This window comes from Diceros bicornis, chromosome 25 (assembly GCF_020826845.1).
Source record: "Diceros bicornis minor isolate mBicDic1 chromosome 25, mDicBic1.mat.cur, whole genome shotgun sequence".
Classification (NCBI taxonomy): Eukaryota; Metazoa; Chordata; class Mammalia; order Perissodactyla; family Rhinocerotidae; genus Diceros; species Diceros bicornis.
The window spans coordinates 37238244-37814959 of record NC_080764.1 but is presented as its reverse complement, the minus strand read 5'-3'; the positions used below and the strand labels follow the sequence as shown (position 1 = coordinate 37814959).

At 37.5% G+C, this 576716-nt stretch overlaps 1 protein-coding gene and 1 non-coding gene across 3 annotated transcripts; both read left to right on the top strand.

Annotated features, from left to right (window-relative positions):
- Positions 1-101840: 101840 nt before the first annotated feature.
- Positions 101841-489578, top strand: TMTC2 (transmembrane O-mannosyltransferase targeting cadherins 2). Of its 2 annotated transcripts, none has more exons than XM_058568709.1 (12): positions 101841-102017; positions 247459-248029; positions 285739-286567; positions 310805-310919; positions 339636-339721; positions 340201-340385; positions 341753-341831; positions 359399-359520; positions 395748-395829; positions 413006-413120; positions 425492-425555; positions 486835-489578. In XM_058568709.1, exons 1-12 carry the CDS (start codon positions 101935-101937, stop codon positions 487012-487014), a joined length of 2511 nt encoding a protein of 836 aa, XP_058424692.1. In that variant the 5' UTR covers positions 101841-101934; the 3' UTR covers positions 487015-489578. The 2 variants fall into 2 exon arrangements, with proteins under 2 accessions (XP_058424692.1, XP_058424693.1); XM_058568710.1 differs by lacking the exon at positions 486835-489578 and adding an exon at positions 474538-474588.
- On the top strand, positions 386568-386672 carry LOC131421952 (U6 spliceosomal RNA). The gene has a single exon (XR_009223993.1). It is a non-coding gene; the product is annotated as a U6 spliceosomal RNA (small nuclear RNA).
- Positions 489579-576716: the final 87138 nt, after the last annotated feature.

The following is a 576716-nucleotide window of genomic DNA, read 5'->3' as shown; positions in this document are numbered from 1 at the left end:
AGTATTGAAAGAATTAAAAAATAAATGACTGTTGCTATCGACGTTAACAAAGTGTGAAGAAGGTGGGAAAAAAGGCTGTCTCAATTTTTTATTCAGGACAAATTCAATGTCTATTCTGGGCAGAAGAGAGAAAATAGACCTGTTCAAAAAATTTTTAAGGATTTAATTAATCTGCACGGGAAAAATAGGATTGAAAACGTTGCTGTCAGTTTGACTGACAATTAAAATTCCTTAGCAAAAAAATGAAGAAAGAACCAGATAGCTTCTGTATTGTTTGTTTGTGAAAAACAAACAAGGATAGAACTTTACGGACAGTATTGAGGGGACAGAAGATCATATATCAGGAGAGAGTCAACTGTACAAGGGGAGGCCAGCACTAAGAGATGTACTGGGGTCAGCACGGAAGGGTGAGTAGGGCTGAGAAACTAGAAAGACTGCAAAGGTGTATGACATGAGATCTGCTGATCCATTAGTGGTGCTTCCTAACAGAATCAGCGTACGTGATTTGGGTCTATAAAACCACTAAGGTATAAGCTTGTTGGCATGGATTCACCTACCTGGGGAGAACTCCATGAAGTTAGAAAAACAGTTGTAGGGCAAACAAAAACAAGAGGAGCATCAGTTATCATCTACCCAAGCTTTTTATTTTGTAGATGAGGAAATTGAACTGCAGACATAGAAACAGCAGGCTGAGGCAGCACAGCTAAGTAACGGAAACACTGAAAATTGAACTGAGGTTTCCTAATTCCAGTTCATTGCTCTTGCCAGTATACTCTGCAAATTGGATGATTACATTAGTGTTTCCCCCTTGTTTTTGTCGTTGTGCTCTAAATTCTTTTGGGGAGTTCATTCTTGCCAGTTGTCTGCAGCCTTGGAGGACTGTTGGTCAAGTTATCTTCCAGCTAGGGCTTGAGCATATGACCAAACGCTAGACAAATCAGACTCTCTCTGGGACTTTGAGTCCTGAAAACAGTGATTCTAGGACAGGAAAAGAGATGGAGCGGAATCATTGCAACAGTGGCAAGCTGACACGCCTGTCAATTCAGCTACTTGGATTCCTGGAGCCACCTCATTCTTTCTCCTAGTGAGCCTGGTTCTTTCACTTTTCCTTCCATTTTCAAATTATCCCATGTTATTTACATTAATTTATTTTGTTGTTATATTTTTTATCTTTTTGCTTAGCACAGCAGAGTCCATTTCTTTTGCTTACAACCAAAAAACGCTAATTGCTACTCTGCTCCTAGGAACACAAACAGGTTGGGACATGAGACAAGAAATTAAAGAAATAGTAAAAAAATAAAGGAAATAATAGAAGTGAAGTTTTATAAATAAGACTGAAGGAGCTGGCCTGGTGGCATAGTGGTTAAGTTCAGTGCGCTCCACTTCGGTGGCCCAGGTTCACAGGTTTGGATCCCAGGTGGACATACACCACTGTCATGCCATGCTGTGGCGGTGACCCACATACAAAATAGGGGAAGATTAGCACAGATGTTAGCTCGGGGCGACTCTTCCTCAAGCAAAAGAGGAGGATTGGCAACAGGTGTTAGCTCAGGGCTGATCTTCCTCACCAAAAAAAATAAGACTGAAGCAAGATTTCAGATTAAGGGTATACATCTATTCCTTCATGTACTGATTAATACATTTGTATTAAAGATCTATTCTGTGTCAGGCAGAGGTGAGATCACAATTGGTGGGGATCCAAATGAATGGAAGTTTAAGGAGATCCCACAATACATGTCAGGGACTCAATAGGGGAGGTGGATGGCCAGAAGCAGAGAAAGTGGAACCTGAGAGTGAGGACTAATAGATTGGGGTAGAGAGCTGTGAGAACAGGATCTACAAGAAGACCAAATGACTGGTTCCCTGGAGCCACCTCATTCTTACTCCTGAGCCTGGTTCTTTCACTCTTTCTTTAATTCTGCAAATTCTCAAATTGATCTCTGAATATAGGGCACAGCTGAGTTCATAGGTAGCGCCAAGAAGAAAAAGCACAGTGAGATTACTATACCGTCTTTCCATCTCTCACCTGGGCCTTGTAGCTCTATTAAAATGTCACTAGAAAAAATGGCCCAGGAGATGTGACTGGGATCCTTGCCTGATTTTGCATTTAGTACCCCTGAGCCAGACAGTAAATCTTGCTGGGCCTCAATTTCCTCTTCCATACCATGAAGAAAAAACACCCACTCTGTTTACCTCCTGAGTTGTGAGAAACACATGAGAAAATGGATGCAATAGCTTAGTAAACTGAGAAAAAAGATCAAAAGAAAAATGTTACTTTCCCTTCGGCATCGTTTCCAGCCTTTGTTATGAACAGCCATTTCTCAGCCATGGCAGAGAGAAAAGTTTTTAAAAAGCAGTTAGCTAAAGAAAAGGAGATTGTGACTCTGCTACCAGCTTCAAAGGCCAGCCTTCTGGTTATGCAGCTCCTAGAAATAAGGACAGAACAGAGGGTCTGGGAAGACTTTTGACAAAAATTAAAGTGCAAGCAAAGTGTACCATGACTGAGAAATTACCAAAGTATTTGTTCAGAAAATACATGTATTTCAATTAGAAATAATCCCTTTGAGGATGAGAATATATCTTTTATTTTTGCATCCCATGCACCTAGCATCGGTTTATCACAAATATTTGTTAAATAAATGAATGTATGAAAATTACTCTTGCTTGGCCCAAATGCATACACTTGCCCAGTGTGATGCTCATATCTTCTAAAATTGTGAAATTTAGATGCTGTTCAGTATGGCAAACTAGTTACAAAATTTTGCCTACTATCTTTCTGGAGTCCTGTAATTTTACATCACTGAAGTAAAATTATAGAAATATAAAACAAAAATGGGAATAAACTCATAGCAATAAAGGTAAGTTATCAACACTTTATTAGGAAGTCAATTCCATGAAGGCAAGAATGAGGGAGAAAGAAGTCAAGTAAAGGGAAGGAAGAGGAGAAAACTAAAGTGGAGCATCATTGAACTAGCCAAAACTTTTTAACTTAGGCAACTGGTTTCTTGACTTCAGAGAGATCTTCAGAGAGGCCGTATGAACTACTATGTCCCAGAACAGTCCATAATCAGGGAACAGAGCAGAATTATTGTTTGCTTTTTCCTGTCCCATGTCTTCCATTGTTCAAGTCCACTCCACATCACAGCACCGCGAGACTGTGTCACCCACCTCTCTGGGCAGGTTCTGGAACCCTTGCAGGTTCAGTAAAACCACATGGTGAGACACCTGGTCAGGTCCTTCTTGCTGAGTGGCACCGTGCTTGCGCCTCTTCACACGGTAGCTGTGGCAGCTGCTGCAGCAGGGACCTGGCTCTATGGCCGGGCCTGGGCGAGCCACTGCTAGGCTTGCTCTGGCCACGCAGATGACTGAAGCACACAGGAAGAGCAGGCGGCTGCATGCATCTGGAGCAGCACCTCAACTGAGTCCAGTGTGCCTCCCAAATGCCCTTTTTCAGGAATTTAGCCCAGCAGAACAAAGGAATAAATGAGAGAGGCAGGAAATAGAGAAGCAAAATCGAAGATCAATGGAAAGAAGAAGGACACCATTGAGCAAGGCTGGAGAGCAAACAATGCATACTGGAGCAGAAAAATGGCAGCCTTTGTATGAAAGATGTTTGTAAAAAGTGATATGTTTGATACATTTAAAAATAGTTTAAGATATGATAAAATCAAGTTGTTCAAGAAAAAAAAGGCAATTAGAAAACCCAGAAAGCAAAACCAAACCAAACAACAAATTCCAATAATTTGTTACAGAGCCAATTATACATGCTAATAACCTTGAAAATCTGAGATTGAAAAGTATAATTGTTAGAAGTTAGGAAAAGATAAAGATTTGAAGAAATAAAAGAAAAGCTAGGGACACTCGTATTTTCACCTTACAAAGTGGGGATTTGAGATACTGATAATCAAAAACTATGAAATGAATGGGCATTGAGAAGAATTATTTCACGTGACTTTAAAACATAGTAATGTGTACATTCCTAACAGGATTTAGCCTAAGAAAAAAAGAAAATCGTAGAAAACATTGAACGGCATTTTGTAATGATATTTTTGTAATAATATCAGTATTGTTATATTGAAACTATTAATATATGTTGGAGGATAGAGCAAATAATTGTACTGTCTTTAGGAACCAAGGTTTGTGAAATAAGAAAGAGAAATACAAAATCAGTGAAATTAAGTAAAAGTCATGTAATGTTTTTATCGAAATGTCAATATAGCTTATTTATTTTTATTTTGCTAAAAATAACAAAATATAGCCCCTTATTTCATACCTGTTTATATTGAAAAGGCCTAGTAACAATGAACCTGGGATAAATGTGCAAGCTTGGTTCCCAGATTTTGGTCTCTAAATATCATTTCCCAGTAAAAAGATCCAGAAATCCTTTTAAAACTGATTCCAGATCCACGACAGGAAATACGTATGTTCCTGGGATATCTTGTTAGACTAAAAGCAAAGAAATTATCCAAGACCACAGGGATCATGTCAAAAGGTGTCAGGAGCCAACTTGAAGTTCTCACTGGCGTAAAATGGAAAAATTTAGCACCAAAAAGAATAATGACCGCACTGTATAAAATAGATCAAATATGTAAAAATCCATGCATTCTTCTTGCACTGAAAACAAAAAAGGCAGCCTTTCTGGTTTGCTAGAGCACCACCTTATTATTCTGCAAATGGGCAAATAATGCAAGTAAATCAAGCACTTATCCTGCCTTTCCTATGCAAACAATGTTTCAAGGTAACAAATAGTTAACATGGAAAAATTCTTATAGCAGAACTGATAATTCAGAAGACATAAGAAAATTAGGAAACTAAACATTTTGCAATCCTTAATGAAATAATAGATCTGGTCAAAGATCATAAGTGGCTGCTAAAACCATTAGGTAATGTCAATGGGGAACTTTATGATCAATTGATTAGGCTGACATTCCTTGAACCCTCTGATTAATCTTCCCATCACTCAAAGTGGAGCAACCAGACCTGATACCTCTTATTCTAACGTGGAGCTACAGGAAGGACATAGCAGCATTCATGGCATATTATTGCAAAAAAAAGTTTTTTAAAACAAAATAATATGAATATAATTAAGCTTCTAGGTGTAACTACCAGTTTAATAGAAAGCATTTAAAGAACCACACGTTAAACAGCACTAGGACGTGACACCCTCCATTCAGCTAGTCCGTATTTCTGTTTTCTCTTTCTTCACATGAGGAAAAACTGCTAGTTTGAACTACCATGAAAACTATATAATTCTTATTCTCAAGGATTGCAAATACTTCTCATTGTCATTGAAGTCCAAAGTGATCTCAAGAAGGGTATCTGATCTTCATTTATTTACTTATTCAACCAAGATTTATTGGCTATCTACTGTAGGTGTAGCAACTGCATTAAGTTTTATTGATTCAGAAATGCACTTTAGAATCTCTGTTCTGGATTTGATCACAATGCCCTCAAAAGCTAGGACTCCATTCTTATAGATAATTAACTGTGCAGAGATACTTGGAAGGGAGCAGTGGAAAGAGCTCCGAACTAGTCATCTAAATATCTGATAGCTGGTAAAGTAGATATTAGATATGATCCAGGGCCATATTAATGAGAATGTTAAGAGATTTAATTTTGGAAATTAAAATGTACTTTTTTGTGTGTTTCATCAAAGCATGGTTTATTCTCAGTTTGTTCATAGTTTCTTTGATCTGACAGTCAAGTTTATATAGAATTGTTAGAATTAAAAGAAAAATTAGAAAACCCTTAGCATTTGAACACGAACTTTTTGAATTGGTTGGCAGGTATTTCATTTCATTTACAGATACGTTTAAAAAAAGATAACACTATTGCAGATAAATAGTTTTCGGAATGCGATTCAATCAGAAGAGCAATATATATTTTGTGTCATTAGTCACAAATGGATTTCTCGGACAGTCAGCTGATTCTTAAAATTTTAAAGAGAAGAATGGAATTTCATTCTTATGTGGCAGAATCCAACAAGTAACCCCTGCAGTGGTTGCTTTTCCTATATCAAGAAAAGAGATTATGTGCAGGTTTGTCATGTAATTGGAATAATACATCACTTTTATAGACAGACTTTAGCTGCATCCTTCTGTCCAGTAAGCATTTTTCTATCACTTTGGCTAGGAAGAAAGCTCAGAAGAGTCCCTAGTCTTGGAAATCATTTTGAAAAAGAACTCTTCATATTTTATAGAATACATTTCTCATCAAATTAACTGGAGTTATGAGAGTTTGGGAAAATAGGTCCTCTGAACTGCCTGGGGTTAGTGAGAGTTTAACTTGTTTTATTGGCCCTTTACGGGCAGCTTGAAAGCCTCCTTCTGCACTTAAACTTGCGTCAAAGTCCCACTTGCGGAAGAAGAGACCAATCTAGCCATTTGAATCTGGCAAAAAGCACTCTTTAACTTGCATTGAGGACAGTGGCAAGAAGCTAGAATGAAGAGAAGACAATTAGGACACTAAGAGACGGAGTTAGAGGAGATACTCTGAGCAACTGTATGGGAGACTCTTTCAAGAGAGCTCTAAACAGGAGATGTGACTATGGTAATGTAGTGGATAATCTTAAGATTATCTCCCACCATCCCTGTTCTGGGAATTTCCTCTTATCTCAGTCTGTCCTCTCAGACTATTATGATAGTACTATTGTTGAGGGCCTTGATCGTAAATTGTGAATCTTAAAACTTCACGTTTCTTGCCACATGTGTAAAAACACAGAGAGAGCTGGCTGACAGGGAGAAAGGAGGAATAATGAAGTACAGGAGTAAAAGGATGAGAGAAAAGTCCTGGGAAATAGAGAGAGATTCCAGAACATTGGTATGCGGGAAAATGTTTAACAGCCAGTTCCCTACTTTAAAACAAAAGAACTGATTGTAGCATTTGCTATTTCTGTGGTGTAAATTTGCCTATTAACGGCTGATCACAAACTACTCCAGTTGGTGGGATGTCACCAACCATGAGTTGGAGAGATATTCCCAGTAGCACACCATGATATGGTATTTCCAACCTACAGATACAATAAGTGTAAATAATTTCAAGAGCATAAATAATAGTAAAATATCTAATCGATAATATTAAAATCAATAATAGTAAAAAAAAAAAAAGGAAATGGTGAGACGATTATTTAGTATCTACATAATATAATTTACTTAACTGCAAGTTTGTTTAATTTAATTTTAATAATGGCTGTGTTTTACAATCAGCTTACAAAATTCCTGCATTTAATAATTGACTCTATAATTGAGCTTGTAGGTCTGGTTCTGGAACACCAATAGTCCTGATAGATGCCTGGTTTCAGTGCCTCCTAAGCCCAGCAACCCCATTCTTGTCCCTGGATTACTTGAGATAGCTCAGTGCCCTTACAATAAATCTCTCTCTCTCTCTCTGTTATACAGAAGCTAACTCATATTGGATTTTGGCCATTTATAACATAGGTAACTGTTTTAGTAGGAGTTGGTTCTCACTACAATTTTAAAGGTAGAAGAAAAACAAAAATACATAAAAGAAGTCTTTAATAGTACTTCCTTTTTAATGATGCCTTGTGTAATGTATTGTGGTTAATATTTTCATGCAAAGTAACTTCAGTTTCTTTTCTTCATGATTGCTCGTACTGATTATCCTCCCGCCATCCAGGCAGCCAACAGAGCTTTGCTTATGAATGCCCTCAGGGCCGTGGAGAATATAACTGAGGAGAAGGCATTGCTCATCTTCAAGGTTCAAATAGACTTTTTAAAAAGTCCATGGTATAAGAAGTAGTCTTGAAAGCAAACCTTTCTATTATAGAAGCTGCACTTTTTTGAGTGATAACACATTTTGATGATCTCCAAAGCCTGAGATCCTCAGAGTTCTCAGAGCACAGTTATGCATACATCAGACAATGAGGGGAATATATGACAATGTAAGAGCAATTTCCTGTCTCAAAGAGATAGGAAAGTTAGACTAACGGATAATAAGAGAGAATCATTAAGGACTGGCCATACCTTAGATTGTGGATCCCTGCAGGGTGCTCAAGGGTTCCACATTTCTGGAATGGGGGTGAGTGGGTAACAACACAATGAAAATTGTGATAAAAACCCAAAACATATTTGAGAGTGTCCCAGAATATAAAAGACAGCAAGTTTCTGCAAGGTACGACCGCAAATTACCAACATGGTGCGTGAGCAGTAATGTAGAAAGACAGAGGAGAGTGTGCCTGGATCTAAAGGCAACCTCCTAGATTCCCCAAGCCCCAAGGAGAAGAGAAATGCTGAGGCCAGCAGACTGAAGAAGCCTAATAGTAGGGGGGAAAGGATGCAGCATTTACATTCATATTAACTAGAGACAATTGCAGCACTGGGGACTCTGGCCATGAAGGCAACAAAGACCAACTGCCCATTTCCACACGTGTTGAATTACCCCTCGCAGAGGCCAGGAAGAGCAGAAGATAAATAGTAGAAGCTATTGCATCAGACGTACCAACTTGCCAGTAATGGCATTGCCCTTGTAAATAAGCTCCTAGGAACTCAGTGCCTCTACAGAGAACAGAGAAAGAGAAGGGGTGAGAAACAAAGTCTAGATTGACGGGGTGACCTCAAGGTGACTACATTTCACAGTGCAAGTGACTGAGTTCTCTTGAATTGGTGAAATTTTATCTACCTTCGGTAGACACAGGCCTTGTGAACACAGATGTGTTGTGTTGTGTATAGAGAAACTTCAAGTTACCTTTTTCACACCTGAGATTCTTCCAAAATAATCCTTATAACTACTTCCCACTGAAAATTTCTGGTCCAGTTTAGACTTAGGAACAGGGATCAGAGGATTTGAGATGTAAAGCCTAGGTATTCCTTGCCCCATTTTCTACCATGAAGTCTACTTAAGAAAAATAGTGCAGTCTGAGACCACCAAAATACATCCTTAGTTTGTCTATGGGATTACCAATTGCCAGGGGGCTGTATTCTTTCATATGAATATATAGAACCCACACATACTTGTTGGGGCGACAGTTTTCTCCACCCAGTTTTGATATTTCCATCAGCATCTGAAGATGAGAGACCAAAGTGAAATTTAGTATGTCTCTATTCTAAATATTTTAGTCTGAACCCAAGATAAGTGCTGTCCGATAATACATACCGCAAATATTAGACATTTTTAAGAGAAAGAAGTAAAGGAAAAAAGAATCACCTATGGAGTTTATAAAAATACAGATTTCTGGAACTCATCCTCGAAGATCCTGATTCAGATTCTGGTCGAGGATGAGTCTCAAGAATGTTCGTATCAACAAGTAGCTGTTCCGGATAGTAATCTTGCAAATACAGGAACCCACGTTGCCAATCTAAGCACAACAATGGTCTTAGACAGATTTGGGGTAGTTTGTAGAATTTACCATAAGCTGAAGAAGCAGGCTTTGCAAAGGACAGGCATTAGGAAGCTCAGGTAATCTAAGTAACAGTAATTAGTAAAAAGTTTCTTGGGGTGCTTCCCTCCAAAGAAATGAATTACTCTCCTATTTAGTCTCTGATTCAGTTTTTTGATTTTTTTTTTTTTTGCAAGGAAGATCAGCCCTGAGCTAACATCCAATGCCAATCCTCCTCTTTTTGCTGAGGAAGACTGGCCCTGGGCTAACATCCGTGCCCATCTTCCTCTACTTTATATGAGATGCCGCCACAACATGGCTTGACAAGCGGTGTGTCAGTGCGCGCCAGGGATCCAAACCTGGGAACCACAGCGGAACTGAAGCAGAGCATGCACCCTTAACCACTGCGCCACCAGGCCGGCCCCTCTGCTTCAGTTTTCAGATTCAAACTCCAGGAAGAGAGCATCTGATAGGCCAAGTTTGGGTCTATGTCCTCCACTTGGCCAGAGGAAGCCAAGACGCTTTGATGGGCCATCAAAGGGGAAAAGTAGGTCCCCTAAACAAAAGTAGGAGCTATTACTAGAAGAGTGAAGACTCGATAATAAGAAGGCAAAACCACAGTTGTCCATCACAGTGCCCAGGTAACTCAGATGAAGTAGTGAAAACCACATGCCTAGAAAGTCTACCATTGAAGATTTAATGGTGATATCTGCATTGGCTTCCCAGGGCTGCCGTAACAAATCACCACAAATTGGGTTGCTTAAACAATAGAAAGTTACTCTCTCACAGTTTAGGAGGCCAGAAGTCTGAAATCAAAGTGTAGGTGGAGCTGTGCTTCCTCTGAAGGTTGTATGGTAGAATCTTTCTGTACCCCTTCCAGCTTTTAGTGGCCCCAGGCATTCCTCGCCTTGTGGCTGCATAACTCCAATCTCTGACCCCATCTTCACAGGGCCATCTCCCCTGTGTCCCGTTGTATCTCTATCTCAAATCTCCCTTTGCTTTTCCCTTACAAGGATGCTTGTTATTAGGTTTAGGATGAACTCTAATTCTGGAATTATCTCATTTCAAGATTCTTAATTTAATTACATTAGAAAGGTTCTTTTTCCAAACAAGGTCACATTCACAGTTTCCAGGGATGAGGACATGGACTTATCTTTTGGGGGCCACCATTCAACCTACTACAATATCCTTAAAGACTTTTGAAGCTATATAATAAATTCCAGGGATGATGTATAACTATAAATCAAGGTAAATTATGATAAGTACCAAATAACATTTTTTAAAAAGAAAGAAAAAAAAAAAAGAGCTGGGGCCAGGATGGAAAGGGTAGGCACGCTTTTTTGAGGAAATGAGAGAAAGTGTCATGGGGAAGTGGCATTTCCAATAGGTAGATGTGATAGAGTGCATTCCAGGCAAGAAAAAATACATGAACAAAGCTTTGGAAGCTGAAAAGAGAAAAATGTGATCAATCAAGTAGATTAGTGTAAGTTTTTTCACTGAAAGCAACACAAACACTGTATGATTTGATCAGAAAATAAATTTATGAAAGGATGTTGAGTACTTCACACCATCTCTGGGAAAACTGAGAACTGGACTTGGAAGCCATGACATCACACATGGAACTGATCTCAAGAAGAAATGATCCCTCTCCCACCCCTAACGCTGCAATTGGGCACAGGTGGCCGTACCTTACAGTGCTGCTACTAATGACCACAGATGCTGGATTCTAGACCCTACACTCCTGTTCTATTCCCCTTTTGTACCCTCAAAGGGAAAGCATAGTTGCCAAGGATTGGCCGGTGAAGCAGGCAGAATTCCATGATGGTGCCCTATGATATCCCCTCCTAATTTCCAGGAGTATGAATATGTTGAGATACCATGACCACAATTATGTTTGATTACATGGCAAAAGGGATTATGTAGATGTATTTAAGGTTAATAATCAATTGACCATAGGGACATTACCTGGGTGGGCCTAATCTAATCAACGAGCTTTGTTAAAGCTGAGAGTTTTTTCCAGTTGGTAGTAGAAGGGGAAGTCAAAGAGATTTGAAGCACAAGAAGGATTTGATGTGCTGTTTCTGGCTTTGAAGATGATGGGGGCCATGTAAAAGGACTGGAGAGTGGTCTCCAGGAGCTGAAAGTGAACTGAGCTGAGTGAGAGGAGCTGAGAGTGACCTCTGGCTAACACCAGGAAGGAGATGGGAACCTCAGTCCTACAACTTCAAGGAACTGAATTCTGCCAATGATCTGAATGAGACTGGAAGCATACTCTTCTCCAGAGCCTCCAGAGAAGAGCATAACCCCACCCACACCTCAGTTTTGACCTGTGAGACCCTGAGCAGAGAACCCAGTGAAGTCCACCTTGACTTCTGACCTGCAGAAAGAACTGTGAGCTAATAAAGGGGTGAAATTTTAAGCCTCTCTAAATTTGTGGTGATTTGTTATGGTAGCAATAGAAAACGAGTAGAGCCAACTTTAAGGACATTCTATGGGGCAGAGCTCAGGGTCTCTCAGCCTCTGTTTTGTGGGAGTCTCTCTCCTCCTACAGATCGTGCAGGTTCCACCTGCTTCGAGAAGGCCAGGTCCCCTCTCTCTGCTCCCACTTTGGAAGTCTTGCTTCAGTTTCCTCTGCCTAGTCTCTCCACGTGCCTGACAAAAGATGAGTGGGACGTAGCTTATTCCATTCTAAAAGGTCCTGAGATGACCTGAGACGAGCTGCCCAGACCTCGGGGGTGCTAGGCATTGGGACACATCCTCTTCCCCTTTTTGCTTCCTGATGGCTGGAATGTGCAAAGATGTCAGTGCTCTCTTTCTCTACCCAAGTTATGAGCCTCTTAAGAAATGAGGTAAGGAATCAGCAGATGGAGAGAATAAATGTCTCCTTTATTCAGGGGTCATTTTCAGAATACTTAATAATCTCTATAGTAATATAAGTTAAAATATAAATCAATATTTAAAACAGAGTTCCTTATATTTTCTAAATACACAATATATTATAAAATGCTAAATAATCATAACCTGTAATACAAATCATTGATCAAATAATTCTAATAATTTATAAATCATTTGTCGATTTGTATAAATTGTTGATGTAATCTTTTATTTGACAAAGTTGCAGACAGCTAAGTAACACATTTGTCTAAGCCATGATCTTGGAGTTCTATCAACCTCTTTGTCTTCCCAATTAAAGTTATGTTCATTAGGTGACATGTAATTTAATAAGTAGAGACTATTTCTTATTATTCATTATTTTGTCATGGTGCTACTCTCTCAGATTATGCTTTTATTTAAACAATACTGATAAAACTTTTTAAAAATTTAACCTTTTTAATACTGTGAAAAATTTTAAACAATCTTTATAGGAATATAAATTAATATATAAACCAATTTTAAAATATATTCCCTTTGTCGTCAAAATTCTGTCTGAAATTTTTATGTACTCAGTATCTCTATTATTGACTGAATCACAAAATAATTTATTGAAATATTTATTTAATCAGCTTAATTTCATTGATTTTTTTTCCACTTCAGTGAACAAAGTTTAGCAAAATTTATTTGGAAAATTTTCAGGATTCAATAAAGTGAAAATTTTCTTTTTCTTTAGTTATCAAAACAATTGCATTTTGTATAGTTAGTGGACAGTCTGCTAATCTCTATTGAAATGATATTTTGTTTCGCCTTATTTAAAATGATATGATTTTTTATTACTATAATATCATTTGCTTCACTTTCATATTTTCCTTTATTTAATTTTATATGTTCAACCATTTTTATCATTTGTTTATTACTGTCAGTTTTTGTAACCAAGATAACTTTTTTGTTGTAAAGCTAAAGACTCTATTGAATCTCTGTTAGACCATCAGTTATTAAAGCCAAATCTCTATAAACATTTCATTTTACAAATATTTAAATATCCCATTTCACAATTTTTATTAAATGCATAAACAAGATTTTTGCAGTCTTGGAACCATTGAAGTCCAAATATTCTTCCAATTTTCATTATTTTACTCCAAGATCTTATGATACATTATTTGATTGTGTCTAAAATTTGTTTAATGTATGGAAGTAAATAAAAGGTTATCAAGAAAATATTTAAAGTGATTTACATCATCCCGTGATAATTGAGCCCAGTGACTAACACAGTGCTGAATTAAAACATCTGGAAATTTTTCTAGAATTTTTCCTGGAACTCTCAACTTTCTTCCTAGCATTTCTCTAACATCATCTGTATAAAATTCAGTGAGATTTTTCTCATCAAAACTGCTTTTCTCAAGTAATAAAATTAGATGTTATTTTAGCTATTTTTCTTTCTAGGTCTACGAGATCAGCAAAAGTACTAAACTATATTTTAAATCATAAACTTCAGATTTTAAGTAAATTATTAAACATTTTTATGTGAAACAGTTGACGTTTTATTAATAATTTAAAATTTTGAAATTTTATTGCCTTGATATATGAGTTTTCTGAAAAGTGTTATCTCATTTCTGTAGACAAAATGTTTTGCACCCAGAGGGACCATAAATCTAGATGTAATCTTATGCTCATTTTGATATTATTTTTTCCTTGAAGGTCTATTAAATCATTTATATCTGAAATGCTTGATTGTTTCAGTCTGGTAGATGGTGTTAAAAATTCTTATGACTAAGATTTTTCAATTTGCTTTATTGACACTCTGATAAAAATTCTTTTCTACAATTTATTTTTCAGATTTTTAGATGTTTTATTATGTGAAAACCATGTTCTTTTCAATGTTGTCCTTATTGATAACTGCAAGTTTTCTTTATTCGGATCATGAGCTTGAACCAAATGTTAAGTGTGATTCTTAAGAAATATATTGTGGAACACTTTTAATAGAATAATACAACTTTGGGTACTATTTGCATCAATATTTATGTCACTAACAAAAGTCAAAACCAAGTTTTTTTTTTAATTCATATATACACATTATTTGCTTAAGTTGTGCTACTTCTTACATAGTCATTCCAGATTGTTTTGATTGTTATAATTTCAGGCTATGGTTTAATGCTAATATCACTCCATCTTGATTACCCTGTAGATTCAGAGGCTTCTATAAAATCTGAAATCACATAAAGAAGTTTATCTAAATGTTGGGGTCTTTTAAATTTCGGTGTTCACTTAAATTATCATAAATACTTGAATTTCAGTATATCAAAATGCTGCACACTTTCTACTTATATAAGAGTTGCAACACACTAACAATAAAGTCAAAATTAGACTATTTAGAAGCAATAGCAACTAACACTGAGATAATGGTAAACTAGTGCAGAGTACTTTGCAAAGATTTTGCAACACAGCTGCGATGGCTACCCTGACTTGGGCTGAACTGGCTGCAAAAGATTTTCAGCTATCACGATGAGAGAAGCATCCCTCATTAGCTTGAATTATTTTGTTTTGAGTTTAGTTTATATTATTAATTAATATCACAACCTATTGCAGTTACCACTATACTATCTATAAAACATGTACAGTAATATTTTGATATTTTAACAACTTTTATATTCCTACTAGTGTGTTCCTGCTAAATACCTACCCAGTTTTTCTTACTGATAAAGGTGACACTGCAGAATATAGCTTAGGTGTGTTGCAGCAATGGCTTTCCTTACATGGGAACACCACACTTAGACAAACTTAGCCACCCAGTCACTGGCAGTGCTAGAACACTTGCAAACCACCTGTAGGGAGATTGTGGCGGTTTGGGTGGGGGGGGTGCCTCTGGGAACTTAATGTGTGTAGAAGCAAGCAGAAGAGCAGCTAGCTCCTAAGAAGAAGAGAAAGAAAATGTGAGCTACAGATCCTTATTCCAAATTATCCAATCGCCAAGTCACTCCACCTCCACTGTGGCAGGGTAAACAACCGAGTGGAGAGTTGTCATTCTAGTTACTCTACTGGATGTCCTTCCTCTAAGATGGATACACAAAGCAAGTAGCAAGAAGTGTTTCCCTTGTACTATTGCTCAGAATTCTGTTTTCTTAACCCATTTGGCTTGAGCCTATGACCAACCGGGGGTGTGACTTTCCCCTCAGGGGAGGAATTTATCCAGAAAGTCTTGCTCCCAACCTCAAGGGCCCCAATAGCACCACTCCTCCTTTCTGAGTGACCACCAAAAATTCTGACGGCCAGGGTATGTTTGGCCCTTGGATGTTCTGAAATTTGCCAGAACAATAAATTAGTTCAATAACTCTAAGGCCATTCTCTACTCAAGAGTCTGTCCCAAACTATGCTTTCCAATGAACCAATCAAGGTTCTACAATGAGATAAAGAGACAGCTTAAAATAAAATTGCTAACAACATAGAGATAACCAGAACTTCAATATAAACCTCTCTTATTAAGAATTTCCTGGGAAAAAATTGTTTCAAAGATTAAATCCCACTGAAAGTTATAAAGACATAAATTCAGAAATCGAATTGTCTTGCTGTTGTGAGCTAAATTTCCAAAGAAATGGAAGTATAAAACCCATAAGTTAGGGGCTGGTCCAGTGGTGCAAGCAGTTAATTGTGCGTGCTCTGCTTTGGTGGCCCAGGGTTCGCCTGTTCGGATCCCGGACGCACACCAACTCACCGCTTGTCAGGCCATGCTGTGGCGGCGTCCAGTGTAAAGTGGAGGAAGATGGGCATGGATGTTAGCCCAGGGCCAGTCTTCCTCAGCAAAAAGAGGAGAATTGGCAGATGTTAGCTCAGGGTTGATCTTCCTCACAAAGAAAAAAAAAACCCGTAATTTAAAGTCCAAGGGAATTAAAATTTACGATCAAATGTACTTGTCCTTATGAATTAAAGTTCAAATAAATTAAAGTCCAGAATGCATCCTCCACAACTTCTTTTTCTACTCAGTGTCAGCCAGTCAAGTTCTCATGGTGATTGTTGAGCAGCCAAAACTAACTCATTCTCTCACCAGAATTGGCAAAATTCCTTCAGGGCCTCAGAAGAAAGAGTCCAAAAAGTTAATAGGACACAGAGTATTCCAACAGTTCTGGACTTGATAAATTTAGAAAATAAACCAATTCCCAGGCTTGATACAGTTCCCCAAACCCAGTCTTCAGCGTTATCAAAGGCCACAGCAAAAACTCAAGCACTTATGAGGAAAAAAGAGACAAAGAATACCTTGTGAATTGCAGCCTGACTTGGGTGCTAGTCAATCTATGTTCAGCTGTCCAGGGTCTATGCTTAGGGTTCTTAAACTTAGTAGGAAGAAATTTCCCATCAAAAGATTAGTTTTGTGCCCGCCCCGTGGCGGAGTGGTTAAAGTTCCGTGCTCTGCTTCAGCGGCCTGGGTTCACGGGTTCAGATCCCAGGTGAGGACCTACCCCACTCACCAGCCATACTGTGGTGGTGTCCCACATACAAAATAGAGGAAGACTGGCACAGATGTTAGCTCAGGGCTAATCTTCCTCAAGCAAAAAAAAAAAGTGGAGGTTTGGCAGTGGATGTTAGCTTAGGGTGAATCTCAACAAAAAAAAAAAGAGAGAGATTAATTTTGGCACTACGATTATACCACAACTGGCAGGAAGTCCACCTATGCATATGGTTTTCTCTCCCAGAGAGTAACATTTTTGACATCACTGGCTTTTGCAAAGTTTAGAAATTTCTTGTGGTGGTAGCCCCAGTTATCAAGTGTTAAATTGAGATATCTTTTCTGCATATTTAATACTTCTTAATTTCCATTTGCTCATTGATTCTGGTGTTTTTGGCCCTCCAATGCTGAGTTGAGTGGAAGCTGTATGTACTGACACAGATTCCACTATACATTACATTCCAGCTTTTCCAGTCCTGTGACAGAAGCCTTTGACAGTGCCTCTTGCTGTGGAATTGCTTAAGTCAAAGAAACCTGCCTCCTGGGAATATTGCTCCTTCACCTCCACATTTGTTTCAGCAGAAGAGTCATCCTCAACAGATTCAAATACTGAAGCTTCTCTTGAGTTTTCTTGGTCTGTACTTCTGGGGGTCTGGGGTGGACTAATACCCCTGCTATGTGCTCCTAAGACATGGAAATTTTGCACATTTTTAACGTGCTAGACATGAAGAGCATTTCTCTTGTTATTACATGTTCCTGCCTCAAATATCTCTCAATTCTTTTCAGAAAGTTGAATCTGCTTCTTAAATGGATCCTTTCCTTCTCTAACCAATGTAAAATTAGTGCTCTTTACAGGATCTCAAGATCTTGTTTTCTTTCACTTTTACTTTGCTTTCTGGAAGGACATTTATTTGTCTAACCATTTTTCATAAATTTGGTTCAGTGAGGATCTTTCATAACAAGAAATAGGAAATGAGTGAGCTGTGGACCTGCCAAAGCAACTATTTTTCAAATAAATCTTGGCCACCTCCGTGTCTATGAATTGGATAAGCTCACTCAGGAGGAATTCTCCCATCAGACCACCATCTGTCCAAGGCCTGACCTTGATCTGTTCTTCTCCCACTGGGCTCCACTTGAATAACTTTGTTGCACCTTCTCTTGGAATCTCAATTACATAAATTTCTTAATCAGGTTTCCCCATGACACACACAATAACTGTTGCTTCCCCACACACGGTAAGAGTTTCATTTCACTTTGATCCTCTGTAATGCATCGAATATTTTATGATGATCCTCTGGTCTTCCTTTTGCAGACCTGTCCAATTTATTTTAACCACTTCAAACAGCTGTCACAATCTTTAAGGGGTAATTCCCAGATAACTCTTACTACGGATGCTGTGACTTTAACAGGGTTTCCTTCTATACTGTATTTTCCTGGATCTCTATCCCTTCTGGGGAATTTTATCCCAGGAAGCCTTCTGAGACCTCGTCTCCCATTCTCTGCTAAATTCTACCAGAACACAGCACGGTTTTCAGTCAAACAATGAGTAATATATCAGCCCCATTTCTAAAACATGTGTTAAGAACAGTTAGAGCTAGATCTCTCTCCTTTGTGCTTTTATCTCCTCTATCCTAACCTTCATGATCTCATTTTTCCATTCACATCTCTCTAGTCTGCAGCTACAATTTCAACTTCCTCCTAAGGAAGGAAGAATTCTCCCTCTAGCTTAATTCTTTATTCTTATCCTGCTGCTCCTCTTCTGATAATAAGACTGAAGGATATTTTTCAAACTAATCTGGTTTCTCCTTGATTTCCTGAGCAAAACTAATTCCTGGAACCAGAACACTCTAGGTACAAGACTCTTAGGTGTTTTAGTCCTTTTATTGGGTTGCTTCTCTGCTTCACACAAGAAGATGACATATCTCTTCCTAAGAGAAGCTGTTGTTTCCTTTTATTTACTCATTTAGTATGGACACTGAGTACCCCTCCAGGTGTGAATTAGCACTTTGTATCTCCAAAATCTAAAGACATAGTCAGAAAACGTAGAATGATCAAGTCCAAAGCCAACATGGCACCGTATAACTGGAGAAACACTTAAGAGTCTGTAAACACGTGGCTTAGATGCAAGGAATTAGGCCATCAACCTGGGGCAGAAATCAAGTTTTACAGGTTTGAAGCTTAACATAATTTTCTGGGCCCCCTTTTAAGAAAACACAAAATTTTGAATACAAAATTAGATATGAAAACTACATAGTTATTTAGAATGAGAGAAAAATCGCGGTAAATTACAAAATTTTAAAATCTGACAAACGTCACCAAATCCAGAAAAATAATTTGATATTCTGTTAATTGTTTAAAATATCTTGGTAATAATTTTCTCCTACATTTTTAGCTGCTCCTTGATTACACTATAGCTCTTTGATTATACTATAATGATACTGTCACAGGATTTTCTATAGAGAGTATAGGAAGATAATCCAGGATTTTCTCTAGGTTGATCAAATTTTTTTTCTTATTGATAGTCAGGACTCATCAAATTTTTACTTCTTTCACAGACGTATTTACTGTTCATCACACTGCTACAGAGTTGTGGTCTACAAAGAGGAATGTTATATTATTTTCTACCTGAATACCGTCAATAAAAGAAAAATAATTAGCATGTTTATGATTATATATATGGCTTCATGAAATATATTTCTGATGAATAGGGACTTCCATGTTGGCCAGGCATTGATGAGAAAGGAACAATCGTGTATGATTTTCTGTGTTCATACATGGAAGAGTGGTTCACATGTCAAACCCTGTTTCTATCCCACACGTTTCCGTTCATGACATGACATGAACTTTGGGTCTGCACCTTTGTTTATCATGGCTCGGTGAGTTGGGACAGTGGGTATTGAAGAATTCCCAGAAGCTATTCCTACTCAGGGATGACAAGCAATAACGTCTTTGAAAGTGACTGTAACCACATAAATATATCTCAGTAAAACCAACTCCAGTATATCTCCAAATCCATTACTCTAAGCAAGATTCTCAAACAGCCTGCAGCCGTTTGTTCAAAGAGGCAGTCTTTAAGCAATTGCAGTGAAAATATCTTAATTCTCAGATTCCATGAAAACATAATCATATGAGCATATTCAAAGGGCCTCATGCAGTGGGGGGGCCCTGAAGCAACAGTTTAATTAGCTTCAGGATAAATATGCCTCTATCCTCTATCGTTTCCTCCCGGGGTACTAAATGCAGTTGAAAGCACAGGAAAATGGCACAGAATTTAGGGCAGCGTATCTCTTCTCCCTACCCAGGTCTGGCACAAATGACTTAAAGCTAGAAGCTTACATAAAACAGCTCTTGTAGCCCACAGAAATCTTAGTTGCTGTTTAAAGCCCTGGGTTACCTAATTTATTTAATAATATAGTTAAACAGAAAACATTCTTTTGGCCTTTGTTATCCAAAACCTATTCATCAAAACTCTGTTCAGGGCATACCGGTTTAGGAAAATCTGTACCTGCATATTTCAAGGGTAAACCACAGCAACCTGAGACTTGAGTGTGCTCTCCTAAGACTGGCTTGGCCAGTATTAAAACTGCCTTTGCTCATGGATAAAACAACCAAGGTTCAGTGTCCAGCCAAGGTGGGGGAAAAATCCTCACCAACATTTTCATTCCCAGTATTATTTTGATCCTTAAATTCCATTAAATTCTGTTTCTCAAGCTCTCTGATTATCAGAGATATTGTGGGAAGGAAAGGCATAAAGAGTTCTCTGCTTTCCAGCCTCTCTTAGCCTAGGTCAGCCCCTGACAGAGGAGCCTGAGACATGGGCTTGCAGGCAGATAATTTGTTTCTGGGAAGTGATTCCAGGGGATGGTAGTGAAGGATGGAGACTGAAACTATGAAAGAAAGAAAGCCAATACAACAGTGCATTCTTGAAGGTCATGACTCTGAGCAAATGGGACTTGATTTCAATGGGACCTTATGTGTGTCCATGTAACATACACCTGAGAACTGTGCACTGGAGAGAAGGAAGTGTTTCTTCACTTGCTCCTGTCCCCCCACTGGTCAAAGAGTGTTAACTCGCTTGCACTTCTGGGTTGTGCATGCACGAGTGCCAGGCATACGTGAGTGCCACACAAACTTGAGTACTGGGAAAGTTTTCTTAGGCATTCAAAGCTGTAGAGTTTGAGAAGCCCTGGGGCAGAGAGTGAGAGACAAGTCCAGCTGAGGTGACCTGCTGTCAGCGTACACTTATGCAAGTGTACTACAGCATGGCTAGAGTAAAAGGGGGACCAAAAGGATATGAGGCCAACCACAAGAGGTATCTGATTCACTGCTAAAGCTCTGAACCAAGAGGGAGATTAGACAAAGTAGCAGATGGGGAAAAAATACCACCTTATTAATATTAAAGGTGATATTGGAAAATATGACTTAGGTGCACAGCAACAGCGTACGTCCTTATCTTGAACCTCAGATTTAGATAGACTTAGTCATAGGCGACATTGGCCCCCACTGAACTTCCCACCCCTACGAAACTTGCAGCATGAAGGAAGAGAGGAGAGAGAGTGTATGCTTCCTGCAGGCAGCTGGCTCCCAAAGGAAGAGTGAGAGGTAGGAGTTGACTAAGCTGTGCATGCTCTGTCCTTTGTCCCAAATCCCCCTGGAGAAGAGGGGGTTAGGAAGTGGAGAGAGGCAGAAGGATTCTGCTAGTGTTACCACACCAGGTCCATTTTTACCTGCCACCCAGAAAGCCAAACACCAAGACGATGAGATTGCAGCAGAGAGAGAGGGTTTATTAATCACAAGGCAGCCAAGTTAGGAAACGGGAGAATGAATCTCAAATCCACTTCCCTGAAAATAGGGACTCAGGGATATTTATGGGGTAGGAGGCAAGATGGTCTGAAATGATTGGAGGTGAGGAGAGATGAGGTAATTGATGATCTGCGCAAGCGTAGTCAAGCTTTATGCCTCTTCATAGGATGCATGTTCACAGAATGGCAATGTTAGCATGCCCTGAGGGTGGAGTTTTAACATCTTTGACATCAAAAGGTCGCTTATCAGACATATGTCTGCGTGAGCCCAGTTGATGGGTTGGTGGTCACAATGGGCCTGAAGTGGACAAGGGGTTCCAATTCCTGAAAAAAATAGCTCAAACACCCATTATCATGGTGACCCAGGCTCCAGGGAGATGTTACCTATAGGAAGCTAGTGGGAGTCAGATAGCATATTGCCTAAACAGCACAGGTAACAATGGGTAAGTTTATCATGCAGATATAAGTCCTTGCCTTCCATTCTGATAATCTTCTAGGTAAGGCCATCCCCCACTTCTTCCTGGTACAGGGAAGAAGATACCTTTACAAATGGAGATTTCCTTTACAAATGTAAATGTCTCTTACAATGGGTAACCAGAACTAAGAATAGGCTTAGCAAGGATCCTCCCAGATACCCGGAGATGTCTATGGTGATGGCCTGTTGTGGGGTCAGGCCTCCCACCCCAAACTCCTTTGGTCAGTTAGTGGGGGTGGGGGTCAAAGTGTCTTTCAGGCTGAGACATATTTTGAGGTGGCCAATTCCAATCCCCCATAGTTACTAGCTGCTTAATCATCAATGGCTAACTGTTTGCCTGTTTCACTAGTGGTACTTTCTTCAGGAGTGGGGAAGAAGCATTCCCTTCTAGCAGAGTATTATTCTTGTTCAGGACTTTCTCCACCATTTGATTAGTGCCCAAAGGAAGGCAAGCTTCACATAGGGGTTAGGAAAAAGGAAGCACAGGAGGCCCCACCTGTGCCCCTGGACTGTGAACAGAAGTCACCCGTGTGGCTCAGTCCAGCTCACCCCTAGGGCACTGCACCGCGGTTTAGGACCAAAGCCTTGGAGTGATAAGGGACAGGCATCAGCATGGGCTTGTCTTCTTGGTGACCTCTAGGAAAAGGAAGATTTGTGGAAGGATAGGATGGGGTATTCAGGGTCTCGGGTTCTTCCCATCTGTTTCTCTGTCACCAACTTTAAAATAAATTACAGACATTTGATAGTCAATGAGTGGTCAGAATTTCTGGATTAAGGGAATAAACTCAGAATTATGCTTTAGAAAGAAGGGAGGAAAGTCACAAATATTTCTTGGCCTAATATGTTTCAAGAATAATATTAAGTGTTTCTCCTTTAATCCTTACAAATTTTCTCCTTTAATCCTTACACTAAAACTGTGTATTACCAACTTAATTTTACAAATGGGGAATCTTATACCAGGAGAAATTGGAACACTTAATAAGAGATGAAACATTGAAATTAAATTAATATTGTTTGACTCCAAATCTGTATTTTCAAAAGTTCATTATATCTTATATAGGGACATTAAACAGGTATTAGTGTGACTGTTTCCCTATTGAAAAAAAAAAAAATCCCAAACGGATTCATTACAAAGGAAAGTATCTTTTCCTTTCTCTATCCTCAAATTGCAATATCAAATAAGTTTTTGATAAAGCTGGGATTCCCATGGCATGGGATTGTTTTCATATGCAGGAGTCTGGGCTTAGCATACTATGTAATTATTTTCAGGTTCTAAAAATAAAAATCTCATGCCAGGGAAGCACATTGGGAAGTTTTCAGTCTTTAGCAGGAGCAAAGAGCCTGAGCACATAAATAACATCTCCAAAATTCTTAATATTTCTAGACAACCAAAATGCTAGTTTATACAGCTCATTTCTAGCTGTCAAGATTTCACACTGCCATTAACGAGAGACGGTGAATGCAAGATACTTTTCTGAAAATGTTTTCATGTGTTAAGAATAACTCAAGAATTAATGTCACTGTACGACCTTGTGCTTTTCCCGCCATAGAAAGAAAATAAATTGAATTGTAACAGTAACTAGAGCTATCTCTGGCTACATTATAAACTTGTTTGCCCTTCTAGAAGAGGCTTTCATTCTACAAGAAGTTTTCCATTTCATTTTACTGAATTGTTTAAGCAAAAACAAGAACATTTGAGTTCTTTTTAGGTTTAAGCAAATTAACTTTATTTTTTTTAAAAAAATTATGGTTACTAGCCTACATTCTCAAAAAAGAACCCAAGAAGACAAAAAATAATGCAGCTAAGGAAAAAAAAACAAAACAAAACAGAAAGTCTGGGAAAAAGTTTTAAAAAGTCATGTGCAGGTCCAAAAGCATGCTGGAAAGGCAAATTTATCCCACTGAAAAAAGAGAAAAGCAATAGTTTGTCCAGTGCCCTATCCTCAATTTTATTTTTCTGACCTGAGAACGAGAGATCACACAAGTATCCAAAAGGCAAATGATGGAAGACTAAGGCTCAACTCAAGCTTCTCCTTCCCTTTCAATCATTTTCTGACCTCCCTAAGCAGAACCCATACCCCAGCTTCCTCCTATCGAAGATATGCACAACTCTACAATTGCCAAGAGACATTCTAAGACCACCAAGGCCTTGGGCGCTCTTGTATTTGGTGGTCTCACCCTACATTATATCAAACGTTAAAACACAACCACATCCTGCAAAAAGTGGACATAATTTAATAATAGCTACCTTTTTGGAGCATTTGCTTGTTGACAGGCACAGTCAGAACACTTAATGCCTATTTAATTGTCACAACCATCCTACAGGTAAGTGTTATGATTACCTATATTCCACCAACAAGGAATAAATGGCTAAAAAATTGGCCCAAGGTCACATAACTAGTAAATAACAGAACTAGGATTTAAGCCCAGGGTGGTACTGTTCAAAACACCATGAACTTATCATTAAAATATAGTGACATAATGGTGTGTTCTATAAGTATTTATGTAAAAATTTATTTTAGTTTTGCCATTGTCTTTTCATATTTTGGAGCCAGTGTATTTTTTCCAAGCGTCATGATATTTCATAGTCCCTTTAAAAAAGTGTATAGACCCCTTGTGCTGTTCTCATAGTGACTGTTAAGTAAAACATCACTACTCCCTTATCACATCATGCTTTTATTACTTACGCACCTGTCTCCCTCTCTAGACTGTCAGAAGTAGTCAAATGCCTTACACAGGCACTCAGTAAGGGTTTAACAGAGTCAAAATGAAGCGTGGCAAAGGAAGAGAGAAGAACTTAAAACAGAGTCATTTGCTAAGGACATGGCTCAGTTCATCTGAGGATTAACCACGGCTGGTATTTGGAGGAGGGAAGTGCACTAGGGGAATGGCCAGTTAGTTAACTGTGCAGTAATAGGGAGGACCGGGGTTATAGAGGCAATGGCTGAGACTTCAGGCTCCAAAATCAAACTTACAAATTCAAAGAGAGAGTTGCATTGAATATTTTCCTAGACAACTTCAAAAAAGGGAACAGATAATCCCAAAAGAGTTGACTGACAGGCAGATGATTATAATCAACATCTGTAAGAGGTCATATATCCCTAACATTTTATTGTCACGTGCTTTAAAATTTATATTATTTGTAAAATACTGAAATTTAACTCCATAATTGTATTATATCAATTATAAGTGTTTCATTAAGCCCACAAAAAGTTATAGCAGGTCATTGTCTTTTCATTTTTTGAAACCACATCCTATATATTTTGAATTCAAAGGAAAGCGTTAGAAATAATTTGGTTACTTTGTTAAGGGAGCTGTAGAGATTCAATAGTTAAATCAATTCAAGACATATTTATTAAGCTTCAACTATGTGCTTATCATTGGCCCATAAGTGGGGAAATACATCTCTTACTATTCCAATGAGTGAAAATCTATGTACATGCCACTTAGTAAAATAACAGTGTTAAACAATGTGCCGTTACTGCTTATATGAATGATGCAGAAAATAAGGGCCATAGAGGAAAGAGTGTCAATGTAGTATGACTGAAATTAGCAAGGAAGATTTCCCTGGGCAGAGCAACACTGGAGAGTTTTTAAGCAAATGAGTTTTAGAGCCAAAAAGACCTGGGTTCAAATCAATTCCCACCACCTATTTTCTTTGTGACTTTGGACAAAATTATTTAACTGCATGTCTCAATTTCCTCACCCATAAAACATAAATAATAGTTACTCATTGAGTTGTGGTAAAGACACAAATAAGACAATCACTGCAAAGTGCTCAATGCAGGGTCAGGCTCATCCAAGGCACTTATTAATGGTGTTGAGGTAGTTAGTTGTCATAGTCACAGTCCTAGTAGTAGCAGCAGCAGCAGCAGCAGTAGTAGTGGTGGTCACAACAGTAATGACCTGAGCTGAGGTGTGGGTACCAGCTAAGAGGAGAGGAGAGAATACTCTAATGGTGGGAACAGGATGGACAGAGATTAGGAAATGATTATGAGTGTTTATTTTTAGATCAGTGAGATTACCTAAAGTGTACAAACAATTGAAGAGTAGTGAGAAATAAAACTGTATAAGTAAATTAAGGATAGATTGCAAATTATTAAGACCAATAATTTTTTCATTGTTGGGGGTGAGAGTGGGTGAGTAATCACCAAACAGATTCCCCTAATAATTATCAGTTGTCATTGTGATTAATGTACCTGGCTAAAGGCGATGGAGAGTAAGCTATTATGTTGAATTCAAGGAAAAGAATATTTGAGTACAGTTTTGTTCTCTATCATTTTGTAGTCAAAGGAATAAGAGAAAACCTGAAGTAATTTAGGCCAAGGAGGCAGGGACACTCTCAACCATTTGGAAGGGTGTTGGCAGATATTTCATATTATTTGTGTGATATCTTCAAATCTCTTTTAGATCCTAAAGGTTTCTGAGGGGGAAAGCAATCTGCAAGAAAGCAAGACTTGCAAGAAGCTGGAAGTTTCTAGTCCAGTTAGCAAATGACTTTATGCAAAATAACTTTCCCACTAACAAGCAGCTTCAAAAGCAACCGGCAGTGGTTGCCACGCTACCAAATGTAAGCTCTATGCCTGTCTTCAGTGATTTCTGCTTCGAGGGGTATTTTGTGCCATTTGTGCCTCAAAGAAGAACCAGGCAGTCCAGGCTGGGCTGGGCTGTTTGGTCCTCTGGGAAAAAAAGAAAAGAACAGATCACTGGCCAGAGGAAGCAGGCTCATTAGGCGACGAAAGTAACAGGTGTTTGCTCTCTGAAGACTGTTAGCTGTAGAGAAACTCAGCTGTAGTGGATTTCCAGTACATAAAAGCTGTTAGTGCAGGAAAGAGAGGGAAGAGGGAGCAGAGTGAGAAGGAGGGTACAAATAGGGTGACTGACCATCCTCATTTGCCTGGGCCTAATGGGTTTGCCAGGATGTGGGACTTTCAGTTTTAGCACTAGAACAGCCCTGGGCAAATTGGGTTGGTTGGTCACCCTAAATACAAATAAATCCAGCCTTATTTTCTGGGCAGACTAAAGACCATATATAGTTCTGTGGTGAACATAGAAGTACCAGCAGAGCACAGAGGTGATGCGCCAACCCAGCACCTACACCATGAGCCATCAATGTGTAAAATCATAAATAGTCCCTCCCAAGTCGCCGGTTGCTTCACGCACATGAATAAGGAGCTAAGTGATATTTAACAAATACAAATATTGATCAATAATATCAAATCTGAGATAGTATTCAGGAACATAATATATTGTTGTTTCTCGGTCTTGACAAAATTGCCCTCAATCACAGCCTGCCAAACTGAGAGTGACTCAGTTTTTATTTTTCCTGAGGAGGGTGAACATGGTGATTGTGATCATGGAACTTGACATAAGACAGATCTGGCTTCAAATCATGGCTTTATTGCTTACACACTGTGTGACCTGTGGGAGATCAACATTGGCCACCCTGTACTATGTCTCTTTACCTTGATTATTTTTTCTGATGGACATTTGACCTCCCGCACTAACTGCCTAAAGGAATTTAACTCTGGGTATAGACAGATTGGCAGGGTTCTCGCTAAGCCCATTCTTAACGAAGTTCTGTTTATCAAACATTTACATTTGTAAAGGTGTCTCCCTCTGTGTGCTGGGAAGAGGTGGGGGGATGACCTCATCTCTGGAAACTCTTATCAGGACGGAAGAAGAGGACTGTAATCTACATACTCTTGATTACTATAATTTCTGTCTCTCCGGCCACATTATCTATAGGTGGCCCTACCAAGAATTGTCTGACAAACGTTTGCATTTCCCTCTCCATGTCAATTGTCTTCCCCTCTGAAATCCCAAACCCCCCACCTCCAACATCCTCCTTTGTCTTTAGCTGAAGACAGTATTTAAGATGAAAATCGCCACCATTTTGTTGAGAAATTCAGTTTCCCTGGTTTCTCCCATGTATGCATGTTATTAAACTTGGTATTATTTTCTCCTGCTAACCTGTCTTTTAATTATTTGGCCAGCCATAAGAACCTTAAAGGGAAGGGCGGAGAGGGATTCCCCCTCTTCCCCAACACACCCAAGGTAAATTTCTTAACCTCTCTGTGAATTAATTTCCTGTTCTGTAAAATTATAATACCTACTCCAAAGTGTTGTTGTAAAAATTTAAATTAAATTAGAACAGTAAATGAGAAATGAGTAGTCAACACATATTAATGTCTCTCTTGTTTAGTCTACTTTTCTCTTGGCCCTTCTTTAAGTCAGGTTTTCACCACAGATAACAGAATCCCTCAACCTACTACAGTCACATGTTGCATAATGATGGACTGCTTATACAACAGTGGTCCAATAAGATTAGTACCATACAGCCTAGGTATGTAGTAGGCAATACCATCTAAGTTTCTGTAAGTACACTCTATGATGTTTGCATAGCGATGAAATCACCTAATGACACATTTCTTAGAACATATCCCCGTCATTAAGCAACACATGACTGTATAAACAGAAGGGGATTTATTTCAGGGAATTGGGTGCTCACAGAATCTTTAGCTGGGCTGGAAGGGCAGGCTCCATGCTGAGCACACAGGGGAGATCTCCAATCTGCAGAACCATTCTCCTTCTGTCATCATCAGGAAAGCCACCCCCACTCCAGTAGGACGACTAAAGTAGCACATTGTCTGCTAAATCAGGAAGTTGCCCCTACTTCTGGGATCCAGCTGTTGGGTCCAGAACCAGCCCCCTCTGTCATGATCCATACCTGCAAATTGGCTGTCTCACATCCTGCCTCTCTTCATAGAGCATTAAATTCTGACTCAGTCTTCAATGAGAGCATCTAGTTGGTGAAACTTAAGTTATACTAGGAGCCCTAGCTGCAAGGTCGTCTAAGCAATGTATGTGTTTCTGCATGCTGTTAGGGGTTGGAAACGATTTTGATTGAGCCAATCCATAGCTTCCACCACTACCTTTATGGGATGGTCAATTTTATGTCAACTTGACTTGGCTAAAGGATTCTCGGATAGCCGTTAAAACAATATTTCTGAGTGTAACTGTGAGGATGATTCTGGAAGATATTAGCATTTGATGTTAGGAGTAGTCTAAGTAAAAAAGATTGTCCTCACCAACATTGGTGGGTATCATCCAATCCATTGAGGAACTGAATAGAACAAGGCAGAGGAATGGTGAAGTTGCTCTCTTTCCTTGATTAGAACATCCATCTTCTCCTGCCCTTGGACAACGGTGCTCTTGGTTCTCCGGCCTTGGGATTCAGAGTTGGGATTACACCATCAGCTTCTCAACTTTCAAGCCTTTGGACCTGGATTGGGACTTACACCATTGACTCCCCTAGTTCTTAGGCCTTAGAAGTTGGACTGAATTACACTGCCAGTTGTTCTGCTTCTCCGGCTTGGGACTTCTCTGCCTCCATAATCACATGAGCCAATTCCAATAATAAATCTTCTTTTATATATATATATCTATATATCCGATTGGCTCTGTTTCTTTGGAGAACCCTGAGTAATGCACTTTGCTTCGATTTTACAAATGGGCAAATACGCTTATAACCATGCATTGGAATTTGAGAAGACCCATTTCTAGATAATACAATCCTTGGCTCACTTTGTTTACATAAGAGAGACTTTTATGCTAAGAACATGCTAAAATAAATTTTTTGCACTGTGCTAGTGTGTACTCATGACTTGTGGGGAGCATCAGGAGGTGAAATTCTCCTGTGATATGGATTTGGTGACTTCTCTGATGGTCTTTCCTCCTCAATATTTAGTTGAGTTTGGGTATTTCAAATCCAAAATTAGGAGCAAGGTAGAGCTCAGGGCCTTCTGGGAACAAATCACACATTCTCGGTAACAACAGACATTTGCCAATGGTAAACACAAACTCAAGAAAAGAGACTGTAAAGCATGTCACTGAAAACTGTTTATTTGGCTTTCCTCGGCATGATCATCTTGGCCACTCCACTGAAGAAAATGGCCTTATCTACAACATACATTCATGCTGTTCCCCTCAGCAGAAATTATTACCCAGAAGGATTTCAAATTAAAGAGAAATTAATGTTTGAGGGATATAGCATCAGACCTTTATGGGGTTATTTCCAGAGGCAGGAGGTGCTTAGAGGCTTGTTGCCAATAGCAGAAACCTCATACAGAAGTCAGAGACCTCAGCGATGAGCAGTGTTTTCTATTTGTAGATTAGAGGAGCGTGATGTGAAATGAAGTGGCCTTTGGGGTGCAGCTCCAAGTCTGCAAAGCAAGGGCTGAGTTGGGGGATAATTGGAAAGCAATAAATGTTTTGGGGAGTCCAGCCAAGAACAAGAATGTGTCTAAGGGAGCCATGAACACGGAAGGTACTATTGGTGTGTGTTGGCTATTTTCCTTCTTCCCTAGTGCTAGTTATCTTCCTTTCCTTCCAGCGTCCTTCTTCATCAGCTTCCTCTTGCTCCAGAAGTTTGGATAATCAGATGCAAAAGCATATGTTTGATCAGTGTCTATTTCTTGTAATCATCTGTAGCTGAGTTGAAAAGTTCCACATTGTCCAAAGAGCTTTGCAACTCTTCCATCAGGTAATTGCCTTGCTGAAGGAGAAGATCTGAAAAAGGAACAAAGGAACCTACTTTACTTTTTCTAAGTAAACTAAGATCATCATGGAGAAAAGTAAAACAAGAAAAGAAAAGAAAAGGAAAAGAAAAGAAAAGAAAAACATATATACACACAGTTGATTGGCAGTATTCATTCTGAGCAGAGGCATACATTTGAGTGACATCCTAAATCACAGTTAGATATGACAAGGACCAGGATTAATTAAGCATCACCAGTCAAAAAAACATAAGGAACTCAAAAAAATTTTAAGGTTATGCATATCTTCCAGTTAATAAATTTCAATACAGTGTGTTATCTATTTAAATATGTACCCAAGTCTTAAATTCAAAGGAGCCAGCATTTAGAAATAATGATTCTACAATGCAATGGCACTTTAGTGCGTGTAAATGATATGTGATTGCTCCAAAATGTCCTCATACCAGGTGCAAATGACAGACACAACAGGCATGATCACAGAGAGTTCTTGTAAATAGCACAAGAGGGTTAATTTATTAAGAGTTTCAGTATCTACAGCTGTTTCCCTTCAGCTGATGTGGCTGAGTTCCTTTGTTAATAGACCTTATAATACTCTCTCTGATTATGTTACTTTGTTTCTCTGCTGCGTTTTTGAGTATCAGGTTGATACAGCCCTGAAAAAGGGCTTTACAAGACTCTGATGAAACCCAGAGAGATGTCAAATTCAATGGCATTTGCGGGCTGTGCTTTTCACTTTGACTGGCTTTAATCTAAATGACTCTGCCCGATGAACATAAAAGTCCCTCAAGTGTTATTTTTTACTGTGGAGTGAATCAAATTTTATTTGAGACCTGCAAAGCATATGCTTCAATTGAATTTATCAGTGGCACAGTCTTTGTTCAGGGATTTGAGTCAAATCATTTTCATCAGACCAATTGTATTTATGACTCAGATTATTTGAGTCTGTTCATGTTTCACTATTTGATACCATGCATGCTGATGTGTTCTCTAGGAGGACTATTGTATGGCCATAGAAACCAGGGTCAACGTTCTAACAATAGCAGACCCCTCTGGGTGCATGGTCGGGCGTGCTGATTCACCATGTGAGCTGGTGCAGGTTCTTCACATACCTAGGACAACACTCATGTATTCAAAATGGTACAAAATGAAGAATCAACTTCAACATTTAGAAGCAGCATTTATCATCAGTCAGTTTACAGAAGAAAATGCCTAATAATTAGGGCTGACTAAAGTCAATTACAATATGACTTGCTAGATACCGATGATTCAGTGACATTTTTCCATTTACTGGTGATGAGCTATTTCTTCACTAGTTTTATCAAGGTTAATAAAATGAGGAGGGATCCCACTGAGATTAAGGCTTTGTGAAGATAAGCAAAAAAATATTAGCTTCTGAAATATTGTGAGCATATATATCATTTTTTCCTCAATAAATTATGTTTCAATTAATGAAAATACCCCAAAAATCTTCTTCTTGAATTTAGGCTATGCTAGGAATCATTCCAGTAATCTGATCTCCAATGGAAATTATAATTTGAACTCAGGAATTCTGAAATTTTAAGAACATATCTGTTCAGTGGTGCCGATGAGATGGCTAATTATTGAAGACATTTGGGGATATCTATTTTCAATTATATAATCTTAGTTGCTAGAATCATGCCAATCAAAACTAAGCTTAGGGCCAGCCCCAGCAGCCTAGTGGTTAAGTTTGGCACACTCCGCATCGGTGGTCTGGGTTCAGTTCCCAGGCACAGACCTACACCACTCTTCAGTCACCATGCTGTCGCCACGGCCCACATACAAAATAGAGGAAGATTGGCCACAGATGTTAGATTAGAACGAATCTTCCTCAGAAAAAAAAAAAAAAACCAAAAAACTAAGTTTAAGTGTGTACTAACCATCATATCAAGGTATGCATTTAATATTTTTAAGTTTATAGGGAAATTTTGGACTTCAGGGTTACACTAAACTCGGAGTTAACTTCTGATAATAATTTAACCTTTAAAAACCATTTGACACACTACAGACATTTCATTCCTGATTCTTATCTTCTTTATGTTATCTATAAATCTCTTTGTGACCAGCAGGGTCCAAATCTCCCATAAGGTGTTCTACTGGCTTCACAGACTCAACCTTTCAAAAGAAGGACCCACCATCTTCCTCTCTAAAAAGAATTCATCATCTGAGTCCTTAGCCTGGTGAAAGCTGCTACCTCCAATTCTACCCTCAAATCCCTGTCCCACCTACAATCCACCGCCAAGTCTTGTCCATTGTAACTCTTAGATATCTTTTCAATCTACCCACTTGTCTTAGCACCAATGTCTCTACTCTAGGTCACCATCATGTGCTGCTGGATTAGGCCCACAACCACTTAATGGACTGCCTGGCTTTCAGTATTTATGTTGATTTTCCATACAGCAACTAAAGGAACTTTTATAAAACTCACATCTGCCATTCTTCTGCTTAAATCCCTTCACCAATTTCCCATGTTTCTTAGGACAGGGTCCAAACTCATTGTGAAATGAAAGACCTCCAGCACACACTTCTGCATTATCTTTTCCCACGTGCACTATGAATGTGAATTTTGGCCTCCAGATTTTTGTCCATGCAATTCCATCTACATAGAAATAATCTTCTCCTCCCTTAGCATAACTTCTACTGGTCCTTCAGTGGAATGTGTCGGCTGTATTGTCTTTCCAGGAATCCATTTGAACTCTTCCTCCAGCCCCAAGTCTAGGTCGTGTTCCATTGTGCACCCACAGCACTCTGCACTTGTTGCTCCCAAGACACTTACCACTGTGTGTAGTAATGACCTGTTTATCTGTCTGTCCTTATCAATTTGATGTAATCTCTCCAAGGAGAGAAACCTTATCTCCTTCTCTATATGGCTCCAGTGCCTAGACATACATCATACATAACAAGTGCTTGATCAACATCTGTGGAATGAATTAATGGTATGAAAATTGAATTGAAGCAATTTGTGGTGTCTTCTGTAAATCTTCTTTCAAAGTCACGGTCGGTACCTGACAAAGCAGAGGAATATACACTCATTGAACAAGGGACCCAGGAATGAATGATGGTTACCTCCAGAGGTTTACCCTCTAAAGTGAATCTGATTGCTAGGCATTCCAGAATTTTGTACAAGATGACAAAGGCAGCTATGAAAATGAGTTAAACAGATCTAACCAACAGCTGTCATGAAACTTAGATGGGGGCCAAGAAGGGCAATAAATAGTTATTAGAGCATAATATTATCAGAGCAAACCGAGTTCATGTCTGGGGCTCTGTAATTTACTAGGCATGTGACCTTAGGCAAATTATTTAATCTCTCTATTAACAAGGATATTGTGGTCCCTACCTAATAGGTTATGGGTAGAATTAACATCCATAGTTTGTATATAATACTCTCAATGCCAATCTCATAAGTTCCCAGTACATAGTATTTATATTGTAGCACTCTACTTTCTCCCTCTAGCACCTGGTACATAATAGGTATCCATTAAATCTTGAATAAATGTTAAGTAAAGATCATAGAGACAGAGTTGACTTGTACAGAACCCTAAAATTGGTATAACATGACAAGATAAGAAGGGAGTCACTGAACAATGTCCTTTTCAGACAGGGACAATCCTCTAGTCTGGGTAATATCTTCTGACAACTGAGAGTAAAGCATTTTATCAGCTATCCACAGAAAAATTTCCAACCAAAGTTATAAACATTCTTGCCACTAATATCAATGGAATATTTGAAACTCTTATTTTAAAATGTTTTCCAGTAATTTTCCAACAATCATCTTTTGATTCAAAAAGTTTGAAAATCATAGGAACTTTCAAATTCATGGACTGCTCTAATAATTTCGGAGTTGAAGGATAAGAATACACTTACCTGAGAGGCTAACCATATAATATAGAAACTTGTGGGCTGGCCCCGTGGCTTAGCGGTTAAGTGCGCGTGCTCCGCTACTGGTGGCCCGGGTTCGGATCCCGGGCGTGCACTGACGCACCGCTTCTCCGGCCATGCTGAGGCTGCATCCCACATACAGCAACTAGAAGGATGTGCAACTATGACATACAACTATCTACTGGGGCTTTGGGGGGGGGTGGGGAAAGGAGGAGGTTTGGCAATAGATGTTAGCTCAGAGCCGGTCTTCCTCAACAAAAAAAGAGGAGGATTAGCACTGATGTTAGCTCAGCGCTGATCTTCTTCACACAAAAAAAAGAATAAAATAAATAAATAAGAGAAACTTGTTACAAAATAAATATATTCCTTTCTTGAAATGTATTCATTAAACACTTTTTATACTTCCATTTGGTCCCAGGCACTGCATCGGCAGTAAGAAAACAAAAATGAACACAAAATACTCTTGTTTGCAGAAACTAACAGTCATGTGGCAGAGATGGACAGATAAACTTAGAAACAATGCAATGAGATAAATTCAATAATAGAGTTAGACACAACTGGAACTGTGATGGCCACAGGGAAGTTAGGAAAGATTTCCCTTGGGAAATTTCTCCTTAGTGGAGTCCTAACGTTGTCCATTGTCATGGAGGGGCGTGAGGGAAAGACATTATGGACAGAGGGGAGATGAAAATGGTATGGCACGGGTATGTGTACTACAAGCTGTACAACGTTGATGGAGAGGCAAGAGATGAGACTGAAGAGAAGACAGGGGCCAAATCCTGGAACCCCTCAAATAGCATGATAGGAATCTTGGACTTTATCCTGAAAGCAATAGGGAACAGTGAATTGTTTTATGCAAGGGAGAAGTGCCAAGAACATCTATGCATTTTAGATAGAGCAGGCATTTTCTAAACCAAATGTGGGAGAGATTAAAAACTTCCTTGTTTCCGCTCCAACAGGAATTTATACATAACTCTTATTCACCTTATCAAAATGTAGTGTAGGGGCTGGCCTGGTGGCATAGTCGTTAAGTTCATGTGCTCTGCTTTGGCAGCCCAGGGTTCATGGATTCAGATCCCGGGCACAGAGCTACACACTGCTCATCAAGCCATGCTGTGGTGGCATCCCACATACAAAATAGAGGAAGATTGCAACAGATGTTAGCTCAGGGCCGATCTTCTTCACACACACAAAAAAATGTTGTGTAAATCTATTTGCTTGTCTTACTTTCCTTAGACCAGTGGTTCTCAAACCTGAGAGTAAATCAAAATCACTTGGAGAGGTTGTTAAAGCACAAATTGTTGGGTGAAGTTGGGGGTCTGACTTTGCATTTCTAGCAAGTTCCGGGCTGATGCTAATGATACTTATCCTTGGCCACACTATGAAGACTGCTGCTTTAGACTTTGATTTTGGCTTACTTATTATGTATCTTTGTTTCCCAAACATCTAGTCCCATGGCTGTTATTGAACAGGTACTCATTAACTATTCTCAAATAAAAGAATGAAGGAATGAAAAAATTTCAAGTACAGGGGAAATAAATATATTACACAGAATGATTTTGTTTCTCCTCTTCATCAGAAATTACCCAAAATGATAAAGGTGCATATGTTAGTATAAACTGTGGGAGAAAAAAAAAAACAGAGAGACAATAATAATGGTAGAGATGAGAGCTAAGTTAGATATCTTAAGATTTCTATTGCTTCCTAGTGCTTACATGGATACAGTAGACTTGAGAAAACCACTCTACTTTCCATGGTACTATATCTGTGCATTAGTTGGATGATTAAGGGGCCATTAGCAATACTTCATTGAATAGGCCCTTTGAAAAAAATCTCAGAATTTATTCATATAAAGCCTACTGAATTTAACTTTAATATAATGAATACTACAAATCGAATGAAAGTTCCAAATGTACTACAGCAAGCGTTCTCTTACATTATGTCTATAAATTCTTTTCTATGTGATAAATTATCTTCCAAAGAAACTCTACATTCATTGTAGCGCTATGCTGTGCTTCATATATGAATGCTTCAGTTACAGACTATACTTCACGTGGGTGGATTCTGTTTTGATTCAAAGGGTGAAGGACCCAGGCTCAGAATTTCTTTTCCCAGGAAGGGTGATGTTTATATCAAGTGATCTTCACTTTCTCACTTTATACTCTGTGACTAAATTTTCAAGACGGCAGTAATGCTTCTTTGCTGCTATATGTAGCTGGAATTTTTGACTTGGTTAAGGATGAAATCTGCCTACCCCATAGCATATTTCAACTAACTAGAATCGATAAGCAGAGATGCAGTGGAATCTTTCAGTTAAAATGTTTTTAGCAAAAATTAAAATATCCTATTGGTCATTGGTGTGAATTTTCCCACAACGCTAGAGTTCAAAAAATACCACATTTCCTGAAGTTTAATCTGGCTCAGGATCTACCCACCCAGATAGGAGAAAGCCCAACTCAGTCTATTTCCAAAAGACACTTCCTCTTCTCTTAAAATTATTCAAGAACACAAGGGTTTATAAGAGAGAACAGGAAGACTTTTGGTACTCAGTCCTTAATGGTCACCATTGAGATTCTTTTCCAGTCCCCTGGAGACCAGATGAAAACAAATTCCTCCCCTAATAGCACCCATTCCTTGGGTGCTAAGCTCAATCACTGACCCTAACCATCTGCGGAGCTGTCCACAATCCTGGCCCCGAGGTCCTAGCACATCCTGCATTTCCACCACAGAACTGACCCACCAGCCCCAGCCACAGTGACTGCTTCACGGATGAGTACACCCAAGCCAGGCAAATCAGAACTAGTAAGATTCAGTTCCAGGACTTTTGTCCTCCTATGAGGTAGGGAAACATCTGGTGACATTGTTTGAACCCCAAATTAAGCCATGCCTGAAACCAGTGGCTCCTTGAACGTCTCAATAATCTCAATTAAGATCTCAATATTATCTCTTTTTGCTTGAACCAGTTTGAGTCAGGTATTCCATCACTTGCAACCAAAGAAGTACTAACCATCAGACACACCATCTACTTTTCGCTGTAAGACTCATGTGTGTATTCCTGGCAAGTGCTTCTCTCCCTGGCACATGAAGTACACTCAATAAATGTTTTTGAAATAAATTAATTTTACCTTCTTATGTTCCTCACCAACTTAGAAGTCAGATGTAAATGTCCCATCTCCTGAAGTTCCTCTCCCTCATTGCCTTCACTTCACCATTTATTCTACTTCAGTGGTTTTGTGTGGGCTTGGGGAGCTGACCAGCTCTGAAGCCCTCCCTTTGCTTGAACTTGATCTGTGATTAGTTCAACCATATTGACATAGGCACAAGGCTCTAGATCCTTTCTCTTTCAAACATCATTCTTTCATTTCTGGTCTCAATGCTATATTCATGTCAAAGCTATGAGACACCTAATGTAAGAGTGTGGACTTTGGAGTTAGGCAGCCCTAGGCTGGAATCCTGGACCACCACATAATGCTGACGAGACCTTAGATACTTAGACTCCTCCTTGTAAAGTGAAGGAAACTGTATCTATCTTAGGATGTAACAGTGAAGGGAAGATTGCTACAGACCTTAGCGTAATCACTGGTACATAGAATATTTCCTTTTTTTTTTTTAAGAAGAAGACAATACCTGGCTTCTTTATGTTTTAGATGCAAAAAGCTTATGGCATGCATTTAAAATTTGGTAAAGAATAGAATTTTGTTTTGATTTGAGAAATGGATATTTTTTAGTTATTATGAATGATTTGAAAAGGAAAGTCTGATCCATTTCAGCTTCATTGTATCCGCTCACTCTAGGTCATTTTGACATTGAGGCTGATTAATGTGCTTATTCATGTAAATTAATATTTCAGGCTCTTATGTGAAATTGTAGGCTCTAAGATTCAAAATACATTTCCAAAAATATAAGTAATATCATAAATCTAACCCCAAATAATATAGATCTATGCATTGATGCCATATGAAAATTCCTAGAAAAGTTCATTATACTGTATACATGTAATCGCATTTATTCCTCTCCTCTCATCTTCTACTTTCTTCTTTCTTCCTTTCTACAAGGGATCTGAAGAAGCAGTCCTGGCACATGAAAGATGCAGTAAATATCAGTTACATTGTTCAGAAATGTAAGAAATTTCAAGTAGTATTACTAAAACTTAAGTAACACTCTGCAGGCCAGATTACAGCAAAAATTGACTCTCAAAAATACTTCCTTGGTAGTAAATTTACCACTACTGATCTGGAACACCTGTTCCACTGCTAGATTTACAGAAGACCAAATCAGCAATGCCACCCCACCTTTCCTACCTACCACCATGGCAGAGATAGAGTTGTGGATTTTCTTCTTGGGCACTTATCCAGCTGGATGTAAATTATTAATATACAAATAATTCCAAAGCAAATATAAGATTTCCATAGAAACTCTATTTTAAAAGAGACCTCTTAAACATTTGCCTTTGAGGGTAATAAATCTTTAAACTTACCAAAACTCTTAGCCAGCATGCATTAAAAGCATTTTTGTTTTGTTTTCATACATTACTTTTGAAATGTCTAGGACTTGAAATGAAAACTGGATTCCTACCAAGGATTGTAAGGAAGGCGATTGTATGGGGCACACACAGGTAATGGGACAAGGAAGTGTTTGGGGTGAGGATGGCAGGGACTGGATAAAGGGCAAGAATACGTTGTTTACCAGAAAGGGATCTCTTCCCCATCCCCAAGTTTCTTCTGAACCAGAAACAGGCAAAAAAAAAGAAATAGAAAAAAGTGTATATATGGTTTAGGATTCAAGTAATCGATAGTCACCCTCAAGTATAGAAATGCCAAAGTTGTCCAAAGTCAGAGTTAAATGCCATGTTCCATGAACCTTGCTGTGAAGATGATTTAGAAAATTGGGCAAATCATAGACTTTGTACCACTCATGTACCCACACTATTATTTGTATTCCATTCCAAGACCAAATTATATTCCTTCTCACATCAGCTCATTGATGTCTAGACTCTCAAATAAGTGCTGGCTTCAAAACCCCAAAGTTTAGCTTTTGATTCTAAAGGAGCCAATCTATCACAGAATGTCTTGAGCATCATGTCTTCCTAAAATTCCCTGTGATACGTCTGTTTTTCCTTTAGCTCAGTGACCGAATATTCTTTCCTTACCTGAGATATAAATGAAGTAGATAAATTTTTCTTTCACAGGAGTAACTATAAATGTTATTCTCCTGCATTCAATTGCTTTGATCCTTAGATAACTGTATTAAATATGTTCAGGCTAGAGAATTAGCAAAGAATAAAGGATATAGGAAGATTTAATAGGAAAAATAGACTCTTAAAAGCCTAGAATATTTCTGGTTCATCTATTTTTACTTTGGATCAGATTATAGAAATAAGACCCAGCATCACACAAATGTTAGAAACCAGATAAATTTCATGAGATCTAACCTTAAATCCTTTGATCTATTGCAAAAATACACTTCAATTCAATTTCACAAAGGGTCAGGCTGAGTTTGCAAAAAAATCCCTGGGAAACCAAAGGTGAACTGGCTTTGGGAAAGCAGAGACTCCCCAGGGCTTCACCACACTTCCCTGAAGGTTTTTTTACTGTCAAAAAACTTATGTTTTGTTCTCCTTCCATGCCCTTTCCCGCACACCCTTTCTTCCAAGCCAGACCTTTGTGCCAGCTTGCCAGAGAGCAGGTTTGTGGTAGAGGACAAAAAGCAAAAGTTGCTTAGGGATAACCTGCTTTCTGGGCGTTAGTTCTCAGGAGGAAAACATATTGGAGTAAGGGAGAAGCAGAGAGTGCATTTTGTATAGAGTGGGGAGAAGGAAGAGAGTAGAGACATGCAGAGAGAGCAAGGGAGAGAGCGGCAGTGATGTCTGGAGAAGTGAGACCTCAGTGGGGAAGGGTTGCGGAGCCAACTTAGAGAAGCAGGACCTTGGGCTCAGGCCATCCAGTATCAGCAAACCCACCAGTGTTCAAACTTAGCATTGGAGGCACACAGCAGCCTGCCTGTGAAGGGCCAAGTGGGTCTGGATGGTGACATCTAGCTCACTGATGTATCCTTAGTGCCTAGAACAATGCCTGTCAATAGGGAAGTTCTCAATACTTGTTGAATGAATGAAATCAGTGGAGAACATTACGACCTGAAGTGGACCCTCTCATTTTTTAGTTTCTTGAATTTTTATGGGGATCTAAGCACTAACAAGCCCCACTCCCCCTCAAAAAAAATCAACAGTGATTTATATTGTACTTCTTACCATTCTAGCAAGACAGAGGTTCAGCATCAGATTTAATTTGATTTCTTTCACAGCTACAGTTTTGGAGTGGGACGCGTACCGGTAAAAAAAATATATCCATGGGATACTAAATTCTACTTGGTGTCCAGGAGAAGGTAGGAGAAGCAAGGGCTCACTGCAGGAAGAGTCTCCAGATCATCGATCTCCCTGGGATGGCAGCTCCAGAATCTTGACTTACATAATATATATGAGTCTTAGGGTTGGCCATCTAGTTAGAGAAGGAGGTGAAATGAATCACAAAGCTGTATTTGCACAGAATTTCTCATAAGATTAAGGAAACATCTATCACACATATTAAAAATTGAGAAAACAGTTTGATGGAAATGGGGAAGGGAGGCTAAAGTTCTCTCCAGCCACCCTTGGTGCCTTCAATCCTCTGTTCTACATCAGGGAAACGTGTACACACATTCTCAAACACACTCACACTCACACACGTACACACTCGTGCACATACTATGGAGTATAATCACCTTTATCCTGAATATTTTTTATTCTGCTTTATTAATAAAACTCTGCTGATTTGATCTAATTAAGATTAAAGCAGTATAAATTAGTTTGTCTACTTTAAAGATGTTACCCAGCCACGGTGGGATGGAGATAAAAATAGAGTCCCCAAAAGATATACGAATGACCATTTCTCAAGTATTTAGAATGTTTTTGTTCTATTAAGTTTAAAAAATATATATCTCTGCCAGTTACAAAATATTTTATTGATAGATAGCTCAAGTCACCATTTTACTGACTACAAATTCTCAATTTGGAATAAGCAAATGAGTTTTCACTGATTTAATACGTTAAAATTAGTGCACAGAACAATAAATGAAAGACTGAGAGTTGACAGGCCTTGAGCCAAATATGATTATCTTAACTTCTACTGTGATGTCACATTTCTAAATATTTATTGGAAAGCATGTTTCTGCATATTTCATTCATGTCATGAAACCTACACATTAACACACATGGACACTGGTTAATTCAAGAACCCCAAAATCACTGAAAGAATTTACGTTGTGCTCTTAGGTAATCTTTTTTAAAATTATAATTTCAAAATAAAATAGGGTAGCACCAGATAGAGAAAGCAGATTGCTGCACCACAACCTCATAACCTCCGCTGATCTGTGGCTTTGTCTCCTATTAGGTAATAACTATGGGATTACAATTCATTGACATACAAGTGTACAAGCAATAAATGGATACATTGTGTACGCTTGGGTTCAAAGGCTAGAGGAAACCTAAAGCTAGGATATGAAACTGGTGTTTATAAATATCACCAACAAAAATTCAAAAGGAACATGCAATGGTATGTGCTTAAAATACATAGCCAAATTTATACTTCTCTAGTAGGTCATACATATTTTTCTTTTATATGACGTTTTGTTTTCATAAAAGGAAATGTGGAAATACGTAAAAATAGGAAGAAAAAGATAGAAAAGAGGGAGGTGCATAGCCCTACCAACATAAGCACCACTAAAGTTAATATTTTGATTAATTTCCTTTGAATTTATAGTCACAATGTTTTTAATACATATTTGTACTTTGTTACATCTTGTTTTTTTATATTCTATAATATTGTAAGCATTTTTCACATTATTTATGCTTCTCATCACATTTTAATGGTTGAATAATATTCCATTTAGTTGATATGTCACAGATTGCACAGCTATTCAGCACAACTAGTCTTTAGCACTCCATAAGCCTGAGTTCTTTAAGTTACATATGTTTGATGTTAAGATGACATTCTCTCTCTCTCTCTCTCTTTTTCTCTCTCATTATTGGTATTAAGAATAGAATTTTGGGCTGTTTCTGTTGTCTGCATTTTGGTTTTCTCACTTGCAAAATGTGAAGGGAAGGATGTGTCCCCTTAGACAAGAGCTTAATGAGCCTCAGCACATAATAGGAGTTCACTAAAGATTGTAGAATAAAGAACTGAATTAATGAATATAACTGGAAATTCCTATTGGGTTTTAACTGAATTAGGACATTAGGAGAGGAATGCCATATCAGCACAGGTCCATTATTTCCATCTCAACTCCATCGCATCCATAACTCTGTCCCATCACTTGTCGTCATCCATCTCTGTGCCAACCTCTGCCTTCTGTCTACATTTTGGATTTTAGATCAAAGAGGAACCCTCCAGAGCAGTATGCACACACTCAGAAACGATGAAGTAAAATGAATGTTGTCCATCCCCTTAAAAAATGAACCACATCATGTCTCTTCTCTTTCCTCCTACATGAAATCTAAACTCCATTACGTTCTCAGTGCAGGGAACATACACAGCTTTCTACTGGTCATTCTCTGCTCCAAAAAGTAAGCTAACAAAGGTCCCCCTGATCCAGGCTACATTTCTTTCAGCTGGAGACATTAGATAGGTGATTTGCGTTACTATTCTAAGTTCATAAAAAATGTTTCATCACAGTGGCAACTTTCCCCTTCTTAGATTGTTAAATTATAGCTCAGAGTCTCCAGCTGCGTATTTTAAGAGTTACGTCTACCACAATAAGCTCCTGTATGTAAAATGTGCCATTATCTCTACTACCACTTTAGTTAGGAAATTCATGTGTAGGAATCTGGGCACTCCTTCAAGATGAATTTCCTTATTAGACTGTGGTTATAAAATGCAATCAGTTAGCAGAGGCCGCTGTCATCCAACCATTAAAATGTGATGCCTGAGGCTTTTCGCTTTGCTTGTTATCATATTTTGATTCCTTTGTAAATACAGTTTGCCATTTGCACTGCTTTGCTAATTACTGGAAACCATATTCCATTCCCATAAGCCAGTGAAATATACAGTGCTTCACTGAAATGGAAGAAGAGTAAATTTGACCCTTCAGCATCAGGATGAAATTGGTGGGAAAGATGACTCAATGGGCCAATTCCAGCACAGAAACTGTACAGACTGATGGATATTATGCTTGTCCCTCCACAGAGACCAGTGTTTCTAAAGTCTCATCAAGGGATCAATTATCACAGAATCATAGGGTGGTTTTAATAATGTACATTTAGGATCTCCGACACTGACCTACTGAATCAGAATCTCTCTTGTGAACACAGAGGTTGAAGAATCATTGGTAAAGGATTATAAGCTTATGGGCTCTAAAGTTAAAAAAAAAAAAAACTGTGTTAAAGGTCTATGGTTTTTCTACACAACTTTTTGATTAAAAATGTTTGAAGATCACCAACTTATTTTTAGACTCAATTTATCATTGACTCATTGATGATTCTACATTCAACTGATATAAATATTAATAGAATTTATGCCCAAATGTACAAATATTTAAAATATCTTCAAATACCAAAAGGAGGAAAATGCAATATATTTCCTTCTGCAACATACTTTCATGCTATGTGACCTCAGCTGGGATCTCACAGCAGCTCAGCGATATTTTCAGTCATCTGAAGGATTACCTACCACTTCTCCACAGCTGTTTCTGTAGACTATTCCTCCATCTCTCTGAGCATCTGTTTCTCACTCCTATGTGTCTGCAGAGACGGAGGCTGTACTACCTTCGTGCGTCCAACTTCCCTCTCTCCACCCCAACATTTCTCTATATCATCATATTGCCTCTGCACCTTGAGTGCATGAAAAACAAACGTCTTCTTTCTTTCCTAAGGATAATCCTGCCAAAATCCTAAAACTTGAAGTTCTTTCTGACTTTAAAGAGATAATAACATATAGGTTTCAGGAGGAAGAATGATTCCTGCTGCCCATGGGCAGATGGAGGCAAGAGAGAGGCAATAGAGAGTTCTGGGAATAATTGTGGGGTGGGAGGGTTGAGATATCAAAGAAGTACAGCTGGAGGGACAGGTGTGGATGACAAGATACCTGGAGACAAGGAGGAATCACAAGATAGAGTGGGTTAGGATTTGAAAGACCAAGGGAGGAGACACCAAACTTGAAGCGATGGAATGAGAACAGAGCTGCAGTAGCTGAATTCATAGCCTAGTGGAAAGACATTAAAAATCAAGGATGGAGATGGATATGGTCAGAGCAGCCACAGGGATCAAAGATTCTAAGTGTAAATTGCGCTGAGAGCCTTTTTCTGTCATTAGTGATCCAGAGGTTGTTGCTTCACTCTTTTTGATTTTTAAAAGTTCCTGTCCTTACGTGCTGACGAGTTACTTAAGTCTTACAAAATCTTTCTATCTAAACCCTTGATCTCATCCTCTCCTGCAGTTTCCAGGATGCTATACTGTGTATATTTGCAAATTTTAAAAGGATACTTACATAGGGGGTATATTCCTTTCCTCCTTTTGTTACTGCATCCTAATTTTCCTTTGCCTAACGCCCAACCCCTGTCCATGTGGTCTGAACAAAATTGACCTCAGCTCCTGGCTCCCAGGATAAGCACATAACTCGAGTCTGGCAATCAAAGTACCACATCCCTCTGGTCCAGTGACTGGTTCAAAGATGATGCATGACTCAAGTTATGCCAGTCAGAGATGATGAACGTTGCCTCAGGACTATTTTAAAGCCAATATAGAGAAAGTAGAGCTGAGATATGGAGAGAAACAAGATCCAAATGACAATGTTTGTGCCCTAGACCTAGTTCTGCCTGAAACTAAGCCCTGTCTTTTCTGTTACATGAGCCAACAATTTCTCTTTTTTGTTTAAGCAAGTTTTAATTGGATTTACTTAACTTGATAGAAAGTGATCTGACTAATAGAAATTAAAATGTGGTACAATCCTAGTAAACAATCATGTGGCTTCAGGGGATGTCTAGAGCCACAGTCACTCCAGATAATATTGTGTTTCTGGGATTATTCAAGATTATATAATGTTCAACCCTCTGTCATTCTGCCTGCACTCTTTTGGATTAGAATGTTTCTTCCTTTCTCTGTTGATACGTAAAATTTGCATATTGTTTGTTTTGATGCTATGCTATTCATGAGAGAATCCAGACTACACGCGTGAACATTTTACTGATGCCCAATGTCTCCTTGTGGAATCATTCTTCCTTCATTCTTAGCCCGGTTGGTTTGGATGGTGCTGATTGTACCCCAAGCTCCAGGTTTGCGGGGAACAAAATGCAGACCAGGCTGATTAGAGATTTCCTGGGACTTTTGCTGGAGTTATCTAGAAAAAGAATTACCACATTCTCCAGGATTGCTGGTTGTAAGTATATGTAAGTATAAAGCTGCCAGTGGGTATTTTGGGAACACTCAACGCCTAAAGGAGATTGAGGCTATCACGGAGGAAAGCAGAACTTAGAGATGAAGAAAGGGGAGTAGTTTAATGAAGACATCTTTGAACTTGGATATCCCAATGCCTAAAGCCATCATTGCTTAGATTTTCCAGTCACATGAGCAAACAAATTCCCTTTCTTTGCCTTAAACCAGTTTAGGTTGGGTTTTTGACACATGGAATCAAAACCTTGACTAACCGTACATTGGCACCAAGATGTCAATGCTTACAGGTTAGTGTCAGCTGTCACAGGATTCCAAAAACTCATGAGAATAGTTGAGGCTTCTGAAATCCCATGTCTCAGAATTTGCTGAGAAGATGTTAGTGACTGGCCGACTTCCCTGAAAATACCCTTGGTTGTCATGGTGATGGAAGGGTGCAGATACTAAGAGGGGATTCTAAAATATTTTCACATAAAATCTGGGCTGGGTGGGGACATATCTAACCCAGCACTGAGAGTGCTGTGAACATCATGGCATTGAAAGAATCTCCTTAGATTCTCTGAGATCCACTGGTCTTGGCTTCTCTGTGTTGCTCAAGGAGTCGAAGGGGGCAGCATTATTGTAAAGGGAATGACAGACATACCCAGTCCTGTGTCTTTGCTGACAGTGCTGAATGTCAAATTGGGTACCCCCTCAACCCTTTAGATCACCACACATACACTTCAGGGTTTTACCTCCAATTTGTAACCATGAAATTATGAAAAGACATAATACATATGCAATAGAACGAGGCTTTTCTATAGGGTTTTTTTCTTTTCCAAGATTTTAACTTTCACAAAGGTAGCTACAGAACTCTTATTTAACAAACCAAAAGACAGATTCAAATTGATTCCCAGTTTTCTAAAATTTCCCAACAATGATACCCTGAACTGAATACGAAATATCATTTGTAAAAATTCTGACTTTCTATAGGGTTTAGATGTGCTAAATTTCTGAGAGCAAACTGACAGCTCATCTCTTTCATGTAAGATCACATCTCAGATGGTTTAGTTCTTCAGTAATCACCTATTCAAACGATAGTATTTATCACAAAAATTATCATGATAAACTCTGAAATGTCATACACTTGGGGGGTAAATTTTATGAGATTAAGATTTTGGGGTACATTTTCATAACTTACCCTTTTTTTTTTTTTTTTTTGTGAGGAGGACCAGCCCTGAGATAACATCCAATGCCAATCCTCCTCGGTTTTGCTGAGGAAGATTGGCCCTGGGCTAACATCCGTGCCCATCTTCCTCTACATTATATGGGACGCCACCACAGCATGGCTTAACAAGCTGTGCGTCGGTGCGCGCCCGGGATCCGAACCGGCGAACCCCAGACCACAGCAGCAGAGCACGTGCACTTAACCGCTTGTGTCACCAGGCCAGCCCCCGATAACTTACTCTTTTTAATGGGGTTTTAAAAACCACACATTATTTTTTATAAAACAGGAGTTAAGGGACAAGTTCTTGCTCTGGTTCTACCACTGGGTAAAGCTGGAGGAGAGACTTTCCCTCTGTGAGCCAGTGTTTTCAGATGTAAAATGTGGGAATTAGACAATATGAGCTCTTGGGTCTTTTCCAAATTTGAATCTATGCTTTTATGTAATGTAAGCAGTAGTTACAAGAAGGAATTAGCAAATGATTAATAAAAAACTTCCATATGCAATAGTGACAGGGGTTACTTTCTTAAACTACAAGGCAATCAAGTTATTAAATCAAGTGTTTAAGTAGAGGAAAAATGTGAGAGCAAGTCTAAATTTACTTTGCTGGATGTTACATAAGCTACTTCTGGGAAATGTTTTAATTCCTGGGCTTGATAACACCACTAGAGGAATTGGTTTCTTGGCCATGTTTCTGCAGATAAAGACTGACATAGACTCTTGCTGCAGAGGGCGTGGAGATGCACTGTGCAGATACCCCCTCCAAGAAAGACTTGCTACCCAGCTGAGGGGAATGGGTCAGCACACAGCCTGAGGGTGCCAGCTCCTTCAAGGACAGCCATGGCTGCACCAAGACACCTTGTTGTGTCACACTTCTTCTGAGGTCAGCCTGCATTCCATGACGGAGTGGGCATATAGGGGCTCCATACAGGACCCTCCATAGGCACTATTGCCCCAGGGCTCCCCGCTGGTTTGGCCAAGGCTTTTTCTGGGCCTGCATCACAGTTTGACTTCCCCCTCTGCCCAAGGCTGCTTCTTCCCTTTCCTTTCACGTGTGTTGATCCCTTATAACTATCTTGCTCCCCAAGCTCCATCTTAGCATCTGCTTCCGTGGAACCCAGCTTGGACACCTGTAATTAATTTAGAAATAATACATTCATATATTTGTCTTTGTCACACATGAGAGATGAGGGGATTAATGTCCATTTCAATATTATTAATGGTATTTCTAGGTTTAATGTTTTTTTTTTTTGTACTTGTCTGTACTTCTTCAATTTTTCAAAATGATGAACAAACGTAATTTTTACCAAAAAATGAAATCATTGTAAAACAAGAATAATAAACAAATATAGTATTGATAGCATAATGGGACAAGGGAGGTAAGGGATGGGTACATAAAAAGAGAATCAGCAGTAGATTTAAATCAGAATTAAACTGTGTTTATTTATGACTATTAGTACAACTGGAAACTTTTTAAGATTGCTGTAAACTCTTCCCAATATTTTTATCTCATGTTAGTCTCCTTATAGAAATTAATACCAAAGATACTTTGAAAAATTACATACACTGAAACAATTTACCAAGATATAAAATAATCCGACACACAGTGTTGCTATGGATTTTAAAATTCTAAAGTCTGACAAAGTACACCTTCTTCCTTCTATTTATAAATCAAATTTCACCCATGCTTTGAGAGGCCTCAGGTTGATAAAAGGCATATTCTACCTAGTGTGCTTGGGAATGTCTATTATTTTGAACAGGCAAAATAGTTGAGACTCTACTTATCTCCATGTACTATGGAAAGAAGTTGAACAGAAATAGATATGGGGATTATATAATGTAAAAGTATGCCTCAGACAAATCTCAGGTGTTTAAAGTTTTAATTAAGATCATATGTGATAAGTGATGGTGACAGGGACCTCGTGGCTGTGATCATGGTTTACACAACATTCTGGATTTCCAGAATCTTAGCCAATTGCTCTCGTCTCAATCCCACCAGGTCCCATTCTCAGTGTGACATCTTTTGAGTGCTTTCTTCACTGCTAAGCCAAACGTTGCCATTGGCAAATAAAATCCTTGGGTCATAGATAAGAGTAAGAAGTAAAACTCTCCTCAGTTCTATCCCTGGACCGTTACTATTTTCCATCTATGGTATCCACTCATTAACAGAAAAAAAATCTTTGTTTTCCAAGTGCTATAACACAAAACTCCAGCAATAGTTTAATAAGCAAACACCATATAAAATTTTCTTTCTCCCTTCCTTCACAGACACTATTACCAATGTAATCTTTTTTTCTCTTTCTTTCCAGAACGTCAAGGACAATCTAAAGATCAAATTCCCTTATGATGAAAACTTCTGTAAAAGAAAACCACACACACAACATTTGTTTGAAACAACATTTGATAAATGGACATTCCCATTGCAAAGAATGCAAACTTTCTTCATATTCATTGTTATGGAGTTTTTAGCTGCTTGTTAAAAACAAACCAAGTTAGAAACTAAAGAAGTCACAACTAAATCTCACTGATTGAAATGGATGGGCTCAGAGCAAGCGTCCACGGTCAGAAACAGTTTTCCCAAAGGCAGGGTTTGTTAACGTCTGTGGCCACATTTACCAGGCTGCAGCCTGTGGGGAGCGGCTTCCCATCCCTACAAAAACCAGAGTAAAGATGTGCCCACTGGGAAAGAAGGGCCGTAGCTCCAAGAAGTGGCATTCCAGGGCTCTAAAGTGTATTTGAGATTTCAGTTAAGAGTCTCTACCCACAGGTGGGTTTCTTCCAAGCACTACCCTTTGGGCCCTGGCTCTTGCACGAGCCAGGAAAACGACCAGCCATCTATAGGGCTTTGTTTTCCGGGTGTGTTGTGAGACAATGGAATAATGAATATCAAACTCCGCTGGTGCCAGGGCTCTGTCACACACGCCTGGCATCTGGGAGTCTGGTGTTTTCACTCAGAGCAGCTGTGTAAGTTTGGAAAGACATTCCAGTTTGAAGATCCATTAACCCCTGCTTAGGGCCACATTCTAGTATGAACATTTTTTAAGGGATAAATAAGTGTTGAATCCTGTTGAACACAAGCCCAGACTGTGCTTAAAAAGAATTGCACTAAATAATCTTCAAGCTCTCACAGACTCATGTGCTCCGAAGCTCACATTTTGAGAGGTGTTGGCAGTTATCTTGTTAATGTAGTTAGAACGGTTTTGTAACACTGTGCTTTGTTCTGTAAAATGTTTGGAGAGGACATTTAAAATAATGCCCTTCACTTCGTATGTGCCTGATCCTTATATGAATGAGTAAATAGTTTTATAGTTCCTGTGAACTGTGATATGAAGACTGTGCCTCATTAATTCATTCAACAAATATTTATTGAGCACCTACTAAGCCTAGTTTATTTTTAGGCACTTTAGATTGGATGGTAAACAAAACAAGCCTCTACTATCATATTGTTACACATAAACCAGAATTGTCACTTCTACACTGGTCACAAGCCATAGCTATATGAGAAAAGGGAACTGGGACTCTTAACATTTCACTCAAGCTCTTCAATTCTTTGGACCCAGCCTATTATTCCATTTTTCTTCTAGTATTCCAGTCAAATTAGGACATTTTATCACTAAAACTAAATTTCTCATCTTTTTATACTGTTGCTTTTTTTTTTTTTTTTTGATGAGGAAGATTCGCCCTGAGCTAACATCTGTTGGCAATCTTCCTCTTTTTTGTATGTGGGATGCCTCCACAGCATGGCTGATGAGCAGAGTAGGTCCGTGCCCGGGATCCGAACCCGCCATCCCGGGCCGCCGAAGAGGAGAACATGGAACTTTAACCACTCGGCCGTGGGGCCGGCCCCTACCGTTGCATTTTTGTACCTACTCCTCCTTACTTCTGGAATATTGTCATCCTCATCTTTGGATTTTCAAGATCTACTCATCCATCAAGGTCCTATTCGAAAGTCCCTACTCTATGTCCGCCATCCCAATCCCTGAGGATAATGTGTGTTCTTCTTCCTCTGAGCTGTTACAGCAACCTGTTTAGACATATTCTAGGTAAGTTATATTTATTCATATATCCCCTATCACCCTTCTCTCCTTCCTACCCTCCCAAACATCCAACAAACCCACACACAAGTGACTACTGGGACTCAATAGGGGTTGTCCCATTCTTTTGGTAGGTATAGTATAAACTTTACACGTCAGTCTAGATCCTAGACCACATAACTATTCTACATAATTTTAATTAGATTAACACTTTGTGCCATAGTTTGAGCAAGATTTGGGGCCATTTATGGCCTATTTTACCATTATCAGTCAGAAAAACAGAGCCCACTTCAGATAGTGTAATACCAGGTGTTGGAAGAGCTAAAAGGTCCACAGGAGATAGTGAGGCAATCCAGAAAATAGCAATAGCAAGAACACCAAGGGAGGAGGTGGGGTTAACCGAGCCCAAGAGTCGATGCCTCCCGGTGAGAATCGACCTTGAGAGAGCTGTGCAACAGGACTAGGACCATAGAGGGAGCAGCTGTCCAGTGGGAGCTGGAAATAGAGAGAAGATGCAGTTAATTGCTGGAGACACTACCCGGAGAAGAGAGGAAAGGAAAAAAATACCCTGGCTTCTTTGTCCCATGCTCCAATTTCCAGCCAATGCCTCCCCTTGGTTGAAAGCATCCATTGGCAAGGGAGTCTGAGAAATATAGTTGGCAGAGTTCAGTTACCTGCAATACAGAGCGAAGCTAGGGAATGGTGGATAACAGATCTGGGAGCAAACAGTCAAATCATCAGCACAGCCTGCTTAATCAAAAATTTACTGTGTATGCTATCTTCAAGTGATAACTAATTGTAATTTTTATCTTCAATTAGAAGCCTAATTTAATTACAAGACCTTTGAACATGGACCACTTTTGAGCTATTTGTGAGCTAGACTAGTCAAAATATCATGCAATGTAGTGTTGGTTAATTCTGCTATTTCTGCATCTTCTTTTTCAAGATTTTCCACACTTTGGTTTGTTCTCTCTTTTAGGTATCCCCGTGTCATGGATTACTTGCTGTGGCACTACATACAGGTCTGCCTGTCTTTGGGCAGATCACAGAGTTTTCTTATTTCCTATCAAACTCCATCTGAGAGCATTGATAATCTACTTGTAGAAGAATATAAACAGCTAAGTGTTGGTAGTGAGCCTCCTAGATGGCCCCCAATGATTCTCACCAACTGAGATTCACACCCTTGTGTGGTACCTTCTTTGAATCAGAGCTCAAAGTGGAAGTGATTGTGTGTCGCTTCCAAGGTTAGGTCATAAATGGTAATGCGACTTCACCATGGTCTGTTGAATTCCTTGTTGTGGTGGATGCCAAGTCATATTGTCAGGACATTCAAGCAGCCCCATGGCCTCTATTGAGAGGGGCTGAGGCCCACAGTAGGAACCAATTTGCCTGTGATTCGTGGAATGAATCACATTGATAATAAATTCCCCAGACCCAGTCATACCTTTGAATGGCTGAAGAAACTCCAGCAGAATTCTGATTGCAACCCTGAGAAATCATAAGCAAGACGTGCCTGGCTGAGCCCTTCCCAAATTCCTTATCCTGAGATTTTATAAGCGTAATAAAGTTTTAGGATAATTTGTTAGGCAGCATTAGACAACTGGTGACTTAGTTCTATTTCCATGACAGTTATTCAAAGGGGAGTTTGTAAAGTTGATGCATTGATAATGCTGATATTCCTCCATCTCACAGTCCTTTGCACACTAAATTTCTTCCAGACAGATTATATTCTTTCTTATGATAAGCTTGGGAATTAGGCGTGGCAGGGCTTTTGAATTAATTTCATCTTACATTTGAGGAAACTGACACTCAGAGTTTAAACAAGTTGCCCACACTTCCTCAGCTGATTAGGAGCAGATCCTGGATCCAAACCTACATTTTTCAATCCAATCCCTTCTGTTGTATGTTGCTGGGGATTTTCAGCACTACAGCAAGGCAAAGATAGAGACTTAGAGTTGGGACTTTCTGACGATCCTCAAAATTTAGAATGTGTGTAGCTGGCTGATCCACCTTTGCAAGTAAAGAATCAATGACAACCCGACACACAGCTGTGGAGCTGAACTATGGCGGCCAGCTAGGCAGGAGTGAGCTCTGGCTGTTACGACATACATCTACTCTTGTTCGTTCCCCTGTCTACTAATACTTTCCAGACCCCCGAATCTAGGCATCTTGAAAATCTAGCTTTTCTCTTTCAAGGATTTGGTCAAGATTATAGACACATGTGCTCGGAATGTCCAGACTCTGTTACAATGTATTTCTCATTTGTGATTTTACTGAAGACTTCTAATATCTAGAACAGTCCCACAGAATCCAAGACACTTAACACCAAGGCCTAATTGATAACAAAGACATTCTTTTTCTCTGACAGGCCAAAACAAATGTGCACACCTAGATTTTTTGCTAATTATTCATTTCATAAAAATGAAATTTTGCAATCCCTGAAATATGCTTATTTCTACGTCCTTTATCACTTTCCAGTATTAAATAACCAATGTCCTGATTTGTTCCAGGTTGGGCACTTTGGTCAAAAGTGGACTTCCCACTAGGTTATGAAGTCCAGTGTGAATGACACGTACTCTGCTGTCTCTTCTCCCAGTGCCTTGAACACCTTTACTTATAGGAAAATCATATTCAAATACATATCAAGGGTAGCATTCAGGAGGAAAAGTCATGAAATGATAGCTTGAAAGGATTTATAAAAGAGCAAGGCTTGGCCCAACCCATTTACTTGGGAGGGTCAGTCTCATTTCTTTGCCTAGAATGGTGGTAACCACCTTACCTGCAAATTAGAATCATCTGGGGAAACCACCACTACCCAACATCCCAGGTCCTACCTCAAAACAATTACATTAATTCGGGAGCTTTGGGATGGAGCTCAGGCATCAGTCTTTTGAACCAGTTCATAACAATTTCCAACATACAACCAGGGTACAGAGCACCAGCGATAAGTATGGTTTTGGGGTTGACTGAAGACAACCAGAACCTTCTCATTTTCCCCACCAGCTGGCTTTCTGGTGATGATCTGCTTCTGGCAGCAAGAGGCACCAGAGTTGGAAATGACCAGGTCAGTCTCCTAGGTATGCTTCACGGTAGGGCCAGTACTGAGCAAGACACCAGGGGTTTATGTTTTCTACCTTGATCCGACAAAGCTTGATCTTCAATTTCAGGACACTGTACACATTTTACTGGCTCTCTTTGCCTTCATTTCCCCCCAGCTCTTGTGGGTCAAGTTACGAGAGGACACAGTATATCATATTTAACAGGCTGAGGACAATGACGGTAATAGCCCAGCCTGTGTTAGTTGTAGCCACATTTTAGAAGTAATTGTGTTTAATGCTGCCCATGTTTTAATAATAGGCAGGAGATCATTATAAACGAAGTTCATTGTTGCTCTAAAATGGCTCCCATGTGCAAGCTCTTGCCCCCTCCTACTTACTTAATCCTGGCAGACTCTTATATGCCTGTATGGATCACTTGCTTACAAAAATTCCACATTCTCATCAAGTTTCCTCTCCTGTGAGAAAGGCTTTAGGATCTTTTTTCTAATCGTCGCATATGTTATCAAAGGGTTCACAGATATGTCATCATCCCCTTTGACTTTAAGCTCTGAAAGTAGTGATCTGTTTTTCATAACTCTTTGTATTCGAGTGACTATTACAGCAATCTGCCCACAACGGATGTTTCACAGGTGCATCCAACAAACACATGCAAATCTCCTCTGCCTAATTTCCCCTCGTGGATGGATAGTTTTTCTTTGTTAGAAAAAGAAAAGTCTGGTTGTAGAATGGCAAGAGTATATAACAGATCCTTTTCTGCATTGTGTCATTTTCCAGAATTCAGGGGTATGAACAGTATAAATCCTTGAACATTAAAATTATGTAAGCTTCAGCTTCTAGATAAGCCAAAAGCATGAGAATGACAGAACCTCAAATGTGGCTGCCTTGGGAGAGCTATATTTAAATGGTGGGCAGAGGTAGTTAACCTCAGCTTGTAGGCCAGATTCCTTGGGCTAATTTAATATCTTTTAGTGTCCATACTCATTCTGTTTTCCAACTCGTGTACACTGGAGAGAGATTAAAATTAGAAATTTAAATTGTAAACATTTTTAAAGATGTACATTTCCTCTTTAAAAATTTTTTTTACATTTGAATCCACACACATTTGAGGATATTCAGGATAAACAGAAGTACTGATAGAGATCAAGTGGTGATTTATCATCTTTTCCATAGTTTCCCTTTAATACGTTAAATTGAACATCTCAGCAAATAATTATCCATTGCTCTATTTGCCGTGCCCACTGCAATCTTACCTTACCTGTTTAACAAACATAATAGAAAATTGATTTTTCTCTTTTTTATGAAAAAAGGATCAATAAAGATTAAGTACAGGCTAAATAGATTGAATAATGAGATTTGACTCAGAACAAATACTAGCTACTGAGAAAAGGAATGTTGTATAGCGAGCTGTATAATGTGATAATGGTATCCCCAACTGCCCCCCCATAGCTTGGCATTAATGATATTGTTTTGTGTTTAAATTCCCAACTAGAGCAAAACAACAAATGAAAAACAATTACGTGGTTATGCATTATGGTTAATGGGTTTATTTCTGTGTGCCTGTTTATGGAAATTTTTTTTCTGAAAATTATCCTTTTAAACCAAATTCCTACAAAGAAGTATATATATGTCTTCACATTTCAAAAACTGATAGAAATAGGGCATGGCCTTAGAACTCCTATGGTTCTAAGAAAAAGCTTTATAGGATAATCAATGGCTTTTCTTATACCTGGCTAAAAATAACATGGGATTGTTTTTGTTTTAAAGAGATCACAGACACCCCATTTTTTAGTTTTGTTTCATTTATTCACACAAATTTATTGATCACTTACTGAGCCAGGGATTGGAGACAGGGAGATCACAAATGTGATCCCTGCTCTCACACATATGTGTTCTACCTAGAGGAGATGGAAAATAGGCAAGCAGTCAATTTATAAATGAGATCATATCACACACTGGTAGGCGTTACAACTAAAAGAAAAGCATAGAGTGATGGGCAGAGGAATGCTATTTTAGATAAGGTGGAGAGGAATCATTTGGGCAGAAATTAGAAGGTTGAGAAGGAGCTGGCCATGCAAAGCTACAAAGGCAGCTTGCTTCAACTGGGGGAAGAGCAAGTGTCAGGGCCTGCAGGGAGCTGGCCGATTCACCGCACAAATCATTGTTTACGACCTCTAAATTCCATTTTGAATTAAAAGGGAAATGGCTGCTATAATCATCAAAGTATGACTTACCTACTAGGTCAGTCAGTACCTGTTCTGAGAACAGTGATGATTTGCATTTAATTGGCCACTTTAATTTTCATAGCCTTTAATTCAGCAGACAATTTGCAATTTTGTGTCCAGCAAAATCTCCCTGTCAAATGTAGTATACAGATGAGGGAAAGCTTCTGATTTATCATTCACATCATTCAGGGCCCAAATCACAATCTCTTTTCTTCCCTCAATAAAATAATATAACCACTTCACTGCGCTGGCTGAGGGCTTTTCAGGACTCCGTCTATCTTACAATTGCCCATTTCAACAAGATTTGGCTGCCCACCATCTGTAGCATGCATTTTGTCAGGAAAACAATGCCAATTCTGCAACATCAAACAACACAACCGTGACAGTCATGGAAGAGAGACCATACCCCCAACAATGGCTAATAGATCCTTCGTGCTGCTGTTGGAATTTTTCTTCAGAAAGATCACTTTCTTACATTAAGCCAGAGACCGTAACTCATTAACAAGAATGAGAGACTCATTTGTTTTTAGTTAAAAACGAGATGAGAATGTGTTTTGAAGGGATGAAAGTCTAAATTGGAGGAGGGAAAATGCAAATAACAATTGAAACCTGCCTTCAAAAATTTTAGGCAGGCTATCTCAGCAGGAAAAAGGGAAAACAACAAAGAATGAAGAATCAAAAGTTGTGATGCGTTTTCTGCTATTAACTCAGTGTTGTTTGTACTTCTCATTCAACAGTATTATGACTGCAGAGAATTATAGTGTATTTTCTCCATCATAGATGTGTTGTGACACATAAATAATGAAAAGTAAAATGCTATTGAGCCACTTCCTAAAAGGTGAGAGCATCTGCATTTACACCTCAATAATTCTGAATGGTTCCATTAATGAAAAGTAATTAAGGAATACCTGTAAAGACATAGATTTATTACTTTCAAGGGCACATTCTCACTTCATGTAATGAATGACAAAGTTCTTTCAAGCAGAGGTTATACAAGGGTCTATAATTTAGGAGTGTTTGTAATTAAGAGCATTGATTATATGAAAAGTATAGAGAGTACTTATAGACATTTAATCTTCTTAAATGCATATAATATTCCCTTTACAATCTTTTAACAAATTTGGTTTTTCATTGGATGCATTTAGCATCATACAAAAATAAACTCCAATGCCAATATGCCATAATTTTGAATCTCACCACTATAAGAATGTCAGACACCACCAATATTTTTAGAGGCCATATTTCCAGAAGTAAAATTAGGACAAATACCTTGAAAATAATTTTTAAAACTAGGTCTGACCATTGATAAAGACTATTCATCAAACCTCAGGACATGTAATGACCACACATATATTTTAATTTTTAGGTTTAGACCTGCATATTCAAGTTTTCAACCAGGTTGACATACCCTTTCATAAATTCATATTTTTTCTGTCCTGGTCCTGCTCGAACCTTCCCCTGTAACTCCTTCACCTGGAGAATTCCTCCTCATTGTTTAAGTCCCAGCTTAAATAGCAACGAATTATGTATGTTAAAACTAGCTCCTGTCAATTGAATGGCTACTGAGTGCCAGGTATCAGACTAAACAGTTTCTAAATATCTCATTTATTAGTTATAATAAATCTGTGATATTTCCCAGATAAGAAAATTTAATAGAGAATTTCATGCAAGTGCTCTCAAACTATCTGTGGTAAAGAACTATTTTATTTTCATTTCCAATCTATCATTGACCAAAACTTTTATAAAATATAGTAAAAATAAATAACTAAAAACATGAAATGAAAAAAGCTATAAAAATACACACCCCAATTTATTTATTATTGGGTTAAATAGACACAAAATCGCTCTATCAATCTGCTCTAAAGGTTTTTAATTCTATATTTCTGTCTTTTCTCATCGCTGACTGATAACATCCACCTTCTGACTAGCTCTGATGCACAGACCATCCTTTGAGTAGTGCTGTTCAGCAACTTGTTCCCAAGTAGCAGATCAAGATTCTTTTGACTCCAAGTTTTTGTTCTGAGCTCTTAAGCAGGAAGACTTCCGTCCACACTTGAGGAATCTGGACCAAACTGCCAAGGGCCCCAGAGAGAAATGCTTTTCTCAGACACCATTTCACACTAAGGCTTGTCTCATTTCCTGTCTCCAATCTAAGCTTTCTCCATGTGAAGGACAGTGGGAACGTTCCTTAAGGAATTATTAAGGAAACCCCACCCACAAGGGTGTGGTCCTATGACTCAGCGGAGGGAAATTGTCCACTGTCCCCGAATCAAGTTATTTGATGTTAGATAAGCCACAAGTGAAGCATCCAATTTCTCAGTCAGGGTGTCCTCCAGAGTGAGCTTTATGCCTGCTGGTGTTTCCAGAACTCCCGGTGATCTCAGTTACAGATTTCCTGTAAACAGTTACCTGAAGGAGAACACCCACAACTCTCTGGGAAAAAGCAATAATTCATAGCACTGGGAAGTTTTTAAAAATTAACATTTCTCCCAGAGACAACCAAATCCACAGAGGCCAGGTTCTGCTAAAAGGTACTCAATTTACATTTCCAAACAGAACAAATGACTTCTTAGACCCGAAACATCTGTGTTCAAGTAATTTCCCTGTCTTTCTTCAGGACAATGTGAAGAATCTAGTTTTACAATGTCGTCACTAAAAAGCCCACTGGGGTGTTTTGTTTTTCCCAAAAAACGAATGGGTGGTCTACCTCAAAGGTAAATACAAGTGTCCAAAATGTAGAAGACAAAAACATCTAACACCGTTTACTGCTTTTTTTCCTAATCTCTACTCACTAACAGTTTAAAAAAATCTTAAAGTCCTGCTTCACTCAGTCATTTTAATTCAGAATTTAATACACAATGTCTGTTTATTTCAGAATTTAATAACTTCCTATGAATACCAATTCTGATACTGGCTCAACACAAGGTTGACATAAGGGAAGCCATATTATAGAAAAGAAACCATATTGTAACTTTGAATGACTTCTGATTAACTAACTCAGACAATGTCTGTGGATTTTATGGCCCCTCTCAGCTTCTGTAAGTCGATAACTTTATTCTTTTGAGTCCCTTGGGAATGTGATGACCCCTGGGCAGAGAGTCGATGCTGATAGCCATCATTAATGACAACTGAAAGATCAGGGTATAGGGCGTTGCTCTGGTCTCTGATGCATATCCAGTAAAACAAAAGACTATCAGGAACTAAGACCAGAGGTCTGCCCCCAACCGGAGATCAGATGGGTGCCCTCACCCAGAGACCAACTGCCTCCCCGACCCAGAGACCAGCCCCCATATAACTGGCCTGTAGTCTTTGTTCTGGAAGATGTTTCTTTTGGACATGAGTTGGCCATCTTCGCTCTTGCTAGCAAGTTGTAATCAAATGTTCTTTCTCTCCTACCACCTTGCCTCTTGACTACTGGCATGTCTTGTGGGGAGCAGATGACCCCACTTTGGGCAATAAAATTCTTCCCTTCCCTTGAAACTGCCCGAAACTAAAATAACCACTGGAATATATTTCTGACACATTTCACAGCATGGTAGAGGAGTCATTGTAATTTACACAACTGAATATTATCACAGGAGAAAAGGCAGGTGAACAGATGCACCTAACTTGAGGTGAGTCACCTGACCTGGCATTTCATCAAGCCCTGAGCACGTGTAGTGACTGCTGCCCTGACCTGTGCATTTCTGTCTTCGGGCATGCAGATCGACATTTCACATAGAAGACCAGCACAGGGCAACAACCTCCCCAGTCATGACGTATTTGCAAACAGTGATGGCAAGAGAAGCTTTATTCTGAAGTCAGCTTCAAAAAGCCTTATGCTGGCAACAAATTATATGTTGATTGTCTCTATGACTGGGTAACATTTAAAAATGAGGTACCATTTTCACTTACAGAAACCACTAGCACAATAATTTTAGAATGCTCCAGAATGTTCTTCATTGTTGTTATTTTAATTACACGTTCCAGTACCTGAGACGGGGTTGATGGGGTTCAGGGCAGGCTGCCCCAAAGTATGCCATTTTGGCATATTGATTATTTTGAATTAAAGTTACTTAAGAAACAGCCAGTGCAAGAAGAACACTCAGACCCTCCTTTGTCACCTCGAATGCAGGAAATAAATCTCCCATGTGAAAGGTACCCTCCCTGCACCAGGAGAGTAGAGGCATCCTTATTACCAGAGATAGGGAATTTGTGGCTGAGAAGACTGTATAAACAAAACTTGTTACTACTTTACTAATTTACTACCCCAAGCCCAAACTCCTTTGTCCTGTCAATTCTTCACAAATTTATTGTTTCTTTGCCTAAAAGGTATAAAAGCTGCCTGCTTTGGTCACTTCTCTGAGCATCATATTTTTATGAGCTCCTGTATGCGTGAAATAATTTTTTTCTCCTATCAATCTGTGTCATGTCAGTTTAATTATTGGACCAGCCAAAGAACCTAGAAGGGAAGAAGGGAAAAGTTTTCCTCCTCTACAGGGTTCAGGACCTGCTACCCCAAAACGTAGCACCTTGGCATATTGAAGATTTTAACCTGAAGGAGTTTGAGAAAACAGCAGAAGCAGGAAGGTCACTCTGACCTTCCCCACTGCTTCTCCCCTGAAACAGGTCATAAAACCTTCATGAGAGTTGCTCTCCCTATATCCCAAAGAAAGAAGCATCCTTATCTCCAAAGACTAAGGGACACCGAGAAGAATTCAAACAAACAGGCCTTGCTAAGTTTCCCCAGTTTACCATACTTACCTCATACTCTTTTTTTTTGTTTTTTTTTTAATGAGGAAGATTGGCCCTGAGCTAACATCTGTTGCCAATCTTCCTCTTTTTGCTTGAGGAAGATTGGCCCTGAACTAACATGTGTGACAATCTTCCTCAATTTTTTTGTATGTGGGACACTGCCACAGCATGGCTTGATGAACGGTGGGTAGATCTGTGTCCTGGATCTGAATCCATGGACGCCGGGCCGCTGAAGCGGAGCGCAAGAGCTTAACCACTGTGCCACTCCTCACACTCTTTAACCTGTCTTATTCCTCCATGACTGTCCGCTCTTCATCAAACCTAGCATAAAAATACTCAGTTCTAACTATTTCTCTGGGTCTTCATTTCCTAGGAAGGTTCCTATGTCTCATAAAACTTATATAAATTTTTATGCTTTTCTTCTGTTAATCTGTCTTTGTCAGTATAATTTTCAGACCCAGCCAGGGACCCTAAGAAGGTGGAGGAAAACTTTTTCCTCCCTTACACTCAATTATGCCCAAAATGTTAACCTCCACTTCTCCTTTTCTTTTTTTCTCTCCAGACTACTATTTCATGAGACCTAAATAATTCCATCTATTCATTATCAGTCATCTCTTAGCTACCTGGGATGGATTTTCCAAATTGAGGATTATCTGTTCTTTTTATTTTTCTCCTCTACTTTGTGTCCTTTGCCATTTCCTTAATTGATTAATGCTTTCAAAGTGGGAAGTGGGGAAAAAAATGAAATCAATTCTGCTGCTTATTAGGAATTCTCATAAAATTACGACTGAAACCAATGGCTAAAATAAGATTTTTCTATGTGATGCTTCCACATCATTAGCATGGAGAATCAAGAGTTATCTCAACACTGAGAAGCAACCCAGCAGTTTAGAATTGTCCTGAGGCAATTTTCAATTTTCTGGTTCTGGTTCTTTTTTTATAAGTAATTCTCTTCTGTAGTGATACGCTTATTTAGTTATTTATCTTGCATTATCCCCTCTTTCAGGAGAGTAGAACTTCATTCTTATGTAGCAAAGATTTTTAGTATTTCTCTTAAACTTTTTACAAAGACCTCACAGAACTTGCATTGTATTGTATTAGTTTGGACCTTTTATTTATTTATTTATTTATTTATTTATTTAATTTTTTTGCTGAGGAAGATTAGCTAACATCTATTGAGCTAACATCTGTTGCCAATCCTCCTTTTTTTGCTTGTATATGTCCATGCCTGGGATTTGAACCCACGAACCCAGGCCACCAAAGCAAAGTGCACCAAACGTAGCCACTATGCCGTGGGGCCGGCCCCAGTTTAAACTTTTTAGTTGCAAGTGACAAAACTCAACCTGAGCCAGTTAAGGTGCAAAGGTTGATTTATTGGAAAGATACTGAAGTATCTCCCAAAATGAAAGTAACTAAAACATACAAGGCAGCTCCAGGGTTATTGGGGGCTAGAAATGGAGACTCTCCTGTAGCATCTCTCTCTCTTTTTGCTTCTCTCTGGATGTTGGCCTTGTTCTTTCAGGCTTTCTCCCTGGACAAAGGACATGATTGTAGCAACTTTAGGGTCACATCCTTAAGGTTCCATGACCACAGAGGAAAGGGAATTTTTCCCATAAGATCCACTTAGAAAATCTTGGGAGGGACAACTTTCTGATTTAGGCTGGGTTAGCTTCTCATTCCCAGCCTTGTTACAAATCAGATGTTATTGGGGCAGTTTCCCTTTATTCTTATTAGTAATTTCTTTTTAATATTACTTCTGATCTCAATTCACCAAATTGTTGTTCCCTTCTCTATCACAAATTAAATAATGACAATATAATGGTTGTAATAATTTTAATAATATTTTAGATCTAACTTTGAATGCTTACTGTGTGTCAAACTCTATGGTAAGTGACATATATATATATAACAACTTTTACTTCTCAAACAACTATGAGATAGGCCTTAGAGTGAAACTGGAAAGTAACCAGTTTCCACTGGTTATTATCATCAAATAATGGCTTCACTACTAAAACCTAAATCAATCATTGTTGAAGTCTCAAAGTTGAGCTGATGAGACACAATTTTTATATATAGGCAGAGCCAAGATTTTAGCTTTTGTTATATTATGCATGATGAGGTGAAGACATCTGGCTATTCCCAAATCTAGTCTCTGTTCTTTATGGACTCACATGCAGCTAGACTACATTTCCAAGTGTCCTTGTTGAAGATGTGTCTAAGTGGTTGAGTTTTAATCTATGGTAAGGGACATGCGCGTCTTCTAGACCCTGCCTGCAGACCTACCCCTGTGCTCCTCCAAGCTCTTTCCTCTTCCACTGGCTGGATGCAGACAGTGACAAGGCACAGCAGGAGGAGGACCACAGAAGGACAGAGCCCAGGGAGAGTTATTCTGGCTACTTGAGCAGCTGCCCTGGACCATAACATGAGATTTCAAAATCTATGTTACTACTGACTTCTCTACCCTAACTGATAGAACATATTAGAGATTTACCTTATATTTTTTAGTTAATTTTATAAACATATGCAGTTTTTATTCTTGTCACTAGCAATAAAGAAATAATAATTAATTAACTAATTAATTTAAAAACTCGGTCGTGTCTGGCTGGCTGATTGATTTAGAGCAGTTGTGCTCCACAAGCAAGGAAAAAAATCTTCACTGACTTTTCTGTCATTCAGCCAGCTAGGCCTTTAGAGGAATCTTCTGCACTAGAAATGAAGTGTCTTTATGAAGCAGCCTACCTCATAAGCCTCAATTCTTACCCTTAAAATATTTGTTATGGGAGGAGCTCAGTCATACTTTAAATCTCTTCTCAATAGCAGTATTATTAACCCCGATTTCACGAGGAGACTGGATTAGTTTTCTGTTGGTGCTGTAAAAAATTGCCACATACTTAGTGGCTTAACACAGCAGAAATTTATGATCTTAACAGTTCTGTAGGTCATAATTCTGACATGGGTCTCGTTTGGCTAAATCAAGGTGTCCGCAGGCCTGCGTTCCTTTCTAAAGGCTCTAGGCGAGAATCTGTTTCCTTTCCTTTTCCAGCTCCTAGAGGCTGCCACATTCCTTGTCTTGCCACACTCTACCTCCATTTTTAAATCCAGTAATAGCAACTTTGAAGTCCTTCTTACATAGCATCACTCTGACCTTCTCCTCTGCCTTCCTCTTCCACTTTTAAGGAACCTTGTGTTTATATTGGGCCCACACTGATAATCTAGGATAATCTCTCTATTTTAAAGTCAGCTAATTATCAAATTTAATTCCATCTGTGAACTTAATTCCCCTTTGCCATGTAGCCCAACACACTCACAGGCTCCAAGGACTGGGATTTGGACATCTTTGGGGGCCATTATTCCACCTGCCACAGAAACCAGGGCTTAGGGATGTCAAGTTGGCACTACCAGTGTTTAGATTCATTCTGTGACTTTATATTTGTATCTTTGCTACCTACCCTTTAGCGCTTCATTGCTGATTAAATTCATTCATCTATCTCTTTTAGCCAAGATAAATCTTTTGTTTTAGGCAAAGACTTTTTCATTTTAAAAGAATTTGAATTTTTATTACAGTCTTGCTATGTGGCTAACCCCTCTTTGTGACCCAGATTTGGTTAGTACGTTTCAGATACTATCAACTATGTTTCTCTAGGCATTAGGAACTTTTGACATTTTAAGCGCTTCTTTCTTGTAGTAAAATAAAATTCTCCGTTCCTAATGGAGACACTTTCTCCCCCACAGCATAAATACAAAATATGTGCCTGCGTCCACACTCTACCACAGATTCACTCTCCGCTTGTCTCTGTCATGCATTGTTCGCGCAAGGGGCTGGCCCCTGTGGACTACACACCCCAGCACTGCTTACATGTGGCTTCTAAATGGGTTCAACCAACGGGAGACAAGTTTGGGAAGGAGTGAGCGTAGAGTCTTTCTCCCCTGCACCGTCCCTGCTTTGGTGCCGTATTTACAGAGGGCCGTGTTCCACGTTCCTCCCCCACCACAGCTTCCACTGGGAAGCACCTGGTCCACAGCCCCAGCTCCCACTGAGCCTTGCTGTCACTATTTCCTCCTCTTTTTCCCTTTGGTACTAAGGATAATAATAGTTTCCCACTGATACTGGTCTCTGGAACTTCACCATCCCTTGTTGGTTTCCTTCATTTGCCCATACTTCTATAAGTAGTTTTTCAACAAGTCTTTTCATCTGAAATGAATACTATTTTCTGCTAGAACTCTGACGCAGTATCCCCAAGCAAATTTTTCAGAAAGCTCATTTTTATCTTTTATTAATGGTCAAACAGATCTCCAGCTCAATGGATCTGTCAGTTCTGTTTGATGACATATAAAAACAGCCATGAAGAAAGGAAAGGATGTGGCCACTGGGGTCTTTCTGCACTCTCTCTCTTTTATATTTTATAGCTCTCACCCTCGTACTGTGTAGTTTCCTCCTGGAGATCAGAATCACTCACTCGTTCATTCATTATTCAATATTTCTTTGGAATAAAATAGTGGTTTTATTACACTGATGTGCAAAACAGACACTGCTGGAGCTTATAGCTAAGTAGGGGGAGGTGGAGGGAGACAGTTGTCAAATACACACGGATATAAAATTACGAACCATCTCACCTGTTATAAAGGAAAAATAGAGGGGACTGTGAGCGTGGAAGTGGGAGGGCTAACTGACCTCAGACAAGGGCCACTGGAAGCTTCCTCGTGAAGTGATGTTTGTGCTGAGGTTTGAAGGAAGGGAGTGGAGGTGAGGATAGGGAAAGTGTGTAGTGTGGTTGTACGAAAGCCTCAAGCAGAACACAAAATGTACAAAGGCCTTCCGCAGACGTAGCGCTTCACAGTTTTGAGAAATCTAGAAATCAGTGAAACTGGATTGTAGAGAGCAAGGAGAATGGTAAAAGTTTATATGGGGAGCAAGTTAGGGGCCACATTACTCAGGATTTTACATCCGTGTTAAACATTTGGTCATCATCTTAAGAGCTATTGGAGGCTATTGAATGGTTTTAAGCAGACGAGTGATGACAAGGTTTGTGTTTCTAAGTATTAACTCTGGCTGCCACAGAAAGGATGGTTTGTAAGACAACAGGATATGTGGATGGAAGATTTCTCATCCAGGCAAGCGATGAGGGTAGCCTGAACCAGGAAGGATGCAGATAGTCGAGACAGAGAAAAGGGGACAAATTTGAGAGATGTTTAAAACTGACAGGAAAAATAGGATATGAGGATAAAGGAGAGGGAAGTATCAAGAATGGGTGCTCAATTTCCAGTTTGTGCACCTGGATGAGGCTTTTCATGAGACAGGGACCATTGGAGAAAGTCCAGTTTAGAGGGAGGAACACCATATGTTTAGTTCACGACATGCTGCTTTGATACGACTTTCATTTTTATTTTATTTTTTTATTGTGGTAAGAACACTTAACGTGAGGTCTATCCCCTTAAATTTTTAAACGTACAATACAGTATTGTTAACTATACGCACTATGTTATACAGAAAAAACAATCCTAAAATTCATATGGAACCACAAAGACCATGCATAGCCAAAACAATCCTGAGAAAGAGAAGAAAGTTGAAAGCATCACATTTCCTGATTTGAAGATATATTACAAAGCTACAATAATCAAAAAATACTATGGTACTGGCATAAAAACAGATATATAGACCAATGGAACAGAATAGAAAGCCCAGAAATAAACCCACATATATATAGTCAACTAATCTTTGACAAAGGAGCCAAGAGCCCTTTGACAAGGGAATAGATAGTCTCTTTAACAAATGGCACTGGGAAAACCGGATATCCACATGCTTTTGCATGACATGACTTTTAGACTAGGCACCCACTAATTGAATCACAAAGTAGAGATACACAAAGTTCCTGCCTCTTCGAAGAGAGAGCTGAGCAGGAGAAATATAAGGATCATTAGAAAACAGATTGTGGCGGACAGACTGAGTAAGGAAGAGAGAGAATAGAATGAGAATAGAAGATGATTTTCAAGAAGTTTAGAGTTTAGCGGAAATGGGCATTGTGATTAATCCAGGAGGAACTGGGTGAAATATGTCATATCCCTTAGGAAAATTTACTGAAGGTTTTGGGATTCCTTGACTCTCTGCCCCTCATTCTTTTACTTAAGAGGCTATGCTATACTGTATATGTACTATACTGTATAGTATACTATACTGTAGCTATACTACCCTTTTCTAAAAAGAAATATTCTACTTCTCTTTTCCTGTTCCTTACCTTGTTGAAAGAAAATAAGCCCCCCAAAACTTATTTTTTTCTCATATTCCAAAGGAAATAAATATTTCAATTTTCTAGTATTTAATGATTACTTTAGCACTAAAAATGCAAATTTTTATTTTAAAAACTTTGGAACGGAGTTTTCTTTGCAGTAGATCTTAATTTTGAGATGTCACAGGCCTTTGAGAATCTGATGAAATAGTAGACTCTTGTCTCAGAAGAAAGTGAATTGTCCACATTTAAAATTTTGTAATCATATTTATGAGGGTCAGGGGCTCTCCGTAGTCCCTCATCCAACCACAGATTCCCTCGAGATGGGAAATTAAATCCTTCTGCTCTAAAGGAACACAATAAGAGTGTTTTGCTATTTTTATCTTAATTTTAATGATATAACAAACTGATTAGATTTTCGATACATTAAGTATTTTTTTAAGGACTTGAATTTCTGATTTTACATATGTTTTGTTTCAGAACTCATGGCTTTTAATGATTGTATATTTTGATACTTTTCATGACACTTAGCTTCTCCACAAATGACAAAATGGAAGATCAAAAAAATTTTGAAGGAGAAAAAAAGCAAACCTTGATTTCACAAAAATTCTCTCTAGAGAGTAACTTTCAACCTGATAAATTTTCCCTATGGCAACCAAATTATTTTTTCCTTATGCACAAACATATTTATTTGATTTTTTTCTTGTTCTTTTCCCCTGGAGGAGTGCATTGAAACTAAGGTGCATACAAAGAATGAAAAATCTTTTCTAGGTCTTTATCTAAAACATAACAGATTGTAAACACAGTAACGTAAGACATGCAAAATTAATGTCTCTGCTTTTCCCATAATTTTTTAATGGCAACAATTCTTCCTTCTGACAGTCCCTTACTGAGACTGAAAAGCCAGTGGTTTTTACTGTAGGTTTTATTTTTCAGCATCCCATTTTACTGCAATATATTGGCTTTCTAGCTGCAACGTTACTGTAGTTATAGACAATTCTTCAAGATACGCATGTAGTGAGAAGTGCTTTATTCACGGTCAGTACTGTTCTGGCCAGTGGTCCCAGGCCCTGAGTAAAGGAGAATTCTGTTACCATGACCCACATCTGGCACACAGCAAGCCCTCAATAAGTAATTGCTGCCATTAACCAAGCCAAGTGTGACTTACTGATGGTAGAAAATTTAACTCAGCATCCCAGCAGCAGCCCTGCTCTTATGCAGTTTGAAGGCCAGCCTTCTGAGAAGCATCCAGTTGGTGAGACCAGTGTGCTTTGCAAAAACATTTCCTTAGGGAGATAGGCTTGTATTTGAAACGAAATTGAAGACCGCACTATTTCCAGGCTCAACCTGTGTAGCAAGGAGGGGAGAGGCTATCAGAGTTGACAAACAGAGAGCTCATGGTAACAGCAAGGGAGATAGTGATTCACAGAGTCAAAGAAAAACACAGTAAGCTGAATTTGTGCTCTTGACAACATGCAAAGAATGTGCCAAATTTTATGTATACTACCTAACTGTGATGACCCAAGAGGAGGGATAGGTAGAAGACTGTCAAATCTGTCCATATTTTAAGTTTTCCTTGAGCATCTGTTTTTGGAATAGTATAAGAGGAGCATAACAAAGTCGTTTCTTTTTTTTTTTTTTTTTTGTGAGGAGGACTAGCCTTGAGCTAACATCTGATGCCAATCCTCCCCTTTTTCCTTGAGGAAGAATGGCCCTGAGCTAACATCCGTGCCCATCTTTCTCTACGTTATATGGGACGCCGCCACAGCATGGCTTACAAGCGGTGCGTTGGTGCATGCCCAGGATCCGAACCTGTGAACGCCAGGCCGCAGCAGCGGAGCGTGCGCACTTAACCACTACGCCACAGGGCCGGCCTCTTGTTTCATTTTTGAAAAGGCTTTAGATTCGTCATCAAGACAAGTGCAGCATTAATGCAAATACCTGTGGCAAGAATCAAATATAGATCCAGCAACATTTTCCTTTGTGGTTAGCTCGAGGACTAACCACAAGGTGGTCCGGAGAATTTGAATGTGTACTGGGGAATTTTGAGACCAACACCTGATAGATCCAAGCATAGATATGCAAAGTCACAAAAGTAGTCATTGCTTCAAGTTACCTGTGGAGTGGTGGGGAGGAGGGAGTAGAATACCTACAAGGGATACCGACTTTATTTTTTAATTTAATTTTTTTTTTTAGCTTTAAAACAACAGAAACATATTTTCTTACAGACCTGGAGGCCAGAAGTTCAAAATCAAGGTGTCAGGCACCAGCCCGGTGGTGCAAGCGGTTAAGTGCACATACTCCGCTGCAGCGGCCCGGGGTTTGCAGGTTCAGATCCTGGGTGCGCACTGATGCACTGCTTGTCAGGCCATGCTGTGGCCACATCCCACATAAAGCAGAAGAAGATGGGCATGGATGTTAGCCCAGGGCCAGTCTTCCTCAGCAAAAAAAGAGGAGGATTGGCATCAGATGTTAGCTCACTGCTGGTCTTCCTCACGAAAAAAAAAAAAAAAATCAAGGTGTCGGCAGGATTGGTCTCTTTTTGGAGGCTCAGAGGAAAAATCCGTTCCATGCCTCTCTCCTAGCTTCGGGTGGTTGCTGGCAATCCTTGGCCTTCCTTGGCTTGCAGGTGCATAATTCCAATGTCGTCTTCTGTCGTCACATGGCCGTCTTTCTTTTGTACATCTGTGTCTCCACATGGCATTCTCCTATCTGCATCTGTCTCTGTGTCTCTTCTCTTTTATAAGAACACCAGTTATACTGGATTAAGGTGCACCCTACTCCAGCATGACCTCATATTAACTATTACATCTGCAATGACCGCTTTTCCAAACAAGATCACATTTTGACATTCTGGGAAAGAAATGAATTTTGGGGGGACACTGTTCAACCCAATACACCCTCCCTGACTCTCAATTTAAAATAGGCTGCAGGGAACTACATATATAAACATACCCACAAATTATTTACTACTGGCTAATGGTGAACAAGGCACTTCATTAGACCACATTTCATGCATTGTGCTCAATTCTGGGCACACCATCCTTGAGAGGGAATGTAACTGAACTAGGATGTGAATGGGGTTAGGAATATTTTAGAAATAGTGTTATATGGGTAAGAACTGGAGGTACTTAGTTGGAGAAGAGAAGATTTGGGAAGTCATCACATCCCTCTGGAGGAGGACTGTCCCTTCAGAGGAGGGGTAGTAAGGAAGATCGGATTGTAAGTTACAGAGATCACAGGTCTGTACTCCTGTATGTGAGAAGCACGGTTCTGCCTTTTAGTGGGGTGGGCATCCTTTTACATTATACCGGATACCAGCCTCCATCTGTCAAAAGACAGAGGATACTGACTTTAAATACTAACGTCAGTACAAAGAGACTAAGTCGGTCAGATTATGAAGCCACTGATTAGACTTAGAAGTACAGAAGAAAAAAGAGAGAAACCTCTAATATTAATAATAACTAACATTTACTGAGAACTTAGTGTGTGTAGCCTCAGTACTATTTAATTTTAGTAGTTATCCAATTATTTAAGTACCAAATTATTCCTATTTTATGGAGGAGAAGGCAGAGGCTTTCACAGTTAAATAACTTGTCCTGGTCTCACAAGGAAGTGGTGGAGTATGAGTTCTAATCCAGACAGACTGGCTCCAAGGCCCACACAGGTAGTGGCAGGGTATCTCGGGACAAAGGACACAGATCTCTGACTTCAAGTGCTCAGTTCTTAAAGCGTGCCCAATGTTAGGGTGAGAGAGATGCATCAGAGAATCTCATCCTGGTGCCACCGGTATATATTCCACTCATCATTTTTTAATTTACTTATTTGGCAAATACTATTGAATACCTACTGCGGGCAAAACTGTGCAATGCGTTGAGATACAAAATCATGAGTAAGAACAGATGCAATTCTTTCCATCATGGAGCTTACAAATGTAAAATGACAACGATAGACGCTGTGAAGGAGGTTAATGGGGCCATGAGAGCCTAGACCGGGGCAATTTGTCCAGGTCAGTGAGGCCAGTGAAGTGTTCCTTGAGGACGTGCTATTTGAACCAAGATCTGAAAGATGAGCAGCAGTCACTCCATGAAGAGGGCATGGGTACGAGAGTGGAAGAACATTATGTGCCAAGATGCAGTGGCTAGGGGAGGTATAGTAAATATGAGAAACTGAAAGACCAGGGGAGTTGGAGCTGTGGGGTGGAGAAATGTGGAGGAAGATGAAGTTGGAGAGGGGCACTGAGACCATGCAGAACCTCAAATGCATTTAGGAGATTTGTGTTTATTTATCCTAATAGTAGTGGGAAATCAGTGCTGGTGGAGGCTGAGGGTAGTGATAAATGTTTTAAATAAACCATTATAGTTATAATATCAAGGATGAATTGGAGAATGGAAGCATGGAGGCCAGTTGGAGGCTATTGTAGTTGGCCAGGTGAGAGATGAGGATAATTTGAACACAGTTTTGTGGATGGTGATGGATTGAAGTGCAGAGGTTGGTGAGATTTTTTTAGAAGCCAGAATCAACAGGACTTGGAAAAGAATTGGTTATGGGGGTGGTAAGGGAGAAGACATTATCAGGATGACTCCTTTTATTCTATCTCATGCAGCCAGATGAATGCAGTGCCATTCACTGAGACAGAACAGTAGGAGAGACAGTTTTGAGGGAGAAGCTTATGAGTTGGTTTGGGGAAGATGTTTATTTTGAGATGCCTTTGAGACATTCAAGTGGAAATGTCAAGTAGGCAGTTAGATATACGGGTTGGAATTCAGAGAAGAGGTTGAGGCTGGGAGATACAAATTCGTGAGTCATCTGCTTCTCTTCACTGATGTAAATTATGTGTGTGGGTGAGATAGCCCGGAGAAAGGATATAGAGGGAGAAGAAGAGGGCCAAGGAGGAAAGCTGGAGAAGCTTCAACATTTATTCCAAACTCTCTATCTCTGGTTCCTGTCTTTCAAGCAACCTTCAGGTTTGGGATGATCTGACCATAGGAAGAGAAAGCCCTCATCCTGGGGGTACCAAGTGTCCTCATTCCTATGCCAGCCCTTTCACAAAATAAATCCAACTGTTGTTTCTAATAATAACGTAGATTCTCATGTACAGATATGCATGAGGAGAGAATGTGCAGATCATGTGAATGAGACAGTGATATTTTGTATTTTAAGTTAATACATTGGCATTCGGCTGCTACCTCACTTCCGTGCATTTCAGATATGGTGAGTTAGTCTCTCAGGAACCCACAGGAGAGAGTGTCAGAGCCTTTGTCACTTTCACAGGGCCACATCCAGGCAGAATCTCCCTTCTACAGACCCCACTTCCAGCCTCCATACTGCTTAATTATTTTTACACCCCAACATTCAATCTCCATGGAGCTGAAAGCAAGGTCCTGCCATCTAGAGATTCTGAAGAGACCCAGACCTTGAGGAAGATGAAAATGGTGGGAATAAGCATGATGAGAAGTTCTAGGGAATCAACATGGTATGAGTTAATAACTGGCTGGAAGTAAAGACCCAATTTAAGGTAGAGATTCTGAATTTGTAAAAAACCTGAGCTGCACTCTTACATGATTTTCTTCCTCAAAACCTGGTAGCCTAGCCTTAATTTCTTATTGAGGTCTCTAGATGCTCTTTTTGAGAGAAAAGCAATTCATAAACATTTTACAGGGATGAATGTTTACAGTAGGGAAGTATAATGGGCAAATCTATTGTATTTTGGTTTATACTTTTATTGTCAAAGGCATTTGTTTAAAAAGGTTCTCCCCTAATTTTGGTCTTGGTAAATGTATGTTCATGTCTCCATAATTATGTTCACATTTGACACATTTTGCTTTTCAGACCTTTTGTTTTGCTGTCATGTAATCAAATTATGTCTTACGAATAAAAGTATAAACAGAAGCAAATGTAGACAAGTTACTTAACCTCTTGTACCTCAATTTTCTCTCTCTCAAACAAGGACAATAATACCTTACAGAATGGGGGAAACAATTTTCTCATTCTCCTCACAATTCTGTCTCAAAATAGAAACTTCTCCCTCTTGGAGATATTGAATTAAAGCTTTCTGCTTTTTCTTTTTATCTTTCTCACTGACTTGTCCCCACAGGATGAGAAACAATTTATATAATTGGTGAAATGAAGAGAGTCTGACATCCATTAATCCATGTTTCTCTGTTGGGCAGAGATGATGTGTTGAAGCTTGGCTCTTTCTCTCTCTACACTTCTATTTTGGTCAGGGTAAGACTGGCTGCTATAACAAATAGACCCCTAATGTGTGTTATCATTCAATTACAATAAAGAATTATTTCTCTTTCTATAACTGTCCAAGGCAGGTGTTTCTCGTTGGTGGGTGCATTTCCTTGGTGATTCAGAGGCTGAAAATCCTTTCATCTGTGGTTCTGCTGTCCCCTAGCTTGTAGTTATCTGCATCCCCCTGGGAGAAAGGGAAAGACAGTGTGTAGGGACAAAACCCTTTCTTAAAAGTCTTGGTTCAGAATGGCACTCATCAGAGATTTGGGTGAAAATCCAGTAGTTTCTCAGGCTTTTGGCCTTTTGGTCTCTCTGTGCTTGATGGGGTTTGAGGCAGGAGGTAATTCTCCATGATGTTCTATAAGCCCAAATTCACAAAGTGTGGATCCAGAGATCCATATCTGGGCTGTTATATTAGGAGGCCTCTTCTGGCTTCAGGGATAAATTAAATTCTCCAATCCTGCTCCAGAGCATACTGGTTAAGTGCCATGTCCTGAAGCTTCTTGGGTTCAAATACTGGTCTGCCACTTACTACGTGTTCCTGTTCATTTGCTTACACAATACCTCTCTGTCCGTCTCTCTCTGTTTCCTCTCTGTGAAATAGGGATAACAATAGAGCCTTTGGTGTTAGTGCCATCTGGTCAATTCTGACTCCTAGTGACCCTGTGTGCAACAGAATGGAACTCTGAACCAGTCTTTTTGTGCCATCTTCCTTATATCAGACAATCTCCTCTGCTGTTCATAGGGTTTTCATGGCAAATTTTTTTGGAAGTGGATGTCCAGTCCTTCCTAATCTGTCTTAGTCTGGAAGCTCCACTGCAACCTGTCCACCATGGGTGACCCTGCTGGTGTTTAGAATACCAGTGGCAGAGCTTTCAGCATCACAGCAACATGCAGCCGCCACAGTGTGACAACCGACAGACAGTGGTATGGTTCCCTGACTGGAAACAAACCTGGTCTGTGGCAGTGAGAGTGCTGAATCTTAACCACCAGATCACCAGAGCTGGCTATATCAACAAAGAGCATACTTCGAAGTATTATTAGGAGATTAGTTTAATGAATCCCTGTAAAACACTTAGTAAATGCTCAATAAAAATTAACAGTTATTATTACTGTTAAAAAAAAGGCTTGTTTCAGTCTCTCTCTGAATTCTGTCTGCAATTTCTCAGTTGGATTGGAATTCAAAGAGAATAGAGGCGCCTTAATGATCGTCCCATGACTCTGACACTTACCTTCAAGTAGCACCTGACTGGTCCATGCTAGAGACATGACACAAATAGAAAACATTACAAGTTTTCTAGTTACTGTCCTCAGTTTGGGACCTTAATTTTTTGTTTGTGTTTTGTTTTGTCCTTAGTCATAACACATGCTGCCGTTCTATTCTCATTCATAGTCTGTAACTTGCTCCGTCAGGCTGCTTAGATTTTTAAATTTGAATTTAATGTACATAGATTCTACACAGATGACTCTTCACTTGGTCTCTGTTTACTTCTTAATTGATGTCTAGCCATGCTTGGAGACTCTCTTGTATCTTTAGTAGCCTGGGATCACTGAATATGGTTTTTAATGCTCTGCTCACTCTGTTAAGAATTATCATATCTTTTGATCTTCCCGAGAAGCCTAGCACCTTCTTCTGCGTCAACCCTTCTGATGCTCTGGACAGTCTACCTAATCTCCTCCCTACTTAGAACCAGATCGCTGTTATTCCATACACAGATTCTCTTTTGCTGATATCAGGGGGATATCTCAATCAGCTCATTGGCTAACTAATCACCACTAAACATTTATCAGCTGAGATGTGTAACTCCTGGAGTCATAATGTTATAGAATGCTCTGTGTCTTATATTTGTACAGTGCTCCCAACTTCACAAAGTAGTTTTTGATCCATCATCTCATTTAATATCCAAATAAACTCTGTGAGCAAGTAGCTCAATTTCTGGATAAGCAAACTAGGGCTCTAAGAGGTTAAGCAACTTTGTCAAGATCACCCACTTTGTAGGAGCTTGAGCAGCAGCACAAGAGTTCTAATATTGGATATTTCTTTCCATTTAAGCCACACATCCTTTGAAAGTGGTAAACAGATGCAATTTCAAATTTCAGCTCTGCTACTTCCTTTATCTTTTCTGCCTTCCAGTTTCTTCAGCTCTCAGATGGGATTAATAATATTGACCTCTCAGGATTTCTGTGAGGCTAGCCCCCAGCAAGCATTCAATTATCATGTTAAAAGAAAGAAAAAGAAACCTGAAGCAGAAGGTTAAGTCCTCAGAGAAAGAGAAACAAAATGATTATAAGATATTATCTTGTTTTGTTCTTTATAATTTTCTATCCCCTCCCTAGATCTAAGAAGTTATCCAGGGCCTTTGGTGTGGCTTGTCTTAAGAGGAGTTTGTGGGACACAGCTAAAAACAAAAATATCTGAAGACAACTCCCTGTTCCTGTCTAAACTCATAGATTAAATTATGCTTGGTATCTAAGATCAAAGGCTCATGGGATTAGTGAGGATTCTCGGTCATTTTCAGCCCACTCCCTTGGTGTACCTGAAGGAAGTCACAAGATCTTAAAAAAAGCTTGGAAGACCCTGGAAGGCTGAATAGTTGGCTCTGAGATTTTGGCACCAAGGAGATTCTTGGGTCCCCAAGCATGGCAGAAAGGCTGCTGACCTCCAGGGCTTATATGGGTTTAGGCAATGAGACCATGAAAGGCTGAGCATGAAGGCCTCCTCTTCCATTTTAGTCAGCCGCATAAGCGACAGGATACTCAAGAAAGCCCAGAGAAAGAGAGCGGTTGCCCACCAAATGACTGAGTTTTCATCTACAAACAACCCACTGCAAAAGGACTCCAGTTAGATTTCTTTGTTACTTAAATTAATTAAACAATGTGATGTTCCTTGCATACCTTGTTTGGGGGACTAAGATTCACATCCATTAGAATAGCATTAGAGGGAGAGATAGGACAGAGAGAAGAGAGATTTATGCCAAATTTGAGAAATCATTAGAAAAAGAGAGAAGTCTGCATGTGAGAGGAGAGAAGGCCAGAATATGACTGAGAGTAAGAGGAGCAAAGACAAGAGTCATGAATTTCCATTAATCTTGGTAACTCTCCTGAGGACAGTCACCGTAACTTCCGTGTAATAGTCACCTATTGGACAACTATTGACCAAGTGCCTTTGTTCATAGAAGCTTGGCTTAAGCCGTGCCATCCATGGCAAAATACCAGAGAGGCATGATAGCCATCTCATTTTTGCGTTCCTTGATGTTAGGAACCATGCAATGTCTTTCTCGTCTTTACATGCCCAGCATCTTGTAAATAGAAAGTACTCAAATAAAACTTCCCTAAACACACGGTGGACTGAATAACGTTAAAAAATTCCACTTCATACAAAAACTTTGGGATGTCTCCTAAAGATACTTGCAATATTCACTAAACAGTGATCCAATTACTTCCACCAACATTTGTGTAAAGAACTAAGAGGGCCTAACCTCCCAATACTTTTTTTTTTTTTTTGGTGAGGAAGATTGTCCCTGAGCTAACATCTGTGCCAATCTTCCTCCATTTTGTATGTGGGACACCACCACAGCTTGGCTTGATGAGCAGTGTGTAGGTCTGCGCCAAGGATCCGAACCCATGAACCCTGGGCTGCAGAAGCAGAGCATGCAAACTTAACCGCTACACCACCAGGCCAGGCCCCCAATGTCTTTTTATATCTATGATAACTATACCTTTCTGAACCTACATCTTACTCATTCTAAGTGATCATTGTTTACTAATCAAAACTTGGAGAATACAGATTAATGTTTATTTGCTTTAAAACAGTCGGCAGGACACAGACCACGAACAGATCACTCTCCACCTGTTCCTTGGTGATCACATAGGAAATAACAAGCATCCTTCTTGTGAGCAATAGTTCTATTATGTGCATCTGGTGGTGGAAAAAAGGAATGTGTTGCCCTTTGGTTTATGGTTTCATTTTAGTAACTGAAAAAAATATATAAAAATAGGAAGACTGTGTGTATAAATAAGTAACTGTAGCATATTTCTCTCCACTGTTGGTACTCATCACTTTCTAATAGAATTAACAATTTAACATATGCTAAGTTGGACTTGATCATAGAAGCCAGGTTTCTTTAAAAAAAAAAATCAATGTTCAAATTGATACTTCATTTTATTTTATTTATTTTTTTAATTTTTTGTTTATTGCAGTAACATTGGTTTATAACATTGTATAAATTTCAGGTGTACATTATACTTCTATTTCTGCATAGATTACATCATGTTCACCACCCAAATACTAATTACAAACCATCACCACACACATATACCAAATTATCCCTTTCACCCTCCTCCCTCCCCCCTTCCCCTCTGGTAACCGCCAATCCAATCTCTGTCTCTATGTGTTTGTTTGTTGTTGTTATTATCTACTACTTAATGAGGGAGATCATACGGTATTTGACCTTCTCCCTCTGACTTATTTCACTTTGCATAATACCCTCAATGTCCATCCATGTTGTCACAAATAGCTGGATTTCATCGTTTCTTATGGCTAAGTAGTATTCCATTGTGTATATATACTACATCTTCTTTATCCATTCGTCCCTTGGTGGGCACTTAGGTTGCTTCCAAGTCTTGGCTATTGTGAATAGCGCTGCAATGAACACAGGGGTGCATGTACCTTTACAAATTGGTGTTTTCAAGTTCTTTGGATAAATACCCAGCAGTGGGATGGCTGGATCATATGGTAGTTCTATCCTTGATTTTTTGAGGAATCTCCATACTGTTTTCCATAGTGGCTGCACCAGTTTGCACTCCCACCAGCAGTGTATGAGAGTTCCCTTCTCTCCACATCCTCTCCAACACATGTTGTTTCCTGTCTTGTTAATTATAGCCATTCTGACGGGCGTGAGGTGATATCTCATTGTAGTTTTGATTTGCATTTCCCTGATAGTTAATGATTTTGAACATCTTTTCATGTGTCTGTTGGCCATCTGTATATCTTCTTTGGAGAAATGTCTGCTCAGGTCTTTTGCCAATTTTTAAATTGGGTTGTTAGTTTTTTTGTTCTTGAGATGCATGAGTTCTTTATATATTTTGGAGATTAAGCCCTTATCAGATGTATGGTTTGCAAATATATTCTCCCAATTGTTAGGTTGTCTTTTTGTTTTGTTGATGGTTTCCTTTGCTGTGCAGAAGCTTTTTAGTCTGATGTAGTCCCATTTGTTTATTTTTTCTATTGTTTCTCTTGCCCGGTCAGACACGGTGCTTGAAAATATGTTGCTAAGACCCATGTCGAAGAGCGTACTGCCTATGTTTTCTACTAGAAGTTTCATAGTTTCAGGTCTTACATTCAAGTCTTTAATCCATTTGGAGTTAATTTTTGTGTATGGTGTAAGGTAAGAGTCTATTTTCATCTTTTTGCATGTGGCTATCTGGTTTTCCCAACACCATTTGTTGAAGAGACTTTCTTTTCTCCATTGTATGTTCTTGGCTCCTTTGTCAAAGATTAGCTGTCCATAGATGTGTGGTTTTATTTCTGGGCTTTCGATTCTATTCCATTGATCTGTGTGTCTGTTTTTGTGCCAGTACCATGCTGTTTTGGTTACTATGGCTTTGTAGTATATTTTGAAATCAGGTAGTGTGATACCTCCAGCTTTGTTCTTTTTTCTCAGGATTCCTTTAGCTATTCGGGGTCTTTTGTTGTTCCATGTAAATTTTAGGACCCTTTGTTCTATTTCTGTGAAGAATGTTGTTGGAACTTTGATAGGGATTGCATTGAATCTATAGATTGCTTTAGGAATTATGGACATCTTAACTATGTTAATTCTTCCAATCCAAGAGCATGGAATATCTTTCTATTTCTTTGTGTCTTCTTCAATTTCTTACAGCAATGTTTTATAGTTTTCGGTATACAGATCTTTCACCTCTTTGGTTAAGTTTATTCCTAGGTGTTTTATTTTTTTTGTTGCAATTGTAAATGGAGTTGTATTCTTAAGTTCTCTTTCTGCTACTTCACTGTTAGTGTATAGAAATGCAACTGATTTTTGTATGTTGATTTTGTATCCTGCAACTTTACTGTATTCGTTTATTACTTCTAAAAGTTTTCTGGTGGATTCTTTAGGGTTTTCTATATATAAAATCATGTCATCTGCAAATAGTGACAGTTTCACTTCTTCCTTTCCAATTTGGATCCCTTTTATTTCTTTCTCTTGCCTGATTGCTCTGGCTAGGACTTCCAGTACTATGTTAAATAGGAGTGGGGAGAGTGGGCATCCATGTCTGGTTCCTGTTCTTAGAGGGATAGCTTTCAGTTTTTCACCATTGATGATGATATTAGCTGTGGGTTTCTCATATATGGCCTTTATTATGTTGAGGTACTTTCCTTCTATACCCGTTTTATTCAGAGTTTTTATCATAAATGGATGCTGTATCTTGTCAAATGCTTTCTCTGCATCTATTGAGATGATCATGTGATTTTTATTCTTCGTTTTATTAATGTGTTGTATTACGTTGATTGATTTGCAAATGTTGAACCATCCCTGCATACCTGGAATAAATCCCACTTGATCACAGTGTATAACCTTTTTAACATATTGTTGTATGTGATTTGCTAGTATTTTGTTGAGGATTTTTGCCTGGATGTTCATCAGTGATATTGGCCTGTAATTTTCTTTTTTTGTGTTGTCCTTGTCTGGTTTTGGTATCAGGGTAATGTCGGCTTCGTAGAATGAGTTATGGAGCTTACCCCGCTCCTCAATTTTTTGGAAGAGTTTGAGAAGGATAGGTATTCAGTCTTCTTTGACTATTTGGTAGAATTTACCAGGGAAGCCGTCTGGTCCTGGACTTTTATTTTTGGGGAGGTTTTTGATTACTGTTTCAATCTCCTTATGGGTTATTGGTCTATTCAAATTCTCTATTTCTTCTTGATCCAGTTTTGGAAGGTTGTATGATTCTAAGAATTTATCCATTTCTTCCACATTGTCGAATTTGTTGGCATATAGCTTTTCATAGTATTCTCTTATAATCTTTTGTATTTCTGAGGTATCTGTTGTAATTTCTCCTCTTTCATTTCTGATTTTACTTATTTGTGCCTTCTCTCTTTTTTGCTTGGTGAGTCTAGCTAAAGGTTTGTCCATTTTGTTGATCTTTTTAAAGAACCAGCTCTTGGTTTTATTAATTTTTTCTGTTGTTTTTTAGTCTCTATTTCTTTGATTTCTGCTCTGATTTTTATTATTTCCCTTCTTCTACTGATTTTGGGCTTTGTTTGTTCTTCTTTTTCCAGTTCCTTTAGGTGCATTGTTAGATTGTTTATTTGAGATTTTTTTTGTTTGTTGAGATAGGCCTGTATTGCTATAAACTTCCCTCTTAGAACCGCTTTTGCTGTATCCCATAAATTCTGGCATGTCGTATTTTCATTTTTATTTGTCTCCAGGTATTTTTTTATTTCTTCGTTGACCCAGTCATTGTTCAGTAGCATTTTGTTTAATCTCCATGTATTTGTGGCTTTTCTGATTTTCTTCCTATAGTTGATTTCTAGTTTCATACCGTTGTGGTCAGAAAAGATGCTTGGTATTATTTCAATCTTCTTAAATTTATGGAGACTTGTTTTGTGGCCTAATATGTGATCAATCCTGGAGAATGTTCCATGTGCATTTGAAAAGAACGTGTATTCTTCAGTTTTTGGATGGAATGCTCTGTATATATCTACTAGGTCCATCTGTTCTAGTGTGTCATTTAAGGCCAATGTTTCCTTATTGATCTTCTGTTTGGATATCTATCCATTGGTGTAAGTGGAGTGTTAAAGTACCCTACTATTACTCTTTTTATGTCTGTTAATAAGTGCTTTATATATTTAGGTGCACCTACATTGGGTGCGTAGATATTTACAAGTGTTATATCCTCTTGTTGGATTGTTCCCTTGATCATTATGTAATGCCCTTCTTTGTCTCTTTTTACAGTTTTTGTTTTAAAGTCTATTTTGTCTGATATGAGTACTGCTACCCCAGCTTTCTTTTCATTGCCATTTGCGTGGAGTATCTTTTTCCATCCCTTCACTTTCAGTTTGTGAGTGTCTTTAGGTCTGAAGTGTGTCTCTTGTATGCAGCATATGTATGGGTCTTGTTGTTTTATCCAGTCAGCCACCCTATGCCTTTTAATTGAAGCATTTAGTCCATTGACGTTTAAAGTAGCTATTGATAAGTATGTACTTACTGCCATTTTTTAACTTTTTTTTCTCGGTGTCTTAGTAGTCCTTCTCTGTTCCTTTCTTCTTCTATACAGAATTGATGGTCACTTTAGTTTGACCTCTGTCTGAAAGCTGTACTCTTTAACTCCCCTCCTCCCTCATTTTATGTTTTTGATATCATATCTAACCTCTTTTTTGTGCATTTGTATCCATCACCCTCTTATCATGGAAATAGATAATTTTTCCTATTTGTGGTCTTCTCTTTTCCTCTTAAATCAGTCCCTTTAACATTTCTTGTAGCACTGGTTTCTTGGTGACAAACTCCTTTAATTTTTGCTTATCTGGGAAAATTTTGATCTCTCCTTCCATTTTGAATGATAACCTTGCTGGGTAGAGTATTCTTGGCTGTAAGTTTTTTCCTTTTAGCACTTTAAATATATGGTGCCACTCTCTTCTAGCCTGTCAGCTTTCTGCTGAGAAGTCAGATGATAGCCTTATGGGGTTTCCTTTGTATGTAATTTGTCTTTCTCTTGCGGCTTTTAGGATTCTGTCTTTATCTTTAATTCTAGACATTTTGATTATGATGTGTCTTGGTGTGGGCCTCTTTGGGTTTATCTTGTTTGGGGCTCTCTGTGCTTCCTGTACCTGGATGTCTGTTTCCTTCCTTATGTTAGGGAAGTTTTCATCTATTATTTCTTGAAATAGATTCTCTGCCCCTTTGTCTTGCTCTTCTCCTTCCGGGACACCTATAACACGGATGTTAGTGCACTTGATGTTGTCCCAGAGGTCCCTTAGACTGTCCTCACTCTTTTTAATTCTTTTCTCTTTTACCTGTTCAGCTTGGGTAATTTCTTCTAGTCTTTCGTCCAGCTCACAGATCCATTCTTCTGTATCCTCTACTCTGCTTTTGAGTCCCTCTAGTGAATTTTTCATTTCCAGTATTGTATTCTTCATTTCTGATTGGTTCTTTTTTATATCTTCCATTTCTTTGTTGACATTCTCACTGAGTTCATCTATTCTTCTCTCCATGTCAGTAAGTATCCTTAACACTCTTAGTTTGAACTCTCTGTTGGGTAGGTTGTTCATTTCTGTTTCACTTAGTTCCTTTTCTGGGGTTTTGTCCTATTCCCTTACTTTAAATATATTCTTTTGCCTCCTCATTTTGCCTCTTTCCCTGTGCTTGTGTCTACGTATTAGGTAGATCAGCTATGTCTCCTGCTCTTGGATAGGTGACCTTATGTAAGTGATGCCTTAGGAGGCTTCCAGTGTGCTTCCCTCAGTTCTCAATGTTCCAGGGGTGACCCCTATGTGGGCTACGTGTGTCCTTCTGTTGTGGCCTGTTTGCTCTCCCTGTAGGTGCCCAGGTAGGCCGAGTTATGCTCCTGGCCAGCTGTTGTAATGCTCAGCTGCTTGTAGTTGTTGTGGGCCCTTCAGTCTCTTTATCAGGTGTGGGGAGTCCCAGCACAGTTGGCTGCAAGTTCTAATACCACATTTGTGCTGCAGTATTTCTTTTAAGTGAGTAGGCCCCCAGTGTGGAAGGTTGGTAGGCTCAGGGCCTTACAATTGCTATAAGCCTCCAGCCTTTAGGTCTCTTGTCAGCTCTCTGAGGATTGTAGCTGGCTGGGGGTGGCGTCAGGCACGGGAGCACCCAATTGTTTCAGACTTTGGAAGGTGGGGCAAACCCCCTATGTGGGTCTTTGAGAAGCACAAGTCTTCTGCAGCTGACAAGCCCTGCCACCCACAGGTCCACACACACAGTCAACACAGTCCTGCCCCGTGTGCGTACCCCGACCTTCCAAAGCGGACCCAGTCTCTCCAGGGCAGGAGCCCCACACACTCCACCACTGCCTCACACTCTCCACCCGCTCCTTGTGCACGTCCTGCCCCACTTAAGTGGGCTCAGTTGCCAGGCTGCAGAGAATCCAGTCACCAATCTATGCAGGCCCACAAGTTGCCTGAGGGCTTGTTGTTGGGTGGGGCCAGTCTCTAGGGTGGGCTGCCTGCCCTGTCTGAGCTGGATTAAATCAGTGCTCTAGTGGGTGGGGCAGACCTGGGCTAGCAGGTCCCAGGGAGAACTCCAATGGTGTCTGTGTCAGCACGCCCACACCAGGCCACAACAATGGCCGCCGCCAATGTCCCAGTCCCTGGAGAGGTGTCACCTCTCACCGAGATGCACTCAGGGCCTATCAAGTGAGTCTCTTTTCACCAAAGCACTATCCACGTTTCTTTCTAGTGATTTTAGGACACTTTCTGAAACAAGTGAGTTTGCGCATGGGCCCTTTAAGAGCTGGTTTTAATTTCTTTGTGGACCAGCTTTTTTGGGGGTACTCCCCAATGTTTTAGTAGCAGGCAAAACAGATATTATGCCACTCGTCTCGAGTGTGCTGGGTCCACAAAATGCCTACAGTGGGGGCGCTCCCCAGCTCAGGGCCCCGTGCCTCCAGGGAGGCTGCATACCTGTGGGCTGCTGCCGGGTGGTCGTGAAGCTGGCGGCTTGTGAAGGCAGCATTTTTTCTCTCCAGAAGGGAGTTTCTGCCTCTTCCACCTCAATTAGGATTGTCCTTTGTTGCAGGAGTTCCTCTTATCCAGTTTTCAGTTCTGTCTCAGGGGTAATTTTTCCACAGGTAGTTGTAAATTGGCTGTGTCCACGGGAGGAGGTGAGTTCAGAGTCTGCCTACGCCGCCATCTTGACTTTAAAGCGAGTTGATACTTATTTTAAATCGCCTCTTGTAGAGATAAAAGCAGGGAAAGGGTGCATTAACTCAGTCCAGCAAACACTTACTATGCAACCACTGGATGCCAGTACTATTTTGCAAATTTGCCTTTAACCATTACAAGAGGGGCAAATTTCTGGGTGTTTTCAATCTCTTTGAATATTTTCAGGGTATTTGAATTTTTAAAAATATTTACGCTCAGTGTGGAAGTGAAGGAGAAGGTCAAACAATATGCCTGGCTTAACTGTGGGCAGAACATGGGTCTGATTTCTTCTCTGCTTGGATTAAATAGACAGATCATCTTATTATTTAAAGAAAAAAAGTAAAGATTATTTTGTGATCAAAATACCTATTTGGAAGCAAAATTTTTGGTGTTCTTAAAGGCAGGAGCCGTGTATTAGCTAAAATTTAATCATGCTAACAAAAAGCGTTCAGTGTATAGCTGTTGTGGTACTGTTTTTATATACACAATGCAACTGACAAAAGCAATCAGTCTTTAGTGTAATCACCAAGAGGAGTCAGTCTGTCTACTCTAATTGGAATGTCTGGGAAATCTTAAAAGCTCAAAATAAGTATAACCAGGTTGTCTTTTGAAAATTAATAAAGAAGTTGTGGTGGAGTGAAGGAATATATTAAAATAAATGAGAAGCAGTTGGGAATACTTCAAAAGAATATTATTTATTTATTTATTTATTTATTTATTTATTTATTTATTTGGCAAATCTCTAACTTCTACATTGGCAACGTGTAGGAGAATCTCTTTGCTCTCCTGATCACGGCTTCTCACACATCAGATGCAACAGCTGTCTTAACTGGCACATCAGCACAACAATTCCTGACAGGGAAGTGTGTTAGGACAGTGAAGGTCATTGAAGCTGCAGAATTTTGGGAGGCAGCATACGCTTGACCAACTGGGAACGTGGCCAGAATATTATAGCTAACACTTTTCAGAGAAAGGGACACATTGCTACTCAAAGTTATACCATCAACTCGACTGAAGTCCTTCTCTCCCAGGCAGTCCTCCGGCGTCTCCAGATGCTCTTTCGAGTGTCCCCATGATATATGAATGCCATCTTCTGTAAATGTATGTTTTGCAAACAGCACTTTTCATAGTTTATAAAACCAGACTTACAGAGAATACAAAGGGAAAGATAAATAATAGTGTTACTGCACCAGGTCTGTTTTTGCCCACCACCCAGGAAGCCAATCACCGAGACAACGAGATTGCAGAGAGAGAGGGTTTAATCACAAGGTAGCCAAGTGAGGAAAACTGGAGAACAAGTCTCAAATCCGCCTCCCTGAAAATAGGGACTCAGGGGTATTTACGGAGAAGGGGGCAAGGTGGTCTGAAATGATGGAGGTGAGGAGAGATGAGGTAATTGATGATCTGCGCAAGCGTAGTCAGGCTTCATGTCTCTTCGTAGGACACATGTTCACAGAATGGCGGCATTAGCATGCCCTGAGGGTGGGGTTCCAACCTCTTGCCGTCAAAAGGGCCCAGTTGATGGGTTGGTGGTCTCAGCCCGGCCTGAAGTGGACAAGAGGTTCAGTTCCTGAAAAAAATAGCTCAAACACCCATTACCATGGTAACCCAGGTTCCAGGGAGATGTCATCTATAGGAACCTAGTGGGAGTCAGATAGCATATTGCCCAAACAGCACAGTTAACAATGAGTAAGTTTATCATGCAGATTTAAGCCTTCCATTCTGATAAGTTTCTAGGTAGGGCCATACCCCTCCTTCTTCCTGGTACAGGGAAGAAGATACCTTTACAAATGGAGATTTTCTTTACAAATGTAAATATCTCCTATAAAGGGTAGCCAGAACTAAGAATGGGTTTAGCACAACCCACCCAGATACCTGGAGATATCTATGGTAATGGCATGTTCTGGGGGCAGGCCTCCCATCCCAAACTCCATTGGTCAGTTAGTGGGGGTGGGGGTCAAAATGTCATTCAGGCAGAGGCATATTTTGAGTTGGCAAATTCCAATCCCCCATAGTTACTAGCTGCTTAATCATCAATGGCTGTTTGCCAGTTTCAATAGGACAGATAAAACAGTTGGGTTATAGTATGGTGAAAGGATTAAATAAAGTATTTTTATTTTACAAATTAAATGTTAAAACAGATCACTTGAGAGTTGGATGACATACACTCCTCCTCAAATGCGTTTGTGCGTTTATGGAGCAGGTGTTACGCAAAGGACTAGAGCCCGAAAGGAATGAAGCTGTCTTTCAACATTTCTATCTCAAGGGACATTTTACAGAATGAACAGCATCGATGGATACTGAGCCAACAGATGACAAGAGGACTTGCTCCATTCTCTGGAAAATACGATGATAAGAAACAGATTTCAGCTGTTCTTCGAGTTTTTCCTCTACTGGACAACAAAGCTGCCAAGAAATGAGGATACACAGATGATGACACACACACAACCCCTCCACCTGCATCACATCCCGACAAGTCACAGCATTTCTTTGATTCAGATGCAGGAGATCTACCCATAAGAGAAGTCATCTTCTCCTATGAAATATTGTCTCCCGTAGAAGAATCAAGCAAAACCAAGGAGTATTTCTGTGACATTCTTTAGAAAGCAGTTTAAAACACCTCTTAACATCAGTAATCAGAGGCTCACATAAACACTGGTCTAGAAAGCAGGATCTCACTTTCACCTCCAACAACACAGACAAATAACAACAACCAAAGCTGAGAGAAATTAGGGGCAAAGTTTTGTTACTCTATTTTAAATACACATTATTTTTTCAGCTGTTGTGATAAAAAATGGAACTTAGGCCTACCCCTAACATTTGCAGAGCCCAAGGCAAGAGTATAAATGGAGGCCTATTCACATCTACCTTTTAAATCAAGCAAACAGTTCTTTCCTTCTACTGTGACAAATATACTTTCATAACAACAAAATCAGAAAATATGTGTAGCTAGGTTTTTTCATATGACTTCAATTTGGCAACATGCTAAAGGTGAATGAATTTAATTACTATTGCTCATGTTGGGTGTTCAGTTGATGGGCTAGTGGTGTCTTGATAACTCATAAAATAAACAACCATAATACATACATTATAATATGTTTTCTATAAAATTTATTTTCTTGCATTCATCTCAGCAAACTCATTAATTTTTTTGAAATCAAGATTTTCACATAATTTGTTTTCTGATAACAGTAATGATCTAAAGAACTAAATATGTAGTTATATTTAAAGTGTACAAAATTTGAGTATATTTTCATCAAAAATATATATTTATGTAAAAAATATAAACACTTCAATTATTTTGTTGTCAAATTAAATTATATCTCTTCTAAATTATTCATTAAAAGGAAAAATACAAATTACAATTAATAACTAAATACTTTCAATCAAAATTATTTAAATAAATATTATTGAATAATTTTATAAAAATAAGTCAATTTATAATTCTACTGTTCAAGGTCTACGTAGTTGCCAAGGTAAAGAATCAGTATCAGATTTTATTATTAGACTTACAAATACAAATTTAAAAGAAATGAACTGTTTAATATTCCACAACGTTCTTCAGCTGCCATGTGTACCAGTTGAGAATACTACACTAAATTTGTGAGTATCAACAGAATCATAAATGGGAACATAAAAAAAAGCAAAATGCACTGGGACCTAAGCAACACAAGAAGGTTGAAGTGATGAAAAAGTAGTTACTATGGAATGAAAACCACCCCAGCTGTTGGGAAACTTCATGGGGGGACTCTCTTGCAGTCCAACATACAGAGTCCAGAGATGTTTGATGAACTTGGGCTTGAGTCCCGCAGGGATGGCTATCCAAGGAGATTCAATCTGCTAGGTGGGAACATGGCCAGAGGAGTCCATAGTCATCAGGATGTACTAGAAGTCATGAGATGGAACTGTGGTTTCAAGTGATATGTAGCAGAACCTCCCTGAGTAGCAGGAGGGCCCAGTAACAGAGTTCAGCTTCCAATGACAAGCCTGTCAAAACTAGGCAGGATGTCAGGGCTCCAGCCAAGTGGGCTTGGGTGCAGGGAAAAGCTCTGTATCCAGATGGGATTTGAAATGATGAGGTAAAACCGAAGCAGATGTCTGGATATATACATAGATTCAGCCAAAACAACCAGGGTGAGGGGGAAAGCATCAATTCAGCAGGCAAATGGCAGAGGTGAAACAGAAAGCATGAGGACCCCTGGTCCCCGGAACTTGCTGATGGTGCACATGTTTTCTCAGCCATGGTGAGAATTGTTTCTGGTCTTGGTTGAGGCTGAATCTGAATGGAAAAGGCATTCGTGATTATAGTTGAGTGGAGTTCAAGAAGACGTGGGCTGAATAATTTTAAAACAGTGTCATGGAATGGCATTTTTTTTTTTTAGGAAGATTGGCCCTGAGCTAACATCTGTTGCCAATCTTCCTCTTTTTTTTTTTCTTTTTTCTCCCCAAAGCCCCAGTACATAGTTGTATATCCTAGTTGTAGGTCCTTCTAGTTCTTCTATGTGGGATGCTGCCTCAGCATGGCTTGATGAGCGGTGAGTAGGTCCGCACCCAGGATCCGAACCAGCATACCCTGGGCCGCTGAAGCGGAGTGCCCGAACTCAACTGCTATGCCACTGGGACAGTCTCCATGGCATATTTTTTTCAAGTGCATATATGGGAATGTCGGGGAAATTTATTATGGTTTTAACCTATCAGTCCAGTATATTGGTGAATTTTAATTTAACTATGATGACATTTTGACCTGATATTTACAGGTAAATTTTGTATGAAACATTATGCAAATTTTCATTAATTTATTTCAGGTGGCTATATATATAAAATCAATTTTGGAAAATCTTTATTATACATCTTAAGACTTTGAAACTGCTATTCCCTGTGAGTCAATCTCAGGCCATGTGACTCTGCAATTACCTTCACAGGGGTAGTTTTTGTGACAATGTTGAATGGCTGAAATTGTGTATTGCGTTTTAGCATCAAGTGTAAAAACATATCTCTCTTATGAGAGTGAACTGATCCATGGATCACCTCTGTCCAGGAAAATGAAAATTTCTGAACACAAGATCTTCAAAGAAAGATAAGATACACATATTCTTTCAAGTCCTAAAAAGTAATTCTAGATTAATTCTTTATTAATTAATTCTAGATTACTTTTACATTCTCAAGGTGGCTTTCAATGCTGTCAGTAATACTGACAAGGTGTGAGATTTCAAAGAAAAAAGTTTTGGGTTTGGAATTTGAGTTTCAAGGGACTGGCAAGGACGGTGCAGTATTTGCCTGCTCTCACTGGCTTTTATACTTCAAAGACTTTGTTTTTATATGACACAGGAGAAGCAGAATCAAGGAGCCAAATGCCACTGATATTTGGGGGCTCTATACTTTAATAACAAATGGCAATCAGTGAATTGTAGGAAGTGGGAATCATTTTTATTGCTTCTTTTCCTAAAAAGGTCCTATCTTAAATAATATTTTAGCTCCACTGACTGATCTGAGTTAGGAAATAACCTTTCCAAAGAAAACACTTGGGTGGAAGATTTGTTTTGTGGATATTCAGGCAAACACTTTGATTTTAACTACAGCTTCATATTGTATCCTGCTTACATCCATTAGAAAAATAGCCAACGGATCACTCTTCCTTTAAATAACGCCCCTATTTTGCTGAAATGATTCTAACAACAGTCAGCTTATTGAAATAAGTGTTGGTGTTACGGAGATATATTGTAATGTGTGTTTTAAAAATATATTTAGTAGAGTAACTTTAAAAAACACACACAAATGAGGGGGCCGGCCTGGTGGCCTAGTGGTTAAGTTCATGTGCTCTGCTTTGGTGGCCTGGGGTTCGTGGGTTCGGATCCTGGGGCTGGACATACCACTTATCAAGCCATCCTGTGGCAGGCATTTCCCATATAAAGCAGAAGATGGGCATGGATGTTAGCCCAGGACCAATCTTTCTCAGCAAAAAGAGGAGGATTGGCAACAGACATTAGCTCAGGGCTAACCTTCCTCACCAAAATATGTATATATACATATACAAATGAATAATATTTCCTAATTCCAATGATTCTGCCAAGGTGAAATGGCATAAAATGGGGTACTCTGCAAGTATTCATTAATTAACACTTAAAGTTTATTTCCCAGCATTACTTTTTTTTTAATTATGGTAAAAAACACATAACATGAAATCTACCCTCTTAACAATTTTTAAATGTTGTTAAGTATATGCACATTGTTGTACAGAACATATCTAGAACTTTTTCACCTCACATAACTGAAACTCTACACCCATTGAAGCGGAACCTCCCCTCTCCCGTTGTTCCCAGCCCCTGGCAACTACTCCCAGCATTACTTTTAATAAATGATCCTTTATTTAATATTATATAGTGGTAGAATTCTTTAAAATTATCTTTACATATTATTAAGGAACTTTTTTGTTTTGAGTTGCTTTTACTGAATAATTGTTTCCAGAATCTTTGAACACTTTCCAGGGATGGATAGCCAATTTTTACTTTTTTGTTATCTAGTTTCTGTTCTAAAACATAATTTTTAAGAGGTATTTTTAATAAGACGAAGAGATAGGAAATGTAATTTGTACATCTTTATGTATACACTGTATTCTTTAATCTCTGCATCTGGCCTCAAGGTAAAAGGCTAATTTTTCTCTATCTACAAAATAGTTTAAAAAGATATTTCTTGATGTCTATCTGTGCAGAGTGGCATCCACTTGCTTGGTTCTCAATAATAGATTGGGAGATAAAACTTCCAACAGCAGGAGTTAATCCATTCCGTTCCTGAGTCTTAGCTTCTCGGTGTTCTCCTAAGAAATTCACTGCCACCGGTATTTCTATCCTTTATAGTCCAAATTCTTCATATCCTGCCAAGATTCAGTAGCTGTCTGGATTTTCCCTCCATTTTGTTTATGCAAAAACTAAACATGGTTATGTTCGTATGGCCCATGAGTCTATCTCCTTTCATTCCATTATCTCACAAAAATGTCACCAGAGTAAAGAAGAGGACACTTTGAAGTCCTCTCAAAAGCTATTCCTTCATCATTTTACAAAGGGCTTAAAGAAGAAGAGAATATAAAAAAGTCGCTTTGTTCTGAAGATGGTTCTTAACATTGTTAATAAGACCACCACTGTATAAGGTTTAAAATAAAATAAAAGGCTTTTGGAACAAGACAGACACAGTATAGAATTCTGGGTCGTCATTTACCAGCTGTGCCATCACATACAAGTTACTCAATATCTTTGACCCTAAGTTTTGCCATTTGTGAAAAGACAATAATAATATCCATCTGGCCAGACTATTATGAGAATTAAGTCATATAGCATATTGTAAATACCTAGCATAGTGTGGGTACATAGTAGATGCTCAACAAATCTAAACAACTTTCTTTCTATGTCCCTACATCAGAAACCCTCCCTAATTTGACAGCAAGTAAGAGAGATAGGAAGGGAGACATGGAGGAGATTAGGAAAAATATTGTACTCAAACAAGGTATGGGCATACACATGGGCAGCCACAGTGCTTGGCTTTTAGTAGTTTCAGTTGGGCAAAGGAATTGGCCCCTGTACCCAGAGCCAGGTTGGAGGATGGGTCAGCCAGGCAGTTGCCCAATGCTCTGATCCATTGGGGATACGAAATCACAACAGAAATAAATTGGAAATGTAGTGCATATTTGACTCCTTTCGTAACTGGCAAGATGTAAAGACGATTGATCCTTCAAATTACAACTCAAAAATCACTTTGGAGTCAGAATCAACTATCTCTACTGGGTATTTTTGTGGCATGTTTCTGTAGGTCAGTGGCATGGTGCAATAACTGGCCGGGCTACTAATCCTGAGACCGAGGTCTGTAGCTGCTGTCAGCTGAAATGTTAAAATTGACTACAGCACACGATATATACTATATGCTGGGAACCAGTGATTTACAACCAAAGTTTAAACACTGTAAGATGTTTCAAAGATGCTGTCTAGTTCTGAAACATCACAAAGGTAAAACTGACGATAAAACAGGAACCACAGAAAAATGGGAAATGTTTTGCTGGCGTGAATGTACGAGAGACAGAGAGGGAGAGAGGAGAAATTTTAAATATTAGAGAGCAACTTACAACTATATGCATTAAAATCACTATCTCTTGTGAATGCTAGCGAGCAGTGCTGTCCATATGACAGTAGAGATGTGAGTGATAGTTCCAGCTAAGTTAAAGTGCTGTGTTACTTTCAATGAATATAATAAATTTCTCATTTTGAACATAAAGAAAAATACGTAAAGAGGGGCCAGCCCTGTGGTGTAGTGGTTAAGTGCCTGCACTCCGCTGCTGGCAGCCCAGGTTCGGATCCCGGGCATGCACCTACACATTGCTTGTCAGGCTATGCTGTGGCGGCGTCCCGCATAGAGTGGAGGAAGATCAGCACAGATGTTAGCTCAGGGCTATCTTCCTCACGGAAAAAAAAAAAAAAAGAAAAAAGAAAAATACATAAAGAGAAATAGAAATATTTTAAGGATATTGGTTAGAAGAGGTGACACCTGCATATCTTAATTCTACCCTGCTCATTTTACTAACTGCTGTCTTAGACCATAAATGTTCACTCTACTTCTCATACAGAGAAACTCACTCAGAGAACAGGCACAGTCACGTTTTTTACACCTAAATGACCAGACATACATAATCACATACTTACATATAAATACACTTAATAAATAAATAAATCAAGAAGAGGTGGAAGAAAACAAGTGCTAAGTGATGGGGGATTACAATAGCAAATGGAAATACAATAAAAAGTATTGTAACTAAATAGAGGTAGGGAACAACTTTGAAGAAGAAGAATAAAATTGTAAGAATTACACTACCCAACCTCAAGACTTATAAAATTTCAGTAATCAAGACAGCTTGATATTGGCATAAAAATAGACAAAAGGATCAGTAGACAGAATATATATCCAGAAATAGACCTACATATATATGTCCACTGACAAAGGAGCAAAGGCAATTCAGTGGAGAAAATAGACTTTTCAACAAATTGTGCTGAACAATTGGTTATCCAAAGACAAAAAAAAAAATGAAATTTGAGCCATACCTCATCCTGTATATAAAAACTAAGTCAAAATGGATCATAGATCTACCTCTAAAACCCAAAACTCTATTACTTCTAGAGGAAAACAGGAGAAACTCATTGTGACCTTGGATTAGGCAAACATTTCTTAGATACAACACCAAAAGCATATCTAAAAAAATTAATAAATAATAAATTGGACTTACTCAAAATTAAGAACTGCTCTTTGAAAGACACTGTTAAGAGCATGAAAAGACAAGCCATAAGCTGAGAGAAAATGTTTGCAAATAGTACATATCTAACAAAGGACTTGTATGTCGAATAAAGAACTCTCAAAATTCAATAAGAAGAAAACAAACAGTGCAATTTTTGAAATAAGTAAAAAAAAAAGTCAGAGATATTTGAAGTACAAGAAGGACTCCATGCATCAGTTGCTGATTTGCAAATGGAGGGGGCCTGGTGAGAAGGAAGGAGGGCAGCCTCTAAAAGTTGAGAGGCAAAGATATGGGGACCTCAGTCCTACAACTGCAAAGAACTGAATTCTGGCAACACTTGAACGAGTTTGGAAGTGGATTCTTCTCTAGAGCCAGATGAGAGCCCAGCTGTCTAAACCCTTGATTTCCGTCAAGTGAGACCTTGAGCTAAGAATCCAGTTAAGCCATGCTGAATTCTGACTACGGAACTATGAGCTAATAAATTTGTGTTGCTTTAAGCAGCTAACAACAACAATAACAAAAGAAGAGGGGCAAAGGATGTGAACAGATGTGTCACCAAAGATGTATGGGTTGAAAATAAGCATATGAAAAGATGCTCAACATTATTAGTATTAGGGAAATGCAAATTAAATCTATAATGAGATACTACTACACACCTACTTGGATGTCTAAAATTAAAAAGATTGATCCTATCAAGTGTTGGCAAGGATGTGGAGTAAATGAAACTCTCGTAAGCTGCTTGCAGGAATGTAAAATGGTATAACCACTTTGGAAAACAGTTTGGCAGTTTCTTAAAATATTGAACACTACCAGCTGAATAACAGATATCTCACTTGTAGGTATTTACCCAAGAGATATGAAAGCATATGTCCATACCAAGACTTCTCATGAATATTTATAGCGGCTTTGTTTGCAGTAGCCAAAAACTGGAAACAATTCACATGTTGTCAGCAGATACATGGATAAACAAATTGTGGTTTAACCATACAAATAGAATACTTCTCAGAGATAAAAAGAAATGAACTATTACTACACACAAAAACATGGAAGAATCTCAAAATATTTATGCTGCAAAAGAAGTCAACCCTTCCCCAAAAAGTACATAGTGTTATTTCCATTTATAGAAAATTCTAGAAAATGCAAATTCCTCTGTAGTGACAGAAAGCAGATCACTGGTTGCTTGCGTCACATGTTTGCAATATAAATCACAGGAGACACTTGGCCAAAATTATCATACACAATGGATCATGACCTTCCAGCCTAGCACTGGCATGTCATTAACTCCAGGGAAGAGGTAGGGAGGAACCAGAGGTTCCTGACCCAGGTTCCCATTGGTGCTCAGCTTGAAATTGATGAATTCAATGTCTCTATCATTTGTCCACTTCAGTCCAAGGACTGACTTTCTAGAACTGACTGCCAAGAAAATAAATGTCTTGGCTTCAAATCTACCATTGCAGACAACCCATTTTCTCATTAGTTTGTATATCTCAGGACAAATCTTCACACGTGTGAAGGTGACTTTGTTGTTTTGTACATTAAGATTTAAATGCTTTTGTAGGAGCAAAATATGCAAAAATGAAATAGATTGAAAAGGACAAAAATAAGATGAAAGAAATAAAGAGCATTTGGAAAGAAAAATACAGAGTGGTGGAAGTCTGTATGTAAGGCCATAAATATGCTATTCCTGTGTAATTATTAAATTAAGTAATAATACTACAAATTTTAAGGTATTTATTTATTCAAATGGACAACAATTAAATCTATTGCAAAAGTTTTAAATACATTGATTTTCTGTCATTTATTATTGGATGAATAGGCCAAAATGCAAATAGACTATCTAATCATTTAATAGGAATAATAAATGGATTAAATATGCTTTATGAGGTACAAATTTGTAGTGGGGTTTTTAACGTAATAATAAGACACTTTTATGAATGCTTTATTTGGTTTTCCAAATTGTAATTTACATTAATACTTTCATTATTTTGTTGGAGTTCAGGTTATGTTACTTATCCCAACTATTTTTCTAACAGATGGTGTGGATTATATTAGGAAAAAGCCTATGCATGATTTGAATACATTTATTGTTAAAAATAAATGATGTGCGTGTGTGTATTTTAGGGGGAGGGTTTTTATTACAAATTAGAGCGCAGTCTTTGCAGGTTTCTACACCAGATTTGGGAAAAATCAGGTGAAAGTGGTAGACAGATGAAGACTTCTACAGTATTTTATCTCGAATCATCTGAGGGAGGGTAGGGGAGGTAGGATGTGAATTTAATTAAAGCATCTTGGCGGTAGCCAGGAATTCCCTCTCCTGAAGCAGATCCTAATGGGGATGTGTCCTTTTGAATGGGAGAAGGTGCAACAAGACTTACTGAGTAGTGGTTAAAGCATAGAATTTTGGAGCTCAAAGATGTAAGTTCAAATGTCAGCTCCACCACTTAGAGGCTCTAAGACTATGAACAATTTAATAAACTTCTCGGAGCCTCTGTTTCCTTATCTGTCAAATAGGGATAGTAATGGTATGGATCACCCAGAGCTACTGTGAGGATTAAATGGGATCGTGAACATAAGGTGCTCAGTCAAATGCCCAATACCTAGAAAGTGTTCAATAGCTGGTAGCTATTTTATAAATAAAAGCAGGTCACGCGTGGTGAGGAGCAGGTCAGAGCAAGAGGTTGAGGACTAAAGCTTTGATGGGTGGGAGGAGGAGGCAACTGGCTCTTATATGAACTCTCTTGTAAGGCCCAGGGGCTGGGGGTCGGCTAGGAGGCCCTGGCAGCTTAACCTGTGTTGTCCAATATAGTAGCCACTAGCCAATGTTGCTATTTAAATTTAAATGAATTAAAATTAAACAAAATTTAAAATTTAGCTCCTCAGTCACACTAGCCACATTTTAAGTGCTCAGTAGCCACATGTAGCTGAAGTCTACTGCATTGGAGAGCACAGATATAAAACCACCTTTGCAGAAAGTTCTACTGAACAATGCTGCCTTAAAGGGACCGTATTGGGCCGAATAGCAAGGCAACATTCATGAATAACTGGTTAATTTAACTAACGTCCACATCAAAACTGATCTTCTCTCTACTTTTTCACTTATCTTTTATTTCACAGAATCTGAGGCTTATCAAAACTCTGTTACCCAAGATTCTGTGCAATTTGTCAAGCTGTTAGAATATTTTTGATCACTGTTTATACCAGTGCATGTGAATGCATTCAGAGAGATTCTATGAAGGAGGCCGTTCTTGCTTTTCTTGATTGAGTTTCTGAATTCTATCATTAGCCTCAACATCTCTGCAATTATCCATATCTGGTTATTAACACGTTATTTCTCCACTCCTCCTCCTCCTCCCCTCCTCCTCACCCCCACATCATTGGAAGCTGGGAGACAGTGAGATTCTTAAAGTGATCATTATTTTAGTAGCAGCTGGTTCTTAACAGCCCGGAATTTGTGACAGAGGTGACAGGATCTGTTTCCGCGGCCGCATTGTCCTAATTATATTCCTAATGGATCACAAGTTGGGGGATAAAGCGATGTTACATATTGTAGTCTCTGCAGGGCAGCATTTGCTGGTTTGCTGGGAGACATCGAAATGTAACATGTGTAGCCAACACATTTACTGTCATTAGTTAACCAAGCAGCCTGTATGCCTCTTTCAGCTCCCTGACCCACATTTCATCCATGCTCTGCTGTTTTTCTCCTGCAGGGTTATTTCCTGAGTCAAGTCCAGAGCTTATGAGTCCCCCAGCAGAGAGCTCTCTTCTGACTTCCCTAAACAGGCAGTTTCACCTGCGGGCTAGTGTTTTTCTGCTTCCTAGTCAATCTGTTAAGATGTTAGCAGTAGAGTCTTGGATACCTTTTCACAAAACATATGGGAGATTGTAATTACTTTGGCCTGGTACAATTTTAGAATTGAGAGAGCACGGAAGAGGTGCAAATCTTCTGTTCATAAATAACCAAATCTGTGGGTATTTGAAAAGGCATTTTGTGCAGCAGGAGAATTTATGTGTCACATTTCACCCTTGGCACACTTTCCAAATGAATTGTTCAAAGAGAAGTTATATTAGGACAAATAGAAATGACGACCAAGACCAGATGTGGATTTTTAGTTAATATTTATGCAACACCCAAAGGGAAGATGGTATTGCACAATAAACTAAAAATGTCTTAGGCAAATAAGGAAATCTTTACCCTGAGGAGCTGGCACTGCAAAGGTATGAATTATACAACAAAGGACGGGCAATGCAGAACAAATGCAGGGTAGGTTGGGGCGACCATAAAAAAGAATTGATTGAGGAAGTGGTGAGGTAGCAGATGTGCATAACCTACTTCAGGGAAAGAAGGGCTTAGCACTTTTCTTGGCCAGTCTTCCGTCTAAGGTAGAAAAGTCAAGCCAACCAGTCTAATTTCCTTCATCTGTGGAGAGCAACAGTAGCTTTAAATAGAATATATTTATATTCAGAACCGAGGCAGCAATCTGACAGTGGGTAAGTACACCTTAATAAACTAAAAAGCAATGTCCCCAGATTTGAAATGATCTCCAAGGACAGTGATGACATCTTTAATCTGATTTCCCCCCCAAAGATGTTCAAGAAAGGTAGCGGCTACGGGCATTGGCTGCTTCTCGCCCTTGGAGAGAAGACTGAAAGCGACAGAGGCTTAATGCACTGGAAGAACATTGAGACCCACGTTAAATTATAATAGGAAAATTTGTTAAAAGCAACTGGATTTCTCAAACACAGCTGGATTTTCAGCCTTCCATTCATCAGGAATGGCAAGATGTGCCACTTTGCAGCATTTCTCACAGTTTCTCCAGCTTCCAATTCAGAGGAGTTGGGGGTGGGGAGAGGGAAAAGGAGGAGGTGGAGGAGGAGTGTAGAAAATATTTATTTAAAACTAGTGGGGCCTTGAAAATGGAGACAGCTCTGGAAAATGCTTCCAAGCTTTTAGCACGCTGAACCCAAACCTCTCTAATACTTCCATGCCTCTGAGTCCTCTTAATTATTGAAGAGAGTTGTCTGTGTGACTTTCCACCACAGGTTTTTCTGCAGACTTGATGCATTCCTAAGAATTTTTGACCTACTTCCTCTTGCTCTCCTTCGTTAATTCTTCACCATCTTTAACATTGACAACACATCAGTTTACCCTCTTCTCTTATGATGGAAATTTGTGGATTTTCAGTTGTTATACAGTTTCTGCTGAGCATATTTATTTGTTCACTTGTTCATTGTCACCTTTTTTTTTTTGTTTCTTCTACCTGTCCAGACGTTATGGGCTCTGGGTACCACATGGAAAAGAAGACTGATAAGGTCCCTGCCCTCTTGAAGCTGACATTGTAGCGGAGATTCCAGATACTCATGCAGACCGTGAAGAAAAGATCGCAAGGTGATGGGAGAGGCTGCTTTCTAAAGTGTGGGCTGGGAAAGCCTTTCTGAGGTCACGGCATTTTAACTAAGACGTGAATGCTGAGCAGGAGCTCCAGAAGGTCTGGGGAGAAAGCATTCCATGTGGGGGGACGAGAAAGTGGTAAGTTCCAGAGGAGAAGGATGTCTGTGTAGCTGGACCACTGCAGCACAATGTGATGGGAGAGCAGTGATCCTGACCCAATGAGGGCCTGGCTGGCCGTGGTAAGAAGAAGAGCTTTCTTCAATGTGCAACAGAAACTCATAGAACATTTTAAAGTAGGGAGATTATAGGTTTTCAAAAGAATCTTCTGTCTAATGCCTGAAGTTAAGACGGGGGGGGGGGGGGGGAGAAGAATTGCAGGAGCAGAAGCAAGGAGACCACTTAGAAGGCTCCTGCAACAGTCCATGCAGGAAATGAGGGCACCTGGGACTAGGACTGAACAGTGTGGATGTGATGGGATATGTTTTTGAAGTAAACATCTAGGTTTTACATAACAACTAAAAGGAAAGGAGGAAGTTGGAAAGCATAATAATAATAATAATAGCTAATACTTCCCATAGGTAACAGTACCCATAGGTAGGTATTATTATCATCATTTATAGGTGAGAAAACTGAGGCACAAAGAGGTTCAGTGACTGGCCAAAGGTCGCCCAGATAATAACAGCAGAGTGGGGACTCACTCTCTGCAGGGCACTCTTCCTCCAGTGTACTGGGATCTAATACCAGCCTGTAAGTGCAGTGGAGAAACACAGATACAGAGGACCTGGATGGGACGACTGATAGGATTTTTAAAACTTTTTGACCGTGAGCAGAGGTTATGGAGTAAAAAAAAAAAAAAAAAAATCTAAAAGATCAGTCTCTGCCTTTAAAGATACAATTCCCTTTTATGTATGTTTACGTAGGTTTTTTCCAGGGCACAAAACTGGGCCCATCGTGCATGGCATAATAGGTCTAATAAATATTCATCATTTCATCTGTGTCTACACAGATTTCCTTGTGAAATCAGGAAAAGATGGAGCTTTGTTTTGCAGACGCCCAAACCACGGTATTTGCTTTTCAGGCCTCTGCCAGACATCCAGGGGGCTCAATTTCTTTCCGCAGGTTTTGAGAGCTGGCTGGTTAGGTTCTGCCCCTGGAGTGGGGGTGGGGGGAAGTCAGCCCTCTACAGGTCTGTTTTCCATGCATTGTGGTGGCCATGCAGCAGGGGGCGCTGCAGCAGTGTTCATCGTGGTCCAAGGGAGCCACTCGTCCAGCCAGAAAAGGGCCGAGCCAGGAGGAGGTGTGGCAGGCAGCCCACGGTCCTCTTTGGTCTTGCAACTTTAGTATCCAGAGCTCGTTCTACACAGACCATTCTTCTACACTATATTTCATCATGTTGGATGCCTTCCATGCAGCCCTGCATCCGGGCGGAAAGGAAAGGGCATTAGCTTCCCGCCTTCCTAGGTTTAAGGACAGCGCTGTACTGGGCTGCAGAGGCGTCTCTTCTCCATGTTCTTAGGGTCAGCCTGCCAGTCTCCCTGAAAACACGAAAGGCCCCCGCAGCTGCAGGGTGTGTATGTGTGTGTGCGTGTCTGTCTCCTCTTGTTCCCTCTCCACACGTCTTTCCATTGACAGTCGGGACAACGGTAGGCTCGGAGCTGAAATCTGTCCCTCCTAAAATGCCTCTCAGCTCTCCAGTAGCTCCCCCTACCCGCATTTTGGCTTACGCACTCTGAGCAAGTGTGAGATGTCGCGTGTATGTTTGTGGCAACCGAGGCTGCAGCACTCGCCAAACCTGTTCTTCGTCTCCCGGTCCCCAGAATTCTCCAGCTGACCGGACTTGCGTCTGGCACACACAGCGCTGGGGTGAGACGGAACCGGTGCCAGGCGCTGCCAGGCAGCAGCCGGGCCATCGACCTGTCCTCCTCGGTTTCGTTTCTCCTCTAGCTCCCTCTCCCAGGGCGCACTCCAGCTACCCCTTTGGGCTTTCTTCCAGAGGTCGCCCTTGGGACCCAGGGGCTTTCCAGAGTGAAATGGAAGGTGAAAGAAACAAGGGGAAGGCGGGAGGTGGGTAGGAGGAGCCTCCGGCCCGCGAGGGGTGGGAGGAGCCTCGGGGGGGGCAGTGTGGGAGGAGCCTTGGAGGAGGATCTGGGTGGAGAAAGCGGCTAGGCAAACCCGGGATGGAGGATTGGCCACGCAGGCGCGGGGGGCAGCGCCGAGAACCCCACGCGGGAGCTTCTGGAGTCTCTGGCCACCGCTTCTCGCTTCACTGGAGAAGGGGCTGGGGCCAGCAGGGAGCTAATAAAGAGTGAATGAGCTGCAGCCGCTGTGGCGGCCGGAGTCAGCCGGAGCGGCACCGGGGCCGTGCGCCCGGGAGGCGGCGAGGGGAGGCGGTTCGCCTTGTCCCTCCCATCCGTCCCTCTTTCTCTCTCTTCCTCCAGCTGGTCCCAGAGCCCGGCTCGGTCCGGTCCCTCTGTCTCCATCCCGCACTCTTCCACCTCCTCCGAGTCCCACTCCTCACCTAGGGCGCCCCGAACTGCCATGGGTTAGGGTGGGGGCCAGGAGCCGCGCGAAGGACCAGCCCTGTGCATCCGCCGGGGGGCGCGGAGCCCGAACGTCGCTTGCCGCTCGCGGGCGCCGGGCATGGGGAGCGCGGTGTGAGCCCGCACCCGGGGAGGACGCAGGAGCTGCGGAGACGGGCGCGAGGAGGTGGAGAGCGGTGGATTGGAAGGACCCGAGGGAGGAAGGGAGGGAGAGGCGGGAGGGTGGGGAAGCGAGGGAAAAGTGAAGCTGGGAGGAGAAGGCGGCGGAAGGTGGGGATTGATGCTTCTGTTTTTTGTTGCCGCTGCTGCCCTCGCGCTGGGAGCCGAGCCGGAGGGAAGGCGGTGGAGAGATGATTGCAGAGTTGGTGAGCAGCGCTCTGGGGCTCGCCTTGTATCTCAACACCCTGAGTGCGGATTTCTGCTATGATGACAGGTAAGGGGGTGAGAGGAAGGGGTGACGGGCTGCGAGGGGACTCCACGGTAGCTCTGAAGCTTCCCGCTTTAAGGCTCGAAGTGCGTCTTGGAGGAACTGGTCCAGCCCCTGAAGATTTAGGAGACGCGTAAACATGAACACCTAAAGCAAACAGCGGGGACGCGAGCGCGCTGGGCGGGCTGAGGGAGTTTGGGTTCCTAGTTTGCAGCAGGTTCTCTCCCTTGCTACTCCGCTGTTGGCAGAAGATTAAGTTTCTTACCGGAAATCGCAGCAATTTGGGAAACTGTTTAATGAACGTAATTTTTTAAAAAAAGTCTTACGTATTCCTTGGTGCAACAAAAGCACATTGAGCGATTTTACGTCTGGGCTGGAAGGAAGCTGCTCCCCGCCCCCTAATAGATCTTCCCTGTAATGTTTCCTTTTATTGATGGGACACTTTTATTTCCCGACATTAAAACACACGTTTGACAGTTGCCAAAATAGTAGAAAGAGAGATCGTACTCGGTTTCAACTTTGCCTTTTGACGCTTACTGTACTGTACTGTACTTTGAGCCAAGACAATGCTGCTGATGGTCTCTCCCGCGCCCCTCCGCCTCCCTCACCAATCGATGGAGTAGCACTTTATAAAAGCCTGGCTTTCATTTCTTTTGGGTAGTTTTACATTAGACGTTAGCGATCTTTTGTGCTAATTGGGGAAGAAGACGCCCCTAGAGACTGAAGTTGTCTTCTGCATTTGGGCTAGTTTGGGTGGCTAATGAGACCTGAACTGTGTTGTCAAAGAAACTGCATCGATTTCTGGAAAATGTCACAGTTGTGCTCTTGTCTCTACCTATTTTTTAAACGTTGTTAGTGTTTAGAAACTGATGAAAAGCTCCAATAGCCATTAGGGAAAATTCCAATTTGTGCCTTTGCGGTGTCTTAATCTGATTACAATTAAAACAGATGCATAATTAAAATATATTAGGGAGAACAGCACGCCTGCCTAAACTTATTAACCGGCCTGGGGTGTTTCATGCTCTATTGAAATTAAACCATCCAAAAAGTGAGCACAGATTTACTTTGACAGCTTTTCAGCAGCCTCTCTGGGCTACGGCAAGTGAATGGATCCCTAGGGTCAGGGCGAGGCACTGAGTGAACTTAAGCAAAGGGGTAGATAGTGAGGGGAGGTGAAGGCAGAATCTTCTCCTGGTGGTAATTAGCCGTGTTCTGTGTTCTCTGGTGTGCCCACTCTCTGGCTAAAAGCATGTTGGTGGATGTATGCCTCAAATTGGAGACTGTTGGTTCACACCCACATGTCTGTTATGAAGTCCCCTGATAATAGGTGCAGGAACATCCAACAAACCTTTCTTAATACATTTTATGTAGTGTCTATCGGAGACTAGTTGATAGGAAACCACTGTTAGACATAAACTTTTTCTCAGCTTTTAAGCATTGTACAGATTTTGGCAGTTACGCTACATGCTTTGAGAAGTAAATGGTCTGTGTGTAAGAGTCAGGTGAGCTGCTTCTGTTCCCTCCAGTTCTGTGTCACTGTGCATCTGCTCCTTCTAGGGTAGTGGCAAAAAAGCTTGTGCTTGCAAAGATGGGTGACTTTTCACTGAATGAGCTCCGGGATGAATCTGGGCAGTTACTGTTGGGGACAGTTCCAACAGAAAGTATTTAAACCAAGATGTAGAACTTAGGAAAAAAAGTAACTTAGTGTAATACTGTAACTATTGTAGAACACTGTGATAATTCAGGTATTCCTCATGTATGCTGTTCTTTATTGCTGTCAGTTCTTTACAAAGTACACGTCAGGAAAAACTATCCTGTAACCATTAAGGCTGGCACTAAACTAAATTTGCATGGACTATAGGACTAATGCTCTAGGTCTAATGCTTATTTTGTATTCTTTATTCATCAGAAGTGTTAGGACTTTGTAACTTGGGGAGAATGGTGTGAGTGTGATGATAAATTAGTTATGCTTTTATGGTTGGCAATTGTTATAAGTTCTTTACATGCTATAGGTGGAAAGGAGTGTCAAAATTCCTGATTTCTTCCTAGCTACATAGAGGAATTTAAGGTGATGATTTGGCCATATCATCTAATTGATAGAAGGCTGAATATATTATATGTAGACATTGTATACTGATATGATGTTGTGGGCCTGTTAATATGAATTACCCTTTGCTACAATTTGAAAAGTGTATTTTACTCTGATTTTCTTAGTAGCATAACTGCATAAGCAATCACATACTCTTAAGAGTATGAAATCTTTAAAGTATCAAACTAGGTTTTCATGGATCCTAGAAATTATGGAATGCATATTGATAGCATGGCACTTAATTGGTGTCTGCATAACATGTTCGGGTGATTCTGTGCCAAGGTGCGCTGTGAGTTGTGGCTTTTCAGATGTACTTTCTGTCTAGCTACTCTAAATCACTGGCGTGTGAAGGGGAAGAGAGCTGGGGAGTCAAGTGGAAACTGTAGGAAGATGATAATGTGTTTATTTCCACCACTCCGTTTCAGACTACAAAGACTCAAGTTTAAAACTACATCTGTGGATTCTGCTATTCCCCAGGAACGGTTGTGAAATACAGTCTGTAAGGAGAGACCAGTGATGGAAGTGGATGAGCAGCTCTCCAGGGGGAGGTGGCTCTGGTGCTTGACTTGCTTAGCTAAATCAAGACTGCATTTTAGCTGTAGAATCTGGCGTTTACTGTAGGAGGGCTTTATATTGCTTCAGCTGAAACGTTATTGCTGTGGTACTTCTCCAAGTTATCATTTCTTTTAAATATAGTGATCGAGTTTGCTTTATAAACTATATGTATCATTACTTTCAGTGTTTGATGTAGCTTGGTTGAGATTAAGTGGTAATCTGAAACTTTCTTATAGCAAAATCAGTTTCCCTATGGTAAAATTTAATATTTTACAAGTGTTTTTGTGCTAAACTTAAGAACATGGCTATGATGTGCTGAAGGAAGCAGTCGAAGAGTGGGCTCCATCGTATCTGATGAAAAAGCATATATGGTTTCAGCTTCTTCCCTCCCCTCTCTCCTTCAATCTAGTAATGACTGGACTGAATCTTAAGTTGTGGTTAGAGTAAAATCGGAATTATAAATATGCAGACTCAGCCAAATTTTAAGTCATGTTGCTTGTGACTTCTTGAAGGACCCTCTCATTTTCTGGAGAAATTTTGATATTTAGGTCAGTGGAAAAAACTTGCTGACCCCAAATTCTCTGCTCTCATCTGTTTGTTGAGGATAACATTGCATCATTTTTCCTTCGTCCTTTTTAAAAATACTGTTGTAAATTTTGCATGGCGATAACACTAAAAGAGGAGTCAGTTTACTTCAAAGCAACAAAAGTAAACCGTAACTGTTGTTTTATAGTATGATTTCATTTTGTACATAAGCATCCAATTGGTGGGATGTCCGTTATGATTTATAACAAGTAAATAACGTAATGCAACTAATACATGTTTTTATTCTCATGTGAGTAAAAAAAGACAGTTTGAGTTTTTGGAAGTGGGAAATGGGTTTGTGGCTGCTTTGAAAATTTTTTTCCTTATTGCCCATTTTGCATTTGTTAAACCCAGTCATGGTCATTAACATTGCTTTTAGGTTTCTTAGCTATTCCATTGTGCAATAATTGTGTGCAACTTGGAGAAACAACTCCACAGCAGAAATTTCTACTCTTCAATCAAAACTCCCCCAAACTTCTGAAGAGCACATTTCTAGTTTAGTTGTTCATTTGGATGTAAATGTAAATCTAAGCTTTTATAGAAACACTAGTTAAGATTTTTTGTTTAGACTCAAAGATTTTGATTAACAGTATTTAAAATGAAGGAAAGGAGGATTTAAGGCATTTAACAAATTTTTTTAGAAACCTGTTTTTTTTCCCTAAAGATATTCAACTCTTCCTTCTATGTGGTCGTTTAATGTTATTGCCAGTTTGGGTTTTTGACCTGATGTGGTGAGAATTCCTTGTGAAATGATCGATCACTCTGTTAACTTCCCTCTAAAAAGTTATCTCTAAAGACTTGCCTTGGACCAATCTCGGATTGTTATCTTAAAATTCTAGTATGTTCAACCATTGAAGGCGTGCCTGGTATTTAGTAAAAGCATGTTTAGAAAGAATTATTATAAAATCAAAGTAAATAAGGGAGAAGTTTGCTTTGTATCAAAGGTTGTCTCAGGTCTTTAATGGAAGAAGCCAATGTGTACAAGAGTATTAGTTTACTCAGAGTTCCTTCCCAATTTATAATACAGTGAAAAAAATGCAAGTGAATACAATTTATAGTTTATGAAATATTTTATGTGACATTTTATTTTCTAGCTAAGTTTTGCTTGTTTCATCAAATCTATGTGGAAAAGGCTCATTTTGCTGTTTGAACAAGTACATCTCTTAACAATAAATTAAAATTAGATGAAGCTAGTATGGACCACTTTGCCTTACCTCCGTTGAGCCTGTCACATGGAGTTTGTCCTAGCAGATGACCCACATACAGGCACTGGAAGGACATGTGCAAATGCCGTAGGGAAAATGGCTTACCAGCCATCTGTCTCTTAGTTGTTTATATATATATATATATTTTTCATTATTAATTCACATTGTCTTAGTTTTTCAGTGCTAATATGCCGCTATGGTGACGCTGAATTCCTCGCTGCTATAATTCTGAAATTGCTACAACTTCTTGCATTCCAACATGAATTAGGAGCAGTTTGTCTTCCTAATCTCTTTGTTGCTATTCAGCACACTAAAAGCACTTGTTTAAAATGCCCGTGATAGTGCAGCTGTTTATCATAGGCAAAGGGTACATTTTCTCTAAAACACGCACATTCATAATATTAGGCAAGGACAGAGTTTACCCTTAAGACACTCTGAAAAATCTGTGGCTGACAAACCTACTTTCTTATAACTTGATTTTTCTCACCCAACATGCTTTTAACTTAGTAACATTCATCTTTTAAGTTTTTTGATTCTCTCTTGGAAGCTAAGTATTATTTCAGCTTTGGGTACTTACTTTAATGGCTTCAACAAAAGCGACAAGTGGCAACCTTGATGGACAGGGCAAGTGGGTTGTTGAACGTATAGACCTATCCTCCGTTAATAGCTGTACTCATTTAGAGCCTTGTTGGAAAAAAGTGGAGAGACGTGTCACCAGGAATTGCATACCTTCTGTTTTTCATAGGACTAAAAAGGCATAAAATTTTAAATAATTATAGATGTAATTATGCACAATACTAGATGGTGTCTTTGAAGATTTGATTCGTATGTGCTTTTGAGGGGTAAATGACTGCATTCAGTTATTCGCTAACTATGAATACTACTAGACATGGGCTTCTCATATATATGGTACATAATACAAACAGCAGCTGTTCACTCTTGTCAGCAAGTATCTTACCTGTCTCTTCTTTCCCACCTGTACTTTAGCAGGTTCTGTAAAGTGTTTGAATCTGGGAGTTTGATGATAGACTTATAAAAATGCTAATAGCTTATCCTTTAGCAGAATTTCACTGGCATTTACTCATGTTTATTTTGATTGATACTCATATTTTAAAACTTTTTGGGACTCTGTTGGCTTCTCTCCCAGAACATCGGTGCTGAGGATGCGTGGTAGATGGTGTGAACTGGCCTTGTTCTTGGTCTGGTGCTCATTGGCACTTTATTCTTACTTATGGAAGCTTCGGAATGCCTCTCCCAGGTGTCTCCTTCCTAATTGTCCAGGTCAGTTGTTTTCCTGGGAGGTTGTAGCGGCTGAACTCTTCGAGTTAACTGGATTTGCCTCGACTGGCCGTAAGGATTGAAGACTTTTGCCTCAGAGATTTTTTTGGCTGTATTTTCTAGGCTAACTCCAACAAGATGCAGTGCTATCGGGGGCCGGCCCGGTGGCGCAAGCGGTTAAGTGCGCGCGCTCCGCTGCGGCGGCCCGGGGTTCGCTGGTTCGGAACCTCGGGCGCGCACCGACGCACTGCTTGGTAAGCCATGCTGTGGCGGCGTCCCATATAAAGTGGAGGAAGATAGGCACAGATGTTAGCCCAGGGCCGTCTTCCTTAGCAAAAAAAGAGGAGAATTGGCGGATGTTAGCTCAGGGCTGATCTCCTCACAAAAAAAAAAAAAAAAGATGCAGTGCTATCAAATTTCTATTGATCTCTCGTCGTCTCTTTTTTTTTCTCTCTGACAGTTTAGCTTTTCAGTCACATTTGTCAGTTTCTCTGGTACTCAAGGTTTCTTAGAGTAAAAGGTGTAAATGTTTGTTTCAGTCTTTACAAACTTTTGGGGATTACAATTTTGGGTTCAACTGTGACCTTTTTTCTTTACAGGTAAATGGGAAAGAATTGAGTAAGCCTGTCTACTCAGGAGAATTGTGAAGAAGGCGGGAACACTGAAATGATTTGTTTTCAAGATTCTGCATTAAAAGTTGCTATCATGTTTTTAGAGTAGTTTATTTTATTTAAGGACATTTCATAAGATGCAGTTAATTTAGACAACTAGAAATGATTGTTTTCAAGATGAGATGGAGAGAGATTTTGATTTGCTCATGTCTAAGAAATTAATATGCAAAAGAGACTAGAACTGAAAATTCTCACTCGTCTTTAGATTCCATTTTATTGTGGAATTAAATGGAATTATATATATATTTACTTATTCCAAGTCTGTACACATGCCACATTGCTTGAGGGCAGTGCTACTGTATCTGTTTTAAAAGTACCTTAGTATCTGGCAGAGGAGATGCTATTTGCTTATGATAATTTGTTGTAAGCTTTTGTTTCTTGAATTCTTGGCCAGGGCATTCTGTGATGTCAGAGTGAGGCAGAGTATGAAGTGTGCCACAGCATGTAGCTATAGTCAAGGAGGCTGACTGAATTACATCATTTGTCAAATGAGACACATCAGTGCCCTTGGAATAGCAGCTGTGTGCTAGGTGTTGTAGCCAAATAAAATGTTTCTGTCAGATCCCTTTGTCTTTGATGATTACCCTTCATTTCTGTGGAATTTATTAAAATAAATGTGTGATTATTCCTCAGGAGCATCCAGTTAAAAAAAAAAAAGCAAGTTCTCTATAGGCTTATGATTATGGCTTAATTGGGAAACAATGTATGTAAATATTGCCATGGGGTAAAGGAACTTACTGACCTGAAACTGACATGTTCACAAATCTCAGTAATGAAAGTGTCTTTTTCCTGATTGTGATTCCAGAGATTATTTATTTCTTTAAAAGTAGAAAATTTTGTACTTGCCTAGAAATTCTCTCTTGGCATCATTTAGGAGTGTTTTAACTTCAAAGGATGTGTTATTTGCTGAAGAGTGGCCACTGGGGTGCAATACGGCCCTTGACATTTTGAACAGTGTTAAATGATGGCACTCAAGTATTTCAAACAGCCATGTTTCAACATTGTTTAAAAATCCAGTGGGAAGAATGGCAATCCATATAACCCTACATGCTTGGAATTCTTTGGGTATTAATTTTAAATGCAGTTCACAAGTTTGCTTTCTACAAACAAATTTTTTTTTTTAAAAAAAAAGATGAATAAGGGTAGTAAAATTTTTACAGCTGTGTCTTATGAAATTTTGTTTTCTTTTTTCAATTGCTTGTAAGTATTCTGTAAAGAGACTGAAAGGATGCAGACCATAGCCTTGTTTTTTGTTTTTGCTTTCATCTCTTAGTTGGGTTATGTTTAGGACATTGTTATAAAGCATATAGTTATTGAACTTCTCTTATAAACTTAAGATTATAAAACTAGTCTCTGAGAGAGGCAGATAAGTGAAAACACTTTGGGAAAAGTGAACGTATTGTTTTTGTTAATTTCTAATTTGTTCCACAATGAAAGCGTGTCTACTCTGCTTTCTTTTCTGTTAGCGGTATCTCTTGGATTAAAAATGAGAGTCAATAGTTTAACTCTTTACAGTGTCAGTGCATGTTTGAAGTGACATCCCTGCAAATTGTGTCCTCATCAGGGGTTACCTTAGATGGTGGCTATAGAGATTATGTTCCTAGGCTTGATGACTTGCTTCAGTTTGGAGAGGATGCTTGTCATTACAGAGCCATTTCGGAGAAGGGGTTCTTGAGGTGGGACTGGCAGCTGTGATGTTCCTCTGGGGACCTTTCTCATTGTTTTATCAACTGTCTTTTGGCTACTTCTGCCTTCATATCTTCAGGTTTTTAAAGATATTGTAACACTGAGCCTGCTGCCTTGGATTGTGAAAGATATCTTAGGTTCTAAGTACTTAGGGTCCAAATATTTTGTCAAGTGTACTTTTAGAATAGGATGTTCCCCTCTTCTTCCAAATAATTAACTACAGGACTGCTCTCCCAAAGCCATTGAAAAGAGCTCATTTTGACAAAGCAAGTTTCTAATGACAAATCTTCCAACTACAAATTTGCAGAAGAAAAGTTCTCAGATGATGAAGAAGTTTAATCAGACAAAAAGACATTTTTATTTGCAGAAATAGGCCCTTTAGAGGGATGCAATTATTTATAGCTGATGTGAAAAACTGGTATACCTGAATTCGTTTGGTAAACTTCATTTAAAATTGGAAGGTTATTCTTGTTAGTCTATTGAAAAAAAATAGTGCTGAATTGTGTCAGTGAATTTATATTAAAGAAATACGATTTTACACTTTAACCTGCTCTTATAAGGATATGTACTGATTTAACCAAAGAGAATGAATTTGAGATTTGAATAAAAATCTATTAAAGAGACCTGTGTGTAGCCTGAAATTACCAACTGTAGTTTGCCACATATATCTAGTCTTCTATTTAAAATATCCCATTAGGGGCCAGCCTGGTGGCGTAGTGGTTAAGTTCGCACATTCCACTTCGGTGGCCTGGGGTTTGCAGGTTCAAATCCTGGGTGCAGACCGATGCAGCACTCATCAAGCCATGCTGTGGCGCCCTTCCACATACAAAATAGAGGAAGATGGGCACAGATGTTAGCTCAGGGCCAGTCTTCCTCACACACGCACACAAATATCCCATTAAAAATGATCTTTTTAGGTTTGCTTCTTCCACCTCTGTATTTTCAGAGTCTTTGTATTTTTTCTTTTAAAAACAGTGGTGATTTTGCTTTTGTTCCATATTGAACAAAAAATGAAATTTCACTGTTTTAAAACCTCTCATTTGTTATCATCGTAAGTAATGTAAACATTTCTATGAGAGAGTATTTAGTAGCTAGTAGCTACTTTTAAATTCATGCCTGAATGATACTGAGGATGGATAGTGAGGATGCCTGTGGCAGGCAAGGGGGCTTTAGACCTGGGCCTCTCATAACTTGCCCCCCTGCCTTCATCCTTTGCTATGGACAATTGCTTTTTAAGAAATCTTTTAAAATGCAGTTTAAATCCCCAGTTTCTTTGAACCAGGTGGAGCTCTCTATGCCTCTCCTAAAGGGACATTTTTGAGCTGGACCTTTTGTTGGATCTCTTTCCATCTATGTATATGTGTATATTTCCAGATCAATGCTTCCCAGACTTCAATTTGCCTGCAAATCAGGTTGTTAACATGCAGATTCTGCGTGGAGTGGGCCTGAGCCTACATTTCTGTCATTCCCAGTGCAGCAGATGCTGCTGGTCCCTGTAATGTACACATCGGCTCAGCATGTTTTACAGGCATAGGAAAAGCCTGCCTACATTCCTGGATTCAAAAAGATTGAGGATAAGGTGCCTGTCTTCTGCATATGAGTTTAGCCATTTTATTTAATCTCTCTACATTTTGTTTTTGTCTTTGTTCAATCGTGACATCTTCTCTAAATTGATCATATGGGTTTGATCAACAGGTAGAGAGCCTGTTGACATTCGAGGAGGTGATCTCTATTGTCATATCTGTCACCATCTTGTATTACAGGATCATCTTCTTTGTAACATTACTGTGGAGACAGACGTTGGATCCTGATTTTGACAAATCAACTGATACGCAGTTGCCGTAGGCTTATGACTTGACTAGATGCTGATGCCTCAGCTGAACCTCTGTAGTCACTGCTTTTATTAGTTTACACTTTCATTGAACAATCCCTTGTAAGGAAACTTCACTTACATTGCACAAAGACTTTATAGACTTATGGAAGCAGGCGGCAAAATATAGGTATTTAGGCAGCTGAGAGGAGAAAAGATAAAGATTTACTAATGATGTTAAGCACTGTGGGATGCTCTCAAATGAAGGTATCTAAACAGGATTACAAATGGTTGAGCCCATAGCTTTTGGGCACTTGGGGCAATTTCTGAATGGGTGAATGCCCTGTGTATCTGAAGTTTTAAGTCCCTACCTAATAGAAATCTTTTTAAAGAAGTCTTTCTAAAATGAGTTATAATTATTCCTTTCTTTTTAAAATACTGTACTGTATACTAGAGGCAGTGTCGTGAAGGAACACTGGGCCAAGATAAAAGACTAGAGTTTTGGTCTTGGAATTACCACTTTATTAGCTAAGTACTTGAGTTACTCAGCTCTCTAAAATTCAATCTTATAATCGGTCAAGAAGTGAAAATAAGAATAACAACTGCTGACCACAGAGTGAGGATCAAATGAAATAGTACGATGAATGTTCTCTGTGTATTTTAACAAGCTGCGTAGTTATACCCTTAGAAGCAGAGGTGTTGGACCAGAGGATGAATGACGCAGTTAGCACCCTTCATTAGCATCTCACTCTCTTCTCCCGTGAGGACAGAGCTGTGCTCTACTTCACCTTGTTGCTGACTTTTTCCCCTGGAGTCCTTGGGTGAGCTCCTGCTGCCCCAGCTTCTATTGCCACCCCCACGCCCCATCTCTGCTTCTAATCTCTGTCCACCCTTTTGGTTGGCAGTCCCTTGTCTCACCACAGAAGCAGTTTTTGCTCTCCTCTGTTTCTTTTTTGTTCTTGCTTCTCCTGTGTTTCTGGTCTCTGTGCATGAAAGCTTATTTTGAATAGACATTCTGGCCAATCTGAGCACTTCTTTCCTTCTACAGAGTTAAAGGACCAATTACAGTGCATCGGGTGTAAATAATCTTTGGTACTTCGGTTCTGCTTGGCAGGGCGTATTGTTACTAGATACTCATGGTCTCCCTTTGCAGTGACAACCCTTTTTCTTTTTGGAATATGTTCAGACCCAGAGCAGTTCTGGCGGCTCAGTGATTAGGAAAGCTGTACTATGTCAGATAAGCTGAAGTTTTCCTGCATTGATGTGTTGTGTTAATCAGTGGCGTACTGAGACTTTGCAGTAAGTATGTTTAGCACATGTACTGGATGGGAACATCTAATATCTAAACCTGGTGATACACGTTTGTAACTCATTAGAAAATGTTTCTTTCTTTTAGACCTTTTCCAGCAACAGGGTGGCAAAAAGTAAAAAGACCACAAGAACTTGGATATCAGATAATCTAGGGATCTAACCCCAGAACAGTTACTCGCTAATTGTATAATTTTGATTGTGTTACTAAAACTCTTTTACCCTCTGTTCCCTGTTCTACAGAATGAGGACAGGTCTGGCCCAATGACCTAGAGGTTAAGTTTGGAGCGCTCCATTTTGGCGGCCTGGGTTCGGTTCCTGGGCACGGACCTACACCACTCATCGGCGGCCATGCAGTGGTGGCGATCCACATACAGCATAGAGGAAGATTGGCACAGTTTTAGCTCAGGGCAAATCTTCCTCAAGCAAGATTGGGAACAGGTGTTAGCTCAGGGTGAATTTTCCTCAGCGAAAAATAAATAAATAAATAAAAGAATGAGGACAGTAACGCATACTTTTTAGAGCTGTTGGGAGAATTTAATGAGATAAGTTATATAAAGTGCATGGTACAGTGTCTGGTGTCTAGGATACTTGCTAAATATTTCTCTTAATCACAAAATTATTCATTAACTTTATTGCTGATAGTTTATAATACTTTCTTCACTATATAATGACATCGGAAAGTATTACAGAGTATTTAAGGATTTTTCTTAAAAGTCAGTATTCAAAAATTTAAACTTATTTCTAGTAATATTTAGCTTAGTATTTCAGATAGATTTAGAGTAACTGAAAGGGTTCAGTGAACTATATTAAATAACTACTAATTTTGGAATTTAATTTTTATTTTGAGTTTTAAGTTTGGGGAAATAACGTTGAAGCTTAACCATTATGCACGCACATATGCACACACACGCAAATTTTGCCAATAAAATGTTTGCAGTGTATACGCAATTAAAAGTCCATATGAAAAACAGGACTAGGATGTCTTCCTTCTCCTTCACTATAACTGACTTCCTTCTTTAAATTAGATACTGTGCATAGGAACATATGCAAAATTATGATTTCTTAGCATCTTATGAGTTGTTCCACTCTATGATGTGTATCTTAGACAATGAAAAATCTTGAACAATGAAAATATGGAGTTGTTTTCAGTTATACTGTGAAAGATTATGTTGAATTAAGAGTTAGCCCAAATCCCAGGAATACTTTCATTTACTTTTTGTTTTACAGTGAGCAAAACTGGATATAAAAGCTCTGTTTGTTCTTTGAAATCTTTTCTGCGAAGCTTGTAATTCTCTCTCTGGCTGCCTTGCTTTCTCCAGGACCTACAACTTGCATTAATTTATTTATGGATGGTTCCGCGTTTAAGAATATTGATTTCTTTCCTAATTAAAACCGATCTTTCTCATGTTTATCTAACATTTTTCTAGGGATTCTCTCTATAAAGAGAATGTATAACCTTATAATACTAACATTTCTGGCTTTCCTTTTTTCCCCCCCCCAGAAAAAGAAAAACTTTCCCCCCCAAAGTACAGGTAAGCTAAGTATGTTGAAGGTTTACCATATTGATAACAGGGCTTTCTCTTCAAAGTCAGGGTATGGCTCTAATGATTCCCCAGGGTCCCTTGCAGCTTAAAACAGGTCACAATCCTGGTGTTATGAGTTTGGGTTTGTTTGCCCAAGAAATATATTTGAAATTGGCCATTTGGGGGCAATTAATAATGTTTTAAGTAAAACATTGGCCATGTTGCCTCATAGACAGTGGAAAATGAGGCACATTAATACAACAAACCATATCAACCAAAGATGTTTTTACCTCAGCCATAATCATCATTTTATTTCTTATGTGTTCCCTTATTCTCAGTTGGAATGTTTACTCTGTTCCTATTGATAAATTCTAACAGCAAGTGGCAAGCTCCTAAAAAGGAGAACACTCTTGGTTCTTGTTGGATAGCAGCCTGGTTTTCTCTAGTGCACATCTGTTCCTTGGAACATTTTTAGAATATTCAGGTGAAAATGCACCCAGTATTCTAATAAACCAGATTCTGTTACTGATGGGTTAAAAAGAAATCAGTCATACTGTTTTAATTTATTAAAGGAAAATAGCAAATGATTTTTGCAAGATGGCTCTCAACTCTCTGGAATTAATTTAAATTGGTACAAGAAACCAATAATTCAAGACCTTGTTAAGCATGCCTCAGCAGTTGAATTTTAGGACTAAACAAAAGATTAGCAGTTGGACTTCTCCAGGGTGAGGAGTTGGATGGGAAGGCATGGTTGTCTATTGTGAGGGAGAAGGTTAAGTATGACATCCCTATAAATGAACTTTGGTGGGATTGAGAGAAGTTGACTTGAAGAGGATTTTGCTTCTTTCTTGCCTATGATACAGTACCTTCCCTTCATGGTATAGAAGAGGGATCCTTATGGAGCAGGCTGAATGAACTTTCATTGTGGGGGAAAAACAGAGGCATTGCAATGGAAGATGGGTAGTTTTGATTGGTATCTTTGTGAGTTGGAACTAGAGCAGCAAATGGTTGTCAGCTTCTGGTGGTGAAATCAAGACAAGTTGTTAGAATGGAAATCCTCCTAATTCAACTGTGTTTTTGGAAGTAGCTCTTTGATGTTTTTTAAAATTCTGTGATATATTTTGATTGCATGCTGAATTTTTGGTGTGTGTTATAAAATAGCAGCTTGTTTGTATTTAAAAAAAAAAAGGCTATCATCGTAATAAATATCCATATGCTCATCTTTGTGTACTTGAAATTTGAATTCTGAGAATTTATTCTTTTGGGGAGGGGGGTGGGGTTTTTTTTCCCAAACTGAATCCCAAAAGAATTGGTAAATTAAATGTTAAATTGGACAGTTTATTCATATACCACAAACCTTGTAGATTTAAGGTAGACCATGGATAATATTTAAAAGTTAAAATTGTTTTAAATACTAAGCATAATCTTAAGTTTAAATTTTTGTTTTTATTTCTTTTTGTGTCATCATTATTTATGAAAACTGGTTGAAAATGAAGTTCGAAGATTTCCTGTGAATTATAAGATTTGACAAGAACATTATTTACTTTATACTTTTTCTCAAAACCTGAATAAAAACTTAAACTAGAATTTAGCTCAGATTATGTTTTTTTAAAGCATCTGTGGAAGTCTGTATGAAAACAGAGTAAATGCTTTACATGCACATTACATACTCCACTTGAAGAAAATCTTGCGTATATGTCTGCAGACTATTTGTGTGTTCAGAAAGAGTTTACCAGAATAGACTGAAATGGGTAGAAATAGGCCAAAGTAACACTGCAGCTATAATTTTATGAAAACTGGGATGGTGTTCTCTCTCAAAATCTTAAGTAAATGGAAACTAATGAATATTTCTTTTGTATAATATTATAGGTTTTCATTAACAGAAAGAAAATTATTTGTACTTTAATAAGGATTTTTTTTCCAGAAAATCACATCAATTACTGCTAATTCATTGGCACTCTTCACAAACTAAACTTCTATTCTGTATCAACATTGTTATTAGAAAAAGAAGGAGATGAATGGAAATTAAGAAAGCAACGGAAACGATAAGGAGATAATTGTCCTCATACACATATCAACCGAAAGATTTAACGATATTTAGTAATGACATTGTAAATTGTTTTGTTGTGTGTTCTAAGCACTCACCTCAGAGGCTAGAAATAGTTGTTGATACTAGAGATGATGGAAAGAAGGGAAATGTAAGGGTATGTTTACCATTTAAGTACTCTGATTTCTGCAAACTATAGTGTAAAAATATGATAATTCTATTCAAAGTTTGGGAGAAAGATTTGAATGTGGTTTATTTTAAATTCAGAAAATCAGCTCAAAAGGCATTTGCCTTTGATTTAAGAATGTTACGTCATTCTTATCTAGAAATGTGTTGTTTCCCAAGAAAGCATCAGCGTGGGATGCTTTCAGCTTGTGTCATCCCTGTATTCCTTTATTAAGCGTTTATAAATGCTTAGTTGTGTCAGGAATCATGTTAAATATTGCGGGCACCGACCCAGAAGAAGATATAGTCCATAATCTCAAGGAGCCTAGAGTTTCGTGGGGAGACTAAGTAAACAGACAGTTTCTCTTAAAATAGAGACATACTTGTAAGTGAGTACATAAGAGGGGCACTTGACCCAGCTTGGGAGGGAGGGGTGAGGGAGACACTGGGGAGAACTGACTCCTGAAGAACAAGAATTAGCTTAAGATGAGAGAGAGGGAGGAATATTTGGAAGAAATGTGCAGAAAGAGAAAGGCATGATGTCCAGAGAGCAGGGCACAAAGCTAGAGGAGAGGGTGGGGAGAGAGGGAGAAGAAAGATGAATTGACAAGGTAGCAGGAGCCATATCAGTGAGGGCCTTGTGTTTCATGATAACATTTGGAGAATTGTCTGAAGTAGCATGAAAGCCAAAGCAAAGAGACCAGAAAGTTGTCCATTGTAGGATTATATTGCCTAGATAGGATTATATGGTTATATAGGATTATATTGGAGGATATCTATTCCCAGTGGTGATGAGGATTAAAATAGGGTAGGAACAGTGACGAAAAAGAAATTTGGGTCTATTAGTGAAGGAAAGTTGATCTTACTTGATAACTAGCTGATTGTGGAGAGTTGAAGGAGAGAGACCATCCTCAGAGTTCTGTCTTGTGCAAGTGGGTAAAAAAGGAGACACACAGGTAGATCAGTTTGGGTGAAGGAAGGTGGAAGGATGTGCCTACTTTCCTTGGTGATTAAGAGGAGAGGAGAGATGTCAGAACATCTCTGCTCCCAACGTGTACATGGTGTGGGTGCTTTGGAGTTTGGTATGCCTGTATTGCTGCTTTGAACTGTTGCTAAAACACTGTCATTGGGCCTTAATTTCTGTTAGCATATTATTTATTTTTATAATAAGGACTCTTGGTTGTAAGCAATGGAAGCCCAATTCAGGGAAAGCAGAGCCTTTTGCTCTCTGAACTCAAGAGCTCTGACGAGGTCATGAGGACTTCATTTCTCTCCATATTTCTTGGTCTGGCCATCATGGTCATTGTGGCCAGTGGCAACCTAAGATTTCTTCCCTAGCTCTCCCAGAAATGGTCCAGGGAGGACCTGAATTTGGTTACAAGCTCATCCATGAAACACAGTGGCTGGCCACTGGAATGGTGGGATGCTTTGGCCGGGCCTAGGCCACGTGCCTGTACCTCTTGCCTGGATATGAGTGGAGAGGAGGCAGGTTTGCCTGTCCCAGGGCATGTGCAGTAGGTTCACTACAGGAAAGAGGGGCTGTGTTAGAAGGAAGGGCAAGGTATTCTGGGAAGAGGGAGAGACCACACATGTCCATGGAACCCGTAATACCCACTTCCAGTCTATTCATAATAGCCTTTACAATTTGAGTAGTACTCTTTGGTGCCAACTCTATCATAAATGCAGTCTCAGAAGCCATGTGACCTTACTCAGTTGTTAGGTGGTCACCCATATGAGGTAGAGCATTCATATGGGGGTGTGTGTGTGTATTTCAGATTATCATCTAAATTGGGAGTGGGCACTATGGCCTGGGGGCCAGATCCTCCATGTATCCTCTTTATTAAACAGCCATACCCATTTGGGTGTGTACGGTCTATGGCTGCTTTCTCTCTACAATGGCAGAGTTGAGTAGTTGGCGGCTGGGACCTTGGGGCTTGCAAAGTGTAAAATATTTGCTATCTGGCCTTTAAACGAAAAAGTTTGCCACCCCATATCTAAATGGAAACACATCCTTTTAAACTCTTCTAGCGTTCTTACTGATCCCCGAGAGCACATCTGGGCACTCTCAGGGGTTCCCTAACATTAGTCAGGAAATGCGGGTCTAAGATATAATTGTTGGGAATTAAAGCTCAAGGTCAGACTTAGAAATGTAAAATTTCGCTGACACCCCTTTCCCTCAGACTATACTACAGTGAGTGCTATCTGGTGAGTTTTGTAGATCCTGGCAAACGTGCTGTCTGCGAGTCTAGGATAGCAGTAAGTGCCTAGATGGCACGGATCTGCACCACTACAGTCGTTACAGGTTTTGTCCTCACTTGTCCCTCAATCCCGACAGTGTTGGTGATCATGGTTTTCCTGCAACAGTAAGTCTTTGTGTGCTGGTGCGTCAGCCCCTGCCATGTGGCCCTGGCAGTCCCGTTTGGCCTGCAGGAAGCGCCTGCTGCTCCATCTCAGAGTGGTGGCCCCTAGGATGCTTATGTAGCTGTTTGTGAACCTGGACCCCTCCTGCCTCCGTAGCCGCAGGCCTGTGTTTCCAACCAGTTGTTGCCCAGCTGTCTGCTGCTTTGTTACATTGTTTCAGGCTCTGCTTCAACGTGCTCTCCAAGGGTTTTGCTTGACCTCCCAGTGGGTATCTGCATTGCTTTAGTTCAGCGCTAAGCAGCTGTTTGGTATTCTTCTGCTATCCATTTTCTCATGTGGTCTGCCCACTGGTCCTGATTTTTTGTGATTGAGGTTTTGACACCTGCAAAGAGACTCTGCACCACTGCTTGGTTGTTGACAGCCTCATCTTGATGCATTTTTGTTCTTTGGGCTCCCCAGGGGGCACCCTTGGTAAAATGTATTCAATAATGCACTGCAGTGATAGAAGCTTTTTTCTTATTGGCAAGGAAAAGGGCCTTATGTTTTTGCTTTGAACTGGATTGCCATCTTCCACACTCTCTGAGTCCTCATTTTGTCGAATGGTTGTAGTTTGGATATGGTTGTCCTCAGGTAGAAAAATTGGTGTCAGGACCAGGATTGCCTACTGCAGAATTATATCTGATTCTTATACTTTTCAGGAATGTTGTTAACTTGTGGGGCTAGAAGTGTGTTTTACAAAACAGTAGGACCTGGCTTTTCAAAATTTGTAGCTCAAAGATTGGTTTGCAAATTCAAAATAATACATAGATTAATCCTCATGGAGTGGAAAATGCTGCCTTCGGTATAATTTTCAATAGTGAATTTGAAAAATAACTAATTATGCATGCATATGAAATGAAGTTGTAAGACCTGGCAAATAAATGGAATACATTTTAGCCAACAGCTACCTGTTCTACTTGAAAACAACACCTAAATACTCTTAATTTGATTTTCAATAAAAGCCTATTAAAAAGTTTTAATTCATAAGCCAGGTAGTAAACAATTTCTGTAAAAAGAGATGTTTAGGTAGAGAGGTTTTGACCTGGAGCTAGTGAAATAAATTAAAAAAAAAAATTAATTGAGGGGAGCCACATTAAATCCAACATATATTATAGTACTTGTTTAAAGGGTATCACAATATTCTGAGTTTGGTGAAAGTTCAATCCTGATGTTAAATTTTATGAGTAGAAAGGTAATATATATGCATTATATGCAATTCTCTACTTGCCATAAGCCAAAGAAGGAACAATCAATTTACAAATAACACAGAGGCAGTAAATTTGTTGGCGGCAGTTCTAGGCCTGTTGTAATTCTGTAGTTTTTTCAATATGCAAGTGGTGAATTGCTGATGTTGCTGTGAGCCAAAGATACGGTGATATGTGAATGTGTCCAGGCAGCACTTACATTATGTAAGGCTTGGAGGTATTTTGATATCAGTGAAATACTTTATGGGAGTACTAAGAAAATGTGTCCTGTTGAAATCATATCCATAAAATCAATGTTATGTTGTTGTTTCCCTCCCAACTCGCATTTCAGGTTTAAAGGTTTTGCTTGGTGCTGTGTGATCAACTGAGACACAGTTCCTCTCTGGCAGCGGTTCATGTCTTAATCTAGACATCTGATCAGCTCGGTTCTAATCACAGTGATCATTTTGCGCTAATGTCAAGGAAAATGTGGCTTCCAACATGGGTGCCCTGTTTTCTCCTACAGAGGTTCAAAGTACATTACAATCTTCCTTTTGTTACTCTGGCTGTCATAATTTCTCTCTTTTGTCTAGTCCAAGGTGACTGCTGTAAATGAATGTAGATTTGGATTCTTTCTTCTGTGAGGATGCTTCCTTCTCTTCTAGGCAGCGTAGTATTTCCATCTCAAGTCATTTCCAGTTCATCTGTTGTGTACTTAAATCAAGATCTGAATGATTCATGATCATTATGAACATGATAAATGAATAATGCATTAAACAAAGAAATATTTAGGAGTTGTGTATTTTAATTCTCCAGGGGAATAAGAAATTGAGAAAATGGGCTAAATGTTTCCTGTTGAAGAGAAGAAAAATCAAGTGCCATGGATTGTTGACTAACGGGTGTCCTTGGGTTTATTCTTCGATATTTTACTTTCTGGCAGTATTACAGTGGGCAAGTCAGTGACTTGTCTGAACCTAGGTTTGCTCATTTATGAAGAGGACAGTAATTCCTGATCTCATAGAGTTGTTGTGAGCATGAAGTCCAGCTTCATATACTTTAATTTTCCATTTAATCTGACAGGCGTTGTGTTAGTGGAATGGCATGCAAATGCTGAGTCATATATGGTCACTAGTCTCAAGGATCTCAAAAATCTGCTAGATAGTCATCACATATTTTGGTTTCCTACGGAATGAACACTTTGCTGAGGTATGAGAATATACAGTGGGGGTGCTTTGAAAGAAGACTTGATTACGTTTAGATAGACTGGAAAAGGATTCATAGAGGAAATGTCAGATTGTTATGTGGAAACCTCTAAACTGTGACTACAGGGTTTTACATGTATCCTCAGTATAGAGAATGAGAGATGAAAAAAAGCAAGTTGCCCAGGATGATGATCCTTGGCCTAGCAGATAATGAGGACAGGAGGGTTAGTGTGACTTAATGTTGTGAGGTTCAAAGACGGACTTATTAGTGAAGTTTCTAATGCAGTAGCTGAAGATGGAAACAAGGATCAGGGAGATGGTGCTCTGGCTCCTAGCCTCAGATCTTCCTGGGCCACAGGATTTTTTGAGAATAAAGTAGGCTCTGATTTTGAGGGTTTGAGAATGGCCTCATGTTGGCAGTGAAGAAATTTTAGAGAATGGTAAATCTTTGTGGAAATATAAATAGTAGTATGAAAAACCCCATAAAAACATTTAGGCATGAAGTAGATTATTGTATCTTTTTAATAATTAAATTATGTGCAAAGTATCCTAGTAAGTTCTTTACATATTTTATTTCCATTAATCCTCTCAACCCAATAAGGCAGTTATTATGAACAAGAAAACAGGCTCTGTGAGGTTGAGTAACTTGCCTAAGGTGATTGGGCCATTAAATGATGAATCAGATTTGAACCCACCCATGTCTATCTCTGGGGCTCAGGCTCCTGACTTGACTCCATTAAAGCATTGGAATAGATGAGAGTTCAGGAGATCTGAGTTTGACTCTATTTTTTCCAGCTAACTGTGTGAGCTTGCACATTTATTCAAGCAAGTATTTACTTCGTATTACCTCATCTTGTTGTTGCAGGGTACACAGAGATGAATCTGAGTGAATTTTGCTTTCAAAGCAGCTTTTTTTGTGTCAAAGGTCCCTTTGGCCATCTTGTGAAACCTATGGACATCCTCCCAAAAAATTGTATTAGATGCATAAAGCAAAACATATAGAAGCAAAAAAATTGAAATATACTTATTGAAATACTAACCCCCCGTTTCATTGTGTAGTAATATAAATCCTTTTTTATTAATCCATTTAATAACAAAACCAAGTGGTAGATCCATTAACTGCCATAATATCAAAGCAGTGATGAGGGTAAATGATTTTTTGAAAAATTTGCAACAACTGTGCTGTGATAGGAAAGCATCTGTGACTCCTACTGGTGATAGAGTCACTGCCATGGTTTGTTGCCTTTATTCATACTTAAAGGCAATGCTGAGTTTCTTTAGGACTAGTGAAAACAGAGATGGGCTTTTTTTTCCATCCAAGTTCACGGACTCCTTAAATTCTCTCTGTGCATTCCAGGATGAGAACCCCTGGTAGGACAAGAAGACGTTTATTAAGATTCTGTGAAGAAACAAGGCAGAAAATAAGGGTCATCAGGAGTATAAATAAAAGATTTCTTGGGCTTTCACCTCTCTAAACTGGAGGAGTTTTGCTGGAGTCAGTAGCGTGAAGCCTGGGAAGGAACATGGAAGTTCATGATCAGAGTCCATCATCGACTTTCATTAAAACCCCAAAGCTCCCAGTCATCCAATACAGGATCATATAGGCTAACAAAATGTTGAGGTTTTGTTTGTTTTGTCTTGGGTTTTGATCAATAAGTATATAAATTCTTAGCATTGGGTAGCTTCTATTGGTTAGAAAATCTGATTGTTAGCCTTGACTTTGGGTTAATAAAATGGGAAAATACATGTGAAAAGACAAAGTTAGGCAGAGAAACTATTTGAAAGCCAGGCCTTGGGTTGAATACATGTGGATATACTTAAAAATGTCTGTGGATAAAATGTTGAAAATCACTGATTTGGATAATCTCTAATACCTCTTTTAACTCTAATTCTTTGACCCAAATATCCTTGATATTTATGGCATATTGAAATAGGTCTAGTTTTCCATGGATTCTGATGAAAGAAAAGAAAAAAAATGAAAACAGATGGAAAACCTGAAAAGTAACTCGTGGTTGAATGACAGTAAATGCGGAGAATGCTTTAGAAAGGAAATGAACTGTTGTCTCCAACAGATGGAAGTGTATCCATTTTTCCTCCACTTTAGAGCTAGAATCACTGTGAGTGGTAGTGTTTCAGAATCAGAAGAATAGAAAGAAAAATTGTATGATTATCATCACAGGTAGGAGGAAAAGAAAGGGTTCACGATTTTATTAAAGGCTCATGCCCAAGAGAAATGTCTCCCCTCAGACAGTGGTACCTGCTCTTCTTCCTCTCTCTCCTCTGTTGTCCTTTGTCCTCCGGGAGCACCGTTTACTTTTATCTTTTTCCATTTTCCTCTTCCCCTCCTGTCCTTTTATGTAGTCTCTTTTCTTCCTCTCCACATCTCTTCTCCCTGCTTCTCCTACATTCCCCACTCACCTCCCTCCCCCCTCCATACTTTCCCTACTCCCGTCCTGCGCCAAATTCAAGTGATGCTGAACTTGGGCTCAAGAAGAGGCACCTCGTTGAGTTGATGGCACTGTGGGAGCTTCTCTTTTTATATTATCTCCTTCAACTCTGGACAGAGGAGGCACCTCCAAATCACACTAGGTGGTCCAGGCAATCTGATAAACAACGCGATACTTGAGAGATTTGGGAAAGGCAGATGGCAGTCTTGGAGATGCTGTGAGTTGACTAGCTTGCCTGCAGGCCTAAGACTGGCTCACACATTCAGAAAATTGCAGGTTGTTCAGAACGATCAGGGCCAAGGATGTATTCTGGAGACTGACCAGAGGTGGAAATACAGTAGCAGGGGGAGACAGTTTGTGATAGGCCCTGGGTAACAAGCTAAGGAGCTACATTGAAAGCTAGGGGGAGTCTAGGAGAGAGACATGAACAGACTGGCATTTTAAGAGAAAATCCTCTGACAGAAGTAGGAGGGATAGATTAGAGGAAGACCCAGTTGGAGGTGGAGCGAAGAGGTAGGAAGCTTTTGCACTAAATCAGGAAAAAGAAATTTGAGAGCTGTAACTAAAGCTGAGAGAATGAAGAGAAAGAGGCATGTTCAGGGGAGTAAAGAGGACTCTAGGACTTGCTGACTGGATGTGAGAATGGGTAGGAGAGAGTTTAAGAATTTGTCGAAGTTTCTGCTGACTCTCTGAATGCTCATAGTATCCCCTATGTGAAGGGACGTAGGAGGAAAGCAGTTTTGAGGGGAGAGATCTACAGTTCGTTTTGGACATGTTCAATTTGAGGCTCCACTGGTGTAGAAACTGTAGTCGAGTTACAAGCACACGGTGGTAGGGTCTTAACTACTTTACAATTAGTGTGGCGTGCCTTGCTGTGTGTGTCAGCCAGTGATCTAAGCACTTCACATGGATTATCTCATTGACTCTTACAATAGTTCTGTGAGGTGTAGGTACCATTATTGTGAGGAAAATGAAGCACGACCAAGTTAAATGACTTCACGAAAGTTACACATGTAGAAAGTGGTGGAATAGCGTATGATTCCGTTTATATGAAATGCCCAGAAAAGGCAAATCTCTGTAGAAAAGGGAAAGTAGATTAGTGGTTGCCTGGGAGTGGGAATGGGATTAGTGTAAATAAACATCAGGGATCTTATTAGGGTCATGAAAATATTCTAAAACTGACTTATGGTGATGATTGCACCACTCAGTAAATTTACTAAAAATCATTCAGTTGTACATTTGAAATGGATGAATTTTTATCATAAAATAAATCTCAAAGTTGTAAAAAAAAAAAAGTGTTGGGGTTTAGATCATTATGAGTGTTTTATTTTAGCTGTGGTTTTCACTAGACTGTGATGGAAAAATGCTCTTAAAGGTATAAAGGCATGTCAGAGGGCTTCAGAAATGGTGCCCTGAAAATTGTGCCTTTAAAATAAAGGTGTTTTGGTCTTCTCTTTTCATGCCAATCTTTCAGCTGTTGCTTGATGACCATCTGTGAAGCATTTTCCTGTTGCCTCTTGTAATTTGCTGTCCCTAATCTCCTTTGCGGTAAGATGTGAGATAACTTAGCTGGCTTTGGCCTACCTCTAGCTCTCCATTGCTCCCTCTCTTCCTTCTATATTGAGGAATTGTGTTAGGGTCTGGGAATTTAAAAAAAGAGAGAGAGAGTAATTAAAATATTCTCAAATAACTGGAATTCTAAAATTAGATATTAAAAACAACTCAATGGGGCAACAAAAGCAATTACTTCCTCCTCTCCCCCCCACTCCCAAATCCTGTCATATTATCGTAATTTACTTTAATTTTTTTCATTATGAAGTATATTAGATTATCCAATGTTATATAAAATTTAATAGAAAGGGGATAATAGATGTTCTATTCTTTTGCTTTGTTTTGGAAAACTTGGTGTCTAAATAAGTTTTTCTTCTTTTTTTTTGGTCAAATGAATCTAATTTTGAATGCAATAGAGACTTTTCCAGTAAATCTTTGGCAAATCTGGTACATCTTTGGGCAAAATGTCAACTTGATGTATTAGTTTAAATATTGTGTTCTAAGGAGTAAGCTTTTCTTTCTAATCATCTATTGTTATTTGTGCCATCAGAGAATGGCACACATTGCTGGTGGTAGAATTAAAAATGATGATACTGTTATCAGAATTAGTGGACACTTGTCAAGTGTTAGTGGTGCATTCATATTTGGATACTTTGGAATATTTGCTAAGTTGTTTCTGTGAGTGCCAGTTGAGTGTGGGGGCAGACATATGTCAGGTGCCTGGATTTATCACCAGATCTAGGTAGAGTGTCTTTAAGGCTGTGCACAACAGTGCCATATGTTGCATCATTCATTAAATGGAAAATGGTGAGGTTGACACATATAACCAAGACATAGTTGAGCCTTTTCTCCTTCTAACATACAAGCATTGCTCTTTGTGCAATTTGTTGAGAGACAGGGCTCTGCAGAGGGAAGGAAATGCATATATAGAGGAGACAATGCTTAGCTGGTCCTGGAAAACAGAAATAAATATCTTCACATTTAAAGCATCACAAATTAGAGGGTGGAAGATGAGAGAGTGGTGCACTGCTGGGATGTGTGTGCCCATGAGTAATATATCTCCTCCATCCTGGTGTGCCTGGAGGTGAGGTCCTTCATGCAGTTCAGTGATAAAATTCCTCACCACATTGTCAACCTGCTCCCAAGACAAATTTGTTATCTGTTCCCTGATTTTACTCATAAGAGTGATAGGTGAAGGTTAATTTTTATATTGTGTATTTTAAAAAGCTTATTTTAGGCACCTAAATTGAACAAATAAACATCAGCTCTTTAAAAAATTGGAAACAATTGGAAAATGTAAAGCAAGAAATGAACTACACAAAATACTTTGAAATCTTCAAGGGACCTCTCAGTTATCTAGAGGGCACTCATTCGCTAAGTTGTTTAGCACTGACAATGTGTCAGGCATTTTGCTTGGTTTGAACTTGTAAATGGGCAGCCCAGTTTTTTTATTCATCCTGAATTGTGTTGCAAAAAAATAAAAAAACAAAGGAAAACCGAACAAAGCAAAAAACAGTTAGTAGTCAACGCCTAAAAATTAGGACACTTTACTCCTCGATTCATATTTACGGCTTTCTTAATTTAAAAATATTAAACAGAATTTGACAACGATGGGCTCATATTCTGGCATGGAACCAATTAGCAGACGCAAAAGAGGGGCTGCCCCCTCATTACCAGTTTTATAGATGAGACAACTTAAGGAACACAGTTAGGCAGCATCCCCAAGGGCCCAACACTCCGTTGTTGTGGAGTTAGATTTCAAACTTCATGTAATCCAATTAAAAAACAAAAAACTTCTTTTGCTCTTTCATGTTGCAGAGTATTGTGGAGGTTGCAAATCAAAGCAAGATATAAACTGATATTTCCTACATGTGGAAATGCTTTAAATCTATGAAGGCTCTGTTATACCAGAACATCCCAACGACAAATTTGTAAATCCAGGCAGGGGTTTAATTCCCAGGTTTCAGAAAGGGAAGCTATGGAGGCTCAGAACGTAATTTACTTATGGTCACAAATCTACTAAGTGACAGTGTCCCAACTAGAATCCTGGTCCACTGGCCTCTGGTGCTGGAGCTTTTGGAACAACATGAAGATTAAGCGTTGGCTAACAATCTGAATATTAAGCCTAAACTCAGAAAATGTGTAATTCTTAAGTGTAAGATGAACCATATGGCAGTGCTGTTTTTGTGTGTCAAGAATAAAGATTATCGATTTCATATGGTTCAGTGAGTACTTCTAAACAGATCCACCCCTTCACCATTGGGTTTGATATGTTTTACTTGATGTTTATAGACATTTAACCTTTCGTTGGAAAATGGAAATAGAAGTTTTGGGCAAGCTTGTTAAGAACCAAATAGAAGTTGTGGATCCAAATGAGCAGATTAAGCATATAGACCTAGGATTTAGACCTGCAAATACCACATTTGTGCCCATTCTGGATCCTGGACGGTTTAGTCTTCTTGGTTAGAGAGAGGAAGTAGCCCTTTTCTGTTTTAGAATGTATATTCAGAATACTGAGTGCTAGTATGTAGAGCTTACTACATTTCTATGGCTTTTTGAGGATATATTTTAAATAAACCTGAACCACAAAATATAGTAACAAGATAAATAAGCAAAGATTGAAAATGAGTAAAATATTCACTTAAAAATTTTTATCCACTAGCTCGTTATTTTGCAGGTAGTAGACTCTTGAGAAATATTTATTTAAGGGATGAGTGGAAATAGCATGCAATACAGGTACAACAATATTGGGCAAATGCTCTTTCCTTCTTTATACCTAAATTAGTCATGTAGTTATTTCTTTTGAGTGTATGTCTGATAGAAAAAACATGATTCTGTCTCTTTTTTATCGTGAGGTCATAGTCAGGGAAAGAGCATAGCTTTACTTTGGGTGCGTGTTCTGGTTCCATTGGTTTTTGTGACCACAGGCAAATTATGCATTCTCCTAGACTCTTATTTAATTGCATAATGGAAATACCAATGTCTGCATGTTAGGAGGGTTTGAGATGAAGTGGGTAAAGTTCCTGGCAAATGGTACAGCCTACATAAATGATAGTGTCTGTTACTATTTTTGTTGTTTGTTGAAATAAATTTTATAATGAAATATTTACAGTTAAAGTGTTTCCAATTTTGAAGTAAAACGATTGGTTTACCTGATCTCTAAAATTGCATACTTTCTGTTCTCCTTGTCCATTTTTTTTTGATAACAACTTTTTATATAGATTTGCCAGTTCTGCACTATTCATTTAAAAGGATTTATATAATATGTAATCTTTTATGACTGACTTCTTTCACTTAGCAAAATGTTTTCAGGTTTTATCACTTTGTAGGATGCATCATTACTTCATCCCATTTTATGGCCAAATAAGATTACATTGTGTGGATATGCTACATGTCACATTTTGTTTAGACATTCATCAATTGATGGACATTTGGGTTGTTTCCACCTTTTGGTTATTGTGAATAGTGCTGCTATTTACATTTCTATACAAGTTTTTGTTTGAATACTTGTTTTCAGTTTTTTTGGGTATATACCTAGGAGTAGAATTGCTGGTCATATCGTAACTCTGTGTTTGACTAGTTGAGGAACTGCCAGACAGTTTTCCGTAGTGGCTGCACCGTTTTACTTCCCCACTAGCAGTCTATGAATATTCCTCACATCCTCATCAACACTTGTTACTACCTGTCTCTTTCATTCTTGTCAGCCTAGTGGGTGTGAAATGGTTATGTCATTGTGGTTTTGATTTACTTGATGACTAATGCTGTTGAACATCTTTTCATATGTCTCCTTGTCATTTAATTATAATTCTTGAATAAAGCAAAAAGCTCTAATTTTTGTCTTATTTGTCTTATCCAACTCGCAATGGTTGGGATGGGGTTGGGGGGTTGGGGGAAACAAGAAAGATTTAAAGATCTAGAAAACTCAGCAAAAATGATTTAATGAATGTTTCTCACCTCTGCTGTGTTTTAGCTTAAGTAGATCGGGAAAGGAAAGCAAGAATAGAGCTAATTGCTCATCAAGAGAGGAGTAACAAATATAAGTGGTTCCGATACGCATTTAAATTAGATTACATTTAATGAGAGGTTTTCTAAATGCAGTTAATTTGAAAGGACACACAAGTCATTGAGTTTAATCTGTGTACCTTCCAGTAAAATAGCTAAAATCCCTCCTCCCCACTCCAGATTCTGGTAAATAAAAGTTACTCTTCAGAGTGCATGTTACTCCCTGGATCCCATGCTCTCCGTGAATGGCAGCTGCTGGGTAGGTTCACTGGTGTATGCCACTCGGTTAGGGACGAAACTCACAGTTGGGTTTTCATATGGACCAGAAAACATGGGCATTTTGACAAAAAAGGGAAAGTAAAAAAAGATTTTCTATTTCTTTTGCCCTCATAATAGCTTAAATTGTGTTTTTTTTTGTTTTAATAATTTTATTTATTTATTCCCCCAAAGCCCCAGTAGATAGTTGTATGTCATAGTCGCACATCCTTCTAGTTGCTGTATGTGGCACGCGGCCTCAGCATGGCCGGAGAAGCCGTGCATCGGTGCGCGCCCGGGATCCGAACCCGGGCTGCCAGCAGCGGAGTGCCCACACTTAACTGCTAAGCCACGGGGCCAGCCCATTAAATTGTGTTTTTTTTATTTTCTGTTTTCTGAATTAAATAAATTCTATTTTGCTCACTTTCTGTATTAACATTTAAAAAACCAAGAAATAAGACTTCTGTATTGTAGTTTCCTACTGAATAGGGAGTATGGCTGCAATTATGCAGTGGACCTATTGTCTATAAAGACCCTCTGCATCCAACAGTTGGCTATGAGAGAATTTCTAAAAATAGTGGAGTAAGAGGGCAGCTGACTGATTTTAGCAAACTCCTTGAAAAAAATTCCAAGTTAATTTTGGTGAGAGAAGACAGAAATAGAGATTAAAATATTCAGGCTATTTAAACATTTATGGAAAAGTCTGTGTCTTGCCCTGACTAAATTTCTAAGATTTCTTTAATATGTGTGACCATTTGTGTAGGCTGTGATATTTTTTCAAAGTGCTTTCCCATCCTGGATTGTGTTTGCCTCCTCACGAGAACTATGTGGTATAAATTGCAAGCAGTATCATGCTCATTTTAGAGATGAAGAAATTGAAGTCTTGAGATGGTAATGACCTACCCCAATCTGTCTTTTGGTTATGGATAGAGCGAGGATTAGAATCTGGGTCTCCTGACTTCACCAATGCTTTTCCTCTTCTGTTCTGTGGCTGTTTCACTTGTGCTGGGTTGCTTCTGGAAGAACTGTAAGGTTTTTTCTTTGTGTATTTTGCAGATTGTTCACCAGCTCTCCCACTCCTGCCATTATAAAGACTCTCCTAATGAATAATGCATCAGCATTTGACTTAAAAAAGAAAAATCAAAGGATGTGGATTTAAGTAGTATTCTCACATGGAAACATACTACTTCTTACATGCTTTTCTTTTCCCCTAAAATTGTTGTGAAAGAATGATTTAAATATTAATGTGAAACCTCATATAAATGTTGCCACCTCAAGAATATGTGATTTACTAAGCTGTGGAATAGAGATAGTTTTCAAGAAAAATTAACTTCAGTGGCATTAAAAAAATTCAAGTTCTTTCCCCCTGATTTCATTGAGTATCCATAAAATCCATCCTAAGAAACGAAGTAGATTTTTTTTTTTTTTTTTTTTTTTTTTTTGTGAGGAGATCAGCCCTGAGCTAACATCCGCCAATCCTCCTCTTTTTTTGCTGAGGAAGACGGCCCTGGGCTAACATCGGTGCCTATCTTCCTCCACTTTATATGGGACGCCGCCACAGCATGGCTTACCAAGCAGTACTTCGGTGCGCGCCCGGGATCCGAACCAGCGAACCCCGGGCCGCCGCAGCGGAGCGCGCGCACTTAACCGCTTGCGCCACCGGGCCAGCCCCAGAAACGAAATAGATTTTGACAAGCAGCCCTCACTTTCTGCCTCATGTTATAGTCATTTGAATTTAACATGCTCCATCTAACTCATCTGTAAGACTGTAGGTTTTCATGGCAAGTGTTGATTCATTGCATCTTCATAGTACCTAATACAGAGCCTGACACATAATAGGCATGCATTAAATATATGCTGAAGGCTTGAATTAGGATTCAGTTGTTCATCATTTGATGTGGAGGAAAATAGCCACAGGATTAAAGAGAAATTTATAATAATTGTTAGATTTCAGGTCTCAATAATTTGGTGCAGGAGAGTATTTGGGGCTGTGAGTAGCTGGTACTGTTAACCTACTCAGAAGCAGGGATTCTGCTTGTGGGAGGAAAGCTTGAGGAGCAGAGGCTTCCATTTGTTTCAATTCAGGAACTCCCACTGCAGTTTTCTGCTCCCTATTAGCTATGGTTGTGCAAAGCCTTCTGAGAAATGGGGTCCACTATGGCCTTTTCTGCATTACCAAACCAAGGCATAGGCTAGAGTACATTATAAAGCATCCTAGGACTTCTGAAACACACCTCATCTGCTCTGTGCAATGAAAGGCAGAGGGTAGGCTTTCTACCCAATTAACTACCTGAGTGCCAGCCTTACTTTGTCATTTATAGCTAAGTGGCTCTGGATAAGTCAGGTAATTTCTCTGAGCTCTGATTTCCTCATCAATAAAATGAGGATATAAAGAACTTCTGGACTTATTATAAGAATTTATTATTCTTATAATTTGTTATAAGAATTAGTGATCTAACTATGTTAGTGGTATAGTTTAAAGGCCCTGGGGAAAGAAGGTCTTGTCCAGTTTCCTTCTGACAGCTCAAGTTTGAGCACTGGGCATCGAGACCTTGCAATTTAGGCTGGAAATTCAGAAATAATCATTTATTAATTTTGGAGTCCTCGACGAAAGTGCCAGGGTGTGCATTAAGAGTCTATCATTACTTTATGAGGAGTGAAGGGAGATTGGCTGTTTAGTAAGACCCTCTCATCTGTCAGGCTTAAATAGGAGGAACACAACAATTATGCCACTCGTTAGACTTGAAGGGAATAAAATTATTGGATGGAAGCTTGGAAAGAGGCTGATAATCAATTGTCAGGCTTATATCCATCATAAATCTTTTAGAGATAGACTGGTATGACTCTCTGAGGACATATGGCCATTATCGAGTGATGTTCTTGTCTCATATTTTGTTTCTTGTAGATAGCAGTATCCATTTATACTTCCCTGGGAAAAATATTGAGTGATGTCATGACCTTTGACAGTATTCATGCTTGTACAATAAACACCTCTGCCCCTGTTTCGGAAGAGATGATACGTTCCAACCATAGAACATCAGAAGTCAGGGAAGGTAAAGGTGATTGTAAGCTGATCACCTCAAATTTTTTAGAGCTTTTACTGATAATTACCCAAAATTTAGAGTGTTCTTTTCTAGTGGTAGGAGAGCAGGAAGGGAAATTATAGACTAGATTTAGAGCAAGAGGCCTTTCCTTTTTAAAAAAATGTTAATAAAATATCTTTTTCTTTTTAACAATTTTTTTTAACCATCAGTAGAGAATATTTTTGGAAGGCATCCAGAATTGGAAGTGGGGTTAGGGGAGATTATTTTTTCAAAAGATCTTGCTAATCTGTATAATCAAAGTAAGTTTTCTTTTTACCACTTTTCTAGACTGACTTTTTAATTTTCTGTCAGCTTCCTAATACGTGGAGGTGTTTGCATTAAGTGTGAATTTATTTGTTCCGAATATGTATTAATTTTCTTTTGAACAGTTTGCTTTAAAAAATTGAATTTATGATTTATGGATCACATTTTTGGGATGAGTAGTTCACAAGATTTTTATTCCCATTAATATTTTAATATAATGTCAAGAAAAATTGTTCTGGGTCTCTTTGCTATTGACTGGATGTGGTTCCCAGTTGTTAACAGTGCACACAGATTGAGATTAAAAACACAGGGGAAACCATAGATGACTGAATAGTGTGCATGAAGCATACCTACCAGATGATGATAATGAGATGATGATAATGACACTTGTGGTTCTTTTTCCTAGCAAAAAAACCATTCTTTGAGTTTTTCATATGTGCCAGGTATTGGGCTAGGCATTTTACCTACACTGTCACCCCGTAGACTTGACAACGACCTTGGCAGGAAGGTTCTGTTGTTAGCTGCATTTTACAGGTAAGGAAACTGAAGCCCCCAGATGTTATGTAATTTGCCCAAGGTCATATAGCAAGAAAGTGGCAAAGGCAGGATTTGACCTCAAATAACATACTTTTAACCAATCATTATACCACCTTTGAATTGCTGTGTATTGTTAGGAAAGCCTCTTTTCTTTCCTGATACACAGTTGAGTGACATGTTAAGTAAGGAAAGTCTGATGTTTTCTTTTGATGTTTCCTTCTAATTCTGATCTTTTGTGTTGGCTTTCTTAAAACAATTAAAAAAAAACACTTGTGGGGCTGGCCCGGTGGCGCAAGCGGTTAAGTGCGTGCGCTCCGCTGCGGCGGCCCGGGGTTCGCTGGTTCGGATCCCGGGCGTGCACCGACGCACTGCTTGGTAAGCCATGCTGTGGTGGCGTCCCATATAAAGTGGAGGAAGATGGGCACAGATGTTAGCCCAGGGCCGTCTTCCTCAGCAAAAAAAAAAAAAGAGGAGGATTGGCGGATGTTAGCTCAGGGCTGATCTCCTCACAAAAAAAAAAAAAAAAACACTTGTAACATTTATTTTATTTTCCACCATCATAATGCTCATTATAGAAAATAGAAAAAAAAAATTAGAGGAATTAAACTGTAATTCTACCACCTCAAACTTATAATCAATCTTAACCCTTTGTTATATTTTCTTCTGATCCTTTTCCGTGTATGTATTGATTTATTTCTTCTACTGAGATTAAACCACACTACTTATTCATAGCTATTTGCATTCTGCTTGTTGGGCTTTTGGATTTTCAATTTGATTCTCTTTTATTGGTGTGACCAAATCTTCTCCAGAGATGCCTAGCATCTCATTCCCAAGACAGGAGATCCACAACTTAAAAAAAAAACATTTTTAATTCAAGCCTTCACTCTGAAATCTGAGGGGTTGGGGGAAGAGGTCACTCCATAATACAGCTCCACTTGAAAGCATACCGGCAGGGTATTTCAACATGTCAAAAAAAAAAAAAAAAGAAAGAAAGAAAGTGAAATGGCAGAATACCAAATTGCTGTACAAGTTATAACTGTTAAGCACTTTCATGTCTGTTATTTTGGAGTCTCATTTTAACACTCTTGAAGTAGAGTTTTGAGAGCCTAAATCAAGGATGTGAAATCCCTCACATAGTGGCAGAGCCATGACTAAGGATCTGGTCTTTGTCTCCTTCATGACTGTTCTTCCCATGGTACCAGGCGGTGTCCAGCATTTGCAACACACACATTGGAATTGCTGGAAATACCAGGCCCTCCTGCACTCCATGGCCCCCAGCATCACTTAACCTATTGGAGTGCCTGGTTCTCTGCTGGCCCTCTGGTTGGAGAACTTTGGGAATAGAGATGAAGTCCTATTCTGTATTTTATTTTGTGTACCCTCACAGCCTGTTATACAGGAGGGACTTTATTACTTAAAATTGTTTTGAGATTATTTAACTTTCTTAATTTTTTTTTTTTTTTTTTTTTTTTTGTGAGGAGATCAGCCCTGAGCTAACATCCGCCAATTCTCCTCTTTTTTTTTTTTTTGCTGAGGAAGACGGCCCTGGGCTAACATCGGTGCCCATCCTCCTCCACTTTATATGGGACGCCGCCACAGCATGGCTTACCAAGCAGTACTTCGGTGCGCGCCCGGGATCCGAACCAGCGAACCCCGGGCCGCCGCAGCGGAGCGCACGCACTTAACCGCTTGCGCCACCGGGCCAGCCCCTAACTTTCTTAATTTTTATAAAAAGTTTGTTTTTATTAAGGTAATCCTTCTAATTTGAAAAGTCAAAAGTACTGTAAGTCTTTTAATGAAAAACAGACCCTGCCTCACTCACTCCCTGCTTTGACTTGTGTTTCCCCAAAACAACTACTTTCATCTCTTTGAGCTTTTCTTCTGCTGTGGGTATCTGTCTATTGGAATAATAAGAGAGTGGCCTCAATGCCACTTACAGCTGTGTGCCCTTAGAAAAGAAGGGGTGGTGGGTACCCAGCCTACAACTCTCTGTCCACTTTGAATGACATTGACTTTAGTGGAGACAGATTTTCGGGTCTCCAGTAAATGCTCGTGACTATTGACCATTCTCTTTAACCCATGTCCACTACAGAGATTAACACCCTTAGCATATTGTTTTGTGCAGTTCTGTATCACAAAAAATATTCTTTAGTGAAGACGTTAGTTAAGAATGAGGTGGTTAAGTAGTTTCTGAATCAAAGACAACAGAATGAGAAAATAAATTTAATGGAGCCATCCTGAAAAGAAAGCTGTGGCCATACGTCCGTACCCTTTACGTTATTGTGGGCACCTTCTCCTTTAAAATTCTAATGTGCACACTTGCAAAGCGAGATCTACCTGGAAAGTGTAGGATAAAATTTTCTAGGGAGGTAAAATGAAGAAGTGAGGCATATAGATATCTATTTTGCCTTTTCCAGTATATGAGTTGCTCTGATTAATGTGTTTGCACATGGAAAACTATTGCATTCAGAGTAGCTAGCAGTTATTTCCAGTAGCTTGTGGAGAAGCAGACATCTTCAATAAGGTAATTATTTTAAATGCATCTGTAGCTATGTAATGTGCACATGTGTTTGTAATTACAGTTGGCGAATTTAGAGTCAAGTGCCAGATTTATCGGTGTTTCTATATTCAACAAATGAAAAAAAAAACATTTAATATTGGCTGCTACATTTACAAATGTGCATTGTTTTGGAGTTTGCAAAGCACACCACTTGATAGTTGTCACCACCTAAATTTGCTGTGTAATGTGTAGCACAAAAGATTGTGGTGGGTAATCTAACAGGCTTATCGCCGAGCTGAGCAAATGTGACTTCATAGGTTGCCAACGTGGGGCTCCAGAGTGTCTGGCCGTGTGGTGGTAAGACTTGGCATGTATGAGTTCAGAGTTTTTTCTCATCTTTTAAAGAAAGAAAATTATATGTTACTGAGTACAGTAATATTTTCAGTAAGTAGAAATAACATGCTGTCAGGACATAATTTATGAGAAGTATTTAGGAGGCCATATACAAATTTTAGAACAGTGGGAATTTTTGGCTAGACGTTTATAGCTGTTTGCTCTTAACAAAACTGTAGGCACCAGAAGCCTACATTTAAATACTTGATATGTATATTAATTTGTTTACTTATCAATTTATTGAAAGTTTTAGGCTTTAACTAGGAATAATAACCTTTATTTTTGGCAAAGTCAAGAAAGATAACAACTGTGAGATTTAGCAAAAGTAATGTTTTAGTTTAGTTATGTGTGTGTTCTGCAATTAGGCTGCTGTGTAATCAGGAGCTAGTAAAACCTTGTTTAGCTGGCAAAGTTCTGTTTTATAAGGAATGGTTTGTGTAATAAATGACTAAATGGCTCCGCTTTAGTTCTTGGATCATGCTAATATATGCAAAAACAACATAGAGCCACTTCTTGATTAATAGGAAGTTTGCCTAATTTGCTTTCCCTTCTTCTTGTTCATTGCCTCATCCCTTCCCCCTGCTCATTTTCCTGTCAACTACGAGTAATGCTTACAAAAGGTTTGGGTGTGAGAGTGATGGGAATTTATTTGGTAGCAATTTTTGCTGATATGTTTGGAAGCTAAGAATTGTTAAAATGTTTGGCTGGTCTTAAGTTTCAGGATTAGTTTAATGTATTTAAAAAATTATTTGGCCTTCTTTACCAGAGACAGATTCAAGTTGACTCTGGCTGTGTCATACTGGTTCTGGAAGTTTAAAATTCTATATCATGCTTTACTATCGATTTTTATACAGATTCTTGTCAGAGTAAGCGTCTCAATGGGGCTTATTTTTTTTATTATTCAGGCTGCTGTTTTATTGAAGAACAGCTATAACCTCTCTGCATTTTGATTCTCATGATCTTTAAGAGTGAATAGTTGAACATGATAGTTACACACAGACAGATGAGGACTGATTTATGTTCCCAACTTTGTGGAAGCATCATTTATCTGTATTTCTGTAGGTCACACAATTAAGTAAAATTATGGTTCTAATTTGGAATAGTCCAGCACCTACCTAAAACACTGTTAGCTGGAGCTTAGAATATGATAAAACATAGATTTTTCTTGGGAGCCATCCAAATAGGGTTAATGGCTCTAAGAGGACCTTGTAAGGGAGTTCCAAAGCATGGATGCTAATACCAGCATCATTGTGAGATGTTAATGAGCTGTATTCACATAATTATAGCAATTAAAGGCATTGACTAATAATAAGAAATCTTAAAAAATTTTTGATTTTAATTGTTCTTAGAGAGCATCTCTTAATTTTCTTTAAAATATTTTCCATTTATGAAGCACTTGCCCTATTCGTTATGTATATATAAATACAGTTAAGAAAGCAAGATGAATAATATAAATGATACAGTTACAAAGGATGAATATTAGAAAAGATCATTTATTTTTAGTCTGCTGAATGATAAATAATGAATTCATTGCTGTGAGGTGAGGGTAGCGTATGTGTTTAAGGATACCAAAAATCATCATAGATTTTAGTGTTATTTCAGTTCAGTAAACATTGATTCAGTACCTACTGTGTTACCAGGTATTGTGATAAGTGTGTGAAATGCTAAGAAGAATAAATACGCAGTGTGCATGCCAGCTCCCTCCTTAGGCAGAATTTAGGGTTATGGATAGAAGTCAACATTAAGCAGCTAGTTCAGTGATTTCAAGTTTTTGTGTGTGTGTGTGGAGGTGGCATTTACTTCTGTAGGAACTCCTTATGGGCAGTCAGTCTAAGTGATTAGTTTTACTTCATATTCTTTCTTGTAAATAACATGCATAGCCCTTTTGAACATAGCTCTCTTAGATGGTAGTAGTTTTGAGGGAAGTTTTTCCAGAGATTATGATTTTGGTTGTTACACCAACAGCATAGAAGAATCTGGAAGGCAGAGCAGTTGGAGTCAAGACAAGTCAGGATGATGGGACATTAGGAATATTTTGTCTGCCTTTTTTGTAGGGGACACAATGCCAAAGCCATTCTGTATCTAAACTTGGGTAGTTCTTTATAGATTATACAGTGAAGCTGAGCATATATCCAAGTAAATATCTCAAGTTTACATAGTTGTGGGGCTGGTCTCTGAAAATGTGCGTCTCTCCACTTGCTACCAGGATACAAATGGCAAAGTTTAGCCCACAAATATTAATAGAGGACCCATGTTAGATGCAAGTTCCCTCCTCCTGCTCATTGCTCTCAATACCTGAAACCTTTATTGAAGAGCCAGTGTGTGAATTCATTTGACTCTTCAACATCAACTGTGCACCTACATCATGTGTCTGGCCTTGGGCAAGTCACACTAGGGTGTGTGAGTAAATCCCTAGGCCTTGATAATAAGGAGTTAAGATGAACAGGTAATTGTTATGCTTTGTGATATTATGACGAAGTTATGCAGGGGTTGATATATAAGTTTTCTATTGCTGTGTAAACAATTACCGTAAGTCTGAGCAGGCTCAGCTGTGTTCTCTGCTCAGGGTCTAATGAGGGTCAAGTCAAGGAATCAACTGGGCTTTTATTAGGAGGCTCTGGGAAAGATTCACTTCCAGGCTCGTTCAGGTTGTTGGCTGAATCCAGTTCCTTGTGGTTGTGGGCCTGAGGTTCCCTTTTCCCTGCTGGTTGTCAGCTGGAAGTCACTCTGTGTTCCTAGAGGGCACTCACATTCCTTCTCATGTGGTTCCTTCATCTTCAAAGCCAGCAGTGGTGTGTCAAGTCATTCTTGTGCTTTGAATCTCTCTGACATCCCCTTCTGCCACCAGCCAGAGAAAACTTTGCTTTTGAAGGGCTCCTGTGATTAGATTAGGTCCACCCATACAATCACCCTTTTGCTCTAATCACAAGAGTGACACCAGAGGGCAAAGATCAGGAGAGTCATCTTAAAATTCTGCCCACCGCAGTTGTTACTGGAAACAAAAGAGGAACACCAAAATCCAGCCAAAGAGGTTTAAACATGGCTTCCTGGACTTGGCAATCGTTGAGCGGGAGGGACATGTCCTGGATTAAAGTCTAGGTCTCTACATATTGGCTTTGTTGTCATCATCCAACCAATATTTACTGAGGGCCTGTGTTAGGAGCAAGTCACTGCACTGTCAGACTCATTTTCCTCAGTCATAAAATGGGGAGAATTATATTACGTTGAAGAGTTCTTGTGAGAATTAGAGGTGATATAAATAAAGTACCTGACAAAGAGGGGTGCTCATACATGGAGCTATCAAGAGAGTATATTGGAAATAGTCTGAGATTTGTTGCAGGTGGTAAGGAAACATTGACATAGGTTAATTCACACATTCTGTCTGTCGTTCAACAGGTACTTATTGAATCCTAAACAGCAGGGCTGAGACTAGGATGAAGTAAGGGAGATACTTGCCTTGAGCACAACATTTTACAGGGGGGTGGGTAGTGCCAAAAACTCAGCAATACGATAAATTATATGCCAATGTAGTATTTTAAAACATAAAATTAATGCAAAACGATCCATAATGAACCAAATATCAGAATAAAGACAGAATCAGTAACCACTTGTGCTGAGCCCTATTCCAGTCTGAGGCAAAAGGAAGTCAGTAATATTGATCCTGTCTTTATTTAAATATTTTTTTGCATTAACTTTGATTTTTAAATATGTTGTATTAATTTATCTTGATTACTAAGTTTTAAATTTTGCACCCAAGATGAAAGCACCCCTTCACCTTACCCTAGCCCTGGCCCTGCTCACCTGGCGTGAGGTTTTCTTTTCCGTTTAGGGACCTTGGAAGCGAGCAATAGAACATAGAAGTTAACTAAATAGTACAGAAAATTTAATCAAAGTTAAACTTCACTTTGAATATTATTTTGGCTACATTTAAATATTATTTTAGGTTAGCATCCTGGCATTCTTCTCAGTAGTTCTTCCATTTCCTCATTTATTAAAATAATTATCAACAATTGTCAAGGTGATTAACTTATTTTTTAACAAACATGTCCTGTGTATACAGTACAGAATTCCTTTTTATTTTGAAGTTGCTTTAAACTCTTCCAGTATCAATAAAGTCTCATTAGAGTGTTCATTTAATAACAAGTCTGTCAGTTTTGACTATTTTTGTTTAATTCCTCTTTGATTTCAGTGCCTTTATAATCATTCTTTTTAGCTATTGCCTTCTATTATGGGTGCTTTCCAGTAATGTAAGTGGTTAGGGCAACTGCAACATAATATCAGAATGACTTTTTCATTTCAAATCTTTACTCCATTGTGTTTTCCTTGCACAGACTTGTCAGAAAAGGCTCCCATTCTCTATGGTCTGGGCATAATTCCCATGAGGGATATTTAGTCCCATGATTGCTGTATTATTGCTAGCATTTTAACATTTCTAAGAAGTACAAACGAAGATCGCCACTTGCTGTTTTGAACGTATTCCAAACAATAGACTATCTAAGAATAGACAGTAGTAAAGGAAAATATTGGTTGCTTCTAGCTAATCCAAGCTAGAACAAAGTCTAACTTTAGTGAATGTCCCAGTGATACAGCTTTTAAGATATAATAGGAAGACTTATTAATCTCCCTTTTACCTTACAGATGAATAGTGCTCCACTTTTATACACTAATATACTCAGGATTTGAGACATTGTTAAATCATATAAAATGTAAGCAGCTAAAGATCAGTTAGAATTTATGACCATTAAAAAAAAAATATCTCTCAGGGGAGGTAGTATTAGTTGATGTGAGGTAATGATACTTCCATTTAGAAATTGACCTGAGTGGTTATAAGCATTAAATGACTAATGCCATGAGTGTTTTCCTTAGTAAAATTTTGACTAGAATTGTAAAATTATGATATTGTTTAATCTGTCCTTTTGAGAAATTTAAATCACATTCATGTAATAATAAATTTAAATAACAGTAAATATAACACTAATTTAGCTAAATAATTTCTTCCTATATTATGTTCAACTGAACAGTTTAACATGTGTTTTTTATGTCAGGTCTGAAATGACACTATTGGGAGAGTAATGTTAATAATTACAATTGTTATGTGCAGCTCTGTTTAGAAATGAATTTGAACCTGCACTCAGAGCATCCACACTGTGAGACTAGGCAGTTCTGTTTACTGCTTTAAAGCAACCGCTCTGTGGGAAACGTTTAAAAATAGCCACATTATTAATATATTTATTTAAAATGGCAAGCAGCTCTGTCTACCCCAGGAAAGGAGCAGGAAATAGATGCCACTGTAAGCAGCATAATAGTCTTGCTTCTTGGTTTTGTTTATATACATATTGCAAATAGTTCAGGAAATATAAACGGATAAATAGAAGTTAGAGATTAAAAAAGCATGGAACTCTCCAACTATGGATTTGATTGTTTGTAAAGAAATTTGAAGTTGATTTAAATCTGTGATGCTCAAGCTTACTGATAGTAAGGCACAAACACCCTAGTGAGCTTTTTGTATGCTTTTTAAAGGGGGAATGTTTTACCTTTCTAATGCCTAAATACAGCGTCCAAAGGGAGACCATTCCCTGATGATTTTCAGAGGATCATATTCAAAAGAAAGCATTTTAGGCAATGATGTGGAATAATAAATATACGTTGGGAGAAGGGAAGAATGTCCATTGGTGTGGAAGGCAAGCTTTAAATTCTCTCTCAACTTTCCCAGTAGTAATTTACTAGGCGCTATTGAATTGCTGTGGTATTTTTATTTTTGCCTGTTTTAGAAATTTCTAATAGTTCCAAGTTAAATAAAATAGTATAAGTCATTTGATCTAGTATAATTAGGTTTTCTTTTCTTTTCTATTCATTTGCAAGTTTGAAAAGGACAAGTTGCAGAAATTACTGTGTTCCTTTAAATTAGTTTGCCAGGGGACAAACATATATTGTTGTTAATACACAGATAAAAGTGACTTTATTATTCATAAAACTACGTCTTTACCAGTGGTGAGTTGTTAGAGGGGACGTCATGGAAGAATTGATTTTTATCCTGTGGTTTTAGCTACTTTATCAGACTTGCTACTTTTTGGTTAGTTTATGAGGATCTTTCTTGTGATTTTGATTAAGAAAAGTGATCTGTTGCCTTTTAAATTTTGTGATCACTTACTGAGTGACAGAGACATTTATGTTCCAAATGAATGCCCAAGATTTGTTAATAGTTACTTGTTTTCCCTCTTAAATAGGCACAAGCAACAGGTCGGCTCTTGTGTTCCTTTTTTATAGTGTTTTTCAAGTTTTAATGCTGTGTGACGAGTTTTATTTAAGACAAGGGAACATCATCCTCTGAGTCACTTGGAATAAACTGTCTATTGACCTAGTAGAACATAATAGCTGAAAATGCTCTCATTTCTATGGAGTGAGAATTGCAGATCATTTTACGAAATATTTAAATACTTTGAGGCTACCATGGCAAAGCAGAACCAGCTATTATTATTAATTGTTTTTTTTTGTGTGTGTGTGAGGAAGATCAGTCCTGAGCTAACATCCATGCCAATCCTCCTCTTTTTGCTGAGGAAGACTGGCCCCGGGCTAACATCTGTGCCCATCTTCCTCCACTTTATATGGGACGCCATCACAGCATGGCCTGAGGAGTGGTGCCTCGGTGCGCGCCCAGGATCCGAACCTCCGGCTGCCAGCAGCTGAGCGCGTGCACTTAACCACTATGCCACGGGCCGGCCCCCTATTGTTAGTTATTTTAATGTCAGTGATAGCTATTTTGATCAGTGGTGAAAAACATCAGCAAAATGATCCTTAGTGAGACTTTTTTTTAATTGAAAATGATACATAGAAAGGTGTTTAATTTACCTTGTGAATAAATATGGCAGTGATTTTAAGAGTCATAGTGGCCAGTGTTTTAAACAGTGCCAGATATATGTTGAACACTTGAAGTTGAATAAGAGACATCTCTGCCCTGTAAGAGCTCAGATTTCCTAGCCTCTTTATGGGTAGGTGTGGCCATATGATTTAGTTCTGGCCAGTGGGATGTAAGTAAAAGAGATGTGTGTAACTCGATAGGCATAATTTCCTTTCCTCTTTCCTGCTGGCTGGAATGCAGTTGTGATGCTGGGACCAAGACGGGCCAAAAAGCAGATGCCATGAGTTTAATATAGCAGAGCAACAAGATAGGAGTCTGTCCGGGTTCCCTATTATCAAGGATCTACCATTTCCAGCACTGGACTATATATTTCCGTAGATGGAATGAAATCCCGTCTTGTTTACACCACTATTATTTTGGAATTTCTATTTATTTTTGCTGAACTTAATCCTGTGTTGAAATCTAATGAGACAAATTTTGTAATCATTGGTCAGGAAGCCAGGTAGCCTCAGTGAATTGAATAATGGGTGAAAGGGCCGTCTGTTATGAATTTCTGGGGTGTAATTAAGGCAAGAGTCCAGGGTTATCTATCTTTATGTGGATAGGAGATGCTAAATAGGAATCCAGGTAGACTGACTCAGAAAAACTTAAAGGAAAACAGGGAGGTCTATTGGAAAGAGTACTAGAGTTGACTTTACACAACCTGTATCATAGACCCAGTATTATCGCTTACTGTTCAGTGAGCCTTAGTTCCTTAAACTGTGAAAGTGTGGTTCTTGTTATAAAGATGAAATGGAACATGTATGGTACATTGCTTTGTAAAGCATATCCTGGGTAATTAGCACATTGAACAGGTACATCTCCTGAGTTGAGATCATAGTGCAAATTTAAATTGTGCTTCCTACTATCCCTTTAAAATATATTCAGAGGGGAAAGTTTATCTCCTGTTACTAGTGAAAATTCTATCAAGTCCTCTGACTTTTCTGGTACTAGATCACCTTATAATCCCTTTAAATTGCAGTTATAGTCTCATTTGGGAAATAAATCTTCGCCTCTGGTGGACTTTGTTATAGAAGGGAATCTGCATTCTGGAAGGGAGGGTGTGTGGTGGGCTTTCATTCATTGAATAAATATTTATTGAACACTTACTATGTAGCAGGCATAGTTCTAGGCTGGGAAATACAGAAAGTAACAAGACAGAGGGAACGTCCTGCCTCTCAGAGCATGCTTCTAGTGGCTGCTTCTTTCTTCCTTGCTATTTATTTTCCCATTTACTAGCTGCTGTCATAGGCTCTCCTGAAATACAAGACTAGTGTAAAGGGTCCACTTTTTGTGTTGTGGGTTGACACTGGCTTTGCATACTCTGGACCTAGCTGGTGCTCAGAGCTGCCTCATTTTCTTGTGGGTGGGTCTCTGAATCCATCAGAGCCTTCCCTGCTGGGATCCTCTGACCGCAGTTTCCCTGAATTGTTTTGTTTTTCCCTCTGGCTGACACTTTCCCTCAGCCCTTGTTTTATGGGGATCTGTGTCACAGTTTTTCTCTGTCGGCGCCCCTCCCCGATGGGCTTCTTAGGAAGGATTCACAATGGCTCCACATGCCTCTTCTTTCTGCCCTATCTGCTGCTAATCCACAGGGACCATTTGCCCATCTTTGACCTCCTCTTGGAAAGGGAGAACATCCGGGGCTTCCCAGATACAGCCCTCTGTCGTGCTGCTCTGGGCTGCCTGATATTTCTCAGGTTACGGACACCGGTAAAGGGTGGCTTCTACCTCCAGGACAATGGAAACTTTCAGTGTAGCCTTGAGGTTCCTCTCTCTTGAGCTGAAGGAGGTAGCACTCTCACTCCTGTTCACCTCAATCTCTGTTACCTGACGTTTTTGTACCCACTAAATCAACGAGGGCAACCTGTGATGCCTACTTTGAAATTTGTATTTCGATTTGCACATCCCTGTGTATCTGATATTTATCATCTGAGGCCTATACCAAAACTCTTATTTTAATATCCAGTGACACATGCTTTTCAAATATAAAAGTGGTTTATTTGTATTCTCTCAAGAGGGCTTTCCTAGGGGTAGCATTGATTTTTTTGAATATCAATGCTTGGTTAAATTACTTAATCTCGGCCCAGATGTACAGAGAAGATGGAGCTTTTTTGTGTGTGTGTGAGGAAGACCAGCCCTGAGCTAACATCTGCCAATCTTCCTCTCTTTTTGCTGAGGAAGACTGGCCCTGGGCTAACGTCCATGCCCGTCTTCCTCCACTTTATATGGGACGCTGCCACAGCATGGCCTGACAAGTGGTGCGTCCGTGTGCGCCTGGGATCCCAACTAGCGAACCCTGGGCCGCCGCAGCAGAGCGCGCCCACTCAACTGCTTGCACCACCGGGCCGGCCCCGAAAATGGAGCTTTTTTATTACTCTATTAACTGATCTCGCCTTTCTTGCTTCCTGGATAGTGAGGAAAGGAAGCACTACATAGTCAAATAGGAGAAACTTAGTTTAATGCAATTAAATCATATCTTCAGGTAAAATGGGGAGGCTCTAGGGTTTGTCTTCCTGTCTGTTCTCCTTCAGGAAGTCATGTGGGTGTATGGAGGAGAAAGTGAGACACTGGGTAGAGGGGGAGATGGTGTCTGTTGGTCTGTATGGAGCCCTTGAAATTCTCATCTTTTCCTGTGACTGCTATTAATGTGATCAGGACAAGTGATTGCTGAAATGCAAGTAGTTCTGTCTTTCTAATGAGAGAATCTGGACAAATCCCTTTGTTGGATCCTAGTTCTCTTCTTCCAGTCTACATATATTTTTTGGCATTGGTATTTCCCCTTCTGGGTCACATAAAATTCTGAGTCCACTGCATGCCATGTGGAGGCCATTGTGAACCAGGTATGGCCAAAGATGGTTGTCATTACCCTAAATGTTTCGGGGCTCCTCCTAAGCACATCCCTTCCCCATTAAGTGCAGGACCACTCTACTTGACTTTCACAAAGCCTACTGCATTCTGTATCCTTATGACCAAAATCCTTCAAGACAGACAGAAGCATGGTTTCATTTATTTCTTTTGAAACTTCCCCTATGTCATGTCATCTTCCTTCACGTCTTCAGCTTCATGGCTAAGACTAAATGAGACAAGGGGGTTTAATCAGGAGGGCTTTCAAAAATATTGTGATAGCTACAATATTTACATTATATTCCACCACTATATGATAGATTGGAACAGAAAGTAACTGGATAGTGTTCAAATGAGAAGAAATAAGAATTTAGAAATACGTGTCTTCTAAAGGTGACTTTCTACTATGTCCTGTATATTCTTCATTCCCTGGATCTAGTTCATTTTTATTTCCATGTCTTCGTCTTCCATACCCAGACCATGTGACCTCCTTGCCTCTAGTTTTTACCCACTCTAGTGCATTGTGATTGCTTCGTATGTAGAAGTTACCTTTTTGTAACAGTTTTGACTGTCTATACCTATTTGCCATCTTTATTGTGAAATTTCTCTTGCAGCTATGATAGTAGCTGTGCGGTTTTAGGCAGGTTACTTTTCTGAGCCTTGATTTACCCATTGGTAAGTAAAAATAATAATACCTCATATGATCATTATGAGGATTAAATGAAAGAGTAGATGTATAACATAGAGCACCATGCTAGGTAAGCAAGGACTATCAGTCACTCAATAAATTGTAGTTTTTATTATTATTCTTTTTCATTGTTTTCCAATACAAGCCTTCCCTTTCAGCCAGGATGGTGTCCTTACTTTCTTAAACATTGCATGTCCAATTTTGATTTTGGTTCCCAAATTTGGCTTTTATACTACAGTTTTTGCCTTCCTTTCTCGCTGTGCTGTGCCTATTTAAGGCCTACCCATCCTTTAGAATCCATCACAAGCCTGATTTGTTTTACAGGTGCCCTTCTGATAGCTTTATTTCCCACTGATCTGCCATTTAACTCCCTTAACACTATAGAAAATATAACTCTCATAACACCATAGGAAATATGAGTCCTTAGTCACAATGCATTGCGACTTATGTATTTCAAGTATACATTTTATATTTTTTCTCATTGTTTTCCTATTTTTTCCATTATTTCCTTAGCTTCTTCAACCAGATAGTATGCTCCTGGAGAGAAAGGTTTTGTTATCTTTTTGCCCTTTTTTGTAATTAAACAAGCATATATTAAGTGCTTGGTAACCAATTGTTACATAAATATAAAACTTTCACTACTGTTGACTAGTAATAACTATTAAATTACATGTGTTAAACTTCCATAAACTTCTTATGGCGATATCTATCAAAAGTATTTAATGTTTGTGTTTGAGAGAAATATTAGCAAATATTATGGAAATCTTCTGAAATTTGAACTATTAGTACTTTCATCAAAGAGAATAAGTGTCGAGTACTGTTTCAGTTTGAAATGCTTTTGTTTGCAACTAACAGGAAACCTGTTTCTGGAGACTTGAAACAAATAAGGGTTTGTTTTTCTCGTGTAACAAGAAGTTCAGAAGCCAGTGGTCTGGGGCTGCTGACTGTCACGGACCGGGGCCTGCATTTCTCCTCCGTCATGCTTGGCATGTTAACTTGCGTCCTCACTTGTGTCACGTCATTCCTGCATGGTGGCAACTACACTTCTAAGTGTCAGGTCCCTGTTCTGGGCAGAGAGAAGTGGGGGAGGCAAAGGGTAGAGAGGGACACATCTGCCAGATCTTTAAAAGTTCTTTTTATTTATAGAGACAACATAAACTTTTATGGAACTCTCGTCAGCAAACCTCCACTTAATCACCTTGTGTGGAATAGAGTCACATGGTGACCCCTCTCTGGAAGGTGGCTGGGAGCTTGCGACAGACTCCAGAGTATGCCACACAAGTATTAAGCAGCAGCTTAAATATCCATTTTCCTAAATGAAGCCCCACTCTGAAAGTTCCCTCTACTGTATATCTCTCAGAAAAAATAACTTTCCAGGCTAATGAAATGACTCTTTTGACTTTCTGAAGGGAAATTTTTACTTTTTTGAGGAGGATTCTGATGCTTATTGGCTTTCCTTTTGTTGTCAGACTGTATAGAAAAGATATTGCAATCTCAGGTTTGGATTGAAGAACGACTCAGAATATAAATCCTTGTTTTATTGCTGGATGAAAAAAAAAGAATAAGGCACCCGTGAGCAGCTTGAAAGACACAACAGGGATTTATTTTCTCCTGTGTTCGTGTGTGTGCCCTTTAATTTTTTCATTCTTCAAGCAGAGCTCAGGCAACCCCAAATTAAAGCAGTTCATGCTGTGCGGCACATGATGATTAAATCTTATCTGGCTGTTCTGGAGATGGACAGATAACGGTTGTTGCAGAAAACCTTCTGCAGTATCTGAAAAGACAGCTGTCACAAAGAATGGTGTAACTCCCCTGTGTTATAAGATAAAGTTACATTAGATCAGCTGAGGTCCTATGCAGGTAGCAGTCCCTTGAGGAGTATTTGAGATGTGTCGGCTGAACAGAAATAGAATGTCCTAAGTGAAGCTTCATCATCCTCGGAGCCTGTTGTAAATACCACAGTGTTGTGATGTATGTTTAGCTAATTTCATGTTCTTTTGAAGCTGCTCTTCAGTAGCTTATTAAACATTGTACATTAGCACACAAGAGCCTAGAGAAAACACCACTTACCCTTTGGTAATGGACAAATAGGTAATAGCGGAAGATGGGAATTAATTAACTTTATGCAGGTGTCACATCAGCCTGCAATAGAATGGGGTTATTTGTGCTTTGGAAAAAATATCATTTTGTTTTTATGAAGGTACAGAGCAGGCAAATAGCTGCTAAAGAATAAATGGTTTGAATTGATATTAGTTCAGTGGCTTATTCAGAGCATCTAGGAATATAGTGCACATTTTTTAACCCCCTGCTCCCCCACTCCCGCCCCCCCAGCTTTTTAAATTCAAGAGGTGCTGCAAAATGCTTCAGCCTTCTGAATTAGGAAGTGTGGTAGAATGATTCGTTTCTTTTGTCCTACTCTTTACATGGGGCAGTCTGTTTGCTTGTCGGCACTATTCAGGGTGCTGATCCTAAATTGTAATACTCATTGGCCCTGGCGGGAGACAGCATTGTTTGCCTGTCTTACTATGCTAGTGAAAGCATTAAGGAATACATTTAAGAATTCTCATGTGGAAGCCTTTCTTTGTATTAAAAGTTTCTTCTAGTGATACAAAGAGCTTTTTTCGCTGTTAGGAAAAGGGATTGGACATGAGAGTTTTTGGAATAACCAAGAACTTATGTGCATTTTAAAAATCCTGTTTCCTCACTTGCTAATTTTATTTAGCTTTTGATTCATATCTGGGGGCATTTTCATATTGAAACAACTAACATTATCAACGTTTTATCCATCTGTCTAATAAAGTATATGCTTTGAGGTAGGTACATTGCATTTCTATCTCATCTTGAGTGCCAGGGCTCAATTAATAATAGCTTTTGCAACTATGTGTGTTTTTGTCTACTGGGTAGTATTTTGTTGAATTGAACAGATATTTATGGGACACGTCATGTTTCAGCACTTGTGTGTATAATGGGGACACAAAAATGACTATGGCTTCCAGCTTTGTGAAGGGACACACACATACATTGTAAGCAGAATTCTAAGAATGGCCCCCCTAGGTTTCTGTCCCCTGGCTATTCAGTCAAACATGAATCCAGGCACTATTGTGAAGGGATTTTGCAGATGTAATTAAAGTCTTAAACCAGTTGACATTAAGATGTGGAGATTATCCATATGGGCCTGACCTCGATAGGGGAGCCCTTTAAAAGCCGTTTTCTCTGGCAGTGGCAGAAGAGGGAGTCAGAGAGATTTAAAGCCCGAGAGGGACTCTACTCACCTGGCCAATGCTGGTTTGCAGGTGGAACGGGCCGAGTGAGAAGGAATGTGGACAGCCTCTAGAAGCTGAGAGCACTCCTAGCTGACAGCCAGCAAGGAAATGGTGACATTAATCTTAGAGTAGCAAGGAAACAGAATTTGTCCAACAACCCGAGTGAGCAGGGAAGTGGATTCTTGCTGAAAACCTCCAGATAAGAGATCAGTATGGCTGTCACCTTGATTTCAGCTTTGTGTGAGATCCTAAGCAGGGAATCTAGCTGAGTCATGTTGAACTTTTGACCCGTAGACTTGTGAGCTAGTAAAAATTTGTCTTGTCATAAGCCTGTATGTTTGAAGTAATTTATTATGCAACAATAGAAAACTAATACAGTCATGCGTTGCCTAATGTTCTGAGAAATGCTTCGTTAGGCGATTTCGTCATTGTGCGGACATCATAGAGTGCACTTACGCAAGCCTAGATGGTATAGCCTCCTACACACTAGGCTCTGTGGTACTAATCTTATGGGACCACGGTCGTATACGCAGTCCGTCCTTGACCAGAACGTCGTTAATGCAGCGTGTGACTGCACACACGTGCAGATAGACGGGGTGGTCATTTCCTCTATACCAGGGGATGTTAGAGACACGGAATTAATTTCAGTTTTCAGTGCCAAAAAAAAGTTGGATAACATTAACAGAATTTTAGATTTACCACCAATACCCTAATTCTACACATGAGGAAATAGAAGTCCAGAGAAGTTAAGATTTTGTCCAAAGTTTTGGAGCAAGCTAGCTAGTGGCAGAGCTGGGATAGGAGGTTTAATCTGATTCAAGGTTCAATGTTTCTTCCATTGTATCTTCCTGTGGTGCATAATGAATTCTAGCTTTAAATTGAAATTAAAATGTAAAGAAGCCAAATAATCGCATTTCTGTGTCACAATGCCAATGTAAACAAGGAAAGGAATCGAAAAAAAAGGTAATTGCAAGAGAGCATTATTATTTTTTACCTAAGATTCTAAAGCACGAAATAAAGTATGTTGTGCATTGCTTGCTGTGAGTAGTTTGGTAACTAGTATAAAAACATTGACGCATTTAACGAATTATTGTTCCTGTCTAAATTGACCTGTGGCTGAGTTCTCCCAATGATGCTGCTGTTATTTGGAGTATTTTTGGAATAGATTTTTACTTTAAACACATTTATGACTTTTTCTTTTTAGCATCTTCAGTGATAGCAACTATTTGAACCTTGATGGGTTAATTTGATATTGTTTCCAAATAGCTTTTGGATAGTTCTGATATGAGGAATCAGATTTGGTGATCAGTCTGAACAATGTATAAAACTCAGTCTGGGTAATATACAAGAAAATTGGTCTGGGTAGTATAATAAAAAGAAAATATTGCTATCAAGTATTAAGATGGACTTTCCTATTTGTTTCCTAAATTAAATATGACCGACCATAGTCTTTTAAAAAGTTTAGAAGTCATCTGGAGCCATGTTGGCATGTCTGGAGTAAGTCCCCACCGGTCTTTTCTGGTGAGGACTTAACCAGCATGTACGCTTTGGAGAATCAAATCCAGACTTGACAACAAGTTGTGGGATTGTGGGCAGGTTACTTAACCTCTGCAGACCTGTTTTTTAATGTGTAAAAGAGACTAATAGCATTGACTTCATGCCTGTCACATAGAAAGTACTCAATAAATGAATGAAATGAGTGGATTAAATGATACTAGTTGTGTAAAGCTCTTACATATAAACCTGGTACATAGTTTGTGCTTAAGCATAGTTTGTATTTTAAAATGTTATTTTTAGTGGTGTTTAAACGATATGCTCAGGTTTGAAGAATAAAGTAACTTCTTGATTTACTTGAACCCAAGAAACAGAATTCTCAGTGAATTCCATTCTTTGCTTATTTCATGGTAAATCTGTGTAGAGCCTCTTTGGTCGTGGCCCAAAGTGTGTCTGTTGACTTGAGGAGGAGGAAGAGTGGGTGGTTTCCTTTCCTGCCCACAGGCCCCATGTTACCACAGAGTCACTCTGGCTTCTCTTGAGTGTGCCAAACTCTTTGAATTTAGACTTGCTTCTCCTTTAGAAACCAATATTCATTCATTCGTTTGTATTCACAGAGTGAAAAAATGAAATCCTTGTCTTCCTCGATTTATATTCTAGTGAGAGAGACAGACGACAACCATTTTTTTCTTTTACTTATCACAGTCTACCTGCTTGGCCCCTGTCACCTGAGTCTAAAAATGTAGGTGCAGCTCCACCTTGTAGACTTGATGCTTTTTTGGTGTAGCAGCTGAACTCCTGACTTGGAGGCCCAGCCTCAGCACAAAGAACCCAATGTTTCTGTTCCTTTTGGCCCAGCAGGCTCCAATTCTCTTGATCTCGTGCACCCTTACTTGCTCTGCCTCTTGGAGCAGATATAAGCAGTAGCAAGGCTAGTGCTTCAAGAAAGAGGATTAAGATTGCGTTAACAGATAGAAACCATTTATTTTAAAGCGGTTTTTGATGGAAAAGGGAATAGTTCTCACAGAAAAACATACAGTAGGCTGATTCAGATGTTTGTGTGATGGTACACCATACACTTATTTGTGGTTTTTTCCTCCTCTTCCCTTTCATTGTATTTACTTCAGCCAGTTGTGAGGTGCTTCCTAAGTTTTTTATCATTGATCTCTAAAAGTTAAAACCACTTTTTAAGCAAAAAATAATTGACTTTAAATACTTCCTATTATGCTGACCCAATCAGGCAGGTTTCTGTTAGAAACCAGTATGCATGATTAAGATGAAGGGACGAGATGGCCCTTGACATCTTTTCCTCATGTTTTTTGAGAGGTGACCTGAAACAGATTGGGTTTACCATTTATTAAAGGACTTAAAAGATCTTATTGCATTCTTCACTCCATTCTCCTTACCTACCACCCCCAGTGAAGTGATTACATCAGAAATAATCATGATATTAATTATTTTACAATATTAGCTGATATGTATAGAGACTTTCAGCTAAGGCTAAGTCCTTTGTATGAATTAGCTCATTTAATTTTCACAACAATCCTGTGAGATAATTATAGCTATCATTAGTCCTGTGAGATAATAATAACTATTATCAATCCTGTGACATTATAGCTCTCGTCTATTGAGCGAGACCTTGTTTCCGAGACCTCACAGAGTGCTGTATGTGTATTATTTTTCTAGTTCTCTCCACAGCCTTCTGAGCTATTATCCCACTAGCATCTAAGCTCTATGAGGGCAATGATTTTATTTGTTTCTTTTCTTCTTCTGGGTGAAATCCCCGGAGAGCAGCTATTATAGTGCCTGGTGCTTAGCAAATAGTTACTGAATGAACAAATTCCCAGTTTTGGGATGAGGAAACTGTTACACAAAGAGGAGTTAGGGAAGTGCCCAAAGTCAAGTGGTGCAGCTGGGATTTGCACCCAGGCAAGTATGACTTCAGAGCCTGTAATCTTTACGTATGTGCTGTGAGAGTTATTTTTTTGCTAACAAATTTCTGGGATGATGTTAAATTCTGAGGCAGAATAATACATAATCCTAGGTTTCTGAAATAAGTACAAAGTTATTTTGGAAACTGTTGTAGATCATCACTTAATGGAAAAGCTATAGGTTTTGAGTGGCTAATCTTGAAGAAATCATGGGTAATGGGAATATTGCTTGTTTATGGGAAAATATGAATGTATATGAATATATTAATATGTATGTGAATATATGAATATATTAAGAATCTATGACACATTCAGTAATGTTTTTAGTCCTTTAAAGGCGGAAAAATTGAAAGTATAGTTTTAGCAAATTTGCCAATGTTTATTTCATAAAATATAATACATAATTAAAATGTGGGTTTTCAAAATTTATTCCTATTAGCTTCTACCCTTACTATTTGTTAATGTTTTTTTCCTTTCCTTTTAGAAAAAATATCTGGAATTATGAACATGTTTGTCATATGGATTCTGAATTATGTTTTTGATACTTAATGTATTTAGGGTGTTTCTAATTAAAGAGTTTTGTGTTAAAGGGGAGTGAACAGAATTCCAAGATATTTCAAAAAGGATTGCACCAATTTCCACTGCCTCCAGAACATTGTGAACATGTACTTTATTCTAACCCATATTATCGGCTATTAGTTTTCAAAATTATTGCAATTTTTATGGGGAAAAATGGCATTCCATTTTAACTTGCAGTCTGTATTTTTGGTGAAATTAAGTGTTTTTCCAAATGGTTATTAACTAGATACCACTGCCTCATAGACTGTCAATTTTTTCATTTATTGGGAGTTCCTTTTTTTTTTTAACACCCTAGTTGGTTACCAGAGTCGCATGGCTGGGGTTATCCTGGGGTACTAGGACACGACTTGTTTATATTCTTGGGAGCGTGAACTAGGGAGCAGCTAGCCACGCTTTTGTATATTGGTTTAAAGAACTCATAAAGACACAATCACTACCTCCAGCAAATTAATTTTGAATTAGGGATGTATGACTCTATAACATCATCATATACTGTAGTAGACATTAGTAAACATCTACGATTTAGAACTTTGAAGAAAATAAATGCTACAACAGGGCTTTGCTTTAAATAGGAACAATGAACTTCATAAATAATAATCTAAGACTTTTGGGGGTAGTATTAGCAATATATTAAGGCACATCCCCTCTGTCTTCTCTTCATCTCTACTTGTAGCTGTGTCGTGAGGTGGCACAGCTAGCTCGGAAATCCCCCACATCAGCTGTGACCGTCTTGCTGTCATTAGACACCCAGGCTCCAGGTACCTAGATCAGTTGTTCCTGCTGTCCTTGAGGGCTGCTGCTGTGAGAGCTTCTCTCTCTGGTTCTTTTCGTCATCTTTTGGAATGAGCACTGCTGTCTTAAGCCAATAAGATAGGCACGTATGTACTTTGTTGACCTCGTGGCTTTTCTTTTCCTGTAAAGAAGCATTCTGGCAGATACTAGATACACAGTTGGTCCTTAGGCTGTTCATCGTGTCTCTTCATGTCTCTTGCCCTCCCACTCTCAGGAGCCAAGTAGTTCCCCATCGATTAACTATGTAAAGTTTATTTTTTAAAAAAATGTACAAGGAAGAAATCATTTATTGCTGCAGTTTTGATATTGTCATGCCAGTTTGCTCTCTGAAAACGACATTTTTTTTGGTGAGGAAGATTGGCCCTGAGCTAACATCTGTTGCCAATCTTCCTCTTTTTGGTGAGGAAGATCAGCCCTCGGCTAACATCCGTGCCCATCTCCCTCTACTTTATGTGTGCGATGCTGCCACAGCATGGCTTGATGAGCGGTGCATAGGTCCGTGCCCAGGAGCTGAATCTGCTAACCCTGGGCCACCGAAGTGGAGCACGTGAACTTAACCGCTATGCCACCAGTCTAGCCCATGACATTTTTTTTTTAATGAAGGAAGAAGTTTTGTAAAAGCAAATGACTGACCATGTGTAAACATTTTTAAATGATTTCCTCATTTGTGGCTTTATTGTGTGGAGGGCTGAAGTTTAAAAGTAAATATGATGTTATAACAAGAGTTTATAACTAGTTTTTCATGTTGACCAGTTTTATATATTAAGTGCCTTAATAATTTTAATTGGAGAAACATGACTAGGGGAATAGTTATTCATTTCTGTTTGCTGAATTGAGAAGAATTGTTAAAAAAGATTCAAAAGCTCATTTCTTTCAAAGAAGGTATAAAAACTTTACACATAACTTCTGAAATTTTGGTCTCTCTTGTGAGACAGCCAAAGGCGTAATAAATTCTCTAGGAGACTCAACTGCTTAATGTGTAAAGCTTTTAAATTTTCAAAAATCTTCCGAAATGTATTTCTAGTTTTTGATGCAACAGTTAATTGATTCCAAATGTCAGGCTGTGTCTTATGGTGATGAAGGTGGTTGGCCCTCCTAGGGAAATAAAGGTAGGAGCAAATTGTACTATATTAATTAGAAAAGCTTGATAGAGTTAGAGCCATCATTGAGTAGATTCTCTAGGGAGTCTTAGTAGGTCATGTTTTGCCAGGCATTGGGACATTCTGGGATCCCATAGTTACATCTGTGAAAGGACAAATGAAGATGTCACTAGATTCAGGAGATTGCGATTTATGCCTGAGAGTCCACCTGTTTTTTCAGGAAAGACCCCAAAGGAATGACATCTGCTCATATTTCCAGTATTCTGCCTTTGTTTATCGGAAATAAGTTGAGAGCAGATCAGGAAATTCAAGCATTTCTTAGAGAATAATAATCAAGAGTAATTGCATAGTTTTAAATGCACTCCTTTCTTGGTGGCTTCTACAAACAAATATTGTTATTGATTTTTCTCACTAGTAGTTTAATTCACTTAGTTAAGAAAACTGTAATATAAAAAAAGAAAGCCATGGAGTGTTGGGCTTAGCAACTTTGCATTATGAGAAGTAGAAGCCCTTAGTGAAAATAATAGATCGGCTCTGCTAATGTATTTGTAGAACAAAACTTTGTAAAGTAAATATTTGGATTGTACTAGAGGTACTTGCTTTGAAAAAGTACTTCAGCTGAGTCAGTTCATGCAATACTGTATCATTTTGGAAAGTGAAGGAGCACTCCTGAATTTACATGGCCTGGAAATTAGGTTTTCTTATATCTGATTTTCCCAAAGCACAGGACAACTGCACTCATCTCCTTGTGAACAGGAATGTATGAGGGTGGGTTAAATGAACTATAGAAAGCATCTCAGAAAAAGGTGTCTTGTAAGGTGTAATTATTTTCCAAGTACAATCTGTGAGCAGCTTTCACAAATCAAAGCTTCCTCGAAATAGAGATTACAATCAGAGTTCATCTGTATCCTATTGTATTTGGAGTGCCTGCCAACATTCCAACTCACGGTCACTTGGAGGAAAAATTCTTCAGCTTCATGGGTGTCGTAGGGGAGTGTAATTTAAATTCTGACGGCTGGGAGCCTTATTACGGAGGAGGCCTTGGGCAGATGAGTTGATCTGCTCGTATGTCTGTTTTTTCTTTGCTTTTTTCAGGTGTAGAGCAGTAGTTGACTGCGGTGGGTATCTGTTGTTTGTGCCTCTCTAGTATCAGTTCTGCTTTTCTTCTCCTTGTGGTATCTGGAATTTCCTTTGGGAAACTGCTCCTCCTATATGTTCAGTCTGTGTAGTTCAGGAGGGGCTGCTTGCATCCCTCCCCGTGTTGTCTGTACAACACAAGGGACCCGTCTCCTGCCCACAGGGACTAGTTGATGGCTAAGTGACCAATGTTAGTCAATTGACAATTAATTCTTGGAATTTTTGTTGGAATTATTGGAAAGTCCCCTGGAATTTCTTAGCTAGTAGTAAGCAAGATAGCCTGGAGTTGGTGGGAGTTCTTCATCATTCTTGAGCAGAAGGCAGAGCTTGAGCTGGAAATATCCTTCCAGCTAGTCTGAATACCTCCTCAGTTGTGTGACCAATGAATTCTTTTCTGTGTAATCAGTTGGAGTTGGGTTTCTGTCATGTGTAACTGAAATAGACCTGATGGACACACTCTTATTAGTTTAGTGTCGGATCCACCTTTACCCTCAAAGCTAACTTTTGGTATATGTACCATTGATTTTTTTGTCAGTAATATAATTTTTAAAAAATGAAATGTGTTTTTTACCACAATAAAAAAAAGTAAATAACTACTAAATGTAAAATGGTACAATAGAAAAAACAAACAAAACCCTTACATCCATGCTCATGTGTGACATTAGATGGCCCTTTTCTAGTTTGGGAGTCAGTGGCTCATAAAATGAATTGAGGGAGCATTTCCTCTTTTTCTGTCCTTCAAAAGAATTTGTGTAAGAATAGAATTATCTGTTTTTTGAATGTATGATAAAATTATATGTAAAACTATGTAGCCATAGCTTTATTATTTCCTTGTGTTTTCTTTGGGTATATTCTGTTTTATTTTTCTAACTTCTTGGGTTGGATGCTGAGCGTATTTTCTTTATTTACTAATAAAAGCATGTAAGATTATAGAGGAAATATTAATAACCCTTGCGCCCCAATGTCCCTTCCATCTATAATGATGTACAGTTTTCCCATGTAGGAACATTAGGACGTGGAGGTACGTGAAACACTTCCAAGGACGGATACGTCCTTGGTCTTTGATGAGCGGAGTACCTGGGTTATTATAGTCTGTGTCAAAGAGTCGAGGGGAAAGCATACAGTTTCTTTGCAAAAGAAGAGGTTGGGTGTGCTTGGAAGCAATCATCCTGCCAGTGCCTCTGCGTGAGGATTTCACCTCTCGGATGTGGCCTCGCTGTGTTGGCGGGTATTACTGCTTCCAGATTTGGTCACAGCATGGGACAAAGGGATATACAGACCTCCTTCCTGCCTTTGCATAATTAGCATCAGCATAGGATCCTGAACAGTGTTCGGATCTAAACAAAGCAAGCAGGTAGAGAACCTGAGAGATTTGGCTTTGGGGAACTATTTAGCAATAATCACCGGCTCTGTTGAATGTGGAGGCATTTGTGGATTTTGACAGCATTTTCCTTTGGCCTGGCAGCACTTACTTTTTTTCAAGGGAATCTACCATATAGTGGAAGTGATGGCCCTACTGGTTGTACACACAGATGGGCAGCCACCAATCCAAACAGCACACTGTGACAGGAGATTCACACAAATGTCTCATCTGAGCCCTGTGCCTCAAGGGCCTTTCTCTTTTCTTTTTTTTTTTTGTGAGGAAGATCAGCCCTCTGCTAACATCTGCCAATCCTCCTCTTTTTATTTATTTATTTTTTTTGCTGAGGAAGACTGGCCCTGGGCTAACATCTGTGCCCATCTTCCTCCACTTTATATGGGACGCCACCACAGAATGGCTTGCCAAGCGGTGCGTCGGTGTGCACCCGGGATCAGAACCGGCAAACCCTGGGCGGCCGCAGCGGAGCGCGTGCACTTAACCGCCTGCACCACCTGGCCGGCCCCTTGACACTCACTTTTTAAAAACTGGGTATAATGTTTTAGGAAATCATCCTTGTTGTGGTGTTTAGCTCTATCTTATTCATTTATACTGCTGTATAATATTATGCAATATTACTGACAATACCTAGAGTTGATATGGATCCATAGATGTTCTTATATATTGCGAGTGAGTATAAATTGGTATGAAATGTTGAAAAGCAGTTTGGCATTAACTTATAAAGCTGTTTGTACAGTTTCATTCCTGGGCATAGATCTTAGATCTAAAATGATAAATTTGAATTATAAGTTTTATAAAATTATCCATGACAGTGTTCATTTTATCAGGGTAATATAGAAAGTTAGATGTATGAACTATGTATTATCCCTTATAGTAAGAATAGGTTTTAACAATAGTAAAAACGCTGAAGATAACATATACTAATTTAGGTTAGTTTAGTATTATTTGATGTAAATATATATCCAGTAGAGCTTCCCATTTGTTAAACATTTAACATGAACTTGATCTGAGAAATGTGGATCACTGTATGAGATGTCACTGTAGGAGACAGTGTAGCTAGAAGGGAAGAATCCTGGGTCCGGTGTCAAGGATTGGGATCTACCCAGAGCTCCACCCCCCAAGCCTCATCTGTTCCTAACCTCTGCACATTAGTTTCATCACTGATAAAATAGGGATGATAATATCAGACGTGCTTCCATGGCTGTACGTCAATAAGTGAAATAGAATATGGGAAAGTTCTTTTCCACTGTAAAGTGCTATATAAGCTGAGTGTTTACTGTTATTGTTACCATCACTGTTGTTTGAAGAACTCTGCTTTAGGAAGCAAATCCAGATCGCATCTTGAACAGTTATATCAAGGGAATGCTCTCAGTGCCCTAGTGTATATTGAAATAGCCTTTTTTAAAGAACACCTTGAACTCTGGTTATTACCCAAAGTTGCTTTTATTTTGTTACATAAAATGAAGAAGAAGCTGTCCTAAGAATTTAAAGTAACTCTCCCCCCTTCACATGGCTTGTGTGAAACTTATCTTAAAAGACAGATAAGATTGTCCTTGTAAATTTTGAATACTTCCTTTGCTCTTGATGGAAAATTCCCCAAGAATGTTACAAAAACAGCTTTATGAGATGAGGATACACCATAACATTGAGGTCTTGCTCCTGTGTGTCATGGAGTTCCAGCTCAAGTCCTGGGAAAATTCCTGTACTTGATTGATATGTTAGAAACTTTATTAATAATAATTTTAAAATCTTGCTTTGTGAAAAGCTAGAAATGTGAAAGGTTAAAAAAAATTCGACAATTTTTCCAACCTCTGGTAACAATAGAAACCATGCCCTTTTATAAATGACAGCCCAAAAGCTGGTTTGCAAACTGTAAATAAATTATAAATATCCACTTGAGTTAATGCTTAGATGAATTAATGCCTCTGGGTTAGAAACCTGGGAGTTGATGTGTAAAGTAACTTGGATAAATATGAGTGTGTTTAAACCTTTGGTATTCCTCTAAACAAAATGCAAACAACGTTATTTTAAGAGATTTTGGATTACCTTAATAACGTAATGTCTAGAGAAGTATATCTAAAATAACGATCCGATGAATGGTGATGCCCCTGGAATATCTCCTGTGTTTTGTCCTTTCCCATTTTTAATTTCTTTTTTATTTCAGTCATACTATTACTTTTGTCCAAAGTCGAGTCTCAGAGGATTAGTCAGCTTTTTTGAGGAGCTCTCATTTAGTTGAATCTCTACACACATATTTGTGCATCTTCCTAGCAAGATTTCTGACAGTCATTTGGCTATATCTTTCTATTTATACCCAGTGTAAAAAACCAGACAAATACATAAATATTCTTAAGTTTTCATTTCATTCTTAAGTTTTTATTCATTCAAGACTATATTTTCTTAACTTTAGGAGAATATTAAATCATCTACTAAAATTATTCCTTATGTGTCTTTAGCTCGCATTGTGCTCAAGGTTTCTTTGGAGAGCCTGCAATGGTGAGTTGGCAGTTAGAAGCTAAGAATTCACCCATAGAAAGGGACATTTTAGCTTGTGGATGCAGTAGAGTGAACAGTAAGGAGTGTGGGGTTTTGTCCCAGGCAGATGAGTTCAGTTTTATCCTTGCCACTCAGCAGCAGTGTGATCTTGATCAAGTTTGTTAACTTCCCTGAGCCTCCATTTTCTTACCTCTGACAGAATGGAGTATATTTTTTACTGTACTAAATGTTAAAGGAGATACTGATAGAAGGTGCTTACCTGTGTGCCTGGCATGTCATGATGCTTGGTAGTGGATAGGGGTTTTTGTTATTATGAGGCAAGCACCTGATCAGGTAGAAGTTGCGGATCAGTGAGTTGAGGTGAGTGTAATATTGGTTGGAGTGGTGACGGCTCAACAGGGAGACGTGTGTGATCCAAGCCATGGCCACTCCATCCTTAGAGATTCAAGCAAGTGTTATTCTTGCCCCACATGTGGTAGGATTCCCTGTGACCTTACTCTCTGTAGGGGTTCATAGAAGACTCTCGTTTTCCTAGCCGCTGCAAACTCTAGGTTTCTGTTTTTGCTGAGGTCTGGATGGATCTCTGTTACACATTATCTCCTTTCCACTCCCCGGAAACCCACTTGTCTGAAGTGACCTCTTTATATCCCTGAGCCCCACTGATGTTAGTGCTGTGTACCCAGACTTTAATGAAGGTTTGATGTAAGCGAGGGGTTTACAGAGCAACACAGCAACAGCTTGAAACAGACCCTTAGAAATCTGTCTTTAAAAGCCCCACAGCTCTTGCTGCTCTGGGAAATGTTCACTGATGGCTCCTCTCGACTCTCTACTTGGGTACCGGCCTTCTGCCGATTGTTGGGCATCCTCTCTCTCCTGTTTACCTCACTCCTTATTCTCCCAAATGCTTGTGCAGTTCTACTCAGAGCTGTTTAAGTGTCTTGTTCCGAAGCATCCTGGTCTTCACCAGATACATAACACCAGCCTTATCCCCAAATGCTTCTCTTCCTGAGAGGAATGCTATGGCCACTTAGCGTCTTTTCCCCTCCCTGTTAATCAAGGCATTATTTCCTTTGATAAGACTTGAGAGATTGAACATAAGAGATGAAAAAGAGAGAACCAACGAGTCCAGAATTTCTAAACTGTCAGTCTAGAAGAATAGTAAATGGGATAGTTGGTGAAGGAAGTTGACATGGTGATAAAGGGAATAATAATCTGAATGTTCAGCAAATCTGTCATATTTGACATTTTCATCAGGCTAGATTTAGAATAATTATAAAAAAGTAGGCTAAAAAATACAACTATGGAGGGGCAGATAGCAGCAAAATCCATTCGCTGTTCATTGTGGCTCCTTTAAGAAGGAGGAAATGAGATAGGAACTAAGTCAAAACAATACAGCCAGTGATCAGTCACTGGGCAGATGTTTGTCCACTCTTCCGGGCTCGGAGAAGATCATCACAGGGAAGCCACATCACAGGAAGTCAACATCGTCTTCTTTCCTTGGGGCGTTTAGTTGATGAAAAACAGGAAGCTGGGAGAGACTTAGTAACTTAGTTCCTTGGGATTCTTCCCAGGAATGGGAGAGTGTAGTCACAGATAAGAGAAGGCATTTGTTAGGGTGTTCCAGGAAACTGACAGCCGGAAGTGTGCGGCCTGAAGGCACAAGGAGAGGCCAGCTACATTCGGAAGCTTACTCAGCCCTGTGATGTTGGAAATAGGTAGAAGGCTGTAGCATTTTCTGCATCAGCACTGAAAGCCCAGACACAGAGAAACTTCTAAGCTTTTATGATGCAAAGCAGCAAGAGGCTTTTAACTCTAAAGCTATCACACAGTTCTGGGCCCCCAGAGCCTGGGCTGGGACCTGAAACTCTTTTTCCTTGGCTTACAGTGCCAGTGTGCATCCCAAGTACGTCTGAGCCCTAAGAATCCTTGTGGAGTGCCAGCTGAACATGTTGAGACGGACTGAGTCCTTGAACATTTTTAAGTGTTTTCGATTAAAAATCTTATTTGATAATCTAGCCCTTTTTTTGGGTTTTCTTTCTCTCTCTTTTTTTTGCTGAGGAAGATTCGCCCTGAGCTAACATCTGTGCCAGTCTTTCTCTGTTTTTTACAATGTGAGCTGCCAGCACGGCATGGCCGCTAATAGAGCAGTGTAGGTCCGCACCCAGGAACCAAACCCAGGCCATCACAGCAGAGTGCGCTGAACTTAACTGCTAGGCCACTGGGGCTGGCCCGAGTTTTCTCTTTTAATAAATAGACCTTCTAACTTTTCTTTCATTCTTTTCTTTTTTGGGCAAATACTTTTTGAGCCCCTATGATATGACCAGAATGAGAAAATGGCGAATATGATGACAGGGTACCTATTTGAGGAAGCTAATTGTCTACATGGGGGAAGGAGAGAATTTAAGAACACCTAACATACTGTCTGACACAGACTAAATTTTAATACATATTTATTGAGTGAATGATTAAATACTGTGATACGGAAAGGGGCTGTGAGTATATAGGCAAGGACACTTTCAACAAAGTGTCCTTGAGCGTTTACACCTCTTAAAAAATCCCTTCATTGGGTCCAGCCCGGTGGCACAGCCGTTAAGTGCACACGCTCTGCTTCAGTGGCCCAGGGTTCGCAGGTTCGGATCTCGGGTGCGCACTGATGCACCGCTTGTCAAGCCATGCTGTGGCAGCGTCCCATATAAAGTAGAGGAAGATGGGCATGGATGTTAGCCCAGGGCCGGTCTTCCTCAGCAAAAAAAAAAAAAGAGGAGGATTATCTTTGGATGTTAGCTCAGGGCCAGTTTTCCTCACACACACACAAAAAAATCCCTTCATTGATGCTTCATTGGAGTTTTGTGACAGAGCAGAGGTAAATAAAATATTTCCACTCTGCTGTCTTTAACAGACAGCCTCCATTAAAAGAAAAAAAATATATATATATATGTGTAGTTACCCATTTTTCTGCCTTCACATATTGATGGAAAGAATTACGCTAATAATTCTCCTATAACCAAATGAATATTGCACCTGAGAATAAAATCAACATAAGTACAGAGTGATGTGTTAATATGCTGCTAGAGTCTATTTGCAAGTAGTTTATTTTTGTGCTTGTTTTCGTGAGTGATATTTGGCTGTGGTTTTCTTTTTTTAAGTTGTATTTGTCAGGATTATGCTGGCATCACAACATCATTTGGGAAGCTTTTATGTTCTCTGAAACATTTTATATGACACGAGTATGTGTCACTTGGGTTTATATGACTTTTTTTCTATGTAACCATATTGGCCTGGCTCTCTTTAGAAGATATTTCATTGACAACCTTTTATGTATTGCTTTTGTGGCTGTTGATCTGTTCAGCTTTATTTTTTTTCTTTAATCATTCATTTTTTTCTTTCTTTTTTTTTTTCCCTGAAGAGTAAATTATGTCTTCGAGTGTTGAAAATTTATGAGGATAAAATGGTGAATAGTGTTTTCTTATAACTTGAAAAACCTTTTTTCATATTTTTGTGTCCCCTTCTTATTATTGAGTCCTTTTATTTTTGTGTTTATCTTTGATAGACTTGAGCTGGGTATAAAACATTTCCCGAAGTTCTCGCAGTGTTGTCCTCAGACCCCAGGAATCAGACCACTGGGGTGCTGCTTCAAAGAGGACATGCCTGACACCGTCCCCTCAGTTGACTCAATATGTTTTTAATAATTTCCACAAGTAATCTGTTTTTAATAATTTCCGCAAGTAATCTGTGAGTGCGATAAATTTTGAGAACCACTGATCTAAAGTGTTCTCTTTTTATATACTTTTATTTCATAACGGTTGCTCCTAGATGTATTAATCAGTTCTACAGTGTTTTTTCTACTAATAAATTTTCACTTGATTTTTATCTCTTTGTTCATTTTTCTTGTTATATTTCTAAGTTATGTAGTTGAATGCTTATTTAACTTTTTCTACTTCATAGTGCTTAGAAATGACAGCATTTTGTTATAAATTTGCCTCTTGTTACTACTTGGCAGCAAAGCATAAGTGTTAATTTTATCATTATTTTCTAATGTTCTCTATTTTTAGTTTTGAGTTATTTTTATTATTTAGTAAAGTAATATTTAACTTATGAATTTTTTATTTATACATTCAAAATTTATAGTTTCAATTCACTATGGTAAAAGGAAGGCTTCCTTTTTAAAATGGGCTGAAGTTTTTTTTGTTATAATATGGGGTTAGCTTTAAAAATATTCCCTAACAACCAAAGATATACCTTCTACAGAGTATGGAACTTAATATATATTCATTAAAGCAACCTTAACAATTGTAATATTGAAATTCTCTGAATATTCATTCCTTTTGCCTGTTTAAATGGAAAAAAGAATAAGTGTTAATATTTCCTACCCTGGTATGTTTCTACATTTATTTCTCTTTTATTATATATTTTTAATACTTTATTTTTTGCTACATGAAACCGCTCTAATTTGCAGATTTTTCATTCGCAATTTAGGGATAATGCCTACTCTGCAGATTTTAGTAACACTCAAATGTCATGTGTAGACATTCTAGTCACAGTCCTTACCTTTGATCATAGAATAGATCGTATTAGGTATGTTTCTCCCTCCCTCCTTACTTTCTTCCTCCCCACTACACACACACACACATACATACACACACAAACACTCCACTCTATTCTGTCTCTGTGTGTATGTCAGAGTGTGTATCTTCACTTGTATTTTATCTTTTCACTCTAAGACACTGTCTTTAAATATGGGAGTATACGTCACATATATTGCCTTAACTGAAATATTTGTATCTTTTTCTCTCATGTAGTTTGATGCTGTTGATGAAATTGTTTTTTCAGTTATTTGAGAGGAATACATCTTTTTTAGTTCCAATAATACCTACCTTAAGTTTTTAAAGAACATGAACATATATGTTCCTGTTCATTAATTTATTGATATAAGAAGAGATGCATGGCTATCCTCTTGTAAAGCTGACAATATTTACACAGTTTTACCTTCCTTTTATTACTCTTCTCTCTGTATTTATTTTTGGCATATTCTTATTGCTTCTTTTTGTATTTTTATAAATTTACATTTTTTTCTTTAGAAGTTACTTGGGCCTTTTGCATTCTCCTTTATGGCAGCATTTACAATAGCTACTTATTTTTTTGTCGTTATATTGGCTCTGTGTGTGTCTGAATACCGTCTTTACATACAAATATGTAAGGCTTTCCCATATCTGTCATTGTTTTCTGTTTTCAATCATGAATGAACAGCTTGTGAGAGGTGTTAGTCTTGAGTTATAATATTGCTTCCTTGGCTGCTGGGAAAATTTGAAGCCAGTTTGATATTTTCCTCCTTTGTATTTTTTAAATTTGTCTGTCTTGATTGATTTTAGGAGTTTTTAAAAAATTATTGGAGTTTTTAAAAAATTATTACCCTTTAAAGATGAACTAGGAGATGGCTGGACTTGGGTCAATTTTCATTACTTTTGCCCAGGACTGAGGATTACCTTGTCCTGAGCCTTCAGCTTTTCATCAGTCTCTGGAAGTTTCTTCCCCGTAAGTATTTGATATTTTCTTCCTTTTCATTTGTTCTGCCCTTGTAAGGTTACCTGTAGTTTGGTTTCTGCTCTTTCTACTCCTTACTTAGCCTTTCCTTCTTCTTCATCTGATATTTCTCTGTCTTTTCCTCGGGATGGAGGAAGTTTGTTTTCTACTGATTGATTCTACTGTTTTTTTCTTCTTATGAGGATTTAAATTCTGCTATATGCATGTTCTGTTTCAGTAAACTATTTCCTAAAGAAATACAATTACCTTTAAATACTGCTTCTTTCTCAGCGAGTCCTTCCCTGCTTTTTACAAAATCTCATTCTATTCTCTCAGATCTCTTGTTTCATCCAGACTGTGTTTTCTCAAGTTATATTGAAAATACAATGGTGAGTTTAATAATGTTTCCTGAAATAATTGTTTTTTAAAAATAAGTTTTTCTTCCTATTATTGTATATTTTAAAGTTACTTCATATTTTTTTTTCTGCTAAGTCATCTTTGCAAATGAACAGGACTGTTCAAAACTGGAGTTTATTTCCCCGTCCTGCAGGATTACCATGAGGCTCCTTCCCCCCAGAACTTGTGCTGGAGTGCTACTTGAGAAAAATCAACACTACAGGTTGAAGGTTCTAGAAGTTAGAGGGGGAGGCAGAGAGGAAGATGGAGCTCTACAAAGTCCAGCAGAAGAGTTTTGTGTCTGCTGTCTTTCTCTCTGCCATTTGATGTGTCTGTAGTGCTATTACTGAACCAAGTGGGCTCGGCTCCTGGTGAGTTAAATGAGACTCTACACCAGTGGACGTTGTCTCACAAAGTAAAGTGTATTTGCAGCAAATAGGAGGCCATGAGGAATCATTTCCAAAGTCATGGTATCCCCGAACAAAGGGACGCAGGAACTTTTATTTCGATTGGGGAATGAATATTCAAAAGGGAGAGTTATTCCTTGCACAGGCTCAGTTGGAGAACATACTTCCACATAATGAGGCCTAAGCTCCTCCTGGAGAGATCTTTGCATTAAAAATAAGGCAAAGGTCATGGGCGTAGCTCTTGTGGTGAGGCTTGGTCAGTTTCAGAATGGTTGGTGGTTCCATCTCCCTTGAGTTTCTCACTGGGTCAGTTTCAGGATGGTTTGTGGTTACCAAACTTTGGTACCCTTCTTCACCAAAAGGAAAAGAAACAACTTGGAAAAACAGTTAATTGCTTCCAAACCCACCTGTGAGTTTCTCGAGTCGCCTCGTCAGTGTTAGTGCCAGAATTCACACTGTCTGTTTTTACTTTGACCTCGGCACCAGGTTTGTGCGATGGCTGTGCCTAACCGCTTTCTGGTACTTCAGCTTTTTATAGAAAGAAAAGGCCTTAGCACACTTGTTTTTCTGTGTGTTGTAAGGCTGTGTGTGTGGGCTAGTGGGCTTTCTAGCACAGCTGCTCTGAGTAACGCCAAATAGTACGTGCGCCATCTCCCATGGCCTGTCCACACTTCCAGCTCCCAACCCTGCAAATTAAGATGTATCGGTGGAATTCTGCCAGACATGCTTTCTTTACTTCCTTCAACACTGGGTAGTTTTCTGGTGGTGTGGCCAGTCTTTTAGGCCTTTAACGTCTTTTTAATTAGGTTCCGTATGCAGTATATCAGGAGAAATTCCTCCAAGTTTCTGGCATCTTCATAGTGATGCTTTCTTAGTTTATAGTGTTGATGCAGAATTTTCTTCAGCTGTATATTTATTGGTCATTACAGTTGAGGTTCTGAGAGCCTATAGTTTTTTGTGTGTGTCTGGGATCAGAACCAAGTGAGAGAGAGTACAGGAATCAGATGGAGATCACACTCTTCTCAATTACTGATAAGCTGTTTTGAAAGTGGCATAGATGGTGACAATTGAGAGTGCAAATACTTTTTGCTTAACAAGGCTTCTACAACCAGCCACCAGCAGCATGGGCAATCAGAGACCTTTTCTTCCAAGGACAGAGTGGGCCTGGCTGCTGTGTGGCCTAGAGAGCATCCCCAAATCTGCAATCTCTGCAAGCAGGTGGATCCCAAAGAGTGCCAAGGAGGGACCGAGCCACCCATGCCCAGCTCAGTCCCCAGTTCACCCATCCGGCGAGTCTCCCCTTTTATCTCTGGAGGACCAGTTGAGGGGCCACAAGAGTCTGGCACTATTAGTCTAATAGCAACGTAACGTGAGATGTAGAGGTTAAGTGCAACTCCTGAACAATTAAGATGATGACCTAGAAGTTGCATATATTCAAACCATCATCTTCCCTAGATGTTTCTGGAGCATAAAAGTGAGAAGTGATGTAAGAACACTTATTTTTCATGGATATCAGAGTTTTGTTTTCTGTTAATATAGTTCTCTCAAAATCTGATGAACCAAGATGCCTATGTTCTGACTTTATATTGAAAATTATGTATGTTACCCTAAGTATAAAATTCTACTACTAGAGTTTAATTTTGTGTGTGGATGTGAATCCCATTAGAATTTAAGTATCCTTGAGTAATTTATTATTATACCCTTAATAAAATGCATAAGTGTAAGTCAAATTGTGACTTGTACTTGAGTTTACCTAGGAAATAATAAACCTTCCAGTCTGTAAAATTTAGTATCCCATTTAATATAATATGACTGTAGTAAATGGGTAGGCAATTAAATTTCTTAAACATATGCATTTGATGAATTGCTTTGCTTGAAGTAGCTCTTGGCCTGTTGTTTAGAAGGGTATCTGAAAGATTTAGGGTTTCAGCTTCTCAGATAGGTTTTACTCTATTACAGAATGTTAGAGGAACTGAGTGCTCTAGTTTAGTTCACCAGGATTTTTCTGTTTGTTTGAAGGTTCAATGACTTTCTTCCAGAGTCTGGCATACAAAACAGGGTATGTTAATCCTCAAAGCAAGGTAAATAGACACAACCACTGACCTCGAAAATAGCCACCCCTGAGCCTTAACCTTGAGGTAATTTTATCTTTCATTTGTATAAGAAAAGCCAAGGGACAGATTGATTTGCCCTAAGCAGTTAATCTAAATGAGCCCATTACTCCTGAATCACTCTGTTCTACTTTAGATTAACCTTTATGATTATCTAAAATTAATTAATTTTGGATAATAAAATTAATTAACTCATTAATTTGATTTCTTGTTTATTATCTGTCTGCCCTATCAAAACATAAGTTGCCCGGAGCAAGTAACTTAAATGTCTTGTTTATCAGAGAATTCCTAGCTGGGTGTGTACAGGAAAGAGTTGTTGAAGCAGGAAAGTGAATTTGCCTAGAGCACTTATTCCTTAGGGCAGCAATCAGAAATCCAGATTTTTTGTTTGATATATGCAGTATCTTTTTCTTTTCTTTTAATTGAATAAATTAAACATTTATAAATTGGATTTCAAATAAACACCTGAGTTTCTGGCTTCCCTTGAAAACTTGAAAGAGCTGGCAACCCTGGCCTCACGTCACCATGTGGCGTCACCAGCAGACACTGGGTAATGGCTGTCACATAGTAGACAGGGCACCTTTCATTTTTTTAAAAACCTGCTTGGCCACTGAAGGCTTTGAGTTTGGTACCCTTGGTTTCAAACCAGTCCTTAATTTTATTATAAATAGGAACAAATAATGGTGTAGCTTAAATGCAATGCTTTTGCATTTGACTGCAATGCAAATTATTGACATATGGGTAAGACAAAGATAAATAATTGAGTAGGACAGAGGGGTTATGCATAAATAAGTAATGAACAGTAGAAATTGATAGGTGCTATTTTAGTGGAATTCCATCATACCTACATTTAATTTACATTAATTGAAATATCTAAGATGGTTGCAAAAGGAGAGAGAGAGGAGGCCGGAAAGGAAGTAGGTAGTTAAGGAAGAAAGGTAGGTAAGCGGAAGGGGGAGCAGTGGAGAAGGAATGAGAAGGAGGTGCTATTGCATAGGTTCCACCTGTAAGGCATCCATGTTTGCACCAGAATAGGTGTGATGTGGCCAGGGAATCTTCCATTCCCAATGTTAGTCTCATCTACATTGTGCCTCTCCCTCTGCTGCTGTCAGTTGGATATTTAGATGTAAATTTTTCTTACATTTTGGCTCTTTAAATGCAAATCTGCTACTGCATTTGATGTTTAACTGACAGGAATTAGTTTCCAACTTGGGAGAAAAACTGGCTAGACTTGACTTAGGAACGACTGGTCTTCTTTATAAGAGATTCTTTTTTTTTTTTTTTTTGTGAGGAAGGTCAGACCTGAGCTAACATCCGTGCTAATCCTCCTCTTTTTGCTGAGGAAGACCAGCTCTGAGCTAACATCCATTGCCAATCCTCCTCCTTTTTTTCCCCAAAGCCCCAGTAGATAGTTGTATGTCATAGCTGCACATCCTTCTAGTTGCTGTATGTGGGACGCGGCCTCAGCATGGCCGGAAAAGCGGTGCGTTGGTGCGCGCCTGGGATCCGAACCCGGGCCGCCAGTAGCGGAGCGCGCGCTCTTAACCGCTAAGCCACGGGGCGGGCCCTATAAGAGATTCTTAAGAGTAACTTTGATTAAACTAAATTTTTGCCTTATGTGTTGACCTAACCCCATGCAGCTTCTCTATGTATATTGAAATTGCTGTGGCATACCAGAGGAAAGAGGTCTGACTTCTAGGCTAGAAGATCTGGAAATGTTTCATAAAGTAGTAGCATTTGAGTGGAGACTCAAAAGATTGTGGAAATGGAGCACCATCTAGACTTCCTGTTATCCAATATGGTAGCCACTAGCCACACGTGACAATTAAAATTAATTAAAACAAAATAAGGAATTCAGTCCTCACTGATAGTAGCTACATTTCCAGAGCTCAGTGAACTCTTTTGACTAGTGGCTGTCAAGTACACAACATTTCGTCATTGCAGAAAGTTGTACTGACAGTTCTACTCCCTACTGATGGTAGATAGACATAGGAAATAGTTTGCATCATTGCAGGAGATAGAAAAAATTTGACTTCTGTTAAGGTGAAAGTGAATAGTTAACTTAAAGTATTTCTTGTCTCCCTCCAACCTCCCCTTCCCCAAATTAATTCTTTTTTCCCCTGGAATCAAAAGCTAAGCCAAATAATGCTAACTTCTCAAGAAATTCTGGGATTTTACATCTATTCAAATTCTATACTGGGTCCTTGTTTTTGTTAATGATTTGTGGAATTACTTAGCTGTTGACACAAACTGGAAAGCAATGTTGGGGTAGACAGAGATATCTCTTTCCTAGGATGAAAGAAAGAGGCAGGATAATTACTAATTACTTTAGAAAATTGTCCTTGTATTTCTTTATTGACAAAGATTTGAAAGAAGTTCTTTTTTGTTTGTTTTTAAATGTGGTTTGGTATCTTGATGTCTGTGTAGTTTATAGTTTTTCTTCATGTAATTTATATGCCATCTTGTTTTTTGATGGGAAAAGTGAGCCCACGTGAAAATGTTATGAGTTGCTTAGCTGCTTGTAAACTTTCTCCCGCCTCTCTTCTCCTCACAGTTATTCCTGAATTAGTTATTTTGGTTGTCAGCAGGGACTCTTAGCTTCTATGTCTTTCGGGCAGTTTTAGAGTCTTGTTTTGAATTATATGCAGTCAAAAGCTTGACAATGATTTGTTACTGCTCAACCTAATGTTCTTTTGATTGTATTTGCAGTTTGTGATAAACTATCTGTTGATTTGTGATAAATAATTAATATTGTTCGGACTGTTGGAGTTTCCTAGGTAGTGGTTTATGTCCTGAGGACTAAAGACAATTTGTCTAGCATGTAATTTATCCACAGCAAAATGAGGGGGGCTATTTCCTTAGCCAGGATATTAATGCTTGAGTCCTAAAGTAGTCCCTGGAGAACTTTTTTTTTCTCCCATTTTCTTAAAGCAGATGTTACCTTTTTTTTTTTTTTTTGGCAGTTTCAGAGATGAGAATTTTAGGGAAGATTTTTCTGTGTCAGAATGGAATCCCCTGTTGCAGTATGAGCTACATAAATGTCTTTTTTAAACATAAGAATTGGACATTTTTTAGAATTGATATTGTCCTACCAATGATTAGGAAGAATACCTCTTTCATCCAAGATATCTTTTCCTTTTTCCGCTATTATTTTGTCTCAGAAATGAAGACCAATGAAGAGAAGAAATTGATTTATTCCTCAGTTTGTAGGTTGATGCTGCTGTAAAAAAATGCCAAAATAACAGTGGCCTCAGTGTGATGGAAGTTTATTTTTCTCTCACATAAAAATTCCTGTCTAGCCTATAGAGCTCCTTCAAGCCATCTTCAAGTCTGGGCTTTCTTCTTATGTCTCAGATGGCTGCCGTGCCATCCAGCATTATGTCTCCATTCCAGGCAGTACTGTGGAGGAAGCACTGGATGGCACCACTTTCCTTCAAGGGCAGGGCCTGGGAATTGTCCTCATCACTTCTCCTGCCTCCCGTTTGCTAGAATTTGATCACATGGCCACAGCCAGCTACCAGAGGTGCTGAGAAAAAGTCTTTGAGTATTCATATTCTCCGCCCAAACTGAGTGTTCTTTAAAGAAATAAGGGGAAAAAATATCACAGGACAAGAAGTCACTTCTGCCACAAACCAACTACTTGATTTCCATTCAACTTTCAAATAAATTGTGAATCTTGGCATTGGTAAGACTGACACCAAAATAAAAATGTTTTATTTTAGGGTTTATTTTGTTGCTAATTAAAAATTTTAACCACAAGGGAAAAATAAAGCAGGGGCTGCCTGCTTTTTTTTTTTTTTTTGGTGAGGAAGATTGGCCCTGAGCTAACATCTGTTGCCAATCTTCCTCTTTTTGCTTGAGGAAGATTGCTTGAGGAAGATTGTCCCTGAGCTTACGTCTCTGCCAATCTTGCTCTATTTTGTGTATAGGACTCCGCCACAGCATGGGTTGATGAGCGGTGTGTACGTGCGTGCCCCAGATCCGAACCTACGAAGCCCAGGCCTGCAGAGCGGAGTGCACAAACTTAACCACTGTGCCACTGGGCCGGCCCCAGGGCTGCCTGCTTTTAAGGCCTGCGTGAAATAGGTAGAATCGGGATTCCCATACTCAGGAGCCATGGGTCAGGGCCTGTGAGAGTAAGCCGTGTGAGAGGAACGTTGAGAGAGGACGGGTAAAGTAATTATAGCTGATTTCAGCTCGTGAAGTACATGGAGTTCTAGGTAACTAATAATGGTCACTGAAATTTTTGCCATCTCAAAAAGAAAAATATTTTTACTGGAGAATAAAAATGTTCTGCTCGAGGCCAGCCTTAGTCTCTAGTAGCAATAAAAGCCTGTGATATATAATGATGCTCGTATTTCTTCCTTTTTCAACAGCACTGTGGTAGGGAACGTAAATGTACCAAGTCGTATCTAGTGAAAGGAGACAAAATTCAGCCTGTTTCCCTTTTATGCTTGGTTTGATTTTTCTCTGACACATTTATAATCTTTCAGTTTCTTTAGTCTCTAGTTGGCTTGGCAGATTTTCATTTTTTGAGAGGATTGTGTTCTTTCCTTTTAAGAGGAAACATAATTTAGGGAAAAACTGGAAATGGGTTGTCTGAAGTGTGTGCATAAAACCCAATTTCTGGTTTTACCAAGAAGATCAAGTATGTATAGGTACAGAGTATCCTATTGAATTGAACCAACTTTTACTGAGTTTCTAGTGATATATAAATATCAATATTAGCTAATGTATGTTAGGAATGTCTTGGCTTATTCATGTTAACATTTGCAATAGTGCCTGCTTTATGTTTAGATTTTTTTTTCAACATATGTGTGCTAAACACAACATAGAATGGAGCAAAGAGAGGAAAGGGCTAATGTAAGCCTTCTGGAAGGTTCCTGGGCATTACCAGATGGTAGGGTACTATAACTGGTCCCCAGGGAGTGGGAGCACAGCATCCTGTTTCCACTCTGGGTGTGTGCTGGGTTTGGGGTCACCTGCACATTTTATTTCTGTTCGTTTCCTTCTGGGGGTTTAGTTTGGACACTAAAATCTGCTGGACAAATTTGTATCATGTTAAACAAGCTTTAAAAGTATACCTTAAACTGCCCTGAAAGTGGGAGCCAGCCATCTCCATGGTCCGCTATTCTGCTATGTTGCACAGCTCTAGGGGGTGCCATATTCATAGATTTCAGTGTGAATGATGCCCCTTGGGGTTGTGTAACATGAAGTCTCTGGTCACAGCCTTGAGATTGCTTTGTTAGTTGTAGTATGTTATAGCTAGGATGACTTTATCATTTATTGTCCAAGCCAGACCCTTTTGAGAGGGAAATGGGACATGATTAATAACTATACCAGAACAACACACATGAACTCCTACTTTCCTGGGAAAAGGGGTATTTATTGTTCTCCTACTTTTGGCAGTCAGTATACAACCTGCTTGGTTATTGGGGTAGGTTAAGTAAGTTTTTTTCTGTTTAAAACATTTCTATTAATACAGCAAGGCAGTGAAACCAAGGAATCAAAGTGAAATATACTAAGAATGATATCTTCTTCCCATATTGTGTATTGTGTATTTTCTAAAATAAATCTTTAGAGGATGCATTTATTTTTTGTTTTGAGGATTTTTGTTGAGGATTCAGAATGTTCTTCTCTTTTATGTGTCGAAGTCCAAATTTCTCCAGTTGCTAAACTGTTAAACTTATATTGAATCCTAGTGAGGTTGTCCAAGTAAAATGTTTTGGAGAGTATCATTTAACATGCCTTTCTGATATTCTTTAAATTGGATGTTGCCTTGCTTACAAACTGCCACTTGCAAACTTTTATATACAATCTTATTCCAAATGCCTTTTCTTGGCTTTGCCTCTCTTTACATACTAGCTCCATTTCCCACTCCCCAGCTGAATCTTTTACTCTTGCAGATCTGTGTCTTCAGTGGCTCTCAAATTGTTGATGTTCATACTGTTTCTATTATTTTTCATCATGACTTAGCTGTTTTCTCCCTTTCTACCTGTGGAGGTCCTTCCCATTTTTCAAAGCTTATATCAAAGCCCCTTTCCTCTGCCTGCTTTCTCTATGGGGATTCTACCATGTAGGAGAAAGTGAAGTGATAATGAGTTATAGTAATGTCCTAGAATCATGTTCCAGATCCATCATTAGGAAGATTTGTATAACCTTGTGACTCAATTTTATTTTCAGTAAGTTGGGTATAATACAAATTACTTCTTCATCCAGATACAAGGATTAAATTTGGTAACATATGAAAATTACTTTATAAAATGTAAAATACTATATAAATCTTCATTATTATTATTCTAGTCTCTTGTTTTTGGTCAAATTTTATTAACGTCTACTATATATATATATTTTGTGTGTGTGTGAGGAAGATCAGCTCTGAGCTAAAATCCATGCCAGTCTTCCTCTTTTTGCTGAGGAAGACTGGTCCTGAGCTAACATCTATTGCCAATCTTCCTCCTTTTTCTCTCCAAAGCCCCAGTAGATAGTTGTATGTCATAGTTGCACATCCTTCTAGTTGCTGTATGTGGGACGCGGCCTCAGCATGGCTGGACAAGCGGTGCGTCGGTGCGCGCTCGGGATCCACACCCGGGCTGCCAGTAGTGGAGCGCACGCACCCAACCGCTAAGCCATGGGGTCGGCCCCAGTGTCTACTATATTTTTTAATGTACAATAGTCTTACCTCCCCAACAATGTTCTATGTAGCTTAAGAGGAGAGACGATAACTTACAGTGTTTCATTATCCCCCAGCCATGCCTAGAAGCTATGATGGGCACATTATTAAATATTGAGCATTCTAGGTCTATCCAGAGTCTTCTCTCTTCTTCAACTTCATTCTTCTGAAGAAGTTTGAAATAAGGCTTGCTAAGTTGTAAACTGGAGAGTTCTTTCATTGTGGCTGTCAGTCAATTAAGAATTCTTACACAGCCTGCCACTTAGGGCTGAGTAGCTCTCCGGGCAAACAATGTGGCAGAGAAGGACGTTGCAGACAGAGAGCCTAAGGTGGTGAGCAAAGGCAGAGACACCTAACGGCATGATGTTACCAGTGTGCTTTGGGTCGTTGCTGTCCCCCAGGATGGAAATCAAGAGAGACAACAAACGGGAGTAGAAAAATAAAAGTTTATTAGCTTGTGCACAGGAGAGGCACCAGGGAGCCGGTGCGGAAAGGAAAGGGGCAGGTGACGGGCTCATTAGGGAGCGGGATTGTGGGGCATTTATTAGGCAACGGCTGGGGAGGAGCCTTGTTGTGGTATGTAGAGGTGGGGCTGTGCCTGCCTGCACTGTTGTTCAACGTGCCACCACATGCGATGCCTGTATCATTAGCATGCTAGCTCTCCACCCCTGCGTGTGATTTTTACTATGCTAATTGGGCTGGGGTCACCTTAGTGGACTCCTGGGTGCTGGGGCCCATGCGTAAGCCCAGAGAGAGAGTCCAGAAACTGCGGAATGTGGATCTTGGTGGTCTCTATCTGATTCTCTTAGCTTGCTGATTGGTTAGGGGCCTTATCTTGTTAGGCCAGGGGCTTTGCAGATGGCCCTGTCTTGTTAGGCTGGTTCCTGTCTCAATGACAAGGTAGAAAGTGTAAGGAAGTCTGAAATGGTTGCAGGGCTGGGTGATGATGTTGGTAGAGATGGGAGCTGAGGTAGGAAAGGTTGGCAAAGGCCTGATGCTGATGGGCTTAACTGTAACCATGCCAGCGGAGATGCTGAAGGATTTAGGCAGGGGATGTCAAGTATCAAATAGGATCTATTAAATAGATTATTCTAATATAGTCACTCATAGAAGATAGCAAATAAAAATGTTTCATGTGATAAGCCTTTCAGATGTAACTCACATTTATTATAATTTAGAAACTTGATATTCAGGTCACAGCTGTACATTGTGAAACCTACCAGGATAAGCTTATGATTAATATTTCTTATTCAGAAAGTATATACTAGCAAGTATCAGTTGGACTGTGATCAAGAATAGTAAAGATGTGATAATAAATGGGATCTTTTAGCAATTTCACTTAGCATAAGCAATTAGACAGAATAGCCACATTCTTATGATGTTACATATCAGAGTTCTAGCATTAATGGAGTCTCATCGATTAGATTTCTACTTCCAGAGTAGGGGTTGTTTCTTTAAAGTTGGATGTTTTGTAGGTTCCTTTCTGTACCATTTATTTATAAATATTTAATTACAGGAAAGATTATTTTTACTAATTATCTGCTCTCAATCTCTTCTGTTTGCCGTTTAGCACATCCACACCCACTGTAAGATTGTTAATGAATTAAGCAAAGCAAAATATAAGCTTTTTGCCAATATCTGGTTTTTAAACTTTTACGTTAAGTATTAGATGCAAAACTGCTGCTTACTTGTGTGCCTTGGATAATCTTAGCGTGAATAAGAATATTTTTCTCATTTTCATTAATCAAATGAATTTTAACTGACTGTTCTAACACCTAAGAAAAACAGTTTTCTGTAGCTTCAAAGAGGAATAAAATGCTTTATCTCTTTTGTGAGAAATTTCTCCAAAATATCAGACTCAGTGGTACTTTTTGACAGCAGTCGCCACCTCTTTTGTTGAATGTTTCTATTTTGTAGATATTAGTGAAGACATGATATAAATTCTATGTACTGTACTGATACCTTGTGATATGAATATATGAAAAGCATAAGTAGCGTCATGTCAGAGAAGTTTGCAAAGTTAGTTCGCACACTCCTTACCAGTCAAATGGAATGACTGAGAACCATTAGGAAATGGGCTTTTAAAAAGTCTCTTGGACATATGAACAGAAAAGAGTATTGTTTGCCCCATGAGAAATTTGAACTACCACTTTCAATTTTGTAATAAAAATATATTTGTATTTTCAGAAGTAAATCTTAAAGAATGCTTGGGACACAAAATGTACTTATGTATTTAACTAAAAATATTCTATCTTATCTTCCTTTTTTATTATTGATTCTCAGCACATCAGAAGGTTTTTTTTTTTTTTTTTCCTTTTTTAAGTAGACGTAATGGGCTTTCTTGCTGCAAACACTTGTTTTTAAGTTGCAGTCTCGTTGGAGGAAGAGTTTCTTAATAGGGTTATGTCTCTCATTTGTTTTTGTTACAAAGACAACTTTCTATTTTAGCAAGTAGGGCTAGAATAATGAATGTTAGATTTCATTTTGAGTTTTCTGAACTTATGTTTCTTTTTGAGTTCACTTGGGGAAATTTTGCCTTTGCAATTATAAATATTTTCTGACCTTAAGTGATGGCTGATATAAAGTCTATTCTTGTTCAGAGTAGCTGAAACTTTTCTGAAGTTAGATATGAACAAAAGCAGGATTAAAAACAAAATAACCCCAAATCAAAACAGGGCAGGGGATTTTGGTAGATGATCAGATCAAAGGTAATAGGATTCAAAATGCTGAAAATATCTCTCTCAAACTTTTCCAAATCAAATTTTTGCAGTTATCATGCAGTAATTTGAAGAAGGAAGAGTTTTTATTGCTAGGAGAATGGAAAAACCAACAATCCTATAGTACATTTTGAGAAAGGGGTTCTTTGTCATATTTGAATAGAGTATGTGTGTGGAATTTGCTCTTTATTATTTTTTTCAACGGAAAAAAAAAATCAACAAGTTGGCAGTTGGTTGTACAGATTTCCTCTTTGTGGTGGAAATACCGGGATGTTGTGGGAGAAAACCGCTGCCCATCCTAACACAGATGCTAATTGTGTTCTGTAATTCTTCTTGGTTGCCATTGCCGTGTTCTTAGCTGCCTTTTGTTTGTTGTTTCCAGGACAGAAGTGATGGCTAATTATGTATCATGCCGCACTGCAGAAGTGGGCCATTTGGTTTTCGTTTCTTTTGTTTTCTTTCTTTCTTGTTCTTTTTTCTTTTTTTAGGAGAGGAAAGTGACAGAATCGGAGGTCTTAGTGCTACTGCTCATCCCCTACATGCCTGGGCTGCTTCCCTAATTTGCATGGGTACCTTGGGCTGTGGGACGGGGGTAGCTTGACCTCTTCCTCAGTTTAATGATCCTTGTCATCTTGCTGTTCATTCCTGGGGCCTGTTTAATGCTAATTAGGCCTTCAACCAGTTGCTGTTTACAACCGTGTGCTTTAGAAAGCAGGGCCCTCTCCAAAGACCACATTGGTGGTCTTAAACTGAACTAGTAGGATTGAAGACCACCTCCTAGCCCCAGAGAAAAGCCTCTGAACATTTCTATTTATTTAGAAATATGTAGCAATCACATGATTAATATAAATAAACAAACAATGAAGTACTGAGTTTTTGGCCTTAATGCTTCTTAATGATGGCTGGATACTCTTGAGGAAGCTGCTTTAATCTCTAACTCCAGAGTGCTAAGAAATAGATCATCTCATCCTCCCCTCCCACTGTGAATGTTGGATAAAGGTATGATAGGAGGGCTGAAAAAGAAAGTGCAGGTTAAATGACTCCAAGTTTAGGAAATATTTGCCATATGGTTATCTACTGTTTGATGAAACTAATTAACAAAAGGAAAAAATTCTGTGGACCTCATGCATGATGTGTGTTTGACCTTGGTAAATATGTCCCAGAATTTATTATAGACTTTATTTGTTAGACTTTGTATCTGTATTTCAAGTGAGAGCTCTGCTGGCCCTCCTGGTGCTTGGCTAATGGAAGGATCAGGAAGGCTTTACAGACTCTTTGACCAGTACTGCCTTCTGTCATTCTCATCTTATGCAAGTGTTAACTGAAGCCAGTGTAAGTCAAAGACCTCACCAGATCACTTCTGAGAGCTGGTTACAAAGGCGCATATTGAAACAGAACCTCCGAGATCAGTGTTTGGTGTAGTGACTGAACCACACTGTTTCTGCAAAGAGCACAATGGAAAGAAATCTCTGTTCTGTGAACACTGATATTCTCTACCCTTCCTAGACTAAGAACAATGTGGATGGCTGTGTACAGTGTTAGGATTCAAGGCTTGTGTGATGCACAGTAGCTTTGAATTGCTTCTGAGTAGCCTTTTTATTCCTAATTTTGATAATGTGACATATTTATTGCAATGAAATTAACAAAAATTATTGAATGTTTCTTTTTCCACAGAAAGAGTATCGAGTTTGTTGGGGGGAAATGCTTTCATTTGTTCTTGCACGGGCATAATAAATCTCATGTTGACAAGCTGCTTGGCTTGATAAACTTGTTTATGCAGTTTCCTTTGCAATGAAAAGAGGGTTACATTACAATTTCTGACTAGAAATGCTTCAGTTAAGGGCAAATGAGCTTGGACGCTAAATGGATTTGAATAACTTTCTGGATTTGGGGAAAATTAACCGGTACTAAGCAGCAAGTAAGGCAGGTCATTTATATAGAAGTCCTTACTTAGAACAATTCATGGCATTAGAAGATGAACCTATTTTCTTGTTGTTTTTGGGCAAGTTTTCAGCCTTTAAGTAATTTTTTTGCATCTCTTTTTACAAAAAGTTGGGGATATGAGAGAGAGTGTGTGTGTCAGAGAGAGAGGCAGACACTCTGAGTGGTCCTAAGGCCAACTTAAAGATCCTTCCTTGCCTCTTGTCCCTCAACTTTGTCTCCTTCTCAAATACAAACAAGAAGAGGAGGGCTGGAGACAAACCTTCTCTTTCACTGGCATTGATCTGACACTAGGATATTTGTGCCCAGTGAGTAGAAATATGTTCCATCTGTAGAATTCTGATTGTGGATTTTTCTTTAGTGGGTCATTGATTTTCCTCTCTCCCTAAATTCACATTCTTCTAACTGGGAGACTGGCACTTAGAATTTCATCTGGGTTTTTAATCTGACTGGAAGAATGGGTAAGTGGTTGTGAAAATCTGGGAGAAAGGGCTCTATACCAAGTTGTCATTTCATGAAGAATGTATCTTATTGGTTTTCTCCACCACCTGAAGGGTCCTCAAGGGAGTGATTTTTGTCTCAAGGACACAAACTTCTGCAGCAAATGGAGAGGAGGAGCAGGCTAGGGAGGAGACCGAAGCAGCCATCGCCTTCAGATGGTTCTTTCCAATTCTTGGTTTTCTCAACTATTAAAAACTGGGATTGTACCTCCTCTACCTGCTATGTCATAGGGTTGTGATAATTCAAAATGAGATAATGTGTATAACAGTACTCTGCAAGTTATAGAGTGGGATACGTAAGGATGATGAGAATTCTGATCTGTTAATTACCCTTGGCAGACACGAATATGTAGAGTAGGCCTGCCTGTATGCTGGGTAGTTATTCTCTCTTTTTTTTGGTGAGGAAGATTGTCCCTGAGCTAACATCTGTGCCAACCTTCTCCTATTTTATATGTGGGATGCCGCCACAGCATGGTTTGATGAGCAGTGTGTAGGTCCGCACCTGGGATCCAAACCTGCGAACCCTGGGCCGCCAAAGTGGAGTGTGTGAACTTAATCACTGTGCCACTAGGCCGGCCCCTATTGTCTTTTCTTTCAGATCAGTTCACCCTATCATTCCAAAAAATTTAAGAACACATGTACATTATATAAGTATTTCTACAAAATATATACAAATAATCCGGTAGTACTATATTTTGTTTATTACGAGCCTACAAAAATGGAAACCAAAATAAAAAGATACAAATAGAAGCTTCAGTCTATTTCTCCCATACCCTAGTTGATTACCTTGTACCAACTCTCCTCTCTGGGAGTTTGAAAACCCCCTCTAAAGGTATTGGCCAGGGGACTGTATTCTGGAGAAGGTGGCTGTGTTGTAGGAGAACTTGCATATTTAGAAGGTGGAAATTGCTACATGAAGTTGACATAGTGTGTCATCGTTAAGTATATCTCCTTGGTGGAGTTGAGTGTTAGGTCTAATGTAATTGCTATGCTCCCATGGCTTGATAAAATTGGTGTTTCCTCCTACTCTGTCAGAAATTAATAGAGGGCCACAATTTGATACTGTGCCATGGTCTCCTGCTTTTCTGCCAGTGGCTAGGCTGAAGTCATGGACATTCAAGGGAAGCAGTCCTCTAGCCTTTGTCCTTCTCGCCCATCTTAAGTCTGCCTTGCTTCTTTCCTCCCTTCAGCTCTAGGTGAAGGCTGACTTTCCTTTAACTTCCCTCTGGAAGTCTGGAAGTGATTAGGAAATGTAGGGCTAGCATTTTGTCAGGGTAATTCCATGCTTTATTTTTTGGTTTTGGTTTTTAATTTTCCCAGTGTATATTCAGCTGCAGTTAGCAGCACATTAATTTCCTTAGTGGAGAGCATCAGCTTTATTGCAGAATTCTGCCCTGGAGCTTTCCAAGCATCATTCATTTGTCTTCTGTGTGTGTGTGTGTGTGTATGTGTGTGTGGGGTGTGTGTGTGTGTGTGTGTGTTTTCCAGTCACTTTAGATTTTTCAGAAAATAGCCTAGGTTATAATTTTTATCTCTTTTTTTTTTTTAACTTTCCATTTGGGAATGATAAGAGAGAATAATTGAAGGCTATTACCTGGCACGGAAGGGAAGAGATTTGCCCTATCTTCCTTGTGGTTTTTGCCTCTCTTATAGATACAGTGATGTAGGATTCATCAAGATCCAGGTGATGAGAAAGGATTCAGTGTTACTTTGTGGTCTCTCCTCAGGGCCAGAAGCTGCTGGGGAATTTCTTGAGCACTAGAACATTTCATGGGAAAGATATAGAGACAAAACTCCATTTTGGGGCCGGCCCCGTGGCTTAGCGGTTAAGTGCACGCGCTCCGCTGCTGGCGGCCCGGGTTTGGATCCTGGGCATGCACCGACGCACCGCTTCTCCGGCCATGCTGAGGCCACGTCCCACATACAGCAGCTAGAAGGATGTGCAACTATGACATACAACTATCTACTGGGCCTTTGGGGGGGAAAAAAATGAAAACTCCATTTTGCTTTGATTTTTGTCAGAATTGGGAAATGCTGCTAGAAAAGGAATTTCCTTATCTTGTGCTTAGTCCTGAGTCCTCTTACTCTTTCTCTTGGTATCAGCTATTTTAATTTTTAAGCTAAAACAAAAACCCCAAAAACAAAACAAAACAAACCAGAGCATATTCTTCCTGCAGTGGGATGTGAGAATTTAACTTTTTCTTTTCTTTATATCCTGTGAATATTATATGGTTTACCAAGTTGCTGGCAGTAAAGCTCTTTGTTTCCAAACTGGGAAATACATTTTGCAAAAAAAGACTATTTGGCTGAGAGTTTTTCTTCTTTTTTTCCCCATATAGTTGAAGTGTATGAAAAATATTGTGAATTGAAGGAATTTTTTCAATGTTTTCAAATGGTGCTAGTATTTTATTAATCCCTTTATCAAGAAAATATATTGTTTGTTTTTATTAATATCATTTCCTACATGGTTTGTCCATTGATGGAATTTTTTAAACCAATTACAAATTTTGCCAATAAATTTAAAACTGTAGAAAATGTATTATTCATTGTTTTTTGGATGGATAAATTGCCATAGAGACTGTTCCCTTTATCTCTCCCACCACCCTCACTCTTTTCAGATAGAAGGGAGTTGGTTCTCAGATGTAGAATTTAAGGTGTTTTTTTTTTTTTCTGCCAAGGAAGATTTGCCCTGAGCTAACATCTGTGCCACTCGTCCTCTAATTTTTAGTATGTGAGCTGCCAGCCCAGCGTGGCTGCCAACAGAGTTGTGGGTCTGTGCCCTGGAGCTGAACCCAGGCCGCCGAAGCAGAGCGTGCTGAACTTAACCTCTAGGCCACCAGGGCTGGCCCAGAATTTAAGTTTTTATAAGAGATTGTACGTGTAGTTGTTTATATATATACATATATATATGCATATATATATGCATGTGTGTATATATATATATGCATGTGCATATATGTGTTTGTGTGTATATATACATGTACATATATCTATGTCTGTCTATCTATTTATTGCTAGACCGCATAATTTAAGCATGTTTCACGAGATAGGGCAGCAAGAAAGGGAGTGTTTTATTGCCACATTCATTCTAATATCCCAAGTGCCCTAAAGAAAATAGTGACATTGAAGGAAAAAATGATGCTCTCTCGTCATTGAAGCTGACTTGCAGACTTGAAGCTTGGTTCTCTTTGTTACTTTAGGATTCTCTAGTCTTTGTGATTCTAGAGACCAGGACTCAGAGCTGATCCCTGACTCTTAGAGGATTTGGTTCATTTCTGCAAATATTTGTTAACTATCCGATAGGTGGAAGGCACTGGGTTTATGTCCCTGTCTCCATTTAAGTAAGTATTAAAATCCTGAATGAGGCAAGATGGCTTTGTATTGTGTCCTGATTTTTAGATTTCTTCCCAAGTTTTGGTCACTGGAGTGAATACTGTCTTTAAGTGTTTTTTAACTTTTAAAAAATTTTTTTGCCTGTAGAACAATACAGAAAGTTCAGCTTCCCTTTGTTACCTGATGGTTGTTTTGCTGATATCTTTTTCTTTTCCTGTCTTCCCTGTGTTCTGTTTGCTGAGGTTTCCTTTCCGTTGAAAAGCAATAGATCAGATCATCCTATATGTATCTATCTTCATGCGTACAAAGTGTTAGAAAAAATACAAAGAAGCATCTAACCTTCTACCTTCCTTCTTCAAAGGAATTACAATCTAGTCAAGAAATGATGACATACACACATGGAAAGGTAAATAATATACCCCACCCCAATTTAGATAACAGTGTAAGGCAATAATGGAATGATGGCAGAAGGTATAGTACATTATATGTTGCCTCATCAATGTAGTGGCTCTCACACTTCATAAGTGGGGATTATTTTATTCCTTTTATTGCACTCATTTAATTCATGTTGACACGGAGATCAGTGGTACCGAATTAATTTCTTCCAGTTTGTACTTGGAGAATCATTTTCGCCAGCTGGTATTTCTTTTTCTTTTTCTTTTTTTTGTGAGGAAGATTGGCCCTGAGCTAACATCTGCCAATCCTCTTCTTCTTTTGCTGAGGAAGACTGGCCCTGGGCTAACATCCGTGCCCATCTTCCTCTACCCTATATGGGATGCCGCCACAGCATGGCTTGACAAGTGGTGTGTCGGTGCGTGCCCGGGACCAGAACCGGCGAACCCTGCGCTGCCACTTCAGAGCGCACGCACTTAACCGCTTGCATCACCGGGCCGGCCCCTCTAGTTGGTATTTCTGATAGGGAAATAGATCTTTGATTAAGTTTTGGGGAAAAAAATGAGTATCTGCCATTATTTTGAACTAGCAGTGATGAGTTAGCATTTAAATGTTGACTTGGCAGACTCTCATTTATTGGGAATTGCTTGATTAGAATGTTGCTTATTACATCTCTTCCTCTTGTCTCTGGCAGTGAACAGCCTGGCACCTTTGAGTAAAAGGTCTCCAGCCCCTTAGAGCTCTTACTGAGAGATTTTCTTCAGTCTTTTGAACAACTCCACCTCCAGGAGATCTTGTTGTAGATGTTTTTTTCTTTCCAAGAACATTTTTACTCTTCAGTTTGCATACCTATTTTCTTATTACAGGCTGGAGAAGATGAAAAGTGCTTAATTTATTTGTCTTTCTCATGCTGTGGGAGCCTATATAACAATACAGTTTGCATTTTACACTAACACTGTTTTGTTCGCTCAGTGAGCTTCATCAGGCTGCTTCTTTCTAATGCATGTTCTTTTTTGGTTGGGTGGTGGGGATGTATATTTTAATTATCATACCCAGTGGAAACTGATCAAAATCTTTTTCATTTTTATATTTTCCCTATCTACTAGGTGAAGCGGTTTTTGTCATTTTCTATATTTCTGTGGTTTTTTCCTCCCAGAGTTAATTTTGGATGATGTGAGCAGAATGAGATGGCTAAAGGATATTATTTATGAAATGTCATTGGACTTATTTTCTGAACTGAATTTCCACTTTAAGTGGAATAGCTTGTTTGCTCTTTTAACTGTTTCTGAATTAGAAAGGAGATACTATTAAGGAATTGCTTATAATGATGTTTAGACTTTTAAAGGGTTCAAATAATACAGAATGCATCTATATGTAAATGAATTTATATTTTTCCCTGTAGTGTTGGTATTTGCTAAACGTTCCCAGACTGTTGCTTGCTAGATTTGCTTCTTAAAGTCTTTATCCCTTACAGTTATCTTTGACCTAATTCATTTTATCATATCAGCACAGATTTGTGTTTATATACTTCTCTTAGCTGATGAAAAACAACATTGAACGTTAAATATTCTTAGACGAATGGTGGGCTAAACTTTTCTTTCCGTGCTCCGTTGTGATCAAGTGTGTCCTATTTTAAGAAGGTAATATGTGCTTTCCAAAAACGGCATTTTGGTGTGAGACAGGAATAGACTTTCCAGTGTCCTAACAGTGTTCCGATATTTCCTTACAAAAACTGTGTCATGGGTTTCCATGAAAAAAAAAGTCAAATCTGCTTCTATATTTTAAATATGATGATAAAAAAATTCTATTATTATGTAACATTTGGGAAACATCTTTTATGTAAAGTGCTTTTTATTTTGGGTAGATTTTATTATAGTAATATTATTCAAGTACAGAGATGATACAACAGTATTTCTCACCCTTTATATAGATATTGTGAATAAGGGAAATAAATATTTTCCCACAAATTCAGTGGAAATATTCAAAATTCTTACATCATTGCAAGTACCTGTAACTACTAGCAAAATTGAGGTTAGATGGCACATATTTGTTGAGAACTCAATTCGCATGGTTATGTGATTTTTTTTTTTTAATAGCAATATCTGGTAGGCTAGGAATAGCAGTAATGTGCATAGCGGGGTTGCTTGGGTGGGGGATTGGTGATGCTGGGGTTGTAAATATGTCCCCTCTACCCTGTGCAGTGCCCCTCCTCCCCATTGTTAGTTCCGCTTCTTACATGCTCTTTTGTATTTTGCATGTCTCTTCACCTTTTTATAATGTCTAGTTGCAATCTTCCTAGTATGATGAGAAAAAAATTACTAGCTTAGTTTGCTTTCCTTTCTCTCCCTCACAGCTCCCCCCAGACCTTTTTCATGTTCAAGAGTTAATGTCCCCGTCTTTTCCTGCTGGCACTTCTGTGTCTCTGGAAAACGCATGTAATAATTGTGTCCTTAATATCTTGTTGCACTCACTGTAAGCACTTAACTGCTCTTGGGTTCTTGGCCTGTTCTATGTCTCCTTTTTCTAGAGTTCTGAAGTTCTATACACCTGCAGCTTTTCTCTATCTTCCCTTTCAGAACCAAGAAGTTCTGAATGATTTTTAAAGGAAAGCTTGTCCCATATTTCTGTCTGTCATCAGATGTTCCTAGCCCACTGAGGGATGCTCCTTTCAGGTGATAAAGCTTTTCCTTTTGCCAAATGGCTTCCTAAAGTCTCCTGATTCTCCTTTTGTCTTTTTGAAACCATCCACTGAAACGTGGGATAAACAAAGTTAAATGGGTTTTCTAATCTTGTGAATGGCAGGTGTAAGAAGTGGGGCTTTGCCAGGTAATCAGGATCATCTAAAACAATGTCAGGAAAAAAGAAGAATTGCAACTTGTGGACTATAATTATGCATATGCTGAATTCCAGAAGTTGTTAGTAAAGAGGGAAGAATGAGTAGGTTTAAGTATATATGTGGTCAAGAAACATTTAAAATAAGAAATAGACACAGGGACACATGGGCTTTATAAAAATTACTGTGATGAATTAATGGCATTAGCAACATGAGCAATGAAGAGAGTCATTAAACAAAGTTTGTCTTTCCACCTAGTATGAACAATATTGACTTGAAGTAAGATGCCCTGTCTGATGTAAATTTCTGTAGAATTATTGCCTCAGTCAGGCTTTCTACTGGATATGCAAAAACTCTGGTTCTTGATCACCTCTGGGGAAACAGTAGTGATGAAAGAAGCCAGGGGATCTAAAGAAATTTGTGCTGTTAATACTACAGAAAGAATCCTGACTGATGGGCATTTGATTCGTCTTCTCTTCTTTGAGTGTAACCTTGAGTCTATTGTAAGATCATGATAGGAATATATAGAATGAGAGTTTGTGATACCTTATGGTTCCAATTTGCTTTCTGTGTTCCATTGTATTTGCTTTTCACATTTAACCTGTGGAGTAGGCAAGGCAAGTCTTACTAATATGATCCTTCATTTTACAGAGGAGGAAACTGCTCAGAAAGATGAGTCAACTGCCCAAGGTCATGTTGTCAGGGCCAGAGTCCTGCGCTTTTGATGCTGAGCCAGGGCTTTGTCACAATAGTGGAGGGTTGGGTTGGGCCGGTAAGAGTTGGTTTTCTGTCTGGCTGTGTGTTTGAAAGACTGAAGATTTGAAATTTCTCTGATGTCAGTAGTTTGTTTTGCTTTGGTTTGGGAATGTCATTTGATAACACTTTTTTTTTTTTCCTTTTGTGAATTCCATTTGGAAGAGGGACTTTGCTGGGGAGAAGTAAATTGCTGGACCAGATTCAATGTGTTCGAAAAAATTCTTTCTTTTCCTTCCCTCTCTGACTTTCTTCCCTCTTTTTAATATATTTGGAACAAAATGTGATCATTGCTGGCATATTATAGTGCCAGTTAACCCCTGTGTAGGAGAGCTGGTCGAATGAGCTCATCCATCCCACTAGAATGACGTGGGTGCAGGTGGGTATCACCTCTGGGCTTCTCTGTTTTAGAACCACCTGCTCCTTTCTGAAGGCACTCTGTAAATCCAGCCCAGTGAACAAGTCATCTTGGGTGTGTTTTGTTTCTGCCCTGAGGAGGGAAACCTACTCAGGAATATATGTTTTAAACTTCAATAATACAGGACTGTTCTTTCCCAGATTTAGCAACATTCAATGAAAGAAGCTAACACATTGTTAGATTTTTCTGATTAGAAAGCACTTTCAGGAGGAGACACAGGCCTTTACTGTAGAGAGAAGCTGCTGTCCTAGAAGAGTTATCCTGCAGTGGAGTTACTAAATCCTTCCCTTCTGAAGTTGGTGATAATTTATCGGGAAGAAAAGCTTTTACCACTTTTCTTATGGTAAGGAGCATAGCTCCCACTTGTGTTAGGACTGTGTCTGATTCTTATTTCTGAGAGTAGATGCACGTCTTAATTTAACCATTAGCTTTGTAATTTATGTAGGAAAATGTGTCTCATCTTTGACTGTTCTTTCTCTATGACTTCCCTCTAATCAGTCACTTCAGTAAAAAGTCTGTTCCCATATTATGTAATTCCAGTTCTTGAGCTTTTGAACTTTCCACGTTGCTAGGCTGTTTTATTTTTGACTGCTATAACTATAGGTCATGAGTATCTTTACCTCCAAACCCTTTCACTGTTACCTCAGTACAAGTTTTCATTGTGCATTGCATTTGGACATTGCAATAACCTCTTGTCTATTCTCTGCTACCAGTCTTAAATAAAATGTTATATACCTATATAAAATCATGTTGCTCTCTGCTTACAGTCCTGTGATTATTCTCTAGGCCAGGGATTCTTAGATTATGGTCACCAGACCAGCAGCATCAACATCCCTGGGAACTTGTTAGAAATGCAAATTCTACTTGGTTCCTAGACAAAGTAGAAATCTGTGTTTTATGAAGGCTTTTAGTGACTCTCATAGACCCTACAATTTGAGGGCTACTGCTGTAGGTAAAGGGACAAAGTGCATAATCCTTACCAGGCCTGTAGGGCCTTTGACAGGCTTATACCTCAGTGTAATAGCCATTGCTTTTCACCACCCACCTGTCCCAACTGTCACTGTGCTAGACTTTTTGTCATTTTCAGAGCATGACAGGTACTTCCATGCCCGTGCTTTGCTAAGCTGTTCTGACTTGATCGAGAGTTCTTTCTCACCTGCACCCCCACCATGCTTGGTGAATTCCCACAGATGCAAGATAGAGTGAAAAGAATAAGAACAGGCTTGGTTTCAAGTCTGTTTACTGGCATTTACTAGATGTGTGTCCCCTTTTAGCTTGGCTTTTCTTATCTAAAAATGGGGATAATGATACCTTAGCACATTGTAAAGACTGAACGAGATGTTCTGTATAAAGCATCTATCATATGTTCTAGAAAGAGTTCAATATTACTTCAATTTTTCTTCAGGGAAAATACACATAACATAAAATTAACCACTTGAAAGTGAACAGTTTAGTGGCATTCAATACATTCATGATGTTGAGCAACCATCACCTCTATTTAGTTTCAAAACATTTCAACACCCCCAAAGGAGACCCTGTACCCATTAAACCCTCACTCCCTGTTCTCCTGCTCCCCTCAATGTAACTTTTACATGTTCTTTTCACATGATAGATGGATGGGTCAGAAGGTAAATATTATTGTATTCATCTTTGATTTTCTGCAGATACAGAGTGCTTGCCGTGTAGTATGTGTATAATTCATGTTTTTATTATGGTAAATTAAAATGTGCTTGAGTATCTAAATCAGACCATAAAACATGGTCAATTTTTTGCTAAATGAAATTAGTGTATGTTGTACAGTCATTATAATTCCTTTGTAATTTCCTGAAGTGTGCTGTATTTTTATCTTTACTTTGGCAGGGCACCTTTTGACAGAATGGGTACACAAATACATATATACCCACAAGCCTTTCAGTGTTTAATTACACAATAGCGGTATGGTCAATTATTCTGAATAGTTTCTGGGGAGGTGTCACCACCTAGATATTTACACAAATATCGGGGAGGTGTCCTCACCACCTAGATATTTACACAAACCTAACTGTTGGTGATGTAAAGAAGAGAACATTATTTTTTTTTTTTTTACGAACCCCTCTCTTTCACCTTCCAGGTCTTTGGTTCTTAAGCTCGCAAAATAGTATTTAACATTTATAAAGGACTTTGTATTTTATTTAGTTCTTTCATTTACATGTTTCATTTAAGCTTTATCCCAGGAAATAAAATGACGTAATTTTTTTTGATTAAAACATGTCTTCTGGTCTAAATTTAGGTACAGATTTTCTTTGAAAATAATTACTTCTAAAAAGCATTATTTAATTAATGTTGATTGAGTTTTCCAATAAAATGATACAAATCCAGTTTATCCCTAATACTTTCTATGCAGAGGAACATGCTTTTATTCTAAATGACTAAATTAGTGTACTATCTCAAATGACACTTGGTTTCACTTTAAAAGTATTAATTGTAATAAGGGATTAACAGCATGAGGATTTGAAGAATTTTTGCTTGCCCTCTTCCCTTGCCAGTTAGAAATGACTTAGGAGTTAGTAATATGGTGTGGGGGTGGGAATGGGGGTTTTTCAAGTTGGGCTCATTAGCATCTTTCAAACCCTAATGCTGTTTTGTTTCAGATAGATTTATTACGCTGTCTTTCTCCTCAATTCACTGCAGTGTGTGAAGGCTCAGTTGGAACAAACAAAAGAGATATATAACCCCTGAACCAATTAGCATAGCTTACAATGTCCTTAATAGGTTTATCTACTGTATATGAGACTTGGGAAAATGACTTAACTTTTATGCTTCCTTGATCTCTAGGGAAGTTTTTCAGCATCAGCTGCTTTGTACCCACAATGTAAACTTCACATATTTGATTTTCAGCTTTCTGATAGAAAACCTTCTTTACAATTTGATGGCTCCAGGGGGCCGTAGTCACTCACTTGCAGCTATTCACTTATTTGCACAGGGTCTGTTGATGCGTGAGAAGAGGGCACATGTGACTTGGTCCTGGGGCAACTCGCTGCCGCCAGCCGACGTGGGCACAGGGCACAGGCCTGCAATTTGTTCAGCTAGTGCCGACTCCTGGGGCGCGCGCCTTCTTCTAACTCCTCCCGTTAGCCTTTCTCCTCTCTCTTTTTATTGCTTCTCCTTCAGCTTTGGTTCCTCTTTTGTTCTCGAAAGGTATAAATGATGCACATGTCCCCTCTTCCACTACATCTACCCCCTCACGCACAAAAAGAGTTTCTTTTGGGGGAAATAAATGGAGATATATTGTTAGTGACATTTCAGAGAGCAGGCCAAGCCCTGCCTTGCTTACCTAGAGAATGTTGGTTCTATAAACAAGTGGAAGACTATACCTCTTGTGAATTTAGCTGTTTTACGTTTTAAGTAAAGGCATCTTATGATTTTATTTTGTGTTAGGTCAAAAGAGATGTTTATATTCCTACTTTTCATAAAGGCTTCTTTACAAACATATGAAAATGATATTCCAATTACCATAATATATGATATTCCAATTTGAGGTGAATTTAACCACCCCTTGACCGTATATTTGTTAAGAAATTGGAGTAGGAAGCCAGAGAAACTTGCCTTGGTTATTGACTGTTTGACTTTAGGCACACTACGTAACTACTCTAAGCAGAAAAAAAAGAGAGACAATAATCAGATCTTCTTGAATATTCATATAAAGCTCCTGGTAACAGTCTCTGTCTTACAAACACTCAAGAAAAAGTAGCAGTGATGCCGATAGAAACATTTTGGAAAAATATAGAAAAGGAGCCTGGGATCCTAAGAAATGCAAGGCAACATGGAATTGTTCATTAATGAATCTCTTGAACCAGAAAAAGTTGAAAAAACTATATGGTAAGGCAGGCTGTTCATTCCATAAATTCTATCTTCAATAGAAAATTCTCACCTACATCTTGATGTCCTGGTCCTGAATTCAGCCTGGTAATCTGAGGGGTGGAGATTGGGTTGCCTTACGTGAATGTTGGTTTTCACAGGTTTATAATTGGAAGCATGATTAGATAATTTCTCCTGCTTTTCCCTCTTACGTGGTAGGCCTAGGCTTATGTGTTATTAGCGATTTTGGTCTTTCAGAGGTAATTAGATATGTTAGAATACCAGATGTGTTCTGAACACCAGAAATTTAAAACAGTGCTGGCTGCAAAGAAGACACTCAGTGTGTGTATCTGAGATGAGTATGAGAACCTCGCATGGGCCTTTTGAGTTGTTGGGTTTCATTAAGATGGGGTGAGGTGGGGGGCAGTTTTGTTGGGAGGAGAGGGTGTTTGTAGCCAAGGTGACCTGGCCAGATTCTTTGCAGCCTTGTATTTCAGTGAAAGAAGCATTGAGGAGTACAGAAGGGGAAAAAATAGAGCTGGTTACTAAGGTATCTTGAAACAAGGCTGAAGAATGATTTTATTTGCTGTAAAAAAAATAAGTTTTATAATAGACTGGCACCAGCTGAAGGCTCTGGTGGTAAATTGAACTCTTTGGCTTCTGGTTTTACTAGTGAAAAAATTTCAGGGAAAGCTAGTGGGATTTACTTTAACACATAAAATGACTAATTATATCTGGTCCTTTACATATATTTTAACTTACTCAACAGCCTCCTTTATCTTTTGGTAAAAAGAATTGATAAAAATAACTTCAGCTATTCCAGCAGTTTAAGTAGTTGGTCTAAGAATAACTTTGTTAGGATGGTTAGTTTAGGAGAAAAAAAGTATTCCACGTAGCATATTTAATAAAGTACTAAGTAAGACATATGTTGAATTTAATGTGCCTTTTTGAAGTTAGGCATAATCCTATATATCCTAAAAATACTATTTTAAGAAGAAGTGATATTTGTAATCTATTCAATGACTGGAGAGTATACTTGAAAAAAGTAGGTGGCAAAAAATTTTAGAAAAGTAATACACATTTAGTTGATAAGGTAAACTTAATTTTGTGAGGGAAAAGTGATAAATCTTCTATTGTGTTTAATTTTGAATATACATTAACCACATGAATTAGCTTTCATTCTTCATCCTTTCTTTAATAGGACCGTGTTAATGCAGTATATTTGAATAATGCAGTATTGTTTGAAAAATATGGCCATTTCATGAGGTAGAGCCACGGGATGGGGAGCGCATGGGATAATTGAAATCTCACAGAGCCATTTCATGTTCCGAGTCATCCTTGTGTTCCCTTAATATGGCACAGCGGTGTAATGGAATCAAATAGGCCTGGGTTTAGATCCTGTGCTTCTTAGTAGCCGCGTGACCCTGACGAATATGATTAACCTCTGGAAACTCAGTATTCTTCTTTGTTAACTGTCCCTCACATACCTGGCATAAAGAAATCACTTGGAAAACTTCCCTTTATTTCTGCTCTGTTAGTGTATTTGAAAGCACTTTGCACAGTGTTTAGCATCTAGCTTAACAGTTGTAGATATATAGGTGTATGTTGAATTTATTTAGTCTCTTACCTTTTCCTCTCATTCTTCCCCCCACCTCCCAATACAGCTAAATACCTATATTAACCAAGAATAAGCATTTCACTTGATTGTCAGAGATTTTGTTACCAGAAATAAAAAAGCACGTGGAAGGCATGGGAGGCTGCTTGCCTTGTGGTCTTCTGCCCTGAGGTAGGGGTTCTCTGGCTGACCTCAGGATGGTTCCTCCACCTGTGGATGTGGAGGCTACATCAGCGGGTGCCCAGCTGCTCAGAGCCAAGCTAAGCCCAGAGGGCCACCGGGGATCAGTTTCAGCTTTTCCTTCAGAGGCCTTATCTGAGGTTGGAAGTACCCTCCTCAGCAGCCTCTTTGGCTGAACCTGGGCTGAAACTTCTGCCCAAGCTCCTTTCTTCCCAGGCCGGTTCTGTTAAAGAGCGGGGTGGTCTGAAGCTCAAGAGCAGGGCGTCTTGGGAGTCTGGAATGTAAGTGCAGGTTCTGCAACTTGCCAAGTACCAGTTATGACCTGGGGCGGATTACTTTAAGCCTCAGTTTCCTCACCTATAAAATGGAGGTATAAAAGTTCCTACCTCGTGTTTTTGTGAAATCCTATTTAAATCATCTTATGAGTGGAATAATCAGCTCGAAATGAAAGTTAGCTATAATAATAAAAAATATTATTTACGATATGTCTGTGTAATACAAGGCTAACCCTTGGTTCACGCTGTGATTTATGTCAACAGAGTATCTGAAATAATAGTTTTTAGTTGCCTTGAAAACTCAGACTATTTACACTATACTGTTCATACTTTATATTGTTCATTATCTTCCCTGCCTTGTTTTCTGCAACACTGATTGCCGTTTTTCATAACGTTATGGATGTTCTGCAAGTGATTTTGGAGTTTTTATTTATACTATTGGAAAATAATTTGCTGAAGTATTACTTCCTCTATAGCCTAGGTGCTACTGTGAGGCTCTGTGTTGCTAATTATAATTTCAATAAAAAGAGTGAGTGGCTGTGTTCTCATTCATTGTTTTATTCACGAAGGCAGTCTTTATACTTCTATAGTATAATAAATTAGACAATCGCTCTTATGTACTTCGGAGAAATAGGCCTCCTTGTTGTTAAAGTGAATAGCCTGGCTGAATTTCTCATAGAAATGACCATGTGGTATACTGATATGTGGTCTTTTGGGAATCACTAATTATGTTTTTCAAGTGTCATAACATATATGGGTTGCTGTGTGAAATAAGGTCTAGGCAGACAAAAAAATAAAAATCATGTCAAAAGCATATGTAAAAACAGTACCTCTGTTTTCCACATTCTGCGAATTATGCAGTAAATCAGTTCCTAAGATGATAGGCTGTAGTTCATCAGCCTTTAAATTATCTGACAATGGTGTGCTGGCTTATTCATATATTTAATGCATGTTTTTTGGGGGTTTTGTATAGACAGAACCAGGACAGTATTAAGTCATTTTAGGCTTATGTGGGGTGATTGGATCATGTGATTTATGTGAAATACTGTGACACTTAGAAATCCTAGGTACTATGGATGTCTCTAAATTTTTGTTTGCAGAACTGCTTTTTTTAAAGAGTAATTCTTTTTGATATAAGTGATCCAATTTTTATTATAAAAGATGTAAAGGCTTGCTACTTAGAGAAATTGTGACTAATGAACAGCCAGAGGTAAAGAAAATATACATTTGAAACAAATCCAAGAAATTATGATATTTACAGGAATAGTTTTGCTTTCAAGAGCAATCATCTCTACTTGATGCATTCAGAAAAGCCCATGTTGCATTCTTTTTTTTTTTAAAGATTTTATTTATTTATTTATTTTCCCCCCAAAGCCCCAGTAGATAGTTGTATGTCACAGCTGCACATCCTTCTAGTTGCTGTATGTGGGACGCGGCCTCAGCATGGCCGGAGAAGCGGTGCGTCGGTGCGCGCCCGGGATCCGAACTCGGGCCGCCAGCAGCGGAGCGTGCGCACCCAACCGCTAAGCCACGGGGCTGGCCCCCATGTTGCATTCTTAACTCCAGCAAAAAATATCATTCCTGCCCTCTACAATGTAAGGTGACTACTTCCTGCCAGCCTATGCATCAGTCTAGCTGATATTCTAGCTTATAAAATATTTTCATGGGAGAATTACTACCAGAGAATTATCTGTAGTAGCTATTTATAATTTTGAAACTTACCTAGAATTATCACACTCTTGATAACAGTGATGAAAAATATAGTCAGTCCTGCAAACCAGAGATGAGGCTGTTACAGACTGATGGTGCAAAGACCTGCCTCGGTGGGGAATTCCTTGGCTCTTTTGCTTCCAAACCCCCTATTGTAGGAAGAGAGGTTGTGCCCTGCTGTTTCCCAGGTGAAAAGTGAGCTTGATATTGTAAGAGGCGTCTCTCAGTGAATACATGCCATATTTCTATGCCAGATATACCGCCTCTTACTTGCTACTGTGGCCACGTCTTTTAAATTTTTGGAAGAAGAGTGTATTAGTTTCTTAGAGCTGCCATAACAAAGTACCATAAGCTGAGTGGCATGAAAAAACAGAAGTTTATTGTCTCCCGTTTCTGGAGGTAGATGTCTGAAATCAAGGTGTCAGAGGATTGGTTCCTTCTTAGGGCTATGAGGGAGAATCTGGTCCGTGCCTCTCCCCCAGCTTCTGGTGTTTTGCTGACAATTGCTAGCATTGCTTGGCTTCAGAAGCATCACCCTAATCTCTGCCTTCATCTTCACATGGCATTTTCTCTCTCTGTGTGACTGCGCCCAAACTTCCCCTTTTAGTAAGAACATCAGTCATACGGGATTAGGGTCCACCCTAATGACCTCATTTGAACTTGATTATCTCTGTAAAGACCCTATCTTCAAATAAGGTCACTTGCTGAGGTAGTTAGGACTCTAACATATTTTTTATGAGAGAATGCAATTTAACCCATAACAGAGGTCTTGCTGGTGAACCCCTTAGCTGCTTACTGGGGCGGCGTATCCACGAGGAACGTGAAGAAGCATCATGGTGAGTTTAACCAGCATACATGCCAGCATTTAGGCTTCTTGTATTGTCAAGAGTGCCCAGGCCCACAGGCACATACCTGACTCTTCAAACTCATTAATAGATCTACCAATTGTGATCAGAATGGCAGCTCCATTGCTGTGATTAATATTCTTAAACAGTTATTTGTGCTTAAATGTCTTACTTTATTGCTTTTATGACTAAATAAATAGAACACCTTTGGAATGCATGCACACACACGCACACACATGCACACACCCAGACACAAAAGGAGTCCTAGGCCAAGTCAAATTCTCTGGCCTTTTGTGAGACACACATAGGAATAAATAATAAAATTATGATGATAAATAATAAATAAATATAAACAAACAAAAGTCACTATAATGTATGTTTAGAGATGTAAAGCAGAGAGGTTAGGAATTTAACCTGGTTTCAGATCCTGGCTCTACTAGCTGTGTGACCTTGGGCAAGCTGCCTAAACTCTCTAGTCTCAATTTCTTCATCTGTAAACCAAAGGTAATAATAGTATCTTCCTTACAGACGATTGCTTGTGAATTAGATGAGATAATGCTCTTAAAACCTTCCATATGGTGCCTGGCCTGTAGTATGAGCACACTAAGTGATACTTAATAAGAAGGCAAACAAAAAGTCCTATGGCCCCTGCGGATGTGGGGAAGCAGGAATTTCCCAGAGATGGGGAAGCATCTGGCACATTATCTTGCAGCTCGGTTCACCTGTGTCTGATGCTACCCCGACTCTGCCATGGTTTCTGTGCTCTTCAACTATAGGGTCTGGGCACTTGAGCTCAGCACTTGGTACCCAGCTGGTCATCAGCCTTCTTTCTTCTCTTTCAAGTTGTTTTCAGAGCAGTGTTCATATTTTTGTCATTAAAGCAGATTATTGGAGGAAAAGGGGAAAAAAAAGTGTAAACATCAGAATTTACTTTAGCTCCTGAAGTAATAAATGCTAGTTAACACCCCCTCCCCCCAACCACCAAAATCTTAGTAGTTTTAGTGTTCCCACACTTGTGAACTTAGAAATGTATGATTTATTCTCACTGATGATATAATAAAAATGTTACATCCACACTTTTTTGCAGGGGTAGGGAGAAAACAGGGTTTGTCCTTGTTGATTTTTAACTGGTATAGTTGAATCCTATACAAACACATTTTTCCTGTTAGCATTTACTTGGAAATATGGAATGTGTTTGTGTGTGGCTTAGAGCTGTCCCTGTTGGTTGTAGATCATTTTTAAACAACAAAGAGGGGGTTAAATCAGAAACACACATTGGCATGCTTAGGAGGCATGTTAATGGAAGTTCGGGGTACCAGGCTGTGTTTTGTAACTTTTATGTATTTTTTTTATCAAGTATTTATTTTTAAGCCTTTTAAAGGATAGGCAAGAATTTTGACAACTTCCAGCATATTTGATCATCATTTTTTTTTTTTTTGAGGAAGATTGGCCCTGAGCTAACATCTGCCAGTCCTCCTCTTTTTGCTGAGGAAGACTGGCCCTGGGCTAACATCCATGCTAATCTTCCTCCACTTTATATGGGATGCTGCCACAGCATGGCCTAACAAGGGGTGTGTTGGTGCGCGCCTGGGATCCGAACCGGCATACCCCGGGCCGCCTCAGCGGAGCGCGTGCACTTAACTGCTTGTGCCACCGGGTCAGCACCCTGATCATCATTTTTAAGAATCTCTTATGTTCAAGGCTGTATGCATGGGGGTGGGGATGAGGAAAGCTTCCAATGTAATAGGGACATAAAGCAGTCGGCTGAAGGCATTTGCAGAACTGATTCCCAATTGGGGAATTCAAAGAAACTTTCTTAGTTTCTCTCCCTAAAGGATGAAACTGATTTTGACAAAGAAAATAGGATGAAGAAGAAGAAAATACCAAGAAAAAGGCATGGTGTATACAAAAGTGAATTGCCTAGTTTGATAAAGTTTAGAGATAATGTTGGAAAGGCAGAATGAGAATGGATTGTAGAAGGTTAGAGTGGCAGGCCAAAGGGTTTAGACCCTGTGGGAAGGAAATAAGGAGCAACCACTTTGAGCAGGCTCTGCAGTAGGGAGGCTAGTCTGATAGTGTAGGATACTTAGAGCAGATGGTCTGGTGACGTGGAGATCCTTTAAGGAGCCTCTGTCGTATTCCTGGTTTGTCACCATGAGGGCCTGAATGTTGCTAATGGAAGCTGGAATGTTGAGAAAATGACAAGGTGTATGAAATACTGTAGAAGTTTTATTAACAGGACTTGATGCAGGTTAGAATGTGAGCGAGAATCAAAAATGGCCCCAATGTTTTGATCCAGGGTTTCTGGGAAGACTGAGTGCTATTAACAAATGTAAGGAATACAGGAAGGAGATGTTAAATTTTGAATATATTGAGTTTGAGTGGTCAGTATGACGTCATGACATCCAGATGGATACACCTAACAAGGCAATTGGAAATGTGAAAGAGACTTGGTTGTTGGAACTAATATTGGACTCATTCTCATTGACAAGATAAGACAAGGCACTTTGAGTTCTGTGGGGTGGTACAGCGCCACAGAATAGTAGAGGAGAGAGTTTTAAGAAGGAAAGCAGGGGGCCGGCCCGGTGGCGCAAGCAGTTAAGTGCTCCCGCTCCGCTGCGGCGGCCCGGGGTTTGCTGGTTCGGATCCCGGGCGCGCACCGATGCACCGCTTGTCAAAGCATGCTGTGCCGGCGTCCCGTGTAAAGTAGAGTAAGATGGGCAAGGATGTTAGCCCAGGGCCAGTCTTCCTCAGCAAAAAGAGGAGGATTGGCAGATGTTAGCTCAGGGCTGATCTTCCTCACAAAAAAAAAAAAAAAAGGAAAGCAGTAGTCGACAGTATTAAATGTTTTTGTGAAATTAAGGAGGTTGACTACCTTTCAGAAAATAGTTTTGGCTGAGAGGAGGGGAGTCCAGATCAAACAAAGTATATGGAGTTAAGGAGTCTGTAAATGTTAAAAAAATAAAAACTGCTTATATTGATTTTTTGCCTTAAAATTTGCTAGAATTTCTTTGTTTGAAAAATCTTGATAGGTTATTTTTGTTACTTGTAACCTGTTTCTAAAAGACAAATCTTGAGGTTTATAATTAAAGAATGGTACTTCTTTGCCCCTGAGAACTTTATAAGGCAATGATGAATTAGGTTTTGGTTTTAATAACAAAGAGCAGGCTTTGCCTGGGACATAATAGGTGCTAAAATAAATATTTGTTTAGATTTCCCTTCTGCTGTGCCTTATCCTTTCAGGAATATAAAAGGGCTTTTTACAAGTAAGGCCTCGTTAGATGCCCATTGATCAAATGATACCAATTTAAAAGCGAAGTCTTAATTTTCAGAAGGAGTAACTTATTCCAGTAGCGGATAATGCAGTGAGGCTTTTTTTTGCTAGAAATTTCTTTAAGTGGAACTCAGTTTTCATGAGAAATCCTGCATTTGAAGACACTGAAAGTTGGAATTCTTTAGAACGGCATACTACAGGTCGGCCAGATTTGTGACTTGACAGGGGCAGGCTGCCGTTTTGTATATTTGCTTGTCCACTATTTTTTTTTAGCTCTTGCCTTTCATTGCTGTCATCAATGATGCTACAGGTTTTTTTTGTTTTGTTTTTTTTTTAATTAGCTCACCAACCTATATTGAGGGTCTATTTTGTGCTACTTCCGGACATATAGAGATGGACGATACGGTTCCTGTCCTTGAGGCATATGCAGTAATAGTGAGGGAGACAGAGATGTAAACAGATAAATTACCATTCAGCCATCAGAGAATCTGAACAAAGACATCTAGAGGGGGAGTGAAAAGCTAGGGAAATTGGAAGGAAGCCTTTTATTTTGTGCAGTTGAGTTAAACATTGGCGAATAGCATCAACCTAAGTGGTTCACAAATGATAAAGGACTCTGAAAATTCTGTTTCCTGTACTATTTCTGTCAACCGTATTTTTTTTTTTTTTTTTTTTTTTTGGTGAGGAGATCAGCCCTGTGCTGACATCTGCCAATGCTCCTGTTTTTTTTTCTTTTCTTTTCTTTCTTTCTTTTTTTTTTTTTTTTTGCTGAGGAAGACTGGCCCTGGGCTAACATCCGTGCCCATCTTCCTCCACTTTATATGGGACGCCGCCACAGCGTGGCTTGCCAAGCAGTGCATTGGTGCATGCCCAGAATCCGAACCGGCAAACCCTGGGCCCCCGTGGGGGAGCGCGCGCACTTAACCGCTTGCACCACCGGGCCGGCCCCAACGTTATTTTTTTTTAAAGAAGAAATTACTCAATTAGTCATCCAAGTACAGTAACACTTAAAATTACTTAAGTCAAGTTATGATTATGATTTTCCATGGTAACTACAGTTCAATTCCTCTTCAGCTTGCCCACGAGGGCCAAATAAACATTCAAATGATAGTATTTGACATGTCTATTTATTTTATCCTTGATATTTTGCATTTCTATTTATTTTATTTCTCAGGGGGAGAAGAATATTGAGTCTGGATATGTATATACACCATTCTTAAATACATGGATTGTGTACATGTTTTATCCACTGTTAGAAAATCTACCCGTGACTTTTTGACACCTATCACAGAGCTCCTTTCCGTTCAAAACAGGCTCGTAATACATATGATTGATTGAGGTTGTTTGAAGCAAACGGAAAGAGGAATGTAGACATTCAAATTCTAAATAATTAACAGAAATATTCTTGGATACAAAAGTGCTGCCTCACTCATATGATTTTTAAACCAATGAAATAGACATATAAGGAGGTGATTGTGTTTATTGCGAAACGATATTTCTCTTTATAAAAAGATTCACCCAGGGTTCCTTTAATTAGGTAGTTTACCCAGTGCATTTAAGTGTTAGCTTTCAGACCATTAACTCCTTGATAGAAGACTGGAGGGGCAGAGAGCTTAAACCAGAGTGTCAGGAACAAGACTCTAAACTGTATTGTTCATAATGGAGCAAAAAGAAGGGTAACTAGTTCCCTTTGGTTCAATGTCAGTTGTTGGGAAAGTATCATTTGATTTCTATATCACTGTGAGTGCTACCTCTATGACATAAAGGAAGTAGTAGTGCAGTGTAAGTTTCATCTGTGACGTAATGCACCAAATATAGCCTTAGATGCAGCGGAAGGGTAATCTGTGAGACAATGACTGTTTCTGCCACTGATGTAAATAATATTCCATAGATCTGTTCTTGGACTTTAGATAAAGTATACATGGCCTCAGAATGTGAGGCCAAATTGAATGAGGGTACGTGGAGCAGCATCATATGAGGCACAATCCACCTTCACTGAAATAACTAGCAAATACAAAATATCCAGACTCTTTATTGTGGGACAGCATAAATAGACCAATAACAGAATATTAGTACAATAGTTGATGGAGTCATCCGAATAGATTTATTCAAATTGAGATTTAGGCTGGAAAGGATTTGTCTGCATTTAAGAGACTATACAAGAGAGTAAAATTAAAGTAAAACTATTTAAAATATAGATGGATGGGGGCTGGCCCCGTGGTGCAAGCAGTGAAGTGTTCGTGCTCCGCTGCGGTGGCCCGGGGTTCTCTGGTTCGGATCCCGGGCACGCACTGACGCACTGCTTGGCAAGCCATGCTGTGGCGGCGTCCCATATAAAGTGGAGGAAGATGGGCACGGATGTTGCCCAGAGCCAGTCTTCCTCAGCAAAAAAAGAGGAGGATTGGCAGATGTTAGCACAGGGCTGATCTTCCCCACAAAAAATAAAATAAAATAAAATAAAATAAAATATAGATGGATCATTAAAAACAGAATTATTCAATTTATATTTGGAGCTATCTGAAAGTTGCCCTTTCATAACTTATAATGTGCTCTAAGAAATTTTAAGACTGAAATTTATTTGACACTGTTTAATAAAGACTTGGATAAGTTTTTATTTGATATAGAAATTGGCATCTCTAGATTTAGTCTTTAAAAAATGGGTTGTGGCTCCTTCTCTGGGGATTGAAAAGAAGTGGAAACTATTAATATAAATTGAACTAATTTATATTAATAAATTATTAATTTAGGTAACTAAATTACCTAAAAACAGCATGAACTTTTTTGAAATATTTCAGAAAAAGAAGTGGATAGTAATATAATTAGTGTACACATATCCTTTTTAAAAAAAATTTCCCCAAATTTTCGTTATTATGGTTGCTTGAAAAGTAGTTGGCAATATAATTTTATTTCTATATATAATAAGATAATATGTTAATTATAATAAAAAGACTTGTATGTTGCCTTGTAGTTTTAAAAGCTCTTTTATGTTTATAATCTTATTTAATCTTTAAAATCACCAGGTAAGGGAGGAATTATTGCTGTCGGCTTGTAGATACGAAAACTGAGCTGAAAGATCAAATAAATAAATCATCAAGCATTATAGACTCTCACTTGTTTCATTTGTTAATTTATTTATTGTTCAGATACTTATTGATCACCCTTTATATGCGGGAGACCCTCTGTAAGTACTGGAGGCAAAGCTTGTATGAGGTCTTTTAGTTTCTAGCCCAGAGTTTTTCCCACTACTGTTTGCTGCATCTCAAGTGCAGTTCAAAATGATAATTTAAGCAATCTCTTCTTGTCTGTTTTGTTCAGGTATTATAATAAGCCGTTTTACTAAGCAGAATTTGGAATTAGTTCTTAATTTTTTTAATAATAGATATATTTTGCTTTTCTGTTAACATTTTTGCGTACAAGTTTTCTATAATCACCATTTTTTAATGTAAATTTTTAGAAGCTAAAATTTTTGTCCACTAGTATATCAAATTACACTTAAACTCTTATATACTCTCCCTCTCCACTTGGTATTAGCCCCCACTTTCAAGATTTCTTACTCTTTTTAGTCCAATACTGACTGATTTTTTTTTAATGAAAAAAGGAAGATACCTCAATTGACTTTCTGTCTTGAGTGAGACATAATAAGATTCAGAAATTATTTATTTATAAATTTGCCAGTATTTAGAAATAGTAAATGAAAGCATCCATGAAAAGAAATAAAGGATGTTACAACTAGTTACCAGTAATATACATTGGCATAAGGAAGAAAATTTCAAATCCAGTTCAATAAATTTTTCTTGAATGTCTACTTAGTATTATGCTACCTACTTTACAAGATAAACAAAAAGAAGCCTCAGATCTTGCTTTTAATGTCATTGTAACCTTGTTGGGAAGAGATTCATAATCTGTTACGTAAGTATATTACAAAGGGGAGTAAAATCAGTGCCACAAACTTCCTTCACTGCACAGAAAGAGTAATGCCTAAATCCTCTCAATGCAGTTTTGGTCAGTTTAAGGAGAAAGTTGCATTGGAACTCATTTTAAAGGATGAGATTTGAAATGGACATCTTGAGATGATGCCACAGAATCAAATAAGCACAGAAAGAGTATAAAAAATACAGGATATAAATGAGGCTAGACATAGGTTTTTTTGAAGTTCTTATTGCTTTTAGATATTCTTTCAAATACTTATTAATTATTCATTTACATTTTTTCTTGCTTTTTGAACCTACAGTCTCTGGCCATAGATAGGGGTTGGAGGCAGGAGTAGATTCTGTACGTGTAATCAGTACTTGCCAGTTTCCGGGAACCCAGTGGTTCTGGAACTAGGGTATGAGGGTGAGTTGGGGATTCATGTCAGGGGTGATTAAGATACAAGAAATAATCCTTTGTTACAAATTTTCCCTGGACTAGTGACTTTGAGAAGAAGCATAGGAGTACCATACTCAGGATGTACAGTATTGCAGCCATCTTTCATATTGGATAGAAATGCTTGTGGTATGGGTTGTATAATTGGAATATTCTATAAATTAGACCAGTCCTTTCCATGTATTTCACCTTAATCTTTTTCCATTTTGGAAGAGCTGAAATGCTGAGAGTTTATATACAGAGCCTTTTTCGGAAGAAACTTGGAATGCTTTGGTCATATGTAATGATATTAACTTTTGTTTTGGATACAAAGAGAAAATGTCGCTCAGAATCAAAATCTATACATGCTTAAAGAGAGAGAAGACTAAAGTATAATCAGTTGTTCTTACACACCAATTTCTTTAAAAGCAGAGTAAAAATGAGTGTTTCTTCTCTCTACTGTGGTCAAATGAAGCTTATGGTGATTATTGTCAAATGTTAGAAGATTTTGATAAAAGGTTGTGTCTAGGCTTATTGAAATCAGTGAACACATTAGGTTGTAAATCCTTACAGGCTTGGTCTGTCTCCCTCCCTCCTTTTCTTCTTTTCTTTTATTCTTCCTTATTTCTTTTTATAAATATCTTGTAAGCCTGTAGAAAAATATTGAGAAGTAGGTGTTTCTTTCATGCCGGAAATGTGACTGATCTAATTTTTTTATGATTAAAAACAAATTTTAAGAAACAATGAAATCATTTATAACCTCTATCTCTAGAATAACAGTTTTCATTTTTTGATTATTAGATTTAACTGATGTATATAATTTACTTGATTAAAATCATACTGTACTCCAGTTTTTATCGTTCTGTGGAAACTCAAATTTTAACAAACATATCAGACCAGAACATTCATAGATTCCCTAGCCTTACTGTAATTATGTTTACCATATCTTTTCCTTTTAATGTATGTGAATTCAGCTACTTAGTACTTAGGGCAATATGTATATTTTAAAATTTCTTTGTATCTCTGGCAGATGCTATCTAGTTTCTGTTTGAAAGCTTATGTTTATGGAGGACTCACTACTTTGTAACAGGAGCCTGATATATTCTTGGGCATCTTTAATAGTTGTTCTGTTATATTGAGTCAAAATATTCTTTTCTTTACATTTTCCGTCATTAAACCTGTGAAGCCACACAGAAGTCTACTGTTCTCTGTACCAAGTGACATCCTTTCAGATATTTTAAGACAGTGGTCCTAGCTCCCCTTTAGCTTTTCTCTTTTCGTTTAAATATTCCATTTCCTTCATTCAGAAGTTTCCTATTTGGCTTTATTTCTGAATCCTTAACCATTCTAGTCATTCTTCTCTTGACACATACCATTTGATCAATGCCACATTTAATATATGGCCCTAGACTGAGCACTGCCATGAGACTACTCCCTCCTTTGATCTATCAAGTATATTTGTGCAGTTTCATAAGGTTTTCTAGCAGCCAGTTTATATTACTGGGCTTGGTAAGTTTTTTTCCTACCCTCTCTATTCTTTTAAGCTATATTTCCTTCTGTTATCTTTTCTGAATGAAGTCATGGTTTTACCATGTCTGCCTTATTGATTTCATATCTATCATATCTATAGATTCATTCATTTATATATAATTTCAACAAATATTTATTGAGCTCATATGTGCCAGATAATCTAGTAGATGCTGGTAGATCATGATGATTAAGATATAGTACCAAAGTGTATTTCCTCTGATGTCATGTTACATTGATTATATTGAACATGGTGATGATGGTGATGATAGTTGGCAATTATTGAGTGCTTTCCAGGTGCTGGTAGATTTAGCTCTCACAGCAGTCTGTAAGGTACAGGTACTATTATTATTCCCATTTTACAAATAAAGAAACTCTGGCTTATGGAGATAAAGTAACTTATTCATAGTCAGCTAGTCGGTGACAGAGCTAGCATTAGAGTTCAGATGATTGGCTTGCAAAGTCTGTTGTCTTAGCTACTATGCTAGGACAGAAACAAGGTGATATAGAAGTTGAAGTAAGGGAAGGACTTTATCAGTATGAATGACAAAGTCCTCTTTGAGGAAATGGGCTTTGGAGGGAGATGTTTCTAGTAGAGAAACTATCACCAGATAGAAGTACTGAGATGGGAGAGTACGAAGTGTTAAGGAGGAATCCTATTTGTGTAGTTTGGCTATAATGTAACATACATATAGGCATGTTGAAGAATATAAGATAGGAAAAAGAGACCAGAGACAGACTATTGAGGACCCTAAGTGTCACGACTAAATAAGTGTATCTTGTTGATAAGTAATAGGAAATCCTGAATGGTTTTTGAGCAGGGATGTTCCATAGTCATCTCATGCCTTAAAATTATAGTCTTGCTATAGTCTTCAGGGAGGATGAGAAAGGAAGTATATAGATAACAATCAGGTGGGAAACAAATGAGGGGCTATTTTAGTAATCAAACTAAGCGGTAATGAGAACCAGAAATACCAGTTATTAGTGGAAGGACCATAAAGTAAAGAAGAGATAAAAAAGACAGAGCGTTGCCTGCATTGTTTGACTTTGAAACCAAATGAAAATTGGAGTAAGCAAGAAGTGCTAACTGAAAATGAAGATGCTACTAACAGAAATAGCTGTGGTTGAGGAACTTTTTTTAAAGAAGATGAGGGGTAGTTGACCTTTAAAAATGTTGAGCTTGAAGTCCTGCTGTGAAAGCCAGATGGAAATATCTACTGGGCAATTTGAGAATCAGTGACGTGGAGGAAAAGATAAAGGGGGTAGATGTAAACCACCTTTAGCTGTAAAGGGGTAGGTGTAAAACGTAGTGCATGAGGGCATGAAGGAGGGAGGGGACATTGTGTTACTGCACGAAGAGGGAGTTCTTTGCATGATGTGCATAAAAAAAGCCAATTATTATGGCATCAGCTTTTGAGTAAAGAAAAGGCTTTATTGCAAGGTCTACCTGCGAAGAGACAGGAAGCAAAAGCTCTCAGATCTGTCTCTCAGATTCAGGATTTAGGACAAAATTTAAGAGGTTAGTGAGCCAGCCCTGATGGCCTAGTGGTTAAAGTTCAGCGCTCTCACCGCTTTGATGGCCTGGGTTTTTTCCTGGTCGTGGAACCACACCACCCATCTGTCAGTTGCAATACTGTGGCAGTGGCTCACATAGAAGAACTAGAAGGACTTACAACTAGGATATACAACCATGCACTGGGGTTTTGGGGAGAAAAAAAAAGAGGAAGATTGGCAACAGATGTTAGCTCAGGGCGACTCCTTCCCTGCAAAAAAAAAAAAAATTTAAGAGGTTAGGGAGAACAGGCTGGTATGCAGAAACACTGGTGGGGCAGGTTTTGATTGGAGGGTTTTAAACATCTATGGTAAAGTCTTAAATATTTATGCTAAGATGTGGAAGGGTCTTTAACACCAGATCTTCCTAGAATGGACCCCTTGCCTCTGATGAGAGTCCAACTTTCAAGTTCTGATCATGTCTCGGTCCTTTGGTTTCATGGGAGGGAGGATCTTTGGTTCCAGTGTCATTTCAGGTCAATATTTTCTCTTCCATGCATGCTCTGGCTATGTGACTTTGCAGATTTTCTGAAAAACAACTCTTAATCACTCTGATGATAAGATGGGGTCAGTTAGAACTGGTCTTAGTGGGCCCGTGGCTACAATTGCAGGTGCTGCTTCCTGGCCTGAAGGTGAACAATGGAATTTTCTGAAAGTAGTGTGTGACAGACTTCAGCTTGCCCATTTTCTTAAGGACTTTGTATATAATTTCTTAAAGACTCTTCGTTCATGCATTTCCTGAATTTTTATGCTTTATTCCATGAGTGGGTCAACCTCAAACACTTCATTAATACGACCAGATGCTAATTCCATTATCTTGCCAAAGTTTCAGATTTTGCTTTAAATTTTACAACCAGATGCTTGCATTATTTTCATTCCTTTCATCACTTGGCTTAAATTCTTCTTGCCATTTTGCTGAACTCTCTCCTTTTGTAATCTGTAAATTCTGTCTCCTCTGATTGCGTATTCTTAATGTTTCTTATCTGGTTAGCATCTTGTGGCCCACAATCCTAAGTATGCTTCACCATCAGGTAGGCTGTGTCTACTGATTTCGTTGAGGTTGCTGTAAAGCATTGCAATTTATCTGTATTGCAAAATGTAGCTTGATTTATATTATTTGGTGATGATTTCTTTGGGACTTCTTGTGTGGTCTTCAAAGTCTTAGAAACTCATGGCCTAACATGCCTCTGGCAACCAATCAAATTTGTACTGATTAGTGGTAAGATAATATTTGAAAATGTTTAAAATCATCCTCTTTTTAATAATATGCTTTTAGTTTTATAGACTTTAAAGAAACAAATAACAATTCCCTTGGGACTTGATCTGACCTTACGTTTAACATTTGAGAGGAAAAGCTAGCTCCTCTGACATTTAGGGTCATGAATTGAATTCTCTATTATCCTTGCATTTTAAAGGGATCATAACAGTCAATCCTATTGTGGGAAATCTCTCCTTCAAGTTTTATTGATGTTGGCAACTGTTCTGCTGAAGATAAATACAGTTTTGCTTACTCTATCCGAAGAAGAAGCAGGAGTGAAAGTTTGTAGGCTAAAACATTTAATTAACTCCACCATGAAGGTGTGACCCAGCAAATTTAAAGAGCTCAATATGCTTCAGATTGACATGTTGAATCAGTCTGAAAGATAATACTGCCCTTTCCCAGGAAAGAATAATGGGCTTCATTAACTTCCATTATACAGGATGATTCTTCATGGGTACATGGGTAGAGGTTGGGGTGGGAGTGATTTAGTTTGAGAAAGTCTTTTACTCCCTCTGTTTCCTAAGGATTCTAAAACCTATTTTAGCTTCACACCTCTCCCCTCTATAAGCAGATTGTGCTCATCTTTGCATTTCCATAACAGCATAATATTTAATATAATAGGTGTGTAGGTATGTATTAAATAATTGTATATAAGTGTATGAACGAACAAATTTTGTTTAAAAGGAAGTTTGCCCATTTAAAAATTTTTGTTGAGTTGAATGTGCTAGCTCTTTTTCTAATTCTTCATTTTAGAAATGAACACTGAAATTTTCCATTTAGAGAACATTTTACTTGCTCTAAAATGTATAAACCTCAGGACATTAAGAAAACCTAAATCCTTTCAAAATGACTAAACATAGCACAGCTAAAATTCTTCTAGTGAAATTTAGCTTCACTTGTGAAGACTGCATTTAAATGCTTAAAATTGAAGCATTCATTTGATGCCCATACGCAATGCTGCATATTCTATTTGCCTCACCCTAGAACCTGGGGCTGCTTTAATACTCTAATTCCTTGAGGGCCACAGAGTTTTTAAGAGACTACCAGGAAGTCTCCAAAAAACTCATGATTAGATGGTGCCCTGGTGATGCTTTTAAAATGTTGTGCCCTCTGAGACCTAGTATAAGTTTGTGATAGGAGTGTGTGTCCAGTACAGTAGACTTCCATTGTCTCCCTGTGTGTGTTTGGATAGTGGCTCCATTACCTTAGGACCACCAAATATCTGTTGTTTTTAATTCAAATGACATTAGGTTGAGGTTAAGTTGTGTTAAAAAAAATGATTAAACAAGACAGTTTAGGTGGTACAAACAAACTTAATTTAACACTTCATGAAGTGGATAGTCTCCTTTCACAGAACTGCAAAATGGGGCAGAAGGCAGGTAGCTTTTGTAGAATAAAAACAACAAAGAAGAGAAAAATAGAAAATATCTGATTGGCTGGGGCCACCTAGTCAGCCTTGACTGGGGTGAGAATGCCTCGAGTTGGCTTGGCATTTGGGGATTGGTTGACTGGATTCACTGCGTTTCTGGTCACGTGGAGCCTTGACAGGAACGTGAAAGTTATCGGTGCTGCTGTTTGCTGACGTGGCACCCTGAGCAGGAGCAGCTCCATCTGGGGCTTAGAAATTTATTTCAACAGACGTGAGGACTTTTTTGACCTGTAGTTGTCTCTAAAAATGGAAAGGGCAGGCTTGCAAGTTAGTAAATTTTCAATTACTGGAAATATTTAGTAGAGATTGGAAAAATTAAAGAAGATTTTAATTGGAATCTTCTCCTGGAAGAAAGATTAGATAAGATTTGTCTAGGCAAGTAAAACTTTTCTCCTGCTTATTCCAATCCACACTCTAGAAATAGTTGAGGTTGAATTGTTGAAATAAGTGTAGCACAGTGTATGAACACAGGAACAAAAGCCAGAGAACCAAGAATTTTTCTTTCTTCTGTAAAAGTCTATTTTGTACATTTTACCTGGTATCTAAGAAGTTTTCTACTTTCCCTAAAACCATTTTGTGTTTATTTTATTGTTACATAATAGTCTTTCAGGAATTGAGCCTGTAGTTCAGTAGTTCTATATAATACCATTTGGCCCATATCATGTAATAATTCTTGAATGTGAGTCTCTGTAAGTGGAATGACAAAAGGCCATTTGTGCTGTTAAAATCTATTGCCCTTGGCAAAGGAAAAAAGAATCACTTTGTGTGTGTGTGTCAATTTCCTACCAGTGACTTGTTTGAATCAGATTCTTCAGTGTTCTTCATTAGGTCATTGGTGCCTTTAGTCATTAAACTTTGTCTCATTCCTCGGTGAGTGCACACAGTGAGACCATAAAAGAATAAATTGACACTTCATGCAGTCACTCCATGATATAGACTTCCCTACTTCCAAATGAACCCGAGTTGATTAGGTGGCCCTGATAACTGTTATCCTTTTAAACTCCAGATCAGTTGCCTTTTGCCTCTCTGCAATAAAGAAGATAGAAATTCGAGTCTAAAATTTTCCATTATCACAAAGGTCAACCTATGCATCCAGAAACCACTGGTGTGTGCCACCAGGCTTGAGCCTGCCAGTGAGAAAATGCAAAGAGGCAAAAGGCAATTCATCTGAAGTTTCAAAAGATAAGTTATCAAGATCATCTAATCAACTCAGGTTCCCTGGAAGTAGGCAAGTCCACGTTATGGAGGAACTGAAGTACCAGTTTCCTCTTTTCTTCACTGGTAGGCACAAGCTTGGTGGCACCTGCCAGTCATTCCTGGATGTGTGGGTGACCTTTGTGATAATGGAAAATTTTAGGACTCTGATTTCTAACTCCTCTGTTTTGGGTAGCATTTTCTGTATTGCATCAGGCAGCACATTTTACTTACATTTACATCTTAAAGGAGGAAATGGGCTGGAGCTGTGATTTTAAGATGGGAGCAAAATCACTGATTTCCTCCCCTGTGTCTCATCGTTTAGTATTTGTATCTTATCTTTTCTTCATGAAAATAGTTTTTAGCATTCTTAGACATGGAATCGTAACTTTTGGACTTCCCAGACCTATGTTTTAGTTGTTACTTTATTTTTGTAATTGCCATAGAACTCTGACTGGTTCATTTTTTATATTTTAAGTTAATCAATGAAAAAAAATAGAATTTCAAATACTTCCAGATGATGTATATTATAAAAAAGTAATTTCTTTTGTTTTTGCTCATGTTGTGGTCTTTTCTTCTCAATATAAGTTTTCCATAGTAAGTCTTTGCAAAATTAAAACTGTTTCTTACTCAGGGGAGGTCTAAAAAATGATGAATGGCTTAACTTTAATGCTTCCATTCTTCTCAAACAAACTTATAACAAAATTTTGCCTAACTCTTCACATGCACTTGGCCACATGCCATAGACCGTGATCCAATAGAAAGGTTAATTGCAAGGTTCTCTAGGTCATTGGTAACAATGAGTATGGATATAGGTGAAGTATTTGTGTTTATTTCATGTGTAAATCTGTCAAGAGACAGGCATCCACAGGTTTGATTGTTAACATTTTCAGGGCTCTGTGAATCCCTGTAAAGCTTAGTATGGCAGTGTCCACTAATAGTTGCTTAATGAATACTCTGTGATGTTAAATAGTTTTCTAACATTTTTCAGCCGTCATTTATTTACTGTGTCATGTTCAGCCTATTAGAATTTTATGATGACAAGAGGCTTGTCCTGAAAAGACATCTGTTTTAAACCTCATGAACTGCAAGCTAATTTAAGTTAATTTAATATGAAAATAGAAAGTGGGTCATTTGATGGTGAAATGTGGAGCCGTGGACTTCACCTCAAATCTGAAATAGTTGTAGCAAATAAGCTTTCTTACCACTATTCTGCATTTTAATTATTTTTTATTGTGCTGTGTAAAGATAAATGTAACCACAGGCCCTCTAGGACCAGTTCAGCTGACCCCATCTTATCAATAGAGTAATTAAGAGTGATTTTTCCAGAACTGAGAAATGACTTCTTGTCCACTTCAGGCTGGTTGAGACCACAAACCCATCAACTGGGCCTGCGCAAATGCCCTATAAGTGACCCTTTTGATGTCAAAGGGCTGAAAACTCCATCCTCAGATCGTACTAACACCACCATTTTGTGAACATGTGTCCTATGAAGAGCTATGAAGCTTGACTGTGCTTGTGCAGATCATCCATTACCTCACTTCTCCTTAGCTGCAGTCATCTATCCCCACACTTCAGACTGCCCTGTCCTTCATCCCATAACTTTTGCCCCAAGCTCTGGATGTGGGAGACAGATCTGAGGATATATGCCTCCTATCTCCTTGCAGATCCATCTTGCAAATAAAGCTACTTTTCTTTTCCCAGAGGCTGATGCTGTAATGATTGGCTCTTTATGCGCATCGGGTGGCAAGCCCTTGCTTGGTAACATTAAGATCTAACTTTTTCTAAATAATTCCTAAGAATCTAATGTGCCTTCTATAGTGTTTAAGTAGTGCTTCACTAAGTTTTTAGGATTATTTGTATTTCATCCTAGATGTGAAGAAAATGCTAGGATTACAACATGTACAATATTGCTTAGAAATGGTCATCTAGCCCCGGTTTGAATGCTTCCTTTGCAAGGAAGACTACTGCTTTAGGAAACAATTTCTTCCGTTCTTGAACAACTCCAATTATTAGAAAATTTTTATTTTAATTGAAGGTTAATTATCTTCCTTATCACTTTCAACATTAATTTCTCTTACAACATGGTGGCTCTTTTATCAGATTTAACATCTTTCGTTTTCTAACCATTTAGATAACATGGTTCCTAGATCCTTTATTCTTCTGATATTCTTCTAGATAATTCCAGTTTATCCTGGTTCCTTTTGAAGTGGGAGTCAGAACTAGATACTGCTGATGACCTCATATTACTTTCTAAGAAAACTATGTGTTTTTATTAATTCATTAATATGTTTGTATTAATTATTCTTGCAAACAAGTCATAATAGTGATTCTTAATAACCTTGGGAATAATTAAACACTCGTGTTTTCTGCTCCCTCACCCTTTATTGGTACAATTGCTTTGTGGATTTGGATTCTAGGTTTTATTTTTGTTTTTTTTTCTGGTGAGGAAGATTAGCCCTGAGCTAACATCTGTTGCCAATCCTCCTCTTTTTGCTGAGGAAAATTGGCCCTGGGCTAACATCTGTGCCCATCTTCCTCTACTTTATGTGTGGGACACCACCATAGCATGGCTTGATAAGCGGTGTGTATGTCCATGCCCAGGATCTGAACCTACGAACTCCGGGCCACTGAAGCGGAATGCGCAGACTTAACCACTGTGCCACTGGGCTGGCCTTGGATTCTAGGTTTTTGTATTCAAGTATATTAAATATAATTTTTCTTGTTTTGATTCTTTTTTCTAGTTTGTTGAAAATGTTTTGAATCTTGACACAGTAAACAGGACAGTGAGTGTCTCCTTAAATTTTGTGTCTTAGGTACCTCACTCTAGTCTGGGCCCTGCCTTCCTCCTTCCTTCACCATTTCTATTTTCCTAGAACTAAAAAGATTCATGGTTTTAAGTTGAATTTACTGTTTTAATTAAATCAATTTATAGTAAGAGTGACTATTGATAATAGCTCTCTTTTAGATATATTCTTCTAGTTCTCAGATAGTGTTATGAGTAAGGTATTAGCCTCATTTTACAGATGAGGAAAATGAGGCTTAGAAAGATTAAGTAACTTCATTTGCATGTTCATTTATTCAATAATATATTCATTCAACAAGTCATTTACTGGACACTGCTATGTGATAGGAACATGGAAGTTGTTAAAAAGATAGATATGGCCTCTACCTTGTACCTTTTGCAAGGTGCTGTAAAATTTTCATCAAAAGTACTCTAATACAGTGGAATATTATTCAGTGCTAAAAAGAAATGAGATATCAAGCCATGAAAAGATATGGAGGAAACTTAAATGCATATTACTGAGTGAAAGAAGACAATCTGAAAAGGCTACATACTGTATAATTCCAACAATATGACATTCTGGAAAAGGCAAACCTATGGAGACAGTAAAAAGATCATTGGTTGCCAGAGGTTAGAGAGGAAAGAGGGATGAATAGGCAGAGCACAGAGGATTTTTAGGGCAGTGAAACTATTCTGTCTGATACCATAATGGTGGATACAATCATTATACATTTGTCAAAACCCATAGAATGTACAACACCAAGAGTGAACCCTGATGTGGACTGTGGACTTCAGGTGATAATGATGTGTCAATGTAGTTTCATTGATTGTAACAAATATACCTCTGGTGCAGGATGTTGATGGTGGGGGAGAGTGTGTGTGTGGGGGGGCAGTGGGTATGTGGGAACTCTGGACTTTTTGCTCAATTTTGCTGTGAACCTGAAACTGCTGTAAAAAAACAAGTGCTGTTTTAAAAAGTGCACATAGCCTATATTTCTTCCTTTTTTAGGGGGAGGGCCTACAAAGATCAATAGGGCTTTATGAAATACCAAACTAAAACTCAAATGCACTCATAGCAAGGTATTGCCTGGGTATACAAGTGTAACCTTATTAGCCTGTGATAGCAAGCAAAATGTTTCTGGGTGATTTTGTGACGGACTTGATTTCCAGTGATCATCTCCTTCAAATTCCAGTAGCAAATGGAGAATTTGACACTGTTACTAAAAATAGGTGACCTTTTTCTGAAATACTTGTATAAAAATGCCTGTGACTCTCCTGCTGTGATGTAGTTGTTTTGTCTTTGGTACAGCTGAGCACGTGCAGTATGTGGTATTCTTCATCTTCCATGTGGTGGTCTGACCGTGTCCAAACAAATTATCCTTATAATCCTTACACAGCCTGGGACCGATCCACAATCTGGAGGCAGGTGTGGGAGAAAGTGCTAGAAAAAGACAAGAAAGAAAGAGGATGGAGGGGCATCTAAAGCCATTTTCAAAGGCTTCTTTGCAAAGATGTCAAAAGAAAGCCTAGAATATTCTGAGCGTTTTTTTAACTTTTACTTCAATGTTCTTTCCTGGAATTGAAATTAACCTCTAGGCGTTTCTTTTCTACCACATTGTTGTTTCTGGGAAATGACATAGACCATAAATTAGTTTTCTTATTAACATAATATTAGCATTTTATATTCTGAAACGTTTCATTTAATAAGTTGGTGGAAAATCTTTCTAAAATGTATTCCATACTTCCTTTTATAACTGAAGTATATCAGATTTTTCCTTTCACCTGACTCACATACCATCATTATGATCATTGAATTTTGTTTTTTCTTGTAAACTGTAGAGATATTCAGGAGCTTGTTACATGTATAGGCATATTTTTCCCTACGCAAAATGGCCCCAGACTGTTAGTTTGATTTCAATATTTTCAAAAATATCTTTACTATTTTTCTTTCATAATTACAGTGCCAGGTGTTAGTTCTTGCTCTCCATACAAGTGCTGTACCAGGCTTTCCCCGTTTCCTGATTGTTAAATCCAATTTGCTATGGAATGAAAAATAAAAGTATTTAGTTAGTATTTGTAAGTGTGAGTGGATAATTATGAGCATAGATATTTTCCTTGGCTCAAAGAGGGATAGGTAAAAGTCTGTAGTGGGAGAATATATAGTTATTTTAGGATTTGGACCTTTTGGTAGTTCTAATGTTGGCTCTCATTCATTATTTCCACAGGGAAGCCCCAGGTAGCCCTGGTCCTGAGAAGGGGAATGGGTAGCTATTTCTTCTTTGCTTACGTTCTAGTTCTAAGTTTCTTCTTGTGCTGGAGGAGATGGGTAGATATTTCTTATCTTGGCCTGTGTTCTAATCTTGAGTCTCTTCTTGTACTTCCCTTATCCCTCCTCTCTGTGTCTCTCTCCCCCCACCTCCCCCGAAGAAAAAGAGAGTCAGGAAGAGTAATGTGTAAGTATTAAGTCCTAGTCTAGGTGCTAATTATTATTCCATTTCTTAAATAGCAGGTATTCTGTCTGGCTCTTATAATTTATATTGCAGAGACTTGACCTTTAAAGAGAGAATACATAATAATTTAAACAACAGGCTGAATCCATTAGTAGAGTCCAGAGCCCTCTTTGCTGATGAGGTTTGGTGGCCAGACTAAGTCAGAATGTGACCTTGATACACTAATAAAAATGTACATTATTCATTATAATAATTTGATTCAGAATTGTTCTATAACTCACTTATCAAATCAGAGTCTTTAGCATATAGCAGGCCCTCAATAAAAATGTGTTGAACGAATTGAAGTGCAATGCTAATTAGGTGTTTGGGTGAAAATGAACTAGTCACATATATATCAGTGTATGCAGAGGACGAGTGATGCCAGTATTCTATAAGGAAAAGTTATAGAATGGATTACAAAGAAATTAGTGGAAATTTTATGCCTGTAAAAATTTAGTAAAATTAAATGACCCGGGAAACTGCTCTTCGCTAGGATGTTAGAAAGGAATGCTGTAGGTTCTATGGTTTGTGATCGTTGAAATTTGCATTTGAATTTTAAGCTTTCTAGTTAAGTAAGGGGAAAGCTCATTATCGATGAGATTATTTTCAGGAAATAATCTATTAAAGTAGGTATATAAGGAGTTTAGAAGCCACTGTGTATGTTTCTTTCTGATTTACCCTTCCTTTCACAGAAGAGGTAGGAAACTCAGAGGACTGTTTTCTTAAATTGATTCAGAGTTGACAACTACAGTAATTTTATTTGAAAATTTTTGACCTATTAATAGCACTGGAAACAGAAGGTATTTATAATGGGAAAAAAACAGTTGGAAATGTGAGGTGGGGTGTCCTCTTTTTTTGTTTTCCTGCTGAGTCTGAATGGAAAGGGCAGGCAGGACTCCGAGAGTCAGTCAGCCACAGGAGTAGAGATTCACGGTCGGTGTAGAACCCAGAGACAGGGCGGGAGCAGTGCTGCTGTTTTAAAGTAACTTCAACTTCTCAGTTCAATAAAGTGTTTTGAGTTCTTCACTGGTGGTTTCTCCTGTCACTGGTCCTTCTTTTTCTGCTTTTCATGCATTTTATAGATAATTGCTTCCTTTTCTAATTCCTTCTCTTCCGACAGTCTATCTACTGTCTCCTCAACTTGGTAGGATGAAAAAAAGCTATTATATGTTTAAAAAAACAGCAACAACAGAAAAGAACTCTCCTAAATAGGTGTGTGTTTACATATGCTATTGTCAACATAATTATTCAAATAATCAAATGGGATACTCTGTGGAAGACTTAACTTTAAGAATTCGAAATTTTCTTACAATAAATTTTGTTTGTTCTGTTTAGGTGAAATTTTACATTTTTGTTACCTTTCCTTAACATGTCTTCCCAATTTGTTCACTCTGTATTAGAGAAAAAAAAAAACCACCAGGTTGCTGGAGATGGAGTTTCTTCAATTTTAGTAAGTGACAGAGTACACACATATAAATGAAAACTAATTGAAAATTTCACCAAAGGTTCAAAAAAACTTACTTCACAGTGATAATTGTAGTAAGTTGAGGAGAAGTGGCAGATGATCCTGGGTTTGGATAAATTTACATATATCAAATTGATCTCCAAACTTCATTTTAAAAAAAGAGTGTTTAAGTACATTTATTAATCTATCCTGAAATATAATTTAAATGTCTTTTCATCCAATGAAAGCAATTGGTAAATGGGAACATGCTTCTTTGTGGTTTGAGCTTTGATGACAGACCTGTATATCCTGTACTCATCATGGTATGTCCTTCCTTCTTATGAAGATGTTAAATTAAAAGGGTAATTATGATAGAAACGTATGTGGGAACGCATTGACGTGCTTTCTGTTTTCATCCTTTATAACCCTAGAATACTATGGTAATGTTGCCCCAATAATGGCTTTACTAAATACGTAATCTTCTGGTTTTTAGCTTTGTGCTACCTTTTCATCTTTTCGCTCCATGCCTCTGAAGATTTTTCTTCTTCTCTGCTAAGTTTTAGAGTCCAAAGTATAATTTTAATGGTCTGCTTAAAAAAGATATTGTTAAGTTTGCATTCCATTTCGAATCATTTACTCCCATAAAAGGACTTTCAGAGATGGAGAGCCTCAATTATGTTCATCTGTAATTATGCAGCAACATTTGCTTCAAATCATTGCACATCTTTGGTGGGAGTAGAAAGTATTTCTTAATTACTGGACGGACTGATTTTTTTCTCTGGTTGAATATATGTGGCCTTCTTGATGAGCTATTTGAAATTCTCTCCTATGTGGCCATGTTACATGCATTCTTGCTTACTGGGGATTGGAATATCTTTTTGGTGACCAAACCTGTGAGAAGCTTTCAATCCTAATGCCTGCAGCCTTGTCCATATTTGTGAAGTATTAGTATCTGCAATTTGGCCTCCTTTTCTCTGAAAATTTACTTATTAGATCAATATATTTCACCTTAAATATCATATATCCATGTTAGAGCTAGAGGAGGTTTTAGGGAGCTCTAATTCTCTTATTTTACTGATGCAAAGAATAGAGTGTAATGATGTTAAATGATTTGCGTAAAGCAATCCTTGAAATTCCTGACATTGTCACTTGAATCCAGCACTCTATAATTTTATTATGTGATGAAATTATAATATAGCTAATAACATAAATAAATGGTCAAAAAGAATATTAGGAGTGGGCCAGCCCCGTGGCTTAGCGGTTAAGTGTGCATGCTCCGCTACTGGCGGCCCGGGTTCGGATCCCGGGTGCGCACCGACACACTGCTTCTCCGGCCGTGCTGAGGCCGCGTCCCACATACAGCAACTAGAAGGATGTGCAACGATGACATACAACTATCTACTGGGGCTTTGGGGAAAAAAAAGGAGGAAAATTGGCAATAGATGTTAGCTCAGAGCCGGTCTTCCTCAGCAAAAAAAGAGGAGGATTAGCATGGATGTTAGCTCAGGGCTGATCTTCCTCACCAAAAAAAAAAAAAAAAAAAAGAATATTAGGAGTAAGATGTAAAACATCAAAGACATTGGAAATTAGCTAACCATGGTATCTCCATTAAGTAACCATGGTAAGCTGGTTTCATTTTGTGTAGAGTTAAAAACTTTAAAGATGCAGTACTTCTTTCCTCTCTTATGTAAGGAGGAGAGCAAGAGAAGGTCAGTCATATTAACTAAGCACCTACCCCTTGTCTACCAGTTGAGGAAAATGGGGCTCAAAGAAGTTAAGGAAATGACCCAAGTTTGCCCAATTAGCAAGGGACCAAGCCGGGGCAGGTCTCATGCTTGCTGGCATTCAAAACTTAGATTGATCTTTGCATCAAATGATACCACCTTTAAATATAAGAAGGAAACATGTATGCAACTTCTGTGCAGTTTGAAGAAACGATTTAGTTTGAATAGCCCAGGTTAAGTTTTACCTTATCTTATTATGAAAGACTAAATCAAAGATCTCAAGTTTTATGACAAGGTAAAGAAGCTTCTTATGGGACAGGGTCAACTAGTAAACATATCCTTGCTCGATACAGTATGAGGATGACCATTTTAATTGCTTTCAATTTTGTAGAGCCTTCATATTCTCTAGGGAGAAACATTCTTTGTAAAATAGGCAAATATTTAAGCATTTACTATGAGCGATAGACTTTGCTAGGTTGTTTAGAGGAAAAAAGAAATAAAGGATTTCTGTTCTCAAAATGTTTGCAGTTTAATTGGGGTATACTATGAGTGCCCATAAAACCCTTAGATCGTATACATAGTGTCCAAACAATTGCTGAATTGGCTAATGCACATCAAGATGATAGGTGCTTCAACTTAGGAAAAAACCCAGACAGTAAGATAAAACAAGCAAGAGACTGAAATTTAGAAAGTTCCTATTTTCAGGGGCAATAATTTGGGAAGTTGTATACTGCCTAATATAATGATTAAAATACATGCAGAAGTATTATCATTTATTGAAAAGCACTAACGTTCTCAGTAATGTTTGGGAAAACAAAAATGGGAAGAGTATAATTAGACTTTGTTATAGAAGCAGATTATAACAGTGTGAGTACTTTGACGATAAAATGTTTAATGTGCAGACCAGGGGTTATGTTATTTTGACAATGATGCTTTTCTAGGTGGTATCAGCGTTGTCCATGTTAGGCTGTAAGTCTTAAACATTTTTAATTTCCTGACTGTGCCATGGTTTTATCATCCTTCTTTAGTTTTTGTTGTTTTGTTTGGTTTAGTTTACAGTTGAGGAACCAGAGACATAATTGATCCAGAAAACTTTTCAGGATTCTCACATAAATCCACAGTCAGAATCAAACCTACTCCCTAGAGCTTGAGTTATTTTCATGGTTATATTATAAAAACATAGAGTGCTAGAATTTGAAGGAGACTTAAAAACCGGTTGTCTTGATCCCTCGTTTATACGTAAGAAAAGGACTTTTCCTACAAAACTTGTGAGTAGCAAACCAAGGATTATCTGCTAAGCTTTTGTTTGTTTGAATTTTGTTTTTAGAGTGGCTTTTTGTTGTCATTTAAAAGAGAATTTATGCCATACAAGTTTTGGGTTTTTGTAATATTTAAAAAAATATTTTACAAGTGAAGAGATCATTGACTTTAAGAAAAGAGGCATCAAAGCAATCCTTGCTTGATGATAGAAATTAGTACTAATAAGCATTTAGCTAATTTTGGCAAATATCACCCCTAATTGATCCATATTAGTTTAAAAAACGTAAACAGGTTAGTGCTGTTTATATATAATTATTTTTGGTTTTTTTTGTTCAACCTCTTAAACCTAAGAAGATTACATGAGTTCATATTTGTAAGGGTGGAACAGTGCCTGGTACATACCAAGGGCTATGAAAGTCTTTGTTAAATAAATAAGTGAATCTGGTTGTTAATTAGACTTATTGTGGTGATAATTTTGCAATCTATACAAATATCCAATTATTATGTTGAACACCTGAAACTAATATCATGTTATATGTCAATTATACCTCAATATAAATGGATAAATAAATATTATGTATATATATTAGATGGTGTTACATGATCTATGCTTTCTCGTTCTTTAGAGAGAGGAGATAGAAAAAAAATTTAAATCTCCATATTCTGAATTGCCAAATTGAAAAATCTAATTTATAAATATTAAATGGTTGATCTATTATAATGTAGTTGCCGTTAACCTTTATTCTGCCCTAATTTATTTTAATTCAACTGGTGTCATTTGAAAATAGAATAAAAAGTAGAGGCCGGCCCCGTGGCTTAGCGGTCAAGTGCGCGCGCTCCGCTACTGGCTGTCCGGGTTTGGATCCTGGGCGCGCACCGACGCACCACTTCTCTAGCCATGTTGAGGCCGCTTCCCACATACAGCAACTAGAAGGATGTGCAACTATGACATAGAACTTTCTACTGGGGCTTTGGGGAAAAAAAGGGAGGAGGATTGGCAATAGATGTTAGCTCAGATCCGGTCTTCCTCAGCAAAAAGAGGAGGATTAGCATGGATGTTAGCTCAGGGCTGATCTTCCTCACACACACAAAAAAGAATAAAAAGTAAATGTCAATGGAAATATAGACTGTGCACATATGAGGACAGAATAATTGTAGAGCATTCAGGTCTGTGAATGCGAGTATTTGTAAGAGTCATTTTATTTAATGGTGGTGATTGTCATAATGTTATATTCATGTTTCTGAGGCAGGAAAGACCAGAATGTGTCCCACAGTATTTATACTCTATGGAGGTGCCAAGCCTGCATTTGGAATTAAAATTGTCTCCTATTTGGTGTTTGGTATTATTTGAAATTTGTTTATTCAGCCAGCATTTACAGAGTGTCTACTCTGCATCAAAACCTATGACAATTTCCCTTGCAGCATTTTCATTGGTTTTGAGCAGTTATTTGAGCACCTAATATATTTTAGGCACTCTTCCAGGATCTAGGAGTATAATGATAGAAAAACAAAGCATGATTCCTGCCCTTATAGCCCTTGTAGTCTAGTGGAGTGGAGAATCGTTAAGCAAATAATTACCATTGTAATGGGTGTTATAAAGGTAAAACAAAGAGACCTCATCTACTCAGAAAGGTTAGGAGGGTTTCTGAAATCAACTTTGAAGCTGAACTTTGACAGATGAGAGGGAGTTAGCAAGGTAAAGGTGGACCTGGTGGAGATGGGAGGAAAAGCTTTAGAAGGTCTTTACAGAGATACTGAGGGCATTAAGAGCTCAGTAAGAGACAGGCTAAAAGTCAGATGTGGCTGAAGGTTTGATATTCAGGGAGAATTGGCCTCAGGTGTAGCTGAAAAGGTGAGCAGAGGCCATATAATCCTGAACTATGTAGACAATGTTAAAGGTTTTCTTTTTTGTCCCGAGAGCAATGGGATGCACTTAAAAACATTTTAAGGAATGAAGTTACAGATGAGGTTTGCAGATTTTCTGTAAAAGCAACCTGGCAGCTTTTTTTTTTTTTCTCTCTCTCTAAGGAGAATCTATTTGGTTTCTAAGTGTTGAATGCAAGATTGGAAGGTTCGAAGCAGCATTTTCACAAGCTAAGCTGCATTGTCTCAAGTTGAATTCTGTTGTGTTTTTATAATTGTACATTTGTGTCTCTGCCCAGCACAGTGGCCTTAGAGTGTTTATTGATCTAGTCTTCCCTTAGCCAATATAAGTGTCTCTGCAGTCTGGGGGAACTAGCTGTGTAGGGCCCCATTGATGCACATTATATCTTGCCCTTTCGGGTTGAGAATAGTTTATTGGTGATACTGACACTAATTTACAAATAGCTGGAGATGATGTTAGTAGAAGATCAGATAACAGTGGTGTTTTCCTAAAGAACAGTATATCCTGTAGCCTTTTTTTCTTTCCATGCCCTAATAGTATCCCACGAAATGTACTATGTGTCTCCAGTTTTAAATGTTTCCTATTTAGTGCATACTTGGAAGACTAAGCAATAGCTTTTAGTTTCATATGTTAAAAAAAAATAGGTCAAGCAAAAAATTGGAAACAATCGAAATGTCTCAGTCCCCTGATGGTAGAATCTTCATTCATTGGAATACTATATAGTAGTTACAATGAAAAAGGTGTATAAATATGGATAAATCTCAGAAACTTGTTGAGTAAAAATGTAAGTTGCAGAGTGAGGCGAAATGGATTCTATGTAATATTTTGTCTGTGAAATACTCTGAGAAGCTCACTCAGATCTTCAGATCACTTTAAGATGGTAGTGGTTGGGTATTTCAGTAAGTTTTAAATATACACAAAACAATACCATATATTTTACATGGAAAAATATTTAAGTAATAAAAATATAAAAACACAGGGTGAAGAATCATACCAAATTCAAGATGATGGTAACTTCTGAAAGGGAAGGTGAGGAATAGGATAGAGATAGGTTAAAAAGTAGACTTTAATCGGAACTTTTGTTTGTAAAAGAAAAGCATAGTTGAAATAAATACTACAAAAATCGAATATTTGTTAGTTCTGAATGGTGAGAGATATATGTAAAATATCAAATAAATAGACAAATAGATAAATAAGGATATTATTAGTTGCTTTGACTTTGGTGGCAAATAACAGCTGAATAAAAGTGGCTTAAACTGTAATAAGGCTATTTCTTATTTATTTAATAAGACGTCTGGAGGAAGGTAGTTTCAGGATCGGTTTGGTGACTTAACCATGATATTAAGGACTCATAGTCTGTCCATCCTCATATATCAGCAGTTTCTCGAATATTTGTAAGGTGGCTGTAGCTCTATATGTCACGTTCTCATAGGAAGTCACCGAAGTGGGAAGGGGAAGGAATGAGGAACGCTTCTCTCTCTTATCAATGAGAAAATATTTCCCAGTAGAGTCTTGTGTCTCATTGACCAGAGCCAGGGCTAAGTCCTCTCATAGTACAGGGCCTGGCAGATTGTGGGTGCTTAATAGATATTTGTTGAATGGATGTATCTTTAGTAAAGGGGACTGGGATTGTCACAAGTATTCTGTGAGGTTTGGGGTTGTGTGTGATCTTTATCTTCAGGCCAAACTCTTTATTGGTGATGTACTTTTACTGAATTGCTTAGTGTAGAAATTTTCATAGTTTTTTATTTATTTTTTTCTTTAATGAACTAGAGGGAGCTTGAGAGCTCATTGGTCTCAGTCTCTTAATTTTTCCCAGATGAGGAAGTAGATGTTGAAACAGGTTGTCGCAGGACTGACACTGGAGCTCCAGGTCCTTGATTTCTGCTCCAGGGCTCTCTTTTTCTATGTACACGCAAAGAATATGATCAGCACTGTGAATCTCCTCAAGGATTGTACTGAGAGCTGTTGCTGAGGCCGAGAGATGTGTTAAGAAAAGTTTTTGAGACGTGTAGAAGTCCTCTTGGCATCCCTTAGTATTGTTATGTCATCACTTCACTATAATTGGACTCATAGCTCACTGTTGCCTTTATAATTGATGCGAAATGGATTCTATGTAGTATTTTGTCTGTGAAATACCCAACCACTACCATTTTGAAGTGATCTGAAGATCTGAGTGAGCTTCTCAGGCTGGATAAGTAGGTTAATAATCACTTCTTTTCCTGGAATCAAATACACTTGCTGTCCTTATTTTCTTGTACTGGCCATCTAGCCGAATTCATTTGGCTGTGAAGTGAAAATGAAAAATATCCTAAAATATAACTTTGCAAGCTGGGTAGTGATGTAGCAAAATTTCTTGCTAAACTTGCTTCATCATTCCCTCTTCCTTACCATGGCCGGACCTGAGTAAATCTTATTACAGAAATAGTTGCTGTTGTTAATTGTGTGTGCAATTCTTTTATAAGTGGAACTTGTACTACAAATTTTCAGGCTGTATAAATAATATACTACTGTGGACTGTTTCATCAGTTATTTATATCGCAAATATTATCTTAGTGAGGGGCTTAAAACACCTCTATGTTTTTTCCTGAGTGATAATTTGTCCTACACTATTGTCTGGGGTATATCTTCTGTAATCCTAACAAAATTTCTTTTGCAAAGCACTGGTGAAGTTTTATTAAACTCTTATTAATTTATAAGGCTTAGCCAAAAAAAAAACTACTGAAAGGCACAAGTCTTCAGTACAAATAAATTGCATGCCAGTGGCAGCTACTAATTCAAAGCAGCTTTTGAATCTGAGCAGCAAGTTTTTAAATTCTATGAATTATAGCTTTAACTTAATTTGTCATCCAAAGAAATGAGACAACTTCTCTAGAAGGAGGGATAGAGGACGGAAGGGGATGTAATAGATCAGTCTTGGGAAGCAAATGTTGTAGTTCCAGATTTGCAGTCCCAGTTCCCTGCTCCTCCCACCCACCACGGAAATTGAATGTGGAGTTTGGGCCATGGTCAAGGCACTATCCAAGAGATTTGGTACTATCAAAAGACTGTCCACGATGGCTTCAGTTTAGCCCCAAATTCAGTCTAATTGTAGTTAGACCTGGCTACTTTCTCTCAGTGGAGTGTTTCCTCCTCTCTCTGCATGTTTGTCGTCTTTCCCAAAATGTCAATAAACTTTATGGAGTAGAACATATAATGTTGCCATATTTTCTAGAGTGTTTTTTAATGACAAAGTTGTTTCTTTTTTAAGGTAGCAAGATGGAAATGTTTTGTTTCACTACAGCATAATAAACCAATAAAACCAGCTGGACAAACATTTATTAACTAAAGTAGGTGCTAAAGCCAGGCGAGAAGACCCTTCTGTGTCTAGTAGACACATCAATTTCTTTTCCTCAAAATGCTTCTCTATTCATTCAATTGTTTCCGTCTCACAAAATGTATGGTATATGGCCAAATAAGTCTGTGAGGAAAATGGAAATCCCAAACAAATGTGCCAACTATACAGCTGTTAATCTGTTAGCTAATTGGAATATTGACAAATTCAATAATGTATTCAAGATTTTTGAGCTCAACTTTAAGAAACTTTAACGTTGACCAGAACTCTATCTTGACACTAAAGGCTGTTATCCATTATATGAATAATTGGTTTCCAAAACGTGAGGCAGATACAGCCAAGTAAGTAGGAAGCCTGCAGAATGGTTTTCCCCTGTCTTCTCTTAAACAAAACAAACAAACACAGCAATAATACTAGAAGAGTAATTACCTACTAGGTCTCCTAGAGGTGATTTTCAAAGCTTAGAGATTTGGGGGAAAAAAATCTAATTAAAAAAATTTATGTACTTTTGTAACTGAGAAGTTACAGCAGTGTGTTTAGAGGATGGTACGTTTGTGACTGATTTTAGGGGCTGTACACATAAACATTTTATTTTAATATTTTAGGGTTATTATTAAAAATATAATTAGCATGTCAGATAGTTCATAGATATTATTGCTAAGAACAAGGCAAAATATAATAAGGAAAACAAAGGTGAGGTAATTTAAAGGTAGATATTAAGTAAATTAGTTCAATTAGTACGTGTGTGTGGCAGAAATCATGGAGGTTCTATATCAGTGACTAATGTGTGGGAAACATTGAGTTGTGAGTACCTGTTTTAGAAGTGATATCCTACAGTGATATAGAATCATTGAGTCTCAAGATTTGGAGTGCCCTTGAAATTTGTCTAATGTAGCCCTCATCTACCATTATTCTATCATGACTATCTAGCTTCTGTTTTCCAGTGATGGAGAATCATTAACCCCTGAGGTGGCGTGTTCCATCACTAGATATATCTAACAGTTAAAATTCTTCTGTGTAGCTCATCATCTAGCTGCTAGTAATTCCATGATCTCAGTCTGTCTTCATGGTAAGTATAGAACAAGTCTGATCCTTCTTTGGTGTGATGCAATTTCAATATTTTGAAGAAATTTATCATCCTCTCTTTTATGTCAGTTTTTACTGGCTAAATAAGCCTGTTTTCTTCAAAAGTCCTCAAGGTGACATGGTTCCAGGATTCTCATGTCATCTTGGTAGCTTCTTTGACTGCTTTGTAATTTTAAGGTATCTCCCCAAATGGTTCCCAACTTCCCTAAAGTGTGGTGACTTCGGATGATTTACTTAATCATTCTGAAAATGAGGATATTAATTTAAATGAAGTGGATGGTGAATTAGAATGCTTCTGTTACAGAGTTTGTCACTGTAATTAATATCTAACTATAATACATAATAATACTGAGAAAATGTTTTGAGGTTATTATATCCTTATTGTAAACACTACCTTCTTGATTATGTATTATATTTGTTTTCATTGCAGTCTAAGTTTGCATTTGATGTTTCTTTTTTTGATGGCCACATCATACTGACTCATTGAGTCTTCTTTTTTTCTAAAATCTCCCAAGTATTTTTCCATGCATATATTGCGGACTCACACCTTCCCATCCTGTAGCTCCTGGCTTTGGACCCAATTTTAGGTCTTAGGATCTAATCCTTATCCTTATTAGACTTAATTTTCCTTACTTCAGATGGTCGTTCCATTCTGTCAAGATCTGTTTGGATACTGTGCTCTGCTAATAGAATCATCCTCCGATTAGAATGTTATCAGCACATTTCTTTTTTCAATTACGCATTCTTTGCAATCTAACTTTATTTCACTGATTAGGAATGTGATACGTACTCACTGCGGCAGTCATTGGCCGCCGGTATCAGTTATGTTTGGACACTAATATTTAGCCAGTTCTCTCTGGTGTGACCATTGCAGTTGGTAGACAGCTACTGCCTCCTGCCCGCCCTGAGGCTCTCCTCTTCCTTGACCATCCTCTGCCCTTACCTGAGATCACCCGGACCTCCCCAAGGTCCAGCTACATAAAGTTTAATGTTGAACATAACAGAGGCCCTCCTGGAAAATCCTGCTCCAGTCCTGTGGCCAGTGCCCATTCTGTGTTAGTTGTTAATATTTTGACTATCACTCCTGGGTATAACATAATATGTGTGAAATCCATAGTCACGAACTGACCACTTACCTTAAATGCAAGTTCTAGTTCTCTAGATGTATCTGAGGTTCAGGAGGGACTTTGGAGGGAGTTTTGAGCGATGAAAGCTGCCTGGAGCTCTGCTATGGAAATCGTCCCTCTCCTTCACATCAGGAAAAGCTTCTGGACTTTCTCTGTTCTCTGTATCAACTTATTCTCCACTCTACTTTGTCTTAATTGCGTGCTGCTCCAGCCCTTTGCGTCATGTTTTCTTTTGGTAATATAGTAAAAAACAAGAAACGATGGTAATTTTTATTCATTTATATACTTATATAAACTGTTGGCTCTTGCTTCTGCATGCCTAAGAGATTGTACCTTGTATATTTTAGTCAGGAAATGATTTTGATAACCTTGTTAATATACTGTGGTAGGCAAAATGATGGCCTCCCAAAGATATCCACATCCTAATCCTCAGAACCTGTGAATATGCTATCTTAACATGGTAAAAGGGATTTTACAGAGGTGATTAAATGAAGGATTTTAAAATGGGAGATTATCCTGGATTGTCTGGGTTGGCCTGTTGTAATCACAAGGGTTCTTTTTATGGAAAGAGGGAGGCAGGAGAGTCAGAGAGAAGAAGAGACTATGGAAGCAGAGGTTGAATGATGTAATTAATTGCTGGTATTGAAGATAGAGAAAGGGGCCCTGACTCAAGGAACAGCCTCTACCAGCTGGAAAAAGCGGGGAACTGGATTCTTCTCTAGAGCCTCACTCCTCTAGGAGCGCAGTCCTGCTAATGCTTTGATTTTAGCCCAGTGAAACCCGTTGTGTACTTAAGGCCTCCAGAATTGTAAGATGATAATTTGTGGGGTTTTTTTGCCACTAAGTATGTGCTAATTCGTTACAGTAACAATAGGAAACTGACACAGACACCAGTATCTATGTTTGTAATTCATTATCTGTGGTTATACATGATAGTAATTCACCCCTTTTGCCAATAATTAAGATTATCTAGCTTTAGTTCTTGTAATGACAAGTACAAGCCAGAGGATGGCAGAAACACAACCACTTGCCTGCCTCCGTTGCTCCATCATTGCTGAGACAGGAAGGCTTGGGACTTCGTGTGGTTGGTCTCCTCACAGATTTCCTACTCAAATGCTCAAAATTTCCTCCTGCTACTCTACCATCATTTTTTCTTTTCCTTTTCATTCTCTAATTCACTTCGTTTCTAGTCTATATAATATATACATCAGTCAAAAAGAACAAATTAAGACCATGTTAGATTAAAAATAAAAATAGAAGTCCAGTTTTCAAAAGGCTGTTTTGACAAAAACTGTAATACTTATTTTTGAAGCCCTCCTGAGATTTGATTTGGAAATATATTGCCTACTTGTCATAACAGCCACTTTTATTCTTAGTATGAGTCCTACTGGCAGCTGGCTTGCCTCGGGTTTAACCATCTACTGAGGTCTGCTTGGTGCAAAATAAGTACTAAGGCTGAAGTTTGGGAAATAAGGATGGATTTAAAAATTAAATGATTCAAGAAATATATAATGTGGACTTCTCAGTTAAAAAATTCAATTAATTTTCATCTGAGTTGAATTCTGGAAGTGGAAAAACTATAAAGAGTAGTTTGGCATTATTTTAATTGTCTGTTTTTGAAGTTGTTATTTGAAGACCGTAAGGGTTTTGGTCAATAGAAAAATCAGTAAATGCAGAGCGCTCCATGGTGAAATCCTTTCGGTTCCAGACAGCTTTCCAGTATGCTGCACTAATTTAGCATCACTTAGACCTTTTAGTCAGTGCTGTTAGTTGCAAAAGAAATGGTGTGGGCCAAAGGGAATTGACTAAAACACAGTTGTGCTCCTTTATTGTGCATTATTCTTCTAGAATAACCCAAGTTTTTTCTTTTTTTTCATAAATTATAAATGGAACAGGGGCAAAGGCCTCCCCACTGCACAGATCTCACGACTGGAGACACAGTGGAGTAGAAGTGGCACTAGAACACCAGTCCCAAGCTCTGATTTTTGCCTGATTCTGCTCCTTATGCACTATGTGATCTTGGATGAGAGTCTTTATTTTCTTCACTAAAAAGACAGGAAAAGCATTTGTGACATCACATGATGCATATAAATATACTTTAAAAACTAGAAAGTTCTATACATACATTCAATAATGGTGGTTATTATATAAACTTTCCCATCATTCTTCTCACCCTCTCTTGCCACTTTAGGGATCCAGATGGAATCACAGGATGACACCGGCTGGTGCAACCAGTGCTGACTTTATTGTGGTGATAGCATTGGTGTCACGATGTCATCACCCAATGACAAGCATGGCTTTGTTGTTCCGATGTTGCATTATTCTCCTACTATCATTTCCCTCCCTCAAAACTACTAATGCACCGTAATCAGTGTAAAAATGGTGTTAGTCCCAGAGTAGTTGTTGGTGAGCATAATGTAGATGATGAAACTCTCGTTTTGTTTGAAAGTTAGGCTTTTGGTTGAGTGCACTTTCTACATGCTGCTCATTTTCAGCATGTGGAGCCCATTAAGCAATGTTGGAGCTGGATTCACAGTTTAATGTGCTAACACTGCATCTGTTTCTACCCTGATGATAACACCTGGATCAGTTTAGAACTTATGTAGAAGTTTAAGATGTGGTATAGTTAATTTCTAAAACAACTGTTGATCTTTTATATGTGTGAACCCCATGGTCCTTCACATTCCAGATGAATTCACTGCCATTTGAACATGCTTATACCTGTGTGTGCTTTCAGAATGGGAAATGAAAAACACATGCCTTTGCCTTTAGGAGATTTATTTTCACTTAAATTCTGAGGGGTGACAATGATGAGGTTATTATTTTTTTCTTTCCTTTTAGGATGGATAGCAAGATGCCTTTATGTTGTACTTTTGTAACCTTTATGAAATGTTCATCTAAAATGAATAGTTGATGGATGATTTTCCTTCCTGCTCTGTCAAAACCATGCCTACCCCCAGTCCAAGCCATTTATGATGCCATGAGTAGGTCATTGATTCCTCTTGGGAGCCCTGAAATGGACAGGCATTAAAAATTAAGGAAAGGCAATTCTGTTACTGAGGCTGCACGCCTTATCTCTGTGGCTGGCTAAAAGCAGAGTGCCAGTTCACTGGAGCTTTGAAAAATGACTTTTCCCAATGACCTACTGCCTTTTAAAGGCAGCAGAGTTTGGAGTTCCTTTTTAAAATGGTAAATGCCCTTGGAGAGTTGTAGTACAGTTATATTCCCATTAGAAAGATTGAACTTCTCTCCAGGACGCCCTCAGAAAGGCGTTAAAAGACAGGGCCGATTTAGTATTTGGGTTTGCTTGTTCTGTTATCCTACCCAAGGCAACTTTTAATGTTAGTTTTTTAGTGTGAAAATCCATCTACTCTGAGTGGAGTAACCATGACAGAGTGCGTGACATTGCCTTTTTTTGACAAGGTGACCACATTTCTGATCTTAAACTGTTCTAGATTGTATTCCAGGCCATCACAAATTATAGCTTATTTACTGCCCACCTGCTTAGAGTTGGCTTATATGAAGACTGTAAAGAGGACATTTTCAAATATTATGTTGACTTGTCTTTCTCGTTAGCAAAGATACAAGAGGTTCATTATATATTGTTCTGATTTTTAGAAGTTGCCATCTTTGAAAACATAGTGATGTGTGTGTGTGTGTGATTGGAAATGCCTGGGGTAATTCTTTTCCTACTTTGTGTAAGAAAAAATGGGCTTGGGAAGCTAAAAATAGTTTGCAGATCATATTATAGTTGTTTTGTTAGAATTGATGATCTTTAGTCAAAAAGAAATACCAAGCCCAGCTTCTTTGGTGGTATTACGCAACTGTTGTCCTTCCAAGGAGGCTGCTTCCCAGAATATTCTAATTAGCTGTGCACTGTGACATAAGTCCTGTGACTATTTATTTTTTCTGTTATGCTTTTTTGATCCCATCAGTTAACCTTGCTGTCATCCATTCTCCCAGATGAGTTAGACTGCTGTGAACATCATTCGTGTGCTCTTAGATTAGCTAATGGGCTTGTGATTAATACAGGCACAATTTCGCATTGGTGCGGTGAGAGAGAGAGAAACAAGAGTCCCGAAGAATATGCTAAGAGAAAAGATAAAATGACACCAGTAACTGAAGGCTAGGTGAAGTGGTATTGACCAACATTTGGGGAAAAAGTGCTCTTTTATGGAGTCCAGGAAGACAAGGGAGGTGATTCATTGTAGTAAGTCATTTGTTAACCACCTACTATGTGTCAAGAGTTAACCTCCTTATCTTATTTAATCCTTATCTTATTTCACCTTCACCTGGAACAGCAGATTATAGATGAGAAAGCTGAATCATACAAGCTAGTAAATTGAAGAGGAAGAATTTGAATCAAGATTTGGCTAACTATAAAGTGTGTGAGTGTGTGTGTTTAACACCTAACATCAGTTTTAAGAGTTGCCTCAGATAAAAACTGAATGTAGTTTTATTTTTTTTTACAGATGGGAGGGAAAAATTAGGTCTGTTATGCTTAGATTCTTCTGACTGAATATCGTCTTCCATTCTTATACTTAGGTTCTGCTTGTACATTTCATGCCTTTTGAATTTATTTAATTAGCATGGTTAGTTGTGTGTTGAAAAAAATTTCTTTTATTGGCAATAGCCAGAGTGACGGAAATTATGTTTAGTGAAGGCAGTGATGGTCAAGATTGAATAAAAATGATCTTGTGGTCTGGTTTTGGGATTTCCAGTCTGAGGGGAGGTTAGCTGATTTAGTTGTCTTAGATACAGAGTGCTAAAGAAGACACTCCTCATATCCAGCTGTTCCAAGTTTGAGAATTTGGAGGTTAGCTAAAGGGTAAAATATACCATGCTTAAGATTCTTAAAGGGATGTGTTGCTGCTTCATAATTTGTTCGTAACATGAGATCTGAAAGAGCTGATAGTTTCCATTTAACATCCAGCATATGTATGTTGAGTGCCTACCATATGATTTATTTAAAGCGCTACGGAGCAAAAGTGTCAGGGCTTCCTGAAGTTTAATTTAATTTATTTCTTGATTATTAAAGTTTGGTCAATGAATGACATCTACATTAGAAAGTACTATGTATTGAAATGCCGATAAATTTTAATGGTGGAGTTCATGTCTCTTTCTCTCCTCATTCTTGGATGAAATATCTCTTGCCTCCATGACAAATTAGAGAGTTACTGGTGGTTTGTGGACCAAAAGTTTGGGTACTTTGTGTAGGCTCATCTATGTTAGTTTTAAATTAGAGTGTTTTCCTCTTTGCCTATCTGTTTTTCATCAGGGATCGTATATTCTTGTGTCCCAAAAGACTCTGATTTAGCTGTGAGGCTGATTTTATTGTAGGGATGTCTGTGTCTCCTGTCATCACAGGCAGCCCTGCTGAAACTGCTCATGTTGTGCTTGTGTGTTGCTGCAATATGTTCAAAGTCTGATCTTTCTCAGATGTGTGTGTGTGTGTAACTATTTTATAGCTGAAAAGGGAGGCAGGCAGCAAAATTTCTGCCAGAATATGTTTTCTATTATATTTTGTAATATGAAATTATAGGTTAGTTTTTGGCTTTTGTAAAGCTGCCTCTTTCACCCGTCGCTGAAGACAACTAACACCTTCCTTTGACTCACGTTTTCCAAGACTCCTTAGTGTTAAAAGAAGACTTTCTTTTTGAAATGCAGAAATTAAAAGAATATGGTACAAAAGCATTTTTATAGCTTTATTGAATCTTGAAGGCAGATATATGGATTCCAGACAAAATGCAATAATAGGCTAGGATTTTACTTTCAAATCGTCTTGCACACACTTCTCGCTGAAGATTTATTGTACATGTGGAGGAACAGAGCTGCTTTGAAGGTTGAACGGAGGAGTTTGGAGAGCAGTGTTCAAGGTCTTGTTCTGCCTCTTATTAAGTATGTGCTCTTTTTTAACTAACTTAACCTGTCTAGCTTCAGGTTCCTCTTTTATAGCGGTTTTGTGAGGATAAAATGAGATTAACGTGTGTGTGCTTTGTAAGCTTTGTCAGTCTCAGTGTAAATATGAAGTAGCACTAGTGTTTTATTACATGTGTTTAGTTAGCGTTAATGCCCCGTTGGCATGATCAGGGAATCTTTTTTCTCTGGTAGAGAACATAGATAAATCCTCGCAGAACTAAGAATAAGATAGCACATAAAACCCTATTTATACTCACAAAGCAGTTCAACCCCTGTCATCAAAAACAGAATACCAGACATAGTATTGGAGAAATATGGTTTTTATGTGAAATCTAGTTTCCCTGAAACTCTGAAAGATAAACAGGATAGCATATGTAATTATATATGATAGTCTCTGGTGTATTCGTTTGTTAGGGCTGTCATAACAAAATACCACAGACTAGGTGGCTTAAACAACAGAAATTTATTTTCTCACAGTTTGGAGGGTAAAAGTCTAAGATCAAGGTGGAGGCAGGCTTGGTTTCCCCAAGAGGCCTCTTCTTTGGCTTGTAGATGGCCACCTTCTCACTGTGTCCTCACGTGGTCTTTTTTCTGTGCACACATGCCCCCAGTGTCTCTGTCTAAATTTCCTCTTCTGAGAAGATTCTATTAGGGCCTACCCTGTTGGCCTCATTTTAACTTAATGACTTCTTTAAAGGCCTGATCTCCAAATATAGTCACATTCTGAGGTACTGAGGTTAGGGATTCAACATATGAATTTGGTGGGGGGGACACAATTCAGCCCCTCACATAAGGAGAGCAGTAGACGAGGAATTGAGATTTGGCTTCCAGCATGGGCGGCTCCCATCTTTACTGATGCGATTGTCTCAGGCAGGACTCTTAATTTCTTACATCCACATCTGTCCACATCTGCTTACTCACAGGGTGGTGACAAGGAGTTAAGATAGTCAGGAACATGAGCACATTTTGTAAAATGTAAAAGCACGATGCAAATGCAAGGTGGTATTATAACATGAATTCCTGTGAGGGACATGTGGAAAATTTTAAGTAGACAAGACCAAGGATCATTGCAGACATTTGGCTAAAGGAGCTTCTTGGCTCTTCTGTGTGGCTGAAGGAGAGGTGTGGATAAAGAAAGGTGATTTGGTTAAGACTTAATTCAGAGTAGACAGGTTAGGCTAACAGATAAGCCAAACATCTGGATAATGCAACAAGACTGTCCTCCCACGCCCAACACCTCTTTTCTTAGAGCATGTTAGTTTCTCGTTTAAAACTTTTTTTCCCTAATGTTATGGTCTGGCAGTGCTCAGGCTGAGGACCCTTAGTGGGTTCCCAAGCAGTGTTCAGGGCTGGAAGCCACTTTTTCTATTTACCTTAGGTGAGGATTAGGATCCCTCCTCAAGAATGTGATTTTTTTTTTCAAGGTAATACTTAAAAAGGTTGGGAAAACTACCATGTACTGTAGTATATCTGTTTTGCAATTTGCATATAAATGTGTGCATAAATTATACACATTTATGTACGAAGACAAGTATTTTAACTGAAGAGGTGTGTTCTCAGCTTGCCATGCCTACCCGTTTAGAGTGCATTTGGATAATCAAATCCTTAAGCACAAAGAATCTAGGGTCCGATAGAACCCATTCATTTTTGAAAGCTTTGAACTTCATAAAAAAGTATAATCTGATATTCATTTGTTCCCTTAAAAAGCTAGTCAAACATTTGTAATTTTTTTACAGCAGAAAAATTATAAGGAACCAGTTGTACTTTACAACATATCACTAATGTTCAAGACCCCATTGTAAGGGAAACAGTATGATATGTAAAAAATTTTTTTAAAAATAACTTTATAGACCTATGAATTGATGAAAACCTACCAAACTGAAATTCATAAATTACATAAAATAGTGTATCAAAGTGGTTCATATACTTGAGTTAACTTGCGGGAACAAAAAAGCTTCATAGTACCCCTTCTAGTGGTTGCTAATTTCAAGTCTGGAACATTAAGAACAAAGATATTTTCATTAAGCTTTTGAGTTGAGACTCTGATTCAGTTTAGTACTGTGAGAAGGAGGTGAGATGTGCAGTAATATTTTATTATGTTAGGATGGCATGTATGAATATACTGAACAAATAATTGTGAAGACAATATTAATACTGTTTTCATCAAGCAAATTGCAAGGCAATGAAAAATATTTCAAGTTGTTAAGGAGCTAACATTAAGGTACAGGATGCTTTTAATCAGTGAAATTAAATGCTTGGAGTGTGGTTTTTCCAATAATTGCGTGCTGTTAGTTTTTGCTTTAGTCTTGCAAAATGCTTTTTTATATAAATACTTTTAAAAACATCTTTAGGAAACTGATGTTTTAATTTTAAATCATCAGCTTTTCAAATGGATTATTAATTAGCTCTCAGGGTCACTTAAAGATTTTTCTTGAATATTTCCTGTAGAAATTCTCAAAGTGATAGCATTGATTTATCCAGGGAACTAAAGATGCTTTAAAAATATTTAGCTGAGGTGCCTCCTTTTCATTTTCTCCCACTAAGAGAAGAGAGTCTGGGCAAACTCAAGACTTGAGAGGAGAAAGATGCTGCTTCATCCGAGGAAGCTCCATGAGCATGAATCTCCAACAGTTCTGGGGCTGGCTGAGTTCAGCGGCTGCTGGGGCCACGTTTAATCAGAAGTTTACTTTTCTGTTTTTTGGTGGGGTGGGGGAAGTTTGCTGTGTCAGATGTAGCTCGAAAAGTCCTTAATTGCTTATAGGAAAAACTCCTACAGGGATGGAAGAGGGGTCCACTAAGAATATTCCTTTAGTTACAAGGCTGAGCATCCTCAGACTTACCTTTTCACAAGGTAAGCAGTTCCTCAGGGACCCTGTCCCTTACATGTCTGACAACAGGCCTTTTGTTACTCTTGCGCCTCTTTTCGTACAATATCTGTAGGGTGACAATTTAAAAAATTTTTTAAAGTTCCTGTTGCTTAGGATGTCATCATCTCTGCCACTGAAGGGTTGACAATTTAGTTGGGGGAGATCAAAAGACAGAAACAAGCAAGTTTAGGTATGTGTTACATGTGTAATGATAAATTCATGCCTAAAGCACAGTGCCTTCCATTTCTGCTGGGACCTAGAAACCTAACACTGGCCCCACCAGTCCAGCACTCTACACTGAAATTTACCTGCCCTACCTTAAGTTCCTCCAGGAAAATGAAATACATTGCTTATCCCCAAACTGAGAGGCTGTAGATGTTACAGTATTTCTCTTATTCGCCTACCCTGTTAGGCAAATATTTGCATATTAACTGGAACTTTCTAAGTATACTAATGGCTTATCCCTAAAGAGGGACTCTAATGAAGGGATTATAAGTTAAGTGGCAAATGAGTGCCAAAGACATTTGGGTGAGTCAATTAACCTGATGGTTTTTCACAGTTAATTATCATGGGGTGAGCGGAGGTTAGTGCCCAGAGTGAGTGAACTACTTTTAGATGAAAATGATAATTCCCTATATACTTAAAACACTGTAGAATTTGTCTAAGAGGTGAGTGCAGCTGATCAGTACCAATCATTTCTAGTTAGAATTCATTCATCAAATATATATTGAATGCCTACTGTGTGCTAGGCTCCCAAGGATAAATAAGATGATTTTCTGCTTTTTAGGAGTTAATAACACATTAGGGGAGATAAAGCAAGTTCCAACAAGACAATCGCTGAATCAAACCGGAGAACCATTGGGGAGGTTGATGTCCAGCCAAATTCCCTTCCACCCCGTGAAGGACAATAGTACGAGACAGAGTGATGCCAGTGATTCCTGCTGCTCTACCCCTCACTCCAGCCAGACTAACCTATTGTGTTTTTTCAGATGCCAAGCTTACAACCTTCTCTCCTGCCTCATGGTCTTTGAAAATATTGACTGTCAGCCTGGCAATGTCTCCACAACTCCCTTATTCCTTCATTTAACTGCTTCCATGTATGTAGCAGGCTTTCTTCCAGGAAGCTTTTCACTCTAAGACTGTCGGAAGTCTATTCTATTCTCCCACAGCAGTCAGGATTGCCACGCCTCCAGTGTGCAGGTGCCTGCTGGAGTGAGCACAGGGGTTCAATCAGTGCACGGCAAAGACCTTCAGATGTAGAGTTCTCAACTCTCAGAGTGCGGTTCCGTCGTCTTGTGGAATTTCTACAATGGCCAGAGTTGAAGACCCTCTGAATGGTGTAGATCTCTCTTCATACGGAAGTGAAATTACCTGTGCACTTATTTGCCTCCTCTGCTAGGCTGACTGTTTCTCAAAGTCAGTGACTGTTTTGCTCACTGTTTTATCTGCAGTGCCCTTTATAGTGTCTAGCCTCATCACTGAATGAGTGAATAAACGAGTGAATCATTTTCTTAGGGCAGAATCAATCCATTTTATTGGGCAGTGATTTTCAATAGGGGATGGAAGAGGGAAGATTAAAATCACCTGTGCCCCATTTTCAAAGCATGCATTTCCTCCTCCTTCTGAAATGTCTTCCACATATCATCCCATTTAAGATCCTTAATAATTATGGTAAGGAGTCAGTGTTGTTAATGGGAATGGGTCAGCGCTTAACATCAAAATCAAGCATATTTGCAACAATAACTAGGAAAGACTTGGGGAGACTGGTGTCACAAATGAGCACTGGAGATTGAAGCGTCTTTGGAGAGATGTAACTGGTTGAAGAACAGCAGTCCAGGCAGAGGAAGGGAAGAGATGGTTTGAGCAAAGGCCTAGAGGCTGGGAAGTTTGGCTGACATTAGGATGTATATGGAGGAGTAACGGGAGATTGGCCTGGAAGTCATAATGGGGATGGCTGTGAAGGCTGGGCTGGGAAGGGTGTTTATTATGGTAAGAAATAGGGCATGATGAGGGATTTTTATGGAGTAGAGTGGTGGTGGTAGAGTTATATTTCAGGAAGTTTCTCTGTCCTCAGCATGTGTCATGGATCAAAGGGGGAATGAAAACAGGCAGGGATTGCTATTTAGTTTAACAAATATTTATGATGTGCCTCATATGTGTTGGGCACTGGGAGGAAACATAAGGCATGATTCCTTCCCTGCGGGGACTTACAGACCAATGAAGGAAAGGGAAAAATGAACAGGCAACTTGAGTGAGCCTGCGGAGCAGTACAGTTAGGAAACAGTGAAAGCCTGAAAGAGGGTAGAAGAAAGAGGAGGTTAGAGATGGATTCAAGGGAAACTTTTGAATTGGATTTTCTCTGAGGTCCTGAACAGCATTAAAATGTCCTTAACCAATTTAAAAATAGATTGGCTCGAGGAGCCCTCATGCATAACCTTGATCTCGGTGATGAAGAATGATGGTACTTAATGAGGGGCTTGTATGGAAAAGGAGACGGTTTGTGAGGAAAATTATTTGGATTCAGTCTTAACTAAGCTTAAGATACTGAACGGATAACTAACAATATTACTTGATACTTACACAGTGCTATTTTGTTTAGCACTCTTTTGGTTGCAGATGTCAGAATAACAATTCAAGCTAACTTATGAGTAAGGGGCATTTATTGGCTTATTTAACAGGGTTGGCTTCAGGCATGATGTGATCCAGCTGCACTAGGAATTGCCTCTTTGTCTCCTTAATCAGAGTTCTTTTGTGTTGACGTCCTTCTTAGGCAGACTCTGTCTTCAGGGAGTCCTCTAGCAGCCCTAGGATTTCATCTCATTCTCAAAAGATGTCCTTTCCCAGTAGGTTTTGGGGCTGTATTGACACGAATTGATGTGGCTTGCTGCTAAGTCAATTGTTGTGGCCAGGAATGAGGATCGGGGGATATAGTAGACTAATTGTCCAAATCCTATGATAGATAACCTTTCATCAGGAGGTGAGGGCAGCCTCACCCTATCCATGTGAACTGAGAGTGGATGTGGGCTGTTCTCAAAAGGAAAAACAGGACACTGTTAACTAGAAGAAGAAGGGCTCCAAAAAAACAGCAAGTGTCCATTACACAAGGCTATGTGATTTTCAAACATTTTAAGTTAACGTTGCCGCATTTGATCTTTGACACAACAGTTTGTGAGAAGCATTATTATTATTATCTACCAACCATAGGTAAGGAAGATGAACTTTAGAGAGGCTAACTGGCCAAAGGTAACATACCTGGTGTTAGCAGAGGAAGCAAGATTTCATTTTTCTTTCTTCCATTCAAGTGTGTATATCAACTGGGCAATTAGAAGTGTAGGCCCATTAGCAACACAACACCCAGGCTAGAGGTATAGATGGAGAAGGTGTCTCTGGAGTTGTAGGTGTCGGAAATGATGACCACAGAGGTGGAAAGTGTAGGGAGAAAGGTCAGGGGGAAGAATCAGGAGAGAAACACCTGCATTTGAGAGAAAAATGTGAAGGAGATGCTAGCCAAGGAGAGTTAGAAAGATAGGAGGAGAATGAGAAGAGCAGTATGTTAAAGACCAAACATAAGACTTCGTAAATTATTGTTATTTATTATCTTGTTCTGAGAGTGTTATTAAAGCTTAGAGGAATTTTAAGGGAAATACTCATGACCATGATCCATAGATTTTGAAGCCATACACGTGATAAAGGAGCACTGTGTTTGCATTGATGGCCAGCATCAGTTGTTTGCTGTTCATGGTAATAATAATAGTACTCATATGACAGCAGCTAACATATGTGACATAATTGTATTACATATACATAGTATATTACATATAACCAGGTACTTTTTGGTTAATAACTCATTTACTCCTCAGAATGATCCTACAAGGCATGTACAGTTATTATCCTCATTTTACAGATGAGAAAACTGAGGTATGGAGAGGTGAAGTAACTCTGTGTGTCCACCGTCTCATAGCCTGGACTCTAGTCCACTTGGCTCCCGAATCAGTTTTCTTAACCACTGCATTTCGCTGCCCTTCCTGGGCATGGATAGGCATGCTTGGGTAGCACTGAAGCAGGGCAGGTATCAAAGGCCATTCTCTTTCTTCTCTCACTTGCAGAATAAATTTCAGTGCATCATTTACAAAAATTTTTTTTTTTGCTTTTTTTTAAATTTAAACTTTGGCCTTTACTTACCTTTCAGTAGAACAGTGGAAAGCCCTGTGGAAGAGTGTGCCATTTGATGTTTGAAGAATCTAAGCATCATTCCTGCTCTTCTGAAGGACAAATGGTCATCATTTCTGTGGATGCTTGTGACTGAAAAGGTCAATGGACAGAAAAAATAGCAGTGAGAGAAATATACAAAAGGGCAGTTGAGATGGTGCTGTCACATCATTCATCAGTTTTCCAATAGCAGTGGCCTTTGTCAACATTTCTTAAAGGAAAAATCAGAAGGCAACAAAAACGAAGAGCCAGAAATGAACAAAACTGGGAGCAGGTTAAGACCTCCTTGAAGACTTGAGAGACTGGATCTTTTTGCTTCAAAGACAGTCTCTCAGTCATGTGCCCTCTGGAGAATTCTGCCTACAACTGTTTCTTTTTCACATCTGCTGCTCCGATGTTCTTCACCTTTCCTGGAGTGGAAAATTTCCTAATTCCTTAGGGTCTTTCTGAATTTTCAATACCAATTCACAGAAGTAATCTCAGAAATTATATCAGCATGAAATTTTGTTTTGAGTTAAGCTTTTCCATTAGCTGAGAAATAGCAGAAGAGGTTTTACTGTTTCCATTTTGGACTCGTGTAAGAAAATGCAAATGGGTGAAAATCTATTATGGTTAACGTTGGACGACTACCGTTACTTCTCATTTTGCCGGCAGATTATTCAGATTCTATTAAAGCCCCTTTGGTCGATATCTTTCTTAATACGATGTGAGGGATGCGTAATGCATCCCTTATCACCGACTTGCATGTGTGACATGACTTATATACTACAGCCCAGTATGATTTCGTCTTATTTCATGTTCTTTTGCCATAATATTCATTGGTTAAATAAAAACCTGCCTAAGCAGATAACACCTGTCAGAGGATTCTATCATAGTAACGTCTCCCTTAGCGTGGCGTGTTTTGCGCACGGGTCAGGCCTTCCTTTGCTCTCTTCCACTTTTCTTTTATTAACACTGTTTCACCCTTTACATTCTTTCCTACAGTGTAAATTTAGAGCTTGTGCTGCATGCAAGTGTTTTCTCACAGTGAAATTATGAGATTTGTTAATTATGTTCTTTGTTTTGAAACCCTTGCTTTGTGAGAGTTAGATGTATATCTTCTTGGCTGCTGCAGATTGCTAGATTTATTGCTATAAATATAAGAATTGCTGGCAGCTTTGAACGCATTTTTAAAAGTGTGGGTTTTATTTTTCCTCAAAAAGTCTTTACAGAGTTGTTTATAGTGCTGAACGAATGACATGTAGAGCACTTGGTTTGGTTGTGGTTCTCCGTCCATTATGGATCTGCCACTGAAAGGGCGACGTATTGTCCTGAACAAAACATGCTTCCCAGCTTTCCTCGCTGCGTCGTGAAGCCTTGTCCCAGAATGCTTTGCTATTCAACATTCTACCACCCTGACTTTGATAGTATAGTGTTTCTGCATTGATGTTAGAGGAATTCACATCAATGTCTAGGTTAATGTTTAGGAGAGGCCAGTTGGGTTTTCATTCTGAATACTTGAAATCAGCTCTCTCTGACAACACTCTTTGGCAGTTTTTCATATTTCTTTTAAATTTTAATTAGAACCCATCAAGTGTTAAGCAATTACTTCTGGGTTAGACTCTTGATGAATGTCATAGCAGGGTGTTTTAATTTAATGGATCCAGAATAACATCTGTTTCTAGTATTTTAACAGCCAATTTATATGGAAATTCATTTAATGCACAGTCAATACACAGAGACTTGTAAAAATCAAAATCAAAATGGAAAATCAAAGCACTGTGATATAGTAGGTCTTCTGTTAACATAGGATTTCACTTATGAATAGGTTCAGCTGCCACTAGCTAACAACCAAAATATCGCAGTTTAAACAAGACAGCAATTTATTTCTCATACTCACAAAGTGGGGTTATAGTTAGCCTAGGGCTGTTACGGTCTACTGTGATGGGGACTCAATTTCCTTCTGTCTTATTGCTCTGCTGGGCGTGATTTCTGTTCCTAAGGATACCTTATGAGCCAAGATGGCTGCTGGAACTCCAGCTATTACATCTGTGCTCCAGTAGGAAGGAGGTAGGGGTAGAAGGGAAGAATGCTAAGCTTTTTCTTCTTAAGGACACTTTCTGGAAGTAGTGCATAGCATTCTGCTTATGTGCTATAGGCCAAAAATTAGTCACATGACCATATTTAACAACAAGGGACAGTAGGAAATGAAGTCTTTTTTCCACGTGACAATGTACCCAGCTAAAAAGTGAAGGTCTATGAGTATGGAAAAAGGGGAGAAGAGACATTGGGGAAAAATCAACTATCCCTGCCACAATGAGTGTTTTTTAAGACATGATTTTAATTGACCTTCTGTCTTTTTACTGAGCCTCTAGAAGAGTCAACTAGTTCTCATAAGTAGATAATATGTGTAAAAGTACTAGCATGGTGTTTGGTACAGAGTAGACACTCGTCAAATGCTGATCAGTCTATTTTAATTCTAACCCCTAAGTGCACCTAATTTCAGAGGCTGAAGGTCAAGCAGACTTGAATAAGAGACTTTTAGTAGATGTACCCCAGTCTTTGTAGGATAATAGTAACAGCAGCTGACAGAGCCGAGATGTCATTTGCACTAGGTCTCCAGAACACTCATGTATCTGCAAAGCAGTGTTCTCTGCTTCTCTACCTAGAAGAGAAATGAACAGTAACAAGTGTTCGTTAAATGATTTCAAGATAAAAACTGTTACCACCATAGAAACTGAAGCTCACAGGGGTTAACTGGGAAGCAGTTGAGAGAAGCAGCTGAGAACTAGCATTGCCCAGTCATTTGATCCCAACTGGAGTACCAACTGCTGTTTCCATGGTCTGTGTCGCCTTGGATGGCTTTCTTAATCTGTTTGAATCTCTCTTGCATTTTCTTGGTTTTGAAGACGCTCAGTAAATTACAGAGCTGGAACTCAGGAATGTTTCTCCTTGATCCAGGGCTTTTCCAACCTGATTTTTGATAACATTCATGTGGAAATTCCTTTGATCTTTCCTGCCTCACAGTGGAAGGTAGAACTGGTGAAGAGGCTAGAGGTAAAGGTCGTCAGGGCAGGCTCCCACCAGGTATTCTTCAGCTACAGGAATGCCCATGCTCCCTTAAAAAGCCCTGACGTCAGACTAGGCAAGAGGTTTCTAGTTAAGGAATAGGAGTCTTGAGCATCTCATTCCTACTTCCTTCTAACTCATGTGCATCTTTTGTAAGTACAGAGATAGGCGCACTGGGGATATAAGACTTAAGATGCCACTCTGTTCTCTGGAAGCTATAATGGCCTAGAGCAGGGATCCTCCAAACTGAGTCATTTGCACGCCACCATCAACATCTGTACCTTATCCACATACACCGGTACTGTTGATTCCTTAATATTTGCCTTTACATTGACTTTTTAATTCTTCTTTTTTTTTTTTGGTGAAGAAGATCGGCTGTGAGCCAACATCTGGCAGTCCTCCTCTTTTTGCTGAGGAAGACTGGCCCTGGGCTAACATCCATGCCCATCTTCCTCCACTCTACACGGGACGCTGCCACAGCATGGCTTGACAAGCTGTGCGTCGGTGTGTGCCCAGGATACAAACCAGCCAACCCTGGGCCGCCACAGCAGAATGTGCGCACTTAACTGCTTATGCCACCAGGCCGGGCTTGATTTTTTAATTTTTAACAGTTTCATTCTCAGCAAACATCTATGAAGTCCAGCTCTGATGTGATAATTAAATTTCCTTTCAAATACACATTAAAATAAATATAACCATTACAAATTTTTACAAGGTTTGTGTATCTTCTCACATACTCCCTGTGGTATGTGGATCACATTTTAGGAAGCCCATCATAGTGGAAAAAGAGCATGGGCCACGAAACTCTACGCTGCTCTTTCCAACGAGTGTGACTGGAACCGTTATTATTAATCTTTCTCCACCATAATTTCCTCACCTGCGAGATGTAGGTAATAATACTTACCTCCTCAGTTATTGTAAGGATTAAATGAGAAGATATAGCTAAGATGACCAGCACAGTGCTTGGCAGATAGCAAGTGCTCTGTAAACACTAGGTCATTCCTTCTTGAAGTCTGTTTGGAAATTTCAGGCATGCGAACCTAGAATGATTAATTCTCAAAAGCAGGAGACAATGAAGTGCCATAATGTTTGCTATAGATGACAACAAGTCCTGTGAGAGCTCAGAAGAGGGAAAGGCTGAAGTTTCCTAGAATGCAGGAGGGAGAGAAATATTTGGATAGGTAGAGAGCCCTTCTTCCTTGCTTCTCCAGCAGTGTAGGCCCTTGCTACTCGAAGCAGGACCAACAGCATAAGCATCACCTGGGATCTTGTTGGAAATGGGGAATCTTGGGTTCCTCCCCAGACCTACCGATTCAGAACTTGTCTTTTATCAAGATCCCTACGTGGTGTGTATGTTTGAGAAGCATTGCTCTGACACAGATATTCTACCTAAAATTTATTTCTAGTAGGGGACTAGTCCTCACTCTAAGCATATCTCCTGCACCGGTATCACCTGGACTCTGCTTCTTAAAATGCAGATTCTCAGGACTCACATCAGCCTGGAATCTGCATTTTCAGCCACCATGCCAGATGATTTTTCAGGGCAGATGTTTGGCAATTGCTGCCGTAAGGCTTAAACCACTGATAGAAACTCTGCATTTATTCTTCAAAGGTATTTGCATTCAAACAAGGGAGAAAGCTTTTGAAAAAAAGAAATACAGCCCTAATTGTGGTGTTGGTAAGCATTAAGGCGAGGATGTGAATTCAATCTATATGTAAAGCCTTCTGTAATTAATCATGCATACCTGCAATCTCATCATAAAACCACATGAAAATAAAGCTTCCCAGGAAGGCAATATCTCAGCAATGTCATATATTTTCTTTTTTTTTCCTTTCTGTATTTTACATTTGCTTTTTTTTTTTTTTTTATAACATTTTGTTTTTCAGCCGTGCTATCAAGACTAATCAGGACCTTCTCCCAGAAACTCCATGGACGCACATTTTCTACAATGACTTTTGGGGGACTCTTCTAACCCACAGCGGCAGCCACAAGTCGTACCGGCCACTCTGCACTCTCTCTTTTCGCCTGAACCATGCCATCGGAGGGCTGAATCCCTGGAGCTACCATCTTGTCAACGTCCTCCTGCACGCGACAGTCACTGGTCTCTTCACGAGCTTCTCCAAGAAACTCCTTGGGGATGGATACTGGACCTTCATGGCTGGCTTGATGTTCGCCTCTCACCCCATTCACACGGAGGCTGTGGCGGGCATCGTGGGACGGGCCGATGTCGGGGCCAGTCTCTTCTTTCTCCTCTCCTTGCTCTGCTACATTAAACACTGTTCGACCAGAGGCTACTCAGCCAGGACTTGGGGCTGGTTCCTGGGGACAGGGCTGTGCGCAGGATGCAGCATGTTGTGGAAGGAACAAGGAGTGACTGTGCTGGCGGTGTCAGCCGTTTATGACGTCTTTGTCTTTCACAGGCTGAAAATGAAACAGATCTTACCTACCATTTACAAAGTAAGTGATCCTTGGCGCTCGAGCATTGGATTATTGAGTAATCTCCTTGCTTGGTCCTTTTTCACCATTTAAAAAGCAAATTTGTTCCTCCTCAAAGAGAATTTAAAATAAGTTACGTTTGATCTTCGGTAAGTGGAAGCATCCTTTTTGACTTTTTCCTACTAACCTGGGTTTCAGTCACTGATGGTTTTATTTCTTATTTTTATGATTTCAAAGAGGATAAAAGGACAGTTTTGCCTTGGGAAGAATATGCATCTTTATTATTTATTTGTTTTTATTCCTTCTTTATTTCAGCACAAATTCTCTGTAATCCAATAAATTGCCAATAATGTGTATTTGTAAAAATATCACAGCTGATGATAGAGCTAGATGCTAGACTCTACAGAGGGAGAATCTTCTGTCTTTTGTTAATACTACTTTTGCTGAGCTAACTTTGGGAAGCAACCCTTCTCTGCATCGCATGGGAACTCGGATTCTTAAAGGATGAGTCATATTCACCTTTTCCTTGTTGTAGTATATAAGAATAGGAGAGTCAAAACAGAAAATAGTCATTGTAAATTTTGCCCTGAGGCCAATTAAGACCTTGGCCTCAGGGCTTAATATTTATTCTTCTGTATTCCGTTAGTGGTTTCAAATGCAGTGTTTGTTTGAAGGTCACACAAGCCTTTAGGATCCCATGCACTTAAAGAGAACTCGAGGAAGGTGACTTGAGAAACTGCCTGCCTTCCCATCTCCCCATCCTCCCTCCCTCACAATAAACTCCCTCTTGCTTTGACTTTAAGTACAAGGACTGAACTTGGCCGAGCTTTGCAAACTTCGGCCATGGTTTAGGACAGCTCCCTTGTCCTTTTGGACACTTAAGTGAGGAATTATAGTTTTGGATATTTACCCTGAGAAAGCTGTCAGGTTTTTTAGACTACTTTTTCTCTTTCAATTCTTTTTTCTTTTTTGTGAGGAAGATCAGCCCTGTGCTAACATCTGCCAATCCTCCTCTTTTTTTGCTGAGGAAGACTGGCCCTGGGCTAACCTCTGTGCTCATCTTCCTCCACTTTATATGGGATGCCGCCACAGCATGGCTTGCCAAGCAGTGAGTCGGTGCGTGCCCGGGATCCGAACTGGCGAACGCCGGGCCGCCGCAGCTGAGCGCGCACACTTAACCACTTGCGCCACCGGGCTGGCCCCCCTCTTTCAATTCTTAATTTTACTTAAAATCAAATTGGGAGGAAATTGAAATAAAGAAAAAAATTGAGGGAAACAGAAACATTTATTTTTTTTAATGACTTTTTTTCACTTAGTAGGCTGAGTAATTACTGCTGTGCTTCTGCTCAGCAGGGAAGCATAACCTTTTTAGTTAGAACTCAAGTATCAAGTGCTTAATGAAGTTCTTTTGTAATTTCCATTAAATGCTGAAACTTTAAAAGAAAACTCTGGTTAGAGTTTGATAACAACGTATGGTTTGAAAGTCAAACCCTTAATTTCAAATCAATCAATTATTTGTTTATTTATTTATTTATTTATTTATTTATTTATTTATTGTGAGGAAGATCAGCCCTGAGCTAACATCCGTGCTAATCCTCCTCTTTTTGCTGAGGAAGACCGGCTCTGAGCTAACATCTATTGCCAATCCTCCTCCTTTTTTCCCCCAAAGCCCCAGTAGATAGTTGTATGTCATAGCTGCACATCCTTCTAGTTGCTGTATGTGGGACGCGGCCTCAGCATGGCAGGAGAAGCGGTGCATTGGTGCACGCCCGGGATCCGAACCCGGGCCGCCAGTAGGGGAGCACGCGCTCTTAACCGCTAAGCCACGGGGCCAGCCCCACAAATCAATTTTAATTATTCCTTCAAGGAGATTTAGGGAGAATACTTTTCTTTTAAAACCATGTCATCAACAATAGCAAGCTTTCTAGTTTTACTGAAATACGTGTAGAATAAATATAAATCCTGGTCCTTGTCCTGTAGAGGGTGAGACCTGTTTGAGGATGTATACTCTGTACTGCTTCAGCACCTTGGGTCGATAGCCTGTGAAACTTACGGTTTCCTCTACTGAATTTCCATTTTACCATCTCATGAATTAGGGAATTATTTTGATTTGTCGATCCAGGACTTGCTTTTAGGGACCTTTGGAAGTTTTCTTCTGAGGAATTTTCAGTTCTCTGAGCATATTTTGAAGAGCAAAGTTGCTGATAGAGCTCCTTACTATTATTATGTCCCATATAATACGTGAGACATACTTATAATAGAAAATTATTCTTTGTCTATCTGAAATTAAAATTTAATGGGCATCCTGTATTTTTTTGTTAAGCTTTTAATTTTTTGTTCTTTTTTGAGGAAGACTGGCGCTGAGCTAACATCTGTTGCCAATCTTCCTCCTTTTTTCCTTTTTACTCCCCAAAGCCCCAGTAGATAGTTGTATGTCATAGTTGTACATCCTTCTAGTTGCTCTGTGTGGGACGCTGCCTCAGCATGGCTTGATGAGCCGTGTGTAGGTCTGCACCCAGGATCCAAACCTGCGGACCTGGGGCCGCTGAAGCGGAGCGCAGGAACTTAACCGCTACGCCACTGGGTGGGCCCTGGGCATCCTGTATTTTTTTTTTTTTTTTTTGTGAGGAGATCAGCCCTGTACTAACATCTGCCAATCCTCATCTTTTTTCTCTGAGGAAGACTGGCCCTGGGCTAACATCCGTGCCCATCTTCCTCCACTTTATGAGACGCTGCCACAGCATAGCTTGACAAACAGTGTGTCAGTGTGCACCCGGGATCTGAACTGGCGAACCCCGGGCCGCTGCAGCGGAGCACGCGCACTTAACTGCTTGCGCCACTGGGCTGGCCCCCCGGGCATCCTGTATTTTATCTGGCAACGTTGCTCATGTAACTGCTGCTTAAGAACATGAGTACTGCCACTAGCATAGGAACTCCTAGAAGTAGAGAGGGTGAAGTCCCCCGTGCTATGGGAAAGGACTGAATACTTGAAAGGTTCAGTGTCCTGAGAAGTTTCCAAATGGAAACTCGCCCAGACTACTGAGAACCACTGCTTGCGGTCAAGGGAGGTAGTTTGGGCAGCAAAACCCTTTGTTTGATAGTTTTATCTCAAGTTAGGTCTTTCTTTTATTCTCAGGTTTTGGGCCAATGTGTTTAATGAGGACACTGGGAGAACAGATTTTATAGATTTTAAGGAAGCATGGAGACCATCTATGCCAGTCCCTGATTTCCAGCTGAGGTGTAGAGAACCAGAGACATGAAGGTCACCCAGAAAACGGTAGACTCACTAGGACCTGAACACATGTTTGTGACTGTCTAGTGATCTTTCATTGCCCTCTAAAGTTGTGAAGATGAATAAACAGACGTAAAGTCAAATGACTGCACAGTAGAAAAGAAAATAATATGGACTAGAATCTTAATTCCCACTGGCTGAGTAACCTTGGGCTAGTTTGATGACCTGTGTCTTCATCTGGAAATAGAGACAGTTAATGGTGTGTCCTCGAGATGTTGTGAAGATTATATGAAATGGTGGGCTGTTCACTGCGAACTGGGTTCCCACTATTTGGAAGGCACCTAATGCATATTAGTTGAAGGGAAAGAAGAAATATCAATGGAAATTGTAATCCTTTAACTTAAGAAAGAGCAGGCCAAAAGATAAACTTCTAGTTGTCTTTAAACATACAGTGGTTTGAAAGCATGTGAATTAGGAATCTACTAGAGCTGAAGCATGCATATTTAAGCACAAACTTTCACTTCGAATCTCATGACTATGGGGCTTGTAAACACTGGCATAGATTACATATGGAAGTTATAGAAAATTCCGTATTCTGTCTTTAAAATATATAGATTTCAATGCCTGGGGTGAGTTAGAAGAGTCTCTGAAGGAAGTGCATTAAAAGACTTTAGAAAGTCCTTTTCAACCTTAAGAGAATAATCATCTTAAATATCTTACCAATTAACTCTGCTTCATAGTTATCATGGTTTGCCAGATGAAATAAACTTCCCTGCCCTAGTAAAACATAACTTATATATAAACATAAAACTCTAGTGCACAAATGTTTAACTCTATTATGCAAATTAGAGAACCAACCAAATACTCAAACCCTAAAAATGATGGTTGTCTTAAAGCTGGAAATTATTAGGACCAGAGGGGCAATGCTCTCTGTTTTTATAGTTTTGTCAGTAATGGTTTTCTCATAGCGGTCACACTCAGCTTCGTTCCTCACAGTGCTGGTGGTTTTGGTTCTGTACCTCTTATCGGATCCTGGCCCCCAACTCAAATGTGTGCCGGTGCCAGGCAGAAGGGACGGTGGTGAACGAGGTTATGCCCTGCATCTGGTGGTCCTGTCCACCCCGTTATGGCAATAAGAAAATGCTGGTTTCAGTTTGGTAGAGTTGAAGATTTTTCTAAGAAGACAGACATCTGGATTTTTCTATGACATCTTCTGTTATTTAATATTGGTTACTAATTTAAAAATAAACCCTGTTTAGGCCAGACAAAATTCTTGGGATGGCTGAATCTGGCCAGAATTCTTGGCTGCCATCTTTTGACTTCTAAGACTCATGCAAATGATGCACATGTCCATATTTTGTATAAGGCTTTTGCAGTTCTGCAAAGGAAATATGAAAGTTTCACTTTTCTTTGGTGAAATGTGGGAAAAATAGTAAGTACCTGGCATATCATAGATATTTTATTTAATATTTAATAAACACACAGTGTTTATATCTGCCAGGCACTGTTCTGAATATGCTAAAAACAGTAACATTTCATAAATGCTTTTTGAGAGAGTAATATGACTTGTGAAATAATATGGTTGAATATGACATGAAATAATATGGTTGTCAGTAGTTAGGAAGATTTGTAAGATAAGAAAACACTAAACATAAAATCTTAAGAAATGTGTATGAACAAAAGTAGTGTTTGTAACTATTATAAACAAAATTTAAAAATATTCCTAGTTCTTAGCTTCGGGATTCTATTTAATGTGTTTCCTACATTATCCTTGGCATCTGGTATACCATCAGGCACATAGTAGGTATAGTAAATTATTGAATTCACACTTGTTTAAGATTTACCTTTCAAAAGTATGTGCTTGAAATGTTAACGTGAAATCTTATACTCTGCCCTTTATACAATGAGGATTTCATTCCTGGTTAGTAGGGTCTAGAAGGTGGGATTGGAAGAAATTCATGTCAGAAAAAAGTTGAAAATAAGTATTCTTGACCTCTCACTGAATGATTGTTTTAGCTTTCCTTAGATGACTTTCACTTACTTAGTTTTATATGGTCCAAAAATAAGGCGCAGGAAAAAAACCCTTGAAATACCCTTAAACTAGCCTTGCAAATACAGGCTAGACTTTTATCTGCCCACAAAATTTTTTACAAGTCTCCCATGACCCCAGGAGGTACATGGGTAATAAAATCAGTAAAAGCAACGTTTTTCTTACTTACCCAACATCAGTCATTGCTTGCCTAGTGGTCATTTTCTGTGCTTATTTAACATCTGTTAACTGTTTTAATGTGGAAACATCTTTTTTTCCCTTTCTTAGCCTCATAATCACTTATTCAGTTACAGGTGGAAAATAAAAAAATAAAAAAATCTGAAAGTTGGTGTAGCAATTCTAATAATAACCTAAGATAATTTGGAAAAATGAAACCCTTTTAGTTAGATCTCCTGAGAACTTTTCTAAAGATGGCTACCGTTTTTTTGCTATAGTTGCTTCCGAGATGTGCTGCAACTGTACAGCCTCCTTTTCTCAAAATAAAATTTTTTAGCTCTATTTCATGTAAACAAGATAAAGAGACTATATTATTAGAGAGGGAAATGGGAAGCTTTGCCACTTTTGAAAAACGAGTCATCTCTGTCCAGAAATAACTTTTTTTCACGCTAAGCAGGATGTGAATGATGGAGGTTGCCTATGGTGACTGCAGTTTACCTTCGTCTTGGGTATTTTGTAAGCTTGGTTCTACAGCAGGATGTAGTGATCAGACCCAAACTAACAAACAGCCCCATATTTCCAAATCATTTACAAGGTTTATCTTGAGAATGGTTTCCGAGGGTGGGAGTTTATGTTCTGTTTAAGGTTTTTGGTTCGTTACTATTTGAACACTGAAGATGTTAAACATGGTGCTTCTGTACATCTGACTATTTTGTGTGATGCCCCTTGTATAGAACAGCATGAAAAGCAAGTCACCTAGCCTGCAGGTATTTGCACATTGAATGCACATGTGCTTTTTCATTTGATTAGCTGCTGGGGATGGCATTGGTGGAATCTGTTATCATTTATGGCTTTGTCTCTTTTCTTTCTAGACTAGATTGTGGTTTTACTCAAGATGTGACCCTCATATTGATAGCACTGAATTAAATATGTTATATTTGCTATTTCTGATTTTCTTCACTCAACATCTGTGCCACCCTATTTCAAGTAGTGTTCCCACCTTCTTATGATTTTCTTTCCCTTCATTTGCCTTACACTTGATTTTGTGAGAATCCAAATATAGCAAGATACTCCTATTCTGATCACAGTATTTCCTAGCATTATTGAAACTGGAGGGCTATTTGTCATGCACTTACAAATGAATTTGGATTTCCTCCCAGTAAACTTGTTGTAGCATTTAATATTCATGACCTGTAGTACTTTAAAACTTTGAACAGCTGCCAACACTGCTAACCAGGTAATACCACAAATAAAGGCGAGGTTCAAAAATATTTTACAATTCAAAAAGTCAAAGATTAATAAGATATTTTATTCCTGTAGGTTGGCTTCTTTGCTCAGCTGATTTAAGCTGATTCTGTATTCTAGTTGCAATTTAGGTTCAAGTTGAGTAATTTAAATTCGGGTAGCCTTGCAAGCTTCTGTAATGCTTGCATTGAAGTGTTAATACTTGGAACAGCGATCTATTCACAAATTATCATTAAAAAAAAATTCATCTTTGTGCAAGGCACTGCATTAGGTGAAGTGGGAATTTAAAGATGAATCGACAGAATTCTACCCTTAAGGACATTTTAGAGTCATAGGAATTTGAGAACAGTGCATGTTAAATATGGAACTGAAATTCAAGCTGGAAAGTGAGGAGGGCTGTAAGGGAGGTCCTGGGAGTCCTAGGGCAGGTGAGAGGAAGGGGCAGTTACTTTCAGCTGAGGCGATCAGGAGGTGCCTTCTGGAGCAGAGATATTTGAGCAGGGCCCCGAAGGAGAGTTTGGATGTAGGTGTTTATAATTGGAGAGGCAAGGAGAAGTGGAGAGTAGAGCGTGTGCAGTGCACAGAGGGAAACTCACAGGAAGTGACTGGAGACCACTGAGCAGCCCTTTTGGCAGATATACAGAGTGCATGAATTTATGGAGGAAAACGAGTCTGGGAAGGGAGACTGAAACAGCTGGTATGTGCAATGATGTAGGGGCCTTTTAAGATAGGTTGTGGCCCCAACAATGTTGGGGGGCAATGCGTAGTTCGTAAATGTGCTTGTGCTTTGACTTGTCCATGGGGGAAGCCTGGGAATATGCAGGCCAGCTGCATCATGCTACTTGGGGGGACTTTCTTCTCTGTCCTTCCCCTAAACCTGAGGGAAGATCCCTTTGGTGACGAGACTAAGAATCAGACGCAGGAGTGGAGGTTATATCTCATTCAGGGAATGTGTCTCCTATTAGTATTTATATCATTCTTTAGCATTTTTTTAAAAAGTTATTTTCTGAAGACCAGTATTATTTTACTTTTTACTCTATAATATCTGGCATATTATTATACACTCCTAATGAGAAAAACAGAGAGTCCTTAAGGGCTTTCTCCTGTGTCCCTTCTTCCAGCGTTGCTGAACAGTCTTCAAATATTACCATGAATGGCCACAAGTACAGAATTCCTCTTTGTTTGGCCCTCTTGCATACAGGGAAGACAGAAAGTTTTTTAAAAAGGGTCCTTTTTATGGCACAGAATAAAATACTCTATCAGCAATGAATTTCAACCAGTTAACTCAGTACACCGTCAGAGAAAATAACACGCAAATTGTTATTTTCTTGTGATGAATAAATAATGAGTCTCGTTGAAATCGTCTATGCTGTTCTCATAACACCGTCTGGGATGTGTATTACATCGCTCGGCTTGATTTTCAGTAAGCTGCTGCCTCAGAGGATTCAGATTGACTGACAGGGATCTCATGATGATCAGGTTACTCTTCTTCAACTTGGTACTGTCAGTTTCACAGACAATGATATGGTTTGCACAAATTCAAAATCCATTGTCATTGCCTAGAAGTCAGATTCCTGACTTAGATGCCTGGAACAATGGAAATGCTAATTTAGTGTTGATTTCTCAAATGAAATTTAAGCTATAGAAAGCCGATTCCAGGAGTGTATTAGAGATTCCCTAAAAGGCACGAATGGGGTTGGAGGTGAGGTGAATAAAAGTGAATAGTCAATCAAATTCATTAATAGTTAAAATATTTATGAAATGTGATGCTATGGTAAGGTTGCATGGTGTGATAAGTTTTATATTTTTATATCCAGTTTCCTACCTATTGATCACAGTATTCTTTTCTTCAAAAAGGATAATAAGAAATGAAAAGGGAAGAATGCCACCTTCTAATGCCAAAGTCGGTGAGGATTTGGTGCCAGGAAGGTCGATGTGCCCTTCTCTCTGGGCTTGTCTACAACTCTGCAGCCCCCAGATGGCTCCTGTATGCTCTGTTGGTCTAATTATAACTCTTGCATCAAGTAAAATAGCATGAATTCAGAATTTAATACATATTTGCTCAGTAATTATGGCCTTGATTAGTGAAGTCAGTGTTTCCGTTCCAAAGGACACTTTCTTTCTCCACATGTTTATTCATTTAATTTTAGGAAATCAAATAAAATGCAGAGATCATAATACTTCTCTTTGATATGACAGGGGCATCTGCAGTGCCTGCGTTTTGGTATGTGGTTATCATTTTGCTTATAATTAATGTAAGATTCAAAGAAAACAGCAGGGACAGCATGAGAAAAATGAAGGACATCTAAAAACAAATAAATAACTGTTCGTTTATGGTAAGCGAAGAAATGGAAAAGATATCTAGAATTTCCATTAAAAGTACATACCACGTACGTTGAATAGAGTCCTTTATTGTATGTAATATCAATTGTGTTTAAAAATAATTAAATTTTGTGTATTTAAAAACTAAAACAAAAGAAAAAACCTTAATATTTTAATTTTGTGAATTTTGAGTTGTTATACCTGTTAGCAGTCCCAACCTAGCCTGTTGAGGGCGTTATCTTAGTTTTTAATGTATAGACACTGAGTCCCCTTCCCTTATAAAAGGATTTATATGGGAGTGTGTGTGTGCGTGTGTGTGTGCGCGCGCGCCAGCAGAATAAACTGCATGAATACGTGCTTATGTAACGTAGTCAGATTATGCCAATGTTATACATGAATGATTTGATTGTAGTTCCATAACTTTTTTGAAATGGAAAACTCCAAATTACATAGAGTTTTTATTTCTCCTGATTTGAAGATTCAGGCAAAAATTTGCCAGTTTACATGGTGTTCCACTGAGTGTAGTTTCTTTTTTCTTAAGATCTCATGACATAGTGTGATAAAAAGTTCAATCTCTCTAATACTATGAAAACAACTGCTATTTACTTCGAATAACCATTTGGTGTTTGGCTAATCTTCTCATGCACAGGTGCAAGTGAGGCTATTGTGGAAAGGCCATAGGCGCGGAGCCTGCAGATTTAGATGTATATTGCTGTGTTAGTGCCCTGAGTGGATCTTGACTCCTAGCAACCCTGTGTACAGCAGTGCCAGGTCTTTTGCTCCATCCTCTCACCTTCTGGTGCTGTATCAGACAATGCTCTGTTGCTATTCATAGGATTGTCGTGGCCAATGTTTTCGGAAGTGGGTGGCCGGCTCCTTCATCCTGGTATATCTAGTCTGGAAGCTCCGCTGAAACCATGGTTGATCCTGCTGGTGTTAGAAATCCCAATGGCATAGCTTTCAGCATCACAACAACATGCAGCTGCCACAGTATGACAGCTGACAGAGGGGTGGTGTGGTTCCCTGACCGGGAAATGAACCCAGACCGTGGTGGTGAGAGCGCTGAATCTTAACCACTAGACCACCAGGGCTGGCTAAATTGCTGTGACCTTGGATAAATTACTAAACATCGTGAACATCAGTTACATGGTCTGTAAAATAGGATTATAATATTTGCCTTGCAGGGTTGTTGTTAGGTATGAATACAGTAAATATACACTCTTCTGCCAAATTCCTTTCCTCTAGTAGATATCGTCATGGTCATCATCATTCTACTGTTACCACAACATTTCAATAGTAGCGAACATTTTGCCAGTCATTTTACAGAGCACTCAATTAGCATTGCTGAGGCTTTTCTAAGGGCATGCAGGGTGAAATGTCAATCAACAGAAAATGTTTGCTCTCCTGTTCGCCAATGCTGACAATTTAAAGAATATCAAGAAAAATCTTTTTCAAGGATAATGCTTCCGAACAACACGATTTGATAATTTACCTTTGGTTTAATTGATTGAAGACAAGTGTAAGTCATTCCTTAATTTTTCTCCATTGCTAATATCTTGCCATCATCTCATACTTTTATAGCCTGAGCGTTTCCCCTTCGTGCTCAGGATGGTGCTGTTGCTTATATATCGGAAAGTGGAGGGCAGCTGGACTTTCCTCTTCTCCCCTCACCACCCTGTTTTCTATATATTTCCTTTTAGTCAGGTTTATAGGAGGGAAGATTAGTCCAGTAGCTGCAATAGCTTGCAGCATTCAAGTCTCATTCTTTGGAGAAAGAGGAAGTACTGTTATCACCCGAAGGCGAATGTTAATCTCTTTCCTCCGATTTTTCCCCAACCTGGCAGGCAATGTTGTTGCAGCTAGTTCCAGAATCTCTGTTATCACAAACCTCTTCAGGGAAACATTGAGGCTGGTTTTTGTTGTTGTTGTTCTAAGGTTTAGTTTTTTTTATTTCCCCACCTCCTAGAGAGAGAATAGAAGGCAAACAGTTTTGTTAAAAGCAATACTTTTTTCTGGCTGCCAAAAATTTTATGAAATATTTTAGATGCCTTCGTCCCATTCAGACCAAATTATTTTTACAGACACCTAAATCCTAGTAACTTTGGCTTGCTGAGACAACTCTACAGGTAAAATTGGTTTTGATCTCAGAAAACCCAATATTTAAAAATCTGATTTAATTGACAGATGATACAGGGAGTGGAGATGGTGACTGTTTAAAGATTTTAGGATTCATCATGGGTTTCCTTTGAATATTCCAAACTGGGAGGATCATCAGCCTCTCATGGGGAAAAAACCAGAGATTGTAGCACAGATCTGGAAGCTACTGAATAAGAATCTTTTGGTCTGCTTACTTTTTGTTTGTTTCTGAGACATGGAGAGGGAGCTGGTAGAGAGGTGGTAGGAGAGAAACTACTTTTTAAAAGCTCTGCCTGTGATTTTGATGCCTAGCTAGGTTTTGGGACTCACTGCTGTACATTGAGAATCTGATATCTTCATACAATATTATTAAACATTATAAAATTTTCATAAAAACAAGATTTTGTGGCTGGAGAGGGATATTAGAAGTGATGTATCTATCTATATGCTACCTCCTCTCTCCTCACAGAATTTGAGGCCCAAGAAGTTAGGCACAGGCTTCGTGGAGAGTAGAGCCAGCACTGTAGGCTAGGCTTCCTCCTCCCAGTGTAATGCTTTTATCACTGCACCCATTGCTTCCCGGCCTTTCATTTATAACAACTTGTTACTATGGAAATAACTTTCTGCTTGCCAGTTAAGACTAGAGACTAGTAATGGGCGTCCATGTGCCCAACCCTCAAGGGCATCATTAAGATTCTGCCCTTCTTACTTCCCCCGGGATTCTCATTTGCTGTGTTACTAATTCCAGGGTACCTTTTGAAATTGAGTGGTTGGTTTTGGTTTCCCTCCCCCCAGGCCCCTCCTTTTCCTGTCCCTGCCCCCCCAAACTAGCTTCAGTTAGAGGTTTAAGTATTTGCATGTTGTCATGCTAAGGCTCCAGCTTGATTTAAGTCCACATTCAAATGGAATATTTACTTTTGTAGCTACCAGAAGCTTAACACAAAGAGACTAAAATCACAGGGTGTTTTTCTTCCTAATTTGGTTAATTTCCTTGAACTAGATTATCCCTCAATAGAGAGATCTTCTCTGATGATGCTGAGCCTGTGATTGGTCTAGAGTGGTGAATTAATAAATATCGGGGCAGCTTTCTTCACCGCCCTCTTCCAGCTCTCCAAGACACCACTGCACAAATGGGGAGACAAGCGAAATTTTAGGCGTTAGCAGTAGACACATCAGCTGGGCGTGTATGCATTCACTCTGTTACTTGTAACTCCAGAAATGTGGTGGGATTTTTAAAAATGCCACCATTAGCGTGTTAAAGATGTTTAAGGTTTCATTTGACCACACAATATGACTTTAGTCTCTCACTGTTGGATGCATATTCGAATGGGTAACAACCCTCATGTCAAAAGTGAGGATGACTCCCAAAATGAACATATTTCAGATGTAAAATAGCAAGAAAGGAGAAAATGTAGAGGTGCCAATTGAAAAATGGGCTGGGTGAGTGAGAAAAGGGCTGACTTTATGTTGTCAAAGCAGCAGCCTAAAGTTGCTGGTCCTTGGACAGGATAATTTGTAGTCTTTGATTCTCCTGCACTCTGCAGTATAATCTTCTCTATGGCTGTGCTGACTTCCATGTTGTTCAGAGAGGAAGAGAAATAACCTATTTGAATTCATTAGCCTTCATTTGCATATACACAGAGCTTGTGGTAATAATGATAACAACCACCGTTTGTCACGGCTTACTGTGTGCTAGCAATGTCTTCTGTGCATGATTTTGTTTGATTCTGTGAGAGTAGGTATTATTAACCTCATTTACAGATAAGGAAACTGAGGTTTATAGAAGTCAAATAATTTGCCCAAGGATTCACAGATAGTACATAGTGGAGAAGGGATTGCATTCCAAATGTCTGACTCCAAAGCTCATGGTCTTCCCATTATACTGTTTTTGTACAATTTCAGCTAAAATGGAAGATCCAAATAGGATTGTGAGGGAAACAACCATCCTCTCATATTGCTTGGCCTTGGGGCCAATGCTATTTACCTACTATAGCTTTAAATACAAATAATCACGCAACAGCTAGTTTTATGGGTGCTCAAAATACGAAGATGGATAATATATTATCCTAGCCCCTAGGAAGTGTAAGACATATATACAATAATTATATCACTCTGCACTAAGTGCTAATAGAATTCCATATAAAGTGCTGGAGAAGCACGAGTGTCCAACAAATTAATTTAGCCTGGTTAGAGAAGAGAGTGACAGAAAAGTAGTGGCATCTCAATAGCTCAGCTCATCTAGGATTTTTTGTTTTATTTTGTTTCTTAATTTTTTAAAATTTGTTTTTTACTTTATTTTTTTTTGTGTGAGGAAGATCAGCCCTGAGCTAACATCCATGCCATTCCTCCTCTTTTTGCTGAGGAAGACAGGCTCCGAGCTAACATCTAGTGCCAATCCTCCTCCTTTTTTTTTCCCCAAAGCCCCAGTAGATAGTTGTACGTCGTAGTTGCACATTCTTCTAGTTGCTGTGTGTGGGACGCGGCCTCAGCATGGCCGGAGAAGCGGTGCATTGGTGCGCGCCCAGGATCTGAACCCGGGCCGCCAGTAGCGGAGTGAATGCACTTAACCGCTAAGCCACGGGACCGGCCCCTGTTTTTTACTTTAAAACCATTTCGTGCTTCTGTACTTCATTTGGGTTCAGAGTCAACTTCCATTTTTTTCCCCCTCAGCATCCGTCATGTGACAAGAAATTTGCTGGATGCTTTCTTCTTTTTTCATTCTTTAATGAATACGTACTGAATGTCTTCTAGGTACAAGGTGCAGTTCTAGATGTTGAGGATAAAGTAGTGAAGAAAACAGACAAAACTCCTGCACTCTTGGAATTCACATTTGTTTTCTAATTTAACTGTCACAATAACTCTGTATCCCATTTTACAAGAGGTTAGTGAACTCTGCTGAATTGATAGGCAGGCAGTGAGACTGAATTTCAAAGCAATGCTAATTCTAAATCCAGTGCAGATCACTGTCTCTCAATTAAGTTCCTTCAAGTAAAAAATGGTCTGATGATTTATTTAAGGTATTAGATGAGTAGTACTGATGTGTGTGTGTATGTGTGTAGTTGGTTTAGAAACCTCCTTGAGACCAAGGACTGGGTATTCTTTTTCTTTTGCATCCCCCCTGTCCCAGCATGGGAACAGGCATTGAGAGCTTGGTATTTCGAGCTTGACCATCAACATCCCACTGGCCTGCAGGGGCGTATCATGTCTACCATGACCTCGCCCTACACTGAAAAAATTTAAAATACAGGCATTGTACTTCTATCCTTTGAGGTTGGGCTTAGATTTGTTTCTTAAGCTCCTATTGGCTTCCTCTACCTCCTCTTAAATGCATGCTGTTTCTCAAAAGCATGCAAAGGAGAGTTATCTGGAGTCAGTTCACATTGAAGGATTTGGTTCAGCTCTGAATTTCATATTGCTGCATCACTGCTAATCAACCATGTTAACTTATTTATGTGTCCTCCACAGGCAGTGCATTTCTAATGGCTTTATAAAGGAAAGGATGAGTCTGTGCTGCAGAGTTTACTTTATAATTCAGATAAAAACTCCTTCTCCTGCAAATTTCATTAAAAATATATAAGAATAATTAGCAACGATGTGATGCCAAGGAGTGCCTGTGTGTCTTAATGGGTCCTAAACTGCACAGGATGTTTGATGTGGATTGTAAAGACTATTTTTGGTTAACCTGAGCTTTCCTCTAATTATACAAAAAAGGGCTACTACAAGGGCTACAGGTTCTTTGATTGAATGCCCCAAAATCCGTGGGGCCAGATGTGATTCTGATTTTTAAAAAGTCATTCAAGGTATAGGGTGCATAAACTCCGTATTATTTAACTCCCCTAACATGGCAACATTTCGTAGTAAGAAACTTTTACTATTTCTGAAGGGAAACGTGAATATTTACAGTAAATGGAATAAATAAAGACTATAAATAGCTTCATGTCAGTTCAAGTCAGGCTTTTTTTTTTTAACAGTTTTAATAAGATGTAATTCACATATCATAAAATTGACTCATGTAAAATGTGCAGTTTATTGATCTTGAGTGTGTTCACCGAGTTTATGCAACTATCACTGTAATCTTAATTCCATATTTTAAAATTACGGATAAGGGACTTTGGAGCTGCAGTTACCGTTTTTCAAAGATGTAGTGTGTTTTTTTTTTTTTTCACTTTTCAAGTTTAACAAGATCTGTAGAGAGAAGTTGTGACCTCCTCACACCATGTGGGTCTCAGTAAACCTGGCTAGAGGCTTACTGCAACCCTGAATGTTTTCACTGGCGTCTTTACTATGCTTGCCTGTGCTGTTACTGTTTAACAAATTGGTAGTGGAGTTGGGTAATCAGGGTATCTTCTTTGGGGTTATGTTTAGGTCAGAATGCTTGGATCCTTATTTTGTTTTTTTTAAACTATAATAAATTGTAGGCCCCTACGTAAATGCGATTATCTAGGGTAGGAATCTGACATCAGTATTTGATTGCTTTCTTGGCTGTGTGTTCGGAACATGCAGCTCTTGGTTCTTGAATGAGTAACGGGGTTTACAGTGTGAATAGGGATCTGGTACTTCTTATTCTTTCCCATGTATTTGCCTCTCAGTGTTGTCTTACAAATGCAGAAGTAATTAGGTCATATTTAAATACATATAATTGACTTGTTTTTAGCTTTCACCAGGAGTTTTATCAATGTGTAAAGGTGCTTATAAAATCTAGGATAAACCCAACTGTCATTCTGTTACCATTTTGAAAAAAAGGAAATGTATTTTTGGATATAATAAACATATTTAAAGCAAGGACTGAATTTGGAGTATTTCTTTTTCCCTTTCGAGAAATGACCATCCTAAAATATGCCCCAGCTGGCTTCCTAAAGGCAAATTCACCTCTGAGCAATTCTAAAAGAGCAATAACATAAAGTTAATTATGGAGAACGATTCTATAAAAATTTAATATGCCATTAAGATATTTGCTGATTTACATCAGATTTATATAAAGGTTGTTTGAACCTATACCTTTGCGTCCAACTGGTAGCCTTTTTCTGGGTTAATTGCATGAGAGCCTCTGAAAAATGTTAGACCTTTGAGAGAAGTTGTGATTTCAGAGATAAAGGGAACACGCTGTGAAAAGTATGACCGTGTGGCATAATGACATCAATCCTGCAGTTCTAATCAGGAGGCTCGGGTTCTCACACAGTTTCTGCCACTACCTAGTAGTGTAATTGTGGACAAGTCATTTTAACCTCTCCAGGGGTTATTTTCCTAATGTGGGAGTTTCTGGAGATCCTTCAAAAACCAAATTATATCATACAATTTTTGATCATAATTTTTAAAAATAATTATATTGCTATTTTTTTTTTGTAAAATCATAACTTTTATTGTTTTTGAAATAATCTGATTGGAAAGATGGGTTTATTATGCAGATATTAAGTTCTTCATTCATTCCCAGGAACAAAAGATTAGATCTCAAAGTACTTAAAAGATTGTTTTTTGAGGATCAAGTATTTACTGCAAACTGAAGTGGGCTCTGTGTTTTGTTTCACCTTTCAGAGTAATCTATTTGTATTAAAATATCTTCATATCTCCCTTTTAATCATGATGGCTTGAAGTTATCTTTTTCATTATCTTTTAAACTTAAATACAGTTAACACTTGATTTTCTGAAATGAAGTCTCTCAAAAGTCAATCATACTTTTAAATTTTTAATTCCCTGTTCTAGTCTACATAATTATTTCTTTGTGTCATTTTACATTAGCTGTGCTATCATTTTAGGCATATAATTAGAAATTGACTTGGATCCTTTTCTCTATGCTAGAAAAATAGCATGTTTTCCTTAAATACCAAAATGAATTTGCCATTCTCTGTAGGGAAATTAAAAAAACAAAAAAACTAAAAGAAATAATATTGTCAAGTGTCAAACAGCGATCTGGACTGAGAACTCACCATACTTTATGATCTGTCTCAGAGGTCAGCAGACATTCAGTGTAAAGAGCCAGAAGTAAATGTTTTCTGCTTTGAGGCCATGTGGATGCCCTGACAACTGTTCAATTCTGTTGGCCTACTGCAAACAAATGGGCGTAGCTTTGTTGTAGTAAAACTTTATCTAAAAAACAGGAGGGTGCCAGATTTGGTCAACAGGCTGTGGTTTGTTGACTCTATCTAGTAACTTAGTTGATACACCCATGTGTAAGTCATACAGCCCCTCCAAAGAGATTAAGTTTAGGACAATGTATTTATAGTAGCATGAATCACTCAATTTCATGCAAGTTGCATGCATTTTACAAAAGACGTTCACATTCATTTTTATTTTTATTTGGATCATTAATGCTTCTGTCAAGAGGATATCAATCTTCCTGTTTTACAGTTGAGGAAACCTAGACTGGTATAATTTGCTGGGGTGACCCTGAGAGCACAAGATTTTACTCTGTTTTCCTGTTCTGTATTTTATCAGGGTGTAGTGAGCTCAATGAGCAGATATCTCTTGTGTTAGTAGGATCTCCTTTACCCTAGAATTTTGAAAGTAAATTCAAGTCCAGATTTAGCACTAGGGCTTTTCTCTGGATACCGAATTCATTCAAAATAATCATACAAAGTAAACTTTGGTAACAATTCCCCCCTACAGGAAGCCCAAGTAAGCAGAAGGTGGTTTCCAAGAATAATCAGCTCTAGAAGTTTATAGCAGCTGTAAAAATATATCTTCAGTTGAAATTTAACTTGTAATATAAGGGTACTTGAATTTTTCTTTTTCTTCATCTTCCTTGATGGTTTTTGCAAATTATTTAGGAAGATATATTGAGGATGTTTGTTTATTGCTGTTAATACAAAGGCCAAACACTTTTATCATGAAGGAAAGCTGTCACTGGAAAAAATTTGAAAAGTAAATACCAGTTTAATTTTTTTTTTTCTTAGCCAGAGTTGTTGGTGGTAGTGGGGTGATGGTGTGTTTCTGATTGTGTTTACCCCTTGAATAGGTATGAGTGATTGGCTTTGGCTTTTTTTTTTTTTTTTTTTTTTTTAATATCTTGGTGATGCATGCATTGGTAGTTTGACAATGTTACATTTACTGTTATAGCTTTTATTCCATCTCTTTGAAAATGAGCCATATCATTCTGTCTGAATGAGGAGCACTTAGGGCAATCAACATCATTAGAATTATTGGTTCAGAATTTTAAAAATCTGAGCTAAGTCTGCAAAGATCATTTGTGAATTTGGCATATATTTTCCTTTTTTCAAACTCATTAAACCCAAATCTCAAATCTTGAATGTTCTGTAAATATATTCTAATATGTTGTTTAACTGTTCTTTTTGAGTGCAAGTTTATATTTGGCCCTGTTCAAAGTTATTTCAGATTTTTTTGCAATGATTTGTAGTATTTTCTTCCCTTTCTTAATAGGCAGTTGGTCGCATGAGGAAATATAATGCCTGTTTCTTTAATAGTGACATGCCTGGGAATGCTGATTTTATTTCTTTGTACCTCAGTACATCTCAAATCTAGGGTTTTTTGAAGATTAAATTAGTTAATACATAGAAATCTCTGAGTGCCTAGCTCACAGGAAGTACTCAATTAATGTGAGCTGTTTTTACTTTTATCTATTTTAAGATATTACTTTCTCTGCAAATTGACTAATTTTAAGACATGTGCCATAAGGATAATATGTTTGGTTGTTTCTATTATTATTTTATTTTTTTTAGAAGTCTGAGTTCATTAGAGAATTGCAATAAATGTGAATACCCTGATACTATTATGTAACTTTGCAAGGATATTAGTCCATTTTTATATTCATCAATTGTTAAATTTTGTTATTCACTGCAGCACTAAGCTAGGCAGTGACTATATTTTTAACAGGGATATTTAGAAATGAGATTAAAAATAGCTTCCTCCCCAGGATCACAGTCTTCAGTAGCTGGGAAGTATGCAATTACATAGATGTTTCTCAAATCCCACAATAGCATCCTTTTGAAGGAACTAACGTTGCTCTTTCCCTCAGATCCGTAACCTCTTCCATTTGTCTAGTGGTATTTTGTTTACAAATCTTCCTAATGCTGCAGATCACCTCCTGAAGACCTCAGGAGTGAAGTGGGTATTTTAAGGCTCTTCATATAGAGCTGAGGATGCCCAGAGGTGTTACATAATTTGTTTACATCTCGTTCAGGAGAACTTCCAAGTCTACTGATTAGAAGTCTGGTCTTCCTGACTCCTTTTCTCCCTCCCTCCTTCTCTCTCTTTGTCTCTCCCTCTCCTTTCCTTCTTTCCTTCCTTAAGACACCGTACTCTTTTCCTATTCATCATTGATTAAAAATAGCCCTAAGGATTAAGAACTTGACCTGGCTTTGTAGTTCAGGTATATTTAAAATACATTTGAATTTTTTTCTACAGTAAGGAAGAGACCTTATTTGCTACAGGAGCTTTGAATGCTTTACCATTGTTTTAACTCTCAAATCAATGCGGTGCCCACCAGGGAAAAAAAAAACCAAATTGTTAAAGAAACTATGAACACTGGCATAAAACATGTAAGTCAAAGAAATGAGTAGTACATCGCCTAGTATCACCTAGCCATGTAGACTTTAGAAAATCTCAGAGTGAAGAACTCTCTCTGTATATTGTCCTATATAGGTGCATAGACTAGAGGGATCAGATTGGACTATTTGATCACTATATCAAAATTCTGGTGTATCTAAAACTGCCCTTGGATTCTACCCTCCAACTCCTTCTAGACTGCTGTCTTGGTTCATTGTTTTTTTTTCTTCCTTCATTTAGGCATTTGCTCGATCATTCATGTTCTCATTCATCCATCTAATATTGAGTGCCTGCTCTGTGTCGAGTGCTGGTCTAGTTGCTGTGGACAGTATTCTTCAGTGAACAAAACAGATAAATCCCTGCCATCGAGGAGCCTTGTATTTGTGTGGGAACAATGAGACTCATTTCTGAAGAGTGTGATAGTCATTAAGATGATTTATGCCTAGTATCACTTTGGGCCTTCACACCTTCAGACCTGACCTTTTACAATATATGATATCTTTTACATATGGTACAAGTTATAAAACTGGAGAGCTCTGAGAAGGCAGGGATTAATATAGCCTGGAGAAATTGGGGCTATCTTGTGGAAGAACTGGAATTTAAGCTGGAGGTGAGGGAGAACATTTCAGATAGTGGCAACATTTGGTTGTTGGATACAAATTTGGTTTATACCTAGAATAATGAGACCAATACCAGTAAGGGAATTTTGAAATTTCGAACAATAAAGATATCAATATTACCTAGAGGATTCTGAAGTTTAGATAGTAAAGATGGGTCAAATTTTTGACAGGTTTGAATACTAGGCCAAGGATATTGGAATCTAATTATTCTTGTTTTAGAGAAATACTGTAGATTCTTGATGAAGAGTAGTAACTGAAAATGTAAGGAGAGGTGGGGCCAGCCCAGTGACGTAGTGGTTAAGTTCGTGGGCTCCGCTTTAGCAGCCCAGGAGTTTGCAGGTTTGGATCCCAGGTGTGGACCTACACACTGCTCATCAAGCCATGCTGTGATGGCATCCCATATACAGAGTAGAGAAAGATTGGCACAGATGTTAGTTCAGGGACCATCTTCCTCAAGCAAAAAGAGGAAGATTGTCAACAGATGTTAGCTCAGGGCCAATCTTCCTCTCCAAAAAAAATATGTATATACATATCGATATGTATGTATATACATATACATATATAGATATGTATATACATAAAATATACATAAAAATATATATACATATATATATATAAACAGAGGGATAAAGTACTATGCGATGAACACAAAGAAAGATGAAATTTCTGGTCCTGACCGTGACCAAATAGTTCTGTGTCCTTGGGGAATGCATTTAAGCTTTATGGACATCAATTTCCTCACTGCAAAATAAACATTGAGGAGATGCTCTGCAAAGTTCTAGGATTTTACAAGTATAGATTTCTGATCTCTAGATCTCTTCTAGTATTTACCCATCTGTGAGTTGATGAGCTTTTCCTGTAGAAGTTAATGGTCTTTTATGTCAGATATCACTGAGGTTGGAGAGGGTGAGAGCAGGTCAAGGAACCTGGCTGGTGAAGATCTGGAGATGGTGGTTGTGAAGTGGGTACTGTGTGATTTAAGGTGGGGTAGGGGCTTAGCAGCCTGGACTTATAAAGAACTTGGCTTTGAGCCCTAGTTCTTCTACCCCTTAGCTGTGGGATTCTGGGCTACGTATTTCACCTCTCTGAGTTCTACCTGCCCTTTTGTAAAATACTCATTTACAAAGTTGGCAAACATAAGGTTTTAGAAAGAATTACTTGAGATAATATATGTAAAAACATTCTGTAAACTGTTTAATAAACATTCATAATTAGTGTTGTTACTCCTAATAAATGATTTCCCCCACGTTCCATAGTGAAATATAATGACAGAATAGAATGTTGTTTTCCAGGCACTGCTGTCTTCACTAGATGCCAGGACCTCATCTGGGAGGTATAAAATGACTTAACAGGTGTTTGAATTCATTAGGCAGTTATACACAATTCTCTCTTTCCTCGTAATATCTGGTCTCTCTTGGAAAAATATAATGGAGCTTAATTTGTACTCACTTTAGCATATCACCTGGATGACCTGCATTTGTTTAGATTGTTGAAGGAACAAGATATGTGGGTTGATTTGAGATATGATGCAGAATAGAACAGAAATGGATTTATTAAGAAGTATGATCCTCACTAAAATTTCTGGTGTGTTTAGTTTAGGAGTTATTATAGAACCTGTTCAAGAATGGAATTTCCTGATATTACTTAAAAGGGAATGTTTGAGTTACAGAGGCTAAATAAAGACTCTAGCGCATCCTGTAATTTTTATTATTTTCTGGTTATCAAAATTTATAGCACAGTGTTAAGATTTTTCGTCTTTTGATTTTATTAATGTTAGACTTGCCCGTGGCATCGGCTGCATGAGTTTTCTGCACTTCTAAGTGTTGCTGGTGTTCACTGCTGTATTGAAGGTGCCTAAGAGGGCATAGCGACGACCAGTGTGCTTGAACAAGGGCATGCTAAGTAGCGGGCGAGAAGCCAGAGCCTCCTACTCGGGTATTTTAACCAATCCCTTCCACTTCCCCTTTGCTTAGTCCAGACTTACTGAATGCCAGTCATGCATCTGTAAAACAGTTCTTGCCTGTTTCCCAGCAGGGTTCTAAGGACCAGGAGCCAGTCAAAAAATGATTGACACTTTAGTCAGAGACTGTCCCCTAAACCACAACTCTTAAAGCAGACAGAATTCCCATTAGACGAATGCTTTTTGGACCTAGTCCAATGATAATATTCTATTAAAACAAGTTGTCTAATCTTACGAGTTAACTTGAAAAGAGAAGTGGATGTGGGGTGAATTGCAAAATGTTTGCACGTGTAAGTTCAAGTTATTTAATTTTAAATAATTAGGGCATGGCAATGATTAGTGCTAATTGGAGCTGTGTCAGGCTGAAAGAATTATCTAAATATGTTTTGAAGACATGAGAGATTTCTGCAGTAAATCTTATTTCACTCTAGGGTTTTTTTTTTTATTGATAATGGTAAAAATCAAAGATACACATTTTAATGAAAAAATACCAGATTTTAACCCAGTCTGAAATAATTTGAAATATAGTACTTTAATGTTAGCTACAAAGTCTGGACATGCTTAAAAAGGAAGATTAATGAGGAGAGTTTTAATGGCCCTCAAAATAGATATTTAATATATGCAGAATTCTTTTTTTAACTAATTTGAAATAAGATCAAACTTTTGTATTGTATTGAAGTCTTACTCAAGTAGAGGACAAATACTGCTGTGACTGTATGGCTTTCACAGTTTTCAAGTTCCTTTCTGTTTCAGAATCTTCCTGTGAAGTTGCCCACAAACTTTCGGAACACTTCAATTCCCATGTATAATCTTTGAAAGTTAGTATATGATTAAAATTTCAAATCTCACATTAAAAGAAGGAAAGAAAGAAATTAGGTAGATGATATTTACACAAAGATTTCATCTGTTTAGATTGGTAGCCACCACCATTAGTCTCCAAAAATTGCATTTTGCCAAGTTGCTTCTGGCAGGAAGGCACTCTTGGACAGGCTATCAGAACAGAACCTGAACTGGAAAACTTTTTAGTATTTTTGTTTGTTCCCAAACATCTGGCTCATGGCCACTTGGCAGCTATATCAATCATTTCTGTTTCTGCGTAACAGGAAATATGCAACTAGTTGATTATTCGTAAAGTAAGTATAATTTGAGGATCATCCTTTTGATGATTAATTCCAGCTAATAAAAGTGTGCATTTAAGAAATGTTTATTTGATGGTACAGATATTAATTGGTGCTCTTAGAAAAGTTACTCCATTTATTTATAATAAATATTGCCGTCTAGGTTTGCCATTTTACTTTTCAAAAATAAATTAATTTTCAGAATAATAAGATGCATAGGTGTGAAAGATGGCTTTTCATGAAAGCTCGAATTATATTTTTCGTCTTTTCCCATATCACCCATCCCTAGACTCAATTTTTGTTTTTAGTGTCCTTTCAAATAACTAGCCTTAGGTTACTGATGGTATCAGTCCTTGCTGCTGCCTACATCTCTTCCTATATTAAACCAAATAGTCCACCCCACAAAGATTTGGAAGTAGAGTTGTTTTTTCTGTATTAGATTCTAATAACCATAACTCCCTTTACTACTCTGATGTACTTGAAAATTTGGCCTGGTAGTTCATTTATTCTGTTTTCTTTTAGGCAGGAGTGAGGGGGAGGATAGGTGGTGACCCCTTCTGCTTGCTTGGTAAACCCAGAATGTTCTACTCAGCTGATCTTGTAAGGATTCTAATTCTGTTTGATTCTGCTCTGAATGACTAATAATTATAATGCCTAAGTAACGTGCCACAGGGTTGTCTGGGAATTTCTGAGTAGTTGTAATCACCAGATATTGAAGGAAGAATTATAAAATTGATGGATGTTTTCCCAAGTGAATATTTTCTTTCAAAAACTCTAATTACTCTACCTCAGTTTCCCAGTCAAAAAAAGTCAAATGTTATTTTATAAATCAGTATGGCGTTTTGAGAATAAAGACAAAATCCGCATAAGAAATGTACGGATAAAGGACTGCATTTTTATCTGTGACAAAAAGTAAATAATCATTTTTTCCACTTTGACGTTGAATATACTCTTTATGTTAAGCAGAAGACAAGTGTAATTATAGTTCGGGAGCATATTTCCATTTTAAGACACTAAGCAATGAAATTATGCTTATTAACGAACACCTACCTGTACGATATGTATATTAAGTTTTATTTGTATATATAAAATCTTCTTTTTCTTATTGGTGTCTTTTGTATCTTCAAAGGAAAACTCCCACACTCATTAAATAGCTGTCTATTATGATATCTTGGAGAGACGACGGCTGTATCTTGGCCTCCCCACTGAGTGAAGTCTCATTATAATTTGTCTCTTTATGTTTCCAAAATGCTGGGCTCAGATGCTTAACTCATTAATGAGACTGGAACGCATCTCATAATGGCGGTTTGTCCCACTAAAGCCACACAGAGTTAAAAGAATGTTGCAGTTTAATCCATTGGCGCAGGAAATGCATTTGCAATGCAGTTGCCCACTTGAGGGGAGATCGATAGAAAAGAGTTCCTTTTCCAAATTCAATTAATTTTGAGCTCTTTTATTGCGATTTCTCTCCATGGTGTATTCTTAAAGTACAAGGAAAGGAGTTTAATAAAAACCAAAAGTGTTTTGATACTCAAAGAGAGGTGTCTTCTTTTGTTTAAAGCATTTTTTGTTTCTTAGGTCACAAAGGATATTTTCTTCACATATTTTCTTCATAAAGGCTTGATTGTTTTGTGGCTAACCTGATTTGACCATAGCTCGCTGCCTGGTGGGAAGTGTTAAACCTCTTATTTTAAGCTAAACAAGATTACTCTGAAGGCTGGCATTCAGGGGCTTGCTTTTAGTGTAATGGGTTAGGGGCTGTGCACACCCCTTGCGGTTCCAGTAATTGAACTCTTTGGGTACTTCAGTTTCTAATAGTTAGCTCCAGAAGGAGCCTGCCATGGGTATGCAAGACAATCCTAACGGCTTGATTTCCCCATGTTAGCTTAATGAGGAAGAATGGGTCACCATGCCAACAAAAACACCATAGCAATGGATTTAGAAGCATCCTTCCCTTGATACTTGCTTCTCATTTGGGGGGTTATAGTATTCTACACATGCTATAGAATGTCAGACAAAAACCAAACAGGATTTGAAATCAATATGGCATCTCTCATGCTATATATATATGTATATAAGCAATTGTGGTCATTTAACCTGAATTTCACTTCTTTCTGTTGTTCATCTTTTGAGACTAATTTTGAAGGCAGTTAAAATGTTAATATGCACTTACGTTGGTGTTAATTTTCAGTTGTTAATATTTCTTTGCTTGCAGCTTTCAGATATTGATCTGTCGAAGCCCATCTATTTAATTTCATTTAGTTTCTAAAAGCTTTTATTCTAGTAACAACCATTCTTTAAATAGACTTTGTTTTTTAGAACAGTTTTAGGTTTACAGAAAAATTGAGTGGACAGAGTTTCCATATATTTCACACTCACTTTGGCCTATTATTGGTGTCTTAGATTTGTATAGTATCTATGTGAGAGTTAATTAACCAGTGCTGATACATTATTATTAACTAAAGTTTATAGGTTACTCAGATTGCCTTCATTTTTACTTCATGTCCTTTTTCTGTTCCAGGATGCTGTCTAGGATAGCACATTACATTTATTTGTCATGTCTCCTTTAGCTCCTCTTGATTGTGACAGTTCCTCAGACTTTGTTTTTGATGACTTTGACAGTTTTGAGGATTCATAGTCAGATATTTTGTAAAATGTTCTCCACTGGAATTTGCCTGATATTTTTCTCATGAATAGAGTTTATGGGTTTTGAGAAGAGGAACACAGGTAAAGTGACATTTTCATCATATAATTTCAAGGAGTTAAGGGTACATGCTGTCAACATGACTTATCATTGTCAAGGCTGACCTCGATCATCTGGCTGAGATAGTGTTTTTCAGGTTTCTCCATTGCAGAGTTACTCCCTTCTGCTTCCTTCCTTTCCATACTGTACTCTTTGGAAGGAAGTCCCTATGTACAGCCCACATTTATGGAGTGTGGGGAATTATGCTCCCCTTCCTTGAGGGTAGAGTATATACATAAATTATTTGGAATTCTTCTGCAAGGGAGATTTGTCTCTTCTCCCTCATTTATTTATTATATCATTTATTTATCCGTATGGACTCATGGATTTTTATACTTTGGGTTATAATCCAATACTATACTTATTTTCTTGCTCAAATTGTTCCAGCTTGGCCATTGAGAGCTCTTTGAGTAGGCTCCTGTGTTTCTTAGACATAATATCCTCATCTGTATATGTGTGTGTGCGTGTGTGTGCGCGCGCGCGTCTGTTTTGAGCGCTTCCTCACTTTCTAGCACTACAAGATGTTCCAAGCTCATCTGTATATATCCTGCCCCAGTCCTAAAATCAGTCTATTTCTCCAAGGAGCCCTGGTTCTTTTTATTGGAAAGTGGTACTAGAAATTGAGATATGGACACTAGGTAAATCATTTAAGGAATTAAAAAACCACAAATTTTTAAGTAAAATTAGGAAGAATTTCTTAAGTATGACTAAATGAGAGAAGAATAGATGGTCATCTTAGGTTTCTTCTGTTTGTTACATTTTTTTAATATTCTAAATGTCCATTTTTACCAATGTTAGCTGGTATCATATGTCTGAACAAAGATTATGAGGAATTTAAAATAGGTTAATAGTTATGATTGTAATTGAAATAAGAAAAAAAAAAAACTGTTGTCTTTGGTGACCTTCTACTACCAAATCAACCCAAAGATGTTCGATTTTAAGCTTTGGATAAATGTCATGTGTCATTTATTATATCAGACAGTACATGAAATATGCTTTGATACTCTTTAGATTTTTATATAACCATACTCTCCTTTGATGAAAACCTTGTTTGTAAGTTACAATCTGGTCCACAAAAAGTCTATAAGTTTTTGTCAGTGAATTTCAATCTATCTGAGTTATTAAGTGTTACGTGTTTATCTGGATATATATGAATACTTTCTAATGAATGTTTGAACTCAATAGAAAGTATTATGGTGTATTATAGAGTCTATCTTGAATAAGTGAAAGAATTCCTTATAATCTAAAATGTTGGATATCTCACTAACATACTTTTTTATGCCCTTAATCTTTAAATTCTTTCCTTATAAAGATTGGATATGCCCATCCATTGAACCTCTTTATATCTTTTGAAATACCAAACATTAAAATTCTTTCATATTGTCTATTAGTTGCTATGGCAGAAAGTTTCTAATCCAGTATAGAGGGTAATTATTAACAAGGAAACCCATTTTTCCTTTGAAGGGAAACAGAACTACCCTGAAAACTTGATTATGGCAAAACTTTGATTAATCACACAAATATATTTTAGAAACAATTCCTAATTATACTTTTAGCCATGCTTCCTGTCACGTTCATAAAAACATGCTTTTATATTCATATTTTGGGGTGAGTCTCCCATGAGAAGTATTTTAGAAAGGAGGATGGCTAGGAGAAATCCCATATTATTGATATAAGGAAAGCTTATGACTTCCGTGATGAATGATGGGTACAAAAATAGAGGATGTTATATTTTTTGTTATGTCTGGATAGCCTTTTCTCTCAGTTATTCTTATAACTTTCAGATACTGATTTTTATCTACTTTATTATTACAACTCTACTATCATTGCCAAGGGTTTAATTTGGAATTAAATGAGCCTTGTGCTTAAGTAATTTATTTTCATTAGTTTGCCAAAAAGTGAGTCTCATGATGGTTTTAATACTCTAAGGCAGAATGTTTACATTTTTCTTTCATTGAGTCTAACATATTCCTTTTCAGTTTCCCTTTATGTCCCACAAAATCTGAGATCAGAAGAGAATATTGAAGCTGCCATCATGAATGGCAGTTTTTCTTGAATAATAGAGAGGGGAGCTATTACAGTTGATTTTTGCTTTTCTCTTACGTTATTTCTTTGGTCCAAGACTCTCATAGAAGAAAATAATTCACTACAGGGCTTCTATAAAGGCATCACCACTAGTTAATATAGCAGGGTCTTCTCATCAGCTTTGCTTTCATATTCCAGGCGATGTGTGGGAAAGGTTTGGATGTTTTATGATAAATTTCACATTATTTGTTTATTAAGGTACAGCTACATTCTTTTATTCCATTAGTGTTTCCAAAGACTGGAGAGAAAATTGTCAACCATGAACTTAATATACTATGTCTGACAGTTCAGGAAAAATCCCTCTAAAATTTTGTAATTAGAAATGTATAATTTTTATTTTTTCCATAAAATGGAGATTAGAGCTGATTTCCCTATTTATGTTAAAGGAGAACTTTTAAAAAGATGAACATATTTGAACTTTTAGATAAATTAAACTTTCATAAAGCAGATTTATATAATTTATATAATTTTGTAAATATATGTGAATTAAAACATGAAGGAACCTTGTCCATTCAGTAATTGACATGAAATATGTCTCATAAAAATTTTTTTAGGCGTGCAGTAATTTTCCCATTTTTAATTCTACTTTTGGAGTGAAGTTGTAGTCAGGAAAATGTTCCTCTGGAACGTTAAGTCGTTGCTTTTATGTGTACTTTTCATGGAGAGAGACAGAAAACATTGTGATATAAAAGTGACAAGGCCAAGTTTCTCTATATGAGACAACCAAGTTTTTTTAAATGGCCTTGGAGTTGTGCAATATTGTTTAATTTATGAGCCTTTGTGGGGTTTTGGGTGTGAGAATTTATCATAACAGGATTTAAAATGTGTGAGATAATGAATTTTAGTTTGAGGGTCAGAATTAAAGTATCATTAATTTAAATGCCTACAAATATCAGTCTCTATATTAATCTTTGGGGATTCAAAGATGTCAGTTATGATATTCCAGATCTAAAAGAGTGCTTTTGGGTAATATTAGCATAACTTTGTATCCCAACTGGTAATCATTGTGTTTTTATCTAATTTTCTTCTGAAATTAAGAGATTTCCTACCAAAATTAAGGTAAGAATAACAAAATAATTGTAGGTAGATTGAACTGGTGCATGGATAAGTATTTTTTAATGTTGAGAACAATAATTATAAAAAATATAGCTACAGTAAATGCTAAATATAGAAAAGTATAGAAAGTAACAATCAGATAGTTATGTGCCCATAACCAGAATTTAGATTTGTTAACATTATTTGTATATTTGTTTCAAAAAAATTTTTTTAATCCAAAAAACATAAGTTTAGGCATATCAGATTGTCAAACCTTTTAGTTTTTTCCAATAAAATTTTGGGGCTGTGAATAAATAGCAACCACTCATAAATTTGAAGCCATCTTGTCTCTTATCCATTGATCCATCTCCTTCCTCTGCCCCAGAGATTTCATCATTTCATATTTGGTATAATTATTTCTAGACTTGAAAAAAAGAAAAAGACTTCACATACATATGTATACATTTGTGAAAAATGTATGATTTTTTTCCTGAATGTCCTATATGATTTTATAATATGCATTTTTGCCGCATGATTTTTCACTGGTCCTATTACTATATAATAATTTGGTTCATTTGGTTTAGTTGCTATATTGTCGTTTTCATGTTAATACATCTGTATGCATATATATGTATCTATATATGATATATATAGTTTATATATATGGCTTATTCCTTTTAATTGCCTTATAGATTCAGATCTATGGGTATACCATGGTTTATTTACATATTGCTCTATTGAAATTATTAGTTATTTTCTTATTTTTGCTTTTATAAACAATGCTGCATTAGATGTTCTTGTATTTAGATCTAAGAGGTTTTGTTAGAGAGTATGTAACTAAATCCAGATTACCAAATAATAGGGGATACAAATTATTAATTTTCCAAAATATTTACAAATTTCCCACCAAAACTGTATAATTTGTATTTTCCCAATATGTGATAGTTCTTGTTTCAAGACAATTTCAGTGACTTTTCTATCCAATTCTTTTTTTCCCCAATTCTTTTTTTATTTAGATTCATTTGAAATATATTCTTTTCACTTTAATTTTCATTTTGATTATCGAATGAGATTGAGCATCTTTTCAAGTGTTTGTTGTTGTCTTTTCTCTGAATTTCCTGTCTATACTTTTAAATCTATTTTTTCTGTTGGGTTATTTGCCTTTTGTGATTCATATTTAGGAGACTAATTCTTTTTCTGGGAACAAATCCTCTGTCTTCTCTGTATTGCAACAAGACTTGCAGATTTCAACCCTGAATTCTACTTATTACAAAGATCTCAATTCCTTTGTAGCCTGACCTTCATGACACTCATTTATTATACTAAGAATTCAATTTGTCCCAGAGCCTGGGAGAAAGCGTTGTGTTTCATTATGGTTTATTCATTTAGAATGAGGAAAATATGCCTTAAAACTTTGTGAAATGAAAGCCAGAGTCCAACAGTATTTTTAGTGTCAGTCCTAAGAATTAGACTTGTATAAATATGCAGTGATTCTCAACCTCAGCTGCATTAGAATCTTCCATGGAGATTTTAGTCCCGGCATTGATATTTTTTTAAAGCTAACAATTGATATTGATGGCCCCTTAGGTTTGAAAACTACCATTTAAGGCACTACGATTCTTCTCCTCCCAAAGAGTTTTTCTAGACAAAATAGAATATGCAGATCTCCAAGAGCACCGGATCTCTTGCCTCTCTTCTTACATGTGTGCGTCCAGGGCCTAGTAGAAGAGTACCTGTCACATACAGCAACCTTAATGATATGTTGAATGAACTGATTAAGTTTTCACTATTAAATTGCAATCATTTTCTTTTTTTTTTTTTTGTAAGGAAGATCAGCCCTGAGCTAACATCCGTGCTAATCCTCCTCTTTTTGCTGAGGAAGACCGGCTCTGAGCTATCTGTTGCCAATCCTCTTCCTTTTTTTTCCCCCAAAGCTCCAGTAGATATTTGTATGTCATAGTTGCACAGCCTTCTAGTTGCTGTATGTGGGACGCGGCCTCAGCATGGCCGGAGAAGCGGTGTGTCGGTGCGCGCCTGGGATCCCAACCCAGGCCACCATTAGCGGAGTGCGTGCACTTAACCGCTAAGCCACGGGGCGGGCCCTGCAATCATTTTCTAATACTGCCAATCAAAGGTCATCCTCAGATCATGTTTAAGTTTCCTAGATTTTGAACTCGCATTGTCTGTGTGTGGATTTTACTAGTTTTAACTTTCAAGTTTATAGTCACAACTCATCAGAACCCTCATGCCTTATCTCGGAAATACCCGTGTTGAATCAATTTGATACATCAAGCCAAGAACAAAGCAATGCTGAGGCTAATTATATGGTCACTTGGCTCCTTGTTGTAGCTCAATAAAAATTTGTTAATTGGATTTAATCCATAAATCAGAGCATAGAATAAAACCTTTTCCATGCTTTCTTTTTTTTCACCTTGTTTTTAAGGGCATCCCTAAAGGAACAGCAAGTGAAGTTAGAAGAGAGATTTGGTTTTATCAGAATCCTGTTTTTTTTTTGTTTTTTGTTTTTTTTGAGGAAGATCAGCCCTGAGCTAACATCCATGCCAATCCTCCTCTTTTTGGCTGCGGAAGACTGGCCCTGGGCTAACATCATGCCCATCTTCCTCTACTTTATATGGGACGCCGCCACAGCATGGCCTGACAAGTCGTGCGTCAGTGCATGCTCGGGATCCAGACCCGGGCCACCAGCAGCAGGGCGCGGGCACTTAACCGCTACACCGTGGGGCCGGCCCAGAATCCGTTTTTATAGGTGATAATTTTTAACAAAATTCTATGAGACAGCATTAAAGAGACTTGGAAGTTATGATTTCAAATTTAGGCTGATACTTATAAAGTGGTAGCCAATCACAAGGCCTTAGAAATTCTCCGGCTTGAAGCATTTTAATGTCAATTTCTTTTTACCTGTTAGTTCATTTTCCCTTTAACAGTGTCAGTTATTTAGCCCTTACAGACTTTACCATTAAGTTAGGATGAATGTATGAGAGAATCTCACTTCAGAACTTCTTTAGTGTCTCTTTTTTTTTAATTGAAGTATAGTTGACATAAGATATTATGTTAGTTTCAGATGTACAACACAGTGATTTGACATTTATATACATTACAAAATGATCCCACGACAAGTCTAATAACCATCCGTCACCATACAAAGCTATTACAATACTGTTGACTATATTCCCTATGCTATACATTACATCCCTGTGAGTTATTTGTTTTATGACTGGAAGTTTGTACCTCTTAATCCTCTTCACCTGTTTTGCCCATCCCCCAACCTCCTCCCCTCTAATGACCACCAGTTTCTTCTTTGTACCTATGAGTTTGTTTTTGTTTTGTTTTGTTGGTTCATTTGTTTTGTTTTTTAGATTCCACACATATATGTGGAAACATACAGTACTTGTCTTTCTCTGTCTGACTTATTTCACTTAGCATAATACTCTCAACATCTATCCATGTTGTCGTAAATGGCAAGATTTCATTTTTAATGGCTGAGTAATATTCCATTGTATAAATATACCACTTCTTTTTTATTCATTCATCTATTGATAGATGCTTAGGTTGCTACCATATCTTGGCTATTGTAAATAATTGTGCAGTAATATAGGGGTGCATTTATTTTTTTGAATTAGTGTTTTTGTTTTCTTTGGATGAATACCCAGAAGTAGAATTGCTGGATCATATGGTGGTTCTATTTTTAATTTTTTGAGGAACTTCCATGCTGTTTTCCATAGTGGCTGTACTAGTTTACATTCCCACTAACAGTATATGAGGGTTCCCTTTTCTCCACATCTTTGCCAATACTTCCTACTTGTTGTCTTTTTGGTGATAGCCATTCTGACAGCTATGAGGTGATATCTCATTGTGGTTTTGATTTTCATTTCCCTGATTATTAGTGATGTTGAGCATCTTTTCATGTATCTGTTTCCATCTGTATATCTTCTTTGGAAAAATATCTATTTAGGACTTCTGACCATTTTTTAATTGGATTGTTTGTTTTTTTAATATTGAGTTCTATGAGTTCTTTATATATTTTGGATATTAACTGATTATCAGATATATCATTTGCAAATATCTTCTCCCAGTTGTAAGGTTGTCTTTTCGTTTTGTTGATGGTTTCCTTCGCTGTGCAAAAACTTGTTAGTTTGATGTAGTCCCATTTGTTTATTTTTACTTTTGTTGCCTTTGCCTGAGGAGAGAGATCCAAAAAAATATGGCTAAGACCAATGTCAAAGAGCTTACTGTCTATGTTTTCATGTGAACTTTAGTGTGTCTTGATCGTAGTTGTTATGTCAGTTGTTTAAATGGGAGACTATATATGAAAATGTTTTAAAATGTGGAATATGTCATAAATTAATGCCAACATTTTATTATTACTTATGCTTTTCCATTTTGGTGATTTTCTCAGTGTTTAGACTCTTACATAATATTTATCATTGAAAAGTTTTTATTACATCTTTATTTTGTAGTTTATTGTATTTAAATATTCTTTCAGCATAATAAAAACTAGAACTATTTTTATCATATCTTCAATCTTAATGTTTTATTTTGATAATAATTTATTAAATTTTAATAAATTACTAAAGATATTTTATTAAAAATTAATGAATAAGGTAGTTTTGCCTTATGACATTTCTAGCATTAGGAATAAAATGGAGTTATGTAATTATAAAGGCTCACTTCTTCTGGAGTTTCATGACTAGAAAGAAACCTGATTACATTTCCCTCCCCATGTGGTTCTATTACTCGTTTGCCTTTCTTCTGGCCGGATTACCCCTGTTGTTGTAATGCCTTCTTCCTTTCCTCCTCTGTACTCACTCCCACCAGAAGATAATTGTAATAGAATAGCCTTAGTTACACTTAGTACACTTAGTTACGAAATGTACTTTTGGTATACATTCAAAATTGAATTGCTTTTCAAGATCAGTCTTCTTAGCCATAATGTCTTGACTCATTTATCTTTGCCAAGTGATATGTTTCTCTCTTGAGTAGTCTAAGAATACTCAATTATGTGATTGATCCATTCAGTTATTACAACTTTTAAGATATGATTTTGTGTTTTTTTCCCTAAAATAAAGAAATTTTAGGACTTTGCTGAGTAGAATTTCAGAGGAGCAAAAGAAAGGTTTGCAAAAGTTATTCTTAGATGATAATGAGGCGTTGGACCATTTCATTTTGCCGGAACAGACCTGAAAGTTGAAGATTGGTGATGACTAAACATATTACTCCCCATACCATTAAAAATACCACACAGCATTACATGAATTAATTTTGAGCAAAAGTCTGCCACAGAGGTTTTTAACACACTGAGGCAGTTCATTCTGCGAATTTAGCATTATGTGATCTGACATTAATGAACAATCCCACCTCTTAAAATTGTCCATAATTTCCTTCTGTTTGCTGTTTTTTGTTTTTCTTATTCTGAATTATTAACTTCTAACCTCTTTCTCCTTTACTTCTCTTCTTTTATATCCAGAATTACCCCTCTTTAAATATTTAAAGTGTTTTTCAAAATAATTTTGAAATGTAAAAGTGGATATATCACCAAAAAAACTCCTCAATGAATTACAAACTTCTTGTTTTCTAGAGATAAAAACTTCCAAGATCTTAGAGTAAGATCTCATTGATTCTTTTAAAAATTGGGAATAACATAACCTGTGTTTAAGAGAGCCGAGTCACCAGTTAGGAGGAGACCATTGTGATAATCCAGGTGTTGGCATTTTGGACGAGAGTGATGACAGAAGAGATGGAGAGACATGGTCAAATTTGGGAGATGTTTTGAAGTGAGTGAGAGGACTTGCTAAGGATGGAACGTGGAGGGAAGGAGAGAGGCTGTGAAGAAGGAGTTGTTTACATAGTATTACCGTTTTGTGAGGGGTGCTGATTGGGGGAGGAACTGTTTAGTTTCGGGAGGGTATGAAGTCATGTTCTATTTTGGGCATTTTGAGTTTGAAGTACCTAAGTGCATATGCCCAACAGGCAATTGAATAAGTGACTGTGGAGATGAAGGAAGGTTAAGGTAGGGTCGTTAACATATATTAATAATTTTTAAAATCATGAACCTTGCTGAGATGGTTAGGTCCAGAGTAGAGATGGAGCAGATGGTCCATGACCAGTTCTGTGGCTTCCAGCAATTAGGGGTGGGGTGACTGAGACAGAGTCTGAGGAGGAGAGTGCATGCAGTTGTATAAAATAGAGACGGTTTTCATAGAAGTTGTACATGCACAAGATATATTTTTCTTTGTAGAATTTTTTTATTGAGATATAATTGACATTAAATATTGTAATAGTTTTGTGTGCAGCACGATTTGATATAGATATATATTGCAAAATGATTACCACAATAAGTTTAATGTCCTTCATCACAAATAGTTACAAAAAAATTTTTTTCCTTGTGACAACAACATTTAAGTAATCTCCTCTCTTAGCAACTTTCAAATATGCAATACAGTGTTGTTAACTATAGTCACCATGCTGTACATTATATCCCTAGGGCATATTTATCTTAGAACTGGAAGTTTGTACCTTTTGACCCCCTTCACTGCTTCACCCATTTCACCCACCCTTGCCGCTGGCAACCACCAATCTGTTCTCTTTATCTATGAGTTATTATTATTATTATTTTTTAAGATTCCACTTATAAGTGAATCACACAGTATTTGACGTTCTCTGTCTTACATATTTCACTTAACATAATACCCTCAAGGTCCATGCGTGTTGTTGCAAATGGCAGGATTTTCTGCTTTCTTATGGCCAAATAATATTCCATTGTGTGTATAGATAGATAGCACATTTTCTTTATCCGTTCATCTGTTGATGGACACTTAGGTCATTTCTATGTCTTGCCTATTGTAAATAATGCTGCAGTGAACATGGGGGTGCAGATATCTTTTTGAGATAGTGATTTTGTTTTCTTTGTATAAATACCCAGAAGTGGAATTGCTGGATCATATGATAGTTCAATTTTTAATTTTTTGAGGAACCTCCATGCTGTTTTTCATAGTGGCTGCACCAATTTATATTCCCAACAACAATGCAAAAGGATTTCCTTTTTCTCCACATCCTCGCCAACACTTGTTATTTCTTGTCTTTTTGGTAATAGCCATTCTAACAGGTGTGAGGTGAGATCTCATTATGATTTTGATTTGCATTTCCCTAATAATTAGTGATCTTGAGCACTTTTTCATGTACCTGTTGGCCATTTATATGTCTTCGCTGGAAAAATGTCTCTTCAGATCCTCTGCCCACTTTTTAATCAGATTGTTTGTTGTTTTTTTTCTATTGAGTTGTATGAGGTTTTTATATATTTTGAATATTAACCTCTTATCAGGTATATGATTTGCAAATATTTTATCCCATTCAGTATGTTGTCTTTTCGTTTGTTAGTGATTTACTTTGCTTTGTAGAAGTTTTTTAGTTTGATGTAGTCCCGCTTGTTTATTTTTGCTTTTGTTGCCTTTTTTGGATTGTTTCTTAAACTAATATTTGGGATATCCTTTGTAAGGTTTCAGGCACCATTTTGAATGTTATTGAGTAAGATAGTTCTATACAATTCCAGAATGTGTGCAGTAAGAGATCACATTACCAGTGAATCATTCAAGTTGGGATATGGTGTCCATCCCTCCCCCTCCCCCACTGCCTCTTCAGGGCTTAGATTGTTTGAGGTCACTAAATTCTTATTCAAGTTGAAAGAGTTCGTCAGAAAATTCTCATTAATTGTAATGCCCTTTGGCCTTCCTATCACAATTTTCCATCTTTCTCTTGAAATAAGTCCATTATTAAAGTCATTTTATTTTTTAAAAGTTGCTATCAACGTGAAAAATTTGGGATTCATGAGGAGTGTTATTCAATGTTTGATGTCTCTGGTGTCAGTGACAGCATGGGGTCACAGATGAAAGCCTGGTTTATAAATTCTGCAAGGAGATTCAAGACAATGAAATGAGGACTAGCCTAGATGTAGTTAAATGCTGTTTCTCCTTTGAGCAAAGCAGAATCCTTCATATTCCATATTTTTTGGCATGCCTGCTCTTTGTTTTCCCCAGAATCTAAATTATAAAATGAAAGAATATAGTCTATATACATATTAATAGACTCTCTATATATCTATATAGTATATAGTGTATATATATATATAATATATCCCATGCGGAGTGCTAAGTACTACCTTTACATTGTGGTCTCATTTTGACCTGACATCAATTCTGAGAGGGAAATATATTCAACCCATTTTATAGAGGTCAAGCAATTGAAGCTTTGGTTATTGTATTTTAGAGAGGAACAAAAAGAAAAGATACTCATCAAAAGTTATATACAAAGTAGGATTCCACAGTCACTTTTTTTTCAGGTTAAAATTTCCCTAAGCATGTTTAAAGGAGATGGAAATGAAGTCATGTATTTGACTAATGCTGTGTTTTTAACTGTCCATTTAAAAATGTTTTTCATCTCTAAATGTTAAGTGAAGTGTTTCCATGCTGTATTGATGATAATCTTAATTTTTTTTCCCCTCTCTTTTGGTTTCAGAGGAAGAACTTGTCTCTTTTCCTCAGCATTAGTTTGTTAACTTTCTGGGGGACCTCTCTTTTGGGTGCCCGTTTATACTGGATGGGAAACAAACCACCAAGCTTCTCCAACTCGGACAACCCAGCTGCTGATTCGGATAGCTTCCTGGCTCGCACGCTCACCTTCTTCTACCTGCCAACCAAGAACCTCTGGCTGTTGCTATGCCCAGATACCCTCAGTTTTGATTGGTCAATGGATGCCGTGCCTCTGCTCAAAACATTTTGTGATTGGAGGAACCTACACACTGTGGCCTTCTATACTGGACTCCTCTTCCTTGCCTACTATGGTCTGAAGAGCCCAAGCGTAGAAAGAGAATGCAACGAGAAATTTGTAACAAATGGCAAGCAGAATGCTAATGGACATGGCTGCCATTCAGATGTGGAGTACCGAAACTCAGAGATTAAGCCCAGCTTTGCATCCAAAGTAGAAAATGGCATAAAAAATACTGCATCACAGAGAACACAACTTCCTTCTACCGAGAACATTGTCGTTCTGTCTTTATCTTTGTTAATAATACCCTTTGTTCCTGCCACGAACCTGTTTTTCTATGTCGGCTTTGTAATTGCAGAGCGAGTGTTGTATATTCCCAGTATGGGCTTCTGCCTCCTCATTACGGTGGGTGCCAGAGCCCTGTATGTCAAAGTCCAAAAGCGGTTTCTCAAGAGCTTGATTTTTTATGCTACAGCTACGTTAATTGTTTTCTATGGACTCAAGACTGCAATCAGGAACGGAGACTGGCGGAACGAGGAAATGCTGTATAGGTCAGGGATAAAAGTAAACCCAGCTAAAGGTAATATTTTATTTTGTGCTTTTGCCTGGACAGTTTACTGTTTCTGCCTTTTTGTATCTTTGCTTCTTGCCTTAAAACACAGTATTAAGGAAGAAGGAGTCCTTTTATGCAATGCCCATATCTCTCTTTCTTTTTATTTTTTTAAGAGATGAGCATTACTGGGGCAGGCAGGTAGCGCAAGCGGTTAAGTGTGCAGCTCGCTGCTGCGGCGCTGGTTGAGATCCTGGTGGCCACCGACGCACTGCTTGTGAAACCATGCTGTGGCGGTGTCCCATATAAAGTAGAGGAAGATAGGCATGGATGTTAGCCCAGGGCCAGTCTTCCTCAGCAAGAAAAAAAAGAGGAGGATTGGCAGATATTAGCTCAGGGCCGATTTTCCTCAAAAAAAAAAAAAAAGAGATGAGCATTACAACCAATTTAGAGACATATCCAGCATTCCATATTTGGAATAGGGAAGTATTTTTCTATGTTCCTGACTACATTTGTCCAGAAGAATTAGAACTCCTGGTTTCTAAAAATATTGACTATCATAAGAATTTAGAAAAATGCTTGGTTTCCACATTTTAAAATACTGATATGGACATCAACTCTTTCATCATGTAATAAAAGTCAGGTTATCCCACTTAAGTATTCTTTAGCACTTCTGTTTTTCAAGCATCGCCTGAGGAAATACCACGAGATTTACACTGATGTCTTTAAAAGATTTGGAGGGAAGGCTACCTCTGAATCTTGGAACTGTGTCTCTAGGTGTCAGTGTGTGCGCACGCACGCAAGTGTGAGTCACCCTTGGCTCTGCAGAGGCTGAATAATCTGAGTGTTGCCAAGCAGTTAGCACATTCTTATTTAAGAGTTCTTAAGTCACTTAGGGAAAGAAACTTTTCACTCCACAATGAGAAGATTGATCATACTTTTCATGATTGTTTTTGATTTAGAAAATTATTTTAGCAAATCTCAGAATCTATAGCCAGACTGGAAGGTAGCTCCTGTGAAGCATAAATGGTCAAAAACTGTTACAGTGACTTCTCTGGTTTAGGCAATGAACTGGTGGTGGAAGCTAGAGAGCAATTGAATGAAAATAAGGTACGTTTTAAGTGCAGAAATATATCATAGTAAATGGTGCCAAATAGTCTTGTTCTTCATAAGCCATTTTTTAGTTAGTTATCATTTAAATTATGGTTGCTTGCATAGCTTTTGAATTGTTCTTTTTCTACTTTTTCCAACACAATTCTGTACCAGTTTTCAAATACTGAAAGTGTGAAACTGTTCCAAATGTATGGAATGGGCTGCTGATACATATCAGGATATATATGCAAAGATCTAGACATCCCAGAAGCAATTCTGGCATCCTTATCTGATTACCAATTAAGTCAAGAGTTCAGTGAGCAACTACACATTTCTTTAAGCCAGGGAACTAATTGTTGGTACTTATAATGCTTCGTAGATGACAGGGATTTTAATGGGAGTAGAAACATTAAAAATTAGCTACTGCATAGCATAAAATTCCTCAACTCTCATGGAAAAATCTTTACCATGTGGCTTTTGTAGGTAGTGAATGCTACACAGTTTATTGAATGCTAGAACCCAAATCTTGCTGTAAAAATTGTTGCAATCAGTTCTCACAGATTGCTCTTCAGCTAGTTTTTCTTCACTGGTAGATATAAGTATATAAAACAAGGTTATGTTGCCAGTTTATTTTCCTGCTGTTTAGAACAGATACATGGCAAGGAATTAAAAGAAAAAAATCCAGCATATTAATTTCATCACAGGGTTGTTTGGAGGATTTATTAAATTTATTGATTAAGTTTCAGGTTAAACTACTATAACAAAGAACCAAGATAATAGTGGCTTAAATAAGATAGAAACTTTATTCTTTCATGTAACAGTCTAAGTGTGTGCAGCCCAGAGCTGATAAGATGGCGCCGTGGGTTTTCAGGACCCGTCCTCTTTCTCTTTTGTTCCCTTGCCATCTCAGTAGTGTCACCCTCTCCCTGTGGTCCAAGATGTCTCATTATCACATCAGCACTTCAGCTAACAGGAAGAGGGAGAGAAAGGGCAAATGGTGGGTGTTCCCATTCTCTTTAAGAGCATATCACAGAAATGGCAGACACCATGTTTGCTCGCAGACTGTGGGCCACACTAGCTACAAGGAGGGCTGGGAAATGGTATCTTTATTCTGGGCAGCCAAGTACCCAGCCAAAGAAGAGGAGGACAGATTCTCAGATGCTGGAGTATAAGTAGCAGTCTCTGTTCCAGAGTAGGCGAAAGCATTTCATATAAACGCCTAGATATTTTCCAGCATTAGTTACTATACTGTTGACAGTTATGATTCTGATTTTGATTAAGTTATTTTGGTGACATGGTTAAAATGCTTGATCATTTCTTCATTCATCCATTCACTCAGAAAAACAATTATTAAGCATTTCCTTGGTTTTCGATATATTTCCATATCTCCTTCCTAATACTTAAGAAGTGCTATAGTATTTAAGTACTCCAAATTTTATTAGTTAAATAAATACATGACCGACCAATATTATAAGTCCTCTGAGACATCAGATATTGAATTCCTGAGCCCTCCACCATCACCTGTACCCCAGCTAACTGCTTTACTTACAGCCTTGACCATCTCAATTGATGGCAACTCCATTTTCCCAGCAGTTCTGACCAACACTTTGGGGCCATTCATACCTCTTCTTTTTCTTTCACACCTTACGTCCATTTCATCAGCAAATCCTCTCTGCTCTGTTTTCAAAAATATATCCAGGACGTGACCACTTTTTCCACCTTCACTGCTGCCACCACAGCCCAAGCCACCATCGTCTTTCATCTGGTTGTATTACTAAACACCTCTTCCCTGGTCTCCCTGCTTTTATTTTCTCACCTTTTAGCATACCTTGTAATGTTGTGTTGAAAGTCAGACATGATGTATCACGTAATAGGCACTAAGGTGAGTAGGCTTAGTGTAGGTTTAATGTTCATCTGGTTAGGAGAGGGCTGGGTTTAATGTTTGCTGTCACTGTAGGTACCAGAGGCTTCCTATTTGCTGTGTTCTTGTTCTTGTCTCCCGTGCTGTCTTTGGGATTCTGTGAGAACTCAGAGCCTGTTTTGTATCTCTTTCTGCTGTGATCCACTGTTCTTATCCTAGAGCCTTGGTGTGTTGGTAAAATGTAGGGGAGGGGAAGCGTTCTGTTATTTTCTGATTAAATCCTGGTGTCTCTGGGCTGTGACTTTCTTGAGTATTTCTTAGCTTTCCCTATCTCCCCTTCCAGGTGAGACAGGAAGGCTAGTGGGGGCTGGAGTGAGAGGAATGCCTGTCATTCCCACCCTCCCCACCCCCCCAGCTCTGTGACAAGACTTTGGTAAGGTCTTTCCCCTGGAGAGTAGACCTTTGTTATGGAGAAGAATCAGGGTCTGTTTCAGAAGGTTTATTTTCCCCTCCTGTGGAGCCAGGAAGACATCTTTCTTGGCTGTGAGAACCTGGTGGGGTCCCTGGAGGCAAAACCCCAAAGTGTAGAGGCCTCAGGAATTTCTCACTCCTAATTAAGCTAGTCCACATTCAGCCTCCAGCATCTCCTTGAAATTACCAGGTAATTGTTCCCATCAGTTTCCATCTCCAACAGCTTCTGCTCCAGGTAATCTCATCTCTGCTGTGACTTGGGATCTGCCTGTCTCTGCAGATGTTAGGGTGATGGTTGCCCTGCGACTTCAGTTCACTGATGGTTCCAAGAAAAGTCATTGATTTTTCAGTTTGTTTAGCTTTTTCTTGTTGAAAGAATGTGAGTGACGACTTCCAAGCTCTTTTCATGTCTGTGCTGAGCTCCTGCTTTCATTTTTATCTCCTTCGAGTCTATATTTAACCGGAAGCCTTTAATGATCCCTTAGAAACACAGCCAGAGTGTGGCATTCACTGCTCCCAGGCCTCCACTGGCTCCCCATTTCTCTCAGTCAAAGCACGCAATCACAGACTCGACCCTGTGCTTCTGCCAGCCTTCCCTTCACTCGCTCCGCTCCAGCCCCGCTGGCACGTTTGGCGGGCCTTCTATTCACCATGTAAGCTCCTGCCTCGGAGCTCTTGCTCTTGTGCTTGCTTCTTCGTGGAATGTGTTTCCCGGGATACTCTCACCTCTGTCTCCTTCACCTCCCTCAGGTCTTTGGTCAAATGTTGCCTTATCGTTTAGGTGCTTTATGTAAAATTGGCTACCCTTTAAAAAGTTGCAACTGCCCCTCTGCCTTATCCAGCATTCCCGATCCTCTTTCCACGCTATGTTTTTCTCATAACACTTATTACTATTTGACGTACTGTATTTTGCATGTTTATGTGTTTATTGTCTGAATGTGTTGTCAGCATACACTAGAATGTATGACACAAGCAGGCAGGAATTTTTGCATTTTTTTAATGCCATATATGTAGCGACTAAGACAGTGCCTGGTAGAGAGAAGGCATTCAGTAATGAATACATTGAATAATAAAAGTTAGTCATAATCCTTCTCCTTAAAGAGTTTATAATCTGTTTAGAGATAAGATGTACATGCATTAAAGAAGGAGAAAGAGTAAAAAATATTATGCTGTTGATATACCAGGTACTGAGGTACGCGTCATGGTGTCAATGCAAATATTCCATAATCAATCTATAAATCAAAATTGGGGTGAGTTTATTATGAGTCAGATCTGAGAACTAGCCTGGGGCCTTCCTTCCCCAAGGAAGGAAGGGCACCAAAGAAGTGGAGGGTGCAGAGTGGTTATATAGCATCTTGGAACAAAGAGCATACATCACATATGATAGGAATGTCACATTTATAATTGTCGTGAGGTGCTTAGATGGACAGCAGATCGGTGCTCAGCAGGTCAGTGGTGACAAGGTGAGCACAGCAGGTCGGTAATGAATCCTTAGTTCCCAGGAAGAGATGTTCTTCCTTAAAGAAATGCCGATATCGGGGGAAGTTACATCCGTATCTTAAAGGGCATCATTCTTGTCTTTGGGACATAGTAAATATTTCAAGGAGATGTACAATGCATGCTCAACAGGCCACCTCAGGCCCTTTTGGAAAAACAAGGTCAAGGAGAATTAGTTTTAAACCAATGGCTTCCTTATATACTCCAATATACAATTGCTTTTCATTTACCAATTACTATCAATAGTAAGATGGATTGAATTGGGAATGGAGTTTCTTTTGGGTTCTATGACTGCCTTCTGTGACATATGCTTCCATTTTGATAGAAGGCAAACCTCTTCAAATCCAGGTTCTTTATTTTTTCTATTTATCACATGCTAATAATAATTCTGACTACAGTTACTTCCTTAGCACTTATGAGACTGGTAGTAATCTTCCTTAAGGCTGATTTTTCATAGTCTATTGTGTTACTTGAGCCTAGGAAAAGATTAGAAACACTTTAAAGCCAGTCTTTCTTAAGGTTGTCTGAGATTACAGTTATTTCACGAGTTAGGTTTTTTCTCCTTCTTTGAAAGCCTTTGCAAATTTTGGAGTACTTCAGTCTACCGTGTGCTTTAAAAAAATATGATTTTAAGCCTCGTGGAGCATTATACATTAAAGCTGCCGCCTTCAGGAATGGGTCCCGTAGACAGCTGCCAGTCATTAACTGATTGGATGCAAATGATGATGGGCAAAGCCTGTCAGAGTGACTGTGCTGCTAATTTATGGTTTAAATCTGGATAGTGGAGAAATGATAGCTGATTTGGACTATGTAAACCACAAGTCTTGTCTCATTATGTGGTTGATAATGTCAGGAAAATACTAGATAGAGTTGATTACTGTAGCTTGCTGATTTCACAATGACTCTTTGCATTTTTGTGCTTAGGAAAGAGGAAATTTTCTCTGATGATTGCTTTAATGAGCAGCCACGTAATATTTGAAAGTGTTTTTTGTGTGTGTATGTTTAAAACAACATATTTTATAAACTATAGTGATTAGTATTTGCTTGAAAAAAGCATTTCTTAGTCTATTACCAAGTAGTTAAATGTATGATCACCCTCTCCTTGGCCTCTGACCTCATCTAAATCCCCATGTGTTTTTGGCTCTCTGTAGAATTTGGCACCACTGATCTCTGCTACTATGGCTTTCAAAACACTACACAATGTTGACCATCTCTCATTTTCCATAGCTCTCTCTTCTACGATTTTGCCTCCTCCCTAAATTGATTCATTCTTCAAGGTTCTGTCCCAAGCCTGCCTTCATTTTCCTTTCTGTATAGAATCTAGAACACTACCTAGTATAAGTATTGGGTCAATAAATGTGTCATTGAATTTCTAAGTTATTTTCCCTATGACTTCATATGTATGTGGAATTTCTCTGCCTGGGTGATTTGCCAGCATCTCAAACTCATCACCAGTCTTCCTTAAAACCAACTACTTGCCGACTTTTTTATTAATTAAAGTCATAAGCATAGACTAACAAAGTTATTACAGATAAACAGATCAGTGAGCACATACGAAAAAGAATGACAGCGTGTAGGTGGCGTATCTGCTATGCTAAAAGACGTTTAAATTTTTTAATCATACATTAAAAAACAAATGGTTCTTTAGAATGGTTGGTTTATTAACTCTATATCAATTTGCTTTAAAAAAATATGACTATGATTTTTCTTTGTTTCAAAACAATTTCTTAAAAAATAATCAGAAATAGTGAAGCAGGGTTAATCCAAGAAAAATTTAACAAGCTAAAGTTTATTTTAATGATGCTTGTTTCTAATGTAAATATGTGAGATGCTAGATATAAAAGGTGTATATGTAATGATGCACATATTTGAAACGCTAAAAGTGATTGCCTAAGCATTCTATATTCAACTCCTCCTTATGCAAATGACAAATATTGCCCATTGAGATACAGAAAAACAAAGATTAAATAGTTGTTTCAGCCATGCAAAGTTGGCAATTTTTCTTCCTTCCTGGACTTCTGTAAAATTGGTATTTCTATTTCAACTTCACATAGTTTCAGATTTCAAGAAACAAGTATGTTGAAGGAATATCATTTTATGTCGGAAACAACTCATAATTTAAGTGAAATTTAAACCTCTAAGTCATATGAAACTTTGACTAATTCATTGTGGATTTTATGGTCTAAAGTTTTTATTTCCCTCTAATTAAGTGTCTTCTTTAACTATGGTGAATTGCAATTAACCAGCTAGTTTTGAAATTATGTAGTAAATTTTATTGTATTTCTCAGATAATCTGTCATGTTGCTTCTAAAGTAAGATGAAAACTTTCAAAAGAGGTTCAGATTTTTATAAAAAGTAAGATTTAGCAGTTAAGTCAGGAAGGGAGACTAGTATTTTATTAAGACTGGCTGGCCTGAGGTAAAAAGCTGTGAAACACAGATTTTCATTTTTAGCAGAGAGATGTGGTAGGAGAGAGCTAGCTAACGTACCAGTAAAGGTTGATTGAGAGAAAAAGACAAAGTTGAATCAGGCTTCCATAGGGTAAAGAAATTCTGTGTTGCTTCTCAGTTCATGTCTTCTGAGTAGAAAAAAGAAATATAAAATAGTTGGGCTGACAAGAATAAAATGAAAATGTCTCACTGGCTCACGAGACTAAAGTATTTTAAAAAGTAAATATGTTAAATTGTTAAATTAAGGTTTTAAACATATGATTCTTGAAGAAATCAACTATGGTTGTTTTTTAGTTGTGATAGAGTGGTCACAGAAGTTCAAAAACATATGGTTTCCTTGCCTCTAAGAATGGAGTGGCACATAAATCTTGTCTTTTGTTCCAGCTCTAATCACTAGAAGTACAGTTGTGGGGAGAAAGAAACCAGAGCACAACAGACTCAGTGAAAATGGTCCTGTGGTGTATTTATCTATGAGGCAGGTGACATCCTGCTGACCTTGTCTTTGAGATTATCCATAACAAAACTTTCAGAATCTTTATGGGCTTTTGAAAACTCTCAAACCTAAAATTAATGTTGCCCTCGATTGACTATATTTTCTAGAGGCTATATTTCACAGGAATTGAAACTAGCATATGATTAAAGTAAGGGTGAAGTTAAACTATTCTGATTTCCATTTTAGTTTTTATGTTTGATTTGTAAAATGCTCTAACATTTCCTTGCTTTTCTTTTATAAATATATATGAAATATTCATTCATTGAGAAATATACATGTACACACACATCATATTTGTACCGTTTAAAGAATACTATCAAAACAATACCGATTTTATATACTATACTTAAGATAAAGTATTAGCAGTATTTTTGAATACCTCCTCCCATATCTCTCCTTATTTCACAATTTTGTTTCTTTCAATTCATTTGTTTTCTCTTATTTTATGCTAGAATCTCTATGTTAAACAGAAGGGATCACAGCAGGTTTTTTGTCTCATTCTTGTTTAAATAAGACTGTTGCAATGTTTCACCATCAATTAGGTGCATTTTATAAGTTTTGCTGTAGATAACTTATTGGTGGAGTTTTCCTCTTATTTCATGTTTGATTTCTTTTCATGAATTAATGTTGATAATGATATGGATTTCCCCCTACTCAATCTGTTAATTTGATGGTTTATATTAATAGATTTTCTAATGTTGAACCTACTTCGCATTCCTGGAATAAAACCAGGAATTACTTATGATGCATTATCATTTTTATATTCTTCTACATTTGTTTTCACCCATGTTCCTGAGTGAGCTTGGCAGTTCTGATCCTGTGGTGTCATATTCTGGTTTTAGAATCAATTAACCTTATGGAGTCAGTTTGGGAGTATTAAATCTTTTTTTTGTTTCCTGAAAGATTTTATGTAACATTAGAGTTACCTTTTTCTTTTATATTTGGTAGAATTTACCTGCAAAACTCTCTAAGCTTGATGTTTTGTTTATGAGTCGACATACTTTTTTCTTTTGATTTAATTTCTTTCATGATTTTGGAAACATTCAGATTTACTTTTGGATCAATTTTGGTACTTTTTTTTCTGGATTTTGTTCAGTTTAACTAGAGTTTCGAATTTATTTACACAAAGCTATATGTAATATTCTCACAATATCTGTTTTGAAATCTCGATGGCAACTGCAGTTGAAAACATATTTTTGCTTTGAGGCTCTTTGGGCAACAGATGTCATGTTGCCCCAAACTCTCTGAAGGTGGATTTATGTATAGGAATTCTCAGGGAATTTTTTGTTCTTTTTTATGTTCATCCAGATATGTTTGACAGACTATATACCCACCTTATCAGAACTTCTCTGAGTTTTTTGTCTGTTTTTTTTTTGTTTGTTTGTTTGATTGTTTCTAGTTCATCTACTCAGGTTGTTTCCTTTCAGGGGGCTTGAGTTTATGTGGCTTCTGCAATGGGATCCCCTATGTGAAACCAATTAAAGCCCTGGTTTGTCATAGTCTCACAGATATATGCAAGGTGAATTCCATCTTCAGAGCTTGTTTACCTTTCTAGATTCCTGCTTTCAAGCAGTTTCTAGACTTGGGGATTCCCTTTACTTTCCTACCAATTAATACATTCATTAACAAATATTTTTATTTATGTATGTATGTATATATGTATCTATTTATTTATTTTTTTCTGAGGAAGATTCGCCCTGAGCTAACATCTGTGCCAGTCTTCCTCTATTTTGTATGTGGGTTGCTGCCACAGCATGGCTGTGATGAGTGGTGTCGGTCCGCACCCAAGAACTGAACCCAGGCTGCCAAAGCACAGAGCGCTGAACTTAACCACTAGGCCGTGGAGCTGGCCCCCAAATATTTATATTTTTTATCTAGCATTTTTATGTGTTCTGTACAAGGAGAGAATCTCTGGACATTGATTTTCACCATACTACCAGAAAGGGAAACCTAAGAAATATCTTCAAATCTGGCATCTATTAAGGAATGGTTAGCTATGTTAGAAGTTATATTTGAGAATAGAGTTGTTTAAGACATTGCTGATAATTTTGAAATTTTAAATTCTCTTCCAACAAAAGAAAACCAAGCTGCTAGTGTAAGCTAAAAAGTGTATTAGAGCATTATCTTATACAAAATCAAATTATAGGTATTTGACCCTTATAAAAACACAGAGGGGTAAATTATGTTTCTTTCCTGATGTTATATAAAATTACAGATAACATCACAGATACAGCAGATTTTCGAGAAAACAAACACAATATGTTTTTTAGTTTTATCCTTATTATGCATGCACACCTATTACTGGTGATCATGGATTTAAAAGAAAATTCCAGTTAAGTCTCAAGGGATTATGGAAAAATCTGAGATGTTCCAAGTCATATAATTATGGAAAAAGGATTGTCTGTAGAAGACTATTTATATATAACTCTATGGGAAGATGGCTGAAACAAAGTGTGATCCCTATTTTTATGCATATGGGTGTTAAATTAGAAATCTCATCCTTTTAGCTTTGCATATTAGTGTTCAATTTATTTGGAATTTAAAAATAATGGATATTTTTTACCGTCCATGGGGATCTAGCAGGTACATACATATTATGTGCTTACTAAAAATTAAATAAGGATCAAACATATTAAAAATTTTGATTTAAAAAAATGATAATATTGTTTTCCAAGTAAGAAACCACAATCCGGGGCCGGCCCCGTGGCTTAGCGGTTAAGTGCGTGCGCTCCGCTACTGGCGGCCCAGGTTCGGATCCTGGGCGCACCCCGACGCACTGCTTCTCCGGCCATGCTGAGGCCGCATCCCACATACAGCAACTAGAAGGATGTGCAACTATGACATACGACTATCTACTGGGGCTTTGGGGGAAAAAAAAAAGGAGGAGGAGGATTGGCAATAGATGTTAGCTCAGAGCCGGTCTTCCTCAGCAAAAAGAGGAGGATTGGCATGGATGTTAGCTCAGGGCTGATCTTCCTCACAAAAAAAAAAAGAAACCACAATCCAATTTGATTAAATAGTAGAGAGAGGGGCCAGCCCTGTGGCGTAGTGGTTAAGTTCGTGCACTCCACTTTTGGTGGCCCAGGGTTCACAGGTTCACTTCCTGCGTGTGGACATATGCACTGCTCATCAAGCCACACTGTGGCAGGCGTCCCACATACAAGTAGAGAAAGATTGGCACAGGTGCTAGCCCAGGGCCAATCTTCCTCAGCAAAAAAGAGGAGGATTGGCAATGGGTGTTAGCTCAGGGCTAATCTTCCTCTCAAAAAAAAAAAATAGTAGAAACAAATTAAAAAAAAATAACAACGAACCTTCTTGAGGGTAGAACTATATTAGAGGCTTTATTGTATCTTGTATTTAGGATTCTAATTCCCAATAATACTAGCTGCCACTCTGAACATTTATTCTGTCTTCTTTAAAGGCATAATTCATTTCCTTCATGTAAATGGCCTCTGGGAATTCCTTTATGTAAAACACCATGTGATGTTATATTAAAGTATTAATGTTAATAACTTTTTTGGAAGTAGTATAGGCATACATTTTAATTAGGAAAACTTCTTCTCTAGCAACTGTAAGTGTAGAAAGAAGGAACTGGATTAGATATGCAATACAACAGCTGAGAGTCAGATTTTGACAGGAATAGACTACTGAGGTGTCAACATACTTTTTCTCCTAAGTGCAGTTCTTTCCCTGGATGGCAGAGGAAACTTACAGTCTTACGATGTCTGGGGCTCTGCAGATTGTGGCTGGGAGTTTGTATAATAAAGGAATGTGATAAACATTTTTTTCTTCTCTTCTTCTCTTCTCTTTCCTTGGGAAGAGAGTAAATTTCTCAAATTATATATCATGAGACTACCAGCAAAGACCAGAAGGTCTGAGATATTTTGAGATATATGTATTATCTGGTTTTACTTTATCTTAGTCTCTTTGAGTGTTTCAAATAAACTTTAGTGGTTTGCGATACTGGTATAGAATACCTCATTTCTCTATTTACTCTGTTTTGCAATAATCTGAATGGCTTCAAGTCATGTTCACTCTAGTGGTTAAGATTGAATGGTGTTGTCCATATTCATGTGAGTGTAGAAAACTATTTTAAAGTAGAACTGAGTTCCTGAGCTTACGTAATGAAACCATGGCATATTAATTAATGATGTTGTACAAATCCATGTATTCTGCATTTTTCTTATCTTCCATCACAATGATATATTTGAAATTCTTTGCTCTTGAAATTCTATTATTTGGAAGCAATGGTACAGGATTTTAAAGTCTCTTCTGCTATTACACTTTAGAACTATGATTTCGAGATTCTTTTTGAGGGCTGGTGATATAATCATTGAAAGTCCTGCTTGTGCCATGCTTCTGTGCTCTGTGGTTGGATTCTAGAAGCGAGAGGCTGTATGGAGCTTTGGTCAGGGGCCTGCCATGCTTTGCTTGTGGCTGTTGGTTATCAGCTCATTCCCAAATTGAGCCTGGAGTAGATATTTACTTTTGAGGGTTTAAATTAAAAGTTTAGGCTTAAAGAAGTGTATCCTAATGTCATCCTGATTATTTGATAAGACAATACAGCTTCTTTATGGGTTTAATCAACCTGACATGTAAATAGTCTAAATGTCAACATTTTTTAGGACTCATGAATGGAATATATAGATATATGCCTCTAAAACCACGTATCTAGTCATAATTTCTAGTTGATAATATTCATTAATCACTAATATGTGTCCAATAGATGTGTTTGGTGCAAAAGATCCTTTAATGGCCTCTGAAAATTCCTTGTTGGGATCCAGTCTGGTTAAGATTACAGGAGAGTGAGCCAGCCCTCCTCTTTCTGATACCTGCTCAATTGATGTGATAATGTCACTTTAGCACATTGACCCTTCTGATTCTTCCTATTTATTTTACCCCCCTATGTACTAGCTTCATTTTGCTGTTTGGGAGTAGAACTTTCTGAGTTGTACATTTAAGATTGTTAAGTCAGTAAGAGCATTCTTTGTTTCCATGCCGTGTTTTTCAAGTGATGCAAAAATGCCATCATACTCAAGTATTTGCTGCATAGCCTTTCAAGAACTCTATCTGGTTGTCCTGTGGCAACAAAAAGACAAAGAAAATTAACCTTTCTCTTTTTTCTGTTGTTAATAGCTGAAAGTAGAGCAGAAAATACTTAAAAAAGATAGTTTTGCAGGATTTGTGCATATAGCAAAGGTAATTGATATTTAGTTTTAGAAATTTCGTATAGTTATTTAACAGATAATTGTTCTTTTATTCTTGTCAGCATGCATACATATTTTTTACTCACATCAATATTTTATTCTTTTTCTTTTTTTTTTTTGTGAGGAGATCAGCCCTGTGCTAACATCTGCCAATCCTCCTCTTTTAGCTGAGGAAGACTGGCCCTGGGCTAACATCCGTGCCCATCTTCCTCCACTTTATATGGGACGCCGCCACAGCATGGCTTGACAAGCAGTGCGTCGATGTGCGCCCGGGATCCGAACTGGTGAACCCCGGGCCTCCACAGCGGAGCGGCACACCCAACCGCTTGCGCCACCGGGCCGGCCCCAAATATTTTATTCTTGAAATTTGTATTTTTACTGATCATTTCTTCTTTTTTAAATCTCCTTTTCTCTAGTATTACCTCTGCTTTTGCCATGTTCAACACTAGCTGCTGAGTTGATAAAAGTGATTGTCAGAAATTAATATAGACAAGTTAGTATACAGTATAAATAGTTGCTGATGTACTGTATTTGAGATGTACTATATTTTTATCTTAGAAGCAAATTTTTTTTTAATAAAATAAAACGTAATCTTTAGGATTTTCATTATTTTTCTTAATCTTAAAACTGGCTTTGAGAGTATTTAGTGTTACTTTGAGTTTTGTTTTTGTTGGCCTGGATTTGCTGGGCCAGGAAAGTCTCAGTCGCCTGCTCACAGATGCAGAATATAGGAAGTGTACTATAAAAGTACATCTCTAATTGGCTCTGCTTTTTATGGATGATAATCTATTAATGAAATGTCATTCTTTTTCTCTAATAATATACTTTTCAGCGAGTTATACATCTGTGGTCTTATTTAATCATCTCAGTGATGCTGGAGTTTATCTTGGGCAAGCATTGTCACACCTATTTTACAGATGAGAAACGGAGAGGCAGAATGCCTAAGGAGAGACAGCGTGGTAAAGAGTGTGGACTTTGCAGTAAGGTAGATGTGGGTACGAGTCCTGGCCCAGGCCCTTCATAACTGTTATCCTCATCCTTACAGTGTTATCACAACTTCTGAGCCTCCAGTTGTTGATCTGTATAGTGAGTACAGCACTGCCACTGTGTGGGACCGAGTACCTGTAGCATGCCTAGCCCAGGGTTTGGCCCCCATTATGTGTTGACTACATTATTGTTTTTACTATTGCTAATAAGAAATAGAAGAGTCAAGTAATTTACTTCAGTGTACCAGATCTAATTGGTAACAGGACTTGTACTAAAACTTAGGTTTTGGATATTTTGTTTTACGTTTCCACATCAAAGTTCCTGTTAGTGACACATAGTAGGATACTAACCTGAGGCCATGATGGCAGAGACTCATCAAATGATGACAGGATTCACTGTGAGATAAAGGAGATTATGAGATTATAAAAGAACAAAGGAGGGAATTAAAAAAAAAAAAAAAAGGATTCGTTTTTTCCCCCCGGGGTTGTATAGAACTCCTGACATGGTTATCCAAAAACTTGGCCTTTCTTTCTGAGTGTTCTTCCTCTTTCAGAGCTGGTTCAAATGGTACCGATTATGATAGAAGCAAGTTGTAATGGGTTCTTTGGGACAATTCTGTTCCTGATGAGAACTCAGAAGCAACTCTACTACTTTTTAGAATTTACAGTCTATTTAAAGGTACCTGTTAAACAACTTCTTGGGCTGAGAGATCAGCCGGATATGATAAATTTCTAAAAAGCCTTTACTGAATTGGTAGATCTGTTATATGAAAGAGGTCATTATTGGTGGCATGCCAATTATATATTCACCAAGTGTTTTATTGACTACTTCCAACAACATGATAGACAAAAAAGGGTCTGTTGGTAAGATTGGAGGAGAGTCTCAAGGCTCAGGTGCTTCCAAATTCTTCCCCCTTGTCCAGTCATTATCTTTGTTAATGCAGTTGTATTTACTGTCTTAATATAGAATACTGTAGGTTAGTTAATCAGAAACTTTGCAGAGAGCACATTGTTGTTAGAAAGGGACATAGAACAGATTTTTTGTTTTGTTTTGGTGGAGAGGCCGTGGGAAAAATTCTGAGCACAGATGGGAAATTAATGAGTCAACGCAGTCACAGGTAGGACCCCGCATCACAGACCATGAGTGGTACTGGTAGCAGACATTAGATGTGGGGGTGGCTCATGGTCAAAGTCAGGAATATGGTAGAGATTGCAGATGGTAAAATGCTAAGGAACAACCCTAGATTTGTTAAAACAAAAAAACCTGTACTGAATTGTGTATGTGAGTATTACGATATGCACATAGATATTATAGTGACTAACAGTGTTGTCAAAACAAATAATGTTAACATATTATTGGAATACTAAATTTAATCTTTTCGTTTTTAATGCTTTTTTTCCTTATTAGGAATAGATTTAGTTTCGGGTCCATTTGAAGTAACCAAAGATAGGGAAACAAGAGAAATAATTGCATATTATAAAATTGCTATAGTAATTAGAATTATATATAAGTATATGGTATATATATTCTGGTATTCTGATATCATATGAATCATAATCTTTAAATTATGTCCACTTTTCCACTTAACATTTTAACTAGACAAGCTTTTTTTCTTTTACTCACTTAACATTATGATCTTTTTTGTAATAATCCAAGGTATAATTACTTTAGGAAAAATAAATTCTTGCAGGATTATATGGGCTGTTATTTCCCTAGAGTCATATGAAGTGACTGTTATACAATTAGTAAAAAGCCCAGCCTACAAATGTTGACCCCTTTACAATCTTTACTAATGGATAGAGTGAGAAAGCCTTTTGGTTAAAAAACGTATTCACATTTATCTTAAGTTCCATGCAGTTGAGTGACTCTTTTTTCCTCCCTCCTCTGCTTTCTTTTTTCTTTTTCCCCTCTCCATTGAGATTAGGAAGTTTAACATAGTTAATCTTTATATTTTAAAATGCTATTTATTTAAATTATATCTTTGGTAATACCATTTTTGGAACATATCTCAAGTCCAATGTTCCATAGTGGTTAAAAGCAAGGGCTTTGGGCCCAGACAGACCCAACTTTTAGCTCAGTTAGCTTTGAAGTGTCTTCTTAAAGATTCTACTTCTCTGAGGCAGTTTTCTCATCTAGTGTCAACTGGATGATATTCTCCTTTGTTATGAGGATTAAAAGAGAAAATATATACACAAAATTTAGCCTAAAAATAGGCCTGTAATCTCAATAGAAACAATTCTTATCAGATACTTTAGGCACTCCTGTATTTATTTTCTTTCACAGCTGGTCTGGCTTGGCTAACTGGCAAGATTTCAGTTTTTAACCCTTTTTAGGGTAGCATTCTGCAGTAAGTTCAAACAAGTAACTCAGAGTTGGAAGAAGCAAAACTTAGGATTTATCACCTTATTTAATGCAGTTAAATATTTCAATTTTGCCAGATCTTTACATAGAACTCCAAATTTTGATATAGGGATTAAAGACATGTATTAAAGTTCTAAGGTAAAAATGAATTTTAGCTGAAGGTAGAAGTCAAAAATGAGAGAGAACCCTTACTGATTTTGGTGGCTATGTTCAGTGCACCAGTGAAATGAAAATGTTGATATGATAACCCTGAGGCATGATTGCTCATGTAGACCTGAATGTTAAGTAGCTGAAATTTAAACATTAATATTAAAGATTCATTCATCTTATTAGCTAATTTTTAAAAGGGCAGTGTATTCCGAAATCATCATAAATTTTAACTTCTTTATAATAAATGAATATTCATATCTTCAGACGTTTTAATATGAAGTAAAAATATCCTTGAAAAAATTGTTTAAATCTCCCTGTATTGATTTTGTAAAATATGTCAAGAGATATGAAATTGCAATAGTTACTTTAGAGTAAGTTTGAATTTACTCTGTGAGCTTATAACTACTCTGTATTTGAATGAGGGCTCTGAAAAAATTTTGGAGGTATTTATTGCTGTAGATCACTTAACATTTCTAGAGGGAGCTCACATTTGATTTTCTCTTTAGAACAACTTTAGCAAGATGGGAATATTTAATTGTTCTTCTGCCTTTCGAAGAACATAAAATAAACTGTGGCAGATTGTGGGCTAAGTACAAGACAGCTTTCATTGTGAATTAAGGTCAAGTTTCTTAGTAAGTGAATACCTGTGAGAGGCAGTTGAATATCAATGTGAAGGGCCCTTGAGATATAAGAGTTATTTCTGCTGCTTCACTTCCTGATTTTTTTAACAGAAAAATTTTGTTTTCTTTTTGAAAATAAAATAACTTCACAGATCAGATTTTCTAAAGCTTATCCAGTGATATCTAGAAGCATCTGTTTGCCTTCTCTTAATGTAATCATCATATATGCTTAGTCTTAGGAAATAAATCTTGTACTTGTTAAACATGCTTTTTAAATCTCTGTCCTGTGTAAGGCATCTTCATAACACTTAGATCTTGATAAACGTACCTAAGTCCCTAGCATCTTGGAGCAAAAACCATTTGTTTACACAGGTAGAGTATGTTTTATTTCCAGTGCGTTAACTGGAAAATGTAACATTTAAAATTACATTCCCAAAGAAATGTAAAACACTCAATATGTTGTTTGGCATTAATTTTTCTATGGTATGGAAAATACATTATGAAATATGGGTACCAGATAGCTATATTTTGTTGTTTCTGGAGTTTTTTGCCCCTATCAGTTCTAAGGGGATGACTCATTTGGATAATTTATTTTGTTTTCATATTATACTCCATTTCATCAATTAAATATGTCAAAACACTGAGTAATATAATATGCTGTTCTACTTTGTATTCAAACTCAATATTGAGAGAGTAAGATAGCCTTACCTCTAAGTAGATTCTGATGCCTAGAAACAGATCTGGATCTCTCTTATCATTAAGTTCACTACTTCAGGAGTTAACCTCAGTTTTCTCATCAATGAAATGGGTACAGTAATATACTTCTGAGGTTTTTATTAGGTTAAATAAGTTCTGGACACTGTCAAGCATGTAATAAGCTTTAAATAAATGAAACTTGATTATTATTTTTATTTTTATAATATATTTTTTTTATTCCTTCTCCATCTCCTCCTCTCCCTTCACCTTTTCCTGCTCTTTTCCTTCATCTAGTCTCATAGGGCTGCAAGGTAAGGCCATGAGATGGGACAGTAGTCCACCCAAATGAGCGCAGCCTCTTATAATATTCATTTTGTAAAACAACAGGAGTAAAATGAGTACTCTGAGTGTTTTGAAACGCTATTGGGAAAAACTTTTAAAAATTATATTGACGTGTTAGAATAAACTAACTATATTTTTTTGAACTTCAAATAAGTGCTTTGTTATGCTATCTCCAGAGTTTAAAGTGTGAATTGGATTCATCTGTGCACACTGTCTGTTAAAATACAGACTTTAAAAACATGGATATATTTTTTTTAGGCTTCATCACAATTTCTTGGAAGAATTTCCTGGATTCTAGTTCAGTAAAACTGTACTTTAAAAAATCACTACATGAAATGAATGCATCAATAAAATGTATGAGCTAAAAATGTAAAAAATGTAAATGACATTAAATGTTAATGAAAATACAAGATGTTTAAGTTCTGTTGGTCCAAAGTATAATTACCAAGTGAAAATTTGAAGATAATCCCAAACATCTGTTTCGAATTGTCTTTGTACAAGAAAAAGTTTAGTGAATGTTAAAACCCTGTATTCCTTAAGTAGGATATAGGATAAGCTCATCTCTATTTTAAAAGAATGTGGGATGTGACCATAATTTTGCTTTTCTTCTTTCTTTCCACCCGTCCCCTCCGTTTCTCTTTTCTCCTTTCCCCTGAACCCAGTTGCAGAGGGTTAGATTAATTATATTCCTCAGCTCATGGCCAGTTTTCAGGATGATCCCTGCAAGTTTCCTCTTTTATTCATGTGTTTATTCTCTTTTATCTCTATTCCTAACTTCCTTCTTTCTTTGCACCATAGGCAAGTGCTCTAACATACTTGATTTGCATCCTTAGATTTGTAATAGACCCTTGTAACATATGTAGTGGTGTTTTGGGGAGAATGAATTTTTAATATTTATAGCTGGTGTTGTGACACAGAATGCATTCAGTATTTTGACTCTTTGTGAGCTTTTTAAGGCCCATTCACGTTGCAGTGTTTGCATGGAATTTGTTGGTCCTCACTGCCGCGTGGTCATCCATCAAGGTTAGGTCCCACATGGTACCCCGTGATAGACAGATCTTCCTTCCCACTGTCAGCCAGCACTGAGAGGCTTGCATTAAGCACCCTTTTACATGTGCTCTTAGGTGAGAATTTCTCTGGGAGTGGGGTTGTTGGTCAGGGTTTATCCTTGACTTAGTCAATGACGTTTGTTAATTGGACTGAGTAACAGAATGGCTGCCGCAGGCCATGCTGCTCCCCACAGTGCCCAGGGCCCTTCCCCACATCCCCACCAGTACTTGTCTTTACCCAGTTTTCTAATTTTTGCCAATCTCAAATTTTATTGTTATAATTTGCATTTTTCTGGGTTACTAAGGAATTTGAGTATTAGTTAAAATGCTTTAATTTATTTTGGTTTCCCTTTTTGTAAATTCCTGTTCATATCCTTATCCGATTTTCTTCCCCCCTCTGTTAGATATCTTGTCTTTTGCTTGTTGCTTTGTTAGGAGTTCTTTTTATTTTCTAAGTACCATCTCTGGTTTGTTTAGATGTCTGAAATATCTTCTTCTGCTGTTTTAATGCATGTTTAACTTTGTCCATAGTGTCCTTCAATAAATAGAAGTCCTTCATTTTGAGATACTCAAATTCATCAGCTTTTTACCTTTAGAGTTATATTTGGAGGTTTTTTTAAGAAGTCCCTTTCCCTTCCCTTCCACAGAGCTATTCTTTTACATATTCTTCTGTTAGCTTTACCTTTTCACATTTAACTTTTAAAACTATTTGTAGTTTCCCCTTGTATATGGTGAATATTGTATAAAAATCCAGTTTCATTTTTCTCTTATGGTTAGAATACATTTTTTTGAGTTCGTTAATAAATGAGGCTAAAATATTGATTGGAATTACATAGAATTTAAAGATTAACTTTGGGAGAATTGACATCTCTATAATGTTAAATTGTCCTGTCCATGAGCCTTGCAACATTCCTTATTTTTCAAGTTTTGGTTTGGACACTTTCAAGTAGTCAGACCAGCTAGATTTAAAAATTGATCTGATATAAAAAAAGTTGACTTGGTAATGTGATCAAATTTATCAAGTAATAGATAAGAAAATTAACCCATAGCTACACTGATTAATTCTATAGGTTAATTATATAGATGTGAAATCATCACATTAGTGCTTTTAAGATGTACTTTTTATAGTTCACTTTAATGTATTTTCCTTTAAACTATGATATATCTGTCATAGCTAGATTTTAAATGATTTCTCAATTCAACAATGATTTTTTTTCACTTTTTGTTTCATCATTGAAACATGGTAAATGAACAGCTTTTATGAAAAGAATTACTATTTAGGTGACTACTAATAGGATTTTTTATTTTAAGTCATAGTCTATAGGATAGCTTTGTATTTTTAGAAGTGATCTTTATGTTAGCCTTGAGTTTTGGTAGCACTGATGCAAAAATCAATCACATTTAAATTTGAAAGTATGGAAATAGTGACAGCAGTTTTCACACCAAAAAGAAGTATGTAACAATTTTACACTTAGTTTTGGCAGCTCTTACTTAAAAAACCTAAAATCTGTTTTGTTAAAAACAGTATTAAAGAACAATTATCCAAGGAAGAAGGGATTTTGTAAAGGAATTGTTTTCATATCTGAGTTAGACGAAATCCTCTATGTCAGTGCCTTTCAGCCAAAGACCACCAGGAGCACACTGGTAGGAAAGAAATTGGCTTAATTACTCCTTGTGCTGAGAGACCACTACACTGTGGGGACCCTGGGGTATCTCATTATATGTCCTATCATAGGATTTGGACTTTGGTTGGGTCATTTGGGAGAGGGTCTAAGGAAGCAGGTGTGTCCTCTAGATTGGATGCTGGGATAATTCTATGACTGGATAAAGAAGTCATTCATTTAGCAAGAAAGGGGGATGTTTGTATTTTGGGGGTTGTACAGTGGCCTTTTCTTTTTCGTGTTTAGTAAAATTTTGGCGTGATTTTGCTTTGTCTCATTTATCGTGATCTCAGAGTAACCCTCGAGCTGATCTTCTGTAAGACTGTGTTTGTACAATAGGAGAATAAAATAGCCTGGTGGTGAGTGTCAGATGAGCTCAGGACATCAAAGCCTACCCCTACCCCCCTCCCTCCCTTCCTTCCTTCCTTCCTTCCTCTCTTATCTATGAGCAATTAAAGTTGTTTTAAAAATATATCCTTAATTTGGGAATTTTCTTTTTTTTCCCCTAGTCATCCAGGGCAGTGACTTCATCAAAAAGGTGTGAGAGATTTCCATTTGGACAAAATCCAAGAAACTTAGTATCACATTGTGGCTTTGCCGCAGATAACCTTGCCGATGATTTTTAACTTCTAAATTGTAATCTCACTCTGAAAAACCATCTTCTCTGCTGCCTGTCCCGGAGGAAGCCACCTTAGCTCCTTGGCTCTTACTATTCCTGTTACCTGGAATCACGGATCCCTGCAAGGCTGGCTCCTTATCCTTCAGTCCTTAGAGGTCACACCCATTTCCTTGTTTCTGAGATATTGCTATATAAATTGTCTCATCCACTCCACCTCACTTTGTTTTATGTTGTTTGTAGTACTTATCACTTTCTGAAGTTAATTCATTTATTCTGTTGTGTGGTCCTCTCGTCCTCCCTCAACTTTACCCCTCACTTCAAACATAATCTCCGAGTAGGTGGGAACTTGTATATAGGTACCATTCCAAGTGCCCAGCCCCTAATAAAGTTCCTGGCACAAAATAGGTGCTTAACAAATATCTGTTTAATAAATGAGTACATTTATGGATGAGTAAATGAACAACCAACTGAATGAGTAAACATATATCCTAGACTTAACTATATGTCTGTGACGATTAACAAGAGAAACACTTGTTAGTTTATTATTTAATTGAGGTATAAGTACCTGGAAAAAAATGTCAATCTGTTCCTCTGGAAATATGCCCTAAAATATGCAAAATAATTCCTTGCTATAATGTTTCTTTCAGCATCTGTGTTCTAAGACTATGGGTTAGATCAGATAGCATTATAATGATGTTTTCTTGGTGCTTAAATTAATATTAGGATGCATTTTTCTGGAGTGATTCCAGTGTAAATATATTTTAATTTACTAATGTCACAATCAAAGCTGAGCTTTGGGAGAGGTGAGGTGGGTTGAAAAACAGCCTGGCTATTAGAGGTTTCCATAGAGCCATACTTTATTAATTTGGTGGTGGTGGTGGGGGCTAGATATAAAATATATGTGGTGTTATACCTATTAAATTGCAGATAATTATAATTTGTTTTATTATATGTTTTTCCTACTTTATATTTAATATTATTGAATTTAGTATTTGAATTTGATAATATTTTAAACTAACTTTTATCTTTCAATTTAAGGACTCAACTTTCTATGGACTTGTAATGCCATGGCCTAATTGTAGTGTGTGAATGTTGGTTTGCAGTGAAAAATGAAATGTGATATGAAAATGCTCGGTGGAGGGTGGAAAAAGTTTGGAACAGCCAGACTTGGATTGAAATTCCAGCTCTAATACTCCTGTATTAACTTGGCAAGTTCTTAAGTGTCTCTGAGTCTGTTTCCTCATCCACTCTGTGGATGAGGTATTTATTTACGGGACTGTGTTGAGAGCTTAGGGAGATGATACATTTCAAGTGTGTGATGTGGTATGTGGCATTATTAGGTGCTGGATAATTATAAGTACAGTGCTTTTCCTCTGTTTTCCATTAGAGGCAAAAGGAAGTATATGACTTTCCAAATACGAAAGATTTTTATTCTCTATAGATAACATAAGGGCGTAAAATACATTATATTTGATATTATTTCTGTAAGCAATACTTGGCATGGTAAATTGCAAAGAGCATCAACCACAATAATATTAATGATTATAGCAAGTATTTGCTGAGTGTTTGCCATGTGGCAGGCACTGTCTTAAACATCCTACGTATGTTAAGTCGATTAATCCTCATCACAAAACACAGGAGATACTAATTATTTTTCCCATTTTACAGATGAGTAAACTGAGTCACAGAGTGTTAAATTACAGGGCACATAGGCACATTTGGGACTGAAAGATTCTATACTTTTTATGCATTAAAAATTGATACCCCCCCAAACCCCTTTCATTCTTCAGATACAGTCAGTAATTATCCAAATAAAAATATCTTGACACACAGAAACCTTCTTCTTATCCCTGTCTTCTGGCTGAGACAGACTCTGGTTTCAGGACTTGACACCCTATCTCTTTGGGAAGGAAAGAAGACGAGAGAAGCATCCAGGTTTGAGAGATAGGTCTGCTTGACAGCCAAGCTACATGGGCAGCTGTTGATGGTGTGCCTTTGGTTATTTTTAATTCTGAGAAATCATGATTATTTGGGGTGAAAAATAAAGGGCATACAGAAAAATACTGATTTTTTTTAACATTATATATGGAAATACTGAAATAGTGATTTTCCCCACAAATGAATTTATTAGCAAGAAGGATATAAAAGAACATTAAACATGAATAAACCATATAAACTTAACTGTTTTAAGAAGCATAATGTTTTACTGATATGTTCTGATGACTATTAACCCTCTTTATAGCTTTGATCTTACTTAGTTATCTTGCTTTTTATCCCCAGTTCTTCCATGTCATTTATCAGTTTTTTCATATTTGAATGAAATGTTAATTTTAAGGTGATTTCTTATAGTGTCTGGTTCACTAAGTATACAATAATTTCAGGCCGTGAAGACCCTTCCCGAAATTTGAAAGAGCATGAAGTCTTTGAAGGTGATCTTAAGATATTGTTGTTCTTGGCTTTGTGATGAACTGTATCTGTAGGTCAGCCTTGACACATAATAATTAATTTTTTTTAGGCTTTGATTTTTAGGCTGAGATTTAAATAAATCTCCTGGTTTGATGAAATGTTGGAGTAGAAAGAAAATAAATTTTCCTTCTTAAAAATATTTTATGAAGGTTTTCTTTCCCTGGGGTACTTCCTGGCGGCCTGATATTATGTCTCGTATAATTGTTTTGATGCTCAGCCTGAATACTTCTTTCTCTTCTTGGCAGCATGGGGTAACCTTGGAAATGTTCTGAAGAGTCAGAGCAAAATTTCTGAAGCTGAAAGCGCCTATAGAAATGCTTTGTACTACCGTAGCAACATGGCCGACATGCTTTATAATTTGTGAGTATGCGTTGCTTTCTCTAGTTTGGTTCATCTTTGAAACCTGTGGTGAGAGTGACTATTGAATTAACTGCTATAAATGGAGATGATGATGGCTGTTTTTCTGAAATAGTTTTTTCATTAATCATGCCTTAGAGACTAGTAGGTGGATGGTATTTGTGATTTCTTTGCTTTGGGCCACATTGATATTCAAGTGTATTGATGTATGGCTGAATTTTTTTGACGTACTATGCCGTATAACATAAAAATTGGTTTAAATGCTTTCAGTTTTTTTTTTTTAAGTTTATTCCATTAATGCTTAGTTGGGTTCATAAAATAATCCTGGTATGTATGATACTTTATATAATTGATATCTTGATTATTATTAATGATAGATTTTGTCCTCTATTAAAAAATTGCTTTTCTCCAAGTATATATAGAATATGTAGTAAACCTGGGGACTTAGCGAATAAGATAATAGTTCTTCTTTTATCCCTCCTCTCCAAAGGTACTGATGATTAGGTGGGGATAGTAAGATAATTTAGAATATTTGTATGTGTTGAGTTAGAGAAATATATAGAGGGAAAATTGCTTCTGTTCTTTGAATGGAAAGCCCTAGAAGATACAATGAGATCTGAGTGGATAAATTTAAATTAAACTGAAATCCCTTCTTTGTCTCTTATATTATGACACTTTTTTGTTTTTAAGTAATATAAACCTAGTCTAAACTCGCTTCAACACAAAAGAGAATTTATTAACTCCCGTAACTGAAAATCCCTGGGGTTGACTAGATGTCAGCACAATTAGATCCAGGTGCTCTATTATGTTGCAGGAATTTGTTTCCATTTTTGTGGCTCTGGTTTCTTCTGGGTTCACTCCATTCTTGGTGGGACTCTGTCTATATCAATGGGAAAGGTGACTTCTGTACCTTTATGCTTATAGCATCCTGACTCCTATCAATCTCAGAAGGAAACGTCTTGGTGTCTCTGTTAATTCTGGAAAAAGATCTTTGACTGACCCTCCTGGGATCCTGTGTCCTTTCTTGAATGAAAATTGGGCAGTGTGGCAGGGGCTGTAAGACACCTTCATTGACAGTGCCTCCAGAGTTGGAATGGAATGGAGGATCAATTCCCTGTAAGAAGGGACCAGGCAAAATAAGTGGTCTACTGCTTGTGTTTAATGAATGCTATGTAATATTGACAGTTTCAAACTAATTTGTATACTTAATTTTTAATATATATTTGTGCTCTGGTTACATCTAAATATTTTGTACTGGCTAAATCTAAAATCATAGATACAAAAAATGAATAAAAATACACAGAAAAAACTCTAGATTTTTAAGAGAACTTCCTGTTTGTACATTTACCTTGTCTTTAACGTCCTAGAGTTTAACACTGGGATCCCTATCTCATGGCCTGTGGTCTAAATTAGGTCAACCTGTGTTTTGTATTGACCTGCACAGTGTTTATTTCTCTTTTTTTACTTGGAATGCTTTCAGATGGAGCATACTTTCTCCAGTTTGCCCAATTCCTGATACTATCTGCTGTGTTTCATGCTTCACCATATATATTACCATCCTTTACCTTGAAATAATTTGAATTTGCATCTTTTTCTTTACTCGAATGAATATATCTAGATACTTCTACAAAGGGATTTTCCTCATGTCCTCTTCATGTAAATAATGTGAAGTTACTGTAGTATTAATTAATAGTATTTTTTTATTTCATAAAAACCTTATCAGTTTGATAAATTTATGTAAATGTTCTTCATTTTTTTTGCGTCTGACAATATTGTAAAAGGGGCTTCTTACCTTGAATATGGGATGCCAGTTTTCTTCTGGTGCACATTCTCCATACATTTTCGGGGGAGAAAGTAAGCTGAACAACCCACACCTCTTCATTAAACTTGTTTTTGTCTCTCTTACCCACAGCCACCAGTTAAAAAGTTACCTACTTCTTACTGAAAGCTGTTGGGCAAGGTTGAGAGAAAAATGAAATGTGTCTATCCTGGCCTACTCTTTGCTGAGAAGAGAAATTCATTCAATTAGACAAATCCACTTTACATGTAATTTAAAAGCTGCATCTTATAAAACTTTCTCTGTGGATGCATATATACACTATGAAAGTATATGGATAGACCTCCCTAAACTCTAAAGAAAAATCCTTGCTGGAGAAGTGGTTATTAACAAGTTCAGTTTTTTCCCGTAATTGTAGGAAATGGGGTATGTCATAAATGCCATATATAGCTCCAAAATATTTTTACTAATATGATAGATTTTTAAACTACATTTAACTGTTAGCTCAAATGGAGAGACTTAAATTCCACAAAAAATACTGGCAATGATTTGAAATATTGGATTGTATAACCCATGTGGTTGACAGAATTCTGATACTCAATAATTATATTTCAAAATAGATGAATTCTTCAATAATTTTTTAATCAAATATCAGTAGAATACACCGAGATAGATCTTTTGCAACACATATTATAAATATATCTGGTATCATATATCCTTAGGAACAAACTTTTTTTCTGTTTATTTACATAGGTAGGAAAAAGGCCAAGTTTTCTCATGAACAGTTGGAGACTGTTAGACAAATAAAAAATTTTTCTTTTGAGATGTAGATGCTATTTTCATTACGTAATTTTCTGTGATATACAGAAATTGTTCCTTGTTCTATTTCAAATCCTGAAAGAAAAGGAGTATTCCTTGCTCAGTCTTACCAGTAAACTGAACCTGATAACACTCGTTTGTGGCAGTAGCAGGCGTTAATTTATTAATGAATTTTAGAAGCTTGGGGGGAGCATAAGCTCCTGTTAGATCCTCTACTTAACTTTTAATCAATAACCTAGATTTTTTGAACACATTCGCTGTTGATAAATCTACTTGCTTTGTAAATCATTGCAAAAATTTTATATTGTTAGACATTTTATTAGGAAAATAATCTGGAGGCATACATTATTATGTAACTTCAAAACAGTAATCATTAAAAAGTGAAGTACACCACTGCTGGCCAGATACAGGATGATTCTAGGTCAGAGATAATCCTTAAATTAATCCTGATAATTTTATTTTTATGTATATATTTAAAAAATATAACTGGCATATCTAAATAGCATATCTATTGTTCTAGGTGAAGATAGAGAAAAAAAGAATGATTTGGGAAAACACTAAGTAAACAATGGTACAAATGGTATGTGGTTATATCTGAAGTTTAGGGAAGATTGCCTTACAAGATTTTAAAACTTTGAGGACAATTTTTTGGAGGATTAATATCAAATATATCTGAGAGGTACATACAAATAATTATATATCCTGTTTATAAAATAATGGAATAATTTTAATTTTTTTTCATTCTTTGGTAGAAATTACTTGAATTACTTCTAAATGCCAAGCACTCTTCCTAGTTCTTTACACATATTATCCCAGTTTGTCTTCAGATGAAGACTACAAAATGGAGAAAATGAAACTCAGAGGTAATTTGTACAAGGTCATACAAATAGTAGAGGAGTCAGTATTTGAACTTAAGATGCTCTGACGCTACATCCACGAAACAATAGTGTTTCTGCTCAAGCTGGCAGAAATAAACTAAGAGTGTAGAAAAAAAACCTCAATACGTATCTTACAAATTCAGAAAAAAATTTAATTGAAATCACCTTTATATGTAGAAATAAAATAGTTGGAATTAAATCTAATAGAGACTGTAAGTTAATTTTTTTATGAGATTTGCTGAATTTACTGAACTCATGCTGTAGAATTTGGTTAGCTCATCAGTGGATTTGTAAAACTGAGCTGAGTCGCTTTCAAGAAGAAAGTGCTGCAGAAAGCATTTTTAATTTTCTAAATCCATTAATTAGAATATTGTTTTGATATCACTTCAATCCATGCTTATGTAATAGTCATATAATGTTAAATTTAAAACAGTGCTTAATTCTACTCTTAATAGCAATAGATGTAGTATACTTATTGTGTAGCCTTATATGTTAGCCTTTTATTTATCTTGCCAAGTTTATTAACATCCAGTACTTGACACTAGTTAACTTTTTTGAGACCAGATTTAACAGATCTGCATTATGATGTTGGTTTTTCTTTTCAAGTATAATAAATTTCCAGGACAAAGCAGATGGACTATTGTTCAGTGATTCACACTGTCAGATTTTATAAGTACACAGTCGACTTTCAACCTTTTAACTGCACCACTCACTGCCATCTGAAACATAATTGATTTCTAGGCTGAAAAATACTCAGTCGATGTTCTTTCATTGTTGTTATAGATTTGTCCCCGTCAGTCTGTTCCAAAGGTATTTAAACAGGTAATTCAATAGAACATTGAATATTTCATTAGGCATTAGATTTCAGAATGCAGATAATAAATTTAATGTGGTTTAATCAATTCTTGATTATCTTACATAATAGAGGGGATCATTTCTGTGGATAATAGAGATTTTGCTACCGTAAGTTAGTTGTCATTTTTGTTCTGTGTTGTAAGAATCTAAGTAATCATCCAATCTGAGAAGCTAGAAAGAAGCAATAAAATAAGCTAATTTAGGGGAAGTAAAAAGAAAATATCAATAAAGAAGAATATGGAGAAACAGTAGGAAGTAATGAATAAATATAAGAGCTGCTTCTTTAAAAGATCAACAATTTCTGGCAATGGCAATATAGGACAAAATAGAAAACCTCAAATATACAACATTGGAAATGAGAAAGGGGCTTCAACTAGATAGATGGAAGCTTAAAATAAGAAAACATTAGTTATGTATATGAAAATCTTAGTTATACATATGAAATATATATATGAATGCTTTTCTGGGAAAATATAAGTGACCAACATTGACCCAAGAAGAGGAGGCAATCTGAATCAAAATCTTTGGAAAAGATTTGAAAACCGTATTAAAATGTTTTCTCCACAAGAAACCAAGTTAAGTCATTTCATTAGTTCTATCAAATCTTCAATAAAGTGATATTTCTTGCACTAGTTATGCTTATCATTTTTGTGCAGCTAGATAAAACTGATAGCAAAAGGTCTGACTATTTTTAATTCCAAAAAACAAAAGAGAATAATAACAGCATCAAAAGCACCCAAAACCCAAAAAACAAAACATTAAGCCAACAAGCAAGGATAAAGTGACAGAACCACAAGAGGCCAATTAGACTTATGAATATAAATGTAGACATGTCTTAAAATTAATACAGTGGATGCAGCAGCATATTAAAGATTAAAACACCACTATCAGATGAGGTTTATTCCAAGATTCATGGTGGAGTATTCAATATTACAATTCAATTACTATACACTTTCAATTTAAAAGATCAGAAGAGGAAAAGAATATGATCATCTCTGGAAATGCCAAAAACGATTTTGATGCACATCTACCTCAGAGAACAAGACTTATAAATAAACTAGGAATAAGTAAATACTTCTGTAAGATAAAGAATATCTGTCTAAATTTAATAGCAATACCATATTTAATATTGACACACAGTGGTCATTTCCATTCACACTGAGCTTCTTGAGGTAGTGGCAATTTCTTATTGGTCATTTATCTCCCCATACTTAGAGGAGTTCCACCTGTGTTTGATTTTAGAAATGAATTGTGAAATCTGTGTCAGAGCAGAGAAGATCCCATTTATCAATGTAAGTGATAAGATTAGTAATGGGTATTAAAAACCACGTTCTTTGAATTGTGTTAAGTATATTTTGATCGTTATCACTAAACAGTTTTGGGTTATAAAGAGCCTTCTTAAAGCTATCGACATCTAGAGTTGCATTTTCTTGCAATTTCAGAAACAAACACATTTATATTAGGATTCGTTTGTGTATTAATTTGCTAGAGCTGCCATAACAAAGTACCACAAACTAGGTGGCTGAAAACAATAGGGATTTATTGTGTCACAGTTCTGGAGGTAAGCAGTCTGAAATCAAGATGCCCCAGGGCCATACTCCCTCTGAAACCTGTATGGGAGTCCTTCCTTGCCTCTTTCCTGTGGTTTGCTGGCATTCTTTGGTTCCTTGGCTTGCAGCTGCATGACTCCAATCTCTGTCTTTGTCATCACATGGTGTTCGCCCTGTGTGTCTCTGTCTTCACAACCGCTTATAAGAATACCAGTCTTATTGGATTAAGGGCCCACCCATGTTAACTTAAATTATATCTGCAGTGGTCCTATTTCCTAATAGGTCATATTCTGAGGTACTGGTGTTAGGACTTCAATATATCTTTTTTTAGAGAGACACAATTCAACCAGTAACAGCTGCCTATTGGGAGCTTCAGTTTAAGAGAGAGAGAGCCCAGACAGTGGTTTTTAATGAGGGAAGGTGTCGAGTAAAAGACTCCTTTATGAAGCCAAAATTTGGCACAGAATTTCGGCAAGCTTATATATCTCATGATGCCAAGAACTCTGTCCTAGGAGGAAATAACTTAGGAGGATACAGCAGTGGGGGAAATGTGGTCACTGTAGATCCAATTCTAATGAGAGATTTATTTGTTTATTCAGGGCCAGGTTTTGAGAACCCTTGAGAGGTTAGAAGGGTCAGAGATTACAGAATGGAAGAGTGCTACTACCCGACGTGGAGCTGAGGCCTTCCTTGAGCTCCATTGATAACAAGGCAGGAGAAGCCCATAGAAGGGAAGACTGGTGGAAATGAGGGGGAAAGTAACCTTTGGCCAAGTTACTTCAGGATAGGGTTTCCTGCCAGGTTCTCTGGATATGTACGTGTGTGTGTGTGTGTGTGTGTGTGTGTGTGTGTGTGTGTGTGTGTGGTAGGGACAGAGGGAGGTGTCCAGGGGATATCAGGTAAGCAGACTGGTCTCCCAAAATAGAGAATTCAGGAAAGGCTACCAAAGAGTAGTACTCAGAAGTGCTTGGCATGTCTCATATAAAGTGAATGGAACTGAGAGATTTTGGTGAAAGTCCACTGGCTTGGGGTCACTAGGGCTCACCTGGCCCTTTTCTGATTCCTGGAATGAGGTGAGGCAGCGTGCTAGTACCCACCTGTTCATATGGTAAGAGCAGGGCCTAACACGTATTACATACTTTCATTTTGTATTAATTGATAATTTTCACCACACAATTAATACACGAATATAATCTTGTAAGACATTCAAACAGTACTGAAAAATAGAGAGTAAAGCACAAAGTTCTTTTTTTTTTTTTTTTTTGTGAGGAGATCAGCCCTGAGCTAATATCCATGCCAATCCTCCTCCTTTTTTTTCCCTTTTTCTCCCCAAAGCTGCAGTAGATAGTTGTATGTTATAGTTGCACATCCTTCTAGTTGCTGTATGTGGGACGCGGCCTCAGCATGGCCGGAGAAGCGGTGCGTCGGTGCGCGCCCGGGATCCGAACCCGGGCCGCCAGTAGCGTAGGGCAAGCACTTAACCGCTAAGCCACGGGGCCGGCCCTGCACAAAGTTCTTCTTACTGCATGCCTTACATCATGTTCCCTTCCTCTACCACATGTCCTTTCAGTTTTTTGTGAGCATTTACACATGTAGTTAGACGTGTAGTTATGCAGACATACTTTTAACTTTTTTCCCCACATATATGCATCACCATTGATTTTTTACTTTTATGTGTGTGTGCAGATGTGTCATAGTTTGCATGACCACCCTCATTTTGATTAACATCAAATTGTTTCTATTGGGGCTCTTACGTAGACAGCGTTAATAAATGTCCAATGGGATGGTTTCAAAACTACGTTGCATCGTTCTCCATTTCCCTAATTACAAGTAGAGTTGAGTAATTTTTCTTATATTTATTGGCTTTTTGTAATTTTCCTGGGAATTAATTATTTATATTTTTTGCCTAGTTTTCCTTGGGTGAAGTTTTTCATATTGATTATTGAAGTTTAGGTAAAATGCCCCCATGGGCTTATATGTATGTACACAAACATCTGTTTTGCAAATATTTTCTCCTAGTTTTTGCTTGTCTTTTTTCTTTACTGTGATATTCTTTATTGTACATAACTTGAATTTCTATATGGAAAAATAATCCACAAGTCCTTTCATATCTAGCTTTTGTATTTTGTATCTCCATGAAGACCATTCACAGGCTAATATTTTTTTAAAAATTATTGTTTATTTTTTGAATATTTTTAGAATTATTTTCATTTTTTTGTTTAGGTCCTTAATCTACCCTGGATATATATATTTTTTTGTATTAAGGCATAATTTTTTTTTCCCAAATGAAAACTAATATCCCCATAATAATTTGTTGAGTAGTTGCCTGTCACCTAGGCTAAATTCATATGTAAACATGGATCAATGTTATGGACTTTATTTCTGTTTTATTTATTATAACTTCTACTATATTTTATATTCAAAGGGAAAGTTTTCTATTCTTATTATTTGTTTTCAGATACTTCTTGATTATTTTTATGTGTTTTATCTTTAATGTGAACTTGATTATAGCCTTGTTAAATAGCTTTAGAAGTCCAGTTGGGCTGTTTGTTGTTATGCAGTGATTATATATTAAAGTGAGGGGAACTTATGTTGTTCTGCTCCTGAAGTTTCCCTTCCAGATATATGTATTTCTACATTCATTTCAATTTTTAAATTTCCCTTTATTAAAATTTTATATTTTTGTTCACAAATTTGAGGTTGATTTATTCTTTTTTTTTTTTTTTTTTTTTTTGTGAGGCAGATCAGCCCTGAGCTAACATCCATGCCAATCCTCCTCTTTTTGCTGAGGAAGACCAGCTCTGAGCTAACATCTAGTGCCAATCCTCCTCCTTTTTTTCCCCCCAAAGCCCCAGTAGATAGTTGTATGTCATAGCTGCACATCCTTCTAGTTGCTGTATGTGGGACGCGGCCTCAGCATGGCCGGAGAAGCGGTGTGTCGGTGCGCGCCCGGGATCCGAACCCCGGCCGCCAGTAGCGGAGCGTGCGCACCTAACTGCTAAGCCATGGGGCCGGCCCGAGGTTGATTTATTCTTAATGTTTTTAAAAAAATATTTTTGCTAATACAAATTGGATCCTTTTTTTCCCCTCATTACATTTAAACTGGTTATTCCTGATTGTTCAGATTTTATTTTTTCTAAATAAGCCTGGTTACAAGCTTTTGTTGTTATTTTTGCTCTATGATATCTGATTTTTAGTTGAAGTTTCTTTCTTGGAGTTTTCCCAAATATGTCATTTTCTTCCTTGCTAGGAGACCTCTACACGTACTATTCGTTTGTCTGCAGAATTCTTCACCGTTTTCTCCCCTTCTGACCTCTTTCCACCCTACTCCTCATACTTTTTCCTGCTGATACCAATACATTCTTTTTATTTGAGCTTAAGTGACACTTCCCTGGGAAGATTTCTTGATACTACTCCTATTTTCAGAGTTGGAAGATAGGTATCCCTCCCAGATCTCACCAGAGCAACTAATGCTTGTCTCTTTTTAGTCTGGATCATAGTTATATTTGTGATACTATGTTCCCCTTAATTACAGTGTCATCTCTTTAAATCCAGGGGAGGCTCAAGTACCATTCTATCCTCATTGCTGAGCATAGTGCTAGGCACATGGGCTTGAAATTATGTATATGTTGACTAATAAGCTAATGAATGAGTTAAATTGTGGATATATTGATTAATAAACTAATGAATAAATTAATAAATGGTTGGTTAATAAACTAATGAATGAAAATAAATCGATGAAGTTTAAGTTTATTGGACAACAATTCCATGTCCTGCCCCTTATTCTTGGCTGATCTGCTTCTTTCCCAGCTCATGTTACTGGCTGTGTTCACTTATCTGACTCTTCATATTGATTTATTCCACAACTTTTTTTCTATCACATATATCTATGAAAATAGTCACTGTCCAAAACACATAAGAGTAGTAAAATTTCCTCACAGAGACTATGGTTATTGTATACGTACTGATGTGAGATAAAGATTCTGGAATATATCATCTAGGGTCAAGGCTTGAGTTCTCTTTCTATTCCTCCCACCAAACCCTGGAAATATTTTCATTATTACAAACATATTGAAAACAAACTTTTTTTCAGAATCAGTAGAGAAAATAATGGATGTGTTACTTAACTGAATAATCAGCCAAGGGACATTTCAACAAAACAAAATCTGATATTTGCATTTGTTAATCAGAAAAAATTAAATAGTAAATAATGAAGTATATAATTCTATTCTGATTTATTAAAAATGGGGTAAGATGTTTCATGGTTATTAAAATATTAATAGCCCCTTGAAAATCCTACTTGAGATACAAGTGGCTGTACAATTGACTTTTGTTCATAGAAACACGTTATTTAAATTTGTCTTGCAGTAATTTTCAGTTCTAGTTTTGTAGACTTAGTGTAATATTAGCCATCTCTGTAGGACAAATAGATCAGCTAAGAATATAAGTCTAGCCTTTATTGAGAATATTTTTGAAAGTAAAAATTAGTGATTATTTGAAACCAGGGCAAATAACCATGCTTATTACGTGCAGGCATGTAAATTCTTGAATATACTTTAGCATTAGATTATCTATTCTTGAGTTTTGGCCATGATATACTATATTAAAGAAATTTGGCCAATTTCTGTCTTGTCAAGATGCCAGAATAGATTGAGGCAAGAGAATTACTGTATAATGACCTGGATGTCTGCAGGATGATAAAGAGGAAGTCAGAAGTGATTTCATGGAGAAGCTACAGTTAGAATACATCCAGGTCAATAAAAAAAAAAGTACACGATGAAACATTTTCTACTGTAGGTTTTGTGGTGTTAAGCATCATATGTGATTATTAGTTAAAATTACAAATTGTATGTAACACGAAAGCTCATCTTGCAGCATTCAGTAGTATTCAGTAAGTTTCCACAAGGGTCTGAGGGAAGAAACCAGACCTGTTCAGATGCCTGGTACTTAGTTGCCTGGAGTGATCTGTCCCAGAGAGACCTACTTATTTAATAGAAACACACAGATAAGAAAGACCCTGGGTGCTAGTGTTTTCATGGGATTTCCCTCACCATGTTGTCGTAAGTACTAGAAAGAATCAAAGTCCAGTCAAGTCTAAATGGGAATCACAAGTTTGTTTGGTGAGCATACCTATCCGTGTGTTGAAAACATTCAGTTTATAAGAGGATCAGGCTAAGGAGTATTGGATGAATTAACCTATAATGACATTAGTCTAAGAGAGCCTGATACTATAAAATCCTTTGGCAAAAGCTCCTCCTTTCCTGGAAAGAGCTGAAAGAAGTGCTGTTGTCGTTTGCCTCTGTAAGTCCCAATTTACAGAGCTTTCTTTAAAGTCATACCACCTGTTCTTCATGCACACTTGCACATTTTATACTCAGTTGTTGTGTTAATATAGTTAGATAAGTTAACACTCCAGACCTGCTGGTTTCGGAGCCATCTTCTTTCCATGGTTCATTTTGCACACCTGTTCTCTGATTCATTGTGAGTCGATTTTACCGTTTAGCTCTCAAAGTGAAATCTCCTTTCTTGCCACTGTAAAATCCCCAATTCTTGTAATACTTCTGTCAAACAGCACTAATTTTCACATAATTTCTGAGAAAGAATGAGCAATTTTAAAGTCTGATTAATACTGATTATGTCTTCTGAGTACATTTATAGATATGAGCAACACATTTGCAAATTCAAGTGTTGGAAATAAGGATTCATTAATTCATTCAACAAATGAGTGCCTTCAGAGTCACAGGTATTGTATTTGATGGTGGGAACAAGCTGACAAAGAGTATAATTTCTGCCTTCAAGTACCTTGAAGTTTGGATTTAAAATATCTAAGTAATAAAGTAATATCGTTTCTAAGAGATATGCTTATATTGTTATTAGAATGTAGACAAAGAGACCTAACTCAGCCTGGAGAAAAAGGAAAAATAATAAGGAAAAAGAAAAGAGGAGTCACACTAGAAAGACAAATGAATGAAGTGGTTTGGGTGAAAAATTGTTTGGTTTCAGATGACTATTGGGCTTCCACTAGGCACCTGGAGTGTCTTTCTACAGTTCATGAGAGCATTCTGAGATAGAAGGTGTAGATTTTGGAGTTGTAATTATCTAAGGAGGTAAATTGAAATAACTGTAAATAGTGTGTGTGTGTGTGTGTAATATGTGTACGGATAAATGAAAGAAGGATCATGGATTTAATCCTGGGGAATATCAACATTTGAGGAGCTTGGTAGAGAAAGTGGAACCATAAAGTATGCTCAAGGAGGAAAGAAGACTGAAGTGTTTGATGTCATTGAAGCTGATGGATAGGGCAGTAAGAAGGGAGAAAATGGTCAGAAGATCATACACTGTAGAGAAGTCAAATATTTCTATGGGGCTTTTATGTCCCCCTGGAAAAAAAAGATAGTAGCATCAATCATGGTCTAGAAACTTGGAAGTATTATTCACGTCTTCTGAATGTAGTAGAGAATAGCATCAGGCTATCCCCGAGAATAATTTTATCCTATAAAATGCATATACACAATGACCAAAGAACTGAAATTCACACTAGGAACTCCTTGGGGGCTGGAGATGTAGATTATTTATGTCTTTGTTTTTAGCATGTCTTGAAGTTCTTGACACTTCCTTGGTACTCAGCAAATGCTTTTGAATAGAATTGAATCAAACCACTTATTATTTCACACTCATTTCTTTTATAGCGATGGAAACTACACATTGTAGTATTGGTGTCTAGGATTGCCTGCTGGAACTAACTGTTAAGCCTTGCCCTCCCCACCCTAACCCAAAGTAAAATTGGGGGGGATTGAATTCTTTTAGAAATTGGAGGCTGGCAAGAGAAGGAAGAAGACTGAATCATTCCTGTGGTCATTTGTTTTATAGGTTTTCTATTACAAATGTAGTTTTAAAATGGCACTGTGTGGGTCATGCTTTTCCATGTAGAAATATTCATTCAAGATTAGCTATGTAGAGAGAGTTAAACTATTTTCCATGTTGAAAAAATGATGAAAGGCATTTTGTGAAATCTCATTAAAATGGACTTTAATTTTATAGTCACTTTTATCCAAAACACTGTAGGTAAATTTGAGGACATGTATTAGAAAGCCCATAAAAGAAGTTTATAGAGAAGTTCATAATCACATCCTGTTTTAATGCCTTTTGTTTGGTTTAACTTTAAAATTGATCGAAAGTTGCTTAAATGGCCAGAAGCATTTTTTGTTGTTGTTCCTAAAATTATGCTCACATGCAAAGTGTGGGCTGATATGCAGCAGAATTTCAAGTAAATTAATTTCAGCTTTCTCAGAAGGAGGTTTTGCCTTATGAAAAAGAAGTGTCTTGTTTCTTCTGCTCCTGAAGAAAAATGAACAGATGTAAATTTGGTATTTGTGTCGTTCCAATCAGTCCTCTGCAGATTTCCAATTACTGTGACTTAAGAATTATTTCCTAGACACACCAGGAAATATAGCAATATTGTCTTCCATTTAATTTATTTTTTCTGTTATACAAAACCTAACCAAGATTTGCGTATATGTTGGAGAAGTTGCTTAAAGTAATAGAAGGTGGAGGACATTTGGATATTAAGATGATGAATTTAAAAAATTAACATCTTGTCATCTGCTTATTTTTCTCTTATATGTTATTTATATAAATAGTATATTAAATTATTTCTGTGGCTAAATTATCTCATATCAGTCACTTCTTTTAATACTTTGCTTCAAAGTGCATGAGGCCTTCCAGCTGACCCTACTTAAACTACAGCCCCCCCCCCACACTCTTATCTTCCTCCACTTGATTCCTTTTTTTTACATTGCGTTCATCACCTTCTAGCAAACCATATAATTTCCTAACTCTATATAGTCATATTAAAGTAAATACAGATTTATAGTTTATTCAGTATGTTGCTAAAATGCAAGCTCCATGAAGGTAGAGATTTTGTAGATATCCGAAATGGCTACGAGAGTGCTCAGCTCACAGTACAAACTCAATAAATATTTGTTGGATGTGTATTTATACATGCTGCCCATGATTTAGGTACATACATTGTCCTTAAACTCTTCGTGCATGAAGGGTATATCATGGTTTATTTTATTTTATTTATTTATTTTTTTTGTGAGGAAGATCAGCCCTGAGCTAACATCCATGCCAATCCTCCGCTTTTTGCTGAGGAAGACTGGCGCTGGGCTAACATCTGTGCCCATCTTCCTCCACTTTATGTGGGACGCTGCCACAGCATGGCCTGACAAGCGGTACATCAGTGCGCGTCCGGGATCCGACCCGGGCCGCCAGCAGCGGAGCGAGTGCACTTAACCGCTGCGCCAAGGGGCGGGCTGATCATGGTTTATTTTAGAAACTTTCTTTTTCTTCCTCTGTTCCTGTTTACCTCTGCAGAATCAAAAACCTAAGAATGCCCCTTTGCTTTACTCCTTCATTGCTCTTCATTAGAGGCCCCCAAATTTACTCTGCCCCTAGGGACCCTTGTAGTTGGAGATGACTAGATGGGGCTTGGATGAGAGGCAAGAGGAGGAGTGATCCCATCTTTTTGTTGCTGTTTTGATAATAAGGAGAACACTGTGAGGAAATGCTGGCCAATGATCTAGAGAAGAACCAGATCCAGCCTGGTCAGTATGACCACATCTCCTCATCAGACTCAAAATGACAGGCAGGCACTTTCTTAGAGAATAGAAATTCCAGGTTCGGGGAATGATGGGCGTTATCCCGAAGTCTGAAGTTAGACTGATTTTTAATACCATTTATATCCTGTGAATAGCCTTCAGTTTGTTTTAATGATTGTGTGTGTGTGTATGTGTATCCCCTGTATCTTTGCCTGCTTGAAGTAAAAATCTTTAGAAAAATCTCTAAATCTTCAAAGACCAGATTTAGGCATGGGCGCAAACCTGGGGTGCAAAATGTGTCCTCCTCAGTCTCCTGAAACTTAGGGTTAGAGAAGAGAGTGCAACTTTAATCAAAAGCAGCGACTGATAGTGAGCAAAGACAAGCAAGTTGGCCAATTTCTAGGCACTGTTCTACAAAAAAAAAAAAAAAAACAGTAATGGGAAACATTCAGGGCTGAAAAGTTTCTCTGGGGCAAGGCCAGTACCTTTGTAAAACACGAGGATGGAGTGAATAGAAAAGATAAGAAAATAAAAGCAAATGCTGCTGAAAGTATTCTCCGATTTTCTCTTCAGTTAGCCCCTTAATCCCCAACCTTCCATCATTCCATTCACATCTTTTGGCTCCCCTCCAGGTCTTCTTCCCTGTCTCCAGCCTTAGCCATCAATTTGCCTCCTGCTCTCACTGCTAGGACCTGTAAATGATGACTACTGCCACGAAGAGATCCTTGCTCTCTTTGACCTCTGAGTTGGGTGAAGGGACATCACTTCTCAGCACCAAAATTAAATCTGCAAGGGCGGTTTTAGGAACATTGTTATAAATGATGTTTTCCTTAATTTCTTCAAGTACTTTGGGATAAGCCTGTGAGTGAATTGTTTTTAGGTTGCAAAATCTATTCCAAGCAAAAAGAAGAGAGACTCAAAACTTTCATTTTTGGAACGCATCTTGCTTGTTCTTAAGTTAGAAACTGCTTGTATGACCTAACACCTATTCCTAGTGGTCTGTGAGATACATGATACCTTTTCCTCTTTCATAATTTATTGCTTCAACAGCAGACTTTTGTTAGAGCACTGCTGCTAAGGGACAAAGAAAACACCCACTTTGTTGAACGTTTATGTTTAAAGTGAGTACGTTGCACTAAATCACTGCATGCCCATGGGAACATCTGTAACCCAAATTATAACCATATCTATGATGGAATCAGGCCCTGAAGCTTTTTTTTTTTTTTTTGGGTAATATGTTTTTGAGTGTGTTGATTCCTGTAGAATTCACAAATGTTCTTTTTGTTTTTTCCCCCTTGCCTGAACAAACTAGTTAGTTAGGTTTTCTTCTATGGACTTCCATGGGGCATCATACTGTATCATAGTGCCCTGTACACAACTTTGTTACTGCTTTTTAAATTCTCTCTCTTTTCTGCTAGTCATTAAGTCTTTATAATGGCACTTTCAAAATATATTTTGAATGAATGAATGAAAAATCAGCAGTCTAATTACACTGGCTTTTACTGAGCAGGGCAGGCTGTGGCCTATGCCTGTATGCAGCTTAGGGGTTCCTCCACAGTGATTGCACCCCGTCCAACTGATAAACGTTTCTCTTTTTTAGAAATTATATAATAATTAGTCATCCATGTTGGATAGCCCCTGTAAATAGCAAAGAATAAATAGCAAATCTGTATGTAGGTTTAAAGTTTAATCATTGGTGGTTAGTGCCTTTAACGTGTTAGGTGCTTTTTAGTTTTTAATTTTGTTTGTTTTAAATCACAAAATTCTGTTAGAGGATGAGGAAATATTTGAAAGAGATTTGACTGTGATCCCAGAAAATATATATAGGCCTACCAGAAAAGTATTTGTTTTCATGGGAGGAAAGGAGTGGGGGAGAGGGAAAAGTTTCCTTTTTAAAAAATTTAACTCTATGCCACTTTCGCATCATGGAGGCAGCCTGGGCTCTAGCATCAAACAGACTTGGATTCAATTCTCCCCTTTATTGGTCTTGTGACTGCCCTTGGTCAAATTGCTAATCCTCATTCTTCATCTGCAAAATTGGGTTATGATATCTCCTAGTGTGGACGCAAGGATTAAAGTGCCTGGAAACTTGATATAATTATATAATAAAGGCTAAAGAGTTTGTTAGCTGTTAATTTTATTCTGTTTCTAACTGTTCACAGCTATGCCTTTGTGGAGCTATGCCTACACTCACTGGTAAACATTTCCATGAGGAGGAGTTGGTCCTGAGAACAAGAGTAACTCAAGGAAACCCTGTTATAAGTTGTGTTAGTCAGGGTTACCCAGAGAAATGGAACCAATAGTATTTGTATATAATAAAAAGATTTATTATAAAGTATTGACTCATATGATTAGGAAGGTTGAGAAGTCCCAAGATCTGCCTTCTGCGAGCTGGAGACCCAGGAAGGATGGTGCTGTAGTTCTAAGGCCTGAAAGCCTGGTGTAAATTCCACCAAGTCCGAAGTCCTGAGAACAGGAGGTCTGAGGGAAGAAGATCAGTGGCCCGGCTCAGATAGAGAGAAAGCACATCTTCCCATTCTCCTTTTTCTTCTATTCAGGCTCTCAACAGATTGGATGATGCCCACTCACATTGGGGAAGGCATCTGCTTTACTCAGCTACTGAATAAAATGCTAATCTCTTCTTGAAACATCCTCGCAGACACACTCAGAAATAATGTTTAACCAGATTTCTGGGCATCCTATGATCCAGTGAAGTTGACACATAAAATTAGCTATCACATAAGCATATTGGTTATGACACAGAAGTTGATTGGTATTGGAGGCTGTAGTTTGCCCACATTTGAAGCAAATCCAAGATGTTTATGTATTGGGATGGGCATGTATAAATAAGGAAATAAAGAAAAGAAATTTATTGATATAGACAATGAAGAAGCACTGGGTATATGCGCCAGAGAGAGAGGGTGATTACTAATGCTTGAACTGACAATGGGCACATGTTTCGTTGGGTAATGGGAAGACAGTGTGATTCAAAGACTGGCAGCTCTGGATTTGAATCTCATCTTGAGACTTTCCAGTTGTGTTATCATGGGCAAGTTGTTTAACTTCTTTCCCTGATGTTTTCATATTTCTAAAGTGAGAAGAGGAATGATAGTTTATACTGCTAATTTTAAAGGTGAAAAGAAATAATATGGAAAACACTATCATAAAGCCATCTAGTATTAATTCTCTTTCTTACTTCCTATTAAGTAATATTTTTTAACTAGGATAGTATATTCACACCTATTATTATTTTTTGACATGTAGAGGAAAATATAGCCTTAATTATGTATTCAGAAGACAAGTATAAAGCGAATTATGCATATATTAATGTACAATATAGTTCTGTGAATCCTAGATCCAACAATAATTAGCTATGTGGATTTAAGTTGAGTAACCATTCTGATTTTTGGGGTCCTTATTTGTAAAACGGGGGTTATACTTCTATGGGTTTTTTGAGAATTACACAAGATAGTAATTGTGAAATAATTGTTTAGAACATGTCACAGAGTAGAAATGAACTTATATAGGCCATAAAGGCTTATTTAGATGTCATAGTCCAAATTCTAACTTTGTAATGAATGTTCCATTTAATTGAGACTTCACATATTTTAAAGACATGGTACTATAGTGAGAATACATTTCTCTTTCTTTAGACTCTAAGCAAAAACTAATTTTAAAATTAAAAAAAAAATAGCTACAACTTGTTCATTTTTTCCCCTAGTATTAATTGATAAAGTTTTTGGTAATGGATTTGAAATATTTAAAAAAAATCATTTTGGGGGCTGGCCCAGTGGCGTAGTGGTTGAGTTCGCATGCTCCACTTTGGCGGCCCAGGGTTCACAGGTTCGAATCCCATGTGCAGACTGACGCACTGCTTGTCAAGCTATGCTGTGGCAGTGTCCCTCATACAAAAGTGAGGAAGATGAGCACAGATGTTAGCTCAGAGCCAATCTTCCTCAGCAAAAAGAAGAAGATTGGCAACAGATGCTAACTCAGGGCAATCTTCCTCACATAAAAAAAATCATTTTGATTGGATGCCTACTGCTCCATATTTGACGGGTTAGAATAAAAAAATTCTTTTATGAGATAGGATGTCATTATTGTACTTTATTTAGTTGTCAAAGTTTAAACAAAAGCCAATTTAGAACAAATAAACAGGTCTGTGTCAAAAGAAAGATACCAGAGAGGAGGCTTAACTGTATTTTCTGCAACCTGCTTGGCAGTTATGTGACACTTAGAAGTGGCACCCTGTGAAACAGGTGTCAGCTTTGGGTGCTGTGTAGTAGAATCATGTGTGCACATCTGTCTAGTTCATATCACCTGGTTGTTGTCTTTTTCTCCACTTCCGTTTCCATTCTTCTTCATGCAGTAAGAGTACAGAGCAGGGAAACAACCTGCTCGTTATTCTTCCCGGTAGAATTTAACCTTTTCAAGAAGGGACATCTTTTTATTTTGTTCACAGTACATATGGAATATATAGTACATATATTATATGGTATATTCTAACATAGCAGTAGTTTAAAATAAGTATCCAATTAAATTATGCTTTTTGTTGCACGTGAAGTACTATTCTTGTAAGTTGAAGTTATGTGTTTTAAGTAAAAAAGTTAACCATTTACATTCACTTTCTCTATTAGTGCTTTTCTGCCCAAAGCCATCTTCGTAAAAATGTCATTTTTACCTATTAAATTGAAATAGTTTAATTAAAAAAAGAAAGAGAAAGAAAGTTGAGTAGGTGATTTGAGAAAAAAAAAATATGAGTAGAGAGAATTATTTTGCTTGGTCCTCAAATACAAAGTCTATTATCCTAGGGTGACCTGAAGGCCACAGAGGTGCCGAGTGAGACCTGAAAATATGTATATAACCTTGTCTCTGATATCTCCCTTGGAGCTCGAATTCAATCAGTTATATCTCACTGAATCTTTTTTCTGAGATGAAAATCCTACCTATTTCTATTTCCCTTGATAATTCCCATGAGTTTCCTTCTTTCTAGTTATTTGGGGATTGAGAGGATTAATTAAAATGCTTTTAAGAAAAAATACTACTAATATCATTACCCTTTTGGGCAAAGAGTAATAACTCCAACCACTCTGATGTCTAGGAGCTTAATTTAAGAGTTATAATTTCATGCACCCATTACGCTCTTAAATTTTATAATTTTAATGAAATATTTTAATTGCAGTTTTTATACTTGGCAATTGCCTAGTCTGGTTATCACTCAAAACCAGGCAACTCATGCTTTGTGTTCATTCAAATGTAGTTAAAAGAAATTTTCCTTAAAATTCTCTATGAGAGCCATACTTGATGTTACGTATTTTATGGCCTTATATTGTTAAAAAACAAACAAAAATAAAACAATGCATGTGACATTTTATAAGTTGGGAAGACTGGTTTGCAAGTGATAGGAAACCCAAAATAGCATTAGTTTAAACTAGTTACAATTTCATTCTCTGTCTTACAAAAAGAAGTCCAGAGGTGTGCAGGCCTGGGGTCGTAGGGCTCAGTTTCTTGGGCTTCTTTTAGGTTGCTCTCCACCATCCTCAGAACAGAGCGTTCCCCTTCTAGCCAGCAGGACAGAGGAGGGGAGGAGAGAACATGCTCCTTCCACTTCAAGGACGTTTCTTAGAGGTATACAGGCTGCTGTGCCTTCATCTCATTGGACAGAGTTTAGTCACATGACCAGGTCTGGCTGCCTGATGGATCATGGTTCTTTTCATGTGTTCAGTGGCATATTATGTTTTTAATTTCTAAGCTCTTATGTCACCTAAACCTTGGAATTACTGCAATTGATTCAAGTAGTACTAACTTACTCATTTTATTTGAAATGTCTGTTTTTAAAAAGGACTTTGAGTTTAATTCCATGTACTACTGGTATAATCACTTGAGATTTTTGCTTGATATCTATTTTATCAAGAAAGATTTGGGGGCATTTGTGTGTTGTGAGTATGATATGCTATTATTAATTCTGCTTGATAATAGAGATTAAAGATTTATTTTTCTAAGTATCTTATTATAACCATAGTCTAAAACTAACCATAAATCTTGAAATAACAGAAGACTGTAATGCCATTTCACAGTTAAATTATATAAAATCTCATTGTTAGAGCCATTAGCTAAATTAGCAAATTCAATTAGGAAATTTGGATTAATGCAAAGTTCAAATATGACTCCAAATCAATGCTAATTAATGCCAGTTGGGAAACTTCAAGTGTATAAATACCTTAGGAAAAAAATTAACATCTAAAATTCGTAGTATTTCTTCTCTGAGGAAAAAAAAATCTTAGTTTCAAAGCACCTACATGTGTTACAAGATAATCAAACAGAATGAAATTCAGAAAAATATCTCAATTTAAGATGAACATGATATTTTTGTTGATAATTGGGCCTTAGGGATTATATATTATTTTGTGAACCATTGCCTGTAAACATTAAGTCATCTGATTTATTTTAGTTACTAGGTATTTTTGCCCAGGGAATAGCCAAACTATTTATTACTGAAATATTCTCAGTAAAATAATCTTAATTTCAAGTTGTCTTAGCTTTTCAGTTTCCAAAATGCTTCCTACATAGATTGTCATTTAATGTCCATGACGCCTGTCATTATTGCCGTTGGTAGATTAAAATGCTATCCTCTGTAACTTTGATTTTTCATGTGCACGGCTTGGTCTGTCTGGAACTCCATATCCTGTGTTCTTGACGTCTCTAGGAACCCCACCAGACCTGTCATCTTGGGAAGGCGTCCCTTTCCTGGGTTCTCAAAATACTTTATGCTTTATTTACACTGTATTGTGGTTGCTTGCTTGACTATCTTCATCATGAGACAGTTCATTCAAAAAATATTTATTCATTGTTTGGTAATCTTATTTTCAATGTTTAATATGTTGTAGGAGCTTCAATGAAATCAGTGAAATTATGCTTCAATGAAATCAAAAAAAGAAAGAAAGCTATTATCCTTTAGTATTTCCCTAGTTTTAAAGGTGCCTGACTATGTAAACCACATCCTGTTTCACTTGCATTCTATGTAAATGTCAGCTTAGTTACTACAATATGTATTCTTGAAAAGTATACTTTTCATCTACTAATATGCTTTATTAATACTAACTTTTGAATATCTCAGATTTCAACCATTTTTAAAGATCTTTGTTAGAACCTGAGGAAAAGGTAGGTTTACTTGAAGATTTGCATGTTTTCGACAGTTCTATATAGAGAACAATCTTATTATAGCCACTGACAATTTGTTCAGATATACTGACAGAGGTGGGGAAGGGTATGCTTTTTCTTTTTAATTTTTAGAAAATTTCATTTCTCTTTTGCCTTTTTTAATGAAAACAGTCAGTAGGAATGATGATAGATTAGATTTTTATTGAAAAATAATTTAATCCCTATAGTTTGCTTTTTTATATTACTTATTCTTTACATAGTTCATATATGTGATTGGCAGGGACACGAGGATCTTACTTTCTGAAGAAATGTGTTGCAATTAGTACATATGGAATACTAAATGTGATTTCTTAACCTCAGCACTATTGACATTTCGGGGCAGATAATTCTTGGCATTGTGGGGCTGTCTTGTGTCTTCTAACATGTTTACATATTTAACGGCATCCCTGGCCTGCACCCACTAGATGCCAGTAGCATCCACTCCGTTGTGACAAGCATAAATATCTCCAGACATTGCCCAGTGTCTCCTGGGGGGCAAAGTCACCCTGGTTAAGGAACAGTCTGCTAAATAAATGTTCTCTTTCTGCCATTGTCAATATTTAGAATCAGCTGGGGATTTGTATGCCTCTGTACATTTAATGTTTGCATTTAACTCTGTCCAAACCGCTGTTATCATGGGTTTGACTGGTTTTCATTTATCAAGTGTCTAGATCATGGTGATTAAAAAAAAAAATGGTATTTTAGACAAAGGCAGGGTTGTTCAGGGAGACTGGGGTAAAGATGGGCAAAACTTTCATAGGAAAAGGAAATTCTACACACTCAATGGTAATTCCTAGAACATATGATCAAAATCAGTTGAAAAAGCTGAAAGGATTTAAGCGAGGGCATTTTGTTGTTTTTTTCTTGAAGTAAAGTGGCCTTCTAGAATGTAAGTGTTAGAGTAAATAGTACTTTATATATCCAGATGTGTTTTCTTCCTTGGACTAAAACAAGTATTTATTCTTTCTGTTTCCCCAATTTGTATTCTTCTTTCACTGGCTGCTTAATTTCAGTGATTGTTGTTCTGAAAGATAAATTATTGGAGGAGGCATATGAGAAGTAAAATATTTTCTTCTATTAAAAAATACTGGGGGGGCCGGCCCGGTGGCGCAAGCGGTTAAGTGCGCGCGCTCCGCTGCGGCGGCCCGGGGTTCGCTGGTTCGGATCCCGGGCGCGCACCGACGCACTGCTTGGTAAGCCATGCTGTGGCGGCGTCCCATATAAAGTGGAGGAAGATAGGCACAGATGTTAGCCCAGGGCCGTCTTCCTCAGCAAAAAAAGAGGAGGATTGGCGGATGTTAGCTCAGGGCTGATCTCCTCACCAAAAAAAAAAAAAAAAAAAAAAAAAAAAAAAAAAAAAAAATACTGGGGGCCGGCCCCATGGCGTAGCGGTTAAGTGCACGCGCTCAGCTGCCGACGGCCCAGGTTCGGATCCCAGGCACGCACCGATGCACCGCTTGTCAGGCCATGCTGTGGCGGCGTCCCACATAAAGTGGAGGAAGATGGGCACGGATGTTAGCCCAGGGCCAGTCTTCCTCAGCAAAAAGAGGAGGATTGGCAGATGTTAGCTCAGGGCCGATCTTCCTCACACACACGCAAAAATACTGTATATCCACCTACACACAGATATATAAAAGTGACTCTACCACTCATTATTTAGAAATCAGTAACATTTTTTCAATTTATCCCCCAAAAGGCACGTTAACTTCATAGTAATGTATAGCATCGGCAACTTTCCTTAATTGTAAGACAGCTTGACATAATATAAATATAATCATTTCTCATTAGATTCTGGCTTGATGGTCTATTAAAATGTGTTCTTGTTTTTAATATGCATAGAAACCTGAAGATTCTATTGACATAATCAGCATGTAATGAACTCTGTCATCAGTTTTGAATAATCAGAGAAAAGCCTTTGATATGAATGATTTGTTAGAATACAGACCCTCCTTTATAATCAGACTGCCAGGCTGGAATGCCAGCACACTTCTGCCTGGTTCTATGACCTCTGGCATTTGCCGAACTTTTTCTTGCCCGAGATTCATCGTGTGTAAAATGGAGCTAGCAATAATAGCCAAGCTAATAAGATTATTGTTGAGTAATAAATAAGTTAATATATGTAAAGTGCTTGACATGTAAGTGCTGAATAAGTTCAGCTATCATTATTACCATAAGTATTACGATGTGAGAGGTTCCTATCCCTCTGTCATATCTTCAGTAAAATAAAGAATGGGTTCTGTGAAGGTGGAAGACAGCAATAATAGAAGCTCGATTGTTACAGTGCTAGAATCGAATCAAATTCATCCTGAGCTGCCAAAATGGCATTGATTCCTTTTAAGAATGTCAGTGCTATTAGTGTGATACAAAATATAGAGAGTTTTAGAGCAAAAGGAAATATAGCCTAGTACACGTGTATCTAGAATTGAATTATTTTATGTCTTTCCTCTTCTCTTTGTCTTCTAGAAAGAGCATGGTATTTAGTATCAGAGAAACTGTGTTTCAATCCTGGCTTTACCTCTTATTAATCATAAAACCTACAGTTAGTTGGTAAATTCTTTGTGGCCCTGTCTTCCTATGCAACATGGTGCTGATGATAACACGTTTTATTGCTGCTTATTTTCAAGCCCCTGCCAATGTTACTTTGACTCTGTAAACCTTCCCTTGTCCATTCCTGAGCTGGAGTGGTGTTGGTCCTCTGTCCTCTATCGTAGTAATTTTCCACACCATTTATTTTCTTATTTTTCTCCCCCAGTAGATGGTGCATCCACAGGCGAGTGCATCTCTGTCTTGTTCACATTTGTAACATGCACACTAGGGCATAGTTGATGCTCAATTAAATCCTTAGCCATGAGAAATCCGTGACAATAGCCATCTAACTTGGACTTGCTCCATTGCTAACTTTATTCAGATGATGCAGAAGGTGATACCATCTCATTCAAAGAGCCACATTATATATAATCCTGGAGACCTGCCTGCTGCATCACTCCATGTGAATAGATTCCTCCAAAAAATAAGGCAGGCCGGGCAGGATTGTCTAGGTGTGGCTATCATGCTATTTGTCATTTTCTCTTCTTTGTATTTTTTATGAATTAAAAAATGACAGGAATAGAATACATAAGCATTGAGGAGCCCATGAGGCTGAATACATCAGTTTTCAAGGTTTATGGGCTTTAGGAACATTGTCAAAGATGTGTGCTCATCCCCTCAGGTTCTTTCTGTCTAGCCTAAGAGCATATTTGCCCTTTAAAAATGTAATTACTGGAGACTAGTTAGCGGGCTATTGCATTAGTTAGGTGACAGAAAAGATAAGTGCACTGACAAAGCCATGAAGATGATCGTTGAGGGGCAGAGTAGAGTCTTAGAAAATAAGAATTGGTGGGCTTTGGCAACTTTATAAAACATGGAATCAGGAGAATAAGTGAAAAGTCAACAATGATAACCAGGCTTCTGATTTTAGCAACTGCAGTGAGTGATGGTGCTGATGGCTGAGGAGATTTTTTTTCTTCTTTTGTTTATCTCGTTATTTATTTTTGAGTGAGACATATTGTTTTCAATTTTTGGATATGTTGATTTTGAAATTTTGGGGAGCACCTGGATTGACGTGGCTCACTAAGCTGTTGAAAATTAGAGCTGGATGTCAGGAGAGGGATCACTATTTCAGAATATACATGAGCTCTGTGTATGCATGATGTCATGGATGCAGAGAGAGAACTTAATCAAGACAAGAGAAAAAGACAGTCCTGTGAAACATCAGCTTCCTTTAAAGGAGTATATGAAGAGATACTTTCTTCGTTCTCTGTAGGATGGTCCCAGGAAGAGAAAAGAACTAGGGAAGATTGGTTTCCCAGAAGCCAAGGAAATACAGAGTTTCAGGAAGGAAGATGAGCTCAAAAGTCATGAGTGCTGCAGTGGCGTGGGCGGTTCACATAAGCACACTATTTGGGGGATTGGATAATTAGTAGAAATTTGATTATGACATTTCAGGGGAATTCTGGGGAAAAGCCTAAACTGGATTTAGGGGTAAATGGGATTTGGGCCATTCTTAAAGGAAATTGGACCTTGAAGGGAAGAACAGTAATAAGCAGTGGTTAGAGGCACATGCAGGAAGGGATACAGTTTGAAGGGTTTTTTCTTTCCCTCTATGCTAAGAGACACGTGAACATTTTTGAAGTCTTAAGGGAAAGGAAACTGTAATGGGGAAAGAGATTGAAGATATTGGATAAAGATGGGCTTATGGAAGGATTTTAATTCCTAAAGAAGATAGAAAGAATAGGATTAAATATCTGGATGATATTTCTCCTCTGGTGCCATTAGCCTTGTATCAAAGGAGAAACACCTCTTTATCTGAATCACAAAGGAAAGTGATAAAGATAATTAAGGTTGTAGAAAAGTTTCTGAAATGAGATTATGTATATGAGCTTAGTTGACTGGAAAGCATTTTGTCAAAAAAATTATTGTTATAAGGAATATATTTCCTTTTTGAAAAGTGTGTGTTTTTTCTCTTGATCAGTTTTACCTACTTTTTTTGTGTGTGTGTGTGAGGAAGACTAGCCCTGAGCTAACATCTGATGCCAATCCTCCTCTTTTTTGCTGAGGAAGATTGGCCCTGGGCTAACATCCGTGCCCGTCTTCCTCTACTTTCCATGGGACGCCGCCACAGCATGGGTTGACAAGCGGTGCGTCGGTGCGCGCCCGGGATCCGAACCTGAGAAGCCTGGCCGCCGAAGTGGAGCGCGCGCACTTAACCGATACACCACCAGGCCAGCACCTCAGTTTTACCTACTTTTAAAGACAATTAAATATTTTCACAAACTCTTGAATACTGCAGGAAACTTTGTTCTTCCTTGTTCCCAGCAACTGAAAAGTACATTTACCAGCAAAGCGTATCAATTTCATGATCAAATTAATTGTTGCTCAAAATTTTTCATAGAAATATATATTTATGTATATATGAAAGTGATGTTAATGTGTTTTGGAATTGTTTGATCTATTCAAATGACTTTTTTTCTTTGCTGAGGAAAATTTGCCCTGAGCTACCATCCGTGCCAATCTTTCTCTATTTTTTAGTATATGGGCTGCCTGCACAGCATGGCCGCTAACAGAGTGGTGTAGGTCTACGCCTGGGAACCGAACCTGGGCCACTGAAGCAGAGCACGCCGAACTTAACCACTAGGCCACCGGGGCTGGCCCTCAAATGACTTTTTTACAAATATTAGAAATAATAAGGTTAATATATGTTGGTGACACAAGTGAGGATATTTTGTCAAAATGATTTTCTTCAGATATTTTTTCAGTAATGCTTGTTAAATAATAAGCTGAGTATTTTGAAATACCCTACAAAATGATAAGTTTTTATTAGTAGGCTTCTCGTTTCACAAACCTCCGTTTTACCAGACTTTCAGAGGCCTCAGGAGCTGGCAAGTTGAATCTGCAATTTGAGATTAATAATAGCAATACAGTAGTCCCCCCTTTCTGCGGTTTCGCTTTCCAAGATTTCAGTTACCCCCAGTCAACTGTGATTCAGAAATATTAAATGGAAAATTCCAGAAATAAACAATTCATAAGTTTTAAATTGTGCACCATTGTGAGTAGTGTGATGAAATCTCACACTGTCCCACTCCGTCCTGCTCGGGACGTGAAGCATCCCTTTATCCAACATATCACCCAGTACACCCTACCCACCCATTAGTCACTTAGTAGCCATCTCAGTTATCAGATGACTGTCTGCAGTATGGCAGTGCTTGGGTTCAGGTAAGCCTTAGTTTACTTAGTAATGGCCTCAAAGCGCGAGAGTAGTGGTGCTGGTAATTTGCGTATGCCGAAGAGAAGCCGTCAAGTGCTTCCTTTAAGTGAAAAGGTAAAATTTCTCGACTAAATAAGGGAAAAAAAAAAAATTGTATGCTGAGATTGCTAAGATCTATGGTAACTTTTATTATATTACATTTTATTTTATATTTTATTTATTGTATATTGTTATAATTTTTTTATATTTTATTTTATATTTTATTTATTGTAGTATATTGTTATAATTGTTCTATTTTATTATTAGCTCTTTTAGTTAATCTTGGTGCCTAATTTATAAATTAAACTTTATCATTGGTATGTGTAATATAGGAAAAAACGTAGTATATGCAGGGTTTGGTACAGCTTCAGGCGTCCGCTGGGGGTCTTGGAACGTATCCCTCACGGATAAGGGGAGACTACTGTAGTCAGGCCCAATAGAGGTGCCAAATGTTTGTGAGATACTTGCTGATTACAAAAGAATAGGGACGGACCAAACAGCTCTCTGTGAGTCCAATTCCCGGACACCATATTTTCATAAACATGATTATAATGGATTTAGGTCACAAGGTGTGGGGTCTAGAATGGCTGGGATAATCCATGTGACCACTGCCTGAGGAGCCCCCATGGAATCTGAGGTTCTGTGGGCAAAAGCGTGTCTCACAAGAGTGAACTGAAATTTGCCCAATGTTCTGAGTTCAAGCTTATTTGACCAAATCCAAAAATTAAGGAAATAACAATGTGAATAACGTTCAGTCTTTTTCTTTGTTCCTTTATTGTATCTGATTAAATTCTGATTCTCTTTATCCTGTTGACTCAGACATGGACCAATATTTCCCCAGCAATATGGCTAATGAGAGAGGCATCTCATATTTAAGTATATATATCTCACTGCCTTAGATAAGTTTTCTTTCTGAAGTGATGAAAAAATGTACATGCTCCAAGGAGAAATCCAGGTGGTTTGTAATTCTAGTGGGAGAGAAAAGACAGCTGGAAGGGGGAAGGTTCAGTGGGGGGAAAGGGCTTTTTGAAAATACTTCTTAATACTTTCTAATGCAGTATAAATGGAACTGATACCTCTCCAGTATTTTCTCTCCTGAGGAATCATTTCCTTCCATTTAGAATTTATTTTTATAGTACCCGGTCAGCATTTTTATGGCCCCGTTAACCATTTTTATTTTTGAAATATAAAATAAAAATTTGTGGTTTTATGTATAGTAATACAGTCCTGTCTCCAAATTTCTGTTTTCTTCCTGCAGAGGCTTGCTTCTACAGGAGAACAGCAGGTTTGCAGAAGCACTGCATTATTATAAATTGGCAATTGGGAGCAGGCCTACACTGGCTTGTAAGTAATATTCAAGTTCTTTTAAAATACTTTTTTTCCATTCTTCTTTATCTATGAAACTTATCTTGGTGACTTATAGTCTCACAGAGAAAAAACCATGGCACTCCTATTTCTCAATACTTGCCAATCAAATTATGAGCCTCTAACAATGACCTCTCTCTCAATTTAGACATACTTTGATATCTGTTTATCATTTTGTAATATATTAAGATAAATATAATTTTTATTCATCTATATTTTAAGCTCAAAGTATTTTGAGCTCCTTGAGGGCAGAGACTACTTTGTATATTTTTCAGTGACACCTGTACTTCTTAATACATTATTGTTCCCGTATATATTTGTTCCCTCAGTATTTATTTCTTGGTTTTCTTTTAAAATCAGAAATAATCCATATCAGCTAAACTAAAGTAAAGATAACTTTATTGTATCCACAGTGCACATTATCTTCTCACATTTATGTTTCCACTTTTTTCTCTCAGCTGCCTATCTAAACACCGGTATTATTCTAATGAACCAAGGAAAAACCGAAGAAGCCCGGCGCACGTTCCTCAAGTGTTCCGAGATCCCCGATGAAAACCTAAAGGATCCTCATGCACATAAGAGCTCGGTCACCAGCTGTCTGTACAACCTGGGAAAACTTTATCATGAGCAGGGCCACTACGAGGTCAGCCAGCACCGCTCTGCCCTTTCCTTCTACCCAATGATCTCATTGCAGAGACACTGGATCATTGAAAAAGCTAATACATGTTTTTATTAAAAGAGTTTTATGGTTAAATTCGTTTGGAAAAACCTCTGCTAAACAAAACTTAACAGATTTCTTTATTGTGAATTTCTCAGAGCAATTGTGACTCTTCAAGAAAGGGAAATAACGTGCATTGCTTCTCTAGCTTATTTGCTCACCATCTTTTTGCTTTTATGATCCAAGATACGTTATAGTTTTTGTCATATACCCAGTGTTTGAGGTTAAAAAGTACATTGTTTGTGCCCTGAGTATGGAAGAAGTGATTTGACGTAAATCCTACCCATTTCTTTTAGTTCTTTTTAAAACAAAAATGAAAATTAATTTTGTTTTTTTTTTGTTGAGGAGAGAGGAAAAGTGATGGAGACAGGCCTTGTACAACAAGTGGAGGTTTACCTGGGCTTGTCCCCGCTTTGTCTCACTCGAGGCATGCCTGTCTGGGTTTCTTCTCTGACGTTCAATATTGCTCCTCCCATTCGCTCTCTCGCAGCGGCACCCCCCCCAACTCTTACATGATGGATTAAGACTGCAAAACAAGGGGCCAGCCCCGTGGCTTAGCGGTTAAGTGCGCACGCTCTGCTACTGGCGGCCCGGGTTCAGATCCCAGCGCACACCAACGCACTGCTTCGTGGCCACGTCCCACATACAGTACTAGAAGGATGTGCAGCTATGACATACAACTATCTACTGGGGCTTTGGGGAAAAAAAAGGAGGAGGATTGGCAATAGATGTTAGCTCGGAGCTGGTCTTCCTCAGCAAAAAGAAGAGGATTAGCATGGATGTTAGATCAGGGCTGATCTTCCTCACAAAAAATAAATAAATAAAAGACTGCAAAATTAGGATAAAGATACAACCTTTAAAGTAATTGCGTTTAATGATCTCTGTGAGTGTCAGCTAGAATATTTGCTAGTTGATATTTTATTTAGATTCTACTTGGTTGCCTGAAAAGCAAGTAGAGATTTTAGATGACTATGGGTGACTTCCAAATATGAATTTTTCTAATTTTTTTATTGAATAATCTATGTGAACTGAACAATTTATATTAAAATAAAAGAGCATAGGTAACATTCGACTCCTTGTTAAACTAAATTTTTATCTGGCCTTCACTGGTCGGGTTGAATATTTTCATTCATACATTGAGTATGATATCAAAGGATGGCTCAATTATTTTCCTCTACCGAACTACTTAGAAACAGCAGTGGGAGGTTTTAATTTTGGAAGGATGTTATTATTTTATTTTCAGTAAATATCCCTGTACTTTATTTACTTTTTTTTTTTGTTTCTTAAATTAGGATGCCCTGAGTGTATATAAGGAAGCAATTCAGAAGATGCCCAGGCAGTTTGCCCCACAGAGTTTGTACAACATGATGGGTGAGTAAAATATTAGTATTTTAATTGATGTTTCAGGGATCTGTGGAGAAATTAAAACCTGTGCTTCTGTTAAATGAAATTCTAATAAATCCCATCATTTATCCTTACACACACAAAAAATCTCTTTCACAATTGGGTGTCATATTCAAATTTTCACAAAGCACACTTATTCTGATAAGAGCAATGAAGTGCATTAGCATAGTGATTCGCAACAAATTGGCCAGATCCCAGAGTTGTTGCAAGGGGCTGCCAAACCCGTTTGGGTATCGACTATTGCTAGACTCTAGAGTTTGAAAATGATGAATAAAGTACATGTGTATTTTAATGCATTTATCAAATTCATGATAATTTTTAATTATTTTTTTTCTTAGAAGATCTTCAAAAGTAAACATGTTATGATGTAGAGATTCGTGATTTTGATGTTTATAAAAGATGGGAATAACTGAGCCAACTTGTATGGTTTTCATTGGGCCTTGGATCGCAGCCAGTTTTTTTCAGAGTAGTATTTTAGAGTAAAAATGATAGTATGAAGAGTGTAAAAGTGCTACTACAGTTATTACTTTTTCTACATGGAATAATTACTTAATTCTCATATTAGTCAGAAAGTACATACACCAGGACATGGATTTTTCTAGGTACAAGACTTCAAGAACTAGAATTTCTAATAAAATATTTACCTATCACCTGCCATTGATCCATGACTGCCTTATAGTAAATTGTTGGCACAGCTGTTGGATGGTGGACACAACGGAAAACTGCCTATTCATATGTGGCTTTTGGAAAAGAATCCCTAAAGTGTAAGATGGTTGGCTGATTGATTAACTTTGCTGTTTCAAGATAAGGGATAGAAGAGAAGGGGTTGCTTTTGTCCTCAAATCAAATATTTCTTTTTCTCCAAAACACAAATCATGAAAATTTTCCCTTTCATTAAACTTGGTTAAGTTGTTTAATATTTCTAGACCTCCCTCGTGTATATAAAATAAATGAGACTTATGTGATCTGTAGGATTATTTTATGCTTCTATATTCTATGATTTGAGAAATTCGATACTAGCAGTACGGCTCAGGCACACCTAAAAATATCCCAAACCCTCCCAAACTAGAGAATACATACCTGGCAAGGATACTCACTTTCTGTTTTTTCTAAATGACAGAAATTGTAGAAATAGTTTAGAGAGAGAATGAGACACAAGTCAGTAAACAGAAAAAAATTATGATTTGGAAGAGGTTAACATAGTCATTCCATGTCTCTGGGAATCCCACCCCCAGTTAGCCTGTGCCCCAGTAGAATGATTTAATGAGCATATTAAAGAGGACACTGGAGTATTTTTACTTTCTGTTTCTTTTTCTTTTTGGTATAATTACTAAAAGATAAAATCTACCTTCACTGAATGTACTTTTGCTCTTAAACTCCTATGAATTAAAACAGTGCCTTTTACTATCCAGCGTTTTACCATCAATCTATCCACCCAGGTGAAACGTACATGTCCATAAAGTGTGTGCCTAGAGTATGTAGATTTATCAGTTGAATAACTTTTCTATATCAATACTGGATGGTTATTCATGTCAAAATGAACACCGAAAAGATCAGTTTTCTAGCTTTGTCTGAAGAGGCACAATGATTTTAGTTTCTGGTTTTATTCGTAATGCTGATGCCTGGGAAGGCATTCTTTCCAGTTCTCCTCAATTATCAAATAAGACATCTTTCTTTAAATTAGGAAAGGACTCCAAGACCCTGGGCAACAGACTGCATATGGCATCTTTATTGTTAATAGGAATGTGGTATTCATTATAGTTAGTTATTTCAGAAAGTTCATTCAATTATTTTATGTAAATAAATTTGATTGAAAATTCAGCTGGTACCTCGGGATCTGTCTCATATGGTTGCACAGATGCTGAGCACACACAGGCAGCAAAAGATAAGTGTGTCCCTGGGGTTATTGCTTAGTCCTTTGTCTTATTTTCCATTATAGAAGGAAGTAGTCGCTTTGCCCAGACTCTGAAAAGCATGCTAACAATTTGCGAGGGGGAGAATCCCAATATAATTTAAAATTCCAGATTTCTTTCATAATTATGGTGGCTGCCTTCTGTTTAATTTTATGTGAAGGTCTGTAGGCTGACCAGGTTTTGTAGTTTCAATTGTTCATGAAACTATAATTTTCTGAGAGAGAGTTCACCTTCTAATGAAATGGGTGAAATCCTCTGAGTGTTTGCTTTAACTCCTAATACATTTTGATTAGCCTCCATTTGACAAGAAAAAAAATGGCCCAGGAGATAAGCTGCCCTATCAGTTCATCAGTTTCATTAGTCTGTCAGCATGTGCTGATTATCCTATCAAGTTTATCAACAGCCTTGAATGTGTTTTCTAATTCACACATTTACATATTATTAGTGCCCTTTAGGGATCAGTGATGGATTATAATGTCTGGCTGGATTTAGCTCGTAAGTATTCATTTTTCTCACGGCTCATTCATTTATTACTTCACGACCACTACCCCCAAGCACTTGTGTGTATATATACAAACGTTATTTTTTTCATCCTATTTTTTCTTTTATTTGGAAGTTAGGAGAAATAAAGGAATATGTGTGAAAAAAATACAGTTGTGTTTTAATGTTATTATTATTTAATAACTCAATTCATTGTAGTTGTTTTTTTTAATAAAACACTCTAGTCCTTTGCATCTTCCCTTCCCTTGAACCTTTTATGAAAAACTTATATTACTCGATGCTACATGCCAGTAGTTGACTTATCCTGAACACCAGATGAGCATATTTTTCCCATTTGTGTATTAATAGAAAATAACATGTTTGATTAATTTACTTCCCAACTTAAATTTTTCTATATTTTATCCTGTTAATTTTGTGTGTGTGTGTGAGGAAGATCAGCCCTGAGCTAACATCCGATGCCAATCCTCCTCCTTTTGCCAAGGAAGATCGGCCCTGGGCTGACATCTGTGCCCATCTTCCTCTACTTTATATGGGTCGCCGCCACAGCATGGCTTGATGAGCGGTGCGTCAGTGCGCACTCGGGATCGAACCTGCGAACCCTGGGCCTCTGAAGTGGAACGCATGCACTTAACCTGTGCGCCACCGGGCCGGCCCCCTAAGACTGTTAATTTTTATTCTGGCACTTCATAAGTAAACTTTAAAAAAAAACTTTAAAAATATACTCTCGTTATTCTCTTTGGTTTCATAGGACCAAGATGATTGAGTAACAACACTTGAGGAGTATCATTCCATCCAAAATTATGTGAATTACAAACATATATAAATAATATGACAGATTCTAAAAATTATTTTATAAACAAAAATTAAACTTTCATCTAAGTGGTGGTTGTAATTAGCAAGAATGAGAATACATGATATATTAAGAGACCAAATCACAAAAATAACTGTCAAAATTGCTCCTAGCCAGTTGTATGACTTATTTCTGTGGGCCTCCGTTTCCTCTTGAGAGAATAGGTTGTATTAAATGGAGATTCCGTGTAGTATGAAGTCAGGTAGCCCAGGTTCAAATTGTGGCTTTGGCACTTACTAGCTGAGTGGTCTTGGGCAAATTAATTAACTGAAGCCTCAATTTCCCCATCCATAAGATGGCTGTAAGAGTAGTGTATGTTTGAGAATTGATTGAGATGATGAAGGTAAAGCATATTGGACCATATGCCCAACCAGTAAGTGTTGCATAGTACTACCTTTCACTGTGATCATTATCATTTCTGTGGGCCTTTAAGCTCCAAAAGTCAATGGTTGTATTCTTTATCAGTTTTTTTGTATTTACCAATATAAATATGATTTCTCTATAAATAAGATTTTGTCATAGTGATCGCCTTGCAGTCACTGACATTCAGCAGGGTTTCTGTTAAGTTCTGTCCCGTCTAGAATTGCTGTATTTTCTCTCGAAGTCTATTTCCCCTTGTCTCTCAGCAACTGCAGTCAAAATCCTTTTGTCATTAACTGTTAACCAAAAATGAAGCAGCATGCTCAGTTAATACTCAATTCTCTCCCTCTAAGTTAAAATTGTCATATTGGCAATTTAGGTTAGAGTTTCTTCTCCTTTTCCTGTCATGACATGTTTTCCCCCTAGACTTAGTCAAAATTATTTTTTATTCTGATGTCCTTCATGGGCCTTTATTCAATCTCAATTTCTCTTCTTTTCTTCTCAAATAATAGGTGTATTTTAGAATCATAGAATGTTAGAGATGGAAGATTCATATCTTAAAAATCCTCCTAACGTGATCTTTTTTATTTTATTAGATAGAAATTAACACCCGAAAAGTTGAATTGATCTGTTTAGGATTACACAGTTTGTGTTAGAACCAGAAGTGTAGTTTTCTGACTTAAATTCAAATGCTTTTTCTATTTTAGCCTTCTTCTGTCACTGAAACTGGCATCTTTACTATGTCAAGATAGCTTTTCTTTACCCATTTAAAAATCAGCAATATATGTATCTACATATATCTATATATATCTTATCCTTTGTCCTATATCTTATTTTTTGTCCAAATATATATTAAAAACCTCTTCATCTTAACTAAAAAGAATAAAACACCTGGAAAATTGTGGCTTCATCACAGATGGCATGAAATATGCAGGATATTAAAATTTTTTTTAATGTAGGGTAATTTTTAACCACCCTCAATTTTTCTCTTTTTTCTCTATAATTCTGTATTTCCCTTATTATGTATACTTAAGCATTGCTTTTGAATAATCCTAAGAGATTATAAGAAACTAAATTAGGCCGTAACTTTCAATTACTTTTATCAGTTTGAGCCCTTCTAATCCCAAAGGTCATTTTAAGCCTATTTGCTATTTAAAATAAAATTACTCAGCTTTCTCAATACAAAGTAATTGTTGAGTTTAATTGTGTAAGCAATTTAGGCCATTTCATCTTGGTCATATATCTTGAGAACATGAAATAAGAGAGAATCTGGAGTTACGGTCTTGTCATTGACTCCTATCATGACTGTGTTTAGAATAACCTCTGGGGGCAAAAAAAGTTTTTTTTAAGTCACAAGTGCTCAGCAGCGGGTATAGAGGTGGTGGTGGTGTGAAATGGAAATAGTCCATAGGTTTCCTGCTTTCATGGAACTTGCTAGGTGATTTCACAGTTGGTCTGGAGCTCTGTAGTACCTTTCCTTAATGAGTAAATGCCTATAAATAAAATGGAAAATTTTATTGCTCTGACCTTGAGAATATTTTATAACTATGTAGGCTGTGCTATGTTGAATGGACCAAACAAACCAAACCAAAAAAAAACAGGAGAAATCTCAAACTTTTTTATTTCTAATATGACACTAATGTCACAATTTGCAACATATTTGTATTTTCCTGTTCTTTAAAAAATATGTGTTTACAATGGGTAACATGCTCTTATTTTAGGGAGAGATTATATTCTTCTTGCGGGGGAACTGCATAATAACGATCCATTGCTACTTATTGCCTTATTTGCCTTAATTTTGTTCATACTGCTTTGATTCTCTTATTCCTGATACTTCCCAGTTTGTTTTTTTATACACATCCATATTACTTATAAAATCCTAGCTCAGTATTGGAAAATATATTTTCCTCCATTAGCCTGCAACTAACAAATCTTTTACTGACACAGGTTTGAAACTGAAAAGATGTTTTCTCCTCATATTCTCTAATAAGAAGGGAGGGAACTTTTGATTTAATTTTCAGTGTCGTGCAAACAGCTCTTTAATTGTGAGAGAGTTCCACAATTTTACTGAGTTATTCAGAGAGAAAGGGGAAAGAACTAATGAATAGGAAACACAATGAATTTATTAGAGCAATTTTTAGAGTAAAAAACTTGTCTAAATTTTAGAATTGTATTTTTGAGAAAAAAACTTATAGAATGAAAGAGTTAAGAGTCATAAATGGCTACTAGTGATCTCTAAATCCCTTACTATTATTTAGGTAGAAGAACTGACAAACAAGATGTCAACTGCTCGTCCTGAAAACAAAATGCAGAAATTCTCACTTGTAAATTTATCCTAACTCTACTGGATGTTTGTACACTATATGCTCAATTCAGTTGGTAGAATGTAAAAGAAGTCTGTTTTTCTCTCAGCCTTCTGTGTGGCTGGTTTTTAGCTAAATCATTTATTTTTGTTGGATTATTCTTGTGTGTGTGTGTGTGTGTGTGTGTGTGTGTACCTCACCTTGTTCCAGAATATATTTAGAAGAGAGATTGTCAGAGTAAATTTTTGACCTGATGGTTTTCATGCTTAATGTTTTCTCCTCTGATTGGTGGTTCTTAAGTGGATTGCTGAAGGCATTTACCACGCCGACTGTGAAAGAGATGGTTTTTAACTGTGTGAGATTTGAACTTCACATCTTTCAAGTGTGGAAGCATTAACACTCCAGTAGTGTTAAGCTTTTTATACCACCTGCTTCCCGTATTTTGAGTTCTGGTGATTTTCCTGTGATTGCTTCCAATGGTGCTCTTGAAAATCAGTGAGTCAGCCCTACAAATATGAATATGACCGTGTAACTGGATTAGCCATTGATCGATGTATCTCCAAAAAGAACGTTAACTTCCAATTTTTAAGATAAATCTATTCATTGCACTTGCATTTTTCCGTCATCAAAAAAGACAAGACCAGGAGACCAGTGCCAGGTGTGTAGGCCACGAGTCCAGAAAAGTAAAACATAAATTTGGGAGATGTGAGAAGTTCACTTTGTAATATATGGAGCCAAAAAGATAAGGAAATATGAACTTTTGGCTGTGTATCAAAATGAATAAATATGTAAAGTTCATGCACAAAATATATAAAATTTTCTCCTAAAAATTTCTCATTTTAAAACTGCATTTCTCATTATAAAACTGCAGTGATTTAATTTTTTTCTTTTTACCATTCACGCTTGATGTAAATCCTACATTATGTACTATGGTTACAGACATTAATTTGCTAGGCATTAGTCTATACACTACAAAAGCCAGCATCCAGTTCAGCTGCATTAAATAGGTAACATATTTTGTTTAAAGTTTCAATTAAACTCAGGACCAGAGGATATATGGTCCCTATGGGGAGTTTGAATACTCTTATGCCAATAGTAGGGTTGCCTAAGGATCATGCTTAGGTCTAGATGTCGCTTGCTTTCCTGGAAATATGATATGAGACAGTTGATTATATTTCATTGCTATTAAAACCACATGAGCCCACCTGTTACATTAATTCATAATTTTGCCAGTTTAGTGGTAAAGGAAAAGATCGAAGCTTAAAAACTATTTTGAAATTGAGTTATAAGGAAATGAATATACTCAAATTAATACCTAATTATATCCTTATTCTCTTGTTCCCAAATAGTTTCAATATGTTCTGCTTGAAAAATCTGTTTTCTGAGGCTTCAGTAGAAATAAATGAGAAAAGAATATATATTTTACTCTTTTATGGGCAGTATCCATGGAGTGAATCTTTTACTCAGTAGTAAATACTTATGGGTTGGATTGTTCTTAAAAAATTAAGATGATGTTATGTTGTACTTGGGAAATTAATTAACTAGATTTCAAAATCTGGCATTCTTAAAAGATGCCAATTTCAATGACATTTAGATGACATGGACATAATCATGAGGAAGAAGAAAATCTTGTATGAAGGATACAATCTTGAAAATCAGCATCAAGGAAATAAGTTATTGTTGCTCATATTTAAAATAGGCAAGTAATACGAATAAAGTTAAAAATGAAACACATTACTAATTGTATGTACTTGGCTCTGTGTGTATTTATATCTGTTTTTCCTAATAGGTAGGGAAAGGTTGTTTTCTACATAATAATCCCATTTAACTCCTCAAGTGAGCTGTTATTTAGTTTTAATTTTATCTACACTGATAGAAGCTATTGTCATATTCAAATTGAATAAAGAATTAAAATAGAGCATGCAAAGTTTTGTTCCAGAATACATGTCTTTTTTGTCAACATGTTAATTATGGGCGTGAGATTTTGTGAGCTCTTGTAGAATCTTATTTTCAAGTATTCATTAAAAATAGGATGTATTTTTAAATTTCTGATATACTTTAGTAATTAACTTTAGTATAAAAATTTGTAGCGTAAAATAAACTATTCATTGCATATTATAGAAGTATATTGCTTGATCTGGGGATACATACGAAATGTATTCCTAAGAAGTGTATAAAACTGAAAATGCTTTTATTAAACACTTCTGACATTTTCCTGCAAATATTTGTGTCCTATTTCTCTGAATACTGTTATTGTCATTAATTCTTTTCAAGCTAGTACAACATTTACTCATTCTTTTTTTCTTTTTCTCTGGTGTAAACCTTGTTTTTTTTTTTTTTTTTTAACACAATTTAGCACTTCCTTGAATATTTCTGGTGTTCCCTGATTATTTCAGTTATATTAAGCCATTTTATATACTCCATTGTAATTCTCTTGAGGACAGTATTATATTTTTTGGGAGACAATCATCACCTCCTCCAACATGCACATGAACACAGACACACACAGTCTCACTTTCTCTTTTTTGGAAAATTCTGAGCACTTAATAGGATTGACTCCAGCATTTGTTGATTGATTATTATTATTATTACTATTTTTGTGGGGAAGATCAGCCCTGAGCTAACATCTGTGCCAATCCTCCTCTTTTTGCTGAGGAAGACTGGCCCTGATCTAACATCGATGGTGATCTTCCTTCACTTTATGTGGGATGCCGCCACAGCATGGCCTGACAAGCGGTGCGTCGGTGCGCGCCCAGGATCCAAACCCCGGGCCACCAGCAGCAGAGTGCGTGCACTTAACTGCTACGCCACGGGGCTGGCCCCTGTTGCTTGATTTTTTTTAGTGATGCATTTCCTTGAAAACATGAAGGGAATTGATTAGTCTGGAGAACTTCAGGATCCCCAGTTGCAAGTACAGAAATAACTGACACAGGCTCCTGGCTTTTTTCCAAGTTAAATTTTGATGGCACATCAGATGTTTCCTGTGTATAACCTCACACTAGAAATTAGGAATATTTAAGTTTAACCTCTTTCTTGATGATTAGTGTTTTTTCTTAGTGAAACACTTATTCATTTTTTTCCCCTGCATTTCCTCTGTTTGCTTTAAAACTACCCTTTCAGACTTCAAGAGTTTCCCATTAAGTTTGATTCTATAGGACTAGATGAAGAGTTACATATTGAACCTTTTCCTAACCCTCCTCAATTTAAGACTTGGATTATATTTCATTTTACTTCCAATGTCTCCACCCCAATGGAAAAAGTTATAATTGTTGAAGTCTGTCATCAGATACTCCGTAGCTTATTTAATTTCTCTAATCATATTATTTTTCCTTTGTCTCTTCCTGCTCTGTACAGTAGCTCTTGAGGATTTCTAACCAAAACTGATATATCTGAGGCAACTGGACAGTGTTATTTTTATAAGGATAAGATAAGGCTGAGGAAATTGTTAGGATGGAATACAAGAGATTCACAAAATTGGACAGCCGACAGTTATAACAAGTTTATGGCATAAAGAAAGAAAGAAAGCCAGACTCCTAATGTTTGTATGTTGATACTAACACTGTGAAGTAAAAAGTGGGAATTAAAATCACAGCGAGTTAAACTCTTGATAGAGTAGGCTCCTGATGTCATATGCTTCTGTGAGACAACAGATTCTGGAAAAAGGAATTACTTGGAAATTTCTTTGCAATGACATTCTGGGTAAAAATGTAAATCCAAGTTGCTGCATAATATGGTCAATTATTTATCAGATATTTATCAAGATTGGAACCAGAGGCTACTGAACTTAGGTTGGAGGACAGATAACGAGATGAAGGATTTTATGTCTGGCTCTACATAACTCATAGTCTAGTTTGAGATCAAGAAGATTGTAACTGGTGAGGTAGGTCCTATAAGTACATAGAAAGGGGGAGTTTGAATAAATGAATCTTGAATAGGGAAACTCAGTTTTGTAAAAATTCCCTTCTTAAATCGATTCATAGATTATAATTCAATAGCAATAAACATTCCAAAAAGAATTTTATCAAAAATTTGACAAAATGATTCTAAAGGTCTTCTGATAGACTTGACAAGAAAATAGATCAAGAAGGTTTAGAGAAGAATATTGGGTGAGACTCACTCTACTGTACCAACTTCACTTCTGCAAGTAGTATATGAGGGCTAATAGATGGGCTAATTTGATAATCTGCATCCTGAACATTAAATCTGCTAATGCTTTCTGGTTCAAGAATTCCACTGCTGTATATGTATTCTAAAGCAATAATAAGAGATATGTGAAAAAAGAAGATAATTACAAAACAGGATGAGAATTGCTGAGGTAGGTGCAGTACTTGCATAACAAGTTTGGAGGGAAATTTGAATAAACAAAAAATTGAATGTTGATCTTGAATGAGAAAATTGAATTTTGGAAAAATCATCATATTTTTATTTAATATAATAGAACACTGGAAGGAACCTAAATACTTCAAACAAGCAAAATATTTTACTTATTATTTTTAATTGATTTTTTTTCTGTATGTAAAATAAATTCTGGAAAAACACTAAAATTTTACTAGTTGCTATCTATGGATGATGGAATTCATTCAATTTAATAAAATTAAGATCTTTCAGACTTTCTACAATGAGAAGATATGTTTATAATTAGATAACAAATATATAAATATTAAAAATTTTAAAGAAGGAATATCAGGACTTGGTCTAGATATAGTTAGTATGGAATAGACCATCTAGAGAATCCATGAATAGGATACTTCCTTTTTATACTAACTAGGATATCATCACTGGTTTGTGAAATGACTAGGTATAAACTACTAGACAGTAGTGAATCTACAAATGATTATCTATATCATTTTGGGAATTAAGCACTTATTTATTCTTAGCCCCTCATTTTGTAGATGATAAAACGTAAGGCCCTGTCAAATAACTTACTTGTCCACAACCATACAACTGTTTAATGGCAAAGTAACATTTGAAACCCAGCCTCTAACTATTATTTTTGTATATAATTCATAATTCAGTGCTGCATCATAATTGTAGATAATTTCAACAGGTAGATGAAACAAATCAAATTAATCAATTAATTAATTAAAATATATTTATTTCATTTTAAAATTATGTGGCAAAATTAGTTCCTAAGAAAAGAATTAAAAGTAACATATAAAAAGTAAATAATCATAACAAGTTTGGAAATTGGTAAAGTGCTCATAAAAAGAAAAATGACCAGCACATAAGAAACACTAAGTATAAAAACCACCAAGATAAACCTGAAAGATAAGCATTTCTTAAAAATGGGTAATTACCCTTGTGACCAGCCAAATCCTCAAACTTGGAAAATTTAGAAATTAGATAGATTATGATAGAATGTCTGTCCTTCAGGCGAAGTATTCTAAAATTCACAGTATTGGTAATGCGACACTTTCACTGTGTTGGCAGCAGGAAGCATGCTGGAAATCACGTGGGGTCATTTTGTGAGTGCCTCCATTCTTTAGAGGCCAGAAAGAATGCTATTACTTCTGTGAGCCCTTTTACAAAGATAGGTTTTCTCCCCAGTGTGCTGGTGCAGCAGTTTTTTACACACTCCTGAAACTTTTATACTTCCTTGAATTATAGGTCGATATATACAGTTCGATGCCGTCTACACCACATTCACTTGTGTTCTGCTGTGGTGATTTTGCTCTATTATTATTGTTAACTTAATATTTTTCTTCATTCTAAACCGTGAGATCAATGAAATCACATTTCTTAACACAGATTAAATGAAATTTATAAGTACTAAATTTTTAAAAAGTTTTCATGTTGTTTCATGTGCACCTAAAAATCAAACTTTGGAAAATAACTGATAAAGATATTTCTTTGTCGCTAGATTGTAAGTACCTTGAAGGAATGAATGAATGATATCTCATTAACCTTTATGTTAACCATCATATGCGTTATCCATGTTGGTTAACCTTAACTGATATGCAAGATATATATTTAAGAATTAAAAAAGACCTTTAACAATTACTGTAAGAGTTGGGTAAGAGGTGATCACTTTTAGTATGGTGAATCACAATAGTTTAAAAAAAAAAAATAGCGAGAGGCCAGCCCCTGTGACATAGTGGTTAAGTTTGGCATGCTCTGCTTCAGCGCCCCTGGTTCGGTTCCCAGGCATGGACCTACACCACTCGTCAGTGACCATGCTGTGGTGATGACCCACATACAAAATAGAGAAAGATTGGCATAGGTGTAAGCTAAGGGTGAATCTTCCTCAGCAAAAAAAAACAAAAACAAAAACAAAAGGGAATCTGTGGGGAGGGGAAATTGGATGAAGGGGGTCAAAAGGCACAAACTTTTTTTTTTTTTTTTTTTTGTGAGGAGATCAGCCCTGAGCTAACATCCGCCAATCCTCCTCTTTTTTTGCTGAGGAAGATGGCCCTGGGCTAACATCCGTGCCCATCTTCCTCCACTTTACATGGGACGCTGCCACAGCATGGCTTACCAAGCAGTGCGTCGGTGCGCGCCCGGGATCTGAACCAGCGAACCCCGGGCCGCCGCAGCGGAGCGCGCGCACTTAACCGCTTGCGCCACCGGGCCGGCCCCACAAACTTTTAATTATAAAATAAATAAGTACTGGGGATGTAATGTAGAGCATAATGACTCTAGTCAACACTGCTGTATGGTATATTTGAAAGTTGCTAAGAGAGTAGATCTTAAAAGTTCTCATCACAAGGGAAAAACACATGTTTTTTTGTATTTATATGAGATGATTGGATGTTAACTAAACTTAATGAGGTAATCATTTCACGATACATATATGTAAGTCAAGTCATTATGCTGTACACCTTAAACTCATACAGTGGTGTATGTCAGTTATATCTCAATAAAACTGAAAGAAAAACATAGGGAATCTAAACTGAATCTTAATGTAGAAATATACTATCTTGAGCAAGGTCAGCAGAAACGAAAGGTAACACTGGCAAATATAGGTAGCGTGTCCCACTACGTGCTCTGTTCTTTAACTGCAAGCTGGAGTTGCTGGTAACTTGAAACATGAGAGTCAGTGTGATCTGGACTATTACATCATCAATAATACAGCACTCTTTCCTTTAAGGAGTTAGCCTTTGCCTGGGTTATTTAGACCTGGGGTTTTTTAAGGAGGAAGAGTGACATTATTTGTTCTGCATCTGAAACTGGTTTCTATGTGCCTGAAATCAGCCTGGAGACGTCTAAATCCCTTTTGTCTGCGAGTGAGTCGGAAATAAATCTGGCTGATGAACCTGATCGCTACATCATTGCACAGCAAATCTTCTCATTCTTATGAAAGTGCCTCTATTATGTCATTTTTTGCAGGATGAGAAGGAAAAATTGTCATCATTGCTTCTTTCCTCCTGGGTACTATAAACATTTTTTCCTATTATTATAAGTTAAGAAGAATTACAGTACCAGAGAAGATGACTTAACTTAACCCTCCTCCCTCCACCCCATTGCCAACCAAAGATCTTCATTTCCTTCCTTATTGAACACACTGAACTTTCTTTTCCTGTGGTCGTTTCCTTCATGAAGTTTTTATGATTTTAATATTTTAATCAAGCTTGAAGGATTACATATATGTACCCAAAAACTGAATCCACCAATGGCACTCTTTGCAGTTATTGCGTCCCCTCTCTGATTATTTTTTATATCAATGTGGTACAGTTTGAGCTAGAGAGAACTCTAATCTGAATCTTGAGTCTGGCATTTGCTTGTTTTAGAACATTGAGCAAGTTGGTTAAGCTCAGAGAGCCACAGTCACTTCATTTGTAAAATGAGACTGATACTGATTACAGTGTAGGAATAATGTAGAAGTGTAAAGATAATATATTTAAGACTTTAGTAGGTATTTAGTAAATAAGAAACTTTAGGCAGTCTGATGCAATGGAAAAAGACATGGGCTTTAGAGCCATTCAAACTTCTAGGATAGGATTATTAACTGTTTGCGTGCAAGTCACTTATCATTCCTGAGCCTTCCTCCTCATCCATAACATGAGTATTCTGACCCCTACTATGAGTTAGAAAAGAGAATTATGAAGCTCCTGCCTTGTCAGTGCCAGGGATGTAGCAAGTACTTGTTCTCGTATTGTTTATTGCCTAAATCTTTATTGAGTTATCTTTTAAACACATTTCAATTCATCCATGATCATTTTCTTGCATTTTCAGTTTTGCATCTTGATTTTATTACTGCTTTTATACATTGTTTTTTTGTGTTAAGGTTAACCTTAGAACTAAAGTACATCTTATATGCTACATATTCCCCTCTTAATAATTTAGTAACGTATGCAGCAGAAGCATTTTTAAAGGTCAACCATGGATTATTATTGCTCTTTCTTATTCTTTTAATTCAATAGATAAGCCTAAGGCAAGGTGAAATGAACTTGATGGCCAATGTATTACAGCTAGAAAACAATTTTCCAGGAGTGAGAAAGAGAGTATCATTTTCACCTGAGCTGGCAAGTTGGCAAGTTTGCGATTAGTCTCTGCCAACTGTTAAAGCAATGTGCGTTGAGGTCAGGTCGTCCCGGGTTTGAATTGCAGCTTTACCACTTGCTACATTTATGACTTTGTGTGTTTTATTTAGCCACTCTGCTTCTCCATTTCCTCATGTGTAAAATCCAGGTAATGACATTCCCTAATAAAAAATGAGGTACATATACAAAGCAAGTCAAATGGAGATTGAAAATATGGTTCATCTTGCAAACCTACTCGGCACAGTTAGTTGGTAGTGGTTGAATGGGGGAATGTGTTAGGCTCCTTGTGGGCTAAATGAGAAAACATTCTACATGCCCAAAGGTATAGAATGAGAGGAGCGGGCGCTCATAAATCAGACATTTGCTCCCGGTAGCTTGCTACCCTAATTAATTATAAACATTCAATGAATGATTGTCATTGCCATTATTGTTATATACAATGAGTGGTTACGTGAAGTTTTTCTAAGTTGTAACGAATAGTTCCCAAATAAGCTAGTTATTTATCATTTTTCGTGTGCTTGTCAAGATGCGTTCTTCCGTTATATGTCTTACTTACAGCCCTTTGATATTTTCCCACCTCACAAGCTTTGCAAATTAATAAGTTGCTGATGAATTCTTACAGAAGAAAATGGGCCAGCCACTAATTATTTAGCAAATTAACAACATTTCATTTCAAGATAACTTTTAATAATGATAGATTTCTGGCAGAAAAAAGTAGTACACTTCCTGAAATGATTTTCAGACATCAACAACTTAAACATAATGAAGATTTGAGTCTCCAGAGCACTCTGGAATTGGGATTCTCTCACACTCTGTTCTGTACAGAAAACCTACTGTTATTATCCTACAAATTAGTTGAATTTTTTTGTGTGTGTGTGAGGAGGACCAGCCCTGAGCTAACATCCGATGCCAATCCTCCTCTTTTTTGCTGAGGAAGACTGGCCCTGGGCTAACATCCGTGCCCATCTTCCTCTACTTTATATGGGACGCCGCCACAGCCTGGCTTAACAAGCGGTGCATCGGTGCGTGCCCGGGATCCAAAACGGTGGACCCCGGCCGCCGCAGTGGAGCGCGCGCACTTAAGCACTTGCACCACCAGGCCAGCCCCTTAGTTGAATTTTTTTATAGATGAAAAGTAGAAGCTATATTAAATGCAATGATTGTACGACTTCTGAAAACTTATCTATAAGCACTTGAAGACCCCAAAAAAGAATTTTAGGTTGATTCCAAACAGAACTCGTAATGCAGGCCTATCTTTCATCTCTAATTCTGAAGTTAGTATGTGTTTTCTATTGGCTTTAGAATCCATTTTAGAGAAAATATTTGGATACAATTTATCATGGATTGGTTTAAAATTTTCAATACTTTAGTGATTGTGCATTTTTTCTGTTATATAAATCATGTCTAGTTTTATTTTAGTATGAAGTGATTCACTTTCCCCCCAAAAAATTACTGTTTGCTTTATTTGGAAACATTTGTTAGTTCAACAAAGCAAAAAAAAAAAAAAAAAAAAAAAAATCATCTGACAGTGTTTCAGTTTTTACAGAGATATTATAATAAAAACAATGCAGTTATTATAGAAACTTATGAATATTAAAAAAAATCTATGCCTAGCCTTACCATTCTAACAACTCTGTGCATTTTTTGTATTCCATTCCAGTCTTTGGTCTTTGCTCCAAAATTTCTTACGTCTTACCCTGAACATGTAATTTAATCTGAATGAATTCTTCTTAAATTCAACACATTTTAAGCTTTAGGAAAAAAAATAATTTCCAGCTATCATTTTTATGATAGTATGGTTTAAAGATTGTTCTCAGAACTAGCAAGACATAGATGTGTGTGAGTGGATACATACATTTTTGTGCATATTACATGTTATTTGTCACCAATATTTTTTCCTAACTGAGTGAGCAAAGGGCACTCAAAAGGTTAGGAGACTCAAATCAATTCGATTCATCAAACATTTGTTTTGACAATGCTGTGCTAATACAAGGAGAATATGATTAAAATAAAAGGAAGCTAGCTCTTCTTTTGAAGCAAGGATGTACAACCAGCGTGGGTAATACATTTAGGAAAACCTGGCGATGTCTCTAAATGGAAAAAGCTATCATAATGATGATTAGTTCAGCCATAAAGGTCCACTTGAAAAATAATACAGGTTACCAGTCTGTTGTCTGGTCTCAGAAATTGAGTAGCTTCTACATTTGCATTGCTTATTAAACCTACAATATTTAATTTAAGTACACAAGTCATCTTAAAATATAATTTTCCCATCAGGTGAATATTCTTCCATACTATACGCATGTAAGGGAAAGGGGGATGATAATCAGCAGGCAACTGATATACTTTTGGCTTTATTTCCAATTTTTTTCCTCTTGCTTGGCTGTTAGAGAAATGCTATTTGGTAGTTAAAATTTGTGCAGCTTGAAAGTAATCACTGATGACTGAAAGGCCTCAGACTAGCTTTGTACGTGATGCTGGGCATGCTACATAATTGACATGTATTCTCTGGATTTTCAAAATGAAACTGGTAAATTTTATTTACTTACTAAAATATAAAATGCAAATTCTTTCTGAAAAAACAAATCTAGCACAATGCTTAATCCAAAATATTTTTAACTCCTTTAATTAATCTTACTTTCTCAACAAGGTTGTAAACCTTGGAGGGTAGGACCTTAAACTTCTTTCGTCTGGGTCCTGCATAATGCTCTCTACTTAGTAGTTATTCTATAAATACTTGAATTTCTAAAGGAATTAATGAATGTGAATAAAAAGGACCAATGATTGTACATAAGAAAGAAGAAACTTATCTTAAAAAAAAAAAGAAAAAGAAATAGCGACAAAGGGCTTATGTTTGGGAATCAGATGTGCCTAGATTAAAAATCAGAGCTTTACCACTTACTAAATTTTTAACTGTAGCCATTTCACTTAATTTCTCCAAACACAAGTTTCCTCACCGGTAAAATGGAAATGATGATGACTTTTGGGGAATCAAATGAGATAATGGATGAAACTATTTGCCACAACATCTGAAATTTCATGGGATATAAACATGATGATGTCATACTGTTGCAAATGCTGTTGGAAAGCTGTGTCCTCCGATTGAGCTTTGTGGTTCACTTTCCAGGTGAAGCGTACATGCGATTAAGCAAACTCCCCGAAGCAGAGCATTGGTATATGGAGTCATTGAGATCCAAGACTGACCACATCCCTGCCCATCTCACCTACGGGAAACTGCTAGCTCTAACAGTGAGTAACTACCTTCCTCACCCTTTAGAAATTGGTTCTCTCCGTGCAGACTGACGTAGATGGGGTTTGAGGTACTGGTTCTTTCTTAGCCAGCTAATTCAAATTGTTAGAACATAATGATGGTAATACTAATTTAGGACCCTGTACAGAAAATATGGAAAAATGTGTTCCTTTGGTTATGGGTTTGCCTTAGATAAAATGTGATATGTTATGATCCTTGATATAATTCAATGAAAATATATAAATGGAGAACCCCAAATATGTGATTACATAATGAAGTTGTCATAATAACAATATGTGTATAAAGATTATGTTCTACAAGCCAATGTTAACCCCAAATTGGCTATAATATAGAACTAAGTATGATTCTTTCCAAACAGCCAAAACTTTGCATGTGTGTGAATCAGTGTCACCTAGAATTCCTTCTAATTGGAAATCATTACATAAGAGAAGTGAAGCTGTCATTTGGCCACCCACTATGTGACAAGAACTCTTGGAAGCAACATTTCCATAAAAGTGGTATTAGTTTGAAGCATAAGAAATTGCTGACATCCTACCATTGTGACTTACAAAAATTGTAATTTCATGTGTTTCAAAGTAGTAGTAATGTTTTTATTTTACACAACAGGGAATTGTCCAAAGTATTTAAATAAATTTTCTGAGCTCACTCAGCTAATAAGTAGTAGAGCTAGCCTTCAGTCCTAATATGAATCTATTATCTGTGTTATTTTAGTTATACCACCTAATTCTCTCCAATATTAATAAAAATAAACGAATACTAGAAAAACGTAGAGCAAATGGTCAGGAAAATAATTACTAAGTGAATTCATAAAAAGACATCTTATAATTATTTAAAAGTAAGAACATTTTATTTTCCACAGAAGATGGTAGACTAAATAATTAAAATTATTATGTATCCATTCTAAGATAAGACTAAAGTGCTATTAAAAAATTATATAAGCAAACTAGGTAACCAGAAAACATCCCACTAAAAAACATCTAGCTATGCTTAATAAAATATAACAGATATGCTCTTAAAGCCTAGCTGAGCTCAAAAAGTAGTAAGAGAATTTCCCAGGGGCTAGGAATGAAATGGTAACTGAACGCCAGGACAGTAAACAGTAGGCTGACTCTGCCGCTGATTCGGGATCCTTTACCTCTTGTGGCAACCAGTGGGAAGGGGTTTTTTGTTTGTTTTTATTCTTGCTGTAATAAGAGACAAAGCTTTGGAATAATGGAAGGCTAGGAATTAGATGCCTAAATAAAGCAGGGAAATTCAGACCCTCATTGAAAGGTTAATATAGAATAAGTTTGCATACTGCTACGTGAAAGCAGCTTGAAGGTTGCCTGTCTCAGGACGGGATCTGAACGTAGGATGAATGAAGTCTGTGTTGGGAATTTGTCACTGCCATCCTCCCCTTACCAGGCTTTGGGTTTTGAATTTATTTTGCTAGCATAGTCAGGGAATTCCTAGGGTAAGAAATTAAATAAAAATCAGTCCACTAAAAACTTTTACTGAAGAAAGTACTGAAGATGTCCTTCAAAAGAACACAGTTAAATCTAGAAGAAGTTACTGAGTGAGTTGCAAAAAGAATGGTGAACAAAGAAATGGTGATCATGTGGGTAAATCAGAATAAACTTTTACTGAATAAAATAATAAGGAGTGATCTCACAGGAACAGTCAGAATGGGAGAGGAGATGATATTTAAAGTGCTTTATGGAAGTCCGAAAGTGGATGGATGTATTGTAACTGATTTGCCAGAGCAGAGAAAGCCATCCTCTCAAGGAGCTTTGGAGGGATAGCAATGAAAAGAAAGGTGGCATACTCAAAAAGAAACCTGAAGAGACTTAAGACCTGGAGGCAGCTGACATAGAAGAGCAGGAGTGAAAGAGCATAAAATGGGGTTATCAGTTGTAACCTATGTACGAAGCAGTTAGGTGTCTCCCCCATGCATACAATGCCAGCAGCTAGGCACTTGAAGCTCATAGTGGGGGAGCGCTTGAGTAAGAGAGGTCTGGGACATGGGTACAGCTTGCACGATTGAAGGTGGAATGCAGACAGGACTGAAAAGAGGATTGATTTTGAATGTCCTACAGTGGAGTACTCAGGTTCTCAATACCCCTGCCTACCACAAGCAGAATACCAGCAACACAGAATTTATCCTCCTCCAGCACCTCATACACACAGATACACGTGCGCGCGCACACACACGCGCACACACACACACACACACCCCACCTCCCAAGAAATTGTTGAATTCTTAGCTAGAGAAACTGAATCACTGTAGAGAAAGGACTTCCATATACCTATACTTGGAGGTTCCTTATGAATGACAAGCTCCCATACCAGCACACAAAAGTGAAGCTATCCAGTTTAGAAAGCCTACTTTGCCCAAAGGACTTCATTCAGCTTTTATTAACTCACTCTTAAATATCAGTGGGCATCCAAGTTCATCAGTCATATTAGGAAAGCCTCAAATGTAAAAGATTGGAACTGAAACAAAGTACTAAGAGAAGGAAACTGGAAGAAAATTAAAGAAAGCAGAAGAAAATTAAAGAAAGAAATTGAAGAAGAAATTAAGGAAATTCAAGAAGAAAATTAAAAAATCCTTGGAAAGAGATGCTAACGTAGCATTTCATGAAGCAGGTCGCCATCAAAACATAATGAAAAAATGAGAAAGAGCTTTTAGAAATTAAAAATATGGTAGCAAAACAATTTTCTTATGAAGGATAGGAGAATAAAGGTGAGGAAATGTTTCCATACACAAACAAAAAGATGAGAAAGTGAAGAATGTGACAGAAGAAATTATGAAAGAAATCAAGATGGGGGCTCGACAGACAGAGAAAGGGAAAGGAGAATGTTACTCAGAATTGAAGGGTTCAAGTTGTTCTTTCTACCATTTATAGGATCATAATGTGTCGAGTTTAATCAGTTGGAAAAAAATTGTTTTACCTTATGAAAATCTTTTCCGTTTCCTATTCTGCTAGGATGATAATTCACACAGCCCCACATAAGAGTAGAATTCATATATACCTCTCGCCCCAACTACTATCTTTGAAATGTTCTTATGGAATTCATATGGAAACATTTTTAATTAGATTGATAAATGACCACCTTCAAAAAATATCTATAGAAGTTTCAGATGCTTGATTTTACAAAAAAAAAAGTCACGTAGAAAAGAAAAAATTGAAAGCTTAAATGTACTTAATTCTGAATATACTTAGACCGTGACACTACTTTGGATATAGAAACCGTGTCCCTTTTTTTCCTTCTTTTCAAAGCCTGAGTATTTTAAGTTTCCTGTATCAAAAATATGATTTTCAGACTACTTACTTTTTTAGGCGGCTTGTTTTAAAAACAAGATTTAGAAGTTTTAGTGTACTGAAACATATGGAAGGGAAGGAGAAACTCACGTATTACAATCCAAATTTTAACCTCTCCCCCTACCAGCAAAACTTTTACAGTTTCCGACTTGCTGATTAGATGAAATACAAACCCTATAATGGAATGGTTTAAACTCACAGTGCCAAAAACCCCAAAACCATCTTTAACAGTTTCTTTTTGAATTATGAGATTTGGCAAATTTCTGATCCCAATGGATCGCCTTTGTCTAATTTTGGGTTTCTTGAGTTGGTAATATGCCGTTGACTTCACGTGGAATTGGCAAGGTGGAAAATGCCACACATTCTGACTTCTGAATGCTTTAAATATAACATATTATAAAATGGAATTGGCTATTAGTCTCAAGAGAAGAATAGAAATGGCCTGTTGTTTTTACTGTTTTGTCAAAACTGACCAAAGGCAAAAATATGTAAAAATGACATGCGACTATATTAGACTTAGACTGTAGAGTAGGATTTCATTTAAGAATTATATTTTTATAAGACAAATTAGAAAAAATCTGGTTATTGGTACTTTTATTACAGCCAGTGGAATGATTCACTCAATACATTTTTTTGTACAAATTTTTCTTTAAGAATTTGTGTAGTATTTACAGTATTTAGAAAAGTTCAATGGGATTTAGAGTTTCCTAGAATGCCTTGACAAATTCCATAGATCAAATCCTTTTTTATTCCTCTGCCAAAAGTGTCCTTTTCCTCTCTCCCCACTCAAATTTTATTTCCTCTGTGAAGTCTTGCCTGAGCCTTTCAAGCAGTTATTTTTTCCTTTCTCTGAGCTTCCATAGCACTGACCTCAGTATCTCTATAGTAACACTTCCCAGACTGAATGGCAGACGTTAAGTCTATGTCTGTCTTTTGATCCTAGACATGGGGCAGGAACTATATCTTATCTCTTTCTCTCTTCTTTGTATGGCATTTCAGTATCTTGGTGACTATCCCAACACCCTCCTTGTACATTTCTCTTTTTGAGTTATTTAAAGGCTGGGTATATAACTTTTTAATATTTTTGTTTCCCTAGCCTGATTCTCATTTTCTCATTAATCCCTTCATTTGGTCAACACATGTATTGAGATGTTACGCCATGCTAGGCTTCACTCTAATCTAATGATATGTACTGAAGAAATGAATGAGAGTGGTGTGGTTATAGAGTGGATACAGCGTAATCTTCCCAGACCCTGGAAGGGGAGGTGGGCACAAGAGGGTCATACATCTCTTGAGTGCCTGTGCTTGACGTGTGTTATTTCATGAATTCTTATAATGAGTATTATTCTCATTTTATAAAGGAGAAAACTGAGCTTCAGAGATTTAAGGAACATCCCCAAGAATTACTTAGCTACTAAATAGTAGAATAGGATGTAACCTCAAGGTTTTCTGAATTGAGTATTATTAATTTTCACTCTATATTAAATATTTTTTAAATGTGGAAGTTTTTTCTCCTTATACTTGATTGGAAAATCTGAAAGTAAGCCAGTACTTCCTCCCTCCCTGTGTTTTATAACTTATTTTACACATTGCCTCTAAATACTAGTTTAGTTTGAGTGGTTAAACACATTTTTATTATTAGGTATCCTAAGTCATGAACTTAGGACTTCTATTTTTGGCTATTGGCACTTTTAGATCCTACGTTATAACTCAAATTCAAGTTTTCCAAGGTATTACAGAGAATAGTTCTGCCGTAGCCTCACTGGTAGCCTCCATGCTTAAATAGAGTTGATATCTCTTTAAAATACGTGGAACTTTCATACCAATGTCATGTTCAATTAAAATACTAAACACAAGTTCTCTTTAATATCGTGATTTATTCCTTGTTTGAACTTTGTTACCTAGGGCTAATGCCATGAATTTAAAATTGGGCATGCGTTAAGAGAGAAAGGAAGGAATAACATTTCCATTATTATGGTATTTCAGATGATTTTATAGTTGTTCCTGAAGCTGTGTGTGTTCTCTAGTTGTGTGCACATCCTTACTTTAATTTTTTTTTTGGTCTCCCTTTTTTTTTTTGTCCTGTTCAATTTAGTTAAGCCAAATATTTTGCAGTTTTTGTGAGCCAGTAAAATTAATATTGACTTAAATTGTAGTAGAAGCTACTTGGCTGTTAGCTTATTTTCCAGATTTAGGTTAGTAAGAGAGAAGGAAGGATATAGGAGATTCTGACAGTAATTCTTGATACAAAAAACCTTTATTTTGGCTACTGCCTGGAAGCACTGAGCCAGATTTCTGTGTCTAGCCAAAGTTAATTGGGCTACATAAAACTCCAGTTGTGAAAGTACTTGAGGTTCTCTAGAAAATTTCCATACCCCAGGCTAACATGGTGTCGGGGAAGTCTATCTGGCAGTGTAAAGTGCTGTGTGTTTCCTTGGGTCTTTTGCAATCATTATAATAAATAGTTTTGGGCTGAGATTGTTTTTTCATTTGGTTCTCTGTAGAACAATGTTCTTCCCGTTTTGCATATTAACTAATATTTGGATTGCTTTGTTTTATTATAATCACTGCACAGCCATGTTCAGAATGAAGACAGAAAGAACAAAAAATAATTTTTCCTGTGACTCTGATTATTATGGATATGTCTAATTGAAGATGTCAAATTTATTCTGTGAAAAGAGAAGGGATAATATCACTTATATCATGCTACTGAAATATTGGATGAAATATAAAAGAAGGTTTAATTCGGTCTTCAGCTACACTTTTTATATGAAGTTGCCTCATCTAAACTCTATGATTTAGATTCTGGAGATAATATAGTCATGATTGTATTATTTTCCCTCTGAAGCATAATAAATCTGATAGTTCATTTTTTAGAAACCAACCCCTCACTCCAAGATACTCATTTTGTTATCTAGCATCAATCTTATAATTACTTGTTGCCACTAAGTGACATAGCAATCCAGATATCTCCAAAATATCCCAGACTTTTATTCTGCTTTTTTATATCATTTAGTGAAAGTTATTGTTAGACATTTTCTTTTGCCAGATAGTCTCAGAAACAATGAAAATTAAAATATTTAAATTCTCAGCATTAAAAGTCACATGAAATAATTCTGGCTGCTTTATATCTGCATGTATATGCTGCTGTGTTTGAAAAGAAATGTTGGCTTTTTATTAGGAGTAAATAAAATTATATTGCTTTTAAACTAACTTACATTTTATTGGGCTTTTTTGTTTGTTTGGTTTTTGTATTTGGTCTGTAATGATCATTCAGTGCAATTTAAACAGCCCAGCAGGCTCAGGTCTTGTAATCCCCCATCTCTGATATTCCATGTTATTGGAAGGATGGCAGTGGAGAAGTGGTGTGCTTCTTAAACATAGCTTGGCTTTCCTGTAAGACTCTAGAAAAACAATCCATTATAAAAACCTGCATTTCACACACGTTTCCTGAACCTGAACTCCATCTTCATGCTCTATAATAAACAGTGGTGATGCGAAGACCAGTAGGGCGTTTCCTTGGCCTTAAGAAGGCTCAATGCATTCTGTTTCAGAGAAATTTATAACAAGAGCCGTGAGCTTCAGCTGTGGGCTACCGTGTTTGTGACTGGTGAAAATAACTTTTGTTTCAGAAAGAACAATTATGTAGGTACTTTAATCTTATTTCTTTACTCTTTATTTTTTTTTATAGCCATCAGATCCCACACCAGTTAGTAGGCATTTTCCTCCCGCTTTAGAGTCCTTTAATTTGTTAGATAAGCCCCATTGATACACTAGACTACATGACTTAACTTCAGGACTTCTAGCTTGTTATTCTTTCTGCTACATCATGTTGACTCTTCCTTCACGTAATAGAACAGGAAAACATTTTAATATGAGTCAAACTCTGTTTTTAATTTCTGTTTTATATTTTCCTAGCTTGGTAATTGTTTTCTAATGTATCAAATAGAAGAAAATTTGAGTATCGCTCCTTATGAAAACAGCATCCTGGTCTAAGCCCGTGTTTGCCTTCAGGAAAGGTGGTACAGAAGACATCGGTTCTCAAAAGCAAGTATCTTTCCTCCTAAGTGGTTGGACCAACACTCTTACAAAAGGAGATTGCCTTTTTTTTTCCTGTGGCATCTGAATATAGATATATATATTTACACACACACACGTCCATATACACATACACACACACATGCATATATATAAAGAAGCCACATCTGTTCTATGATGTGAAAGTTTTCATTTTTGCAGTCTTGTAAATAGGTTCAAAACCAGCCCAGCCATGAACATGTGCACGAGCCTATAAGGTTATTGTCATTTCTATTTTTCCACGTTACATTTGAGGCCCATGAGCCTCAGCAGCCTGCAGCATGAAGCCTGCAGAGGTGTAGGTTGTAATCTTAGCTTTTTATTAAAATTATACTTCCTCCAAACAACAGTTAATTCTGAGCTCAACTTCATTTTTCTCTAAGTCCTGAGCTTCTAGGAGCATCTGAACTTCTCATTCATTTCCTGTCTTCTTTGACATAAATCCTCATCTGTTGCTCTCCTACCCAATAAAGAATTAAATATTACGTATGGGGTGGCCTCTTGCCCTGCCTCTTCAGTGCTCATATCAGTCACAGTACCTCCTATGATTAGCTCATGCTCTTTATCATACAATGAGCTAGACATTTTCTACATGCTGTTCCAATACCTCCTCACGCAATCCCATGATCTAGATACCCACTCTATAGATGAGGAAGCCGAGGTTCACAGAGGTTAAATCCAGATCTGTGTGCAAAGCCTGTTGCATTATACTGTCCCTTGGTTTTTCTGAAAGCTGTATTATTTAAACTGCTCTCCAGCCTTTTATTTATAAGACAAAACATGCATAAACAGTACCTCATGTGTATGAATGCCTAACTTCAAAATGCATAAAAATTTACTTTCAATATAAGTCTTCATTCGGTTTTTAGATTTTCTTGTCATGCATTCTGAAGTGAAAAGACAATTTCTGTCTATATTGTTAAATAAAAAAGGAATTTTAACGTGGGTAATTCTAAAAAGGATTTAGGTACCTATATATGTAAAGTAACAAGGAAATAGTAATAATGAAGTTCAATTTTTAATTCAAATATGATGTATATGGTATACCATATATGGTATATAGTTTCTCTCATATTTTAAGTTTTGAAGGAAACATGATATTCCAAACTGAAAGGGAGGACAAGGTGAGAGGCCTGAGTGAAGTGACCGCTGACCTTTACCTGTTAACATTTAACTGGTAAAACACTGAGTTGGAGCCAGAGCACCTGAGCACTTACCTGCCTAGAAATTTATTTCTTCTCACAGTGGAAAGCATAATTCTTTTAAAAGGCTTAAAGTTGCAGGAGTCTCATTTCTGAGGTATAATTGAGACTCTGTAAAAAGTGACAGAATGAGGTACATTTTTGAGCCTACAGTGCAATTCAGTGTGCATTGTAATGACAATTCTTTAGGTGGAAAACAGCAACATGCAGGAGGATTCACACATAAATAGGACCCTTTGGTCACTTTGACATTAGTCGTGTGGCGTTAGGTTTAAGATGGCGCTGATGGTTGTATAGAGCCGTGTATTATAATGTCATATAATGGGGAAATAGGTAGTGTAGTTGTTGTAGTGGTCAGTCTGGGGAATTTTTGTCCCTGAGAAATAGAACTTGAAAATATTATCTACGATACAGCTCTATGTCCTATTTCTTGGGATGAAGCAGCAACAGCTAGAAGAATAGCAAAAGTTCTATCTGCCTGAATCAGAAATTTACTCACTCTAAGCAGAAAATGACTGATCAGGAGTCTCGTGTTTTAAGATATCTTTGCATATCTCAAAGAAATTACCTCAGCAGAGGTATAGGGTTAAGTTGAAATCTATTGCTTTGGTTCAAGATAGTTTCCTGAAGGTGTCTTTTTGTCTTGTCTATCTAGGGTGTACATTCTCCACAAGTGGTAATTATCTTCTCCATTCTGTTTCCACTTATCTGGAAGAGGGATCCTCTCCCCTTCACTGCTTGAACAGTACTCAACCTATGTATATATATAAATAACTGCATATGTAGTCAGGGACTGCCATAATGACGTTTCAGTCAATGATGGACCGTGTATACAAAGATGGTCCCATAGATTAGTACCATATAGCCTACGTGTGTAGTAGGCTATACCGTCTAGGTTTTTTTAAGTACACCCTGTGATGTTTGTACAACAACGAAATCATCTAATGACACCTTTCTCAGAATATATCCCATCATTTAGCAATGCATAACTGTATGGTCATGTAGTGATGCACTTATTGAATTTGATACCTTTTGACTATAAATGTTAACAAAGCTGACTCAGATGGTAATGTTACATAGCAAGGATTGCTCTTACTTGATAATAAAATGGGGAATTTCAAATATGGTGAAATTTAAGGGTGCCAAAAAGATTTTACCACTGCCATTGTTGCTTTGATAGTTTCTATTAAAGCAATATTTCCAGTAGGTACAAAATACATTCCTAACATGTATTCCATAAACATTAATATGTCTAGATGTTCCTTAAGAAAACTAAGTAGTCAAATTAGTGTGGGGAAAGCTGCATACTATATTTCCTTCTCAAAATATATTAATATACATATTACCTATTAAAGGCTCTGAAAGTCTTTTTGCATTTAAAGCCCTACTTAGTATATTTATCATGGAGCCCTTTTTTCAAGTTAAACCTCTTCTCTTTTTTCTTTGGTGAGGCAGATTAGCTGTGAGCTAACATCTGTTGCCAATCCTCCTCTTTTTGCTAAGGAAAATTGGCCCTGGGCTAACAACCGTGCCCATTTTCCTCTACTTTTATATGTAGGACGCCTGCCACAGCGTGGCTTGATAAATGGTGTGTAGGTCCGTGCCCGGGATCCAAACCTGTGAAACCCAGGCTGCCTAAGCGGAGCACACGAACTTAACCATGCCGGCCACCAGGCTGGCCCCTCAAGTTGCACCTCTTATCATCCAGAGAAAAAAATGTCCTGCCAAATGAACTCTGAGGAACTTTATAATATACCAAACTGGAAGAGGGTGGGGCATAATGAGTACAGAAATTCTAGAAATATACATAAATGAAAAATGGATTGGAGACAGAACATCTGAGCCATTGCTAACCTAGTAATTTCTTTCTTTCTTAAAGTCATTCAGTCTTAAACATCTAAGAATTTAGTAAAAATGAATATAGTTTGTTGCTTCCCTCTGTGATGAGTGAACAGAGATAGGAGGAAAGTTATAGGAAATCAGGAGAGAGGTACCATGAAGGTCAACATTTTAGGAGAAAAAAATTATTATTCACGTTGGAGCTAGAGCTACCCTAAAAATAGCTATTTTCTAAATTAGTCCAAAACCAAAGTGAGTTGAACTACAGTTGAAAATGTTATAATGTGATGAGAATGCGTTTGCAATCTCCAGAACACTAGTAGAACAAAACAGCTTTGTTTCATGTTCACTAAATTTCAGCCATAATTTGGAAAGAGGAAATTCACTTTATTATATTGTGACCAGATGCAAATTATCTTTCTTTTTAATTCCTGAAATAGAAACAGAATTTGATTATTGCAGTATTTGAAATCTTTTCGTGACGTATCTGTACTAAATGCCAATACTTATAACCTACAAAGAATAATACATCAGAGGAAGTAGTTATGATTTTGTTTGAGATTTTTCCTTTGCCTGGAAAACTCTTACTCTCCTGTTAAGCAGTTTGAGTGCTAATAGGTTTTTTAAAAATTGTTATCTTATGAACTTGTTGTTATGAACTATTTCAAGCATATAGAAAAAGAGAAAATGTTGTAACAGATACCCATGTATTTTTAACTCAAATAAAACAAAGGCTAAAATTTTGTGGCATTTACATTAGATTTTTAAGAAATTAATTTTCTAATGAACTCTTTCTTTTAAACTAGTTTTAGATTACAGAATTATCGCGAAATTAGTACAGAGAGTTCCAGTATGCCCTACAGCCAGTTTCCTCTATTATTGACAACATACCTTTGTCTGGTACATTTGTCATGATTAATGAGCCAATATTGATATATTATTATTAGATAAAGTCATATTTTATTCAGACTCTTCAGTTTTCCCTGTTTTTTGTTGTTGTTCCGGGATCCCATCCAGGATACCACATTTAATGTAGTTACCTTTTCTCCTTAGGCTTCTCTTGGCTATAACAGTTTCTCAGTCTTCACTTGTTTTTGATGACCTTGATAGTTTTGAGAATTTTTTGGTTATTTTGTAGAATGTTCCTCGATTGGTGTTTGGCTGATGTTTTGTCATGATTAGACTGGGATTGTGGGTTTTTGAAGAGGAGGACTACAGCGATGAAGTGTCCTTCTCATCACATCATATCAAGGTTATATATTATCAATATGACTTATCACTATTTATGTTAACTTTGATGACCTGGCTTGAGGTAGTTTTTGTCAGATTTCTCCATTGTAAAGACACTCTTTTTTCCCTCCCTACAATTTCCCTCCCAAATTGTACTCTTTGCAAGGAAGTCACAATGTGCCATCCACACTTAAGGAGTAAGGAGTTATGCTCCCTCTCCTTGAGAACAGAGTATCTGCATAAATTGTTTGGAATTCTTCTGCATCTCTTCTCCCCAATTATTTATTCAAAAATTTATGTATATTAGCTTGGACTCAAGGATAATTAGTTTATACATTGGATTATAACACATACTACTTTATTTATTTTGTCTGAAATTGGTTTTGTTGCCCAGCTTTTACCAATGGGAGCTCTTTCATAGGCTTCTATGTCTCCTTGACATATTTCCCATTATTGTGTGTGTGTGTGTGTGCATGTGTTTTCCTTTGAGCAATTTCTTACTTTCTGTCAGTGTAAGATGCTCCAGGCTCATTTTGTATATTTCCTGCCTAAGTCCTAGAATCAGACATGTTTTCCATTGAGCCCTAGTTCCTTTTATTGCAGAATGGTTTAGAAAGATCTGGGTTCTAGGTGTACTTATTGCTACTGGGGTGCTGTTACTTCTAGGTTCTCTCAGATGACAGAGCGAGGACATATATGTCTGTATACTAACAATGTATATACACGTATCTATAATTTATAAATATTCTCTATGTAGCTGTCTGTATCTATATTAAACTAACCATAAGTTCATACTGATGTCTTCAGCTCTAATCTATTACCGTGTGGATCTTTCTAGCCCCCTCCCTTTGTTGATGTGTAGTTTCCCGTTACAAGAGAGGAATCTGGCTTCCACCATCCACCATACAGTTTCTTAGTTGTTCATATTCCAGTAGTTGGGTATAGTTGTTTTAGAATTCTTAACCTGCACCCCCAAGGGAAAAAGGTTTATCACCTAGAGGATTGTTCTCATGTATAGTTTCTTTTGCCTTCTGTCTTACAGACTCTGCTCATTTCCCAGTTTACGTAGATCAGCACCTTGTTCTCCCTTCCATTCAGTGTGCTTGTCTCATATATTTGTAATGTATTATGATTCTTTTGTCACATTCTGTATTCTATCCTGGTATCCCCTGACCTCCTAAATGCCCCTGTTTATCTGTATTAGTTTTCTTTGCACTGAAGTCGTCTTTGTCTGAAATTAATATTCCAGCTTTCTTTTGATTACTGTTAACATAGTTTATCTTTATCCATCCCTTTGCTTTACCTTTCAGAGTCTTTACATTTAAAGTAGGTTTCTTGTAGACAACATGTAATCAGGCCTTTCCATTATTACTATTATGATTATTATTATTCACTCTCACAATCTCTATCTTTTAATTGGTATTTTTAGACCATTAACATTTAGAGTGGTTGTTTGTATATTTGAATTAATGTCAGCCATGTTTGTAACTGTTTTCTATTTGTTACCAAAGGCTTTTTTTTCTTCCTTCCCTTTTTTCCCCCCATTTTGCTTATTTTTTTATTGTAGTAAAAAGACACATAACAAAACTTCTCATCATAACCATTTGTAAGTATGTAGTACAGTAGTGTTAACTATGTGCATGCACATTGTTGTGCAACTGATCTCTGGAACTTTTTCATCTTGCAAAACTGAAACTCTGTACACATTGAACAATAGTTCCCCTTTCTGCGTTCCTACGGCCCCTGGCAACCACCATTCTACCTCCTCTAAGAGTTTGACTGCTTTAGAGACCTCATTTAGGTAGAATCATGCATCACAGAAGTTTTTAAGTTTGATGTAGTCCCATTTGTATATTTTTACTTTTATTGCCTCTTCTTTTGGTGTCATATCCAAGAAATTATTGCCCAATTCATTATCATGAAGCTCTTTCCTTATGTTTTATTCTAGGAGTTTTATAGTTTCAGGTCCTACATTTAGGTCTCTAATCCATTTTGAGTTAATTTTTGTATATAGTGTAAAGTAAGGGTCTAACTTTATTATTTTGCATGTGGATATCCAGTTTTCCCAACACTATTTATTGAAGAGGCTTATTCTTTTCTCATTACATAGCCTTGGCCATATATATAAGGGTTTATTTCTGGGATCTCGATTTTGTCCCATTGGTCTATATGTCTGTCTTCATGCCATTATCACACTGTTTTGATTGCTGTAGCTTTTTTTTTGTTGTGGTGGTGGTTGTTGAGGAAGATCGGCCCTGACTAACATCCATTGCCAATCTTCCTCTTTTTTGCTGTGGAAGATTAGTCCTGAGCTAACATCTGTGCCCATCTTCCTCCATTTTTGTATATGAGATGCCACCACAGCATAGCTTGAGGGGTGCATAGGCCTGCGCCTGGGATCTGAAGCCGTGAACCCTGGGCCAATGAAGTGGAGCGCGTGAACTTAACCACTATGCCACCAGGCCGGCCCCTACTATAGCTTTTTAATATGTTTTAAAATCAGGAAGTGTGAAACCTCCAGCTTTGTTTTTCTTTCTCAAGATTGTTTTGGTTATTTGGAGTTCTTTGAAATTCCATATGAATTTTTGGGAAGTTTTTTTGTTGTTGTTTCTGTAAACAATGCCATTTAGGTTTTGATCAGGATTGTATTGAATCTGTAGGTAGTGTTGGGTGGTGTGGACATTTTAACAATATTAAGTCTTCTAGTCCATGAACATGATGTCTTTACATTTATTTGTGTCTTCTTCAATCTCTTTCAGCAATTTTTTATAGTTTTCAGTGTCCAAGGATTTCACTTCCTAGGTTAAGTTTATTCCCAAGTATTTTATTCTTTTGATGCTATTGTAAATGGGATTGTTTTCTTAATTTCCTTTTCAGATTATTTATTATTAGCATATGGAAAGACACCTGATTTTTGCATGTTGGTTTTATATCCTACAACTTATATGAATTTGTTTATTAGTTCTCACAGTTTTTTGATGAAATCTTTAGGGTTTTCTACATATAAGATCATGTCATCTGGGAACAGAGATAATTTTACTTCTTGCTTTACAATTTGGATGCCTTTATTTCTTTTTATTGCCTAATTGCTCTGGTGAGAACTTCCAGCACTATGTTGAATAAAAGTGGTGAGAGTGGGCATCCTTATCTTGTAGAGGAAAATCTTACAGTTTTTCACTGTTGAGTATTATGTTAGCTATGGGTTTTTCATATATGGCCTTTATTATGTTGACATAATTTCCTCCTGTTTCTAGTTTTTTCACTTTTTTTACCATGAAAGGATATTGAATTTTGGCAAACGCTTTTCCTGCATCAATTTAGATGGTCATGTGAATTCCCTCAGTTCTCATTTGTCTAGAAAGTCTTTATTTCTATTTCACTTTTTGAGGATCATTTTGCTTAATATAAAATTCTAGATTTGTGGGGTTTTTTCCCCAACATTTTGAATGTTTTACTCTACTTTCTTCTTGCTTGATGGTTTCTGGTAAGTACAATGTAATTCTTAACCTTGTTCCTCCATAGATAAGGTGTTTTTTCCCCCCTCTGACTTTATTCAAGATTTTCTCTTTGTCTTTGGTTTTCTACAGCTTGGATATAATATGGCTAGGTTTATTATTTTGGCTATTTATCTTGGTTATGTTCTCTGAGTTTCGTGAACCTATAATTTGATGTCTGTCATTAATTTTGGAAAGTCCTCCATCTTTATTACTATTAATATTTCTTCTGCTCTGTTCTTTCTTCCTCCTCTGATATTCCAGTTACTCATGTATTACATGTTTTGAAATTTTTCCACAGTTCTTGGATGTTCTGTACTTTTTATTCATTTTTCTCATTGCATTTCAGTTTGGGACGTTTATGTTGACCCATCATCAAGCTCATTGATTCTTTCCTTGGCCGTGTTGAGTCTTCTGATGATCCCATCAAATGGATTCTTCATTTCTGTTATGATTTCTAGCATTTCCTTTTAATTCTTTTTTAGAATTTCCCTCTTGTCACCTTACCCATCTGTTCTTGCATGGTGTCTACTTCTTCTATTACAGTTGTTAACGTATTAATCGTAGTTATTTTAAGTTCCCTTTCTAACAGTTCTAATATCTATTTCATATTCCAACATCTGAGTCTCGTTCTGATGCTTGCTTTGTCTTTTTGGACTATGGTTTTTTTTTCCCTTTGGCATGCCTTGTAATTTTTTGTTGAATGCTGGACATGTTGAATTTGTAATAGGAATTCAAATTAATAAGCCTCTAATGTGAGGATTTATGTTAATCTGGCTAGGAGTTCAGCATTGTTTAGTGTTTTTTGTAGCTATTGGTGCTAAAGGCTTCAAATTCATCTAGTGTCCTTGTTTTTATCTTCTGTCTTGATGTTAGGTTTCCCTTAGTATTCTTTCTGAGAGAGACTCTATGTCGTGCATGTCTTTTAGGTATATTCCAGTGTTATTATAGTGAAGCCCTGTTGTGGTGGTGGTAAGGTATGAGGGAGGGGGAACATTCTATAATCATTCAGTTAAATCTCAGTCTTTGATTTGGCCTGTGTCTCTGTCCCGTGACCTTCACAAGGTTTTCTACTTGCATAGCTCCACTTCTCCTACTACCTTAGCTGAGACAAAAGGGCTACAGAGGATGAAGTAAGAAGAGTGCCCTTCCGCCACAGCTCTAGGACAAGGCTCTAGTAAAATCTTTCATCCTGGAGAGTAGGCCTGTGCTATTGAGAAGGCTCCGGGTATATTTCACAAGCATTACTCTTCTCCCCTGCCCTCACCAGGAGAGTATCTTTTTTGGTTCTTCACTGTGAGAATCTGGTCAGTTTCCTAGAAGTAAAGACCATGAAAGGTTGGGAGCCCCCTACAAAGACTGCGACCTTCAAGAATTTCTCACTCTCTAGCTAGCCCACACTCAGCCTCTAGCAAGCTGTCAAAATTACCATTTATGTGTGTCTACCTGTTCATGGCTCCATTGGCTTCTGTGTCAGATAAGCAGATCTTGGCTGTAACTCTATTTCTATTCCTATTTTTGTTTCTTTACTTCAGTCTATGTCTGTGTCTATATCTATGTCTGAATGTATTGGAAATTACAGGTGCTCATGGGATGTGCTATATATTTTTGTTTGCTCATGGCTCAGAGCATGGTGTATTGTATGTAGTAAAGCTCGGTAGATATTTTCTTAGTATTTCGAAAGTATAGAAACAGATATTTAGAAAAATGTATTTGATTGTGTAGCTTACCCCACTTCTCCATTTGCACTCTATCACTTTAGAGGGGATGCAGCTATGGGAACGCTGACTCTGGATGGCTTGGCTCGTTTCACCACTTATTAGCTTTGTAATCTTGGTCAAGTTATTTAACTTTTCTCTGTCTCGTTCTGCTTGTGTGTATAATGAGGGCAAAAATATTTTTTTGTTGAGATGGTTGTTCAGAAGTTAAATGAGTCTATACATGTATATAAAAGCATTTAGAACACTGCCTGGTATGCATATTGTAAGGGCTCACTACATGTTAACCGTTAGCGGTAAGAACAATATCGTTATTCTTATTCAGTAAAATTTTTGTCTTTGTATGACATGGAACATTGTTTATTATTTGGCCACAGCCTTCCTTGTTCAGCCTCAGCAGCCATAATCCCCCACAGTATTAAATTTCTGATGGCTCCCTAAGTATGTTATGTCTATTCTTTCTTTGTCTTTTCTAAGCATGCTGCTGCCTGGGCCTGAAGATCTTTCTCCTGTCTCTCCACTTGGCAAAGTTCTACCCATCCATCCAGTCTCAACTCTAATACTCTCTTTCATAAAATAGTTACTGATCCTTCCAGGCAGCCTTAGTGCTTCTCTTTCAGGGTACTTATTGCACATGAATATCTACATGATAGCTGAATACTAATTACTGTTGTTTTGTTTTTTTGGGCGGTGAGAATAGAGACCCTGTCTCTGCACTACTGTTACTAGCTTGGTGTTTATCACATAGGTATTCAATCAATATTTATTGAACGAATGTAAGTGAAATGACTCTGAAGCAGAGATTGGCCCCATTCACATAAAAGTTTTCTGTCAGGGCATAGCACTGACCCATCACTACCCTTCCCCACTGAATTAATTCTTCTGTTATCTGTGATCCCAGGAAAGTAGGTACATCACCTTCTATTATTGTTGGCTAGTTTTGTGTCTGTCTTCCCCACTAGACTGAGAGCTAGTCTAGGGTATCAGCTCAGTCTTATTCATTTTTTTAGATGCTGAGAGAGAATCTTGTACAGCAATAACTATTTGTTGAACAAATAAATTATTTAAGTGTTGCATGGTGAAAGGAAAGAGTGAGAGAAGGAAAAATAAAAGTTTTAAAGGATCAATGTTCAAGGTGAATGTTTATACAAGTAATTAGAAAGAAAAAAAATGATGTTTTAAGTCAGTTAAAATAAGTAAAAAATATGAGAACATATATTTTTGGTTTCATTCTGTTGGTTAAAAATGTCAAAAATCCTCAGCATTGAAAAGTGATTGAAGAGTAAGTTTAAAGGGTCAAATAGTTGGATAACAACATTTTTGAGTGTAAATAATTTCTTCTTTTTGTCTCAGTAAAAATGATATGATAATCCTATAAATGTAGAAATGCTGATCATTATTTAAAGATAGGAATGAAAAAACACAAAATTAAATATATTCCTTTATTTTTTTTCCATTTGATAACATAGTAGAGTATGATCTTCTGGCTATCTGTTTTGCTCTGATAGCCTTGGAGTGTAATCTCAGAAGAGTGCATAATATAAATCATTTATTTCAGAGGGAATTTGTAGAATTTCATGAACAGTGGGGTAATGATAATGAATATGTGTTCTTTTGACAGGTATAATAAAATACAGATAATCCTCTGTTCTTTTCTTTTATTAAATGTGATATGTGGCAGCCAGGAGTAATATTATCTTTTATAGAAATTATCATAATATTTATATATTATACTTGAAGAATCAATTTGATATGTAAATTTGGTGAGATGGAGAGCACTATGAAATATTTTCTACAGGAAGTCATTAGGTTGAATTCACACCGATGATTATAGAAGAAGCAAGCTTTTCTTTTTATAGTTTTGCTGAAGTTCATTTGTGATCTTAGAAAGTATTAACTTTCAATTAGCACAATATCACCTACTCAATTTGAAACAAATATTAAAATAACTACTGTACTAAAAGACATTTAAAAAATCTTTATTTGGAACTCTGAGGAATATTTTTTTTCATGACATTGTAGATATCCAAGTATTTGTGAAATGAATGGATTAGTAGTAGTATTGTAAGCCACCCAAACCTAAAGCAGTCACTATTCCTGAAAGAATGAATATGTTCTGTTGTATAAAATTTTTCTTACAGATAATGAGTGACCCTTGTTTAGGCACATAGCTTAGTCTCTTCATAGTTTTCTAACTTCATTTGATCATTTATTGATCGTTAATCAAATCTGATCATTTGATTATTAACTTTATTTGATCATTAATTTGTGATTAATGTTAATCATAAACATACTTTTTTACTGTTTCTTGCTTATCCTTCAATACAGAAGCGATCTGCTGGAAACAATGTCTTCTGTGGCTGTTTTCTATACTTCCTTTTATTTATCCCTCCACTACCTATCCAGTACTTCTTAGTTCATTATTATGTTTTAAGAAACAAAATGAAAAAACATTAACATGGTCATCTGTAGCCATTTACTTTGAAAAGGAAGTGTGAACTATGGCAGATTTGAATAAAATTGTATTTTGGTTAACTGAAGTTTTGCTTCTCTGAAATACCATGTCTCTGACTGTTGCAATATTGAGAGTCAACTATAATTCTCCTCCTTTCTTATTATTCTTATAGATTGGTAGCAGCTTGAACCATGCTAACTGCTTCAACCTGAACTTGCGAAATCATGTCAGCATTTCAAAAGAAAATGAACCCTTTGGAAAATACATATTTCTGAAAGGGGGGAAATGTGTTCTAAAACTGTCACCAGTATTTATATGGGTTTTCCAGTTTGATCAAAAGTGATTCTAAGTTCTTTTTACTGAAACTTCAGTTTCGAGCTTTGGTATTCTCCCTGATTTCTCTTTTCTTCAAGTTCTCTGATGGCAGAAACAAATTTTGCCTACAGTAGTCTAAGACATTCCAGAATAAGAGACAGTTTGGTTGATAACTGAGTATCAGTTATCTGAGTATTGGTATAACTGAGTATTGGTTGATAACTGAGGGATCGAGAAGTTCTTCATGTGGGTGTGTTATAAGAATGCTATTTTAAATCAATGAAAATAATCATCTGCCTCCATGACTTACCTTTGGATAAATGGATTTAGGTATAAAAGGTCTAGTTAAGAAAAACTGACTGTTTTTGTGAGTGCTCACAGTGTGTTGCTGTGCTATGCTTTTTAGATATATTTTACCTCATTTAATCCTTTTAAGATATTGCACAGTAGCTACTGCCGCCCCTGATACACAAACATCATAATAGCTAACATTTGTTGAGCACTTACTATGAGCCATTCCTGTTGTAAGAGCTTTGCATGTACTGTCTCAGTTACAAACCTTATCAGGAGACATCATTCTTATCCCTGTAATGTATTCTGGAGTCATTAAACAACTTGCCCACGTAGCCCAGCTATTTTAGGGATTGTTCTTGAGGAGATGAGCAAACTCAGATCCATCTGATTCCCAAGGCTGTGTTCTTTCCCTTATGCCCATGCTCTTCTTTTCATAACATATCTGTGCTTATTTTAAAATAAGAACTGCTTTAAATGATTTAGTAATGTAATAGCTTACATTTTCCCCCAAGTCTTCAAAGGGCCATGTTTGTGTTTTTCGTGGCACGACACCATATACCCCAAAGTGCACATGCATTCCATTTTGAGAAGTTGAGTAAGTCAATATGTTTCTTCCAAAGCCTGCTCTGTATTTGTAGCAGTTGTGCAAGGAATGGTGTCAAGTTGGCTACACTGCCCTTCTATATGCCTCTGCATTACTTTGGTAAAAATGCTCTTATGATTGAGAGTGTCAGTTTAGTCCCTCCTGGATCTCACAGATAAACCTGCCAACTCAGGTGTCAATTAAACTGCAGAATGTGACGAAGACGGTTTGGGAGGTTGATGTTTAGTGCGTTCTGTGCAGGCTTCACAGCACGTTTTTCCTACCAAGGTCAACAGGGTATGAGATGTTGACAGAGATAATTTAGCCCTGAGCTGAACTGCTATTAAATTGTCTATCTAGACGCGAACAGGTTCAGGCTTTCTGTTCTCCAATTCCGTGTCACCTCTGTACTCAAATTTTCCTATTAGTGGCCCACAATTTCTTGTGGTATTGCACATTTTCTCTTACTGTAAGAAAGAGAGTGAGAAAGAAAATTTTATTTTGTAATAATGCCAAAACTTGTGTGTGTATGCTTCAACTAGCACAGTATACTGCTAGAACTTGGGAGTGATCCAGTTCAACGATATGCTTGTCGTATGCATTTATACATAAAAACTCGTTCTGCTGGTAATGTGCCAGCCTCTGACCATTTGCTACGTGTGTGTGTGTGTGTGTGTGTGTGTGTGTGTGTGTGTGTGTTTCCCCCTTTCTGCCCAGTTTAAAGTTTCTATACTATCTCTGGCCAATTCACACTCTCAAAGTGAAAGTCAATGAGTGTTGGTAACAGACAATGCTGTTTTCAATAGATCTTTCTTTCTTGTAAGCCACAGATAATTATTATTCACAGAAGATGGCTCAAGAATCATTAGCCTTACAGAAGGTAGAAATTTGGTAACTTTAGTTGTTAAATAGCCTTATTTTGTCAAATAGATGTGTTTTGAGTTGGTTGGTATCAAATTAACCTTTGTAAGCTGCAGGTCCTTTTACTGGTGTTAAAACAACGAAAAATTTCTCCATTAGGCTAACTTTCTAAATAGTTTTCTTAATTTGGATCTTGTAAAGAGAACTTTTAAGCCACCAGCGCTTGGACTAACTAGATAGGCAGTTGTCTTGATGCCTGGCAAACTTTTCCTCCATCTGTGAGCCATCTGAAGTATGCCACCTCCTTTTTGAGACCTCCCCTGACTCATTCAGGCAGAATAGATGCCTTGGTCTCTGTTTTTTCCTCATGTACGTAGTTAAAGAGCCCTTTTAAGTAGTATCTTGCATTTGGTAAGGACCTGCCTCCAGAGTCACCACAATATTACTCAGTCTATAAAAGCAGGAGTCATCTTATTTTATCTTCATCTATCCAGAGCCTGGCACAGTTCTAGGCATATGGTAGGTCGTCTCTAAATGTCTGATGAGGAGTGGATGGATGGGTGGATGCATGAGTTTATGAGTGGACCCCTACTCTATAAAGCTTATCTTTAAACAGCATGATGATTTCTTTTAGTAAACTTCGGGACCAAGACTATAACCTAATAGCACAAACTGTGAAGCCAGATTCTCTGTTTGAACCTAGCTCTGCCAAATCAAGCTTATATTCCTTGGGCCAGGTACTTACCTCTCTGTGCCCTAGTTTCTTATTTTGTAAAATGGATAATAATAGTATCTCAGGTATGTTATGAGGATTTAATATGACAATACACATAAAGTACTTGGAAAAGTGCCTGGCACATAGTGATCTGCCCTATAATGTTTCTGTTCTCGTTATATAACATACAAAGGGAAAGCAGAATTGCAGTGTGCTAGGACAACAGACTACTTGAAAAATGTGTTTTGGGAAGCAGAGATGAGTGGAAACTTAATTATGCTTGACAGATCTCACATGGTCTTGTGCTGTGAAAGGATTCCTTTGTTAATGCCTTCTTTGTTAGGAGTTGGGCGGTGGATGGAAAGCTGAGGTCACAGTGAGACCTCACTGATGCTGCCAGTGGAACCTAGTGGTTTTATCTGGTGGGACATTGCAGGGTCATAAAAGCCGTTGTTTGACTCATCTGATTTAGGTGAATACTTGTGAGAGATAAACGAGAATTAGGATAGTTATAGAATATTTGTCAAAATCAGGAGGGAGTGCTATTATATTTGCCCTGGAACAGTGGGCATAGACAAAGCAGTTTCAGGCAAACCAGAATTACTTACAAGCACAGCATACACTTCCAATATATATGTAGCCTGGTTGGTGTCGAACCTTTCTAGGATATTCTACCTTTGATGGGCATCTTTCCTTGAAAGTACTTTCAGAAGAAGATGAGTGGATCATTTATCCCAACTTCGTTTAGTTTCCTGTGTTACTACATAAAATAAACTACAGTTGATTTTAGGTCTCAGCTACTCTCCCCAATCTCAGTGTCGGCTGGCTGGATCTGGGGGCAAAGGGCCAATTCCTCTTCCTTATCATGGGCTGGAAAGCAATGGAAGCAAAAAAAGATGACATGAATTAAGAATTTTACTTTGCTTTCATCAGAATGTTTAACCAATGATTACTTCCCCTGAATTGAATTCTACTTTTTTTAAAAAAACAGAGAATCATAACCAGTAGAGTTCACTTAACCCAGGTCCTTTGATTGACAACAGAGGAAAATGACACCCGTTCAGATGAGTGGCTTTCCTTGGTGGTTTACGCTCTTGGTGCCGGGACCAGACTGAGCTTTCTGTTACTGAATCCATGCTCTCTTCAGTGCCTTGGTGAAATCATCAAAGAATTCTGTGTCTAAATGACTTAAATAACGCTCTATATCCTTTACTGCTGAAACTTTCTACAAAAAAGTATAAAATTAAGCAATTATTTACATCTGGCTTTATCCTCTTGTGAGAGCATTTGGATTTGAGAGCAGGTGGCACCCTGCCAGTGACAAATGGAGGCACTGAGATTGCCTTCCCATCATCCGCTACCTTTTATGGTGTCGAGGGATTTCTTGCTCTCCTTTGTGACCCAGCTGCAGAGCAGCTGTTGTTGAGGCTCTTGCTTTTCCACTCGCACCACGCAGCTTTCCTAACCACCCCCATGGGCTTTAAACTTCTACAGCACCAATGTCAACTCTGAGCTCTGTGAGCCAAGGCCGGCTCTGTGGGGGCCAGCCAGCGTAGCCACTTCCCCTGCTATTTATTGCTGAACAGTTTGGGATGGAGTGATCCAGCAAACGCTGATGAAGCTGGCCATGATGAACCGGAAGCACCCATTGCACAAACGGCCCAGCTGAATGGTTGGAGTTGTTGCTAATAGCTAAGATTTGGGGGCTTTCCGATTGCCCTAATTCCCTAAACCAAGATCACATTGACCACTTTATCCATCTAAACTAAAGTTTCCTATTGGAAACCATTTTCTATGAACTTTTGGTGCCATCTTATGGCCCACAGAATGCTGATAAAAATTGTGGTTTCTTTTTTTTCCTTGTATAAAGTAGGTGTTGACAGCAATGATGGTAGGGGTGATGATGATGTTCTGGCTATCATTCAGGCCTCAAGATTTAATCAGGTTTACCCACTGGAACCTGTGCTATTTATCACTGAGACAACAATACTTCCCAATGAGAGCATGCATTTAAGAAGTGTGTTTTGAGTGTTTGCTTTTCCAAGATATTTAACATTTTCATGCATTAATGACCACCTACTATGCATCTGGCCCTTGGCTTGACGTTGATTAAACAATTCTCCTAAAGTGGTATACAATTAGAAGAGAAGAGAACAAATGGTAATTAGAGTACATATGGTAAGTGTCACAACAAAAGTAGGAATCAAGTGTTGTCAGAACACCCAGGAGGAAAAGACTTGCTTAGAGAAGTCTGGGCAGGTTTAATTTGGCCATGGCCACAATTGAAAAGTTATTTAAGACTTCTAAAAATAGATTTTTGGAGATATTTTCACTTCTAATTTTCAATTAAACTAAGAAAAAAACCTAGGCATTTTATGCCCAGTTGTGATTTATGTTTTTGATTTTCCATGTTCTTTTCAAAACACTCAATGTGTCTCATCCCCTTCTCTGACATTGTCACTCCCTCCCCTTCACAGCCAGACATATTGACAGTTATCTGCAATCCTGGTATCCATTTCCTCGCCCCGGCCCCGCAGACTTCCCCCCACTCCTTCTGGCTTCAGCACTTGCATAGAAACACACCTTACTGAGGTTGCCAGTGATCTCGGTGTCACTAAATTGAGTGGATATTTTTCAGCATTTGACATAATTGACTGCTGCTATTTTCTTGAAATACTGTTCTACCTTGCCTCCGGCCTCTTGATTCTGCCTGATTAACAAACCGCATCCTGGACGTCTCAGATGTTTCATGCATGCCTCAGTCTCTACAACTCTCAAAACTAGGCTCATAATCTTACTCTCTAAACCTGGTCTTTTTCCATTATTTACCAGCTTTCCTTCAATTTCACATTCCAGGAACCTAGGGGTCATCTTTGTTACCTCTTTCTCTCTCATCACACCCCCTAACTCTTCTATCCATCATGTAATTCTGTCTTTATTACCTAAGTATCCACTAATCTTCATCTCCATTATCAGCCCCATCACTCTTTTTTAAAAGCCTGGACTAATCAACCTCCATCCCTTCTTTTCCCATTCCAGCTGTTACCCACACTGCCCTCAGAGTGATATTTACAAAATAGACATGACCTTGTGCTCTACTATTGTAGAGCCTATTGTGCTCTACTCTTCCCTGCATTTCCCCCTGGCCCACCTCTACTCCTGTCTCTGTCACACTCACCCTGGGCTCCATGCAGGGTTTCTGTGTTCCTGCCACAGGAGTTTTACCTTTGCTGTGCCTCTATTTAGAATACTTTTCTCTCTCCTTCATCTGGTTAATCATACACGTCTTGCAGATTTTTAGATTGAGCAGCAATCCCTTTGGAAACCTTCCTTGAGTACTTCAACAAGGTCAAACCAACTGTTTTCAGTGAAACTCACAGCCCTCGTGTTGTGCTCATAACAGCTACAGGTTGTGAAGCATCACGGGGCAGGGGTTGTGTCTGTTCTTCTTCACCGTTTTCATCCTAGTGCTTAACACAGTGCTAGGCACGTGATAGGTACCCAATAAAATTTTTGTTGAATTAAGGAAATCAATGAATAAATTTAATGAATTACTAAAAGTTCGTGTTTTACTTAAAAACAGATATTGTTCTGTTTGAATCTTTGTGATTCAAAGATAAATTATTTGCATTATTCTAAAGTCTAAAAATAGCCACTTTTAATATTTAAAAATGATTTGCCTATTTTAAAGTAAAATTTTAGGATATTTATCTGTAATTTAATTGTAAGTTTGATTCAAACAAAATTTCTACTTACTTCACAACTTCCTCACACATTTTAATAAAATATCTGAATACTGTTCTCGTCAACTGATTTATGGATGGAGAAGAGTTATGGTAAGATGTTGGTTTTAACTTGACTTTGAGCTTAGTATAGCAACGCAATGTAACAGCCCAAGCAATTTGCCCAGATGGAGCTTAAGATGTGGTTGTATCTTATCAATTAATTATCTCCCACTGAAATGTTACTACACTATGTGTGGACGACCTCTTTAAGCTTGAAGGAAAAAATATACAAGTGAACAGATGTACAAAGGAAATGAAAACTTGTAATATAACAGGAAATGTGAATAAGCTAAACACTTTCAGTTATGTAGTATTTAGAAATTAGCTATTTTGTATTTATATCTTAAAATCTAACTTTTTTACTCATAATGTTAAAGCTAGATGTAGAGAGCAATATATAATTGAAGTTTTTTAAATTATCAAAATTTTAAATACTTCTGAAAGGCAAATTACTTACTTTAAATAGTTATTTAAAATGGTCCTATATGTTTATATTTTATAATGCTTTTTAATATGTTTTTCTCTTTTATTGAAAATATGATTAAAATGTAAGAGTTTTTGTGTTTTTTGTTTTCTCACTTTTTTTCCTCCCCTCTTGGCATTCTTGCCAGTCTTTTCCTTTTCCTTTCTTCTCATGCAAGGTACCAGATATCTGGTATTCTTCCTTGCCAGTGCTTGGTCTGTAGCCTCACATTTGGCCAGTCTTTCTGAATTAGCCCTCCATATCTCTTGCCCTAGCATGTTAATCAAACAGAACTTGATTACTCCGCTACACGTGCACCTTCTTACCAACACTTGCTCCCACACATCTTTCTCATGTGAATAAATGATACCTGCATTCACTTAGATACCACAAGCCACAAACTGCGGAGTCGTCTCTGACTCTTGTTTTTATGTTATAACCATACCCAGTCCAGCAGCCACCTATCTTCAAGAGATTCCAAATTTAACCACATCTTACCACTTCCACTCTAGTCTTAGCCGTAGAGTATTAATAACCTCCGAAGTGGTTTCCCTGTTTCCTCTTCTGCATCCCCTACAGTCAGTTTTCCACCCATAATCTAAAGTGTTTTTGCAAAAATATAAATGAGATCATGTTGTACCTCCATTTAAAATCCTCCATGGTGTTCCTTCCTAGTCAAAAGAAATTCCACTGCTTGCTTCAGCAGTGCATATACTAAAATTGAAATGACACAGAGGGGATTTGCATGGCCCCTGTGCAAGGATGACACGCAAATTTGTGAAGCCTTTCATATTTTGTGCAATTCCCAGAGGCAGTTCAACCCTTTGCTGGTTAACACCAAGGAAGCAATATGAGTCAGAGCAACATGTGGCATCCAATATTGAAACTGTGATTTTCACTACCACAAAAGGAAAATTAATTCCAACTCCTTACAGTGCCTACTAGGCTCTACACAATCTGGTCCCTTCAGTCTCTCACATTTCCTGTGCTTCTTTGTGGGATTTACTCCACTGCTGCCAAGTTGGTTTTCTTGTTAGGCCGTAGCACTCCAAACATGCTGGATCTTTGAATGGTCTGCTCACTCCTTTTGCTTAGGTCACTTCTGAAATGTCACTAAAGGCCTTTCTTGACCACTTTGTCAAACATCACTCCACTCCACCCCACCCCCAGTTGTGTATTGCTCTCTCCTCTTAGCCTGTACTATTTTTCCCAAAAGTACTTAAGACTAACTGACAGTGCCACCTGCTTGTGTGTAAATTATCCATTCCACCACTAGAATGTGAACCACAGAAGAGTGGGAACTTTGTCTTGATTACAAAGACCTGGAACACAGCCTGTTACGTAGCAAAAGCTTAATCCATTTCTATGGAGTGAAATGTCACATCTCTGAAGCTTACTCTTACCCTTTCAATAGACTAAGTTATATTGTGTTCTCAAGACACTGAGTTTTACACTAACATAGCACTATTTTTTAACGATCTACTCTAGATGTGTACTTCTTTCCTCAACAGTCTTGAAATACCGAGAAACCAACCCTCTCATTCACCTTTCAAACCCCAGCAGTAAAATGATTCAATAATACAACTAGTGCTAGTTTCTTCTTAAAAATATTCTTTCAGGTTTTTAAAAAATGTTATGGAACATAAACTGCAATTTACAATGCTTATTTCATTTAGCAGTGGATCATGAAGATCTCCTGTGGTTTAAATCATTTTCTACGAAATCATTCTAATCAATACATAGTATTTCATTGAAATTATATTTGGTTAACCAAGTCTATGCTGGTGGACATTGAGTTTCTATAAGTAACACTGCAATGAAAATGAATAGCATCTTTTTATATTTATAGGTATTTCTTTCAGACAAATGCCTAGAAATAGAATTGTTTGGCCAAAGTGTATCTGTGATTTAAGGCTTTTGATATATGTCAAATTGCTCCTCAGGAAGATCTTATCACATTTTACTATATTTTAGCTATGTGTTATATAAGCATCTGGTTTTTTTGTTTTTTGTTTTTTGTTTTTTTTGGTGGGGAAGATTAGCCATGAGCTAACATCTGTTGCCAATCTTCCTCTTTTTGCTGAGGAAGATTGGCCCTGAGCTAACATCTGTGCCCATCTTCCTCTACTTTATACGTGGGACGCCTGCCATAGCCTGGCTTGATGAGTAGTGCGTAGGTCTGCCCCTGGGATCCAAACCTGCAAACCCCAGGCCGCTGAAGCGGAATGCGTGAACTTAACCGCTGTGCCAATGGGCTGGCCCCTGTAAGCACCTATTTTTATGAAGCTTCAGTAATATTGAGTTTTGTTATTTGGGGGGAAACTTCATTGATAGATCAATATTAACATCTCAATGTATTTATTTGCATTTTAGGTAAGTCGAATATTGAATACATTTAACATGTTTTTATAGGGATATTGGCCATTATTTTTTGGTATTTGCAAGCTGCTTATTTGTACTCATTGCTCATGTAACACGTATGACTTTCAGGCCAGAAACTCAGCTGCATGTGGATGGTCTACTTTTTTATCTCCTTCGAATGAAATCCAATGTGCTGCAGTCTTTCATCCCACTTTGTCAGCCATTTAATTTCAGCCAATTTTGTGGGCCGCTCCCCTCCCAAAAGTCCACCTAAACCTGGGAGACTTAATGGTGCTCGAAACTGGGAAGGAGGCTGCCCTAGTCAACTTGGTCTAAGCTGATACCCTCCCCTTGAAGTCTGCTGGCTCTGCAGTAGCACATGGGATGGGTTTCAGGGAAGTGTTGCCGAGGGGGGAGTCCTGGTTCTGGGGTTCAGCCTTGCCCTGGGCATACGGCAGAGCCATCCTTCCCTGTTGAGGTCTTGACACCTACTCTGGATGCTGCCCCTGAGCAGTGTGAGGCACTCCCTGTCACCAGTAGCTGCCCCTAGTGTCACTTGACATAATTTCTCAATGAACTTAGGCCTTATGACAGTAGATTCCAGGTATCTTTCAGGCAGCTTCTGCTTTGGGATGTTTAGGAAAAGAGGTCACAGAAGCCCTGACATTTATGGAAAGTGGGACTTGGGGGACAATTCAGGGAGGAAAAACACAAATTACTATCAGTAAACTGTTCGGCCACATTTGTCTTTGTATCTGGTACCCTTATTCTAGTCTACGTTAAAGCTTTCCAGAAGCATTTTATTCTGTCCCTAAAAAAAAAAGAATGTCATGGTCAAATTTTAAGTGTGACAATTTGATAGGCGAATTATTTTGGTAGTATGGAGATTAAATATTTTATTATGAAAGTTACCACTGCCCCTGTTCCTTCACTTTGCCTCTAATTAAGGTCAACCCTGGTTAATAATATATAATGGCTAGGAGGGAGATTAGAATTAAGTGGTTTGATGTAAATCATCTTGGTTTGTAAGAATTAGTTGAACTATTAGGGGTTTTTTTTAGTGATTTTTTTCTTTTGAAGAGGAAACACTTTTATATCCTGAAGACATTTCACATAGAAACACTGTGGTGTTAAAATAGACTATCAAATAACATTCCTTTTATTTGTAAATGGTGGTCCTCACAAATTAATTTTTCAAGACTATCTGTTTAATTGTTTTTCCTTTTGCACTCGTTAAACTGTAATGCATGTTTAAACAACACATTTACCAAACAACACATAAGCTTTTGGACCTGGTTTATTGGCTGCCTCCCTTTCTTACTTATTGTCCGGGTGGGTATACACTTGAATGTGAAATGAAGATGTGATTTTCTTTGGTTGTGAAAAATGACCGACATTCACAATTGTCACACATTCCCAAAGAGTAAACACTAAATGTATGAAAGTGGCTGCCAGATACACAACTGCAGGAGGAGACTCTTCCTACACCAAACTTACCGCAGCCTCTAAATAAGGAGTAGGCTGCAGAAGAGAAATTCTCTCATTTGTTCTTTGCATTCCTAATTGGTATTCCTACCAATGCTGAAGACACAGGTAGTCCCTGGTTAGGTTATAAATACTTGGTTGAGAATTGGGCTAGTTCTGAGGAACTCTTTTCATAGTTTTATGGACCTTAGTTCATGTGACAGTTTCCAGATGTGAAATGAAGAAATTTCTACTTTGTTCACAGCTCTCTACTTTACTGAAAACCTATGAACATGTGAACTAAATAACTAAGGAGTAACTGTAAACTATTAAGTTATATAAAGAAAATAGTGGTAGCCTGTTTATTTGTTGACTAGTTATTATATACACAGAACACTTGGATGGCTATAGAAGAAAAGGTAAAATCTTATGGGAATAATCTGGTTTATAGGAAAAAATTAATACACTAATTACATTTATATATATTCATAATATAATGCAAAGCCTTGATTTTTCAGGTGTCACTCAGTAAAATAGCAGTTCTGAGCTATGGCACACTTATGAGTTGATATAATGGTTGCTATAATCAGTAATTTGTTACTAAAAATAAGTACAGGGCCGGCCTGGTGGCTGAGTGGTTAAGTGCGCACGCTCCGCTGCTGGCGGCCAGGTTCAGATCCTGGGCGCGCACCAACGCACCACTTCTCTGGCCATGCTGAGGCCGTGTCCCACATACAGCAACTGGAAGGATGTGCAGCTGGGACATACAACTATCTACTGGGGCTTTGAGGGAAAATAAATAAAATCTTTAAAATAAATAAATAAATAAAAATAAGTACAAAATTTGGTGTATGGTTTGCTTTTTAAAATAAAACAATTCAAGCTGAAGACATAATAGTAATTCTCTCTTATATTTAGTATTCCTGAATGCTTTTAAGTGGGAGCTCTAGGAATGTTTGGGGGGAATGTATGTGTGTGTATAAAAATATATAAGTATCTATTTTTATATTTGTATATTTTGTAGTTGAAAAAAGTGTGATCAGCCATCAGAAGAGATACTGCTTGCCTTGCACACCCACTCAGGTGGGCACCTGCTTCTGAACAATGGTAGTAGCATCCAGTTTAATTAGAAAATAAAATAAGTTAGTTGAAGACTAATCCCACATGTGGAACAGTCTATATAAACTTTATCGAATATTTTTCTTACATGTATATGTTTTATTGCTGCCAGTCAGAAGAGGACCTGACAAGGCCTAGTCCTGCTTGGGGATAGTTTTTTCCTGAGTTTAAATAATATTATCTTGTGTAAATGTTTTTAATACTCAGTATAGTACTGCAAATAATATACTAATATAAGTGTAATATAAGTATATCAATAATCTCAAATCCCCGATCCCTAGGTTCTGGTGCAGCCTTTGGCCAGGAAAATGTTTCTGCCCTTGTTCTGGCCAGTTTTCTTTTCTCATCTTTCTTGCTCTCCCCCTTGATCCCATCGTCATTTGTGCTGCTTAAAATCTATCTGGTTAATTCTTCTTATCAGCTCTAATATACGAACTGCAGAGAATGTCTAATCTAGAATTGCTCAAAGTTCTGATGTTAAAATAAAAAAAATATTTACCAAGTATTTCTTAGCTCTATTTTATGCTGTTGACCTCCTCATCTTTTGCACCATCAGTTGCTCTTTGCTTCGGTATGCTGGGTTTTTGCTGTTTTAACTGATTTGTGTATGGGTACAGTGAACGGTCATGTAAAACTGTAAATACTTACCTAGAATTATACTTTTGCAGAAGTTAAAATTCCACTTGCCAACCACCTTATTTCATTTATATATGAAAGGACTTGGTCTAGTGTCTCCGAGTTCAAGTTGTATAACTCTAGTGTGGTAGTAATAACGCTTTAAAAAATAATCATATCATCACAATTAAAAGGAAAGGGAAATTACTGGTAGTTGGAGCCATCAGAGAGGGCTTTATCAAAAAGTGGGACTTCAACCGAGGCCTAAAGCATAAAATGCATATGAATGAGTGAAAAAAAATGAATGTTTCAGACCAGAAGAAATAATTAAGGGAAGACATTGGAGCCATGGTTAAAGCGAGTGAGGAAAGTGGTCTGATATGGTATAGAAGTTTATCCAAGAAGATTGAAGCTAGGTTGTGGAAGATTTTGAAAATTATATTGATTATTAAATAGAATGAGTGGAAATAAGGAGCTGTTAAAATATTTTTGAGCAAGGGCATAACATAGAAACAGTTCTGTTTAAGGAATATTAATCTGATGAAATCGAGTTCAGTGAGTCAGGAAATCTGAAATCTGTTGTAGCGCTCTATACATGAAAGGGCTTTTATTTGACTGAGGGGAAAGTGTTAGGATTGAGAGACATTTTATAGGGAAATTGTGAAATTTAATGTCTACTTTGACATGAAATTCTGAAAAGGACTTTTGAATTTTGGTAATTAGCAACCAGATAGTGGCATTGAAGTTGGAGGGAAGAATTCTTTTGAGGAGTTAGAAGGAAGAAAAATCAAAGAATGTCAGAGCTTTATATGCCAGATCTGAAGCTGGTTGTTTCCATTTGATTTGTGCATTTCTTAGCAACCATTCAAAATTGGTATTAATTATGTTCATTTTTCCAAATGAGGAAAAAGAGACTCAGAGACATTACAAAGGATACTCAAAGTCACACAGTTAAATAAGTAGAGGCAGCAAGATTCAAGCACAGGCTTGTCTGTCTCTAGGCCAGTTCTCTCAATGAGAATTGGAGAAATTAATTGTTTGCCCACAGTGCTCGCTGACTAATTTCCTACTTATTGGGTTGTATGTTCATTATGTGCCTCCTGCAACCAAGACTTGAGGGCAAGCCCTCTTGGTTGGTCATGGTTATATCCCCAGTACTCACAGTACAAGGTAAATAGTAGGTGTTCAATAAAAAATTTTTAACCTATAAAAACAAAGAAAGAAGCAAATAAGTCACAGAGCTGGCAGTGGAAACCAACCCTCTCCACTCACATTTCCCTTATTTGTCACAGCTGACCACAGTCCTTTTTTTCTTGGGTTTCTGAACCACCACACATGTGTCCAAACATCCCAACCAATATACAGAATGAGTAATGGTGCTTGATGTGAGGAGTTTGTGCAACCGGTGGCTACTCCATAATGCTTGTTTGTAGAAAATGCTGACATAATTTAAGACACCAAGAAAACCTGCTGAGAAATGACTTTTTCTTCTTTGCTTTCTTAACTGCCATCCCTCTAAAACAGTACTGGTTGAAAGAACAAATTTGATTAAACAGAGTGTTAGCTCTCAGCCACCATAATCACTTCCTAAGACCCAGTAATGTGTGTTCTGGTTGGCTTATTCATTTGGTTGACTCTTAATTTTATATACTCTTGTGAAGATTTTTCTTTCCTCGTTATTGGGCTCTTGACTAAATAAATAGTAGTCAAAGCAGAAAAATAGGTTTTTGCTTGATGGTTTGATGCTTCCCCCTAGAAAGAATATTTTGGCCTTCAGTGTGTTTATTTTGCATCTAGGAGATCATGGGACTCATTGCCTTTAATAACGTGGTCCACTGAGCAGCCAAAGAGCACTCTCCTTTGAGTTCTGATGCATATGTTTGATGCTACATACTACTGTTTTGCCAATGGACTACGTGCAAGGATTTTACTACCCCGTTTACTGTGACATTGATAAATGAGCCAGTTTCTTCTCTTCTATCCTGAAAAACTTAAGCGGAAGGAAGTTCACAGACCCTTTTTATCTTTGCATGTAACATTTGTACAGACTTTTTACCGATAGTTTTTATTTTGCATCTTTCTTTTATGATCATCTTCTGACAGTTCTTTGTACATCATTTTCCAATGATGATTTAAAGACTGACCATGTGTTTTTGAGGCTGTGCATATAACAAAACATATTCTTTGTCATTCAAACTCTGTATTCTATTGTATACTATATATGTATATTTATCTATGTAAAATAATAGTTAACATTTATTACAAACTTAAATATACTAAGTACTATAATAACTACTTTATGTGTATCATCTCAGATAATTCAATAATCTTATGAAGTAGGTTTTATTATCTTTTTTAAAAAATAATACACTTTATTTTTAGAGCAGTTTTAGTTTTACAAAAAAAATGAGCCGCAAGTACAGAGAATTCCCATATACTACCACACCCTCCTACCACCCTGCACAGTTTCCCTATTATCAACTTGCATTAAACATTTGTTAAACATTTGTTACAATTGATGAGCCAATACTGATACATTATTATTAATTAAAGTCCATAGTTTACGTTAGGGTTGACTCTCTGTGTTGTGTAGTCTATAGGTTTTTGACAAATGTACATTTAAGGACATGTATCTACTATTACAATATCACACAGAATAATTTCACTGCTCTAAAAATCCCCTGTGCTCCACCTCTCCTCTTTTTTATAATAGAGAAAATTATAGCTAAGAGATGAAATAGTTTTCTAAGGGTCACATAGCTACACAAACGTGGGAGCTCTTCTGCCTGCCTAGAATCTATGCTCTTAACTCATACGTTCGACTGCCTGATTTGTTACAGTTATTTGATCATTTAAGGAGCCCTAACTTCGTGAGATTCTTGTGAACTCTTACTAACTTCATGAAAGTGTGCTGTGTGTGGGAAGCATGTTGCCTGTGCTTTCGTTTTTTCCTTTGAAGGTAAAATGCTGTGAGAAATATTTCAGGGAGTTAAAATTTTAATTATTGGATATTTGATGAGCCTTGTGAGTTAAAGAGGAGTTATTGACTGGAGTGGCATCATTAAAATGAAAGAAGAAATGAGGACGTCAGTGTCTCGTCATTTGCTTAACACTGGCTATAGGTGGCAGAGGCTGGGGGCCGGGTCCTACCTGCTAGGAGAATGGATGAATAAAGGAGGTAGCAATGGAGTGAATTTTTTAAATGAATGAATGAACAAAATGGAGGGGGTTTATGGAGAAATGAGTCAAAATTGCCTCATAGGTTAATTATACACCTCTACCTTTGGAAGATTTATCCCCATAACAGTGGTTTTAAAAATATATGTGAAGAAAGGAAAAACATCACCTGAAGTTCATGTGGTAGATAGTGTATAAATTAGAAGGAACAAGCAGATAAGATCATTTTTCTTCACTGTGGACCACAGCTTCTGGACACCACAGTGCCTTGCTGCCACCACGGTCGGCATAGATCTTCATTCTGACCATGCCAGACGAGACAGAACTGCTCCACGAATATTCTTCTCGGGCTGTTCTCCTACTTTGGGCCCTCCCTTTATGTTACTCTGTAGGCAGCTTTGGTTCAGAAGCAATAACCAGGTGAAGAATGTATAGTTTTAGGATCTGTCTCTGGATTATGATATTGTTTCATGAAAAATCAGTTTATTACATGTAAGCCTTTCCCCCTGCGTTTTTGCTTATTTTCTTACAGTGATGGTAATGTTTACTTAGAACTATAGCTTGGAAGATGATCTAGTTTTAGATTAAATCCTCGGTTAGCAGTGTTTTAGTCCTGAATGACAGCAGCAAGGATAAGCAGTGGTTTTTTGAGATTCAACAAATTGTGACTTAGTTTCTTCATATATAAAGTGAGCAATTAGGACAACATCATCTCAAAAGCTAAAATGGCCATAACTCTTTACAAGGAAGAAGGAATGAAGAAGAAACAAATTGACGGTAGAAAATAAAATAGAAAATGATAATGTTTCCCACCATTCCTTAAAACTGTCTTATCCTTAAGGTTTCTGTGAAACCATTTTTTCCCTTTTTTCTCTTGCTTCCCTGGCCTCTTCTTTTTGATCTCTTGGATGAACTCACTTTCACCCTCTGCTCTTCCAGTCTTGGTGGTTCCCAGGGTTCCAACTTCAGTCTTCTTTCTCAACTTACTCTCCTTGATCATCTTCCTTTAGATATAAACAAAACACTTTTTTTGATGATGATTACCAAGTAGACATTAGTCTCCTCCATTTGGGCCCAGGAGGTGAAGAATCCCTCATGATCCACTGCTGAATCATCCATTTTCTCTGTTTTTCAAGGGTCGTAAGAGTGAGGCTGAAAAGTTCTTCTTGAAGGCTATTGAGCTGGATCCCACCAAAGGAAACTGTTACATGCATTATGGTGAGTGGTTGATAGTTTTTTCCATGTCCCCCACATTTGCTATGAATGTTGATGTGAGATTTAGGTTTTGCTGGCAGAGAACATTTTGAGAGGACGTTGACTTTGTTGTTGCAAATTTAGCCTCATTCTATAGTCTTATCTTCTTATTTAAAACAGTCGCATTAAGGAGGGCTATGCATTATATTTTCCTTTAGTAATTTTCTTAGGACTTCAGTGGGGAAGGCATTTTCACAGTTGTTTTCTTTCAAGTTCAATGTGGAGTTTAAATGAGGTCTCATCCAGGAAAGCATTTCACTCCTGGCCTGATGCATAGTATATAATCAAAATATTAGCTCCCTTTTCACTCTGAAAGATAATGTATTGCTCATTTTGAAGTTTTAGAGGTTTACATTTTGGCCTCAAAATCTTGCTTTCTGGAAGATAGGGATGTACACCAGCCTCTAAATGCCTGAGATTGGGGTCAAGGATAAACTGTAAAGGATGTGAGGGATGACTCTCTCGTTCAGTTTAGCCTTGGCCTTAATCGGGCCAGAGTGAACTTGTATAACTCTGTCACACTCCACTCTGTCATTAGTAGTGTGTCATGTGTTAAGCAAGGCAAAGTAATGTAGCTGGTTTGGTGTTGGGTAAAATGTGCTTATTTCTACAAGATTTGCAGTTGGAATGGCTTTTAAGGAGCCTAAAAGAATTTACTTTTGCTGATCCCTTGGAAAAAAATGTTTTTTGAACACTGTTGGCTTTGATGTGTTAGTTATTATCAAGTAGTAAACTTAAAAGTGGATGGAAATTAAATCTTGAGGAAATAAAGCTGATAAGCTTGTGTAATATGTGATTCCTTCTTCCATTTTCCAACTAGTAAAAATAAATCAGTGACAAGCTATGAGTGTGAAAGAATAGAAATAGTGAAATAGAGGATACTTCACCAATCACAAGTCCATTTGGTTATTTACATTGAGTGTATTTGTTTATAAACCTAGGTTTGTGACATTTTATCTTTCCAGCATAACACAGCATGTAATGTCACAAAACTTATTGCATAAACACTTCTGATTTTGTTTCACAATGCAGTTTTATTGCCATATTAAGATAGCAGTCAACTAATTTACGTGTGCTGCAGAATTTATTTTATCTTTACAAGTTTTCTTATATGAAGTATTTTAAATTAGGATTTTCTCATGCATACTATTTTGGAGTACCCAAAATACTGTGCATTAAAGTAGTTCCCTGGTCATTTTCTCTGAGTGGACCTCTCAGTACCTCCAAAGGACCTCTTGGTATTGCATTTTATGAAATAGGATTTTTTTCCTATCTTGTTGCCTGCATTTCCTTTGCCTCAAACTAATTCTACTTACTGCATCTTCTAAGCTTGTTTCCCATAATTTTATTATATTCTCCAGATTTTTCACAATCAGTTCCTTTAAACTTCATCATTATGTCATTGGAATTGAAATTTTAAAAATCACTATTGTATTATAGTTAGCCCCCCTGTTATTCTGGTTTGTCTGTCTTTACCCACTTCTATCTTTTTATTAATTATTATTTTTATATTACATCATACCCCTGACATTTTTTTTCCCAGTGGTGGGAGTAGGGAGTATTTCTCTCATGAGAAATTTTTGGATTTAGTTTTAACAGAAAGCGCAACAAATTCTTTATTGCATGTGTTATTTGGAAAATAGTGGTAACACATGTTCTGTAAATGCATGTGTGAAAACTGATTCTTCTTAGTATCCCTGGGTTATTTAAAATTTTTTGCATGCATACATTATTAGAAGTACATTTATTTTCTAAAGGAGGAATGCTGCGTAATTCAATATAATTTTATGAAATAGTTTCAATATTTTTTCCCCACTCTGGAGTAGGAAATGGAAAGGACTCAAGATGAGACATCAAAAAGGAGTAGTTAAGCCAAAATAATCTACAAACAGGCAGGAAGCCTATAATTGAATGCTTGTATTTCTGTCTCACTGTGCTCAGGTTATAAAACAAGTGTACATTTAAAGGAATATTAATGCTTTTTCATTTGGGGGAAATCTACTTTAAATGCCTAAAACTTAGAACTGGAAAGTTCATTTAAAATTGTCTAGTATAACCTCTCTGTTGTACAAATAAGTAGATGGTAGTTGTAGGTAACTCAATTGTGGGTCCCTTGATGACTGTCATTGCTTTTTCTCGTATATATTCCATTTCTTTTCACAACATTGATAGATAGACAGACAGGTAGGAAGGTAGGTGGGTGGGTAGATAGATATCTTTGATTAATAGGCCCTTCTGTACACAGTTTTAGAATGTCACATTCATATAAGTCATGACTTAGCTTAAACTTCTTAGGGAAGGGTCTTTATTAACTTTAATATGTATAAGATATATCTATAGGTGCAAGGCACTGTTCTGTTTTCAGAAAGTAAGTAGCGCTGTGTAGGAAATGAACAGGATGGTGTCCTTTTTAGAAGGTGACAAGATGGGAAGAGAGGGACTTCTTGAAACCAAGTAGGCAGATAAAGCATCTTTGAGGAGGTGATATTTGAAATCTGTAAGCTTAAGCCAGCTGTTTCAAAACCCAGATAAGAGCATTTCAGACAAAAGAAACAGAAAGTTCAAAGGTCACAAGCAAGGCCAAGCGTGTGTTCACAGCAGAGAGAGAAGGCTAATGTGACTGGAGCATGTTGAACCAGATGGGAAAGAGGAGGGAAATGAGACTGGAGAGGAGGCTTGAGATCCCGTGGGGCTTTGTCCGTCAAACTGAGTTTGCATTTAAGTCTAAGAGCAAAGGGACCATGTGGAGAAGACAAGATCAGAGTAGAACTAGAGGAATTGTCTTGTTGTGTTTTAGGCAAGAAATGTTGGTGGCTTGGACTTGGGAGTGGTAGTGGGAATGAAAATATTTATATTGAAATTATACATTTACCTTCTTTATAAAATTCTAAGGTAATTAAGAATAGGGAGGGCCTGTTGTCCTTTTTTGCACCATCAAGATCTAGCATATTGCTGTACTCACAGTAATGTGCAATAAATGTTGCTTGAGCTCAGTTAGGAATATTCTCCATTTTAGAATTGGATGTAGGTCCCAAAATTGACTGAAAGGTTGGTCTGTTAGAATTTTTATTAATTTTTGTCCAAGAAAACACATACTGTGATTCTCATATCAGTTCTTCAGCTTCGTGGTTGTGGATATTCTTAAGATATTTATACCCATAGATTGAATGAATAATAAATGTCAGCTTAAAAATAAATGTTTAAATGAAATAAACATGCTGTTTGAGTCTTTTTTTAAATGCTTTTGCAAATGTCAATGAAAATGCCAGAGTGGGTGAGTTTTGTTCTATTGGAAATTCACTCTCCTAGGTGATTATGTGCTTTTGATTTGCTTGTTATGATACACGTGACTTGGAAAATACCTTCCAGTTGGGACTAGACAGAGGGAATTATGGGAATTTATATTGACTACAGTGGCAATTAGAAGGCAGTAGTTAAAAGCACTACCAGTTATTTGTATTTTGAATCCACTAGTTTTATGTCTGAGGGAAAGGGATTGCGTGGCAGACTGGCCTTTTTTCTTCAGATTGGCTCACAAGAAGTAAAGCTAGGCAGGTTTATAAAATTGGTTCGATAAGTTGGTTAAATGTAGGGCTCTGTGGTACCTCTAGTCTCTGAGATTAAGATTTCTCATCTGTAAAGTGTGAAAGGGTTGATGTGAGCTTCCAAAATGTTTTCCAATACTCACATTTCATGTTGTTTCTAGTATATACTGAATTTCTCACTGGTCTTTCGTCACAAATTTTAAGGAATGTGTAGAAAATAGGTTTCAAACTGTGGTATTAGTAATAGTATAATGTTGTATTTATATGTCATCAAGCTTACAGTGTATTCCAATGTCAATATGAAACAAATCATGTGAAGTCTTGATGGAATTTAGTTTATAAATGTCAAAGGTGAGGATTTCGTGCCTTGGTGTCTCATGTGGGCTTATAATTCAAGGGATTCTCTATGGATTTTCCCTATGGCTCCAATAGGAAGCTTTTGCCAAAAAAATGAAAGCCAAGACATGAAGTCCCTTCATTTTTTTTTAAGAGAATTACTAGAAAAACCATTTTGCTACAAAGAATGTATTATAAATTTTTTCTTTATGTGCATAGCAGTAAATTTGATGTATATGGAAACAACTTAAATCAATACACATTTGTTACAAGGTACCTACTATGTATAAATCTGGGCAGATGGAAATTCACTAGATATTAAGGACAAAAACATAAAAAGTTAAAAGGGAGCAGATTGTGATAAGTGCTATGGAGAAGTATTCTTTTATGTAGATCTTGGATGGTTTCTTCTTTTCCCGTCTACTTCTTAACTGTGACTTCTAAGAGTAAAGTTTTAGCCTCATTTTCTTCCTAATTATACTCTCTCTGGGTAATATCGTTCATTTCCAAGAGTTCAGCTAGATAGTGACGAGTCCTGAACCTTTTCCTCCAGCTCAGTATTTAGTAAGCACCATAGTAGATGTAGGGACACAGCAAGGCCAAGACAGGTTCTAATGGAGATTACAAACTGGGGAGGGAGGCAAAAATTGTAAAAATAATGATTTAATTATAATTACAATTATTTTTAAAAAGGAAACACAGTATAATTAGGGGACCCTGACTGGGGAACTGGAGAACTGTGCCTGATGAACTCACATGTAAGCTGTTTTTGAATGTTGAGTAGGAGCCTGCCAGGCAAAGTATAGAAGTGAAGGGCTGCGATGGAGGAAAAAAAAGCAGAGAAAATACTTGAGGCAAGAGGCACAGCATTTGTCTGGGGAATAGTTTAGGGACAGAACTAGGACCCTAGATAGAAGCTATGAGGAACACATTCTGGCTCCATAGAAGGAGGAACATCCAAATAGTGAGAGCTGCCAGGTTATGAAATAAGTACCCATTGAAGATGTTTCTAGTGTAGGTTTATAAGAATATTAGAGAGAATTCAAGCATTAAGGTATAGACAACCATGAAATCATATCTAACACTGAGGATGAGTCATTCTATTATTCTTCCTCTTGGGCCCACAGAGAAGTATAGAATTTTTTTAAGCTATAATTATCTAGATTGTTATTATTTGGCTCTACTATCAATTTTAGAATCCTGAATATGTCTTAACTACATTTTTGAAACACTTTACCATCTTACCCGGTGTTTTCTTGACTCTGATCTTTTTGGATCATCATCTAACCCCTGTGAGGTAGAAATGGATCACAACTACATTTGACCCAAGTAATGGAAGTTCAGAATTTCAGAATTTTCAAGTGACTCTCTGGATCAGAAATTTCAACATACCTAGTGGGGGAGGAATTTGAAAAGTCCAGCTCTTTCAAGTCCAGAACTTTCTACCGTTAATAGTGTAGTCAGTTTTTCTCCAGGATGGTTAAAACTACTAAATTTCAGTTTAAAAAGTAGGTACTCAAGGAAATTGTTAAAATATTAGGTTTGATCTTTAATCAGTGAACGCTAAAAGAAGATGGTTGAAAATATGTAAAAGGTTGAATTGGTGAGAGGCCTGTGGTTATTTTTTATTATTTATAATTAAAACTAGTTAGAAGATAGCAGTGAACTGAAGTTGGTTGTGTTATAACATTTCATTTTGAATCACTTCAGAAACTGCAAGAGTAATTTTCAAAATTAAATAATGAACTAAATAATGGTATTTTCTTGATTAAAAATGAAAATACGTTTTTGGTGAGTCCTTGCAAAATTATGTTGAGATTACAATTATGTTTACTGCTTAAGACCAACACAGTTTGTTAAAATATCAGTGTTTAATATCCCTGTATTGCTCCAAGGCACAGCATAGGCAGTTCACAGATATACAATTAGAGTAGGATTTTTCTAAATGTTGTTCCAAACTATTTCATTTATTCCCTACGATTTTTCTTTAAATTCCTTATTATTACAATGTGTCAATATCATTTAATCTTCATACCTGTGTGTATTTTATGTGAGATACTTTCCAAAGCCTTTTAGAATTTAAACTTTCCTGTAAATAAAATGGAAAGAAACAGGAAGGGATTCTCTAAGCTTACAAACAAAGAAGAAAGGAAAAATTAAAGGATTATTGTATTTCAAAAAAGGAGTACAGTTAAGAACAAACAGTAAAGTCATAGAAAATAATTTCCAGAAAATCGAAAAATAAAAGATAAGTCTACCTAGGACATGAGAAACTCTGTAAAACTACAAGGAAAATAGGCAGAGTGCAAAGACCCAGGATATGAACAAATAATTTCCAAAAGAGGAAATACAACAGGTTTTAAAAGATAGGTAAACATACAATTTCATTAAAAATCAAAGAAATTCAAATTCAAATAACAATGAATTCCCTTAAGCTGCTCTAGCATTTATTCTCAGTAATTCTTCTCCTGATAATATATGTTAAGAAATATTATTTTTTCTATGTTTAAGATTATTAACAAAGATAGTAATTGGAGAACAGCATTGCTATTTATTAGAGGCAGAAATGGGAAAGCATTTAAATGCCTGAAAAAGAGACATGATTAAATAAATTAGGGTTATTCCCATTTAATGAAATATTATAAATCTTAAGTTAAATTTATAAAGAATATATAATAACAGAGACAACCACTTATGTTATTGTACATAAAGAATGATTAAATTCTACAACATAATGGTGTCATTAAAAAAGCAAAGCAGAGGGGCCGGCCTGGTGGCATAGTGGTTGAGTTCACACACTCCACTTTGGCAGCCCAGGGTTCGCAGGTTCAGATCCCAGGCGCGGACCTACACACTGCTCATCAAGACGTGCTGTGGAGGCATCCCACATATAAAATAGAGGAAGACTGGTGCAGATGTTAGCTCAGGGACAATCTTCCTCAAGCCAAAAAAAAAAAAGAGGAAGATTGGCAACAGATGTTAGCTCAGGGCCAATCTTCCTCACAAAAAAAAAAAAAGAGGAAAAAAACCAAAGCAGAGCCAGCCCTGATGGTATACTGGTTAAAGTTCGGCAGTTCGGCACTCTCACTGCTTCGGCGCAGCTTGGGTTCCTTTCCCGGTCGCAGAACCACACCACCTGTCTGTCAGTTGCCGTGCTGTGGCGGCAGCTCACATAGAAGCACTAGAAGGACTTACAACTAGGATGTACAACCATTCACTGGGGCTTTGGGGAGAAAAAAAAAAGAGAGAAAGATTACAACAGATGTTAGCTCAGAGCAAATCCGTCCCTGCAAAAAAAAGAAAAAGCAAAGCAAAGCAATGTTAGAATTGGATGTATTAGCTTTTTGGACTTTTGTGGCCAATTTTTTTTTTTTTTTTTGGCAGGCTTAATGTTTTCTATTTATTTTGCATTTTCTTTAATGGGCACATTACTTTATAAGGAATATATACTTTAAAAAATGTGAAAGAACAAGCATCTTAATCTATTGTTCAGATAGTTTGGGGAAAGATAGTAGGAAAATTGTTATAGTAACCAAATAATTATCCACAAATTGTTTAACAGAACTCAACATGTAAAATTTAAGATGTAAAAATTAAGTGAGAGTGGGGCCAGCCTGGTGGCGTAGCGGTTAAGTTCGTGCACTCCGATTCAGTGGCCCAGGGTTCACAGGTTCGGATGCTAGGTATGGATGGATGCACTGCTTCTCAAGCCATGCTGTGGCGGTGTCCCATATAACGTAGAGGAAGATGGGCACGGATGTTAGCCCAGGGCCAATCTTCCTCAGCAAAAAGAGGAGGGTTGGCATTGGATGTTAGCTCAGGGCTAATCTTCCTCACCAAAAAATAAATAAAAATAAAAAATTATGAGACAGGGAAAAAAAGTAAAGAAAGGCTTCTTGCCTGACTTCTCTATTAAGTACAATGTTTCCATGACAAGTTCATCAAATATACTAGTACAAATGTTTACTGAGTACTTTTGTGTCCTGAGAAATTCACATGTAGCATCTTATTTAACCCCCGCAAAAGCCAAGTGGGGAGGTTACCTGACTGTCTCCATTTTACAGATGAGGAAAGTGAAGTCATCAAGCTGTAAGGTAAATAACCCAAGGTTTCAGTGCCAGTTAATAGCAGAGGCAGCATTTGAACCAGGGCGTCCCTGACTGCTACACCGCACTGTCATTGTCTCTTATGTTAATATAAGAGATGAACAGGTATTTTACATCCATGGACGCTCTATTGGTAGGTAATACGATATGTATCAAATACACTGAAAGTTGGGAATCACTCACCTTTTATTATCATTAGGGGCATTCAGAGGCCGAAGACTATTTCTGTTTATCTTGTAAAACATGGACAAATCATTTAATGTCCAAAGTTCATCAAATGATGGACAATCTTTGTTCATCTGATAATTTTTCCCTCTTTATTCTGAAGACATAAAGAACCTAAAAGTAAGAGGGAGAAATCTTTATGTAATTCATGCATTTATGATAACCATTCCATTCTTAGTTCTATTTGAATTTTCTTTTGAGAAGGGAGAATTGGAAAGGATATTATCTACATATAATATTTGTTATTTTGTATCCACTACTTGCTGGCCTTTTGAAAGTTATTTCCACTAACCCTTCTTATGAAATAATATAAAATACTAATTAAAAAATATAAATATACCTTATATAAAATTTTAGTTTTCACTGTACAACTAAAACTCTTACATATGTAACTATATGTAATATGTCAGTGTATAATACCTATATAGTGTATACTTTCAGTCCTATAAGCATCTTTCATAAAACACATTTAAATACTGACTCATTGTGGTGATAACAATCAGGTGTCATCCAGCATGGCATCATGGTCGTGCAAATGGCGGTTTTAGTTATACAGCTTCAAGCAGGTGTCTTAACCTCTCAGAGTTCACATTTCCTCATATGTAAAATGCTGATTACCATGCTTCTGAGATTCTAAGATGACATCAGTTCTGACCCGCTGTCTTAGTCCATTCAGGCTGCTAAACAAAATACCACAGACTGAGTGGCTTATAAACAGAAATTTATTTCTCACAGTTCTGGAGGCCAGAAGTCCAAGATCAGAGTGCCAGCATGGTCAGGTGGGGGCCCCCTTCACATGGTGGAAGGAATGAGGGAGCTCTCTGGGGCCTCTTTTATGAGGGCACTAATCCCATTTCATGAGGGTTCCACCCTCATGACCTAAGCACATCTCAGAGGCCTCACCTCCAAATACCATTGCCATGGGGGTTAGGATTTCAACATATGAGCCGGGGGAAGGCACAAACATTCAGACCATAGCAACAATTTACATATATTCTTTTGAATCTGTCTTTGTATAGGACTCAAGAAACTCCAAAAGCAAGATGATAAGAACTAAATTAAACTTTGGATTAGGGAGTAGGGAGCACAGTGGATTTTGGACAGTGGATCATGGATTTTGGAATGAGGCATGCCCAGCCCTACTGCTGATTGTCTCCTTGAGCATGATCTACCTTCTGCTAGCCTCTCTGCTCCTCGGTTTCCTAATCTGGAGATGCTTGCTACTGCCTCAGGTTGTGAGGCTTCGTTTACAATTGCATAAAATAACTAGCATGTAATATATGCTCAGTAAATTGCAACAATGGCCATTTATTATTTTAAAATTATAATAGAAACCATACTGATATCCTGGAGAATGAATGAATTGTATAGAAAAATTTTTGAATAAGGTGTATAAATATGGACAGAAATTAGGGGACAAGGAGACAAAATAAAAACCTGGGAATTAATAAAAAGGAGAAATCTTCATTTATCAGCATGCAGACAGAAAGAGCAGAGAGAAAGGGAATAATTACTTGCAAGAATAATGAGGATTATAAGTAACAAATAATTGGAAACTGTGGGGGGGGGTGCGACTATAGATACTGTTTTTCCTGTCTTAGCTATTTTGATTTAGCAATTGCACTTTGAGATTCTTGTTTGCATTCTGCCTTCCCCTTAATTAAAGCCATTATTCCCAAAGTTAGTATATCCTGCCATTAACTCCTCTGTGCTTCAGTGGACACCTCTGTGAATGAATACCGCAGAAAAGCCCATTGAGATGGTATGGGAGCACAATGGGTAGACTGATCTCTTCTTAGGAAGAGGATGTAAGCTCTTTGAGCCACCTCTCTCCGTTCTCATTACCACCCACTGTAACTTAGTCTCAGAGGCATGCTCCTTTCTTGAGTGACTTCAGCGCCTGTGTTTGAGTCCTTCTGTCAACCTCGTCTCTGTCTGTACAACTCTCTTGTCTACGAAGACACAATATCCTGGAACAAAATGAGGCTCCTCACCTCTGCGTCTTTGATTAGGTTGCACCCCTCATCTAGTTAGGTCTTTCTCTTCATCTTTAGGTGGTAAAACTCAGATTGTTCAAGCCTAGCATGAACTTATTTTCCTTGATGAAGCACACTTGGTCTCTGTTGAGTCTATATATTACTTAAACGTATCATGGGACTGTGTTGCCTCCTTGCCCTTCCCCTACCCCTTCTCTCTCTTCTCTTCGAGTCCTCCCCAGTCTCCCTTCTTCTTCTCCTTGCCCCCCTCTAATTCCCACTCCCCATCTGACAGTATTCATAACTCCCTCAATGGTTTTCTGGCGTCTCATAATCCTTTTGGAAAGATTCAGAGAAGAAACAAATGCAATAAAGCAACACTAGCCTTCTCGACTCCTTTCCGGTGAGTCCAGAGCCCTGGCCTGCTCTTCCTCTGCTCTTCTTTGCACTGGACACCTTCATGCCTCCTGTCCAATCCAGGGCAAATTCTGGTCTCATATTCATTGAGGGGCAGATCCAGGGCCTCCCAACCTCAAAGCGGCAGTCCAGACTCACCTCCTGGGTGTCCTTTCCTTGTTCTCCTGGTCCACCTGTTTTCTTGGCCAGGAGCTATGGTACATTTACCGCGTTGGGTCTGTCTCAGTACATTTACCGCGTTGGGTCTGTCTCAGTAAACCAGAGTTTTTATTAACTCAGGCTGCCAGGAGCACAAAAACACGGCAACAAAACAAGTAGAAGGGAAGGAGAGAGAAATTGGTTTTAAGGAGTGCGTGCATACCTAAAATGCAAGAAATGCTCACAAAGAGAGGCACCTAGCGAGCCTCCCTTCAGAGAAGCAAAAGAGAATATTCCTCTCCAAATTTTTATTTCTCCCAGGCATAATTAGCATACATTAACAAGTAGCCTCTCTTTAGCAGCATCTCCTTTCAACAGCTAGTCTAAATCCTGACCGTTGCTCTGTCACCTACCCTGTCTTATCAGGAATGCATTACTCACCTCCCCTAATAGACACACCTCGTGAACAACTGATCTCAACTCCACTTTACCCAGTCTTCTTGTTACCATGAGATGTCACCAAAACTAGTCAACCAAAATGCTTCCACTGTGGCTTTTCCCCTGTTCTATCATCTGAATCTTTGAAAAAGTCCTCGGGTATAGACACCTGCTTCTGGGTGCTAGTAATGTTCTTTTGCGTGATCTGGCTTCTGATTATATGACCATAGCCACTTTGTACAAATTCATGTGGTACCCTTACATGTGCCCTTTACTCTATGTATATTTAACTTTAATTATAAGTTGAACAAACCCAAACAAAAATTCACCTCCATCCAGAAATGATACACTTAGCCTGTGATACCTTACATCTTCCCTTTTCAAACTTATACCCATTTTATGGTTAAACCATCTCCATAGTTTTCTCCTTCCTCTACTAGATTGGAACTGTTTCAAGGATAAACGTTGCATTTATCTTTGTATTCCCCAGATCTTGTGTATACTAGGCACAATATACATATCTTGGATTGGATACATTAACCTGTAGTTTCTTCTTTTCCCAAACTATTGAATTGATTCCACAATACAATGGAATATTACAGATTTTAGCTAAATTGCCAATTTCAGAGCTCTGAAACCGGGGGGGGGGCTGCTGTATTGCTCAAGTCCAGGAAACACCATTCACAGAGACTTCATTGTGAATGGCACTCTTGGAAATTGTGCAGTGCCCAGCATATGTGGTCATTCACTGCAGCCTGCTAAAATCATTGTATGGTGAGAGCATATGAATACACAATATAGGCCTGGTGACCTCTCCTGGCTAGATTCTAGCTTGCTCTTGAAGATGAAGCAAGTAGTCAGGTAGGAATATGATTAGTCAATTCAGTCCTGTCATTGTGCATGTATTTATTAAATCCCCACAATGTGCTGGGACATAAGAGAGTGAGCCACTGTGATATCTGGGGGTAGAGCATTCTAGGTGGAGGGATGGCAAATGAAAAGACTCAGAAGCAGAAGTCTTTGCTCCTCCAATATGCTAGATGAACAGCAAGAGGCCAATATAGATTGAATAAGTGACCAAGAGGGCGAATAGTTGGAGACAAAGGAGATGAAGTCAGAGAACTGAGGTAGGGAGGTGAGAGGAAGAACTCCATGCTGGTCATATCAGACTATGTAGTCCAGTGTAATGACTTTCACTTTCCCTAAGTCAGCTGTAGAATGACAGGATCTGACTTCCATTTTAACAGTATCACTCTGACTTCTATGTTGAGAACACCCTATAGGGTCAAGGGCAGAAGTATGGACACAGTTAGAAGGTTATTGCTGTAATCCAGGGTGAGATGATGGCTTGAGACAGGGTAGTGTCAGAGGAAGTAAGACAATTCTGCATGCATGTTGATAATCTGATGTCCTCTTCCAAGGGATACTATTTTAATGCAAATGCTATGTTCTAGTTGTTATTTTATAAATAAGAGTTTCATTTGCCTTTGAACATTTTTTAAAGCTACATGTGAATGACTTTTCCTAAAGAGAACTGTATCATCATGACACCTATTACAGATTGTTTTAGCTCCTTAATTTAGTTGCATTGATAGTAAGAGTGAATTTTTCATAATATTTTAGTACGAAATGCCAGTCCCAACTAATCTAGGGAATTTATGTGTAGAATTTTTACAAAGCAGTATTTGAGCCTATGGCTTAAGGCCAGCTTACATTTTTATGGATTTCTACCTTTCAGACAGCTTTTAAAATCCAGGAACTAATGAAAGATTGATCTTTACAGGCTTGTCATATTGAAGTGTTAGTAAAAATCTACCGAGCAATTTAAATGATTCAGTTAAAAAAATGTCCAGAGAAGAAATGGTGTAACTCTAATGCTGAAACAGTTGAATCCAGAACTGTCGAGTGCTTTTTCCCTCTTCCCTTTTAGCCTGTGGGGAGACTTCCACTCTTTTTATGTGGACCTCTAGAGAATGCTTCCTCTTATTATAGCCTCTTCTGTTTTTCCCTACTCAAATGTCTTTTTTTCTTTACAATTTTTCATTTTGTTTTTTTCTTCCTCTGATTGGAGACAATTAAATAAGATGATGATAATTAACTTGGTTAAGACAAATTACAAAGCAAAGAAATAATGATAAAATGTGGTAGCACAGTACACCCATGAGAACAAAATATATTTTACTTAAGATTTTTGTGGTTTCTTTATTTGAAATTCTACTCAATTATCAAACACAAAGAATGTGTTTGTCTACTGTATATGAAAGAGAAGTGATTTCTCAGAAATCTATTCTGCATAGGAGGGACAAAACTCTTAAATCTCCTTAAGAGTTTGAAAGAGTAAACATATTTAATGAGTATGTCTTTTTCATCCACATGTATCTATCTATACATATATTTGTAACCTGGTCATTATGCCCATAGATAAGGAATGGCATGCCACATGATGTTGATTAACCAGAAGAGCTCAGTCTAACTGGTAGCTAATCCCAGACATGGAGTCCCAAGTATGGTGCAAAACATTTATTTTGTTCTTCCCCTAAGACACTAGTTTTCAAACTGTGAACACTGGACTAGCAGCATCAGCATCAGCTAGGAACTTGTTAAAAATGCAAATCACAGGCTCTGCCCTATATCCACTAAATTTGAAACTCTGGAGATGGGGCCCAGCTCTCTGTTTTATCAAGTCCTCCAGGTGATTATGATGTGCACTAAAGCTTGAGAACCACCCAGAAAGGTAACCTTTCAGGCCTTGTAGAATCCACCAATGTGGATGGACTCCTCGAAGTGTCTGCCTTCCTCAAGTTTTCTTGCTTTCGTTTTCTAAGCCTCTTCACTCCCCGTAGTGTCCTGGCTCTGTCTTGTAGCCTACCCTCACTCTTGGAGCCCCAGTAGTTTCTCCTACCCACCGAGCCTGAGGTTCTGGCTCAGTGTTGGTGGGCGCAACCATAGACCTTTACGTTCTTCAGTGAGGAGCACCTGTGTCTCTCTTGCTGGTACTGATCACTTTCCCTAGCAATGATTCAATGCCTTATTGTGTAAATGGTTCACTTCCCAGTAGTGATAAAGATGAGAGGATTGAGCGCCACATCCTGCCACATATGCTGTAAGTAGCGTGGTCATATTGGGACAATTCTGGTCTATATTCCCTTGCTCTCGCCTAATTAATGGTACCGTTCCCTTTTACTCTTTTAAGTACTCTGTTTTAAATGGTAAATTATATTACAATGAATTTAGATCATAAGCAATTCTAACACTATTAGAAAGGAGTCAGAGGATTCGCTAAGAAGAAAATGTTTTAGGTCATTAAAATGAAAGATGTCCAGTTACAACAGGTAGGCGAAATAGGACTAGAGATTGGGGTGGGACAAGGCAGAGAAACCTTAGAGGCCGAGAGTTCAGGACAAATAAAGATCTGAGGCGGCAGGTTACACTAAGGGAAGTGTGAGTAGTTCAGAGAGGCTGGAGGCTGGGTCTGGTGGGAGCAATAATAGATGAAGCTGACGGAAGAGGAGTGATTTGAGATGGTCTTCCAGAGGAGTAAGGACAAATTTTGTTCCTTATTATTCCTCCAATAACATACCAATTTAGGTTCTTTGGATGGTTATTAAGAAGAAACCTAGTATGTCTTTGTTTCCCTTTTTTATGTTGGTTCTATGTATTTTAAATGCTTATTGCTCTATTTTCCATCAATTCTGGGCTATATTTCAAACGATCATTGTATAACATAGCAGTATAATAATTTACTTTCAAATTTGGTTCAGATTTTCTAATTCAGTTAAAAAAGATATCAAATGATTCATACTCCATAATATTTTATGCCTTTATCATAGTAGAACAGTAATGCTGGACTATTGAGATAGATGGCCTGTCAAGAACAAAATAGGGGGAATTATGCAAATAATTAACTAATATGTTGTGATATTGTTTTTCTGAATGTTAATATGATGAATAAATTCTGTTATAAAATGATCATATGGGAATTTTTCTGTCAGCATTTACAATAATAAAAATTGTATGTTTCATGTAGTTTTGGGACTTTGCAAGCTATATACAAAGTGCATGTTGCATGGCAAAGCTTACTTAAAGCATAAGCAATGTTTTTAAATTATGATAAAAATTGTATATTTGATTTTACACAATTAGCTAATGTTATTTCTTTTTGTTGTTGTCGAACATTCGAGATGTATTTAGCATTGAGAATACTTGAAAGACTTTGCCCTGGGGCATTGCGTATAAACTGACCTCCTATGCCATCAGTATCATCTTCATCACAGAGACTTCTTGTCACTGTCCCTCTCTCTATGTGGGCAGTATAGATAGCACTTCCTTTTTTTCTCTTTCTTTTTTTTACCAAAGCTAATATATCTCATTTTCCCTTTACAGTCTGGAGTAATGCATTTTAAGAAAATAACTTTCATTATTAAATTAATTGTTGCATTTTCCTAACTATTAATACAGAATACATTTCAGAGGTAATAGCTATCTGGAAAGGAAAAAGAACAATTAATAAATTCCTACATTATCCTTTGTTTAAATATCACTTAAGTAATATATTTATTAATGCATTTACTTAGGTAAATATCATGCTTTGAAGACAGGTAGCAATTAATATTATGTTTTAATTAAAAAACAATCTGTAATAAGCATTAACTAACTGAAGAATTGGTTTAGCCTGATATCTTTTGCTAAGATATATATGAAGAGATATTAATTATTCAATATGCCACAGATTGTCTAATTCTTATTTTAGTTTTTTAAAACTACATATACTTTAAACTGAATCTCATATCAACATATTTGTAGAGTTAGCATATACATAAATTTCATAAGTAACGTGTTTTTCTCTATAAATGTAACTATTTACAACTCTGTTTTCTTAATAATTTTCTGAGCCAACAATTATGTTTGTTTTGGGAGATAAGAAAGGCGCAGAATGTTAAGTGACAAACTAAGGAAGTGATGTAGAACTTTTTGTAGAAATAGCTGAGAGGTCTCCAAGTCCTGCTCTTAAAAGTTTGTCACTTCTTTTTGAAAAGTAGGCTTGAATACCTAGGCTTATCTTTACGCACCGTTCTTTACCAATTGAAGTTTAGAAATGTTTACAAGCAGTGGCTGTGGTTTATTATAAATCCTTAAAACAGAAAATTTCCCCTTGTATTTTAAGAACTGATCCTTTTGGGTTAGAAGACAACTTGTAATATTTATTAGATAAGCAGTAAACAATGGGCTCTTCCAACAGCCACCGGGAAGGACTTACCATTTTTCAAGTTTTTCTGTTTCTATGTGCAGCCCAGGACTTACAAATCATTTTTATAACATTTTTTCCATTGTTAAGGTCTTGAACTTTAAGCAAACAGGAAACCCAAAGCAGAAAGAAATAATCATTAGACCACAAGTCTATAAGGCTGTCAATTGCATGAATAGTTTCTACATATCTTGTCATCCCTTGGCTTGGTTTTTATTTAAATATCCATATCAAATAAGGCTTCACATCATTACTTTTGCTGTTAATAAATCCCTAGCTATAAAAAAGCAGCCTATTCTCTCTGTTTGCATATTTACAGCCTTAAAATTAGGCCTAACTTTTATGTTGTTTTCTTTGCCTAAAATGCAATATGATTCTGGGATCGCATTATATAGCAGTTCTTGAGGTGCAATTTTAAAGAGTTGTGTTGCTCTATCTGTGATAATTCTAACCTTGCAAAACTGACATGAAAGTAATCTCAAAAATCTGAACATGTTAATATTTCTTCCACGTTTATTAGTCAATCTAATAAGAGTGAGTTAACGCTAAACTGAGCTATGTTCTTTCAATAATTTTCATGTTACTTAAATCACATAGATCTTAGCTTCATATCACCTTTGCCGCTGTTCTTATATTTTTCTCTACAACAGCTTTCATTGTTCCATGTGATTATTATCTTCCATGTTGAAACTCACTTGCATTCATACTTTGCAGGTCAGTTTCTTCTGGAAGAAGCTCGCCTCATAGAAGCAGCCGAGATGGCAAAAAAAGCAGCCGAACGCGACAGCATGGAGTTTGATGTGGTCTTCAATGCTGCCCACATGCTCAGGTTAGTTTTTGCTACTGTACCTTAAAAGAGCAACACTGTTGCTTTGGGAAAGCAATTAATTACACTAATTTCCCTAGTGTACCACCTTATTCCACCTTCTTAAAGTGAATTATGCTGTTTAACGATGCTACATCAGTCAGGACTATTTTTTTCATTATAGTTTATATGCACAGTATGTGGGGCATATGAGCTTTCAGTACTCTGAAAATTACTGAGACCCCTTTTCCTTTCCCTTCAAAAATTGTTGGCCATAAAATACAAAAAGAAAATTGCAAAATTGAAATTAATAACTGTCTAATTAAATATTTCCAAAACCAAACATTACGTCAGTTAGTCAACTGCATCTCAATATTTGTGTCTTTATATTAATTATATTGAATGTGGCATGTGCATACATTTCATTATGTTTGGTAGTAGAGAAGATTGTCAAATACAAATATACTTAAGGCCTATCAAATTCTTAGAATGGTCTTATAATTAGCACTATTGCTATGTATTGAAACAATGTATTTGTGTGTGTGTGTGTGAGGAAGATTAGCCCTGAGCTAACTCTGTTGCCAATCCTCGTCTTTTTGCTGAGGAAGACTGGCCCTGGCCTAACATCCATTCCCATCATCCTCTACTTATTGGGACGCCACCACAGCATGGGTGATGAGCAGTGCATAGGTCTGTGCCTGGGATCCAAACCAGTGAACTCTGGGCCGCCAAAGCAGAGCACACGAACTTAACCACTATGCCGCTGGACCAGCCCCTGAAACAATGTACTTTTTAGACCTTTAGTGCTTCTATTTTTAGAAAGTTTATTAGGAAGGTTAATTACGATAATAGCAAAACAAAAGGCAGATCGACAATTTTTGTTGTGAATATAAACAGAAAGTCAGTGCATCTATAAGTGATGTTTTAGGTTGAGTTTTCAGAAACTCAAATGATTTATACAGTTGTTTAAAAGCATCATTTCTTCTTTTAGCAATATGTATACCCCTTCTCCCATACTCTTACCTGAATTGCACTCTATTAAATCTCTACCTAAATGCTTCCTTAGGTGACGTCTACACTATGGGCTCTGGGCTTGGCTTTGAAGGGGAGGAAGACTATCCTCTACCCACTCTGGGTCCTTTCTGGCTGGGCTACAAATTAACTTGACATGAGACCGAATAGCAGGAGAAAATCAAACAAAGCTTTATAACATGTATACATAGGAGAGAGCAGGGAAACTGAGTAACTCGACAAAATGGCAAAGGTTCTCATCCTAAATAGCATATTCAGATAAAGATAAAGGAGGATGTTGGGGGTGGGGAGAGTCAGCTATGAGAGATTACCAGAAAAGCACAGTAAACAAAAGTATGCAGATTTAAGTCCTCGCCTTCCGCATGGATAAGAGTTTCTAGAGATAAGGTCATCCCCCCTTCTTCACTGTATAGAGAAGGAGATACCTTTACAAATGGAGATTTCCCTTATGAAGGTAAATGTTTCTTACAAAGAGTAACTTTACTTTTACTTGGTTTTCAGAGCTTTGGTAAGAATGGGCTTAGCAAGGACACTCTCAGGCTATCTATACCCAGAGTTATCTATGGGTGTGGGTTATCCCCACAGATATCCCCAGGAGAGGCCTTCTGTCTTAAATTCTTTTAGGTAGTTAGTGGGGGGCAGGGGGGAGGTCAAAGTTTCTTTCAGAGAAAATAATCAAGGTAAAGAGACATATTTGGGGGTGGCCAATTCTGATCCCCCACAGCTTCTAGGGATAGGTTTGTAATTATGTAGATTACTCTCACAAAGGAAGAAAAATAGCAGAGGAATTGTTTACATTTGGATGATTTTAAAACATGGACTTTTGAAAAAAGTAGAGGAACCTTTATTTTTTACTTTTTATTTTGAGATCATTGTAGAGTTGCATGCAGTTGTAAGAAATAATACAAAGAGATCCCCTGTATCATTTATTCAATTTCCCCATAGGTAGTATCTTGTAGTACTACCATGCAATATCAAAACCAGGATGTTGACATCAATGCAATCCACTGGTCTTATTGGGTTTTCCCAGTTTTACTTTACCCATGTGTGTGTGTGTGTGTATGTGTGTGTGTGAGTGTGTGTGTATTTAGTTCTAAAGACTTTTATCACACGTACAGGTTCGTGTATCCATCACCACAGTCAAACTACAGACTATTTCCATCACCACAAGGATCCCTCGTGTTGTCCTTTTGTAGCCACATACTCCTGCCTACCTCTGTCCCTCAGGAACCAATATTTAAAGCAAGTTTTGTAGGTTACTTTGGATTTATAATTTGAGGTTGTTATTATAACTGTATCTTAGTGGCTTTCTACTTGGCTTTTTATAGGTTTTAAATAAGAAATTCAAAGTCTATTTGATATGAAAGAGTGTATGTGAGGTTTCAGTTGAATGCTGTCATTCCACATTAATGTTTAGCCTTCCTAAAGCTGATACCTACAAACAGAAATCAGGATGCAATTGACTATTGGTATATTTATAAAATAAATCTGCAAGAATCTTCGATGGAAGGATAATTTGTACAAGACACCTTTATTTGCATGACAAGGTTAGATGTTATTATAGGGATAGGACTTTTTATTCTTCATGAATAAAATACTCTGCTTTTAGTCACAATAAACCATTTGCAAGGATGGGAATGCACAAGTTTCCACAGGATAATTCATCTTAATCATAAGATGTTTCATCAACAAGGCGTTTTACTACATATGAAATCAGTATCTGAAATTCAAGGTCTACCAATGGAAATCCATTATAAGAACATTGCAAAAAATGTCCTTATTAAATATCGCTTGTAACTTTTCCTTAGTTACCACAGTGCTAGAAACCAGTGGAAAGTTTTCGTTATACATTGGCGACGTGGAGATCTTTAGGATTTATTTTTTAGAACCTTCTTTCTAGCTTTCTGCAGTCTGCATTCCTCATTAAGTTGCAGTCAGTCAGTGCCTTCCTATATTGATTGCAAGTATGACCACAGCAGCCTGGTCATATCGTACTCAACTTGGTGACAGTCCCCATGAATGTTTTTACTTAGTTTTTCTGTTTTTGGGCTCTGTCAAATTCAAGTATTTCTTGAGTGCTTACTGTGCAAGCTGAACACTAACCTCTTTCCTTATTAATCAAGAACATTTAGGGCTTCGTTTGCTGAAAAGAATAAGAAAGGTTATTGGTTTTCCCTTGAATGCAGCCTTATCAAAATGATTAGCTATCAAGATTTTGCTTATTTAATGTTACATATAACATTTCCCCTGGGGGTGTCAAATTGATATAAATTGAGTTTGATATTAATTCTTCCTTCAAGAGCTCTGTTCTTTTGCAAGATATTTAGGAGACAAACTTGGCAAGCTTTGGTGATGAATTGGGTGTGAGGGAAAGGGCAGATGTCTCCCTGGTTGTGTCTTGGTTAGCTGAATTAATAGTTGACCTAATATCCAAAATCAGCAATTTAGGAAATGTTATAGTTCAAGATATGGTTTGAGCACACTCATTTAACTTCCCTTTTCTTGGCTAATTCCCAATGAAATGACCCAAAGAATCTATTAATGAGGAAATAACTGCTCATTCCAAATACAGGAAAAAAAAAAAAAAAAGAATCATTCCTTCTAGATGAGACTAGATTGGAAGAAGTGAAGGCTTGAGGCCAGGCATCAAGGGACAAATCTTTATCTTATTGGGACCTTTCAAGAGGCTTAAAATTTGAAAAATTTCTAACAGACCCATTTCATCTCTCAATATGGAAAAATATCTTTCTCTGCATAATAAGCACACAGAAAGTTTTGAAATATATGATTTCAAGTTGGCAGTTCTGCTAAGAATGACAAATCAGATGTATCCAAGTAAAGGGCCCTCACTGAAGCAGGGAGATTTACATCAAAAATGTAAGAGCCACTTAGAACATCTCTAATTCCTGTTATCAAGGTGATTCACAAGAACACTATGTGCTGTGGAAGTATTACTGCTATTCACCAAATATGTTTGGCCTTCTCCACCCTGAGAAACACAATAGGATTGCATTTTCCTGCCCTCTTTGAAGTTGAAGACCTTCATGGGTCTTATTTGGGTCATTGTATGTGTGTGAATGTGATGTATGTCACTTTTGAGCCAAAGCTGTAAGAGTCAGTGCTTTGCCCTTTTTCTGACTTGGAAATTGTGGAAATAGATCCTGAGATGACCAAAGGGAGATAAACTTCCTTTCTCACCTGCATTGGATAGGTCGAATAAGTAAGAAATAAACTTTGTTGTCTTAATTCAATGAGATTTAGGATGTGTTTTTCCAGCACAGTGTGACCTAAGCTATCCTAACTGATAGCAAATATATCTGTGAAAATAAAATAGGGAGTTGGAAAGAGGAACAATATGACATCAGAAAAAATTACTAAGAGATTAATAGGATCTCTGAATTTATAACAGCAATGGAGGCAATGTAAAATTAATAGGCTGATAATTTAAGTAGAAATTATAGGTATTTTCCCAGAACTTAGTGGAAAATACTAAAGACATGAAAATGATGACTAAAATGATAATAGATTGGAGGACAGGGGGTTGAGAACATTATACACAAACTCATAATTATATGTTTATATAATTATATATAGTATGTAAGTATGTATATATATACATATAGCATATATGTAGTATGTGATATATAGTTTTATTTGTCTGTGTACATATAAATATGTATATAATTATATGCTGTATATATGTGTATGTAGTTATATATACCATATATACATATGTATAGTTATATTTGTTTTTGTATATGTGTGTTAATATAAATAGAAAATTTCTGAAGGAGAGCACATAGCAGAGAAGCAATTATCAACAAATAGAGAAAATTTCCCAGCTAGGATGAAGGCCTTCAATCATTATAGTGAAAGCAAAATTCATGAAAATAGATCTGCTTCTAAACTTGTCTCCATGTGTGGGTCACAGTTTTTAGTTACAAACTAAAGAATCTACTGTGGCCAGTTTAAGCAGGGAGTTGTTAAAGAGTATTCTGTAGCCCACAGACTCGCCCACGAGCTTGAGAGCGCTCTACACAGCCAGAAACAATACCCCACCACCTAGCTTTCCTTGGGGCTCAGCAGTTTCTACTGTCCAGAGTTCTGCCACCTTTACCCACAAGGAACCACGCAGAGCAAGCGCCGCGTTCATTAGAAGATGATTCTCCTGGGTACAGCTGCCTCCCCATTATGCTTCCTTCTGGCTTCGATTCTTTTGAGGTTGCAGCTGATTGGTGGAACCTGAGTCATGTGCTGGAAACTTGGCTGGAAGAAAGTTGGAAGATGAGGGAATTTCTGGCTTCTACCTTACTTGGGAAGGTGGGGTCCACATTGTGGCTAATTACCAAATACATTTATAGGGAGGGTGATCACAGATGTTGAGTGGCCTCACACAATGGACGTTAACTATACATGTTGACATTTTTAGTACTCAAATAAAATGGAAAAAGTACTGGATGCTTCCAGATGAGAGCATTAAAAAAAGCAGTTGGTTATCATAAACAGATAATATCACAGGACTTTAAAATACTAGAACTCAGTAAAGTTATGTCTATAGAGTTATGAGAGGAAAGTATTGTGTCAGTTATTCTATTAGAAGCATCTTGTGTGAAGGGATTTCGTCAATGTTCTCCCAGAACTGGAAGATAGAATGAGCATGAAGATATTTGATACCTGAGAGGAGGTCTAGAGGCACTAAAAACAAACTTTACCTGATTCACAGCATTCATGGGCTCTGGTGGAAAGTTTTTTTTTTTTTTTAATCCACTTAACAGAGTAAGGGAGGAACAAAAATAGCATTTATTCAAATATCTCCTATCTGCCTGGCACTGTATCTTGCATCTTGTGTCTGTCACCCTCATAGTTATAATTGCGCATATATGAAGTAGACACTAATATCCCCATTTTACAGATGAAGATGTTAAGGCTCAAAGAGAGTCAATATTTCCCACAGTTGGTAAAGCTGGGATTTAAACTTACTGGATTCTGGCCAAGTATAATACTGTTTCACTGTGTCACATTGGCTCCCTTGTGCCTTTATAACTGGGTGACTACCTAGAAGCTGTGATTCTTGAATTTCTTGGTGGAGAAAAGGCTTATAGAGAGTAACAGGTTATCAAATATGTAAATCCTAAATCGTAAGCCCTTCCAATATTATTAAAGTATTCCTTTATGGTAAATTTTAGAAAGTAAATTTATAGTCATAGGAGAGAAAACTCCAAGTTTGTACTCTCAGAGGGATACTAAGTTTTAGAAATACTGTCATGGCATAGTGTCTGACAAAGGACATACTTAAAGTAAGATAGGTGTGCACTTACCTTTTTTCCAGACCTGGGGGCACAGGTTGTCACTGCTCCCTAAGGAGGTAAGGAAAGCAAAGCTGTACCAACTGGTCCCCATTGTTTCCCTAACTTCTAGAGCAGAGTGAATATATGAGAAAGAATTATTATCTTTCGTTTCTATACTCAAATAACACAATCTTATATAATTTAAGTATATTGAAAATATATAATTCAGATGTACTAATTTATTTATAAATTCCACTGGGAGTGATATAAAATTGAAATTCTTAAGTAAGAAAGGAACAAAATCAGATTATTTTCTCAATGCAGATTGGGCACTACACACACACACACACACACACGCACACATGCAGTCGGATGTTGGAGATGTATATATCTCCAAGGCCCTCTAGGCCATATACTTTCTTCTTTAACACTTCCAAAATTACCAAAGACCACTCAGAAAGTCATTGGATTTTCCACTTATAAATTGTACTTTACTGCCAACTTTTGGTCAAGAAGGGCTTATTTCAACTAGATTGTAATGGATTGTAAAGCAAAGGGGAGTGGCCGATGAGGTTGAAAGGTAGGCATCTTCCAACCAGTACCTCTCCGACATTAATGTGCGTGAGAATCACCTGGGGATCTTGTTAAAATGCATATTCTGATTTGGTGTGTTTGGGTGGTACCCAAGATTTTACACTTTTAACAAGTCCCAAGTGATGCTTATGATGTTGGTTCTTGGACCACCCCTGCAGGCAAGTTCTAACTTGTGTTTCCTCTTTCCACTCCTCACAACTCCTCCTCCTCATCCAAGCATTACACCTTGAACGTAAGAGTAATTTACTATATATGAATACTATAGTTTGGCATTGCCAATACACATTTCCTCCCTTTTAATTTTTTCAGTACATTTCATTTTGTAATCTTTCTAAATATAGGCTTAACCTGACCTTAGCAGTCCTGAGAAATCTGAGGTCATGAAAGAATGGGCTCAAACTCTCATGGGGCATCAAGAAATTTCTAACTCAGGAATCTTTTGTAAAACTACACCATCAGCATAGTCTTTTCCTCTCTTATTGCTACATTTCTGCTTTACCTCTCCGTTCTTTATGTTTAGAACTGAGACATATATCTATATGTTATGAAGCCATTTTTGATGTCTTGACAGAGAAGGGATTTTCATTTAAGAAGGCTTGATGATCATAAACAATTTATTCTAGGAGTTTCATCACAAGGATCTTTTCTGCTCCATTGTTTTTACATATGTGTGACTCTGGTTATATCCTTGTTTATTTCAGTTCTACTTCTATTCTTACTGTACAACTTATCAATTAGAATTAAAATTTAGTGCTGCTTTGAGTAACTTAAAGCTAAGTGTCAGTTTAGCAGTTGGCAAGAACCCAGGGAAATTTAGCTACTATTTGACTTTATTTTCATGAACAAACAGGAACAAACAACTCTCTATTTAAAAAAAAATGCTCCTAAGTTATCCTTGAAAATAATCACCAAGACTTTAATAAAATACTGTCTTTTGTATGAGTCAAACTATGGCTATTATCCATATTAAATAATTTTTAATTCAAAATTAACAATTTACGGCTATTAATAATTGTAGTTAAAGAGAGTCTTCTAAATGCTACTACAGTTTTTATATTTTTATGCTTTCAAGGAAGCAGTTTTAAATTTAGTAACCTTTAATTTTATAATTCTCACAGAATACATAAAAATATAGGTAATTGTAAGTGATTCTTTTAATCAGATTCTCCTCAAACATTTCACAGGATGTATTAGGTTGTTATTTCATAACATAATTGATTCTCAAATTTCTTTTATACATCTTTCCTTGTAAGAATATTGGGCTGTAAACCTGTGTTCCAAAAGACACTTTTCTATCATAAAATAACACCAGAGAGAGGAATTAGATATATGAAATATGTTTCTATATTTTTTAACAGCTGTAAGTTTCATAGTCCCATGTGAAAAAATGGAATTCTATAATCAAATAATGATGTTTGTGACTTTTGTTACTATTTGTTTTCACTCTGAGCCTACTGATGGCAGAAAAACTGAATCTAAAGACTTTTAAAAGATAATCATCTCAAGCCAGTGATTTCTTGGGAATTCAAGGTTTACTTCACAGTCCAGTTTATAAATATCATGTAGGCTTTTTCTATCTTCTTACCTTTCCTGGCCCCGAAAGGCCACAGATAATGTGAAAAAAGGGGGAAGGCCCTACATATGTGATGGGCAGGAGTTGGTAATGAGAAAGGAGCCTCCAGTCAAGTCTCCACTGGATAAGTCTGTTGTTGGCATAGTGATTGAATCTTTATTCCCTTGATATGGTACGTAACTTAATGTTGACTCAGGGTGGTAAGTGAGATGGGGGTCGTTGGGTCTAGACCCATTGTATCTTCCTGGTATGAGTGATTTTTCTTGCTCACCATTTCATTCCTGGCTTTGTGAAGTGTATCGTGGGCAAAACACAAGGTTATCAACATCTGGCCTGGGAGATCTCTTGGCGGAGCCAACTACTTCCTCCTTTACCCACCTGCTAAGTCCCCCACGTGGACATATGGGAAACTTATGGTTCCCATCCATATCTGATTGTGACCCCCTCCCTAAAATGGGAGATTGTAAGGGTAAGAAAGTGAGTATCCAGCACTGTTCTTGCTTTTCCTCATTCCCTTTTTCTTTGCTTTTTCCTTGAGTCCTTCCCTTTCCCTCCTTTTGGGGAGAGGGTGAGAGACATGGGGCAAAACACAGTAGTGCATTTCACTCTGTTTATTCTTAAAACTATCCTCTGCACAATTTGGGCTGGTGAAGTTCACTTCTATAAGTTTGGGAGGTAGAGTTGGGCAGGAAGTAAAACCTGTAATTGCAAATGTTCTCCGTATTCTCCCCTTTTCGAATCTCGTCTCTTACATTTTAGTCATGGCTTTTTACACATAATAATCAAAAAGCGTGTTTTCTTCCTTTCTTAGTATTTGATGTAGGAATTTTCCTGGTCATCTGCCACAGAACAGTGTATCACGCGTCACTCTGCTACGTGTTGATGCACAAAGATACCAGCATGATCCTGTGGTGCAGCTATTTAGCTGTAGCATCCTTGACCCCCAGCTCAACCACTTAGCAGCTATGTAACCTTGGGTAAATTATCAACTTCTCTAAGCCTCATTTTAATCATCTTTAAAATGTGGTTAATGATAGCAGTTACTTCATGGTAGTGTTGTAACTGGAACATGGAATAATCAATTCCTGGTATTTTATATAAGTGATACAGAGGTAGATGATTTAGAAATTTTCTCTCTTGGAAAAAAAAAAGTGAAGAAAGAAAGGATATGGGTATTCAGAAAAAGTGTATTTTCTCAGCTGCTTTAAGTAATTCAGTCCTAATAGTCCTGGGAACCTGAGTCTTGCAATCAGTCTCTAACAATCCAGTGGTTGAGGTTCTTGACAATATTTAGTAGAATCCCCTAAGCGACTGGCAAAATATTGCTAATTTCCTCAGTTTTCAAATGTCTATTAATGATTCAATCATCTTTGCGATTAAGATTTTTTAAGCACTCCCAGCACCCTCCTTGCAGAAGGGTGTATGAAATGCAGCTTACACCGTGAAGTGGACGTTGGACAGTTCCTCATGAGTTTTCTCTCTTGTCTAGAGAATAAAACAAGGATATGAATGAACATTCAGTGGATAGAAGTGGCATACTTTTTTCCCTACAGTTTGCCACGTGTTCTCATAAGTGCTTGCTGATTGGTAGTCAGTAAAGACGGTAGAAGCAAAGTCTAGAGTGAAAATTAATTTTCACAATTACATGACAAATCTAATAAATTCTACTTCTTTTTTCTACTTCATTTGAATATCGTCACTTCTACTTCTAGCTTAAGAAACTGTTTTCTAAACTAGATATTTCCTTTAGGAATTAAACCTCTGAAGACAATGAAGACTTTAAAAACTAGTAACCATTTTTGAGGGGGAGAAACCTTTTTTCAATTGTGTTGATTATTATTTTAAAAGCATTTCATCTAGTGAGTTCCTCAGTTTCTCTTTTGATCCTTATCTACCTCATGAATTTGAATTCCATAAAGATGAATATTAATGGTAGCTGTACTTTCTGTGTTAGACATATATTGGTCGACTTTTCTTCAAAGTAACTTACTTCTTTGTAGTATTAAGTTACTCTAATTTCCTACCTCCGGGCCTTTTATTTTTCTCTGGAGAAAACCCTTCCAGGGCATGACCTAATGTATTCTGGTTCATATTTCCAAATGAATCTGAACCAAAGTGATTCTATAATTTGGTGGAGGAAACCTTCATTAAATACCCTAGCGAGGGAATTTTTACTGTTCCATACCAGACTAAAGTACCTTTCTTGACATACTGAAATTGAACGTCAACATTTATGAGAATATAAATTGCAACAGCACGTTGTAACATGTCGTGAGTCCAGTAGAGCCTGAGGTCAAGAGTTTTTACTTTCTCTATAACCCTATTAAAAATAGCAGTGTTTCTAATTATTCTTCCTTTAAAAATTAAAAAAAAAATATGTTCTGCTTTCCAGAGAGATGTTATCTTCAGTTATTCATATAATTTATATGGTTGCACAGGGTATGTCTTTATAGTTTTTATTGGGCTTGACCAAAGTGCAAATTCAATTTTATAGGTGTGGCTAGTTAGCCTTCTCTTTTAAAACCTGAATATGATTTTCTAATTGAGAAAGTTAATTTTTGTTTCTCTTCTTTATTCCTGATCACTCTGCCATCTTCTCATCTCAAAAGCTTCTTAACATCACAGTTTCAAGAGAACACTACTCCATTTTAACTGTAGGACCCCAAACCATTTACGACTATCGTTCACATTATAGCTGTGCTGTATATGTAATCTTGAAGTGGAATTTGACATTTTTCTATGGTGTTTATTCTGTACCTCTCAGATATAGTTACCAGATTACAGCACAACCTGCAAGAGCTTCTAGCTCTTATTATCTACCATATTTGAAGGTTTCTGAAGCAGCATGGCATGATGGAAAAATGTATTGTGTTTTGATGGCTAATTGGTTGGGCTTCCTCAGGACCCTGAAATTTTATTTCTTCTACTAACTAGTTGGCTGAACCTAGGGGTTTGCTGTGAATTGCGAGAATAGACAATGCATACGCTTAGCCTTAAAATTCAGTGTGCATCTTATTTGTATAGGTCAACTGTGCCACTCACGGTATTTGGTGGTAATTAGGAGAAAATGACTCTAGCTATTTGAAGGCTGTGGGAACTACAGAATTCACTATGGGCTGGAAGACATAGCTTGAATCAGCAGGAGACAAGGTAGCCCCAGAGATCAAGCAGCAGGATGTCCAATGGCAGTTCTTTACAGGAGAAATCTGGCTGGGACATAGCCCCGTTGCTCCCACCACTGTGAGTGAATTCTAGCCATTCCTTCATCTCTCTGTCACTCACTTAGAAATGAACGTCCCAAGCAAGAGCATCCAGTTAGCTGAGGCTATGTCATTTGCCCACTCTGGTGGCCAGAAAGCAAGGAAGGGGAGAAGCTGACCTTTGTTTTTTCAATAGGCTACACACAATGGAAGCTTCCCCTCCTGAATCGGAAAGAAAGTGGCTTTCTAGGTAGATACAGAATTAAAAGCAAAAATGGCAATGTTCACCATTTTCATAAACCAAAAGCAACTAAGTATTAATTTTGACAATGTATTTGAAAATATTAAGGTTATTCTGGGACATCATGTTGAAGCTGGAGAATCCCAACCCTGTAACATATTATCTGGGGTAGCTTGGAACAGGAAAATAACATTCTAATTCCTAATATGTAAATATAAGATAATAATACCTACCGAACAGGATTATGTTGAAATACTGTTTATAATGCCTTAGAGACAATGACAAGCCCATTGCGTGCATTCAATTTTTAATGATCTTTTCCTGCTTAGGCAGCTTATTGTTTGATTGATGTGATTGTAACTTTTAAAAAGCTAGTATTATTTTGTTGCATAATGATTCGGTTTACCTATCTGCAATTTTAAAATAATATGGTACAGTTTGATTTTTTTTTTTTTTCTCTTTAATAGACAGGCTAGCCTCAATGAAGCAGCCGAGAAGTATTATGATCTGGCGGCCAAGCTGAGGCCTAATGTAAGTACTTTCCTAATGAGAAATGTTGCTCAAAGAGGTAGACTCACAGTGCGTGATAGTTTCAGACATAGACGCCTCGTGATCCTGGGTTTTTTCTCTCTGATCTCTTATTCTGAATATCCACTAAATGGCTCATTCAACAATCACATCTTCTAGTCTCAGACTTCTTGGCTGTTTTCTATCGTCCATAGAGCACCATAAATTTTTATCATTTGAATACAGGTTTTAGCATTATTAAATACTTTGCATTTGGTTGATTTTTAAAATTAGTTCCTTGAAAGTGTTTTTGCTGCAGTATTAAATACCTAAGGACTTTCTAACATTGGAAGTATTTTTTGATTCTTACGTGTAGTCAAACCTTCAGCAGTGTGCTTCTTTCCTATCCCACAATCCTCATTTCTAATAACTGTGCTTTTCAACTTTATCAAGTATGTTTTTATTAGAATTTTTCCCTGGGTAGTCACACTTCCATAAAGTAAGATGGATATAAATTAGATCATTACTATTGAAATAGAGTAACCATTTATGAAAAAATAAGAACTGGTTTTGTATCAGTCTTCTAAGCAGTTTTTTATTCGCAGCACATCACTGAATTCCAGTGCGTTGCTTTTATTCTCATACATGCTCTGCATCACCCTCCAACACTAAAACCTCTGCCCTGCTCTCTAGATCTACACCATCTATTGAGAAATGTAATTTTGAAACAGTAATGAAAGTGCACGTGTGATGTGACTACAAATAATGGGATCAGTCTCATTCTTTACAGTAACTCATCCATGGGGCAGGCATGTACAGACTGCCTGCTTTGTGATAGGATACAGAGATTTCATACCCTAAAAGACCACACAGTGTAGCAGAGAAGACTGAACATAATCAACTAATTGAAGTACAGTGTGACGATTCCCATACAGAGGTATACACAGTCCTGTGGGAGCACAAAGGGAGGATTAATACTCCTTGAAAGCAACTCACACAGGAAGTAGCTTTTTTTTCAGGAGATTCAACCACATGTAACCTTAGCCTTAAATATAAATGTCCTGTTTCATTAATTATGAGGTACTTCAAGAATTAGTGAGCTGTTTGCAACAGAAGAAAACAATTTAATAGTTATAATGGTAAGAATAATAACAGCTAAAATTTATAGAATACTTAGCATATGTCAAGCATCCTGTGAAGTATTTCTGTGAATTCCCTCATTCATTTCTCACAACAACCCACAGATACTTCTGTGATCCCCATTCTGCTGAAGCTCAGAGAAATGAATAACTCATCCAGTAGCACAGCTAGTAAGTGGAATCACATTGTAACTAGGCTGCTGTGTGCATAAGAGAAAGCTTGATGGAAAAAATACAATTGTATCTTAGAGAGGAAACGCAATCCAGAAGTCTATAAACGGTCCTCTCATTTATTTATTCATAAATATTTACTGAGTACCTATTAAGTGCCAGGCACTATTCTAGGCACTGGATATACAGCAGTGAATAAAATTGATAAGATGCCTGCCTGTTAGGAGCTTACAATCTAGCCTGAGGAGATGGAGCCGAAGCAAATAAGCAAAGTATGTATAGTATGTCAGACAGTGATAAGTGCTTAGAAAAATATTGGAGCAGGAAAAGGGAGTTAGGACATGCACGAGGAGGTGGGCAGGAGGCCCAGCTTTGTAAATGTCCCAGTTGGGCATCTTTGTATAGCATTTCTACGTAAAGGATTGAATTTGAGGCCTTAAACTTAACTTCATTGAAGACAGGAATCAGGGTTTTATGTTTTTCTTTTATCTGTTCCCTTCACATTAATATAATGTTCTTAATATGCCTCATAAATGATGATAAGTTCAACTTTTATTCATTGAGTATCAGTTACTGAAGCATCACTTTTATTTTTATTAAGTGGTTGATCAAATGGTGTTCTTTAGCACACAGTAATGGATCTGTGAGAAAAAAGCTATCTGAGCTATCTGACCTGACCCAAAAAATGAAAAAGACACTGAGGCACCACAAGATTTAAAACTGACTTGTGATACTGTTTATTTTAAATGACTAGCCAGATCATAAAATCAATATTTAATCTCCAACTCAGGTTTTTTTCTGAAACCCCAGAGAAGTTTCTTCATAAACATGCTGAGGACTACTTTTGAAAAATGCATTTATTCAAATGATACTTCCCTTATCTGGTAACAATAAATTATGTATTTTATGGACTTGGATAATATACAAAGTTTGTGTTTAACAATAAGTAAATGATGTTACAGTTGATGGATCAACAGATGTGGTCTTTCCCTAGTCTGTTTTATGAATTGTGTTTTGGTTTTCTGTACCTAATCTAGGTAAGTAAGATGCCTGATAAAATACAAACCTTGGCAATAACAGAAGTTTCTTTTCTGAAACGGAGACCTAGTTAAACAATAGCCCCTGTAATGATTTATTAGCAGTTAGCACCTGATCTAAATTAGAGCATCCATCTAACATTTATCTTGCTCATAGCTGTTTATTCTCTGTCATAAAAACATTCTGTGTTATTTCTATGCTTTAACTTAATAAATTTCAGTTACCTGCTTATATGAGAAAATAGTAAACAGACCTCAATTCCCATTCCCTATTTAAGTAGTTTCACTCTCTTTTCTATTTTTCTTGTCTACATGGTAATCTAATCTTAGTCTGATTTTTTATAAAGCATTTTTTTCTATTGTTTAAATGTTCAGCTGTAATAGTCTGCAGCTGTATGTGGGGGACACTGGATGTTTTAGCAATGCTCATGTCAGATCATGACTATACACAGTAAAAGATGTGCTCGACCCTGTATGCTACCACTTATTATCGTCATGTTAAAAAGATTGTTGATTCTCTGTAGGATATATTTCTCTCTTAATAAAGTACCTATTCCATTTCTTCAATATTTTCCATGATGAATTTCTGCATTTTTCCTATTCTACAAAAGCCATATTTTTCTATACAATTTACTTTAAAATTGTTAACTTCCTGTATTATTTTATATACAAAGAATTCCACTGATAAAATGCTAAAATAATAAAAGAAGTCTAAATTAGCAGGCACATATAATTTTAAGTTTTAGATTCTGATATTGTCTCTTCATCAGGGTTATTCAATACATTGTCATTTACTAAAGTGCACAATTAGAGAAATATTTATTACAAAAATGGCACCATTAAAATTTTTAATCCTATTTATTTGATTTTGGGGGTGATTCCTCTAAAAGTAAACCTCATATTATATTAAAACATATTTCTGTAATGGGAAAACTCTTTACCAAAATTGCCGTTTTAAGTTTTCCACTTTTAGTTTTTCATTTTTATAAATAAAATTAATCTTTCTGTGGAGGTTACTTTAAAAAGACAACACTCTTCTCTATCTTTTCTCCCACTTAGTGCACATCAAAAAACGCTGACTCTTGAGGACTAGAGGCAACATTTAAATGAAACTGTTTTGTTCCTCCTGTGGGAATGAAGCCAAATTTTGCATTAACTTATGGACTTAAAAATTATTTTTAATGTGAAGAATGGGGAATTTGCATAGTACAAAGTCACCCCCTTTTACTTGGCTTTTAGTACACTTTAGAGTTAGAAGGGAGTAGTTACTAATGATCAGGTCTATATATCTTGTATTTTACTAGATGTAGTTGTTTTTAGTCTGAATTTGTTCAACTTATGTTTTATGAAATTCCAGCTTTATGTAAGACTCTTTGTCAAGTGCAGTGAGATTTCAAAGTTATGAAAAATTAACCTTGACCTTGAGAAAGGTACTAGCTAATGTGGGGAAGGAGTGGAAGAGAAAACACATGGATCCAAATTTTCACACTTCAGAGCAGTAAATAGCTAATAAGTGCTTTGTGAGTGATATAAGCTAGGTGCTAGAAAAGTGCACAAGGAATAGAAATGACTTTCAGCTGGAGTGATCCTAGAAGGCACTGAGTCAGAGTTGGCAAACTTAGAGAATCTTGAAATGATAGGATGTTTATAGGTGAAGATTTTAGCAGGAGGAGGAGAAGAGAGAGAATTCTGGCAGGTAGAGGCATATGCGTGAACAACGGCATGGAGCTCAGAAAGCATGAACTATGCCCAAGAAACAGTAAGCAGATGTGGTTTATATTGCCAGGGCTGGGGGCAGAGAGGAAGAGTAAGGAAAGATAGAACTGGAAACTAAGCCAAAACCAGATGAAAGACATTGAATACCATACTATGAATTAGGAGTTTGTATTCCAGAATTGTGTTAAGTGGTAATTTAGGATGGCTGTTATATGATGTAATGAAGGATGTTTTGAGTTTGGGAAAGTAGACATGAGAGATGCAGCCTTAGGAAAACCAAATAAAAGGTCAATGTAATAGTATAGGCAGAAAGCATAATAGATCCTAAAGTACAGATACACAGCGGAATGGAAAAGGATATACAAGGGTAATAAACAGATTATTTGATAGGTATGTGTAGGAAAATTAGTTGGCCCCATGAGTGTTCCAAAATTCTGAATTTAGGTAACTTGGAAAGAAATACCCTAAACAGAAATAGGGCAGCCAGAGGGGTGTATTTATTTCAAGAAGAAAGTGTTAAGTTTGGACCGAGCGTAGTCTGAGTGAGAGGTGGGCTATTCATATTTTCTTTGGGACATTCCTATCAAATGGGCAGTTGGGGGAAAGGCCACAGTTAGGGATAGAGATATGGGAGTCTATTAGCAGAAAGGAGATACTACCAAAGGAATGGATAAGATCACGGAGGGAGAGAATGCACAAAGGGAGGGAAGAGAGCCAATTTCAAACCCCTAGGGATATCTACATTTGGAATGTATGAAAAGGAAGACATGAGACAGTGGCAGGACATAGAAATCAACATTGGCGAGCAGTTTCCCCTGCTGCTAAAAGGGTAAAGAAAAACAAGGTCTGAGAAAGTCCACTGACTTCAGAGTAAGACAATATTGACTAACTTTAGGAGTTTAGTTTCATGCAGGTGATGTGGGCAGAAGTTTTGAAGGTGTTAAGGAAGGAGAATTGGGAGCAGAGAGTCTAAACATATTCTGTAAATAAGTTTGGAGGTAAATGAAAGAGATAGGGAAATATCAAAGAAGTATTGTCTATATTTATTAAATATTAAAGAGAGGCATTAGGAAATGTGTGTGTTTAAATATGAGACTAAGATTGTGTCCAAGTAGAGAGCAAAGGAAATACTGAAGATCTTAAACGATTGTTTCCCCTCCAGAGACTGAAGAAGAAAAAGTAGACTATGAATATATACGAGGGAAAGACAAAATTAGAAATGGAAGCAACATAGCTTAGATAGTAAATTACTTCTACCATAATTATTGGATTATCTGCTGATCCTGTGGAAAGAAGGGCAGAATTTGAGGTTAAAGACCTGTGAATAGCTGGATGTGCTGATGCACACAGTAGGTAATATTTGATATAGGCCTAGTGTCTGTATGTGATAAATAAATGCCAGTAGAGGTATGTATGTGGGATATGGCATTAAGCTGTTAGTCATTTTGTGATAATTCTAAATGAAGTTCTGAAATCACTGGTAGATTACTTCTAGCTTTGATTTAGCTCACTGACTTTCATGCTAGATGTATTCACCCTTTATATTTCTAATATGTATAATATTTTATAAATGTTCTTCCATGTGCGTTGATTATATGTGAATTAAAGGGGAATGTGTTCCAAGGATCAAATTATCCAATAGAAAATTATATATGTGCATTATACCTTTCCCAGGCACTTAGAACATAAATTATTTCAGAGCATTATTATAAAATCAAAGCCAATGTTATCCCTTTGGGCTCTTTAGCAATGATTATATGGCAAAAGATCAAAATGAGAAATAAGGGATTCAAAGAAATGAGCTTACTCTAAGAGAGTGCAGCTGTGTTATGAGATATTCTACATGTATTCTACATGTATTCTATAATGTATTCCTTTCAATGTGGACCATCCTTTTTATGGTAAATGTGGTGATGGAGCAGGGGAGGGTTGGGAGATGGCTGTGGGGTGCAAACAATCACTAAGACTGAGATCTGGGGGAAAAAGTTAAAAATTAATTATGGGCTGTTCTGATGGAAGAGATAAAATATATTCCAAATTATATTTGTTTTCTGATGGGAAAGATATTCCTCAACCTTAATTAGAACGAAAGACCATGAAATTAAGTTAAATAGGACATTCAGATTTGACCATATAAGGGATTTGGTGGGGGGTGGGAAATTACTGAGATTGTTGTTTTGTTGGAAAAAAATGACAGGGGTTAATAATAATTTGTCTGGAAAGCAGTTAAACCACATTTCTGCTTGTAAATGGAGGAAGAAACATATGGCCTTTTCCAAAACTTTCCGCAAGCTTCTGTGATGTGGGAAAATTACATACCATGTGTCTCTTGACTTTCGGGCATTAATAGTAAATGGATCCCACAGTTACCAGATTGATTTTACAAGCAAAATGTGTCTTAATATTGCACGTATATTTCTCATTCTCACTGGTTATTTTAGGTTCAAATACATCTATATGTTTTACAGTTAGAAAATGGAGTGAGGTAAGTTGACAAACCCAGAATAAAAAGGTTTCAATTAAGAGAGAAATTGCCATGAGTTTTCTCCCACATTTTACCTGGTCTTATTAAATGGGCCCAGAAATATCATTGAAACAAGACTATTGCTTATTCACGTATAACCAAATTAAGTCAATAAACCCTTATTCTACTTTAGTTCATAAATAGGCTTCATCATATATATCAGTATGTGTGCATCATAAGTATATTTATGCACACATCAGTAGAAATCAGATATTTGATTCTTATCTAATTTCAGCAAGATAGATGCTCACTTCCCTGAAAGCTTCAGTTACTCCAGGATCAATTTTAGTCTCATCTCACCCGTATCTGTCCGCAAACTCCTTTCCACTGTAGATCTTCTTTCCAAATATTTAGATGTTGCAGCTCTTTTCTTCTAACAAGTTACAAAGTCTAGTTTTTGGTGCGTTCACTTCTCTCAGCTTACATTGTAGTTGCTTTGTGTTGTACTTCTATTTTGAAAATGTTAGATAAACCAGAAAAAATGTATTTCTGAAGTGGGTACTGTTTTTCTTCTGTTTATCATCTTGTATAAGTGCTTCAAGCTTAGAAGACAAAGATGGTTAGTACAATCCACTTGTTTACTAACCGTTGCTGTGGGCTAGTTGTCGCTTAGACCAGGATTGGATAGTTGGGCTGAACTAAGCTGAATTTACAGTTTTTCCATTCTTGGAGTATTGTTATAACACAGTACAAATGCAATCATTTCTAAACATTATGTTTTGAAAATGTGTGTATGCAGTTTGTGTTTTAGAATCACAACCAGAAAAGGATGGGCGTTGTGAGGCATAGCCAGGAACTTAAGTGGCTCTTGGCTATAAGGAAAATCAGCTTGAGTGCTTTAGGTTGAGGAACATCAAAACTTTTGGGAAATTCCACTTAATTATGTTCTCTGATTCCAAGAGTGTTTATTTTTACTCACATTTCTTTGTAGGGGTATCCTTTGCAAGGATTTATAGCTATAATTGTTTGAATTGTGGGACCACACACTAAAATTACATTTAGTCTCTTCTCAGAGACTAGGTTTCTGCTTTTTTGAAAACTCAGCTAATCTAACCACACTGGCCCATATTCCTACCTGGGAGGATCAGCGATGGTGGACTAGGAGCTGCCTCCATCCCCCACCTGCAGTCACCACATTCTTTATAGTCACTTTTGGTTATTTCCACAGCTGATCTCCTCTATTTCTGTTATCCTTTTAGGCATTTATGTTTCTGACCCTTGATTGGTCTTATGGGGCCATGTTTTTTTAAATATACATGGAAACAACAAAAGCTGTGTTTATGTATAAATCTTCATTTCCTCCCTCTTCTAATTTTCCTGTAACATTCCACTCCTTTTTTTCTGTTTCCTTATCTTTCCTCTATTCCTAACTCCTTGATATCTATCTGAAGTCTCACTTATATTAACAGATAAAATTATTCTTTACCCTAAAGACAAGTAAAAGTTGGGCAGATCCTGGAAAATTAATAGATTGGTAGATTAATTTATCTTGAAAGTCCTATGTCTTTGTTAAAGAAAAATTATTCTGACACTTTTTAAAATGGTAAGGAAGACTTTATTGAGGACTATTGTGATAAGTGTCAAGACTGTCACAGTAGGGGAGAGAGATCAGGTTCAACCTCAAATAGAGCAGACAGCTGGGGACGGTTGGTGGATGGAAAATTACTAAGAGGAGACATCAAGGGTAGGAAGAGTCTTGCTGAAGGCAGGCCAGTGTGATCAGATATCAAGGGTGGGAGGATTCTCATAAATTGACTTAGGAGAATTGTTGCTCCAGCTGGGCAAGGCAGGCCTAAGAGAAGGCCCAAGGATGAGGCCCATTCAAAAAGAGGGCTCAGCGGAGTCTGTCTGCTTTGGTCAAGGAGAGTCTTTGTCGTCCTGGGTGATGTTATTTTTCCAGACTGAATTGTTACACTATTAAACTTCTTGTCACTAGATAAACTTCTTGTCACTAGATAATGTCAGAATCAAGAGTTGCTGTTTATCAACTTGAGAAGAATTTGCTTAAATATATTGCTCAGATATTATCTTTGATAACACACCCTAGAAAAGAGCTGAGAAGAGTGACATCTTTAAGAGAGGGAAAAAAAATGTATGCTACAAAATTTTTCAGTCTTTGTCTTATAATCAGCTGTTATTTCCTTAGATATCACATGCTAACAAATGGCTACTGTGGTATGGTATTCAGACTTTTATCAGTTATCCTGAACCTGCATTATGGTTACATCAAAAATTAAAACTATAGAGAATTTAATTTCTTGAGAATAGGACATTTATATTCGACTAACTCTCATTATTCTTGTGTGGTTTTAATCTCCATTTTTTGTTGTGTCACTTTCTTAAATAATCTCTACTGAAATAACTCCCAGAAATGCTGCTTTACAACATAACACACATTGCCCTTTTGAAGAGGAAATGGCAAGTTAAAGAGGGCAAATGTGGTGCCATTAGAGATCTTGTGACAAGAAAGAGTTTGAAACAGTCAATCACTAAATTAGTTTCATTTGAAAAGTAACTTGCTCAACTTAGGAATGCTGAATTTTAAAGAAGGAAGCAATTTTGAAAAGATTTGTTAGAATGTTTTGCCAAATAATGTATATATAAGCTACTTCCAACAATTCATAACTAAAAAAGATTAATTGCTTAGATTCCATGTAGAAATAATCAACTGTGTTTTTTAGTGTGACATGACAGATCTCAACAAGTTCTAGAATGGATAGAGGTAGAAGATTGCTACTGCTATCAATCACTTGTTTTTCATATTCCCCAATCTAAGTTACTCTGTCCTTATCTTCTTAAGTGTTTAACCATATAAGAGATAGTTGATCTTCCCTATGGAATCTACTTACTTGTACTAAAGTTTATTTCTTGATTCTACTTGTAATTTTCACTGGTTGTTTATATACAAAGTCTAATAAAACCCACTAAAACAAGCAAATAAAAATCTTCAACATATATTAATTTAGTTTTCCTGAGGGACCAATTATTTCTGTTAAATATATAGTGCATTTTCCACTATAATTCAAGAAACCAATGGTGGTTTTCCGTTTTTCTTAACAAGGTTCAACTATCTTTTCGCAAAGAGTTATACTATTTGTTAAATTTTTGTAATCATAGGTTTCATCTATTTCAACTGGCTGTGCTTTTACTTGTAACCACAAGTAATCTATCAAACTATCAGCAATAATAAATAAATCCATAATATGCATTGATACTTCTTCATCTATGAATAGATCCATTATTAAAATAATACCGGAAATTATGAAAAACTGTATCTGAAAAAGAGTCCCTATGAAAATATTGAAAGACCAAAGAATTTTTAAAATGCATTTCTGTGGGTCACCTTACTTAAACGATAAACCCAAAATACATGGACATCTATGTTTATTTATGAATTGTTTTTATGCAGAAAGAGATTCCTATTCTGAATTTATAATTTCTCACTTATATTTAATTACTTTTCTCCACTCTAATATCTAATTTTTGATATGGTTTTCTTAGGCTAACATTGAGAGCAACAGATTCCTCAGGTCTTGAGAATGGAATTATTTTGCTACCCAAGGAGGATTATGTACTTTAGTCTCGGAAATCTTTACTGGAGACATGTGCATATGCTTAGTTTTCCCTTCCTTGAGTAATATGACATTATAATTTTATTTTCCAGTATGCTGATTGACACAGTAACTCCCAAATATTTCCTACTTCTAGGGAACTTTTATGATAAACAGATGATGGATTATACCCTACATACTATAGTACCATATCATTGCTTTAAACCCATTATTTACGTTTGAATTTGTATAAATTGTGCCTCCATGTTTGGAAGTTAGGAACATTTTTCACGCATACTTAATGTGTAAAAAAGAAAGAATTCACCTAATTGGGAATAATAATATTGAGAGTGTTGAAAGTTGACGAAAACTATTATGGAGGGCCAGCCCAGTGGCGTGGTGGTTAAGTTCATCCACTCTGCTTCTGTGGCCCGGAGTTTGCAGGTTCGGATCCTGGGCACGGACCTACACACCACTTACCAAGCCATGCTGTGGCAGGCATCCCACATACAAAGTAGAGGAAGATGGGCGTGGATGTTAGCCCAGGGCCAGTCTTCCTCAGCACAAAAACAAAAAACTATTATAGATCCACATTTCTGTGTGTGTCTATTATAAATTATTACCCCCCCCCAAATTTTTGTCGTTATAACTTGTAGAATAATAAACAGGATAATGTTGGGCACGAGAAAATTGTCTTTTTTTAAAATTAGGAAATGTTAGTCTAACAACATCTACATTAGTTAAACATTAAAAGTTAAATTCTACTCCGTTTTTGCAGATGGAGAAACTGAGACAAGGTAGCTTGTCCGGGATCTCACAGTGAGTGGAACAGCCAGAATGCAAATCCAGGCAGTCTGGTTTCAGAACTCCCTGCTTCTTGTAGATTACCTACCAAAAAATCAATAATGATCACAAATAAAACTCGAGGCACTGAAATCAAGAGACAGTTGTTTAAAATGTGATGCTTTGAATTGTCTAGAATGTTTTTATACTAATCATTTTGTGGAGAAGAGCTGTTTAGCAGGATTAACAAATTCTTGAGGTTGATTCACAGACCCTTGCACATATGTGTATATCTACCCTACCCACCGTGGTCTGTAGATCCCAGTTGGAGAAACACTGGAAAAGTGAAATGGCACAGACTTTAAAGCGAGGGAAGCAGAGTGCCTATTATATGTCAGTTTCTAAAATGGGCACTGGGGCTATAATGAGAAACAAAGATGTTGTGATCCCCGCCCTCTCAAAGATGTGTAGCAGATGTAGACGTAGCATTTAATTGTTTCTTAATTTTTTTCATGAGTAGTTTCTCTAGGTTATGAGTCTTGAAGGTTTGCATCTTCCACAGCTTATACAACATGCCTAAAAATGCATGAACTAACTTGATCACTTTGCCATGTTGTGTCTTCAAAGACTCTTTAGGGACTTCAGGAAACATAGCAAACTATTTTGTATTTCTTGAAATGTATTGATTACTTTGCCCTGGACTGACCCATATAATCACAGTAAACATGCTTCTCATTTTCTCATAAAGATGATTTATTTCCCTCTCTTTAATAAGCCTTTAGGAAAACTGAAGCAAGTGAAATGATTTATTGAAATGTTGGTTTAGGATTTGGAAAGCCACGTGATTTGGACAATAGTTTCTTACTTACCTGGCAGTTTCTTTGGGAAGTTTTGCCATTACTGAATTTGTGTTCTTTATTTTTTATTGAGGTCACATTGATTTATAACATTACATAAATTTCAGGTGTACATCATTATATTTAGACTTCTGTATAGACTGCATTGCGTTCACCACCAAAAGTCTAGTCTCCTTTACCCCTTTTGCCCTCCCCCAACCCCCTTCCCCTCTAGTAACCACGAATCTGTTCTCCGTTTATCTTCTACATATGAGTGAAGTCATATAGTAATTGTCTTCGTCTGACCTTTTTTTTACTTAATATCTTCAAGGTCCATCCAAAGTTGTCGCAAATTGCAAGATTTCATCCTTTTTATGGCTGAGTAGTATTCCATTGTATCTATATACCACATCTTCTGTATCCATTCATCCATTGATGGGCACTTAGGTTGCTTCCAAGTTTTGGCTGTTGAGAATAATGATGCAGTGAACATAGGGGTGCATATATCTTTTTGAATTAGTGTTTTCATTGTCTTTGGATAAATATCCAGAAGTGGAATAACTGGATCATATAGTAGTTCTATTTTTAATTTTTAAGGACTCTCCATACTGTTTTCCATAGTGGCTGAACTAATTTTCATTCCCACCAGCAGTGTATGAGGGTTCCTTTTTCTCCACATCCTCTTCAATACTTGTTATTTCTTGTCTTTTTAATAGTAGCCATTCTGATAGGTGTGAGGTGATATCTCGTAGTTTTGATTTGCATTTCCCTAATCATTAGTGATGTTGAATGTCTTTTCATGTCGTGTTGGCCATCTGTATATCTTCTTTGGAAAACTGTCTGTTCATATCCTCTGCCCATTTTTTGATTGGGTTGTTTGCTTTTTTTGTTGTTGCTATGTTGTATGAGATCTTTATATATTTTGGATATTATTCTCTTATCACATATATGATTTGCAAATAGCTTCTCCCAGTTGGTAGGTTGCGTTTTCATTTTGTTGATTGTTTCCTTTGCTGTGCAGAAGCTTTTTAGTTTGATGTAGTCTCATCTGTTTATTTTTGCTTCTGTTTCTCTTAGCTGAGGAGATATGATATTCAAAAAGATACTGCTAAGACTGATGTCAAAGAGCATACTCCCTATGTTTTCTTCTAGGATTTTTATGGTTTCAGGTCTTACATTCAAGTCTTTAATCTATTTTGAGTTAATCTTTGTGTATGGTGTAAGATAGTGGTCTACGTTCATTGTTTTGCATCTGGCTCTCCAGTTTTCCCAGCACCATTTGTTAAAGAGATTTTTCTTTCTCCATCGTATGTTCTCACCTCTTTTGTCAAAATTAGCTGTCCGTAGATGTATGGGTTTATTTCTGGTCTCTCGATTCTGTTCCATTGATCTGTGTGTCTATTTTTGTTCCAGGACCATGCTGTTTCGATTACTACAGCTTTGTAGTATATTTTGAGTTCAAGGAGTGTGATTCCTCCAGCTTTGCTCTTTTTTTTTCAGGATTGCTTTGGCTATTTGGGGTCTTTTGTTATTCCATATAAAGTTGAGGATTGTTTGTTCTATTTCTGTGAAAAATGTCACAGATTGAGATTACGTTGAATCTGTAGATTGCTTTAGGTAATATGGACTTTTTAATTTATGTTAATTCTCTAATCCATGAGCACGGAATATCTTTCCTTTTTTTTATGTCTTCTTCAATTTCTTTCAACAATGCCTTTAAGTTTTCAGTGTACAGATCTTTCACCTCCTTGGTTAGATTTATTCCTAGATATTTTATTCTGCGATTGTAAATGGGATTGTATTCTTGAGTTCTTTTTCTGCTAGTTCCTTGTTACTACGTGGAAATGCAACTGATTTTTATATGTTGATTTTGTACTCTGCAACTTTACTGTATTCATTATTTCAAATAATCTTTTGGTGGATTCTTTAGGGTTATATATACTATTTGTCATCAGCTAATAGTGACAGTTGTACTTCTTCCTTTCCAATTTGGATCCCTTTTATTTCTTTTTCTTACCTGATTGCTCTGGCTAGGACTTCTAATACTATGGTGAATAAGAGTGGCAAGAGTGGGCATCTTTGTTGTCTTCCTGTCCTTAGAAAAACAGCTTTCAGTTTTCCACCATTGGGTATGATGTTGGCTGTGGGTTTGTCATATATGACCTCGATTATGTTGAGGTACTTTCCTTCTGTACCCATTTTATTCACAGTTTTTATCATAAATGGATGTTGAATCTTGTCAAATGCTTTTTCTGCATCTATTGAGATGATCATGTGATTTTTATTCTTCATTTTGTTAATGCGGTGTATCACATTGATTGATATACGGATGTCGAACCATTCCTGTGTTCCTATTATAAATCCCACTTGATCATGATGTATGATCCTTTTAATGTATTGTTGTATTCGATTTGCTAATATTTTGTTAAGGAATTTTGCATCTATGTTCATCAGTGATATTGGCCTGTAATTTTCCTTTTTTGTGTTGTTCTTGTCTGGTTTTGGTATCAGGGTAATGCTGGCCTCATAGAATGAGTTAGGAAGCATCCCATCCTCTTAAATTTTTTGGAAGAGTTTGAAAAGGATGGGTATTAAGTCTTCTTTGAATGTTTGGCAGAATTCACCAGGGAAGTTGTCTGGTCCTGGGCTTTTATTTTTTGTGAGGTTTTTGATTACTGTTTCAATCTCTCTACTTGTGATTGGTCTATTCAGATTCTCTATTTCTTCTTGATTCAGTTTTGGAAGTTTGTGTGATTCTAGGAATTTATCCATTTCTTCTAGGTTATCCAATTTATTGGCGTATAGCTTTTCATAGTGTTCTCTTATAATCCTTTGTATTTCTGTGATATTCATTGTATTTTCTCTTCTTTCATTTCTGATTTTATTTATTTGAGCCTTCTCTCTTTTCTTCTTAGTGAGTCTAGCTAAAAGTGTGTCAAGTTTATCTTTTCAAAGAACCAGCTCCTAGTTTCATTGATCCTTTCTATTGTCTTTTTAGTGTCTATTTCATTTACTTCTGCTCTAATTTTTATTATTTCCTTCCCTCTACTGACTTTGGGCCTCATTTTTTCTTCTTTTCCTAGTGTTTTTAGGTATAGTGTTAGATTGTTTATTTGAGATTTTTCTTGTTTCTTAAGGTAGACATGCATTGCTATAAAATTCCCTCTTAGTACCTCTTTTGCTGCATCCCATAGGTTTTGTTATGTTTTGTTTTCATTTTCATTTGTCTCCAGGTATTTTTTATTTCTTCTTTGATTTCTTCATTGATTCAATAGTTGTTCAGTAGCATGTTGTTTAATCTCCACATATTTATGATTTTTCCAGCTTCTTCTTATAGTTGACTTCTAGTTTCATACCATGGTAGTCAGAGAAGATGCTTGATATGATTTCAGTCTTCTTAAATTTATTGAGAGTTGTTTTGTTTCCTAACATATAGTCTGTCTTTGAGAATGTTCCACATGCACTTGAGAAGAATATGTATTCTGCGCCTTTTGGATGGAATGTTCTATTAAGTCCATCTGGTCTAGTGTTCCATTTAAAGCCAATTTTTCCTTGTTGACTGTTTCTGCATGGTCTATCCACTGATATTAGTGGGGTATTAAAGTCCCCTACTATGAGTGTTTTGCTGTCAGTTTTTCCCTTTAGATCTGTTAATAGTTGCTTTACATATTTTGGTGCTCCTATGTTAGGTGCATATCTATTAATAAATGTTATGTCTTCTTGGCGGATTGTCCCCTTTTTCATTATGTAATGTCCATCTTTGTCTCTTATTATCTTTTTTGGCTTGAAATCTATTTTGTCTGATATAAGTATGGCTATACCTGCTTTCTTTTGGTTACCATTTGCTTGGAATATCATCTTACATCCCTTCATTATAAGCCTGTTTGTCTTAAGAGCAGAGATGCAGCATATTGCGTCCTGGAGGCAACGTATTGTTGGGTCTTGTTTTTAATCCACCCAGCCACTCTGTGTCTTTTGATTGGTGAATTCAGTCCATTTACATTTAGGTGATTATTGATATATGATGACTTAATGCTGCCATTTTATCTTTTGTTTTCTGGTTGTTCTATATTTCCATTGTTCCTTCTTTATATTTCTGTCTGCCATTCCAGTTTGATAGTTTTCTATGATGTGTTTCTCAGTTTCCTCTTTTTTTATGTTTGTGACTCTGCTCTGAATTTTAGTTTTGTGGTTACCACGAGGTTTTTTTAAAAGTGCTCAGAGATGAGATAGTCTTTTCTCTGCTGCTGGCATCTTATCTCCACTACCCTATGCAGGTTCCATACTTTTTCTCTTCCTTCTCTGTGGTTTTGTTGTCAAATTATCCCTTTTAGTATTGTGAGTTTGTCACCAAATTGAATGGTTATAGTTATTTTTGATGCTTTCTTTCCCTTTATCCTTTATGTTATAATTAAGTGTTTACTAACCTGTTGTGTTATAGACTTGCAGTTTTCTGATTCTGTCTGTCTATTTATCACCTTGCTTAAAGCTTTTTATACCTTTGCCTTTTGGTTTCAGGAAGGAGAGCTCTTTTCAAGGTTTCTTGTAAGGCAAGTCTAGTGGCGATGAACTCCTTCAGCTTTTGTTTGTCTGGGAAAGCCTTTATTTCTCCTTCATATTTGAAAGATAACTTTGCTGGATAGAGTATTTGTGGCTGACAGTTTTTCTTTTTCAACATTTTAAGTGTGTCATTCCACTCTCTCCTGGCCTGTAAAGTTTCTGCTGAGAAATCCTCTGATAGTCTAATGGCGGTTCATTTGTAAGTTATTTTCTTCCCTAAGGCTGCCTTTAATTTTCTTTCTTTGTCATTGACTTTTGACAGTTTTAATATAATGTGCCTTGGAGAAGGTCTTTTGCCTTGAGATAATTAGGTGTTCTATTAGCTTCATGTACTTGTATATCCAGTTCCTTCCCCAAGTTTTGGAAGTTCTCAGCTATTATTTCTTTAAAAAAGCTCTCTGCATCCTTCTTCCTCTCTTCTCCTTCTGGGATACCCATTATGTTTATGTTGCTTTTCCTAATTGAGTCAGATATTTTTGTAGAATTTCTCCATCTTTTTAAAATCTTAATTCTCTATCCTCTCACCTGAATCATTTCTAGATTTCTATGTTTGAGCTTGCTAATTCTCTCTTCCATATAGTTTGCCCTATTTCCAGTGCTTTCTACTTTGTTCTTCATCTCATTTATTATGTTCTTCAGCTCCAGAATTTCTGTTTGGCTCTTTTGTAGAGTTCCATTCTCTTTGGTGAAATACCCCTTCTGTTCCTTTATTTTATTCCTGAGCTCCTTGAACTCTCTTTCTGAGTTTTCTTGTAAATTGTTGAGTTTCTTCATGACAGCTATTTTGAATTCTCTGTCAGTTAAATAGCAGTCCTCCATGACTTCAAGTTTGGTTTCTTGAGAGTTTTCATTTTCTTTTTGTGATACCATGTTACTGAAGTTCTTCATGGTGCTTGATGAGTCGTCCCTCTGCTGGCACATTTGTGGTAGCAAACACCTTTCCTATTTGGGTAAGGCTTTGTTTCCTGTGATTCTGAGCTGCTTCTGGTTGTGTTTGAGAGGCTGCACTTTCCACCCTTCACTGCTGCTGCCAGAGGTGTCATCAATGCGCTCCTTGTGCTGCTTGTGCTTTCAAGGTTGCTGGTGCCTTGCTGCTTATGTTGTTGCTGCAATCGTGGGTGTCACCACTGGGTCTCCAGGCTGGCAAGCACCACTGCTGCTTCTGCAGTTGCCTGTGTCCTGGGTTCCCCCACTGCAGCGTGGAGAAAGGAAGAGTAGGGCAGGATCTGGGGTCACAGACGCCTCCACCATGTCCAGATTTGTTGGGTCTGCAGATGCCACTGCTACTGGTGGGGTGGCTGAAGTTTCAGGCACCCCTGCAGTTGAGAGGAGTCATGGGCTCCACTGTTGCTGTTACCTGGCTCTCTGCGGGCTCTCCACAGGCTCAGGCGCTGCTGCCGTGTATTACCTGTGCTGTTGCTCTCAGGTTTTCTGGGGGTACTGGCAGTGCCACTGTCAGGGGTGCTGGGTTTGCGAGTGCCACCACAGCCACGTTGGCCAGGATCGTAGGTAATACCACCACCACCACAGTTAGAGGGGTACCTGGGTCACAAGTGCTGCCAGATTCCTGACGCCTCTGGTGTTTGGTGACTGCAGTTCCTGGAACCTCAGGTCATGAGCACCACCACCACTGCTGTGTACCTAGGATCTTGTATGCAGCCACTGCTGCTGGCAGGGCTAGTGGTGGGGGCACCACCACTGGGGGCTGGGTGGTGGGCACCACTGTGGTTCCTGAAGCCTCAGGTTGCAGGCATCACCTGCCACTGCTGGGAGAGAGCAAGGGCCTGAAGCACAAGTGCTGCTGTAGTTTCTGTAGCCTCTGGTCTTGGGCGCTGGCACGTCTCCTGGATCCTCAGGTCACAGGTACTGCCACTGCTGCCGGGGATATCAGGGTCTTTGATTTAGCGCCCGCTGCTGGGACACCTGGGATCAGGGAAGAGGGCTGGGTTACAGGTATCATCGTGCTTCCTGGAGCCTCCAGTGGCTGGCCCCGCAGTGATTCCTGGCACCTCTGGGAGAGTGGGCTGTCTGGATTCCTGGGGCCTCTGTTAATGGGCATTATCTCACTTTGTGGGGCTTCTGGTTATAGGCATGGCCACAGTTCCTGAAACCCCTGGTCTTGGGAGCTGCTGCCATGGCTCCCTTGGTGCCACCACCTCCATGAGGTCCAGTCCACTCACTTTCAGATGGATGGATATATGGATCTCTTAGGCGTTCTGCTGTGCTCTGCAGAGAGTCCTTTGATGGTCTATGCATGTCCTACTGGTTGTAACTTAGAGAGGAGAGACAAAGGGAATAACTCACTCTGCCATGATGCTGACATCATCCTCTGAATTTGTGTTCTTTAAATGAGAGTTATGGTAGAATGATATGGGCGTATCATATCAGATTTTATTTTATTTCTGCTATATATGTTTATTATGATCTGGAGATAAATTTGAGGAAGGGCTCATAAATTAAAGCTATTGTGACTTCACTTCCAGTTCAAAATGTTTACATACACAGGAGTCTAAAATTCCCCTACATATAAATAAAGCAATATACATTCTCCTTTAAAAAATTCCTTGAAAAAAAATAATCTACTCAGAAATGTGCTAAATTGATTGTAGGTTTTTAAACTATTTAATGAAGTTTTATTAGTAGAATATTATAGCAAAAAGCTTTTATTGAATAATTCAAGTTGATCTTTTAGTTCTTAATATTAGTTTATCTGATCTTGGTACTTTTCTTACGTATCTAAACTGAAGTTGCTAGGTATGGTGAAGACGTTAAAGTAGTAGGAACTAAAGCATGAAGATATTATACGACTCAATTCTTTTTAAAACTTGATTTGAATTTCCAACTCTGCTTTAATGGAAATTTATTACCTCCTCAAACATGTGCGTGCTGTAGCACTTAAATTGTGCTAGAACATGCTAGGCTCTGGGAATAACCAAAGCTCTGCCAGATGGGTGTTGGCAATAGCCTGAGAACAAGTCAGGTCCCTAGTGAAGGCAGCAGTACTGAGAAAACGTGATACACGCCATTGCTGAAGTTTGAGAATCAAAGGACAATTTATTATTGCAAGTTTTGAGAGCGTATTTTGAACTAAATGTCATGATAAAATCACAATACATAATGCTAAACGATCCTTGATATAGTGAAGATAACATCTTCAAATATATATCAAGTTTTTATTTTAATATGTTTTTAGGAATAGCTATAGTTTAGCCTGTATATGCTATATAGCAAATATTTATAAATCTTAATCATAAATATATATTGTATACATTAATAGCATTGAAATTTATTAAACGTTTAGGCGTAAACTGTATTCCATTCATGATAATAGCAGCAATAAAAACAGTGTCTACTTCCAGCATGGTATTTCACAATAAGACTTTGAGTTTTGCCTTCCTGAGTATATAGAGACATGTGTAGCACATCGGATTTGTCTGGTGACTAGGTGTTGCTATAAATAGCATTCTTTAATGACGTCACCAATTTGGGAAGAGCAGTCCATGCAGTGAACTCCTGGTGGAATCATGTCACGTTCACAAGCCCTGATAGACAATACAGATCAGCAATTTAGGCTCTGAAATCAACTGGCTTGGATACTACACCGAGCTTAACCTACCTCTGTCTCTGAGATCTTGGGCATGTTGCTTACATCCCTGAGCTGCATTTGCTCACTCTGGACATGGAGGTAATCATAACTACCTCAGAGGATTTATTATGGGAATTAAACAATGCATACAAAACACTTAGAATACTGCCTGGTTCATAGCCAGGTCCATAGCCAGTGCTGAATTATTTACGTTACAGTCTATATATTCTTAACACAGGGAGAATAATTTGAAATAAAGTAGTCAAGTCCACTTGCCAGGTTACATGAGCAGCAGATGGGTGTTGCCTGTCGCAGACTCAGGCAGCCTCCTTTCTCAGGCCGTGTATACTTGCTCTTCCCTCCTGCTGCCGCGCTTCCACCCCAGAGAGCAGCGTGGCTTGCTTAGGCACTGTCTTAAATACCTGCTCCAATGGCACCTTATATCAGTAGGATTTCCCTTCCTGCCCCATATGAGACAGCCTGGAATCCCTAAGGTGCCTCCCTCTTTTATCCTGCTGTACTTTTCCTCCTTGGCCTTATCACTGTCTACAGCCGACAAATTTCCTTGTATATTTGTATTATCTGCCTCTGCTCTCTAGGATGTGAGCTCTGTGATGGCAGGAACTTTGTTTTCCGTACTTAGCACCTAGAATGGTGCCTGGAAGACAGTAGGTGCTCAGTCAATATTGTGAGGGAATTCACGTGAAGCTTCTGTCCCCTCCGTCTGTGCCAGCTTCCTGTCCTTTCGGAGTGTGGACATCTTGCAGCACTGAGTGTGGCTCTAGTGTTTTAAACATGTTGTGTAGATCCTCCTCTTCCCCAGTAAAACTTGGCCTCTAAATGCAAGCCAACCACAACATGGGCTGCTCAGCACAAAACATGGTGATCTTTTATAATGCTGGAAATAAAACCAAAACGCAGCCAGGCTGACTGCCAAGAACACATGGAGATGGAGAGGCTGTACTGTGGTTTACTTCAAGAGCGATTTGAGTGATTTTTAAGAGATTTTCAAGGATAATGTTGATTTTTAACTCTGAATGTAGAAGCTTGAAATCTTGTCTCCCTGCCCCTGACATGCATCCCCCTGGGTCTTTCGCTTCTCTCAGTCTGTCTACTTGAATATCAGGAAACAGTGAGCACAGTAAACTGGGAGCTCTATCTAATTTTAAATGAATTCATACTCTCATGAAATTCAGAATCACTCAGATAGTTGGTGTCTTGCTAAGTTCATATATTCAGATTCTGAAACTCAGTCCATGGTAGAAGTGACAACAAATCTAATAAAATAAACCTTTGAGACACCTGCTATAGAGCTGTATATTCCAAAGAAAGTACATTTATTATTATCTAGAAACGCAGTGTAACCCTTAAACTTTTTTGGTTGGCCTGATGTGCTATGCATACGTTACAGGCTTCATATTGCTCTGGAAAACACAAACTAAATAATAAGGTAGAAGCTGATTTTGTAAATCCATTCGGACTTTATCGAAACTTGCCAGTGGTTTTCAAAAGATTAACCCCTAAAGGGCACATCCTCCTCTCAACAGGTAATTTACCCTATATAAGATTTCTTTTTAAAAAACAATGACAGATATTTCAATGCTGAAAATAATAAGAGTATGTGAAAACATTTAGGATATAAACAATAAGCCAGAAAGTTACTAGATTTTGTAGTTTATTTTTCTGTACTCTTGTCTGTGGATGACCTATTTTGATATTTGGAGCCACAATAGGAGGAAAACACCAGCGAAGAGAGAGAGGACAAAAACAACTGGTGACGCACCTATACTGAGAGGGAAAGTGTGCCAAAGACCTAGTATGACAAGCCACAGCCCTGCGAATCAGTGGTTTTCTGTCAACCAAAAGAATGAGGGAAAGGCCATAGTCTCTAAAAGAGAAATACCCTGCACTTTAAGAAACCTGACTGTGGTTAAGAAATAATTTTAAAAATGAAAACAACAAATTGGCTAAACTAGCATGCATGCTTTCCAGGGAGACTAACTTTTTCCAGACTCTTCCTGCCTAGTGTGGCTAGTAGTGAGTCCATTGGGTAAGGAAGCAAGGGCCAGAGTGGTGACTACACCTCCTATGTGGGAGTTTGGTTGCGATATTTTGTTTTAATGGGGTCATTGAATCAACATGCCATCATTGGAAAAGAGCACTCAGTTTTAGCCCCCTGCACAATCTACATTTGGTGTCCTTCCATGAGTTCCATTGGTTGAAGAAAACTAAAATAAGGGGGAGAAAAACCAGGGAATGTGGTTACGTTTTTTTAACTATGTTTTTGCGAAAATGTCTTGATGGAGTCAGTATTTTTCCTCACTTCCCTCAACAGATTAGGTTTACCAAGCATGATCCTTTATACCTTACTTTTCCTCATAGTCTTTTTATTTGCCCCAGAGAGAGAAGGCACAGTTGTTTTCTTGTTTGTTTTTATTGAGGTATAACTGACGTACAACATTGTATTAGTTTCAGGTGTACAACATAATGATTCGATATTTTTTTCTGTTGTGAAATGATCACCGCAATAAGTCTAGTTAACATTCATCACAGTCCATACTTACAGAATTTTTTTTCTTGTGATGAGAACTTTTAACATTTACCTCCTTAGCAACTTTCAAGTATGCAATACAGTATTATTAACTGTAGTTGCCGTGCTGTACATTACATCCCCATGACTTATTTATTTTATAACTGACGTTTGTACCTTTTGACCCCCTTCACCCATTTTACCCACCCCCATGCCCCACCTTTAGCAACCACCAATCTATTCTCTGTATCTATGAGCTTGATTTTTTTTGGTTTTGACTTTTTGTAGTTTCTACATATAAGTGACATCATGTGGTATTTGGCTTTCCCTGTCTGACTTATTTCACTCAGCATAATGCCCTCAAGGTCTATCCATGTTGTCACAAATGGCAAGATTTAGTTCTTTTTTATGGCTGAATAATATTCCTGTGTGTGTGTGTGTAGCACATTTTCTTTATCCATTCATCTGTTGATAGATACTTACTTTGTTTCCATTTCTTGGCTGTTGTAAATAACGCTGCAGTGAGCATAAGTGTATGTATATCTTTTCGAGTTCATGTTTTCATTTTCTTTGGATAATACCAAGAAGTGGAATTGCTGGATGATGTGGTAGTTCTATTTTTAATTTTACGAGGAGCCATACTCTTCTCCGTAGTGGCTGCATCAATTTACATTCCCACCAACAGTGTACAGGGGTTGCCTTTTCTGCACGTCCTCTCCAGCACTTGTTATTTCTTATGTTTTTGAAAATAGCCATTCTAACAGGTGTGAGATCATATCCCATTGTGGTTTTGATATGCATTTCACTAATGATTAGTGATGTTGAGCATCTTTTCATGTGTCTGTTGCCCATCTGCATGTTTTCTTTAGAAAAATGTCTATTTAGATCTTCTGTTCATTTTTTCATTGGATTGTTTGGGTTTTTTTGCTGTTGAGTTCTATGAGTTCTTTATATATTTTGGATATTAACCCCTTATCAGATATATGATTTGTAAATATTTTCTCTCATTCGGTAGGTTGCCTTTTCATTTTATTGATGGTTTTCTTTGTTGTAGAGAAGGTTTTTACTTTGATATCATCCAGCTTGTTTATTTTTGCTTTTGTTGCCTTTGCTTTTGTTGTCAAATCCAAAAAATCATCACCAAGACCGCTGTTAAGGAGCTTACTACCTATGTTTTCTTCTAGGAGTTTTTTGGTTTCAGATCTTAAATTCAAGTCTTTAATCCATTTTGAGTTGATTTTTATGTATGGTGTAAGATAGTGGTCCAGTTTCATTCTCTTGCATGTGGCTGTCCAGTTTTCCCAATACCATTTATTGAGGAGACTGTTGTTTCCCCATTGTATATTCTTGGCTCCTTTTCATAAATTAATAGACCATATATGCGTGGGTTTATTTCTTGGCTCTCTATTCTGTTCCATTGATCTATGTGTCTGTTTTTATGCCAGTACCCTACTATGTTGATTACTATAGCTTTGTCATAGAGTTTGAAATCAGGAACCATGATGCCTCCAGTTTGTTCTTCTTTCTCAAGATTGCTTTGGCTATTCGGAGTGTTTCATGGTTCCATACAAATTTTAGAATTGTTTGTTCTATTTCTGTGAAAAATGCCATTGGAATTTTGATAGGGGTTGCATTGAATCTGTAGATTACTTTGGACATTTTAATAATATTAATTCTTCCAGTGCATGAGCATCGAATATCCTTCCATTTATTTTTGTCTTCTTCAATTTCTTTTATTAATGTCTTATAATTTTCAGTGTATAGGTCTTTCCCCTCCTTGGTTAAATTTATTCCTGAGTATTTTATTCTTTTTGATGCAATTGCAAATGGGATCGTTTTCTTAATTTCTCTTTCTGATAGTTCATTATTGGTGTATAGAAACACCACAGGTTTCTGTATATTGATTTTGTATCCTGCAACTTTACTGAATTTGTTTATTAGCTCTAACAGTTTTTTAGTGGAGTCTTTAGGGTTTTCTATATATAGTGTCATGTCATCTGCAAATAGTGACAGTTTTGCTTCTTCCTTTTCAATTTCCATGACTTTTATTTATTTTTCTTGCCTAATTGCTCTGGTTAGGACTTCCAATCCTTTTTTTGTTTTTTGTTTTTGTGAGGAAGATCAACTCTGAGCTAACAGCCATGCTAATCCTCCTCTTTTTTTTGCTGAGGAAGACTGGCTCTGAGCTAACATCTATTGCCAATCCTCCTCCTTTTTTTTTTCCCCCCAAAGCCCCAGTAGATAGTTGTATGTCATAGTTGCACGTCCTTCTAGTTGCTGTATGTGGGATGCCGCCTCAGCATGGCCGGAGAAGCAGTGCGTCGGTGCGCACCTGGGATCCGAACCTGGGCTGCCAGTAGCGGAGCACGTGCACTTAACCGCTAAGCCACGGGGCCGGCCCCCAGGACTTCCAATCCTATGTTGAATAAAAGTGGTGATAGTGGGCATCCTTGTCATATTCCTGATCTTAGAGGAAAAGTTTTCAGCTTTTCACCATCGAGTATGTTAGCTGTGGGCTTGTCCTATATGGTCTTTATTATGTTGAGGTACATTGCCTCTATACCCACTTTATTGAGAGATTTATCATAAATGGATGTTGAATTTTGTCAGATGCTTTTTCCTCATCTATGGAGATGATCATATGATTTTTATCCTTCATTTTGTTAACGTGGTGTATCACCTTGATTGATTTGTGGCTGTTGAACCATCCTTGCATCCCTGGAATAAATCCCACTTTATCAGGGTCTATGATCCTTTTAATGTGTTGTTGATTTTGGTTTGCTCATATTTTGTTGAGGATTTTTGCATCTATGTTCATCAGGGATATTGGCCTGTAATTTTCTTTTCTTGTGGTATCCTTTTCTCATTTTGGTATCAAGGTAATGCTGACCTCATAAAATGAGTTTGGAAGTGTTCCCTCTTCTTCTGTTTTTTGAAAGAGTTTGAGAAGGATTAATATTAATTCTTCTTTGAATGTTTGGTAGAATTCAGTAGTGAAGCCATCTGGTCCTGGATTTTTGTTTGTAGGTAGTTTTTAAATTACTGATTCAACTCCTTACTAGTAATCAGTCTGTTCAGGTTTTCTATTTCTTCATGATTCAGTTTTGGAAGGTTGTATGTTTCCAGAAATTTATACATTCTTCCACGTTGTTCAATTTCTTGGCATATAATTGTTCGTAGTAGTCTTTTATGATCTTTTGTATTTCTGTTATATCAATTGTAATGTCTCCTTTTTCATTTCTGATTTTATTTATTTGAGCCCTCTCTCTTTTTTTCTTGGTGAGCTTAGGTACAAATGTCAATTTTGTTTATGTTTTCAAAGAGCCAGATATTGGTTTCATTGATCTTTTTTTTTTATATATAATTTTATTTATTTATTTATTTTTTCCCCCAAAGCCCCAGTAGATAGTTGTATGTCATAGCTGCACATCCTCTAGTTGCTGTATCTGGGATGCGGCCTCACCATGGCCAGAGAAGCGGTGCGTCAGTGCGCGCCCGGGATCCGAACCCAGGCCGCCAGCAGTGGAGCGCGTGCACTTAACAGCTAAGCCATGGGGCCGGCCCCTCATTGATCTTTTCTGTTGTCTTTTTAGTCTGTATTTCATTTATTTCTGCACTCATCTGTGTCATTTCTTTACTTCTACTAACTTTGGGTTTTGTTTGTTTTTCTTTTTCTAGTTCTTTGAGGTGTAAAATTAGGATTTTTATTTGACATTTTTCTTATTTTTTGAGGTAGGCAATTAGTGCTATGAACTTTCCTCTTAAAACTCCTTTTGCTGCATCCCATATGTTTTGATATGATGTATTTCCATTTTTGTTTGTCTCAAGGTTTTTTTTTTTTTTTTTTTTTTTTTAGCTTTTGATTTCTTTGTTGACCCATTGGTTGTTCGGTAGCATGATGTTCAGTCTCCACATATTTGTGAATTTTCCAGTTTTCTTCCTGTTATTGATTTCTAGTTTCATACCATTATGATCAGAAAAGATGCTTGATATGATTTCAGTCTTCTTAAATTTGTTAAGACTTGTTTTGTGGCCTAACATGTGAACTATCTTGGAGAATGTTCTATGTGCACTTGAGAAGACTGTGTGTTCTGTTGTCTTTCAATAACATATTCTGTATATATCTGTTAAGTCCATCTAGTCTAATGTTTTATTTAAAGCCAATGTTTCCTTATTGGTTTTCTGTCTGGATGATCTATCAATTGATGTAAGTGGGGTATTAAAGTCCTCTACTATTATTGTATTGCTGTCTATTTCTCCCTTTAGGTCTGTTAATATTTGCTTTATATATTTATATCCTCCTATGTTGGGTGCATATATAGTTACAGATGTTATATCTTATTGGATTTACACCTTTACCAATAGGTAATGCCCTTCTTTGTCTCTTACTACAGTCTTCGTTTTAAAGTCTGTTTTGCCTGATATAAGTATAGCTATGCCAGCTTTCTTTTGGCTTCCATTTGCATGGAATATCTTTTTCCATCCCTTTACTTTTAGTCTGTGTATGTCCTTATGTCTGTAATGAGTTTCTTTTAGGCAGTGTATAGATGGGTCTTGTTTTTTCATTCATTCAGCTATTCTGTATCTTTTGATTGGAGAATTTATTCCCTTTACATATAAAGTAATTATTGGTAGGTTTGTACCTTTGCCATTTTGTTAATTGTTTTCTGGCTGTTTTGTAGTTCCTCCTGTTCCTTTCTTCTCTTGCTCTCTTCCTTTGTGGTTTGATGACTTTCTTTGGTGGTATGCTTAGATTCCTTTCTCATATTCTTTTGTGTATCTACTACAGGTTTTTGCTTATAGTTATGATAGGGCTTACATATAACAACTTATATTTATAACAGTCTATTTTAAGTTGTTAACAACTTAAGCTTGAACGCATTCTAAAGCTCGTCATTTTTACTCACGTACACCCACATTTTATGTGTTTGATGTTACATTTTACACCTTTTTATCTTGTGTTTCCCTTAACTAATTATTGTAGTTACAGAAATTTTACTACTTTTGTCTTTTAATCTTCATACTAGTTTTATAAGTGATTAATCCAGTACCTTTACAATATTTTTACCTTTACCAGTGAGGTGTATACTTTTATGTTTTCTTGTTATTAATTAGTGCCCTTTCTTTTCAGCTTAAAGAAGTCCCTTTACCATTTCTTGTATGAACTTATGATGTTCTTGTATGTTCTTGTGATGAACTCTTTTAGCTTTTGATTGTCTGGAAAAATCTTTATCTCTTCTTCACTTCTGAATGATAACTTTACTGGATAGAATATTCTTGGTTGGAAATTTTTTTCTTTCAGCACTTTGAATATATTGTGCCATTCCTTTCTGTTCTGCAAAGTGTCTGTTGAAAAATATGCTGATGGTCTTATGGGGGGGTTCCCTTGTATGTAACAAGTTGTTTTTCTCTTGTTGCTTTTAAGATTCTCTCCTTGTCTTTAACTTTTGACATTTTAATTATAATGTGTCTTGGAATGGGTCTTTTTGGTTTATCTATTTTGGAACTCTCTGGGCTTCCTGGATCTGGATGTTTGTTTCTTTCCCTAGGTTAGGGAAGTTTTCAGCCATATTTCTTCAAATAATTTTTCTGCCCCTCTCTCTCTCTTTTCTCCTTCTGGGACTCCTATAATGTGAATATTAGTGTGCTTGATGTTGTCCCATAAGTCCCTTAAACTATCTTCACTTTTTTTCATTCTTTTTTTTTTTTTTTGGTCTGCTCTGATTGGGTGAGTTCCTCTGCTCTGTCTTCAAGTCCACTGACCCTTTCTTCTGCTACATCTAGTCTGTTTTTGAAACCATTTAATGTATTTTTCAGTTCAGTTATGATATTCTTCAGTTCTGTGATTTCTGTTTGAAACTTTCTTATATTTTCTCTCTCTTTTGAAGTTTTCACTGTGTTCATCCATTCTCCTCTTGAGTTTGATGAGCATCTTTATGACCATACTTTCAACTCTTTATCGGATAATTTACTTATCTCTATTTCGTTAAGGTTTTTTTTCTGAGATTTTATTTTGTTCTTTCATTTGGAACACATTCGTTTTTTTTTTTTTTTTTTCATTTTGTTTGACTCTCTGTGTTGATTTCTATGCACTAGATGAAACAGCCACTTCTCCCAGTCTCAAAGCGTTGGCCTTCTGTAGGAGATGAAACTTATTGTTCAACCCTGCCCTAGCTCTTGTTTGTCTCTCAAACCTTTGTGATTGTCCAAGCAGCCTATTTTATTATTAATAGCTCCTAATAGTTTAGGGTGTGCTAAGACAAGTCGGTTTCCCAGTGGGGAGGATCTCAGTAGGCACCTAGATTCAAGCTGATTAGCAGCCAGACCCTCAGGCAACAGCTGTTAAAGAAAGCAAATATATACAGTCCTGTGGGACCTGCAAGTATAAGCCCCGTTGGCCATTAGAACCAGGTGCCATAGAGAGATCCCTTGGCAGCAGCCGTGAAAATCAGAACACCAGAGAAGGGTATAAACTCCTTTCCGTGAGATACCAGTGAGCTGGCATGAGGCAGAGGGAGAGCACAAAGATTGCTTTCACCAGCCTCTGTTCCCTGAGGGCCCCTCCATAGCCCCCTGTAAGTGTGCCAAACCAGATGCCTGTCCCTCAGGTCGAAGTTCCTGGACAAGCAAGTAGGCCTCTTTCTTAGAAAGACTATGGGGTTGTTTCAGTCCACTATCTGTGCAGTGCACTGGGAGAGGTAGTCTGCCAAGAACTGTCTCTCCAATTGTTACAGTCTTGTGGCACCCAGAAACACAAGCTCCCCTGGCCTCCTGAGCCAGGCAATCAAGGGGCGTTCCCTGAGTGACAGCTGCAAAAACTGGGTCACCAGATGTAAAAACAGGGGCAATGGACATGTGTAGACGCTCCCCTCTGGGAGATACTGGCACTCTGGAGCGTGGAGGGAGAGTGTGAAGATGGCGCCTATTGGCTGGAAAGAGACAGAGAGGGAGTGCAAAGATAGTACTTGCCCAAAAAAGGAAAAAAAGAAAAAGGATGAAAAAAAAGAAGGAGAGAAAAGGGAAAGAAAAAGAAGGATGGCACCCACTGGCTTGAGCAAGGCCGAAGGAGACCAGGAAGATGGCGCCCACCAGCCTCCATGCCCAGAAAGTATCCCAGCAAACCCCTGCCCGTTAGACCAACACTTGAAAATTAGGAAATGAATCTTTCACATAAAGTCTGGGCACTTTCGAAGGACCGCTTCTGTGGTAGGCCCTGGGGTGAGTGAGTCTGTGCACAGGCCTTTTCAGAGATGTTCCTCAGTTCACCATAGTTCCATGGGTCTTGTGGGTATAAGCCCTGTTGGTGTTCAAAGTCAGATGTTTTGGGGGCTTATCTCTCACTTGTTGGTCTTAAAAGTTGGGGTGCCCAATGTGGAGTATGAACCCTTTGCTTCTCAGGGAGAAGCTCTGGTTTTGAATTCCTTCATGATTGTGAGTTGCCATGCCAGGGGTGGGGTTTATGGTGAGATTATGTCTCAGCTTTTCCTGCCTGTTTCAAGGTGGTTTCCCTTCATTTGCCCAATGTAAAGAGGTCACTCCACCAGCTTTTAGGGTTTTTTTTTTTTTTTCAGATGAAATTTTTCCCACCTATAGTTGTAGTTTTAGAAGGAGGTGAATTCAGGATCTTCCTAAATCGCCATCTTGAACTCAAACCTCTATAGCTTTTTTAATTGAGGTCAGAGACAGTTTTCATCATGCTATAAACAACTTTATGTCCTAGATTTTCTTTGGGACTTCATTTGTTTTTTGAAACCCTATTCATTAAACAGTGGAAAAATAGTGATGTGTATTCTCTTGAATTGAAAGGAATATTTTTTATGCCTTGAAAATATTGCCCTCTGTGTCTATCAAAAATAAAGTGCCATGGGCCGGCCCCGTGGCATAGTGGTTAAGTGCGTGCCCTCCGCTGCTGGCGGCCCGGTTCCGATCCGGGGTGTGCACCGATGCACCGCTTGTCGATCCATGCTGTGGCAGCATCCCACATAAAGTGGAGGAAGATGGGCAGGGATGTTAGCTTCCTCAGCAAGAAGAGGAGGATTGGCATGGATGTTAGCTCAGGGCTGATCTTCCTCACAAAAAAAAAAAAAGTGCCATGAAAAATAGAACCCACAGAAAGAAATTAACATTTTAGAAATTAACCATCTGTTTGAGCTCAATTAAAAAAAAGATCCTGCAAGGCCTGTCTTTGCATGGTATTCCTGAACTGTTTCTGGAAACAATAGGGTAAATTTACTATCCAATTAAAACTGATAGGAAAGTCGGCTTTGACATTCATTAAAGAAACCCAAGATTCTACATCCACTCTGGGGCTTTTTAAGTTATCTATAATTTTCTTGCTTATAATCAAGGCTAATAAATTTTCTACCATAGCAAAGGGATTAGTGGTATGGTTCTTTTATTTACTACTTATTTTTAAATCTATCTCCTCTCATTGACCTTGAGCCCAAATGTTATTTGTTGAGAATAAACAAATAGTCTCTCCTTTGTGTAATACAGTGGTTCTCAGCTCTCTCAGCATTAGAATCGCCTGGGGAGCTTTTCTGACATACTGAGCCCTGGGTCTCTCTCACCAGACCCTCTGATTTTAATTGGTAAAAGAGGGAGCCCATCATCCGTGGTTTTAAAGCTCCCCAGGTGATTCTAATGTGCAGCATGATTGTGGACCACTAGTGTAAAGGCTAGTGTTCTGTTCTTGATTGGCTTTGCTTCCATCGGCCGGTTCCAGCTAAACCACTTACTCTGTGACCTTGGGTATGTTACTTAACCTCTCTGTCTTTCAATTTCCTCTTCTGTCAAATGGGGCATTAATAGTACTTAAATCATAAAATCATAAATCCATAAACTCCTTGAGACTTCAAGGAGTTAATTGGTTTTAAGTATTTAAAATAGGCCCTGAAGCATAATACAGGTTAGCTGTCATCAGCATTATCGACTCAGTTTTTAAAATAAAAGCAATAATAATGAGCCTTTAGATTACTTCTTTATGTATACTTCCTAACTTGTGCTCTTCTGGAATATCTGCCCATTTGTGCTTTCACTATATGATAAAAGTCAATGAAACTTTTGTCTTTATTCTGATTGAGCCACTTAAATGTTGTATTGCCTTGCACAAATTAGCTTAACTCGATTTCTTCATCGTATCTGTTGCATAGAGTTGGTGTGAGAATTAATTGAAAAACCTGAATGGCACATGGTAAGCACTCAATTAATGTCACTATAATTATTATTGCTTTTATTAGCTTTACTCTTGCTATGTTTAGCTGTAGTGTTTCAGAAGATAACTAATTCACAGCACAGCAGACACATTTTTATATTTTTGATGTCCTTTTAGCTAAACTAAGTAATCACTTGGGCACAATAAGCTCTCTGAAACTAAATCAAACACATAGTAATTGCCTGCTCTCTAGCCAGCATGTTGCCTGTGTAGGAAGTATAAGAACAAAAACATAAGCCATAAAATCCTGAAATTTTAAATCTTTAACATCTATGGTCTCATCCTGAGCATCTCAGTTTGAGGTATTGTATGGTGGTGAGCAAGAGAAGCTCCTTGGAGCTCTAGGTGCTGCCCTCTCATAAGTCATGCCCTTTCCATAGGTAGTGCTGACTCTTAGGGTTTTCATTCGTGTACTCTGACTTGATAAAGGCAAAACAGAGGGTTAGTTCGACCTGTAGTGTAAAATTTAAAAGGCAGATTTTTATGTTATTTTTTGTGCTTCTGTACATGTTCTTTCTGTCCCCTACATTCTGCAGAGTTCAATGCATATACCCTAGGATTACAGTCAGTGTGGGCTCATGGGTTCAAACTTGAGCTGTGATCGAAGACGTGGAAAGAAAAAGCATCTTCCTGTCGCCATATTTAGCATTTTTTATGTCTTCATTTTCACACCAAATTCTTAATCATTCAGTCAGAAAGACTATGCACAGTCATAAATTACCTTAAGATTGTTACCATGGTTTAGGTGTTTTAAGTGTGCCATTAAGATATCTGATTTTCAGAAGCATTAGAAGCAGAAGGTTAGATGTAGATATACTTTCCTAGATTTAGTCTGTGCCTTGAAGAAATTACTTAAATCCATGTGCTGAGTGAACGATAAAAGAAAGAAACCAATTACAGTTGGAGAAATCAAATGAAATATAATTACTAGAGTACTTTATTCTAACATCATACCCTGCTAAGAGTGTCATATTCATGCCCTTTAGAGAGAAAACTCATTTGCTGTAGTTTAATATTGAAGATTTTGTTTCCATTGTTATGCATCAAGGAGTCATGCAGCTGACATATCACAAGTGTCTGCAAAAAGTTAATCTTGTTGGATAAGATGATTCTCTAAGGTCAGCTCTTTCTTGTGAATTCTCAGAGTCTGTGAATGGTACTATCATCTGCCCAGGCACTGAAGCAAGAGACAGAGAAAGCAGCCCCAAGTCTGCCATTTTGCTAGGGATTTCATCTCTCATTTCTCACATCTGTCCTCCCCCTCTCGATGTCTGCAGACACCACGCTTGTGCAGGCCCTCATTGTGATCCTACCGCTGCACGAGTCATCTGCTTCCTTCTTAGATCCATTTCCTGGGTTGCTGCAGAGTGATATTTCTAAAATGTAAATCTGGTCATGTGACTCTCCTGAATGAAGTTCACACTTGTCAGATTCCTCTTGCACCCAACACTCCAAGAGCTTAAGAACTCCAAGAGTTCCTCTTATACTCTACTGCATTGAAATGTTCGTAGATCAGCAAATAACATTCAGTCATCAGATATAACCCAAATACCCCAAGACTTCAACATACTGTGATGGCCAAATAAAGTCACATTTCCTTTAATATACGGATTTCATTGACTGAACTTAACCGTTTGCATGGTTTCAGGGTTTCCCCCAAAGAATGGCTCCATGTTCTACAGAAGTGTCTGGGTGGTTTCCTAGTCACTGCAAGAAGCCTTTCCCTGTCCAAGTTCACATGTTCTACAGAAGTGTCTGGGTGGTTTCCTAGTCACTGCAAGAAGCCTTTCCCTGTCCAAGTTCACATGGTTGTAAAGCCCAGCACGTCATGTTTGCCCTCCCTTCACTGCCCTTCTCCCAGCGTGCTTTGCCCCACATTCCCTTCCTCAACTACTTTTTGCACAGGTGACACTAGTCTTTGGCTTTTAATTAAATGTTTTAAGATGCTGGAGTATAACCAAAGGTCACTTTAAAGAAGAGAAAAACTTAACCAAAGGATTACCATCATTTTGTCAAATTTTACCCTATTGATGAACATTTCACTTGTTTCTTTTTTGTTTTTGTTTTTTCTCTCTAATGGCTATTATAAACAGCTCTTATAAAAAGAGCTGCAGTGCTCTTTTTACATATTTCCTTAAATATTTTGTTTTTACTTCTCTAAGATAAATTCCTAAAAATATGATTGCTGAGTCAAAGAAGATGAATATTTTAAATTTTAATAGTTGCTATGCTGCCAGATTATTTTTCAAAAAAGTTATAGCAATTCACATCCCCACCAGCACAATTGCCAGATCTGAATAACATCCGTCTTTTATGTTGTGATCAACCTGAAGAATAAAAATTGTGATCTTGTTGTTTCAAGTTGCATCTTTCTTACAACGACCGCAATAACACATCTTTTCATATGCTTATATAGTAATCATTTGTCTGTCATCTTCTGTGAGGCTTGCCTGTCACATATCTTTTGCTCATTTTTCTGCTGAGTTTTCTTCTTCATATCAAGATGTCTATCTTTTCTACTATGGTATGTGAGTTTCCTGTCTTGCTTAAGAAGGCCGCTCTCACACTAAGGTTTTGTTTGTTTTTTTTTAATTTTCAAGTTAGTCTTTAATTTATATGGAATTTTTTTAAGGTGTCAGGATGGAGTCCATATAGAGATGTTGCACTGCCATTAAGAACACACTCTGTTTATAAGATATCATCTGGAAATACATATGTGATTAGTGAAAATGCAAGTTGTAGATTGATCACTATAGCTCAACACTGCCAGCTTATACACACAAAGAGGAAGGGGCATGAAAGGATATGTGTGAGAGGATAAATACCAACATGCACATATTGGTTTGGACGGGAAGGAAGAAATGGAAATTATGAACCTTCTTTGGAAAACTACATTTGTGTTCCTTCAAGAGCCATGCTTCTTTCATGGGGCACCTCCAGTTGGCCTACTGTCTTTATGGCTGCCACTATGTTTTAGAGATAATCCTGCCTTCTCCCAAAGGGTGTACTTTTGCCGTATTCTCTCCTACACACGAGGCCAGACCCAGCTGCTCCCAGCCTCAAGTGGAGTTTGAGGGGCTCCTTCCATTCTGTTGTTCTGCCATCCCTTAGAGCATTAGCCACTTCTGCCTGGTCACAGCTGATTGCAGGCCTGGCTCTGTCCTAATGTGTTGGAGAGCAAAAGAAAGGAAGCTCAGGGTAAGGGTTTCCTTTTATGCCAAATACACACATCCATTCTGCTCACATTTCATTCGTGAGAACTTTATTACATGACCAAACCTAGTCCCAAGAGAAAGTGGGAAATATTGCATCTAGCTGGCAGCCATGCACCCAGGAAGAAGGGAAAATCAGATTGTACTGGGGGAGCAATCAGCAGTCTCCACCATATTATTTACATTGTTTTCATTGTTTACTCTTATCTTTCTAAATTCAAGTTTCTATTTATAATAAGTTGTTTTACATAGTTCAATGAAATAAAAATAGAATCCATGTTCTTGCTGTCCCCATGAATAAAATGAACCTTTTATCATGGGTCCTTTATCAGTCATCCTCTATCAAATAGTATCAAGTTGTATTTACTACAACTGTAAAGAGAGAAGCAAAACTTGAGTTTCCTTTGTCTTGAGAAACAGACAAGTGGCAAAGTTAAATAAAAGCATAACACATTCTTCCCTCTATGGTTATGCAAATGGGTATTTGCAAACTGGTTTGAAATGTAATAGTGGTAGCGGGGCAACATGTTTAAGATATAGTGTGTTCAGTATTGAAGTATTGCTATGCTTCAGAGATCCCCACATTATCTCTTGGGACAAATGCAAGTGACTCTGGCCTTTTTAGGATGTCACTGTATGTGTGTGTGTGTGTGTACACACATTCCTGCATCAGAGTCTATTTTACCTTAGAAGCATGTGAAACAGCTCAACAAGATAACCAATAATGAAACATTAGAGAAGAAAATTCTTGCAAACATAAGATGCACAGCTAAATTTCTTGTTATCAAGTCTGTAAGTGGTATTGTTACCACACAAATGGCACAATCTGCTCCCTGTGAGACAAAAGCCAATCATCAAGAGGCAAGATAGTGGCAGAGAAAGGGCATTTTATTACAGCTTGCTAGCAAGAGGGAAGATGACTGACTAATGTCTCAAAGAACCATCTTAAGGGGGCACAAAATCTTACAGCAGTTGTATAGGCCGGTGGGTTATGGGAGAGGGGGTTAGGAATGTTGAACTTCTGGTGTTACAGACTGGGAGTGCCCACACTAGATCTTTCAGTTTTCATTGATGATGACTATCAGCATAGTCTCTCTCTTCAGGGGTCATCACATTCCTGAGGAACTCAAAACAAAGTTATCATCTTATCACAGCTGGGAGGTACATGCACAAGCAGGGGCTGTAAAATCTACAGAGCAGCTAGATCTCCTGGAGGGTGCATATGCAGCTGGGTTAGTTAGTCAGAGGTCATTCAAAGTTATAATAGGGTTTCTTTTCTACAGTGTGGCTTCCCTTACATCAACCTTGTCTTGAGCCAGTGTCAGTATTTTAAATATTATATTTTTATATTTCCTGCCCTGGCTGAACTTGACCAAAGAAGAAGAAAAGGAAAAGAAAAAGTAAAACACAACCCTCCAGACATCTCCAGACTTTTCCATTTCCTTTGTGTCTGAGAGTTGAAACTGCCAGGTTGAGTGAATGAAATAGCACCCTCAATGAGTTCCCAAATGTATCATATAAAACAGGGAAGAAAAGACACTAAAATATTTTTTATAACTCTTGCTTCAAATTTTTTTCTGTGTATTAAATAAGCTGTCAGCTTATTGTTGGGTTTGTTTCTGTGAGGGTCTAGAAGGTACCAAGGGATTGCAATAGATGAGTTTAGGCTAAGCTTGTACTTGCTAAATCTCTGCAGAGGAAACTATCCTCCCTGCTCCTCTTGCCTGAACAAAGGAAGAGGTAAATTAAGGTCTAGGAAATGAAGAGAACACTAATAAGCTCGCCAGAACTAGGGCAGTAGTAAGTAGGGGAAGGAGGAAGAGACGTATTTGAGAAATATTTAGGAGATGAAATGGGCTGCATTGGTGATTCCTTAATAGGGGCAAGGAAGTAAGGAAGAGAGAGGAGTTTGCAGCTAGGATGGCCAAGTGGATTCTGGCACTTGTTATTTAAATAGGGAATCCTGAAGGATGAGCATATCTGATGGTCAAGATAATGCATTGAAGTTGACTACTGGATATCCTAGATGCCTATCAGGCAACTGAATATGAGCCTGAAGATTAGGGGAGAGGTCAGGGCTGGAGATACAGGTTTGAAGTCATTGAAAAAACCCAGAGAGAACACATACGATAGCTGTTCTAATCCTAGACTCTGAAAAGATATCAGGAGGTTTTGTGATTCCCAAACCTGACATATTCATGCCAGTTAGAAAAGAAGTTTACAAAGGTGACTAAGAAGAAATTCTTCAAGAGGTGGGATGATTGTGTGTGTGTATTTGGTGTCTGTGTCTGTGCGTACATGTGTGTTTAAGCTGGAGCCTACAGTATTGGCTGATGGATTTGATGTGGGGTGTGAGAAAGAAGAGTCAAGAAGACTCCATGGTTTTTGGCCTGAGCAAATTTCAGAAGGATGGAGTTGCCATATCCTGAGATGGGGAAGACTCCTCAAGGAGCAGGTTTATTGAGTGTGTGAGTGAAAGAACGAAAGAATGAATGACTTTTAATAAAAATGCAGCTTTATAACTTTATCACAGTGACTTAACTAATGATAATGTGTTTCTAAGCCTTAGTAGACCACTGTGATGAACAAACTAATTTACATTTAGTAGCTTCCCATTTGCATGTAAGCCATGTATTATAAAGTAGTTGGCCTTGCAAGTAGGTTAAATATGCCTCCAGGAAACACTCTTCACAATATTAATTTGCTTTAACAAGCTCTTTCTTCTTAGATATTACAAATGGAAATTTAAACTCAGATGAAGAAGATTGCCACTAGATCTGAAGTCAGAACTGATGATTTCTTACTGTTATAAAAATTTCACATCATGAGCATGTATGTGACTGAGAGAAAAATCTTGCAGATGTCACAGATGTGCCCCTTTGAACCAACGCAAGCACAAGTTGCCTTTATTCAATTTGCTTTGCAGGTACTCCCCAGATTATTCAAGTATGCCTTGTACATGTCTGGCAGAGTGTACAGTTTGTAGTTTTTAGAGCCACGGTTTGGAATAAAATGTTCTCTGCCACATTCAGAAAGTTTACCATAGACATACACCAAAGGATGTGTGGTGTTAGCGTGAGAGTTATGTAGCTACCAGTGAAAGGCAGCATGTAGGGGCTCCTGCGTTCACTAAAGTCCTTAAGATGGCCTTCAGGCCCTGCGTGATCTGGTCTTGGGCAGTCTTTGCCATCACATCTCACATTTCTCTTTCCTTCACTCTCTGAGAGCTTGTCAGCCTGGTTTTCTATCAGAGTCTTGAATATGCCATGCTTAAGTCCCAACTCAGGACTTTGAACTTGTACCTCTGCTGCCCTCATCTATTAATTTTTGCTCATTCATCTGATCTCAGCTTGGCAATCCTTTTTCTAAGGAAAACTTTTCTGAACTGCATCTGCTCCTTACACTTTGCTTCATGTTTATAGTTCCTATCATAGTTGATCTTTATTTAGTTCTGTGATTATTTGATTGTTCATTCCTCTCACAGCACAGTATAGTCTCCATGGGGACAGAGTCTCTGTTGATGTAGTTCGACATCGCATCCATTACACCAGCACAGTGTCTGTCCATGCTGGGTGCTTGATCGATAGTTATTGAGTGAATACATGAAGCTAGGTGATCCTCCTGATGTTACGCACCTAACTAGTGACAGAGCCAAGGTTTCAATCAAGCTACTGATCATCTAAAGAGAAATCAGGGAGAGATGAGTTTTAGTTTGCTTCTATGTCCTGGAAGGGATATAATGAAGTTATTTACAAATAATTCTTATGGGAAATTTGTTCTTCTCAAACACACACACACACACACACACACACACACACAAGTGGTAGCTAAGCCTACAAGATATAAATCAATTGTAGTACAATTATTCCTAATCCCTCCACTGCTTCTCCAGGCTTTATCTTTCCCCTGGGCTTACAACTGCTTTCTACTCACCTACACATGGTGGTACCATGGGGCACTTCAAGGACAGCCGGTATTTGTTCACTTAACAAATATTTATTGAATATCTGTTCAGCATCAACACTGTTGTATGCATTAGGAACGAGCAGTAAGCGAGGTAAATAAAGTCCCTTCTTTTTAGAAAAAGCATGTTTATTCTGGCAGTGGAAGGTGCATAAAAATATGAAATACTATTGAATGATGCATGTTATGAGGAAAATAAGCATAAGCCATAAGAAAATAAGACATGATTGGGGGGCACATACTTTAGATTGGATAATCACTTTTTAGCTTCTCTAAGAAGTAAGATATAATCTGAGACTGAAATAGCAAGGAGCCAGCCATGCAAAAATGTGGAGAAGAACAGCTTGTGTAAAGGCCTGAAGACAAGATGGAAAGAAGCTTGAAACAGAAGGAAGCCAATGTGGAGGGAGCATATGAGTGCCAGAGGGAGGGGCCTCAGCTGAGGTTGGAGGGATAAGAAGGGGTAGACAGGAATGACTTTGATTTTATTTTAAAGGAAACCTCTTGGGTGATTTAAGTGTGAGAGTAAAATAATTTTATTTAAATTTTTTAAAGATGTCTGGGGCTACTGTGTGGAGAATGAATTATTGGGACAAGCTGGAAACAGAGAGAGCCTTAGTCAGCCATGGCAGTAGTCCGTGCTATAGAGGGTGATGGTTTGGTCCTAGGTAGAGATGGAAAAAAATGGACTCTATCCTTCCATCCTGGAACATCTCTTCCTCATGGATTCTTCATAATAGTTATTACATTTACCCTCCACTCAAGTGGCCAAGCTAATAATTTCAGAGTTATCTTCACCTTTCTTTTCTTTTTCCTCACCATCAACTAACAGATCACCAAATCCTATCAGATAATGACCAAAAATAGCTTGCTATATTTCTTCTTCATTTTTCTTTTTACTGCCTTAGCTTAGGGTTCCATAATTCCTTGCATGAAATTTTTAAGAGGTTTCTAACTGCTATCTCTGCCTCAAATCTCAGGTCCCTCAAATCTACTCTCCAATCCTGTCACAAGAGCTGCATCTTTCTAAAACACATTCCTTTCAGATTACTATTATAAATACTTTGACTTCTCATGCTGATAACAATCCTTTCTCACACTTTTTTGCTGAAAACAAAACCATTTTTCTAAAAAAAGTTTTATCAGAGACCAAATATGTAAAAGATGAGCTCTTCTTAGTAAGGATGCCCATCCCCCCCTCAATACATACAACCAGAGTGCTCCAAGTCACTTCTTATTACCCCCCAACCTCCCAGCACCACTCGCCGTCTATGATCTCAACATACTCTGAAATTCCATGCACTTTGCCCTTCTAGTCTTTTGAAATTCCTCTGCCCAAATATCCTGCTCTGATCTTCCTGGCCCCATGAACTCATCCTGGAAAATCTAGATCAAATGTCACCTCTATGTACTGCAGTATTGTTTCTAATTGTAAAGAAAGTAGAAACAACCTAAATATCCACTGAAAAGACTTGCTGGATAGATTAGAGTATGTCATACTTTTTAATGAATTTAGAGTAAATTAGAGTATGTCATATCTTTTAATGAACCTTCTTAATGAATATGTAATACTAAGAGATCCATTTCTATTGCTGAGATATAGTGATTTTTCTTTATAATCATCAGATTTTCTGAATGCCAATATCCTCCTATAAAGGTTCAATACTTTTCTCATAGTTTCTACTTTGCAAAAGAATAAAATAGGACGTATTCTTTCCCAGCTATTTCCCAGTGAGCTCCTAATTTCTTGATTAAAAGCTTAATTTCATTCTTTTTTCTTACACAGTAGGTGTTATTCTTTGGCATTTATGGTAGAGATTTATAATAGTAATGAAATTTTCCAAACTAAATAGAAACAACTGCATAGGCAAACAAATGAGTATATTTAATTTTTTTCTCTAATAAAATTCACACTGTGCACAATATCCACTCAGTCTCCTCACTTTGGATTTTAAATGTACACTTGTAATTTAGAGCCAAAGTTTAAGCATATGCTGTTTGAATTTTCTTGTGCTACTATTAATATAGTTTGCGTTTTCCCAGAGTCAAAATTCCTCCAGCATTTGGAAGGAAAAAGAAATGTATTTGTATATATGCTCTATGCCCAGACATTTATGTCTCCTCAGATGCCTCTTGAGAGTAAGCCAGATTAAGAGATTCTCCAAGGCCTATTATTGTTCTTCTTCAACTGGAAAAAAAGATTGATTTTATTCCAGCTTTGGGCTACCTTATTCTTATAAATAATGTATTTTCACCCTTGATCTAGTTTTTTTTTTTTCCATTAAGCAAGTACCACCTGGAATTTTGCACATTACCACTGAAGTATTACAGCTTTTCTTTAGGTAACATGCTGTAAAATAGTATCTTACATTTCTGTAGAGTTTCAAAATTTTGCAAATTATTTGGACACCTACTCTATTACTTAGTCCTCATAATACCTAATAAAGAAAACAACAGCTATTTTTGCAAATTTTTTTTCATTTAGGAAACTGACTTTACAATGTTGAGTAATTTTTCCAAAGGCATACAGGTAGTAAATGTTAACGTGAGGATTAAAGTCCTGGTCTTCCTAATTCAGAACTGCTAATCCAGACTTCTTCCCACGTACCATTTTGGAGAGGGTTTTGGTATATCTGTCTGAAAACATTTCCTCCTCATTTGGGAGTAAGGTCTGAGGTCTTTCTGTTATTTTCTGAGGTCTTTGTAATCTGAGGTCTTATTGTTATTTTCAGTAAGAATGATCTGTCTGAACAAAATGTAATTATATAGATAAAACAGCTTGGAGAAAAAATACTACTGAAATGCTTCCTAAACCAAATAATGTGTGTGGGGCTAATCTACATTTTACTTTTTTTTTCCCCCACTAACAAATACTAGCAAGAATGGGCTGCAATTAAGATAATCTTTACACTTATAATACCTAATAAACACTGAAGTAACGATTACTAAACCTTTGGAACTTTCTCCCAGAAAATAAGCGTGGCACTACCAGTACATACTAGATGCTTCTGATTGATTAACATATTATTTTATTATTGGATTGCTTTAGTGGCAGTGCAGTTCATGTTTTATAATCATAGTTTTCTTTGTACTTCCTTAGCTAGTTGAAAACAATATTGATCACATTTTTAATCAGTCTTCATTCAATAGGACTTGATAAATGAAAAGTAAACTTATAAATCAAGTAAATTACAATAACAGGCATTTAGCATGATTGCTTGTGACATTATTTTGCATTCAAAGATAAGACTTCAGTAGAATATTTAGTGTGATTAAGTAGTCTTGGACAGCAGTGTTTTTATTTTTTTTATATGTTTTTTTTTAAAATTTTGATTTATTTACTTTTTCTCCCAAAGCCCCAGTAGATAGTTGTATGTCATAGCTGCACATCCATCTAGTTGCTGTATGTGGGACGCAGCCTCAGCATGGCCGGAGAACCGGTGCGTTGGTGCGCGCCCGGGATCCGAACCTGGACCGCAAGCAGCTGAGCGCGCGCACTTAACCGCTAAGCCATGGGGCTGGCCCAGCAGTGTTTTTAAATAGCTAAGTATTATACCGTTTGTGAGCAATGGGCCATTATAAAGATATAAATAAAATATAAATTTTGTGTTTCTTCAGGTAGATATTTATTTTCATTCTTAGAGTACATGAAGCAAGAAATAAACGATAAAGTAAGAATAATTTTATAGACCCCAAATAAGTTTTTGTGTGCTTCAGAAAAATCATAGAAAGTTCATGTTAGATCAAATAGATTTTCTGTATCTCTCAATACCTCTGTCTCTCGTTCTCTTCATCTTTCAGTTAGCCTTATGCCCTTAAGTTATAGTAATAGGATATTGTCAATCAATTGTATCCAAATGCTTGTGACAAATATTGTGAATTACTACCAGTATTTACCAAAATAAACAAATCACTGTATTACCACCCTAATAAAATGGAATAGTAGAGTGGAAAGAGAGAGGAAATAGAGTGGAGAGAATTTGATTTGGGACCAGCAGCACTGATTACTGGTTGTGTTACCTTGAACAACTTACTCAGGGTCCAGATCTCTCTGGTCAGTTGCAGGGATCAAATGAGACCATGTAAGCATATATGTTTGAAAAATTTTTAAAAGTAGCAAATGAATGTAGGGTACCTGTAGTATAATTAATGCAAGAAAGACTTTGTGACCCATTAAGATACTAAGACTAAAGAATAAAGAAGATCTAGGGGCTTTGCCTACAATGTATGTTGAACAAATGATTGCCCTGAGAATGGAAATGATTTTCATGGTTAAGGTTAACAACCAGCTAAGGCTGCTTCACTCAGGAAATTACATGTAGAAAGCAGGTAACAAATTAATATTATAAAGGTAATTCAATAATTCTAAAATATTGCAGTTGACAGGCAGTAATCCATACATGACTAGCTTACATATTGACATTAGCTCCTTACAACTGGGTAGACCTTTGCCACATTTACGCCCTTAGGGTGCATATGCCTCTGGGTGCATTTGTGCCCACATGAGAAGAAGTTGGATTTTGAATAGACGGCAAGGAAAGTAGGCCCCTTATCCATCCTCTGAACATCAGTCCTGGCAGCATGGAAAGCATGCTATTTTTTACTCTTTCTATAAGTGAAGAAAGAAACAAATATTTTGGTCTGTGAAGTAGCAGTGCTTGCTACTCTAATTTGCTGCTTAATGATAAAGGGAGAAAAATAGATGAAGGAAAGCAAATTCCTTCCTTCTCATTTTGTGGGGATGGAATTAGACTTTATCTTGGCAAGAGGTAGGAGTGCTCTGCTGACAACATAATATTAAATTGAAATTTCCCTGAAATATAAGAAAGAGGTTGTGTCAAAATGCAAAACAGTCATGTATGTGATAAGTATTCTTATAGGAAAAGCACTACACGTTTCTGATAAATAAACTGTGGGTTGTGTAGTAGTTCTCAGCTGTAAGCTAAGCATAGTGGAGTACCGCCAAAAGTGGATAATATTCCAGGAGGATGTCAAGGTATCTCGTTAGCTGTCTGTATGCTTTTATTTATGTTACTTATCTGTATTTGTTACTTATCTGTATTTGCTATGTCCTGTCTTCCCTTGAGTTTGAAAACATTTTGAGAGCCAGATCCACTTTCCTTTAACTCTTCCTGTTACTTGGAATGGCATTATACACAGGATGCAGGCTCCATAATTGTTGTTGACCAGCTCTTCAGTAATATGCCACCCTTGAATTTTGAAGCCAACTCTTAAAACTGTCAAAATTTCAATGGCTTTTATAATCACAATGATTTCTCCTTCTGTCGGTACAGCAGAGCACAGAGATTCTCCCCCCTGGTAGAGGGTAGAATAATGCTCTCCTTCTAGAGTGCTGTTGGACTTTCAAGAGGGAGATAGGAACTCCTCTTCCAAACAGGGGATGAGATTGGGGGAAAAAAAAAAAGAAAACAACTTCAAACTGGAGTGTGTGATTCTAAGTGGTGAGTTACCTGTAGAAGCAGGGTCATCCTGAGCCTGGAGTCCAATAGCAGCCCTGCCTTCCAGCTGATGAACCTAGTGCCTGCGCCATTGTGGTGAAGCCAAGCCTATAATTGAGTCACGACCCTCAAGGACGAATATGGTAGTTTTAAGTTGATAGAGTTCTCTGGCAATTTGCAGAGGCAGATGCAAATCTTCTCTGGAGCAGAGCATCCCCAGTTCAAGCCTGCCGGATTCCTCAGATTAAGATCAAGCAAGTTGTTAAAGAAAACTCAAAGATCACTAAGACGACAAGGAAGTAACCACCATGAATGAAAGTCAGCAGAAACAAAATATTTAGACCTCCAAAGACTACAAATATTGAGATTATCAGAAACAGAATATAGAATCTGTCAGAAACTAGACTTTTGGTGGTAAACACGATGCAGTCTATACAGAAGTCAAAATATAATGATGTACACCTGAAATTTATAGAATGTTATAAACCAATGTGATCTCAATAAAATTAAAAAGAAGAATCTGTCAGAAACAGAATATTGTATGAAATATTTAAGAAATAGATAATAGAATGATTTTGAAAGGAAAAGAATTATTGAAATCTAAACTCAGTAGTTAGATTAAACAGCAGATTAGTTACAAATGAGAGTATCAGTGAAATTGAAGATATATGTGAGCAAATTACCTAGGGTGCCACAAAGAAAATGAAAATAAAGACTATGAAAGAGAAATTAAGAAAACTGGAGAATACAATGAGAAGATCTAATATCTATTCATAGCCCCAAAAGTAGAGGATAGTGAATATCCCAGAATTTTTTAGGATGGTTAGAAGCTACACAGCACAATATATCCCAAACTGAATAAACGGAAATCTATACCTATGCCTGGCATGGGGATATTATAGAATACCAGAGACAAGATGATAATCTAAATGCAGCCAAAAAGAAAAGGAAACTTAGCTATGAAGGAAGGCAGATTTGACCAAGAGCGCATAAAATCAACAGCAACCATGAAAGACACAGACAACGAAATAATCTCTTTAAGGTGTTAAGGAAAAAAATCTGTACTCTCTCTTAGCATCTAAGAATATCTCTCAACAATGAGAGTGAAATAAAGACACGTAATCAAAAACTGAAAAATATTACCATTAACAACCTTTATTAAAGAACCCTGGAAAACATCTACTCCTTTGCCAGTGACTTTCATCTACCTATGTGCTTCTTCCCTTTCCCATCCCCATGCCCCACCTCGCACCAGAGATGATCACTATTTGAATCACCACACTGAATATTGAAGTTTAGTTTGTATATGTAAAATAATACTACTAGCTATCAAGTTAAATACATGGTTCTTTAATTTGCTTCATTTATACATTCATTAAATTCTATTGAGTGGACACCAAATAAAAACGTGATCAATATTGTTTTTAGCTAGCCATTGAAGTACAAGGAAAATTAGGATTATAAAACATGAATTACAAGGCTGCTAGAGCAATCTAATAATAAAATTAAGAAATGTGTTAAGGGGGGCTGGCCCCATGGCGTAGTGGTTAAGTCTGGCACACTCCACTTCGGCAGCCCAGGTTTGTGGGTTCGGATCCCAGGTGCGGACCTACCCCATTCATCAAGCCATACTGTGGTGGCGACCCACATACAAAAGAGAGGAAGATTGGCACAGATGTTGCTCAGGGCTAACCTTCCTTAAGCAAAAAAAGAGGAAGATTAGCAACAGATGTTAGCTCAGGGCGAATCTTCCTCACCAAAAAAAAGAAAAAGAAATGTGTTAATTATTAGAAACCTTTTAGGCCATGTTTGGGGTACCATGCTTGCCTTCTTGGCGCATGTTCCTGTAGCTTAAGTAACAACTGCTTTAGTGCTTAAAGTTAGGTGTTAACAAGTGGAGATTATATTTAAAACATTAACTTTACTAAAAAAGTTATCCTAACTAAAGCCCATTCTTACTAGTATTTGTTAATAAAATTGTTGTGTTGTTTTCTTCCTCGGTACCATCAGGACTATCTCAGTCACCTCAAAAGGCCCATTTCTCATGGGTCATCCCTCATCCCCAGAATCTAATCCCCATAAAACTCTGTATATCCATCTTTTGCCTGCATCACCTATCACTCCCCAACTCTTGAAATATTTTGCTACCTTTGGTCTCCCAGGAGAGCCTTCTTACCTGGTTGCTGTTTTTTCTCCCTCCGTGATCTCATTTCAAACATTCCACTACCTGATTCCTTCCCCAGCTCTGGCACCAACTTCCCAAATGCTTCAGCCACACCCAGGACCTACAATGCATGGAAATCGCCAGTGTTTCAATGTTCTCATATCCCTCCTTATTTAGATTAAATTCCAAGGTCAATCATTATAATCACTTCCTTGCATATAGCTCAACTCCTTTGTTTCTTTTTGCCTCATCATGCTTGTTTGGCCAAATCAACTTCTTGTTACATCCATCTCTGCCTACTCCATGTCTGTATCTTGAAGCTAAACATAGCTAAAGAAAAACACGACTGGCTTTAACTCGATATTGCTAACCTCAAGTGAGCCCTCAGTACTGGATGGCAATCATACTATCGTTTTCTAGTCCATTCTCTCTGACATTTTTCTAGATAACTTTATACTTTACTCTCTCACCTAAAATTTCCAACATCTATTCTCCCATCACCACACTCAACTGGTGATCTTGCTTCGTCCTTCATTCAGAATATAGAAGTCAGAGAGAACTTCCACAAGCTTCCATCACATCTAACCATCTATTAGCCTCTGTGCTTTTAAATGCTACCTTTTCTCCTGTTATTATAGATTAAACTGTCCGTACTTCTAGCTCAAACCAACCTCTTTATTTCTTAACTAGATGCCTCTGTTCTTGATTGCTTAAGAACATTTTCCCGCAGTTACTGCCCCTCTCCCTCTGTCTCTTCTTCTGTTTCTCTGTCTCTGTCTCCCTGTATCTCTCCCATATTAACAAATTTTTCCTCTCTAGTAGATTTTTCCCATTAGCATTTAAACATGATATTATTTCTCCCAAAATTGAAAAACAAAAAGCTTCTCAAGCCCGTTTCTGCCTCTAGCTACCACTCCATTTCCCTCTTTCCACATGTACAGAACTTTCCACTTTCATTTAGACCTACTCCAAACAAGATTTTTCTCCAATGAGGTCACCAAAACTGCTCTTGTCAAAACTGCTACAACAACACCCAACAGCATTAAATCCATTTGTTCTCAGTTCTAATTTTGCTTGTCCTTTCAGTGGCATTTGGTACAGATGATGACTCATTCCTTCTGGAAACATTTTCTTCACTTGGTTTCCAGGACACCCTCCCTCTAGTCCCTCTTATCCTTCATCCCCTTGGCTGGTTCCTTCCTATCCATCCAATCTCTTAACCTTGAAATTCTCCTTTTTTCTTGGCCCACTTCGCTCTTCTCTCTATACTCACTTTCTCAGAGATCTCATCCTGTCTCATAGCTTTAAATGGTATTGATACACTGATGGCTCCCAAATTTATAGCTCCAGCTGAGATCTCTTCTTTGGACTCCAGACTAATCTGTCCACTGCCTACTTAATATCTCCACTTGTAGAGACTCCTCAAGCTGCTACTCCAAAACTGAGCTGTGATCTTCCTCCCACACCTTCTCTTTCATGGTCTTTCCCACTGCAGTAAATTGCTTCATGCGTCTAGTTGCATAAACCAACTTCCACTGCTACTATCGTTGTCAAAGACATCACCATCACTGCTGACCTGTAATACTGAAATTGGCTCCTTCATTAGTCTGCTTTCAACACAGCATTCAAAGCAAAAGTCAGATCATGTCGCTCCATGTGTAGCTTACTCCCTCACCTTCTTTAGTTCTTCACTCAAATGCCATCTTCTCCTAAGATGGTATTCCATATCTGCCTATTTAATATTGTAAACTAGGGTTCAGCAAACTTGGGTTGTAATGGGCCAGGTGGTAAATATTTTAGGCTTTGTAGCCATAAGGCCTGTGTTGCAGCTACTCAGCTATGCCACTGTAGCATGAAAGCAGCCGTAGACAGTACATACCTGATTGAGTATGGCTATATTCCAATAAAAATTTATTGATGGGCATTGAAATTAGATGTATGCTTCCTTTTGAGTGTTTTCAACCATTTAAAAATGTAGCTTTTCCAATGGGCCAGCAATGGGCTGGGTATGATCCACAGACTATAGTTTGTTGACCTCTCTCCTTGTGTACAGTCCTTAAATGCTTCCTTTGCTATATTTTTTATGCTAATATGTATCACAATATAATATGCTATATATTTTACTTATTTTTTTGTGTTTATTATCTATGTCTTACAAATAGAATATAAGCTTCGTGAGGCCTGGAACTTTTAACTGTTTTGTGTACTGCGAAATCCCCAATGTAGGTGCTCAATAATTAGATGTTGAATGAATGAATGAACAAATTACATTTCAAAAGGAGATAAAGCAAATTGGCTATAATGGATGAGATCATTGAAGAACTCAAAATTTATTTTAGAAATTATAGTCTGAGAACTGCAAGAAAGATACCATTTTAACCATTTGCAGCCTACAAAAGCCTCCTTCAGTAACGTTCTTATTAAAATTTTCATTTTTATTTAATTGTTATAAATTTTCTTTTCATCCTCCCTAAATCTCATTTATTTAGTAAGAGATACCTTAATTCATTGATCCCTCTTTTCTTGGGATGGTCATACTTTCTGTTCTCATGGTTCTCCAGGTTCTGGAGTTAAATAGTCCTGTAGAATAGCCACATGCATTCCTGCTTCTTTCTCTGCTGGAGGCTGCCCTTTCCTGTGGCCACTGTAAGTTATCATGTTCACTTAGCATCCAGGACTTAATTTCCAAAAAACATTGCCTTTATAATTACCATTTAATTCTTAGTTCTCTGGGATGAACCAAAGAAGTTAACACAGTTCTTAAACTTCTGTCTTTGACTGAAGTAAATAAAAGTGTTAAGTTATAGGCATTAGAGCATAGCTTAATTTCTATGAGCCATTTCAAGATACTGAAATTGGATTTAATTATTATATGTAATGGACATTAAGCATTTATGAGACAAATGGCCTATAATTTAATTAGTTAGTGAAGTATTTATAAGATACTTTGTTTTACTAAAAACTAATATGTAATAACAGAAAATAATCTTGCCTCTAGATTATTAGATGAAAGAATTGAAAAGACATGCCTTTCTTTTACTTCTAGAGAAGTCCTTTTAGTTTTACATGTTCAGACATGAATCATAGGTAGAGGTGATATGTGGCCAATTCCTGTAGTCAAATATCAGATCACTATTCAAGGTTATTGCATTGCCAATACAAAATTATGTTTTTTGAGTAAGTGAAAATGTGTTACTTTGTGATTGGTAAACGTATTTGACATGTATCACATAATCTTTCTGGTTCCCTAACTCAGTATTGAAGATGAGTCTAAAAGAAATCAGAATTGGCATATAAGAATTAATCATTGGGTCTGAAATAATTTATTTTGTTCTGTCTTCCTTTTCAAGTCTCGTTTTGGTTGTTATTTGTGAGTTTGGGTGAATAAGTATTCAATATATCTGAGGCTAGCAGTTGCTTGGACTCTGGGTCTGTGCGATTGCTTTATTGATTGCTTGTTATTTGCTTGCTTGTTTCCTTGTTTTATATTAACAGGGTAGACCAGGGAAGGGAGGCAAGAAAGTAAGGGTGTAGCATTTTCAAAAGTAGAGTTGCCCAGAGAAGAGATAAGACATTGGCAGAGTAGGTCAAGGCAATACAAAATCTGTATTATATACATTTTTGGAAGCTATTATGTAGAAAAATGTCATCGAACCAGTCTTTAAAACCTTCCTATAATGTGCTGACTATACACTCTTTAAGTTAAGAGATGATTGATGCAGTCTGAATGTGGCGATTTCAGATATGAACATTTCAGAAATAAAGGCAAAATGTGCAATTGAAAGTAGAGATCTTGAGGGTGATATGTGAGCTTGTACTATGTGAGTGGCAGTTGCTGTGAGTTTAGATACACACAAGCCGTGTTTATTTCTACATTTTCAGCAGGTGTGACACTTTGGCAAGTGTAATGTCTTGGAGTACAGCACAACTTTACCTTGATTGGTGTGTCCTGATGGAATATGTTCTGAAATGATGTGTGAAGACCTTGCATCATTATTTTTCCAATCATGTATCAACCAAGTCTTGGCCCTATAAAAGTGCAAATAGAATGTCATGCATCAGATAGTGTGTTTACATTTTATTTTTAGTCCCTGGAAAGATTTATAGTTTCTGGAGGAATTGCTTTGCTCCTGCTCGTTATGTTTGATCTGGTCCTCCTAACTCAGAGTATTTGCAAAACTTTCCACTTGCTGCACGCATGAAGCCTGTGGTGAATTCTCTCAGTGAAACGTGTTTCTTCATATTCATTCTGCGGGTGGACAGTTACCTTCTAACGTCATGTTCAAATGTGACTGCTCTGAATGACACTGTCACCCTCACATTAATCCTGCTTGTTCACACCGTGCTCCCCATCTGCTTTGTGAGAGAGAAAAAAAATTGTCTTACTCATCTTTAGAGTGTGTATGCCTAATGTAAATTTCATTTTAATCCACTGTTTTGAGGTCTCTGACATGCTTATTTCCATAATTTAAAAAAACGAATATTTTCAGTAAGTTCTATTTAGGGACAAATCTGTCGTTTCTACAATATGCAAACTAGTATCTCTCAGTTGACCTCCATCAGATCAAAGCTGTTTATTGACGAACATAGAAATCAATTAGAGAAGTGACGTACATTGGTTAAAAAAATGTCCTGAATTTGATTGTCGTGGTTCTGTTGAGTGTTTAGTATAACTTTGATTTTGTCAATGTAATATGTCTATACCTCTTCCTGTGTTGTATTTTTTTGATGAGATGATCAATTTGCTCAATAAAAAAGGCCAGCAAAAAAAAAAAAATAGCTCCTTGCTTCTATCTTCCATGCCATTTGATTCTTAAATATTATAAGCCCAAATCTCAACTTCCAATATATCTCTGAAATACATTTAATAACAACAAATAAAAACATTATTATTCTGGTGACATGTTTCAACTCCTTGGAATGAGCAGTCATTTTATTAGATATATTCAAACTCACGCTTCACACATACACACTTAGATGGCCTGCACAGCTGGAAATCCTTCTGTGTAATATGATTATGATTGAGAAAGCATGCACATGTTCCTCCCTCCGTTCATGCTAAAAAGAAATGCATTAAGTGTAGAGCGAGTTATGTTGCTTAAATCACATTTGGACTAGAAACAGGCAAGGAATTTGGTTCAAAGAAAAGGAGAAGATGCTGCAGGTTTTTGTAGTAGCTTCTAGATTAGTAAGGGCAGACAGTGCTTGGTGCTATAGAGACATAGATGATATTTGTGTGTTGTGCAGATTCTTTTCTAAATTTCTTTCTTTCTAGGTTTTTAACCTTCAATAAATTCTCTTTATTTTTATTCTTTTTCTAATATACGTGCACTTGGTCATCATGTATTTTCTCACTTATGTAGAACTTTTATTTAGTAGTTTTATTTTAAATGATGAGCTACATGCTTATTACAAATCAAGATAAACTGTGCACTGATTGCATTTTATGAAAGCTAGGAGTGACACTTAGATGGCCTGGGATCTAGGTTTTTTCATTTGGGTCACATGAGAGTTGTTTCTGTGAAATCAACGACATCAGGAAAGCCTATCTTTGAAACAGAATGATCTTCAGTGAAGAATAATTTCTGAGATCATATTCTTAATTTAGGAGATGCACTTTAAAATCTGTTAGAAATAACTACCACCTTTGAAATGACTCTGTTATGATCACTGTTTGCTATCCCCCAAACCACAGCTGTTGGCATTTTGATTGCCATAGAAATGGATGGCACTCCACATTGTGGCAATCACACCCATCATAAAAGTTAAATGAACATTCTTGTAGCACCCGCTGGGATGGGGCAGATGTAAGAGAAAGGATTGAGCGCACAGGATAAAATGTGTCACTGACAAATTGAAACTACCCCCTTAATACAGCATTGTGTCTTGCTTGTCACCTATATCTGTTTTGTTTTATTCAAAGTGATTTCAAGAACACAAATATTGTGTTGAAACTGAAAATCAGAATGAATCATTTCTATTATCTGTCAGAATTTGCCTTACCATTGCTAGATTTCCTGTGTTGTTTTCCCTTGCCGTATGAACCATTTGGTAAATCTTTTCACAAAGATACTTTATTCAAAATATGATTGTAGTCAAAATATGACTGCAAAGAACTATCATTTCTGAATTGAGAGCATTGCATTACTTGTGGGTTTTTGTTTTGTCATAGACTTTTGTGAAAGATCTTTTAGTTTATTGTATTAATATTTCATTTTTTAATAAGGATTTTTTTTCCCATTTTGATTTGGTCTTAGAAGGGTTACATCATGGATATCACTAGTGACACCTTAATCTCCAAACTAATTGAAATTCAGATTCTTGTCTATTAGAGCTTCTCTCCACTGTTCGCTCTGCACCCAGCAGTTTGTAAAAACACTTTTAAAAAGTAACAAATTCATTTTGCTGTGACCCACCAATTTCAAAAGTTTGTATACCAGTCTCATTTTGGAAAAATACGAGACTTGAAGCAACCTGATAATTCATCTTGTCTAATAGCCTGATCCCCATAAGGAAGTAGTCTCCCTTCTGCCCCACAGCTCGGTCTTAATATCTCCCTCCTAGACGTGCCTGATTCTTCTTGGGAGTAGAAGCATTTGTATTCATGCACTGGACTGTATACTCCTTGAGGGCAGTCAGCCCTTCCTCTGTGCAGTCCCCTATAGTGCTTAGAACAAGGCATGGATAACAGTTTCACCTGCCTCCTAAGTTTGATGGGCATAAATGAGATGATGAATGTATACCTCCTCATAGTTTGTGGTAAATGCCAAGTATGCAATTTAAGTTAGCTAAAGCCACATACAGACTAAAAATATATATTGTTCTCATTCACCACTTATCTAGAGTATCTGGCAGCAACTTTGACATATAGTAGGTGCTTAATAAATGTTTGTTAAATTAAACTGAGATTGGGCTAGAATTTACCTCCCCTAGGTCAGCTCTTTCTGCTAAACCATACAAATTTTTCTTCTTTGAGCAAGCATTCATTGAGAGCTTCTTACATACGCCAGGCCTGGCACTAGCACTATAAAGACAGTTAAAATAAATTCACTGTCTCTCTCACCCTCCAGCAAAGAACACAACACTTCTAACAAGTAGCTATAATTCTTTGTGGTAAGTGTTGGAATTAATGTATGTAGACAGTACTATGGGAACCTAGAGAAGTAAGCCATGAGTAAGAGATTGTTAAACTCATTTTAAAAATGAGCAGAATTTTGTTCTGAAGAAGGACTTTGTCAGAGGAGCAGTTTGATAAGAAATGAATGTTCAGAATACCACATAGCAGAAAGAGAGCTTTCATGGGGTTCATGCAGAATGTATATTGAGGGCTTATTTGGGGTGCCAAGTTGTAAAGGGTTTCTTAGTGCTGGGCTGAAGCGTCTGGATTCCTTTCTGTAGGCACAGGTTGACCCTCTAAAATCCCATTTGTGTTTAAAAAAAGACAGATGTTCAAGTGGGAGATAGATTGGAGTAAGGAAGAAATTGAAGGTGGGAAGAACAGTAGGGGGCTGATAGAGTTGAGGAATGGGATGAGACGCTAAGGTAGGCGGTGCCAGTAGAAATGGAGACTGGTAAAATGAGGGAGCATATGAAACACATTGTTCATCTTAAGTTTTCTTGTTGTTCCTGAGAAAAGGAACTAAGAAGAAAGCTAGAAAGTGAGGGATCTGGATAAAGACAGAGAAGCAGGCCGTAAAGAAAAGTCTATCCTGCCTGCTGTCTAGCTAGGAGCTGCCATCCTTCTCCCACATACAGTGGTCCAGGGTTCCCCATAGTTACAGTGAGACATTTTTGTGGATCGCACTGCTCCTCTGTACAGCCCACCATCTGGCTGCCCAGATTTCTATCATCCTCTCACCCACATTGAAAGTGAACCTCTATCAAGGACTTTCCATTTTGTGTATAACAGATTTTTCATCTTAGAAACAGTGGTTATCTGGTTGTCAGTCTTGGGAAAGTGACTGAGCAGGAAAACACCAGGCCAGATGGTCCTGGTTAGGGGTTGTCTTGAGGTAGTGTGAGCTCTGTGTAATTACCTTTCAAATGTCACCATGTAGGTGACAACTCTTAGAAAACTTATACTGACTAAGTGTTAAAGAGCAGTTAGATCACTGAGGAGGGAACGTAAGAAGCTAAAAATCCTGTGAAAATGTTATTAACCTCTCTAGTAATTAGGAAAAAGAAATTGAGAACAGAATAGGGTACTATTTTACAACTTTCAATTTGCAAAAATTAAAAAGTCAGACAATACCAAGCATTATAAAGGCTGTGGAATAAAAGAACCCCTGTTACATGTTGATCCTAATGCATTTTGATACAACCGCACTGAAGAGCAATTTGGTAATATCTGGCAAAGTTGAAGATCCCCTATGATCCTGCATTGCCACTCCTAGAAACTCTCCCTTAAGGATATGTAGAGATATTCACAATAATATTGATGGCAGCCCTGTTTTAAAGAGTGTATAGTCCATCCTTAAGAGAAAGGGTAGTCGTTTAATGGAATTCATGTGAAAGAACTAAACCTTACATATATCAACATGGATAAACCTATAAAACAAAATGATGAGCAAAAACTTCAGATTCCAGCTGGGTGCTTGGCAAGATGGCATCCTATGATGGATAATGACAAGTTTATAAAATTAAAACTTATAGATGTATAAGATTATACATTTGTTATGGGTGCACAAAAAATAAAGTGTAAAACATATACTGGAATGATAAATACCCACTTAAGGATAGTGGTTTTGGGAGGATGGGAGTGAGTTCAGAGTAGGACAGTAAGAGATATTTGGGAGCTTCAATTGTCTTTATAAAGTTTTATTTGTTAGGCAAGCACACAGTTTTTATTGTAGTCTCTGAAATTTTTCTATGCCTCAGATATTTATAATAAAGAAAAAACCTGCATATGGCTTTACTTGTGTGTTTATTCATTCATTTAATCTAGTGCCCATCTATCTGTTCAGCTACCCATTCATTTATTCTCCTTTTTTGTCAAAATAATTTTATTTAAATAATCCAAGAAAAGATGATTAAGGCTTAAACCAAGTTGGGGAAAAGGGCAGAGTATAGTTAGAAGACAGATTTAAGGGGGATTTTGGGGTGAAGTTGCCAAGACTGAACAATTGGATGGTTGTATATGTGTGTGTGGAGGAAGACAAGAAATCAAAGATAATTTATTCAGATTTCTAGCTTGGCATTCAGCATGCCAATGGGACAAAGCAGGAGGAGTGATATTGGAACTAAGGGGAATAAGGTATCTAACTTTGTCTCAGTCCGTTACACTTTTTTCCCTAAGCCTGACACATAATCTTAAAAACTTTAATTCAGTAATTACTTATTAAACATCTGCCGTGTACAAGGCACAATAAATATAAAGAGATCCCTTAAACTTATGCATAAATACTTTTTCCTGAATACGTTTCTTAAAAGTTTATACCATTATTTTTTAAGCATTATGGTACAGTTACTGCTCTGATAAATTCAGTAAGCAATTTCAATGGCAGTATGCAGCCTTCATTAAGTTATTTGGTAACTACTTGAAAAAGAGTGAGAATCCATTAAAAACTTCAGACTGTGCAAACTCATTTAAGTTTGCAAATTATATTCAGAAGGGAAGTTAAAGGTCGTTATCATGAAAACATCCTAAAAACGTGTAGTGTATTAATTGAGTGATAGCTGAGTAAGGCTAACTTCAGACATTCTTTCTTAAAAGTTATTTAGTTCATACAACAGTAAATATACAATATTTGGATATATATTTGGACAATATATGGATAATTTCAGGAACGCTTTGAATAGAAATAAATATATTTATAAAATTAGAAATAGTGGTCAATTATTTCTATCTTCTTCTCTTTCATAGCTTCTCTTGCCTGTTGATTTACCTTCACAAAAGGGAAGTGGTCACAGGGACTAATGGGATACAGAGAACCCAATTACTCTGTGGGTTTCCAGCTCTCGCTTAATCAAGAACATTTCAACCAAGACCTTCTTTTCCTTTTTCTAGGCTTCACCCAAGTCCTCTGTTCAAAGTTCTACATTTTAGTCCTCTTCCCAATAAAAACATGAATTCCCAATTCTAATTCCCATATTGTCTTATTATTCGTCCGCCACAGATATCTTTCCAAGACTACACAATAGGCGAAGGCCAGGAAAATTACTTTGTCTTTCGATCGTGTGCTCAGAAGACCCTGTGAGCTCAGCTTCGTTCCTTGGGAGCCTCAAGGGCCTTAGACTAGACTCACACCTGCATAATCTTGCTTTTGCTCTACACCATCCCAATATTTATCTATTATTTTAATTTTGCTTATTTCCTCCAACGTTGGAGAAATAAGCCAAAAACCACAGTCAAGTAACAAGAAAGGCATAATTCCCTAGAGACTTGAAAAAGACATCATTTGTTGCCTCAGTATGGCTGCCAGTCAGCCCCTTTGATGTAAAGCATCTGTCCTTGTCAAGGAAACAGGAAAGGTCTGGTTCTCCTTTCTAGTCTATGAAGTACGAAGCAGTGTCATTTGTTGTACAGAGCCACAAACCCCGTGGTACTGGGTTACAAGCTGCTGACTGCCTTGTTAACATGCTGCAAATTTCATCGGCTGTCTTTAATAAAAGAGGATGTGTGTCAGGGAAGACATCAGCTGTTGTGGTTGGGTTTCTCTTCCCCAGCCCATGAGTCACAGCTGGCAGAGAGCAATGACACCAGTATGTAATCAGCCAGTCACCTGAACTTGTGCATTTTGATTACATAGCTAGGTAATCTTTGTCTGTTTAAAAACCTTTCCATGCTCTTATTTGATTATGAAAAGGGTTTTTATTCCCTATTTAGTCATTTATGGCTTCTGTTAATAAAGTTTTATTTCAACCTTAAATAACTGCATGGCCAAGAGAATTCTACTTTATGGAGGATAGACATTTGATCTGACATTCTTTGTTCTGTAGGAACTTCATCCTCTTGTAGGAAACGTCATCTCACAATATAAAACGGTGTAATCTAAGATCAGGAAATGGCCCCTAGAACAATGCTTCTTAAATTTTAATGAGTATACAGAGCACCTGGGGATCTTGTTAAACTTCGTTTTCTGATTCAGTGGTTGGCACCTGAAATTCTGCATTTCTGTCAAGCTCCCAAGTGATGCTGATGCTACTCCGTGAACTACGATTTGTGTAGAGGCTGGCAGACCTGAAGGCATTCAGTCCACTGGGCATCCAGCAAGCTACCCAGTCACTGCTGTGGAGGGGAAACACAGCAGGCTTAAAAAATAAAGCCCTTGTCTTTGAAGAAAGAAAACAACCATATAGAAAAAATAATCTATATTTAGTTTTATTCATAAATTTTTAACACACACATGAAATTGTTTATGTCAAAATAACTGTTGACGCTTTCAAAGCAGTTACCTAAGGCAATGATATTTGTTACTTATGCCACATTTGAGCATACTGGTATGTAAATTTCATTAGTTTCCATTCATTCAAATAAGAAGCTACAGTGATGTTTTTAAAGCATTACATAATGTATGTTTGTAGGTATTAAAGTAAAAAACTTTTTTTACTCTATTAAGATAAACACATTTAAACCAAAATGTTACATCTGAGCATAGAAATCTGTAGCTGCTTAAAAATATTGAATGATGTTCTTAAATATGCACATTTTTAGTGTAGTTGGATTTTTAGTCTTTAGGGAACAGTTAATGAGTTATGTGAGCTTCCATGAGATCTATTATCCCACATTAACTTCATAATGTCAATTTTTGATTATTTTTGTTTAATGAATAACATGCTAGCGTGAATAATGCAAAATTAAAGTTATTCCAAAAACGCCGTTATGATTAGCATTCAGACTCATTTTGATGGCAGATTTAACTTCCTAATTGCATTTCCTTAGAATAATATTAAAATTTTTTCATCATTTGATGGCAGGGAGGTGACTCCAAAGTATTTGAAAGATTGAAGAACCCCAGGCTGCAATTTAGTAACAACAGTAAAGCCTATTTATAGGCCTGGTCTACTTCACCACCTGTTTTCACACCCATCACTTCCAGGTTTAACCAAGACAGACTACAAAGCTCGTAAAAATAAGAGCCAGTTCACAGATCCTCAGCATTTGGGTTCAGGGGTCATTCAGGCACACTGACAAGGAGATTCTGCTTTGTGTTTTTGAGATGAGGAGACTGAAGGAAAAGAAGAGGAAAAAGACAATTTCGTATTCTAATTTAATCTCAACAGCAGCCCTATGAAGCAAGTAGTGTTATCGCATTTCTGGAAGAAACTGGGGTCTCGAGGGCTCCCTCAACTTGTTCAAGTGCACACATCTCTTGGTGGAGCTGGCATTGGAACCTAGGCGTGTGACTCCATAACCTCTGAGTGTTTTTAATAATCCCCTGGAGTTGCAATTATAGTTAGATACAGACACTTTGATAATGAAGTGATTCAAGAAATAACGACTATCCCACAGAGCCATCTGGTTTCTCTCAGCCCTGTCGCTGGGCCTCTTCTATTTCTGGTTAGTAAGGAATGGTCTCCAACTGTGGTTCTCCCTCCTCATTTCCTCTCTTCCCACTCAGGATGGCAGGAAGTCTGAACATTTTATCTACTTAGCATCTCTAGTAATTCAGGCTGTGAACACACTTCACCATCAGTTTAGTAGCTGTTTATTGATAGTTGTGCTAAACTCTGTGAGGAGACATAATTCAGAAATGTGTCCAGGTATCAAGAAATTCAAGATGATAATGGACAGTCTGATAAAAAAGTTCTTTTAGGAAGACGGAGTAGGTGATGTTATTTTAGGTTTCCAGTGTGCAGCTATTCACTGCACATGTAATTTAGAGCTATGTTTATTTGGATTGGTGTTTAAAATTAGAAACTGACCATCTGTATTTTTCTTGATAATTATGGAGTCATCCTAACCAAAAGGTTTTTGAAAATCGGGAATAGCTTATATTTGCAACATTATTTTTGGAAAAGAATAAAGGATGTAGAAAAGTTGGAAAATAATGCCCAGTAGTTGAGGACTTAGAAAAATTTTGGTATGCATCCAGAGACATATTATGTAGCCATTGAAAGAAAAATTATAAAATCTGTATAGCAACATGAAAATCACAAACATGCATGTGCTAGACCTCAGGCAAAATGAAACGAGGAAAAGGGAACTTGACGTTTGTAGAGTGTCTGCTATGTGTGTGTACTGTGCTACATTTATTAATTTTCTCATTTTATCTTTCTAACAACATACAGAAAAGTTGATATTATTTCAATATTTCATAAATGAAAGAATTGGGGCACAGATATGTTAGGGGACCTCACCAAGGTCACAGTCAGTTGTTGAGCAAGAACTCAATCCAGATCTCTTAAAATCCTAGTCTGATCATTTTTTCCAAGTTGGTTTATTCTGAACTATTCAACCCTCTCCCCAGCATTGTTTTTGGTTCAGAAATAATTCTTTTACAGTAAAGAGTAGAGTCACATGAATTAAGCTAAAAAATGTGTGAATTGTGGAACTACTAAATTGTAAAAATAATTGTGAATTAGGCTGTATTATAAGGTTGCCAGGACAGTGAATAGTTGATACCGTCTATAAAATGAAAACATAATCTTAGCATAAGCACTTTTAGTTTTATCTGATACTTGAAGTATGCATTTATGTAACTGCCAAATATTAGCTGCTTTCTGTTAGCCAGAAAGTTCTAGGGACAAGACAAGAACAGAACAGCTCTTATTTGTAGATAGCAAGCAAAATATTTTTTCCTTTGGGAAGGACTTATATTGTTGTTAACTAATGTCTGAGAATTTTGGGATGGAAACCCTTGTATTAATTAAACTAATGATATATAACATACTTTTTTTTAACTTTGCCTTTCACATGATAACTTTGTATTGCAGTTATCACACATTACAGAAAATTCCGTTTGAGGATTACTCAACTACTTTTAAACAAATAATATAAAATTTATGAAGGTTACATTTTTCTGTACCATATTTTATCTATTTTGATGTGTTTTTATTTTGCTATATTTATAGTAAACGTTCACCATTAGAAGTTTAAAAACTGTTTGACTTAAAAATAAGGACTTTGTTTCATTAAACTACTTGGGTTAGATTTGGAAAGGACTTTAGTGGTTGTACTTGAATTTTTTTTCAGGGTTTTTACCCTAAAATTTTACAATATATTTTATTTATTTTTTTAAATTTTATTTATTTATTTTTTTCCCCCAAAGCCCCAGTAGATAGTTGTATGTCATAGCTGCACATCCTTCTAGTTGCTGTATGTGGGACGCGGCCTCCGCATGACCGGAGAAGCGGTGCGACGGTGCGCGCCCGGGATCCGAACCCGGGCCGCCAACAGCAGAGCGCGCGCACTTAACCGATAAGCCACAGGGCCGGCCCTATTTTATTTATTTATGTTTGCATAAATGGCCTGGAATATTGCTAAGGAGAGGAAGAAAAGAGTGGGTAGACATAGATTTGTCAACTTTTCCCACTTAATTTTTTATTCTTGGCATTGAGTTGAAAAAAGAAGTTTAATACTTTCCACCTGACATTGTATCACTTTTAACTTTTCTCTCAAAAGTACAGTCTGACTAAGTTACTAGGTCTTCGTATGTAACCTATGCTTTCTCATTAAAGGAGAATACTATTTCTCTAGCTGCGTGCCTTATTTAAAGCACAAAGTACACAGCAGCTGTTTGAAAACTTTTTTCCTTCCTAGTTATCTTTGTCTATTTGTATAAATTGCTAAATTATTTCCATAAAATGCCTGCAGACATAAGGGAATCATTTGCATAAGTGGATGAAGATTTTTGTCTTCCATGAAGGAAAGCTTGTAATGGCCTCTTAATCGTTTTCCTTCCTCTCTCTGGTTCCAGTATCCGGCTGCTCTGATGAACCTGGGGGCCATTCTGCACCTTAATGGCCGACTCCAGAAGGCGGAGGCCAACTACCTGCGGGCGCTGCAGCTCAAGCCGGATGACGTCATCACGCAGTCCAATCTCCGCAAACTGTGGAACATCATGGAAAAGCAAGGCTTAAAGACTTCCAAGACCTGACACAGGAGGGCAACGCCTCCTCCTCCTCCTCCATACTTCCAAGTTGGCTTCATCAACGAACAGAACTTCCCAGCAGTGGTATGACACGAGCTAGTTTGGACTTCAAGACCAAGGCAGAGGTCACTGCCACTTCTGGGAGTATCCACTTTGCTGTTGGCACAGCCGTTAACACCAAAAAGGGGAACATTGGAAACCTCCTGAAGGATGTAATTGTTACCCATAGACTGTAAACCAGAGCACTTAAAATAGAATCTTTTGGCATTCTTAAGGGGGGAGGGGGCTAAGTTACAAATTTTGTTCATTTTTGAAAGCTAATTTAGAAACTATATTGTTCCTTAAACACTGTGAGAGGAAGTCAGAGTGTCTGTTCAGCCACGGTAAACTATTAAGGTCAGGTGTTCATGGGGAGTGATGGGAGTGTGGTGTGAATCCCAGCGGGCTGGCCGTTGTCCTGACGCTGCTGTCTTCCCTCTTTTGGACAGCCTGCTTCTCAATTTGTGAAACTTAGAAAGAACAATTTTTTTAATACTGTGTCAGGATTTTTCGGAATCGACAGTTGTTTCCTGACTAGTGCACGTAACATTTTATGATTTGGTTATGTCAGTCTTCACTCTTTTGAGCATCATTTGCTTTTCATGTTCTGGAGAAGATATGCAGAGTAGAGCTAACCATGTTTCACACTGGTGTTGTAGGAGGGGCTGGGGAGGCCTTAGATGTGTCAGGCAGGCATTTTTTATTTTAATGTCACCAACATTTTCCACCAAAACTGCCTAGGAAAATTCATTGTATTAGTTCTTAGGCTTTTGAAATTTCCTTTTAAAATGGCTGTTCCTGTTTAATGCGCATACATATGTAAGGATTAAATCAAAAAGAAGCTTAAAAGTGGTCCAGTTCTAATAACTAACCAGCAGCTGTGAGACAAAAGGGAAGGTGTCTTGTGCTTCCCAGATGTTACTGTTCAAAAAAGTCAAATCTGCGCAAAGGAGTGTATAATGATGGTTGCCAATGACTTTATATTTTGGAAACTGTTGGTGTGAAATGCTAATTACTTTCTGATAGATACCTAAACAGCAATGCTGATAAGTTTTTTTGCTCTTCCCAAAAGACATCAAAAATGAATTATTTTAAGCTGCAATAGCGTGTAACATTAGCCTGTGTGTTTCTAGATCTTCTGCCAAGTGCTTTTCACAGTTGAAAACCATTTTTCACTAGCAAATTTGGTATTTTATTTCATTACCTGTTAGTAACCACTTCAATGATCATTTCACAAGTAACAGACTAAATGAAGTAGAGAAAAACATTTATTGAAGATTTTTTTGACTTGCAGTCAAACTTTGCTACTAAATATTAACTTTGTAAAACAGCAGTCGGCTCTCAACTTCTTCATAAAGTAGCTATACAATATTCTACATATTTATTTATTTATTATTCTGCCATAGCAAAATAACAAAACAAAACTTGATTTATTAAGCCAGTTCTTTGAAACTGAAAATTAGCTTTTTCTCCTTTCCTTTCACACTCCATGTATATATGATCAGCGTCCCCGTTAAAGGGAAGCTGGATGTGCAAATACATCGTATAATGTTTTCTCCATATTTTATGTTTTGCTGCATATCTGAATACAGCGGGATAAGAAATTTAAAGTAGTGTTCCTATGTCATTAGTGTTTTTGTCAGAAGGGCAAATGTAGTGAGAGAGATTTGTTGATGGCATTAATAAGAAGTCCCTCCTAATATGTATATTATTTTGTAAACATTTCACTGAAGGGCCAAAAGTTAAATTATAACTAAATCACTGTGTTTTCAGTATGATATTTAACATTTAACAACAACAAACCCATGGTCAAACCAAAAACATGGGTTGAAGTGTATTTTTCATCTTCTAGTGCATTGGCAATTGCAAAAATAAATAAATAAGGAATTTAATATAAGGATATAGAGATGAATTCAATATCTAACATTTTTATTTATTTAAATAGTTATTGACCTATGATGACTTCCTAGTCTTAACATTTTATGTCTTTATTGTTATTGTTCTTCCTTTCAAACACTTGGTTCTTAATAGGTTCACTGATTGCACAGTAGAGGCACTTCATGTTGACCCAGTTCCCAAGTAGCATTAATAATTGGGCCTGTGTCATAAAATGCATGGATCTTTAATAACGAAATGTCCCTGACATCTTTTACTACAGGGCTGGGCTTAGTAACTGACCAACTCGGGGTGGGGAGGGCTGGGGGCACTAAAGAACATCGTCAAAAATGTCTCTGCTCAGGGATTTATGGTGGATTATTGCAGACAGTGCTAAAAATATAGAGCACAAGACAAGTTTACTAAATTAAAATTTTATTTTTTGAGAAACTGTTATTTGTATAAATTATCAAGATTTGTAGGCTTTCCTTTTGTAGAAATAATTGTTTTATGTGCCAGAGAATTTCAATTTTGTTTTCAACAATAAAGCATTGATAACAAATATGTTGTATAAGCCTTTTTTAAATCTTCTGCAGTAACAACACTTACCCTCTCTTGGATTTGAACAGAACTAGGAGAAAGTTTTAAAAAGATAGAGCTTCAGAGTTAAATAGAGACACATCTTGGCTAATGTATAATCAATAATTAACTGATAATTAATTTTTAGTAGTTGTAATAATAAAGGTTGCCAATATCATCAGATTTGCCATGTTTAGAAAAGATGACACAGTTTTTGTTTTGTTTTATTGACGAACTATGGAAAAGTGTTAAAAAATTTCCTAAGTAGGACCAATTCCCTGCTTCATTGGACATAGTTAGAAGACCTGATTCTCTAGTTTTGGTCCTGGAGGAAAGCTGCAACCCTATTCTGCTGAGACATGGATGCGGCACATTCAAGAGTCAGTTATAAGAAAACCTTGGATCCTAGACAAGGTGCAAATTGACAGATGGAGAATTGGATAGTCTGTTAAAATTGTTGTTATAAGATGATTATGTATTGCCTAATTCCTTTATTACAGGATAAAATATAGCTATAAAGATTTTATTTTATGCTAAACATCCTAGAGATGTGTGAGGTTGTGTTCCAGCTTTACAGTTAGGGAAACCGGAACTCAGAGGTATAAAATAACTTGTCCAGGTCACAAAGCTAGCAAGCAACAAGCCTGTCCCCATGTTGTCCTATGCTCACATGTCCTGTGTCACGTGAGCACTCAGGCACTGAACTGGAGTCTAGAGATGAGGTTTCTCATCCCCCTTGGCATTTTTCTAGCGAGTCTATCTTCCACAGATCACATTCTCTACCTCTCTCACTGCAGATGATCATGAAGATTAAGGGAGGTTGCTGTGGTCTGAATGTTTATGTCCCTGCCAAATGCATATGTTGAAAATCTAATTGCCCATAGGTGATGATATTAGGAGGTGGGGGAATAGGAGAGTGGTTAGGTCAAGTGGGCAGAGCCCCCATGAATCAGATTAATGCCTTTATGAAAGAGGCTCCAGAGAACTCTCTCACCTCTTCCACCATGTGAGGCAACAATAAGAAGTCTGCAACTCAGAAGAGGGCCCTTATCTGACCATGCTCGCACTCTAATCTCAGACTTCCAGCCTCTGGAACTGTAGGAAATAAATTTCTGTTGTTCTGTTGTTTATAAGCTACCCAGTCTGTGGTATTTTGTTATAGCAACCTGAACAGACTAAAACAGAGGTGATGCATGGAAAACATCAAAAAATTTAGATTGTGAGAGCCAAAAAAGACTGCAGTGAACTTGTAGCTAACCCCATTTACTTTCCTCTGTAGGAACGTAAGGCCCCCAAGTTAAGTGATTTAACCAAGATCGCAAGACTAGTTAGTGGCATTTAGACAATAGGCTATAGAAATGTCAGTTATTAAGAGGTCTTGCTATAGAAAGTAATTGCATAATTGATTCTCTTTATAAATCAAATATAAATTCGGTTTATATCAATCATATAAACCGAATAGTGTTAATTCGGGTTGCAGCACGACACTCTGAAACCAGTGGAGGTAGAGGCCACGTCTTTCTTTTTTGACATTGTTTCTCCAACCTGGGCCACTGTTATTGAGTACAAGAACATAAAATACACTATAAATGAAAATTACATCTGTTATTTGCTCACGATCAACTTGGTATTTTTAAAAATCACTTTCTAAAAAGTTGAGATTTGTGGACTCAGTGACTCTTTTCATTGATATTTTCACCTCAGTGACAACAGTTTTCACATAGTATAAATATCCAGTACAAAGAAAGGAAATGCACCTAAGTCTTGGTTATTCTTTCCATTACAAGTAAAGTACCTGGGTTTCTGTGGATAATTTAAAAAGTATAATGATTCCAGGGCCAGCCTGGTGGCGTAGCAGTTAAGTTTGCATGCTCCGCTTCTGGGGCCTGGAGTCTGCAGGTTTGGATCCCGGGCTCGGACTGACACACTGCTTGTCAAGCCATGCTGTGGTGGCATCCCACATAAAGTAGAGGAAGATGGCCACAGATGTTGGCCCAGGGCCAATTTTCCTCAGCAAAAAGAGGAAGATTGGCATCGGATATTAGCTCAGGGCTAATCTTCCTCACACACATGCACAAAAGTATATTAATTCCAATTCATTTGTATATACCTTTGGAATATGATTACTTAATTTAAATATTATTTTCAATATTATAGAATTTGCTTCCAGCTATTTAAAACTCAACTTAGTTTACCGAAGGAGTACTGCTAGAAAACTTGGCTTAAGCACTGGAGCCACCACACACTGTAAGAAGAGAACAAGCTGAGATGGTAATGCATTTGTGCTAACTCCGTTATGCTTAGTTTTGCAGTAGAGAAAGTTGCACGTGTACCAGGACTTGAAGCTTCTCACTGTGTCATTTTGGGTGGTCTTCCTGGAGGACGCAAGCAGAGAGGCCTTTGAGTTGGCTTTTATTCCGTCTGCCACTTCACCACATATTGGCCTTTTCTGTTGTTGTTATTCCATAGAGATTTGAGATGTATTTTTTCCCCCTGGAGTGCTGCTGGGATTTGAAGTTTCTTGTTTACTTGCAATTTCTGTGAAGTTTTTCTTCTAAGTTTCTCAAAACGTTCTCTGAACTCCTTAAAATCGCTCCCCAATGTTAGTGTTATTTAATTGTCTACTTCCAATGAGTGGAAAGAAAGCTTTTGTTTAGGGAAAAAATCATTGGATCAAATGAGAAAGTTACAAATATATGAGATAACTTGATGAGGTCATTAAAAAATACCTATAGGAATCTAAGAAGTTAATATATTATCTGCAATGATATTTAGGAGAAGTTTCTGGAGATTTCCAAAAGGAGAAAGGCAGAGTGGAAAGAGAAATGATAGACACATGGGAAATTGACTGTTAATTGCCGTTAGCAATAATTAAATTTCTGTTGTAGACGCGGAAGATTTGATTAGAACAGTTTGAGACTGTGTCCTTTTTGGTTGCACAATAATCTGCCAAGATTGGACCACTGTAATGTAGGGGAAAAAGAAAACTGTACAAGTAAGAGAATGGAAAATGCAACCACAGGAGAGGAGGATTGGAGGGCTGGAAAAATGTTCACCAATTTGAAGTGTAGACCAGAACTGGCTATCCTGATCTGAAATATATTTAATTTTCTCCTACCTCCTTTGAATTTGACAGTAATATCACGCATTCAAGACAAAGCGATCAGCCATTCTCCAGTCAGATGGAGAGAATAGAGTTCTATATTTCAAGTAATAGCTCAAGACTTCTAGAAACACTTTTTCTAATAATTTTCTATCATGTCTCTTTCTTTTCCATCCTAGAAGACTCAGAATGAAATAACTCATCTGAGAACTTTCTCTTGGTAATATCATTGAGCAGCTAGAGACTATAATGAGTTTTCAAAAATGTATTGAGAGAGAAATCAAGCAATTTAATTTGTTTCCAAAAATACTAAAAATATAGTGAAAGAATTAAAATACTTTTTTTCAACAGGACACTCCTCTCGTATAGGGTAAAATGTCGTTTATTACCATAAAATCAGAATTGGAGAGGGAAGAGAGGGGTGAGTGTATGTGTGTGGAGAGTGGAAACAAGTGATTAACTTTGGTTTTAATGTGGGCCCTTCTTCTAATCTCATTTAGCAAGTACTGACCCTTATTGACTCTAGTAATAATGAGTTTTTTAATTCTGCATTAGTCAACTTATTAAATTACATAGAACCAATTAATCTTAATAGGTTTTCATATTTTTAATCCTTTTTGTGTTATTTTAGATATGTCATTGTGCTTAATGTCTGGATATTTTGTTTCTTTTGTTACAGATGACTGTTCTGTAAAAGTGCCTTTTCCTGTACTTCCTGATGATGACATGACAGTTTGGGAAATTTCACCGGAATTATGATGTTTCAAAGTTTATTTTTTTAAAAACTGTCTTATGTCACCAAATATTTTGATGTTACTACATAGTATTCTATTAAAGTTTAATTGAATAATTTTTCATTATATAATATGGAAAAGTACATCAATGTTATATTTTATTATATCCCATTGGGTCTAACTCTCCCAATTACCCTGGTGATGATATTTATAAAATGTGGATATACCAGCAAAGCTTATCTCTTTCTGTAAAGTGAGTCAAGGAACTTTATTGGTTAATTTGTTGTCACTTCTGTTTATAAAACTAATTATTGTTTGGACTTTATTTGTTCCAAAATTTTGCTCTGTGGGTGATGCCGAAAATGAATCAGTCTGCTGCTATTTCTCAAGTGGCTGCAAAGTGATACTCGTAGAAATCATAATCTTAACATCACAGAGGAAGAGAGAACATTAGATTTGACTTCTGCACTTTACAAATGAAGAAGCTGTGGTTTGGAGCTAAGCTCACACATTCATAGCGGATCCAGTGTGGGGGTAAAATGTTGAGTACTAGCTGCACGTCACATCCTGCACAGCTCAATACCAACCAGCCAGAGTTTGTGAAAGCATCTCTTCTCTGGAGTAGAGAAAAAAAGCTTACCAGGAAAGACTTGATCATGAATTCTTTATGGATTGCATACGTGGAAAATATTACTACTTGAAACTCCTATCTCACTACAATTCAGTTTTGGTCCCTGGTTTAACACATGAAATCTTAGTTTCAGGATAAATTTATGTATCATATTAACCAAACCCAATTGGTTTAAGTAAAAGTGGTATACAGAAGCGTTAGGGTAGATTAAACCATTTCCGAAGATCCTTTTCCTGATGTCTGATGACACTACTTGGTTATTTCTTCTGACCTGGCTGTGATGCACCAGTGATGAAATGTTCATTTGCCTATTGCAGCAGGTACAATGTAGAAGATTCCAGTAGATATAACCAAATTGGATGTGATCTTTCATGAAGAAATGGGCTAGCTTTTTTTCCTTTATTTTACCTGAAGCTATTCTATGTGAAATTAAAGGTTTTTGGAGCTTGGTAGCTAGATGAAAGCTCTTTATGGACCAGAGAAACATTGTAAAGTATGAATAGCATGTCATTTTCCTATTGTAAAAACAGTAAATATATTTGCTGCTTGCCTTTATGGTTATTGGCTAATCTATTTGAGTCCCTTTCACCAACCTTCTGTCTGTTACAAACACACACATATGTGCGCACACATACGTGCAGACACACACACACAAACACACACACACACACACACTATGTGGCTGGGAAGTCTAGAACTAAACATGAGTCCAAACGTAAGCATCTGTACATTTGATCCTCTAGGATAGGAAGTCATTAAGAGGAATGAGACATAATTTGAAATGTTTTTGATTAGCAGAGGAAGTACAGTGAGATCAAAGCTTTTGTCCCTAGGTGAATGATTTCAATCCAGACAAGCAAGAGTCAAAAGGAGACGAGAGCAGACATTTCTTAAGATATTGTTATAAACACCTTGGCACATCTCTTTTCACACTCTCCTGTGCCTGTCACAATCAAGCTGCCACTGTGATTCATCACATCACTCCTTATATAGGGCACATTCCCCTCCTTATTCTGGAAAAGAAACAGCACTCAGATAAAGAGGAGATAGGACAAATGTGGATGTGTAGCTCTCCATTTTCAGGATAAGAAAAATTGGCAAATTGCCCTTTAAATATCTTAGTTTTAAATGTATTTCGTCTTGGAGGAATTAGCCAAATGATCAAGCAATACAAATTCTCTAATGCTGGAGGCAGCACACTCAATGATTGTGAGCACTGATGAAAATGAGGTGACCCCTGGAACACCCAATTGTATCACCTTTCTTCTCCAGCCCTAGCTCCCCAGGTGACATTGTATCCCTTTACTTGGCAAGCCCATTCAACTTGCTCCTTAGAATATCGGGGCATTGGGGCCCTTCCCAAAGATATAAATCTGAATGAACAGAGTTTTATTTCATTCTTTCACTCTTAAGATTTTGTTCCTGTTGTAATTATATTTTTTTGCATGCAGAGCATTCCACAGTTTTCAAAAGACTTCATATTTTTTATATTTAGCTCTTGAAAACAATTTGGCAAGTAGACAGGAGAAACATAATTATGCTCAAATCCAAACTCCAGATGAGGAAGAGAAGCTCAGAATGGCCATGTGACTCCCCCAAGATCACATTCACTAGGAAAGCAGGTCTTTCTCCTAATCTGATGACTTTAATCTAAACCCTGGGCCGGCATTGAGGGGTATGGACACAATCAAGACACTAGGGGCATCCTGCTCCCCATTCTTATTCCTTTAGTCTCTGCGGATCAGATAGGATGGAGGAGTGTTTCCATCTGAAAGACTTCCACTCCTGACTGGTGACTGATTCCAACTACATGCCTACGTGGTAAGCAGAGTGGGAAAGGAGGAGAGGATCACTCAATTGTAAGACTACATGGGCTCACAAAAATAATTTAGCCTTTGTCCAACCACGTTGTGATCTTTCTTTTTTTGTCAGTACTAGGAATTTGGTATTAATTGCTTCTATTTAAAATATTGTACCTTTTGAAGCTTTCCCTTGCAATCCAGGTGTCAGCAGAGCTCAGCCTAGTGTTTGGCCACCCCATCTTCTGTGGGATGTTTGTGCTGTTCCCCAGCGTTTGTGAATACCTGCCTCTCACATCCTGAGGCTCTGAGCCCCTGCTTCTGCTGTTCTCTCTTGGCTTTTTCTTCCTTTTGCTCCGCCATTCACCAGTCACAGAACGCAGACTATCTTCTGATTTCCCCCAAAACCCATCCCACAGGCCTTCGTGTGTCTGGCTGGCTTTAAAGGTTTGCGATGGCAGAGTGGTTTTAATCAAATAACTTAAAATTGAATATTGATCATCCTTGTTCTTAAAATTCCTCTAGCCACCCCTGACAAGTGGAATTTCTCACTGGTTACCCATTTCCACAAGCCTTAGACCCCTCTTGGGCAGTGCTCTCTCCTGCACTCACCCCAATCTCAAAACTCCTGTTACCTTCTTATGCAAAGGCCTCCAGATCTATCCTACTGTATAGAAAGTAGATTATCCAGGAGTTTTCCTAAAACAGAGTTTTAAACTGGTAGCCTACAGGCTGAATTTGAAAAATGTGAACAGATATTTAGGAATCTAGGGTCTTCCAAAAAAAAAAAAAAAAAAAACACACAACTAGATTTCTGGCTTTTCTTGAAATACAAAATATCTGGCAACTGGGGGCCACATCTCTATAGGCAGTTGCTTTTCCATTCAGATAGGACTTCACTCTCTTTAATGTCACTGTCCCCACCACTCCTGCTTCTGCCTGGCCTCTAGAGGCATTTGAGTACAAGATTCCCACTCTCATCAGACAGTTCCTCCCTTAACAGGTGACTCTGACATCTGCTGTTAATATATATATTTTTTCTCCACTACGTGGTCTTATAAAGATGTATCAGAAATGTTCGATGATGATTACCTATAATTTCAAAAATATATGAAAATTTCTTTAGAACTAAAAATTCCATCATACCACTTTTGTTATTGAGTTCTTTCCACTTGCTGGATATCCTGAATAGTGCTGCTATGAACATTTGTGTACAAGTTTTTGTGTAAACATATGTTTTCAGTTCTTTTGGGTAGATACCTAGGAGTGGAATTGCTGGGTCATAGGTTAATTCTGTGTTTAATTTTTTGAGCAATTGCCAAACTGTTTTCCACAGTGGCTGCACCATTTTACTTTCCCACCAGCAGTGTATAGAGTTCCAATTTCTCCATATCCTCACCAACACTTAATATTTCCTGTGTTTTTTCTTATTATAGCCATCCTAGAGTATGTGAAGTGGTATCTCACGTGGTATTTATTTGCTTTTCCCTGATGGCTAACATCATACCATTTTTTAATTTTAATAATAATAAAGTTTGCAAATAAATTGGAGAAATAGAGGGAATATTGTGAAACATTTTTTTTCTCTTTTCTCTCATGCAGGTTTAATTTTATTCACTAATTTAGATAATGCCTGGCTTATAAAACTTAACTCTCTGTTGGTGTTTGACTAATGGATTTTTGCAATTCATCATGCTAGAAAAAAGACCCTCTCCTTAGGAACCAGATTGCCTCAGAACAGTTATTTTTCATATCTCCTATCCTGCAACCTTATCCCATTCATCTACATTTATACAAATAGTTTTAAATGCCTCCTATTGCAGAATTTAATTTTGATTGATGGAGACCCAATCTCAAATCAACAAAGAGTGTGCTGCTGAGGGAACCAAAAAGTGAGACAGATGTTTAAGAACATGCACATTCTATTTCACCTTTTAACTCTAACTGGAGATAATAAGTGAACACCAATAGCATAGTCCATATGCAAGAATTTTGCTTTTGAATTTGGTACATTCAGTAGGATTTTTTTTCAATTAATAATAAACAGTAACCTTTGAATCCATAAATACCTGATATACAGAATTTGTAAGGTGATTGATGTTAGTTTACTTAATCACTTTCTGTGCAGAAGTCTATGCCACACCCTATTAAAAACTTCATCAGTTTAGGAATTTCTTATCTGAAGGGTCTGTTTGCCCTCTCTCTCCCCTTAATTGTCTTCAATAGAGTGAACTTGATTAACAGGCTATTTCATTTTTCAGGATAGAGCTAATATTTTCCTTTTCCCAGCATTGCTAGCAAATTGCTTGATTAATATCAAAAAGCTCTCATTCACACATAACCTTTGAATAAACAAGTTGTGATACTGTTGGCAACATGCTAAGAGGTATTCCTGTAAGTAGGCTATAAAGGAAATTGCCTTTGTAATTAAATGTATAAAGTGGGAGTCTGTTTTTTGCTTGCTGCAAATCTTTTTTTTTTCTTCTCTCTCTTGCAAGTGGAGAATGTATAATGAGATCAGGTCAAAGCAGAATGCAGAATATCTTTCTCAATGCTGGGATTCCATTTGCATTCCCCCTCACCACTGGAAGCCCGGGAAGAATACTTTGAAACATTTATGAAACTTGAATAGAGTCGCTAATTCATAATTTTAGACTCTCCAGTTTTCTCTTAGAGTGTGGCATCAGGAGGTAATCAATCTCATGTTGATTGAAATATAGATACCCCCCAAAATACTTTCCTAAGTTAATTACTTAAAAACCAGAGTCTGGGTACCAGCTGTTCTAATGAAGCAGAGAAGAGGCTTTTATGAATAAGAAAGGATTCTAGGTTAAAGTGGAAGAAAGAGAAAGGAACTAAAATATTATGCCCTGATAATATGCCAAATAACTTTATATGTCCAATTTTACGTAGAAAATTAAACCTACCCTTTATTACAGCATTGTCAGTTGCCTATCCGGTATTTGTTTCTCCCTTGGAGACAACTGTTAGAACTACTAGAACACCGACTTTGTCGTAGCTTGCTGCGCAGATTCAGTTGATGGGTTGTCATTGGTCCATGCCAGTGGTCAGCAAACTAAGGGCTCATGGACCAAACCAGGCCTGCCATCTGTTTTTGTATGACCTATGAGCTCTGATTGGTTTATACATTTTTGAATAGTTGGAAAAAATCAAAAGAATAATATTTCATAATATGAGAGTTATATCAAATTTCAGTGTCTATAAATAAAGTGTTATTGGAATACAGCACCCCTCAATCATTTATGTATTGTCTATGGTGGCTTTCGTGCTAGAATGGCAGGATTGAGTGATTACAACAGAGACCGTATGGCTGCAGAGCCTAAAATATTTACTATCTGGCCTGTTACAGAAAAAGTTTGCAGACCCTTGGTCTAAGCCAATCGTGATACTCCTGTGTCTTGCTTTTCCAGGCTCCAATCCAGCTGGCATTGCCCATGTGACAATGAAACACAAGCAGAGATCTGCTAGGAAAAATTCTGGAAAGTCTTTGCTTTCTTCATTAAAAGACTGGCATCTTAACTCCCCTTCAGGTCTTGAATATGAAAGTGAAATCTGGATGTGAGAGCAGCCATCTTGCAACCACGGAGTGATGAATATAAAAGTAAAAGGCAGCACCCTAGGGGAAAGGAAAGGATCTATGTTCCTGATAAAATTGCTAAGCAGCAGAACCAAGGCCAATACCCGCCAGACTTCCTGTTATGTGAGAAGAACTATCTTTGTCTGGAGAGCACATTTCATTGGGCATTCAGTCACTTACAGGCAAATGCCTTCCGTACTGACATGCCCTCCTCTTTCTTTCCTATAGGCACAGAACCTATTTGGTCTCAATTATATAAGAAGAGTCGTGGGGGCCGGAGGATCCTTCCTGGTATTGAAAGACTTTTCAATACACAATAAATACGTAGCCATCTAACCTCTCCACAGGTAAAGTCACACTTGAGTTCACTCACCTGTAACAATCTAGGGTCCCCAGCATCATTATCTTGATATTTGGGGAAATGGTTATGAGAATAGTCTATTTCCCTTCGTTACTACAAGTAGCTCGAGCAGAAGGTCATCTACATTGTTGTTAGTAGTGGCGCCCTCCTCCCCTCCACCCCACCTCCCCTCCACCTGAGTTAGATGCTCCATATGTTCTCTGTTCTCCCATAATGTTGAGGTTAGAATGTTATTCCATTCATGCACTATATTATGTGTGTTATGTCTGAGTATGTATTCATCTCTGGATGCCTTAAGGACAACACCATGTCTCATTCACCCCGTCACTCTAGCCTCTAGCACAGTGCCTCATACATTATAGGTTATGAAGGGATGCAGGGAAGGAAAGGAGGCAGCACCGTTGCAGATAAAAGAGTACAACGTGGACCATAACAAATATATTCTTTAGTTTATCAGATATTTATTGAGTGCCTATGATATGCTTTTTCTAGGGGGTGGGGATGAAGTGATAAGTAAAACCAGCATCATTCTAAAAGTTAGCATTTATTGAGTACTTACTAAATGCCAGATACTAGTCTAAGCACTTTACAAGTATTGATTTATTTAATCCTAACAATAATCCTATTGTCATTCCCATTTCACAAATGAAAAATCTGAGGCACAGAGAAGTTAAGTAAGTTGCCCCAAATCACACAGTTAAAAGTGATTGAGTTAAGACTGAGATTCTTATCCAGTAGGTCTAGTTTCAGGATACTACCTACTTTCTTACTATCATACTTTCAAGCTGCTTCTCTGATGCACTAGGTGCAGGGAATACAGTATGAAGAAAACCCCTGCCCTCCATTCTTGGATTCCAAACATAATAACACAAGATGCAGTTTGCATAATGGAGATCTAGGTCCAGCCTGCTAGATTTCAAGTCCTGGCTGCAGTTGTACTATATAACTTTCAGTATATTAACCAGCCTCTCTGTGCCTCAGTTTCCTTATTAGTAAATTGGGATCATAATAATATCTAACTCATAGGGTTGTTGTAAGAATTGCATCAATTAGTACATTTAAAGTACTTAAAACAGTGCCTGGAATAAAACAAGGGTTGGATATTATTATTCTTGTTGTGGATGGTTTTGTAATTATTACAATATAATAATAATAACAATAGATATTATTTACTATCCCCACACTCAGGGGACATGTGGTCAGACCATAAATGATGTCACAAATAATTGTATAATGACAAATAGTGATGAAATGTTAAGCAAGTATATTAGTCGGGGTTCTCCAGGAAATAGAACCAGAACCAGTAGGAGATATATACAGAGAGATACAGAGATTTATTATAAGGAACTGGCTCATGAGGTTATGGAGGCTGAGAAGTCCCAGGATCTGCTGGAGAACCAGGAGAGCCAGTGGTGCAAGTTCCAGTCTAGTCTGAGTCTAAGGCAGGAGAAGATGATGTCTCAGCTGGAAGACAGGCCAACAGAGCAAATTCTCCTTTACTCAGCCTTTTGTTCTGTTCAGCCTTTCAATGGATTGGATGAGGCCTACCCACTCTGCTTACTTAGTCTATGAATTCAAATATAAATCTCATCCAGAAACACACTCAGACCCAAATGTCTGGGTACCCTGTGGGCCAGTCAAGTTGACACATAAAAAGGTCATAATTCCGCTGAACATCATACAACTATCCTGCAAATAACCACAAGTGCACAAGCACCTTCTCCAGAAGAGGAGGTAAAGTCCTCGAGTGGTGTTTACTCTCCTTCTTGCTATCCCATAACTTAAATACAATGATGTAAATTAACAATACTTAAATACTATGATATAAAGTCAATGTGTCTTATGTTACATGATAAGGGAATCAGAGAAGGAAGAAAATAATGATATTTGATACACACACACACAAACATATTCATAACAAAATAAGGAGGAAATAGTCATGAGAATTACGGTGCTTGTTTCTGTAACTGGTCACGTGGTCATAGCTGATATTTATAACCACCTTCTTCCACTACGCATTCTGTATTCTCTTTGCCTTCATTGAGTACCTAGGCTGGTCTTGATTCTTTACCAGGTGGCCTGACTCAAGCTATCATTCCTGAAGGGTCTGGGCCATTAGTAGTCCTGCCTGGATCGGGCTGTTGTAGTTTCCATTGACCGGAATCACAGGGCATGGTAATACCAAGAGACACCTTGTGGGATCTCCTATATTCCAGACATACTCTTCCTTACCTTTGTTGTGGAGTAGTAGTCCAGTTCCCCGTGGTAGTTGGGATCAGTCACCCCAGTCAACACTGTAACTCCTGTCTTAGTTTGTTGATTCAGAGGCAGGAGCAGTATAAAGTAGCGGTGCGGCAGTTTAACTTCCAGTTCAGTGGAATCATTGTTGTTTCTCCTGGTGGAAGCATTCCTTCCTCAGGAACTAAGATCTCTAGGCTGGTAGAGCATAAGGTTAGAAGAACAGGAAGCAAAAATTTTGCTAGTGGTTCGTTAGGGGTAGTAATGCGTGATGACTTTCCCATTTCTACCTCTTGATTCCTGGACCCATGAATCCCGGCTATTAGAGAAAAAGCACCATATATTGCATGCTGATTCTGAGCATATACAGCCTTCTGGAGAACCTAGCCCCAACCCTGCAAGGTATTGCCATCTAGCTGTTGCTATGACCGTCTTCAAAAGGCCACTCTACCATTCTATCCAAGCAGTGGCCTCAGCATGGTGGGAAACATGGCAAGACCAGTGAACTTTACGAGCATGGTCCCATTGCCACACTTCATCTGCTGTGAAGTGACTTTCTTGATCGGAAGCACTGTAAAGCGTGACAGTGGATAAGTCATTCTGTAAGTCCACAGATGGTAGTTTTGGCAGAAGCATTTCAGGGAAGACAAATCCATAGCCCAAGTAAGTGTCTGTTCCAATGAGGACAAAATACTGCCCCTTCTGTGATGGAAGCAGTCCAATGTAATCAACCTGCCAATGTAGCTGGCTGATCACCCTGGAGAATGCTGCCATGTCAGAGAATCAGTGTTGGTCTCTGCTACTGGCAGATTGGCCACTTAGCAGTGGCCATAGCCAGGTTGGCCTTGGTAAGTAGAATTCCATGTTGCTGAGCCCACGCATAACCTTCATGCTTGCCACCATGGCCATTTTGTTTTTGAGACTATTGAGTGATGACAGGGGTGGCTGGAGAAAGAGGCCGACTGGTACCCATAGAACAAGTCATACTTTCCACTTGATTATTAAAATCCTCCTCTGCTGAAGTCACCCTTTGGTGAGCATTTATATGGGACACAAATATCTTCACTTTTTTTGCCCACTCAGAGAGGTCACATACCTCTTTCCCAAATTTCCTTGTGATCAATTTTTCCAATCATGTTCTTTCCAAGTCCTTGAACATCCAGCCAACCATTGGCCACAGTCCATGAATTGGTATGTAATTCATGCACATCTGACCATTTCTCCTTCCAAGTAAAGTGAACATCCAGGCACATTGCCCAAAGTTCTGCCCACTGGCAGGATTTCCCTTCACGACTGTCCTTCATGGGGGTCCCAGAGATGAGCTGTAGTGCTGTGAAACCGGCAAACAGTTAGCCATTGATGATTAAGCAGCTAATAACTACTGATGATTAAGCAGCTAATAACTACCAGCTAATAACTGGTCAGAATTGGCCACCTCAAAATATGTGTCTGCCTGAAAGACATTTTGACCCCTACTGCCACTAACTGACCAAAAGAGTTTGGGATGGGAGGCCTGCCCCCAGAACAGGCCATCACCATAGACATCTCCAGGTATCTGGGAGGATCTTTGCTAAACCCATTCTTAGTTCTGGTTACCCATTGTAAGAGACATTTACATTTGTAAAGGAAATCTCTATTTGTAAAGATATCTTCTTCCCTGTACCAGGAAGAAGTGGGGGATGGCCTTACCTAGAAACTTATCAGAACGGAAGGTGAGGACTTAAATCTGCATAATAAACTTACCCATTGTTAACTGTGCTGTTTAGGCAATATGCTATCTGACTCCCACTAGCTTCCTATAGGTAACATCTCCCTGGAGCCTGGGTCACCATGGTAATGGGTATTTGAGCTATTTTTTTTCAGGAATTGGAACCCCTTGTCCACTTCAGGCTGGTTGAGACCACCAACCCACCAACTGGGCCCATGCAGACATATGTCTGATAAGCGACCTTTTGATGTCAAAGAGGTTAAAACTCCACTCTCAGGGCATGCTAACACTGCTGTTCTGTGGACATGCATCCTACGAAGAGGCATGAAGCCTGACTACGCTTGCACAGATCATCAATTACCTCACCTCTCCTCACCTCCAATCATTTCAGACCACCTTGTCCCCTACCTCATAAATATCCCTGAGTCCCTAAGTTTGGGGAAGTGGATTGGAGATTCATTCTCCTGTTTCCTCACTTGGCTGCCTTGTGATTAATAAACTCTCTCTCTCTGCTGCAATCTCTTCATCTTGGCGTTTGGCTTTCTGGGTGGCGGGCAAAAACTGACCTGGTGTGGTAACAACTGTAGCTGTCCACTTTTGAGAATTTCCTGCATATCATGCAGAGCTATCTGTAAACCAGGCCCAAATCTCTTCCTCTGTCAACTGAGCATTGGGAACTCCCCATGAGGCCGTAGGTGTAGGCTGGAAGAGAGAAGGCAGTGTAGCAGGAGTGCGGACCATAGGCATTTGGAAGATAAAATAAATGTTGCAATACCCTTCTACTCCTTTTCCCTTTGAATTCAAGATGATCCCTGATGCTGTGTGATCAAGTGATTAGCTACGTCTATTGTACCCATGTCACCATTGCTGCTCATACAAACAAGACTTTTATTTCACTTTTTGCCACATTCTTTACCCTCTGACCTCCTGGAATTTTTAAAATTGTGTTTTGTGTGCGTTAATGTTTGCTGCCACGAGGAGACCATGTGATGGTGGAGAGACATGGATAAAATCATCACTGCCATGGGGAAATGTGTCTGATTAGTCAGGTGTACAGACTTGTCTTGAGCAGTTCTCCATCAGGTAGGGAGCAGGATTTTGAGACCTGCGGGATAGGCTTGGTATCAGGAGAAGAATGGATCCTGAAGAAGAAAGGAGCAGAAGGCTCCAGTCAAAAGCTGGGAGGACCCAAGTTCGGAGAGTCAACCTTGCTCAGCCATCAAGTCCAAGCACTGGAGGTAGACTCAAAGGCCAGAGAAAAGACCCCTGAATCAGGACCTGAATCCAGCTAAACAGTGGGTAAAAACAGCAGAACAAGTCAAGGTGGCTCACACAATTGCTGTAAAAGTCCCTAGAGTGTCCCTGGTTACTTCCCATGGGCCACAGCCTGGCTGTATCTCTCCAGGATACACAGTGGACTGTGATGCTACAGAGTACGAGACAGAGTTACATATGGGGTGGAGAGGACAAGAAGCATCACCTGGTATTTAAGATACACACTTTTCATAGCTCTAAACTATTTCATTTTATTTGTGCTTTTTCCATTTGTCTATAGAGCTATTTACATTTTCTTTCATTCATTCATTCATTCATCCCTTACCTATTCCATAAGGAAGGAAGATTGAAAAGGCCCTATGTAATGAAAAGAAATGATACAATGGAAATAGAAGTGCAGAATTTTGAAAAAGAAAACATGAATACAAATGGAAAATTGAGACAAAGTAAAAAAACAGGGAACTGTATTTTTGTTTAATTCTTCAGTATTAAACGAAAACCCTCAAGAAAAATATGACAGAAGCCCGTCTATAACATCTTAGCAGGCAATAAGGTCAAAAGGAAGACTGCACTGGGTTTTCGGGAGCCCAAACGTTTCACTCCTGCTCCATCACCCTCTTCCAACCAATGGAGAGCCCTTAGTCTCAGTTTCCTCGCACATAAAGCGACACATCACTGCTTAATGAAAAAGCCAAAATTAAGAATCAGCAATCTCTAGGTAGTTCTCTGCCACTTGACCCTGGAAAATTTATTAAACCTTTCATATCCTCAGTTTTTTGTATCTGTTAAATGGAGATAATGTGGAATTTAAATAATATATGTAATGCATTTAGCAGAACACTCCGTCACATTTGAAAATATTCTATAATGAGAGCTGTTCAAAAATAAGGTATCAAAGTAAGTGATTTTTACAGTCTCATATGGTTCAAAAATTCTGATTCTTTAAATTGACTCATTTATCACGTGAAATTTTAGTAACCATTAGTCTTCTATGAGTGTTTGCCCGAAGATTTTATCTCTGAATCACACAACTAATCGTATTCTTGGCATAACCACTAGGGAACTCAAGTAAAATAAATGTAAACCATCAGCAAAACTGACTATAAAAGTTTGCAAATCCTTATAAAAGAAGGGGTTACAGATGAAAAGCTTTGCCTTGGTTTCAAATGAAACTAAGTTTGAAATAATAAAAACTTAAACCAAAATACTTCAGTGTAAAGGAAAAAGACATAGGAGCTCTCTATCTTTTTATCCCCTCATTCTGTTTTGCAAAACAAATAATTCTAATAAAGAATTAATTGGAAAGCTACTTTGGATCATATGAAATTATGACAAAAGGATAACTTTTCCAATGAATGTCATTGAAGATCATAGGAAGAAAAACAAAATAATTTTTCTAGGGGAGATGCTGGTTTTGGGGGGATGAGGTGGGGAGTCCAGAGAGGTGGGGTCTGCAATGAATGTTTCTGATAGCTTCTTGGATGCTGCCAAAAGAATAGAAGCATTTGGGATGGGATAAAGACAGGATATACCGTGTATCGAAGACCTACTACGTGATCGAAACTGTGTCAGAAACTTCACTTAGTTTTCTCACATAACCCTTACAACATCCTGAAAGATAGTTTAAGTCTTTCTTATTTAGCAGGAGGAAACCCAGATTACAAGAATTACAAGGATTGAGTAACTGCCCTGGATTCAACTGCTGATAGATAAGCAGATAAATCATGATTAGAAAATGAGTTTGTCTGACTATAAAACTTATGCTCTTTCCCCTCTGCCAGGCTGAGAGAACATTTCTCTTGAGAAGCCGGCTGCAAACCTATTTCCACCAGGCTTAGCTGCTATTTATCACCACCACGGTTGCTGCCATCTTCATGATTGGGATACAAGGCATTTAGCTGACCAGGCGCAGGGAGGAGTGTGTACATCTGTTCCTTTATCTCCTTAGGGGGGCTGCCAAAGTGGGAAACAGCAGTAGAGAAAACAGTCTGAGGCAAGGCACAAGGATGCCCGCTGATGGCATCTTATCGTTCCTTTTTCTCAACTTCTCTGCAGAGAGGGGAGAGGTTACTGACAATAATAGTGTTAAAAATATCTTTTACACAAACAGTTTTTTTTATCATTCATAGAGAACTTCCAAATATATGTGGGATATATACACCTTATTTTATTTATATGAATATATATATACATACATTATTTCGTTAATCTTCATGGCCATAATTCGTGGTTATGAAGAGGATAATAAAACAGATCTAAAGTGCTGCCAAGCGGCAGACACAAACACAAACCAAGTCCTAGCGACTTTCTATCACAATCCCAACACTCCCTGGAAGATGCCTGTCTGTTTAATATAATTTGCCAGTTTCACAGGGGAATTGCAAAGCTTACTTCCTATTTGAAATTAAGATCCTTTACTTCCTCAGAAGAAAGCTTCTATAGACAAAACATAATGGCATAGCAATGAGCTCGCCTGACTAAATCAAGCATCTAGGCACACTCTCAAACATTCCCCTCCCTTCCTTCCTGTGGAGTCCCAAGAGCAACAGGAACAGTAGAGGCTGGGAGAGCATGGAAATGCGAAGTTCAAAAAGGTTGAATAACATATAAGAATAAGCCCTCATGAATGATGACATCTTCGTTTAGAATAACTACCTTTTTGGAAGAGCCCCTAGAGTGGAGAGAAGTGACCCTGTTACTTAGAGACAGATTTGAAACTACGAGCAATCTCTCCTTTTTCAGTTTCTGGTCTTTCAAAATGTGTGAGCCTGCTAAGACAGGCCTCTGCCGATTGAATATCCATTGAACAAAAACCATAGATGGCATTCTCAGTAGGTAGGAGATTCTGAGAATTTTTTTAGATGAAGCTTCTCTGTTTCATGCTAACTGTATTTGATCACCCATATCTTGAGAGCAGTGTAAGGTATTCATGGGAGGTAGAATTAACATGTACCAGCAGTTTGGTGTAAGAAATAATTTCTATCCACCTTGTATTTGCTGACAACAGATGAGAAACAGTGCTGTGCAAATATAATAGGAAAATCCCTTTTGGGGCTCCTGATGAATCCTGTAGCAAAACATGGGACTTGGGTACAATGATTTATTCATTTTTATTTCTTTATTGAAGAACATCAAGAACTAAAAAAATGGAAGACCAACTCAGTTCATCACAGATAGTCAAAATTATGGGAGCAAAGAAAAGAAACCATCTATGGCAATGATTCTGAACTAATACTAAAACTGAAACATTCCTTGGTCTCAAATTACTTCTTTTAAATCAACTTGAGAAATGACATAACCATATTTAATTTCTCTGAGAAAAATTGTTCAGTTCCAACCATCTGCTAAATTAAGCAGCAGTGATTATAATGAACATTTACAACAGACCTGATACAAAAGCGGATAATGACTGTATGCATAAAACAAAGTCCTGGGAGGTGATTGCAATCTCAAAGATGAAGATCAAAATTAGGAGAACAGATTTTTCAGTGTGCTGGAACTTTCGGGGTGGTGAAGGTCAAAGTGCAACATCACATTTCCTTAAAGTCTTTATTTCACTTTAGGAAAAGTGACCACCAAAATTCATCAAACTACCAGTTTTACAGATGATTTCTTTTACCATGTCTCATCAGACCACTAGTTTTCTTTTTCTTTTTCCTGGTGGTAACGCAGATTTTGTTTCTTAATTCTTTATTGTGCCCTTCTCTATACAGGTGAAAGAATCTTCAGTATAACTTCTGACAAATGTAACAAGACCCAACACATTAGAATAGCCAGTCTCCTGAGTACCAGTAACCCCAAGAGGTGTATTATTAATTAGTCTAGAAGTTTTGTCTTTGGTCCCTGAGTGGGTGTTTCTACAGTTTTCTGGTGCTGTTTATATGTGTGTGCGGGTCCACACACATTTTCCACGGAACTAGTTGCCTCAGACTAGTATTACTGAGGTAAAATAACAATAATAATAATAATAATTTTTTTGGCCTTGTCTGCCCTGGAATGTTGCCTTTGTCCATTCTTCAGCCAGGGAACGTATTTTCATAGCACAAGGTCACATTATTAAGTGTTAGCAGGGACTCTTCATCAAAAAAGAAAAAGAATTGTGTTTATGTGTAGCCCCAAGTTCACAGAAAATAAAATGCCTCAGAAGTTCTTTTCCGTCCAAATGCCAACAAAACTAATATGGTAGCGGCACTAAGGCATCTGAGAGAGAACTAATTTATATTTTTGATTTTCAAAGACATACTTCTAATTATGTTGCTGCCCCATTGACAGAATATCAAAGCCTGATAAAAGGGTGACTTCTCTGCCCTTCCTTATGCACACGCCCACCACTGCAAAAGATATTATTTATAAGAGTCTTTGCAATAGTCTCACTCATGAAATGCCTTAACTGCCCTTTACAGTCTATGGAACAAAGAGGTCTGGAAATTGATTACAAACACTAATTACTGTAATTGTATTTAGAGATGTGATTGACAGGGCAGATCCCAGTGAAGACGCAAATAGTATCTCTTACTCTGGCAACATGCTCACATATTAATTTACTAGAATTTAAAATTTTAAGATTACATAATGTGAATAATACTCAGTTTAGGAATCCTAGTGAGTTTAATAAACACAGAGCTCCTAAATGGCCTTCCTTCCTTTTATATCATTAACTGCACCTAGTAGAGTCAAAGTAAATGTTTAACAAGGCTTTCTTCCTCTTTCTGTGATTAGCATCTACCCTTAATGCCATTTTGTAGGAATATTGGGATTATTCATTTCAAATAATATTGAGCTTTGTGAAATCAAACACTTATGAGAAAGTATCTGCCCATCACCCATCAATCCATTTATCCATCCATCCATCCCCTAAACATTTCTTCATTCAACAAATATTTCTTAAATCGCTACCATGTTTCAGGCACATAGTGAGCAAGAAAGATATAGTTTCTTCCCTCATATGGCTTATATTCAAAATAGAAAATGCAGAACATTGAAAAGAATCATCGATCAGATACTGTTGACAGACCCCATGTTAGGTTCAACGAAGAGGCAAAAATTTCGCTTAGGTGTTGCTCCTAGTGACATAGGATCCTAGGCACGTGGCCTCCTAGCCTTTCTGAAGGCTCCCACACTCTAGTAGTGACTCTGAGGCAGAAGTCTCCAGACCCAAGACACCACATGGGCTGGTCCAGCGTGTGTTTCTGTGGTAACCGGGGAAGGTGGATGCCGGACCTTAGATGACGGGCAGGAGTGGCAAGAAGAGGGAGCTGCTTGGTGAAAACCTGGCAGTGTGCCAAAGCCACACAAATGACTATTATTTTTGCTGAAAGTTATAGTATTCCTCACATAACAAACATTAAATTGACCACAATTCTGCTTGTTTCAATAGAAGGCGCTGGAATTGATACTTTCATATTCAGTGAGGCTCTGCAGAGAAAAAGTGAATGCACATCAGCTGGAGAGGAGGAAATGGGTGAAACGCTGATTCTGGACCTCCCTCACCTCTCTAGAGGCAACAGTCATCTGCTTCTTCCCTGGGGCATTGCCAGGAATTGCTTGTAGGCCCACAAACTTCTATTCCCTCCCCTGTCTGGGGATTCTCTGCCTCCCTCTCCCACCCTGTGTTTACAAAAGCTGCTCTGCAAGACAGCAATACATTTGCAAGTAAACAGGCATTTACAATCTACTTCCGTGTTTATATACTAAAATTTGTCTTTCTGCCTTAGCTTTCACAACAGTTGGTCCTAGCTGAACTAGCTCTTCAATTTTGAGGCAATATTTGCACTGTCTTGAAGAACCAGGTTCAGAGCTGAGCAGATCTTCTAGAAGTGAATGAATTCAATGAATTATTTATTGAAACTCTTGGGGATATAGCTGCTGCCTTGCCAATAACTTTAACTTTTGAGTGAATTATAAGGTCTTGGATACTGGCCCCAAGAAATTTCTTAGGAGGGCAGGAAAGGAATATGTTTTATACCAGCACTGGGGTAAGAGCAAGAGAGGTGCGAGAGTTGGTGGGTTTGAAGAGCTGCCTCTTTAGACTGCATGTGTTTTCATTATCTTTACCAGATTTATAGTCAAAAAATGATGTTCTGGCAGTAAAGTAATTAATAGAGTTACTACAACAACTAGCCAAAATATGGGAATTCAATTAATTCAGTGATTTAGGATTAGGTGGACAAAATAACTCATTTCATTAAGATCACACTTTTTGGGGAGAGGTCTTTATAGATGTGTTTATTCAGCTCTGCACATATACATAGCATAAATAGTATTTTTCTAGGATGTAGAACACTTGCAGCAACTGCTAAGGTATAGACAAAGTTGAAAACAAATGATTTATGAAAAGTCATGGATTGTTTGCAAAGCTTGACCTCTCTTTGCCTTAGATCTGTCCTAATTTGAAGATCTAACACACCATACATTTCTGCATTTTAGGTGAAACTAATAACATATACCTATGATTTCCAGCTCTGTCATCTCACATAGAATTGTGAAAATATTTTATTTATCTAGTCTTCATTTTGTGATCCAGTGACAAAATACTCAAGTGTTTGCATGATAGGGCAGCAATAAGACTAACAGTTCTTCATTTCTGACTCTGTCCCTACCTAGTCTCTGATAAATTGACATTTTCTCATAAGAGTTTGTAATTGGGGAGCTCCTAACTAAGATATGATATTCTACCAGGCTGGTCACTTCTCTGATTGTCCCAGTGATGTCTCCTGTCCCTCAAAAGTCTAGTGTTTGATTCCAGATCTGTTTGGTCCTGCTTGTGGCTCAGACGATTTTGTGTCCTGTCCCTGTTCCATCCGGTACCAACTATGACACCAGATGTGGAAAGTTGACAGCATCATCCTGAACCAAATGTATTTACATTGACCACAACGACTTGCTGCGTTGTGCTCTCAGTATTTTATGGATCTGTGGCAATGTGACCCTAATTTTATTGTTATTTTTGAAAATTTCATGCCTCTGCTCCTAGATCTCCATTGGTCTATTGGAGGTTGGGAGCTGGACTCGAGGATCCAGCATAACCTACCTAGCACTATTCACAAATGTTTCTCTGACACTTTCATTCTCCACTGACTATTGAACACCTATGTGCTAGGCATTGTGGTGGGTGTTGGAAATAGTTTTGAACAAGACAGATACAATTTCTACCCTAAGGGGGCTTAGAGTCTAATGGGGGTGATAGATACAAATAAGTAAATTAATCAATAAATTGTTTAAAGACAGAGGTTGAAGAAATAATTACAAAAGTAAGAGTTGCTGCAAAATGGGAAGTAAAGAGTGCTATGGGAAGACATAATGAGGGAAAATTAATCTCAGAAGGTCAAGGAGGACTCCTGAGGAAGTAACATCTAGGCTGAGATCTGAGAGAAGGGAAGGAATTAAATAAGTAAATGGCTGTGGGAGAAATTGGGGAAAAAGCAGTGATGCCTCAAGCAAAGGGAAAGTATGTGAAAACCCTACACTCCTAGAAGGCAAACCCTGTTTGAGGAGGTCAGGCAAGAGCAGTAAACCTTCTTCGATGAGGCTGGAAAGACCAACGAAAACCAGATTGAGGGGGGCATTGTAAGTCACAGTAAAAGGTTTGGACTTTATTCTAAGATGATGAGAAACCATTGAGAGCCTTATTATAAATATTTTAAAGTATGAAATACTATAGAAGTACAAAATAGTGTAAAAAATAATACATTAGACATCTCTGTAGTCATCACTGAGCCTAGTATTCTGCATTTATTCACATCTTTTGAAGAAATAAAATGTTTTGTTTCAGTGAAAATCCCAGACCTACATACCTTCTTCCTCCCTCCCTCCCTTTCTTTCCAGATAACCACTATCCTAAAGTTGGAGTCTATAATTCCTGTGCGATGAGGCAGTATCTAGTGAAGCTCAAAATGTGCAATCCCTATGACCTAGCAATTTGTCTTCTAAGTATCTATTTTAAAGAAACTCTCACACATGCACAAGAGACATTTTCAAGAAACTTAATCACAGCATTGCTCATTGCAGCGAAAAAATGGGACTAACATAATAGCCCGCAGCAGAGGGATGAATAAAGAAACCCTGGTTTAGTCATACAATGGAACCCCATTACTCAGCTGAAAAAATGCGTTGGAGCTTGTGGATTGATGAGGATAACATTAAAAATAAGATGTGTAGTTAAAAAGGCTAGATCTAAAGGAATATGTAGTATATATTTAATGTATGAAAAATTTAAAAAGATGAGTAAAACAGTATCTATTATTTGTGAAAGCAAATATATGTAGTAAAAATGTAAAAACATTGAAGGCTTCTAAGCAGAGAGTTATACAGTAGAAATTGTGTTTCAAAAGCTCAGTCTGGCTATAGTATTGAGAATGCAATCACAAGGGTAGACCAGTTAGGACGCTATTACAGTAGAGTAGTTGAACAATGATTCTAACTTTGATTAGGGAAAAAAGTAGACAGATTCTAGAGCTATTTAGAAAGAATTTTTAGGATATGGTCTTTGGCTATGACAGTATGAGGGGTGGAAAGGAGTCAAGTGACTTTCAAGTGTCTGGCTTGAGTAACTTGGTCACTTGTGCTTCTGTTTACTGATGTGGGGAACAAGGATTGTGTGACAGCTTTGGGAATGGGTGGAGGTAATAAATCCAGATTTTGAAAAACTAATTTGGGTTGCTTTCTCTAACTAAAGAAGTCAGGTATGTATGGGAAATGTGTCTAATGGTCAATAGAGAATTCTGAAACGGAGATAAATTTTGAAAGTCATCAGCATATACTGTGGAAGGTAATTAAATTTGTAAGATTAGGTGATATTGATAGGTAGTATACAGGATGAAAAGAAAAGATGGCCTAGGACTCAGGGCTGAGGGATACTACCGTGCAGTGCTGTCAACAGAGGCTGAGAAGGAGAGGCCATCAAAATAGGCAAAAAATGGTGTGTGTGAGGGATATGGAGTTAGGGAATCCAAGGGAGCAAATTATTTCCAGGAAAAGGGAGTGGCTGTCAGTTTTGAATGCTGATGATACTTGAAGCAGGAGAGGAATGGAAAGTATCTCTTGGATTTTGTTATGTACAAGTCGTTCATAATATAAAAGTGAACGCTTTCAGAGAATGGTTGGCCTGAAAGCCATTTGGGGTGGGTTGAGAAGTAAATTGAAGAGTGAAAATGGAGATAAACAAGATGTGCAGACATCTTGTTTGAGTAGCTTGGGCCAGAAGGGACAAAAATAGATAGGAGCTGGGGGATGAGGGAGCTAGGGTGAAGGGAATAAGTGTTTTATTTTTTTGTATACTTGTTCCTTTAAGAGGAGGTAAATTTGAACTTATTTAAATGTTGCTGGGAGGGATTCAGTAAAGAGTGAGAGGCTGAAGATACAGGATAAAGAAGATAACCAGTGGGTGAGTTTCTCCAAAAACTTTGAAAGGTGAAATCCAAATCATTCAACAATGATTTATTGTTGAATTAATTGATAAATGAATAGGAAGAAGGAGGTTATTTCTCCTGAAACAGTAATAAAGGGTAAAAGGATGGCTCTGGAACTCAATAGGTTTCCTGATTTTGGTAATGGGAAGTTGAGGGTTTTCATATCTGATTGCTTCTATTATCTCTTTGAGGTGGGAGGTGAAACCATCTGTGGAGAGAATGGGAGAGGGGAGGGATTTAGAGGTTTTAGGAAAGCAGAGTTTGCGACAGTTGTTGTGGAGGATTGGAATGAATTCTGGAGAGTGAAACAACATAGGATTTCTGTCACTACTTAGGTCCAAGTCGAAGTTGGAGATTCTGAATTTATGGTGTTGCTAACCTTCTGGGGCCACACTTGTGTATCTATACTCTATTCCCTTTGGATTAATTCTTTCATGAGAGTCTCCTCATTTCCTCCTATGGATGGACTACCCTTCCACATGTACCACACATGTCTGAATTTACAGTCGATATAAAGCATAGGTCAGCTTCAGGGAGCCTATGTTGTTTTCTGAAACTGAGTCCAGCATTGTTGAAAGAACCCTATATGATGACAATATTCTAAGGCTTAGCTATTTCTAAGTGTGTTCTAAGCATTCATGGACTTCCAAATTTGTTGTGTTTTTAGGCCCTGAAGGAAGAATTGGGTATTTTAAAGCTATCTATAAATGACAATGTGAGACTAAAGAGTTCCATTTTTCATGGACAATTTGTGTAGTCTGTGACACGGGTTTCATCACTCCTTTGCTGGAAGTAAGGGACCTGTTGTGTGCCTCTTGAGTGTGGCAATGTTTACATTGTACAAATTTTTATTGTTGTCATTTAGACATAGTCTTAATATGGGAAAATGTAATAGGTATTCAGAAGCCTGGGAACACCGAGGAGTATTCTAGTATGGTTACTGTGGTCTGATTGACTCAGCAGCATATTGACACACATTTTCTTTTCCATATATTCAAAGGAACCAATGTTTTCTTTTTAACAGTGACTTCATCTTTCATCATAAATGTCTCTACTCTAAGGCCTGGTGAGAGAATTCCTTGGAAACCAAAAAGCATTTAGTCATTTAGTGTGTATGTGGGTGTTTTTCTCTTTAATTTATGAACTCCTTTGAGCGAGTAAATTAAAAAGTGGTGTGTTAGTATTCCACGTTTTTTATTTTTGAGGGGAATTTATTTCATAAGCAAGTTTATAATTTAAACAGTGTTTGTGATCTTCTGTGAAACTTTTAGTTGTATCTATGCCATGCAAACTAGTTGAAGCATTTTTACTGGATTTTGATCAAAAGGATGTAGTGTAGTAGAATGATCACCAGTTGTGCAGTAAGAAAACTTGGGTTCTGGTTCTGATAGTAACGGCTATAACCTTGAGTAACTCCTTGTCTGCGACCCAGTTTCCTGACCTGTGAAAAGAGGAATTTTATTAGGTGATTCCTAAAGTATTTTCCAGATCTTAATCTCAATTTTAAGAGTTGGCACAGCTGTTTGGCAGCATGAAAAAAGGCTAAACTTCGTTAAGGTTATTAATTCTTATGTGGTACAATTAAAAATATGTATGCTCAAGCTTGGGGTTTAAGTTTATAGTATTCATTCATCCATGCTTACTTTTATTCAATAATGAGTATCAGAAATTTGGGGAACAATGATGAACAAGAAATATACCAGTCCTCAGATGGTTCACAAGGTAGCAAGGAAGACAGACATGTCAGCTGATATTTGGAATAAATATGATAAGTGATCCTGTAATTATATCTCAACTTTCTCCTCTTAGTGTATCCAGCTTCCTATGTAGAATCTTCATGTGGCTGTCTTACAGCACATCAAACTTCACGTCTCACATTGAGCAGTTGATTCCAGTCTCTGCTCTCAAAGCTTGTTCCTCTTAATTTTTGTAATTAACACCACCGTTTACCCACTTGCTTAAGTAAGGGGAGTCTTGCCTGATTTCTGCCTCTTCTTCATTATCTCTACATCTAATCCATCAGCAAACTCTGATCATATTACATTCAGAACTTTCGATTCCCATGGCTATCACTCTAACGCAAGCCACCATCATACCTTGCCTGGACGCCTGGAGGAACCTCCTTACTGCTCTCCCTACCTTCAATTTTTGTCCCATTCCAACCTGTTCCCAAAAAGCAGCTGAAAGCAATGTATTAAAAATATAAACTCTATCACGGCACCGCCATTCTTGGAGCCTTCATTGACATCCTATTGTCTCTCAGATGAAATCCAAGTACTGGCATGATCTGCCCCTCCCTACATCGCCAGCTTGTCATGGTACTTTATGTCTTGGCCATAAAGCTTCAGCCTCACTGGGGCAAGTTTTTATTCCTCAGGTTTCAATTCAAAGATCCTCTTCTCAGAGATGACTTCTCTTACCATCTAAACAGATTGCATATCGTCACTTTTTTCTATTTCACTACCACCTGCTCTTTTTCCTTTACAATACTTACCACAAATTTTAATTTGATTATATTTTTATTCCCTTATATATTGTTTGACTTGCCCACTAGAATGACACCTCCATCAGGGCAAGAAATTTTTTATTTTTATTCACTTAACATCTAGCATAGTCCTTATTGCATAACTCATTAAATATTACTTCAAAGAAATCATCACAATTATTGTGACTTTTTCTATTTTGCAACCTGAAAATATTGAGGAAATGGAAACAAAAGGCATTCCTTGACATTTCTTATCAATGATATGTCTAAGACAGTTAACAATTATGCAAAGATTGGCATGATTAAAATAATAATTTGTAATTTGTAGTATATCACATTCTTTGTTCTTTAAAACCATGCATATATGAAGAAGCATAAAAAGAGAAATTCTTAATTGGACCAAGTCCAATTCTATTCTGGTTCAATTCATATAACAAGTTGTGGAACAGTTTTAATTAGTAATGTACTTAATGACTGTCTAACAAGTTTCACATTATTCAACTTTTACTCTTATACTCTTAAAAAATAAACAACAATAATGTTATTCCTCCTGATTAATTTCTCACTCATAAAAGCCTCAGTACTAATATGCTAATAAATTGCCATGAATTTTGGTGTGAAATAATTTACTTACTTTTAGTCTTTCCTATTACATTGTGATCTCATTTATTTTTACATAAGATCTAACATCACATCATGATGATAAATCTTGGTAAAGATTTACAATAAATCTTATAAATAATTGGTAAAGAGAAGGAAGGGGATATAAAAATAATAAAGGAATACTTTTTCATTTATATAGTCATTTGGAATTAATAAAAACTTGTGGGTGACACATATGAAATTATTTAAGAAATATGGCTATGGATAGTTTGAATCGTGTAGTAAAATAGAGCATATTTTCCATAGTAGATAATACAGTAGGCTTCTTAGACTCTATTAATACAGAGAAGTCTCTTTTTTTGTGCTATTCTCTCTTTCTGGAATATTCATAATTCTCCTATGAAGTCCTACTACATCTCCAGCATTCTTAGTATATAACAGAGTCTATCACATAATAGGTGCCTAATAAAATTTTGTTGACCCGAAGTAAAATATTTCTCCAAATGATTAAGTCCTACAGTGCTTACACTCTATGCCATGTAACTTATCAAAACAGATCTGAATTCTATTTCATATTATAAAAATAGGATAATCACTAACATCTTTAGTTATTTACGGTTAAATTTTATTTAGTTTTTGGATAGGTAATATATGCACATGATATGAAGTCAAAAGTATAAAAGAATAGACAGTGAAAAACAAGTTGCTGTCTCACCTCTCTCCCCAGCTGCTCTGTTCCTCTCTCCAGAGATCCTTGTTATCATCAGTTTCTTGCATGTCTTTAGAGTTATTCTACAGAATTCAGGCAAGCATGCATATTCTTTTTATTTATACAAATAGGAGATTTTGCTTGCATCATTTTTTTAGTATATCTTACATCTATAATAATATATAGAAGTTCCCTCATCCTTTTTATGACCGCATAGTGTCCCATTGAATGGAGATGCCATATTGTATTAACTAATCCCATATTAAGAGACATTTCAATGGTTTTTCATATTTTATTATAAAACTGCTTGTCTTAGTCCACTCAGCTTCTATAACAAAATACTGCAGACTGAGTAGCTTATAAACAACAAAATTTATTTCTCACAGTTTTGGAGGCTGGAAGTCCAAAATCAGGGTGCCAGCATGGTTGGATGAGGGCCCCCTTCTGGGTTGCAGAATTCTCCTTGTATCTTCACATGGCAGAAGGGGCAAGGGAGCTCTCTTCAGCTTCTTTTATAAGGGCACTAATCCCATTAGCAAGGGCTCCATCCTCCTGACCTAATCACCTCCCAAAGGCCCCCTCTGATTCCATCACTGTGGGTGTTAGGTTTCAAAACATGAATTTCAGGGGGACATATTCAGACCATAGTACTGCTGTCCTGATTATTTATGTGTGTTTTCATGTGTGTATAATTTCACACATGCACATATATCTGTACACAAAATGTCTGAGGTAAAATTGCTATGTCGAAAGCTGTGTGCATTTTAAATTGAACACAGTGCCACAGAGGTTTAATTCCACCACTTGACACATAGACTAGCAATATACAAGGATTCTTTTTTCTCCATATCATCAAGAAATTGTGGATCAACATTTTGGTACTTTGCCAATTGAATAGTAACATTATTTTTTAGACATTGATCTAAGCCTTCTACCCAATGCAAGAAGACATGAATCAGAAACAAGAGGAAATAATTTGTAGATTTCTTTTGAATTTCCCTTAAAATCTATCATACTCCTTGAGACATTGGTTGCTTAATAATCTAAATTGTTTTCCAGTAGTGGGAAAGATGCTGAGCATATCTATCACATATTTTTACCCAGTTCCTCTTGTGACTAATGGCTTATGTTTGTTAGTGTATGAGCTCAGTAAATCTGTGGCCATGGAACAAAGAAAATCTGACTAATCTATGGAGGAATTTAATCCATTTCCCCCCCAATCTCTTTAGAATGACATTCTCATCAACTAAAGGAATGCATCACATGTTGGTCACTATTACCAGTTTAATATGAAATTCACACCCTGAATGGTGCCAGTTTCTTAAAAATGACAGTTCATTTCATATTTTATTTTTCTCTTCTATTTACTTTGCTATCACTGCATAATGTGTTGCTGACATAGAAAAGTTAAGTGGTACTTTTCTGTCTTAAACAGTCATTTTAAAGCCAAACATTTGAGGGGCCAGCCTGGTGGCAGAGCAGTTAAGTTTTGTGCTCTGCTTCAGTGGCCCAGGGTTCACTGGTTTGGATCCTGGGTGTGGACCTACTCACAGCTCATCAAGCCATGCTGAGGTAGCATCCCACACAGAGGAACTAGAAGGACCTACAACTAGGATATACAGCTATGTACTGAGGCTCAGGGGAGAAAAAAAGAAAAAGAGGAAGATTGGCAACAGATGTTAGCTCAGAGCCAAGCTTCCTCAAAAAAAATTAAAAAATAAAAAATAAAAAAATAATAAAAGCTTAACATTTGAAAAAGTTCGTACATGTGCACATATATTCTGCATTGAACTAATTAATAAATCTTACAAAAATCTTAGAAAATATTTTAATTTGTATTAGTACAGTCCTGTTTAAAATCTCAAAAGACTAGAGAATACATGCAAATCTATCCCTTTTCTAAACATGCCCCTTTGTATTAACAGTTCCCTGTGGCAGGCAAGCTATAAGAATCCTTTACAATAGTGCTCTATCCGGTCTGTACTACAAATACTTGTTTACTCGTACATTCAGTCATATTCGTATTCATATATTCAATCACTTATTAACGACCATTCATTATATTTCACTGAGCTGAGTCCTATGGGATTGAAAGAGATTATCGAAGATATATGGCTCATCTTTGGAAAGCTGACATCTTCAAATGTTGGAAGGACATAGAGACCATGTCATTGCCTTTATTGGGAATTTTGTTTGTAACGTTGAATTTTCTTTCAAAACAGATTAGAGAGATAAATAGATCTATATCTACATACATACATATCTATATCTACATACATAAAATGAGAAAAATGGTAAAGTAATAGAAATTATTATTTTTTTTTAAAGTGAGGTACTCTTTTTTTTTTTTGAGGAAGATTGGACCGGAGCTAACATCTGTTGTCAATCTTCCTCCTTTTTTCCTTTTTTCTCCCCAAAGCCCCTGTAGATAGTTGTATGTCATAGCTGTACATCCTTCTACTTGCTCTATGTGGGATGCCGCCTCAGCATGGCTTGATGAGCAGTGAGTAGGTTGCTGCCCAGGATTCAAATCCGTGAACCCCGGGCCACCAAAGCGGAGCGCGTGAACTTAACTGCTGCCACCAGGCTGGCCCCAGAAATTATTTTTTAATATTTTAATATTACAGGAGTTTGTATTCATTGTATAGATATTAGAGAATAGAGAAGACCCCCAAAATAGGGAAAAAATCCCACCCGTTATACTTTTAGGGAAAGGCAACCACTGTTAAAATCTTGGCATACTCAATTTCTTTTTAGTCTTTTACATAGATATATTTTATTTTGTTAAGGTCATACTATAATATAAAGTTTTATTGTTTTCACTTAATCTATAATAAATATTATCACAGTGCTTCTTAGTAACTATAAAATACTCCATCTATAGTTATATCATAATTTACTTACTATGATCCTATTTTTAAATACCTAGGTTATTTCTACTCGATGTTAATATAAACCACAGAGTGATCAATGTCTTGTGGTATGTATCTTTGTCCGCACTTTTTTTTTCTGTTCGGTAAAATTACTGGACTTCATCGTAGAGATATTTTTAAGCATTTTGAGACATTTCGAAATAGCATTCAAAAAATTCAACAACTTTTATAACAACTTTTATTCAACAGCTAAATTTCCTATGAGTACTTCAGGCATATTTTCTCATTACTCCTTTTTAGTAGGTATTATTATTGATCCTGTAAAACTTAGGTATTGGAGAACTCAAGCAACATGGCCAAGGTCACATAGCCAGTTTGTTCTAGAACCAAGTTTCAAGCCTCGATTTTTATGACAAAAGGATATACCATCTGTATTAGTTTGTTTAGCTGCCATAACAAAATACCACAGACTGGGTGACTTGGGCAACAGAGAAGTATTTTCTCACAGTTCTGGAGGCTGGAAATCCAAGATCAATGTGTTGGCAGTTTGGCTTCTGAGGCATCTCTCCGTGCCTTGCAGATGGTTGCCTTCTCACTGTGTCCTCACATGGCCTTTCCTCTGTGCCTGCATGTCTGTGTCCTAATCTCCTCTTCTTATAAGGACACCAGTAATAGTGGATTAGGGCCCACCCGTAAGACCTCATTTTACCTTAATCATCTCTTTAAAGGCTCTATCTCCAAATGCAGGCACATTCTCAGGTACTGGAGTAAGAACTTCAACACATGAATTTTGGACAGACACAATTCAGCCCATAACACCATCCTATAACAAATAACATTTTCCTAGAGGAATAACCTACATTACACTTAGTTGTGAAATATCATTTACACGTAGAATAAAAGAAAATACTTTATTTTTTATTTCAAAAAATGTCTTTTGTTTTTAATTTTTCTGGAACTCCTAGACAAAACAATTTGACATAAAACAACAACAACAAAAAGAAGTGCAGCAAAAAGGAGGAAACAAGATTATTATCTGTAGATGATACGACTATACAACTAGAATTACATCCCACCCCAAATTAGCTGAAAATCTCTTCCAATTTTGTGGCATTCTTTAAGATCTTGCACATAAAATAAATATTCAAAACCAATAATTCTTCCATTATTAATTAAAAAGATGTTGTTCCAATAGCACTAATTTCATTATAAAAATTTTTATTATGAAATATATCTTTCATACAAAAGAGTGCATGCAACCTGTATATATAGTTTAAAGTAAAACACAAAACAAACTCACATACACTCCACATCAGCTTAAGAAACGGAACAAGCACAGTTCCTGAATGCCCTTCGTGTCCTTTCTTCCTCCAAGATATAATCATTACTCTGTTGTATTTATCACTCATTTGTGTATTTCCAAACTGTATATTCTTTATTTTGACTATCTTGGAACTTTATATAAGTGGAATAATTCTGTATATGCTCTTCCGTGAGCATTTTTTTGATTTGACATTATGTTTTTGAGATTCATCCGTGCTATTTTGCATTGCTGTAATGTATTCATTTCCCCTGCAGTTTAGTATTCCATGACATGAAAATACCACAGTTTATCCATTTTTCTGTCTAAGGATGTTCAGTTTTGCTAATTTTTTAAAGTTATTATGCTACTATCAACATTTGCGTCTCTTGGGATACATGTTCGAATATTCTAGGGCAGTGGCTTTCAAACTGTCTTGACTCCAACCCCTAGAGAAGAAGTCATTTTACATTGTAGTACAGTACACATGCAAATACCCACACATATATGTGCACACATAAGTAAAAAATATTTTTACAGAATAATATTACCTGCAATGTACACTGATATTTTCTTTTCAAATTTTTTTTTTTTAAGGAAGATTGGCCCTGAGTTAACATCTTTTGCCAATCTTCCTCTTTTTCTGCTTGAGGAAGATCAGCCCTGAGCTAACATCTGTGCCAGTCTTCCTCCATTTTGTATGTGGGATGCCGCCACAGTGTGGCTTAATGAACGATGTGCAGGTCTGCACCTGGGATCTGAACCCGCGAACCCTAGGCTGCTGAAGCCAAGCATGCAAACTTAACCACTACACCACCAGGCCAGCCCCTCTTCTATTATATTTTTCAAAATGTTGGCTGTGGCCCAATAAATTGATTTTATGGTGCAAAATATCTAATTTAAAAAGCAGTAAAGAATAAGATGGAATTTTACTCCATATTATTCTCTAGAGGAAGGATGGCTTTGAAGTTCTCCTAATATAGTAAAACTTTCTTTAAATCCATTTTAAAAATCTGTTCTTTTCTCAAAGCGCCTCTTAATCTGGTAGATGTTACATCATCCACCTCTCTGCTCTCTCTCTATTCAATTTTCCTGATTCTCTCTCGCCATTTCTAGTGTTGATCCACCAGTCTCCTTGACCTTTCAAAATCTTTCTCTTTAGGTATCTCTAATGTTTTATTATGTAGAAATATCTAGCCTTAAGGTCATTTCGTCTAGAAACAGGAGGTTTTATACAACGTAGTTTCTAAAATGTAGGTATTCATCCATTAATGCATCTTGAAATCAACGTAGTGGGTAAGACCAGTGTTTTTGCATTGAAATAGAATAGATCAGAAAATAAGTAAGTTTTGTTTTGTAAAACTGTTGCTACAATTGTGTGTGTTTATATTAAATTGCATAAAATGTATTTTGATTTTAAGGGTGAAACAAATATTTTTCATCATATTTTCCTCAGTGAAAAAAAACTCCTTAATCTTCCTTACACTGGGTTGCACTATTTACTCTGACAAATGGTCTAACCGTTCCCCACTTTATCACTGCAACCTTGGGGGATGTTATTATGTGGCACAGACTGACCTTGGGACTCAGGCAAATCCATTGGGATTAGAATTTCAAAGGGACTGAGTGTAATAACTGCCTGCTTGAGCTCTTAGCTCCACCCATGTCTTCAATAGGGATCAGATGATATTTCTCAGAGTTACTTTCTGACAATGAAGCCTGGGAGGATTTCCATCTCCCAAAGGTTAGGCATATTGGGTTACTTCTTAAACTCTTCCTGTTGGCCTTCTGGTCTGGTTCTAGGTGAACAGTGCCTCGGTGATCGTGGTGATCTTGTTGCCTCATACTTCACCACATTTCATGCAGATTTGAGGGCCCTGGCTGGCTCTGAGGAGCCCTTGGATTGGGGTTGGAAACTGATTCTCCTTCCTGGAGACCTCAGTGGTCAAGAAGCCAACTTCCTCCGTGGCAGAGGCAGGCCTACATCGGCTCGCTGCCCTGGGGCTTCACACACTTTCCGTATTTCTTCAGGCCAACAGGGCAAATGCCGCCTTTTCTCCCTCTTCTCTCTGATTTGACTTCACCGATCTGCAAGAGTTGTATGGGCTCTGGGGAATCCTAGGCTTTTTCAGTTACTTGTGCCAATGTGCTCATACGTTGTTCATTTTGACTTGTTCCAGTCATTTCCAATTCTTCAAACTGTACTCCACACAAACTTCCAAATCTTGCTACAAAAACCCTTCAGGAAAAATCTCTCTCTAATGTTTACATATACTTATAAAAAGAATCTACACGTCTCTCCATCTTTCCTTAAGCTCTTTTGAATGAAGTGCAATGTTCTTCTAGAGACATAGAGTTTTGAGGCTCTGAGTTCCCATATAATTATAGTACTGCAATCCTATAAACTCCTGGGTCATCTCTGTTACTTGTCTATTTGTGAGGCTTGATATACACTAACATAATACTCAGGGGCCTGTTCCAATCATGATTCAGAAGGCAACATCCCATGGATGTGTGTATTTTCAGGTTTCAGGGTTTTAAGTGTGTAAATATAAATGTTGCATACCTAAAATAAATATTTGCCCAAGCCCCAACATTGCTAGTCAGTCTGTGCCAGATAATAACATCCCCAGAGATTTCAGTGATAAAGGTGGCTAAAATATTCTACAAAATAAAAGATAAGAGACACGAAAGGGAAAGAGTTTGAAATAGCAAGGAGGCTGGTGGATCAGTGTTTTCAAAACTTACTTGATAATATACCCACAGCCTCCACACATTTTTCTCTCCAAAGGGTAACTTTTGCTCAGGTGAAGCAGAGCGAGGCTCTGAACTGGTTCAAACATGTATGCTTCACACCCAGCGTTGTGCTGGGCCTGCAGCTAGTGACTCAAGAAAACCAATTGTGTGCAACTATTTCCAGCCCTGCCTTCAGTGACATTATGTCAGTGACAACATCAGTGTTGAAATTGGCCATGGTGGGAGTATTTACACCAGAGAAATCCACAATTGTATGTTACAAATGAGTGCTTTTCTTTTTTTTTCTTTTGATAGCTTTTGTTAGATACTTACCAGCACACATCTGCTTATACTTGATCTTTCTTTGATCTTTCTTTTCCAGAAAATAACATGATTTACTAAGACACATCATGTATGGAAAGGTTGAGTTAAACTGCAATTTCCAGTCTAGAATTTCACATGGATTCTGTTGGATTATTTCATTAGAGTAAGCTTTTATAGCATTGTGACCATCTGTGTTTTCAATAGAAATGGCCAGTCTTAAACACTACCTTAACTCTTTTACCTCTCAAAAGCGGAAAGAGTGATTGAGGGCATTTTCCACAATCTTATTTTAATTTGATGTGGTCTGTCATCACACCTTTTGTCAGTTCAATGTCTACTGACTTGCCCCTCACAGTCATTAGAGGGATGCAATTTTGACTCAATTCTAAGTTGATAATTCAAACTGAGTGCAGATGGACCTGTATTTTAGGGCAAACATTCTAGACAGAAACCCTCAAGGGTTGTGTGAATATAATTGGACCCACTTGGAAACCTCTTCCCTTGCCTTGGGTTGCGCCGAGACCAATTTGCACATTTAAGGAAACAAACAAATAAGAACACTGAAGTAAATTAAAACATTACACACATATACCTACTGAACTCAGAAAGCACAGATAACTAACGTAGACCTTTATCATGAGTTTTGAGATTAGATCAGTAGTTCTCAGGTGAGGGTGCTTTTGCCCCCAGGGAGAAATTTGGCAATGTGCGGAGACATTTTTGGTTGTCACAGTTAGGGGAAGAGTGCTATTGTCTCTAGTGGCCAGCACCTGCTTCTAAACTTCGTAGAATGCACTGGAATGTCCCGCAATGTAGAGCTATCCAGTCCCAAATGTCAATATGCTCAGGTTGAGAAACCCTGGATTGGGTGGAAATCGGGCTTACAAGACCTATTGCCTTGTAAAACTTTCTTAAAATCCATTTTAATTACCTCTACTCTCTCTCTGGCAGCTGTCGTGTCTATTTCCACAACTTAAATCTCCAGTCAGCCCCACCCTTCCTCTTCTGGGCTACACTTCCTTTTCTTATTTGGAACAATTTAGCAATGGCTTATTTCTCTTCTTGCCTCCCTTCTCCCCTGCATTCTCCAAAATTATCTTTACTTGCCACTCTACTCAGCAGGGCAAATGAGTTTCCTTAAGATCTATTCTCCTTAGAGTTACGTAAAAGGGGTGAAGAGAGTTTTAAATAATAAACGTGTTTTCTTCTCTCATCCATTAGAGAGTTAAATTAATCTTAGAATGCATGAGTAATATCTTTCTTAACTTTAAATTCATCTTTTTTATTCAAGTTTGTGATGCTTTCTTCTTTGTTCTTTGAGTAATTAAAAGGTAGTAACTCAGCAGGTGGCTTTTCCCTAGCTGTCAGAATTCCTGCTAAAATATGATTTAGAACACCTTGACTCAAAAGGGACGTGACAATTAAAGTGGTTTTTTAAAAAATTGCACAATGAATGTGCTTCTTTGGAAAGTTTATTTTCTATCCATCACTATACTTTGAAGTAGAATTACTAATTGTTATTCAACTATATTTCATTACAGTTAATTGGCTTCCAACATCTGAAAATGATTTACTCCCACTACTTAAGAAACTACTAATAGCAGCTCCTAACTCACAATCTTGACAGAACAGCTTCATGTTCTTTCCTGATTACACTGTCTTTGCGATTCCAAATTTAACAAGGTGATTACATGCTTGAATTTTGGTACTTTGTGATTTTTTTTAGGATGAGTGATATGGTGATGCTGTTTTTTATTTGGAATCTTAAATCTTCTTTCCTCCTAAACCATATTCCCAAATTTTACTATCCAAAGAACAATTGGTCCACTGGTCTCTGGGAAAAGCACAGAGTTTTAAAAGGGCATTTATATATGACCACATGAGGGGATATAGAAGCACTTCAAAGATAAATTTGCTTCCTCCTGGACAACTTCATCTGAAACTCCTGGAAGTCAAACGCAGTTACACACACGAAAATCACTGGAAACCTCTGGCATCTTCAAGAGAAAAATAAGTGAGCAGACATTGGGAAATGGAGCAGTTACTATCCTTCATTAACGGAAACTGGACAATCAGATTAAGCCATACTTCTGCTATTATATAATCCATAGGTAAATCACTTTAGTTTTTGAAACTTCTGTAAAATGGGAACAATAGTTTGCCATGAATCTCTCACAGTGCTGTGTGAATGATTCAGGGAGCTCATTATTCTCTTCATAAGTATTTCTTGAAAATTAAGCATGTAATAGACACTACAGTAGATAAAACAGATGTAATGGTGAACAGGAAGTCAAAGGCTTTGCCCTTTCGTAGCTGTTACTATCTAGCACTCTGCCATTCAAGGAGCACTACATACTAGTAGCATCTGCATCCCTGGGATCTTGTTAAAAATCCAAAATCTCAGGACTTCCTCAGACCTACTGAATCAGAATCTGTATTTTAACAAGATCTCTAGGTGATTCATATGTACCTTACAGTTTGATAAGTATTGGTCTAGCAAGTATTATGAAAACTAATTCTGAAGTTAGGAAAGAGCTATGCAAATATTTTTAAAAGGCCAGTTATTCATAAAACTAAGAAAAGATACAAATTGTGTTTAAAGTGTCAAAGGTATATATGCACGTGTGCTTACCTCAGTCAGATAATTTCTGTTAAAATTTTAGGAAAAAGATAAGTTGTAATTATTATGTATATTATTATTAGACATATTCATTTTAACACTAAAGGAGTTCCAGAAAAGTGTCAGGAAAATATACAAGATTTCCAGAGGAAACCATCCATTGAAGCTCACATAAAAGAAGACAAGAGGGATGGGGCTACCTGGTTCAAATCAGTTTAACCATGGAATCATTCTTAGATCATTCTTGGAAAATATTATCTCATAGTACTTGTTCTTTGTGGAATCACAAATGAAAAACATGAAGGGAAAAATCTTCTTTCCTTTTGGGGAAGGAAGTACAGTTAAGGCAGAAAATAAGAAACAGAGAGCTGAGAAAGGAAATAACAGAGATGACTTGAGACAAGAAATGGGTCTGAAAGGGAAAGAATAAGTTAGAAAGTGTATACTGCATCTCCTGTGGGTGCCCTAGACATCAAAAAGAAGAGTATAATAGATTTCAGGGTTTGATATTCTTGAACAGTCAGAACAGCCACAGACTACTGTTAGTAATTTAGCAGAGACGCTATGTCAAGGAGAAAATCCACACCCACAACCTCATACTCAACCAAATTGCATGCAATTGCTTATGACAAGTCCTTGTTGGAATCCTCTTATCATGGGAAACGTCCTCAGTATTCCAAACAGTGCCACGAAGGAAGAAAAAGAAAAGTCCTGAGCCTATGGCACACATTTTCTGTGAAAACAAACAAGAAAAAAATTGAACAGTTCTACAAGAAACTGTTGTTCATGTGCAAAGATGGTTTTAAATTTTATAGACATTGTACACACAAAATACACACTCTCAAACATTGTTCCCTAAAAGGTAAATAAATAGACAAAGGTGACATTTTTCATCACAGAGCAGTCATCTTTGGTTTAAAGACTGAGAAGTTTCCAGAATTAACCCTCCTACTATTGATTTTAAGCTTGCTTGAAGAACACAAGTACTGGAACACAAAGTAGTGTGCCAACAATGTGGGATTAAACACTTTCCAAATTATGCTATTCAGGCAGCACACTGTTTGTTGATGGAGAGATTAATAACAGAGAAGAACTGAATTCAATTCTTGGGAGGTAGTCACACTGTGAAATTAATAGAACTTCAATCCATCTATTCAACAGATATTAATTAGGTCACTAATATATGCCAGTCGTGGCAAAGTGAGCAAATTTTCAATCAAATTGAAGATATAAAAAGTATGGAAGCAACTGAATGAATATTAATCTTCCATGTGGACACCAACCACAGGCTTTTCTTAAGTTCTATAACTTGCCTCTGTAACATCCCCATCAGTAATGTTATTGCCTAGATGTCATCAATGGTGAGACCAGTTAATTCTAAGTCTATTGTGTGGTTGGAGTGTCACATATACAACACTCGCATGGAGTGTGGAGGTGAGAGCAATCTCAAATAGAAAAGGTAACACGTGATTTAATAATATTAACGTTCAAACATTTTGGGGTCAACTCTAATGATTGTCATTACTGTTAATTCATACAGTGATGCAAACCAGTTGCCTCACTGGCCCCAGAAAGAAGTTGACAAAGTAAAAAAAAAAAAAAAGTAGTGCACACTATATTCCCTTTATCATATTGCTTGCCTCACTTATTGTAAGCTCCCTGAAGGTAGGATTGTGTTTATATTGGTCACCATTCTATTTGTAGCAAGTAGCATAATGCTTGACATTTATTCAATCTAAACCTTTGTTGAGCATGTGTAATATGATATCGTTGTCCTAGATACTACAGATGGAGTAGTTAACAAGAAAATTGTAGTCCCTACCTTCTTGAATCTTACAAATTAGTGAGAAAGATGGACATTGATCAAATGATTTTACTTGAGATGAGGCTCCAATGCTACAGAAATGTGCTATAGGTGTGCTATGAATGTGGGGTTAGGGAAATCTTTCTTTAAGGAAGTGATATTAAGTTGTGATCAAAATAATAAGATGGTAGCTTGTTGATATGGAAAAGGAAGAGAAGTTCCAGGCATAAGATAGCACATGCAAAGAGCTCAACTTATAGGGGCTCAGCCTCCTCCCGAGCCTTGGAGGAGCTTAGCACAAGGAATAAAACCAAAGCTCATCTGACTGGATCTTAGAGAATAAACATAGGGAGAGTAGTCCAGGATGAAACTGGAGTTTTTGGCTAGAGGTGAGCTTACGCAGGGCCTCAGGGGTCATTTAAGGATTTTAGAATTTATGATCAGGTCAGCGAAAGGCAAATAGTTTTAAGCAGGGGAGTGATATGATGTAATTTTCATTCACCAAAAGATGAATCAAGTTGCTTCATAAAGAATGGATTAGAGTGGACCAGAATGAATGAGGGAAGACTGGTGAGAGGACTTGCAATGGTGGCAGTGAGAGAAGACAAGGAATTGGACTAGAGTGGTGATAGTGTCCATCTCCAGATTGAAGGGCACAAACAAGGGAGAAATTTAGGAAGTAGAATTTTCAGGACATGGTCGGTGATAGAAGGAAGAATGAGAGAGAGAAGATGCCAAGTCAGGGTCTCAAGATTCTAGTTAAGCAACTGAAGATGGTTGCTGTCAAGAACTGTTTTTGAGACATTTGTTTCCTGAAATAAGGCAGACCAGACAGTAAGTGAGATGCTGCTAAGGACATCATACCTGGAAGTGCTGGGTATAATACAAGATATATTTTGTTAAGCATATGGATGATCTGGTTTGAAAGTAAAGAAGCTCTTCAGAGGCCATGAACAAAAGGAAAGAATAAATCTACAGGGTGTAAACCAGTTTTTGAGATTTGGCTATTTAGGTATATTGGCCAATTCCTAGATGCTTAGAGCCTGGCTTCCTTTTTTTCTTTATCTTTCTTTTCTTCTTTTTAATCAAAACCTTTCAAACATACACAAAAGTTGAGAGAAAGGTATAATTAACCCCATGAATCAATTATCCAGGATGACCAATTAGCAACTCATGATTCATTTGATTTTATTTATATCTCTATCCACTATCCCCCCTCCCTACATGGGATTTTTTGGAAGCAAATCCAAGACATTATATTATTTCATCTGTAAATATTTTAGTTTTTTATTCTAAAAGATAAGGATTTGTGATTTAAACATAGCCATAATTACCATTTTCACACTTGAAAAATGAACACAACATTATCAACAATATCCAGTCAGTGTTCGAATTTTTTCAATGGTCTAGCTTTTTTTGTTTTCTGTTTTTAAATTAGAATCCAAATAAAATCCAAATTATCATTGATTGATATATCTTTTATAAACCATGAAGATTATCTTACTCTATTTTCCATGTAATTTATTTGTTGGAGAAACCAGATTGTTAGCCTTGTAGGGTTTCCCATGTTCTGGAATCTGTAGAATCTAGATTTAAAGGGCTAATTATTCAAAGTTCAGGGGACAAATCTTGGAGCAAAGAAGGTAGACACTTGGCACAGACAACCTTGTAAAAAGACAGGAAACTCAAAGAGTGACACCATCAGTAGAGGAATTAAATAAATATTTTTTCAGAAATAGAAGAGATATTTGCCTGTCTTGTCTTGTCATGGGGCGAGGAAACTGGCAGAAGAAAAGCAAACACTCTCTGAAGGGATGCACTTTAAAAGCAAAGAATTTCCACAGATAAATTTCTTTCTTTCTGTTTTTTTTTTTAAGATATTATTTATATATTTTCCCCCCAACGCCCCAGTAGATAGTTGTATGTCATAGCTGCACATCCTTCTAGTTGCTGTATGTGGGACGTGGCCTCAGCATGGCCGGAGAAGCAGTGTGTCGGTGTGTGCCTGGGATCTGAACCCGGGCCACCAGCAGCGGAGCACGCACACTTAACCACTAAGCCACGGCGCCAGCCCCACAGATAAATTTCTAAAGAATATGGGCTCACCATCAAAAATCCCCAAACAGGGACTGGACAGGTGGGATAGCAGTTAAGTTCATGCGTTCCGCTTCAGCAGCCCAGGTTCACAGTTTTGGATCCTGGGCACAGACCTATGCACCAGTCATCAAGCCATGTGTGGCAGTGTCCCATATGCAAAATAGAGGAAGATGGGCACAGGTGTTAGCTCATGGCCAATCTCCCTCACAAAAAAAAAGAAAAAAATCACCAAACATACAAGGAAATAAATACTATCAATGAGAGTCATTAGAAACAATAAACGGTGGAATCAAACTATCAAGACTGCTGATGTGGAAATTATCACGTACAAAATTTGAAGTATTTACTATCCTAAAAATAGAGATACATTGAAATTATGAAGAAGGAAAGACTTATATTTGCTATTAAATATAACCACTATCTGAATTATTAATAAATTTTTTAAAATTAAATTTACATAGTGGTTATTGCTTGGAGTAAAAGGGGAAATTTTTTAAACTATCAATTCTGATAGTCCAATTTGACAAGTCTGGTTTGAAAAAGAACCAACTGGAACGTTTAGAATTAAAAAAAGCCTGATTTGTATTAGAAATAAAATGTAGAGACATCATAAACAGCAATTAGACAAAATCGGAAGAAGTGGTAAACAGGAGATAGATCTGAAGAAATTAGAGAAAATGTAACTGAAACATTTCATGGAGAGAGATGTTCCACCACACAACTACTTAAATTTTCAGGAGAAGATAAGAGAGGCAATGGAAGGAGTTGTAGTTAAACAGAGTAATGGCTAAAAATTTTCCAAAAATGATGAAAGACACCTAATCCCAGATTCAAGAAGCACTATGCCCTGAAAACATCTCAAGTAGGATAAATAACAGAAATCCACACCTAGAACCAACATAGTGAAAATAGAGAATACCAGAGACAAAGAACAAATCTTAAAAATAGGGAGAAAATGAATTTATTTATAAGGAAACTACAATTAGACTGACGGGTAATTTCTCAATAACAACAAAGAATAATGTAATCGAGAAAGCCAGGCAAATTATCTTCAAAATGCTAAGAGAAAATTGTCATTCTAACATTCTATTCCTGGTAAATTTTTTCTTCAAAAAGGAAGATGAAATAAAGATGTTTTCAAACAGTGGGAACCTTTATTTGTAAGAGATCCTTCCTAAAAGAATATCTATAGAATGTATTTCAAGAATAAGGAAACTAATCTCGGAAGGAACATTGAACTGCAGAGAGGAATGGTGAGCAAAGAAAATGATAAAGCCTGTGAGAGAATCTAAACAAACATTGTACAAAACAGTAATTATGATACTTTATATTAGGGATTCTTAACTAGAGAAACTCATGAACATGTGCATCAAGAGACATTTACAAAAATGCTCAGAATAGCCTTTTGAGTAATAAAATTTCCATACTGATAAATGCTCTGAAAAAAACCAAGTAGGGGGCCGGCCCCGTGGCTTAGCGGTTAAGTGCGAGCACTCCGCTGCTGGCGGCCTGGGTTCGGATCCCGGGCGCGCACCCACGCACCACTTCTCCGGCCATGCTGAGGCCGCGTCCCACATACAGCAGCTAGAAGGATGTGCAGCTATGACGTACAACTATCTACTGGGGCTTTGGGGGGAAAAAAAAATAAATAAAATCTAAAAAAAAAAAAAAAACAAGTACGGGCAAAAGGATAGAGAGTGTCTTGGGAGGTATTGCTGGTAGGGGAGGACTGCTTTCCATTAGAAGAAAAGGAAGCTCCCTCTGAACAGGTGGCCCCTGGGTGGTCTAAAACCCTGACTATTTAAATCTGGAAACTAAGGACAGGACCCTGAGCTTATAGTGATGTATAAGTTGCAAACATATTTTTGAGCAACCCATCAGTATTTCTCTTTCTCTAACAACTTAAGTACAATAGAGGGTAGCAGGGGATTTTAAAAAAAGAGACAAATTAGTCTAAATTACAGATGTGGAAAATGGGACTGACATTTGGGCATCCTGCATTCTAGGGTGGACAAGTTATGCAATTTTCTCTGTCTTTGATTTCATCGATTATAAAAGATAGAGTTGGATTAGATGTTGTCTAAGGTTCCTTCTAACTCTAAAAGTATAGGATGAAATAAAGGCCAATTGGGGACAATTTTTGTAAAGAAGTTATCAGAGTAAGTGAAATATGTATATATATATGTGTAAAAATTTTCAAACTTGCTTGTGGCCATTTGACAATTGTTAAAACCATTAGTAAATAACAATATGCCTGTTCATATACAAAACAAATTTTTCTGCAAAACAATGGAATTTTCATCGATATATTTTGTAAATTCAAATTACTGGTTCAGATATGTGGGTTTTCATAAGCATACAGGTCAAGGTTCCATTATATGCTGGTTCCATTAAATGGATTTTCGTATTTGTAAAGAGGTGGTCATTTGATGCAGCCACATATTAAATTTTCTATTAACGAGGACCTGCTCAAGGATGAAGCAAAGATGACTTAGGTCCTTCTGAACTGGGCAATAGTTTCTCAGGTTCTCACAAACCCATGGTTTTAGTACAAAACTCTCTCAAGAGGGAAAAATGGAAGACAATCTGTTTTTATTTGTAGCTTGACTGCAATGTCTGATTTTTAGATATAAACTAAGGAACTGGGCTATTTCTCCATAATTTCATCAGCCACCTTATCTCATATAATCAGCAAAACACAGCCTGGGTCGAGTTTTAATTTACTAATTACAAGAATAATGCAACAGTCTTTACTTCCTATCAACTTTGAACGTAATGAGATTAAATCTAACTTTTCAAATGCACTGCCTCTACTGATTACATATCACAATTCAGTTAGAAAATGTCCCAAAGCATCTACAATATAGGTTTCCTCTCTTCCCTCCTACACTGAACTCAGCAATGGAACCATTTTTCTCAATTATCATTTCACTGTGTTGAAAAAAATACTTGAAGTTGGAATTTTTTAAGGAAAGTTACTTGAAACAAACATTCTATCAAATCCGATCTAAATGTGGTTTTAACAAATAAGAGTTTCTCTGTGGCTAGGAACAGCTTCAAAGCTACAAATCCACACACTATATTCTATAATTTTAAATTTCAAAATTCTTTTTTTCTTTGGTTTAAATATGTCCTTACTGTTTTACTCTGTCTGAAGACAGTATATACTTTGTTTAAATACAGAGGTTTAACTGTGACTTCAATTGTGGGAGTTAATATAAAAAGAAAAGACTACATCTTTGCTACAAGTAATTAACATTCTTTACATTTTTGAGAAATGAAAAATGATCAGGTTGGAGGGTAATATACGTATAAGAGGAAAGGTGAAGAGCTATTCTATTACTATGTTAATTAAGTAGAGTAAGATTAATATTCATACCATCATTTGTTTTAATAAGGGTATTTAAGCCCATTCTACACATCAGTGAGAAAGAGGGTGTGCTTCAGGGTCTGAAGTGGTGTGGGACCCTATAGTATTTTCAGAGTGTGTTTCATCAGATATTTGTCCTGTATGATTCTCCGGTGAAAATAGGGTTTCTTTTTCAAATTGGTTTGGAAATTTCTAAATACTGTTTCCATCTCTTAGAGAGTAACATACATCCACTTATGAAAGGCTCCAAGAATTTCTGCTAAGGAAAAATCTGTTTAACTTTGTTTAAATGCTGTTTCTCTGCCATACTTGTCTATGGACTCTTTTTAATATGAATATTTTTGTCCTGTAATGCCTGTTACCATTCTATAGAAGCAGAGTTCTGAGAAACACACTTTGGGGAAGATTTGAGTGATGATAAAAGGATGAGTCTCTCATTTTTGTTTATAACACCAACAACTGATAACATAACGAGTAATAATAGCTGACATTTATTAAGCACTTAGGTGTCAGATACTGCTCCAAGTTCTTTATGTATATTACTTTGTTTAGTGTTCAGAGAACTACCATTAGTGAAGTATTTTAATTTTTCCCATTTTAGAAATGAGGGAACTGGACCTCAGAGTAGAGTAACTTGACAAAGATCAGCCACCTGCAAGAGTGGAGTCTAGACATGAACCCAAGCCATTTGGGTCCAGAGTCCACACACTTCACCCCTGTGTCTGAGCCCCTAACTTTCAAGGTCTCCGTTTATCTCTCTGTTAAAAAAGAGGTTTGAATGGAACTACGTCTCAGTCTTCTCTTCTGCATGTAAAAGTCCACATTTGTCACAAGAATGCTGAAAAAATAACATTTCAGCACAATTACTGATACATTTCTTTTGTGTGTGTGTGTGTGTGAGGAAGATCAGCCCTGAGCTAACATCCATGCTAATCCTCCTCTTTTTGCTGAGGAAGACCGGCTCTGAGCTAACATCTATTGCCAATCCTCCTCCTTTTTTTTTTTTCCCCCCAAAGCTCCCAGTAGATAGTTGTATGTCATAGTTGCACATCCTTCTAGTTGCTGTATGTGGGATTCGGCCTCAGCATGGCCGGAGAAGCAGTGCGTAGGTGCGCGCCCTGGGTCAACCGGGTGGCCAGTAGCGGAGCGCGCAAACTTAAACCGCTAAGCCACAGGACCGGCCCTTACTGATACATTTATGCACTGGTTTTTATTTAAAATAACAAAAAGTTATCTTTCATATGGAACTACACTTAAGACATGAAATAATTATTTGACTTTCTATGATCCCTTTTTGCTTATTGGTGTTAATCTAAGGCTGTTTTGTATTCAGTTTACATATTTGGACAAATACACAGAGCATAATTTTCAGATTACATTTGTCTGCGGTTTTATTTCGGGAAAGAGTTCTTCATGAGATAGTTAAGTTTTTTTCCAATTCTGAGATTCTGTGATTAATTAAGCTGATAATGGAATCTAGTCTGACTTTAGAGACTCACCATGAACAGATTAAGAGTAACTACAAAAGATATATTGTGGAAAATATAATGTTTACTCTTAAAATTATCCAAGAAGCAAATAAATGAAAATTTTAGCTATCTTTTATTAAGCGTCTATTAAATACTAGGCACCATACTGGATTTATAAGTTTTACAATATTTCTTTGAGATAAGTATCAATATTTATAAGAATAAATATTAATGAGAAACAGGTTCAGGGAAATTAAATAAATTATTCAGTCATAGAATTATTAAGTAACAAAGCCAGGATTTAAACTCAGAATTCTCTGATTCCAAATCCTAGACTCTTTCCAATTTACCACTTCCCTTGTCAAACCAAATCTTTCCAGAGCATTAAACATTAATCAAAAACGTAGGGGCATAAATCATAAATATCTGTTTTTTATACTTATGAAACTCTTTCTATTTCAAACAGCCAGAATATTTATTGTTATGTACTAGATTTAGTTATAAATATTTTTAAAGCAAATGATAATTCCCAAATTTTTATATTTTCTGTAAAATGTAACATACAATTCTATGAAAGGAGTTTGATTGCCTGGTACTGTCCACTCCGGGCACCAGAAATCTGACTGCAGTAGCAAGGTAAAATCTATCTCATAAAATATCTAGAGTGGAATTTATATCAAAAATTTTTGTGGATAATGATTTAGCTTTAACTCAATGAAATAAGTTAAATTCAGAGAAATTTTATTAGGAGGTTTGCCTAAGCAAAAGAATATACCACAATTATAAATTATATATAAAATGTGATATTTTTATAAACATCCTATTATGCTGTCCTGAAGAGATGAGGAGACTCCTAGGTCACTGGGACTAAGAGAATGAAGGTCCACATCATTTTCTCTCATGACTTCACTCATTATCTTTAATCAATGACTTCCAACTTTACAACCTCCATCAATTTTCCCCTTTATAAGTCTCCAAAAGAATGTATCCAATTTAATATTATTTACTTGACATTTTCCCTTGTTATCTTTCATAGGATTGTGAAGGTCAACATATTCTAAAGTGGCAACATATTCCATATCTACTCTTCCTTCAGGATTTCCTAATTTAGCACATAGTGATTTACCCAGTCGCTCAAGTCAGAAACATGAGCATCATGCTTGATTCCTCATTCTCACCAGCCCTCTATACCCAATCCATTACCAATGCTTTTCTTTCTAACCTCTAAATAGCCTTCAAATCAGCCTATTTCTCTCCATCTCCATTCCCACCTCCTGAGTCTAAGCTAAAACATCTCTTTCATGGATGACTTCAATGACTTCCCAACTAGGCTCACTACATTTACTACTGACACCCAGGCAACCCTTTCTTTGCACCATAGCTAGAGAGATCTTTTTAAAATATACATTTTTATCCTGTCCCTCCTGTGCTTAAAACTCTTTAATATCTTCACATTGCTCCTAGGATCATGTTCAATTTTTTAAACATAGCCTAGGGGCCTCTATATAATATGATACCTACCTCATCTTGAAACGCTTTCCAGAGTCTCCAGCCTATTCTACTCCAGCCGTATTGATCTCCTTTCAGCTCCTGCTATATGCCATATTCTCCTCTTCCCCGAGGTCATTGCTTATTTAGTTAGTTGTAGTTAAGGTCTCCTTTGTGACAGAAAGCCCAATAAAACTGGCTTAAATAAGAAAGTTTATTTCTCTCTTACATGAAAGTTTAAGTAGGGTTTCCAGGGATATGTCGCTGGGACCCATGATCCTCCTATCCTCTTGTTCCACTGTTGGGGGAAGAGGGAGAATCTCCCTCTGCCCTTTTCCTTAAGGTTCTTATGGCTGGCCAAATAATCAACAAGACAGGTTAGCAGGAGAAAAGAATACCATGTTTATTAACATGTATACATGGGAGAAACTCAGAAATGAGCAACTCGTCCCTCTCTCTAAGCTGCTTGCTTAAGTATTGCAGCTAAAGGCGAGGAGCATGTTGGGGGTGGGTAGTGGCCTGGGACTTCAGAGGGCAGGAAGACACTTCTTTTCAGGGTCATCTATAGATAATGTGGTCAGAGAGAGACAGAGTTTTTGATAAAAGAGGCTTGGTGCCTTTGCTACTGTAACCTCTATCCTACATTATCTTTACAGCCATCATGATAACAACTCTTTCTTGAAACAGATCTTTTGTTTTAAATTCTTTAGGCAGTTTGGGAGGGGAAACTCAAATATTCTTCCTGAGTTCTCTGAGTCCTTATTGTCTTCAGCTCGAAATAATCTGCATACCAGAGAGGTGCCTCCTGGGGTAGCTTGCCCTGAGCACCATCAGTTCCCTCCTCTGAAACTTCCCTAGAAGTTTCACAGTCCTTTTGAAACTTAAAGAAGTTTCATAGTCCAGAAGCTGAGTTGGTAGATTGTTTCATCTCACTGAACACATTTCTTAGTCCTGATAATAGATCAGTTCAATTACGTTCATTTTAGAAGGTGGTGATGCAGGTGGGCTCTCAAGGTTACGCCTATATTGTGGAAGCAAACAATCAAGTATTTAATAGAAGCATTTCTATGTAGACAAAAGAAAAACAAGGTTAATGGTTGGAGCAAGTTGTAAAGCAGTTTCTGAGTTCAGAGGACAGCCAGTTAAGAAGATTTTTAGATGTCAGCGTCAAAGCATCTTTTGCAGTTTAAAATGTCTCTGATGATGTCATCGGGTAATCTCAAGTTTATATCAAGCCCATCAGCTTCAGTTTGTAAGGCTTCAGGAAAAAGGGCAGGTTCAGTTTTCAGTGATTCCAAATGAAAATGATGGAAAAAAAATCAAAAACGTTAGTTTGGATATCTGTAGCCAGATATTTCAGGAGACTAGAAGAAATCAGGATCCAGTCCAGTCAACAGATATAAAACAAAAACCTCAAGAGACAATTAACAAAACTAGGATCTAATATCCGCAAATGTATACTATAGTTTTTACTGAAATATAATTTTTCTCTCTAAAATCACTCTCATTTTTATTAAGATAGCCAAATTAAAACTAACTAGTTTGCAAAATAAGTCTAGTTCCAATAGAGTTGGCCCAATTATTTACATAAGTACAGCAAGAATAGCAATTGATCACATAGGCTCTTTTAAATCTGCTTTGCTGGAACTTTTTGTAAGGAATCTCAGATTGAACTTTAAAGGCCTCTCAAGGCCAGGAAAGCCAAGCCAAGGATTTTGTCATCAGACTTCACCTGTAATACCTACAGATTTGGGTGAATTCCTCTCTTCCGAGGTTCCCCCAAAATATTTCGAGGTTCCTTGTGTTTGCCAGGTAAGTGACATTCTTTACTTATCCTGGTTAAGTGCTGCTTGGAACATAAGGTACCAGGCCAATATTTCCACGTGGCTTTATTCCATAAAGTCCAATCTTCATTCCTCAAAAGCTGTATGGTTATATCGCAAATATGATGTTCCAGTCACAGCCTTGGTAATATAACCAGTGTTTCCAATTGTGTCCTGTTATAAGGAGAACAGATTCTTATTGAACTTATGCAAATAACTATATTGCCATGAAAACAACAATAATCACTCACTAAGAGTTTCCAAATTCGAGGGATCAGATAGAGAGAAAAAGATAAATATTTTAATTTTACTTACAAAAGCATCATTTGCCAAATTGTTATAAGTCATAGCTAGCTCGGGAGAAAAGAGAAAAAGTTTTCTTTAAATCTGAAAAAACAAAACATTAAAAATTCAGCAATACTTCAAATGAAAAATCATAAAAATTATAATCATCCTTATCAGTTCATTTAGTCCTGTGTAATCCATTCTTGATCCCAATCTTTTTGTTAGCAGCTTCATGAAGTCATTGGTTTCTCCATCAGATTTCTGTAATTTCTTACCAAGTTCAGTTTTATGAATTTATGAATTTATGAAGTTCAGGTTCAGCTTTATGGATCAGAAAGTTTGTCAGAAACCTGTACTCCAGTGTAAATGTCAGAGTCCTTTCCATGAATTTTTCTGAAGTTGAAACATATTTTGCAAAAGCATTAGAGCAGAGAAGTAAGTCTGTAAACAACAAGACCTCAAAATGGCAATTGACAAAGAAATTTGGTTAATTTTGTGACATACAACACTTTAAAATAATAATAACCAGAATTATGACTGATAACCAGGACAGATCAGAATTTCAGTAATGTTATACAATTTTAAAACACCTATGTCAATAACATTTGCCCACATAATACCACCTAAGAAGGTTTATCATCACTTGTCTGACAATGCTTCCCATGTAGTTTAACATACTGAATAAGCCTAATAAGTTTAGTATCTTCCTCCTTATAGGAAGGGAGCAAATTTCTTTGAGAAGTTTCAGGGCCCTTTGAAAATTCCCAAAGAAAAAAAAGTAAAAAAAAAGACTTTATTTAAGATATGAATTTTGGGGAGCTTGTCAAAAATATAAAAAGTTAAAGCAAACAAAGCATTAACAGTCCAAAAAGCCTTAATAGAGAGACCTCAGTCTTTTGAACACAGGAAATTATTTTAACAGTTTTGGTTTTTTTTTTCTGTCTTTTAGGTAGACTTACCCAAAGGTAAAGAAAAATCTTTTATAACCTCTTTATCAAGTTCAAGAAAATTATCCTTTTAAGAGAAATAAGACCAAATTATAATTTTGTACGAGCTTACTTCTGATATTAAAACTCATTTACTTAATTAAATTCATTTCAATCTTAGCCAACTTGACCATGCAAAAACTCCTTTTCCAGAATTCCTCTTCCACAAACCTACAACTTTCTTTTTACATTCAGAATTTGTCCCATGTCTTTCTTTTCCCTCCTAGTACTTGAGGACAAATTTATCTTTCTTAATCAATCAAACAAAATATTTCCATTCTTTGTTCCTTCTTTATACATCTTACTTTCCTTGTACACAGACATATTTTTCTTAATATTTAGTAGCTTCAATCACATATACTAATTAGAAATTTTAACTCTCAGAAACCCCAATTTGTAAGTAAAAACTAAGTAAACAATTATAAACTTTCTTTTACATTAGTATCTTGTGGCTTGGAAAATTTATAAACACTTCATAACTTCTAGAAATATGTTACTTTATAGTACAATCTTTTAATAAAACACATGTTTACCAATAGACCCAAAACACTTTTTAGTTTTCCTGTAATGAAAAGCCAAAAGTAGACAAATGTACATTTAGCAATCAATGTCTAATATCTTATGTTATTTGGAAATGATCTAGATACTCAATTGAATTTTTATCATAAAATTTAGCAAAACTCTAAAGTTTTAAGTCACCAAAAAGAGTTTGGAGGCTGTAACCACCACAACACATAATTATTGTTTAAAGTTCACCCAACATTCATCTTTTTCACAACTATTTAGTTACTTATTCCCAATAATTATTTAGATTACCTACAAGACTTCATAAGACTTCAGATAAAATTAGCCATCATTTAAATTACTATTTTTTTTAACCAGTTCTGTAATAGAAATAACATCAGTTTTTTCTACAAAATTTCATGTAAATTTCATCACCTCTTATACCTTTAAACATAATTATCATTAAGATTTTTATCAATAGGTCTTGGTCTTTTAACTTTGGACAAGGGAAGCATTCCCAGTCAGACGTTTTAAAACATACTCAGGCAAAGTTGATGTAACCTCTTTATATAAAATTAGCTCAAACATTCCAACCTTTATAATCTTATCAACACTTACACTTTTACATGTTCTCAATTCAATTGTAACCTGAGTCAAGGTCTTAAGGCTATTCAAATTTTTCCCTTCTTTTTTCTGGCCTTTTTTTAGGTACCAATTAAACAATTGTGTGAGAGCTCTCAAAACAATTTTTTTTCCCCAATTTAGAAGTTTTCCCAATTCAAAGGATCCGTCGTCTGGCCATTGATGAGTAGGATCTTCATTTGTATATTTAATCCAATAGTGACTCAATCCAATAAGCCTTTTTAAGGAAAGACCCGGAGGTAACTTTCCACGCTTAGAATAAATTTTTACCGTGGACGCAAGAGACGTCCCTGGTGAGGGTGCAGATGATGTAGCCCCCATGATCCACAGAATTCACTCCCAAAGGTATTCAGAGAAAGTAAAGACCTTCGTTGCACAGGCGGTAAGGATGGTGTCTCCGGTCTCCCACAATAGTGTGGGACGCCTCCAGTCACAGACCCGCTAATCTGTGACACCGGGCAGGCGATAACGGGAATGGGATTTTTCCAGCACTAACAAGCAACAAAAGTTAAGATGACAAAAGCCTTTATGGACTGGGCCCTTTATGACAAACTCCCCTGAGAGCTTGGCACAGCCGGACAAAGAGACAGTTTGGAACCCCAGTCTACTCGACTGGCCACCAAGGTGCACTCTGGTAAATGCACCTTCCGTATGGTGGAGACCAAGGAGAATATTCTCACTGGTCACAAAGCCAAGTTTTCTCAGGACACAGAACAAGACAGAGACTACTCTGGGAGGAAAAGGGATCAAGATCAAAACCAAGAGTACTCTACCAAATTTAAACCAAGAGTCACTAAAAGCACAAGAAACTAGTTTTCCAAATATTTTCTCCTGCCAATCTAAATTTAGAAAGAGAAAAAATTCTCACCACTTCCTTCCGCCAGACTCCGCAGATAGAGATTCCGGGAGGCTGACGTGGTAAGAAGTCTTACCTTTTGCCGGCTTTCGTCAGGCGTTCCCGTATCTCATCATCTGCAGTAGTCCAGGGAGAAGGCAGGTCTTCCAGCCAGAGAAGGCAACTTGCCAGCCAGTGTGGCTCCTGGCGACTACGCCAAAACTGTCGGGGGAAGAGGGAGAATCTCCCTCTGCCCTTTCCCTTAAGGCTCTAATGGCTGGCCAAATAATCAACAAGACAGTTAGCAGGAGAAAATAATACCAAGTTTATTAACATGTATACATGGGAGAAACTCAGAAATGAGCAACTCGTCCCTCTCTCTAAGCTGCTTGCTTAAGTATTGCGGCTAAATGCGAGGAAGGTGTTGGGGGTGGGTAGTGGTCTGGGACTTCAGAGGGCAGGAAGACACTTCTTTTCAGGGTCATCTATAGATAATGTGATCAGAGAGAGACAGAGTTTTTGATAAAAGAGGCTTGGTGCCTTTCCTATTATAACCTCTATCCTACATTATCTTTACAGCCATCATGATAACAACTCTTTCTTGAAACAGATCTTTTGTTTTAAATTCTTTAGGCAGTTTGGGAGGGGAAACTCAAATATTCTTCCTGAGTTCTCTGAGTCCTTATTGTCTTCAGCTCGAAATAATCCGCATACCAGAGAGGTGCCTCCTGGGGTAGCTTGCCCTGAGCACCATCACCACCATGCATGGCCTCAACCACATTGTCCATAGTGGCATCTCTTACCTAGGAGCAGGATGGAAAAAAGGACAAAGCAGAAAAGGCAAAAGGTCCATGTACAATATCTCTTGATGTTCCCAGAAGCTGCCATATAGTGTTAATGTATCTATACCATTTGTCCAGTATTTAAATGGATGGTTACCCGTGGATGCAAGGAAGGCTGGGAAATGTAGTCTTTATTTTGGGTGCACATGTCCAGCTAAAAAGTTGTATTAAAAACTTTGTTTAAAGGTCATCTCTGGGCCGGCCCCGTGGCTTAGCGGTTAACTCCGCTGCTGGCAGCCCGAGTTCGGATCCCGGGCGCGCACCGATATACCACTTCTCCGGCCATGCTGAGGCCGCCTCACACATGCAGCAACTAGAAGGATGTGCAGCTATGACATACAACTATCTACTGGGGCTTTGGGGTAAAAAAATAAATAAATAAATCTTTAAAAAAAAAAAAAAAAGGTCATCTCTTCTTCCTCTCCATGTTGTTGTGTCTGAATCTGTCACCCGGAATAATAACAATCATCCTACTACCTGAGAAGAAAGAGAAGATGGATATGGAGAGACAACATAAGCTTAAGGTTCCAATAGTATTATTTAATAGACTTTATTTTTTAGAGCAGTTTTAAGTTCCCATAAAAATTGAAGAGTACAGGGGCCAGCTGCGTGGCGCAAGTGGTTAGGTGCGCGTGCTCCGCCGCAGTGGCCCAGGGTTCGCTGGTTCGGATTCCGGGCCCGCACCAATGCACCGCTTGGCAAGCCATGCTGTGGCAGTGTCCCATATAAAGTGGAGGAAGATGGGCATGGATATTAGCCCAGGGCCAGTCTTCCTCAGCAAAAAAAGAGGAGAATTGACAGATGTTAGCACAGGGCTGATCTTCCTCACAAAAAAAGAAAAATTGAAGAGTACGGAGTTGCCATATACTCCCTGCCCCAATGTATGCACAGCCTCCCCCACTATCAACATCTTGAACCAGAGTGGTACATTTGTTACAATCTATGAACCTATAACAACACATAATCACCCAAAGTCCATAGTTTACATTGGGGTTTACCCTTGGTGTTGGACATTCTACGTGTTTTGACAAGTGTATAATAACATGTATCCACCAGAGTATCATACAGAAAAAATGGTTTCACTGCCCTAACAATCTTCTGTGCTCTGACTATTCATCCCCCACCCCCCAACCCCTGGAACCACTAATCTTTTTACTGTGTCCGTTGTTTTGCCTTTTCCAGAATGTGATAGAGTTGAAATCATACAGCACATAGACTTTGCAGGTTGGCTTCTTTCACTTAGTAACACGCATGTAAAGTTCCTCCATATCTTTTCATGGTTTGATAGCTCATTTGTTTTTAGCAGTGAATAATATTCCATTGTCTGGATGTACTGCAGTTTATTTATTTATTTACCTACTGAAGGACATCTTGGTTGCTTCCAAGTTTTAGCATTATGAATAAAGCTGCTATAAACATCCGTGTGCAAGTTTTTGTGTGGACATAGTTTTCAACTCATTTGGCTAAATGCCAAGGAGCATGATTGCTGGATTGTATGGTAAAACGTTTAGTTTTGTAAGAAACTGTCAAACTGCCTTTTGAAGTGGCTGTACCATTTTGCATTCCAGTTCCTATTGTTCCACATGCTCACCAGTTTTTAATATTGTCAGTGTTCTGGATATTGGCCATTTTAATAGGTGTGTAGTGGTATCTCATTGTTTTAATTTGAATTTTCCTGATGACATATGATGTGGAGCATCTTTTCAAATGCTTGTTTGCCATCTGTGTATCTTCTTTGATGAGATGTCTTCTGAAGTCTTTGGCCATTTTTTAGATAAGATGTTTGTTTTCTTATTGTTGAGTTTTTAGAATTCTCCATATATTTTGCACAATTGTCCTTTATCGGATATGGTTTTGAAAATATTTTTTCCCTGTTGCTTGTCTTCTCATTCTCTTGATAGTATCTTTAGCAAAGAAGAACTTTTTGAATTTTAATCAAGTCCAGCTTACCAATTATTTCTTTCATGGATAATGCCTTTGGTGTTGTATCTAAAAGTCATCCTCATACCCAAGGTCATCTAGATTTTCTCCTATATTATCTTCTAGGAGTTTTATAGTTTGTGTTTTATGTTAGGTCTATGATCCATGTTAAGTTAATTTTTGTGAAGGGTGTAAGGTCTGTGTCTAGATTCATTTTTTTTGCTTGTGGATTTCCAGTTGTTCCAGCACCATTTGTTGAAGATGCTACCTTTGCTCCGTTGTATTGCCTTTGCTCCTTTGTCAAAGATCAATTGACTATATGTGGGTCTATTTCTGGGATTCCTATTCTCTTTCATGGATCTATTTGTCTATTCTTTCACCAAATACCGCACCGTCTTGATTACTGTAGATTTACAGTAAGTCTTGAAGTCAGGTAGTGTCGGTCCTCTGAGTTTATTCTTCTCCTTTCATGTCGTGTTGGCTATTCTAGGTCTTTGATCTCTCCATATAAACTAGAGAATCAGTTCATCAATATCCAAAAAATAATTTGCTGGGATTTTGATTGAGATTGCATTGAATCTGTAGGTCAAATTGAGAAGAACTGACATCTTGACAATATTGAGTCTCTATACATGAACATGGACTCTCTCTCCATTTATTTAGTTCTTTAATTTCTTTTATCAGAGTTTTGTAGTTTTCTTCACATAGATCTTGTACATATTTTGTTACATCCAACAGTGTTTTAAAAAATTTAGTCATTCAGTTATTTCCAAAATTTTAAAAACTGTCTACCTTTTCAGCCAGACCGTTAGCTACATGAGATCAAAGCCAATGACTGCCTTGTTCACTACTGTATCTCCAGTGACTCATAATAAGCACATAAGAAATATTTATTAAATAAATGAAATAATGAATGCCATATGTGCTGAACTATATAGTGAATACTGGAGTTATCTCCCCAACATCCATTCTACCCCAAATGAATAGGCTAGCCACATGGTATTTAATTACACCTTGCCAATGATTTGTTCATAAAAGACAATGGCCATTCTGTCCCATGAATGTTAGGAGAAGTACTGGAGGATTCTCTTACTCTTAAAGGAGCCACTGGAAAAGGTGTTTTCTCTTCTTCGTAGGCATGTTGCTGGATCTGGGTCCCACATCTGAAAATTACGCAGCCATCTTACTACTAGACGCAGCATGAAGACAACATGAAGAATGGAAGTACAGAAAGATGGAGATAAAGTAAATCCCAAACTGATCCTTGAATAATGTAGTTATGCCCCTGAATCAACAAATCTGGAGACTGCTTTTCCTCTGGATCTCATAATATGTGAGATAATCGATATCCTACTTGTTTAAGATAATTTTATTTGTTTTATGGGAAAAGGTTGGGTATTTTTAAATTCTTTTAGTTTTAAAAGTTCCTGTTTGAGCTCTTCTTAAGTTAAAAACAAATATCTCCATTGGATAAAAGCATAAAGATCCCAATAGTCCCTTGTTGACACTATTTAATAAATCCACCTTCTTCTCACACCCACTTCCAGAAGTACACTATGTGCTTTAGCTCTGCCCGAGGTCATCTTTGTACATATATCTTAACTGGATTCTACTAGGTAATTAAGTAGGTGTTTTTGTTTGTCCAAGTGTAATGTATATTTCCTTAAAAAATCCAGGATATAATACTCATCAGCCACCTTAAATTATTGGTGTATAAAAATAATGACCTCAAATTTGACCTTCATAAAAAAAAATCACTATAGAATGTTTTAATATCTCCTCACATAGCCTTTGTCTTCTTTACTTTTTATTAGGAAATTCCTCTTACACAGACACATACACCCCACCGTACTCTCTCTCTCTCAAACGTTCATTTAAACTCCACCAGTTATCTTTGTGCTGCCTGCATAACTTTGAAATGAAGGGAATTTGAACTGTTAAGTGGATTAAAAGGTTAATTGCCTAATCTTAGTTTCTTTCCTGAAAAAACTATTTTGACCTATACAAGTTTCCTGTCTGGAAGCTAGAAATCTTTTGAAAATATACTTAAATGAATCAGTCTTATCTCTAAGGTTAACTACTTTGACGTAATAATTCTAATGTTAGTTCCTTAGCAACCGATATTTTTGTGTCTTTTTATGCTATTATGTTTGGAAAATTAGGATCTCTAATCTTTGTTTCTATTCACAAATATATTGAGAAAATATTTTGGAATATGTCATAAACATTTCAATAAAGTATATTTCCCTCTTTTCAAGATGCTTGCAGTCTGGAAAAAATAAAAATATTGGAAAAATTAGAGATATTTCAGAAAATATTCTATTTTCGATTTTTATTAAATACTTATGGTGACAAAGTGGCCCTTCAAAGGTGTTAGAAAAATACTTCATTTGCCATACCTTGCATAACAAAAAGCTTTGATATGTCTCAGTATAATTCTCCAAAGTGCCCGTGAAAATTTGCAATTATTCTCAGCATACCATTAACATTTAAGCATCTCACATTCAGTAATGGAAATTTGCAATGTTTCACATCTTAAATTTCCCCAATGTGTTATTTGCTTGAATTTTCACACTTTGCTTACATGATAGAAATAAAGCTAGTATTGATTTTATTGAGCTCTGTTCCTTGAGTTTCATCCTAAATGATCATACTTTCATTTCCTAACAATTGATATCTTTGATTTAGATTCAGCGATGTTTAAAATACACTGTTTCTTAGGGATGTTAAAGCACTACACTTAAGAAGTGACATTTAAAATCTTGGCTATTGATTCCACTCCTATATAATTTTTAGAAATTTATAAAAGTAAAGACAAACCTGTGGTAAGGCTGTCAGAGTTAATATCCTCATTTCATGAAATTATTTTTTTCTTTCACCACTTGAGAAGACAAAGTCCTTAGTTAACAAATTTTAATTCCTTTTTTATTTTCAAAATAATCACCTTCAATTGGAAAGAGACTTAAGTCGGTGTTTAGACGTTTGCAGGAAGGAAAGGTAGTGGCAAGAAAAGCACTCAATGGGATTGTCAGGAAGGAAAGAAGAAGAAAGCCAAAGGGATGGGGCCTGGAGGCATAAACACAGAAAGAAGGGACGTGATAAGAGACAAGAGAAGTACGAAAAACCAGAACAAATAGCACAAAGAAAAAAGCCTGTATTTCTGACATGGGAGGTTTGCTAGGCTAGGGTGGAATTCATCACAGATGAGGTGGTGATTAAAGAGAAAGAGCCAACAGAGTTGCCTGAGTTCCGCTGGGAACAGTCGTTACCTCACGAGGACATTTGTATGAATTGTCTCTAAAGGCCAATAAACTAACACATGACCTGGCTGATATGAAGCACTGAGAAAATGGGTCAATACCTCAGAGGAAGTCTAGGGAGAGAATTGCTTCATTTTCTGTTTCTTTGAAATATGGAAATAAAATAAAAAACTATGAAATATAAAATACAAAAGATACATTAAGAGTGCAAAACAATGTTTCTCAAACCTAATTATGCATTAGAAACACTTGGAAAGCGTTTGAAAATATTGGTACCCAGACACCTCAGGATATAACTATCCTGTTGTGCCAGGATAGTGCCAATCAGTGCCAGAGCATCAATTTTTGTTTTTGTTTTTTCTGCTCTTTGGATGAGTCTAATGTGCAGCCTGGATTGAGAGCTGCTAGTAAAAAGAATGATTTTCACTTATTCTTTTATGTAATAAATCTTTTAATAAGATAAATACTCATATACTCATCACAAGGTTAAGGAATATAACATTACCAGTTCCCTTGAGGCCCTCTATGTTTCTCTCATAGAATTACCAGCCACTCCTCTCCTCACCCCAAACATACAAAGGTATCCATATTCTACATTTTGTATTAATCATCCCTTGCTCTTCAATCATATATCTCTAAATATTATACTTTTTAGTTTTCTGGTCTTGGACCTTTTTATAAGTGGGGTCATGCTAAATATATTCTACAATATAATATTTCACTGAATTACCTTTTTGAGATGAATCTATTTGATGCATATGGTTATTGTTCATTCATTTTCCTTGTTGAATACTATCCGTTGTATGAACATAAATCATTTTACTGTAATATCTTGCAGAACCTTCTGTAAACCAGGCCTATGTTTTTTCTCATGCCCGATTGATCATAAGAAAATCTTATAAAGCTGTTAAGTATGGACTTGGGGAGAAGGTGCAGTGCAGCAGGATTAAGTGCTATAGGCATCTGAGCCATCTGTTCATTCAACTTACTTGCGCCTTGAAGATTTGCTTTAGCCTTGACATCTTTTATACTATTTCCACTTGGTTGTGAACTGCTGCTTTGCACACCCACATTACAACTTGGTAGATCAGTTAAAAAACAGTTCATGATACATTTCAAGGTCTCCTGATGCTCTCTGGTCAGATATTCAGTCTTTTTCACGGCCCATTAGCGAGCAGGTGCTGTTTCTCAATGAAAAGAGCTGACTCCGGAAGAGGATATGGCTTTGCTTCTGTTGCATGTGGGTTTGCAATGTGAGTCTCCTATTTGGGCTGGCCAGATGATCTGTCCAGTGCCCTCCTGGCCCTGGACAGTTTAAATATCATTAAACTTGCTGAGTCGTAAAATCCAATTGCTAGAACAAATTTTACTGTGTTCAGACCTGCTGCAGAGTCTTCTCTTGCTTTAAGCCCCACAACTCTCAGGCTTACAGTTACTTGTTTAATGAGTCAGAGTAGAACACTCATATATGACTTTTGCCTTCAACATCCAAAGAGGCCTACTAAGTATTATGATTCTTCTTCAGTGTTAAGTGGAACTAGGTACAACAATTTTTCTTTTAAGAGGATACTCCAGCATTCTCCAGGCCACTGAACCCCTAGAAACTTCACTGAGATGCTGGGCTTCAGAAATATTGTAGGGTTTATCTCCTTCTGGTACTGATAATCTCCTAAAATACTTGCCACATCCTCCTCAACAGATCCAATTGGCATGATGGCAACAGCGTAGTGAACCAGTGTGGGATGAGAAAGTGAATACGTTCTCTGTGGGCTCATTATGGTAGACTGTGAAAATTGGAATAGCTTTGAGGCGGTGCAGTGAAGATGTGCTGGGCCTATAACTGAGGTAGGCTCTATTAAATGTCCTCATAGCCACACTGCTGACCCCCAGCCACACTGGATATTCCAGAAATTCTGTTCCTGCTGTAAAGTCCCTCCAGCACCCTGTACTGAGAAAGCTTAACTTCGAGCCCATTTTAAAGGAGAAAATCTTAAAGGAATCTGTTATTTGTCACAGCGTATATATCAAAGGAGGCATTCAGAGCTGAGAGGCAATAAATTGAAAAGTGACACAGTAGGCATTAAACAACAAAATAGACAGAAATACTTAGTCAGCTGATGTCAGCCAACCTCTATAATCACCATTCTGTTACTAGCACACTGGGCTCATGCATGAAATAGCAATGGCAGCAGGGATGGAGTTTGCATGGGCTCCCATTAACCAAGGTAATACTGTTAAATGTTTTACCTGCCAGAAAGAGAGACCAGTGTTCTACCTCAGTATGGTACCATCCCTTGAGGAGACCAGATAGTTAATTGGTAGGACATCGAATACATCAAATTCCTTACATCTTGGAAGTCAGTGATTTGTCTGGAATTGACATATAGTCCAGATATGTGTTTGTCTTACTGGCCTGCAGAGCCTTAGCCAGCATCACTCTATGAGGGTTTGTAGTTGTTTGATTCACTGACACGGTATGTGATATCACATGCCTAGTACCAGGAGCCTGTCTAAAGCAAAGGAATTGCAGCGGTGAGCACATGAGTTGGGATCCACTGGTCCTGTCACCTACCACACCACCCAGAAACCACTGGCCTGATAGAGCAATGGAATGCATTTTTAAAGGTGCGACTGAAATGACTGTTTGGAGATGGCACTCTGCAGGGATAGGGCGCCATCCTCCAGGACACAGCATACACGCTAATTAGCATTCATGAAAAGGTGCTCTATCTTGAGTAGTTAGAATACAAAGAACCAGAACCAAGGACTGGACATAGAGTGGCTTCATTTACCCTCACTCTTGGTGACACACTTGGGGATTTTTTGTTTCCTGAATCCGCAACTGTAAGTTTAAAGGGATCATGGTTCCCAGAGAAGGAGCGCCTCCATCGGGAGAGATAGTCAGATTCTTGTGAAATTTTATTCCATGGTTGCTGCCTGATCACTTTGGGTTCTTCAATCCAAGAGACCCACACACAAGAAAATGTGTCACTATGTTGGCAAGGGTAATTGACTCTGATTCTTAGGAGAAGATGCAGCTTCTGTTACATAAAGAAGGTAAAGAAGAACATATTTAGAACCCAAATGATCCAGTTGTGTGTCCTTTGGCATTTCTTTGCCCAATTTTGATGGTAAATGGATAAGGGTAGCAGCCATGGCCAAAGAAAGGCTTAGTGAACAGAGGCTTAGAATAAGTGTCTGTCACCCCACCATATAAACCACCTACACCAGCAGAGGTGCTAGCCAAGGCTGAATCTGGAATAATCAGTAGAGGAGAGAGACAATGAATATCAGTTATATCTCCAAGGACAGCTGTGACAGCGAGGGCTATAATGTGTGTACTAACTTTGTCCTTTAAATTTACACAGGAAAAGAAATAAACCAGAATCCTGGATGGGTTGTTCTCAGATGGGTGACCTTATGTAAATCAGGTGGATCCAAGCACACGAATTGTGGGCTATAGTGGAGACCATGGTGAACCAGCCTGTAGTGAACATAGATGCCCCACTTATTCCCCCAGCTGCTAGGGATGTTGAATGCTGAAAACTCACAGCCACGTGCCTGCTTGGCATGGCCATCGGCCAAAGAGAGCTGCTTTGCCCAAGTTTATGGCTCCTTCCCAGAGACAACAACACTCAATGACAGGTCAACATGGAGGTAAAAATGCTCAGCTCCCTTGCTTCAGTTTGGGACATCTCTGAGGGACCATCCCAGGTCTAGAGCTCCACAGGATTGACTAGGGCTTCTCTTGCAACTGCACCTCAGTTCTACTTCTCCATCTGATCACCCATGCTTCACCCCCTAACAATGTTTTTCTGAGAGCTCTCACTAATAAATCTCCTGAGTGCAAACTTTCCCTCAAAGTCTGTTCTTTGGGGTACCTGAACAAAAACGATGTCCTACCAGGGCCAGGCCGGTGGCACAGCAGTTACATGCGGCCCGGGGTTCACAGGTTCTGATCCCAGGCGCGCACCAACGTACGGCTTGTCAAGCCATGCTGTGGCGGCCTCCCATATAAGTGGAAGAAGATGGGCACGCTGTTAGCCTAGGGCCAATCTTCCTCAAGAAAAAGGGGGAAGATTGACATCAGATGTTAGCTCAGGGCTAGTCCTCCTCCCAAAATAAAAAAACAAAACAAAACAAATGTCCTACCATCCTTGACATTTTTATATGTGTGTGCTTTTCCATTCCTTTTTTCTTCAGTTTTTTAAAACCTATTTTCTAGTTCACCAAAAAAACTAGAACCTAGTTCTAGTTCACTGTTTGCAGCTGCATTCAGTCTTCTATTCAATTCATCTATTAATTTCTTAGCTTCCGATATTTTATTTTCATTTACGGAATGTTCATTTGATCCTCTTTTACAGATTTTAATTCTCTCTTCAATTCTCTATGCTTTGATCTATTTTGTCTCTCTTTTTCTCTATTGTTTTTAACATATTAACCATAGGTTTTTGAAAGTCCTTGGTTGCTAACTCCAGTATCTGGGTCTTCTCTCCTCTTCTCGTGAGAGTTTGTCATATTTTCTCATCTCCACGTTTCTAATAATTTCTTAATGCATGGTGGACATTGTATATAATATAACATTAGAGGCTTTAGATGATATTGTCTGCCTTTATTGGTAGAGTGAGGTTGGAGCACCTGAATCCAATCAAACACTAATCAAGTTGGGGCTGGGTTTCAGTTTTAGTCAACTCAGTCTGCTTCTGCTTTACCCCTGCTCCTGTTTGCTGTGCTCTGCTCACCCTGCATAGGGTTTTGATTCTAAATCAGTAGATCTTTGTCTCAGGTTTGGAAAACTGCAGAAAATTCAGCTATGCCCTTCATCTTAGCTCAGCTCTCCAGTCTCCTACCTACATTACTTCAAAAATATGGCAATTTCCTTGAAGATAAGGCAATGTGTTTGAGTTAGGTCACTTCCACAAGACTTCCAGAGGTTTCACTTTGCCTTCCGGAAGCTTTTGGACCAGTTCTCCAGCTTCCTCTATGGCACCAAAACTTAGCAGATGTTCTGTGAGGAAGAGCAGCTGTGTGTTTGAAACCCCTCAGGTTTCCAGTTTGTCGCACCAGTCTTGCAGAATCACTAGAAATTTGGCTAGTTTCTCTTTTCCATAGCCCAGGCTCTGACTGATGTGGCCAGATGCCCAGCAAGCACCGAAAATCAGAAAATACCCACAGAGGAAGGAAAGATAAAAATCCTTGCTCACATAAAAGAGTTTTTCTTCTTTCTGGAATTTTAGTTTGTTGCTTCTGAAGTTGTCTGATGCTTTACAAATATGATATTTACAATTTATCCGGCTTTGTCCAGTTTTGCAGCAACAGTGCATTCCTGTCTTGACCTATTCTAAAACAGAAGTTCCCTTGTCATTAGTTTTTATTCCATCACTTATACATTGTTAATATTATTATTGTTTGGTAAAGTCAAGCTTTCAATGATTTATTCATATGTTTACCATTTTCTATCCTCACAAGTCATTTTTACATCTTAGCTTTTCTTCTTGGATCAATTTCTTTCTTCTTCAAGTACATTCTTTAGAAGTTTCTTTAATGAGCATTTGTTTGTGGTAATACTCTTAGTAAATGTTTGCATACAAGTGTCTTTAACTCACCCCAATTCCTGAAATACGGTTTAGCTGGGTATACACTGAAAGTTATTTTCTCTCTCTACTTTGAAGATTTAGTCCAACTCTCTCTTGCCCCTCATTATTGAGAAATACATGGTCAGTCTACATGTAAGTTCTTTGTAAGTGTTCTGTCCTTTCTGTTGGGCTTTTTAAACATATTTTTTTAATATTTGGCACTTTTCAGTTTCTCTGGATGGGTCTGACTGTAGATTTATTTATTTATTTATTTTATTGTGCTTGGGATGTTTTCACCATCCTGAATCTGGACTAGGAGTCTTCTATCAATTCTGGAAATTTCTGTTGTTTTGTATGAATATTCCTTCTCCCACTTTCTCTCTAGCTCTCCTTCTAGATGTCCAGTTAAGTGATTACTATATTGTCTCACTATATCTTCTCAATCTTTTACTCTTATGTCTGTATTTTGCTTCTTCTTTTCCCCCAACTTTTATTTGGGATAGTTTTCTGATCTACCCACCAGTTTACTAGTTCTCACTTTAGTTATGTCTATTCTGCTGTTAAGTCCATTTCTAGAATTTCTGTCTGGTTCTATTTCTAATCACTAATGTCAGATTTTATAAGCGTATTTTAGAGCATCTGACTCTATCTTATAAATTTCTTAACCTTTCTCTTATATTTTCCATATTTTTCTCTCTTTGCTACATTCTAAACATTATTTTCATATCTTTCAATTCAATTATTCTCTCTTCAGAATTTAATTAGCATCTAATCTGGAGTTTCTAAGTTGTTACTACATTTTTATTTCTAGAAATTATATTTAGTTCTTTCCAAATCTGCATGGTAAAGTGACGTACTCTGTTATTGTTTAATTATAATTTTAATATAGTATTTTATTAATGTAAACATTTATAATCTCTCTGTGATAATTCTAACATCTGTAGCTTCTGCATTTTCTGCTTCTGCAGTCTATTGTTTCTGCTGTCTTGTGTATGGTGGCTTGTTTCCTTCTGTGTTTGTTATTTTTATTTGTAATGTAATCCTGGAATTGTGTATTTGAGACTATTTGATCCTAGATTTAAAGTTTGTTTCCAGAGGGAAAATTTGCATTTCATCTGCAGTATGCCTGGAGGCTCTAACAATTTAGGGCCACTCTAAACTAATTTTTTCCTGGACTTTTTTTCCACCACATCTGTGAGTATTAATTCTGGCATCATATTCTGAGGGCAGGTATTCCCATTATTTCTCTCTGTAGAGCAAGTTTTTTTTTTTCCTGGTTCAATTATTGTTATAATCAAGATTATTCAACTAAATGTAGCTAAAAATAACCCCCCAAATTTCAGTGGCTTAGGAAAATGAAGGTTTATTTTTCTAATGCCAAGTCTGATGTGGAGTGGGCTGTCCTCTCATATTTTTTAACTTCACTGTGTGGAACACATTATCCCTAGAGAGCCAAGTCTGGAAATGGAGTATGTCATTTCCACCCGCATCTAACTGGCCAGAATGCTGTCAGAGAGCCCCAAACAAACTGAGAGGGAGGCTGGGAAATGGAGTCTTCCTCTGTGCCCAGGAAGAGGAAGGATTATGATGAGTGTATAATATTGTCTCTGTCACATCCATGAAGGTTGAAAGCCTTTCAGGTGCACAGCATTATGTGGAGGTCTCCATTCTGACTTCCCGGCTTGCCCAGGACCTGGGATTTTTTTAAGGCTGCCCTAAATCAGGCTTGTGGTTAGTTAAAATCAAACCCTTGGGGAGGCCAGTTTCAGTGTTTCAGGGCTTTATGAGTTTGCACTTTGTTGACGCTTCTGGCTTCTGAGAATTTTCCTTATTTTTTTGTCAGCTCATCAATGAATTTTTTAACAGTTTTTTTTTAAAATATGAATTTTGTGCACTATTCTTGGGTGTTCTGTAACAGGAGGATTTCTTAGGACAACTAGTCTGACATATTGCTGAAAATGGAAGTCAACCTCAGTCTTTCTGAGAGATCATTCTGACCCCACTGGTAGCCCCACACTGTGGTTTCTTCTGTTGAAGAATAAACTGAGTGGTTTCCTTATTTCAAAAGAGTCTGAATTGTTAGGGCTACCAGATAGCTGCTCTTGTTTTCTAGTAGTACATATCTCTCTCAATTTTACATTTTATATGAGAAAGCCAAGTTATTCCCAGACCAAGTTATATGAATTAAGTTTCCGAGGGGCTGCTCTTATCCAGCTTTCATTTAGAGCAGTACTGTATTACCTTTTCCTTTCAAGATGTCTTTTGCTAAATTATGGGGATATTCAGTCTGTGAGAAAGAAGAACTGATTTGATAAGACAAAATAAATTCATAGTCAATTAAAATTAGGTAATATGAATGACATCAAATGTTAAATTATAATTAGCACGTTAACATTTCCTTGTTTATAAAAAATTTAGTAAAGCTCCCTTTCAGTAAAAGTAGACTGGAGATTTAAGAATTAAGATGAGTAGTCCAATACAAGATTATTTATTGAGTTGTCATAGATCATAAACTAATCTAAATACAGTGTTTAATTACTTATAAAAATTATTTTGTATTTTCTTCATAAAAATGATTAATATAGTGTAGTTGATTTTGTTTAAATTCAGTGAGTGTTAATCAGGGTTATATATTCTTATATAGGGTTAAATAAATTTCTACTGTGAAAAATGGATTAAAATTACTTTTGAAAATTTTTGCAAACCTTAAGAGACAGCATCAAATTAAGCTCCATTTAGGAATTTAAATCTAAATTAGCTTTAATTAATTCAGTGTCTTGGTAAAGTCTCTTGTGTTTTTGTTATAATACTTGTATTTCTAGAAGAATCTCAATTTGGAAAAAGTGCTTTAGTCACAATTTTCTTTTCTATTTTTATGAACTGACTTTGGGAACTTCATCGTATGTGTTTGCTATAGAGTAGAATCAGTACCATATAAGGCAGACCTAAAACTTTTTCAAACTCTTTTTCTCAGATCATATCTTTCAGTTCTTCAAACGAACGGTTAATATTCCCTAACCATTAAAAATGTTTTCTGTGTTGCTTCCTTTAACTATTTTACTTTTCTTCCAATTACTGAGAAAAGTTGTTTTTATGAGCTTAGTTTATTTAAACTTACCTATCATAGTCTCGAATTGTCAAATTCATGACATATACACCAACCATAGCCAGTTTGGTTATAGAAGGCAATTATTGCTTTATAAATATTACCATTCTTGAAGCTTTTTCCTATCTTTGAGATTTGACAGATAATATTCCCTGTTTCACTCATTTTTTTCCGTGACTTTATGGATTGTTGCATGGATAAGACACTGAAGTTTATAAATAGTACCCGTAAGCCCAATTAGAAAAGTGCATGTATCAGTATTTGTATTAAAAAAGAAGTCCCATTCCATGGCCATTGTGCAGGTTTTCTCTCAAAGACAGTTATTACTTTATTCACAGTTCCAGCAAGGTTTCCAACTTCCATGATATAAGTCATAGTTATTACAAAAGGGAAAGAATGTCTGCTAAAGAAAGAAATTGGCAATAGCTGGCTAAAGAGTATAAGCAAATTTTGGGCAGCAGAGACAGAGGAAGGTAGAGGATTTGAGGAAAGGATAACAACCCTTGAATTGGAGAGGTCAGGAAAGATCCAAGGAGGTGGCACAACAGACCTCAAATAATCTATTATAGTTATCTACCTTTCTTTTGTCTTTGTTAAGCCCTAAGCTTCTAGACATTTTATGGGTGACTTTTTTCTTTCTTAAGAGGACTGTTTTACTAGGTTAAGTTGGCAAAGGAAACTTTTGTTCACACATCAAACACCTGAAAGAATACATCCTGTGATTCGAGTAGATAGATTTTTAAATCTTAAAGGAAATCTTGTCAGCAGATCCCACTGAAATTCTTTCACCAGAAAAATTTCTATGTATCCCAAAGTTTATAAACAATATTTGGATGTTCTTGGAATTTATGCATTGATCCCAGGTTAAGAACCTCTGCTTAACATATTATAATAATTTAGTACCAATTGAACCAAGTTTGAAAGTCTTAAGAAAGAAAAAGTTGACTACAATGAAAGTGAATGATTCAGCCACTTAAATAGTTTCTACCACCCTTTCCGTGTCTTTTTGTAACTTTGTGTCCCTTTGTTATTCAGATTTGAAGTATTAAAAACTGTACTCCATGTATTACGTACCTAAGATGAAATAAAGTATTCAGGGAACCAGGTAGGTTAATGAGTTCACTGAAGAATAGTAACGCTGGTGTAAGGGAGTGAGTCATCTAAGGGAGAGGAGCTAAGAGAAGGAGGCTGGAGATGGTTTCCAGAGATCCAGAATAACCAACTTCTGATGAGAGCTGTGTATGTTAGTCTGCTTAGGCTGCCACAACAAAATACCACAAACGGATGGTTTAAAACACAGAAATTTATTTTCTAACAGTTCTGGAGGCTAGTAGTCCAAGATCAAGATTCTGGCTGATTCGTTTTTGGTGAGGACTTTCTTTCTGGCTTGCAGACAGCCACCTTCTTGCTATATCCTAACATAGCCTTTCCTCTGTGTGTGCATAGAGAAAGAGAGAGCTCTCTGGTGTCTCTTCTTGTAAAGACATCAATCCTATTGGAGCAGGGACCTACCCTTATGACCTCATTTAACTTTAATTCCTTAGAGGTTCCATTTCCAAATGCAGCCACACTGAGGGTTAGGACTTCAGTATATGAATTTGAGGGGGGAGGGCACAATTCACTTCGTAATCCTGTGTGTCTCGTAGAAAGTTTATAAACCAATAAGGAGTAGCCAAGAGTGTTTCTCAAGTCCATGGTTTCTGAGCCACCTCTGTTCAATTCATCTGGCCAAATGCAGATTCAGAGGTTCCACTTACATACTTGCTAAAACAAAACCTCTAGGAGAAACTGGGCAAAAATCTCAATTTTAAATAAGATCAAGTGATTACTTCACACCAAATATTGAGAATCACTGGCCTAAAAGACTAAGAAAGAGTTGCTGCTGGGGGAAATCAATAGTTTCCATCAGAAAGACTATTTTATTGAGCACTTATTAAACTTCTTCCTACTGTGTATATGCAAGCTTGATAAGTACTCTTTCTAAGAAGTACTTGTGCTGCACCCAAACCACAAAAATGGTGTTCTTGCCCTCCTCCGACAGTTTGCTGTGAAGGTTAGCAATGTAGGTTAATTTGACCAAGAGTCTTGTCACTTGGTTCCATTTTAAGAAAACAAAACAAAGCCTTGTTCTTTGCTGTTGTGATTGACAGAAATTCCAAGCGGTGATTTATTAGAATTTAATGAAAAATTTTGAGGAAGGCAACAAATTTCTTAGTGTGTAAAAGAACCTCAATGCATGATTAAAAAACACAACTTCCCTTTGAATTGTAAATATCCATCTCAAATTGCCAAATTTACATGTGGGGAAGATGAAGGGGAAGCCTGTCTTTTATTTCGTGTATTGATTATTGCACTGTTGGATGTCCAGGGGCAAAAATCAAGCAGGAGAAACAAGTTGCTATTTGCAAAGTGTTAAAGCAACAACCAGATTGTTTCTTCTTCACTTACTGTGCACAGTGTGTGCTGGCACCACTGCAGTAGCGTAGAAATCTCAAATGCTGTCAGGAAAAACAACCAAGCCCTCCAGATAGAATAAAAGCAAGCAAGACCAAGAATTTATCTGCCGTTACCAAAAGAATGATATATTTGCTAACAGAGGGCTGGAAACTGCTCCGTGAGGCGGGAGTGATGTCAGGAAGTGTCTTTCTTCCATTTTGCTGTCTTTGTTCCTGAGTGTTGCGTAAATGTTGATTTTATTAGCAGTGAATTCTTTTAAGATGTAAAATTTCCTTTAAGACTCAAAAGCCTTATATCCTGCATGATGGTGTTGACTCCAAGAGTTCATAGATTACTTAGACGTGTGTCGAAAGAAGTGTCTTAGGAAGTTTTTTCATTGAAAACTGATGGATGAAAAGAGAAAGAGAAAAACTATCTTTTGTTACACTAAACTAGTTTTAAGCTATTTACCTTAAACAGTATGCTGCAGGGCAAACATTTGTTGTGGTAAATAGTCTCTCTCTCTCTTTTCCTCTCTCTTTCTCTTCCTCTCCCCCCACCCACCCCAATCCCATAAGAAATATTAAATCTCTGGAAACTTCCTTTTGAAGCAGTTGTAATATTAGTTACCAATATTGTATAGACAATTTCAGCATAAACACGGGTTTAAATTGTTAAAGATATTCTGGTCACAGTGACTGGAAAGATAAACTTTACCCCCAAATTGAGTCAATGAGCTAGTTTTACTGAAACTCTTTTTTGACTGAAATGACCAACTGATCAATTTTATTTTTTCTTTTGTTTGATTGGTTTTCTGCATTTCTTTATTTTCTTTTCTAGCTTAGTGAAGGTCAGATTTTATCTGGATCATTTTCAGAGCATTTTTAGGGAGATGAGGCGGTGGTAAGGATCTGTCTATTCTTCTCAGTGAAGAGGGCTCCAAACTGATTTTCACCTTCAGAGATTTAGCATTTCATGTGGTTTGAACTTCAAAACTAGAGATTGGAAGAGGGTTGCTACTATTTAGACACAGTAACTGTGGATACTTACAGAGAAATTTCTCCATAAGAGACTCTTTTGCTAACTAATAAACTATTCAGGAAATAGAAGGTGCCACATTAAAGAGTTTTAGCCACCCAATAACTAATCTTGACTGTGGAATAATCCTTTAGATTTCTACACCATTTGGACACTTCAAAAGGGTTCTTGTGAACTCATAAAAGATGGCAGAGAGACAACACTAGGAAAACAAATGTAAAATTAATATTTTCAATTTCACATGCCAATACTGATTGTGTTACCATAAGTGTAAGATTTTAAGCTTAAGGACTTAGAAAAGTTGTGTAGTTGGATTTCTGTGAATAAATGCACACCCTTCAATCCTTTTCAACCACTAAATCAATCAGGTCACAATAGCCAGATCAGAGAAGGGAAATAATTCAATTTATTTTATTATTTTAACATGAATGCATACTTGATTGTTCTAGCACAGTTATCTTGAAACTTGAGTTTATCAAAGATTTTTGTGTGTTTGTGTTCCACACACTATTTTTGATTACACTTTTGACTAGTAAGTAGATGTTCAAAAAATAGTTCTTGAAGTAATGAATGAATGAATGAATGAAGCCTTCTAAACATACTAAGAAGAAAAAATATATACATAACACTATATATGCCTGACATGTATTACATTGTATATTATATATTACATATATTACATGATATATTATATATATGTGTTTTCTAGTGTCTAGTGATTTGAATTGACTTTATATTTTTGTATCTCTTTACTCATTTACATTTCTGTCATTTATGGACACAAATAAAGTATAAGTCTTTCTGATTACCTGTCTTCTTAAGAGCTTGAATCTTCATTATGTTCTGTGCTTTCCCCTATCTCAGAATTCATTCTTCCATTGCTAACTTTTCACTCAACTCTTTCTATTGCTTCCATACATGTTTCACTTCTTTACAGAATGCTTTTGACATCTTTTCTCCTCCTTGACTTAATTTGCTTTGTCCTTTCGGGATACTTGGTCCATGAAGTCATTTCAACTAAATGCAGCACATTACTTCTACATGTCCATGTTTTCTAGATTTACTATATTTTTAGATTAAGCATTCTTTGAATATTTTTGAGTGATTGGAAAGAGGTTATTATTCTTCCATCTCTCTGTAAAACCCATTCATTATTCCAGGCTAATGGAGTCCCGCTATACTCTCCTACTTTTTAAAATGACTCTCCTCTGACTTCAATTATTTCCTTATATTCATCATGAATTTTGGCTACTTGCCTTAAGCTCTCTCTTCATCCCTCTCCCTGTTTAATACTCCTGTTGCTGGTCCACCTGATACCTTAGAGTCAGTTTGTTATTTCATTCCAAACCAATGTAAACTACGTTGTACTTATTACATGGTCAGACCGCAGATTTTCATACCACCTGGAACTCTGAAACATACGGAATTCCAAACTTCTCCAATCGCTTCCATGACTAAAACTTCCAAACACTTCATCAGAATCCTACCTTTATCATCTTATTGAAAATGCCTTACTGTACATTATAGCCATGCTAACTCCTAAAAACTTGCTGTATTTTTCCTTAGAGCAATCATCACTATTAACAATTGTATTATTTATTTTTTGTTTGCTTAATAACCTTATTTCTCTCTCTAGAATGGAAACTCTTGGAGAACAAGAGTTTTGTCTTGTTCACTAATAAATCCCCAAAGTTTATAACAATGCACAATGTAGAGTGAGCATTTGATAGTATCTGTTGAACTGATGAGTGAATAAAATAATTCCAGTGTTCAGGGATCTATTTTTTTCTTAAAAAACTATTGTATGTGAGGTTAACTATATCTTTCAGTCATATCTACATCTGCTTTTGCTGGATAGAAGTGGATTCAGGCTTAGTCTCCACGGTGGGAATGATTTCATCATGTGACTAAAAGATCATTTCCCCAAGATCATCTCAGAAGTGTACACATTTTAGGGTGAATGTTTCCTTTATAGTATGTTTACAAATATGAACTATAGTAAATGAGGCATATTGTCGATGATTAAGTGACATTTGTATAGTCCTGTCTACTCGTTAATCACCTTCAGAAGGAAGACTGCAAATGTTAAAAAGCCAAAAGAACCACACATTAAGTTCTTTGTAAATGAAGATATGATTTGGGAAGTGGTATATATGCTACAGAAAATTTTGGAACAAAGCCTAGATAAATGATATCTGAAACTTCTTTTGCGTTTCATCCAGAAACAAGAACATCCTCTAATACATTTAATTGGGGTCCTCTAAACAGGTTGCTTTCTATCCTTCCCTTTGCACAGGAGGATGTAACTTTTCCTGGGGGAAAAAAAGCATAATTCCCATTGTGAAATGTGAATTAAGCAACGATATGAGCTTCCAGTCTGTGCTGGTATGACGTGTTCACAGAGTATTATGTTGAATGTAACTGAGAGCTCTGGAATGTCGGGGACAGCACTATATCAATCTCAGTGTCCTTCCAAAAGCAAAACACCATGCCTGACATTTGACCAACAATAGTGCTTATAAAATGATCAATTAGACTTTTACTCTTGAGATTTTGTACTTAATGTGAATTTTTATTCATTTTCTCAAAATTAGTCTTTTCTTTTTTGTTGGTCTTTTGTTGTTAAAGCCATTTGTTCTATGATGAATTATTATTTAATTATGATAAAAAAATATGTAGCTATAAATTCATAGTCTCACAGGAAGAACATCTTGAAACCAGAATTCTAGGGCTGGATGGGTCATTACAGATCAGCCAGTCCAACCATTTTATTTTACAGATGGACATTTTTGCCATCAGGTAAGTTGACTTGCCTGTGATTTTACAGCTTTTTAAATTGAACTAGAATCTAGGTCACTGAGTGCTGGGCTGTTTCCATTATATTAGACGATTGTGCACCGTAAAGCACGTTCAGAGAGTAATAAACCTATGGTGCGCAACATTCTCTAAGGCAGTGATTCCCAAACTTTTTCATGACATACCCTAATGAGTAAACAATTTTGAGAATTCTCTCAATATCTCTAAAATTATTTATTAATTACATATAAAAATTATTTATAAATTCTGTTATTTACATAACAGAAATTTAAAAGAATAATATGAAGAGTAATACCACTTTAAAATAATTTTATTTTTGTTAACAGTACAGTTATCCTTTTCTGCTTCCACCCAAAATTATTGTTAATAACATTTCAGAGAAGATAGTATATTTGAATATGCCTTATTATTTTTGAAAATCTTGGTTTAAATATCATTTGATAAAGTGATTTAAAAGTCAGGTTCAGAGTTCAGTTTATTTTCATTCTTGATTTTGTTGGCTGTCATAGAAGTAGTAGATTTAAATAGAAGAAATACAAGGTACAAAATGGCAGTTCTAAGAGCAATAAGTTCTAGGGATCTAATGTCCAGCATGGTTAGCTAACAATAGTGTATTATACTCGAAAGTTGCTAAGAGAGTTGATTTTAAGTGTTCTCACCACCCCCCCACAAAATGGTAATTATGTGAGGTGATGGAAGTGTTATTGTGTATCAATATATACGTGTATCAAATCATCACATTGTACATTGTAAACTTATACAGTATGCCAATTATATCTTAATAAAGCTGGAAAAAATTTAAAAACATGTAAGAATATGAAAAAAAATTTCATTGGTTGCAGTTAATACAACATGATATTCACTTTTAAATTCCATTCACCAATTATGCAAAGATTGTAAATGCAATTCATCTTATAAATTTCCATCTTCTCTAGGAGTCAATAATTTATTCTTGCAAACAAAATCCAGATTTGAGCAAATGGCATAATTATCTAAAACCTTTCCTTTGAATGAAAGTGTACAGACATAAGCTTTTCTTTTTAAACGTTGATACGCATAAATTTTAGCAGTCACCATGCACAAGGACAGACATTTCCAAAAATTTTTTTCTCCAAATGCTTTCTGCATAGCATGAAGTTCTTTTGGAAACCAATTACTTTCTCACTCATTGTTAAAGTCACGGATACTCTATAAATTTTTTGTGTGTGTGTGTGTGTGAGGAAGATTAGCCCTGAGCTAACATCTGTTGCCAGTCCTCCTCTTTTTGCTGAGGAAGATTTGCCTTGGGCTAGCATTTGTGCCCATCTTCCTCTACTTTATATGTGGGATGCCTGCCACAGCATGGCTTGATAAGTGGTGCGTAGGTCCACACTTGGGATCCGAGCCTGAGAACCGTGGAGTGCACAAACTTAACCACTATGCCACCCGGCCAGCCCCTATAAAAATTTTCATTGTAAATAATATATAAATTCAATCTCAAAAGCCTTCTAGATAATTTCAACATTTTTGGCAACTTCTTGTCAGATCTGTTTAGGTTATCATTGTTTATCTTTCAATGTGGCTGATAAGGAGCTCATACTAGAGATTAGAAGAAGAATCATTCCTCCAATTTTCTTGTTCAATTTTATCCCTTCCCCATATCACCAATCCATGTTTTTCACAGAAACATTCTAAGGTTATTTACCCATTTAATGAGAATTAGTTTACATAAAACTGGATAATATGATACATGAATCTCCTTCCTGGTTACCTGTCCACTGAAATATGATACTCTATGTTGAAAGCAAATGAATGAGTGAGACCACTATGTGAAATCTCTGTTGTGGAACTTCCACTCTTTCTTTGGGATAGCAATCTTACATGACCTGAAACTGTATGAATTAGATATACAGACTGAATAGGACATTGATATAAAATCATATTAATGGTTAAATACCAGTAAATATAGATTTTTCTTATTCTTTTAGTTAAAAATATAATTAGAGATCCTACTATTTTCTTGTCATCCGAATAGATCATTTTCATTTTGCATACACAAGAGGGTACATTCACCCGTCTTTAGAAACAACTTATCTTTTGTGGTGCTGCTTGTTTGGTTTTCTTAATCTTAAAACCAGAATCAAGACTGTCATAGTCTAGAGAGAGTTTTATCAGACTAGGTACCTATCCAGATATAACTAAGATAATTATCTTTATCTTCGTTCAGTCTAGGATTCTCTTTGGGAGTTGTCTAAATTTTGCTGATGCTTTGAGTGTCTTGCTTTGATTTGTGCTAGGATACTATTTTTTTGTATTGGGATTTAATTACTATTTACAAAAGAATAAAATTTTTTGACATCTGTAATTGTTCAAAGTTTAAGTTTCATTGATACGTATGATGCATTTCATACAATATAGTCAACAAAATACCCAGTTCTAGTTGTTTCTTACTTAAGATATTGTTTTATTTCATTTCAATTATATTGGAGCTATTCTGACTCTCTCTGCTATGAGCTGCTCAAGATTATGTGATTTGAAAGGTGATTAACTCAGATAGGATGAAACGCAAATGACCTGACACTCTCAGTGTAACTCTACTATGTACATGTCCTACTGGCTGTCGTTTAGGATAATTTTTAAAAATTAAAGTGTATTACTTGAAAAAATTGAGGTTATATATATTTTCTATTTTCCTTTATATGAAACTGAAAGACATTATACTAAATCTTTGATTAGAAGATATCTTAAATGTGATGATGTAAATATCATTTGGGTATCTGCTTCAACTATATCGTAGTATATTGTATTATATTCCAGAGGGTGGATTTCTACCTTGCACCATATACAAAAATAAATTCAAAACAGAACAAAAACTTAAATGTAAGAGGTAAAACTATAAAACTCTTAGAAAAAAACGTAGATGTAAATCTTTGTGACCTTGGATTAGGCAATGGTGTTTTTAGATATGACAGTTGGAGCATGAGCAATTAAAGAAAAAAGTAGATAAACTGGACTTCCTAAAATAAAAACTTGTGCTTCAAAGGACACCTTCAAAAAAATGAAAAGACAACCCACAAAGTGGGAGAAAATATTTTCAAATCATATATCTGGTAAAGATCTAGTACCCAGAATATATGAAGAGCTTTTACTACTAAACAAACAAACAAAAAGACAATAAAAAAATGGGTACAACATTTGAATAGATCTTTTTTCCCAAGAAGAGATGCAAATGGCCAATAAACACATGAAAAGATGCTCAACATCATTCGTCATGAGGGACATGCATATCAAAACCTCAAAACCACAATGAAATATCACTTCACATCTACTTGGAAGGCTATAATAAAAAAAAAAAAAGAAAAATAGCAAGTATTGGCGAGGATGTAGAGAAATTGGAACCCTCATACGTTGCTAGTGGGAATGTAAAATAGTGCAGTGTCTTTGAAAAACAGTTTGGCAAATCCTCAGAAAGGTAAGCGTAGAGTTATCATTTGAGTCAGCAATTTTGCTTCTAGGATATACCAAGAGAATTGCAAACAAATGTTCACACAAATACTTAGATACAAATATTCATAGCAGTATTATTTATGATAGCTAAAACGTGGAAGCAACCCAAATGTTCATCAACTGATAAATGAATAAACTGTGGTATATCCATATAATGGAATAGTATTCATCAATAAAAGGGAATGAAGTACTGATACATGCTACAACACGGATGAACATTGAGAACTGATGAAAACTGTCACTTCTTTCCCCAGAACAAAACATTTCCAAATATACAGAAGCAAAAACTTTACCTCAAATTTCTGGGGATTTACAAGCCTCTTATAACACATTCATGAAACTCTAAACCTCGTTGACCCCAAGGTAAGATCCCTGGTCTACGAGAAGTTGGATGAAACAATTTGATTACAAATAATGCTTTGGCATCCATCTTTATAGTAGCTACAACAGTTAAGTGTTAATAACAACCAAAACAACTACAAAAATATAACAACAAAAGTTAATATTTATTGATAATTTATTCTATGCCAGGACTGTACTTTACAAGCTGATAAGGAGCTGGTTTAATTATCTTGTTTGATTATCTCTACATTACAGATGTCTCATAGCTCCAAAGCACATACATCTGATGTCCTCACTACAGAATGATGATAACAAAAACCACCCTGAGTACTCCATAAGTTAACTGTGAAATGTGCCATGTGGACAAAGCGTTGGAGTAGAAGTGAGGAGTTCTGGGTATCACTTCAAGCTAATTCTGCTATTAACTGCTTTAAATGACTTTGAGTCATTATTTTAGGTTCCTAGACATCAATTGCTTTATCTATAAAGCAGAAATGTGGATAGAGTAGATTATTCTTCTGATTTCCTTACAAACTCTTGTATGTTGTTATTCTAATTTAACTTAAATTTGTGTTTGTGTGTGTGTATGCATATGCATATGCATACATATGCATATGTATGCATATGCATATGCATACATATGCATACACACATATATGATATTTAAAATAGGGGATTATTATCATTGTTAAAATACACTTAAATATGTTATTTTTCAAATCAAATAAATTGCTTTTCAGAGGATATTTTGGGGAGGTATACTAAAAATATCCGGCCTGCGTGGGCTCTGGGGTCACGGTCTTGCAGGGATTAGAGATGGTAGGAGTCCAAGATAAGAAAGGGAGTAGCTGCTTTGTTGATCTAGTTAAGTTCATTCTTCCACAACAAGTGTTTTCCCCGAGGTGAGAAACAATTAGTGCTAACCATTTGCTTACGCACCAGAGAGACTCTGCAAAAGGATTAGCTTGAAAGCTTCAAAGGAAGATCAAGTGACTTTTGAATATGTTTGTAGAATAAAAGCAAAGTTTAATCCGAGCTATTCCCATAAAGTCTTATTTTCTGAGTGAAAATTTGCCTTAGCTAGGGCTTTTGTACTTTCCTTCTATCTGAAAGTTTCTTAAGCTGCATGTTGAGGCAAAGACGAAATATCTAGCTAGAAAATTGAGTCCTCTCTATGAACCTTCTGGTGGAGTAATAGGAAAGTAGAATTAATGCCTAAAGAATAAAAGTCTCTCTAAACTAAATTTATTTCCTCTGACAACTGGGCAGAAGTGCTCTGGAGATCAGGTTGTACCGAATCAGGCATTTTGCTACTGAGATAGTGGTTACATGGTTAGAAATGGAGCAAGATGTCTCTGGATAATTGAAGAGTAGTAGCAAGGAAGTGTCAGAGAAAATGAGCAGTTGAAGAAATGGGAAGAATATAGAGTTGAAGGAAAAAGAGAAAGAGATCAGAGACACTGGTCGTTATTACTTAGGGAGTATGCTATATCTTACACAGAGATTGAGGAAACAGAATAATACTATAGAAAATTTTAAATAAAAGATGTTATGAGCAGTCTTTTTCTCTCTTGTTTGCAAAGAAAAGAGTCTCCCAGTTTTTTGTGTTCTAGTTTTTGAAATAAGAAAGTTTAAATTGAATGCCCTCTTCCCTTTTTTGATAAACTACTACTTCCCCTTCAAGACCCAGCTTTAGTTTCACTTTCTCCTGACTTTCCCCTCCCCCGCTGCCGTAGGATTGATGGCTGTTCCTTTACGCTTCTATTATACGGTGTATATTTCTATATTCTGTGTATATCTCTAGTAAAACACATGTCACTTTATATTAGCAATCATTTGCTTGTCTGTAGTCTTCCTCTAACAGAATATGAGGCTCTAGAGAGAGGATCACGTTTGTTTTGCTTGGCCTGGGTCCTGGCACATTGCATTCAGCCAGTTTATCAAATGATTTAATGAAAATTTATAACCCACGGTCTTTAGATTTTAGGAACTAAAATATTGATAGTGACCATGACTTGGTTTTGTCTTCTATTCAAAAGGATACTTTCATGTTGATTCTGCGGCTACCGAAATTGCAGGCCCCCTGGAAAGCCTCTAGGATTTCATCCTCTTTGGAGGCTGAGGTTGCAGAAGCTTATATAGTCGAGAGAATAGGATGACAACAAAGTGCATATTTCAGGATTTTACAAAAATATGATAGACACAAAGTAAAGAGACAAGCAAAGTCCCAGCAGGAGTAGGATGAGGGTAGGCTGTGGGGAGGAAAGGATAACACACAGATCCTAACTTGGAAATAGCGTAATGCTGCCTGACGTGTGTGAGTGCTAAAATGGGTTACCAACTGTCCTTACCATTCCCACTGCTCTTTGCCTGCCTTGTGTATCAAGGCCAGCGGAGATGGAAGGAAACTCCATAAACAGTCAGAGAAAGATTGTTGCTGACCTAGGTCACACTGTTTCTTGTAGATCAGAAATAACAAAAATCAAACCACAGGAGGATGGAAGAGAGAGCTAATCAAAAGAAAGTGAAAAGGCATTCCACTTGAAAACTTTAGTGAAAGGGAGAGAAATGTAGGAGAGCAGAACGGTTGGGTCAAGACAATGATTTTCTTACTTAGAACTGAGAAAGTGCATTCAAGTTGAAAGTCCCATAAAGAGACCCATACAATCAATAAAATGTGAGTAGAGAGATGAATAATCAAACTAAAACTACAGGTCATAAGCTAATATGTGAAACTCTCATGAAAGTCAAGATAGAAGAAAGGAGAAATTTGGAAATTAATTTTTTCAGAGAAAAGATTATTTATCTTTTATATAAGATTAAACATTCTTTTGTCATAATGAAGACCTGTATCAGTGGTTATCAACTTTATCAGCAGTGAGTTGCTTTCATTTCTCCATTCCTCCATTGACCTTATATTTTGAAAAAGATTGCTAGCTCTATTACATTTATTAATAATAACCCATTTCCCATTAAATATTATAATAAAAGACAATTCCCAATCAGAGCTTCTCATGAGCATGAGATAAGAAGTGAAACCATACAACTTATTAAGAATTCAACCAAAAACAAAGAAAATTTAAATTCTGGTTAGCTTGTGTGCATTGTGATCTTAGATAAGCACATATTTTATTAAGCTTTTAAAAGTTATTGAAAATAGCTTTAAATATTAATTGCTTCCTTTTTGCAGAGTTTCTCAATAGTGGCACTACTGACGTTTGTGGTTAGATAATTCTTTGCTGTGGGGCTGTCCTGTGCATTGTAGGTTATTGGGCAGCATCCCTCGCCTCTACCCGCTAGATGCCACTAGCACCTCCCTAGTGGTGACAATCAAAAATAACTACAGACAGTGCCAAATGTCCCCTAGGGAGCAAAACTAGCCCCAGCTGAGATTTGATACAGAGAGGTCTGGGATCCTGGTTTCAGCACCTAAGGGAATCACACAGTGAGAGAAATAAATAACACATAGAACCAAATAATGCATCCACAAAGAGAAATGGAGGAGATTGCAAGACGGCACTATCCATCTTCTCTCACAGGAAGCCAAGACTTGGTGTGAGAAGAATTGCAAAGCTGGGCTGTCATCTTTCTGGTCTCTAAACAGGAGTGTATACTACATAGCATCAAATGACACAAATTCAAGGTAAGACCACACACATAGGAAAGCAGCGGGGAGGTCTCTTTGAGATCCTCTAAACTGATCGTTTAATTCAGAAAGAAAGAAGAGATTATAAGGAAAAAAGGAGGACGCTGTGGATTCGTCAGTTCAGACTGTTTCTAATTTGGTAGGAAGTGCTGCCGATCACAGATTTGCAAAGGCAGAGGCCTGATAAGAGTTTACAAGCTTTTCAGTCTTGTTAGGAACAAACCTTCAATTACCTGATGTGCCTTCCAGTTGTTAAAAAAAATGCCCTTTGAAGTGGTATTAGGGAAATTTTCCTTGTTTCTCTCACTTTCCGAATTTAGGTGTTGAATTCTAATCAAACTCTTTCCTCTCACATGGTTCCATTATACAATATAGATATTGTTTACTAATTTTCAAAACTGTAGCTGCTATCACAGTGACTGGGCAGACTTAATGGACGTCAATGCCCAATTTTATTTTTGCTACAATTTTCCACAGATTTAAGATTTAAGTAATCAGATTTAGTCTAAGAAAAGCTATGAATTTGAAATTTTTTTCATAATTACTATCATTCTATCAGCTGAAGAGTGAATCACTGGGGAGTGTGGTCCCAGCTGGGTTTGAACATCTGCCCATCTGTCACTAAGGGAAGAACTGGCTTGTGCAACACATTACTTGGGACAGAGTCACCAGAAGTGATCTTGGACTATATGACTAAGTCATTAGTTTTTGAACTAGATTGAGGGAACCTGGTTATTGTCTAAGAAGAATGAACTCAAGGCTCTGACACCATAATTTTCATATATAGGAATGAGGAAGAAGAGAAGAACGTGCTTAGTTTATCTCCACTGAAGTCTCTTTTTACATAGTAGAGGGAGAGTGTATTATAATGTTACTAGCTAAATAGTTTACTATTAATGCTACTACTATTAACTACTATTACTATAACTTTCATCCCTTGTGGTCTAGTGGTTAAAATTCAGCGCTTTCACCAGGGCGGCCCGGATTCATTTCCCGGTAAAGGAACCACACCACCCATCTGTCAGTTGTCATACTGTGGCGGCTGTGTGCTGCTGTGATGCTGAAAGCTATGCCACTGGGATTTCCAATACCAGCACGGTCACACATGGTGGACAGGTTTCAGTGGAGCTTCCAGACTAAGACAGACTAGGCAGAAGGAGCTGGCCACCCACTTCTGAAAAAATTGGCCATGAAAACCCTATGAACTGCAGCAGAGCGTTGTCTGATACAGCAGTGGAAGGTGAGAGGATGGTGAAAAGACTGGGCAGGGTTCCGCTCTGCTGTACACAGGGTCACTAGGAGTAGGAACAGGCTCAATGGCATTAACAACAAAAACTATTACTGTTACTACTGTTATTACTACCAATAACAAGAACAATAGCAGTTTGGATCAACTTAGGAGCATCTAGTGTATGCCAATGTTTGACATTTAAAATTATTATTTCAAATCCTCCCAACAACCTGTAAAGTACTACTATGTCCAATCTGGAGATGAGGAAACTGAATTTTGGAGAAACTGTTTTCCTCAGGTCAAATTCTATTAAGTGGTAGAGCCTGAATTGACTAGGTTTGATGACTTCCAAACCCCATGGTTTTTGTTGTTTAATATATTGCACAGAATCCATAACAAGGTTTCTGTGATGAAGACAAGAAAGGAGACAAGAAGAATACCAAAGAAGAACTATCCTGTACACCTCTCATTTCACAGAGGGCCTCTTGCATAGGTATTCTCTTCCATGGCAGAGGATCAGGAATATTCTATTTCTCCAACCCTCCTGACCAGCTGAATATTTGGGTCGAGGAGTTATTTTTTTTTCCTTACTTATTTCTATTTGTTGTATACCCTTTCCCCTAAGCCCATTCACTCTTGGTGATGAGATCATACATATATTTCAACTTTGTGGTGTTTTATTTAGGTTTGAGAGACCAACTGTTTGTTATCTGTTGTTCAGTTCCTGTTTATGCTTAGAGACCGACATTGCTGCATCCGTTATTAGAAAGACTGGGAATTTGAACATGTTCTATTCAGCACTAAAAATAAAATTTAGAGTCCCAGTGGAAAATGACAGTCATCCTCAACCTCAGTAGGTGCAAATTTCTATTTTTAAATATATTCTTTGCCCCTTTATAGCATGGTGAAGGAATATTCATTTTTGAAGGGAATGAGACTCATAAGTACCTTGTTCTAATCACTATGTTCCTCTCTCAAGCAGAAAGATCCTCTTATATCTTCTGAGATAATTAGCAATAGCTCTTTGTTCTTTTTGCTGCTTTGTATATTTATGCATGATTCTTCTCTGACAATTTGGAAGCCAAGGCCAATTAATATCCATTTAAATATTCACACATGTATTTTCTTATATCTACTTTTATAATGTTCATCATTTCTTTTTGTGGTAAATGTACAACCCTGCATAAGCATATGTACCTTTATATTCATTTTACTTGTTGATTTTTATCTGTGATAAACATAGGAGGCACCATATAAAAGTGGCAAAGAAGAATATGCCTGTAAACTATCATTTATTTAACATTGTCTAGGAAATGTCTACAATGTCCCCAGTTAGGTGCTGGGGACAGCAAAAGCAACTCTGTTCCTGCCCTTATTGGACATTGGTTGGGGGAGAAGCATATCCATTTCTTTACATTTGCTTTTTCTTTTCTCTCTCTCTTGGTCTATTTATGCTTCTGGAAGACTCTGAATGAGCAGAGGACTCAGGGTCAGACTGAATTGTGTTAAACCTAGCTAGTTCTGAGCAGTCTCCGAACCTCAGCTTTCCCATTTGTAAAATGGGGTGATCATACCTTCTCCACAGGGCAGTTGTCAGATTACAAGAAATACTGTATGTAAAGAGCCCAACATGGTGCATGACAGAGAGGCACTTAAGATTAGCTTTTATTACCACTATTTCTGTTTCTTTCTAACGTCTACCTCCCTGCCTTTCATACTATCCTCTATGGAACTCTAGTCTATGAAGTCTTAGGAGATTACCTATGGATTCTAGAACTACAGATTCTAATACTGAGATCCAAGGACTTTGGATTAGGAAACTGAGAGACTTGGCTCAAAGTCCAGAAACAGGGAGATCAAAGGATCACATATCTGGGAATTGAGTGTCCTCAGCACTATGGGAGGCATTTAGGTTCATCTCTTTATAGAAGTATAGTTTTCCATCTATGTTTTAAAGATATTAGTAAGTTGACGTCAGTATTAAGCAAAAGCATAGCTAATGGGAAAAGAAGAAAAATGATTAATCATAAGAAAAGAAAAGAAAAGAAAAACATTATAAGATTAAATATCTAGCAGTAGTTGAATCACAAGCTTTTTTTCCCCCCAAGTTGTTTTCTGGATGTTGTGGTAGGCATCAAAAAACTGTAATACTTAGCACGTAGTTGATGCTTAATATATATTTGCTGAACAAGCAAATGAATGAAAAAAAAGAATAAAAATAATCTTCCCTTGATAAAATAAAATTAAGAAAGCTTCTCTAGAAATAGTAACTTATAAATGGTAGACAGATCAGTTAACAGTTTTGAATTTTATTGATATTGGTAACCATTAGAAATTTTTACTAATTCTGTTTTGAGTTGAATCTTTTGGAAGATACATGTTGGTGTTCAGAGCTGTCAACCCAAGAGTATATAGACACATTGTTGTTAATGCTGTCCAGTCTATTCCGACTCCTGGTGAACTCTATATAGCAGAGGGGAACCTTGCCTGGTCTTTTTCCACCATCCTCTCATCTCCCAGCACCGTATCAGACAATGCTCTGCTGCTGTTCACAGGGTTTTCATGGCCAATTTTCAGAAGTGGGTGGCCAAGTCCTTCTTCCTAGTCTGTATTAGTCGGAAGCTCTGCTGAAACTGATCCACTATGGGTGACCCTGCTGGTTTTGAAATACTGGTGGCATAGCTTTCAGCATCACAGTAACATGCAGTATGGCACACAGTATGACAACCAACAGACAACTGTTGTTGTTCTCTGACTGGGAAATGAACCCGGGCTGCAGCAGTGAGAGCATGGAATCTTAACCACAAGACTCCCAGGACTGGCACATAGGCATATAGGCAGTAACCTTTCTATGGGAAAAAATTTAACTACTTTGTTCAATTAAAATTTTTCAGAAATATACTTTCCCAAATACAGAATTCTATTCTACAATGACAATGCAGTACCTAAATGAACTAACAGGACTTCATTCTATTATCATGCAGTTGCTGTTGTTGGGCAACATTAATCAGAAAAATGTGTTACTTTACAAAAAGAAGCATTATCCATTGGCTTAAGCAGTTCCCCAAACATGATTAATTTATTCAAAGCTTTTTAAATGTCATGTTGAGTTGTCATTCAGTTTGTGATATAAAAATTCTTTTTGAATTTTATTCTTGTTAGAAGTCATTTTCTCACGAAAGATGAATGTCAAATGGTCAATGGCTTCATGTCCCCTCATTCCATGATCTCATGTTACCATGAAATTTGGATAATGTTTAGTTTAGTTGGATAATGGTTTAGAAAATGTGAAGCGTTTAAGCAACACATTTCAAATTCTAGACTTCTAGAGAACCTACAGAGCATCTGGTCTACACCTGCTTTTCGGGAACTAGAAAATTGAAGAACAGGAAGAATGAGTGTTTGGCTCAAGGTTGTTTACCTTGATTGGCAAACAGCTGTTTTTTCTATGAAATCATGGTGCTTTATCCTTAAGCTTACTTCTCTTTCAGATAAACAAGTATATGTAAGTTTACACAGATTCTTAACCTTGACTTTGTCATGTTTGTTTGTTTTTTATTTAGTGTATTTACTTTCTCTTAGTTAATTAATTGGTTTGCCTGTCTTTGCATGACCTATGAACATCCTTACAAGGAATATCTTAAAGAAGAATTTATGAAATACAGATAGCTATTTGGGAGAAGAGCCAACATTTGATATCCATTGCTT

What these genes read in the sequence shown, in the direction of transcription:
- TMTC2 (XM_058568709.1), top strand. Translation starts at nt 101,935, where the DNA reads ATGATTGCAGAGTTGGTGAGCAGCGCTCTGGGGCTCGCCTTGTATCTC. An exon ending in GAGCAGGCCTACACTGGCTT is followed by an intron (nt 339,722 to 340,200) that starts GTAAGTAATATT and finishes TTTTTCTCTCAG; the next exon opens with CTGCCTATCTAAACACCGGT. An exon ending in GAGTTTGTACAACATGATGG is followed by an intron (nt 341,832 to 359,398) that starts GTGAGTAAAATA and finishes TTCACTTTCCAG; the next exon opens with GTGAAGCGTACATGCGATTA.